This window comes from Patagioenas fasciata, chromosome 17 (genome assembly GCF_037038585.1).
Source record: "Patagioenas fasciata isolate bPatFas1 chromosome 17, bPatFas1.hap1, whole genome shotgun sequence".
NCBI lineage: Eukaryota > Metazoa > Chordata > Aves > Columbiformes > Columbidae > Patagioenas > Patagioenas fasciata.
In genome coordinates this window covers 6,493,632-6,977,154 of record NC_092536.1, presented here as the reverse complement: position 1 = coordinate 6,977,154, position 483,523 = coordinate 6,493,632, and the positions used below count along the sequence as shown (strand labels likewise).

The 483,523-nt window shown below is 46.4% G+C and overlaps 12 protein-coding genes and 3 long non-coding RNA genes across 41 annotated transcripts; 10 read left to right on the top strand and 5 right to left on the bottom strand.

The window, feature by feature from the left end:
* The first annotated feature begins 11,169 nt into the window (after positions 1 to 11,169).
* On the top strand, positions 11,170 to 22,137 carry PGAM5 (PGAM family member 5, mitochondrial serine/threonine protein phosphatase). Of its 2 annotated transcripts, none has more exons than XM_065851713.2 (6): positions 11,170 to 11,463; positions 15,501 to 15,679; positions 17,110 to 17,235; positions 17,995 to 18,083; positions 18,393 to 18,523; positions 20,380 to 22,137. In XM_065851713.2, exons 1-6 carry the CDS (start codon positions 11,195 to 11,197, stop codon positions 20,528 to 20,530), a joined length of 945 nt encoding a protein of 314 aa, XP_065707785.1. In that variant the 5' UTR covers positions 11,170 to 11,194; the 3' UTR covers positions 20,531 to 22,137. The 2 variants fall into 2 exon arrangements, with proteins under 2 accessions (XP_065707785.1, XP_065707784.1); XM_065851712.2 differs by having other exon boundaries at positions 11,171 to 11,463; positions 18,390 to 18,523.
* A 3,707-nt stretch (positions 22,138 to 25,844) lies between these two features.
* Positions 25,845 to 47,920, top strand: SUSD2 (sushi domain containing 2). Of its 3 annotated transcripts, none has more exons than XM_071815962.1 (15): positions 25,845 to 26,225; positions 28,475 to 28,679; positions 30,010 to 30,161; positions 30,653 to 30,820; positions 31,022 to 31,196; positions 32,326 to 32,527; positions 33,281 to 33,366; positions 33,971 to 34,239; positions 35,825 to 35,968; positions 36,787 to 36,942; positions 37,885 to 38,133; positions 39,259 to 39,531; positions 39,838 to 40,020; positions 42,470 to 42,516; positions 44,110 to 45,758. In XM_071815962.1, exons 1-15 carry the CDS (start codon positions 26,159 to 26,161, stop codon positions 44,305 to 44,307), a joined length of 2,574 nt encoding a protein of 857 aa, XP_071672063.1. In that variant the 5' UTR covers positions 25,845 to 26,158; the 3' UTR covers positions 44,308 to 45,758. The 3 variants fall into 3 exon arrangements, with proteins under 3 accessions (XP_071672063.1, XP_071672064.1, XP_065707743.1); XM_071815963.1 differs by having other exon boundaries at positions 26,017 to 26,225; positions 44,264 to 45,758; XM_065851671.2 differs by lacking the exon at positions 42,470 to 42,516 and adding an exon at positions 46,942 to 47,920 and having other exon boundaries at positions 26,019 to 26,225; positions 45,668 to 45,758.
* A 3,110-nt stretch (positions 47,921 to 51,030) lies between these two features.
* KREMEN1 (kringle containing transmembrane protein 1) lies at positions 51,031 to 81,888 on the top strand. 2 transcript variants are annotated; one of them, XM_065851804.2, is made up of 9 exons: positions 51,031 to 51,267; positions 61,037 to 61,199; positions 64,758 to 64,849; positions 69,842 to 69,966; positions 70,428 to 70,581; positions 74,416 to 74,748; positions 75,320 to 75,478; positions 76,649 to 76,733; positions 77,703 to 81,888. In XM_065851804.2, exons 1-9 carry the CDS (start codon positions 51,189 to 51,191, stop codon positions 77,863 to 77,865), a joined length of 1,353 nt encoding a protein of 450 aa, XP_065707876.1. In that variant the 5' UTR covers positions 51,031 to 51,188; the 3' UTR covers positions 77,866 to 81,888. The 2 variants fall into 2 exon arrangements, with proteins under 2 accessions (XP_065707876.1, XP_071672108.1); XM_071816007.1 differs by lacking the exon at positions 51,031 to 51,267 and adding an exon at positions 51,438 to 51,577.
* Positions 81,889 to 85,651: 3,763 nt separating this feature from the next.
* On the bottom strand, positions 85,652 to 170,248 carry ZNRF3 (zinc and ring finger 3). 12 transcript variants are annotated; one of them, XM_071815997.1, is made up of 11 exons: positions 159,466 to 170,248; positions 126,545 to 126,666; positions 118,344 to 118,494; positions 115,292 to 115,417; positions 99,300 to 99,374; positions 95,815 to 95,946; positions 94,812 to 94,922; positions 93,448 to 93,615; positions 91,708 to 91,810; positions 89,527 to 91,272; positions 85,652 to 88,481 (listed from the first exon to the last, which is right to left on the bottom strand). In XM_071815997.1, the coding sequence occupies exons 4-11, from the start codon at positions 115,415 to 115,417 to the stop codon at positions 88,438 to 88,440; spliced, it is 2,505 nt and encodes an 834-aa protein (XP_071672098.1). In that variant the 5' UTR covers positions 118,344 to 118,494; positions 126,545 to 126,666; positions 159,466 to 170,248; the 3' UTR covers positions 85,652 to 88,437. The 12 variants fall into 12 exon arrangements, with proteins under 12 accessions (XP_071672098.1, XP_071672100.1, XP_071672101.1 ...); XM_071815999.1 differs by lacking the exon at positions 118,344 to 118,494 and having other exon boundaries at positions 159,466 to 159,574; positions 163,004 to 170,248; XM_071816000.1 differs by lacking the exon at positions 118,344 to 118,494 and having other exon boundaries at positions 159,466 to 159,574; positions 163,102 to 170,248.
* A 187-nt stretch (positions 170,249 to 170,435) lies between these two features.
* XBP1 (X-box binding protein 1) lies at positions 170,436 to 173,409 on the top strand. Of its 2 annotated transcripts, XM_065851603.2 has the most exons (6): positions 170,436 to 170,723; positions 170,803 to 170,899; positions 170,970 to 171,098; positions 171,427 to 171,448; positions 171,718 to 171,827; positions 172,396 to 173,409. In XM_065851603.2, exons 1-6 carry the CDS (start codon positions 170,515 to 170,517, stop codon positions 172,951 to 172,953), a joined length of 1,125 nt encoding a protein of 374 aa, XP_065707675.1. In that variant the 5' UTR covers positions 170,436 to 170,514; the 3' UTR covers positions 172,954 to 173,409. The 2 variants fall into 2 exon arrangements, with proteins under 2 accessions (XP_065707675.1, XP_065707673.1); XM_065851601.2 differs by lacking the exon at positions 171,427 to 171,448 and having other exon boundaries at positions 170,439 to 170,723; positions 171,664 to 171,827; positions 172,396 to 172,730.
* Positions 173,410 to 173,783: 374 nt separating this feature from the next.
* Positions 173,784 to 180,933, bottom strand: CCDC117 (coiled-coil domain containing 117). Of its 3 annotated transcripts, none has more exons than XM_065851599.2 (6): positions 180,823 to 180,933; positions 180,320 to 180,621; positions 179,212 to 179,262; positions 178,616 to 178,849; positions 177,099 to 177,236; positions 173,784 to 176,560 (listed from the first exon to the last, which is right to left on the bottom strand). In XM_065851599.2, exons 2-6 carry the CDS (start codon positions 180,613 to 180,615, stop codon positions 176,308 to 176,310), a joined length of 972 nt encoding a protein of 323 aa, XP_065707671.1. In that variant the 5' UTR covers positions 180,616 to 180,621; positions 180,823 to 180,933; the 3' UTR covers positions 173,784 to 176,307. The 3 variants fall into 3 exon arrangements, with proteins under 3 accessions (XP_065707671.1, XP_065707672.1, XP_071672109.1); XM_065851600.2 differs by having other exon boundaries at positions 180,320 to 180,618; positions 180,823 to 180,924; XM_071816008.1 differs by lacking the exon at positions 177,099 to 177,236 and having other exon boundaries at positions 180,320 to 180,618; positions 180,823 to 180,929.
* A 192-nt stretch (positions 180,934 to 181,125) lies between these two features.
* On the top strand, positions 181,126 to 191,045 carry LOC136109155 (solute carrier family 2, facilitated glucose transporter member 11-like). Of its 2 annotated transcripts, XM_065851597.2 has the most exons (13): positions 181,132 to 181,254; positions 181,524 to 181,618; positions 183,523 to 183,621; positions 184,670 to 184,830; positions 185,421 to 185,545; positions 185,804 to 185,933; positions 187,162 to 187,310; positions 188,233 to 188,420; positions 188,851 to 188,961; positions 189,074 to 189,175; positions 189,454 to 189,529; positions 189,785 to 189,912; positions 190,627 to 191,045. In XM_065851597.2, the coding sequence occupies exons 2-13, from the start codon at positions 181,574 to 181,576 to the stop codon at positions 190,828 to 190,830; spliced, it is 1,518 nt and encodes a 505-aa protein (XP_065707669.1). In that variant the 5' UTR covers positions 181,132 to 181,254; positions 181,524 to 181,573; the 3' UTR covers positions 190,831 to 191,045. The 2 variants fall into 2 exon arrangements, with proteins under 2 accessions (XP_065707670.1, XP_065707669.1); XM_065851598.2 differs by lacking the exon at positions 181,524 to 181,618 and having other exon boundaries at positions 181,126 to 181,254.
* An 842-nt stretch (positions 191,046 to 191,887) lies between these two features.
* Positions 191,888 to 195,216, bottom strand: HSCB (HscB mitochondrial iron-sulfur cluster cochaperone). Its single transcript, XM_065851604.2, has 6 exons — positions 194,797 to 195,216; positions 194,634 to 194,730; positions 194,137 to 194,226; positions 193,459 to 193,603; positions 192,655 to 192,702; positions 191,888 to 192,051 (listed from the first exon to the last, which is right to left on the bottom strand). The coding sequence occupies exons 1-6, from the start codon at positions 195,027 to 195,029 to the stop codon at positions 191,960 to 191,962; spliced, it is 705 nt and encodes a 234-aa protein (XP_065707676.1). The 5' UTR covers positions 195,030 to 195,216; the 3' UTR covers positions 191,888 to 191,959.
* CHEK2 (checkpoint kinase 2) lies at positions 192,047 to 207,932 on the top strand. 5 transcript variants are annotated; one of them, XM_065851595.2, is made up of 15 exons: positions 192,047 to 194,456; positions 196,111 to 196,365; positions 196,811 to 196,935; positions 197,215 to 197,362; positions 198,108 to 198,198; positions 199,129 to 199,237; positions 200,119 to 200,172; positions 200,953 to 201,014; positions 201,478 to 201,577; positions 203,199 to 203,285; positions 204,122 to 204,285; positions 204,496 to 204,611; positions 205,981 to 206,066; positions 207,268 to 207,348; positions 207,701 to 207,932. In XM_065851595.2, the coding sequence occupies exons 2-15, from the start codon at positions 196,116 to 196,118 to the stop codon at positions 207,794 to 207,796; spliced, it is 1,569 nt and encodes a 522-aa protein (XP_065707667.1). In that variant the 5' UTR covers positions 192,047 to 194,456; positions 196,111 to 196,115; the 3' UTR covers positions 207,797 to 207,932. The 5 variants fall into 5 exon arrangements, with proteins under 5 accessions (XP_065707667.1, XP_065707665.1, XP_065707666.1 ...); XM_065851593.2 differs by lacking the exon at positions 192,047 to 194,456 and adding an exon at positions 195,055 to 195,152; XM_065851594.2 differs by lacking the exon at positions 192,047 to 194,456 and adding an exon at positions 195,376 to 195,606.
* Positions 203,431 to 209,076, bottom strand: LOC136109160 (uncharacterized). The gene is made up of 3 exons (XR_010652459.2): positions 208,698 to 209,076; positions 207,662 to 207,770; positions 203,431 to 204,381 (listed from the first exon to the last, which is right to left on the bottom strand). It is a non-coding gene; the product is annotated as an uncharacterized lncRNA (long non-coding RNA).
* Positions 209,077 to 209,092: 16 nt separating this feature from the next.
* Positions 209,093 to 309,077, top strand: TTC28 (tetratricopeptide repeat domain 28). Of its 3 annotated transcripts, XM_065851589.2 has the most exons (23): positions 209,093 to 209,206; positions 211,739 to 212,017; positions 262,049 to 262,196; positions 263,947 to 264,219; positions 265,940 to 266,070; positions 277,306 to 277,813; positions 282,544 to 283,885; positions 284,267 to 284,790; positions 285,941 to 286,050; positions 286,366 to 286,495; positions 286,903 to 287,121; positions 289,137 to 289,302; positions 290,517 to 290,657; positions 294,057 to 294,201; positions 294,871 to 295,050; positions 295,519 to 296,239; positions 297,304 to 297,428; positions 298,431 to 298,662; positions 299,102 to 299,178; positions 301,222 to 301,245; positions 302,073 to 302,202; positions 302,971 to 303,078; positions 303,579 to 309,077. In XM_065851589.2, the coding sequence occupies exons 1-23, from the start codon at positions 209,114 to 209,116 to the stop codon at positions 305,201 to 305,203; spliced, it is 7,431 nt and encodes a 2,476-aa protein (XP_065707661.1). In that variant the 5' UTR covers positions 209,093 to 209,113; the 3' UTR covers positions 305,204 to 309,077. The 3 variants fall into 3 exon arrangements, with proteins under 3 accessions (XP_065707661.1, XP_065707662.1, XP_065707663.1); XM_065851590.2 differs by lacking the exon at positions 301,222 to 301,245; XM_065851591.2 differs by lacking the exons at positions 209,093 to 209,206; positions 211,739 to 212,017 and adding an exon at positions 235,602 to 235,910.
* LOC139829286 (uncharacterized) lies at positions 225,363 to 233,227 on the top strand. Of its 2 annotated transcripts, none has more exons than XR_011741728.1 (3): positions 225,363 to 225,589; positions 225,702 to 225,849; positions 232,437 to 233,227. It is a non-coding gene; the product is annotated as an uncharacterized lncRNA (long non-coding RNA). The 2 variants fall into 2 exon arrangements; XR_011741727.1 differs by lacking the exon at positions 232,437 to 233,227 and adding an exon at positions 226,007 to 227,635.
* LOC139829274 (uncharacterized) lies at positions 308,177 to 311,177 on the bottom strand. Its single transcript, XR_011741695.1, has 2 exons — positions 310,837 to 311,177; positions 308,177 to 309,764 (listed from the first exon to the last, which is right to left on the bottom strand). It is a non-coding gene; the product is annotated as an uncharacterized lncRNA (long non-coding RNA).
* Positions 311,178 to 311,473: 296 nt separating this feature from the next.
* On the top strand, positions 311,474 to 329,019 carry PITPNB (phosphatidylinositol transfer protein beta). The gene is made up of 11 exons (XM_065851430.2): positions 311,474 to 311,579; positions 313,544 to 313,574; positions 314,415 to 314,560; positions 316,354 to 316,445; positions 317,003 to 317,010; positions 317,606 to 317,680; positions 318,827 to 318,910; positions 322,504 to 322,581; positions 322,860 to 322,970; positions 323,326 to 323,448; positions 327,175 to 329,019. Exons 1-11 carry the CDS (start codon positions 311,560 to 311,562, stop codon positions 327,223 to 327,225), a joined length of 819 nt encoding a protein of 272 aa, XP_065707502.1. The 5' UTR covers positions 311,474 to 311,559; the 3' UTR covers positions 327,226 to 329,019.
* An 11,696-nt stretch (positions 329,020 to 340,715) lies between these two features.
* Positions 340,716 to 377,344, top strand: MN1 (MN1 proto-oncogene, transcriptional regulator). The gene is made up of 2 exons (XM_065851375.2): positions 340,716 to 344,175; positions 372,000 to 377,344. The coding sequence occupies exons 1-2, from the start codon at positions 340,746 to 340,748 to the stop codon at positions 372,182 to 372,184; spliced, it is 3,615 nt and encodes a 1,204-aa protein (XP_065707447.1). The 5' UTR covers positions 340,716 to 340,745; the 3' UTR covers positions 372,185 to 377,344.
* The last annotated feature ends 106,179 nt before the right edge of the window (positions 377,345 to 483,523 follow it).

Below are 483,523 nucleotides of genomic sequence, written 5' to 3'. Positions count from 1 at the left end.
AATAGGTTTTGTTCATCTTGTCACAATAACTTCAGTTTTAAAGTAAGGCTTATTTCACAGCTGAGATCTCTGTAACACTGAAACATTTTTAAAAGGTCTTGGTTAGACATTTCAAATTATATGAAGAAATATTATCTACTTTTACAGATTAATAACAGCCCTAGACAAGTAATGGTACATTTTTACAGTGCCTTATATATATGTATATATATAATGCCTATATGTATATAATGTATACATAAACATGTACATATATTCAAGTAAAACTAGTTACAGGTGTCCCTATCTGATGTATTTTAAATGGAACTGATCTGAGCTGATTAACAGGAAAAAAAATGGTTGTATCAGCAGCAATATACAAAATGAAAAATACTTAAGTAAAACGTAAGCAAATAAAATAGCCTGGCAACAGTGTGTGTGCCGGTGAGAGCTGCCCCGTGCTCAGAGCTGAGGTGCAGGAGGGGCCGGGCCGTCCTTCAGGGGAGGCCGAGACCTGAAACCAACCATCAGAAATCAGCCTTGAGAAAACTGCCTCTTGGCCATGACAACAGGAACCCTTCAGCCACACCGATGGTATTTCACCAGTTCTTTCAAATGAGAAAACTGATTCCTTCCCCTCAAGTGCTTTTTTTCTCAGCCGACAGGCATGCAGTCAGTACTCATGGCTCTGGCTACGTACAGAACAGGGACTCTTGTAAAGCTTCGGGCAGTGGGTCTTACCTAGAAAGAGAAAAGTGTCTTCTGTGGAAGGGACTCTCATCCCTTGACTGTAAGAAAGATTGTTCATGTCTTCCTTCCCTTACAAATTCCATCAGGCTGTGTTGCCATCCTGCTCACCTTTTACACATGCCTCCCTTGTGTGGATTTTTCAGACAGGGAATATAAAGCACTTGAGATAGTCTGTTCATGTGATATTTGATCTAGAACCTGTCTGGCCTGAGATGGACAGCAAATGAGCCTTTGTGAGCACTGTGGGCAATGGTGAGGTTTACCAGTATTTCTAGACTGTGTTAAGATATTCTATCAACTCCTCATTAATCAAAATAATTTCTGCATTCGTGGGCATAGCCTTTGATCAGACTACATGCAGAAGTGCACAACATAACTTACGCAGCAGATCCTGCCAGTTCATGACCTTTCCCAGGAGTTTAGTAGCATTTTAGAATAATAGGGGTACCACAGGTAAGTCTTGTCTTTTAAAAAATATCTATTTTCTGAAATAAAAATATAATAATGTATATGTAAAGTACTGGCAGCTTTTTCTCTTGTACAGTCATTTGAAGAGAAGGTGAAAGGGGTTTTGTTGCGTTTTTTTAATACAAACCAATGTTACTTAGGAAAAAAACCTCACCTTGCAGAAACTGCAATGTCTGAGTAAATTCAGTGAGTAACTGCATGATCCTTCTTTTGCAGCTTTAATATTATGAATCCATCTGGCCTTGGGATCAGCCATTATAGTCTCATAAGAAAATATTGAAAACAACAGACTTAAAAAACAGACAAGTAGTTATAAATAGGTGTTACTTGGCTATGACTAATTTTTCAGACACACGATGACATAATGCAGACAAACTGCTCTGTTGTTGGCCGCAATCTCCTGTATCAAAATGCACATGCTTTGCACAGCTATCTCGTTGGCAGTTTCCCAGTGCTAAGCTATGGTTCGCAGTAAGATGCACCAGTTAGATGTGCAGCTGGAAACATGCTCTGCACTTAAGGCACAGGAATGGGCCTCAGGCATTCTGGCACCCGTTCCTGGCTCCACTACAAATTACTGCTGACTCGTATGTCTTTCTGTGCCTCCTCTCTCCACATCAGATGGGGATGTGACTCCGTGACCTCAAAAATGTGGTGTTTTTGTGAGAGGCTCAGACCCTGTCATTCTGTGATCAGCTGTGTGGCTGAGGCCAAGCGGATGCATCCCATAGGTATCCAGGCACAACAGGGCAGATGTGGGGCATGTTTAACCTCAAATAAAGCATAATTTCAGGTCATGTTCTTGGGAAGGATGTTTGGGGTGTTTGTGTGATGGGTGTTGGTCGTCTTGGTGTTTCGCACAGACATTGGAAAGCTGTTTCAGGAAATATATGAAAGACATTTCTGCCTTGATCCTTCCCTTGACCTCCTGCGTATTTCCTTACAATCCAAACCCTCTGCATAATACCCACACAGCACTATCCTCATTCCAAGAGACCATATGCTTCATTGCCTTAAGCGATTCTGCCCTTCCCTGCCTGCTTATTGGAATTGTTGTGTATATATATATAACTACAGTTACTGAGCAGAAATACAGTAAAAGAAATAGCTGTAGGTTGGAGTGACCTCAGGAAGGGGGGACACTGCAATGTGCTGTTGTGGCACAGAACACAGCGAGAGACGAGTTTCGCAGCCACTGACATGTTGTGGGCTGCTGAGGAAATCCAGCTTTTCACTTCTTGAGAGCAAGGACTAAGATGCTGCGTTGTCATGAGAAAGCTGTTGTTATTTCCTGTCTTTTCTGTGTCTGTTTTAGTGTTGTACAGAAATACATATTTATTTTATCTACAACACCTTATTAATAGCACATGAAGAATATCAAAGAAGGAATAATGTTGTTTGTTAGCGCACAAAATGATTATTTCGCTAGTGTGGTCTTTTACTCAGTACTCCCTTTCTAATAAACGGGCAGGAGAGAGTTAGAAATTACTACTCATTGGGATTTTTAGCACAGGAAGGCACATCCTGCTTTGAGGAGTAGGAAGATAAGTCGTGCACATGTGTAAATAGAAGTTGCATGAACTTATTTAACTGTAAAGGCAAAATAAATATAGTTATTTCCACTTATGTTGAAGTACAGAATAGCTACATTTTTCAAAACCTGTAAAACCTTCATAAGAAAATATACCATGATAGTTTACTGTATTTCTCCTTCATTTTTACAGAATTTATAATAGAATTCTTTATACATATTTTCATTCATTTTTGAAAATAAATTTTTTCTTGCATCGTATGTACACAAATTCGAGATATATCTCCACAGACTCTTTTAATATATATCTTAAGCCCTTGATGCTGCAGAATTGCTTTTCAGCACTATGTCACAAATGATGGAGAGAGTCCTTTTTGGGTACCAGAAAGCTGGGGTGCGCTATCCTTGGTTTTGGTGTATTTATATATATTCCCACAGAGACTGTTCACCAGAAGGAATCTGAGCATCCTGCTGTTCCAGTGTGACACAGAAGTTGAGAACCCCTGGATTTCAGTTGCTGAGAGATGTGCAGTGTTGGGTCATGTGGCCATTCCTTGTGGCCAGGTCTGAAACCTGCCGGCAATGGGGCATTGGTTGGTAGAGGCTCTATGACAACCATATGGACACTTGTGGCAGAGGTGTGGGACTGCAGAGAGCATTCCTACAGCTCAGGTCAAAGGAAAGGAAGATTTCCTCCAGTTTCTGTCAGCATGAAGCGCTGATTGGATCAGCACGCTCTAAGTTCCTGCCTCAGTTGGATTTCCATCATTATTTTGCAGAAAGAAGGTTATAATGTAGGCAGGGCCTTGATGATGGCAGGGGTGTAAGGCAGAGTAATAACACACATCTCCAGAGCCCTGCGATAGGTTTGTCTGGGGACTGAAGGCAGACGAGCAGGGAGAAGCTCAAATGGAGCTCTGTCCTCACAGGACAGGCACCCGTTTTTGGAAATTCCCCATTCCTTCGCATTTACCTTGGAGGAACAGTTTTAGTACAAAGTCTATTTTTTAATTTTAAGCAGCAGCTAGTCTTTCAATGCCATGTGTCTGTCAAATGCGCTGTAAAAAAGCCAGAGCGAGGCATTGTAAAAGTCATTTCCCTTCGCAAATTGTTGAAGTTGGCAAGAAGAAAACATACATAATTTTTTTTCCCCAGGCCAGTTTACAGCTTGAAGTTATGTTTTATATGACATAGTAAATTCATTACAAAACGTAGATTCAATTTGGAGCGACAGTAAATTGCTTATTACTCTTCATTTTGCAGATATAAAATGTTATAGAAGACCTGAAACGCAGATTCAGAAAACTTGCATAAAATGTATACAGTGTATTTCAGCTATTGCTACCACAATGGCTGCTGAATGTGTGTTTTGCCAATATTTTTTAAAGAATTCTGCATAAATACCTGCTTAGAGTAACAATTTTTTAACCTAATGAACCTGTAGTTAATTTCAGCAATTCCTTATTTTTGAAGCAAAGTCACTGATAATCACACCAGGCTGTAGCAACAAAGTGCTAGTGGCAATTCAGTTGGGACAGAAAAACAATTCTCTTCAAAGAGTTTCTCTCTGGAGCATCTGCCATCAAAAACTGTCTTGAACCCAGTTGATTTAAAGCTGATAAATGACATAATTAATGCCATGGAGGAAGAAAATAAGGAATTAATATCTCTGTTCCCCACAATACAAGAAACAGTGAACACTAAATGAAATTACCAAAAAGCAGAATGAAAACACAAGGCAGAGCTTTTTCTGGAAAGCAGATTAAATTGCCACAGGATGTTGTGGAAACCGTATCACTGGATGAGGAGAGGAGCAACAAAGGTATCACAGCATTAACTCTGCTCCTGTTGTTAGCAATCCCCTGCATGGGGATGTGAAAGCAGTGCTATACAAATATATACACATATATATGTATGTATGTGTGCAGATATTTATAAAAGCAACCACAGCCTCTCAGTTGTGTGTGCTGTGATTCATCAGCAGCAATGGGTTTTGGCAGGGACATAATTTCAAATCTTCCACTGAGGATGCCTGCCAGAATGTTGTTGGACAGAGATAGGATGGAGAAAGTTATTTATAAATGGGGATAATTAGGTCCTGTGCTTATTAGTGTTGGGAATGAAACAGAAAGACGACATGTGCAGTAATGAGTATTGTAATATGAGAAGATGCTCTCCATGATCTTCTACTTGTTGATCGAAAAAATTAAATTCTCGGGTGAAATAACATCAAGTTCAGATTGTGGAGGGGTGTGTCGTGCTGCAGGACAGCTCTCAGTTATACTAATGCAAGTTTGGAATATTTCCACAGGATCCAGGTGCTGATTGTTGTAACTGAGATTAGACTCCGTTTCCCCAGTCCTGAACTTTGCATTTTGTGTTCAGGCAAAAATAAACGCAGAACAGACACAGGAACTATACTAACTCCCCTCATTTGGAAGCAAAGGCTCTGGACCACGCTGCGAGGTGACAGCGCTCAGTCCGATGCTGTGCTCATCATCTCTCAGCAGAGGCAAAGCTATTTCTGGGTCTCAGCAGTCATGTAGATGTACGTTACATCCCTTTTTTCTTGAGAAATACTGTCACTGGGACAAATTCATCTTTCCATTGGTGTTCGCCCTAGAGGTACAAACACAGCACACGCAGTGTGAAATTCATCCACATGAGTATGAAAGGAGCTTGAGCTCCTTGAGTCTCTGTAGAGCACCCAAAACAACGTTCTCAGGCCATGTCTTACTGGAGTGGTTGTCACACAGTAAATCAAGAAAATAGCAATTAATATTCAACAATTCTTAGCTCCTGGCTTTGTACCAAACGTAGTAGATAGTGTGATGAATGTGTAATAAGACACTTAAGCACACAGCTGCGTTTAAATAGGTGAATATCCCATTGATTTTTCTTACTTCTCAAGCTATTTGGACTGATCTCACAATGCTTGGGGTTTTTAAGGCCCCATGCTCCTGAAAGTCTTAAGTAAACATTTGCTTATGGACGTTTCTGAGTCCTCACTATGAGTGAGGGAAAAAAAACATCTTCAGCATTGCAGAGAAAAGCTTGAAATACGAAAATCCTACTTCTCCAACACTCCCCAAATCTGAGGAAAGTAAGTGTCGAGCTCATTATTTCTCCTGAAACATGTGGGGTTTTTAAACACTGGCACAATACTGACGAGGTCCACTGACTTCAGAAAGATTATTCATGTATTTAAAGGCAGTGCACTCCAGGTGCTTTGCTCGGTCTGGACCTTCATCTCTGAAACAGGGATGGTGTTGGGAAAGCTGCTCTGGCTAAATCGGAGCTGCAGCTGCTGTTTCTGCTGTGTCGCCTGCAGACAATGTCACACGTGTGGTTCACTATCTGGCAGGTTCTGCAGACTGGTAGTTAGCACCCCAAAACCTATTTCATCCCAAGGTTTTGCCTACACAGCCTCAATGCAGCTTGTATGTGAAAACACTGCATTTAAATGCTTGTTTCCAAAAAAAAGAACAGCGGAATTTAGACAGCCTGGGCCAAGCCCATCCCTGGTGTGATACTGCTGAAGTAAAGCAGGGAATATCTGCAACAGCTCCCGACAGAAAGTTAGGAAAGAATATGCATTTGGGGGGAGTTAGAATTTTGCCTTTATATTTATTGTAAATAATTAAATGGATTGTTAAAACTAGAAATCTCCTAAATGATGTAATTGTGTACATCGCAGGACCTCAAATGATTCTGCAAGCAGAGTGCTTTCTCTCCTGCTAAGTGAATTTTGCACATCAGGTCTTTTAAAGGTTTGCCAATGCACCTACAAGTAGAGCAGGGTTTAGAGCCTACTCTCTGGTACCTAAATTAATACTGAAGAACTAACAAATGCAACAGAGCTTATTTTCATTTCTAAAACAGGAAAAAAAAATATAGAGAGATCAGTTCAACTTTGCAAAAGCAGCAAATGCTGTTGCAAAAGCAAATTCTCCCTTGCTGGTCAGGATTATGAAAATGCCTGAGTTCTGTTGCGTTGTCGTGAGCCATCAGCAGCACCTGTGCTTCATTAGCAAAATAAGAGTTTACTGTTCTCTAAGACAAAAATGGCGTGGGAGGGGCAGTCCTTGAGGCAATAATGTAAAATCCCCTTTTGTTTCCTGGATAGTGATTACAGTAAAGTACTTTGCTTATGTTTCCATTCCTTAGCCCATCTGTTTCAAGTTAAACCCTTCTGGCATGATACATCATTATTTATTAGAGCGTTACATCAGATAATGCAGTGTTAGTTTTGCTGTTTTAAACCCTTAGTTTCATGAGTAGGACTTCAGGGGCACCACTGAATGTGTTTACTTAATGAAAGGGCTAGAATGTATTAATAAAACTAGTTCACCAGTTCCAAAATTACTCTTTTTTATTTAGGTCCTTCCTTTCAGAAATATAATTTTGGTGTGTCTTTTGATTTGTAACTCTGAATGTTTGTGTTTGGCAGAGTGAAACCTTCTGGTTTTAAAGGACTGAAAGCTGAGATACTGAGAAGGACTTGTTGATAATAACCTGAAACTGTCAGACACCTAAAGGTGCAAATACATGATGGGGTGCCCAAATACAAATATCTCCTTCAAAATCTTTTATTGCTTTAACTGGGCAACTCATACAAACCAAAGTTGCTTAAAAGCAGTATTCTCTCTTGCTCTATTAAAAAACATATATATTAAGTGAGCTTAAGTAGCATCATTTTACAAGCCCAAATTTTAAACTAGTGTATCATTTATATTTTGCTGGATCTCAAGCAGGCCAGTATGACATCAATATTTCCTTTAAGAGAGCCAGCAGTAAGTCCATAGTATATGTCTGAATACATTTGGATGACATAATGTTTCCTTTTTCTCGCTCTGTCTCTTTTGAGAAAAATTTACCGTTTTGTTTTTCTTTTTTATAGATTGGGAAGGTGGAAAAGGCCTTTAAAACCTCCATATTCCTCATTTCAAACATCCTTTTATTACTCAAAGTGTTTTGTTTAAAAAAAATGCCTGAAAGTTCATAAATTTTGCTTGCCAATTGCAGGCTAGAGACCTGCCCTTGCTCTCCCTGGAGCTAATGGTAAAACATCCAAACATTGACTCATCCGTGCAGCGAGCCAGGTCCCGTACAGAAAACAGGCATTTTTCCTGTGCTGAAGGAAACTCTGCGGCTGCAGCTGCTCCTGCCAACGCGACACCTTTAGTCAGGCCGCATTTGTACAGGCTTTTCTGCCAATCATGCTGGCTTTCTGACTTCTGGTTTGCTTTGCTCTGGTCACAACACAGGTAAGAGGCCACCCTAACCCTGGGTACCTTGCTTGAAGGGATCTCTCCATCCACCCCCAGGAATCAGCCCTGAGTGTTGGACCTGGAGTATCAGTAGCACAAGCAGTTGCTATTTTAGCTAACAGAATAATTCCATTAGTGGGTACCATCAGTACATGGTTATCCTCTTAGATGGATTTTCTGCTCACAGATGAAATACAACACAATAGAAGTGATTACAATAGTAGCAATATGAATAAATATAAAAAAACAAAGAGCAAGGAGGAGTTGCTAATGTAATACAGGACTGTATATTCAAGCTAGTGGTAACTTTCAACTAATTGGAGGGTTTTTTAACCTAATTAAATTCCAAGTTTACCAAATAGTAAATATAATCTAATTAAAAATAACATTTTTTGACTTAGTGAGTAAAACCTTAGATAATCTCAAAAGGCTTTTGCATGTGAATTGTATAAGTGAATTAGTGACTAAGCCAAGCAAAAATAAACTGCAGATTGTGAGCATATGCACAGAACATTTCTGATGGTGAAGTCTCATTGCAGAAGAATGACACCCAAAATGCAGCACTGAGGCAAACAGTATTATCTATTTTCATTTCCTAGCACAATGAGATTGCCCAGATGTTCAGCAATACATTTTTGCTGAGGAAACAATTCTGATGATTGCCCAACAACAGCCCCAAACTTTTCTGGCAGTGAGCTGAGTGTGGGCCTGGTGTGAGTCGGTGCTGCTGTCATGTGCTTAGGAAACTTGCCTGTGTTTATACTGGGATTTTGACCTCGAGTGGCAGATTATTTGTGCAATCAAGGCCCCTTTAATAACACTCAGATTTCAAGCAGAACCATATGATTTTAGAATCCAAGCAATTAAGATATTTACCATTAATCATAGTATTTGTCCCACCCAGCTTCAGCCTGTCCCTGTCCCCAAATGCATGATGGTATCTGGTACAGGTTTTTCCTTCTTTTGTGAGTTTTTGGAGGTCAAATACAGCAACTGGGGTTCAGGTTAGATGGCGGGAAGGGGTAGGATACATGTGAGACAGTGAATAGAGAACGAGCGTTATGAGGGATAAAAAAGGCATTATAGAGGGAAAAGATTTAGAAGTAATTTGTGGGATGCGAGGAGTCTGAGACCTGGGGAAAAAGAACTGTGCTATTTACGAGGAATTTGGTGTGAAGTTCTGAAAAGAAACTCTTTCCTTCTGGGCTTTTAATATGAAAGAACATGCACAGTAGAAATACAGTAGAAATACACACACCTGCTTCTATGATAAGGGCTAATATTTCCAAGATAAACTAAAGAAAAATAATCAAATTAAAATTTTAAAGCTATACAAAAAGAAACAAAGCTGACTACCTTAAATATAGAGAATGAGGTGCCAAGAAGGATAAAGGACGAGGAAAAAAAAATCCAGTCTGTAGCAAATTTTCATTAGGGTCTCTGATTCATTTGTCTGTCCCCTGGGGCCACTGTTGATGTGTAAAATGTCTTGGAGCCAAAGAACTCTACTACAGTCAGCTCTGTTTCTCCGTCTGCACCATGTATGTGTGAGACAGAGACACAAAGTGGTGGACAGGGGAAAGACACTCGGCTGGGAAAGCTGGAAATTATTTAACTTCTTCAGCAGAAGGACAATTTTCTTTCGGGCAAGCACAGCGTCCTTGTCCCACCGAACAAAGGAGCTGTAAGCACCACAGCTCAGCAGAACAGACCCCTGTATGCTTGGAGGAGGGAACAGACTCTATTTGCAGTTGTTCTGGAGTCACATTGATTGAAATCTGCTGTTGGAAGCTGTGTACCCAGCTGGCGTGTTGGTGGGATAATGCAAATAGTGCAATTTGTGGTGCAGGGAATGAGGGTAGGGAGGTGAAGCTTAAACAGGTGGACAGGAATGATAAGAATGCGTAATTAAATGTGCAAAGGCTGAGTAATGGAATCTGGAACATCCACCAGCATTCTGCAAACTGCTGAATTTAACAGGTAGAAATTGGTGCCTAATTTCAGATGCTTCTCTTTCCCCAAGGCTTCTGTTGCAAGGTTATTATGGCAGTACCATTGCTGATCTAACGACAATTAACATTCCAGTTTGACCACATAGTTTCTTCTGTATGATGCAACGCTGGTGGAGCTACCCTGAGATCTTGCTTCTCAAAGGAGTCTCCTTTATACGCTGTGAGGATGGGAATGGCCGCCCTGCTGCAAACCAGTTCTGCTGTGGGCAGCTGACTGATGGCCAGTTGTACTTCCCCAAACCCTCGTTCTGTTTCCAACGTCAGGAACCCATGCGGACTGCATGAGACCAATTCCTCTGTAAGTCAGCTGAATATGATGCGTCTTTACCCATGGAAGTTGGAGCCTCCCATTCGTGCAAGTGGAGCTCTCACGCTGGCACCCGCATTGGGTGGTTAAAACCAGGCAGGGCTGGATGTCATAGATTCATAGAATGTCAGGGATTAGAAGGGACCTCAAAAGCTCATCCAGTCAAATCCCCCCACCAGGGCACGAACACCTCGATGATGTAACACGGGAAGGTGTCCAGGTGGGTTTGAATGTCTCGAGAGAAGGAGACTCCACAACCTCCCTGGGCAGCCTGGTCCAGTGTCCACCACCCTCACTGAGAAGAAGTTTCTTCTCATATTTAAGTGGAACCTCCTGTGATACCAGTTTGCACCCGTTGCCCCTTGTCCATTGGTTGTCACCGAGAAGAGCCTGGCTCCATCCTCCTGACACTCACCCTTTATATAAACATTAATGAGGTCACCCCTCAGTCTCCTCCAAGCTCCAGAGCCCCAGCTCCCTCAGCCTTTCCTCACACAGGAGATGCTCCACTCCCTTCAGCATCTTCGTTGCTCTGCGCTGGACTCTCTCCAGCAGTCATCTCCCTGCCCAGCCCGTATCGGGCTCCCGGCCACCAGGCTGGGGCACAAACCGGTTCTCGGCTGTCCAGGCAGGATCGGCCCCTCCGACTGGACGCCTGAGCAGCGCGGCTGAGGGAGGCAGAGCTCAGGCTGCCCGGAGGACCGGCCCAGGGCTGGGGCTGAGGCGGGCTCAGCTCCCCAGGCGCAGCGGGAGCCGCTGCCGCTCCCGCCGCCCGTCCCGTCCCTTCGCGGAGGAATCTTGCCCCACGCCGCGCGCCGTCCGGGGCGGGGCGCGCGCTCGGCGGGTGGCGCGGGGCTGAGGGGGCACGCGGCCCGCCATGTCGTTCCGCCGTGCCCTGGCGCTGGCCGCCTGCGGGCTGGCGGGCGGCTCCGTGCTCTTCTCCGCCGTGGCCAAGCAGCCGGCTCGGGGCGGCGACGCCGAGCCGCGTCCGGGGGGCTCTGCTGCTCCCGCCACCGTTCCCTCCGCGTCCGCCGCGCCGCCGGGTTTGCTGCTGCTGCCGCCCGCCGCCGCCTCCTGCCCGCCGGCCCCCGGCTGGATCGAGAGACCCGCCGGGACCGGCGGCTACTGGGACAGCAACTGGGACAGGTGAGCGCGGCGGGGCTGAGGTGGCGGCGGCTCCCTGCCCGCCTGGATGGGACCAGCTCCCGGGTGGCCTTGCCGAGGGGCCCGGAGGGACCAGCAGCCGCGGGGCGGCGGGAGCTGCCGGTGAACGCCTTTGGGAGCGGGGCTGCGGGGGTGAGCGCCCTTCGGCGGGAACGAGCAGGGGGGCCCGGGCTGCCCCGCGGGAGCTGCCAAAGCCCCGCTGAGCTGGAGCCTTCGCCCGCGGCCCATCCGAGCCCGGGGACAGGGGCTCAGCCCGGGACTGGGCAACCCCATGGCTCCGGGGTCAGGTCGAGAATCCACAGGACCCTTTTTCAGGTGAAATTTGAGGTGGTAGGCTGTTCAGAGCAGAATGCAGTTGAAATTCTTGATTCTCCTTGAAAATTCTTGACATTCAGGGGCACTTGTGTGCTCTGAAGGGATGCCCTCACTGTGTTTTGCTTTAGGTAGTTCAGAGACTTTCCCCGTGTGAAGATGTGCAGATCCCTTCATTCTAACGCTTCCATGCAGTGAGACTGCGAAGCCTTGGCTTGTGATAAATGTGTAGATGTGCCTGTGTTTTTTTAACATGGTGTTAGCCATATCTCGATATCACTTTATGTCTACACCAAGATTTCTGTGTTCAATAGGAGCACTCTTGTGGATGAAAAGCATTGCATGTGCTGGGTGTGTGTCAGGCCTACTGCTCGTGTTGGCCGTGACCCTGCAAGTTGGTGTTTGTAAATCCTTGTAACGTTGCTTTGAACCTGACTTGTGTTTTTCAGTGTTGGAATATGTTCACCCAAGGGTTAATGACATTTTTTTTCTGATTTTTTAATTAGGATGTGCAAATATCTGTACTGAGGTTTGGCACATTTAGCTTCTGTCTGGTAGAATTATCTCCCCAGGGACACATATGTCAGGCTCCAGTTTAATCATAGTAAATCCAAACTTAAGCACTAACAGATTTTTATTGTATAATGCATCTTGTTTTGGTTTTTGAAATGCTACAGAATCAAACGCTCATATAAATAGGACTATGTACACCTTAATTATAAAACCAAAATTTTCATTGAATAAGGTTGTACCTGGTTTAGCAGTTGTACAGAGAGAGGTACTAAAGGATGTTCAGTTGCACATCCAGGCCTTTTTAGTTCAGAAAAATGGTTGATTTTCTTCAGGGATTCTGAAGTACTTTCAGACTTGTATAACTCTTCTTTTTTTTTAGCCAATTCAGGAAGTAGAGATTGTGGTGTAAGTGATGCAGTCGTCCCAAGTGCCTGAACAAATACAGCTAGATAACAGTTACTAGCAGTTAAGGTTAGTGTAGTGTATCGCCATTTATCATAATGTGCAAACAGTGGAAATGTATTATGTAAATATATTAACACAGATCAATTTTAGTTTTCTGCTGCTTGGTGTCTACCAATTGGTGTAGTGTGGCTTTGGCCCACACCTGGTTGAAGTCTTAATATTGGTTTTTGGATGATGTTGGCAGAAACACTTAACATGTAAAGTTATTAAATGGCTTATAGATACACAGAGCATCTGACCGCTTCTCTTTTGGGGGCGAGGAATGATTTACAAAGTCAAATCAGGAGCAAATAAGCAGATACTACACTATTAACAACTGATGGCTTTTCAAGTTTGAAACAAAATAATGCAAATACCTTGTTTTCAAACTTCCTTGATCTGATCTGATGCTACACCTAGGATGTTCCATTGCATTGGTCTGTGCCACTTGCACAGGAATTGTACAGCTCAATTCTTGGACAAGACTAGATATAGTTTCATTCATGTAAAATACTTTGTTCTAATAAAGCTTCTGTTCACTGGAAAGCTTGGTGTGGGATGGGGTGGGAAGGCTTTGAATTATTTTCTAAATTTCTGGACTGCATGTACCTTCCTATATTTTCTGAGTGGTTCTTGCAATTAGTTTTATTAGAAATCAAACTATAAATACCTGGATTTCAAAGTATGTTACCAGAATGAAGACATTTGTCGGGCTGACTAACAAGTTTCGGTGACATGCAGGTGAAAAGGGAGCTGTCATGGATTAAGTGATACTTTTATTTTAGTAGGGTTTAAATGTGGTTCCTGTCACTGCCATTGCTTTTTAGCGAAGTTCTGTCCACCTATGATCTTTGGTGATTTTGTTTTTTATAAGGGAATGCAGAAAACAGAATTTGTCAGCTTCTGAGTGTCAGCAGCCTTGAAGAACCTACTGAAGTTAAGTCTTAGTAGTATTAAAAGTTTTCCTGCTCATAAACTTTCTAAAACTAGCTTATGCTAAAAATATTGTTAAGCTTGGCTATCTTCTCATGACTCGTTAATGCAGCTGGTGCTTTTCAGAGCACATATTACCATTGAGTAACTTCTGGGGTGCCGGAGGGGAGAGCGCAGGATTTCCACTCGGGCGTTTCTTGTTACGTGTTTCTTCTGTAGGATGAGTTAATCCCTGTGTTACTTTACAAACGTGCTTAAATTTTTCAAACATTTTTTCTGTTCTCCTAATGGATCTTTCCAGCAATATAGTTTCTACTGAATCAAAAGAAGTATCCCATGAAATAGCAATGAAACTTCTTGTTATTTGACTATTGTTTCATTTTTAATGCTTCACTGAACTGTGTTAACAGCTTAAGGAATGTGTTGAGCTTCATTGTTTGATAGAAATCATGTCTTTGCTAGAGCAAAATGGATGCAGGGCTTTTAAAAACCAATCTTGCGGTGAACTGTAGAAATAGGTATGTGAAGCAGCAATTTTCTATGACCAAATTACTTTGTCTCTAGCTGAGTACAAATTAGATTCTTGACTGAAAATCCATAAACAAATAAAGTATAATTATTATAATGGAAGAAGTGACATCTGGTATGAATTAAATAAATTAACTGTTCTTTAACTATGAGATCAAGGGAGAGGATTTATGCTCCGAGGTGGAGAGGCATAGCAAAGGGATTTGTATTAATGGGGTAGAGGATCTGTGTGGGGGACTAGAATACTAATCCGTGGGCGATTTGGGCAGGGTTGGTGATGATAGTGCAGTGTTGGTGTCGGCAGCAGCAGATCCGTGGCACTGATCTGTGGCACCGGGAGAGGTAGGGGAAAATCCTCGGTGCCTCTTGAGGAACTGGATGAGCTGTCGGGGCGATGCGCGACAGGAAAGGTGATGGGGTGCAGGGGGGTGATGGGGTGCGGCCTGACAGCATGGAAGGAAGATTAAAGTGGCATGAGGGGAGAGAGTGATGGAGAAGATGAAAGGGTAAGTGAACGCTCCAGGCTGAAAAATAAATGTTACTGGAGAGACCTGATGTGACCTGGTTAATTTAAAACACAAAATAATTCTTGATGTGCACTGCAGAACGTTGGAGTCTTTCTAGGATATCGTTGGGTTTGGTTTTTTTGTTGTTTTTTTTTTTTAGTCATTTGATGTAAATGCAATTGATGAAGTGCAAATTTTGTAGTTGTTTTCACAGGGCCTTTTAGATACAGAACATTTTCATACCTTTATGATCAGTCAGCACCTCTTCCTCTCTTCCTCAGTATCATTCACAGTTAGTTTTTCTTGTCAAAAAAACTACCATTATACCTGTGACAAAATCAGTGAAAATCCGAAGAACAACCATTGAATTGGCAGGAATTTGAGTATAAAGTCTCTGGTAGTGTTTACAATCTTGTCCAGACAGACTTTAGCTTTCATGTTTTAGTGTACGCCATTGGTTTGCATTATGATTTTTCTGTTGTGTTTGTTGCTTTTTTTTCCCAGGAGTGAATTGAGAAGTGGCTGTTACTGAACAGCAAATTTATCTGTGTCAGTAACGCCTTTTAACCTGCAGCATTAACTGTTGGTTTTTTGTGTGGGTTTTTTTTTTTTTTTAATTGAGGCTTTTATTTATAGCTTTTGCATGATAGTTTGCATCAGTTTTGTGGTATAAATGGCTAAATAGTCAATTTCAGTACTTCAGCTATAGCCAGAACTAAGGGAAGACTACCAATCTGTAAATCTTCTCTATCTAAAAATGACGTTTTAAATGTGTTTGTTTAGACGTGAACCACTGGCTCTTATCAACCTCAAAAAGAAAAATGAAGAAACCGGGGAAGAAGAACTTGCCTCACGCTTAGATCACTGCAAAGCAAAAGCCACCAGGCACATATTCCTTATCCGTCATTCTCAATATAATTTGGATGGCCGGGCAGATAAGGACAGAACTCTGACGCCACTTGGTATGTACAGCTAGAAGCATCATACTTTGCACTTTGAGAAAATTGTTTTCACTTGCTGCTGTCCTGATGAGTACAGGTTGGTAACTGAGCTCTGCTCTGGGTCTCTCTGCCAAACCTTAATCCACTTCATGGATCCTTTGTGGCAGAAGGATGTCGTGAATAAGTTTGTTTTTTCTATTTTTGATCCTCTAAATCCAAACATTAAAACCTGCTTTACCAAGTTCTAAACACACTCAGTTGTAAAGAAACCTCACAAAGGAAATTTCCAATTATCTTAAGGTTGCTTGAGCACTTTTTCTTGCTGGCTGACGTAATCGCCCAAGGCTAAGCTTTTAAAGTTCGCTCCATGACTAACTTTGGGATAGATTTATCTTAGAAGGTGGCTTGTGTTTCTGTTGTTAATTTTGCTGATTTATTAAAAGAATACCCCTGACTTTCAGTTGGAGTGTTTATAATTAAATACGTTTCACATTTGCTACTATGCACTGTTTCTGGGAATATGGTTAATCAGTTACGTGAAATGAGAATAACTTCTGTCTGTCTTAATCTTAATGAATTGATCCAGTGACTAGGTCTCAAATGTTAATTAGTATTACTTTAATAGTGTGCTTAAAAGGCAGTGGACACTTTCTTGATTCTATGCATGCCAATACTGTTCTGAGGGGGGAAGAATTGCTGTGCAGTGCTGCTTTGAGTTTTGGAAGTCTGGTGTCAAATGTTTAGTAGAAAAGCCATTCTTTCCCCAGTCAAGTCTTAACCACCAGTGTGCAAACAGGAGCGAAATGCTAATTTTAGGACTAAGATGCTATTTTAAGGTGATAACAAAGTATAATCTTAATCCTGTCTCATCCTGTGCCTTGGATAAATTACTTAAACTGTCTGCTGTCTTTTCACCTACCAACCTGAAAAACGGAATAAAGCCTTCCCTAGGGTATCCAAGTGCCGTGATTCTTAACTGTTCCAAGGTGATGTTGCCTTTATGAAAAAAGCACCGTCAGGTCTGAGTGGATCTGTTTGACGCGGTCTCCTCTTCTGTGCTCCCGGAACAGAGAGATGGCAGATGGCTTGGGTAGTGCTTTGATTGGAAGTGGCTCCCTTGGGATGGGGCAGGCAGGGATATTGAATACTTCAGTGAAAAGCTCTCAAGGTTTTTATGTATATATTTTAAAATAAAACAAACAACCAGCCCCTAGAACGAACAACCCTCTAACTTTTCCTGCCGATGGAAATGCAACTTGAAATTATCCAGCAAGTAAGCTTGATCTGAATAAGTAGTGACTCTGGTAAAAATGTTTTCTGATTACTTTTTGAAAGGAACAAAACCTGACATGAATTCAGACCTTTTATGTCCGCCGTACAACTTTTTTGGTAGTTTGTGTGAGGTGTTTATGTGAGTGTCACCAATTTATATGATGAATATAATTTTTAAGGTCGAGAGCAGGCTGAACTGACTGGACAAAGACTGGCAAGCTTGGGATTAAAATTTGATCAGATTATCCACTCCTCCATGACTAGAGCAACTGAAACAACTGAAATTATAAGCAAACATCTCCCAGGTAAAGTGACTTCCTTTAATTTTTCATTGTTTTCTGATCCTTAAAACTTCTTCCAGTAGAATTCTAAGCTTGTCTTTAAGGTTGAGATGTTAGCCAGATTCTAGCCCTGTGTGAATATGAGTTTGCAGAGAAACTGACAACCCCAATTCTGCTTATTTCCAGTTTATTTTTAGAAATACAAGAGGGATCTGCCCCTCTGACTGACTCGCTGCTGCCTGTATGTGCTGCGGTGTAGAACTCTGCTGGTTGGTCTGCACTGAGGCATTTTGTAAAGCAAAGACTGTCAGAGATCAGCAGGATTGGCTCTGTCCTCAGTCTCGGGGGCAATAGCACAGGGGAGAAGAGGATCATACGCTCCAGTTCTTGTACTGATGCTGGCTGGGTTAGTTAACAGGCCCTTCTGTGTAGCTTTAGCATTAATTAGCAGTATGCGCTAGCTGACAAACAGCTTTAGATTAACATCCTTGCAAGTGCGTTTCTTCAAAGAGCAGCAGACTGGGAAGACTCGACTTGCTGTGCCAAGCTGGTCTGGCTGTTCTCAGTGGGAATAAACTTTGTCTTGCTGACAACAAAACGAGTGTGATGGAGAGTTTCACACCCCTTGATAGGAAGTGTGTAGACTAAAATGGTCTTTAGGAAGCAGAGGAAGACTTTCTTGAAGAAAGAATATGAAAAATTTATGGATTGTAGAGTTGTGGGCCTGTTTGCAGTGGCAGGAGAAGTAAGAACTCCTTTCTGAATGAGTATTTAATATTTCAGGAGTCAAAAAAATCAGTACTGATCTGCTGAGAGAGGGAGCACCTATAGAACCAGACCCTCCAGTCTCTCACTGGAAACCAGAAGCTGTGGTAACTTTTTACTTTTTTTTTTTTTCTCTGCATTGGTTTTGGTTTTTAATACACTTTATATTGACAGTAGCAATAACTTGCAGTGTCTGAGCTGATGCTTTTTATCTTAGACCTTAGATAATTGCGTACTCTTCTCCCTGATAAGTGTACAGAACAGTTAAAATAATTTACAGTCTTTAAGTATTAGTTCAGCCTCAAGTGTGCACCCTGTGAAGAAGGACTCTTTAGAGGCTGCAGCCCATCTGCAGATGCAGAGTGGCACACACTGCTCTGAGCTGTGTTTAACTCTGAACTCTGTGCCATTAGCAGTATTACGAAGATGGAGCTCGAATTGAGGCTGCTTTTCGAAACTTCATTCATAGAGCTGATGCGAAGCAGGAAGAAGACAGCTATGAGATCTTTGTCTGCCATGCCAACGTGATCCGCTATATCGTGTGCAGGTACGTGTTAGATCACGTGTTCATCTGTGTTCTTTAAAAGGTTTTACTAAATCCGCGTTGGCGTATGGCACCGTGAGCAATGTGTGGATTGGGCTTGTTTGATGTGGTTGGAGATCTGTGCCTGCACTGTGAGCAGATGCTTCTGCAACTCCATCACAGGATTGAACTGCATATAGAGGACAAATTTGAAAATTGGAACATTTTCATGCTAATTTTAAAGTGAAAATGACTAAATCGGTGAAAATTGAAACCTGTTTGTACATCTGAACTGTCTCTTTAGTACCATTTCCTTCTGCTTTCTATAAACCTGAGGACAATGCCTGTTGGAAAAGAACAAATAGAGCATCTATCTGGATGTGTCTTTTTTGAGGTGATATGAATCTGATCTTATATAATGAATGATTGATGTAGTTTAGGGAATTCTTTACTAATGGAAATTTTTGTATTATGTTCAAGTTGTATTAGTGTGTTTTTGCAATAACATCCAGTATTGGATTAGAGGGGAGAGTGGATCTTTCCACCATCATCAAGGTTGTTCATGAAGGAGAAAACAGTTCTGGATCTTTGCCTGTCTCTGTATCCAGTCAGCTGAGTCTGTTTTATTCCTCTTCCCTATCAACAAAACACTGTCTGTAATACCATTTGTCTTGAGCAGGGCAGATGTGATTAAACTTTTATCTGATCAATACCTATAACAATTTCAGTGAGCTTTATTTAGCTGAGCTAGTTAAATGCTAGCCTCTCTGCTCTGTGGCCTGCTTTAGAGTGCTTCAAAATTGCTATACTTAAAAATATTGATCAGGTAAACAGAAAATTCTTTGCTGTGCCAAGAGAGATCATCTTGCTGCTACCTAAGTTTTTTCTGAAATAGCCATATACTTTTTGCTGTTTCTTCCCTCTTATTTTTAACTTCTGTGCCTTCCATTCCAGCCCATCTGATACCACAATTGGCCACGATCCGTGTAGCGTTCCCTTTGAACCTAGCTTGACTGTAGCTGTTTGTTACTCAGTTTCTTAGCCTCTCTGAAAGACTGTCAGAGCGCCAAAACCAAGTTATTCCTTGTTATCTGAGGCAAAATATGTCTGAGACAACTTCATGTTTTCTCCAGCTGTTTACTGCAATTGATTGAGCTCCCGAGGCTGTCCTGTTAGGAATTTTAGAGTAGCTGGAGGCTAGCTGTGATTCTGTGTTTCTACAAAAAGCATGAGGTACTTTTTCTTGCCACTCCTGGGGAACAGTAGAGCTGATGAAGAGTACTTCTTGTGAATCTATTCCATAGGCATATACAGGCAAGTGCAAGGAATTCCTGTCTGCCTCCTCTCTACTCTTGTTATGCACCTGTCCATGTTGACAAGGCTAAAATAGTGGATAAAAGCGCGCTGTTTGCCACTTAACACCTGTGTTCTGCGGAGGAGGCCACTGAGGTGCTGCCGTCTTCTCCACCAGTCCTGAGCTGCACAGGGTTTGTGGTGCTGCAGTGAGCCCGTGCTGTGTGTCATCCTGTTTGTTTCGAGGTTGCTCAGAGTGCTCCCAGCAGCCCGTCCACGTTACAGTTTCCACCTTCTGTCGATTTGAATTAATCCTGTCTACAATAATCATACCCATCTGCTGGACTCTGCTTATGCAAGTGCATTATTGGCACTGGTCCAGTTACCAATGCTACGTTTTCATATCGGTTGCACAAGAAAAATATTTTTCCCAAGGCTGACTGGGGGAGCATTTGCATGCAAGCTGCAGAATGACCAACAGTTTTCTTTGTTTGCCGTAGCTGGAACAGGAGGTGATGCTGTGAGTGGCATGTTAATATAACTGCTTATGAATTAATAACTTTTTTATATTTTTTTTTTTTTACTAGAGCATTGCAGTTCCCCCCAGAAGGCTGGCTGCGCATGTCTCTTAACAATGGCAGTATAACTCACTTGGTGATACGTCCGAATGGAAGAGTGGCACTTCGAACGCTGGGTGACACAGGTTTCATGCCCCCAGATAAAATCACGCGCACCTGAACGAGCAAGACTGATGGCTGTCCAGGAGCTGCCTCTAGTCTCTTTGCACTAGTACATTCAGCTACAGTACCACTAGATTTTTATCTGTTATGTTGAGGTGTGATGCTGTCTTAAAAATATCCTTTAGCCCTCTTGCCTCCTTCATACATACTCATATCTGCCTTTCAGCCCAGAAGAGAAGAGATCTTTGTAAGCCTGAAGCTGTCCAATCCTCAAGTATTCCCCAGAATTCAGCTCTGGAATACAAAGAGATTGAATGTCTCTGTGCTCTGCAGTTGCAGGAGCACTGACTGTTGTCCTAGCCTGTGAATTTCTATAACCAAAACTTGCTCCGGTGGATATTTTTCTTGTGCGGTGGATATTTTTCTTGTGCAGGGAAGCAATTGGTGTGGGAACTGAACAGCCTTGTATTGCGCTGCAGGTAAAACTGAAGCGGACGACAGCTTGTTTCAGTTCTTGCAGAAGAAGTGACAAATGGTATTCTGCTGTTCAAAGGGGTAAGGCTTCAGCTTTTGTAAGCTGGTGAGGATGTATGTTTATGTGGTCATTGTTCCCCTCAGCCGTCTGAAAAAGCTCTTGTAAACTGTGCCTGGATCTTGTAAGCATAAAGCAAAGAGGGTAAAAAAAACACATTTGCCTCAGAGCTGTGGTGCTAGAATTAACTGCTCCTTATGTGAAGCGTTCCTCCATCCTCAGGAAGTACTTAAGCTATTCTGGGCAGTGTTTTTCAGTCTCGTAAAGCCTTTAACTAAAACTTGGGCTGTAGAGGGACGTAGGGATGAATTTGTAGCAGTAAGATGGAAGGAAAGCAGCAGTCTTCTGCATGTGCTTCCAGTTACTGACTCACACATTTTTGAGGAGTAGAGTCTTTGCTCCTATTGATTGGTAGATGTCAATACCTTCCTTTCAGAGTACAGAAATAACACCGCTCAGTTCCAGGCAGTGATATTTCAAGTCACAGGTTCTGCAGTATTGGAGAAAACTGCTGCTTAAAACTTGCCTGAATGGTGAAAAATATCTGTGGGTTGGCTTCTCTAGGCCAAGGCGCAGCACAGCTGCTGCACAACGCTGTACAGCTCCAACATCGCGGGACTTGTGCTAGGAAAAAGGGGGTGGCTGAAAACTAGGGTTCAGTTATGAAGGGAGGGCTCAGAAGCGTTTCATGTTAAGGCTGTTGGCACCCAACCTGGTGTAGTAACTTACCTCACTTAATAGTTGGAATGTTGAAAAATGTCACCATATGCCTCATGTGCCTTGGTGCCAGAGCACATACCACTATAGCAAATGTAACTGGTTTGGCCGGTTCTCTTAGCACCAAGGATGTTGCTGAGACCTTATGCTGGCTCCTGTCAGCTGGATGAAGCGCAATCATGACACATGCCCGAGACAAAGTTTAAGGGCTTGTTTGATACAGGACTGCTACATCAGGATCATTGCAAGGAAAATGGGGCTAGTAGGGAACAAAACATGATCGTTGTGTCGTGCAAGTCTTGGGGGCAAGAGGATTCCATCATGACGTATCTCTCATTGATGCAACGAGAATAATTTATCAGTTTTTGTCTATTAACTTTTAAAAAGTTTTGAATAAAATAACTGGTCTGCCTTTCTTCCTTGTCTCTTGGGCTGGGGAGCTGTGTAACTGTCTGCTCCAGAACATGTGGCTGAAGTGCTGCTCAGGGCCTGGTGTGTCCCTGCCAGCCAAGCAGTCTTGGCATCCTCCATTGACTGGGGCAACAGTTCGTTTACCAACTTTACATTTCAGATATTTGGAGTTAAACGGAAAAGCTAGTAACTTGTTCAGAGTTAATTATCATCCACAGAAATGTGTACGAGCAGCTCACAAGAGGTGACAGCTGGGCTCTGGTTGCAGCCCTTTGTGTTCCAGGGCTGTATCACTGACTGCACGTGGAACAGGAGCGCCACAGCTGGTGAGGTGGGCATACCGCTGTGCCCCATGCGCTAAACGGTCTGACGCTTCATTTCTGAATAGAAAGCAAGGTAATTCTATATTTTTAACATGACACTTGACTAATAAAAAACAAACGAAAAAACAAACAACTAATCTTTTGCACCTTTAAAAGTGAACTTTTGGCTAAGAAAACACGAGCAATATCAATCTGATGTAAGGCGTTTCTACAGGCCGTATGTAGAAGAGCTTTCTTCACAATCACGAATGATCAAATTGCTACATAAATTGCTATTTTTTTAATAGCTAGAGTGAGTATATTATTAGAAAAATTACATCTTAAGATGCAGTACAACTGGACTAATGCATGTTATATAACATGATTAAAAAATGTTCTCTTGACTGCACCAAAACAAAATTACCAAGTGAAAGGTGGGTGTAGGGGGAGCGTGTGCCATCTGACTACATACCAGTAATATACATTGAAATAATTTTTTTTAAAAAAGCACAGCATAACAAAGGTAAAAAGGAAAAAAGAAGTGTGTTAATGTCAGTCTCCTGGCTCTGACGAACTCTTACCAAAAGGGCACTGTGGCCACACAACAGCTGAAGGAGCAGGGTGGAAAACAGCAGCTGCACACCCAGCAACTTACACGTGAATTTGACCTTAACATGGTATTAGGCAGTTAAACATCTGCACAATTTATCCAGAATGACAAAGGCATTGTTTACATTAGGCTTAATTACAGAGAAAGAGCTAAATGAGCCTTTAAAAAAAATAATTTCTAAAATAGGAATGCTCTTCCCCGGCAGAGACCTATTGCACCAAATAATCAAACTTAGGAAAGAAAGAGGCATTAAAACACATTCCGCTCAGAAATCCCAGAAGAAATACTGTATGTGCCCATTGTAAGTGGATGCCACTTTTTTAAAAAAAACTTCTAAAAGAACAAAAAATTTAAAAAAGAAAAAAGATACTAAAGGCACTATTAGGCTTGCAGAAGCATTAAGTGCAGTTTTTTAGGTTTGTGCCAAATCATGAACCTATTGCAGGGTGTACGGTGTGCGAACAGTCGCTGCGATGTGCAGTGCGCTGCAGTACCCGCTGTGCCCACAGGCCGGCAGCACTGAGCCGGGTGCAGTACCCGCTGTGCCCACAGGCCGGCAGCACTGAGCCGGGTGCAGTACCGGCTGTGCACACAGGCCGGCAGCACTGAGCCGGGTGCAGTACCCCTGTGCACACAGGCCGGCAGCACTGAGCCGGGTGCAGTACCCCTGTGCACACAGGCCGGCAGCACTGAGCCGGCTGCAGTACCCGCTGTGCACACAGGCCGGCAGCACTGAGCCGGGTGCAGTACCCCTGTGCACACAGGCCGGCAGCACTGAGCCCCGGCGCGTTTGCTCCGCTGCCCGCCAGCACTCGCAGGCAGCGCCTCTGAGCTACCCCGCGGTGTCGCCCGTCTCCTCAGCTTTCCCCGGCTTGCAGCAGCACGCCAGGGTTTTTCCTTGACCCGCTTCTCTTGTCCTACACGCAGCCCCACGTCCATCTCCCAGCTGCTGACGGCCCTTTCCTGCTCCAAACGTGCTGCCTGTGATGGCCAAACGGCGTCTCCTGCCACAGCAACCATGTGGGAGGGGAACCCCCCCCGCTCCCAGCAGCAGGGCGATTTGGATATTGGGCGCGACTTTTTGTTCTGTGTTCTTTCTATTCGAGCCCATTGATTTTGATTTAATTTCTATTCCTCAGGTGCTCTATTCGCGTAGCCACGCCTCTTATTCCCATTCTCCTCGCCCCGTCGTCGCCCCGCCTCCGTTCCCCATGCGCCCTGCCCCACATGGTTCCTCTCACGATCTGATTGGTACGCTCCGCATTTTATTTGCATTCTCCCCGCCCATCGTCACCCTGCCCCTCGTTTGTGTGTGCCCCGCCCCCCGGTTTCCTCTCGCGATCTGATTGGTAAGCTCCGCATTCCATTTGCATTCTCCCCGCCCACTCGCCCGAACCCTGAGCCGATTTGCACATTCGGCGCGAGTTTTTCTTTTTCCTACCCGAACCCATCTATTTATTCCTATTTCTACTCCTATTTCTATTTCTATCTATTTCTATTTCTATTTCTATTTCTATTTCTATTTCTATTTCTATTTCTATTTTTATTTCTATTTCTATTATTTCTATCTATTAATTTCAATTTCTTTTCTCTTTCTGTTTCTTTTTCCCGGCGGCCCGTTCGACACTGTTCTTCTGATTTGCATGTCCCGGCCCTTAGCGGCAGCACGGCGCACTTGTACAGAGCGGCACTGCACATGCGCACCTCCCACAGGTGCAGTACCGCGATCTCGCCAGCAGGAGGCTGCAGCTGCACCCGACGGGAGCCGATTGGGTGGGTTTTTCGCCAAAATTGTTCGTTCTTTCTTTCTTTCTCTTTCTTTCTTTCTTTCTTTCTTTCTTTCTTTCTTTCTTTCTTTCTTTCTTTCTTTCTTTCTTTCTTTCTTTCTTTCTTTCTTTCTTTCTTTCTTTCTTTCTTTCTTTCTTTCTTTCTTTCTTTCTTTCTCTTTCTATCTATCTATCTATCTATCTATCTATCTATCTATCTATCTATTAATTCCTCGCCCCCCGTCACAGACCCGGATTCAAGGTGTCTGGGGTATTTTTGTGCCGTGGGGCTGGGTCCCACTCTCTGTGCAGGGAAAGGCCTCATTTGGGAGACCAAAATCCGGGTGAGCAGAGCGGGAAAAGAAGGGGGAAGAGGCAGCTCTGGAAAGCGCTTGTGTATCTTTTCTTTTGAGAGGTCTGTAGTTTCCGATGAGTGACTGAGTGCTCTGCCTCCTGCAGAACAATGTTTAACCACTCACAGCAAAGCGATTGGACAACTGTTGCAAATTCTCAGGCATCGGAGTTCATAGAAATCAATAATTGAACGCAGCAGCACAGCTGCAGGGCTGGGTCCATCTGGTACCTGCCCAGAGGTCCCAGCCAAGCACAGAAATCCCTGGGTTTTACCTCTTTACAGACCGTTCACACCGTGATTCAGTCCGATAGCACCAGTTGAGTGTGGGGTCTTCTTGCTTCTCGCTGGATCTATTCCACTCATCTCATCCTTGTTCTGTAGTTGTTAGCACACCAGCTCTGCCCTGCTGGAATATTCCTGTGCCCCTGCCAGAAGGCTCTGTGGTCCGTTTCATTGTTCTAGCATCATGGCACCATTTTCAGTTACACCTTCCTCAAATCTCTTTTTACCTCTATCATTTACAACCCTTGTGCCAGCACATACTGTGTAGTAAATGTGCTTTCCTTGGTGTCTCATTATCTTCTGATCAAAACTGCACTGTCAGCATCTATTCTTTATTGTTCTTACTGATAACTGTTTTTCGTTCCTCCAATAGAATTAAAATATACATCTTGGCCAATGACCCCATGGTCTTGAACTTTGGAGCAATAATGCTTGTAAAAACAACACACATCTCCTTCAATTTCAGAAAAACGTAGCTATGGAAATAACGTGTAGTCGTATTGACTGCCTTCCCCGCCCCCTCCATCTTTCCCTGAATTGGAGGTGACCTTTGAAAAGGAGCATCTCCTTCCATTTGTCTTGCTTCAGTGATCTACAACAAACCTTTGAACAGTGCGAACCTTGTGTATTTCTGGACACATGTTTCTGTCAAAGGCCATTCCCAGCCAGGCACAAGGCTATCGCCACCAGCCGTGATCCTCTGGACAAAATATGAAATGCATTGGCATAGATGTTTCCTTCTCCATTCTCTTCACCTTCGCTGCTCTTTGTCACACAGGTGAGTGACTTTCAAAAATTTTGCTGCTACAAACTTTTTTGCCTTTGGAACTTCAGAATACACACCTTGCTGAGAAATTACTGATACCATTTGTAGAAGCTAAAGCAAAGGGACACAAGCTGGCTTTTACTGCCACGGTGTCATTTTCAGCCTCTTCCTCTGTAATTTCCAGTAGGACAATGGATCTTTTCCGTAAGTAAACAGACAGTCTGGAGAATGCAGTAAATATTTTTAAAGACACAGAACAGCTTTCTAGCTCCCTATATCGAACAAGCATTTCTGCCTCCATCCCAGGCAGGTTTTCTGCATGGCTTGTATATCTGACTTGCTACTGCTCCTGTTTTTTCCTGCCACACGCTCCCATGCTATCCCAGGATAAAGGAGGAAGGTCAACAGAAATACAGAGGGAGATTTTACTACCTTTTCCTTTTCTTGATCTCTCCATCCTACCAAAGAAACCAAACAGTCCTCCCAGTCCCCCTGCCCCGTACACAAAAAATCAGTGACATTTTCTCTTAATTTCGGCAGACGCTCGTGTACCTGGAACTGCAAACAATCACTCTTCAGCCCCATGAGGGGTGACCATAATTTGTTTTAACTTCTCCTCATCTTGCTCATACATTGTTAATGACCTCTGAGGGGCAGGTGAATCCAGCAGCTCTTGGGACGCCGTGGATTTCTCCTTCCCAGCCCCTTAGAGTCAGATCTGCTGTGCTCTTAGATTCAGGAAATTCCACATGTCCCAGTCCCGCAGATGTGGATACTGCTCTTCTTGTTTGTATTACAGGTCCAGCCAGTACGCAAAGAGGCAGATACACACACTGCACCCGCCGCGTTGACACAGCCAGCTGCACGGGCTAACACAGCAGTGCTTCTGTTGGCATCCAAATTAAACCAGACAGCGCTCCCGTAAACCTGCACATCACTTGCTTCTATTCCTCCTCTCCATGTAACCACAGTGGAGGGTCGCTAGCACACCCTTTCTCTCCAGATTCACAGACCCACCACATTCAGAGGAACCTTGCATGCTTGCATAGCCTTCGAATTTGCCTATTAGCTAAGCCCAGATCCCAAGTCCCTTATGTGGTTAACAAGCTCAGACCTCGGGTCTTTCCGCATGCAGGTCTCCTTCTGCTGACTGCCGAGTTCATCCAGAGCTCACTTACCATTACAACATATGTGTGAGCCAAATATCAACAGGATTTAATAGAATGGCCAAGGTGATCAGGTGTGGGGCTCAGCCAGAGAAACACACCAGTGTTCCTGTGTGACTGGATGCTTCTATGTTCCCTTCTCTCCATTTTCCCATGCTTGTTCTTCACCGCCCACCTTGACCCCTGCCTTTCTTTTTGCATGTGTCCTCTCAAATAAATGACCTTCTCCTAATTACTTTTTCATCATTTTGCTGAATCTGTGTCCAAATTTAGAATTTCTAGTGCTTACCTAGGTCATCTCAGCATTGCACAGTACTATTGATGTAGTCACCCAAGCAGTGCTGCCCTTGCAAGGTTCCGCTCCCCAAAAGGTCCTCGGTGCTCCCAGTTGTATGTGCTGCTTGTGCATCTCGCTTAACCCCCCCGTAACTGTTTGTGAAATCCAGCTGTTCCTCAGAGTGTTACTGTAACATCTGTCAGCTTCTCGCTGTTCTGTTTGTGTTGAGCAATTTTTCAGGTTGTGTCCAGTAACTCATGGTCTGTTCAACCAGACTTCTGCCAGACCTAAGCTAAAGGGCGAGGCATAGGTCTGTGTACCAGTTATCTTAACAACTACCTCGTTAAGGTTAGACTCGAAGAAAATGCACAAAAGAAAGTAATTTCAGCAGCTTTTCATAATCTTATATTGAGGCACACTTTATCAGTAATGTTAGCCTTCCATTCTCCTTGGTTCCTGTGTAGGGTTGACAGTGATGGGACTCCATTCTGGTTTGCCTAAGACCTACTCTCAGAAACAAATACAATTAGTGACATTCACCAAGGGGCTGCTCTGGAGATTTATCTATTAGATGTAAAAGTCCCCATGGAGCTGGTGAAATTAGGCACTGTCTGGGGGCAAATAAGTGTGTTTTTCTACTCAGAGCAATCTCAATACGCAGATGATTGCAACCTTCACCTAAGTACCTTCCTGAACTAACATAACCAGCTTACTTCATTTGTTTGCAGCAGCCCTTTAGCTGATGTGCTCCTGTTTCAGAGAACATCTGGAAAAGTTCAGTAACATACCTGATTTTGGTTTTTTCTTCCTTTAACAAGGAGCTCAGGACTCTTGCGCACACCAGTGTGGGGAGCTGCTCGGTACCTGTTCCTGCCGGGCGACGTGCCAGTCCTTGGGGGTTTGCTGTCCGGATTATAAAGAATTTTGTCTTCAAATTTCTCCATACTCAGGATCTCTGATGGGAGGCAAAGACTTCTTGATTGAAAATACAGCTTTTAATGCCTCCTCTGTGCTAACGTGCAGGTAGGCCGTGGTTTTATGTTCCTCTGCCAAAAGGAGGTGAACCTTCCTAATCTCACTTTCTGACAACAGGTAATTACCACAAAACAAGACTTGTGTGTATAGGAGTGAAAACTTACTTTGTGAAGTTGTCAAAATCCTAAAACACAGAGAGGTTCTGCCAACCCTTACCCTCAAGGGTACATGTTGTCTGTACTTCTACAGGGAATCATTTAATTTGGGTCATAGAATCATTGTTCAATACAATCATTACTATGCTAGTACTTCCCTTAACGTATCAAAACAGTGACTTTTCTAAAAGAGCTTACTTTTGGGGTTCTTTGTTATCAATATTTTTTTAGCATCTCCATTTTGTCAAAAAGTATTCATTTCTGAATCTGAATGAGAAAGCAATGAGAATGAAATGTAAGTAGGATACCTATTCTCTTTCCTGTCAGACAAACCTCCGGATCCTAAGTGTGTCAGCCTGTGTCACACTTGGATACATGTGTTACACGTAGGGTACACTGAATTTTACTGAGCCCGATGTCCTGACATTCTTCCCACAGAGGTTCTGAGTGAGATTTTGGAGTCCTTCCTATCTGGAGAGCAGCACCCGAAAGGTTTTTAGTTCTTCATCGGGAAAACCTTTGACCTGGGCATTCATTCTGTAGAACACAATTGTGTGCTTTGCATTACCCGCACAGTTGAATTATCACAGCAAATACAAACCCCAGTGCAGACAAAGGCACCGCTTCCTGCCCCCACTCCTACCGTACTCGGAGTAGCTGTGCGGTCACCAAACACCAATCCTGGAGAGTCACGGGTGGGATTGTATTTCTGCACACTGGGCAAAAGCAGATGGTTAAATAGCAAGCAGTGAGTTCTGAGTTAATATTTGCAACAGAAATTCTAGAACAGCATGAAATTACTTTTGTTGTATTCGCAGGACTTACCAGCAAAAAGCCCTCACAAACCCAGAAATTCGCAGTGCCATTGTATCATGGTCAATGTTAGCTGCCCTGTGATTCTATCAATCCTAAAACATCACCTTTGTCTTCCTGCTGTGCCTTTGTTATTTGTTGCTAATTTATCATGCCCCGCTCCCCCAGTAATTAAACTGTAAATCTAAGGCTTGCAGATTGCTGTATATTCGTGCAGTGCATAGCAGAATCCACACTGGTGTAGTAAGCACAAAGTACTTTCCAGTTCGTATTCACTGCTACAAGCAAACAGCCATGGGACTTGGAATGATCTGCACATGACATAAGGTGGCTTAATGAAACACAACTGAGACATTCAGAGTTTTCCTTCTCTCAGCGGTGACACTGAAGAGTGTTTTCAACATCAACAGGTTCAAGCAGCAAATCCAAACCATTGGCTATGTTGCTACGGATGGACAAGGCCACTGCATCTCTCCATTGCTGTATGAGACTGGTTTCATCCCTTTTGAAGTTTCTATAGATGGTGGTCTGACGTTTCCATACTCTGGAACTTGGTTATCAGGTTACTTACTCAAATCTACAATATTATTTCTGTATTCTTGCTCCATGGATGCAAGATTATCTAAGCCTTTCCATTTTTATCACTTTTCTTCTTCATTAACATGCTGTTTGACCTCAGAAAAGTCATTCTTTCTGCCCTCACGTTAATTCATATTTTGAGAGATGAACCTTCACAGCAATTGAGTTCTGCTGCTGTACAGCACCAGCATTAACTCCTAAAAAGTCCAGCTTAAAGATGAAGTTGACCAAAATAGTTCATTTTTTGTAGCTACTTCTATTGGAAAATAACTGCATTGTGGTGTTGTAATCTAAGGACTATGGACATTAGTAAGGGTTGGATTCTCACAACTTCAGCTTACTCTTTTTATATCATACATCCTTTTAGAAACAAACACAGGGGAAATACTGCTAAATCTTAATACAGTGGCACCTTTTCAGAGCCATGCAAAGCAGAAATGTCATTAATCCTTTTTTTCCTGTTCCATAATGCAGTACATCACAGCAAAGTTTCAGATGGAGAAAAATGCGTGTTGGTAAATGAGACAAAATGGCAATACTATGGCACCGCCAACACGGATGGAAACTTAACTCTTACCTGGACACCCCAGGCACTTTCAGCAACCCACATCAACATAGAAGTTTGGGGATACCAGGAAACAGGTAAAGTGACACATTCTGTATCTGTGCACAAGCAGCCACCGCATGTGTAACTTAGTGCAGAGCTCTGCAAGTATAAATAGCTCATTACAATAGTGTCAGCTTTTCCTCTTCATTTACCTATGGCTGGAGACATCTAATTTCAGTCTTGCTGTAACTGTTCTTTTCCAGCATCTGAAACCGTTTTCTTCCTCTGTGTGACAGGTGACAGTTACTCAGAAAACTGGTTGGCTGAATGGAAATATCTTTATACTTTGGCAAGAGAAATCCCCAACACTGGGACATTTTCTTTTATTCCGGTACCTGCTACAGGAAACTACAGTACATGGGACGTTGGGATTTTGAGAATTATACCCAGCAGCTATTCTGACGGGCAGAGGCAAGTACACAATGTTCATTTATCGCAGATACCATGTTATTGCTTCCTGTGTTAAAGCTGCTGTCTACTTTGACATTTGAAACTGGGACTCAGGCTCCATTTAATATGAAAAAATGGGGAGATAATTGGAAAGGCAAAAGTGAGGAAAAACTCATGAGTCGAGATAAAGACAGTTTACAAAGTAAAGAGGACATGGGCCCGGCCAAACCCAGCGCCCTCGGCAAACCAGAATCTGCTGATTTATTTTGTTGTCACATCTGTGGAGGAGGCCCTAATTGTCCAATTCCTGCCACTGCACCCACAGACCTTCCTCTTCCTTTGTTCTTTTTTCTATTTTGCATGCAGGCCTTTGCATTCCTACAAATTTTATGCCCACTTCCTTTTATTTCATTGTATATTTCCCTGTGATTTTTGGTGATTTACCTCTGTAAGTGCTCCATACATATTCTGAGCTTGGACAGATGTTTCTTCATAATTCTTCAACGCCCGCACTTTCTGATGTAGATGGTGTAGCCCCCGTGAACATCTGAATGCCACCTCTTCAGTGTTAGAACATGTTACTAATACATCAGAAACGTTTTTAGCATTTAGGAGTTGCTACCTACAGAAGTGTAACCTTTTCTCTTTCTGGAGGGTTTCTTTATTACACTTCACATATGATATCTTTTCTTGGGTGCAGAGCAGAGTAGCCTTGGGACACTGCAAGGATTCTGAATAGTTTCTCCCTTTCTATTGCCATCAGGCCTGATCCTGCTGGTGCACAGGGTTAGGTTTTGTTAGAGTATCCAGACATTCTTCATTCTGGCCTAAACAGAACTATGATATGAAAAGGCATGAGTAGAAAACTTGTCTCTGAAAAGAGCCATGCAAGCCAGAATCACAAATACTAAAATGTACTCTGATTATTGCATACTTGCTGCGTGCTGGCATGTCACCTTCTAAATTAGGAGAATTTTAAATTGCTGTAACTTTTTGCAGGAAAAAGAAAGCAGTGGCCTTTGTAATGAAATAACCCGCAATTTGAAAGATTCTTCATAGTTATTGTTAGCGATTAAGACACAGTGTTACTGTCAAAACAGTGCTTGTTCAGGTATCAGATCTATGTTTTGGCTCTCTATTTTTTTTCCAGCAACATCCCATCGATCTGGAGTTCAGTGCATGCGTTGGCCTGGCACCTTGGAGAAGACTTCCGAAATGACCCAAATGCATGGGCAACCGCGAAATGTATAGAATGGGACAGAAACGAGGAGAAGCTTCCAAACTTCCTGGAAGAAATTATAGATTGCCCTTGCACCTTGGCACAGGCAAGAGCTGACACTGGCAGGTTCCATGTAAGTTATTAAATGACCCCCTCTAGCTTATCATGGTTCCAAGTAGAAGGGAATGCCATACTCCCCACACAGCCCTGTTGCCTCTCTAAAAATCATTACAAGGGAATTCAATTGTATTTAAATTTGCACAAGTAGCATGTCAAAAGGCAGAGGCAGCTTATCCAAGTAGTATGAATTTAAGAAGTGCTTGTAGGACAGCAGATGGAAATCACCTTCAAACAGGGAATTAAGACACTAGTTCCAGTGGCAGACAGAAAACACTGAGGGAGGAGCTGGGAACAGGGATGAATTCTTTGAGATATGTTAGTTCCTGTAATTTTGTTACTATTCTTTCCTGGTTATGAACCTCCAAACATGATGTGTATTTTAAATGATGCAGTTAAAGCGCGTGAAGAAAAAACATTAGATCTACTACACTGCCTCTGTCTAAGAACACAGGAAAATGTTAAGTTTAGTGTGGCCTGATCTGTGTTTGTTGTGCACTTAGGGTTGAATTCTCAATCTAGCTGCATCTGTTCTTCAAGGCCTGTTGTAACAGATTGCAAAATGCCCAGGTTGGACTAACACATTGCTCCAATCATTTCAGTATTAAATTCACTGTTTCCCGTCATTCTGTCCTACTCAACGCACAGCTGCAACCAGTTCATTTAGACTTTACACACATGTCAGAGTCAAAGGGTGGGGAGAGGACATAAAAAGAGGAAGGAGAATGGGGAAAGCACCCCATTAAGCTTGAGCATTGATCTTTTTCAGACAGATTATGGCTGTGACATTGAACAGGGGAGTGTGTGTACTTACCACCCTGGTGCTGTGCATTGTGTAAGAGGCATTCAAGCCAGGTAAAGAAAACTTTTTAAAACCACTTTTTTTAATGACTCGTTGCACCTCAGAGATAGAAACGTCTCGAAGGTCTCTGGGCTCTCAGCTGTCAGGTTCATAGCAACCATTGTTTCTCTCTTGTTCACGTATTGGCCCTCATTGCTGAGGTGAAGTTAAGGCCTTATATTTAATAAACAATTAATTGCACTGTGCTAAGCCTTAGGATACCTAAACCAGTGCTAATGTCTAAAAGATATTTGGTTAGGCCTAATTAAGCCTTTCCTATATTGGTCTGTTTAAACTGAACAGGTTATTCTTTTCACTCTTTCTATCAGAAACATTTTTAAAGAGTGCTGTGTTCATGTAGCTGTAAGGCCTACAGAATGTCCTTACTGCCTTGGTTAAATACCTCTCCCTCCCTATCCCTAATTGGTCTAATTTATAAGAACAGAGTGCAGTGAGGGGGGTGGGGTCTAACTGGGAGGTAGAATCTCTGGACATCATATAAAGCTTGGCAAGCAAAACTTTTAGCTATATCCATAAAAAGGCAATAAATAAACTATAAATATTAATTGTCTTCAAAAGCTGAATGATTACTTTCTTCTTACTGCCTTTCTCAACCAGTCCCCAGTACGCAGCAGGACAGCAGTGTTGCTATGACTCCACGGGGATCCAAATCCTCACGCATGACTCCACAGGAGGCAGCACACCCGACCGAGGCCATGACTGGGGTTCACCACCTTTCCTCAAGCCTCCCCGGATTCCTGGCTATTCCCATTGGCTTTATGATGTTATCAGCTTCTATTACTGCTGCCTGTGGTCTGATAATTGTCACTTCTATATGAAAAGGCGGCCCTCCAGTGACTGCAAGACCTATCGCCCACCTCAAGCTGGTAAGGGCTTCAGAATTCCATTCCGTAGGGTAGCTTTTTGATACAGAATATTTGTATATGCATGTATGTCAGCTGACAATGGTGAGAGTACAATGTCCCATGGAAAATTTCCATTGAAGGTTTCTATTGATCTATCAGTGGTGAAACCTGAATGTGGTTTTTAATTGTGATCTGATCCAGTGATGGTAACCAGGGTGAGACACAGTCCAGCGACTGTCAGGCGAGTCCGTAGTGACAAGGCATGTCCATGGACAAGCCAGGAAGTCAGTCATGGCTCTGTGTGCAGATCAGCAGGGTTCATGGCTGTGTTGGAGGTGCAGACAGGTACACCTGTGACATAGCTCAGGCAGGAACTGAAGGCCTGAGTCTCAGCTTAGGCAGAGGCTACAGTGTGCCCCTCTTAAGCAAAGACGTGTTAATGAAGGATGTGAAGCACGTGGTCTTGCAAAAAGATTCCCAAATGTACTTATGCCATTAGATTGACCTCTCAAACATGACGAAAATTCGTTATGCAGCTCTCACTAAGCACTGCAGATGCTCATCTTTCTCCTAGAAAGTAAATGCCAAACTGCCTGTGCTACCACACAGCCAGGAGAGTGTTTATTAACCTTGAGCAAGCCTAAGCATCACAGAAATGTAACCCTCAAAATGCCACAGAGCCCTCTGCAAAGATCTTAATGCCAGAAGTTTCTCGGAGCATGCCAAAGATGGGTGCGATACAAAACAAACTGAAACAAAAGAAGTCACCTGCCTTGGTACTTACAGAACTCTCCTTGAACATGGGACACTGTGCTTAAACACCTCATCTGCCCAATGTGGAGAAATTATCTGAACCTATCACTCAGGGCAGGCCTTCTTTACCGTGATTTTCTGTTGTGAGTGTTGGTTTGCTACATGTGCTTTGGTCTGAAAATCCGAAGTGAATGCACTAACTGCTGAGGAGAAAAAAATCGGCCTTCTTTGCCTTGGTCTAACAAACCTGATGTATGGAGAGGACTCTTTTTCTAGAGAAAGACTGAAAGAGATAATGATCTCAAAATACCTGACAATTAAGCAGTTAAGCATGTACTTGCCACATAGATATCCTTAGTCGTTAAGAGTCATACCTCAGATAAGATGACACAACTTATTTTGGTGGAAGTGAGCGGGGCCTTCTGACACTTCTGTCACTTCCAGCTACATTGGGAAGCTCCCTCATGAGGTACTCGTGGAATGTGTTTGTGTCCAAATCTCCCCATACAGTGCGAATCAGTATTCTAGTCTGATAGTGGGGATTCTGGTAGGGCGTTTACCAGATAAGCATTGCTGCCCATCACAGCCTTTTAAAGTGGAGCCCTAAATGTTGGCCGATGAAGACGAGGGTAACTGGAATGACACGTCTCACTGTTCCTACAGTGGTGTTCAAGGTGATCATGGCTGTTCCTCATGTCCCGTTTACCATGGGTTGGCCTTGCATTTTTTCCTTTGTTTAAATGTCATTCTTTGGATCACCACAATGAGACTTTTTTTCTCATGAACCTAAGAAGAGGAGTAATGGGTTGTGGGTTTTGCTTGTTCTTATTTCTATTTTTGCTTTTAAAAACAGCATCTGCTTTTGGGGATCCTCACTTCTTCACATTTGATGGTCTGAACTTCACCTTCAAAGGCCAAGGAGAATACACGTTGGTGGAGTCTGATCTCACATCCCTAAGAGTGCAAGGGAGGACACAGCAGGTGCACTTTCCGAATGGTAAGTTGGTAAGAGAGGAAGCAGTGATGACAAATAATAGCTTCTGAAGTTGGTTGATTTGCCCTTCGCAGCATAACACCTATCTTCTCTAGTCTTCTTTTTCGGCCACTTATGAAAGATCAACATTTTGAAGCTAATCAGAAGGCAGACTGAATGTTCAGGAAAAAACAAAAACAAAACAAACTTCCTAATCAAAGATTATTTGATAGCTTTATTTGGTATGAGTAATGGAAGTGTAAGGTTTTCTATTGTGTTTAAGAGCTCGAGAAAACAATTCTCATTTCCTTCCATGCCCTTTCCCATCTATAAGGAAACATAAGGTCAGTTCTAGGAATCAGTCAACAGCTGTAGCTCCCAGCTGATGCATTTTTACTGTGTTTGTGGTAAAAGGGACATGAGTCACTGAGCAGTTAATTCTGAAGATCAGTTTCTTAATTTTTCATTCACTCTGTTCCCTTTTTCTGTTGTGCCCTCCCTGAAATTATCCTCAATTTTCCCAGGCCTTACTCACAGGACAGAATATGCAAGATCAACCAGTCTTCTTCAATGGCTCAGCCACTGCCATTGGGATGAAGAATTTAGAATTTAAAGACTTTTTTAGCATTAAACATTCTGCTTTCAATATACTGTACTGGTAGGAGACTTACACTGTGAGTTTTTATGTGACTTACATGCTTAACAATTCCCTCAAATTTAAAGAATTATGTTTGTTTATTTTTAGGAAATATCTGTGGGCTTTTTTGCCTATATCATTATAAACTTCCATATTTACTTTAAATCATGTTGGGCATTTTGGGGGGTTGTTTTTTTATTTGAAGGAACTGGGGCTCAGGTGACAGGCTTGTCTGCAGTGGCCATGCAGGAGAACGACTCCGATGTGATTGAAGTGCGCTACTCGGAGGATTCGAATCTGGAAGTCCTGTTGAACCAGAAGGTCATCAGCTTCTCTGAGCAAAGTTGGCTGGACCTGAAAGGTTAGTTAAACATTAGCCTTATAAGCTCTTGTATTCTGATGGAGTCCGTGTATAGTTAGAAACATCTCTAGATGCATACATTTCAGCTCTCTTTTCAGTGTCCTTTTGTGAAACAGGCTGCAGGTCACTCCAAAAATTATGTAAGGAGTGAAACAAAGGACAGGTAATGTCCTAGTTCATTAGAATTTATCTTATTATTGCATTACTTTCTTCAGTTCAGCTGCTGCCAGTTTGAGGCAAAATCAGTGGTAGTGCATGCTTGGCAAGGCCTTGGTGAAAGAAATAAAATTGAGAGCATGAGCATTGATGAGCATGACCTATCAGGAGCTCTATTGATTGATCAGATGTTATTCCTCTATTGTTCTGCTGAAAGGATTGAATAGTTGACTTTTTTCCTCCAGGGTGTGATCATTGGTCTGTGTAATAATTTGGCAAACACTCTAAGCATTACTAGAATTTTAACAGTAAGCCTCCTATTCAGCAGAAGAAGTTTTCTGTGGCTAGCTTTAGTATTTCTCTAATGGCTGGAAAATATAATGAAGAGCAGAGGGAAGGCTACATTGACAAGGAGCTGCAGAAGCAGAGAGATGCAGGAAGGGAAAAAAAAAAGACAATCAAGAAGCAGAGGACACCTGTTACCACTGAGAGCAGTGCTTCCAGGTCACAGTCACTATCTGATTCAGTCATCTAATATCTTTAAGCTCCTGCTCTGGGACACTGGCAGAAGGCAGAGGAGCTTGTATCAACTCTATACTACTCTGTAGGAGCCATCTAACCACGGTTGTAGGTATGAAGGTGTGGCCTTCCTTTAAATGCTTCTTAGAATGTAGCCCAGAGTGGAAGGGAGGAAAAGCTTTATGAAAAATTGTTAAAACTGATGACACAACAGTCTGCTTTCTATGAATGTTTAGCTATTTTGTCCTCTTCTTCTCGTTGTTACAGGTCTCTTTCTCCATTCTACAGTTGATCAGAACATCACAGCGATGTTCTCTTCTGGGTCTGGTGTGGAAATAAGGGGAAGTGGAGGATTTCTGGCCCTCACAGTTCTGCTCCCAGAGAAGTTTATGAATCACACACAGGGTCTCTTTGGGGTAATGAATGGCAATACGGAGGATGAGTATACTTTCAGGAATAAAACCACGATGTCAGTTCACGCAAGTCCCCAGCAGTTGTTTGAGTTTGGAGCTAACTGTAAGTCATTTTTCTGATCTATTATTACATTTTCTTTACTTATTCAAGACAGCTTGTGATTTACAGACCAGCAAATGAAGTCTGTGCTAAGCAACCTATACTGGGGGAAGAGAAGGGAGTAAGAGAAGTATAAGTATGCCCTCCACCACCCAAGTGGGTAATGTACCTAGGCGAATGATTGAAGACAGAATCACAATAGAGCATCCTGCACTTTGGTCTGTCAAGAGTCAGAGCTCATATTTCACAGCTTCCACTTCCAGAATTCTGTCTGCTCTGGTCAGCTAAGCACAGTATCACCAGACTAAAGTGTTACAGAAGTATAGCAATATCTAGGGTCAGCTATCTTTTTCCTGAATATTAGCAATGTTTCTATCAAGTACCATGCTGACAATTAAAAAAAATCATTTATTAAATCACAATTTAATAATAGCCCCTTTTAAAACAAGGGTTTGTGGGGGTGTGCGTAAAAGAATGGCTGCTTTCATTTAATGAGAGTGATTAGGCTGCTATACCTAGCCTGCAGCATTAGACTGGTCAGCATTCTTCCTGACATCAGGTTAGGAGATAGGCCAGAACATGATGCAAAATACCCTCTGGCTACCAGTTGATCTCTGTGTGCAGCACAGCATAGCTGTACTCTACAATTCAGATCATACTGAAAAATCTCACTGCTCCTACTTGAGGAAGCTTCTGATTTAGCGGAGTGAAAACAAAAAGCAGGACCATGGCAGATATGATAAATTTGGGGACACGCAGGATCAGGATTTGTGTTGCTTGTAATGTTTGGTGTAGTTAGCTCTGTCTGAGGTACTTCTTTATGACCATTTTGCCAGCAGGCATCTAAAACAATCTTTATGTAAAATAATAGGTACACAATTATTTGGATCTAATTTTAAGTAATTGATCAAACACGAGGTGAAGCAGACACTAACTTTAGTGCTAAGTTAAAATGCTCCATATGAAAAGAAAAATAATCTTGAGAGGAAGGAAGCTGTAGGGCTCCACAGATCTCTTCCAGCTGTAGCTACGTTTATGTAAATAAGCACTTGGATTAGTAGCAGAAGGTGGTATAAGTCTGTAGGCAATGTTCCATATGAATCTCTCTTTCTTTCTCTGTTTCCCAAGGGGCTGTTGAAAATGGAACTTCCCTCTTTACTTATGACACAGAGTTCTTACTCAACAACTTCTTTTATGAGGAAAAGCACAATGCTTCCTTTCTGCCCGTGTTCTTTCCTTATGAAGACCCTGCTGATCCCTTGGTGAAAGAGATGCACTCGCTCTGTGACTCTGACCCATTCTGCAGATTCGATGTCCTGACAACAAGAAGCCTTCAAGTGGGAAGTTCCACAAAACTATCTCATCAAAATCACAAGCTGCTGGTAGAAAATCTACAGCCAGGTGATGCAACATTCCACAAAGTGTCCATCGCTACAGTTCTTTCTGCAGGGTATCTATTTAGTTAACACTGTTCTAGGGGGCTTTGCTCAGCTGTAGGTTCACGGACCTGTAGACATGATTGTTGGGAGGAATTGTCCTTGTACCAAGAAGAGCCTGCACTGGTAGGATACTTAGAGAAATCTTTCAGTTGGCCTACAAATCTTTGTCTTTCCATAAGTTGCCACGAAAATGCCATTTGAATCATTGTGATGGAGACTTGCTAGTCCAAATCCAAAACACTTTAACTAGATGTGTCTCTTTTACTAGTGATCTCCTGTGGCTGGCTGGATCACCCAGTCAATGGAAGAAAGAATGGAACTGCCTACCTGCTGGGCTCAACCATCAGTTTCATCTGCGATGAGGGCTACGAACTCACTGGGTCAAAGGAAAGAATTTGCCAAGTGACAGGGGCCTGGTCTGGAGACACACCCAGTTGCATCCTGGGAACAGGTCTGTTTCCTTTTAAATGTTACAAATTGACATTAAAAATCATTATATGAACAAGGCAATCTCGGTATACAATGACGGCCCTTGACAAAAGCAACTTCTCTTACTTGGGAAGACATTGGCCATGAGATCGCTGGGTTTCTAGGAAGACTAATATTCAAATCTAAATAACAGGTGATTTATGGTATTTGGTTTTGTTTTTATTTATTTCATATATATACTCTTTCTAAGAGTTTGAGCTACATGCTTCCCTTTCTCTAGGTTTGGCTGAAAAGAATTGGTAGGCATGCTTCTTGAGTGGACAATGTAAAATAAATTTCAAACTCAGTCTTATAAAAACTGGAAAGCATAATACTTAGCTAAGAATTATTCCATAACAAAATTTAAAAGGCTACAAAAGAATCCTTATTTACAACATTATTTTAATGTATTTTTCTTATATAAATGTAATGTTCTTTCAGCAGCTTTATAAATATATATTCTGTGCATACATGTAGAGAACTGGAGGTTCTTGAAAACCTTTAGTATCCAAATAATTCAAGCTACTTTTCAAGTATAAATAATGGCACAACCCCCAGCCATTTACTGCCATCCTTCGTTCTGTCATCACTAATACATAACTGTCATTGCAAGTAACTGGGGCAAACGTATACCCAGTCTGAGCCATCTGAGGGGTGGGTTATGAATTCACATTATAAAATCAGTGCCTTAAGAGAAACTTTGCAGAAAAAAATACCTGAGGCCCCTGCAGACACCCGGTTGAACACGAAAGAGCAGCATGTCCTTGCAGCAAACAGGGTTCCTGGTGTCCCAGCCTGCATGAGGCAAAGTATTGCCAGCAGGCTGAGGGACGTGATCCTTCCCCCTGCTCAGCACTGGTGAGGCCACAACTGCGATACTGTGTCCAGGGCTGCGTTCCTCAGCACAAGAGAGACACGGACATGCTGGAGAGAGTCCAACAAAGGGCCATGAAGCTGATTAGGGGCCTGGTGCATCTCTGCTATGAGGAAAGGCTGAGAGAGCTGGGAGCTGCCCATCCCGGAGAAGAGAAGGCTGAGGGGTGGCAGGACCTTGTGGACAAATACCTGAAGGGAGGGTGCAAAGAGGACAGAGCTCCGCTCTTTTCAGTGATGCCCAGGGACAGGACCAGAAGTGATGGGCACAAACTGAAACACAGGAGATCTCCTGTGATAGGATGAGAGGAAATGGCCGCAGGTTGCGCCAGGGGAGGTTTAGGTTGGATATTAGGACAAATTTATTCATGGAAACAGTTGTCAGGCATTGGAACAGGCTGCCCAGAGAAGTGGTTGAGTCACCATCCCAGGAGGGGTTGGAAAGAAGCGTAGATGAGATTCTTAGGGACAGGGATTAGTGCCAGTGTTAGGTCCATGGTTGGACTAGATGATCTTGAGGATCAGTTCCAACCAAAATGATTCTATGATTCTGTGACTCTTCTGAACATCAGGAAACACTTTTTCACTGTGAGTGTGGTTGAGTGCTGGCATAGGTTGTCCAGAGAGGCTGTAGGGTTTCCCTCCCTGGAGATATTCAAAAGCTGTCAAGATGGTGTCCTGGGCAACTGACTCTGGGTGGCCCTGCTTGAACAGGGGACTCGGGCAAGATGACCTCCAGACATCCGTTTGATAAGAGGAACAGAATAGGAACCTTTCCACCTCAACCATTCTGTGATTCTGTGATTTTGGACCAGACACAGCCCATGCTTGTTAAAGGCTTTCATGCTCTTGTTCTAAAGGATTATGTTATCTCCTAATATATTATTCTACACTAATAAAATTATTGTGCGTGATGTAATAGTATTCAATATAAATAACATAAATTTATTACCCCTCTTGTGTCACTACTCTTAGATTATCAGTTAGCCTGGGACTGTTTGATTTGTAGCAGTTAGGCTCTCTCTATGATTTACAAGAAATTGCCCAATATTTTCTAAGTTTCAGCTTCATTTGTACACCGCCTCCTACACTCCAAATGTCCTCAAGATGGCAATGTTTCAAAGCACCAGGGTGATGCAAGGGCACATGGTGTGTTGAAGCACTTTTAATGCTGAGTTAATTGTTCCCGAAAGTGCCCTTCAAATCATTCATATCAACAGATTCTCCATTATGAGCATCTTCCAAAGAAATGTGGAAAGTGCACAACACATCAGCAATGAATTTTTGGCCAACTGACAGGTTTTATCGGCCTTTGCAGGCCCGCACCAATTGCTTGTTCATTTCCAATGCAATTCTGCGTGTTTAGTGGTATTTATGAGATGAACTGCAGTGAGTTTGGGCAGCAGACTGTGGACTTTAAGATAAAGAGTAGTTATTGAACATTTGCACATACAAAACAAGGAGTATTGCTGAATCTTAAATAGATGAGTGAATGTTCATGGAAGTTTTCTTGGACCAGCCATTGTTAATAATCAATATACATCTGATTGTGTTCACAGGGGCCAATCTCAGTAGTGATGCTATTTTGGAAAGACTGAAACTAGAGGTATTTCAAAACATTTCTGTTTAATATGATAGACCGGAGCATATGGAGTACTTTAGTTAACTGTTGAAAATATGAGAGATTCAGAAGTTTAGCAGATAATTTAGCATACTTCATAGTTCACAGTAATAATAGATCATCTCTCAAAGTCTGGGAAGAATGAGATCTTTGCAAAGTAAGGCCAGATCTCAAAAAGTCAGTGGCAAAACATTTTGCCAAGCTGAAAGCTAAGAACATTTTTCCATTGCTGCCATCAACCGCATACATACTGGATAGGAGCCAGCCAGTCTCAATAAGCAAACTGGATGCTGACATTTACACTAGAGAAAGGGGGGCAAAAAGCCAGCCCCGAGAGAGCCGAGGGAAGGAGCTGGAAGATAGGCAGAGATTAACTGTATTCGGAATGCCAGAGTTATGCCGCAGCTTCACGCACAAGCAAACAAAACCCGCAATGCTTTCCAGCACATGCTTTCCTGAAAGATGACAAACAGCAACAGGGTGTGAAAGAATTGTATTGATCTGATTGTAACAAAGACCTTCCTTACTGTTTGATATTTGGGGTTGTAGTTCATTTGTAATGTGAGCCAAAAATGATGATTTTTGTCAACCTCAGGAAATGGGAGTGTGGCAGTGCTGCCCGTAGCAGCAGGATACTGACGATACTGACAACTGATTGAGACTATAAAATACAAATTGCCTACTAGTTCTTCATTCTTTTTGTTTTTTTTACTGCTGTGCCCTAATAATGGCATTCATATCTAGCCTTGTTCCTCCTTCTGCATCATCAGATATGCTGCGGCGTATCAGTCTCTGTCTGAGACACAGCTGAAATCCAGTGCCAGTTCTCCTTGTGTTGATTCTAAATTCAGCATAAGTACAGAAAAAGACTTCGTGTTGTCAACATTTGTTGTTACTGAGATTGGTTTTCTTCACTGTTTTCCTCTTTGCACAGCAGAATGCTGCTGTTGCACCAACACCCATTTGATCGAGCCCTGTGACAGGGGGGCCTCCGCGGTGCCAGGAAAATGCTGACAAAATTAATGGACAGCACTTCCAAATTTCTGGGCGCCTGAATGGGTGACCACTGACCTAGCCACTGTGATTTGTGGTCGCATTTTTACTTCCAGCATGAACTGTTAAAAAACACTTTTTCAAATAATTTATTTCATGCTGGTCAAGGACACAGGGCTCAGCCCTCTGGTGCTGTCAGCTTCCACGAGCTCTCCGTCACAGCGCTGTGCCCATTACGCTGCTGCAGCTTTGTGGCACATCAAATTCAAGCCCTGTATTGCAGATAATCAAGGATTTTTAGTTGCTATATGCTTCTGTTTTACAAAAGCTAGAACAACTAAAATAAAGGCTTAAGGGCTATGAAAACTGCATAGGAAGAGAGACAAAAACAAGAAAATTGAAGACCAGTTATTTTACAAAATCCATTTCTGTATTTGAAGTTTCAAAGGCAAATTATGCTGTTGGGCCTACATATTCTTGCTTTTGAGTTTTCCTTCCTTGAACTAAAGTTAAGTACCATCTGGTTTTGTCTGTCCTTTTTGTTTGATTGTTTTTGTTTTTAACCCCTCCTGTTCCCACTTTCAGGTTTCATTTTCCAGGCTCAGGCTCTGTGTAAATACAATTCCTTTTGGGAAGTTGTCCAAAATCTCCTTAGTCTTCTGCACTTTTTTTTGGATGAGGATGCAAACAAACACTAGGTCTTCTTATTATGGAATTGTTGTCTGTCTATCGTTCCCAGGAGACTGGCTGCAAAACATATTAAAATCAAGAAATATAACCTGAGATTATAAATCACATACAAAGATGTCACAGTAAAGGCAAATCATCCCTGGACCAAACCACTGAGGCCAGGGTACCTGCCCATAAGTTTGCGTAAGCCAAACAGAAGCAGCAGAAGTCACTGGATGAAGGACCAATGTCTGTGAAGCAGTTTGTGAATCCCACTTCTTTCCTTAAGCTTCAGTATAAACCAGATTGGAAACCAGATTATCTATCGTAGGATCATGGACGTGCCAGTTACATTGCTCTGCCATCACTGTGTGCTGGGCTGTAGTTTGGGCAGGTCTTCCTGCAGGTGTGACAAAGTGATGGAAAAAAGGGCTGGCAGAAATTCAGCCCAAATGCTCTACAGCTCAGATGCACCACTGCTCACCTGTCTCTAGATAAGCTGTGTGCTCCATGACACATGCATGTAGTGCTATCACTAGGTGCAGCAAAAGGATATAGCATTGAATCTACGCTGACCGTAGGACACCACAGTGTCTCAGAGCCAAGGAACTGCACTCGTCTGACTCTCTTGACAGTGAACCTGGGACAAAGTTGATCACACTGGGACTTGCAGTTTTTCAGCAGTGGTACTCCACCGGGTGTCTTCCTTAAAGGATGCAAAATTCAAGCAGCATTGTTTCTCCTGGACAGTTCACTCCACATGCTGCATCTCCGAAAATTTTACTAATCCTCTTGTGTCATGAAAAATTCATTGGCATGATATCTTTAACTTCCATTGCTCAGCACAGCCATACAGCATCCTGCTAGAACTGTCCTACATCAGCAGGAAAGTGACAGAACTGGTAACCTGCAACTCTTTAGTAGGATAAGAAAACACGAGGAGATTTGTGAATCAAAATTTGTTTCATGTCTGGTTTCTTTCTGTCTTTCATGTGTCCTTATTATGCTGTCACTGAACTAAATTGACAGTTTCAGTGTGTCTGTACTGTCTGATTCAGTTCACCATACCCACATCAGAACAGTGACTTTTGGGGTCTTCTACCTGGAGCATTAAGCAGCAGAGGCAGTTGTGAAATTTTCATGCCAAAATAGGGGCAATTTTTAAAGCAATCAAACTGCATGGAAAAAGGATTGAAAGCATGTCAGTTGTTGGGATTGGCAGTTCTACATAAATATTGTAGATTTATGATGTTGACTACATCTTAACCACTAGCCATGCTCTCTTTGTGTTACAACAGCTTTTGCCGCCACCTGCCCCATCACATGTAGGAACTATGTGACCTCCTACTCTTTACCAGTTTGTTCCGCAAACACAAATAACAGTAAAAATTATCACATGTGACTATATTCAAACAGATATGAAGAAATGTATCAATGTCTTCCTGTTTTGTTGTGGCTGGTCTCTGTTTTTCAGATATCAAACAAGTAATTATTCTTGGCTGTATATTTGGAATAGTCGGTCTTGCAGTCCTGGCACGTCTAACTTTCTTATGCAGGAAGGAGAGGTAAGACTCAACTGAACTGAAAACATGAATGAACTTGCTAAAGAAATAGCAAGTTTTTTTACCTTTTAAACATTTTTTTCCTCAATGACAAAGAAATCAAACATGGTATTTTCCTGCTGCTTTTATGTAAAACATCAAATCTGTGTCCTGCTGGGAGACTGTGAAGCAAAGTTGGAATTGTATTATTCAGGACAGGCAAACATGTGACTGATTGAGAAGGAACAGACTCTTTGGTCAAGATAATTTATTTATTGAGCGGTAAGGCTACCTGATTAAAAGTTTTCTGTTTCAGAAAAGATGTGCTCATGATACCAATAGGTAAATTTGATGTATCGTCTAAGCAGTGCATTGCATGATACGGTAACTTTCCACATGTCTTTGAACTTATTCTCCCTTTTAGATATGCATGAATTTGCCTAGGGAATGCTTATATGTCTCTTGTGTCAAAGAGGTGAATAGAATTTGAAGATATATCAGTTTGCTGATAGTTGTGAGGGTTGTTAGGTAGTTGCAAATGTATCAATATTTGGTGATATGTTTCTCGTAGCAAAAAAAAAAAAGCCAATGTAAGGTCCAGAATTTACCAGTGAATCCCACATTTCCTGCTTACTTAGGCTTTTTTCCTCTGTCTTTTTGTACTCGAAACCCAACCTGCTTTCCAGACCCTTCATTATCAGTGATTTCAAACAAGTGACATTTGCCCAGTTTCTTCTTTTGCTCCTATAACTTAGACCATTGTAGTAGAAAACAGAAATTGATTGTTGCACAGGGATAACAGCAAACTTTTAGTATTCTCTAATTTCATCACAGGTTGCTCAAATAGAAGGGTTGCTACATATTTAGTGCTAGAGTTGGGTTAGGTTATGGTTGGACTCGATGATCCCGGGAGGCTGTTCCAACCAAAATGATTCCATCATTCTATATCCTTCAGTCACTACTTTTGGTAATTTAAATATTTTGAATCTTCAGTGGTGTATGACAGGGAAAGGATATTGTTCCTTGGGGAAGGTATGTGTTAGAATTACACAGAATTAGTACTTTAAAAATTGGTGCAACATTACTATTCCACCTAACGCAATATTCTTCTCACCTTGATCTAAGCAATGACATTATGGTAATGACTTTTAACAGTCATTTCTAGCCTTTTTTAAACAAAACTTCTCCTTTGTTTTTGCTTCCAAAGACACAGAAGCAACCAGAAACTTGTTTTAGAAGTTCCAGTTGTATCTGCACAAGAAACAATGAAATTCCAGAAGAGTTTTTAACGAAATACAGAAGCAGCATAGCATAGGATTAAATCATCCACAGCAACAAAGACAGACTTTCCACAAACAATGGTTGTATATAGTATGCTGTCATTTGATTTCTGCTTTCAATATAATGAGTATTGAATTGTATGGGAAATGCTAACCAACTCGTTGGGATTATATCGTGGCAGGCTCAGCCTGCTGTCTCTCGTGAGCAAAGGAAAATGCTTCTGGAAGGATCAGTCTCAAAGTTACAGGCATTATTTTCTTCTAACAGTCACATTTCTTCTGGCACAAGCAGAGTTCTGACAAAATCAAAAGAGTTAATGATTTCTGTGCACTTTTCTTCTTTCACTTGAAAGCTGGTAAAATAAAAAGATTCAAAATCTACCATGCCTGTCATTATTGAAGAAACATTTGCCTTCTCTGAGGCCATGTAAGGCTGATCTAGATAGATGGGAAAGTGGCTGCGCGGTCAGATGGACTACTGGACAGTCGGGTTGAATTTGCGTATTGTTGGGGTTTTTTTAGTAGCGAAGGAGAGATAATGAAGATATTTAAACATTGCATTCTTACATTTTGGCAAGTCTCTGAGTACCCACTCAAAGTGGCATTTTGGTTTAATTTCTGCCTTAATTTTGAAAGGGTACAATTGCAGGGGGGAAGTGGAAGTACTCAGAAAATTAAGCCTTTCATTAACTTATAATGATTTTTCAAAAATCCACCTTTATTCAACTGTCCAATTAGAATCCATCTTCAAACCAAAAAAATCTGTTACCTGCACTGGAAATGTTTTGCAGAATGTGCAATATTTTCCTTGAATAACTGTAACGTACTTACTGTTTCTATGTTAATATCTATCTGTATCACAGTGTGCTTCACTATCTTCATTAAAAAGTGATTTCTGAACTACTACCTTGTACAGAATCCTTTTGCCTACATCCCAAAACTTGCTTTTGCCTACGTCCCAAAAGACTTGTGAAGTCAGGTCTGTATTGTGCAACTCTTTTTGACAGTGAAAGAACTGCTAACTTTCGCAGGTCGCTTGGTCTGGTTTTCCGAGGTCTTTAATTCACAAACCAGCAGAAAATCATGGTGCTTTCAAAAAGCAAGGACAAAGTAAGTAACAAATTTACAGGAAAACTAAACTAGTGAAACAGTACAGATTTTACATTATAATGGGAACGAGACAAATGAAAAGAAATGCCTCAGACCATGTATTATGAAGTGTAAAATTATCCATTACTTATGAGCTGCTGTTGCTGTTGCCATTGTTGTTTGTAAACGGAGACCCCAGACCATAAGCAGAAGAGTACAATATGAGGAGTGATCTTGAATACAGTAGGTTGAAACAAGCAATTCTGTACAACAGAAAGAAAAAAGTCTTGTAAAAAAGAACTTTGAAAGAAGATTTGGGAATGATCATTGGCAACAAACTGGCTGTCCATTGCCAATGTGCTACAGTTTAATTAAAAAAATGATGTAGACAGGTGTATCAACTGTGAGTGCACCTGATCAGTGGAGAAAGTGGGCAGCGGAATGAACAAAGGCGATTCTGCCTGGGAGCGCTGGAAGACTGACCTGGCCTTTTAAAGATACGTAAGGCTGATTTTGTGAACTTCACTATCAATGCAGTGTTAAAAATGTGTAAGCCTCCTCTGTTCCAGCGTCCTTCAGGAACTGAACGCCAGATAAAATGGAATCAAAATTGGGTGAATGGGTAACACAGAGAGATCCCGGTCCTTGGAGAGGACAATGTGGCATGTGCTGTTAGACAGCATGGACAAGGAATGGCTGCAATGACTTGTAAAGGAATGATAGCAGCACTTGATGTCAGCAGCTCAGACTGGGAAGGGAGTGTATGGAATCAATTAGAATTCTGGTCCTCCTGAAAAAAAATTTATGTTAAATTGAGTCGATTTCTATGAATCACAATTTTTGGCTTAGCCCATCATAAACAAAGCAGTAGTAAAAACAAATACCCACCACAAGCATTTCCTTCTGGTTGTTCTTGGTAACTCTCCCCATCACAGCGATCTCTAATTCCCTATTTATATACACACAAGCATGCACATGTGTGCACACAGACACATACACACACACACACACACACACACACACACACACATATATTCACTGGCAACAAAATCATGTCTGCTCACAGCACTCTTGTGCAACCAAAATTCACAATCAGAACTTCAGCAGAATATTTGTACCAAATAACTGAACATACTTATATATCATATCTGTTAGGAGGAACGAAATAGTTTCGCATTTACTATCCTAAAAAAAAGCATAACGTCAAACTAAGAGAACGTTCCTATTGTTTTTCAGCTCAAAAATTCTCCATTCACTAGGAATTCAGCTCAAATGAGAATCTAGCACATTACTATGCTGTGATATTAAAATACACATGTAAAGCCATGCTACTATGTAATCCTTTCTCTGCTTTTAATATATATCACAAAGATCAAAAGAAATATAAGCACGGCCCTCACGTCAAAATCAGCCTTACAGCTTTTCATGGTGTGAGGTTTCTGCACACTGAAGGTGAGATGTACCACGGTGCATATGGATACAATAGCCAAAGTACAAACTGTGTTGTGTTGCTTCCTCTTTCATAGTAGCAAAATTGCTTTCTCCCTTTTAGATGATTGAAGGCGTCACCCCATTACATTGCAGTGGTGTAAAGGTGCTACAAGGACAAGAACGTTTCCCATCCTGCTGCTCCTGGCAAAGCAAGTGTAACTTTCTGTGATTTTGCCAGTGTGTTTTGGTTTGTTTTATTTTCCCTGTTGGTTGTTTTTTTTTAGCAAAGCAGCACTGCCATTGCTAAAACGTCTCACAGGTCAGCACTTTGTAGAAGTTTAGACAATAGCTTTATAATGTACCCCCTTGAGGTTTTTTTCCGGCCCTTTGCTGTCAGCATGTAGATGAAAAATAAAAGCAGCTGTCTTTCTGCATTCACCATTCTCAGCAAGCAACGCTGCTTTTCCTTCCGGTTCCACGCTCTGTTTCTGTGTTTGTCTCTTTGCACATTTGTGTCGCTCTGGGCACACGCTCCTTTGTCCCGCGTGGGTGTCCGGCTGTGTGGGTGCGTGTGTCCGTGTCCACCCAGGAATGTTTCGTGTCTGTGTGTGCGTGGGCGCCCGTGTGTGTCCCTGCGTGCCCGAGCGCACCTGTGTGAGCCCCGCTCCCTGTGCCCAGACCCCGCTCTGCGCGGTTTCCAGCTCCGCCCCGGCGGGACGCAGCCCGGGGCGGGGGTGCGGGCAGCCCGGCCGCAAAGCGGCTGCTCCTGCGGGGCACGGGCCGCACCGCCGCGGCTCCACCGGCCAGTCGTTCCTGTTGGGCGGGCGATGCATTTCCACGGCTTTAGAATGACGTCCTAAATGGCAGCGTGCGGCACCGACACCTGGCCGCCCGCGTCCCCCAGCAAGGCGCTGCTCGCTCGCAGCCATCTGGCGCGCACCCGCCGCCCCACCGCGCCCGCGCAGAGCGGCCGTGCGCGGGCGGGAGCCGCACGGGACTGCTGCAGAGTTCGTAGCGTTTTACTCCTGTTTACCCCCCCGCGCTTCACGGGATAACAGACGCGCCGCACCTGCGCGCTCCTGTGTGCTGCCCCGCGACCCCCGTGGGGCTCCGGCCTGGTGTAGGGCGAGCGCGGAGCCGGGAAAGGGGCTGGCCCCAGGCAGAGCCCCAGACTAGGCCGTGGGGCGGAGGGGCGCCTGCCCGGCCTCCCTTACGGCCACAGCGGGGAACTGGGTGCGGGAGGGCCGAGGGGAGTGAGGAGAGCGGAGCACGGCTCGCTGTGGGGCGGCCGAGCGGGGCGGGGAGGGTCGCCGGGCCGCTGCCTCGCTGACGGCGGCTACGAGGAGCCCTGTGCCGGCCCCGGAGCGAGCCCCGGCAGCCCGAACCTGTCGGTGTCAAACATAAAAGCAGAAGTTGTGCGGTCCCGCGCCGCAGCAGGTTGGGATGTCGGTCTCTATCCTTTCCTGTCACATGGCTGGTAATAGGATCCTTCATCTGCCACTCGGCACCTCGCCGGGGCGCAGTTACAGGACACATGCTGTAGGGCCTGCGCTTCCCGCACTTCGCGCTCGTCCCGGCCGCCCGTGACCGTCTCTGCCCCCGCAGCGCTGGGGCTGCCGCCTGCGAGCGCGGTGCGGACCGGCGGCCGCTGCCCATGGAACCCCCCGCCCTCGCCGCCGTCCTGGCCCTCTCGGGGCTGGCGCTGAGCTGCTGCCGCGAGCCCGTTCTCTCCGGTGAGTGACGCGCCGCGGGGAGCGGGAGGGGGGCGCGTTGGGGGCTGCTCCGCGACCTGCTGGCAGCGCTGAGCGGCGGCGGAGCTGGGCAGCGGCTCCCCGGACTCCGCAGCCTCCCGCGGAAGGGCTCTGCCGCCCGGCAGCAGCTCCTCGAGGTCGCGACGACGTCCCTTCCTGCTCGCCGGGCCGGCGGACGGCTCGAAGCCGCTCATGCGAACATGCGGCGTGCGCCGTTTGCAGCGTGGGGGTGCTTGGGGGTCTCCTTGTGCTTGCTGAGCTGGGAGCTTGGAAAACTATATGAAGGCAGGAGGTATGAGGAAGATGAGCAGCACCGTTTTTTATCAAAGTGGTTTGGTAGCTGGCTCGGTAGAACAGGGGCATGTGCAGGGAGTGTGGGGCTCGGATAAACTCGCTCCCTGGGGAATGAGATGAGTGATGGCAGCAGGGCAGCACCGGGGTGCAGTGCTGGAGCTGGGAGGGTGGCCGTCCCGCCTGGCTGAGTGTGGTGGCCTCGCTCCCTTCCTTGTCAGGCATGGACCCTCTGACCCTTCAGGTTCTTGTTCAGCCAAGGAATCTGGGAAGTCTGAAGCTTCGCTACCTGTTAGGGTGATTTTTCACTTAAAATTTCTCTGCATCGTTTTGTCCTCATTTGAGTTGATACTGATGATTTCAAGTACCATAGTTCGCCTCTCATAAATGTTGGCCCAGCTTTGCAAGATCCAAAGTGGCTGTTCCAGATGATCAGTGTCACAGCCATCAGATGTGTGATCCTCCTGTATACATTTTGCTTGTTCTAATATTTGGTATTTTTTATAACATAGAATTCGCTCTACTTCATTTTGCCGTGAACAGATACTTGCTTATCAAGATTTTGTAGATGCACTGAGTTAGGTTTGGAAAATACTTACATAGACTTTATTGGGGAAACAAAAAAAAGCGCCTTTTACCGGAAAGAGAACTCAGTAGGTAAATTTTGTAATTTTTCAGAAGTTACCTGAAGTGAGTAAAACATAAGAGTATTTTCCGATGAGCATGTAGAGGTTTGCCTAGAGGGGATGTACCTAGACCACTTCTAACAGTCTCTTCCCAGTTGCATTAGGACATTTGGTGCACACAGTAGGTACTCATTCCTTTGCTTAAGTTGAAGAATTTCTTCTTGTGAGGTTTCTGAGCAGAACTGCAGACAGAACACTCCGTATGTTACTGTGTCCCTCACAGCAGACAGCATGACAGTGGAGGATGTGTCCCAGTGTGAATGTTTGGTTCATAGGCTGCTGAGAGAATTCTGTTTACGCACCTGCACTTCCACCCTCAGCCACCTTCTAACTTCAGGCACTGGCAGCCACTGAAGGGGACAAAGATGCCTGAGCACAAGCAGCTGGGGCGGGGTGGATAGAGGAAGAATATACAATGCAAAGGAGAATGGATCTAGCAAGCACTGCCACCTGTGTGTCTTCTGCTAAAGAACCTGGCAACAGTGCAAATCTACATTTCAGCAAGGACCTGTAATTTATATAGCATGTACAAAATGTGCAGAATTGCTAATCTGCACAAACCATACCTCAGAATCAGCTTCTTGACCGTTAGTCCCACAGGACCGAAACAGGATCAGCTGGGTCAGGTTGCACTTGAAGCTAGCAGAGTTCTGAAATGACAAACATAAGTATTTATTTTGTAAGGCAGTTTGTCATATGGTATGATCTAATAACTATTCCCGTTGTATCAAATGCATTTCTTATGTTTCTTGTAAAATGCGGTCAAAATACATCACAGAATCATGGAATCATACATACTGCATTACACTATCATTTGCTAAGATAGGAGAGAAACTTTAACTTCTGGAAATGCCTTATGAAAAATTACTTGAATTGTCAGAAATTACAGTGAGTTACCAATCATTTGTGCAGGTTGTACTGTGTTACTTTTCACAGAATGTTTCTGCTTCGCTGTGAGATGTCTGACAGTTTCTATTAACCTAAACACTGACATTTGCACCATTCAGACTTCAGTCATACTGCATTTCTCAAGTGAATCAGAAATCAGAGATGGATTGCCAAACATAAAAGGACTGTCTAAATTTGATGAGTTTTGTATTACAAGGCCAAAGAGATAGAAATGCCTTTGGCAAATTTTAGTTTCAGTGAACAAATGTTATTTTATATACTCAGTGCAAATGTTCTCACTTCTAGTTTCTTTATTTTTAGTGTTAATTTATTTTCCCCATCAGAAATGTAAATGATTATCAGTGTCTTTTTGCTTTTTCTGTTTTCTTTCCATTTAGCAGTACTGGATCACCATGTCCTTGGTGTTCTTCCAAGCTGAGTCTTCCCTTTGAGCTGCTATCTCAGCCTGCTCTCACCAACCTTGTATCTCTTGCCACCTTTTCCTGCCTATCTCTTGCTGATTCAGGGAAGCTGTTCTACTTGATACACTTTAAGCAATTGTCATAGAAATATGAAAAAAAAACCCCAAACAAACCAGAACATTTCTAACCAGACAAAAAATGCAATACTTAGATACTTCAGCATATCATGCTTGTACATGCACGGAGCGTAACTCAAAATCCAGAGTTATGTGAATGGATTTAGGCAGGATGGAGCCAAAGAAGTGGGAGGGAGGCAGGGATTACACGCTGCCAGCTGCAAAATTTGCATTCTTTGTCATATCACACCATAATGGTTGTGCAATTGACCACTCCCTCCATCCACACAGTGGCCATGGCCCATCCTGATAGAATTTCCGAAGGGATTCAGTCTGCCACGCTTGACAATGGAACAACAGTTTTAAAACTTCACAAGGAAAGAAAACAAATGGGTGTATTAAGGAACAGAAATTCTTACGGGGCCACATCATGCATTCTTACTTTCAGTGATAACGAATCACAAGACAAGCGCGTTTGCATCTTGTGGCTGAGGAGTAGCCAGCAGCTGCAAAGCCGTGGCTAATATAGCATGTTTGTATCGCATGAATAAAAAGAAAGAGAGGTACAAAACACATACTTTTAAGTATTAGAAATAATGGTAACTGCCTCTCATGCTTGTATGCTAATTTGCCTGCTTCCAGCGTGGACCACAAAAGCTCTGGCTGGTCAGATACCATTTATCTTTTTATTTTTTTTTTAATAAAAAAGGAAAAGTGCTGAAAAAGTGGTGAGATTGAAGATTAGTAATCAAAGTTTTACAAGAATAGCAAGTTCACGTATATAACAACTATCATACTGCTGGGGAGCACAAGTATGGAACTCTACATGTCTGTACTTTCCCAGGAATGTACATTCTTACAAGTAGCACTTGAAGCTAGCTTACAGGACAGATCGGTGCTTAAGTCAAGCTTTGATCGAATGTCATGTGAGTATTCATGGTGACTAGTCTCTGGTTTGGACCAATGCTAAATAAGACTCTTGTTCTGACCAGCAAAAATAATTCTATTTGAGGACTTTGAAAACTTACATGTGTATGTCTGTGTGTGTGTTTGTGTCTCTGTGTCAGAAACATTATTTTTAAACTACAGGCAGAGTACCCCACACTGCAGAGGAGAAATGATCAGCTAATCGAGTGGCCTCATAGGATCATATCAGAATGTAACTAGCTGGTTTACCAAATTGGGGTTATTGTCTGGTGATTCTGAAAGTTGCAGTTTTAAAGAAATATTGATCTTTCCTGAAGTTTTTTCTTTATTTCCTATCAGCTGTAGTATTGTGGGGTTTTTTTACTTTTACAATATAGGTACCCAAGCCCGATAGTTTTGATAAGGACTTTTGATATATTAATTGGAATAGTTAAGTATTGACATGTAAGAATGCTACACTGATTTTTCTCTTGGATAGGTCTAAACCAGCCTTATACTTCCCAAAAGTATTTATTTTGCATCATAACGATGCAGACTGAGATTTTTTTCCCTGACCAATCATAGGCCGGTATGCAAATGAAGCTTTGATTCAATCGATAAAACTGCATCTTCAAAGAAAACCATCGCACTGCTAAAAATATTTTTAATAATGACCACAGAAGCCATATTTGTCTCTTTGATCTCCTGAAGCTTCTTCTGGTTTTAATCAGTGTTCCCACATGAAGAACTGTGGCAACCTATGATAATAGAATCCCTATTCGCATCCATAGGGAAACAAAGCTGTTCTCATCTGAAGAAGGTAATTTGGTGTTGTGCCCCTTCCACCCGTGGGCCCCTGCCTCTCTTACTGCGGGGGTATCTTGGCGTAACTTAAGTGGTTTCTGTCCTTTCCTCTGTGCGTTACTCTCTCATTGAAGTGTTTCTGCTGTCTAATTATACCCTTTCAATCAAATTAGAGACTGCAGCATCTGGTTAGTGCCTGTAACTGTTGCCATCTGCACCTAGATACAGTGCTTTCATTTAAGGAGGAGTGCTTAAATTGTAGGCTGTGGCAAGAACTAGGAGAGCAGTTTAGGTAGATTGGAAATGACTTAAAACTCTGCTTAGAACACTATGTGAGCACATGCATCAAGCCACTGACACCTGGTCATTATCGGGCCTGGCACCTTTGGTTCCATATCCGTATATTCTGCTTAAGCATTTTTCTGACTCTCCTGAAAGACTCTAAGAAAAACAAGTTAGAACTGAGCGGGCACTTACAGCATGGAAATTCAAGGAACCTTTATTTCTTGCTCCAGCTTTACAGAACATTTAATATTCTGCCTATCACACCACTGTAATGAAACACAATATTTAAATAGCTACCATGTTCATTTACCTTTCATTAATCTGCAGATATTTAAAAGAAAACTTGCTTCTTGTTTGGTAGTTTTCAGTGAAATAGTAACAAGTTTGTCATTTCAGTCTCAAAAGCTATGTACATGCCCCAAACTTAGAAAAGCACTCTAAGAAGTTATTTAAACCACCCTGGAACCTCCATCTCTTCAGTTTGCAATTTGTAGTGTCATTAAATGTATGTCTTTGTAAAACAGGGACTGTGAAGAACGCTCAGGACATTTAAAAGATTTCCCACCTGTCAGCCAGAAAAGGAAGAGTGTTTGACAAGGAGCTGGCTGGTTTTGTCTTGTTGGTTTTTGGGTTTTGGTTGTTGTTTCGTTTTCATCTTATTGGTACAGAAAAGGACAGCAGATGAAATTCAAATGTTTATATTTTTTCTGTCTGTAGTAATGTGGCACAAAATGAGAGTTTCTCAGGTAACTGGGCCTCTGGCCGTTAAGGATTTAGGAGATTAAACCCGATATTTGGAAGTCCATCTTAGAAAATCGCTGGAAGCCAGCGCAGACTCTGAAATGTCAGTGTTTTATCATCAATGCTTCTCTCAGTAAAAAACTCAGTCTGTTATATTCTGCACTACCTTAATTTTTCAAATGATCCGAAAGTGGCGCCCATGTGGAGTGCAGGCAGCCGTACAGTCCCAAAGTAAAAAAGGCATAAATGATCATTGTAAGGTCCCTACATCGAAGAAGAAACCGAGACAGATGGAAAAAATTTCTACTACAGCTGCTGTTTGATCTTCCAAATGTTGATCTGGCTCTAATAAAACTAATTGTGAACCTGTATCACACACTGAGCATTCACTCGGAGTGGACAACCATCCCCAGGCTTATTTTCTGTTTTTTCTTTCTAGCAGTTGCCGCTCAATACATACTGACCTTGTCTCAGTATTCATTTGAAAAGACACCTGATGTGTTGAAAACAAAACAGCCATGACAACACACTGCTGTCCGTGTTTTCTCACTGAGGCTGATAAACGTTATCCTTAACAGGACTTGTTGGAACCCTCGAGCTTTTCATGGCTAGAATGACTGCCATGGCTCTATTAATTCTGTTTGCAGGTATCCCCACGCAGCAGTAGAAGCAGCAGGGTCATTAGGCAGTTAATAGAGTGAAATCATCACAGACATTGATTTCGGTCACGGATTTGACACAAGCCTCCACTTCAGACTGTGTCTGAGACCCAGCTGACTGGGATCTTAGAAACACGAAGAGGTCGGCAACTTCAAGATTTGAATGATCACAGCTTCATCTATGTACTGTCTAAAACCGTAGTGATTTAATATAGGCTTGTGGTTGATGGGGTAGTTTAAACTGAGCCTTGGGTGCATGAACAGAAACCAGGTGACAAGTCTGTCAAGCTCGAGGGAGCCGTCAGCTCTGGCCTCCACAAAGCGCCTGTGCTTCCCGTGCTGTCTGCTGTTTGCAGAGGACTTGGGTACAGTGCAAGTTCTATCATAGTATACCATAGTCTTACAAAACTTTAAGGAATAAGACTTGATGTAATTAATAGAACTGGTATTAATTTCCTTGAGTCACAGTTCTGATGTTGGATTCCAAGCAAAGGGCTTCATAACCGAATAACATGTAACTGTCCACCAATATACAGCAGTTGGGTCCAGTGGGAGCCAGAAAAATAAAGGACAGGTGGCTGGTGTTAGTTGTTTTATCCTCCTCCTCCCCAACCCCTTCTACATGAACAAGGAGAAATCAGGTGATTTGAGTAATCCCAAGAGTTTTACCAAGAGCATTCAGTCTGGTACTTTCTGACAGTTTTATTTAGATGACCTCTTCTGTATTAGTTTTGCGCAGATGAATCTGGCTGACCTTCTTTCAGCTCATCTTTTCACAGAATTATTGCACCAGTGGTGTAAGAGGAAAAGAAGGATAGAGGCTCTAACCTCCTCCAGAATCTCTTAGGACTTTTGTCTTTAAAGAACAACCTATAGGTTTGAAACGGAGAGGACAGTGGTCCGTCTGCAGATGAAGCATCTGCTTTGCACCTTCAACACATTGGGAAGAGTAATTTCATAGTGAGATCACTAGGGTAGTGTCTTGGCTGTCGTGCAGCAAAATATGGTGAAATCACTATGTGTGGTGAATAGAAGAATTGATCCAAGATACTGAATATGCTGAGATGTCTTTACCTGTGTTAACAGGAATTTTATAGAAAACAGTACAAAATTTATCTCAGCAGGTCTCAAAGCTGATTGTTCAAGATAAAAGAATGTAGGACCCAGGACTCGATTTTTTAAATGCCAATATTTACTTGAAAAGATTGCACTCCAATGCTATGGCAAAATTATTACTAATCATTAACAAAATGAAAATTTCATAGCAAATTCTTACACAAAACGCGTGTGTTTCATTTGGAAACAGCTGCTACATTGCAGAACTTAAAGTTTTCATTTCAGCTTTTCTGCGATAATCAATGATTTAATGTGGTGTCTCAGTGCCTCCTCCTTCCACATCTGGACACTAACAAAGCCTGGGGAGCTTCACTACAGCTGGCACAGCTTTCCTGAGTCTCTTGGTAATGCTGAAGGACATAGGAGGCACTCTTACAGCTCCCTATTGTCTTGGGAGCAAAAAACTGCAGCTAGAAGAATGAAGAGAGCTCTGAGTCTTGTGCAATGTCCTGAAAGCACAAGTGCAATGGAGTTTGAAGAAAAAAACATCTATATAAAAGCTGGCATGAAAATGAAAGGCAGTTGCTACTGCAAGTTAAAGCATGGGCCACTCTTAGCTGATATTCAAATGTGCTGATGTTAATTTCAGTTTAGTCTGTGTGCCAGGTTACATTCAGGTATTGTAGCATTCCTTGCATTTCTAAGTAGATGTTAGTACATATTGCTTCTCATTTAGAGTTGAGAAGCAAAAAATAGTGCTAAGCTGAAGTAGACACCTTTTCTGGATGTATTTATCACTTTTCACAACTGCTGCTTTATACCGTATGTTGTTTTGTGTATCCAGTTTGATTATGTTTTCCTCTCTCTTCCACCAAATTCACCAGCTTATGTTTTTCAGCTATGACATAGAAAAACTTTTACATTAACTGCAAAGCAAGAGAGGTGTTGAACAAAGTTGCAAAACTGTGGTGACTTCAAAGTGGGTTTTTTTTTCATGTGGTTATGCAAAGATCTGTGGTGTCCTGAGTACTGGAGACCCAGATTTGCATTTGAAAGTAAATGTATGTAGTTCACCTGCAGCCAGGTAAATTACAGTAAGGAGGAGTAGTGACTTGAAGCTTGTTTTTGTAAAATTAGATAGCTTTCTATCCGTGAATGATAGCAGTGTACATTAATGGCTGTGCAAACACCTATGTGCCTTCAGCAACACAATTCCATTTAATAGAAATCCCAACTTGCCTAGGCATGAAAACGTGCAGTGAAGGCACAGAAACATCAGCTTTCATGTGCTGTGTAATAAAACTGTGAAATAATCGTTATAATTGCACCATTCTGCTGTTTGTGGGCCCAGACTAAACTAATTTCAAAGGCATGGTTTTAATAATACATCTCCCCTTCTCCCACAGGATTTCTAAATAAATAAAAGAAGGTGTACTGTTAATATCAGGTTTAAGCAGGTCTCTCTAGCCTTGTTTTCTGAAGTACATTTAGTGCGGGACACCTGAGATGAGCGCACTGCACTTCAGAGCGCTCTCCCTGTCCCCCGGGGCAGCAGAACATCTCTGCAGCTGTTCCTGGCTTCTGCTATCAGATCAAACACGAGGCTGCACAGCCTGCAGTTAGAAAGAAGCATTTGCGACTTTCCCCAGTAATGCTACTCAGTACAAATAAATGCTTATATACAATGAGCAGTTTTAGCAGTCATGAACTGTTGTATTTTAATACTATTTTAAAAGCAATGCATGGATGGTAAATCTTACGAAGTAGTAATGATAAACAGGATGGCCTTATTTATTGTACGCTAATTGCAGTGTGTGTTTCTGGAAGATGATCACAGAATCACAGGCCGGTTGAGGTTGGCAGGGACCTCTGGAGCTCATCATCTTGTTCAGTGCCTCTCTCAGGCACCATCATCTCAAGCAGGCTGCCCAGGACCATGCCCAGATGGCTCTTGAATATCTCCAAGGATGGATTACAGACTTTCTGGGCAAACTGTTCCTGTGCTCTGTCACCCTCACAGTCCATAATTTAATTAAAAATGTTTTGCATTTTTAGTGAAGGTAAATTCTTTCATGCATATGAATATTTATTTGATCAGAAGATGTCATCAATAAGACACGGCAAAGCCAGGCAGCATGAGATTTGCAGTTCAGTTGAGAAGGGGATAGTGTACTTAATGACTAGAGAAATCATTCTCTGCTTTGATTTCTAACTTGCTGAGCATTAGGAAGCTAGAAAAACAAACATAAATGGGAGAAAATGTGAGGCACAGAAATGCTGACCTGTAAGTTTTAATCTAAAAGCATAAATGCTGTTGTAGCAAATCACAGTATCATGATTATACTTTACTGAAGGGGGTCTCTTTCTAAGGTAGTTCAAGCCAGAGAAAAAAATGCCTAAGAATTTTTCAAAATCAGGATGTAAATGTTTGCAAGATCCATGCCTACAAAGTCTTTCACTTTATAAAGTTCAGATATTCACAATTTTAGTTAAACTGGCATAAGATTATGGGTATTATGCTGACAAGTGGCGGGCTGATAACATCATCTACATTATTCTTTGAAAATTAACAAGTTACAGATTTGTCGTAATGAGTAAAACATGGGGAAAACAGTAAAAATGTAGTATACTTATCCAGAAAATGCATGTTAGTTGTATTAAACACTCTTCAGACCTGTTTTATACATTGTTTAGTAAAGTAATGAAATCCTAATCTCTTCAATAGCTGTTTGAGAGAAAACTTAGATCCCAGACAGCATCTTTTAGTTGCCTAAACAATGCAGGAAACATATTAGTGAAAGGAAATGCGGTCTTTTGGGGATGGGGTCGAGGCTGAGGGAGGAACAACCAAAAACTAAACCTACATTCATTCTTTCTCTTTGTCCATTTCTTCCCAGAATGTTATACAGCAAACGGGGCTGACTATCGTGGCACTCAGAACCAGACCTCCCAATATGCGGGGAAACCTTGTCTGTTTTGGAATGAGACCTTTGAGCATCCTTACAATACTTTGAAATACCCCAATGGGGAGGGAGGGCTTGGAGAGCATAACTACTGCAGGTAAGAAACATCTCATTGCTGCTAATGTTGCCAGTATACCCAGTGTTACTTTAAACAGTTGACGCAAAATTAAGAAACTTCCTGTTACACAGTGAAGAATGTCAGAACCATGGATATCTAACAGATTTTGGTTTACCCTGGATCTACAAGAACCATTAGTAGAATAACTTTTTCAACCCAGCTCTAACCCAAAGTCCATATCATATATCCAATCTATAATTTGTCATGATGAAGAAAGACTTGAGATTACTTAAATGAAAAGGTGGAGATAATAAAAAAAATGATCCAAGTCAGAAGTACGGAAGCACTAATGAATGTCTGTAGGAGTCTCTGGAACATGGTTTTTACCCTTACCCGAAAGCCTGGTTCTGTTATACACTCTGTTTCTAAGTCTTGTGCTTATGAAAGTTACGTAGTCACTAAGAATTCTCAGTAAGCGTAAGCTGTTTATTATTTGAATTCAGAAGCTCAGCTGTCAGTGGTTGCAATACCAGCTCAAACCAGGGCAGATCCACTCTCATTTCCTTGCCTTCTAGAGAAGTTCTCTGTAACTATGGATAGAACTCTGAATGAAACTTAAATAAGAACTTCAGAATTTAGAAGCCGAATAAGATCCTAATTTCAGAGATGTTTAGGCTCTGCAGGCTATTTTCAGCCTGCAACATTTAACTTTGTTGTGCCTCAGGAAGTGACGTGCACTTCTGCCTTTGCAGGACTGACCAACTAGGTTTTTATGCCCACCTATACCCGCTATGGAAATAGGTGGGGAATAACATGGTAGACACATTCCTTAAACAGTGATAATCATCAGCTCATCTAGGATGCATAGAAAGTTAAGTGGTATCTCTTGCTTACTGGGTAATGGGAACGGAAATGTTTAAACCAAGAGATTAAGACTTGAGTTACCTGGGGCATAGCAAGAAAAGATCTAGTGTTTCTTTCATCAGAAGGTTCAAACACACCCCAGTTCTCCTGGAAGATGCCTTTACTTAGCAGGTTATAGCTTTCTAGGGTGGAGCCTACACACTTGCCACCTTCATGCTGAAATTGTTTCACTGTAAGCAATATAAATCAGGATAAATGAGGCAAAATTAATATGGAGGAGTTCAGCACAATTGCTGTGTCACAAATCATAGGGTCCTACTTTTCGATTCAAGAACTTATCCATATTTAATTGGAAATAGACATTCCAGAAAATCTGACAGAGCCAGAGCCAGCCAGTTCATGGGGCGTAAGAAGGCACAGAAAAGAGGTCTGGTGACATGCAGCAGGCAGGTGACCACATTGATGAAAGGACTCAGTGGCACTTCCAGTCTATTTGATGACTCAGGAGGATATTTCTCACTGAAGAACACTGGTGAAGGACAGGGAAGAAAAGGAATTACTCAGGACCTTTGCAGTGGTTATGGCAGCGCTTCAAAAATAACACTGTTCAGTGGGTTGCACCAGCAGATTCTGTCTTCAGTCATAGAAGGAGAAAGCATTATTGCCAAGCTCTGAACTGACCGTCTTTTGAATCAATGCAGCATCTTACAGGAGCAAATAAGAATACACCACCTACAAGACAAACTCTGTAGAAGCTGGGAAATCTCTTTAGAAAATGGCCTGGAAACCAGATGAGCCCATTGAGCTGCCTGGTATCAGATCCAGGTTGGCACGTGAGCTCTGGGAGGACTGTCTCCCTGTCCCACCATTTCACACCAGCTTCGCAGCCTGCCCATGTCCAACACCACCAAATGTGTAACAATTCTCATGGCATGGAGAGAGCTGTGTCTCTCAGTATGCTTACTAATACAGCTTTTTAACCTTCATCTGCTAGGTGTTAGATTATCCTCTCTGAGATGGAGTTTGAGTGGAAGGTTCACCATTTCCTTCCTTATGCTATATCACTTGGCCCAGGAATATTCTCACAGCTGTATGGAATGATGATCCTCACTACCAGATGCTTTTTAACTTCACATTCTGTTGGAAAAAAAGGCTTGGAAAGTCACCATTTCAAGAGTGTCAGAGCATATCTTTAGCATGCAAACCTTGTTGAGACCTTTTGAGTGAAGATTTCGCTGTTTTAGCTCTTTCTGTGCCATTCATTTGCATGGTGACAATGGACAAGTTGATCTTTTCTTCTCTGAGGCAACACATATCTCACAAGGCTTTCTTAAGGCATCGTACAATGCTTTGAGGCTCAATTTTAGGGACAACATTTGAACTATCTAATTTTACACTTAAATCATTAATTAGAAGCGCATTATCTCCATGGGTGGTCATTACTTGGAATACTTTGTTTACTGCAAGACACCCTGTTAAGATGGAAATGCCTCATAATGTTCCACTAAACCTCATTTCAGCCGTAACAAAACTGTGCGGACTGAAGTTTTTGGAGATTTTGAAAGACGCTCAGTTGTTTTCTAACTTATGCACTTTTGAGGTTCAAGGCAAAGTTCTTTGCAATTTCCTTGCATTTTGTGTGGAGTGCCATTACCTTGATGCAATTACAGACATCTGATTTCTATCACACAGGTGTATTCCATGCAGGTGTGTAATTTCCAGTACAAGCTTTCCTTGATTTTAGTCTTTTGCTTTCTTTAGGAAGCTCTGCCATTACACCTAAATTCCTAGAACACTAGTCTTAGGCTTTCCTCCTCCGCTATTTTTACCAGGCTGTTTGAAAGCATAGCCAGCAGCGTTTTAGTCAGCTAAATTGAATTCAACTCACCAATTGTCTTCAACATTCTGTTATTTGACCAAAAAAACATCCCCAGCAGTTCTGAAATGACATCTCCCACAAAGAGTTGTTAACGTGCCCAAATGACAACATGCAGCTGAACTGACACTTCGGTGTAGGGGGGGTCTCAGTAATAGAATTCATGCCAAAGTACATGATAAAAAGATGGCAGTTGGCTCTGGTTACAAGAAAAGATTGTATTTCAACCCAATTGTCCAAAATAACAATTTATTCTCTTAAATTGATGTTTTCATTGTGAATAGTTGTTTAAGGTGTGCGTAGAAAAAACTTTAAATAACCTAATGACTAATTAGGAATGATATAGGAATGTAAATGATGTTGGAACAGCAAAGAATAACTATGAACACATAAGGAATTATCCATCAATATATCAGTTCAGTGGAACAGATTTATTTAGCTTTGCTGAAGGAGAGGAAAAGACCTCAGTCTTTCCCAGAAGACCTTCTGGGATGAGGAGTCTGGACTATTTTGTACCAAGCCAAAAATGAAGGAACCTATACACAGGATGTGAGGCTGAAAATCTGCCCTTCAATGCTGTCCAGATAGCTCTGCACCTTTAGACTTACAGAAAAAAGAAGTTAAGTTTCAGACATTACTGTGTTTTATGCTTGCTATGTACCTTAATAACCAAAGTTAGCTGAACTCCCTGACCACTTTTGCATTTTTCTTGGTATGTGAGTCCAACAGGTTAAATATTCAATAGGTATTAGAGCAAAAATAATGATGACACCAAAGCTTACGAAGATTTATTTTTATGTGGGTTTTGACAATATTTGATGCCTTTTCACTCACTGTCTCTAATTTTTCTCTTTTAGGAACCCTGATGGAGATGTCAGCCCATGGTGCTACATTGCAGAGCATGAGGATGGAGTATATTGGAAATACTGTGAGATTCCGTCCTGCCGAAGTAAGAGCACCGTGCAGGTTTTTGAGGCCTGCATCTTTTTCTAAGGGGTAACTTACATGTAAACTGTTAAGCAAAAGAGCAGTTGTCCTTACGTAGGCATACTTCCCATTGGAAGAAATATATTTCTTACTTGAGATTAGGAAAACAAAATCAAACACAAATGAATCTAAAGTGATTTTTTACTTTGCCCACATGTTTCTTTTTTCACAAATGTGAGAGAGTGATTCACATTTTACAAATACAGAAGCGGGACCTTAAGTTGTTTGACTTTCACCTAGATGTAAATACAGATTAAAGAGTCTAATTTAAATAACACAAAATCATTCAACACTCTGATACTCATTGTTCAGAGGACGTCTTACTCTGATTTTTCTAACATACCAGGTCCTATTTAGGAAACATGACCCTCCTAATTAAGAAATTTATCTTGGTCTAAAATGAAAGAATTTGCATTTTCTTTAAAGACCACAGATGTTAACAAATTCTCTGGATATGGCACCAGTAAAAAAGCTGAAAGGCAAATTCTCTCCACTCCATTTGTTCTGCACAAAGGACCCTTTTAAAAACAGCCTCACTCATTTTCTCTGTGGTGGGGAGCAGAGGATTTAAACTTGGACACTTACTTGCACAGATAATCCAGACTTATATTTACAAAATGTCCTTTTGACCAGTAGCAGCTGCTTCAAGCATTGCACTGAAACTGGATACTAGAAAAAGGAATTGCAGCAATTTAGAACAAACTGTACGTAGCAAGCCCATCCAAGTCTTAATACAAACCTCATGGTTTATGAAGCTGTGTAAGTAAAAAAACTTGTATTTTTTACCAGATTTTCTGGTTTCAGTAAGCATGATGCTAGATCATAGGACCATCAAAACCAACTTGTGAAGTGCATTCTGCAAAACCACGTCTTGTGGTGGAGCAAGAAAGCAATTTTGTAAAAATATCCGATTTGAAATTTTTAGAGAAGTAAAAAAGTTGTGTTATATAAGCTTGTTTTGCATAATTATATTCACTACTAGAAAAGGCAAGTATCTGGAGCATAATTTACCTATAAACTATACCCACATAATACCTCTACAATGCAAATAATGTGAGGTGTCTTGATTACCGGGAGAGATTTGCCTGCAGTGATTCACTCTAACGAAGAATCTACAGTCAAGAATTTTTTGTGATGAGTATGATTTCACGTGATTATATCATGTGTCTCGTTCACTAGCGTTTATACATAACACTAAATGTTTCATTCAGAAATGTATTCTGGCATTCTGCATGCGTAAACACGCTATACAGAATTCAGCAGTGTTAGAGGAGGATGGATGGGCGTAATCACAGCAGACAGTGGTAGTTACTGGAATGGACATAAAATAAAAGGCAAGAAGCAGCACTGAGTCCTAAGAACACGTGCATCTCACATGGAGAATTCAGAATTGGATGCTTTAATGGTTTGTTTGCAATGTTGCAGCTATTCCTGACTTTTTTGGTCTCTTTGTTAGTTAGGTTAGGTCAAAATTCGAAGGAAATAACAAATTATGCTCCCAAAAGGTAAACGACAGACTTGCTCTCCCACTTAATTGCATTTTCATGTTAATGTCCTGCATGAGTCTCCTATTATAAACAGATTTCATTACTGGAGTAGTGTTTCCTGTGTGGAAAACCAGGGAGGTTACTCAGAGCGGTATTGGTCACCCTGTAAGCCTGACCTGTGTACATTTGAACACCAGAACACAGAGGGGAGCTTGCGCTATTTGCACAATGGGTACTACCAGTGCAAAAAGCTAGGAGGCTCTTGAAAGACAGCTGGATGAGCATAGCTGGAACGTGGTTTTGAGCTCAAAAGGATGAGTTCCCTGATTTAATATATGTGCCTTAGCATGTATCATGCAGAAACTCTGATGTTTGCCAGGACCTCATTATGTCAGATGCTGCTTAAATGAAAAATCGCATGTTTGCACAAAAGAGTTGACCTTTTAAGCACAAGTGAACAAATAGATACAAATGGCTGAAGACAGTGTAAGAGTAAACCATCACTAATCTGTGTGAACAGTAATTGCAGAACATTGATTATCTCTTTTGCCAAACTTTTTTTTATAGGCTAAACATTAAGAGTAAATTAAGGCAAAAGATGATGTTGGAAATCTTAAAATCCCAATTTGGTTTGATATAGTATGAACGAGGAGCATTTTATTCTAACATACTAAAAATATTGTTGAAAAAGCAGTAATTTGTGATTGCTGTGGATCTGATATAAAAGCAGCGTTTGCCAATTAGATCTTCTCCAACTAGATTACAAATGATCTCCCCTCTACTATTATGCTTCATACTATAATACGTACTCTGATTACTCTTTAGTAGCAACTCAGTGGTGTCTCAGGTTCAGGACCAGCCCATCAGTAGCCATAGGAAGAACTGGTGTATCAAAAATCACAGGAGTCATTTTTGTTGTTTATTGCTCCAGTTCAGAGGAGTGTTTAATCATATATTTGATGTGGGAGTACTAAAGTGCTTTTAGCTGAGCATATATCCTTGGGCTCATGTAGTTTATTGATTTGATATCAAGGTAGTTTGAAGAGCTGGGCACTGGCTTGGAATTTACTGTTCACTGTTGGACTAGATTGATGCTGCTTCTGTTTACTCCCAGTCACACGACACTAGTTTTGTTTGCTAGAAGTGAGAACGTTGAAATGATACTGGGACACCAAAGAGACTAATTAGCTTTAGGATGTACCCAAATGATATGCTTTACTTACAAAATGTAAGAATTTTTAAATTACTCAGTCTGGTTTCTTAGCGTGGAACATATTGAGGTACTAATCCCCTGGAGACAAGGCTGAAGGGTCCCACCAGCTCACTTAAAAACCAAACAACAAACCACAAAAATATGTGTTTGTAGGAAATCCCAGGTCTCCTAGGACAATGAGCTAGGATGGTTCACTAGGAAGCTTTTTTTAGGGCTGTGAAATTATGTGCTGTGCGAAAACCTGAGAAACTGAGCTCTGTGAGAGATCTGCCCAGCTGCACTCAGCTGGGCTGGGGCTGCAAATGGGGATTTCCAAAGGTATGTTCCATCAGGCTGTGACTTGAAGTCTCAGTACTTAGACTATGTTGCTTCAGGGTGTTTCCAAGCTGTAACTCCACGCAAGCATTTATAATTGACATTGTATCATTCTTAGAAACCAAAATTATTTAATGAGCAATATTTGAAGCAACAGTATCTAATTATTTAAAAAATATACGTACTTGAGTATTCTTCCCAACTTCATTAACTCTTCTTCATAGTACTATAATCATCCTCCTCGAGAGTGTAATAATCTACATGCCAGTATATTTGCTGGTCACTAAGAGATGTGCTGACCTTCTTCCTCAAAATAAGGAAGCTGCCTTAGGCAACACAGCAAGCTGTCCAACAGACCTGTTAACTGCTCCAGGTGTCAGGATGATTCACATTTTAACGGTGAACTGACATCAGTTTGCAAGCTCAGTATATAATATTCCAAAAGAATGGGGATGAGACCATCTCTGTTAGAATTAGACAAATAGAAGTTCTGAATTCAAGGCATTGTTTCAATGGCTACTGCACATGGACATGTAAAAAAATCCCAGAAACAGGCCTTCCAGAATCCAAAGAGGAGATGCTTTCAGGACTACAGAATACAAGACTGCTCAGAACAAAAAGCATAATTGCCTTCTAATTGTATTTATGTGAAAGTATACACAAAAATACAGAAGCAGTTTACTAACACACAGGTTATCTGATGGAGAAAAAGGCCACCTGTACAAGAGATGGCTAGTTCAAAAGGAGCCCCAAACCAGCTAATCCACGTGCTATTAGGGATCAGAGGCTGCAAACCCCCAAACCCAGCATTTCTACCCCCACAAACTATTGGTAAATCAAAAACCTGAAACAGTGCTGTGCCACAAGGTGTTAGCAAGAGAGAGTTCTGAGTTTACTGGGTAACGAAATAACAAATGCCTGAATAAGTAAAACTCTCCTATAGTGCTCTGACTGCATCACATTATACAGAACTGTGGATGTTAGGTGGACAAAAAATATCCCTTTGCCAGATTGACAAGGATTAAAAATTATCTGACCACAGAGCTAGTAACAGATTTAATTTGAAGTACATGAGCAGATACGACAGGTAGGCAAGAGATACTTTTATGCCATTAGTACAGCACTATGTTGTACCCCACATCCTCTCTCTTGTAGTCACAGTTAAATTCCAGTGCTTCGATGAGAACTGCAAAAAAAAACCAAAATAAAACCAGAAATGAAATTATGCACGGAAGGGGAAAACTCTGACCTCCCATAGTGACCAAGGAGCCTTGAAATGTTGTATTAGTAGAGTATAAATAGATGTTTTGTTAAAAAAAGTAATATTGCTCACTTTGAATCTCTTTGTACGTACCTTAAAATGTGATACTTTGAGTTCACATCAGAATTTGAAGTTTAAATCTTAGGAAATTCCCCTATATAAGTGTGTAGTCCCTCCCATAAAACTTGCCAGACTCCATCCTAAACCGGTTTAGGTTCCTTTCCTCAAATATCCTGTTTAGAAAACTTCCAGAACCTCGTCGTTTTGAAGATCAGACAGAAATCACATGGTTTAGTTTACATAGTCATAATATGCATGATCATAGTCAAAAAATCCCACAAAACCTCTGAACCCACTGAATGCCTTTTTTTTTTCCAAATTGTCTCTATGAAGAGAAATAAAATGGGTATTTATCCTGACTGTATTAGTGCAGCTTCCAGAAACCAACTACAGAGTATTGCAGTTATATTGCTAAGAAGATGTGATGCCATTTCACCACCTGCCATTTATCCCTGGGCATGTTTGGAAAATATGACAAGGAGGTAGCATAGAGTAACATTTCCCATACTGCGAAATCAAGACAAGCTGCTTAGTAACCAGGGAGTGCATAAAGTGGTCTGTGTTTTGGGAGTTTCCAGGCACACCTTTACAATGACTGTTGTCTGTTATTCTTGCCAGTGCCGGGGAACCTGGGGTGTTACAAGGACCATGGGGAGCCACCACCTTTGACTGGCACCAGCGAGACCTCCAATAAACTGACTATCCAAACATGCATCAGTTCCTGCCGAAGTCAACAATTTAAGGTGATTTCTTTGATATATATTTACAAAATGTTTCCAAAGACAAAAGATGGCACTATGCCTAAAGCTCTCTATCTTATTTCTCCTGCTGCTTTTTTCTTACCTTTAGGAAGTCTAAGGTCTCACTCCTATGCTAGGGGTTCTAGCCCTCCCTCTGCATCCAGAGAAATCTGGGCAAACAAACAATTAATAATGCCAGTATTGCAGGAGAAAGTACGCTTGCTTGCTGCAGATAGGAGTGATAGGGTGCCCTAATTGCCCTCTATTCCATCTTTCTCAGTAGTCTTAAGTAGCATCCTGACAGCTCAAACAAAAACAGTTTGTGGTGGGACCTCTGACCTCTGACTAATCATACTTATTCAAAACACACATATTCTGCTGTCAGCTTTCTTGCTCATACAACCTCCTGCTGTCATTCCTTTAAATATTATCCTCCCCTTCCTTATGCATCTTTGTTGTCAAAGTTTGCAGGCATGGAATCAGGTTATGCTTGTTTCTGTGGAAATAATCTTGACTACTGGAGATATGGGGAGGCAGCCAGTACGGAATGCAACAGTGTTTGCTTTGGAGACCATACTCAGCCTTGCGGTGGGGATGGCAGAGTCATTCTTTTTGACAGTAAGTATCGAAACAGGCTCAATTTTTCCCAAAGGAGGGGCCTCAAATGATCAGCAAATTAGGGAAAAGGGTTTAAACGCAATGAGAACTGTTGCACGCAAACCAGCAAATACCCAAATTCAGTATAAAGTAAAGCTACTTTCCCCTTATGCATAAAATTCAAGTCCATTAATAATGGCTGGCAGGTGGAAGGAGGGGATTGTCCCCTCTGCCCCGCTCTGGTGAGACCCCCCTGCAGTGCTGGTCCAGCTCTGGGTCCTCAGCACAGGACACACATGGACCTGCTGGGGAGGGGACAGAGGAGCCACAGGAGTGATCCAAGACTGGAACAGCTCTGCTGGGGGACAGGCTGAGAGAGTTGGGGTGTTCAGCTGGAGAAGAGGAGCTCTGGGGAGACCTTATTGTGGCCTTTCGGTGCATAAAAGGGACTGATAAGAAAGATGAGGACAGACTTTTTAGCAGGGCCTGATGTGACAGCACAAGGGGTGATGGTTTTAAACTAAACGAGGGGAGATTCAGGCTGCACATGAGGAAGGAAATTTTTACGCTGAGGATGGTGAGAGCCTGGCCCAGGTTGGCCAGAGATGTGGTGGATGATCCACCCCTGGAGACATCCCAGGCCAGGCTGGATGGAGCTCTGAGCAACCTGAGCTGGTGAAGATGTCCCTGCTCATGGCAGGGGTGGCACTGGGGGAGCGGGGAAGGTCCCTGCAACCCAAACCATTCTGTGGTTCTCTGTGAAATAGCTCTTCCAAGAAATGCCTGCTCAGGCAACTGAGTCATGCTCCAGAGGTTGTCTCTTACTTCCCACAAATGGTACTAACTCAGCCATTGTAAACAGCATGTCACGGAAAGACTCATTCAGAACTGCTCTTACCAGAGAGTACATACATGATAAAGCGAGGCACCTCAAAGAAAATTTCCATTGACATCAACTTGGTTTTTTTTTGTTAAACCAGATGAGACTTGCTACAACCCAGTTAACGCGAGACAATGCAGCGTAGTAGAACTGGGACAGGGAAAGAGTGTACTGCGGAAGTACAAGCGAGATAGCTTGCTACTATGACCATCGCAGATTTCATAACTTCTAATACATAGAAATTCTCCTTTCTGCTCTTCAGTATGCGCACCAGTGCCAGCTGTGTAACTTCACAGGTTGATGGTATGAGTACCCAGTTGTCTGGCTGTACTACAGGCTCCCAGTATAGCTGGAAGTACTGGAAAAGTTCACGGTATGCATGGATATATCAAACCCCTCTGATGTAGAAGCTACCTTTTAAGTTGAGTTATAAACTTTCTGGAACCAAAAGCAGCATCATTTTTCCACCTTCTGAACACAAACTTCCCATCTCCTTGCTCTAAAACTCTGGTTCCTGGATAGTAAGACAGAAAGACATCTTAGTTGAGACAGTAATTGGTCACTCTACTTACTTCCAAGTTCTTCCCAAGATATGAAAAGAAGGACCAGACTTGCATGTTGCTTTCAATGTTGAGATAGCATGTAGCTTCACACTTCAGCATCCTCTGTTTCTTTCTGCTCCTGGTCTCCCAAATCCTTGATGGGTAAAGACTTCCTTTGTAGCTTTCATTTTCTGGTACGACTGAGGGCTCAGCGAGATGTTACCCTGAGGACCTGCATCTTCTCTGGTAAACAGCAAGGGACAGAGCTATGGCCAGGGGAGAGAGGTCATCTTAGTAACTGCCACCTGCTTTCTCTTGGTGATGAGCAACACCTGCTTACCTCAGTTCTCCTTTCCACATTGTGTTACAGCCCCAGAACCTTCACCCCGATCCCTCTGTGTGTGTGTGTACAGTCTCTCTATCTCTCTCTCTCTCTCCCACCCCCGCATTAACCGTATGTGTTTACGTGCTACTATCATGGCCTGAAGCTGTAAAATTCAGACCCACAACACAGAACTCTGCCAGCTGTGGAAGGAAGTGAGAGGGAAAGCATTTCCATTCCATATGTGGCAGCGCTGTACTTTGTTAGGCATCTGTGGAGCACTAGTCAATGGCATTCTTAGTTAGTATCGCTGGTTTGAAGAACATCTTGTGATCCAGTATTTACAAACAGCAGCGCCAAATGCATCAATACCTGTAAGCCAGTTGCAAAGAGGAGATTTGATACCTCAATGACAAATTTCAATTCTATCAATTAAATCTATTCTACCTTTTCAAAAAAATTCCATCTATTTGATTAAATCGCCAGCTCTGTTAGCATGGAGTAAATGTCAAACATAAATTCCTCTGTGGGGTTTAGGACCTCTGTAGAGTCTTTCACATTCTTTCTATTCTTCTTTCATATTCTCTCCTCTGTAAGGTCTTCTGTAGTGCAGCACTGAGATGTGAGGTTTGCTCAGGCTATGATCAGGCCCTGCTCCAGAAAAAGAGAGAAGTGTTTTCACATGATTTTTCTGGCAGACATGCTGCTTCTTGTTCTTGTTCCCTTTTAACTTCTATTTATTAAAGCTCATTCTCAGAGGCCTGTGAAAACCGAGACACTTCAAAACACTTCACTTCCTTTATTTCCATTTTCACAGGCCTCTATTACAGGGCTTTAATTAAGCTTTCAGAGAAAAGAATTCAACTTTGATTCTTTGCTCCTTCAGCCTATGATACGGGGATTGATGACTCTGATCCAAACAGTTTTGTCATGTAATACATTATTATACATATATATAAAATATTGTGTATTTAGGGATATAGAAAAATACATACATATATATGCATATATACCTATGTACAATACATTTTAAAAATTATATATGTTTGTATATAGATGTGCATCAAATCAGTTGGCTGGCATTGGAGTTTCTCTCTGGATTCATTGGTAGATAAGTTTGCAATGGGAATTTAGATAGCTGTCAAGAAATATAAAGATTTACTGGGCATGTACTTGTTTTGAATGTAAAAGCAACAAATCTAAAAGATTTTCTTTAGACTTCATCACAGGATCTTTTTCAAGTTACTTAGTGAAGGTAAGGTCAAACATGAATTGACAAGATCAAAAGACAGGATGCTTAAGAAGCAGGTATAAATGGCCACAAAGGTGATTAAGGGTTAACAGCATCATTCAGACAAGGAAAGGCTGAGTGATCTTTGATTGTTTAGCCTTGAGAAAAGAAGGCTCAGGGGGAATCTTTTCAATTTGTATAAATGACTGATGGGAGGGTATAAAGATGAAGCCAAACTCTCCTCAGTGTTATCTAGTGAATAGACAAGAGGCAACAGGCACAAACTGAAATACAGGAAAATCCGTTTAAACTTAATAAGGAAACCCTTTTCTATGGTGAGGGTGACACTGGAACAGGTTGTCCAGAGAGGGTGCAGAGTATCCATCCTTGGACTTGACTATCTCCAGGGGTCCCTTCCAACCTCAGCCATTCCATAAAGATCTCTTTTCTCAGTTTGGTAAGGCTGTGAAGGAATTTCAGTCCTTCACCACTGAGAGGTACAGTACTGATCCACTTCTCTGCCTGGTAGGGGTGGAGTGGGAGTTCCTGAATCAGTGCTGCAGCTTCTGTCCTGGTCCTGCAGGGCTGCAGGAATGGGTACACGGTTACATACAAGGACAAAGGGTAGTCACAGTTTCAGGATTGATACACAGGTCTCAGAGCAGTGAGACTGGAGTGTACCCCAAGCAAATGCAGCCGAACAGCTGTGCTCCCAGCGCTCAGGGCGGTGGAGAACACCAACCTGCCAGATGTGCATTCTGCTGCGGGAGCAAGTCTGTGCCTGCAAGTCAAATTTGAACGTTAGAACACGAAATGCTAAAGCTGTGCATAATGAATGTATATATATTTTTTTCTCCTCTCTCTCCTCTTCTTTTCACAGCCCTCATTGGTGCTTGTGGAGGGAATTACACTTCTGCTACAGCTGTGATCTATTCCCCAGATTTTCCCGACACATATGGCACAGGCAAAGTCTGTTACTGGACCATACAAGTTCCAGGAGCATCTCAAATCCACTTCAGCTTTGCCCTTTTTGAAATCAAAGATGCTACAGATATGGTGGAACTGCTGGATGGCTACACCTATCATGTTCTAGCTCGTTTTAATGGCAAGAACCGGCCTCCCCACACCTTTAACATCTCTTTGGATTTTGTCATTTTGTACTTTTTCTCAGATGAAATCAACCAAGCTCAGGGATTTGCAATCAGATACCAAGGTAAGAGGCTAATGTTGCTGTTTCTGCCTTTCAATGAACTGTTAAAGCATTTAATTCACACAGGAGATTTCTGAAGTGGGAAAAAAAGAAAAAGGCCTCAATATTTTAACTCGTGGGTAAACACTTGGCTAAAATTTCTGTCAATTTGGAACACTTCAGTTAGCTATGTCATAATAACACAATTTAAATTTTCAACAATTCAGTCCTATACATACCTGCCTTTCAAAACAGATTGGAAGATGACAAAGCTGTAATGAACAACAAAAATACAGTAGTCCATTTGCATATTGGTTCATCTTGGCTCTTTCCAACAGTCTATTCCACTCAGATCAGAAGTCATCAGGGGAAAACATTTTAGTCCTTGAGTTGTACCTACTGTTATGATGAATAATTCGGTTCCAGGAACCTCAGCTTGGTGAAGTACAGGCTTTTTCGGGTATCAGACATAATTTGATCATTTGACTTCTCTAAGTAAACCAGAGAACAGCACATGTCTGTTTGCAAGCACAAAACAAAGTCCAGTTACACCTGTTAAGAAATTGTTATAGTAATCATACTCTTGTGTTTTCAGCTGTGAAGGACAATGTGCATCAAAACAAGATTCCAATGAATCAGACCCTTTCAGAGAAGATAAATGAACAAGCAAATCTCAGCATCAATGCAGCCCGGTCATCAAAGATACTTTATGTCATCACAACCAGCCCAAGTCATCCTAGTAGCTCCATGCCCGGTAATACTACAAGAAAACATGGAAACGGGAAAAATGTTTTGCCAAGGCACAATCTAGAGTCACTATTTCTTTTGCCTCCTCCTCCACATTATCTGATCCACTGTGCCTCTTTAGTATGATTCATTTAGTCTAATTGCTGCTAACTGTGCTGTGCCCTCATTACTTTTCAAAACTCACTTCTCAGCATAAATCAGTCAGAAATAGTGTGAAGATGGTGAGGTGCTGAAAATGAAAGCACATTAGAATAAGGTGTGAGTCAGAGCAGCTGCCTTACTAGAACCAGCTTCAGGGACCAGTGCGTACTGTAGAGGCGGCAAAAGGCGCTGGAGAGCCGGAACGGTGGATGCATCCCAGTTCACAAAAGCTACAGCAATAACAGAGAGAGGGCTAGACATGGATGAAGCAAGTTAATGGGTGTAGGGGAGATGACACTGAGAACTGTCGTATGTCTAGAACTCAGCTTCAAGTCAGCATTCAGGAAATTGTTGAGTCGTAAATGATTGAAGACTGGAAATGCACTCTCAGTGAAGATTACTGTTGGTCTCCTATGTTTAAACTGCCGTGGACATCTGCATTCACATACTGTTGCAGCTGGGCCTGGAGCACAGTATAGATGCTGTAATAGTTCTATAGTGCATTCCAAACCTGGAGCGTGAGGATGTGACTGCACGTGAGCTGTGTGTCCCCAGACCAGCCAGGCTGCAGAACCGCCCAGGGGTCTGCGCCGATGTGCTGGCACTGGGCCCAGGCTGGTGCCTGAGGTACCACAGCTACGTTTAAGCTGCCTAGTGTTAAGCTAGCTTGGGCATGCTGTCCTAAGATGAAACCGCACCCTTGGATTTTATGCAATTATGAAAATATTGTTAAAATGACAAGGACCAGTCAGTGCCCTGATGAAGGGGCACTGGGAGGGAAGGAACTTATGCTTCCTTTTCTTTTTCCTTTGAGCTTCATCACTTCTGAAGGTGATGGCCTTTATTCAATTCTCATAATTCAAGGTCCTTGCAAAGCTGTTCAGTGTGCTAAGTATCTCAGAGTTACATTCTAGTGCTGTCCCTTTTCCCACCTTGACATGCTATAGCCTCCCACTGCAAGATTCTGAAAGCCCATAATGAATGAAAAGGTAATGTAATGTAGAAATCCCTTCCCTCTTCCTCTTGTCTTTTACAGAATGGACAATATACAGTCTCACAGCACTGCTCATCCTAAGTGTTACAGCCATAATAGCAAAAATATTTCTCCACATAACCATGAGGTGAGTATGGAGCAAAACTGTCCCTGGAGACCTGACATCTCAGCCCTGTACCAAACCGGCTATGCTTCATTTCTCTGCCTTCTGATAGTGTCAGATTGCTCATATTCAACCCCAGCTTATATATTACATATTTGTGTCCTCCTAAAAGATACTAAATAAGCACATTTTTAAACTTTCCAGTCTGATAGGATTGCATTTGCTGCCAGAATCCATCTTTTATTCTTGTTTTGACCAGATTTGTTCTTTAAGGAATAAAAAGGCTTTCTCATACAGATGATGTTACATAGCAAAGAGGACGATGTAATCAGACATCTAGCTTTGGTGGGAAGAGTGCAAATTAGGATAATACTTTGTGGGAAAAAACATTAAAACCTCATCCCAGATCAGGGAACTGGGAGAAAAAAAGTTAGTTATAGGCTAGTTAATACTTACTTCAAAAAAAAATCACAGAAATTAAAATCTGTGTTATGGTGTGACATTTAACCAGTTTGGGTTTTTTTCCTGCCTGTTAAAACTAACATTTTATTACTATATTTCTCTCCACTTATACCAAGTAATTTTAATGTCCTCTAGATACCCATTGAATGAAATGATGGGTGAGTTATCAACAAACCGTAAATGTTGAATATTGTATTTACATACCACAAACAGGTTTAAATGTACAAGGAAATTCCTTTACATTAATAGCAATTAGTAACGGAATATGTACAGACTTGTTAGCTTATGTCACTGCTTTCATTAGGATAAGCAACTAGTCTAGCAACAGAACGCCTTACTTTTCATTTGGTCAGGAAACAAGAACAAACACACTAAAACTTTACATAACTATATAGGAGGCAGAAAGAAAAGGTGTCAGACACGCGGTGGAAGATGCTGGTGTTACCAGTGTGGCAGGAATACAGACACATGAATAACAGCAACTTGCCAAGCACCCCAACACTTAACGGTGAATTGACACTTGTTTCCTAGATCGCATCAGATCCCATCCACAACTGAAACAGACGATTCCCGTGAGGTTACTACTGCTGGCGAGATCTGGAGTATATTTTACCAGCCATCCACATCAATATCCATCTTCAAGAAAAAGCTTCGAAGTCAACAAGATGACTGCAACCCGCTAGTGGGCAACTGAAGTGTCTTTTATTTTGCAAGAATCAATCTTCTTAAAATCCAGGTGACTCGGGAGTATTTTTTTTCTCCCAATCTCATACTTATGTTCCAAAAAGTCCATTTCCAAAGGCCTTTGAGTGATTTTGCCTATCTGTATAACTCTGGGTTATACAAATGAGAACAGATGTAATTGTGGCAATAGTTTTTAAATATCTGGTGCTCATCAGATCTGTAGGGCTGTTAATGACTGCCTTTAAACCAATGCACTTAAATGACATCTAAAACCTGTAAAATTCAAAACATCCTGTACCCCTGACAAAAGTAATTTGAAAGAGGATCTGCAGGTGGAGGACTCGTGTTCTGCTTTCCTGTACCACTGTATTGTATCTGGCTACTTTAGTCCCTTTATTCTCAAGGCCAAAGACAGAGGGAGATACAGGTAACTTGTTCAGCTGCCACAGCAAACAGCTTATCTGCCTTAACGTAAACGTGTCTAAATGGTACTGTACAGTAAAATGGGAGCCAAGACTTTGAGAAACTTTCAGCCTGATTGCCTGGTGCTCCACTGTTCCTACATTTTCTGTTTTGACAAGCAGAGATGTACAAATAAAAAATCAAAACAGATTCAGGAAGCAAATACTCTATGGAGCATCAGCTGCAAATGTGAGTTTCGACGGAGTAATGGTCACCAAGTCAAGGTCTGCACAAGCAATGAAGACTTTTAAATGACTACGTCTCACCTGTTGATCATGATGATTTTGTTCATATTCACAGTGATCCTGAAGTCCTGCATTTGTTCTGGATGTAAGCCTAAGGCTTCTTAAAGGATTGTGCAAAGAAATTGTAAATCCACTGAATATTTAAACAGTGAGGCTGACTAACACAAATTCTTACTCTGAAGTTAAAGATATTGACCTCAGGAACCTGAACTATTTTCAAAGTTGTAGCCTGCAAGCAACAACTCACCTATTCCAGGCTGCGCATATGAACGCATACGTGACACTTGCCTTCATACCCGTGAGAAAACAGAAGTGTCTCTTGCCTTCAAAATTAAAGCTGAACTGCATTTTTAAGATTAATGCCCTTAATTATCTAAGAACTAAAACATCAGAGGGGATCTGATGTGTGAAATAATTTCTCTTTGATTGCAACAGGCAGCATTAAATATTTTTCTCTCTTTAGTACAATATCTGTCCACCCACAATGCTCAGACTTCTCATCTGGGGATCAACAGTGAGTCTCTCAGCCTCGGCAAGCCCAGACTAGCAAGATATTTAGGAAAAACTGACAATACACAAGTTGGATAAATTGACTGGAAAAGTTTACTGCTAAGTTAGAGGAAATTCAGTGAGACACTGAAATACAGTAATTCTGGTTAAGACAAGAGGAATAAATACCACTCTAAACAGAGACCGATGGCCTGTGTATACCAGACCTGCAGTCAGAGAACAACTGTTGAATGCATCGGCAAAACATGAATAAGAAAATTGTCACCGAGTTTAAATTCATTATAATATCTGCCCCTCAGTTTTTAACATACAACTCCCTCCCCTTCATGAGGTCTGTAGATTTCCTTGAAAAAATAGGGCATCTGAGAATTAAGCAATGAAATACCGTGCCTTACTTGCCATTGCAGATCCCATATTTTACCTGAATTGAATTCATTCCAGCTCCATTTATGTACCGCGGATGAGTGCCAGAGACAGCTGAACAGTACCGCAATAAATGCTTAATAGAAACAAGACTTTACTAAGCCAGCAATTATGGAATTGTTTATATGAAAACTGGAATCTCATGGGAACATCTAGTACTTTCTTGCATGAGCTGCTGGAAAGAATACAGGAAAAGATAAAGGCAGTATTGCCTCAAATCGAGACAGGCCGAGTTGTAAAATACACTGGTTCTCTCTTACATGTCATCAAGCTGGACCAAAAAAGCATTATCTGTTTTAGACCCAATGAGGATTTTTAAATTGCCTTTTTAACAGTCAGGTTTTGCATCATGCCGTGCAGGGAAAATGTTTACTTCACAGACTTGTTATGAAACAAATTTGTTTGCTTCCTAAGCATACTTAATATGGTTTACTAATGGAAAGCCAGGAGGGAAGAGTCAGTGTAAAGCTAGATCCTTAGGAATTGTGACAAAGCTTTTGTTTGCTTGTCTTATCAAATGTTCTGGGGCAGCTAAACTTATATAGGCGAAGGGACATTCAAAGAGTCAGCTAATGCTGATAAACAGAAAACATCAGGAGCACTCCATGACTGATTTCTGCGTACTGCAGAAGGAAAAGATACAGAACTTTTAAGCTTCTGTTCTTCAGTAAATAATGTATTTTCATTATAAAATGAGAGAAAGCCCATTACGAACAACAGCAAAAAAAAGCTGATGCTGCTGATGCCAAACCTAGAGAATTTAGAAACTGAGATTTTGCACTGGTTCCTTAGATCCTCAACTATTTTTTAAATAGTAAAATCATGTTTACTGGGCCTTTCTTAGGGAATGTTTATCCTATCCAGTTTCTGTGCAAAAGACCCATAAAACCAGCAGTTACAACAAATTAACTGGCCATGGCAACAATGAGCATGACTAAGCATAAGGTATTGGACAGTGCACAGGTGAACACAGTAATAAAAGTGTAGGGGAAATGGTTATGTCCCCCCCGCCAGACCTTACCAATTATCTGGTACTGCTAATACCAGGAAACAGCAATAGATAGAAATGTGTGGACAGGGTCCCTTAAATAGCACTTCTTACTATGCAGACCTGAGACCATACAGAGCACATGGATCTCTGCTGTGGATCGTTTCGCAACATGGTCCGGTTGCTCGCGCTCCTGGCACAGACCGCAGCGGAACGGTGGCGTGTGGGATCTGTTAACACAGCACTTTATGGCCTTTGCTGTGAGGGTTTGGGGAGAGAAAGAAGAAAAGTCTGACATGCACAACTGTTGTAATCCCACATGATTCAACACACAGAAGCGCCCCATGGACACCAGCAGCTGAGTGCTGACAGCTGGAGGGCACCCACACCTCCAGTGTTCACTGCGTTTGCTTCAACACACTGAAAATAACTGCAGAACAAGAATTTGTTTGGAATTGTATCTGAATGGCCTTCCGACTGCCTTAACACGCTGGACAGGCTGCAAATATGACAATGGCCACAATTTCAAAAGCAACTGTTTTGACAACAAAACCGTCATAAGGAGCTGCCTCCTCGTACACGCGCAACCCAGCCCCTGCTCTGGCCCCCTCCTCGCTCTGTTGTGCTGGTGTTACCGGCTGGGTGGTGGTGCAATAAACTCATCAAGTTAAAAATTACCATCACTTTTTCTTTTCTGAGTTACTTTGAACAGAGATGAGTTTCTGATGTTGTTTATCGGGCGGTTGCACAGAGGTGAGCGAGCGCAGCCAGGCGGGCAGTGAGCCACAGCAGAACCACCACCGCTGCCCCAAAACAGCTGCTGGCGAGACCATCCCCATCACCCGCACGTCAGTTACAATAACCTGCCCTGTACCTGCGCCTCAGGTGGAAGGGGGCCAGCCGGACAAGTTGCCTCCCTAATTCAAAATCTGAGTTTAAAACTAGTTCAGTTTGTTGACTAAATGATTTACTTTTGTCTTAATATTGTGCTGGGGGGGAAATAGAGACTGTTATTTAAAAGTATGTGTGGTATCATAGTAATATATATTTATATATGTATAGGAAATGCATTATTTAATGCAGCAAGTTGTGCTTGTATCTTGCTAACATTTTATAGGAAGAAAATATGTTAGTTTACATTCTGGGAAAAATAATTTTTCTATACACTGTAACCATAGGAAAAAAAAATCACAGATAATTCATTGGTATATATGACAGAAGATCACAGAGGTAACTCAGTTTTATGATGCTGATGAAACAATTGTTTTAAGATGTACTTTCCTCCTTTGAATCTTATTTCTAGCTTGTAATTGTATTAAGCTGTTTATCAAATTCTGCAAAGTCACATGCCTGTACGCTCAGGACCATTTTAACATCAAACATGTCATCTGTGTTTTTCCATCAAGCATTAACGTTGTCTTTTTTAGGGTTTGCTTCTGCCAGATCTCCTGCAGCCGGCGCAATGCTGAGGAGGTTTGTCGCGCTGCCCTTGCGGACAGCCCAGTGCTATTGCAGAATTACAGTCTCTGTATTCCAGGCTCCCCGGCAATAGCAGAAACAGGAGATTCGTACGGAGAGTCCTGGAAACTGTACTGAATCTGCGGGCTGTGTGACTACAGGCAAAACACATCAGCAGACACTTGTCTGCCGCCGAATGAGCATGACTGGCTGTTCCAGTTTCATCTTCTGCTTAATAAGCCTTCTCAGGCTGTGGGCAAGGCTGCCAACAGATTTTTCTAGTGCACCACTTTGCCTAAAGGAAGGGTGAACTATAATACAAAAACAACTCTTGACAAATACTTGTCCAGCTCGTTCTTAATACCTTGCAGCAGTGATATTTCACAATCTTCCAATGAACTGCAGTCCAGTGATAGATATTATTCTAGACGTTTATGAACAATCTTATAATTCTACTACCTTGAGATCTTGAGTGAAAAATATAATTACCTTCAGACCATACAATTTTTTCTATAACAACACCCCTCCCAACACACATACATTTCATGCAACTCATACTTTCTCAACTTTACTGAGCACCTGTGCTTTGGGATGAAATCTGGCATTCCGAATTTCAGGCTCAAGACAATTTATTGTAAATCCAAAGGCTACCGCATGAACCAAATAAGACTGACAAGAAAACCGAGTAGATCAAACTCGAAATGAGTCACCACTGAAATATGTGCTGTGGTTATATGTGGTCATCCTGCATTCAGCAAATGGCTGTAAGTAATAATTATTTTTAAAATAAGTAATGAATTTCTGCGGGAGGAGTTCAGTTGGTATCGCTGCAGACAAGCATTGAATAAAGGAGGCAGAAAATTGTGGCCATTCACCAGCAGATCACAGCAGGACTGGCCACTGCGGAGGTGAGACGATAATATTTGAGCTGCAACTCCTGAGAATGATTACATACAGAAAACATTGCTCTGAGAAGCAATTTCTGGGATAACAGCAAATTGAAGTTTTAGGGTTTCATGTTTTCAGACTGTTAGAAGTAACTATAACAATTCTTTCAGTGTTTTCTCTACAGATTGCAGCAACACGTAATGCTGTTTCTAGTTAGATTCGTATTTCCTTTCACTAAGTCCTCCTTCTGACCAAGATAATGCTGCGCGCTCTCAAAGAAACCTTGAGTTAACTTTATGTAAATGTCTGAATACCAGTGTCAGACACCAAAACTGTCTCCAGCTTTTCACGTCAGGACTCGCTCTCTTTCAGAAACACGAGTGTCCCGGGGGACTGGCCTCTCCTTGCACGGGGCAGCTCACTCTGCTCTCCTTTCTTGCCATTCAGGTTACGAGACTCCTCTTACACTCCAGTTTATTCTGGGAACTGTAGCCTTTTTTGTTGTTGTTTTTTTCCCAAGCAACAGTTTTATTCTCCATCGGGGAAGTGTATTCTTTATTCTGAAAGAAACACTTTTCGTAGAAGCATTTAAATAACAGGAGCATGGTGCTTCCATTGCAAGATAAAATATCTAGTTTCAGGTTTGTCTTTTCTCCTTGGCTAAAACCTTAGGCCAGGCTGGCTCCACAGGGTATGAACACAGCCATCCTTTTAAGGGCACTTCTCTCTTCACACCAGACAAGTATAACCAATGTTACCTAGCAGCTGTCATAGGATTTGACAGATGCACCAAATATTGCTACAGCAAAAATGAGATAGTGTTACAGAAACACCAAGTGTTACCATAAACTACAATCTCATTGAGAATAGTCTGCTCCTGCTTTTCTTGTTTGACCACGGGGAAGTTTCATGCAGGTTTATGGTGCCCACAGGACTCCCATTCTGCCACAGATTTGTCCCTTATGTATTGAACGTCAACAGTGAAAAGAAACTCCCTGCACAAAATACAAAAATATTCATTTTTCATAGAAAATGTTTACATTTAGTTATTAAAAAAAAAAAGCCACAGCAAAGAGATAATACCACACAGGCAGACACCCCACTGAGCAGCACACTGGAGTTCAGGCAGCAGCCCACAACTGCCTTGCTCAAAGAGACACAGCAGGGGTTCCCTGGTTATTCTGTGGGACAGCAAGGGTAGAGGGATGCCCTGTAACAGCAGTCACCTCGTGGTTTTCTTCAGCACAAGAAAGGAGAAAACAAAACACTAGTCAGCAATGGCAAACTGCGGGGGTGGAGAGAGGGAAAAGGAGACTCAGATGTGAGCCATCAACACAGGCCCATCAGCCAAACACATAGGGCAAGTTTTACGCCATTTTCAACAATAGTTTAATGAGCTAAATTGCAAATAAAACATGTAACTATAATCACTGGTAACTGCCAGGATTCTGCTGAGTAAAAAAAAAAAGGTCACAAAATGTAATCGGGAAGGACTTGCGGGTGCTGCCAACTCGCGGCCTCCTGCTCCTGTTCCACCCCTGTGCCCGCCCTCTGGTGCAGACCAGGCTTGTCCCTGGTACCCGACAGGAGGATTAGAACTGATCCTCGTGCTAGAAAGAGTCCCGTGCAAAATGATACTCAACAGTCTGTCATCACAAACATGGAGTTTACACATATGAAACAGAGTTGGCTCATTTCTTGGTTGAATTCTGAGGTGACGGAATCACAGCACACTTGAGCACAGATGAGGGGGAGAAAGACCAGGGGATTACCAGGTGAAAATCTTTTGGAGAGGGAAGAAACTGGAGAAGACTGGAAAGGAATGCGTGTGTCTGTCACTGGATGGGAAATAAATAAGGTACAAAGGCAAACTGTTCACACAATAACATACAAACACATTAAATATATACATATGTACGCATGCAGGTTACCATCCACATACCTCCAAGCTCTTCTCTTGCTGTCTGCGTAAACATTTTTGGTCAGATTCTGCCCTCTGCCGACATAAAGAGAGTAGCACAGCACTGATTTTCAAGGAGATGAGTGATTTCACAGTCCAGTGTAAGGACTCAGATGCAGCTTGACTATTCAAGCTGTGATTTATCCAGTTGCATCCACCTGCATCACACTGCCTCAGGTCTCACAACAGTTTTGTTTTTTCAGGACAATAAATTATACTTACCCGACATTAAACCAGAGTTAAGTTCCCCTGCTACAAGGGACAGTCAGACTCCAAAATAAGGAGGATCCCTCACTCCTCATGCCCAGGAGGCCTCAGGGACTGTAAGATCCCACCCCCAAATCACCTGTAATGCTCAGCAGGTGCTGTCCTGCTGCTCCCTGCAGAGCAGCTGAGCCTGGCACTGCTTCCCTCACCTCCTGCTCGTCCTGTGTGCCCGGTGCCTGCTCTGCCTCCCTCCCCACACACGGTTTTCCTGCACCGAAGGTCTCGGCTTCGCACTCAGCAGCACCAGGCGTGCCCAGAACGCTGGAGCCACAGGGTCCCCCACAACGGGCCTGGGAACCACCTGGCGCTGCGTTCAGAAGGCAGCGGGACCTGCCCACAATCCCAGGGTAAACAGCTGAAAGTTCAATGGTCCCGATGCGGAATGTTATGGGTGCCTCCAGAAGAAAATCCACTTTTAATCGCAATCGTTTTTGTTAGGGTCTGTATGTGTGTGTATGTATATATGTACCTATTTTCTGAAGAAGGGAAAACGTATTGTTGTTTATGACAGTTCATCTCAGTATATCTAAGACCACGAGGAGCACAGCTGTTCATGGCCTTTCCCCCGAAACAAGAAGGACACCTTCCACATGGATATGCAATAAAACTGTATTTTTGTGTGGTTTTGCCTTTTTTTTTTCTTTTTAATACAGACATTTGTACACTTTCTTACAAAACTGCAGGAACTACAACTTTTCTTAAATCATTTTTGGTCGGCAAGTACTGTAAAATCTTTGTGTGCAATTATCATGTATTTACAGGGCCTCATGTTAGTGATTTTCAATGATTATTACAATAATGTCACACACTCTCAACATAAGACATGGCTTAAGATAAATATATTAGTAAATAAATATTCTGAGAACATATTTCCATAAATGAAATGTGCTGCTATACATATACAGAATATATACAAGATGTTTTCTAGCTTTTAAAACATTTTTAAAAAATGGTAATGAAGGAGAAAGAGCCCTTTGACCATATTACAAATCTTTACAGCAAATTTTATACAACACAATTTTAAGTGCTATAACTTTAATTAAAAACATTTTAAATAGTGCCTCATGAGCCAAACACAATGACAACTGTTCGTTTAAGTAGCAGAAAGGCATTTTGTTATAAAAATCATCTCTCATGGCCAGCTGGCCTGTAAGTCTGTATGGACACACAGGTAGCAGGGAATTAACTAAATGTTCAATACAAAACCAAACACTGAAACCAAGTGTAGGGTAACTCTGAGGTCAGACCCGCAGAGACTTGTACCGGCAGAGATTTCCACGACGTGTGAATGAGACCCGGACAGCCAGGAACACCGTAAGCCAGAATATCCAAATTTCTTTTGTATAACCACATTTTACCACAACATGCTGTGTAGTGATAGAGTACAATGCATCTTAGGTGGCCTTACACAGTGCCTCAAAGTGACACCAAGCAGAACAACCACGGTAGGACACCACAGATGCTGTAATGCATCTCTTTCGAGTGGAGGAAGAAGGTGAGACTTAAACAAAACAAAAACCCCCAAACCTTTATTCTCCCACAACATACCACTTACTCCAGTCATTCAGAGAATGAGTATGTTCTCAGTAAGCTTTATACACAGAAAATGTGCTTACTGGACTTTTTCTTTTAATCTTATACCCAGATATTGCCTTGTATTAACTCTCTGAACAGCTGGATCTTGGTTGGTTCATTTAAAAAGATCTAATGTGAATTCCTTTGAGTCGAATTATTTCTTCCTAACTTACTGAGTACAGAAAGTAAAAGTAAACAGATGAATGTATTTGTTATTTCTTAGATGTTTGCTTCTTTTAAAGTATTTCATTTGGGACTACAAAACAAACAAGTTAACCTTGCTGGTTCTCACAATTAGCCCAGTGCTGTCAATGACATTACTTTGGCAGAAAATGTAACATGACGTGTACACCTCTTTTTCATGTCTTCTTATACTTTTAAGTATCTCCAAAGTGTCCTGAACTTCGGACAAATCTTTTCAGAAGGCTGGCATTGTGGGCATTAAATAATTAGTTTCCCTTTAGGAGAATTCCTGCTGTGAATACACCAGACAGGATGACACTGTGTCCTCAGGCACATGCAGCATGACAGGCAATTTAAACCATGCTATGGTCGCCTCTTACTCAGAAGCCGCTGTTTCCACAGGAAACAATTGGTATCAGAAGTGACGACGTGTATTATCTCATGATAACAAACATCCCCACTAGTACAAGAACAAGAATAAAAGTATGTGCCCAGGCTAATGGGGTACAGAGAGCACTCTGTACACAAGACAAAAATGAAGCACAACTGGCTGGGCCCAAGAAACCTTTAAAACAGATCGATCTATGGAAGCTACATCAATCACAGCAGAGAAGAAAACGATTAAACCCAGTCCCTCACTTTCCCACATGAGCAGAAGGTGACAAGCACTGCTTCCCTTAGGCATGCTTGCGGTCTACAAGGCAACGAGCCACCTTCTGACCTGGTTCCAAAACCAGCCAGCCAAGCCGCACGCACCCTGCGAGCTGTTCTGTGTACGCCAGCGTCCTCACAGCCGTCCGGGCTACAGGTGCCTGAAACACTCCCTGTGGAAGGCAAGGTTCGTGACCTGCACAGGTATTACCCTTCCTAAGCACTTCCTCCTAGCATCTGTTTGAGGGAGAGGTCCCCAGCATTCTTCACCAGTCAGAAGATAGAATGAGGTCTGTGGTTTAGCAGGAAGTGAGGATGAGAACATTTTGAGCGAACAGCTTCCCTACTCCCACTCTGTTAAATCTAATCATCATGGCAGGAGACCCTTCCCAGCCAAATCATCAGAGCAGCATGAAAGGAGGAGGAGGGAAGAGGAGACAGTCCGATTTGTTACCTCCCTCAAAATCGCTCATATAACTTGCTGGCTACTAGGATTAGTCAGGATCTGAGCATCCATTCAGCAGCTGTATCCCTCTGGACTACTATATTTCAAGGTGCTATCTGGTTTCTAAGGCAGATGTAGCCCTGAGCTTATCAAAGGCTGGACTCCTTTAAGTAGGAGATAACATAGCCTGGCTTATTTAACACACCATGTTACCTATCAGCAAGAGCTGACACAGTCACTTCTAGAAAGAAAATATAAATAACACTTTGTCATTAATATAGAAATGGCACTAGAGCTCAGAAATGCTCTATACCATGTCCCACATGGGCTTTGCACACAAATGGAGGCCTGAAGGCTTCAGGCAAGAGCGAGAAAGGAGACAATCAAGCTGATGTGGACACAGAGGAAGCGGGGGAGGGACTTCTCCACATTACCACTTTTGCGTGTTTGTCAAAGCTTAAAAAAAAAAAGTCCATCAGAATTTGGAGTCTCTGATAAGCTCCGCTTCTCCATCTGGATCATCTGGTCTAGTCACCGATTTGGCTTCTCTCCAAGGGATAAGATCCAGCACCTGAAGGATAAACAAAACTAAGGAACATTGCATCTAGAATATTGCATCCAGTTTTGAGGCTTCCAGAACGTGACGCTGACTGACTGGAGTGAGTTCAGCAGAGAGGCGAGATGCTCAGAGGGCTGGAGCACTCACCGTGTGAAAAGAGGCTGAGGGACGGGGACTTGTTCAGCCTGCAAAAGAGAAGGCTTTGGGGGCAACCCCGAGCAGCCTTGCAATACCTACATGGAGGCTGTCACAGTGATGGAGCCAAGGTCTTCACAGGCATGCATTTTGGACAAGTGGGAAGGAGCTTAAGTTGAAACATGAGATGTTCAGACTGGATGTAAGGAAACCTCTTCACCACGCTGGTAGTCAAGCACAGGAGCAAGGGCCCAGATTGGGAGTGTGCTCTCTGTGCCTGGAGTCTGTCATGGCCTCACTGGATTAACTTGGTCTAATTTGACAAACCAAATAAATTGGTCTGCTTTGAGTAGGACATTGGACTGGATGATGGCCTGAGGTCCCTTCCAAGCTATGATTGTATGAACACCCTTAAAAACAGCCCTGGCAAGGCAGGTAAGAAACATTCCGTCAGCAGTTCATTTTTCCCCTTTCCTCCACAGCAGAGACCTTCCCACATATTCTTCTACAGAAATTCCAAGTTTTTCACTCTTTTTTAAAATCCTTCAGCTTGTTTGTCCCCTCCCAGCACTCTGTCCTTGCCCACTGAGGCAGCTCGTCACAGCTGCCATGACTGGCACAGTGTCCCCGGAGCTCTGATGGGGGGCTGGTACCAGCAGGCACCTTTTCACCTCCCTACAAAGCATGAGTATGAAAGCTCTTATAGGGTTAGGTAGTAAACTATCACCTTCTGTTCCTCTAGCTATGACCAAATGAGCACAGGTAACAAGAGAATAACACTCTGGGGTGAACCATTAGTCAATAACCTCATCTTATGCAAAGGATGGCAGTAACCTCTATGGATGCAGGTACCTAGGAGGCTGGCAGCATTTCATACGCTAGGACAGAAAGGCAGTGAGTAATCAAAAAAAGCACACGTTACCTGTGGCCTTTGTGGTCATCATCAGCTTCTGGGAGTTCAGAGTGGGACTGGGAAAGAGCATTCTGGCTTCCTCCTTCTGAGAGTGGTTCTGCCGCAGGAATGACGCTGCCTCATAGCACACCTCCCTCTCGTCCGGTACCTCTCCTATATCTTGGCAGTGCAGGTAAGTATCTAGCTCAGGTGTTCCATCCCAGGAGCTACAGCCTCCTGTGTGGGTCCCTTGGCACTCTGTAGGTAGGATCAGCTCACAGTCTCTGTCTTCAGGAATTATGGGAATGCGTTGACCCAGATCACAAACACCCTTACAGCAGCTTGGCAAGGTGTCATCTGGAAGCGTGTACTGCACGTTCACTGCATAGTCTTCTGTATAGCAGCCACCGCCTCCACTGCCACTGTTGCTACTACAGGCTACCTGCTTCTCTTCATAGAAGCAGCAGGGCAACCCCTCATATTTTACTCCATCTGTCCTATGCAAGTGGTCTGAGTTAATACTGTACAAGCCTGGGGTGCTCCCTGACTGTGGTTCTGTTCCTGGGCCACACGTCCCCCAGAGCGGAGAGCTAAGGAAGAGTGCGCTACAGTCAGCTGTGCCACCGCCAGGCTCCAGGGCAGGGTGCTGGAGTTCAAAGCAGCATGCACACGCTTGCTCCATAAGCGGCCCTGCTATCTCTGGATCCTTCCAGTTCCTTTTAGCATCCAAGGCAGCACCAGGAATGGCCTCATGTCCTCCCTCTGAGGTAGTGCCATTTGGATCCCTGTGCTCTAGCGAGGAATTACTGCTATAGTTCATATCCATGCTGCAGTTAGACAGTTGGTCCCCTGAGGAAGAAGCTGGCACAGGCCGACAGTCAGTACCCACCAGACTGTGACTGTGAGCTGGAAGCTCATCCTGGTGGGGGCCCTCCAAGAGAACAATTGCACCCCTGTTCGCACCACTAACCTCACCCGCTCGGCAAGGACTCTTACTGCGGTAAACGTACGGGTCATAGTCACTGCTTAAAGAGCTGCGAAAGGTGGAGCAGCTCCCATAAACCCCTTGGTTGCTGACTTCAGTGCAGTCAACCATGGAATCACTAGAGGAGCAGTGGCACTGGCCAGAACTGCTGCTGCTGCTGTCACTCCCAGGGCAGTCAGCCAAATATCCACTGCACACTGAGCGATGACCATGATAGCAGCTGAAGCTGGAGGTACTGCCACTCTCCAAGCGGGATGAGGGCACTACATGTACCACAGGAGGGAAAATCATGCTGCTACCAGGTTGGAAGGCACGGGAAGGACCCTTTGAAGAAATGCCAGCTGGAGGCTGTCCATCTTGCTCAGGGTAACTAAGGCCTTGGAAGTAGTAGTGCTGATACATGGTCTCATATTGGGAAAAGCACGCTGCTTTGGAAAAGTTGCGTCCACCAAACTTGGGTCTTCGGAAGTTGTGAGCTGGAGAGTAAGCCCGATGTTCCAGGCTGCAGTGATGCGCGTTTAAAGCATGGTCCAAATGAATAGGCTGATAACTTTGGATATAGGCTGGGGACTGGGCTTGGTAGATGCTCTGTTCACCATGTCGTTCAACTGTAAGGACCGTGATGGGGTTTCCATGAGGGTCCATGCTTGTCCGGGTGGGATACGCCGTTATCTGGTTTGCTCTGTGCACTCGGCCTGGGTAATGCACAGGCAGGATCACCCTCTGCTGCCGGCTGCGTGCTGGGTTGATGGATTCCAGACAGACTGGACCTGCGCTTCCCTTCTTCTGTTCTGAATGAGAGAAATAAGAGTGGAGAAGCAGAAGTAGGAAGGAATAAAAAGGAACATATTTTAAGCAAGAAAGACTGGTATTTTGTTCTGAATTTAGTTACATTACACACACAAGAGGGTTGTTTTTTTTTAAAACATCAACTTTTTATGCAGAAGGAAAAGTAACAAACTAAACAAAATCAGTCAAGAGCATGAAACACTCGATTATATTTGCTTAAAAAGGAAAAGAAGCAAAGTGACTTCAGATACTGTTCTCATATGTGCAAAACCCATTTATACAGCATTTTCAAAGAACTTACTCCTAACTGTATTTCTAGGGTTACGTTACAATAAAGACTACGGGTTCTATGGAGATTTACAAACAAGCGCAAATTGTTTCATTTTGCAAAGTCTGACACGGATGAGAGAACAGAGCACCAGCACGGCAGGACTCACCTATGATGTTGTGGCGGCAGTGAGGGCAGGTGTGATGCTGCAGTAGCCAAGGATCCACACACTTCTTGTGAAACCGGTGAGTGCAGGGAATGACACGCAATTCCTGCAGGAACAGATGAAGGAACATGAAAAAGTTCTCCTTCCTAATGAGTGAATTTTTCAGAGTTTTTTTTCAACCTAGCTACTAAGTGGATCAGTTACTAGTCTCGAAGTAGCAAGAAGGAAAAAAATGACATCTGTTCCAACACAGCTGAAAGCACAACAGCCAGTGATCAGCTGTCACTAAAAGAACAGGCCGCAGGCATGTTGGAATTCCATGCAGATATACTACATTTCTTTAGGAAACTTTTTGCTGTGTGTCCCTATGACCTAACGCCTTGAGAGAGTCCATCATTAAAGTGAGCATCTTGGCTTTTACAAGAAATAGTGTGGCCAGCAGAACTAGCAAAGTGATCTTCTGCCCTGGGCACTGGGGAAGCCAAACCTTGAATCCTGGGGTCAGTTTTGGGCCCCTCAGAACACGAGAGACCTTGAGGTGCTGGAGCGAGTTGAGAGAGGGGAACGGAGCTGTGACTGCCTTTTTCTGAAGCACTTTTATTTCCAACATACCTTTTGTGAAATGAGACCAGAAGTGCACACAGTACTCAATGTGAGAGCATGACTGAACTCACACAACGGTGTAATTATATTTTCTGTTCAGTTCTCTAGACTCCCCTTCTCATTTCTAATGTTTTCCCTTTTTGACTCCCAGAAAGCATTGATCTCTTTTCACAAAGCTATCTAAATCACCTTCAAGATCTTGCTCCTGAACAGTAATTCTCACCTCACAACCCATCACTAACACATGTGAAGCTCTTCCCTACATGTATCACTTCATGCTGAAGTTCATGCATCAATTTCCTGTCCAAGCCAGTTTGGTACAGCCCTTCTGAAATTCTTGTCTGCCTTCATCCTTGCTACTCTGAATAACTTCCCATCAGCTAACTTCATTCATTTCCTGTTTGTAGCTTGTAGCACTCAAATAATGCAGCTGGTATTTTCTATTGCCTTAAAAATAGTGAATCTTTCGGGAAAAATTTCACAATAAAACGTCTGCAAATAATTTTTTATATGAAGTTTAGAGCTGTGATTGTTGACTGCCGCTATTCTAAGGAGCTTATTTTCTATTTCATCCCTTCATTGCTTGCCCTGGGTAGAGCTGTGTCACAGAAGGCAAGCACTGCAAACAGTTCCGGACCTGCTGTCATCTCCCCCTTCTCATCCTCTGGTTTCCCAGCAGTGCTGTGTATCTGACATTTTAAAGAGGAGGTGCCATCAAAGCTTGAGAAGCAAAAAACAGAATGTATCCCTCGTGTCCAACAGAGCTTGTGCGCACCTTAGCATGTAACTTGTTAAAAATACCCAGAGAACTAAATGCTTAGTGCACAATTTGTTAAAATACTCAGAGAACTAAATGCTGAAGTAACCCTGACTTCTTTACAAGTTCTTCTTCAGAAAAGCCACCTGACGGAGGTAGCAACCTGCAGAGTGAGATCCCTCACCTCTCACTCGGTGTGTGTGGGAAAGCCTTTGAGATGTGTTTGAGAGCTGCAGGATGCACTGAGGCTGAGCTGGCTACTCAATGCAATCAGCCTGTCAAGCAGCACAACCTCAGCACCCAGTGTACCCAGCAGTAAATCCAGGGCTAAAACAAACCAGCTACATTCTCAGCCCATGCTGAAGAAACCATTCCTGCTTTACCTCCCCATCGATGTACTTCTCCAAGCAGATGGCGCAGTCAGAGGTGGAGCTGCTACTGAGTGTGTCCAGCGCTCCACAGCTGCCTTCCCGGTGTCCTTTACTTTTGGATTTAAACTTCCTGGTCTCCATTTTTTCCAGTGCCTGCACTGCAAGCCTGTTCATGGAATTCTACAAAAGAAGGAAGAAAAAAAAAAGGCAACGCTGCTGTGTAAGGGACTGTAATCTAATAGGAGAGAAACACCACTATATCAAATTAATATATCTTACCAAATTATGTCAGGCCCAAACTAATGTACAATTTCATAAATTAAGCAGAGAGAAGGATAATTAGAATTTAGATCAGAAGCCTCACAAAAGCAATGTATAACACATGCAGCAGTGAGAATGATAAGGTATTTTGAATTGAAACAAGGTGAAGGTGCTGACAATTGGGATACACTGCAAGTGCTCAGTTAATGGGCAGCAACTATTGAATGCAACAGCTAAGACTCAGTCAGGAACTCTTCCTGAACTGTCAATATTGACTGTAATGCCCCATTAAGCTGTTACCACCATTTCACCAGAAGCAATACTTGAGAGAGGATTAAAATAAAATGTTACTAAATTAGCTGTATCATTTCCCCTTCTGCCCGAATTTTATCAATAGCAGAAGTCTAGGAAGGCAGTGGGTTGTTTTCATTTTACTGTAAAATTTATCATTCCCCTTTTAATCACTATTTTTTAACACTGTTGTTGGCTCATAACATCTTTGGATTCCTACTCAATATGTCCAAACCAAGAGTCCTAAGCATCTACAGTGCTTTGCATTCCTTTTACATGTATATACTGGACAAATTACAACTACAAACTTCAGAGTCCATTAGCCTCTGTTTGATTTCCCTTTCATGTTTAACAGACCAAACACAGAAGTATCTCACCTATAATTTCTCCTAAACAAACTTTTTTACCTTGCAAACCTCTCCCATTAAGAATCAATAGATGTTATTCTATCAAAAAGAGTTGCAATTTATTTTCAGTCCTGGTATTTTCTCCATAATACAGCAACAAGAGCTTGGACTTCCATCAGTGCTACCGATAACCTCTAAACAAGAGATGTTACTCTTTCTCAATGGCTAAACAGACTGCTTCTGTTCTCTTTTCATTTAAGGATTTAACTGAATGAACATCACAGATCAATGTAGGTCTTCTTTAAAGACATTTCCAAATTTTTCCAAAGGCCTACACCCATGGATAAACACCTTTCCACAAAGGTAAGTTCTTTCTAAATCACTAACCGGCATTTCCAAAAGCAGCAAGCAAGTTCTAAGACAAAGTAAGAGAAACCAACTTCCAGCATCCAGTGAACATCCCACTGCTGCTCTTACCTGACTACGTCGCTGTTTCAGTTTGATCTTGACAAGAAGAATGAGGCAAACAAGAGACACAACCACAAAGAAGGCCAGGAAAATTCCCATATCAAAGTACTCGGTGGGTTGCTTAAAAATTAAAACAAAAATATTATTTTTCCTTTCTTTAGATCATACTCAAAACTACTCTTCTTTTCTCTTATCTACTTTCTCAGTGGTCATTGTCAAATGTACACAGCCACAATGGCAAAAGTCGAAGTACACGCTGTTCTGTTCATTAACGAGGATTCTATGAGACAAAAACCTGGGTTACATGTGTCACTGCAAGTGAACAAATACACAGAATGTCAGTCACAGGACGTCAGATTTACAGTGTCTCTGAACTAATCCCACAAACCTCAGGTTTTTTAACTGAGTGAATCACACTAACATAAATTTTCATGATTTATTGGTTTGCTTGTATGCTTAAGTGAGTGAAAACCAACATTTGAATTTTCAGTGAATAGCCCACTTCTCAAATACATTTATGAACAGAAGAATTCCATAAAAATACAACAAAACCAAAGTGGTAACTGGGACATGGACGACCTCTAGCTTTGTTCTTCTTCTACAAACTATATGTAGAGAGTGCTAAAAAAACTAACCCATATTTAAAATACCACACAGAATTATTAGTTAACATAGGACAGACTACCTTACAAATCTGAACTAGCAGGTGTGTGCAATAATTAAGTTATTTAATTCAGAAAAAGGAAAACTTCTATGATATAATTTTTTAGCTATTTATACATTCAAAAGAATCCTTATGAAAGACAGCAGATGCTGTATTGTGGATTCTATGCTTATATCAAGTGTAGCTGTTTGTCCACAATGCAGTTGCTCAATTTATTTAGGTCAAGAGAATTTCACATGCAATAATGCTCATGGAAGCATCGGAACATCTTCACACTCAGTGCAGTTATCAAGCAGTGCATGAAGTAACAGCAGCGTAATACCTAGATACAGTTTCTTAAAGTCTCACCCGTGGGGGGCGATGCTGAATCCTTGCTCGTGCCACTTTCTGCTTGTTAACGATGTTCATTAGCTTGACAGCATCAGCACCCTTCACGTACACCACCGGTCTCTTCAGAGGGTCCTCTGCGCCCTCGTTCAGCTACAAGAAAAAATCATCTACTCAAAAGGCATGTTTCAGGAAAACGACCTCTCTTATGGACGACAGAGAGAAGAGTAAAGGAATACGAATGTTGAATTGATTCAAGCATCAATTTTTCTCTTCTAGCACAGATCTTCACTTCAGTATTCCACAGAGTTAAACCTTAATTAAACTTTTGACTTAAGCTGTCTTTTTTTACTGACCAAAACACAGAATAAGGATAAGCAAATCTTATTTCTGAACAGCAGTTTTAACTGTCCCAGTGCACATACCAATACTGTAGTAAGAGAAACCACAAAATGAAAAATAAAAATCCCCACGTTCCAAAAAAATTGGCCTTGCTACCTTTTCTGAACCTGTTGTTATTTCAGCTTTGTAGTCATATTATTCCCATACAAACTTCTTTGGCTTTCTGAACAATCTCATGTCAGAGTCCTGTCTTTCAGGCTCTTTGTACCTTGCCAGTTTATTAAAGTCTGTAATTTCTGCTGTTTAACTCCGCAAACTCACACAGTTATTCGGGTTCTAGCAACCACTACAGATATAGCTTCCAGTATGGAGGCCTCAAAGACTTAAGGATATGAGTAGATAGCTTAATTCACCCTGAAACTTCCTTCCATGTCCAGCTACAGCCAAATCATAGAATCAGAAAATGATGTAGGTGGGAAGGTAGCCCAGGAGCCCAACCTCCTGGTCAAGGCAGGGTCAACGGTGCCATCAGACCAGGCTGCTCAGGGCTTCATCCAGCCAGATGTTGAAAACCTTCAAGTGTGGAGACTGCGTAACTGCTCTGGCCAACAAACCCAGAAAGGGGAATAACAAGATGAGAGAGTTGTTCTGTTACAAAATGGCACCAACATGATAAATACATACAGCTTATTCTGACCCACAAGAAAAATTCTAGTACAGAGGCTGGTTGATGCAAAATAAGCAAGGCAAGCAGCAGATAGAAGTGGTGTGGGGGAAAGGAATGAGAGGACAGGAGTGTGAGCAAACTGAACAAGAGTAGCATATGGTAGAGATACCATATCTACATTGTTGATATCTACCTGTTGTTTCTGAATAGAACATGTAGAAATTACCAACTGACTGGTCTACCATCCTGCTCACAAAGTACTCAATCTGTCCAGATGACGGTGACAGATTTCACCGAGACTTTAAAACAGAATCTTCCTGGTATTTGACAGGACTTCTGAGAACACCGATAAAACTATTTTTAAGACACGTGTCCTGCAGAGCTAAAAACTAGCTGAAGAACTTGAAACCGTCCCCGAGATCCCACATGTCTACAAGGCTCGCTGGTCTGAAGCCAAATCCAGTCACTGTCCCTGCATTCCCAGACACAAATTCTCTCTCAAGCTTTCTTGTCTAAGAATTAACTCGATTCCTCAGCATCTTTTGTGCGCTGCCAGACTTTTGCTAAACACGGTGCTCTGGGTGTTGTTACTCCTCTTCAAACTATGCAAAAGTAAAACTAAGAAACAAATCAGGCTTGACAGAGCATTTCTAAAAGCTTCATTCTTAGTCTACAGCAAAAGACACTAAAATCAATGAGAATAAACCCCACAATATCTGTACATGAAGTCCTTTCATTTGGCAGCAATTCTGCTACCAAATTGTCTGAGGACAATTCTCCTGGTCAAGCCTGGTTCCTGTTCTGGTCTTTGCCAGGGAGGATTGCCGCTCTCAATACCCCACTCCTCCCACCCAAAGCAACCTTGGCTGTTGTAAGGCTGGGTAACAAGCATCCCTGGGAAAGCTTCCTGAACAGCTCCCCTCAGTGTCTGAGGGCGATACTTCCATTTGAATCAAAGATACTCCAAATTAATTCATGTCCGTTTTTCCTCCATTGTTATCCGTCATTGCTTTCCACAGTTCCATTGAGAGTGCCAAAATGGTATTTATTCTGAAGACATATTAATTAGTATCCCGTGATGTCAACGGTTCTGAAGATGATGGTTGAGAATGAAAGTGCATGAAATAACAGCGTCCAGAGCAGCATGAGAAGGGAGCCAATCAAGTAACTCTTACACTTAGGAGTATGAAGGCTACCTCTAGTCATTCCCCTCCTGTTTGTGAGTGTTCGCCTCAGCTGCTGCTCAATCCTTTAGAGCCTACTTTGCCAGTTACTGCACTAAGCCACTAACATCTTTCCATTTTATCGGTACAGCCAAAATATTAATTCATCCACTAGACTAGTTTCCCAGCAACTGGGGACAGTTGCACACAATTTATTATCAAGAATAAAGGAAGGACAGCTGTTGCTGGTAGAGGGAAGAGAGCGAGAGGCAGTAACTCAGCTCCGCAAGCTGAGAGCAGCGTGGCTAAAAGTAACTGGAAGCTGTAATACAGAGAAAAAAAATCGGGAAAAGACAGATTACATCTTTGTGCAGATATTTTTTCTGTGTGTAAAAAGGGAGAAAATATCCCTGAGAATGTCTGCAAGATCAAGGCTGTAGCCTTGATGCACATGCAGAGCACAGTTCTCAAAGCATCCATTGCACAGGGCCTGCATTCCTTTCTCCAACAGATGCTCATTTCAGAATTAAAGCCAGCTTTTCTAATGTAAACATTGATGGTGTCTTTTCCCCAAGAAATTCAGGCTGCACTTAAAGACATTCAGCTTCACTTGCTTCTGCTGTAGCAGAAACAGCAGTTTTGTTTCAACACAAAACTAAACCAAATGCAGATTATTTTTGCCCTTGTTATGTTTCTTCTTTCTACTCAAATAACTCCGAATTGGCTGCAAGGATCTTGTCAAAGCATTTCACAGAGCTATTACCTCACCCACTCCAAATGAAAAGATGCAAATTGAACCAAAACCTCAAAAAAAGAAAACCCCTGCTTGTCCACAAAATACGTAGGCCAGAAATCATCAACTGTGAACGAGAAAGAAATGTTTATAACTTTTGTAAGATATTTTTTTAGAACCAGGTTTGAAAGTCATTTTGCAAGCTCCCAGAAAGCAGCTGCTTGACAATGCTATCGATCACAAGCCGGGTGGGGACAAACACCCTGTGTCTTGTACACAGATCTGGGCAAAGAAAACCTCCTCAACTAGATAATATGCCACAATAAATTTGCCTCCATCTTTTCTCAGAACCTTAAACCCAGACCTGGATTCTGGATTCTAGCTAAGGCCAGAACAAAAATATAACTCCCCAAACTTTTCTCTTTCTACATCTCAACACCTCCATCGCTTCCTGCCTGCCAGCAGACAGGCAGGAAAACCACAGCTACCCATGGGCAGCAGCTGCGTGTGCTCAGAGATCTGTACACTCTCAAGTCTTGCCTCAGCAACCCTAAAAGAACCCAACAGAGGCTGTAATAAAGCCTGGCTCCCTTCTTCATACCTGATCAATGGCATCTGGGTTTTCAGAAACATCAAAGATGACCGCTGTGGCTCCTCGCTGTACTGCTCGCTTTGCCTGCAATAAGAAAGACAGCATCCTCAGTCCCACCCTAAAAGATGACTTCTTACCTCAAAAATTACTCCCTCTCCTCATCTCCAGATAGCAAACTTGACATTTTGTGTTTCTGTGTAGTTAAAACAGATGACAAAGTAATTACAAACCCAGGAATTCTTGAACCAGCATGGAATGTAGTTAAACTTCACTATAGCTTCTACAATCTCTACCTCTTCTTTCTCAAACTCTTCCTTCAACAAGCTTTTAAAGGAATTCAAATGTGATTTCGACCCTCTAAATCCTTTAAATATAAGAATTTTAAAGTTATATTCTTTTCCTCCATGTTACTTGGAAGTGCCATTAAAAAGAATCCTCCCTGTGATTTGGGGTGGAGAGAAAAGCTCACTAGTGTAGAAAAACAAAGGTGAATCAGGTTCTTTATATCCTTCCAGTGTCATTCCCACAGTCATGACAAACTCTATCATATCAGAATCCTTGCGAACAGTGCCTCAGAATACTGCTCCGTCTGGCCATCAGAGGTCAGAACTGTTGCATACAACACTTCTTATGCAGATAAGATCCGACCCATGGCTTTTCATCAAATACAGGGGCCAAACCTGCAGCTACCAACAGCACAGAGGAGATACGAGAACACATTAAAATCCTCTGCGACAGAGAAAACAGTGTTTTAACCACTGAGGCTAAGAGAGGGAATTTTCACCAGTTTCTGTGTACATCCTGTCCACAAGGTGCTCAGTGGCTTCACAGAGCAAACATCCTCAGTAACTTTTCAGAGCTGTTAGTGCCTTTGTTGGATGCATAATACAAATAACTAATTCTCCAAGCGATGACATCTATCACCATCACGGTAGCAAACAAGAGGACACTGGCTCTTCACAGAGACTAGCAGAACATGAATTTAAACTGATATAAAAGAGACATATGAAAGTGATAAGTTATGAAAGGTCACTTTGTTTCCCAAGAATGTTGGCTGGTAGAGAAATGTTAGTCTGAACACCTATGGGTCACTTTCTTTGCTCTGCTCTTGTGTCTTTTTACTTTCAATCAAGCAAGCCCATCAGGCAGCGCGTGAGGGAACCGGCTCCCAAATGGGTTCTCCTCCTCAGCCCAGCAGATGTTTGTCCCCTTTGAAGTCAGCACACCTGGCTAATCACTACCTGCTCTGGGGAAGCAAAGTTAAAAGGAATCTACTACACCTTCTCCATAGCAGTGGCCCCGAAGGGAAAAGCTCACCCAGGTTTCCCTGGGAGGCACCTTTTACAGACATGCAGAGTTTGTAGGACTGTCCTGGACACTTAGATTGTTATTTCAGGGCGGTCAGTCAACAGGCAAGGCACTTTGATCTCTACAGATATTCATAAACAGAATTTCATGTTGGTTCAAAGAAAAATAACCCTTTATTTTGTGAACACACTGAATGAGCAGCATACTGTGCAGTTTCCACAACCAGGATGTAATCTGTGTTCCTTATTTTGTATGGCAAAATCAGGTGTTAAGAGATGAAAAGCACCAACTGAATTCAAAAATCATCCTAGAAAAGGTAACAGCAAGTGGGGTGAACCGCCTGTCACCTCCTCGCTCCTGCAGCCTCGCTGAGCTGGTTTAACTCGGATCAGCCGCAGCCAGCGGTCTGTGCCGGGCTCCCCTGCTCCCCGTGCCCTCCGGCCCGCCAGGCCAGGCCGGTCCGGTCCCTCCCCGTCCCGGGCTGGGCCGGGCCCGGCGAACCGCCCCAAACACACCCCCATCCCCGGAAGTGACGTCCAGCCGCGAGCGCGACTGGGAGAACTGGGGATGCGGACTTTTCCCTTGCCTGGGTTCCAACCCGGATCTCCTGGAAAACGCGCCCCAGTCACCAGGAGCCCGGCCCGGGGCAACACCCGCTGCTGCACAGACTTGTTCGCACCAGGGGACCTCGGCAGCGGCGGCCGGTTGCGCGGCGACCCCCTCCCAGCTCCAGATCCTCCTGCAGGGGTCCCGGCGGGCGGGCAGGAGGTGGCGCGGCGGGGCGCTCCGCGGAGCCCGCTCCAGCGCTTTGAGTCCGGCTCCGCGGCTTTGCGGCAGCCGTCCCGGCTGGCGGGAGATCAGAGCGGCCGCCGCTCCCGCGCGTTGTGAAACCCCCGCACGCCCTCGGTCCGTCCGTCCGTCTGTCCCTCCGCTCCAGGTGGCAGCGGGGCTGGGGGGCCCCTGCGTCACCCCCACACACCGTACGGCACTTAAAGCCAGAACGTGTTTGAACACCTCGCGGCCACTACTCGGTAATCAGAACAGCTCAACGCGGCGATGTGAGTCCCAGTAAAATAATGCCCGTCTGCAATACGCACGGGACGTCTTCATTTTTGACTATTCAGCATTTAAAGACTGCCTCTAAACCACTTATAGGCAAGGTGTACAAAACCTAGGCGAAAAATAAACGCTGGATGAGGGCAGGGAGGAAAAGAAAAGGCTGTTCTAGTACCTGCTTTAAAAAACCCACTGCAAACAAACAGGCGTTCCCCAGCTCAGCTCCCCTGACACCGACAGAGCAGTGGAGGTGCCAGCGCAGCCCTTCCCAGACTATCTCCTGCCGTTTAAAATAAATGACTATCACTACATAGCTGTAGTCTTCCTTTTCTGTAAAGGGTAATAAAACCAAAACTAAATTTCAACTGCACTTTTAGCAATTTGGATTTGTTCATAATGACAACCTCCCAGTCTTTTTTTGCATCGCGAGCCTGAAAACCTGACACTGCTACAGAGCAAGGGGCTCCGACTGCTCGACTACAAACACCGCTATCGTGACTTTTACTTGTTCTGTAAAGTGCTCCCACATCCTGATTGGAGCTCCAGGGAAGTAGATTGGCAGCTAACTATTAATATATATCCGACACGCAGAAATGTATGGCTTAATTGTGCAAAACCACTCACGTAGAGAGGACTAAGCGTGCTTTGGTCCTAGGAGCAGGACTGGAATGACAACAACCTTCAGCAAGCCCTGTATTGGCAATTCAAAATTTGTTTGTCCTTAGGTACAAACATAATAAAGAGTTTTGGCCACGTTAGGAATCTTTTCAGATTACACCTTTTCTTTGTAAAGCAGCAGTAAAAAGAGATCCACCATTTGCTAGACTTCATTCAAACACCTGGTTGATATTTGACTACCTTCACTAGTTGAATATTGGATGTAGATGCCTCTAAAATAACAAATAACCCCACCTTTGAATCTGCCCTTCCTCAATTCCTTAAACATCACCAGCCTAGCACCTTATCAGAAGCCCTCTGCTGAATAATACATTTGGCTACCTTATACTCAAAGAAAAATGTAAACAGAAGCATATGGCGCGCTCGTTACACATTTAAAAATACTTCTATTGCTAATTAATAATATTGGCTTCATCTATGTTTCTGTAGTGTTTTAATTTGCACAGGGATTGTCACAGCTCAGGGAGATTATTTTAGTGTATTTTAGACACCTATTTGTTATGAACTCATTGTTAATAACCATTATCAATAAGAAGCACATTAAATACCGTCTCAAGTTAAAATGTGGAAGAATTTACTAGACCCCGTGATCTAGAAAGAATGAGAGGAAACATGTATGACCGAAGTGTGAGGCAAGTATCTCTTTGTATTTCCAGGCCTGGGGAAATTTTAGTTATTACCTCAAAGAACAAGAAAGATTTCATGAGCTCTGTGCTCCCTTCCTGTGGGCCAGATCAATACAATAAGGAAGCAACAACTTCCTTGATGAGACAAATTTTCAACCCGAGGGACGAGATGATTATTGAACGGGTGTACTGCTTCCTCTCATGAATTCAAATCAGGTAGGACAGCAACAATTAAAACGGTAAGGAGGTCAGCCACTTGCTGACATCTAGAAGGGCCTCGCATGGTTGCAGATATGAACATTGCGAGCATCTCGTGCTCTGCTTTCTAGTATGGCCTCATTCCAATTGATACGTCAGTTATTATGCAACGGTGGAGAAACCAACACAAGAAGAAAAGCTACTTAATAACGTCCCCATTCAAGAGAAAAATCATACCAACAACATTAGCCTTTATTCATTGCATTTACTTCTCTGCCAGAGTTAGAAATCCCTCTCAATATACAGCTGTATTTACATATGAGGACATGACACTCATCTAATGGGTTGCAGAGACTGCATAAATTGCAGCTGGGAGAAGGACTACAGATCTGTCTCCTGGATTAGCCTCCTAGATTAGCTGGATTGTTCATCCAGCTCTAGGAATTATCTTATTGGAATTTAGTGGACTGTAAATAACAAATATTAATGGTAACTATGGTATGTGGCACATGAGAGAGTTGATTTATTCTCTGGGTTAAGACCATGGTAGAGATGGGGAGGGGGGATCCGGCAATGGTGTAGGTGGTAACCAGTACAGATGCCAGTAAACTGCTTTTAGCAAACTATCCCAACTCTATTCCATCAGGTGCCAGCATGTACTGTTAGCTGGTCCTCCAAAATGAACAAGACAGGAAGGAGAAGGTAAGGATACAGTATGCAGAAGACAGTCCTATGGATCCCAAACACAAAACACTGCTTTCAGTCAGAACTGGGGGAAACAGTACAGCTCCAACAGGTATACCCAAGGCTTTTTCTTCTTCCCTTTCCTTCTCCTTCCCCCCATCTCATGCTTTTTGAGGCAGAAAATATGATAACTGGGTTGCTCTAACTCTGCAGAGTTTATTGAACAGAGTAGTTAAGAAAATTGGTTTAGACACCCTTATTTTGCTGAGAACTGAGCCAGCCTGACCAAACTTGCATTCCCTCTGTCACTTTTTGTGGTTTTCCCCCTTTAATTTCTCTATGACTAAAAATCATGGAACTTGAGGCGTATTTTGTATTTAACCCAGCCCATCCCAATATTCCATGTCAGAACTCTCCACATTGTGGAGTTAGTGGTCATCAATCTGCCAAAGAGTGAGATTATGCAAGCGGTGTGAAGTTGAAGCTCATTTTTTTTCTTTTATGGCCAATTCTTTCATCAGCACTCTTTGGTCCTCTGAAATAAGCGGTCAGTCTCTCACAAAGCATATTGGTAACTTGTAAGCAACTCTCAGTAACAGGCAAATTCCACACTTTGTGACTCCAAGGAATTTGATTTCAGTGAAAAGGTCCAGTGTCTTGCTTTACTGCTCTGGAAAGGCAGGTCGAGGCTTTCAACAATCTTGACTGCTAGGGAATACACTTGAAGGGAGGAGGTTTCCATCTGCAATGTTTCACCAAAATAACTAATGAATATAGCAATTCAGTGGTCAGAGTCTTCTCTTGAGCAGACTCAAAGTAGCAAAATCTATTCCAACCACTTTTAGTGCTCATAAACCGATTTACACCTGTTTTCTCCGTATCAAGTGAGTCCACAAAGATGTAGACAGTATTAGCAGAGCTATGATACGGAAAATGCAGGACCAGGTCCCAGAATATCAGCTTCTCTAGTTGCCTTCTGCAAACTTGCCCTCATTTCATTTTATTCTATCAGCAGAGGACAACTTCGGTGCTGAGTTAAGCACCCGGAACCTGCGTTATCCAGGTTTAACCTCGGTAGAGACTCTTGAGTTTTAGAGTTTCCAGTTAAGTAGAAACCTGGACAAACCCAGTAAATTTAATTGAGGAGAAAGAGATCACTGGTTCTTACATAAAATCAATGATGAATCTGCAGGTCTGGACAAGCAGATGTTGCCATGGCCAGTTTTCCCCTCCAGTCAGCCGAACGGCATTCTGACCCTGATGTCTCAAAGCCCTTAACTTCTGCAGAACAGAGATATACCTCAAAGAGCCCTATTAAACCCCAACAAACAGCTCAGCAAAATTTGCCAGCATGTTTAAGAACAGCGCTATATTGGCTGCTAAAAGGTCAACTAGAGTGGGTATTACTATTTAGATTGTTTTGAAAATACATCTTGTACACTGCTTCCTAAAATAAGCAAGGATGTGTGTTTCCTATTCACATTAGCAGCAGCTACTGTTGGGGAAAATAAAATTACATGTCATTAGCAGAATAAACCCCATTTCTAGTGCAGACTCACAATTGTACTTGCAAAAGGACGGAACAGCAGGCACAGACACTGCAGTGAGACAGCGTGCTGCACCCCATCTTGCACAAACCCCACAGCATTATGTCAAATACGCTTTGTCATTACAGTTGTCAAACGGCAAAATCTCTTTTTCTCTCAGAGCTACAGAGAATACAAATGACAATATCTGAACAACCATCCCTTCTCTCCTACGCTGCCATTGGGCCCAGTCACCAAAGCCCCTTGAACCACTGCTGGAGCCAGCGAGCCCGAGCACAGGCGGGTTTGCAGGGCAGAGAAGGAGAAAAGGGCATCATCTGCTTTGCAAACACAAGTTACAAATTAACCAACTGACGCCTCAGCCCTGTTAATGTACAATTCCCCAGTAATCCCAGAAACTAAGCTCAGCCAAGCATAAGCAGGACGCCATTTCAAACCTCTTCTGTGATTTCTGTCCGAAAGCAGAGGCAGTGAGATCCTCCTCCTGCTCCCTGTGTGCTACAACAATCAGCTTGGGTAATAAGTTCAGTAGTAATAAGATGCATGGTGGGCCAGTATAGCAGTTTATCTACCAACTTTCTGTGGGCTGGCTAATATAAGATGTCACGGACTTTCTTTCAAGCAGTGATCCTTGGGTTTTGGATTAAATTAGTTTCAAGGTCTGAAATTGTGGTGGGCCCTTGTTGTTAGTTTGTTTATTCTGCTGGGGGGTGGAAGGGGGGAACTAAAAAAGGTAGAGGATTTTTGTTATAAAGGGAAACTGGAAACTTCTCTGCACACAAGCAGAGACATGGCTGTATTGCAGAGGCCTCGGGGTAAGGATTAAAGAAAAACAAAATAGAAACCCTTCCATCTCTAATTAGGGTCTTCATTTGCCAAAGCGCCATTCCACAGCGGGAGGAATTACATTCAGGCCGTTGCTTGGATAACGTCTCCCAGCAGGTTGGCTCCTCAGCGCAGGCTGCTCTGAGCCAACAATTTCTGGTTACTCGGAGGCAAGCAGCCTGCATATTGTTTTAACTGGCCTGGCTTTTGCAGCCAGTTTTGCTTAAGAACAATCTTCTATTCAGAATGCAGAGATAAAAGCTTCACTCGGTTTGAATTTGTCCCCAGTTTCTTTCTCTCTTTCTTTTTTTAAACACGGGAATTATAGGTTCTGGAGTTTGCATTATTTCTCTTGTAGACATCAATGTTTTTCCCCCTCCAGCCACTTGATTCTTTGCCAGTGAAGGCTGCTGTCTGGAGTCCAGCCATTCATCAGCCCCTACCTCATCATTAACACTGTGGTGCTGGCGGTCACAGCTCATTGCTGGCGACAGGAAATCCTAACTTGCAAGAGGTTAACCACAGCCCATAAACAGCCAGGCCGGCTCATTAGTCCCGTGCACTCCGCTGAAGGGACCCTCTGGGAGTTTCGACGCCGTTCATGGACTCAAGAGGTCTGTGCATCCTGTGCCCTTTGCAAATGCCTCCCTTGCACCTCCAAAAAGCTCACTACATGGATCCTCAGGGCTAAGGTCCATCTCTTTTTCCCATCCAAAACTGACCAAGCTCTTTGAGCATTCTGAAAAATGGTGCCTGTGATGTATTCTCCTGGCTTACCAATTGAACAAAACACCAACGGGCCAACAATTGAGGCATTAATGCACTGGAATACCTACATGGTTTTGATATTTTAAATAGTTTTGGTGAGTTTCATATCTATATTGATCAATTCTAAGGCAAAAGCTATGCAGATGCTGATAATATATACCTAAGCTGTCTAGAGAATTGATACCACAAATATGTCCAGCTCTAATCTTCAAGAAATAACCTGCCAGAATTGCAAATGGCTTGATGAGTGCTCCATACATTGACCTAAAAGCTCACTTCATACTCATTGGGAGTTCACAGTATGATCACTTGACTCATTTGGAGTTGATTCCTTGAACCTAGAACAAACATCAAATCATCATGTCATCCAGACAGGCACCTCTAGATAATATCCACCTGGACATCATGAAGACAAAATGTTTAGAGCAGAAAAATGGCTTCTGGCCAATTATCTCAAATGAGTCAGATATGAAGCACAATCTGTGTTTGATTTTTTTTTCCCCTCCTCTTCAATCACATGAATATCATTGTAAAACATTCCCACTTTACGTCTGCAATTCCTTATGATCCACTATTTTCTCCCGCTGCTGATGGTATCTGCCCATCTTTTACTCTGGATATGGGAGTCCCCCTGATGCGGCTCTGGTTGCATTCTCCAGTTCTCCAATTTCTTTCAAAGCCTTCTGTCTCTTAATGCACCAAAATTAGGTGTGTCACTCAACTGTGAAGTCCTAAATAATTCTATTCCCTGCCTCTATATCTCCTCCTTATTTTTCTTCACTTTCTGATCCATTTATCTGATTTTGCTTGCCAGCCTTCTTTTGTGTTCACTTCTATACTCCAGCATAAACTGCACTTACTTGCCCACTCACTTTTCTGCTTCCAACTCAATTTCTGAGTTCTTCCACATGTTTGCCATTGCGCATTTCTCCTGTTAGAGAAACAGGTAGATTCTACATGTGAAATAAAAATGTCTCTCAATGTAACAGTATCGTACGTAGTATTATTATTTGTATGTGGGGCATACCTTAAAAGAAATGTTCATCTTTACTCAGCCTGACTTCCATTAATTTCACAGGGAGTTCTAACTGAGCAAAGACTCCAGTAACACATGTTGTGCAACAACAGCTGCTTCTTTAGCTTAAGGGAGAAGCAGCTGTGTTCCACAGTTGGCTGGAAAGGAGTGAAGATGGTGGTGAAGACTGCTAAGGACTCAACTCTAAAAGTAGACATTTATTTAAAGTAATCAATCCAACAATAGAGAATCTAAGGAGTGCCCAGAGGGAGACACGTAAGAGACAGCCTTTCTCCATTAATAGCTGTTACTCTTCATAACTGTGCAGAGAACATAAGAAGGAAGTTGGTAAAGTAACACAAGAACACATTGCTGGCACCAGTTGCCGAAGGAAAGAGCCCACCAGCACCCATGAATTAAAACCTGACAGACCTGCATCTTCTGAACCGCCTAACCTGATTCAGCCCGTGTTTGTCCATTTCTTTAATACTCCTCTCTTTGTCTTTAATCCAGCTCCTTTCTTTTGTTTTACATCTTTCGCTGTATGATCCACACACAACGCAAACCTTTCCTCTGTCTCCAGAATTTAATTGGGTTGCTTGTCAGTTCCCTCACCTGTGGTCAACCTTCCCCTTCTCCCCTCAAAGGGGCTGTTGAAATTAGGGGGCAAAGGAGTCACGCAATGAGAGGATTTAAAGATGGAAAGACATAAGAAAGGTACATATTGAACTCAAAACTTCAACTATAGCGATGAGACTGCTGCTTCATTCCATGTCCCCATGTTCTCTGCAGCCAAACGTTCTTACCTGCAACCTTCCTTCCTTTATTTTTACCCATTAAAATCCTTTTTTTAATCTGTTAAAATAGGCTTGTTAGAGTATCGTCTGTGAGGGCTGGACAAAGAGGCAAAGCAATGGGAAGCAGAAATACATTGAGCTTTTGGCAAAAGCATTTTGGCTCTATGTGATTTTTTTTGTTGTTGTTGTTCAAAAATACACACTTGTCCCTATCAGGAAGATTATGAGGACTGACTGTTTCTGTCCATCACTATCAAAATCCCTCATCTTCCTGAAAAACCATATATTATCCCCTCTTCTGACCTCATCTATGCAATTTTGCTGAAACTCCAGAAGTTATTATGTCTACATGCTGTAGAGGTCTGATCACACTGCTCACACGGGGGAAGTGAGAAACAGGAATTTCACAAGATAAATGACACCAAAAATATTTGCACAAGTAACAGCGTCACCTCAAATATATATTTTTAAAGATGCTTCAGGTGTCCTGAACGTTATAAATGATAATGAAGTGGGGAGTAACAAAACCCAATCAGTATAATATTACAGCACTTATTCTTTGGTACTTCGGGAAAATTGTAATATATTACAATATATTCTTTAGAAAAAATACAGTAAGAAAAACACATCCATGGCAGGGATTACAATTATATATACTACCTGTGTTCACAGTCAACTCTAATTTTAGGCAGTGTTAAGACAACACATCATGGAAATGCAGGATTTAAATGTCAAGTTAATGCACACTCTTAGGGAACATGACTGATTCAGAAGCTCAGTCTCCAACACTAGCAAGGTGCTACTTCCCCAGCTCAAAACGCATACTCTTTCTTCATTACGGAGTGATGGGATTGATAAAAACTGCAGTTTGTGGTTTGATCAGAGTTTTGGCACGTTTGCCACGTGTAATGTAGATCTATCAACCAGTCCACAGCCAAAGGAGTCGGGGCTCTTCAAGAAACTTCTGCTTCCAAACAACTTCCTTCCTAACACAGAATGTCCCAAGAGTTCGAAACAACAGACATTAAGTTTCTACTGCTGAACAACTTTTCTCAATCTACAGTCTAATATGGACCTATAACTGTATGCTTAGTTAGGCTATTAATATAAAGGTGTCAGTTGGTTTTGTTTGATTTGTCTTTCTTTTTTTATTACTTTCGGTAACTCTGAAAAGGATTAAAATTGACTCCCCACAGGCCCTCTGGCTCCTCAAGTCTTACAACAGATTACTCTCAATTCAGCAACTGAACTACCAACACAGCCTCACGATTTCTCATTCGACTGCCTTATGAGGATCCTTATGTTTGAACTAAATTGCCAGACAGAAAGTTAATAATCACAGTTAGCCCGTTTAATGCAGATTCCAGTTACGATTATTTTGGCCCCAGCCTAAGTAGTATTATCGTAACGATTACATGGCAAAACAAAGCATTCTCTCAGTATTTCTGGAAATAAACTCCTAAAAGAGAGAAAATAAGTGAATTAATACTGGAAGAATTGTTAGGAGTTTCCTCATATTACAGATTCCTTTGATGTGAAGAAAACAGGAAGCTGTAGTAGCTGGGACATCCTCTCTTTGTTGAGTTCTACTCAGATGCACATCCTCAAATACACACAGCGTATTAATACAGAAGAAAAGTCCCTTCAGCAATCCCTGGAAGAGAAACAAGAACAAAATCCTTCCCTCTGGACTTTCCAGACTGCAGAAAGGGAAGAATTGCTACTTTAAGCAAGTCTTCAGCATGTTCTCACTATCTATCCTGCTGAAGCATTGCTGGGTTGTATTTCACCGTCTTGACAGATGTCATTTGCTTCAAAAGCAAGCGTGGCAGGGGAAGAACGGGGCTCCGCACGCAGGACACGCAGGACACGCAGGTGCTGCCACCTCGATGCCACGGGGGCTGTGGAGCCAAGTTCCACGCGGGAGCACGTGCGCAGGAGCAAAGGAGAAGGAGCCGCATTGTGCGGCACACAGGGGAGGCAGGAATTCCAGGAGGGGAAAGGTTCCCTTTGAAGCACATGGCATGAAGAGCTTCCCAGTGACCATGGCAACAGCTCAGTGGGTTCCCAGCCTGAGAACCGAGTTACTACAGCCCTGCCTCACACACAAAAAAAGCCTGAAAGAAGGAAAGAGGGAGGGGGAGGTGGGGTCGGGGGCGCGGGGGAGAGAAGTTGGGGCAGAATTAGCCTGGCAGAAACTGAGCGGCTCCCTGGTAGGCAAATCCAGCCAATAATGCTGGTCGGGTTCACGGGGTTTCCTTTTCATTTCCAAAGCTTTCTTCTTCCTCTGTCATTCCCCTTCTAGCCCTATTCAGGAGCTCATGAGATCAGTAAAATCCAGGCCTTTGCTTTGCCTGCACACAGCATTGCCTCAAACAGGGCTGCACTGTGATCAAAGGCGATGGTAAATCACAGCTGCCACACACACCCCTTCCCAATCAGGGTCCAGTTTTCACGGCCACTCTAACGGGAGATACATTTTTTTAAACTCTTTCATTTCCATTACCCCATATAAATCTGACTAAGAAGGATGAGCAATTAAAAAAAATCTATATGGAAATGGGCACATTAAATTCTGTACAGCTACCGATCCCATTTAGCACACGGATAAACAAGTGGAGTGAAGCTTCTGAAAACACAGACCAGGGTTTTACTAAAAACAAAACAAAAAAACCCCAAACCAAAATATCCCAAATCAAAAAAGACCACAACAACTAAAACCAATAATAAGAATAAAATCATACATCTTTGTACCCAATTTGTGTCATGGAATTCAGCTCTACAAACAGCTTTTAAGCAGTCTCCACATTCTACTTCACGATATTCTACACTTTCCACAATATCATTTCTATTTTCATTCTTTTCCTTTACTATTTATTAAACTAAAAAAATCATAATTTATTTCTTCATACATGCCTGCATTTCACCATACGGACACAAGCAATATTGTTTTTGTTTCTCCTACTGTATTACTCAACACAAATGTCCACCAGTTTTAGCAAAATGAGTTTAAATTGGCTGCCTCAAAACAGGACTTACAAATTCTTTAATGGCTTGAGATTGAGCTTTTAAACACATTCATTTATGATAGACTTGAGCTGACAAGGTTATCTCTTCCTTATGTACATGAGAAAGATGGACAAAGTCATTCTCAGCTGGGCCAGGGTAACTCTCCATGTGCATCGTCTTAGTTCACAGCAAAGATGAGAATATCCAAACTGGCTTTCTCAGTGAAAAGTGTCCACATGAAACAGAATTGCCCACGTGTGCCATAAGATGGAAAGGGAAGCACACACACAGACAACTGCCCCGCAGCTTTTTTACTTTGCCCTGAATTGTTGAGGCAGACTTCCAATGACAGTTTTAAAAGCAACCAAGACCTTAACTTCTCTCACTCTCCTGGCACCAACTTTATTCCTGCTATCAAATCAATAGGTTAAATTGATCCAACCACACCACTTTCCCAACATACAAGATTTGGTTTTCATTTCACAGAACGGTTTCTAATGGAATTAAGCTCTAAGAACAGATACTACAACATCCCAATGGCAATTCCTATGTCAGGAAAGAAATGGCAACTGAAAAGGGGAGATACATGTGCTTCCAGCAGGAGGTATAATTGATCACACAGTCAGACTTCACTATACAAAGCAGATTTCCTGTGGTCTAGAATTCCAAATGCCCTGTGTACTCCATTTTATGCACTCTGCTACATCTTCTAAGGAGGTAAGAATATCCACATTCCGTGAAGTCTTACTGCTGCCCACCCCAGTCATCCACATACCTGTGTGTAACAAGGGGTTGCTTTGCCATTTATCTCACTTGCACATCTGCAACACCAGCAAAGCTGAAATGCAACACTTCTATCCAAGAGGCCAGCATGTTTCTGAAATGTTGCATCTTGTAACATCCACGTTACCTCTGCGACACATCTTGCACTTTAACAGGCCTACTTTACAGAACTTTGGGAAAGCAAGAGCTTATCACAATTCTACTGAAAGGCAAACACAATATTTGTCTAGAAGATCAAATACTGCAGGACAAGCCACCCTGGGGGCAGGATAAATCAAATTAAATTAGGAACAAACAGTAGGCTTGCATTACTTGATTTCGTCCTCCTTTTCTAAATGAGAGAACTTCCATTTCCCTTCCCTGTTAAAGGTCAACTTCCCTCATTTTATCTTCATTTCTCTTTTCCTTTTCCCTCTCCTTTCCTTGCCTTTCCTTTATCTTTTTCATTCCTTTTCTCCTCTTCCCAGCATTTCCTTTTCATGTTTTAAGTGAAACAGCTGCCAAATCCTAAAAACAACCAGAAGAGACATGTACACATGCAGCAGATTTGATACTTACCCAAGCAAAACAGGTCACAGGCCAAACTGAATACTCATGTAGCCATTTGCACCAAACTGCATGGAAACTGAACTTTCCAGAGATGGAGACAATTGCAATGTGATTTGTTCCCATTGGAAAGACAACCTGGGTGACTCAATTGCCAGACGAGCAAGAAGCTCATGGCTGATGCTCCTGCTGCTATCTGCACTCAGCAGTATTTCAAGAATTCTGAGAAGTACCTCTAAATCAGGACATAACTTTAACATAGGGAGGACTGAGCAGAAGGGTTGCAGAGAAAAGATGGAGATGAGAAACTACAGCAGGAAGCACGAAACAGGGAAGAAATATCTCAGGAAAAGAAGGACAAATGGCAACATGAAAATACAGAATGAGGTGCTGCATTACAGCTACTGAGAAGCAGGTATTGCCTAGAACCTTGACCAGTCCTTTCTCACCTGCTAAAATTACTGCACATAAGCTGATACACAGGGAGGTTTGTGCCCAGGCTCTCTGGACACACACCATGCAGGATGCAGGAGTCACATCACCATCAGTATGCACTGGAGTAGATGCTACAGAGCTCCTGAAGCAAAGCCAGGCCCTGCCTGTCAGCAGGCCAGGCTTTGGGAAGCTCGGATCACCAGGTACTGTGGTGTTCTCACTCCAGAGATCAGTGTGGTTTCAGGGACATGGGACAGGTACATGATGGGATCTGGGTACACAGCAGTGTGTCAGGCAAGCAATGTCACCGAGTCAGAAAATACAACATTGTTTGTGCAGGGTATCTATGGTTTCCACTTTTTCATCCATTTCACCTACTTCATCACATGCTTTTCAAGAGCCTGACAGATGGGACTAAACAGATTCCTTCTTTAAATGGCTTTCCCCAGGGCTCAGCTTACTCCTAGAGTTTACTTATGGATTACTATGCATCTTTCAGTACCCAATCTCTAATTCCAATCCCCACAAGACCTCATCCTCAGATTTTATCCTCCTAAGAACCAAGAAACATCAGGTGGAATTACTGTGAAACAAACCCAGTACTCCAAGTTCAGAAAAAGAAGTTGTATTATGCTGAAATTCAACAGAAAGGGTCACTTCTTGGAGAGATGTTTCTCACCATGTCCCACAAGCTAAACCTGCAGCAAATTTTAGGCCAACAGATGGTTTCACGTTTCCTTCAAAAGGTGGGGTTTTTATAAGCTTAGTTTATACATATACAGAGACAAGTTTTACCTAGAAAACATTAACCTAGGATTTAATTTCTGCCTCATACGCTACATTTGCACCGCTCACCTGAAGCCACCAATACTATCCTTCCAAAGTCTCTGCAACGTGAGCCAGCTGAAGATGAGGACGCACTCCAGAGATTTTATGCATTTCCAACTACACAGTTACTGGTAGAACTCACAGCCTATTCTCTTTCACACTCCTCCAACTACTCGAGATGTCAAATGTCAACATATAATAACCCTGATCCTCAAAAGTTCTAAGCAGAGAACAAGAAAAGGGCAGCTTTCTCCTTTCGTTTTTAACATATCTGGCAGCAGTAATCTGACTTCACCCATAAAACAAAGGGAGATGTTTTGCAAGGATTCCAATTCCAGAGGCTGTATTCCACAGGGAGATTCCAGCAAGATGAAAATTGTTGTTTCTTTAACCAATACAGTAAGAACAAACTCACTTGTTATTAGATACATTTATCCTGCAATTAAAGCTAAGAAATCTCTTCTAGGGTTGAAGATGAATCATCCCCGCCTGCAAAGGAAATTAATCTATGCCTTCTGAGAAAACTGCACCTAAGGAAAACCAATAAAATGCTTTCATTTTGACTGATTTGATAAGAAGCTTCCTTTGATCAAGTTAGTATCGCACTAGCAGTTCACTCTTTTCTACTCCCATAGCGCTGCTGCAGGAGTCTTTGCTAGGTTCCTACGGAGCTCAAAAAGGGAATGTGTGCACTCAGCTCCCCCTCACCGTCTCTATCAACTGCGTTACGACACCGTCTTTCCCTGAAGCACCTAGTGTGAAAACAGGCAAATCGGGAATATTTTGTGGAGTAAAGGGAGTTTTCTCTTGTTTCACTTGTTGCTGATTCTTCTCAGAAACGAACTAACTGTTCCAAGAAACAGTTACATGCAGCATTTACCCCGAACTGCCCCCTTACCTTTCCCAAGACAGTCAGGCACGGCTTGGGCTCCAACTCCGGCTGTTCCAGTTTCACCACCCCTACCCAGCCATACTCATACAGGTCTTCCTCATCGTTGCTATTACACAGTCCAAGAGGGTGCATCTGAAAAAGAATCAGAAAGAAACCTTTAATCAATCAGTGGAGTTCAAAAAACATACAGATTGCTTTTGAATACCTTCGTTTGTGACAAATACACTTTTACTTATTAAGGTACACCAGAAATACTAAAACATAAAGCTGCATATATGAAGAATTTATTATGTTTCTGAAACACACAATGAGTACAAAATCTTGGAATGTTATGTGAGCTCACCGTCATCTTGCTTATGAAAAATCATTTAAGGCTCACTATTAAATCTGATTGTAAGTCCTTTTCTCAGATATAAAATAAATACAAAGCTCCACTTTGTATTGCAAACCACCTTTCCCTGTAAACTGACAGAAATAATACAAACTGTTTTGTGAAGTCACTCATAAAAGCTTTGCATGTCATACGATCCAGAACCAATATCTGAGAGGCATTACCACATTTTTTTGGAGTATTTGCACTATATTAACTGTGTGCCATCCTTTGGAACATGCCTATCATGTAGTTCAAAGTAAGGTATAAGAAACCTCCTAACTATTACGGAACATCTCTAATTTTTTCTGACTCTAAATGAGGAAGATGTATCATGAACTGAGAAAATTTCAGTCTCCTTTTATTAATAGGCATTTGTGTTTCTTATACAAGGCAATTTTAAGCATTTGCTTTAATTTCAGATATTCGATCTCTTCCTCCTTCTTCCAACATCATGCAGTTACTCTGATTTTATTATGGCAAGGAGCTTCCTGTACATAGATTTTCTTTAAATTTTGTCTTTTCCAAAGGCTGTCCTTCACTAGGATAACATCCTTGTGTATGATCTTGGGTGTGAAACATTCCAGTTCTTACCCTGGTTACTATGTTCTCCTTATTCTCTTTTTCCCTCAACTCAAATCTCAGATTTTTCACAGACGCTTGCCTAAGACTTGCCCAGGCTTTAACATATATACAGAACCGGTTATTTGCAAAAGAATACTTTATCCAGCTTCATGCCTGCCCTTAAATCTCACCTTTACCAAATTACCTGAAGAAAACCACAAACTGGTAGGAACACTATGACAACTCCTGATTATAACAGGAGATTATACTGCTCCATAATTTACATATATATCTCTCACTAATCCATGCAATGTAGCACCATGTAATGGTCACTAATCCTGCCACCTGTTCTGCATCACCAGCTTGTCATTTTGTCCTTTTCGCCTGTGTCTTGTACCTTGACTTTCATTTTGCAAGTGATGCAATGCAAGGAGAGCTATTTATATCATCTTGTGGGGCCCCAACCTTCTGAATAACTCAAGTGACTACTGCGAAATATGGGAAACATGACGGTGATCTGAAACAACACAGAGGTTTATTCAGATTTATCACCAACTCATATTTCGGAAAAAACAAAACCAGGCCACCACAATACTGGGCAGACAGAGCAGAATCCTCTGCCCAACCCCTAATTTATTCTTCCTCTCTTTTTTGTTATGATTACTATTAGACACTACTGAGCTGTCTACAGTCTCACATGGATGAGCAGCTCAGCTTAACTCTGTCCAAAGGTTTGGGACAGGTACTATCACCAGAAGACGAACCACTCCTTAAACTCAGCATCGGATGGATAAACTATTCAGCACAGACATAAAATCAGGAAAGGGAGTCAGGCAGAGTGCTCTCTCCAAAATCACTAGGGCATATATTCCAACATAATTAACCCCAAAAGGAATCCATGGGATTCTTTAAGTGAACACAAAGCTTATATTAAATATTTAAAGAAAGAGAGAAACATTCCCTTGATGTAATTCCCTTGACGTATGCCGTATCAGTTGAGCTCTGAAACCATAATCCATATATACGAAGTTTCTCGTTCAAAATCCTTGAAATGTGCTTGGGCACTTTCCGCATGCCTGAAAGGGCAAAACTGAAACCACAACTCAGGTGCTTTCATCCAAGGTTAAAAAAGTCTGTATACATTGCTGAGGGTTTAAAATAACTTCAAAAAGAGCCGCACAAACTTTAAGTGGCTTAGTGTTACCGAGCAGACAAACAGTAAACCGACAGAGAGGGAACATTGTACTCTGTAACTCGATTACCTCAATAAGTCCTGATGAATACAAGAAAACTTCAACCTTTTTGTCTTTTTTTTTCTTGTCTGCAAGGATAATAGTGTCAAAATGCACCATATGAACAGGTCGGGATCTTTCTATACATTGTCACAAGATGAAAAGTCTTGGTCCTTTTTTCCCCAACCATACAAAAAATACTGTTTATACCCACTTTAGTCCAGAAAACACCTTGGAAAAAGGCCAAGATGAACAGAAAATTCTTTCAGCAGCCACTTTCCTCCAGAACAGTGTTATTCCGTAACAGCTTCCAAGCGTGAATAGTTCTTTAGATCACAGTCACCAAGCACGTTCTGCAGTTATGTCCCTGGATATCAGGATAAGCCAGCACACAGAAGACTGAAGTGGGGAGAAGACTGAAGTTTATTAAACCATCAGACAATGGCAGAAAGATCTTGCAGATGAGAAACCTCAAACCCCGGTGCAAAAATCAATGCAAGTGGTAAGCAAAACTAACAGGGTGCTGCAGGCTCTGTGCTGGCAAATGTGGAGAACATACCAGGTACATCTGCAGGCTAAAAACTCCACAGGATTTTGTTGCATCACACTGGAATCTCACCAGAGTAATTAACACAACAAATTATATTATGGCAGTGGTACTCCCTCAAAGTCTATATGTTTCAAGAAGGGACAATTGACAAAAACATGGCACTATTCAATTAAAAACACGTGCATTGCAAAGCCGAACTGTTCCTAGACTATTTGTTCCAGTGAATCTGAGGATCTGAAGATGAGGTTCAACAAGGCTGAGTACAAGGTCCTGCATCCGGGTCAGGGCAACCCCTGGTATCCACGCAGGTTTTCACACCCCAGCCAACAGTATTTCACATACACTTCACATGGGGGCTCCAGTGGCTGTCAGGAAAGTCACCTTCAGTTGTTCATTCACGGGCGTTTTTTGTTTGTTTTGGTTTGTGTTTTTGTTGTTGATGGTGTTTGGTTTGTTTTCCCAATCCACACTACAGTTAAGGGTGCCAAAGGCCCTAAACAAAACAAACAAAGAGTACATTCACACCATGTGAAGATCACAAGTGAGCTTCAACCTTCATGCCACTAAATCCACATGGCATATCATGCCACCAAATATTTATTGGTTTGGGTGTGGAAGCAGGACAGTTATGTCCATACACACCAGGATGATCCCATTACATCGTTCCAGGGCCCAGGCTAGCTTGGATAAATCCAGGCTGGCATTTCCGTGTCTTACATAGCTCCAGTAGTTTGTAAAGAGACAGAGAATGTCAACACTGTAAACAGATTCCCTTGTTTCAGTACCACTGGAAACAAAGCAACACAACCCTAACAGATCCCAAGTCTTCCCCTTTCCTGTCAAGTTATCAGTTCTAATAAATACAAGCCAGGTGTGGATAACAGGATCTGGACAGTCTTAAAAACTTCAATAACATGCCTTTAAGGCTCAGCATCACCTCCCCAAACTTTTTTCTGGTTGAATTCATTATAAATTCAATTCCTTACACCCCACAAGTCACAAAACATCATTTGTTCTCCTCCACCCTTTGAGCAAAAGGCAGCCAGGAGCTTGTCCACGAGACACGCGCGCCTTCGCCCAGCGGCTGTGGATTTAGCGGCACGACCCCTGCTGCCCTCTGGAAAGGCCTCCTGCGACACGGCGGTACCGAAACACAGCAGAGTTTAGAACGTGTGCTCGGTCACAGCAACACGGGATCTGTAGCAATCAAATTAAACAAGAACCTCTTCACTAAAACTACCTATTTATCCTTCCCATTCTTTCCTTAGGTGGATTTTAGGCTTCCTCCCAATCACGCTGCCAAAGTCTCCCTGTGTGCTTAATCCCCTATAATTAATCAGGTGGTTTATCTCCTGACAAACAGTAAAATAAGAGATATAAGGCACAGATATTTTTTATTAATTTTTGGGTTTTGAGGTTGACTTGATTTATTTTTAAGACAAAGCACGTCTGTGATTTAGTAAGTCTCCTAGGTACCTGGTCACCTTTTGCACATTCTCATGGTTCCATTGAGCGTTGTCACCCAGCATTAATAAGACCCCTCCAGAAAGAAAAGTCTCAGGCTGTAGCTTCTCTGTATCAGCAGATACGCAATCCAAAACCACACAAATAGAGAAAAAATAATTTAAAAAAATCAAGAACTAACGAGTAGTTAAAAAAAAAGTTAGGAGTTGTTATTGCCTCCCAGCCTTCGGCTCAAGTACAAAACTTTATTAAGACAGTGTCTTTTCGCTTTCAGACTTTTTTTTTCTTTTTGATTAAGAATGTCTTGCCAACAGCTGAATCACCACAAAATGTAACATTATAAGACCTGAGCATTCCAGCGGCGCGCTTTTCTTGGCTATCGGTTGTGACCATGCGGTTCAATCCAGCGGTTACCATTGAACCCACAAGTGGCTTCCACTGAGTTTTCTCTATAGCGAGAGTATCGAGCATTCCTGAAATCCTCTCCCAGTCCACTTTACTCCAGGAAGCACGCCAAAAGGAATGGTGAAAAATCCAGTCTATACGGTAATTAAATGCAAGTACAGAGATATGCAGTTGAACACATCCACCACGCAGAAAAGGCCAGTCAAATTCTACCATGCAGACAGGCCAACACTATCCAGTCTGCCAGATCCTGTGAGAAGGAGCAGGAAACTCCGAAGAGCAGCCAGAGCAGGTTTTGCTAACTCAGGAACCAGACCTTAGCACTGATCTATTAATAGTTCAGCACACCCATCACCTGAAGCAAGCAGCAGCATCCTTCCCTTACTCCTTTGACACAGGGATACCCAACCTGTGACTCTGAGTGTATTTGAAGTGCTTGTGAGCAGCTCACCTGTGCCATGAACCAAAGTCAAATCCATCCCTCAGGAGAGGAAAATAAGTACCAGCTGAAAGACAGAGCAGCGTGCTCTCAGACACCCTCTAGCCAGGGCTGCCCCAAGCCAGAGATGCTGCAGATACCCACAGCACACGCACAGTAACAGATGCGTACAAAACGCCAAATTCAGCACATCTGCATCAGGTTACTGCACGGGCGGAGATCCAGCGTGCTGCCCACGCCGTGCAGCGGAACGACCTCTGCAGCAAAGCAGCTGGACACTCATCATTCCAAACACCTTGCAAGGGAAGCTCTCAGCCCATTCAAACAGAAAGCTGGCCTCTCCTTCCTTCAATGGGTCTCAAATGCAAAACTCCACGAAAAGATGTGCATACCCAAGATAATCTGAGGGTAGGTTTCTTCTCTCAAGAATGTAAGTGCTTTGATTACACTGAATTCTCCTACCACAGTACTGACAGAGCAAAGGGGAACAAAGTCACGGCTATAGTTGTGGTTTCTTCCTCTTTAAATGGGTGGAAAGATGCTGGCAAATGATGCAGGCACAATGCCACTAAAGATGGGGGAAACTGGAGGGAAAATTAGGAGCAAAATGCTACCTTTGTAGATTACTTTGGCAGAAGAAGGCTGCCAGTAGCTATATGATAAAACAAAGAGTTCTGGCCCTATATGGAACAAGACAGGCCCCAAAAATGCAGTAATGGCCAGAACTTTAGACATAATCATACCTGGCCAGGAAAAATGGGATTATCTCACATCTCATGAACAACTACATTTGTTCCACAGCACTCAAGTGGGGACTTAAAACTGGAAGTATCAGCTGAGTGACATACAATCTCCTTGGCTTAAGTTAAAGGCCTCATACGGAGTTACAACTTTGCAAGTTTTCCAGCAGAAAATGGAGTAGGTAGTACAAACAGAACCTGACAAACACTGTAAAACATAGCAAGGTCTATTTGTTCAACCCAGCAAGTGTTTGGGACCCAGAAAGAACGAATGTAACTATTCAACAGCCAATAAACCCCCAGTTGATTGAAAGTGTTCATATAGGGAACCCTAAAAGAAATTGCCATTTGCATTCCCTTGCCAAAAGCACACGTGATGCACACCTAGAAAAGGAATGAGTTTGTCTGGGTTGAATATTCCGAGAGTGTTAGGAAGGAATTAAAAGGCAACATGCACATGTGCACACACCAGGGAAGGTAGCATTTTATTTTACACATGCACAGAGTTCTGCGAAAAATCTCTGAGCTACTCGATTTGCAGATTGTATTTTAGCAAGAAAGTTCAGCAAGCAGACTGACAGATCTCATGCTGACCCAAAATTTCATAGCACTGTAAGTCTCCAGACTGGTAGTGACTGTTATTTACATGCACAGACTGATTTGTGACTGATTTCCAAACTCAGTACAGTTCACTTCATTACATTTCATGTAATCTGGTCTAGACCATGGCTTTCCAGGAAGTTCTTGATGTTACACGGAGTGTGACACCTGACTTGCTTCTCCAGAGTCCTCTAGGACCCCAGGCAAGGGAAGATATTACCCTGTGTATTTTGCAGTAAACTACTAACAAGCACAGCTGGTTTGCTGGCATTCACAGTGCTAAATGAATCAAGAAAGGCAGGGAAGGAGAAAGACAAGGTAAAATAACACACAATCATTTCTGAGGCATCCCTTAAGTTTTGAAGAAATGGATGCTGTGCAGCAAAACAACAGGCATGCAACAGGACTCACAGAACCCACTATGTCTGGCTGACATCCTCTGCCTGGACTTGTGCAAAGCATTTGACACTGTCCCACACAGCACCCTTGCCTCTAAAATGGTGACGCATGGATCTGACGGGTGGGCCACTCAGCGGATAAAGAATTGGCTGGACAGTCACACTCAAACAGTTGCGGTCAATGGCTCCATGTCCAGGTGGAGATCACTGATGAGTGGCGTCCCTCGGGCTTCCACGTTGGGACCAGTATCATTTAGCATCTTGGTCAGCAACATGCACAGTGGGATTGAGCGCATCGTCAGCAAGTTCCCAGATGAAATCACGCTGAGTGGGGTGGCTGATGCTCTAGAGAGAAGGGATGCCATCCAGAGGGACCTTGACAGGCTAGAGAGGTGGGTCCACATGAACCCCATGAAGTTCAGCAAGGCCAAGTGCAAGGTCCTGCACCTGGGTCAGGGCAATCCCAAGCACAAACATAGGCTGGGCAGAGAATGGATTGAGACCAGCCCTGAGGAGAAGGACTTGGGGGTGCTGCTTGATGAAAAGCTCAACATGACCCATCAGTGTGCGCTTGCAGCCCAGAAACCCAACTGTATCCTGGGCTGCATCAAAAGGAGCGTGGCCAGCAGGTCGAGGGAGGTGATTCTTCTCCTCTGCTCCGCTCTCATGAGACCACACCTGGAATCCTGTGTCCAGTTCTGGGTCCCCGGCACAGGAAGACATGGACGTGTTGGAGAGGGGCCAGAGGAGGCAATGAAGATGATCAAAGGGCTGACGCACCTCCTGTATGAGAACAGGCTGAGAGAGTTGGGGTTGTTCAGCCCGGAAATGAGAAGGCTTCAGGGAGACCTTATAGCAGCTTTTCAGTACTTCACAAGGGTCTACTAGAAAGATGGGGCAAGGGTTAACAGCTTTAAACTGAAAGAGGGTAGATTTAGACTAGAAGTTCTACACTGTGAAGGTGGCGAGCCAATGAAACAGGTTGTAGATGCCCTCTCTCTGGAAGCGTTCCAGGCCAGGCTGGACGGAGCTCTGAGCAACCTGGTCTGGTGGAAGGTGTCCCTGCCCATGGCAGGGGTTGGACTGCATGAGCTTTAAGGTCCCTTCCAGCCCAAAACATTCTGTGATTCTATGCCTGGACACGAATCGGCTCACTTAAAATAGACAAGTTATAACAGGAAATGAAGGAAGAAGGAGAGAAATGTTCTCGCACAGGTTGAAGGAAGACTAAAAATGAAATCCAGTAAATGTCATACTTTCAGAGGAAAACAGGTATACAGCAATTGCTAAAATGGATTAGACTACACCACCCACATTAGCAGCCCGTAGAATACAAAGCACAGAGGTATAATCTGCATGGCCTACTTTTGCCCAGGTTGTGTAAGAGCAAACAAATTACATGAAGGTAGGTACTGAAAAGACACATTGATGTTTAATTTCCTTTAGAGAAGTAGCAGAGGGAACACAAACATCCCCCTGCCCTTGTGTCACGAAGTCTCTCATTTCCAAGGGAATAATCTATTACTGCCTTACGTCTTTGTTTACTGTTTCTGTCTGGGGTGAAAGGAAAGAGGTTGGCTTTGCTGGTTGTTTTCCCAGGAGAAGATAATATTAGGAGATCCAATTAAAACGCAATATTCCACATAAGGACGAATTACTTACATGCAAAGATCACAGATACCTTCCCACATCCTATTCTTCTAATTTGGGGTGGTATGCTGCACCGAGGCGTTCCAACTTTTTCATTTTTGCTGTAAAATATGCTGTAATGTGTAACTCCTGACCCTATTCATCAATATTCAATGCCAATGTCGACTGCCATTCTGCCTTCCACACCCAGACTTTAATAAAGCCTGAGGAAACCTCAGAGAGATTGACTGCTGACACAGGTAGATTAAAGTGATTTCATCATTGAAGAAAAAAGTGAGAAAGGAGATGGTAAAATTTGTGAAAGTATGTAAACACTGTTAGCTATAATGCTCTGTACTAAAATACCTCACCTGTTCACCTTTCACTGTCGTGCTTTGTTTGACCCCTGATAACACCTTACTTCTTACCTCACAGCTATTGTTTCACTATAACACTCTCATGAAGGATTTTATCAGTATTTAGCAAAGCCTGGTTGTTTGGATTTCCAGAAGTAACCAGTGTCCTCGCAAAATGCGACCCAGCCCCAGGGCTCTAGTGCATCCCTTTCCAGGTCAGACCAAAACCTTCCTTACAAGGTGATACATTTGGTGCTGCCTCTGAGAAGGTGCGTTCACTGAGGCCAGGGGGAGGGAAGGGGAACACAGAGCATGCACACAGAGAAGGGGTGCGCTAAAACCAAGAACAATATTGTCCTTAAAAAGAGAGATGGGGGAAGGGAACTAATGCAAATAGATTGTTACAGGAAGAATGTAATGTCCTCATCAAGAAACTCATCAAACTTCCTTTGCCACATATACAAATGCCAAAGAGAAACTGTGCATTTCTGCCATAAATCATTTTCCATACGTAAGACAACATTTTACCCATATAGAGGTAAAAGCCAGAGAGAAAAATAGAAGTTGAGAATGCAGAAATAAAAGTTGAGAAGGCTTTAAACGCACAACACACCGCCCCATCCCCCTCCCCTCATGCCAACCTCTCATCTATAATCCAACACAAGAGAGACAACAGGCAAACAGCAAGAGGTCATCTTCAAAGGGCTGGTTGCCAAGGGAGGCCGGTGGAAGGAGCCAGGCATGTCCCCATCAAAGTCCAGCAGCTGTGAGAGCCGCGAGGTGCAGCTCCCGCGGCTGCAGGGAAACTCAGAGATGGAGGAGAGCGCTGGAGCGACGCTCGCCAGCAGAACACGGGCAGCTCTGCACTTCGCAGCACGGAAAGAGCAAGAGAGGAGGGTTATAATATCCTAGTGCTTCCCTCCGCCCGTTTTTGCACTTCGGATACTCGAACTACTGTTTAAACTCATAGAGATGTATCGCTGCAGCAGAAGGCAGCACTAAGGATTAGTTCAAAATTAAAACCAGCTCAGTGACTAGACACGGAACAGACATGGAAAAGGTACAACAGATAATGCGCAGCCAGCTGTAGTTTCATTACTTCTCACAGAAAATAAAAATACATCTTCACAGTTGGAGCCTGGGAGACTGTCCCACAATAAAAACTGCCTGCAAGTATTACCCAACAAAGCATGTATCATTTTCCCTGAAGAAAGTATGAGACAATAACACAGACTCCTAGATACCTGCAACGTCTGCTAAAAAAAAAAATAGAAGCCAACACATGAACAAACACAGATTCTGGTTCTCAGAATTCTCATAACTTCAGGTCTTTGTATTAAATGAACACATGATGATTGCACTGAAGAATTAGACTCATAGTCCTCAAATATAGGAAAAGAAGCTGTACACACAGCAGTGAAAACTACCAGGTGAAGTAAAATCAGGAAGGATAAAAAATAACAAAAAAATTACATTAAATAAATAAATAAAACAAAATTCTGACTTTTGTAGTTCCCAGAAGCCAGAGGCCACTCTGTTTTAGACAAATGACTGTCACCGTACCCTGACAAGTGGCTTAGTTAGCCAACAGAACTTCAAAATACAGTTGTTGAATTATCAGGTAATAGTAGGATAGAAATGACTGCATCAGATCTACCTCCCACCTCATGCCTAGAATCCTCCCCAAAACACAGAGAGGAAGCAGCTGGCACCCGCTAAGGATGAACAGACACACTCCTCTGGCAGACATTTTGGAGCGTGAATTCTCAGTTGACATCAACAGAGAACAACAGCTGGAGTGAAAATTCAAATGGTCTGAACAGATCCTCTGGGTTGCAATGCAAAGGTCGACAGGAAGGAAGGTTCTAATACTTAGAAAGGTTTTGATTACCACCTTGACTTGAAGACAGTTTGGAAGCACCACCAAGGAGGCAAGAGACACATCACTGATACAGTAATTAGAGCTGCATTCCTGTTAGGCAGCGTGAAAAACGTTTTTCAAGGATGAAATAGAGTAGTTCATAACCTAAAGATGTACCCTATTTCTTAGGTCAGCATATGAGCTAATCTTCGAATATTTACATGAAGACTCTTTCAAAATTCTAGAAACCATACAACCTCTGACTAACAGAAGTTCCTTCAGCCTGTGCCTCAGAAGATGCTCTCAAAAGTTTCTGAATATGACAAAAATACTGATGTCCTCCACTATGGCAAGGCACATTAAACAGCCTAAACCAGACCACTGATTCTGTGATGTGCTAAAGTTGATTAAAAAAAGCAAGCCTGTTGTCAGCAGACTTAAACTCAGTACAAGTGTCTGCATCACCACCAGAGGGTTTTAAGAGACTGAAACCAAGGCCATGCTGAAAACCCTACCTACTGGACACTTATTCAGTTTCCTATCTCTAAGAGCAGAGCACAGTGTAAGGAGTTTGCGTATGCACATACAGCAGAGCTGAACTCCACCTATTCCACACAATGCGATGACCAAACGTGGAGCTGTGGTGCTTACCTGGGTATCTGTCACCACGTCTTCAACACACTGAGTACCTCAGAGAAGAACTTCCTTGAGAACTGAAGCACTGTATACCAGCTTTGTATTTTTCTGTGAGCACTCCTAGCATGGCTTACTCTCTGGAAAAAGAAAAAAAAATCACCATCTCTTGGAGACTGTGCTTCACAGATATGCCCTCAGCTCCGTGCCGGGAGGAACGACCTCTCAGCTCCCAGAGCAAGCAGCACGTCCCTGAAGCACAAGCCCAACAGAGGCCAGACTCTCGCATCTGCTCCTCTCACCACCCACTCTACACTGTCCAGCACCCACTCTGCTCCGCATTCTCTCTCAGTCGCTCCCACTACTTTGCGCTATTTCTAAGGAATCTTATTTATTCCTCTGTCTTGATAGGAAGCTACCTGTGCTGCATGCTCCGTCCACTCTTTCCTCACTCCCCTGCCACAAATCACTCCCTAGCCCTGAGCGAGGGGTGAGCGATCCTGGGCTATCAAGTCTGCAAACTCTTCACAAATTTGCCTGAAAGAGAGAGGGCTGGGTTACTATAGATGCTGTTGGAAAGCGGCAGGCATGTGGGTTCTATGATTCTATGAGTTCTATGATGCTATAGGTGTATTTGGGGTTTCTTTTCCTGCTCCCTGCCCCAGCAAGTGCCTTGCTGTTGGAAGTTTTGGGCTCCAGCCTGGGGAAGCCCTTGGTCTCTGCTCCCAAGGAACAAGCGCCAGGAGCAGAGGAAACAGCCTCAAGTTGCTCCAGGGGAGGTTGAGGTTGGATCTGGGGAACAATTTCTTCCCCAAAGGGCTGTGGGGCATTGGAACAGGCTGCCCAGGGCAGTGCTGGAGTCACCATCCCTGGAGGGGCGGAACAGACTGAGATGAGGTTCTCAGGGACATGGATCAGTGCCAGGGCTGGGTTAACAGTTGGACTCCATGATCTTGAGGGTCTCTTCCAACCAAAGTGATTCTATGATTCACACCTAGTCTACTGCAAATCCCTTCACACATCTCTCACACGACAGAAGAGGAAGACAAATACTCAAACCAGCTATGGGTATTATGGTTCTTAACTACACATTTTCGTTTGTGATGCTGCTACGGAGTAAAACTATTCTGGACACCTCCCCTTACTTCTTATCTTTGCATAAATTTCTCTGAAACTTAACCTTTGAGTTTTCCAGATTTATAAACAGGTGACTCTCAGGTCACCTATGACAACTATCATATGCTTGTATTGAATTTTATCATAAATTACAAAGTACTCTCCCTACATTTAAATTTAGATTACATTGCAGCTATCAAAAAATGCTCAAGAAAACAACCGTAACAATGTTTACAATCTGAAGATAGAGAGGTCCATCTTAGTTTCTTGAAGCTTACCTTTTGGTCAGATTTGTGTTTATTTTTTATAAGCAATCCTGGAGCAGTACACAAACAGGTAAAGCTGTCATATACCTTTTCATATCTCAAGTTTCCCTACTTTGTGCTCCAAATTTTCCTCCAAGATCTACCACTTGACCTCTCGTTCAGTTTGACAACACTTTATACTCCAAGGGATTTGTTTCCGATTTATGACTGCTGCGCATCTGAAAACATTTAAGGTGTTAGGGAAATTTTAGAGGGAAAGGAACCAACTGATTCATAACCCACAGGTCTCCAAACAGGTACGGCTTCCTGTTTGTTTCTAGACTGTCTGCTCTTCCTTCAACATCAAGTTCTCAAGAAATGACTTTCAGACTCCTTCATGCTCTGCCCCTGCTTTGCACTCACACTCACTGGGCAAAGTCCAAACATCACATCTAGTTCTACATACACTTCTTTTAGAATCACAGCATCATTTCAGTTGGAAGAGACCCTCAGGATCATCGAGTCCAACCATAATCTAACCTATCTCTAGCACTAAACCATGCCCCCGAGAATCTCATCTGAACACCTTTTAAACACCTCCAGGGATGGTGACTCCATCACTGCCCTGGGCAGCCTGTTCCAATGCCCAACAGCCCTTTCCGTAAAGAATTTTTTCTTAATATCCAATCTAAACCCCCCCTGGCACAACTTGAGGCCATTTCCTCTTGTCCTGTCACTTGCTGCTTGGGAGACCAACCCCCTCCATGCTACAACCTCCTTTCAGGCAGTTGCAAACAGCGACAAGTTCTCCCCTCAGTCTCCTTTTCTCCAGGATAAACACTCAAACGCTGGATACTGGAAAGATGTTTAGCGATCACCTCCGTCAGCTCCCTCAGCACCCTTGGGCACATCCCATCTGGCCCCATAGACTTGTAGGTGTCCAAGTGGTGTAGCACATCACTAACCACTTCCCCTTGGATTCCTGGGGCTTCATTCTTTTGCCAGGTCCAACATCACAACAGACACCAGCATCACCTCTCCAGCTTACTTAAAATGGAAACAGAGGTGAAGTCAAAGCCTCTGCTGCAACTACATGAGACGAGGCTCCAGAATAGGTTGCACGTAAAAGACCATGATCTCCTTTATTGGAAGGCAACTTTCTCATCGTGCCTCGGCTCATCCTGCAGCAGGAACTCAATGCATTCCCTGGTCTCCCACAAGATCCCTCCCAGCCCCATGGGTCCAGGACTCCCTCGAGGCCACTCACTCCAGTTCTGAGCCCCCAGCTCTGAGGGGGAACCCAACTACCCTCCCCTGGTGGAGGAGAGAACAGCCCGTTCTGCCCACCAGGTCTCACCCCGAGGGGACGGAGGCAGCTGTGCTTCTGCTCCAGCAAAGCCGCTTCCCTGCCCGGCCGTACGGAAATCATTCCTTTTCCCCTCTGCTTAACCTCCTCCTCCACAGCACAGGGAAAAGATGCCCCTGCCCAGGAGGGAACTGAGGACTTGAAAAAACAAGTCGTGGCCAGCATTATGTCATATAAATCAGGTGCAAGGAGTTGTTCCTGAAAACAGATTAAGGTTTAATGGTTTATGGGGTTTTGCGTGTGTTTGTTTGTTGTGGGTTTTGGTTTTTTCCCCAATAAAAGAAACTATCCGGTAAACTGGGTTCCCAATTTCACATAGAGTAATGAGTAACTGCACTGTTTTCAAAGTCCTCTATTACAATAATTCAGTGAATATTGAGACCTTCTATGTTATCAGATGGGAAGAAACACTCAAATCCACTGGGGAAAAAATGCCCTTCTTAAAAACAGCCACCTGATGGCAGCCTGTGGCTTCAGTCCTATTGTTCCAAGTGGCAACTGGCAACCATTTTGAGCAAGATTAGCTCTACACTGAGTCACCACTGAAGAATGTTCTGTAGTAGGGAGAATGACTTCAAAATAAAAAGCTATTCTTAATTCTAATGTAGCCCATTGCTGGAATAGTCACTGCAAATATTCCCATTTCACATACTGTGAAAATCTTCTTCCCTCTTTCAGCCTCAATTTGCTTTACTTTGCATAGCAAATAACCAACTTAGATGTAAACCGGGCTCCACAGCTCAGTCCAGCGCACTATTAAACCACTCCATCAGCATAGGAAGCTGCCTGATGTACAGTCACTCACTGCTCACAGTCTATGCTTTGACATCTTGAACCAGAACGCTACTCTGCACTCAAGAAATTATCAGTCCTTTGTTCTTTTCCATCTTTCAAAGGCATTTGTAGAAACTTAGCACTTTGTGTCTGAAGGATTCATTTTAGTTTAAAGTCAAGAATAATGAAAGTTTCTGACGTTCTGGAGACCCAATGCACTCCCCTTTTGTTACAAAGAGGTTCATTCCCTGATCTAAGAGCAAAATTCAACTTCACTTTGAAGGCAAAACTGCAAAAGTGAACTGTTTAACAGACCTGTAAAACAAAATGGCTTTTCTAAGCTTCCTCTCTGACACCATATTAAGGTCCATGCTTATACTGAAGAACCCAGAACTTTCTAAACAAAATTCTAAAATTAAAAATATACCTAAACACTCTTGTCCAAATAATTTTACCTGACATTGCTGTTCTACAAGTTCCTTTGTATCTAAATTGTATAGGAACGCAAAGGCTGGAGTAGTAAGTGTTTCATACCTTAAGTGTGAGAGATTTAAGGCAGCCCAACTCAGCCTTAGTTTTTTATAATTGTGCTGTATTTCCAGATACACCACCAGCGTTCCCTCCTTCTTTCCCCATCTCTTTCTGCATTCCTCCTTCCTATGGCCACCGATCTATTGCCTCATCTCTCTCCCAGATTACTCCTTCACTTCTCCTCTTCCACCCCACCCCCAGTTTTTCCTATTTTTCTTTTTTTAAGCCAACTCCTGTAGCACTGGCACACAGCCCATGCTAATAAGTCCAGCAACGCTTATTGGCTTGGGTTTAGCACTGTGTATTTACTGTTGGCGCACCTCACCACTGAGGTATGCCTCACTGATTGGGAAATTAATAGTGTAAACTGTACTCCAAGAATGCAGCAGTGTGGGGCGAATGAGTGCTGTCTGCAGGACATTTCCCTCACATGTTAGAAAAATTGGATGGTGCAGTGAATGAGGTAAGATACTATGAGAAAAGAAAACACAGCATTGCGGTTAAAGCAGCTGAGTGCTTCCCAAGAGACTGGATCGTTTCCTCTGCCACGGAGCTCCTATGCAATGTTGGGCAAGTCATAAAAACAGCTATACAGGGTGTGACCAAAAACCCAGCCAGCACAGTATCCTATCTCCAACAGCGGCCAACTGCAGAAGTTTGGAGAATAGGAAAAGCAGAACAAATAGAGAATGATCATTCTTTTGATACAGCCTCTTAATTAAGGCTATCAGTGGCTAAAAGACTTTCAGAGCTGAGACTTCATCCAGAACATCGTGTTTAACAGTAAACAACACATCAACATCCATGATTTTGCCTAATCCCTTTGGGATGACACCCATACTTTTGGCTTCTACACCACCCTACAGCAAGTAACACAACTTGCTGTTTTAAAAATACACATTCTTTCGTTAACTTTAAAGTTATTACATGAATTACACTGAGTACGCTCTGATTGTCCCTGTATCACAAGGAATAGCCAATAGTTGCCACTTAGTCACCATCTCTACATCAGACTTTACTCACTCAGTCTCTTTTCAACAGCCTCTTTTCCAAGATTATAAAATTCAGCCTTTTTCAGTGAGCATCACCACACTACACGATCCAGAGCTTGGGATCTACCTGTTCCTTTTCCACTCTCCTTTTCCACTTTTTCTGCTTTTCTCTCTGGTCCCTCTAACAGCGTCATGGAAGTTTCAGTGTTACTTCTATCAGGGCAAGTTTTTCAGAATACACTTTATTCGTAAGAAAGGAATCTTAGCTACAACTTTGAGAAGTCTTTCATGACCTCTCTCTATTCTTCCTGGTGCCTCCCTCCAGCTTGCATTATAATTAACCAAGATCCTTCCCAAGATCAGCAGTGATATTTAACCTACTGTATATACAGCTATGACTTGTTGGGGAGAATCCCTTTAACCAAGGTCCTTACATGGCACATTTAGCCAGAGATAAACACAGAGCAGGGTCTGCAGAAAACATGACATATGCAAAAATAAAACCAAGGTCAATGGAATCTGTGCCTGATCACAAAAATAAACAGAAAAGGCTAGGCATTGTAAACAGAACAACCGCACTCACAAACACATCACACTCCTCTGCTAGGGACCTTCTACCTTTGTTAATCAAATTTAAATAACTGTCAGTGCTAATTTTTAAAAATACCCTTCCCTTCATCAGGCATTTTGAAAATAGATCAGTTGCACATCTACAGAAAGCTAATATATATTGCAGGCACCAAAGGGCACATGAAAATAACAGCTGTGTTGGAAGAGCTGTGGTTAGGGCGCTTGGGTGACCGTCGTACCCTGTGCGGCCTGTCAGGTACCCGACACAGACAGAAGTATTTATCATCAGTCTTCACACAATCTGGCTCTAACACCCTCTACTATATTTTGGCTTCTTTTTGGTACCTAATAGGACAAGATAGCATCATAGTTACTATTGTACTAAAATAATGTATTACTGGCTTCAAATCTGCCTCTTACTGCTGGAACAGGGAGTAATTTCAGGCCCAGGAGCCTTAAGTGAGTGAAGTTTACTTGACATTAAGGAGTCAGCCCCTTGCCTCGCCATCCTTCTTGGAGGGACATCAGCCCATTACGAGCATTCAACTCCCTGTTCAACACATTCACCCAGATTAACAAAAGTTTTCTGTGCAAGATCACATCACCTTTCAGTAACTAACTTTATAAACTAGTTTGTTATGCTGGAAAATAATACTGCGCACTGTGGACATGTTTGCCGGTTCTTCAGCTGATAAGCTCCTCTTGCTGTCATCTCCCAGTCCAGAAGAAAAAGGCCAAGACCTCCACCACATCTCATGCTGTGCATGTTAGGCTCTAAGGATGTATTTTGTCATCAGCCTGAAGTAGTATGCTTTAAAACAGGTGTGTGGAGGAAGAGCTGGGGGGATGAAGCTCTCCCTCTCTTCCTCCCCACCAGTCACTGTCACCTGGGGTCCCATAAGTATCTTCCCCAGCATCTTTAGGATGTGTTTGAATCTGGTTTGTCACAAACAGGACAACAAACAAGAGTCCATCACCTCTAATCAAACATGACAGAACTCATGATCACAAAAATAAAAATACAGCTATTCAAGTAAACTTCTCTTTGCACAAAGAGGTGACAGACAGAATTCCAGGATTTGTATCTGCAATATTGTTGATCAATAAGAAACGTTAGCACATTTTTTCCTAGATTAATATTATTTTATTTTAATATGTAATATTAAATATTTAATATTATTTTCCAGTTTCCTTAAACAAAGGAAAATTTGAATGAACAGATCAGACACTGTAGCTGACAGTGGTACAGCTCAGTTCCTATATAAACTCCCTCAAGCTGGAGTCTGAGTGAAACCTGTTCAAGATCAAACTCATCTGCTCACTATCATCATCAGCTTCCTGTTCATTCATCAGTATATGAATGGTTACAATAGGGCCATCGAGACAAAAGATGGCTTCAGAGGGAATGTCTGACAGAGGAAGAAGTTACATCAGCCTGACGCTCCTTTGTTCAAAGGGCTCTGAACATTAATAGCAGCTAAAGACCAGGCAGCTGCTGCACAGAATTAGAAAGAGACAAAAAGAACAATTACTTCCTGGCAACGTTCTTTCCCCTGCAGCTCAAAAAAACCTCTACAGATCTTATGCTGAACAGTAACAGAATGAGAAAAATTCTGGAGATTTAGTCATCTTCCCTCCATTCCTGCTAGGGAGCAATTTCAGTAGGTACCTACCAGACTTGCCAACAAAACTGTTTTTCTAGACCTCTTGCACTACGTGCACCAACTGTGACTCCTTTGCTATCCAAAAATAAGGTTAAATACAATGTCACAGTACGCAGCAACCTGCACAAGGGCCTCAAAGCCAAAACAGATCTTCCCTGTGCTCTCTCAAATTCAGGCAAGCAAGTTACAGGCAAAGTAACGGGCTGGAAAAAACCGTAGAAGAAAGAGCCACCAAGGGCTCTCAGGTATCTGTTGACGCTGATAGGAAGTCCTAAGGCACAAGCCAGTAGAGCCTGGAAGCATGTACTGCAGCACTCACCATGTTGCTTGCTCTAATCTTACATTCCTTCACAAGTATCCGCTACCAGCTTCTGCCAGAGAGAGTCACTGGAGCAGAGGAATTTTTTGGTTAACTTGGCATGGCAGTTGTGTTAATTCACTTGGTTACATGAATCAAAAGGCCATGGATACTGCTGACAGAAGTGGCCGCACGAGCTCAGCAGAGCATACAGGAAATCAGCTAAAACCTCTTTTTTCATTCTATTGCTCACTAGAAGCAAAAGCATGGGAATGCCATAGTGATGGCAGTTCCCTCCAATCCATCTTCTTCTATGGGTAGAGAAACCTCTGCTTTATTAACTGCTGTCTGCTACAACAGACTGGAACAGCCTGTCCCACACATATCTGGGTGGGATTCCCAAAAAGGAAATATTTTAAAGCAGATGCACAAGTTCCCAGAAAGTCATAGTAGCTGCTAGGATTCCCATCCCAGAATTTTCGTTCAGCCTCTCCGTATCATGAGGGGAAAGTGCCTGCAGCAGTAACAAAAGTACATGTCAGAGCCCATCTCAGAGCTCTGTAAGATGTGCAAATTTCCTGGTGCCTGAAGGTTTGGTAACTAGAAACCAAAATCAGAGTATTTCAAGTGTATCGAAGCTCTTTCTATGAGTGTCAAGTATCAAATCAGACACATGTGTGGAAGGAACATGGCAGAATAGAGATTCAGGGGGGTGGAGGGAAGACGATTTGATGCCAGCCAGCAAAATGGAGAGATTTCCACATGAGACAACACAGGAATGCCAGTATCATCCCACATACTCCACAATAAAGAGGATGCATCCCTTTTTGAGCAGCAACCTCTTATTAAGGTAATAAACTGATTTAGCAGACTATAAACGCAGCTTTGATCCCTGAATGAAGCATGAAAGTTAATGATCTAACAGTCACCTTTCCCTCATGATACATTTTTGAGACTTCAGAGTGCCGTGATTTTGGGTACTAATCTGAACTGCACTGCCAAGTGTCTCATGTCTATGGGGGAAGGAAAGCTGGAGATTCTGCCAGATAGACATAACCACTGTGGTTTCTGGCACCCTGGAATACATTTTGGGACTGAGATAATCCCATTAGATCTTTCTTCCAAAACAATCAGTAAGTGAAAAGATGCATAATGGTGAAGTCTGCTTTGCTCACCATCCAAGCAGAAGAGCTTGTTCCGCCTGAGCTCCAAACATGTATAAAATCAATGCATTAATTAATATACGTTGCCCCTCTGGTAACACTCACTCAGGCTTCACGCCATGCCCACAAGGTCGCACAGTTTTTGGCTATCAGGCTGCACCAGCTCAGGTCACCTGCAATACACTGCACAGACACACCTGTGGGTGGAAAAGCTGCACTACCACGCTCAAAGGGAGGTTCAGAAACACACTTCGGCATCTGCAGCACATAATGAGGAGCGAGGTTTGTAAAGGAGATTGGATACTCCTTCCATTCCTGCACATCTGCTCCAGAAAAGTCACCTCTCCTTCCTCCTTCCCATGGACACAAAGCGGGAGAACAACTGTTTCTTTCCCATCCAGAGTTTGTGCCCGAACAAGCCTGCACTTCTTGACAAGGGGTAAGGCTTATCACTTCCCTCCCGCTCCACCTTGCCCGTGCTTCACTTCTTTTCATACAAATCCCAGATATTTTTAACGGGAGTTCTCAAGAGAAAACAAAATAGTTTCCATTTTAATAAGGAAGGCAGCCTGAAAACAAGCATTCCTTCCTTGGCCATTTTTCTACTTCAACCCACATGGACACCACAAGTGAGAGAATACCACATGCAGAAGTTGTGAAAAGTAAAATAAGGAAAACTGCAAGTTTGCAGTTGCTTCAAAATGCTTGAGCTCCGTGCTACCTATGAAAACCTTCCATATACCCAGGTACCCCTGCTCTATCTCTGTGGCACATGCTTCACCTCTCTAAACAAACAAGGCCTGTCTTTGTGTCTTTGTTTAAATTAAGAAAAAAAAAAAAAGCAACCTGTCTCACAGGCTGTGATTACATCAGCAAGAGCTTTCTCCTTTTCTCTATCAATCCTGCCTTACTCAGGCTTTGAAGAGACTCTGTGTGCTGCTGCCATGTGCTTTGATCTTTCTATTTTATGCCTCAGGGCCAGCGCTGATAATATCTGCTTTGCCTGCACAGTTTTGGGAAAGGCAGTAGCACCCATTCCTGTCCAAGAGCAGCTTTGTTAACACGCTGCAGCGGCATGTGTGCCCCGGTGACCCCAGAGACGCAAACACATAAAAACACACACTCAACGCACATATGCCACTAGAACAACATTTGGACAGACTACATTTTTCCTCCTGTTAATAAGTAGTTGAGTGTGATAACTTATTGTGAAGCCTTTCAGCTACGCAGAGCAAAGTCACTGCATGCCAGCCACACAATCCAGACACTCAAAGAGTTCTAGGCTCTAGTTTTGTTAAAGATAATTTAATATTTATTTATTTAATAATAACACGAAGGCCCATCAACTAATGTCTCTTGTCACACAGGAGTGGAAAACATCCTTCAAATCAAACTGAAGCATGTCAATTATCACGAATTGTCCAAGGTGGCAAATGGACTGGAGGTTTTCTTTAACTCCTGCCCTTGCAAAGCCAAGCAAAAAGACCTTCACAGCCAACACGGAGGGAACCAGGCAACTGCCCCTGCAACCAGAGATCTAACACAGGTAGCACCTTCTTGAAACAAACAAAACAAACTACAATAGCCCCCAAAGCCTGTTCTGGGGCCTTTCACTTCTGCCATGGCACTAACCTGAACTTCCTAGAAAATGAATTTGTTGGATGTAGATTATAAGTGAAGATATTCAGTGACAGCTGAGATGAAAGAAGATCATCTTGTCTGAGATTCTTAGGCCTGTATTACTATACATTTTCTCTGGCGCTTGAATTGTTAAATGGGAAAACAAGGTACTGCAGGTATTAATAAGAAAATGTTTCAAGGACAGAGTCCTCTATATAACTCATGCAACAGCAGAAACCCTAGAGGAAAATTCTGCTTATTTTAGTAACTAAATTCTTGACACTTTTTGTGTTCAGAAAAAAAGGCAGCAGTAGAAAGCTAATGAGTGAGTGGCCCTGCCAGCAGCTAAGGGTTGGATCCTTAAATGAGTAACAATGAAGGGACAGGAATATTAAGGGTAGTTAAGATAAATTTAACTTGAAATTTGGAGATCCACCATCCAGCACTACCATCATTTATGCAACAGATACAGCCAGGCGTTTTAATGTTACCCCTCACTAGCTGGTGGGTAAACTGCTTTTGATCATCCCCTCAGTGGCACTGATTGCTAAAAGGAAACTGCTTTTCCTCAGTTTCAGATAATGGCAACAACACTATCTCTCAGACTCAGACCTTCCCAAAAAACGCATACGAATATTGTCAAGAAATTATTACCAGGAGGCAGAGCACTACCCTAGCAAACCAGAGAGCAACTCCAGTTGTTGGAGTTCCAGTGCTGGCAGCGGCAGGAACCACTGGAGCCCAGCTTGCATCGGGTTTCATCTATGAAAAGATTTGCTTTGAAGAAGCCGTATCAAGCGATGTCATTCACAGTTACGCAGCACGCTGTACACAACAGAGACGGCTGCCTGCCGTACAGCACTATCAGCCTTGTGGCTTTTCTTACAAACGTGCTGTCTCCCCATTCAGTTGCACCTACCCGGGGCAAGTGCCGGAACTGCCACCCTCCTGCCAGCTCTTTTATTGCTAAACTCAGAGTTCAACATGTCTAAGGTGCAGCGTCAGGTCTGAGAACTCACAGGTTCCAGCAAATTGGGAAAAAAAGGACTTCTGAAAGCTCTTTCTGGAACACACATTGTCCAGAAGAGTCTGACCTCCTTCCCACCGCTCGGTGGAGGTGAATCTCTCTCACCCCAGCAGCAGCACTGTGTACTTCATTACCAGATCAAATCAGAAGCAGCCAAGCAACTTCCAACAGAACCTCTATATTTACCCTGCCTTTGTGGGAAAGGATATTTTAAAATTTATATTTCTTGCAACCTGTCCCAACCCAAGAATTTTCCGAGAACTAAACAGCATTTGAAGAATTTCCAGAAGAAAGCCCTCGCACTGAGACAGAGAAAGAAACAAAGCCCGACGCTCCGAGGCTGCTGGGGCTGAGCCCCCGCGCCCTGCGCCGCTCCAGGTTTTACCCTCAGCCGCTCCTCCCAGCACTTCAAAGCTAAAGTATTTTTGTACAGCCCAGCAAGGAGTGTAAACTGCCCAGCTGCTTCCAAAGCAAGAGCTTTAACCCTTCGGTACCCAACGTGCTGTGCCCTCAGCAGGGGATGTGTGTGTAAAGAAAATTAAAATAAAAAAAAAAAAACACCAATAGCTTAAAAATTAAGTTTGTTGTGTTTGCGACTTAACTGAAGTGACAAACCAATATTTTCTATTTCCACTCCCTCTTTTTTTTTTTTTTTGGTAGGGGAGGAAGAGAGGAGAGAAACTAGAACTTCTGAAAAAAATTTATGAGAATCACACAGATACTTTCCATAACACACCAGAATTTCGCTTAAATGGCTAGAAGACCCCACATCCCTCGATAATGTAGAGTCGGCTATAAGTATCTAAATACCATCTCAAGCTGGACCCTCAAAGGATCCCACGAATTCAGCCCTTTTTGCTGCAAACCTCAGTAAATTAACTGCCCCCCTTGGCCTCTCACTCCTCACAGCAGTGACAAGCTGGAGCACAGGCTCCCTCACAAAAGAAACTTCAAATAACCCTTTGCAGAAAATATCAAAATGTCCTGGATGTCTTTATGCTGGGAGACAACTGGAAAAGTAGAGGGAGACACTGAATGGGATCATATGATACTGGACAATGGGATCAATAAAATACCTTTCATGCTGGGGTTCCTCCCAAAGTTTGAGTTTCTGTGCTCTGCAGTTATTTCCCCACCACTCGAGTTCCCTGGGCTCCCAGTTTTGTTTCAGGGGTTCACAGGTAACCGGACACGAACAGTTGTAACCAGCCTCCCACCACCAGAGACCCAGGGAAAGGCGCTTGCTCATCTTTATGTTCACTGGTGATGGGTAAACTTTGATCTCAAACATGGGTAAAATGTATGAAAACTGTCATCCTACCTCAGAAACTAATCTTATCTCAGATCTTCTACAAAAATGTGATGCACCATTTCAGTGCTATGGCTCCAGGGAACACAAAAGACAGACACCCCATACTTCCGCACCTCTGGAAAGCTGGACATGGGACCGTTATTTCGGAACATTCCCTCACATGCCATAGCACCTACTGATCTGTAATCATTATTGCAAAGAGTCCTCTTAGAATTAGGGCAAAGACCTCCACCATGGACCTGTTCAAGAAAGACCTTTGACAAGGAATTTCTGCTTTGCGTTGTTCATTTTTAAACGTATTTTTAGAAGTAGATTGTTTGAAAACTCCAAGTTTTCACTTCTCCAGCCTTCCACAGCAGTGCAGATGGTAAGACAAATGGTTTGGAAGGGTTTTGAGTTATTAATATAAGCTTTATTTTCACACCATGTCACAATCACAAGAAGCCTAAGGTTGGAGTACTCCCACCATCTAAACAAACAATGCACTGCTTACATATGAGCGGAAGCTTTACGTAGGAATTTATGTTTTTCGCTCATATGACAGGATTCAGTTCTGCATACTGCTGCCATACCAAGCTTGCTGTTTTTCACTTAGACACACTCTAACAACCCCTTGAAAAGGGCAAAAATTAAGATGGGTTTGAGGACATAGCAACAGCATCTGCTGCCCTGAGGAGAAGCTGCTTCAGAAACTGTGCATGCGAGTTTAAATCGTATTTTAAGAGTAACAGCAGTCCCACCTGAGCACGACCTGCAGAGGACCCAATGTGGCTCAGAACAAACCACAGCACGGGTCCAGGAGACAAGCAGCTGGCTCTTACTTCTTCACCACACGCTCCAGCAGGGGGATTGGACTGGATGAGCTTTTGAGGTCCCTTGCAATCCCAAACACACTGTGAAACTGTGATACCTCAGATACAGAAACTCATACCTTTGTTCCTCAACCATTCTCCACTGTTCCACACTCGCTATCGCCATCCATTCTGGACAGCAAGATCCTCATTTAGTCTAACAACTACTGGATTTCTCAGCCTATTTTCACTGAACAGGGATTCCAGTTTCCACTCCAACTTACATGGCTGAAGAGCTTTTGTTGTTTGCAGCTCTTCAGCAATGTCCAAATCAGACACAAAGTGAAAAACTCTATGAGTGGCATTACCGCAGAGCTCATCCTCTACACCACTGCTTGCCCTCCTCCTCCCCTTCACCACAGCCCTCGCAAGGGCAGTCTTGGCTCTCAATATTGTCTCTTAGTTAGTTATTCAACTAACAGACTAGCGCGAAGGCACAACAGCAATCTGTAAAATAGAAGTGTGGGGTCAAAATGCTAGGATCATGAACTTTTAATTAATTTTCTACCTTGCAAATTGGTTTCACCCTGGAGTTCAAAGATGGTAGCGTGTGTTCATGGTAATGCACTGAGACTCACTGAGGAATGAGAAGGAATCAGAAAGTGAGACATCAGAAGCAAGAAAAGACACCAGGAAAGAAATCAGAGGTCAAGCCTAGATCTTTCCTATCCCTTGCTCACCCATCCTCATTTAACACCATCCACTCCCTACCTATCGGGGTTCTTGTAACCACCCTGCAGCCCTGGGAGCAGTGCAGCCCCAAAAGCTGCTCCCACATCCCCTGTGCCCCGCAGCACAACAAGGGCTCGCAGGATGAGCTGGGTCTCCGGGCAGAGCACGGCAGCTTTGCCAGCACTAGCAGCCAGGTTTTAAACAGTGTGAATGAAGTTTACTCACCCACTACCTGCCTTAGTAACGGAAACAGGATCCTAGAGTCTTAATAGCAGAGATGCAACTCCCTGCCAGCTAATGAGACAGGAACAGGCCACCATCAGAAGACATATCACATCTTCCTAAAACACGCATGATTTAAAAGCTGTCCTTTCTAGCGCTTCAGATAGGCAGCACAAGCTCACCCGTAGCAAAGCACAGCATACGTTTTGTTCTAACCCATTTCGTCCATCCTTCCAATAATCCACCTTGTTCACAGTTAGAAGTCATCCCTCAGCATCTCCAAGGACATTTCACTGACAGGTTTCTGAATGGACAGGAAATAAACCCAAACCAAACAACCAAAACAACCACCAAAACCATAGGTACCCATAAAGTCCCAGTCAAACGGCACATTCTTAATTGCTTTCACAATGGCTATACACTTACAAAGGTATTCTGTATTCTTACAAAGCTGAAGGCAAGGCAGGGAAAACATCTGCAATTGTTCTGAAAAAATAACTATATTTGTAATAAAAATGTAAGTTACTGTATTTCTAAAGAGCTTTTTTTTTTTAAAAAAATACTATATTCTTCTAGCAGCAGTCTCAGTTTGGAAAGTTAAAACCAACTCCTCCTCCCAGAGGCACAGTTTGTGTTGTTAATTCCATATAAAACCAACAGTAAAAAAATCTGTGAATTCACTTGCAGATTCTCTTCCAGACTAAGAAATGCTATTCTGTGCTGAGAAACAGAGCACTATGGTTGGGCATGGCAACGCCACATTATTGTACTGATACAAAGATTAAATTCTGCTGCTATACAGTCCATGAACCGTTCCTGAAAGCAGGGGAGCCACAACCAGCACGCCTCTGAAGGCAGAAATAGTGTGAAAGGGTATTCTCCAGCTGTTCGGTTTTTACAGCTTGTTATACACCCAGCGACTACGTTAGGATGGCTCCCTTCTAAGGCTTGTTCAGTTTCTCTCCAGCTTTCTGAGCATCTTTTATTATTTTATTTCTGGCAAAAATGCTATCAAAAAAAAAAAGTGAAGCCCCACAACCTTCCCTTGACAGACATTCAGAACTCCTACTACTTTTTTCAGCCCTTCCTAACTGAACTAGTCCTAACCTAGGTCAGAATTCTGCTGCCTGAAGAATATGTTTGGCATCAGCCTCCAGAACAGATTAATTAGTTTGTGTATTCTCTTTTGAAGACCGCAGTGCCCATTTTATCTGGAGTATGTTTATAAAGACAAGATTTCAAAATTCAGCAGCACTTTGATAGTGCAACTGCTAAAAAATATAATTCAGCTTCCTAGGCAACGCAACCTAGCCTGACAAAAATCTTATCTAGAAGGTTACTCATTAGCAATACCCTTATCAGCAACAGTATGTTGTATTGCTTCACTAATTCCAATTCAAAGACATCAACTGCAAGTTAAGGACTGAAAGTAATTTGTATTTGATTTGCAAAAATTCTCGTTGCAATAGGACTGAATTAGATGTGTGCTCCCGCCTGCTACTTCCTTCTAATACAAAAGCATAAGAGAGATGGAAATAGTGTTTGCAGAGCCTACTTTAAAGTGTTTGAGAATACCAGGATTTACACTATCAGTCCTGACCCACAGCATCTCAATATATTCTAGATTTGGGTCCCCACGGAGCCACAACAGCGCACAGCAGGGCTGGCATAAGTGCTCCTAAAATCCCAGCCAGGCCCAGAAATGGGTACCCGTGTGTCCACCCTCCCCCAGGCGGCACTGAACACCTTCAAGGGAAGGTGTGATCCTGCGGCTTGTGGGTTACTCTAAAAGGATATAAAAAACTTAATTAATAGAAGGAGGCCAATTGCAGATAAGCTTAAGCTTGACACACTGAAGTCCATACCCTCACCAGAAAAAGAAGTTTTAAATCTGTAAATTAAGGTAACGTTAGAAAACACCAAGGCAGCACATGTTTGATAGCCTTTTGACCCATGCATGACAATGACATGGCAGCGAAAAAGGTGGAAGGAGATAACGTTATGTCAAAAAAACAATCACACTAAATATGAAGGGAATAGTCTAAGTAGAGCTGACCAAATGCATCGCAACCAGAAACACACAATTCTATCATGTAAGTCAGAAGTCACATACAATCATACTTTGAATTAGTTTAAAATGTAGTAAGTTTAAAGCCCAGGAAAAACATCATTTACATATGTACACATTATGCTTTCCAAACTAACTTTTCTCTAATCATAGGAGATGGTCGACAGCCTTCATCAGATGGAAGTAACCCCTTTCCAAGTAGAAGTATTTTCCAAAGTCCATTCTTTCCCTAAACATAAGACAGAATGACATTGGTCAAGCACAGCACATGATGTTTATTTCACTTAAAGGGTACAACCACACAAATAACCTAAGAGGAACAAGACTACAAAGCTGTAGACTCAACCACAATGGCTCCAGCTACCGCCTGTGTTTATCAATGACTTCAGACCACTAAATGTCACTGAAAAACATATTCACTAGAGAAACAGATTTGGAAACCGTAAGAACAATTAAACAGCAAGAACATAAAGTTCTCACTTGTGCCAATAACTAAATATGGATGCTGACAGGACCAAGGTCTCTGCTACTAGCACAAAAATTATTCCTCCCCAGCGCAACTCTTGCCAATGACAACTGCACCCTGAGACGATACAGGCACAACCACAACGCTCCTGCACAGACACCCCCTTAGTGCCTCAGCTCATTTAAGCCCATCCAACCCCTGGACACTTGATACTATTTCAACCCACTTTAGAAAAGGGCTGGAAAGGAACAAGGAAAAACAGATTTTCTACAACCCTCCTCTGGGATGTCACGTGCCAGAAGCCCTCGACAGCATTTGGGCCCTTTTAGCAACTTTCCCCTTGGTTTTGATGACTTAGGGCAAGATTGCTCAGCAATGAGGGACCAGCACATGCCTGTTTAGGGGCATTGTCTCCATCACGGAGAATGAACAGCGATGCTGCTGTGACCCGTGACACACACAGAGGACGTGATCACTGTGAGAAGGGGCTCGCTCGTTGGCAAGAGGTGTCAGCCCAGAGTTACTGCCGCAAAACTACATTTTACACTCCCAAAGCCCTTTCCAGAGATCTGAGCTCAAGCAACCAAGTAAATACTAAGAAAAAAAGTAATAATGTGGTGGCTTCAAGATGACATGTTACTTTGCAGCTCGGGAAGGAGAAGAATGAACATATATGTGACATGCCAGCGTCCCAGTTCATGAGGGCACCCTGGTGCACAGCAGCTCACATTCTTTCATCCAGGTGGTCATAAGACAACAGTTTGTCCATGGGAAAGCCTGCACAGTAGAAGTGGCTGTTAAGTGCAGGGCCACGCCAACAGCAGCCACCAGGCCTGTAAAACCATCTTAAACCAGCAACAGTAACGAAATTATAAAAGTGTAAAATCTTGCTTTACAAAGACAATTTTTTAAAATTTGTCTTGCAGTTTCATCTTAGTATGGATACGATTGTTATTAACTTTGATGTTAAGCAGTGATAAGGAGCAAGATGACCCTCTCCTTTCTGTCTACTATGCTTTTAACTGAACTTTCAGTACTGGGTAGTCTGGAATGGGAAGGGACGTACTTCAAACCTCCTCCAGGACCTTATTTCCAAACCTCACAGCCCTGAAGAGGTACACTAGTTTTCATATTACAACACACTTTCTGTTGACTAAGATAGTTGAAAGTTAAACTTCAGGTTGAGATGACGTTCCTGTTTGAGTCACAACCTTGGTACTACTTACTGCCCACTCCTAAGTGACAAGTTTGGAGCTGGTTCTTTAATCTTAGTGAGTGGGTTTGCCAATATACTTCCTATCCAGGTTGTGCAAACATCCCAAAATGTTTCCAGAAGTTACTGAATCTAAACTCACAGTGAGATGTGAATTCTACGTGGACAGTAAAGCCTCAAAAAACCCTTAACACTCAAGTGAATCCCACCCCCCCTCAGGAAAAGGTCTCATGTCTGTACCACAGGCTGCTTGTCTGCTGTTTCTTTCCATTTCTTTAACTCTTATGGATGTCAGATGGAGGATAGAGGGAAACTTAGAAAAGCATTGCCTTAGATCACTAGGACCAGCTTTCTACTACAGCTCTACCCAAGCTCTAATAAAACATATAAAGACTGAACCGTGTTTGTTGGCTAAATCCTTCCCAGGGACAGAAGCATTAAGTTATTTCCACACTTCATAAATTCTCCTGTTTCACAAGGATATTGCAGGGTATGTAAGGAGAAGGAAAACTGCCTCTGTCAACAATAGTTTGGAGGAGGGTACTAAAGCAAAATGAAGTCGCAACCCCATCTTCCCATCTCTGGATGCAAGCACTGAAACTGCTCTCACATCAGCGTTAGCAGAAAGTGCACGAACACCCAGTTCTTGAAGACACACACAGCTGCTTCACTTCCTAAAGAAGTTCTCCCTTAAAATTAACCGTGAAAAAGTGATGTTTTTCTTTCTTCTGGAAGAAAGAATGCAAGATCTTTCCCTATTTTTCTGTGTTAGTAAATTCTGTTTATTGGCTTATTTTAGAAACTCTCATCACTACATTAGTAAGTTACAGGTCTCTATTTCCCTGCTGAATTTCCGTAGCAAGACAAGCCTTGCGCTTTGAGCAAACTATTTACATCAGATAGACAATAAAGCCCCTTCCTCCTGTGGTTGCTTCCCAGCACTATTTAGCTATGTAGGCAGTGACATAATTGATTTCACTTGCTGAACTAGAAAAGGCTGTACCAGCAAAGAAGTGCATCTATAACTGGAATGTCTAAACCCACAAACCTTTTCCACTGTAGGCCAAATTATCGTTTCTGAAAGACCGTATTTTTAACAAAGTGAAGCCATTCAAATTAATACGCAAAAAATCTGCTGCTTCAGTAACAGTTCCAAATAAGCCTACAAGAAGAGAATTCGAGTTAGGAGATCATCATGTAACATGAAGCGTATGGAACTTCCCAACAAAAACCGAGCATGACAGAGCGGGATAGAGAAATTTGTCTGAACCATCAGCATCCACATAGAAAAGGTCTAGAAAAAAGAACAACATGGCTTTGCTGTCCCAGTTGGTCATGACAAGGTCTCTCTGGGATGGCACGGTATTCAGTCCATGCAAGATCCACAACAGAGGGCTGAGAGGATAAAGCAGAAGAGAAACATGGCAGAGAGAGCAGGAAAAGAGAAATCTGGTCTGAGGAAACACCTCCATCAGACACGGCACAATCAAGGCAAAGATTCAAACCACAGCCAGGCCTTCCTAAAACACCAAAACTAGTGACCCTAAAGCGGCAACCCCCCGCCATGTCTGTTTTTGGGAGGACAGCCCAGCTCGCGGGCTGCGGGCACAGCGGAGCGCAGGCAGCGGGACGAGGCTCCACAACATCCACATTCTGCTCAAATTCTGTTTCCCTGCATCCGTCTCCTCTGCAACGTGTCTGTAGCGAGGCTCAAACACGGAGCTCAGATGCAGTAACCGGACCACCCCCAAGCTGCAGAAACTAGAAAGGAAATCAAGTGGTTCCTCCCACAAGTAAGTATTTGAGCAGTATTTTTGTAACATAAAACCACTCCGATGACTGCAAATCCAAAAGAGACCCGAGAGTAAACACAGGGAAAGAAATTCTGTTGTGTGAGGAGGAACTTCTGCTCCAGTTGAAAAGAATACAGACTGGAGTGATCTGAAGCTGCCTATAAATATTCGAGAACATCAAAGCTGGTCCTGTTAAATTAAAAACGCTGTCACACAGATAGGAACTAGCCTCTAGCACTGCCAGCTTCAACATGTGAGCCTCTGATCTGAGAGGCACAGGCTCAGCTCTTCAAGAAATTTTATTCACCATAAGAAGGGAAAAAAAAAAACACAAAAAAGCAAACCAGCAGTTGAGTTTAATAAGGATATTAAATACCTTACGAGTGAGCTAATTAGAGCTTAACTCTTTCAGGACACTTCAGCCCTTTTTAATGACAAAGACGGTAGTTTCTTCCCATCCTATTTCTACAGCTGGGATGGCTCCAGAGCATTACTGTCCAAGCCCCTGAAAAACAAACGCTTGTGCAGCCTTCAGAAACAGAGAAGATTCTGTTGGTTTCATCTTGGTGTAACTTTAATCATACTGCATACATCACACGTAAGCACACACACACATATATTTTGGCTGACTATTCCACAACAGGGATCTATGCTTAATACTAAAGCTGTCCCAGCAGATTTCAAATCCTCTTCATTTTCCTATAGTTGCCTGAAGATAAGAAACAGGGTAGACAACAGGAGACCAGATCACTCCATTTGACTTCTGTTATTTGAGGAGATTCAGCTCCCAGTGGCAAATGAATATAAACAAAACACGCATGGTTGAGAAATTTATCCCAATCTGCAGCTGCAACCCTATTATTTTGCTACAGAAATATCCCTGTAAATTCTCAGTATGAAACCTACAAAGATTATCACTGAGAGTTATAAATGCAGGGGGGGGGCAGGAACTCCAGCAGTGCAGCTTTCTCAAGTAAAACAGCAGAAAACCCAAATAAAATCACACCTTGGAAGTTCTTTGCATTAACTACGCTGCAATGTCTTTTCCTCAGATAAAATTCTGGGATCCAAAAGATAATATATTTTAAATAGGCAAAAGGCTTCTAGCTAGCAGATTGAGGATAACTTGCCTCTGAGCGAAATGAGGTCTCCAGCCCTTGGCTCCGATTAAATCCTGAACTCAGTAGCATCTCCTGGCTCTGTTTCACGAGTTCAGTTCTCGCTCCCAGCCTCGCTACACATCACTCAGGACATCTGCCAGCTTGGCATCCAGACCACGAACTGTTCCTCTCCCCTTTATCCTCACCGCATACAACACAGTATCTGCTCAAAACATTTCTAAATAAACGCAAAACAGTTATAAGAAAGTATGCTGGACCCTCGCAAAATACAACACTGCAAGGGGAACCACTACATTGGAAAGAGGTTCTTCTCCATGAACTACAGAGCTTCGGCATGGACCCATCAGTGTAAATAACAAACAGAATACCTTCTACAATGCCAAGTCAGTTCTCCAAATCCACTTTCCTTAATCTGTCATCAAAGTGGACTGTTTAAGGCTGGAAACTTTCAGTTACAAAGGTGGACTCAATGGAAAGTTTGGTTAGAATCTTGCATGGGGGAGAAGGGAATGCATGAAGAGAGAAATGAAGGAGAAGGACTTTTGCCACCCACACTCAATACATGTTTTTTTAAAGCAAGCAAGCATGAAAAGTCTCAAAGTAGGAAAACCTATCTTGGCACAAAATAGGGTCTTTCCTGAATTAAAAGCAATTTTTCAAACACTGCAATCAGAAGCATTTTAAAGTTGCTTACCAAGCACATGCAATAAATTCACAGTAGGAGGCATGTACTTGCAACACGCATCCCTGTATAGCTAATTAAACAGGTGTCCTCAGACCATGACTGCAGACTCTAAAATATGCCCCTTAATTCTTCATCAGGCCAGTCGCCTCCTCGCTGATTCTTCAGTTTGCTTTACTAACAAAAATGATGCAAAATAATAGAAGTTTAAACTCAAGAAAACCAACAGAAAGCTTAAGCTGCCCAGCATCTTTAGGAAATTACTAAAGTCCTTACATTAATGTACAGAGTACCATGAGTCTGCATTTATTAAGCTACATATTTAAGGGTGTACTTGTGTCTGCAACATAACAGGCACCTAATCAACCTTTGTAAACTGGCTTTTCATCTTAAAGCCAAGTGCAACAACAGAAGTCTTTCAAACCAGCATGAAAAGAAATTTAAAAAAATAAATCAATGAAAGCAATTTGTCACTGTGAAGAGGACACCCTAAGCCACCAGATCCCTGGTTTCCTGAGCACTGCTACTCAGTCCTAATACAAACAGCTCCTCCGATGGGATAGGTGCAGTAAAGAGCAATTTTTGCTGTCTCTACTGGGTGTCTGCGAATCACACTCCCCTGGTCACCTCTGGTTCAAGTGTCAAGCTGGCAAGAAAAACAAACAAACAAAAAATATAGTTTTTTACATTAATCTTCTGTTGCCATTGTAACAATTTCAAAACATGTCTTTGTTTAAAAACAATCTCTTTTTCCTTTGCCAATCTCCTTTCATGTGAAGGGATCTCCCTTCAAGCCAGGAAACATGAGAAATAAGGCCAAGCATTCAACTCGCATTCATTCCGTTTTCATATGTAGGCACCACAAGCTCTGGTCTGACCACATTTGAGCACGGAAGCGCAGATGCGCAAAAGAAGACATAGTATGTACAAGTTAATATTTAACACTTCCTAAACTGAGCACTTCTAACGCACTAAGTGTATTAATGCACATCCATGTACCGCTTATGTAACTGGGTAGAACACACAGCAGATTACGGCCTCCAGACTCTACCTCTCCTTAACCAGTAAGGTGCTGGCCTCCTGAAAGCATTCACACTCTTAAAAACTATGTTTATGGAAGTTATTTTGGTCCAGAAGGGCCTGACTTTGAAATTCCAAAACAACGACTAGAAGACTGTAATAAAAAAGGGAGCATTTTTAAATACACGCTCCACCACAAGATGGTATAAACTGGAAGAAAATTACTATGTATCCTAATCAACGGTTTTATACAACTAGAGACTTTCCTATAAGATCTGCTTGCAGCAAAGCTGCCTGTGTTTCTTCCTCACCAAGTTATGCCACAACAAATCATGACGTCTACACGCTCCACCTGGAGTCATTTCAAAGCCCTTCAATAGGCAGAGCAATTAATACCAAAGTTACCCTGTCCCATAATCACATCCACCGGCCGACTGCTCAGGGAGAGCAAGTGCCGGCTCTGTCCATGGCGCAGCCAGCTGCAAGTGCTGTAACTGTATCTAAACCATGAAAGTCACACAGATGCAGTCTCAATATAAATATATAGAAATGAAAAGTTCTCCAAATGGCTCCATGTTTAACAATTTTTGAGCAGCGCTCCTCTCTGGGATTTTTTCCTAGCTCCATCTCCCAAACAAGCAAAAGGAACACATAGAAAAGGAAGCAGTCAGCATCCAGCCAGCACGGGCAAGGTTTTTAACAGCACAGGCCTTAAACGTCTGTGCAGAGGTTTAACTAAACTTATGGACTATGTGGAAAAGTTACCTGAACTCCCACAAACTACTTTTTCCTGACTTGACTCCCTACTTTTATTTGGAAGTGAACAAAAATTGTACTGCTCAGCCTGAGTAGAAGAGCCAGTGCTGTATCTTTCTGCTGCTTTCTTAACCTACTTTATTCTTATTCCACTAAATAGGTCACATCAGTGTTTTTCGCTCTTTCCTTTGTACCTTCTCCTCCATACTTAGGTGTCTTTTACCTCATTTTCTTACACTGTGCCTCCCACCTTCTCCACAAGGGACCATCTCGGCCTCCCGTGCTGACCAGGCTCTGGCTGAAGGACTCCGGTGGTGTTGCAACTGTGTGCAAATACCACAGACAGCAGAGCTTCCTCCAAATCCAGGAACCCACCCCTGAATTTGGTACCTTATCTTTGGAACAGCACTCTCCCCTGCTGTAGTGCCTAAAAGCGTTTGTTTATTATTGCCTTAGACTCATTTAGAAACAGTTTATACAGGTGCTCTCAACTCTCCCTTAGTACATTATAATATATTGTAATAGTCTAAAGTTTGAAAATCCAAAGATTTTAACTAGGTAAATATGATTTACTAGCCCTTAAAATTCCATTATAATTTGAGGGTTATATTACCTATTTTCATAAGGTGTTTCTTTTTCCATAAGATATGAAAGAACACATAAAACTGTCCAAAGGAAGGAAAGAGAAGGATGTTCTCGCAGAAGGTTTAAGCAGCCAGGTGCCCCTTGTCACCATGACCTCTGACATGTGTGTGTTCCCATCATTCTTAAAGTGCTGCAGCATACTTTAACGGGATGGTTTAGTGCTAGAGATAGGTTATAGTTGGACTCCATGATCTTAAGGGTCTCTTCCAACCCAAAGGATTCTCTGATTCTAGGGCTCAGGTACAGGGTTCTCGGGGCAGGGCACTGCAGCTGCAAGCAGACACCCCACAGCAGCCAGCAGCAACCAAGTCCTTCCACACCACTCCAAGAGACGTCTTGGGTATTGCAATATTGAAGAATTAATAAAAAACAGGGATCCTTATTTACAATACTGCATTCGGAAGCCATTGAGAACAGGCAACTCCTCGTGAACTAAAGCAGCAATGATGTGGCTGGGTTGGAGGTTACGGCACAAAGACAGCGCCCAGTGTGGAGGCAAAACAAGAGGACAAATGAATACTTGGACGGGATGTCTTCAGCCCTCCCCATGTACTACCCCACACCATGGCACACGAGGGACTAAAGCATGACTGAAACTTAAAAACAAAAAGGCGGGGAGGAACAGAGGGAGGGGCAGAAACTGGGAAACAGATTAATGGAATGGGAGATCAAGCCCAGGATGATACCTCTGCTGCAAGCAATGCTTGTGCATTACACACTCTGCAAAGGCTGTTCAGGTACAAGCAGAGTGCAAGTCTTTACCTCAACGATCTCTTATTTTAAATGTGAATTATGCTTCCTTTATCATCTGGGCCTTCTCCTGAAGAGGACCCAGACCTGTAGTCACCTGTTGCACTCCCAGAAAAAACGCCTTCCTTTTACAGCACAAAAATCTCATATGTAGCGTGGCGTAGGGGACCCCAGCCCCGAGAGACACCAGGCCACTCTGGGCATGGGCAGACTTCATTTTTCTGTCAGAAACTACTGAAGAATAAGCACCGATCAAGCTCAGACCAGGCACAGTACACCACAAACTACAGCAGAGGAACCTCCTGTCCAAAGGGCTAAACCTGCCTTTTGCATCTTTTTTTCACCTATCAACTCTCTCCCATAACAGAGAGGATTAACCATCCCAGCCAACTCACAGAGCAAACTGAAATCTCCAGTTCAGGTTTCAAAAGTTGCAAATACGCTTTAAAGAACCGAGATTTTGGAAAATGCACAACCGACATTGTACAGAAGAGTCATGTTTCTACCAGCTAGACAGTCAAGTCTTAATAAAATGATAGACAGAAAACAAAAGAAAAACTGAAGCTTAATTAGACGAGGTTTCTGATCCATAAAGCAGCAAGGCAACACATATAGAAATTACTCACTGTTCTGACTACATAACACCAAACGCACAGCTGATGCTGTTATAACCAAAAAGGAACCATCAGTGACTTGCCGTTATTAGAACAAGTCTTTTTTTAAAAAAGGAAATAAGCTTTCAAGACAGCAGCAATTAAGTCTCCTCCATTCATGATTCAGCCCTATCAGTTTACCACAAACTCCTTAACTTTCAGCAGGCCTTCAGAACACTGGTGGGACCTGTGGTTCTGTCTGACACAAGCTCAGGTGAGAGACTCGAGCGGGACAGGGCTCGGATTCGACAGCTGGAGATGGACATCTCGAAGGTGACTATTCTCACTTGTCTCCTGACATTTGTCAGTTGTGAGCATTTGTTCACAACATCAAAGACTGAAGATCAGAGAGGACAAAACCTACAACCTGGTCCCACTGCTCATACAAGACAGAACAGATACGTTCCAAGTCTCCCATCTTTGTACCAAAGCACCTTCTCACCCCCAGCTCAGATCAGCAGGGCGTCAGCTCCTTGGTTTCCGTAAGGATGAAAGTGCCTCATTCCAACAACAGCTCAAACCCCAAGAAACTTCGGCTTTCTTCCTCATCGTGTCATTGAAGACACAAAAACTGGTACTAAAAACTCAGTTTTACCAGAGAAATGTACTATTCCTGATGTCCTCAGGATCATTACTGTAAGCCACAGCTTTACAGTTAAGGTATGGAAACTAACACAAACCCAATCACAGGTGTGTTCATATTCTAAGAGGATAACTAGCTAAGAAAACATTCAAGAAGACAGTGACTCAAAGCCACAAATAATTCCACTTCCTCAATTTGAATGGCCTTCAGGCACTCAACTCAAGCAAGAAGACACGGTTGGTCCTCTTGGCTCCAGGGACACCGTTGGCTCATGTTCAACTTGCCGTTAACCAGAACCCCCAGATCCCTCTCCATGGAGCTGCTCTCCAGCATCTCGTCCCCCAGTCTGTCTGTACAGCCAGGGTTGTCGTGTCCCAGGTGCAAAATCCGGCACTTGCCCTTGTTGAATTTCATGTGGTTGGTGATTGCTGAGTTCTCCAATTTGTCCAGATCCCCCTGCAGGGTCTCTCTGTGCATCCATCTCAGCATGGCCAGCCGGGCAGGGAGGGGATCGTCCCACTCTGCTCTGCACTGGGGCGGCCTCACCTGGAGCACTGTGTGCAGGGCTGGGGACACAGGATAAAGATACCAAGCTAGTGGAGAATGTCCAGAAGAAGGCTATGGAGTTGGTGAAGGGTTTGGAGAACAGTAATATGAGGAGTGGCTGAAGTCACTTGGTTTGTTCAGCCTGGAGGAGACTAAGAGGAGCTCTCATGGCGGTTACAGCTTCCTCACAAGGGCAGGAGGAAGAGTAGGCCCTGAACTTTTCCATTTAGTGACCAATGACAGAACCCAAGGGAATGGCAGAAGATGTGCCAGGGGAGGTTTAGGCTGGACATTAGGAAAAGGTTCTTCACCCAGAGGTGCTGGACACTGGAACAGGTTCCCCAGGGAGGTGTCACAGCCTCAAGCCTGACAGTGTTCAAGAAGAGACTGGACAATGTCCTCAGACACACGGTGTGACCTGTGGGCTTGTCATATGCAAGGAATGGAGTTGGACTCAATGAACTTGTGGGTCTCTTCCAACTCAGGACATTCTATGATTCTATGAAACTTAACCTGCCTGTTCACAAAACAAAACAAAAAACCAAAACCAACACACATTTTTGTTTTCCATTCTCAAAGGACACCAATACTCCCTTGACTCAGACTCCTCTGATCATTGCCAGACACCCATATCCCTGCACGCTTGTTTCAAGTCACTGCTTTCAGTGCCACTAAGATCTCTGCCAACGCTTCAGAGCGCGAATCCTACCTGACAGACATCTACAGTCTCCAGCAACTTTTGCATTTTGAGAAAACAGAGGAAAGGTTCAGAGCTATTCAAGTAAATAAGGGGCGAGAAGGAGATGGAAGGAAGACACAGGCACACGGTCCTGCATTCGATTCTAAGTCTCCCCATCCTCTTCAAGAGAAAGAAGATGGGCAATGTCAGTGCTGCAAGCAACTGCCATGCAAGAAGTTGGGAAGTGTTGCACATCTGTTTTCCTCTTGTAGCTTTAAAATACCGAGTTATGCTTGTTCTCCCCGAACTGTTACCTTTTGAGCACAAAAAATATATGCCATTGGAAGTTATTATGTAATCTACATATCACTCCAGTTCAATGGTTACATAAAGTTCATTATTCCCCTGCTGAGGCTTCCAAGCAGAAACAAACCAACCAAAACCCAAACTTTTATCGCACAAGAAAAACCATCATATTCCTAAATCTTTCCCTCCATGCTGCTTCTCTTCAAAATTGTACATGTTGGTAACCCACCTATAGTACTGTATTCAGCAGTGTATCTTTGGCAGGAGTAGCAAAAAGAAAGACTGAGAGAATTAACAATGATGAATGTGTATCATTATGTGTTGGAGTTTTTAATGCAATCTAAAACAAGTGTTAAATTTTATCCTCTTTTCCCAGCACATCACCTAAGCAGTACCATCACCACCACAGCTTTATAAGAAACACCACATCTGATGCTCCACACCTTAGTTACCGAGCAGAATAAACAACTGGAAGTGAATCTTGCCAAGTGCAAGTAGAATTAAGATACATAATCCCACTCCAAGCAAAAAACCACTGCTTGTCACATCAGTGATGCTCACCACCCTCGCACTGTAAGTCTGTGGCTACGTAGCATCATTTGACACAGAACTACAAACGAGCTTTTGGTCTGAATGCTACAAGAAGTTTCAACCATAAGGACTTCATCAGTCATAATTTGCTTTAAAGCAAAATATCATTTTAGAGGTTTCAACAAAGTCTTGTTTTCACAATCACTCTCTAATCAGACGTTTTCAATTTCCAATCATAACCATACTAACGGCCAGGATATTGCCCCAAGAAACACAAAATATTCCAGTGCGCCAGATCCCACTGAGATGGTTAGACCTTCGAGCAGTTTGAGGACCAGCTGACACAGCAACCTAGGGATGAATTTGCTGAATACAAACTGTGGCCACATGAAAGAAGGCATATGAACATTTCATCTCTCTGAAGAGTTATTCTGGTAGACACTTGACCCTAATAAGACTTGTTCACGATACCATGGGAAGCAATATAATAGCATACCACTACTGGATAGGAATCTGACCAATACCCAGTTTAGGAATGAGCGTATGACCTATCAAAAGTTGAAAGTGCATTGTTTCTTAAGTCGGGTTTTGTTGTGTTTTTTTTGTTTTTGCTCAGACTTCCAAGACCAATGAGTAAATGATGCTATTAACATAAACAAAAGTAAGTCTTTGTGTAGTCCCAAAACCACAATTCCTTTGATCCATTCTTTAATGTGTGCCTGATTTTCACTAATTTCTAATATTTCATTTTAAAGAAAAATGCATCCTAATCTCGAAAGAGCTGTGTGCCCTGATGAAGTGGTGGGGGTAATAAGAGCTTCCTTCACTGACTGGTGCAGCATCAGCTACTGCTGAACTGGCTCTGAGTGGCATCAGTTTCATGACCCTTCCCTAAATCTCACAGTGAACTTTAAACAATCACCCTGAACAGCAGATTCATATAGTTCCGTGAATATACAGCTTAACTGAAAAAGGGGAGGCAAGACAATGCTGTGAATATCTTTATAAATTTTGGCTCTGAAAAGTGCCCTTCCAGGGGGAGACGAAGGAAGCAAAGCACTGACAAGACGTGCTGCGTGTGGTCTGAAACCTCAACAGTGACAACGTGACTGACAGCGTTCAGTCCGGCTGCTCCGCAGCAACGTCCACGCGCTCTCCTCCGAGAAACAGCACACATGGTGGCTCCCGCTAAACAAGTAGCCTGTTCCTGAGGTATGTGATCTAGTACGTGTACGGAAGAACAAGCAACACAGGTTTTGAGTGATAAATGACTGTAAAAGACTTGCCACATAACCTGGCATTCACGGTGGCCCTTGCTACCGAGGGGGCTGTTTGCTCAGGGGTGAGGGGGAAGCAGACAGGTGACGTTACACATGGTGAGGCCTACAAACATCAGTTTAATACACTTGTTTCAAATTATGCAAACCTGAGCCTTAACAAAACAGTATATTTTTTTCTCCACTTTCACTTAGAATCTCAAGGGAAGTATAACCTCAGTAAATGGCCTCCGTTCTTTTCTTAACACTAACACCTCACACAAAAACAAACTTCGGAGTCTGTTATCCCCAAAGACACAGCCCTAAGTCTTACCCATATTGTTCGATAACGCACCAAGACGTCAGAAAACATCAAGGTCTGTTTCAGCCCCTACTAGCAACACCTTTGTCAAAAAATGTCAGAAAGAGAAATTAATTGGTCCATCATTCTTTTCTCTAGAATAAAACAAACGTCCTATACCAGCAGCTTGTCCCCACAACTCTTCTGCCCGCAAGAGAACCTTCATAAGAAATCCTCCCCGTTTAAACTGTTTGGAAATAACAAGAGCTCAAAAGTGGTATTCTTTACTTTAAAAGAAAAAACAATTATTTTGATAGTAATGTATTTGTGCTTGCAGAGTTTACCCATTGTTTTTAGAGCTTAGTCACAACCAGTTATCTTTTTAAAAATGTTATATATACACATTTGTATGTATGAGTACACATATAGAACTCAAGCAAACTTCACAGCTGTTAATGAGAAATAAGGATCGCTATTGGCAATCGCTTAACAGTTAAACTTATTAAAACACCATTTAAGTAATTTTTCTTTACTTAGCCAAAGGGGAAAAAAAATAAAGCAAACAATTACAAGCGACTACAAAGGAATTAGATAAGCACTTCAAGAGTTTCAAACAGAGCGAAGACTGACTGCGTTCAGATAAAACCAGAAATTATTTATCTGCTGAGAAAGCCAAGAGCAGCTCTATAAGAAACCTCACTGAAAAGCGGCTCCTGGCGCCGGAGCCGCGGGCCCGCAGGACGCGGGAGCCCCGGCGGAGGGGACGCGCGGTGCGGAGCGGTGCGCGGTGCGCTGACCCGCGCCTGTCGCCGAGCGTCCCCTCCCGGGACCGCCACGCGGGGCTCGCCCGCGCTGCCCGAGGCGCGGGGCAGCCCCGCACCTCCGCGTGCCGCCCCCGTGCAGACACCGCGCCCGGCGGCGGAGCGAGCGCGCGTGCGGAGTGCAGGCGCCGGGGCCTGTCTCGCGCGGAACGCGGCCCTCGGCTCCGCGCTGCTCCGCGGCCCGGCCCGCTCCCGCCGCGCACCCGGCTGTCAAACGGGGCTCCGCGCCGGCCCGGCCAAGGTGAGGCCGGGGCTCGGTGGCCGCGGGGCCGCCCCGGGGCCTTTGTGCGCGGGCGCGCATCTGTCACCGCGGCCGCGGCGCCCCCAGGCCGCGCGGCGCACGTGGGGCGGCGGGCCCGGCCCGCGCGGGCTTTGTGCCGCCAGGTGACGGGCGGCCGGGCCCGCGGAGCCATCTTGGGGCAGGCGGCGCCCCCCGGCCGGCGCTCACCTGCACGATCTCGCCCTCGGCGCTCAGCGTGGCCCCCGCGCGGGAGAAGCGGCCCTGCAGCCCCGTGGTGTAGGTGGTGTAGTCGCCGCTGGGGCTGGACTCGAAGAGCACCACCTCCACGAACGCCGTCTCCTTGCCCAGCGCCGCGCCCGGCGCCGCGGCCAGCAGCAGCCCGAGCAGCAGCGGCGGCGGCACGGCCGGCCCCGCGCCGGCCCCGCAGCCCCTCATCGCGCGGCGGGGGGGAGCGGCGCCCCGCCGCCAAGCATCGCTCCCGAGCGGCTCCAGCTCCGGGGCCGGGGTCCCGGGCGGGTCAGCGCCCCATGGCAGCAGCCCTCCCGCCGCGCTGCGCCCCGCTCCTCGCCGCCGCCGCCGCCTGCCCCGCGCTCCCTGTCCCTCGCCCCGGCTGCTCTCCGCCCTGCCAAGCCGCTTCCCTTTCATCTGCTCCACGTGACGGCCACCGCGGGGTTATCCCCGCCCTCCGCGCGGTCTGACCCGCTCCGTCCCTCCCTCGGCGCACACACGGCCCGCAGCCGCGCCGAGCGCAGCCGAGACCACGGGCCCGCCGGGCCTGGACCCGAGCGCCGCCGCAGCCCCGGGAGCGGGCGAGGAAGCTGCGGGGCGCTCGGGAGGGCCCTGCGGGGACTTGGCCTCGCTCGCGGCCGGGCCGGGCTGTGCCGCACGCCCGGGCCCGCGGCCGCCGGGGCCCTTCCCGCCGGTGGCGGAGCTGCGGGCCGGAGCGGAGCGGTGTTCAGCGGGCCGGGGGCTGCAGCGGGCCGGCCGGAGCCGCCTCCCGGCGCTGCCGCAGCTCGCAGCCGCCCCTCACTGGGAAATCCCCGGGTGCGTTCGCACGAAGCCTCAGGCGTGGCCGCTGCCCGGCCGCACATCGCCCGCCGGAGGCTGCGCCGCTCTCACCGAGCGCACCGAGGGCACCGGTTCTCAGAGACGCTGTTCGGCTGCGGGACATTCCGCTGCCTCTGCTGCGTGCGGGGCAGGAGCGTCTGGGCGGCTCCTGAGCTCCGTGCTCTGCAATTGCATCTGCTGGAGGACATGAGGTCACCCGGGCTCTTCGGCTTGTCTGGTAGTGCAAGGCTGTGAAACCCACATGAATGATGTGGAAAAGGTGTGATTTGTGTTTCAGTCTTGCACTATAAGAACTGGATGGCAGGTAATGATAGAGTTTTCCTTTAGAAGTACAGCTAAGTATGTAATGTTCATGGGTGCCTTGTGATGGGCATTTAAATTTGATGCAATAGATCTTAGTAGCCTGACATCCGAGCCCCTGCACTGCTGAAGTAAACTGCCATCCACTTCGTTGACCAGCAGGGAAGGACACAGCATTCTTGAGTTTTCCCTTTCACAGCTAAGAATCAGGAATCCCAGTTTCTTTCCAGTTTTTGTAGGACTAAAACAGTGTTCCACACACACTGAGCCCTTGCGGTCTGTTGTAACTCCTAGATTTCCAATTCGCACCTCCACTCCTAAAGCTACCCTTCTCAATAGTATTTCAGCCTGCTGATTCAGTTTAAAAATAACCTTATCCACTCCACCCCTGCCCCTCACCCCAGGCTCCCTTTAGCCCTGAGTTCTTCCCTGATCCACTTTGCCACACAGCTCCACTAAAGTTACATCAGCATGATTATGGAGAAATCATAGACATGAAACAAGTGGCAAGGGAAGAGCTATTTAAAAGAAATACTTCTGAAACAGGCAAACTGCTGCCAAGCATGGCAAGTCATACTCAGCAAAAACCTCATCGACTGTCCTCAGGCTGTGCCTGGGACAGGGGGACAAATACTGGGATGCTGGGTGGCTCCTCCACGCTGCGCAGCCATATCCTACTGGCAGACATTCTGTGAGGGGGCACCATTCATTCCTTACCTTCCGTGTGACAACCTGTGCACAGCCTCTTGTCCTCTGACACTGAAATTCCAGCTCTTCTTACTGCCGATAACCTGATGACATACCCACTGAGTTGGGAGGCCTTGACCTACAAGTGAAAAATATGAGAGTGGGGCTTTGTATAACGAGTGGACAGCACGCTAACCCTTAAATAAAAGTTGCTGAAGATCTGACCCACTCCACTAAACTATCCATATCATTGTACTACAGACACAGCAAAATCACCTTTGCAGTAGCCTCATAGTTGAATACCGAGGAGTGACATGAGGCACTAGGTCTCAGGTCACCAAGTTCTCTCTACTTGGGCAGAAATCCAAGCAGGAGGTTGTAGGAAGAGAATGGACTGTCTATCATTAAAGCAATCAAATATTTCTAATTGGCTTCCTTCCCAGATGGCAGCATACAGTTCACAATTCAGTTATGCCATACTGCTTCAGATATGTTTTCCTTTTTTTTCCCCCTGCATAATAAGCTGAGGCCCTGAAATACAGAAGTCACGAGCATTTATAAATGCAACTGAGGACAGTAAGAGCTGTGATTTGAACATAAGGAAATGATGTGTAATGGATATTATAGAGCCCTCCCCTCCCCACACTGCTCTTGACAGAAAACAATGTTAGCCAAGTACCCACATACTACAGTGATGAATGTTATTGAAAAAGCCCAAACAAGATGGATTATTTTGTGCTGAGAGCAGAGCTGGCACATCACGCAGGAAGCTCTGCACATCAGGCAAGAAGAAAACAACATTGAGTAGCCACTTGCAGCATGTCCACCAGCCACTCTCACCACGAAATGAGGCAGGAACGCAGCTTCCCTCATCCTGCCATCCCTGTAACTGAAAATTCATTTGGCTGAAGGCATCTGAAAGCTGCTTCTGTCACTTCTGTGCCGTCAACCACAAATACAGCACACTGGAGAATCCCTCATAGAGCCTCGTTTCATAATGAAATAAAATATATGTCACCTGCCTGTCAGCCTTGTCGCTCTTCTGAACTATTAGCTACTTTTAACCAAAATGAGGGCAGAACAGAGGTCTTAAGATAGCACATTCTTGCAAATTTTGTGAAAATCAGAGGGTCTGGACTTTGTATACTACAGCAGTATCCAAAAAGGACACAGGGGAAGCTGGGGCAGCAGGAAAACACCTAAGAAACTGAGCTTTTTCAATTCTACTGTCCAAAGAACAGACTGTTGATTTTACATTTTTTAAATAAAATATTACATCCTAATTGTATCCCATTTAATTAACATGAAGCTTTTGTAACTATATTTGCATTTAAGGGGTTACCACAAGGAAAAGACGTAAATGTATATGCATGTAAATGTTTGGTACAGAATAGTGTCCCTTGGCGGGCGGGGGGCAGAGGTTGGTGGGGTTCAGCTGTCACACATTCTGCATGGCAGTAGCCAGAAAATACCTAAGTGCAGAGCAGCAGGTTGGTCGCAGCATATGTCGTCTTTAACTTGATGAGGATGCTTCAGGGATTGAAAAGGGAAGACGAACTCAGGTTATTGAAGGGCGGTGATCAGGGCAGGGGCCAAGAGCTATTAAGAACAAACATCTTGGAAACAAAGCATCTTTAGCTCTGCTGCTTTGGCACTAACTTGTCCTCCAGTACTGAGGAGCCCTCCCAGAAACATATCAGTTATTGGCATAGCAAAGAGCAGATGACGTTTTCAATTAAGTGCTTTCTTAAGACACATTACCAAAACCCAGCATGCTGACAATCTACAATGCTGTTGGTGTCTGATGATCCAGTCTGTGGTTATGACCATACCCAGGACGGATGGTAGGTAGGTGAACAGGCATAATGTCCTGGGAAGACTGTCACCCAACACAGAGAACCGAGTGACAGGTCACCAAGGGAATTCCACCTAAAGTGTTGAGCTACCGATTGTACTAAATACGATGCTGAAAGAGCTGAGCACCAACATAATGGACCTAAAAAGGATTATACACAAGGGTGTACATCTTCAACTTACATTGGACGATAATCAGGGTTCCAGGCTGCTGCTATAACTATGACAAAGTAAACAACTTGCAAAGGCAGCCCAGTTATCTCATTTAAAACAATAGTTAATCTTACCGTGTCAAGAGCATTTCCTGAAAGCTGGGGCATATTATTAGTTTCCATGGCAATACTGTGATGATACAGGAGAGATGCACTTTTGTGAGGAAATGCAGTGATTCCAAACAAGAAGACTTGACATTCCTTCAGGATCATGGGCTGAGCCAACTCTGAACAATGGAAACTGACTATGTTTGATAAATAACTGGTTTCATGATTTAATAAAGTTTATTCTTGATGCAATTTCAAGGGATCCTGAAGCAGTTGCATTTAACAGAACACCAAGGGGCATTTTAGTTCTGTGGCCTGAGGAAGAGTTGAGTCTAGAAAGCTCAACCTACTCAGCTTATGCAAGTAAAACTGAAGTAGTAATCTGATCATGGTCCCATGGATTGTCTGTCCAGATACCAAATTTCATACAGGAAAAGCAGCCACATGAATTTGGCTAAACACTAAAGCTTTATAAATTCAAGCTGCAGATAGGGTCCATTCTAAACAAGGCAAGAGGTTATTATTGCAGCTTAGCTAGCAATTAAGTTTTTTTATCACTTGAGTTATTAATGAACAAGCCAGACCACACTTTCTTTTAGTTCAAGCAATGACATTTAGGCTCGATGAAAGAATCTTTTTTATGAAACTCAGATGAGATAGCCATGGGAAATTCCTTCTGGCCTCACTCTGTGAGCAAAAGCCTTGCTCCACTAACTGGGAAACAACTGGAATTTCATCCCATTATTTCTATTAACCTTCTATTCTCCTGTTTACTGCACTTCCTCATTAAACAGACCTCACTGAAGCATTTGATGGTATTTGAGACTAGGCAAGGAATTAGAGAAAGAACTGTACAGAAATCTTAGTCCCTTATGTTAAAACAGTTACTTTTAACCAACCAAACTAAAAGAGTCATTAAAACACTATTTGACTAGGATGTATTTTCCACAAAAGTGCTTGACATATCCCTGTGAAACAGAAGAACATAAGCAGTAACAAACAGTTCTTTAATCTCACAGAGTAGTGGACTAAAATGAAAACTTTATTTACATATGAACAGACTACAACCAGTGGCTAAAATAAGGCTGGAAAGGCTACAGCATTTAATATTTTATACTGCAGTTGATAATGTTTTGCAGTCTGTGAAAAACTGCTTTTAAGCCACACAATTCTGAGTCGCCATGAAATAACCTTGGGCACGAGATTACTTCACATTAAGTAGAGGATGGAAACACACATACAGCTACTGCAAACACTTCTAGGTTATAAATTCACATGCCCACTTGATCATGGGGACTGATAACTGACTACTGCCCATGTTCCCTGCATGTTTTAACAACATGCTCAATAGTACTACATCTTATTTCATAAACAAATTAAATCGCTGTACCTCCCAGTAAGCAATAGAAACAAGAGATGTCCTTTTTCCAGTAAATTCAAGGCCATGCACATACCTGCCCTTTTTCATCACCAAGTAAAACGGTTGTTCTGTGCCTCTGGAGACATGGTCACACAGCACCAACAAAAGCTTAGGACTGACTGAAAGCTTTACCGAGGGCTTGATGCGTTTCCATTCCTGAAGCAGCATCCTCAGCTCTGCCTCCTGATCCCGGGGACCCATCTCCAGCGCTGCTGTTCAGTGCACTGAGGCACAGCAACCAGCAGGTGACCTCCTCGACTCAAAAAGCCGGGCCAGTTCCTCTGCCCTTGCAGCAGCACATGTAAAATATGCAAAAAACAATCTCCAGAAACGTTAGCTTCAACTAAAGATGTCTCCCATAGCCTTTCATTTTCATGCAGTCAAACGTTACTATTGTGATGTGAAACAGAAAGCCAACTGTAATGGGCAAAACGTTTTTATATTTATGAAAACCGTGTTTTCATCATTATTATCAAGTATTCTAAATTAAAGTAACAAACTATTGTAACTTCTCAGTTCAATTAGAGACCACAAAATGAATATCAGTGCAGATTTATGTTAAGAAAAAGTGCTATGCAGCTGCGGCTTTGCCCCTTTTTAAAGTTTGGAAACATAATTTGTCCAAGTAAGCTGGCGTTGAAGCCATCCAAATTAACCAACAGCCTAGCCATGGCAACTTTAATGATTAAAATGGTTTCTGAACAAAATTCCCTGCTAATGCTTGAAAAGTTCATGTTTCCGATGTCTTAAACAATGTGTTGTGTTTTCAATCTGTTCATACAGATTTTACAGGGAAACATTCTAATTTGAGAACCCTTCACTCTGTACATGTAAATTGTCTTTTGAAAAGATAATAATGAATCAGTCCTGTCAAACTGAAACTTGTTAAATTGCACTAAAAATACCCTTATTTAGATAACCGTGACCTTTTCTTTTTGCAAGCTATTGTCTAATATACTGTACAAATTTACATGAAAGTTACAAACCAGTACGGACATGGACTACACTTGTCCTTCAGGGCCCTCACCACGTGTGCAGGCACAGCAGATCATCTTACCAAAGAAAGAAAAAAGAATCCTAAGAAATAAGCTTGGGAAATTGTTGTTATATGCTGTTCGATCATTTAAAATCTCTGCAAGGATAGATGGGAACAGAATGGATTAGGAAAAAAATTGCAACCATGTTTTCCAAGATTCTCAATATTCTTTATTCTGCAAGAAGTACTCTCAAATGCATCCGCACAAATGTCTTTCACTGCGCTCTTGCCCCTCTGAGATTGCTGTATATAATCTCTAGACTCTTCAAGTTACAACCCCACTAAATTGGAAGAATATAAGAAATTAATTTCAAAATTACAAAACAAGAAAGTTGCCAGGACATCCAGGGGCTCTGAACTTGGACAGGAATTTCAAAGCCGAAGGAATGACTAAGAAATAAGAGCAGGTATTGCCTTTCAGAGGCTGGCGCTGCTCCAAGGCAGAACTAGCTGCTGCAAATAGGAAGTAGCCATCGAGTTTTGCTAAGCACAGTTGTTTACCTCCCAGAGCATTTTCCAACAAGAGGTTCCAGTTCTGAACCAGGATGTGCAAACAGACACACTTACCCGAACCGGAGCTTTCTGGCATGTTAGATTTCAACAGTTGGCTGATTTCCTCAGACAGCTTGCTCAACATGTTAAATACTTACACAGAATCCAGAACACGGGCTGTCAGTTTACTGGGACAGCACAGCAGCAAGCTCAGTCTCTCTTGTATTGCCCAAGCACATTCTGCAACATCAACCCCAACGATACACTGGCCGCATTATCTTAACTAAGTATAGTCACCTTTACCTTTCTTCTATCACTTGTGACTCCCACCACCAGTATATCGCCATGCATCAGTGTGCAAAGGTGGACACGATACCTCTCGGGTAACATCACATCTAAAGACAGAACTCACAGTGCACAACTCTCTACTTTAGCCAAGACCTTAACTGCATTTGGAAATTACATTAAAATGTGGCATCTTCCAGGACCTCCAAACCCCATGTAATCCACACAACTCTCCGGCCCATATTTTCCTGCCAGTACTATGAAGAGAACTTTGCAGAGGAACACTGTGCTTGGGACCAAGCTAGAAAGAAAATAGCCAAAGAGCTAAAGTAGGACTACAGCATGGAAAAAGATACCACAGCCAGAATAAACACTGCCAAGCAGCAGAGATGCCAACAGCCAGGCCTTCGGAAGGGAAAGGGAACCCATGCAATGAAGTACAGACAAGGACAGAGCAATGGTCTGGGAAGGGAACGGGTTCAGCAGTGAGCAGGCTGGTTGGAAACAAAAGCCACAACAAAGCAAAGCCCCAGAGTAAGCCACTGAACACCCACAATCTCCCCTGACCTGTGGGATTCCTCCCCACACCAGCTAGCTGGGGTACCCACCAAACACAGCCTGAGCTGAGCCTGCCCCCAGCCAGCTGACCCAACGCTGTTTGAGTCCCAGGTGGAGACTCAGGGCCTGGCAGATGACATCAATCCTCCCAAGGACACCCAGTTGCTATGTATAAAGATCTGTTTACATGACCAATGTTTGCAAAGCTTTCCTGTAATGTTTCATTTTTACAGAACTAGCAGCGCAGGGTTGCTGGGAAGCAAGCCTTTCTGTCCGCTGCTGTGGGTATCTTGTCTTCTTTTCAATTCCCATGAGCGATGTGCTCCGGTCTCTGAACGTGCACGAGAAATGTGGTTCTCAGTCTGACAGAACAAATGAAATCCAGAGATCTCAAAATACCACAACGGCCTTGTGATCAGGCAGGATTCCCCTCTCTAATCAGCATTCTGTGGCAGTGGGAGAGGGATCAGCTCTCAGGTGAGAGCAGGGACTGGCAGGCTGCTTCTGCACTGAGACTGCTGCTGTTTAATAAGCATGTCAGGTTTCTGGAAAAAGTAGTAAACTGGTAAAAAGTTGCGATTGCTACAGAATTCTATAGCTTAGTTAATTTTTGGGTTTGCCCGAGACCAGAGAATTCTTGAGTTTCAGAGGAGTCTAACAAAATGAAGCAAATGGGAATCGCAATGCAAGGGAAATTCAGGGTAAAAAAGATACTACGTAGATGCAGTGAACACTTTGAGCTCTTTATATGGGTTGCTTGATCTTAAATTACTGTTATCACTCCAAAAAGAGATGATATTTCACTAGACCTTGTTAAGAAAAATCTGCCGTCTTGTATTCTGTAACATTAAAAAAAAGAAATTACACGCACATAATGTTAGAAGCCATGAAGCATGAGATGATTTTGCTACCAAAACGCTGTGACGCAGAAAGGTTACTATAGGAGACGGCAACAATGGAGGTTCATATTTATTCAAAAAAATCCATTTAACCACTTGCTACACATGCAACTACGACTGGTCTTTGGGAAGTGTGCTTCCCCCCTGCCTTTTGTATGAAGAACTGCATGAAATGTATTGTTACTGAGCTACTGGTACACCTGTAATAGGGCACAACCCCTCTGAACGTCGGCAATGCCGCTGAGCTGCCCCGAGGAGCTCCAAGGTGCCTGTGGCTGCTGGAACTCCAATGGCAGCAAAGGGAGACCATCTTCTCCTGAAAAAATGCCTTGTAAAAGGCCCGACCTGTAACCACCCGTCAGAATATCTTGTTCCAGAAACACTAACAGCATTGTCTGAGTTAACCCAGACTTCTCTTGGGAATCAGAAGCAAGGCCGCATTGATGAGGCGACGGCAGAACGAATCCTGTTGGGACGGGCAGATGGAGCAGTCTGGTGTGCAGGCGTGTGATCTCCGTCACGAGATACACGCGGCCCCAGTCAACTGACGCTGCCTGCAGAGGCCGGGACGCTGCTGGGGGAACCAGGCAGAACCCCAGCACCAAGTTCTGTGGGTAGTGGAAGAAGAGTTGTAACAGGAGGCACGCAGGGTACCAGCGTGATGGGATCTCTCCCTCGCCACGCAATCAGCTTGGTCAGAGCACTGAGCCACAGAGATGACCCAAGTCAGAATCTCCAGCCCACACCTGTGGCCCACCCCACAGGTCTGAGGTGGAGCTGAGGAGACCTACATGCTGCTCTGGCAGTTCTGGGTAGTGGCAGGTACCAGTAATGTACGCAGGTAGGACACAAGAACAAGGAACTGGAATGCAAGGCACATGTTTGTAAAATGCTTGCAGGAGAGGTTTAAAGTCGGGCTTGCTAGGTCTTTTCCACACTTTTCTGGTGGTACACTGGAAGCAATCACAGTGGCCAATGAGGCAGAGTCTCAATAAGAAGTATTAACGGAGAAGGGATGACAACTGAGCAAAAAATCACCTTTCTGCAGGACTTGCTTCTGGCAGAGTTAAGAGAAGGCAAAGGCAACATCACTTCCTACAGCACAGATAGGTTATCAGCTCCATGCGGTAGGCAAAAGATAGAGATGCTGCATAATTCCTCATACTATAGGAGTATCACCCTTTTGCTGAAGGTATGTCACTGTTCCTATTAGGCTTGCCAGACCGCTGAAAAGTGCTATATCCTTTATTGACGTTGCCTGTAAATGTCTCCACCCACTACAACAACTAAGAGCAACCCTTCGGCTCAGAGCAACAGGAGCAGCATGAACCCCACGTATGTTTCCAAAAAGCCTGAACCGTTTAGAGCAGAAGAAAGTGTTGCCAGTACCCAGACAACTGACTAACATGGCTGAGGTGAAACACTTCCCCTGCTCCAGCTGATGAACTCAGTAACTGCATTAGGAGAGTCTCTTATAGAAAGCTATTTGTTACTTTCCATTTTAAGACTGAGAGCAGTAGAATTTTGAGAGGTGCACTCTTGAATCACAGTGTGTAATGATGAAATTTAAGTAAAATGAATACCAAGTCCATTACAAACATTACAGCTTTGAAGAACCTCATTTTAGGCTGCAGAACAGCTCCCTTCCTCATTTAATCAGCTATTGATACAGATCTGGGAATACTCCAGCTGTTGACACAAGTTTGAGCCTTGAGCCACTTTCCAAGTGTTTTCAGATGCACATTGGGCAAACAAACTTTTTCTCAGACTATGTTTGTTAGTTATATTACCTTTCCTCAGCACTCTATTCTTCCATTTTCTTTCCCTCCCCCTTTTCCTCTTCCCTCTTTTTTCATATATAGATAACATTCAACTCGTATTTCTTTCTCTGTATCTGATATCACACAAGGGAAAAGCCTCTCCACCTTTGTTAAACAAAACTATTTCCTTTGGTGGGTTGGCCACCTGAAACATCCATTGTAAACCTATGTTAGCAAGAACTAATGTTGTTTCTGGCAGGACAGCCGCCAGTATCCTCATTGGCACATCCTTTACTTAGATGGCGGTGCTGAACTAAAGGGCAGGGTGAGAAGCATCTGAGTAACCAGAGCACTGTCATGTGGGTCGCAGACTTGAATCCAGTGACTGAAAAAAAGAGAAAAATTAAAAAAATGAATGTGTAAACAGCAAGTTTAAAAAAAACAAAGGTGGAAATCACAACTCACCTTCAAGTCTTTTAATTAAAGCTTCCTGAAAGGGTGTCTAAGTGCAAGAACAGCTTTATTGAACTTTTCTTTGGCACTCTTTTCCTCAGTGGCTTAATCGTATATTTAATGAAAGACTTTATGTATCCTAATAGTAGTAAGGCGACATGTGTGAGCCTAAATGTATTTTCAGTAACTACACGACTGGCAGGCTTAGCAATGCTACTAAAATTATTCAACAGGACTAGATTGCAAGGTGTCGTGCCCTTCTTTTGCCAGCTATTACTGTCAACACTAGACATGTTAGCGGATGCCGTTAGATCCAGTAAGAGTGGACACCACCAGTGCCAAGTGCAGCTTCCAGTTTTGTGCCCGGTCATTATCACAAAGTGTTTTATTCATGATCACAAGTGTTTGTTGCAAAAAGAAAAAGATGCTTTTGCTGTGGTTCCATATAAAATTAAATAGGAAAATTAAACCGCATACAGATAGGAAGTCAGGATTTTTCTTCAGCCATGGTGCTAAGAAATTGGTATATCTATACCAATCACATCATGGCTAGTCTTGGCAGTATAGCTATAAATATCACAAAGCACCACAAGCAGGGGCAGCCCATTCAACATTTTTGTTGTAAAAACAGAGCAACTTACTTGAAATGAATGTCTGAAATCAGAAATATATATTAATACTGGACCTGCATTTTTTTAGAAAACAGTAAAGTTTTTAATTGGGAATTAGAATTATAGAAGAAACATTAGTCCAAACCCAGAAAAGACATCCAAAGCAGAAGCAGGTATAATAGTTTTCAACTATGGATATCTGAGGGGCTTAGCAGGGCCATAACAACCAACTTTTTTGCACTCAGGCTAAAAGGCTTATCAAAAAGTCCCGATATTTTTCACAAAGGTATCAAAGTAGAAAGGTAAACTCTCAGCCTTAACTAAATGTCATGCTGCAGTGAGTAAGGAAAGAACAAACACCAGCTTACAAATGCAGAGTTTGTTCTTTGTATCATAAAAGCCTGGCAGAACTCCAGTACTGGAGCAGTGCCAAACCAGAACGCCAGTGCCTTTGAACTTCCAAAGCTCATGTTTTTCCTTTACTGTTTAACCTCTTAACCAATTTTAATTCAATGTACCAACAGATTTCAGAAATAAACGTTAAGTATCCAAAGTTCCAGCATTTTATAACAACTCAGGTTGTGGGCACCTGCCACAAGCTAAGCATGGAAAACTTTGGTCGACGTTTCAGAACAAAGCCAGTGCCCAAGGTGGCTTGTATTGCTGCTTGTGCATTGCTGAACAGCTGCATTCCCAGGTGCAGAGTATTTTGAGGCCTTCTACCTACAGAACTTTTACTTGTGTGGGCCAAGACACCTCAGACCTGACACCAACCCCTCAGACACGGGACCCCAGGACAGGGCGCGTTTCCCATCACAGCAATGGCCGGTCCTGAGAACAGCCCCAGGTGTTCCGTGTGCTCTCCTCTAACTCAAACCCACCAACCACTAACCTATTCTCGGCTTTTCTGGTCTTTTAGCCCATTTTTAGCCCATTCTCATGGCACCTGTTGCAGCTCCATTCTTGGTGTTTCTGTTCCTGTCAGGGCTGCCCCTTTCCCTCGGGCTCTGCTCACCACTGCTCTGGAACAGATCACCTCTGGGGACGTGGCCACGGGGCAGATCTGACTGTGCTTGGTCCCTTCTCGGGACACCCCTCAGCTGCAGCGGCTGCCCCCGATCCCCCGGCGCGGTGAGGCCGGGCCGGGTACAACCCGGCACAACCCGGACCCCCAGACAAGGGCCCGCGACCCCACACAGGCCAGGCCGCGGTGACCCCGCCCCCGCCCGCACTGACATCTCACCAGCCCAACCCCCGCGTCTGATGCAATTCGTTTCCCCCTTTGCTCTCAGCCGACGGCCAATCACGATCCAGTCCGGGAGCAGCGTCATTCCGTCATGGCCAATGAGGAAGAGCCACGATAGTAGAAATCCGGGCGGGGCGGAGGGGGCAGCCGGCTGCCACTCGTGCCGCTGTTCCCTGCGTCGTGTCCCGTTCCGCCTGCCCCGGCCATGGCAGCGCTGCCCGGAGCCGCGGCCCCGCGGCTGCTCCTCATCCCCAGCAGAGCGGCCGAGTCCCCCGGCCCTGCCGCTGGCCGCCATCTCTCCGTCGTCCTGCCGGCAGCAGCCGCCCCCAGCCCGCCAGGCCCGGAGACCCCGCAGCCGGCCCGCAAGCGGCAGCGGCTCACCCACCTGAGCCCGGAGGAGAAGGCGTTGCGCAGGTGAGTGCGAGCTGGCCGGGGGGCCGGCCGTGGGGACCGGCGCGGGGAACATCGCGCTGACGGCCGCGCTGCCCCGCAGGAAGCTGAAGAACCGTGTGGCCGCCCAGAGCGCCCGGGACAGGAAGAAGGCGCGAATGACGGAGCTGGAGCAGCAGGTGGTGGAGCTGGAGGAGGAGGTGAGGGCCGGGGGCTGCGGGCTGGGGATCGGGGGGGTGCTGCGGGCTCCCTACTCATGGCTGTCTGCAGAACCAGAAGCTGCTGCTGGAGAACCAGCTCCTGCGGGAGAGGACGTGTAACCTCGCTCTGGAGAACCAGGAGCTCCGCTGCCGCCTCGGCTTAGACGCTCTGAAGACGGAGGAGGAGAGTGAGTCCGAGGTAAGCCCTGTCTCCTCTTCCTCGGCGGGACCTGCGGGAGCGGCCCTGCTCCGCGGTGGCTGCGTGGCGGTGGGCGGGGAGCGGCCGCCCGGAGCGCTCGGGCTGCAGCGGCCGAGCTGCCACGGGGAAACTTCATGTGCTGGGGACGCTCTCACCCTCCCAAGAGGCTTTCCCGCAATGAGCAGATACCGAGTCTGACACAGGTGCCACTAGTAGTGTAAGAGCCACCTGGCTAGTTCCAAAATATTTTGAGATTATTTCATGTGCTCTTCTACATTATGTTCTAAAAATGAAGTAGTAACAGTTAGTTGTATGCCTCGCTCGAAAGAGCAAGAGGTATGGTGGAGGGGGTCAGACTCTCATTTGAAGTGGCAAAGGCAATAAATCTGCAAATGTATGGATGTTTGAGTCAACATTGGAAGTGATCTTACCATCAAGTTCCTACTGTACAAGCAAGTGGAGAACCTGATGTTGGAAGCCTTTGCAGGAAGAGAATGATCTTCAGGATTATGTACTATCTGTCACAGCACTTATGGTGACTGACTGGATTTTTCCCTTGGCACAGGTTGTGAAAGAATCGCAGGTGGATGAGATTAGATTGGTGACCGGGTCCGCTGAGTCCGCAGCACTCAGACTACGTGTTCCTCTGCAGCAGGTGCAGGCCCAGCAGTCACCATTTCTGATAACTTCCACATGGATTCTGATGGCAGTGACTCTTCAGACTCTGAGGTGAGCACCCACTCCTTTCCGAAATGCCCGTGAAATTCAGAACTACGCTGGGCTTAAGACTAGTGTTAAACTTCTTGTTGCAAAGTCACTTTAACTGCATAGTTGGCTTGTTTTCCAAGTCTTGGAGTGCCATACCTGTAGCTCAACACAGCTGTATTCAGTGAGTACGGGAGTTCATGCAGCTTGAACAAGTCCACTTTCCAGAAAATCTTGCAGTATATTGCCTGAAACAGCCTCTTAGCTCTTGCAGCAGAAGTGTATTTGCTCTGTGGAGCCAGCAGGTAGTATGGTATTTGTATCTACCTGATGAGCCTGGATCTTGAGGAGTTTTTAATGGTGTGTCTGAATATCAAATGCATATAGAATTCTATGGGGATTGCCAGTACCTTTTCAAAAAAAGCTAATGGACAAAGAATTTCTGAAAGATAAGCAGTTGCCATAACTGTCTGTTCTGATGGTGTTCTTGGTAAAACTCCTAGTTCTACGGGCATGTTACCGTATTTTAGTTTACACATGAGGCTTAATAGATGCCACAACTGTCTTTCTAAAACAGTGTTTCATTCTGCAGTCTGATCTCTTGTTGGGCTTTCTGGACAATCTGGACCCAGAGATGTTTCTCAACTACGCTGATTCAGACTCAACGTGTCTTGAAAAGCTTGAGGAAGAGATCTGTGGAGAAACAAATTCCATACCAACCACCTCCTCTCCCCCTTTGGGGTCCCCATCAGCTAAGCTGGAGGCCATTAATGAACTGATAAGGTTTGATCATGTGTACACAAAGCCCCTAATACTGGAGATTCCTGTTAAAATGGGCAACCAAACCAATATGCTAGTGAAAATTGAGGACGTATCTCTCTCTTCATCTAAAGACAAAGCTGTCTCTGAGGTCCCAGTATCTGTGAAAGAGGAACCTGTCGACAGCTTCATGCCTGAACTGGGCATCTCTCATCTGCTCTCTTCTCACCATAGCCTTGCAGCCTCAAGCTATCTGCTGGATGCCCATAGTGACTCTGGATATGAAGGATCCCTGTCTCCCTTCAGTGACATGTCCTCTCCGCTAGACGCTGACCACGCTTGGGAGGACAGCTTTGCCAACGAACTCTTTCCGCAGCTGATCAGTGTCTGACTCAGTAGTGTTAACTCCCCTCAGAGAACTGTCCTGGCTGGGTAACAGGACATGGCCCTCTGGGGTGGGGGGAATAATGTATTCTGAAATGCATTGCTCATTTCTACCTGTGCTAGTAGATGGAGCCGATGTATTTATCCTGTTGTGATAACACCCAAGGTGTCCCGTCCTGCCCACCCCTGCAGCAGTGTTGGCTTAGGAGGGACAAAAGTTTCTCATTAATTTGCCAATTCTACATGAACCTGAAAATTGTTAATTTTTTCTATTTCAAATAATGTTAACACCAAAAACTGCAGTGGGATATTCATGTACAGACAACTGCATTTAAACTAAATAATCTGTACATCTTGCAGATTTACTATGGAAATGCTTGTTTTCCATTTGCTATGTAGAATTGCTTTCTTCATTTAATATTTAACTGTATTGGTGCCATTAAAGTGCAATGCAGCTTGCTGACTCTTTTGCCTCGGATCTCAGTGAGGAGGGGAGAGTATCTGAACCCTGCAGAATTTGAAACTAGAAGTTTTATGAGATTGTGTGTCTCTCTCATCCTTATACCACAGTAATGCACCAATCCAGCTACACACACCATGGAAGTGCTGCTGGATGCTTTAGCAACTTCTCTTTGCCAGCATGTGATGTTGCAAACTGTTGATAGATGGGGTTTGTATGCTTGCCAGAGCAAAGTCTGCAGCCTGAATAGGGAAGACAGGTGGCAGCAGCTTGATGTCTGAATAAGACTAATACTGTCCTGTGGGCAAGGACTGCTGTTCAAATGGTCAGTCTGAGTGAAGGTGGGTGCATTAGGAATGAAGCATAGCCATCTGAAAAATATTTTAGAAAATTTATTGGAAACTGACATACAAAGGGTGATTTGGTCCCAAGAGAAGACAGACCAGAATCAGATCTTCCGTATTTCAAAATAAAGTTTTTTCTAATACTGCACAACATTTGTCATCCTGCTTGTAAACAGCATTAATAAAAGTCTCTTAAGGAAGCCAACAACAAATGAAACTCATACAAATACAGAAGTTGAAAACACCCACTGGCTTGTTGTCTCTCACCCTCTCCAAATGATTGCTACAGCAAGAATCTTGCTTTGTCCTCCTGGATACTTAATTCCTGCTCTGCCCCATTCTTCTCGCCCACCAATGTAAGCATTTCAACCCTGTCCTCTCCTAAGGGCAGAAATGAAAGATGAAAAATTAAATGTTTTCTATCAAAGCAAATTTCTTGGATGCAGTTTTTGCCCCATGTTGTAGACTTTGTCAATAGTCACTGCTATATTCTTGTTTCAGATGCCAGAATAACAGGTGTATTAGCATCAAACAAGAGGAAACAGACCTCTGAAAGTTAACCTTTGGTACAAACCTAACAGAAAAGAAAGTATGCTCAAAACCCATCTACAAAAACTTCTGCAAATGTGATAGGCAATTTGTCCTTTTTAAGAGGAAAAAAGCCTGCATGTAGATTTGATGTATTTAGGCCTCCCAGAGTTTTCTACATCCTCTGTTGCAATTTTAGTGCTGCTGAGATGGTTCCATCAATTTTTTGAATTTGTTATCCTTTTTGGTTTATTTAGGATTCAAAGCTATTAGCTCAAACAGTTCCAAACTTGAACTTTCACTGTAACCCTGCAAACTTAAAAATGTAATTATGTGGAGGTACCGCGTTTTCTACCTGCAGGACCCCGACTTTCTCCAAACTGCACTGCTTTACTTTCTAAGCAATGTAGCACGTCAAAGGCTGTAGATCTTAAGCACATCCAGCAGCCTAATAATAAATGAGAAGTTTTATGCAGTACATGCAAGAGATTTATAGCTGACCCTGAAATGAAATTAGACATAATAGCAAGATAGAGCTGCACACGTTCTCCATTTTAAGAAAAATTCCAGAATGGTAAAGTTACACACTGGTTTCCAGTAATACCTGTTCAAATGTTGGAATGTTTCTAATGAAGCTCTGAAATATTTTAGCGAGAGTCAGCAAATTTCACTCAACCTTTGACAAGAGCAGCAAGATGGACAGGATTTAAACTTTTGAACAAAGCTGCTGCTGTCAGCCGAGAGAAAAGAAAGAATGACTGCAAAAAGAGAAGCTTGATTTAAACTAAGGACTAGGGGTTATTCAACAGTAAAAAGTACCATCACAAAGATTATGCAAACAGCTGCATTACTGTGTACTTGCTCCTTTATGTTTTGCAAGATGTCAAAAACAGACAGGGACGCTAACACTCAAACCAGAACCTATTACTTGGAAAGGAATTTCTTACAACAAGCCTCAGTTTAGATATCTCTGAGAAAGCTCATGGACTTAAGAAGAGCAGATGAGATTCTCTGCCTTGTTTAAGGGTTTTAAGCATAATAGAACTGTTGTGCATTGAGGAAAGGTACAAGCAATAACTCCATGAGGACTCCTTAACACCCTAGGCAGGGTACAAAATTCTTTTGGCATACATCTGTATAAACTATGTGATGTTATGTTAGTGGCACGTGTTCTGCTTTGAATGGTTACAAGTGATAATCAGTATTTGACCCTCTTTGTGCCAGAAAATCAGCTCCCTGTTATCTGATTTTTAAAGGATGCCATTTATTTAATCAAAAGTTACACTGTCTTCAACTGACTTTCTAACTCGATGCATACAAAGAGTCACAGCACAATGTGAAATGTGAATCAATTGGCTGAGCACCACTTTTCTCCAGACTTCACATCATTTAGAGAGGAGGGGCATCAAAAACCCACAAACACAATTTAGGAGCCTGGTTTTACTTTCTAAGAAGCAAGAGGCTTATGCTGAGCTATAACATCCCTTCCCTACCACACTGCAAAATTTCCACATTTGAGTGAAAAGCTGTATTTCCATAGGGATTGCTTTGCTATCTGTAACTGGACTCAAAAGTATTTTGTCCTTTCCATATCTTTTTGTAGTTCAAATTAAACTAACTGACCAAGCATAGTACATGCACCAGAGTCTTAGTGGCTCAGCAAGTGAAAGATGTGGTTTAAGCCACAGTTACACTCAATGTTTGGCTTTTATACTTTACCAAGGACAGTTAAGAGGATATTTCACCATTAAGCAAGATGGAAAGCTACCTCCTCGTTCCAAAGGCCTCTGGATTACCTTCTCAGTAAAAACAAGAATATCTAACAGACTGGAGTACAGAAATCTTGTGGTTTTTTCAGTTTCCTTAAATTGTGTCTGGCCAATCCACATCCTTATGATTGTTAGCAGGAAAAAACCAAAAACAAACAAAACTTCAGATTCACACATCAAACCAGAAAGAAAGAGGGAATAAAAAAAACAGCATCAAAAAACCATCAGAAGCTCACCACTTCCAGTCTAATATCTGGCATCTACAACTCCATTTCTTCTTCTGCACACGCAGAGATTCCCAAACTCGCATACGGGTCTGGAGACATGGCAGTCTGTTGTGTTTCAGGGAACGTTTCAGTCTGTGGGTCAAAAGCAGCTCTTGGTGTTGGCTGCTTAGCTTGACACCCTTCTGTACTCTGCTGCTTGAAGTTCTTAACAGAAACAGGCTTCAGTTTATCTGTGAGAAACTCAGGAAGGGGCTTCCAAAGCACCAGCTCCATAGACGGACGGCTCCTAGAAGGGATGGAGTCTCTGTTAAATTGACGTTCTCCTATCACAATAATTAAATACAGATGACCAGTGAGAATCTTAATCCTTTGTGCTAGCCTGGAACTCTATTCCAGATTCCATATACCTTCCCCACACCCCCATTAAATTTCGACTTCCTTAACTAGGTCCATTTCTTCTAGTTCTAACCCTGTATTTTCTTTGTTTTCTTTTGCACCAAACTTGATGACCACTGTCGGTCACACTTCAGGACCTTCTTATTTCAGAAACTCTCATACATAAAAAAATCAAGATATATTTTATTCAACAAATTTCACTCCATACAAATGAGGAGTACAAACCAGCCAGCCTGATGACCACTATTGTTGCACTTCTCTTTTACATTAGGACAGTTTTTCCTATTTTTGACTGGATGAATGGTCTGTTATACAATGTTGGCTGCATCATGCAGTAATTACAGACACCTCCACAAACATGAGACTTTGTCTCTCTTTTCATTTGCATGTGTTAGCTACGTATCACCATAATTTCCTCATGAACTTACATAGATTCTATTATTTTCTTTGTCAGGACTTCACCAAAATCCCTCTTCATCCCTTTTTTAAGGGTATCTGACAGGATAAGAGTGGGCAGATTGCTAACATTTCCATCAGCATGAACTTCCTCATCTTCATCAATTATCCTAGGAATGGAGGGGGAAGAGGGAGATAAACACTATTGAGCATACTGTGAACAGGTGTATGTACCGCAGAGTACAGTTACATTTACATGCGCCGTGCAGCGCAGACTCTGACCCAGGCTGGGTACCAGAAGCAGCGGGGCCGTGTTAGCACGAGTCTCTCTTGGGCCAATATACTCTAAGAACGATTGTTATCATACGAGCCACTTGAGCAGCTGTGCCACTTCTGGTACCTGCGCTGGCCTTGTTATCCCTGCACCGCCCAGCAGTGCGCAACGCAGGCATACACTAAGAGAAAATAAATAAACCCCTTCAGGGGAAAGCTTATGATTCACTCACATTACAGGAGCAGTAGCTTTGCCTGCTCAATTCCCCACATTATAACTTTGAGAATTACTGAAAACCTACTGAATACAGTTCTTAACCTTTAAGGATGTTGCACAATTTTCTCAGAGATTAAAATAGCATAAAAAGTTGAAGTACTCAGAACAAACTGGAGGTATCTCCTTTGGTTTTGGTAAATCTTTTAAAGAAAATTTAGCAGAGTAGCTGGGAAGGATGGGGAATAAGCCTCTGAGAGGTCCAAAGCAGACTTTGTAGTGCAGATACAGCCAGATAATACAGATATACAGCACTACTCTGATTTACCCATAAAAAAATAAAATCATCTAACAGTACCTTGCTTCCCTTCACGCATCATCTATGGAGTAATCATCTAAAAAAAAATCTTGTTTTATAATTGATAAAACTTTTGGCTTTTCTGCAGTGGTCATTTTGGCTGTTTTGGAATGCTACCTTAACTGCAATCAACTCACATATACATGTGACATTCCCAGGAATCTTTCAAAGGCAAGAATGCACAGTGCATGCATTAAATAATTGCAAGAGACTACCCACAGCCACCCCATTACCCCAATATCAAGCCATCTGGCGTTTACGAGCAAGATTAACCTCAGTCTTACTGCATATATGCAAAAAGGTCTCTCTGGTTAATGTTATTCTCTACACTGACAAATTCACATCTGTCTTGAGCATTTAGAAGTAATAACCACAGAACAAGATGTAATCGGTTGAAAAAAGCTGAGCTCAAGCCTGACCAGATGACGTCAATTAAAATTTGAGCTCTGGATACTCACAAAAGCACATAAAACCCCACCACGGTTTACTGATGATGCATGACTGTGAAAAGGTGGTTATGTATTCAGTATCTCTTGCTCTATAACCCTCAATTTCAGATCACAGTATCAACCCCAAGACTCACAGGACCACAAGTAGCCTAAGACCGCAGTGTTATCACACTGCTGAGTGCTAGATTTAACCCTTAAAACCCACCAAGAAAGGGAAAGCTCAGCAAAGCCAGTCTGCTTAATCCCTGCATTTACCTGTCCTCAATCTCCTGAAGCTTCCTGCGAGCAACCTCGCATTGCTGTTCCCCCATTGTCTGATCCATTTCTTCACAGGGAATTTCTAACATGGCAGTTTCAGGACCGCTGCCACCATACTGACTGGCTACCTCCCCAGCTGCCTGCTGACCTGCACAGAGAATCCATTCTTCAGTGCTGGGATTCAAAGGGCAACTTTCGGCTCCTGTCAGTCTCTTCTTCCTCACAGGACAACTAGGAAACAAAGTAAGTTTACAGCTGTCAAAAGAGAAACGTGGCATTCTACAGGAAAAAGTGTTACAGAGTCACGTGCATTTCAACGGATTTGACATACTATGGAAACACAACCTCCACAAAGAAAATAAATCCACATTTTTTTTATTAAAATGTGGGTACCTGTGCAAGAAAATCAGTGCTACGAACTAATTTGGTAACCGAGAAGGATTTGGGCTTATGTGCAGTTCAGGGGAAGAGTTCCAAACAGAAAATGATAGTTTTCCTTCCTGTGTATGTTGTAGGTGAGATGTGCTCAAATCTTCACAGGAAACAAAAAGCAAATAAGATTTTTCAGGCTGTAAAAGACAAATTTAATTTACCCTTCTGCCTCTTCTTCTAGCTTATGTTTCTTTCCACAGCGAACAGAAACACTGCAAAAGAAAAACAAACAGTTATTTAGCTTCTAATTATATCTTCCAGTGACACTGAGATTTTGAAAATATATTTTCTTCCCTTTAAAATTCACTCGCAGCTCAGAGCAACAGCCACAGTATTTCATCAACTGTGAAGGGAGTTTTGGACAATAAATGACCACTTTGTTCCAAAGAAATTCAAAGAAGACTGTAACTATTCAGTTCTCCAAGCAGAATTCCACGCTAATTTCTCCTCCTTTACATTACTTATTTTTTTCCACAAGGGACAAGACCAACTTTCGCTAAAATTCAAATGCTTCAAGAAGCAACACGTGATTCAATTTCAGCCTCTTAATACACTGTCTCACAGTGACATACTCAAATACAACCAAACAACAACATTTCATAGAAGAATTTAAGGGTTTTTGTGCTCACATATGAGAAAGAGGAAGTTTTTTTTTAAAAAATGTACATGAGATTAAAAGCATGTCAAGATGTTGATAATCTTAATCACATTTCTTTCCTTTTCGAAGGCCCCTTCACGCAGAGTCACAGAATGTCAGGGGTTAGAAGGGACCTGGAAAGCTCATCCAGTGCAATCCCCCCATGGAGCAGGAACACCCAGCTGAGGTTCCACAGGAAGGTGTCCAGGCGGGTTTGAATGTCTGCAGAGAAGGAGACTCCACAACCTCCCTGGGCAGCCTGGGCCAGGCTCTGCCACCCTCACTGAGGAGAAGTTTCTTCTCAAATTTAAATGGAACCTCCCGTGTCCCAGCTTATACCATTGCCCCTTGTCTTATCGTTGATTGTCACCAAGAAGAGCCTGGCTCCTCGTGGCACTGACCCTTTACATATTGATAAACATTAATGAGCGTGCCTCTCAGTCTCCTCCAAACTAAAGAGACCCAGCTCCTTCAGCCTTCGTTCCCCTCTAGCACACTTCAAGGCTGTAAGATGAGCACAACACAACTCTAACATCGCAGGAGTGAAACTCTACTAGAAACAAACAGACAAACTATAACCCGTCTGGAAACCAATGGCCTTTCCCGCGGCTGCAATCGCGGTTCGTACTCACAGGCTGCGGCCCGGCGGGAGCCCCGCGCTGCACGACCCCCCGGGCGGCCCGGCCGGGCCCTGGCTGTGACTGCCCAGCGCGGCCAGGGACGCGACGTCGAAGCTGCTCTGCAGATACAGGCCGGGGGAACCGGAGGCTCCGTCGTTTCCGTTCCCCGCCATCATCACCATGGGGGGCTGCAGACGGTCGTGGCCGGCGGCTCCGGGCGCGCCGAGGCGGTCGGGGGCAGCGGCCTGCGGGAACTCCAGGGCAGGACCCGCGGGGATGCCCTGACAGGATCTGCCCAGCGCTGCCATTTCCTGCTGCCGGGGAGAGACAGGAGCTCAGCGCCGAGCGGCCCGGGGCTCCTGCCGTGCTACGGGCGGCCCCGGGACCCCGGCCCTCCCGCTGCTGGCGCCGGCCCGGCCCGAGGCGCTCCCGCAGGAGCCCCGCGCTAAGCCGCGCAGCACCGGGGCCGGGCCCGCCGCCGCAGCACACACACAACACCGCCCGCCCGCACTCACCGCCGGGCCGGGCCGGGCCCGGAGCTGTACGCCACCGCCAGAGCTCAGCTCCTTTCCAGGCCTTTCGCCGCGCTCGGAGAAGGCGGGCACGGGCACTCTGGGTGTTGTAGTCCCGGGCGGCCGCGGGGCGCGGCGGGAGCTGTAGTCCCGGGCCCAGCCCGCGGGCGGTAGCGGGCGGGGGCAGCACGGGCGGGCCCCGCCGGGAGCGGGAGCCCCTGCCCGCCCCGGCTCCCGCGGGAGCGGCGGGACAGACGGGCCTTTGTGTGCTGCCGGCCCTAATCCCCGCGGACGGCTGCCAGGAGCGGCGGGCTGGGGCGGGCGGGCAAATCCCAGTCATGAGGCGCTGAGCCCGCGGCTCCCCCGCGCCCGCGGCCGCAGTGCGGGGAGGCGGCGAGCGGGAGCGGCTGCCAGGGGATGGCACCGAGGCACAAGGTAATCGGCGGTCGTTTTCTTTGGCACCTGGGTGCTGCGGGTCGCGGGTGACTGACGGGTGCGTTTCTGCTCTAAGTGACAAAAGTGCGAGTGCTGCCGTGTTAAACATGGGAGCGCTCTCTGTAGCCGCTGTAACGCCTTATGAAAATTGGACGTTTCTGTCATAAAGTCACCAACCATTGAGAAGAATCCCAACGGCTAGAGAAAGAAGGCAAAAACCAGTGTTTTAATACAATAATAACTTTCTTTGGCACCTTTTATTCCTGTAGTGTAGTTTACTAAATTTTGCAAAGGAAATCAAACTCAGCCCTCACTAAGAATGGAGTCCCAGCCCCTGCTGAGAGGGTCTAGAGCGCACAGCAAGGTAAGAGAACCGTCCTGGCCTCCTGAGATGGATCCTGCAGACAGTTTGTAGCTTTGGCAATGATATGCACACGTGTGAAATTCCCTGATTGTTTCATGTTTACTTTTAAATAAAAATACATGAGGTGATCAGGCTTGTAAAGTTTTCGATTTTCCTTACGCACCTAGCTGTAAGAGCACATATTCTGATATTTGTGTTTTATATTGAATGTAAATTGAATTTTGATGTGGCATGTTTCTGACAAGAGGCAACGTGCTTATAAAGTACCAGGAGTTAAGCAGGTTACAGAACAGATAAGGCTGTTGTCCATGCTCTGAGAAATCTGTGTCCAAACTCCGATGTGACACAACATGTTAGTGCAATGAGCAGACTGACTTGGGCAGGAAAAATGGTGCTGTCATAACCAAATATAAGTTATGTGATGTATGTTCGTGATGCTGGGCTTTATTGTTTGTTTTCTGTTTCTTCTGGATTCCAGGTTGTATCTATGAGACACACTAAATTACTTGCCAGTATTTGGTTAATAGAAAGGTCTGAGTGTGCAATACCTGTATTTACTACCTCTAGTTTTAATTTTTCTACCGTTGTCACTGAAGTCTTTATTTAATACTCTTAATTAATTGGTTTGGTTGTGATTCACATAAATACTTTTTATTCTCAGAAAACTGAGAGGAAATATTAATTGGATTTTATTTTAGTAAGATCAATTTCAATTTCTTCTGAATTTCAGTCCCAAATGAAGTTTTGATGAATTATTTTCAGGAAAGACACAGCTCTTTCAGAATACACTGTATAGCATCTGGAATAACTCAGTGTTTCTGGGAACTGGACAAAGAATGAGAATGGTGAAGAACTACCTTACAATGAGAAATTCAGGGAGGACAAGCTTGCAAAAAAAAACCAAACCACACTACTGTCTTTTTCTATGAAGGAAAAGGAAATTCAATCACAAGAGTACCTTTAATATGGGAGACATTGTTGTGTCCAGCTGAAGTTAGACAAAAAGATACTCTGAGATGAAATTAGAACCTAATTTTTAATGAAAGGGTTGTTAAACATTTGAACTAGATGTTATTTTTAGTACTGTCACAATCAATAAAAAGTAGAGTCAAGAAGAATCACATGAGAAAGCCAGACGCTGTTTAAACCCCTAGAGATCTTCTCTGACCAAGAGGCCTCATCCAAAATATAATGTTTTATGACCAATTAGACTCTCTTGGGATTAGAATGCGTCATAATAGTGGTTTCTCTTTACCTTAAAACCTATGAGTCTGTGGATCTCTTAGTCTTAGTTCCTAAATATCGATTTAGAAATGTAATTAGGTAATCAATATTGAAAAATTTAAAAATACATTATTTTAAAATAATGCTATATGATCAGTGTACCATATGTTGTGATTTAGATACTATGGTTTAACACCTGCTAACTTGCAGACATTTGGTAATGAACTTACGGGCTTGCTGAGGGATATAAAATATGGTTATTTCTCACATTTCAGATGAAATGCAAGTCATGGAAATGGGGGTTTGGTTAATTCTTTTATTGAGTCATTGTGTCTCTAACACCAAATCGAAAAGTCCTAACATTCTTTCACAAAAAATAGAGCCTGTGAATGGCGTGGTTCATGCAAAAAGCCTTTATACAGCTCAGTAAATGTGTCAGCAATGCAGTGGTTGTGTTGCCTACGCTTAATCTGCATACTCCTAGTTGCATCTCTGAAAAACAGGAGTGATCATGGCCGAAGTCAGTGCAAAATGTTTCTCCTCCTGCAGGTGTTTGAGAGTTTAAGTAGTTTTCTAAACAAATCACTGTGATATATTTCACCATTATTTCCTCCTAGATGTTACATGCATGTGGGTTTGTTGCCCTGTTTTCATGCCCGTTGCTCTCTTCTGTTCTCTAGTTCCCCAGCTGGACCTTGTTTCTGGCTGTTTGTGCTGTTGGAATTGGAGGGACCTTTCAGTATGGGTATAATGTGTCCATTATCAATGCACCCACCCAGGTAAAATACCGTCTCTGGTTTGCAGGGTTGTTTTACAGTAATGGAGGGATCTGTCTAACTGGCCAAATGCGCTTTCCCTGTGATTGCAGCAGGAACCAAGGCAGGCTGCCTCTTGTATGAAGCATTCTTGTTGGTTTCCAGAATGGTTTCATGTGGGTTTGTTTGTGAGTACCTCCCATCAGAGGTATTCTGTGTTGGATAAAAGTGCCAAACATACCACAGAAATACCTCTGGTAAAGTCTGGTTTAGGAGGATTAACTGAATGTATAACTAATATCTTCCAGTTACACTTTTGAAACTGTGAAGACTGGATTTGCTACAACACGCTTTTTACAAAGGTTAAAATAAGCTGTTCGTGAAGGAACATGTAATATGCTGGGAACAGAGGGAGGGTCCTGAGAGTTTATTCTTCTGTTAAGTCTTTGCTGGCTAAGAACAGCAGCTTTCAGTACAGATAAGTTCAAGCATTTCTAAAGACAAATTTCAGGAAACCAAGCATGTGGAATAACAGTTTTAAAGTTCTGACACATGAATACTGTAAGAAAGGCAGTAGAATTTTACAGATGCAGAAAGAGCTTGTACTATGAATTGTTGGATTACACTAAGGCAGGAAGATTTAAACCAAGTGCCAGAATGAGTCTCCTGACAATAAAAATCATTGGGTTATGTGAGACCTCCATGCTCTGAGATGCTCCTAAAAAACAGCAGGACCTGCCTGTTCACCCTGTCTCCCTTCTCCCAGCAGGACCTCAAAGCTGTTCCATAGCAGTGTATGTAAAGGTGTTTCTTCTCTAGTGGGACAACTTCTTGAGGTCGGGTTTGAAAGCAAAGCTGCTCAGCAGCCTTTGGGATATGTGGGGAGTACAAAATGGTATTGTAGTCAAGGCAGATTCTGCGAGTCATCAGTGTTTTTAATATAATACAAGTAAGATGATATCTTTTGTTACCTCTCAGAATTGGTTTTCAGGATTGAGGTGCAGGTTATTTATAGTGCTATGCTGTAGGGCTACACATAATGCCATGCATTCATCATTCTTTTCTACTGCAGCATATACACAAGTTCCTAAATGAAACATGGAGTAGTCGGTATCACAAGGAACTAAACCCAGATTTGCTGACTTTCATTTGGTCTGTCATTGCTTCTATATTTTCACTCGGAGGCCTGTGCGGAGCCCTTATTGGAGGCGGCATGGCGATTCGCCTGGGCAGGTGAGTTACAGCAGCGTGTTTTCCTTTCCTGCTTTCTCACTGGTATATAAAGTACACAAATGGAAAAAGAGTGGGAGAAAATGTACCCTAGGTGACTAGAAATGTTTTTCACTTCAGAGTTTTTAGCAGAATTTTGCAGTTTGTTCCAATGTGGCTTTAATAGATAAGCCATGAATTATAAGCCTTCCAGTCTAGTCTTTCCATTATATTTATTAAGATCTAAGTAGGAGTATGCATGTGGCGTATGGTAGAAAACACAGGTCGCCCCTACACATTTGCAGCCTTCATGGCAGTAAGGACATGCCGTGTAATCTGTAACATTGCATGCGTATTCTGGGTAGATAGAGCATAAGTGAACAAACCCCCACTGCTACCTTGTCAGGCATTTCTGTCACGTTAATCCATTATCCTTATGTTCAGACTTTTTTAAAAAACCCATGAGTAAATAGTTGTATCAGATATGTAGATTTCCAGTGAACAGCATGTTTTCTTCAGTATAAAGCTGATTTTTTTTCCACATTACCAGCAAGGAAAACTTTTAAAAGAACATGTTATTGCAGATTTCCTTTTTGTTTTTTTCTCCTCTTCAGGAAAGGAGCTCTTTTGGTGAATAATATTATAGCAATAGTGGCCTCCATTTTAATGGGGATCAGTTTTCCTACAGGATTGTTTGAGTTACTGATTGTTGGAAGGTTTTTGATTGGCATAAATTCAGGTGAATTATTTCCTATTCCTACTTTCAATAACCTCTGGTGAATGATAAATGATTGTTACTGCTGATTCTTTAGGTGTTATGATATGTGTTTGTATGCCGCTCTGTAGATACGATGACAAAAATGCTCTGTAGTCTAACTTGGAATCTAAAGGCAGCTAAACTAATAGAGAAATTAGCTAAGTCCGATTTCCTGCGTGTTTTGGTTCAGTAATGCTTTTCAAAGCAAAATCTATTAATAGTAAAATGTTCTTCTTGCAGGTGTTGGGCTCTGTGTGCAGCCTCTGTATTTTGGGGAGATTGCCCCAAAACATCTTAGAGGTGGCGTGGCCATGGGGAGTTCCATCTTTCTGACCGGGGGGATTCTGACAGGACAAATAATTGGTTTGAGGTAAGAAATACTTTTTGTCTTTCCTGACTTGTGTTACTCGCGTGTAAAGAATTCCAGTTCCCTGCAAAACATTGTGGTCATTGTAGCATTAGTGAATCAACTTCCCACAGGTCTACCTGTAAGAAGAAAACCCTGCCATTGTCACCTTATTCCTTCAACTGCAAACCATCTGCACTATCTCCTCAGGGAAGTGTTCTTAGTTTAGATGAGTCAGCCAGATCAGCATCAGTAAAACAGGTACATTTATGCTGAGTTCATATTTTCTACCAGTTTCTTGCTGGAGACAGTGGCCGCTCATGAGACAGAACTTGAAAGCAAACATCTCGTCATTTCTGTACTGTAGCACTACTGCTGGTTTTGTCCCTCGTGAGGTCAGATGAAGTTACAAGGGACTTTAGCCAGTGATCTTACAAAGTCCCAAGGACATAGAATGCACAACCTCAGGATGGAAAGCTGCTCTCACGAAGTCTGTGAGAAGCTTTTCACGGCCCTAAGAGCAACGGCCAGTACTCCAGCTAACAGCTCATTCTGTTCTTTCTGTGTCCCTCTACCAAACGCACTTAGACTTTTCTTTTTCCTTATTTCTAGCTTCTGAATTAATTGATTTTGCTAGATACTTTAGGTGCAAAGTGCTACAAAATAAAGTAGAACATGAAGTTCAGACTGTATAATCTAGGGTCAGCATTTAGAATTCAATACACTTTATATTTTAACAAGTTTACGTTGTCCTCAATGCATCGTCCTGCTGATTCTAACTATACCAATTTTAATGGTTCTTTTCTATCTAATATACCTCCTCATTAGCTCAGCTTTGAATGGGAGGTGGGACCAGGTGACTTTCTGAGTTCCTTTCTATCCCTAATTATTGTATGAGTCTCAAAAACTGATGGAAATGCTGCTGCTGACCTTAAAGCCAAGTCCATACACTATTACTTACCCGCATGGCCAGGAAACACTACTTGGGCAAACCTGAAAGTAATACTTAGGAGCAACACAAGAGTAAGCAGCAGTAAGATAGTGTTGCTCATCTCGTCCAGGTGAAACCTGCTTTCAGAGTGCCTGGAAAATATTTTCCCAACCTCTTTCTGCTGAGGTTCACAAGACGTAGGTAACTGGTTACGGGAACATTTCCTGAAGGACAAACATCTCATTCCCAAAAATCTTCTGAATAGTCACCAACAGCTAATTACTTTGGCTTTTTTCCTTCTTCTTTCCACACCTCTACCAGGGAGTTATTAGGTGGAGAGAGACACTGGCCCCTGTTGTTATCCAGCAGCTGTTTCCCAGCATTTGCCCAACTTTTATTCCTGCCATGGTTTCCCGAGAGTCCCAGGTATCTTCTTATTGACAGAGGTGATGAGCTGAGCTGTGCCAAAGGTAACTCGCAGTGTTTATACTTTCTCTGTCTTCAGAAAGCTACCAGGAGTTTATTTGGTTCCAGATTCTCTTTTTATCAACACAGCACAGTTGCTTAGTGCTTTTTGGCCCATGTTTTTTCCTCCAGTGAGCTTACAAGGAAAAAGGAGTTGTGGGAGTCTATAATGGGTTGTGAACAAAACTTCATTGCCTTGTTCCAAATATATGTTCATGTTTTCTTACTCTGAAATGAAATCTCTCAAGGTTTAAGAATTTTTCTCTTGAATGGAGTAACGTATCTGAACTACTTAACCTCTCACTGGATTATGTCTCAGGTCCTGTCACAGATTAGTATCAGTTATATCAGGTATTTTCTTCCATTCAGTCATACTGTTGTACTTCTCCTGTAAGAAATAAGAAGTAATACAATAAAAATTTCTCTTTTTTTCTGAAAAATTAGAGAGCTTTTTTACTGAAAAAAAAAAGATGTTAAAAAAGAGATTTATTGGCTATTTGAGCAGAAAACTCCTTACCCTCCATTTTCTGAATATTTTGTTATCTTTTAAATACCTTTCCCCCCCTCTACTACATCATTCAGATTAGTAGTTGTGATGTCCTTGATCCTGAGATTACGCAGTGCTCTTTATACTGCAAGGTCTCTTTATACTCACAAGAGATTTTGTTTCACAATAGAATGCCAAAAGGAGACGCTGAGGTAACTGTTTGTATCCTGATGTACCATGGATAGTGTTTTACTTCCCAGAGAGACCTGATGGAATAATACTTCAAAAAGTAAAGCATTAGTCACTATAAGTAAGCAGGCCTAATTAATTCAGTTTGAAGGTCTGCTTAAGAAATATGAAAAGACCCTCTCTAAAATAACTAAATAATCAAATTGAGGGGACAGCCATAACTGAATTTATTTTTTTCTCTTTTTTTTTAGCTTTGAAGCGATTTCATGGTTCTTCAGAGTATCGAAGGGAGATGGAAGACATCCAGCGGGAATGTTTTGCCTTAGATGGGGAGAAACCCAAGAAGCCCTGGCAATTATTCACTGATCGTGGCGTGAGATGGCAGCTCATTACTGTGATTGTGCTGACTATGGGCCAGCAGCTCAGTGGGATAAATGCTGTAAGATTTCATACATGCAAAGAGCTTAAATAGTTATTTAATTTCCATCTGTTCTTCAACCTTTCATTAATGTGAAAGATCCACATAGAGAAGCTCAGAGAAATGGGATAAGTGGGACAGAATATCTTTGTATCACCTCTTTGTTTCTCTTTTCACCTCTGTGTTTCTGGTATGTAAATTTCTTTAAAGAATGACTTAATACTTACATCTTCTGAAAAAGTAAATAAAGTCAAATAAAGCTTATCCCATTGTATCTGGTTTAAAAATGTGAGGTATTATAATCAGTAAGTTGAATAATTATACTTGCTTTTATGATGGCAATGTATTTACCTGGACAGGAATTCAACAGATTCTTTTTGCCCTTTACATCAAATTAATAACTCACAATATAAAATACATTAAGCTGTATGTATGGTTTTTTCTGTTGTAGATTTATTTCTATGCAACTTACATTTTTAAACAAGCTGGGATCTCAGCAGAAGAAATCCCGTATGTGACACTCGGCACTGGAGCTTGTGAATGCCTCACAGCCCTCACCTGTGTAAGTAACAATTTCTTCTACCTCTAGCATAAAGGGTAACGGTTCTTCTTGAAGAAGAGCATTGTCAAACATGAGCTCAATATAGTAACATAAAATTATGTCTTGTCCACAGGGTTTACTGATAGATTACCTGGGAAGAAGAGTTCTCATCATTGGGGGTTATCTCCTTATGACCCTTTGGAGCGTTGTTTTAACGTTCTCTCTGACCTACCAGGTACGAAGAAGGACCCACATTAAACAGTGTGACTATAATGAGTCAAAATCTGTGACACTCAAAAGAGCTGCGTAAGTTTGAACAGCAGCATAAAAAATAACAGCAATTGGAAGATTTGATCAATTCTGCAGCTGTATTTCCCTAAAATAAGAGAATGCTCTCAGCTAAGATTTGATCACCTATTAGTCTTAAAGCTGCAGTTGCATTTAATGCTGACAAAACTAAGTGGTGACAAACCAGCATTTATTCTAGCATATTCTCATTCTCTTCTCTTCCAGGAACTGTACCCATGGGTGCCTTATGTGAGCATGACATCTATATTTGCCTTCATCTTGAGCTTTGGGTTGGGACCAGGTATTTTTACACAGCAATGACCATTTTGAAGTGGTGAAACGTGTGTCTGGGCCAGGGGATTCAGCAGCTCTGCCAGGCAGGGTTTCCCGTAAGGCTGCGGATGCTCTGGGAAGGAACGCGAGTGAGCGCGTCCCATCAGAACATTTAGTCTCCCATCGCCTGAAACTGAGCAACTGAATCTTTCTGGCATTGGAAATGCCGCAAACGGACATTTAGCATAATAACCTCTGTTGTTTCTGGAACTCATTTCCCTAGGTGGCATAACGAACACCCTGACAGCTGAATTATTCATACAGTCCTCACGTCCTGCTGCTTACATGATAGGAGGGACTGTCAGCTGGATTAGTTTCTTCACAATTGGAATGCTTTTCCCCTTCATTGTGGTAAGTACACAAACCACGTTTTCCTAATTGACTCACCTCCTGTTTAATCTTCTCTCATAGGATGCACACTACCCCCCAACCAAGTATAATTAAATTCAATCCCTCTTAAACTAGTTTTAGATATCAACAAAAAAGAATAAAACATGATAAATGAAAATTAAAAGGAATGCACGGGGGCAATTTTCATGTTGAGATGAAAAAAATGAAGAAAGCTAGAAAAATTAAATATTGAGATGCAAATAACACATTTCTTAATAGTGCCTTGTAATTTTATGTCAAACTGAATTACCTGGGGCTAGTGGTTCACATCTTCTCTGAGAGCTCGCTCAGCTCACATACAGCGGTTCTATGATCGGGCAGCATTAGGGAGAACAATATAGGCTTTCATTTCCAGCTTTGTGTTTTCAGCACAGAGCACGGTATCTTGAATTCACAGCCCCTGCTTCTCAGTAAGATGGTTGGGTTTTTTTATGGATAGCATTGAGAAATAAAAACATTCAGCAAATCATATAATCTTAAAATATGTGACAGCTAAGCAGCAAGTGCTGACTTGTCATTACATTGGGAATTGTTTAATGTAAGGATACGTTGAACATCTTTTTGTTAGAAACTGAGCAGCAATGTTAGGTGTCAACGGAAACAACAAGTGTTTTATTTTCCCAGACCCACTGTTACACTTGAAATATATTGCAATCAAACACATTTTATTTTCAGAATGGACTAAAGCAGTATTGTTTCCTGGTGTTCTTACTGGAGTGCTCCCTAGTTGCTGCTTTCATCTTCTTTGTTATTCCTGAGACAAAAAACAAATCTTTTCTGGAAATCAAAAAGGAATTCAACAAGCTTAATTTTGGAAGAAATGCCCAAAAAAAGGAAACGGAGCTTTATGAAAGAAGACAACTCCATGATGAATTTTAAAAACATTCCGTGTAATTTAACAGAATTACCAACACCATTTTCTAAATCAGCAGTGTAACACCATGAACAAGTAGCTTATGAAATCCTCCCGTATATTTAGAGGAGGTTTAATTAAAGACAAGTCAGTCTTTCTGAAATGCTGTTAAAACATGTAAGGCTGAAATGCTATTAAAACATGTATTGCTGAAATGCTATTAAAAACATATTACATTATATATAGATGACTCGATGTTTAGATGCAACTTGGTGTTTTAGGGACACAGAAATGCCAGGAGAGGGTGTTCAATGAATCCCACACCCTGGCAGATTTCTTCAGATAAGTAGGTAGCTCTTTTATTTCTAAGCCCCTTCTTCAGATTTGGGTAGTCAAGTATATGTTATTGCTTTACTGAATAAAATATTCTGAGCCATTAAAACCCAAAGAACTGACCTACTGAGAAACTGATATTTGAATTACTGTTATTTGTAATAACGTTTATTAGAAAGACTTGCTTCCTAAAAGGGTACTAATAAAACAGTTTCTGGGGATTCAGTTTGGGTTTATTTGCCCTGACCTCTCAACATTTTAAACTGTGTAACAAGGTAAAACCTCTTGTAGTTTTGAAGGTCAATTCCTGGTAGCCTGAGATCAGCATCACAAAAAGCACAAAGTAGCAGAGAGGACAGATGAGAGAATTAAATACATTTCACTTTTAGATTTTTCAAGGTGGTCTGATAGAACACACACAAGGGCACTGCAGGGAGCTTGAAGGACCTATTGTATGAACTTTCTGCTTTATCTCCAGCATTTCGTCCAGAAATTCTTGTTTTAGTAGTCAAAAAGAAGGAAATGTTAATTACAGATGGTGTTTGTGTGCCTCTGGGATCCTCCTTTCCCCAGCTGCAGCTGCTCGGACACCAGTCCTGCCTCACCCCTTACACCTCTGCCTGCCTGGCAGCATTTCCTCATTCCATCTGGTACCTAATAAGTGCTACAGTAAGCACCAGGTTTCTTTTACGTTCATCTTCCTTCTCTCAGAGTTAAAGCTTTTAATGAAAACATAGGAAGCAAACACGATTTTTGTGATTTTGTAGCTAAGTCAGCTGTTTAATTGAAAATAACATTAACTCAGTGGTGAAGGAGGCGGTATCAGGAAGGGATCTTCTTCTTCTTTAGCTTATCCTCTAAATTTGCAAAATATTTCATTTTGCCTAGAAGGTTCTTAGCTTCTTGAAGATCATCTGAAATGAAATAAAACATTACTAGTTTAAAGAGGGAGGCCTGAATTTTCACTTTCAAAATGAATCTCAAGATTCCCCTGACAGCACCCATTCCAGCACTGAGACCTGCAGGACCACACACTATTAAAACCATGCTGCCTATTATTTTAATCTCAGATGGTTCTGGAACACCTCAGCTTAGGTGTTCTACAAAACATGTTAAAATGTACAATTCAGAAAAGAAATGTGACATAAATACCTTTTAATGACTTTTCTGTCACGTGGCTATAATATTTATGTAGCCACTGCGGAATTTTAAGTATATAGACAAGCCAACTTCTTCTTTTTAAACAGACAATTCCTTGCATTGGCATTCCCACTTTTCATTTTGATGCACAATGAATTAACCGCAACTTTTGTATTGGATTTTATTTAATGTGAGGTCCCAAATTTCCTGAATCAGCAGAAATGTCAGCTTAGAAGTATTTATTCTAAATACCAAACAAAGAACCCTTGTTTATGCAGTGCTCCTGTTCTGTAGTTCAGGAAATATTCACCAATAAGAGAACGCGTTTTTAAAAACTATTTATAACTGGCAGCTAAATACTTCATAGAAATAGCTACCTCTTTCAAAAGCTGCAGTCACCTCTTTGGTCAGTTCTTCTTGTTTAACTGTAAAACAAATCATTCGTTACATACTTAGTATATTTAATACCACTGCATTCGCATTGTCTGTGTTGGAAAACTTCATTACTAGTCTCATAGTCTTTTGGGACCTAAGAGAGCTTTCCATAATATTGCTGTCATTTAAAAACATTATTATAATTTCAAACAGATATATTTACTTACATGGGTTTACAGACAGCAATTCCAAAGCAAATCAGTGGCCACTACTCAGAAATCCAAGTTAATTTTGCTCTGCCAGGGTACGCTGCTACAGTTAATTTTCTTCTACTTAGTTTTTATTCTAGTTATTCTAATTGTTTTTGGCACACTACTATTATTGCAAAGACTTAGATATAGCAATAAACTCAATGTTTTGGGTATCACCAACAATATAAACAAGTTGTTTGTATAAGGATAATAATAATATAATGGTTGCTAAACTGAGGAAAGTAAAATACAATGTCTTTAGAAATGAAGAAAGTGTTTAATGCAGTCAGTCAAGCATTTTATTCGACTTCGCTTTGAGTGATTCCTTCATTCGGAACAGTCTACTTGCCCAGATCCCCTGAAGGTTCAATAACGAGTTCCTTTTTATAATCAATACCTATATATATATATATACACAGACCTATTTTGCCATCAGAATGGGTACTCTTATACAGATTTTCTCAAGGCCGACTTGATGTTTAGGTGGCATGAAGTGGTATGTTATACCAGATACAGTAAATTAGTTCTGTACAAAACTCTCAAATCATAACTTGCCTTTAAGTAAAGTTTCAATTTCTTCAAGGGTATCCTCATTTTTAGGCTCTGCTAATTTCTCGTTAATTTCCATGATTTCCGAGAGAAACTCGGAGTCTGCCTCAGAGTCGGTTTCTTGTGCCGGCTCTACTCCCTTCAGCTCCAGCTGATGAAGAAAACGGGAATCAGGAAATACACATTCTTACATCTATTTCAATGTGAATTGTTTTCTTGAACATTTTTAGTAGGGCTCGCTCAGATTCATATCTGATAAACTTCCGGTCTATTCCATGAAATCTGCATAAACAGTCTTAAGATTAAAAATAGGTGGACTGTAAAAATCAGCAGTTAACCAGGGCCAAGAAAATGTAACAAAGGCTGCCAAGGGCCAGAGTGAGATTTCAAAGGAGCAGCCATGGCCAGACACAATGTCTGATGAAAACAAATTCGTGTGACATGAACAGCAAATGCGACGGTAGTAATCAATAAACTGTTAAAATAGAGGAAAAGCTGATCAATTTTCAGACAAACTTGTTTTCAGTCTCCCTTCTGTCCCTGGTAATCCTCTTCTTCAGAGGAACACAAATCAGCACGTTAACAATGGAGTCAAAGCTCTGATTCGCCACATCAGCACCAGCAGCCCCAGCCACCCATGGTCAGTTACAGGAGCGTTGATAAAACACCAAACGGGCGCTTTACCAGGTAGAGACCGCGGCTCAGGGGGTTCAGGAGGGTTTGGTACGCCTTGTTGATCAAGGAAGAGTGCTGCTCCGAGTAGTACTGTTCTTCCTGCGAATGGGCAGTAACGAGTTAATGACGTACGGGAAAATACATCACATTTCGTTACCAGCAGAGAAATAGCGTTCCCACAGCAATACGTATGTGTAAAACTACAAGCTGATTTTCAGCAGAAATGGAAAAACTGGAAGAGGGCGATCTGGACCTGCAAACTGTCATCTTGCACAACTAAGAGCGCAAGAACCACAGCAGCCCCTTCTCATCAGCCTGGGTGGAAATCCGTGAGTACGAGTCTCCTCTAAGATCAGGCAACACAACCTGGGGAGTCCCCGTAACCCCAGAGCGGGGGGGCCGCGGCTCGGCCGAGCGAACGGTGGCTCCTGCCCGCCGGGCCCCACCAGCCCGCCTGGGTCACCGCGCCACCCGCGCCGGGGGACACCGGCCGGCCCCGCGCTCACCGGCGGCCTCCGGCCGAAGCGATCGGGGTGAACGGCGCGCTGCAGGCTCCGGAACCGCCGCTGCAGCTGCTGCGCGTCGATGCGGAAGGAGCGGTCACTGCGGGCGACACAAGGTGGGTGAGGCTGCGGCCGGCCCGGCCCGCGCCCCCCCGCCGGCACTCACCAGCCCATCAGGCGGAACAGGTCAGGCCGCGGCCCCGGCGGCTGCAGCGCCTGGCAGCCGGGGCAGAAGTGAGGCGGCCCGTCGGCGCGGGGGAGGGCGGCGCCGCAGCTCCAGCACCGCGGGGCCGGGGCAGAGCCCGGCCCGACGCAGCGAGGCCGCGGGGCCGCCTGGGAGGCGCGGAGCGGCCAGAGCAGCCATGGCGCCCCGCCGAGCCGCCGCAGCGCCGCCCGCATCCCGCCGCGCCGCTCCCGGCAGCGCCCGCGCGCGCCCTGATTGGCTCGGTTCGTAGCGAGCGGCGGGGCGCGTGTCCACTGAGGAACGCGGCGCCGGGGCCGCGCGGCGCGGGCTCCAGCACCGTGAGTTCCGGCCCTGCGGCCGCCGGGCTCGCCCGGCTCTCGGGCGGCCCCGCTCCGCCCCGCGGCTGCTCCCGTCCCGGGGCGACTTGCGCGGCTGCTCCCGGCGGGGTCCTGCCGTGCGCCCGCCCGCGCGGCGCCGCGGGAGACAGGGCTTGCAGTGCTCGGGCAGGGCCGCAGGGGGCGCTGCCGGCGGCGCGCAGGGCTGGGGGCGTGGCCGGGGGGCGTGGCTTAACCCGCGGCTCCACCCGCGGCTCCGGGCCCCGCTGTTGCCTTCACAGCCGCTCTGCGCCTAGTCCGGTCCCGCCGGTCCTGGTGCGGCGGGAGGGCGCTGACAGACCGCGCTCCCGGCGGTTCTGCTTTGCCTGCGTTCCGGGACAGCTCTGTACGAGCGCGGCACAGAGGGGCACCGGGCGCTGCCGTGTTCTTGTGGCTGACAATGAAATGTAGCAAACGGGTAAGCGGGTGTGATTAGTCTGGGGTGTGCACTAAGCTGCGTGACAACCAGCTTCAGAACCGAGAGTTGCCGGTACCGGCAGGCACAGGTGAGCGCAGGAGAGCCCGGAGCGGCGGGAGACACTTCATTTTAAAGTTCTTATTTTTCCTGTTTGATGTTTTCCCTTTGTGTTCAGGGAGCTGCAATAGTTACTGCTTTGTGGGGATACTTTGTCAGAGGATGCTGCACATGCGTTTGTGAAATGAAGTGTGAGCTCTGAAGAGTTTGAATAAAAATCTAGGAATAACATTAACTTGTTTTAGAACCAGTAGAGCATCATATTGTTTTTTAAAAGGGAAAACATAGCTTGCAAAATCTTGGGGATTTACATAAAATGCACACTTTGGTTGACGGTTTTACTTACCTGAAGACTGAGAATAGGCTTGGCTATTAATAGTATGGTGTGTGAATGCTTTTCAGTTTCATTTTGCCCTAGTAATTGTTTTATAAACATTCTGTTTGAAGCCAACATGTCCCGAGAGACTGGAAGCGAAGCCCAGCAGTCCCAAGGCGCCCAGCAGTCCCAGGGCGGCACCAGCTCCTCCTCCAGCGGCTCCCAGAGCACCAGTCAGTCCTCCTCCAGCTCCGGGACCCTCAGCTCCCTGGACACTGTTCCCACGCAGGAGCTGCCGTCGATCCCTGAGGACCAGGAACCCGAAGAGCTCGTTCCTCAGCCTTGGGGTCGACTCTTTGCACTTGGAAAAGGTTTCAGCAATTGTGGTACGTGTTTGCTACAATGAGCCTCTTACTAAGTACAACCACGCTGAAGTACAAGCTTGTAACTTTTACTATAATGTTGTATTCCATACTGCATCCCAGTGTTTGTACTTTTAGTCAGATACACATCTTCTACAGACTTAGAGGAATTCTGGGGCATTCATGTTCCTCGTTACTGGCTTCATTTTTCCATTTCATAATTTATTTACATATCATATGAGTCTCTATAGCTGAAGGTGAGCTGAAAGCTCTACTGTTACTAAACACGATAGAATTACTAAAATATTGTGCATGGTGCTTTGTCTGAAGTACGATAAATGAACTTGATTGTATGGGAAGAATCTGTCTTTGTTATCTTACTACCATTTGGCATCGTCCTGTAGTGCCACAGTTAATAACTTCCTGCAACTTTGTGTTCTCTCTCTGCTTTACTTCCCCATCTCTGCAGACTGTGTGAATGATGAATACTGGTTTGGCAGAGACAAAAGCTGTGATTATAGTTTTTCTAAGCTGGGATTGTCTGATACTGGCTTCTACCAAAACTATAGCAAGAAGCATTTCCGAATTTTCAGGGTAGGTAATAAAAGGTTAACCGTCTTTTTCTGTTTGAGCATAATTGAAAAGGTTGACTTTGGTGGGGGCAGATCTTAAAGAAATCAAAGTTTGGGTACCTTCACCGTTGACTCCTTTAACAAGACTCTAGGCAGTGCTCCATTAACCCAGCTTGGGAAGGAACCTCAGTAATCCGATTTCCTGAGCCAACGATAGTAAATTTCTATAGTCTATCATGTCTTTACAATAAAGTAATTTTTCCCTACCATCACCTTTCTCATTTTTTCTTTTCTCTTTGAGGAAATGGGTCCAAAAAATTCCCATGTTGCCTACATTGAAGACCACAGTGCCAATGGAACTTTTGTTAACAGAGAGCTTGTTGGAAAAGGGAGGAGGCTTCCACTGACTCACAACTCTGAAATTGCATTGTCTATACAGAATAATAAGGGTAAAATGTACTCTAACATAAGTAGATTCTTTATGTGTTGTTTCTGCAGTGATTTTGGTATGTTTCTTGCAAGTTGAGCTTCTTCATGAGTGCTGTTAAAATATAGCTATGAATTGATGTTTTAGTACTGGCATAAAAATTATCCATATCCTGGATACCTCAACCCTAGAAAAAAACATGAGAAAAGAAAATTTAAAAGGAGCTGCCTCAGGACCCACCTTACTAGAATACAAACTTTTATAGTTGTTTCCTGTTCGGGAGACACTTGTGCTTACAGTGGCTGTGGATGTGGATGTGGTTGTGGGAACGGGAAACACACTATTCAAGGGAAGCTGAAACAAACCAGGTACTTACCAGATGCTGCACAATAATAGAAAAACCCTCGTGAATTAGCAGGGTTGGGGGGTTGTTTCTTCTCCACTAAGATTCTGTCTTCCCAATAGTCACTTTGCTTTGTACCCTGCTGTGATGTTGAAATTCTTGCCTATTTTGTCCTTAAAGGCAGTGTTAATTGAGTGCTGTTGTGAAGTTAATACCAAAGATGTCGGTTTTCAGTAATAAAAATCACCTTGCTAACCAATAGCTGATGTCACTTATGACATCAATTAACCTTTTTTATATACTTATAGTGGGCAGCGTTTTCATAGTTATGTTGTTGACTATAAAAGCTCAGGAAGCATAGTTGTTCGTTGCAACAACATTTTAAAGTTAATAACAGGAAAACGATCTCCACTCATCTTCCTAGTGTTTGTGTTTTCTGATCTTATGGTGGATGATCAGTTGGTGTTTCCTAGAGAATTCAGAGAGAAATATATCATGTCCAAGACTTTGGGAAGGTAAGCATCCTTCTTTCCACAGTATTAATTTTGTTAATGGTGTTCAGTACCTTGTGCTTAATTATTACCAGTGTTAATTGAGCTGCTGTTTAAACAACACAATGATAACACCTGACTTCTTTAATAAGATGACACCTGTTCTTTACAACAGCTTTAACAGGAATTTTGGCTTTATTCCTATAGTTGTCTTGGGTTTTGTAACCTAACATTAATTGTGAAATTAATTTTCTCTAGAAGAGAAAAAAAAAATCTGTAAATTCTTAACAAGTTCTAAAGTTTTGTATATTAATTTACTCAGTTATTGGAAGTAGAAGGAAGAGCTTTATGTCAGAATATAGCTTTCGACATCATCACTGTTGAGGCCTTCAGGCAGAAGTGGAAAGACTGTTTGCAGGAAAAAGGAGAGAGGCTGTTACTTCTGTTCTGGAAAAAGATGGTCAGTGAAGAATTTGGAGGAGAATGGTTAAGTGGAAATAAATCCAAGTGCAAAATATGAGGATTTGTTTCTATAATATAATTGCTACTTAGTAAAAAAAATATTGTCATACCTGTTCTTCAGATTTGTGCAGTCTGGTGTTGAAAGAACTCTTCACTAGATTCTCTTATCTTAAATGCATTTGTGTGATGGAAATGCTGGCAGAGCTCGTCTTTGACATTCACCGGTACCCTCTGAACAAACAGATTTGTTGCTCTGCTTGTTTACTCCTGTGTTTTTTGAATGGGCAGCTCTGGACGGAGCTTGCGATTTAAACAGACCACCTACTGAACGCTTTCTGGGGAAGTTTTGACAACGTAGCATTATCAGAAAGTCAGAAAGCAGCAGCCTCGAGCTGCGTGTGATCCAGCGCTTTCGCTTGTTTTGTCTGTGCTTGCTGTGCAGATTTATGAAGAGCATTTGTGGGCATTAACAGAGCTGTGCTTTTATCTTAGCGGTGCCTGCGGAGAAGTCAAACTGGCGTTTGAGAAGAGCACTTGTAATAAAGTCGCGGTGAAGATAATCAATAAACGGAAGTTCATGGCCAGCGGCATTAGAGAGGCGGTGGGTATTTGTCTGTCTGTCTGTCTCTCCGTCATTTTGCAGTGTCTGCAATATTTGATAACCGCTGTGACTCCCCAGCTCCCTTCAGCTAAAGGAGATTTTTCTCATTTAATGTCTCCTGTATGTGATTTCAAAGTGCCTTTTGATCTTACAGAATCTGCAGAATTCTGTAGATAATGCTTGCTTTTATTCTTTGACCGCATTTCATTATGTTCATAATTCATTGTTAATGTGGTATATACAAAGGGTGGTGGGGAATCTTGTGAGCTTTATCGCCAAAAACATATCAGATAAGACACATATAAGCAGCACAGTTTGACTAAAATATACAATGTCTGCTAATTTTGTCATATTTTCCGTCATAATACTTCTTAATGAAGTTGTATGAAGCTTTTTGGGGAGGGTTTTTCATGAGTCTGGTCTTGTAGCAGAGGCCTGAATTAGAAGGAGAACAAGCCAAGTGGCTTCAGTCCAACAGGAGGAGATCCACGCAGTTCCCTATCGGTGACTCGAGGAGAGAGCAGCATTGAACTTCAGGGTTAACCCCCATGGGAAGCACTCGAGGGAGGAAAGCTGGTTAAGGGCAGTGCCCGTATATGCTCGCCAAGATTATTTCTTTTAATTTGGAAATTAGATGGAGGTTTCTAACCTGCAGTGAAATGATGTATTTGGAGCAACATCTTATTACATATAGCGAGAGAAGACTCTCTAATTCACTGAAGGCATCCGATCAATTTATGGAAAAAGAGTATATGTTATAGTTGCTTAAAGTAGCAAGGGAGATGAACCTATGGCTTTTCTGGTACTGTCTCTTATTTCTGACGTGTCTCATTCCAGAACAGCACTGTCTTACCCAATATGATATTTGATTCTTTTAATAGAACCCGGCTTTTAATATCAATACAGAAATTGAAATTTTGAAGAAAATAGATCATGTGAGTGTTACTGTACTTTTTAATTCCTCTTTGCTGTCTGGTGTACTTCTGTAGTTCACTGTATTAGTGTAGTAACTAAAGATCAATGGCACCTGTTTAGAAAATATGTTGGAGGATGCATATAATTTTTCTTTTAAATAAGTCTATTGAATGCTTATTTTTTTTCTAAAGTAGACTATGTCTTTACATGTTATTTAACACCTTGAATACCTGAGGTGTAATTTTGAGGAGAAACTTCATGGGACAAGTTTCAACCTGAACCACTTTTGTAGAAATCCTTCCTTAATGCGTGTTTTTGTAAATCCTGCCCGATAACCAAATACAAAGATGAGATTCCACGGGCAGTTTTTGGAATTTGTATCCCCTCTTTCGCCTGCTCCCCCTGCCCTGCAAAAGACATTTCTTTTATTTTTGCTAAGTAGAAAGCTTGCATAGCTTAATTCATTTTGCCTTGCTTCCCATTGTATTATGGTATATAAATAAAATATTGAGGGCTTGGTAACTTACAACTGGAAAAAATAAAGGTACTTGTTGAGTTGTAGTCACTGCAAGAGCTGAATGTGTTAGTGTGTGGAGGTACAAGGGAGAAGACAACAGATCTGAAGATCAAGTGTGTGCCAGAGCCCAGGCACTAGTGAGTTGTGCTAAGTGTTAGTGTAACTGGCGAGGTTGAAGTCATACTGAAATAGGAACTTTAGGATGATAAACTGTTGATAATGTTAGTTTTTACAAATTATTTTACCTTTTTTGTTTGTCCATTTGTGTTCCCTTTTTAATTAGCCTTGCTTAATCAAGATCAAAAACTTCTTTGAAGCAGAGGATTACTACATTGTTTTGGAACTGTAAGTGACTTGTTTGAAAGTAAATGCGTAAAGTGAAATATTTTTCAGAGCCGCAAAGAACGTGTGTAGTTCCACACTGGGGTTTTTTGTTTTTCTTTCGCTGACCTCCACTGTTCTCTGAAACCTCTGTAAAATTAGGAACTAGGCTGACGAGGAGAGCTTTGAGAGCACTCGGTGCCGGGGTAGCTGCCCACTATGCTGCTGGGGGTTGCTGCTACTTCTTCTGATCTTTGAGCTCATAAGAGGAGGCTGATCAAAAATCTTGTAACAACTCCCAGTGAAGACTCAGGAGATGAAGCCTAATTCAGCAGCCCATGTGCCGTGTTTATGACATTGCTCACTCATTTGCAGAATATATTCCTTCTTTGTAGCGAAAATAGCCAAATGTTTTGGTCTCAGTGTTGTCTGATGAGATGAGTCTTTTGGAAGTAACATATCAACTTGTTGCTTGCATTCGTTTTAGGATGGAAGGAGGAGAATTGTATGACAGAGTGTCAAGGCCAGTCAAGATGAAAGAAACTACTTGCAAGTTGTATTTTTATCAGATGCTGCTGGCTGTAAAGGTACGGAATCATTAATTCTACCAAGAAAAATACGATTATGTATATGAATGTCAGTCAGATTAATTTTTCTGTCATCTGTGACTTCTGAAACCTGTACAAGCAATCAGCACAGTGCTCTTAAGCTGATTTCACAAGGTTCTTCACCTCAGTGCAGCCAAAGAACATTCCAATGCTTGCTGATTAAAAACAGAGACTAAAGTAATAATACAGGCTGTGCTTATTGATGGCAGGATTGTCAGGTGAGGCTTGTAGTTGTGTGTGTGCGGAGTCATCAGTGTAGTAGCCTTCAAAAAGTTAGTGAACAGGTGCTTTACTGTGCACTCCTGAATAAGCATTTCAGTCTGGCAGACAACAGATTAAGATCTAATAGATCTCAAATACTGAATATTAAGTCCTTAGATAAATTTCTTCTAAATGCACAAAATGGTAAATATATTTCATTAATAACTTCTGCAAGATTCTTTTTTACATTAACTTAATTGTCTGGACCTGAATATGTTTTCAGATCAATAATTTTCCTTTTTTTTTTGACTCCATTTTAATATCTTGCAACTGCAAAAGATAGAAACTTAATAGTTGTTCTGTAGTAGGTATTAATAAATAATAAACCTAGAATTATTTTACTCCTTAGTGAGTAAACTATTGTATTTTTTCCCAAATCCTAATTTTTGGGACAGCTGCCCAGGTAATAAAAGTGGTGTTGTTACCTTCTGTTCCATAATGTCTTCAGATATAATAAAGAAAAGCTTCCCTTCAGTGTAAATGTGAAGACATCTTTGGTACGTATTTTGGACTACTAGTTAGAATAAACCTTGTTCCTAGTTAACACAGACTTCAGCATATCTTACTATATCAGTCACTTATGGCTGATCGCTGTCAAACGTTCTCCTGACGAAAGCAGAAATCTGTTCTCAGGTTTGGAGCCGCTGTAAAACTGGACAGTAGACTCGCATGTAGACTTGAGAAGTATAGATAGGGGAATAATTCTACTCTTGCCTCAAGGAAGTCACTTTTTCCAAAATCTTGTGTATATTTTACTTGATTTGATCTTGTATCTCCTCCTTACTCGCTTTTACCAGTTACATCACCAGGCTCTGGAACCCTTTTCCAGCCTCTAGCTCTTGGACAACTGAGGCGTTTTGAATCTGTCGCTCACCAGTGTGAGGACTGGTGTGCACAGTGAACTTCGCTGTCTCTGAAACAGAAATGCCAGCTTGTATTTAAGAGGGTATGATCAGACAAGGATAATGACCAAGAGAAAGGAGAGGTGGAAAACCAGCATTGCTACAAAGGCAACGTAGAACTTTGGTGTTCCTTCGTTCTGTTGCTTTTAGTACAGCTTTCCCATGAATGGGGAAAACTGAATGCTTTGCCAGGTTCCTCCTGTGCTTGCGTTGAGGTTTGACCTCTGGAGCACAGTGGTTTCTAAGGCTGGTGTTTGGTTTGGTTGGTTTGGTTTTTAAGAAGAGAGAGTCAGAAGCTGTGTAGCTTTGAACATATGAAAGCCTCTTCTGCACCCATTGCACTTATCCTGCCATTGCTATATGAAAAATCGTAAAGCTTACTTTTAAAAAAAGTTAATAGTCTGGTTTTCTTTGTTTGTATATCTTTATATGTCTAGTATCTTCATGACAATGGAATTATACACCGAGATCTAAAGCCAGAGAATGTGCTACTTTCATCTTCTGAAGAGACATGTCTTATAAAGGTAAGGAAACTTACCCCCAAGTTTCTGTGTGGATAAGAAGAAATGTATTTCTTCCCATTCTTTTCCATATTTAGTTAAACATAGGAAAAAAAACCCAAAGGAATTGGTCATACAAACTATGAAGTAATTTGAAGCACAGAAAACATTGAAACATTTATAAGTTTAATTTTACTCCTGTGGATATTTCAACCCATATGCTTATGTAAGAACAACTGAGAGATGTGCTCATATAGCACTTAATTGAGTACACAACTTAAGATGCCGATACATTTCTCTTTTAATTCCCATAAAATCTCAATTCTTGAATTGTGGACAGCATTTCCACAAATATCCAGGCTGTATGGTAACTGAGTGGTGGGTTTTTTGTTTTTTGTTCGTTTGGGTTTTTTTTTGGTTGTGTGTTTGTTTGTGTTTCGTTTTGTTTTTCCCCAGGGTGGTAGGACTGGAGCTTTTTTGTGGGGGTTTTTGTTTTGGTTTTCCAAATAAAACATTGAATAGATTTGCATGCTAAACCCCTTATTTTTCAAGTTATCTTTTCTAATGAACTACTTTTCCTTTCTTCTGTGGTTGTCCATTTACATCCAAATCTGAGAGTACTTTACTCCTAGTGTAAATTGTGATCCTCTATCTTTTTCCTACTCCTCCTCTCCTATTCTCCATTGTTGTTTACTGACTACTTAATAATGTTTGGGGTAAATTTTGTTCATAGTCATGTACTGGAACTGACTTGGAAAGAAGAAACTTAATGTTACCCCTTGATGTATATTGACAAGCTGATATGTTCTAGTGCAATCAATCCTAATAAGTAATGTGGTGTCACCATTTTTAAATACAAGATTACAGATTTTGGACAGTCCAAGATTCTTGGAGAAACTTCTCTCATGAAAACATTATGTGGTACTCCCACGTATCTTGCTCCTGAGGTTCTAAATTCACTTGGGACTGCTGGATACAGCCGAGCTGTGGACTGCTGGAGTTTAGGAGTTATTCTTTTTGTGTGGTAAGATACTGTGGAGATGGTTCCTTCGTTGGGCATTGACACATGTGGCTCGAGACTTGGCAGCTTCAGTACCTTAATGAGGAAGTGGAAGTGTGTCTGTAAAAGTGTAAAAGACACTGTGATAGCAGAAGCTTTAAAATGTGTGATTTTAGTGTTCCATTTGCTATGACAAAATCTGTGTTATTTAACTTGTTTTCCTCTTTTGCATAGCTTGTGTGGATATCCACCATTTAATGAGCAAAATACTCAACTGTCACTGAAAGATCAGATCACTCGTGGAGAATACACGTTCATTCCCAAAGAATGGAAGCACGTATCAGACATGGGTACGACTCTGTTACAATGGGCAGCAGAATATTTATTCATACCTTTTTGCTAGTAGTGTTTGTTTTCCTTTAAGTTCTTTCAGCTGTATGGCACACTGCATGTTTCATTTTTGAAGTAGTCTCTTAACAATGTGGGTGTTTGTTTGCTTTGTTGTTGTTTTTTTTGTTTGTGTGGGTTTTTTTAATTCCAACTTGAAGCACTAGAAAGAGCATATATGTTTTAATTGAAGAGATTTCTTAGTAATATTTAGCTTTATTAACTACAGAAGTATAGAGTTTGTGGGCACAGACATCTGTTCTTCATGTTTTCACTTTTTCTTCTGACTTTTTCAAGTTGTTCTACAAACTTTTGACTTGCTCGAAGATTTTTCAAGTGTTGAACCAAAAATGCCAGGGATTTAAGGGATATGAGTTAGAATTCCAAGAGGAGTTTCATGGTGCTAGCTTTTGAGTTTAAAATATCGTCCGCATTTGTGGAATTAACTATTAAGTTGGGCCCACTCTAAGCTAAGTAGCCTGCAAAACTGATGAAGTTTTTGCATGGTAAACTAAAATGATGGTTACTGTCTTCATGTGCTTTCCTTCTTCAGGACAATTTATACGCACAGAATAATTGTAATATTTGCCTTTGATACTCCTTTGTATGCGCAGAGGAGTTTCTAATAAATGATGTGATCATTCTTTTTCTAGTAAACTTGCCAAATATAACTCCTTCCTGAATTATTTGAAGCTTATTCAATAATAAGTCAGACATAAAGGAGAATGCGAATCTATGTTAAAGTGGTACATAGCCCTCATGGTATGTATAACAGAATAATCAGATACAATGAAAAGTAAATCTTGCCAAAATTCCTTTATGGGAGATTTGGAGTCATAAAATATGACATAAATGCCATCTTTTTCACAGTGTCTATTAAGCAGTTTCCTAAGAAAATAAAGTTTGTGATTGAGCGTGTGTATGTCTTGTCTCTTCTTTCCCATCTTCCCAGACAATCTGCTTTCCAAGACACTGTAAACCAGGACACTAAATTAAGCTGTCTTTGCTTGTTCACAGTATTACTGAAGCTTTTAGGAACGTGCTGAACTTCTGTGCCTGCTCAGAACATAAATTGTAGACTTGCTCAGTGTATCTACTGGTAATTTTGGTATACTGAAAAGTGTCGAATCATGTGTGTGGTTACATCCTGCAGCCTTCCCTAAGCATAGAAAAAAGAAAAGCGATCTGCCCAGGCAGTATTTTTTGGGCATCATTCTGAAATGTTACAACACATACTGTTGCACAGAGCTTCTGTGTATGCATATTGCAGAACCCGTTTTCAGGTAATGAATTTACTGATCATATGCCAACCAACTCTGTTTATTATCTTAGCTCTGGATCTTGTGAAGAAGCTGTTAGTAGTGGATCCAAGCAAACGTCTTACGACAGAGGAAGCCCTAGAGCATCCGTGGCTTCAGGTAGGAACTGAGTCTTGACTGAAGGGCAGCATAGCTGGGTTGTTCTGGGTGATAACTTCTTGATGTCAATTCAAAGGTAGTTCAATAGCCTGGATAGTATGAGGCTTTGATACTGTGTGATTTGCTTCTGCAAGGCAGCAGGGGAACACTGGCTGCTCCGGTCAGCAGAGATGTAATGCATGCCCGATCCATCTCCTGTGGAGAACACTACAAAAGGTATACGATGATGGGCTGTTCCAGCCTTGGATCATTTCTGTGGCTCTTCTGGCCCCTCTCCATGTGTGTCCTGTGCTGAGGACCCCAGAGCTGGACCAGCACTGCAGGGGGGTCTCACCAGAGTGGAGCAGAGGGTCAGAATCCCCTCCCTCCACCTGCTGCTCACACTCCTTTGGATGCAACCCAAGATACAATTGGCCTTCTGGGCTGCAAGTGTATATTGCTGGATCATGTTGAGCTTCTCATCAACCAACACCCCCAAGTCCTTCTCCTCAGGCTGGGTCTCAATCCATTCTCTGCCCAGCCTGTGTTTGTGCTTGGGATTGCCCTGACCCAGGTGCAGGACCCTGCACTTGGCCTTGTTGAACTTCATGAGGTTCATATGGGCCCGCTTCTTGAGTTTGTCCTGGTCCCTCAGGATGGCATCTCTCAAGTGTGTCACCCGCACCACTCAGCTTGGTGTCATCTGCAAACTTGCTGAGGCTGCAGTTGACCCCACTGCCTGTGTTGTTGATGAAGACAGTAAACAGTATGGTCCCAATTTGAACCCCTGAGGGACACCAGTTGTCACCGGTCTCCATCCAGGCTTTGAGCTGTTGACCCCTACCCTCTGGATGTGACCATCCAGCCAATTCCTCGTCCACTGAACGGTCTATCTATCAAATCTGTATCTCCCATTTAGAGAGAAGGATGTTGTGAGGGACCACATCAAAGCCTTGCAGAAGTCCAGGTAGATGACATCCACAGCTCTTCTCTTGTCCACTAATGTAGTCACTCTGTTAGAGATGGCCACTTGCTTGACCAGGCAAGCCTTGCTTTTGGTGAAGCCATATTAGGAAGACATTTATTTGGGTGGAAGTGGGGAAACCTCCTTTTCTCGTTTATTCATTCATTCTTTAATTGCTGACCCATTTCGTTAACCAAAATGCAGGCTCTTCCCTTAAATATTCCGCATACTACTTAGAGTTACTGCTTTTTTTCACAGGATGAGGATATGAAGAGTACATTTCAACAGCTACTGGCTCAGACAAGTGCTACTATGAATCCACCACAAACATCAAAAATGGTATGTGTAACAGATTCTTTGACGATTAATACTTGATGCATAGAGAAACTAGATTTCTAAGTAATCCATAATAAGAAAACTAATTAATTTTGAGAACTTAGAGAAATGTGCATCTTGGCTGTATGTAGCAGGCTGCTAATTATCTCTGCTTTCTGAATAGGAGCAATGGACTTCTGTGCTTTGGCAGGACACTTTGTTTAAATGTGTAGAAACAGCCTCCTAGCATTTAAAGGTTTATTCAGATATTTAAAATTAAATTGTTGAACATGTAACATCTGTAATTCTGTAGCAACCACAACAGGCTCCGTCTTACCTGATTTCATGTAGACATCTTGCTGTGTCTTTCTTTTAGCCAACCACAATGAGAAAGCGTCTCCATGAAGCCGAGGGAGACTCTGGCTCTTCGAAGCGTGCTGTTCCTTCTACGTCATTTCAGAAAATGAAGTGAAAAAAAGAAAAAGTGGCTTATGTTAATTGCAGCTTTTTTTATGGAAAGCAGAATTTTTTTATTTAAGAAAAATCTTAATAATGGAATAACTATTGAAGATGCAATTGCTAAATAAAAATAGCTTTGTAAGACTGAAGTGACTGCTGTGTATGCATGAGAATCTACACAAATAGTCATGTTGCATTTCGTCCTGCTGACTGACTAGAGTATCAGAAAAACTCATGAACTAAGTCACTAAAAATTTTTAGGCTGGCTTCATCATAATCTACGCTCTGTTTCTTGTCTTCCAGTTTCTAGTCTAGGTATGGAAATAATGCTTAGTCCTCACAGATGTTTTGAGATATTTGATATTAATAATTGGTAATGACCAAATGGCAATTCTTGTACATTTGTGTTGTTCTTAATAAACTGGAGGGAGAAATATCCTTGGGCATATGGCTGAAAAAAATACCACTGGTTCAAGTCTACTCCATATACACAGGGATGATAAAGCAGAAGAAATGCTTGTCTGTCTTCTACTGACATTCCATGTGTGTGGTGGATTGGCACATCCTCCAAGAGTTGTGGTACTTACTGTAGCTCATCTGAAGTAAATGGGAATACCCAGTTGGCATTTGCTAGATAAAAGAATTGGAAAGGATGGGAGGGCATTGGGCTACATTTGTGATCATTGTACTGGTGATTTTAAAAAGACCTGCATCACTACAGACAAGAAGATAAATCACGCTGCACATTAACTGCAATAGGTTTGGCAGGCATGGGTCTAGAGCATTTGGGAGGTTCCGGTTTGGATCCCGGTTGTATGAATGTGATGAGAAGGCAAAGGATGAGCCTGGTGTGCCTGGCAGGAGCCACGCCAGGATGTGGGACCCCGAGCAGTAGCTGCTGAGGCTGCCGCTACCTTTGGGAGTTGGTCTTCCACCTCTTCTACAACGCAAGGATTTCGGCTGTGTTCTCCATGAAGATGGGCCTTGCAAGTGTTCCCGGCGAGGCGGGGGCTGAGGCGGGCTGCTGCCCTTGCTGTGGGGCCCGGGCGCAGGCCGGGATCGCCCCCAGCCCTACTAGGCCCGAGGGCCCGGCCCGCGGGCGGAACGAACTGCCCCGGACGGAGCCGCTTCGGCCGCAGGACGTCCGGGCCTGGTGCCGCCGGGCGGGGGGTGTCCGGGGTCCGAGCGGAGCCCAGCCCCGGGGCGGAGCCGGGACACAGCGGTTTCCCCAGAGCCGGGCCCGGAACGTGGCGCCGCGGGCCGGGCGGCCAGAGCGGGTTCGGCCCGGCGGGGGCGGCGGCGGCCCCTGAGGAGGAGGAGCCCGAGCGCGATGGAGCAACAGGCGCCGCCGCCCGCCCCGCCGGGGGCCGTAGCGGGGGGCCGGGCTCGGCGGCGGCGGGAGCGGGACGCGGAGTCTCCCCGGGTGAGTTGACGCCGGACGGGCGGCGGGAGCGGCTCCTCGGCCCGGCCCGGCGCCAAACGGCCGAGGGGGCGGGAAGGAGCCGCCGGGCCGGGCGCGATCGCTGCCCGCGGGCGTTGGAGGGAAGTTGCGGGCGGGCCGCTGTCCCGGCCCGGACGGGGAGCCCGCGGGGCGGGGAGGGACGGGGAGCGGCGGGGCAGCTCCCACAGCGGCCGCGGCCGTGCCGGCGGAAGCGGCTGCGGGTGCCCGGGGGCTGCGGCGCCGCCGGGCCTGGGGTGCAGCCGCGGCCGCCCGCCCGAGCGCTCGGCTCCCTCCGCCCGGGGGTTCTTGCCGGGCTGAGAGCGGCGCCGCCTTCCCGGGAGCCCCCGCCCGGTTGGCGGGCCCGGGCCAGCGGTGCGGCGGGAGCGGCGGCCCCGCGGGCCGGGCCGTGGCGGGTCCGGGCTGGGCTGGGGACCGGCCCTCGCCGTGCGGATCCCGGTGTGCACGGCCGTGTCCCGCCGGCAGCTCGCTGGGGGAGCAGCTGCTGCAGCTTCGTGTCCTGCTCTGGCAACTTCCCGGGTCGCGGCACACTGACCGCATGAGGAGGTGGTGGTCAAATCAAGCGTGTGAGTTCTCGCCCTGCTCGGCATCGAGCAGCGTGTGCAGCTCCGATGTTGGGGTGCTCGAAGCAGAGCAGTTTTCCTGCCGATACCCGAGATTTTATGAAGCTGCTGTTTGTGAACTTGACTGAAGTAGCAAAGACGTGTGTGAGTGCATTTAGAGATGTGCTGCATGTAGAATGAATTTTCAGGATGCAAAAACTTGCCCTTTATAGAGCTGGTCATAATAATAGTTATAAATCAAGCTACCTGTTAGTTTTTATTAGCAGGAGTAATATATAAAGGGCAACAACACACATGAAAGGAGCAACATTTTTGGTTTGGTCTGCTGTAGACAGGACAAGAAACAGTACATTTTCTGATACGAAGGAGATTTGGGGTGCATATTAGGAAAAATACTTTAATGATGAAAAACATAAAGCAGTAGAATGAGATTGCCCAAGTAAACAATGGAGTCTCCTTCAGTAGTTCAGAAACAATTTGGAAAAACGCCTGTCAGAAAAAAATAATGGTATAATCGTAAGGAAAATAAGAGACCAGTAGATTCTAATTTGATGCTTTTTTGTTGTTGTTGTTTGACTTTAAAAAAAAAAAGAAAGTCTATAGACCATTCTGATGCTTGAGACAGGATGTCAATTTGCGGCTTGCTTCCCTTTCCTCCTAAATATACGCCTTAGTTTGCTCTGGTAATGTATTTAAATCCTGCAGTTGTTGTGTTGTGGTAACTATGTGATATTTTTAACCTTTTTCGGTCTGCAGGACTGAAAGTGGGTGACACCAACCACAATTATAGCGGTCTAAACCTTTAACGAATATTTCCAAGTACTGTGTATGTTACCATACGCACGTGTTGCCTGTTGCCAAATCCCAGCCTGGTTGGGTTGAAGGGACCCCTGGAGATCATCCAGTCCAACCCACCTGCTAAAGCAGGGTCACCCAGGCTGAATTTCAAAGTTATAGTGATATCAAATTGGGTCCATCTTTTTGAAACACCTTGTACGATTGCTGCAGAATTCACAACTGTCTTGTAATCAGAGTGGTACAAAGATACTCCCGCTGAGTTTTTGAGGGTCCTTGGGGGACAGTGGGGTGTACATGACAAAACAATTATTGACTGCACATGAGGCTGATGAGGAGAAAACGTGCCAGAATCGATGGAGCTGGGACTTTCTGCACCTCACTTTAAATAACAGTTGTGGTAGCTAAAAGGCTTAAATCTGTTTTTCTTGGTTATTTTTCATTACCTAAAGTTGACAATCTAGGAAGGTGGCTCTGCCAGTGATGACTGTTCTGTTGCTAAGATAAATTGTGTGCCCCACTAAATTTCTGTGAGTATCCCCAGTTCCAAAGACTCATCCTTCCCTTCCCACCTGGAGGTGGCTTAATATAGAGGTGTGTGAGCAGATGTATCCGTGCGAGTTCTTTGGTTTGAAGAGAATTTACCCTTGTTTCCATTGTCTGTGCATACATGTGCTTCTGCGGGATCTACACATCAACCTTAGGATGTACCAGCATCATCTTCACTTTCCCACCCACTACCTCTTCAGATAAACTTCCTTACCTGGTGACTCTGCAAAGTGTTGTAGAATCAGCTGGTCCAGATTAGAAGGAAAAACTTGTGAATATGTGGATTGCTGCATGCTAAAATAGACACCACCTAGTCATATGCCCCAAGAAGGCAATATATCTTGTGGAAGACATCCTTCCTAGGGAATGATATCTTTCACGAGGCTCTTTTCTGTTCCTTCTGAACCCCAAAATGTCGATAGATGAACAGTTTACCTTTTTAGAAATCTGATTCTGAATTCATAATTTGTTCTGCAGTAATGCCAGTGGCTTTAATTTTTGCCATCTAGTTTTAATATTTTGATTTTTTTTTCCCTTTTTTGAATAGTATTTCTTAACACTAACATATAATTTCTCCTTTCCACTCCAGATTTCTTTCTTTGGATCAAAATCTTTTGGAAGAAGAAGTTCTGACAGTCCCATGTTGAGCAAAGCTGAATTTGTTGAAAAGGTTCGCCAGAGCAATCAGGCTTGCCACGATGGTGATTTCCACACGGCAATCGTGCTGTACAACGAGGCTTTGGGAGTTGATCCTCAGAACTGCATTCTTTACAGTAACCGTTCGGCAGCCTACATGAAAATCCAACAATATGACAAAGCCCTGGATGATGCCATCAAAGCACGACTTCTAAATCCCAAATGGCCAAAGGTAAGGAAGTATATTTGTCTTCTGGGGAAGGAGTAGTAACTCCTTTGTTCACATATGTAATACCTGATGTGAACAAGTGCATATATTTCTCTACTGAAGTCTGCTTTTGCTAAAAGCTCCTGATAATAGTGTCTTCTGTGTTTGAAAGTTGTTTGACTTGAGCTTCCTGTTGGGTATTAAACTGTTTTCTGTCGTTAATTTGGCTGTTCCACAATGAAGGTGACTGTTTGCTTAAGGCATCTCTATCTCCAGATTTGCAATTATTTGACAGTGTAACTAAATTGACAATTTCAATTAAAACATCAGCTAGGATGAGTGGAACTGAAATACTGAAGTCTGTTGGTGATGCTTTCCTCTTTAAAAATAATTCATGTTAATTCTGTTTCCATAAAATACCAGCAAGGGCCAAGAAAGGGATCAGTATCTGGAAAGCTCATTTGAACGTCCAGTTAAAAGTGCAAGCCCATTAACGCTGAAAGCCACACCTATTAGCTAAGCTCCACTAATTTTTGGAGCTGTTAACAAAGTGAAATTCTTTCTGCTTTCAGCACACCAGCCATAGCAACTGTCCAAGTGTGATTAACGTAAATCAGTGCATAAGATAAACACTAATTACTTGTAATTATTTTACCACAAAGAGCTGGCTATTTATCTGCTTGTAGGGGATGGTGAATTGTGCATCTCTAGGCTGACCTTTACATATTTTACAACTTTTTTTCTGCATTTCTGGGGAGCGGTGACAGAAAATGGCAGAGGGATTTTGGTGCTTGCAGTAGCTGGGGCTCTTGGGTTGCTCTCCTTCTTTATGGGAAAAGCACAGGGAAGTCTTTGTTTCTTTTTTGCTTAATTGAGGATCACAAACTGGAAAATAACTTTTGCTCAGAGGAGGCAGAGCTGAATTTAGACACTGTCTGCGCTACTGGGTATTTTTTCCCCCTCTTCCCGTGTTACTGACGGATAAACAGGGTGGTTTCCCACATTACTTGTTGAAATGCCGGTGCTGTGATGGGTGGTGAGCAGGAGAGGGTTGGTGGTGTCAGTGCTCCTGGCCACTGGGAGCCGTGTTACCCAGCAGAAATGCTGTGCAGATCACAGCAGAGGTGGAAGATCCTGGAACGGAGGCAGCTTAAGTTCGTATGGTACGTTTTCCTTGTTTTGAACATTTACATTTTTTAAAACATGTATTCATGTTTTTATTGCATGGTTAACTCTAATTTTGGCTAGGACAAGGAAGGGTGTACTTGGGGGCTAATTAACTAGTCTGATATGTTTTGAACACATGCATTTGAACACATGCATCTGATATCAGAAAATACGCAGTGGTGTTTATAAACTTCCTATAGATGACTGGTTGTCAGTCAAGCTTGGTTTGGAGTGCTGTCCCTGCATAGTACGTGGATTATTTTTTGGTTTTGTGTGTGTGCAATTCGTCAGCATGAGACAACAGGAGGACACTGATGTGAAACACTTATGTTGCGTATTTCAAAATCAAAGCTGCTTTATGGATTAAAAAAATTATTTGATTTTAAGTGGTAGAACTTAACTGGAAAATTGAAATTTAGGCATATCAAATCTAAGCAATTTTATTCATTAGCCAGAAGAGGGAGCTTAACAGGTGTAGCTTGTATTTTTTTTGAAAGGCCTGCATTTTAAATACAGAACCCAGTTTCCTTTTACTTAGGAAGCTGAAAAATTAATTTGATCCAAGTTTTCGGAGATTTAAGCTACTAAATGTAAATGTCTTTGTTTCTTTTCCTCCTTTAAATGGACATGAAGTTTTCCTCCTTTTCCTCTGGCCTTTAAATGGACGTAAAGTTTTGGTAATCCTCTTGTTACACTCCACATGTCTGGGTCTGTACCTGTCAAAAATTCTTCAGATCCAACAATTGCTTGGGTATATTTGTTACATTTTATTGACTGGGCTTGACTGTGTCAGTCCAAGTACACAAAGTATTTCCAAGTGTTCTTCGTTAACCTGTGTCCCGTGTTCATTGTGTTTGCTCTGCTGGACTCAGCTACATGAATCAGTGTTTATTTCACCTGTGGGCTCTGTTTCAATGGAAGTTGCACTCCTGTGCAGAATGTCCCGCTGTACTTCTCAGATATTTTCACCTGAGTCTTTATAATATAAAATAGAGCTATTAAATTCTACAGTTTTTGTTTGTAGACCAATCTTTCGATCTTTATGTCTTCATATTAAAAAAAAAATAATAATAATTTCATTAAACCCCCCCGAATCTTTCTTTCCATAGCTGCTGTTTCTAATAACCCCTGTGGGAGACGGGTTCCAATCTTCACAGTCTCTGAGATTTTATGAACCATTTTCAGGGTTTCTTTGGGGATGGGAAATGATGATGTCTTAGAGAAAAAACCAGTCTGTTACAGAACAGCAGGGTCACTGCGGCCCGGCAGCAAGATACCTGAATTATACAGAACAGCTCATTCTTATAATACAATAATACAGAGGTATCTGAACAAATTGAAAGATGACATATTAAAAATGAATGCAAAGAAACGTGATTTTTGAATAATCTATTTGTGGTCCATGGGAGTTGATTGTCACAGTGGGCCGGGAGCTTCCAGATGAGAGTATCAGAATTACAAACAAGTTTAGGATGCGGTAGATGGATGAGAAATAAGCTTTCACTTCTGGGGACATGAGGTTGCTCATTAGTGCAGAATTTTTGGAGTAGGAGGGAGAACTTGTATGTTCATAATTCTCTTTCCTGTGCGGTTCTCGGGCGCATCCCTTGCAGGACCAGCCTGGAGCGCTGGCCTCACCTGCGACTTCAGGTCCTGATTGTGTATTTCAGTCTGTGCTAGGATGAAAACATTAAATATTTGCTGTATTAAGATGCGGTGGCTGAGATGCGCGACTGCTGCCGTAGTGATCAATACAGGGATTTCCTGACTGTCTAGCCAGGCAGTGCTTGATGACCACAGTCTGTCTCACACAGAGATTGTCAGGGATGGTTTTGTCTTTGGAATTTGGAATGTTTCACTTTTTTGATTGTTTTGTTTTGTTGGCACCATAAAGACAAACTCACCAAACAAACCGAGCAAACTTTTTTGTCTAGTATGCACGTTGCAAGCCCCCAGATGTGCACACCATAGAAGATATTGATACCAAAGAAGCATTCTGTGAAATAACTTTAAAATGGCAATGACACTGTGGCATGCACAGAGTTTAATAGTAAATGCTATCCTAGCATTGTGGAAGTATTATGGGATTTTCTAACTGCAGAAGTATTTTCTAACTGCAGAAGTATTTTCTAACTGCAGAAGTGTTTTCTGCCTTTGACCAGCTGGGAAAGGAGATGTTGAAAAACCTTTGTGTAATAGGAAAGTAGCAGCCTTGGAGGTGTGTGTGGAGACTGGATGAGGAGAACCTGTGTGCAGGTGTCAGCACAGGAGGTCACACAACGTAGCGGTGAGAGGTTTTTTCCCCTTTGGTTTTCAAAAGTGCCTAACAGGGCAAAAAGCTGGCTTTATTTAAAATAAATGTCTGAACATTTGCATCATTCCAGTTCTAAGGCTACTGGAAAAAATTACAAACATGTGGCAGAAGAAGAATAAATTCATATGTGTCTTTATACCTAATTGGGGAGAAGAGGAGGAGGTTTTAATGATAACTTTGCATGTAATACTGGGGGAAGATTATACTCCTAGTGTCTGCCGCCAGTTGATTTGCTGCTGTGGCTTTAAGTTCTTCAGAAGGAAAGTTTCAGATTTCCAGTACTTTACACAAGGCAAAAAAGTAATTTAAGATATTTATTCTATCTTTACCGTGTTAACATGTGAACTTTTTAGTGCTGAAAAACTTTTGTCATTAATAATTGAGCTTATTATGATGATTTATTTTCTTGGAGAATAAGTGTTTTACCTTGAATGAGGAGGTTTGGGCATCATGTTTGAAATGTCAATAAAAATGTAGCATGATCTCTACCACCAAATGTGTGCTGTTCACTGTAGCTTGCGTGAAAGCTCCTCTTTGTAACCTTTCTTACAGGGGGAGCTCAAAGCCTTTTTAAGCAACTTAATGTATTTAATAAGAAATAATTCTGACTGAATCCTATTGTTAGACTTATTTCACTTGAAGAATGCTAACTACTTGATAAAACCTTTGAGAAGTAGTATTATGCAAAGTGATTCATAGGTGAATGTTGAGGAGCCGTGTCCAGCCATGTGTGGTTAGTTGTGAAATATATATGATGTAGAAACTTGTATTTGTATTTTGTGGCAACTCTTAGGTATATGATGTCGGAGATGTTTCCATCCATCACTGTAGTTCTCATCATCTTGAATGTGTCTTGTTTTTGTGGTTTGTTTTGGTTTGGTTTTGAGTATCCAGTCTTCAAACACTCAATATTTTCTGCATTTGTTTTTCTCCTGTTCCAACTGACGCTTTTACAACTTTGGCAATGATGACTTTGTCACCCTGAAGTCTTTACTGATTTCAGTTTTCCAAATCAATGCTTCCCAGCCCACCCTCAGATGCCGTGAGCAGAATATCCCTGCTCTTGAGTGATAATCCTCAAGTATGAATGTAAATGTGAACTATGCCTAGTGGAATTCTATTAAGAACTAAGTAACCTCCTTTAATCTAAGATTTGGTCTTTAGGAAAGAGCAGGCAGTATTTGGTTGAGAGTAATTAACTGGTTTTTGGCACTGATGCATGGTCTTAATCTCCCGACAGAAAAGTTATTCATTAACAGGAGATACAGTGACTTTGTCAGACTTGAATGGACACTCACAACCAAAGTCTCACGTGGGAGCAAGAACCACAAAGATGGATGTTTTCAGCACTCTGAGGAGTGCCTGGATTTTATTTTAGTCCTGTGTGAGTAGAAAGATGCTGTCTGAACAATTCCGTGTTGCTGTGCTGTTTGAAGCCCCAACAGAGTTTGAGGAGCAGTGTCCCCTGAAGAGGTGACTGGCTGAGGGACGGCCAAGGCGGCTGATGGGGTTGAAGATCGGGATTCAACAGGGGCCTGTGATTATGTGCAACTGTATAAGCCACAGAGCAGGTAAAAGTGTTATTTCTCAAAACAGGGACACTTTTTCCTATCAGCCTGGTTTTGAGCTGCAGCACCCTTTACAGAAAAGGTGAATAGTCTGGAGCGTTTAGTTGGTGTAAGAGGAACGCACTGTGTGTATGTAATCTAAAAGTAACTAGGATGAATTACGACCACTTTTCGTCAGGCACACATTTCTTTTATGATCTTAGTCTGTCTCCTCCACTTCATTTAAAAACGTGGCTTTGTACCTGTTGGTGGAGAACAAATCCAGAAGATAGAACAGAAAGAAGGGGGAGTTTGAGCTGCAAGGCCTCTGGGTATTTGAAATGCGGGAGGGCTTTAGATGTTGTTATGTAACTGTAGGGGAATTCAACAAAATAGGTTACACTGGCATGTTGTTTAAGCTACTCCAGCTGTTAGTCATGTGAGCAGTCCTTTTAAAAGGAAAAGGGACATTTGCTGCTTCTCTCACGGTTTGGACTGCTCGTTGATCCTGCGTGTGTTCCTTCCCGTGCTGCAGCAATCCGGAATGACCCAAAGTTTCTCAATGAATTGCCAGTAGAGTGCCCACCCTCAGCTGCATGTAAAACTTCTGAGCGAAGAATGTGACTTGACCACGTAACTTTTTTCATGAATAGACCTCTTGTTTTTAATTTGATGAGCAAGGAACTTTCCAGTCCTGTCCTCTGGCTTACCATCTGTCTTTAATTTGCAGAAAGATGCATTCCAGTTTTTCAGGCATAAAACTGTTTAACAGATTTTTTTTGGCTTTGCTAGAACTTGCTGTGTTACGTTATCTTGAGATTCGTGCATTGGTTTCTGTCTGTTCGTCTCGCAGAATCACAGCATAGTTGAAGTTGGACAGGGCTTCTGGAGATCGTGAGGTCAGCTGGAGCAGGTTGTCCAGGGCATTGTCTGCTTGGGTTGTTAATGTCTCAGGGATGGAGACTCCACAACCTCTCTGGGCAACCTGTTCTGCTGTTTGACCACCCTCACCAAGAAGTTTTTCTTATGTTTAAATGGGTGGAGTTTCCTCATCTTGGAGATTTCTTTCGTTCTCAATATTATCATAATGGTCTGAGTTGAGGAATTGTGAAGGATGACAATGAACAAAGCACACATGGGAGGGCGCTCTGTGCTTAGATATTTCAGACATAGTGACTAGGATCTAATATAAGTCGTATATAGATATTTGCATTTATTAGATATTTTCTAAGAGGTATTTCATTTTTTTTTTTCTTTAAAGTCCATACTGTCCATGCTGCTTTTTTTTTTGACATCAAACTGGATGTGGCTGGCATCAGAGTGCTAATAAATCAGAGTCCCATAGATGGGATTTATCCCTGATGCAGAGCCATAGAGGGAGAGCAGCTATGTCTTATGGTTTGCTTTAAAAGTTATTGTATATAACACATTTGTTTTCCTTTGTGTTTTTACTGTTTGCTCTATTTTTGGTTAACAGTGTCTGTCAGCCACTTACTCCCATTTATTGTTCCTTTTGCTACATTTATGTTACTTGCTGCTTTGATTAATCAAATCACAAACACCTGTGCCTCAGAGTGTTTTGGTTTTGTTCTGCAGCAAGTAGTCCTATTTTTGTTGGGTGTTTAGCATCCTGCATTTATACCGACTCTCCGAATTTGTGATGTAGTTCTCATTGTCCAAGGATTAGAATCTGAGCAGCAAAAGTGTGTCTTAGATATTGTGGATTCAAAGGCCGCTCCTGCCGTCCCGCAGCCCCGGGGGACGCGGGGTGTGTGACGATGCAAAGGCAGGAGGTACAGCACAGGGATCACTGTCGCATCAAGCACAGGTACTTTCTGAGTCACAAGCACCATGACAGTTCATACTAATGAAAACAGGGAAGAAATTTATCACTATTCTTCTTTTTTCTATAAATCCAGTGTTCTCTCAATGCCACTGCACTCCGTTTGCTTCTGAGAGTGTTCGGATCTCAGCCCCTTGTCTGAACTGCCAGACAAAGCAGGTGACAAATCCCTCTTTCTCCTTTGCTCCAAAGGGTAAATTACAAAGCCCCTTCTGTTAAATGGAACAACATAAATAAATTACTAATAGTATGGCTACTATCCACTAGTAGAGAATTTACTTCCGAAGTTTTTTTTCTTTTTTTCTTTTTGAAGTTGAACAATACTGTCATTTCTGTCACATGGTGGATAGACACTCTAGTTTTGATTGTATTTTCTGGATTTGAGTTAGTTTTGAACTCTTTCCTTCTTCCCTTTGCTTTGGAATGTCAAGTTTGCCTCCTGGAAGTCAAATAACTGCATTTTTCTAGAAATTATTAGAAGTCTGTCCTAAGATCCCAAACAAGAAATAGAAAATTTGTAAGCTCTTCAGCGCAGTTATTTTTATAATGTCTGATGACTTCTCCAGAAGTTGGCAGGGATACGCAAATTCCTACATTGCTTTTTTTCATCTAAAGCTGTTAAGGAGCCAGCTCATAGAAGTAATAGATCATATGAATATTGGTGCATATAAAATAGTGTAATAAAAGCATCCTTTTTGTTAAGCGTTCCAGTATTTGAGACTATTCCTACCAAACTGTATATCTGATGGACTTTTTTAGTCTTGCATTGGACGTTGGTCAGAATCCTGTTCCATGGGCTTGATAGGCCTGTAACTGAAACTGTTCCTTTAGTTTTTCTTGTGCTGGAGCTCACACGGTGCAGCCATGTGTCAGACAAACCTCTGCTCACTTCCCCTAATGGAAAACCTGTTTTTTATTTGGACAAATGTTAAATTTATGGCTTTATGATGCATTTTTAATGGACTTCTTAAAAAATTTATACCGAGTCCTAGTTATTCTGGATGCTAACAGAAAGAAAATGTACTTGGATGAAACCTTTGTTAATAGAATGCGTGACATGGAAAGGAACCGTCTTGAAACACTGCATTAAATACATCCTTTGGCATAACTTTCCATTGTCGCATGGCATGAAATGCTTAATATGCCTCAGCTTACTGAATATCCTTAACTTTGTTCACTTTGCTTGTGCTGCTTTTTGATGTTCAGCTGATGTTATGATGTGTCTTTCAGGTGCTAAAGACAGATCCAAAATGAGGGTCATAAAACACAGTAGAAGACAAACAGGACAATTTGCGTTTATGGCACACAGGGAGCGTGGCCATTTCAAACGCAGTCCTTGGTGATTATTGTGACTGCAGGACAGGAGCCTTTGTGTGATCAGAGCAAGACGAAGCGCATCGAGCACAGTTTAAAATCCTGCTGAGAATGCAGGAAGCATGACTGTCAATTCTGTCGTCAGCTCAGTCTGAACTCCTCTTTATAGGAGTTATTGTGTCAGCTGCAATTTTTATTCTAATTAAAAAAGAAAACAATAATGTTAATAACATGAACAACTGTCACAGTACAGAATAGGGTGGTCAGTGAAGGGTGGAAGAAGCTGCCTTGTGTCTCTTTGAACGTTCCCTTCCCCTCAGCTGGTAGATGGTGAATATCTGCTCTTGTTCCCCAAGAACTGCCACGCGGAGCAGGCTGAAGGTCCGTGGAACGGAGTTTAGACACTGGTGGGTATGAGGTGATTAAGGAAATGGGATGTGTAGGGTGAATATTTACCTTGTACCTGGTGGCTGTCAGACGTGCAGGGACGTTCTCACCCAGAGCTTGTGTCTGAGCTGCTGGATTTCTGTGGTCACTGATGGACTTCTCCTCCAGAATGTAATCATTTCAGAGCCCGTTTGTCCTATAGAACCGTCACACTTAGAAAAATTATGAATCTAAATTCTACTGGGTATTGTGTGGAAAAAACTCACTTAAATGTAATATAGGTTTTTTCCCCCCGTTGCCATGGTAACCGTCAGGTTGTGTTTGCTGGGCAGCGTCTCTGTGGGTCCGGCCTGGGACACCCTGTTGGACTTTCGGAATTTTTCAGGATAGGAATTCTGGACAGATTCTCTTATTTTTATTTTCTTGCTATTGTTTCTTGGATCATAATTCAGTCTTTATTGGTCTAAAATAAAAAATGTTGTTCCTTTTTTTGCCTTTTTTTTTTTTTTTAAATGAGATGGATAGGAACTGGAAAACAAGCAATCTGATATTAGATTCCATTGTAAATGTAACCTTTAGCCTCCCTCAGTTATCACATAGGAATACATGTAAGCTTCTGGATTATCTTTTGTTTTTCATCGCTTGAGCATCTTGTTCTTGGCTCTGACGGTTCTCCTGCAGCGAGCCGTAGTGTTATCAGAGACTCGTAGTCACTAATAGCAATTTATTTTAATGGCAGTTTCCCTGAATTCTCTGCCATGCCGTTAGACGTATGTGTCAAGCTTCAAGGCCCTTTACTCATTTGAATCTTTGCTAGGAACATGGTCGGGTATTTTCACTCTGGAGAATTCGGATGTGCTGCACGCTCATGTTTATTTTATGTCGCTACATTTCATTAAGTTACCATTGTTACTCGTGTGTTCGAGGAGGTGACTTTTTATCATGAGTGCGGTGGAGATGAAATGCGTGCAACTGTATTTCAGGGAGTAAATTTTTCATTATTATAGCCCACGGGTACTAAATAAAAAATGTCAGCTTCTTGGATTTGGTTGCACTATAAAGTGTGCCTAGAAATAATGGATTCTGTGACTGTTTGGGAAAGGACAGCTATAGCACTGAACTCTGCGGGCTTTGAAAGCAGAAAATATGTGCACTTAACTGCGGAGGGAAATGTTTGGTGTTGCGATGTACAATCGTTAAGGCTTTGGAAAGCTCTAACAGAACAGGGAATGCAGCAGAAAAGGAATGTGAATAAGTGGAGTGTGGATAGTAAACGTAGCTTTTAAAAGAGCCTATCTTAATGTTCCAGAGAACAAAAAGGAATCGGTTGTCTCTGTGATTTCATGCCCTCCCACGCTTGTTCCACTTTGTCTCGCACTCGGGCAATGCTGGTTCTGAAACCTGCCTGGAGCAGCCATGACCATCAGCAACAGCCATTGTCTCTCATTCTTGCACACAATTTTTCCTCCTCAATGTCTCTCCACACAAAATTGTGCTTAAACTAGACCAGAAAAACCCCTGAAAAGTAATTTGTATTATTGGAAATTTAGAGTGCTCAGTACTATTAAGCACAGTGATAAATCATTTCTGGAACTATAAATATTTTCATGCGTTTGTAAATATGATGCACATTGTCTTGGTTTTGGTGCTTAATAATACAGGTAAGTTTAAAATGTGTATGAAAAGAACTATCAGTATTTCAAGAACTAAAAATTTACTGTAGCTTCTGTGAATTCAATTCATATTTTATAAAATCACACTGTAGAGCAGAAAGAAGCAACTTGAGTGTAGCAGATCTACAAATCTTGGTTCTATTAATCTGAGAAATGACAGTGTTTCCAGTAAGGTAGGTGTGATGATCTAGCTGGTCTTTCAGATACTGAGGCCTCTGAAGTGGCTTTTATGTTCATTTAAGTTAACTTTTTGCATTTTATCACAGTAAAGACAAAGAAGGTGGTGCTTAGATTTTACTTTAGTTGTCTCTGAGAATGCTGACGTGTTGCTACAGCCCCCCAAAATCCTAATAGTACAACGTACAGAAAGATTGTTACCGATTTTCTCCCTTACTCTGGTGAACGCCTCTGTTGCCCAATGTCTGAATGGAACCGTAGCCACTTCAGCTGTATCATATGATATAATTGGGAAGAAAATATAATTGGGAAGCAGTATATTTGTTCGGTCAGGTGAACAGCAATGCTGTTCAGGTATTCACATGTCAGATATTGTGTAGCCACCAGGTTCGGTCTAAGTCTCCATTTGAGAAAGTCACTCTGGAGATGAAGTACTTACAGGTGTGTGGGAACTTCATCTGCTGTCGTGATTCTATGATTTTAATGGGGTGGCAATAATAAAGATGGAAAAACATACGCCCTTTATGATCAAGGGGTACAAGGACTTTTTATTGCTGGTAATACACAGCAACCAGGCACAAGAAAATTTTGTTAGTCTTGGAATATTTCCCAACTGCTAAATATCTAAAAACATATGAACAAAATCTAACAGGTTTTTATTTTACTTGAAAACAAATACAGGATATGAGTATTTCTTTAGTAACGTAGACAAAGCTAAGTTTACAGTCAAGAATTGGAGCAGATGTCCAAAACAACTGACTTCTAAAAACTAAAGCATCCCCAATCACTTGCACCAAGACAAGTTGTTTTGTTTCTTATTCCCCCCTCACAAAAAATCAACCATCTGCTCATTAGATGTGTTGCAAATGGAAGAGTCGAAATGGAGCTGGTGTGGCTTGCAGCTTTTTGGCAGATGCTGAGAGACGTAAGGAGGACTTAGTAGTACTTTTCAATAATAGTAAGTGGTACAGACAGGCCTATATCAGCAATAACATGACCATGTGAGAACTATTTACATTCCAGCAATGCCTACGCTGCACGCATAGCGAGTTTAATAGCCAGCACGGAGGCCTCTGCCACATGTTGCAGGCGTGTTAAATACTGAAAACCACTGGAAGACTATTATGAAATTTCTGTCGTTCACACCAATACAAAACTCAATCCTCTGTGACCTTCAAGTCTACATTTCATGTTTATTGTAACATAGGATCAGAGGATCATGAAATGGTTTGGCTTGGAAGGGACCTCTAAAGACCATCTAGTCCAAACATATACCACCAAAAGCAAATGTGGAGATGCTTTGTGCCTGCATGAGGTGTGCAATTTTTTAGCAAGCTTGTCTGCCTAACATATGGAGGGGATTTTATAATGGAAAAATTTTCATTTCAGCGCCTTTTGTTTGCACTGAGTGTCTCTTGCTCATCTTTCCCAACTACCCGAAACAGAAAAAACCCCAAAAGCTCAGCCAGGGTCTGCGATGTCTTGCGGTAGAATTTGGAGGGGCAAGGGGTCTGGTGGCATGTGGAATTAGAACAAGGAATTGTAATTCTTTTGAGATAAAGCAGCAAATTTGGGGCTTGCTCAAGTTTCGCAAATCTTCTGGCTGGTGCCGTTATTTTTGTGAGCTGCAGGTGATAAGAAGCGTGGCCAGTAGCCAATTTAAATCTCTGTGACCCCAAACTGGATCATTCTTGGAACTTGTGCAGATTCATGGTGGAGACTCCATCTGACACTTGGCAAAAAGGGAAAATACAAAAAGAGATATAAGAAGGAAACTTGGAAAAGGCTAACTCAAAAAACTAGCAGCAATTAGAGTACACACCACTGATTATAAATATATATTTCTTGAGAGATAGACTGGATCTCATAGCCTTGTGGTTAAGTCCTTCACCAGAGCTGTTGGAGATGCACTTTTCAAATTATTCGTCCTCGTTTCTGTTCCCGGTTTTCTAGGTGAATTCTTTAGACATTGGGTTATCTGATCTCTTGGTACCCTCTTGTCTCCTTTCATCTTCCTGGATGTGAAAAAATGTCTTTATTAATTTTGCATTGAAACAGGAATTCCCATGAAAAACTAAATTTCATAAGGCAGTGTTTTCAATCTATAATGGCTTCAATCAAAAATGCTTTTGGCTGGCTTTATTACCCATCTATTTCAAGGGTTAAAAGAACAAAGTCTTGAACAGTGCACAGGATGATAGTCAAGATGTGACTATTAAATAGTTACTCTGTAATAGTGATGGAATTCAGCATCCTTGCAGCTAGAATAAACAAAAATTGATCACTGTAACAGTGAGCTTAGAAGAAGAAAATGATATCAAAATGAGGCTTGTGGACAGACAATTTAATCAGAGAACAGTATTATTTTTCTTCTAATTTGCCCTACAAGGTAAAACCTATTTTCCTAAGTGCACTGAAGAGCTGCTTTGCTGCTGAGCTAGTGATAAGTGATGAGTATCACACAGGGTCTCACCTGCAGAGAACAATGAAATTATACTGCATTGCCTACTATTACCTATAGCAAAGAAAAACTAATGTCTTTTGGGGAGGAGGAAATACAGGTTCTCCAGTTTTCAGGTTGTTAAAGAGTTAAAAACCCACTGTGAATAAAAGGAAAAAGCCAGAGGAGTTATGGCCTTGTGCAGAGAGAAAATGTTTACAGGCAGGATAAAATACAAGCAATTTAGGAATTCTTTGAAAACTGTTTTCAAGTAGATGGGAAGTAGAGTAGAATGGGTGTGAGCGGGAGAGAACGCAGCACAAGAGTCGAAGCATGAAACGAGGTTTTGCAAGGGAAAAGCGTTTGGGTTGGAAGTCAGCCCTTTTCCCCGGGGGGCTCTGGGGCTCGTTCTGGTGGTCTGCACGGTAGAGCCCCAGCTTTGGCAGGCGGGAGAGCGCATGATGTCACCGCGTGTGGAACACATGCACCCGAGCCAGGAAACGCTGTTCGCGCCGCGGCGCTGCCAGATGTGTGCGCTGGAACGCGCGCTGGGAAATGGAACAACTGGCTCTGTAAAGATACTGAGAGATGATATAAGAATGTCCCGTGCTGAGCCTGGTCCCAGCCGCAGTCTCTGCTGAGCACAAACACGCGCTGTGGGGTTTCTCACTCCTGAACCCTGGGTTCCTGCTCTCAGGAGCAGCTCCTAGAGAAGGCCGCAATCAGCATCAGAGGTGAGCTCTATTTTATCCGGAAAGCTTGTATTTTATCCAGCAAACATATCTGGAGCTTCTGAGTAGAACTTATTTGCAGCAGATGAGACTCAAAAGAATCCATTCCCTTCAGTTCCCACTCCCCTTATGAATGGTCGCGCCATCCAGCGCCGCTGGTGCCAGCCGCTCTGCCGAGCCACGGCCCTCGCCACAGATTAACGTGCTTCCAGCCATCGTTTGCATCTCTCACTCAACCTGCTTCACATGCAATAAAACCAAAGGTGGGTTTACGTTTTTCTGTATTTCAGGATGAAAATACAATTTCATTACAAATTTTGAGGTGAGTAAAGAATGTTTGTATTCAGTGCAGTCTATGTTACTTGGTCATCTGTGTACAGAGAGTTAAATTTAGTTGTGCCCCTCCTTCCTTTTGCACAGGCATGTGAGATTTGAGGGAGGAGGGAGGTGCTGGAAGCCAGCAACAGGACAAAGCCTGCAGAAAGCCAGCAGTTCCCTGTCCAAACCGGACAGCCTTTCAAGCCTGAGATATTTTTTTCTGTTTTGTACACTTGTGCTATTATCCCTGCTAAAAGGATTATTGCTAGCTAGTGGTACTGTGATCTTGCTGGTCTCTGTAAAGACCCCAAACAAGTGTCCTTAATAGTTACACAGATAACCTGCCCCTCTGGAATCTTCGGAACTGTGCTGATTTTGCAGTGTGTTTCAGGTGTACTCCGGTGGTTGCCAGCAGTGCGCGTTGTCCTTCTCAGGCCTCGTCACCCTTCTGTGGCACTTCAATAAGGAAGAGCACAGTCCTGTAAATATGACTGTGCTTGGATAGACATGAGAAATGCTCCCAGATGTCAGACTCCAAGGCATAAACTTTAACAAGTGGCATCAGGAAGGCGTTTTCTTCCTTGTATACAAGATACACAATTTGCTATGTTCTTCGTTCTATAGAAGGAAGATCTCCAAGAGGTATGTTTCCTGACTGATCAGACGGATTTTGTCTGTTATGTCAGAAGGATCAACACCAAGCAAACTAAATGACTGATTTAATAGGCCAGGCTGTCAGATCTAGGGAGCAGCTTCTCTAATCTGCCATGTGGTTCCTGTAGCAGCTCAGTTCAGCAACAGGAACTCTTTAGTTGAGGCTGAAATGATTTGGAATAAACCATTGTAAAACTGTTTTAATTTTAAGACTTTAAAGTTATGCTTATTAGGCCTAAGCCTATATACAGATTAATTAGATGGAATTTGTGATCAGAAGGATAATCGTAATCTTAAGTGTAAATATGAGCTTGTTGGCAGCGCTTTACCTAAATTATGATACTTGCAGAATGGCCGTTGGGTAGTGATGCGCAAATCTGGCGGTCACTCAGTTCTTGAAAGCCTGCTACCCTGTCATGCGGAACAGAGTAAAAGTCTGTGACCAGGCAGAGAGAATGTATCAAGCTAATCTGCATCTCTTTTGTCTGTCATTGCTTGTATATGCAGCACATAAAGAAGGCATCGTATGTAACAGTGAAATTCTATAACTATAGGGCTTTCTCCATCTCTCCTGGATCTTAATAGTGATACATGAGACGGCTGGTGGAGCCTGGGCTTTGAATTCTGCTGTGGATGCAAGAGGTAGTCCTTACTCTGAGGACTTTACACGTGTCAGCAATGATGTTATGGTGATGTGTATTACATTACTCACTCTTTTCTCTCTGCTCTGTGCATCAGCAAAGAGCTCCCGTTTCAGGGGTATCCACTGATAATCTCAATTTTTAAATGTCAAAATCTGTGTTGGAGAAAAAGGAGGATATAAAGAGTGCAGGTGACCCTTCAAGGACGAGTCTGTGCTTTTGGATCTGCTGCTGGGGGATCACCCTTTGTAATAAATCTTTAGTAAGAAAAGAGGCTAATTGTCAAAACAGATTATGGAGTAAACATCTGTTTACTTAATCTTTTAATTGCATGGTTTAATTTTTTTCTTTAAAAAGTATTGAAAGTATTGAACCCAGGAAGTTCTACTTAAATATGAGAAGAAACTTCTTCTCAGTGAGGGTGGCAGAGCCTGGCCCAGGCTGCCCAGGGAGGTTGTGGAGTCTCCTTCTCTGCAGACATTCAAACCCGCCTGGACACCTTCCTGTGGAACCTCAGCTGGGTGTTCCTGCTCCGGCAGGGGGATTGGACTGGATGAGCTTTTGAGGTCCCTTCCAATCCCTGACATTCTGTGATTCTGTGAAAGTTAACGTTTTATCATCAGTAAGCACTTATGTAGATGCAGATTGAATGTTTTCTTATTTTTGGTTCCTGCAAAGAGCTCACCTCTCACCCTTCCCGTCAGCCTGGGGTGGAAGTTGCTGCGTGGTTGGCTCCTTCTGTTTCTCCATGTAGAAAGATTTCAGTACCTCTCTGAGCCTCATGCTCTTTCAGTGTGGATGCTTGAGCACACAATGTTAAATGAAGCAGCTATGTTCTTCTGTATTTTTAGGCTGGAGCCATGGCTGGAGCCAACAGCTGTCCTAGTTATTCTTAAATATTCTCACAACTATACGCTGAGAAATGTCTGGGCTGGCAGTGGGTCTCTGTCTGGAGATGCTCCTCCAGCAGCAAGTTGGACTAAATGGTTATTGTAGGTCCCTTCCAATGGGAACTATTCTATTCTAAGAATCTGAGATGTAACCCCTCAGAGTCCAAATCGTCCCTGCTCCAGTTATTTCAGTGGTGCTGTATAGTTTTACAGCACCTCAGGGTTGTTTCCCACTTTTAGAATGGTTATCTCTGACATGACAATGACAAGTTGTTCCTTAAACTATTGCCTAAAGAAAGAGCTGCTCTTTGAACATCTTTCTGAAAATGATTTATCTGGGTTTTTTTTTGAGAGCTCATTGGCCGTGTGTCTGTAGACACTTTGTCATTGTGCAGAAGTTCCATTTATTCCTTTCTTCCGTTCTGGTGATGCTGTAACAGTGAGAAGGGCTGCTGTGCAGCTTCAGCAGACTGTGGTTTGGGGAAAAGCTGATACTGCATATGGATGAATTGTGTCACATCTCTTATTCATACCGTCCCGACTGAATATGTGAACAGACACAAACGAAATTCCTGCCTCACATTTTACAAGAAAGTTCAGCAGAAGAGCTGTCTATCATTGTAAATCAGTAAGAGAAGACTCCTTAGAGAGTTATAAGTGCTGTTTCTGACTGTTACAGGATCTTTTGTTGAGTATCTCGGGCTCAAGGGTGGGATAGCTGCTGTAACGTACCTACATTTCCACTGTGGGGAAGAGGAATTTTGAATAGACAAAACAGATCTTTTGCAATACAGTAGTTTTATTCTGTAGCCCTTTCGGAGGAAACTAAAAAGGAATTTTAAATTAAACCTTGCATTTCTTTTAATTTAGAAAGTATGTTCTGTGTCCTGAAAAGCAAGACAAATTTAATATGCAGAGTATGTCACAGAGCTCTGTAGCTTCTTACCCCAATTTCCTCGTCCAGAGAAAACTCTGAGCTCCAGAAAAGGTATTCATTGTATTCATTGAAGCAGTTTGTGTTTTTTCTGTTTTTTGGTAAGTACTGTAGATTTCTGATCGACTGTCTCAAGGCAGAATCACTACCACTTAGCACCACTTGCTTTGCTTCCTGGGACTCCTGGCAGATGAGCTGGTCCATCCCACTCTGCAGCCAGTTGCATTTCTTACATGAAATCAATTAACACACTTTGTCTTTCTCCCACACCTCTGTTTTTGTGTCTAGTCTCTTTAAATTACCCCTCTCCTGTCCTTCCTAGCTTTTCATACTTCATAAACTTTTTTAAAGCTTCTGTTCTGCAAGGCTGATAAGGAGCAGCTGGCCTGGGGTGGCCCTGCTTGAGGACGCGGTGACTCCAGAGGTCCCTTCCCATCCCCTGGGATTCTGTGGTTTGTTGCCTACAGACAAACGGCAGCCTGCAAGGCTCCCACAAAATGATCCAAGCCCTAAAGCAAAGAATGCTTTTTGGTTTTAGCCTTGCCTCTTTCCATTCTTAAATTTTTTATTTCTCAGTAACCGGTAGTGGTTTAAGCTGCTGGTGGTTGGAAGGCAGGTCCTGCAGAATGGCTGGAGTTGCTTGGCAACGAGCGGGAGCCCGGAGGGAGGCGAGGAAGAAAGAGCAGCTTCCGAATATGTGAACAACATCATCCCCTCTGAAATCACTGGCGTGTGAAACATGAGAGTTTCCTCAAAGACCTGCAGCATTTGGGAACATTTCTTGGGGACGTCAGGGATTATTGTGAATATCGGAACATGGAATGAAATTGTGGTTGCCTTTGAATTCTGCTCCTTACAGTGAAAAATATTTATTTCTAAATTTCACATTCACGAGGTCCCCTTCCCCTCTCCGACTGACAGAACTCCCTGTGCATTCATGTTTGTGGCTCCACAGCATTGCTGCCGGTTCTTTGGAGTCCATTGGTGCTGCTGCTTAATGGGGCGGACGATGTGTCATGGGTGCTGTGGAGCAGGGGTGCAAGGACAGATGCAGACGTGGACATAGACACGCACAGACCTGCACACGCTCTCTTTTCTCTCTGTCTCTGGCTGTTGCTCTTTCCCATGTGTGTGCTTGCTTTCCTGCTCTTTGCTCCCCCTCTTCCTCCCTCCCTGCCCTGCAGCCCCTTTGTTTCTGGCAAGAGAAAAACAGCCTACGAGTTCAACCTGCTTCCTTTGGGGTTTTTATGGAGTTGTTTAAACTTGTTCAGTAGAAAAGATCCCATGGAACTGAGCCATGTAGGGACAGGACACATCTGCCTTTTCCAGCGAGAGAAAACCCCTGCTGCCTGGGTCTGCTTCAGAAAGTTGACCAGGAGCCTCACCTGTGTGGAAGGTCAAGCTGTGTATTTGTCAAGTTTTGTGATCAAATTAGCAGCGTCACTAAAGAAACAACTCATTTCCTTGACAGCTGGATTTTTTAAAAAAGTACTAGTCTTAAAGATTTGGAAGGTGCCTGTTGCACTGTTAGTCCAAACACTCATAAACAATAAATAATGCTGAAAAATAAGGCACAGTTTCAGTGCTCTGAGGTAGCACGACGTTCCCTCGCTCAACCCCGAGCTACGTTCCTTTGGAACCTGCAGAAATGTCCTTGCAGAGGAGGCAGCTGAGCCTGTTCTGGAGAGGGTGCCAGCCCCTCTGGTGCAGAACGTGGCTCCGCTGCAGCACACGCAGATCCCCCATTGCCACCGGCCTTGCGAGAGGGGCCGATGAGCTCCCTGGTTGTCCTGGTGTGATGCACGTGTCAGGTAGTTACAGGGGGTTTATTTGGCTCTTTGAATTTCTTACTGGAGAGCAGACAGTGATGCAAGTCAATAAGGGAAGGCTGGGGGAAGAGGCTTCTCCAGGTGAGGACAGAGAACAAAAAGGTACTTTTTGGTAAATCTTTGCCTCCCAAGTATTACTTTGACCCGCATCTTGACTGAATTACACTTGTCTCCATAGCAGCAGTAGTTGTGCTTCCTATGGAAAAAGGGAGGGGGAAGTCATAATTAGAAGCAGGTCCCAAACACCATGTTTTCTGCTCTGAATCATGTAATGAAAGAGCTGAAGCTTCTTAAGCCAATAACAGAGTCACCATCAACAGTTTGAAAGCAGACACCTTCCTTGGGAAGACAGAGTTAAAATTTAGTATATATTTCCTATCCAATAAACTAGACAAATACGTGTTTTGCTGTAAGACTATCACATAAACATTTCGCAGGCACAACACTACATTTAAATAATGCTTCTCTTGATGAATACAGTTACTAGCCAGAAAATTTCTATTTGTGACTGAAACTTTTGTCCGTGGGCTTCTTGATCTGGAAGTCCCCAATCTCTGTCTTGCTGGGTGCTTTGTATTAATAGCTTTTCCCTTGCGAATAATGAAGGATTTGGGCCCCATATTGATTTCTGAATATTTTAGAATATTGGCTTATGTGTGCGCCCATGAAGACTCAGAATGCTGTTTAGCTGCTTATTCCCTGTGTTTCGTTCCTGTTTGTCCCTCCTGCAGATGTGTTTGAATGGTTACGCTGTTAATATTAGACTCAATATCGTGTGGACAGAATTCTTTCTAGTTCCTCATGTGGAGACCTGGAAATTACATGTTCTACATATATCTTGCTTGTTGAAGTGTTGGACATGGAGTGTGCTGGGTTTGGTGGGGATGGAGTTGATTTTCTTCATAGCAGACCATAAGGCGCTTTGTTTTAGATTTGTGACCAGAACAGTGTTGATACGACACCAGTGTTTCAGCTGTCGACGAACTGTGCCTGCATGGCGCGAGGGCCTCCTCTGTTTGAAGGGACCTTGGAAGGTCATCTCGTCTCGCCCCCTGGTATTAGGCAAATGCCACTCCAAGCTGGATTTATTTTCTGCAGCAAATATTTAAAATGAGCGCCTGGAAGCCAGGGTAGTGGGTCGCAAGGAGCCAAACACGCAGCCTGTGCAGCTGAAGCTGTGTCTGTGCAGGGGCCTGTTCCTCAGCCCCAGCACGGGTGTCAGCGCCTCAGAGGGGATGCTCTATCACAAGATTAGCTCTAATCTTTTATTAACCTATTTGATCATTTCATGGTACCACTGAATAATTTGTAATTAGTAACAGGCACCTACAGCCCTCAGATAATTTAGCCTGTGTGACCAACCTCCCTCCCCTGCCCCTCCAGCTTCATGAATCCAGTTGCCAGCAATAAGTGCTGTAGGCCTTTTCCTTATCTTCAGTTCTGCATCTCTTTGAACTAAATTGTGCTACAACTCTCTAATTAGTCTTAAGCAACCAGTTTCTCTCAGCTGCTTCTCCTGTCAGAAGTGGTATTTTCCAGATAAGTATATCCTCATTTTTCAAAGCCCTCTCCTTGGTTTTTCAGGCTGGATTATACTGCTGTGAAAGGAGCTTTTTCTACTTGACTAAACAAAGTATTTTCAGAAGTGATTTTCAGTGTTTTGAAGAGAGTCAGCTGCTGAGATGTGAACCCCAGGTAACCTAATAAGGAAAATAATCCCTGCTACTGCTATACAGCGTAGAACAATCGATATTTATTATCAAGAGGACAGGATGAAACGCTCCAGCCCAGAAGCAAAATGCAACAGGAACTAAAGGTAGATGGACCAGCAGACCAGTATAATGTGCAAAAACTTTCTAGGACCTTGAATTACTTTCCTAGTGTGCTGTATTCTTGCCCTTTACTGTGCACTTCTCGGATGCACGTGTGTCTGTAGAAGAGAAGGAACTGTAGATCGTGTGCCCAAAGCACCTCCTGTGTGGAGACTGGAAGTGAATTTTGACTAGAAGTTGCACAAGAACTTGCCATAAATTAACATCTAGAGAAGACACTTTTTTCCCTTCCGTGGTTGTCGTGTGCTTAGCAGCTGCAGTAGCTCAGATCGAGTGTGCTGTATCCGATCATTAAACAACTGCAAGGTGCCCTGTTTGTGTGCAGCGTGCTAGTTTGAGGCAGAAAAAACAATGGATGCAGAATCACTGTAATGAATTGAAGGCTGCTTTAATAAATTCAGAAATAAAAGGATTTGATTTTATTATGCTTCATGAATTTGCCAAGGGACTTAGCTATTAGGAGCTTGATCTACATCCCTCTTGCTGTGTTGGTGTGTTGTTAACTGTTAAAGTGCTGGGGTCTTTCAGATTGCCAGTCCATGGAGTTCACAGGAAACTGTACATTGTTAGATCAAGTTGTTACTCTAAATCTTTATGTACCTGCTGAATGCTGTCCAATTAACTGCTTGCTAAACTGTGCAATGACACAATAAGCGTGCACTTTGGGTAGCCTAACTTGCAGTCTGCTCACCAAGACATCTCCAACAGGACTTTTTTCTACTTGCAGTACATGTGATTGCTTCTAGATGATGCGCTTTGGTTGAGTAGAGGGAATTTCAAGGTGTAACAAAGTATTAGAACTTGAAAGTCATTGAAAATGAAGAGTTGTGCAATGAAAGACATAGTACATTGTATAGTTTTAGTTTCTTGCCAAAGATTAATTTGAAAAAGACACTTTAAAGATTTTTTTGTTGAGTCGTGAGATCTGACATCAGATATGTCTTAGTAACACACAGCCTTTTTCTGTGTTGCTGGGAAGTGGAGCTGGTGGTTCCTCTTCAGCCTTTTCACCTTTAATGGACTGAGAGGAATTTAACTTGGATGGACCAACACTATCTTCTACTTAGCACTCGTATTATTACATCACTTGTCCACTGATTCAGGCTGAACCTTACAAAGCATTAGCACTTAAGTTTCTTGGCTTTGCGGATTACTGGAGAAAATGAATTGTTTCACTTTGAAACGGACATGAGGATTCCGTCCTCGTGATGGAGGAAGCTGCCAGCATAAGAGGATGGTTTCAGCATTTTCTGGCAATTGAATCACTACATACCGAGTGGCTTCCAACCTGGGAAGAGAAAGCGGAACCTTAAAAACAAACCCAAAAATCATGCTGCATTTTTTTTAATCTTAAAGAATTCAGATAACTCTCTGACTTTGAAAAAGTGAATAATGTTTGCCATCTCCTTCAGATGTCAGGCATTTATGCTGCCTTTGTTCTGGATATTTTCTATGGCTTTGAAAATAGTGCCAACATTATTACTTATTTCAACAGAAAAAAAAACCCACAACTTTAAATATAGCAGAAATGCCAGTCATTGGAGTGGGAATTAAGATTGGGACTGAACCAGCTCGCTCCCTTTTGTGACAGGTGTATATGCATAGCTCCTGCTTTGCTTCCTCTTAATTATCATTACTCAGAAAGAATTTCAAAAACCTCCTGTTGATCATGTCAAAACAACACATTTTGCAATCTGTCCGTGAGTTAAATTGTTTCTTTCTGACAGCATTATGGTAAAAGGCATTATCTGAGTTGGAGCATTTTTTTGTCTTTACTCGAGTACCAGCTCTACCTTTTACAGAACTCTGCAGAATTGTCAATGCTTGCTTTTTAATTTATGGAAATAGTTTATGTAAATAATGAGTTTTGGGGTACACAGTCGCTACTGTTAGTATGATAAAAGGGTGTAGCACCATGGTAGGTGAGCTCTGATGAGTAAAACCAGGTGGAGTTCCTTTTCTGCACTGACACATATGTTCTTTTCTGTCCCTACTGGTTTTCAAAGCTGTATTTTTCCCTTGCATCTTCTTGGCAATTTAATGTACAGCATGCTGCCATAAGTACTGTTGGTAATGCAGACGAAGGTGTATGAACAGGAACATGGAACAGAGAGCAGGTGTTTGCGGGTGTTGCAGGGAGGATGGGAGCTCCCTAGGTTGCTTTATGTGTGATGCTGATGTGTCTGGAGCTGCTGCCCGAGCTTTGGCTTTGCTGGGACAAGGAGCAGCCGTGGTGGGGGGGATGGCAGCCCCACCATGGGTTACCTGCTCCTGGCTCCCTGTGATCTGATGCGCATCCCTCAGCAGTGAGGAGCTGCCACAAGTATGAACTGACTTTTCTGTTTGCAAGGGACCCAGCAGTGAATATTTGTTGATCCGTATTTGGATACTACCGTTGCCACTATTCACCTCTGAGATGCTGCACATGGGAAACTATGGCTCTGTACCTCTTCAGTAATATAAAACCTAGTTAAATTGTGTCGAGTTCATCTATTAAGGATTTTTAGCTCTCCTGAGACTCTTCCTTTTTTAGAGAATTGTCTCAGAACAGTACCAAGAGCTCAGGCTCAAACTTCTCGGAGGTGGGCAGAATGTGGGAGCTGCGCACCTTCACCCCCGAGCGCGATGGAGCCGGTGGTACCGCGGCCCCCTGCAGCCCCTGGCCCGCCCTGCACCCCCGGGTCCTCCGGGCCGGGACCGCTGCGGGACCCGCCGCCGGGCCACGCTGCTGCCGCGGGGGCGGCACCGCCGCTGTGCGCGCCCCCTGCTGGCCTGGAGGCCCGCGCGCGGCTCGGGGGCGGGCCGGGGCGGGCCGGGGGCGGTGGCAGGACCGGGGGCTCCCGGCGGCGCGGGGGGGCGGTGCGGCGGGCTCTGCCCGCGCCCCTCTCTGCCTCCGTGCGGCGGGCGGCGCCGGCTGGGGCTCGCCCCACACTCGGCGCAGGGCGGCCGCGCACGATGTGCCCGGGAGCCGCGGCTCCCTGCGGGCCGCGGGCGTGAGCGCAGCGGCGGAGCCGCGGGTGGGCAGAGCCCCGCTCCTATGGGCCTGGCGGCGGGGTCGGCTCCTCTCCCGCGGGCGCGGCGGGGCGCGGCGCGGGCCTGGCGGCGGGACCGGGCAGCATGACCGGGGGCTGCCGCCCCGCTGCGCTCGCCGCCGGCACCCGAGCGGGACCTTGATGCTCCGCGACCCCGCTCTACAAATATGATGAAATGGCAGCCCCGGAAGAAGGTGGGTGACGCGCCGGCAGGGCCCGCGGGGGAGCCGGGCTGCCCCGGCAGCCGCGGGCGGAGCGGCGGGGCCGGCCGGGTGCCCGTCCCGATCCCCATCCCCGTCCGGGACAGCCGGGCCGCGCTCCCCGCCCCGCTCTCGCTGCGGGGCCGGCACGGCAGGCGCCGGAGGCGTCGCGAACTTTTCTTTCCCTCCGGGGGCCGTCGCTCGCCGCCCCGCCCGGGCCGCCGAGGGGCAGCGGGGCTGGGCCGGGCTCCGGGCCGCCGTGTCCGCCCGCGGGGCCTGGCGGGGTCGGGCCGGTTGTCGGGCCGTTCCCTAATATGGCTGCGGGGCTGGAGCAGCGTTCCAGCGCGGGGTCAGCGGCGGGGCCGGCGGCACCCGGTGTCCCGGGGAGGGGCCGGGGCCGCCCGTTGCCGGCTGGTGACCGGCGGCATCGCCCCCCCGCCGTGTCCGTGCGGTGGCTCCGCGGGTTCGATCCCTGGCAGGACGTTCTTCAGCGCGCTTGGCAGTGCGTTTTATTGACATTCTTTTAAGGGAAAATCTCGCAAACTGAATGTGCTGGGCTGCCCCTCCTCGGCAATGACCCCTTGCTTCTGGCAGCTGTGGACTATTATACTTTTGGTTTTCTGGTTGTATTTTTTTTTTTTTCCCTTTCTTTTGGAAAAACCTGCTTGAACCAGCAGGGCTCCTTCTTTCTTTGTAGCATGATGTGTGATACTGTGTTTTACATCAGGGAAGAAATAGAAATCATATGTGAAATGCATGAGAGCGTCTCTCGCTTGCAGTGCTAAACACTGAAATAAATGGTGCTTCAGAACGTCCTGATTGGAGTGTGTGTTGCCACTGCATCTCCGGGTAATCTGTCAGGCTTTGTGTCACTGATACCTCATCTCTTTTCCGCTGTCCTGAAGCTGTTCTTCCAATTTTTTCAAGCAGGCAATTGCTTCTAATGAGTGGAGTTCTTATTTCAAATAATTGTCTTCAGCAGGATAAATAGATGAAGGGCAAGTTTGATGGAAGTGCCTGCATTTTTCAAGCCCCTCTGTGCCTCCTTTCAAACCAGTTTTAAGATGTCTACAAGGTATAGATTTTTAAGTGTCTGTTTTTACTATTTTCAACTGAATGTGCAGTCACTCCTGTGGTTATGGCTATGGAAACCCCTCCAGGCCATGGTTACAGCAGTATCGACTGAACCACTGAAATATTATTCTTGGCTGCTGGCTGGACTCCTCGGCTCTGGAAGATTCCGTTTCGAGTGTCAGGATTCACTCTGCAGTATTGGCTCACCCACTTATGGTTAAATCACATTGTCAGTTAGTTATTTCTTTTTTCTCTGCATTATCGTCTGTGTCCAAATCAAATTGATTTTGGGCAACCCGATTTGACTGTGTAGAGGGCACAGAAGATAGCTGAATTTGTCTGAACTGTCAAGCATTTTCCTGGTCTGAGCAAAAAATGATTCCTGTTCCTGCTATGATGTGATGGAAACTATGTGCATGTTGGAATAGGTTCTGTTTTAACTGTAGTACCAATAAAATCTCAGCAGAGGTTATTTTGTCGGTGTTGCCAGCATACTCACGTGAACCAGGGGAGGTTTAGTTTGGATATTCGGGAAAGGTTCTTCACCCAGAGATGCTGGACACTGGAACAGGCTCCCCAGGGAGGTGTCACAGCTCTAAGCCTGACAGTGTTCAAGAAGAGACTGCACAACACCCTCAGATACAAGGTGTGAACTGTGGGGTTGTCCTGTGTAGGGACAGGAGTTGGACTCGATGATCCTTTAAGTCCCTTCCAACTCAGGACATTCTATGATTTCTGCTGGCCTGGGTGCCTTTGTAGTGTTGCAGTCATGTGCTTTACAGAGCAGTTTCAAGAAAATGACTCATGCAAACCGCTCGAGAAGGCACTGCTGCTCCATTTCTGAACAGGACACACAATGCGAAAGGCGGTGTAGTAGCTGCAGCGTTCCTGAAGCCATTGGCTCTTTATAGCTCTTGGTTGTTTGTGAAAGTGACTGAGCAGTGATTTGCCCGCCTTTTTCCCGTAAAAATATCCAAATATGAGAGCTGTCACTACAAAAGCTGAACATGTGTTCTGCTGTACTAGATTAGGAGTCTTACTTGATTTATTAGATTTGCACTCACCTTCTTTTGCTCTACCCGCTTTTTATTTTAAATTATTAAATGTGTAAGGTGTTTTGTTCATCGCGTGATTTTTCCTTTCACAATTGTTAAACTGTGCAGCATAGGTTCAAATGCGGTTTATTGGTCCTGTCTGTAAACCTGGAGTAAGCTCCTTTGTTTGGTGATGCTAGGAAGCAACTATCGCCTGTAGTGTGTAAGGTGTTATCTTGCCTCCAGCTAATGAAAAAAAAAGTTCGCATGCGACTGATCTGTCAGAAACCATGTAGATCTTTCTAAGCTTAGAAAATTACTATTGTTTACTAAGTTTTTCCGCAAGCAGCAGAACTAATAAAGACTCTTTCCTTGTGGTCTTCCCCGCCTCGCCTCTGGCTCCGTTTCCCTGCAGGGTCCCGGGTGTCTCTGCCTGGCAGGTGGCTGCTCCGAGCGCGGTGCTGGTGGAACATGGTGGAACACGGTTCTCCGCAGATGGTCAGCGAGGGGGGAGCCAGGCTGCAATTCCAGCGGGTATCCCGTGGGTTAGGGTGAGCACAGCTGCACTGCCAGGCTCTTGGGACGATGCATTAAATTATGCGTGATCTGGATACAGATGCGGCTGGTGCGTTATATTGATTATATTCTTTGAAAAAGCATAAAGTTAGTCGTGTTAATATGTTCAGTGGCTCAGGCTGCAGGAATTGCATCTCTTTCCATTCGGTCCCTTATCGCAGCTTCTCTCTGAAGGTGTCAGGGTTTGCTGGGGGGGTGGGTGAGCTGTGTTCCTGTCCTCGGGGGGCTCCCTGGCACATGAAATGAGCCGTTCTGCTGCTCTTTGCTGGGTCTCGTCGCCCCGGCCTCACCTCGGGTGCTCTGATCCATCATCAGCTGGGATTTGCTGCAGCCTCTCGGCTGAGGGAAGGAGAGCGTGGCTGGGCTGGTGCTGTGGTCTTGGTTGCTACTGCAGGCTCTTTTATCCATTAATAATAATAATAAGCCACTATACTTGGGATCACGTAAAGGGATGCTGGAGGTCAAGTGAGAGAGCACTCCTTTCAAAATTATTAAAGCCAGCATGTTGAAAAAAAGTGGTGTTTCAAGTTTATTGAATGTACCTTGTTTGTTATGCAGGAGCAATGTTGTCAATTTTGTGTGTTTAAGAAGCCTGATAGCAGAGAGTGTTTTAGATACTAAAAAAAAAAAAAATGCATCTAGGAATCATTTGCTACTAAGCTTTTATGACTAAATGCTTGACAAAACCCGAAATCACTGGCTGTGCCAGATTTCATGAAGGATTCAATAAATAATTAGTAACAACACAGTGATGAACTGCAATATCCCTTTGTTACTGACATGCAAAAGTTATGTATATTTACCAAGAGCATTTAATTCGTGTGTACTAACTCTGCTATGAACAAATACCTTTTTCAGTTTTCCTGCAGTACAGTAAGTATTCTCTAAGTAAATTAATGCAAATATCATTATATTTCTGCCATAACTTACTCTTTGAGCTCTGTATTGGTTTTTTGAAGTCTGAACCTATAGTATTATGATATGCTTAAGTGCTCCGTTAGGATTTTAAATGCGCGCCCAAGAACGTAACAGCGCATTCCATCTTGGTCACTGTCATTTTTAAAAAGCATAACAGCAGGGTCCAGAAACTCAGACTCTTTGTTTCCTTTTGGCCTGTAAGTGTGCACCACAATTCATGGCTCTGTCTCTTGATGCTGTGCTTTAACTTGGGCGCGCACATCCAATTCTGCGGGGATGGAGAGGAACTGTTTGCTGTGCAATCAGGTGGGGTCTGAATGAGCCCGAACACCTTCTGTGAGACAAGGCTCTATCAGTTTCTGTAAAACAATGGGAAATCTCTTCATGACCTGGCTCACGCTGCTGGGAAGATGCAGTGAATGCAACCTGGATTGTATTAAGAAATGTCGGGTCGTAGAGCTTCCCTGGGGAATGGAATTGGCTGATTTCTGGGCGGTTGCTGATGTAAAGTGACCTTTTCCCCTGTGTTGTGTGGGGAAATGAGTTGTGCTACAGAAGGGCTGAGAAATGCTTGCAAGGCAATGATAATTTCTGCAAAGAAGCATGAGCTTAGTTGACCCTTGGGCTCCTTTCTCTACAGATCAGTAGGTTATGAGCAATAGTGGCTTCGGTTGCATCGGGATTTACCAGTGTGGCAAGTGCTCTGATTTTTAAAGCTGGAAAATCAAGCCTGCTTTGCAGAATTTTGCTCATACTAGGTGAAAATAAGCAGATTGTGGGGTTTTTTGTTGGTGCGTTTTTGTGTTCTGTTCTCACCCCTTGTTCCCCATCACCGCTTCTTCCCCCCAGTTGTAAAACTGGCCATTATCAGAGAGCACTTAAAAGCGTTCACAGTAAGCCTTCCTATCCCGTGTCTCTTAAGAGGCTTTTAGAATCTAAATCTAGCTTCTTATATGCTTAAATAAACAAAAATGGCTAGTACTCCTGACCTGTTAAATATTGTAGATCTTTTCCATTTAAGGCCATCCAGTACTTGGCTCTGGAATGATGTTATGCCTGAATTCATAGCGATCTGAGCTGGTATCTGTGTCAGCAGCGTGATGGAGCTCTGTCCTGCTTTCCTCTTGCAGTGACCCGGGAAAAGAAACTGCTTCTCAAGCTGTCAGGTCTAAGGAGATGTAGGTTCTGTGGCTGAACCAGCTACCAACAACAGGAGTTGGCTTTTTGGGCTTCTCAGGGTGAATGTTGATCTCCATACATGCACAAGCTGTGACTGCAGGGGATCAGCTTACTAAAGATTTCTGAAGGTTGTGGCCTTCTGGGGAATCTTTTGTAAGAGACTTCTCATTTTATGAGATTCTGTTGAAGTTTAATCTGTTTCTTCAACAGAACCACTTGAATGTGTTATAGCAAATTCCTTGCTGTCTCCAAAAGGAGACGTGCCCCAGATTGTCGTGGTTGTCTATAACAAATTACGTTGTCAGATGAATTCCTTACTGTCCTAGGGACGCTTGTTCTGTCCAAATTTACTTGGGTACTAAAAAAAACAAATCTGGCTGGATTTTTGAACAGTTTTGTTCGCTGATCGATTTATATCCACTGGAAATCCAAAGTAGCTCAAACAGGGTGGATGTGTAATGCATCTCGGTATTTTCTGTGATTGCTGATGTGATAATCAAACTGCGTGCAGCAGAGGCAGTTGCATGTACAGCTAAGGTAGGCTCCTGGGTTGTTTACAGAACTTTCTGCATTTTGAAGTGGTTACTTTATTCCTGTTATTTATCACCTCCAACCTCCCCCACTCAACCCCAGCATTGCACCAGGGCTGTCTCAGCTGGATGAGGAAAGAAGTAGCTCGAGGCAAACAAGCAAACACAGGGGAAGGGAATTACACATTGCTTGAAAAGGCAGGAAATGATAAACACCAAAGTTTAACAATTAGTGCAGTCTGGAGAGTTACTCTGTGTAGTAGGTTGTCTGATGTGAAATAATGCGTTAGAGGGAATTTTTCCTAGGGGAAATTAGAGTGGAAGATGCAGGTGGACTGTATGTCTCTGTCTCATTGAGAAGGGAGGACTTCTGAGACACAATTAAAATTGTTTCCAATTATTCGCACAACAGACAGTGAATGGATACGTGTGACAGTTGAGTGACAAGTGTATACACAGGCTAGAGCCGGCAGGCTGAGTGAATTTGGTTTCCCGACTTAAACTTTTGTTATAAGCTGAATTCATAGTGGTTGTGATTGGGCGTGAAGATGAATCTGCCATTCCTGATGCTGATTTCTTTGTTTTCCCTGCGTCCTGCTGTGTGTAGCAACCTCTCACTACCCCGACGAGGTTGTGGTCCCTGGTGTCTGTGCGGCTGCGGTGACGGGCGGTGGGACAGGGGGTCAATGGCTTCTGGTGGGGCAGGACAACAGTCTGGTCAGTCTTTGCACAGAACCTTTGGCCACATGAGTCAGTCTCCTGTTTGCTTGGAGTGTCTAAACCCTTGAGGCTTAAAAGACTGATGACCTGCCAGGTACAACATTTATTTCTTAGATAGGTTAATAGATTTTCTAGTTTTAACCTTAATCTTATCCTGTTAATCATCTCAGCATTGACCGATTAATGTTTTGGTTCCAATAAGCAGCTAAAACTAGGGTTCACCCCATTATAGATATTCACGTTAGCTACATTAACCTGTACCCTCTTTGTAGACTTGTGTTTCACTGCAGCGTAAGTGACCCCAGGTCCTGCAGGTATTGCCAGAGGCATTATTAGCAAGATTATTAGAATCTTTATGATCCTGCTGGTGGTTGACCTGTCCACTTCTGTGCAAAATCTGGGGCTTCTGTAATAAATTCTGGGAAACCTGGACCCTGCTCCAAGATAAACTATGCTATGTACACAGATGTACTGGTTTGTCCCTTTGGAGCCAGAGTATGTCTAGTGCCACTTGATACAAGTGTCAAAACAATAATTATCTTAATGTCAAGCTGTATCCCAGTTTTGTCTGGTCTCTGGCAATCAGTGATGGTAAACAAGGACGTGTCCCCCTCACCTGCTGCTGTTTGACTTCACCGTGTCCCGTTGAATCCATTTGACAAACGCAGATTCCACTGGAACCCAAGCATTTTTTTCGCCTGATAGTTATTTTAATTGGGAAATAATGTTTTCATTTGAACAGCATTGACTCCTTTGAGGTGTTCAGCCCAGACTTGTTAGGCAGTCTGGATGCAGATAGCACTGAAGCTCTTGACTTGTACAAATGAACACTTAAAGCTGCATTAAAATCACTTGTCCCTGAGTCACCTGAACCTGCTTAAGTGGTTCTTACCCAGGATTTATAGGCTACGGCCCTACACCGAGTTTTTCTCTGTTGTGCCTCTATCCGAAGGGGGAGGTCTGAGGTGCTGGGGCTCACGACCTGGCTTTGTCACGGACCGAGTTCGGAAGGGTTTTCATTTCTGTGCGTCTCATCTCTCAGTCGGGAGGGAGGGAGCCCTCCCCTGCTCAGACCCTTTTCTGCGCTGCCATGGAGACATCACCGCTGGCCATCGAACCGCTGAGATGGCGGCTCCTGCTGCTGCGGCTCCTGCCGCTCTGCTGCCGTCAGCACTTTCCTGCTTTGGATCCTGCTTTGATGAATTCTGCCTCCTCTGAGCTTGTAGCACAGTGCCTGGTGCCTTTCTGGGCATGTAGTTGTGGGATGTAATGCTTTGTGGCCCAACAGAAGCTGTCTCTTTTACTTTGATACCTTTTAATCATTGAAACGCAGCATTTTGAGCTGTTTCTGCCACCTGGTTTTTGCATGCACCTTCTCCTGGCTCTCACTTGGTGTGCGACAAGGCAGGAGATGTGCACTCTACCCAGAGCAGTGGTGTGTGCGTGGGATCCAGCTGCGAGAGGGTGACCCGTCAGATTGGAGTACACGCAGTTCAAGTGCGACCGGGGACCTGCTGTGATCCCTGTGCATGAAACGTGAAGCTTTCTGCAACAGGCAGAGTCCTGTGGGTTCTGCGAAAGGTGCCTCCTTTGTCAGAAATGTATTCTCTTAGCTGTAGTGAAGAACACGCTCATCAGGCAGCACATCTGTGGAAAGAATTTAAAGGGCATTTACTTACTGGCTGTCAAATTAGAATCAATTTGTTGTAGTTTATGTGCTCACCAGAAAGTGCACTAAGGGAGATAGTCTAAAATACCGAGGACTGCTGCTGTGTAGCAAAGAGCACGTGAGGAATTCGAGGGAGCAGCAGAGGGGCTGTGTGAGCACTTTGACCTGTGTCAAAGCCAGGAGAGGATGGTGATCCTGCCAGCTTTGTGAATAGTGAACTGTGAACATGGAAAATATCACCGAAAAGCTGGCTTCTTGCAGACCAGCTTCAGAATAAGCAGATATAGGCTACTGGCAGCAGTGTAGGGTGTTCATTTCTCAGGGGTGGTGCGTGGGTGCCAGAAGGGCCAGCACAGCTGTTTGTGGAGCTGTTACCGTTGGTCACATCACTGAACCAGACACAGATTTTGTGCGTGTGCTCGTGTGTTCGTGTGACCTGCGTCAGCTCCCGGTACAGCAGGAGAGCAGGAACACCTTCCTTACAGTAAAGTGTGCCTTGTGTTACCTAGAAAAATGCTCTAATGCTTCTCAGTATGTTAGTCGCTTGCATATTTGAGTTTGGCTGTGGGAGATGGTTCGTAATGGAGCCGGCAGCCTGGTGCTGACTGCACTATGTGATGTCCCTCATGTACCTGCTGTTTGCTGCATAAAGTCTTTCCTTACCATGAGATTCCCTGCACCAGGATTAACTTCTGATTTAGTCCTGTGTCTCTCGGGTACTGGAACTGCTTGTTGTCCCCGGCTGCTTTGTTCTGCTCTCGAGATGAGCTGTGCTGGAGGAGACCAAAGGGGCTGCAGCTTTGTCTGCTTGTTGTTTGATGCATTTCATTCCTTTCTCTCCGCATCCCCGAGCGGGCTGTGCACTGTGCTGGATGTTACTCCTGCACCTCCTGTCCCTGCTCTTCTGCCTCAGGCGGGAGAAGCGGCAGGAGCCAGAGCCGTTGTAGCGTTGCCACAGCTTGGTTGTAGTGAAAGTGCGTGAAAATAGCAAAGGGGACACAAATTTGTTCTTAATTTGTACAAGGAAGTTGCCTCCAGATCCCCTTCATTTGTCTCATAGGTGGTAGAGGAAGAAACTCGTATTAAAAGAAGGAAAACTGCAAAAAATCTAATGATCTTCTTACAACATGAAGACGTGCTACTGACAGCACTCAACCACTGAACTACTAATTAAAGCCATATTTTAATGATATTTAAAGTTTTTAAATATGGCTTTGAAAACACAGAAGTCAAAAATAGGAATCAGGAAAAGAAATTTTAAAAACTACGTTCTTATGTTTTCAGGGCAATATTTATTTAATATTGTTTCCAACTCAAGGGTAGTTTCCAAGCTGTAACGGGTAGAGTTAGAGCTTGTTACTTAACTGTCTTAGATTTTATTGAACTGACTTTACCAGGTTTTTCGAATAGCACCTGTAGTTTATTTTCCTCATGGTTACATCATACTTACTCTTTGTGCCTTGTGTTGTTCTGTCCAGATCAATATTCAGGTTTTAGAAGGGGAGCAGCAAGTTTCCTTCTTTCTCAGCTGTACCAGCTAGCATATACTAATACATAGTTTTTGTCAGCTACCCTATTCTAAAAATATATATATAATTTAAGCATGGCTTTAACTCAACAACAACTCGAAATCTGGAAACTCTTCAGAACTGGCCTTGCGTGCCGCACCGCTGGGTCGTGCCCGGCCTCGGGAGGCCCTTGTGCTGGCTGCTGTCTTTGGTGGAGGTGCTCACACTTCTCTGGGCTGCCAGGCTCCTCATCGGCGTGACCAAGTTCGTATTGCTTGCCACTGAATTGCAGCCGCTGCAAGGTGGCATTTGGGCATTGCTATAGAGCTCTGGGGCACTGTGGGCAGACCCTGGTGCTTATCTGTACCATTTACCTGCCGCAGTTACCATGAAGCTGCTGCGTGAGCGGCGGGTTCATAGGATCCTGGGGCTGTCACCATCGCGTCTTCAGGGCATCTGCAGACAGCCCTGCCTGTCCCCTGAATGTGGCTTTTACCCACACGAGGTCCTGATGGCTGGGTGAAGTGCTGAGTGGTTCATCATTTTAATTCTCACTGTTTCCTTTCAGCTTCTGGCACCTCTAGTGTTCATGAGACAATTCCATCTTTGTTTCAGGGTCACGGTTTAATGTGTGGCGGCTGGTGACACTGCTTGCGAGCGGAGCTTGTGAAGTCTGAATTGGTTTGCTCGCATCTGCGTGAAGAACTGAAGCCAAAAGCCTCTCCTTCTAGAGGATTAGAATCACATCATTACTGGAGGCAGTTCAGAGAAGAGTGAAAAAAGTGATTAGGGGCCTAGAGGGACCGATGTATGAGGAAAGATCAAAGGGGCTAAATTTGTATCATTTGGATAACTGACAGTGAATGGGGAGCATGAAAGTCTGATTATTGAATGTGTATAACCAGGGAAGGGTCCAGGAGAAATTACTCAGGATGGGATGCTGGGGGAAATAGGATTGCATTAGTAAGGGGGAAGCAGCTGTTAAATAGGGAAATTTCCCAACAACAAGATATGTTAGGGTATTTAATTGTGTCTTGCTATAAACCAAATGACTTAAGCTGCTGCTTTTTCATTTACTGATGATCAGACATGCAATGTCCCAAATAGAGGTAGAAGTATAAAGCCAAGACTGGTACAAAAAATGACTCAGTGGCTGTGTGTATCTCTGGGCTTGGTGGCCACGTCTGCAGGGTCTGGTGTCAGATTCGGGTGGAAGGGAGAACACTGTGAGAAACAGACCTTCCCTGGCTTTTTCATCAGGATTAACAGAACAGAGGAGGTCACCTGTCTGTACAGTTTGTCCTTCTGCAGTTATCTGGGATTTCAAAAACTAATTACTGCACAGGGTCATGAGTTGTGTCACTTTGATTCAGAAGTTTGGACTACAGCCTAGATACTAAATTGGGATCTAGGACATCAGAATTAGCAATTGCAGAGATTAGTGATATTTTAGATGATGTTTCCTGGATGCTGCTTTAAAGTATGCTTTTTGCTACACATTTGTGTTCTTGCATCTCAACAGCAGTTTTATATTGATACCTCTCCTGCTGAATCACTTTGTGAACAACTTGAAATGAGCCCGGGCTTCTGTATGAGCTGATTGTTTGTCTTTTCTACTAATAAATACAAAACACATTTTGGAAATTCTAGACCTAAGTTCCAGCTGAAACTTTGCCTTCAAGCTACTATCGGTTTCAGCTGAAGTGGTGGCTGGATTGGGGTCTTTTGGGTTGTCTGGAAAGTTTTCTTTCCCAGCTGGTTGTAGCACCAAAGCCTGGGAGCGGGGTCGTGTGCCATCGCTACCTCTGTGTTTTCTACCCCAGTGCTCATTTAAAGCAAATCTTTTGCATTACTCTGAGCATATCTTTGCCAGTATAAACTGTCGTACCAATCTATTTTTTCCTGTCTAGCTGGGAATAATAAATCTCCAGTTTGAGGGGATTACAACTGCTCTGGACAAGTACGTTTCATGTGACCAGTAAAACAGGATTAAGCCTCCGAGGAGTTGAGTGGAACAGTGAGCTGATGATTACGGGTGTGTGAGCCCATGTACGCGCGTGTTCGGACCAGCGTGATGTGTCGGTACCTTCTCGAGTGGTGGTGCTGTTTGTGTTTAAAAGCAATGGGGACAGCGTATTCATTTGCTGTTGTGTATTTCAGAGCAGAGGTTTATTGATTCAAGTGCCTGAAATCGTGAGGCTTTGAAGCAGAATTTCCTTTGGGAACAGTCATGTGAAAGGGCAAAGGGGGGGATGATTACAATTTAAACCTTCAGACCCTGCCGAATTACTTTTGCATTGTTTTAAATGAGACTGTATTGTGGAGAGCTACCCACATCTCTGTTTAACTATTGCATCCCCGTCTGGGGCAGGTTATTGATACAAGGGGGGTTGAAATGCTGTGTGTGGCTGTTGGGAGCCGGAGTTTGCCGTGCAGAGATGTTCCTGTTGGGCTTGCAGTGGCTCTTGGCTGCCGTTCCACCAGATCACTATACCAGATCTCCCAGTTGTTTGTGAAACGCACAGTCACAAAATTACACGCCAACATCGTTTGATATGCCGCTTTTCTAAGCTTTCCATCTCCCCAAAGGAACATCGGTTGTGTGAGAAGTCTGCCTAGTAACTAAGTTTGTATACTAATGTAGGATGGCAGTGAGTGTCCAGCTAGCGAGGAGGCAGCCTTCTCATGCTGAGTGGGTTTTTCCACACAGTAAATTATTCAGGTTTTCTGTTAAAAGTGTTAGATGTGTGGTGGCGTGGTGTTCTTTTGTTTGGTTGTTGGGTTGGTTCGTTTGTTTTTTCATGGAAAGACTTCTAACACAATGTCAGAATGCAAATACCAAGATGGTCCTCAAAATAATTTTGTCCTAGTCAGGCTTAAGAGGCTCCAGGTTCAGAGCAGTTTTCCTGAAGAGATTGTTGGAGGATTTTCTGATCTACTAATGTACGTTTGACTTATTTTCTGATTGCAGACTCTCTTGTGGGAAAACTGTCATATGGTCTGAGATTGGATGCGTGTTTGCAGTTTTTCCACAGCAGCATAAATGTGCAGAATCTGTATTCAGTCCCATTGAGGAATAACTCTAGCGCATTTCTTATCAAATGATAATTATAATTTTTGTGTTACATATAAAATTGGAACATCTGATAGTGAATGTTCTATGAGATATTTATAACAACTCTCCATATTATTTTCAGGCTATGGGGATCTGAGTTGATTCCTCACAGATCCTTGTCTTCCCCATATTTTTATGCACTGGGATTGATCAGGAAAAGCTTGCGGAATTGTGCATTTCTGAATATGTTGGTTGAGAGCTGTCTTGTGGCAGTGAATCACTTCTGGTGCTGCTGCAGACCTTACTGCACAATGTCATTAATAGACAATGGCTTTAAAGCCAAGCAAAGGTTTTACAACGTGCAATCTTATTACTCTGTTATTTATGTTGTACTTGCTAGCAAACTATGGTTTCTGCTTTCTTCTGCAAAATAAAAGGAATTGCGTTAAAGAAGAGCAGGTTGTTCTCCTCAGTACCATGAAGGTGAGCACTGTGAACAGATGGTGACGCTGATACCCGAGCACGGAGCCGTTTGCTCAGTGACCCGCTGCTGAGAAATCGCAGAATCATAGAATGTCCTGAGGAGATAGGCCTGTACTTCACAGAACTGGTGTAAGTGTAGGCGGAAAGGGGAGTTCATTAGCAGAAAGGGGAATTCGTTAGCGAGCGCTTGCCTTTTGTGTTGGGAGAGCTGCAAGCACGCAGCTCTGCTTCTGAACGCTGCTCTTTCCTCCCAGAGATGCTCGGGGGAATAGCTCCGCTCAGAAGAATTCTGTCGTTTAAAGGATGAACTAGGAGGTAATTGCTTATGCCACCGGGTCACTTAGTATTGATGGGTGCTGCTTCAGGACTCTTATATGTGTATAAGTCCTCGGTGGTTGAGAATTGACTTAAATCCCGCAAGCTTTGTTGTGGGTGTTAGGCGCCTGTGTGTTCATCTTATCTAAAGCAGATTTCTAGGAAAGCAGATTTCCAGGACAGATTGAGTTGTGCTCTTTGATCCTATCATGGGTGGTTGAGAGTGGTAATTGTAGGATTTCCTTTGGAAATACAGGGATTTGTGCCTGCTGCCGTACAGTTACTGGTTAAACAGAGCAGCTATGGGTTGCTGTGCGTGTGCCTGCCCATCAGAGAATGCTAAAAATGTGAAAAAATTAACACTAAACCAGTAAAATTGGCTGTTAAAATCTGAGTGTGCGTAAATACCTGGAAAGCTGCAGATAATGAGTAGACAATGGCTGTGCAGTGCTGGTTGTACTAGAATGAGTATTTCAGTGGGGTCTTTGTCCTCATTCATACTTTCTTGACTTGGTAGATTTCCTGTATTTTTCACTTACAATTATGTGCAGAATTCTGCTGTGCTGGACATTGCCTGTTCTGCTGAGTGAATAGTGTTTAATGTCAATGACTGGGGACTTTAGATACTACAGACAGTAACAGTTTTTCTGCTATTGTTCATTTTGGATGCCAGGAAGAACACGTGTAATTAAACAAAGTGGGTGTCTTTGCCAGAGCTGCAGACACCGTACTTGAGGCAGTTGCAGCAGAACTGGGAAACTGATGTGGAATTCTAATAAAACTGCACGCAGGGACTTGTTCTCACAGTTGTTTGTCCGCTGGGCTGCAGCGGGTGTGCGGGGTCTGCTGTGGGTTTGGGGGTCTGCGGCACGTTTGGGGGTTTGTGGTAGGTTTGGGGGTTCGTGGCAGGTCTAGGGGTCTAGGACAGATTTGCTGCAGTGCTGGGGACAGCTTGTGTCTCTGGCAGCTGGGGACAGGCTTGGAGACAGGACAGTGGACGCAGCTTTGTGAAGCCAGGAGCCCACAGGGAGCGTTCCAAATTAAGAGAAGCAGATTTGTAGTTCATATTGTCAGTCATGTTTATTTTTCCCCAAATATACTTACCTTCCCGTTTACCAAGGCCAATAAGTCAGGTTCCTGTGCCGAGTGTCTCTGCTCGCTGTACATTTTAGAGCGGGAGGATGGGACTGACTGCTTTGGCTTGATGCATTTTTATTTTGCCCCGTGCTACAGCTGATGCAGCTGGTAGGGTACTGGGAACTGGGGTGGGGCTCCAGTTTGAGCTGGATGAGCCCAGCCTGGTGCTGGTGGTGGGTGCCAGCCTGGGCAGCCACGGTGAGGGGGTGTCGGGCAGCACTGAAGCAGTTTCAGAACCCTTGGGGGTGCACATGGCGTGGCTGCTGGGTCTGCACGTTCTTATCTGAGCGTGGTGTTGGGGAGGGTGAACAGGCTGTCTTCATCGCCTCTTCCCTCTGGACTCTGCTCGTTAATCTGCTCAGACCCATCCGAGTGTCTCGAGGCGTGTTGGACTATCGTTAGCTGTGAGTGAACAGCTGCTGACCCAGTATTGACACAGGGATAAATTATTCAGTGTGTCTTATTTGGGAATTCAAAGGCTTCGTGATGAAACCTGCAGAACTATATTATGTCTCTGACATTCTGAGATTTCATTATTTTGCCATCAATTATTCACTAAGCCTTCTTGTTCAACTCCTGGCACCCTGATGGACTTGCAGGCTGGTGGCAAGCAGCAGACGGTACTTTTCTGCACTTTGTTCTCGTGGCTTTTTCTTGGTACCTTGTGGAGGAAATTTTCCTCTTGCTTACTGTCTTAAACCTCTTCCCCGAAGTTATTCAAATTTTTATAGTTCACATAAAGTGAAGAGGCCGCAGCTATCCCTATTGTCTGGAGGTTTCCTCAGCAAACTCTAATTATTACTAACTTTCCCCTTCCTTAGAGGTGCATTTTAGTTTTCACTATGGCTGCATTTATCTTGGAAGAACTCACAGTGAAACAACAACATACCGTTTCGCAGAAAATCTCCTGTGGAAATGCCCAAATAGAGGCCAGTGGAAGAGGAAGTTGCAAGAGGTGTTTAACGAAGGGTTTGTCCTCAGGAGCACTGCCCATGAGGCTAACAAAGGGTTACAACGCCGAGCACTGGGATGGACGCTCATTCTGTGTTGGCCCTCCTCCGAAGGCACAAGGGGATCAGTCTGTAGGTTATTCATTTCATGGCTGTTGTGAGCAGCAGTGTGGAACCTCTGGGGATCATGGTGCACAGTAACTCTTCGTGCTGGTTCCCACTGTCTCGGGTCAGTGCTGATGTGTGCCAGAAGGAATCCTTAGCCATTTGCCCTTAGCATGGCTCCGTATGATGGATTTTACAGTGCATTAGAGCACAAAAATTGCTATTTTTGGACTTATCTGTTGCAGCCCCACTGAAGAATGACACCTATTCTGGAGTCAGTCCATATACTGTTCTAAGAACAAAAGAGAGAAGTGGTAAGGCAACTAAAATGAAGCAGCTGTTTAGCAGGGAAATAATATACAATTGGCCAGTTTGATGGTACCTCTTGACCCTTTCAGGGCTACTCAATAAAGCTGGCAGTTCCCATAGCAACTACTAAATTGGTGCTTCAGAGATCTGTGATAAAGGAGGTGAGTCATTATAAGTAAACACAGTGTTGCTGTTTCTCCCCTTTGCATTACAGGAGTAATGATCTGGCAAACTTGCTAAATGCGACACCCCTCCTGCAGAATTTTTCCCACGTTCACCTTGGCCAAAGAGATTTATATATTTAGTACTTTTGCAAATTTGATTTTTCCCCTTTCCCCCATCATCAACTTTCTCCCTCTTGGCAGGTGGTGCTGAGTGAACGCAGAGGGGGCCGGGCTGGGACTGGGATCCGGGGGCACCTGCCTGGGTGTGAATATGTGACAAGTCACCATTATCCTGCACCTGTACTACTCTGTATTTCATCTTTTGTCTTCTGTTGGCTCTTGGAGATTGTACTGTTCTTTCACTTGTTTCTATTCTGAGATGGGGATGTAGCTCAGGATTGGGGCAATCTTTAGAATGGACCCATGGAGATGTATCCTGGAAAAGTGGCTTCACGAATTGTTTGCCACAAACCCAGCATAGTTTTGGAGGTTCTCAAGGCGTGTTCCAGCACACTTGCATCTCCACACATCTTTGGTTGTATGCAGAGCTGTTGTTTCAATGGAATGTGTCCGGTATGTTGGAAAAACGGTCTGTGTTAAAATCCTGAAATGCCTGGTTAAGATACTGCAATGCACTAGTTCTTTTGGCATTCAAATTGCTGTTTACATTTGGTGCTAGTCAAAGTTTATCTGACTTTCACCAGTTATAGAGCTTTTGAGTCATTTGGATAAAATACATTGGTAGGAGACTTGATTCTCTAAACCTCCCCGTTCCCTCTTTTTGTACAAGCTTAGAACTGTGGCAGCTTTAATGAAATCTCAGAGGGTTTCTGCTGGATCTTTTCACTCTACTGTTGACTGCTACACCTAATATCCATCCACCTCTCTCTTAACAATGCTGATGAAAATGCTTCCAGGTGAAAATGAGGAGCAAACTTGCTGGATGACCCCAGAAGTCCCCCGTGCACCTTCAGTGATTGCTTGGAGACTGTAACTTGGCAGGAGGTCAGAATGAGTATGTGTAAGACGCTTCGGGGATGTCAGGGGACGCGAACTTCATGGAAACGCTGAGCTGTCACCTCTCCATCACATCTGATTCAGATTTCTAGATGGGATGCTTCAGGAAGATATGTGATTTCCCAGTGTTCATTTAAGCCACAGAGTTTTGGTGTTGAAACCGTAAGCTGACTGCAGTGTATGTAATTAGTAATCTTAATTTTCATATTGGCCAACTTCAAACAGATCATCTTTGATGTGTCTAGGTTTGTAAGATTCGACAGATAAGTGTTTGCGAGGGATGTGTTCAGACTCGGTCGTGCAGTTGAAGGAGGAAGGCTGAGCTGCTGCTGTGTTGGTTTGTGTAGGTGGTTCGGTGTCCTGAACTGATTTTGAGCCCTGTCCTTTTGACATAGACAAAGGAGAACTACAAAGCTGTTGAGATCTGTTATGCTGCTTTTCCACAGCCCATCTAGTCAGTGGTCTGTTCTGTAACGCATTGGTGGAACCGTACCACACCTTCAGTGTAACCATAACCAGCACGGACGGATTTTGCAGACTGTGAAGCCAAGAGGCTCCAGTCTTCTGGGCAGGGGAGAAGCACCGGGATTTGGGGAAATCCCAAAATGTGGAGGTAGTTTTGAGTGACTGAAGTGCTGGGACCTGCTTGCCACTCAGGAGAAGAGCTGGGGGAGAAGGACGTGTCTTGGGAGGTGGGGACGCGGCAGGACCCTGGTGGCAGCGGGTGACAGGTTTGGGGTGAGATGGTCTGTTGATGGATTCCATCCAGGCAGCCAGAGCACTGCCGCAGGGGTCACAGGGATTGTAGTAAATTTGCCTCTCTTTCGGTAATTTAGGTTCCATTGCTTAAGAAATGCTCACCTGCACAGTCATTGCACAATGTTAGTTTAATGAGCATTCACACAGCTGGAAAAGACCCTTCGTGTGAACTGTGAATCACCTGTTGGGACTGTCCAGTCTGCGAGTGCTGCTCGAGCAGACATGGATCTGTGAAATATTCCCTGCGGGATTTGTTGTGAATGCCCAGCCTCATAACTGTGGGCTCACCAAATGCTTTAATGTCTCATTTCTGGATTTTATTGTGGGTTTTCAGTGTGATCCACCTAAACACGCACAGCCTGCCAGCGTGCAAAATGGAGAAATGCTGAAGGGGGGGCAGTCATTTGAGCTGCTACTCAGATGAGTAATTCGAAGTGAGACAATGAAACTCTGTGCTGGAACAGTCAAGCTGAAGAGCAAAAAGAGTTCTTGTGGTGGATGTCTTCCAGTTTAGGACATGATTTTTATTATTCCCTCATTTCCCTTTGTACTGCTTTTTCATTTGTTTTTGCTTTTAAGAGTATAAGAACAAATAGTAGCATATGTTTGTATTCTTGAGCTCTGCAAAGGTTCTCAACACTTTCAGCATCGTTAGAATTGGGAGAATTGTGTGCAGATGTACACTGGCCATGAATTATAAAACATTAATACAATTTAAATCATAGTACAGTGCTGAAACTAAACAAAGCACTAGGTAATATGGTGTGAAAACCAGTCCTGCCACTGCCTCAAACTTCACTGAGAAGCAGCCTACAAGTGTAATCTAATCCATTTACTGTAAGTTTTGTGTAATTCTGTATCTATTAAATCTCTAATAATACCTTACCAAGATTGGTGTTACATCTGAGTAGGGTGAAAGGTGTCTTATCTTTTCTTCTGCAATTTGTAAAACAAGTTGTTCGGCCAGGAATTGGACATAACCTTGCCCCTCTGGCCGGGGAATTCTAGAAGATGCTGCGCTTGCATCTGTGCCTGTCAGCCTTAAATACCAGAGGCTGGCTGCACTTTCCCTGTGCTGGATGTGGGCACCAGCAGGTGCCTTGTAACTTGTCTGGAGAACTTTTCTCCACTCATGGCTGGTTCTTGTTATTAAATAAGGCTTTAGGAGTTGTAGCTGATAAAGACGGGAGGATTGTCTGGCACCACACGGTTAGGAGGGTGAGGGATGCCCTGAAGGGGGGTCTGGGTTGTAGGTGCTGCTTCTAGAGCAAGCCCAGATGGGAAGAATGGAGCAGCAGCAGCAGCAGCAAAGCTGTGTGAGGGGGTGGGCTGTTACTTTCTGTGCCAACCAAACCAGCTCAGCAAAGATTTGACTCTTTATTACTGATGGTTACATTTAATTCAGGTGGGCAAGTGATCTGCACACAATCTCTACCACTGCAGGTAGTGGAAGCACAATTAATAAGAATAAGTAAATGCTCTTTGGATAAAACAAGACATGATATTGTACACCCCCATGCTGTTTTTCTGTATAGGCTCAATGTGGTTTAGAGGAAATTTCAATTTCTGAGTAGATTAGTTCCTGTAAGAGACACCTTGGCCCTGGGTAGAAGATAAAGCATCTGTCTCCAGAGACAATAAACTCGTCAGGTCTCTGTTCTTTAGGGCAGGCTAAGGGTGGTGCTGCAGGTGCCAGATGGGTGAATGGGCTGTGAAGGAAAATTGTTAATCTAGGGTGCACCCCTGGCTTTGTGACAGGGGTTCAGATCATACGGCCTGCAAGCAGTGTGTATGCGTGTGCTGCATGTGTTCTGAATTAAAGCGCATTCTTCCCTCTCCTCACATTCCTGAAATCCCACAGCAGAGATTTGTCCTGTATTTTTCTCCAAAATTTGGCTGTAAAGCAGTTACAAGGGGAGAGGAAAGATTCAACCTGGTGCTTGGCCCCAGGAAGCCGCAGCGGCTGTTCCCACGTTTCCCCCGTCCCTTGGTCACACGTGTCGCGTTGGTGGGCGGCAGCGGGTCCGGCTGCGAGCATCCCGCGCGGCCAGCAGCTCCCTCAGTCCCGGAGACGTTCTGCAGACTCAGGACAGGCCAATTGAATGCATCATAGATTATTCGTGCTATTTTTGGCATTGTCTCCTGATCTGGCAAACCAAGGGAGCATTGTGGAAAAAGCGTTTTCTCTGTGTTTGCCTTTCCTGTCCAGATAGCTGGTTGTCCGAGGTCTGAAGCAGACATGAATATAAAGGTGTCTTGAATTTCCTCCCCTGTGTACAATGGGATTCTTTGTCTGAGGCTGAGGCTTTTTTTTCAAGTTTTCCATGTTTGTTTGACAGTAATTTTCTGCTCAAAGTTGTTCTTGTGCTGTTCCAGTTTTGCTCTTCTGTCTCCATTATCCACTTACAAATCAGCTGGCAATTCATTATGTAAATGAGTCTCTGAGTGTGAAGGTTGATGACAGACTGATCAGCTGAGCCCCGGCACAGCGGCTGGTGTGGGTGTGTGACAGCCGAGGGACCGGCTGGTGTGGGTGTGTGACAGCCGAGGGACCGACCGGTGCAGAGGCGGCTGTCGGGGGGACAGAGACCCCAGGGCTGGGGGACTCTGTTGCTGTGACCCTGGGGGCTCTGTTGCTCTGACCCCAGGGCTCTGTTGCTGTGACCCTGGGGTTGGGGGCTCTGTCACTGTGACCCTGGGCAGCAGGCGCTCAGCAGGACCTTCAGGAGTGCTTGGATGGGTCAGCCGTACACACCTGCTCTGTTGGCACTGTACTGGTGATGGCTTTGCCCCACATCACGGGGATTGCGGGGCGGCCGTTTTCAGTCTGGCTGTCTCGATGTGGTGGCAGAATGCTCTCACAGGGCTCCTATATGCCAGGTAATCCCCCAGTTCCAGCTGTCTTGAAATACTTTGGCCAGTGTACCATCCTGCCCAGGAAAGAGTGTAATATGGATTACTGTTAGACAAATGCTAAATCATATTCCAGAAGCATGAGCTCATGCTTCAGACGTACAAGAGACCGTGGTAAGACAGGACTGAACTCCTGCGGCTGCTGCTTCCCTCTGACTCTTGCGAATGTTGCGTACGGACGCGTGAGGATCTGAACAATTTATTGCCATGGATTCTACAGGGAAAAATGGTATGAGCCCAAGGAGTTGTTCCAGAGCCTGCTGTAGATGCCAGTACATCATGAGTATTTGCCTAGATCCCTGGTCCAAAAAATTAAAGTCTATTTTGATACTTATCCAGTAAGAAAAGCACTGAGTTTTCTTGGGCTTCCTTTACTGGGCTTGTTCTTATTTAGAAAATCCTGGAAAATATAGAGGTCCCATTCATATTCATAAGTGCTGTTTCTTTGTACTGTATTTTTATCTTCATTGCACGTTTTGTGTTAATTATAAACAAATTACTATTACAGTTCTTGCTTATTGATATTAGAAGGGTTAATAAAAATTTCAGAACCTCTTTTAATACGAGCCATTTCAATTATGGCATTTACTTTCTAATCCTGTTTCAGATTGCACATGAAAATCTAATATTCAGGGTCCAGACAGTTATCTTGATGGGATCTCAGATTATGAGGATCAAAAAACTAACAGGCATGTTTATATTTGCATTTCCTGGACGCTATAGCAGCCAACCCAGTGGAAGCTCTAGTAGGACAGACAGAAGTTCTCCTTCTGCATTAAATGGGCTGTAATAAACAGATGAATAATACTTGCCTGTATAGAAACTACACTGGTCAATAAATTGAGCAGAACAAATACAACTCGTGCTTAGAATTGTAGAGACAGATGGTGCCTGGTTGGGCATTGACTCTGCTGCAGCCCAACCATCGGCCACCTCCGTAAAGCTGGAGCGTCCCGCTAGGAACATCTGCTGATTTCTCTTGTTCATACAAGTTTTCTAAAACTAAGGGCAAAAAAGCAAGTCTGAAATAAACAAGGGGGCGTGGGGGGAGCAAAATCTGAATGAGATGGGAAGACCTGTTAGTTTTTGGACGGGTTCTGTGGAATGTGAGCCCGCATCGCTGGCATTCTGTACTTGGACTTGCTGTATGAGCAGCCACTGTTACAGGGACGATTTTCTGCATGGCTTTGAAGTCTTAAGTGCCAAATACATTTTGCAAGTTAATTAATTAGAATAACAACTTACTTTTGCTTCCAGGATATCAACGATGCTTTCAGTGGTAGTGTGGCTAAAAAGCACTAGTTCTTCCCTGTCCTCCTTCCCTGGCCATCTGCACTTGCTGCATGGGATCTGTAAACTGGCTGAAGGGAGGCTGGTTGTCCAGTGGACTGAAGAGTGACTGGATGAGGCTGCAGTGTGGTCAGGTTTCCCAGGACTGAAGGTCCATAAGTGTGTTGGATTACTTGCTAACAACCTCTCGCATTTGATATCGGTGACTTGGTAAGATTTGCTGTGCGGTAGAGTTGCCTTTTAGCAGCACCTGTGCAGCAGCAGTGCAGAACCTGTGCAGAACCCATGCAGCAGCGGTGCAGAGCTTGTGCAGCACAGGGTTGGCTCTGGCTGCTGGTGCTGTGACCCCTGGGCACGCTGGGGTCCCTGGGAGAGGGAGCAGCAGAGCACATGCTCGGTCACACCAGCACAGGAGAGGAGGAAACAGGGAGGTGCATCTAGTGCCAAATTTCAGCTGAGAGTGAGGCTTTCTAGTGCCAAATTTCAGCTGAGAGTGAGGCTTTCTAGTGCCAAATTTCAGCTGAGAGTGAGGCTTTCTTTGTGCGCAGTGCCTTGCTGCTGGGAAGTGTGATACAGAGATTTAAATAATGAAGATTATTCCAACTCTTTGTATTACATTGAGTATGCAAAGAGCCACAGGTTAGAAAGCGCCTGCTGTTTGTTTGTCCTGTCACTCTCTTGTTGCTTTAATCTTCTTAAAAGGAATCAATATTTTTTTTTTCTCACCCGGGATCACTGGAAACTTAATGGAACTTTTACTGTAGAGTGAGTACTCGTCTCTCTTCACATAGTATGATTAAAAATGTAAAGTTCGCTGAAGCGTGGGAAGGCTCGGTCTGTGTCGGGACTGGAAAGCTGCTCCTTGTCTCATTTCTTCAGCTGCAGTTGCTGGCTCCCTGCCTTTCCTTTTCCTCTCCTCTTCCAAAGGGTGACTCTCACCATTTCCTCTTTGCAGATCTTTTTCCCTTGATACAGAGTCTTCCTTCCAATGCAAAACTAGCTTGTGCATGCCTCTTGAGGAGGAAATAGGTGATGTAAATGCTTTTTGTTTATTTTGTTAAAGGTCTCTGAGGAACACAATGTGTGGAGAGTGTTCTGTATATGCTGGAAACTGGAGGAGAAAGGAAGGAAGGGGTTTTTGCAGGAGAGAAGTTGGCCAAAATATTCCTTTCAGTTACAATTAATAAGTTTTTCATTTGGGCTCTGAATGCTCTGTTTGTATTCAAATTAAGTGGTTTGTGGGGGGGCACTTCCAGGAATAGATGTGGGGAGAAGATAAAAGCACTTTCCAGAAAGGATGTTGGAAACACACGGTGCTGAACTGGATCCTGTTTGTGGGTCTCATCCCTGTCTTGTTCCTTCTGTCCCCTGGAGCCCATGGTGTCTCCTCGCTGTGCAGAGCTTAGGGCACGAGGATTCGGTTTCCTCAGCGTTCAAGATGTGCTCAGTGCCCCACAAAAGTGACAGTGTTGGGTGGGCAGGTGGGAGAAACCAGTGTCCCCAGTGCGGCTGCTGGTGCATCCCCGCTGGGCAATGAGGGTGGTGGAGTTCAGGGCAGCAATGGTGCGCAGGGCAGGCCTGGCACTGAGTTCAGGGCGGCAATGGTGCGCAGGGCAGGCCTGGCACTGAGTTCAGGGCGGCAATGGTGCGCAGGGCAGGCCTGGCACTGAGTTCAGGGCGGCAATGGTGCGCAGGGCAGGCCTGGCACTGAGTTCAGGGCGGCAATGGTGAGCAGGGCAGGCCTGGCACTGAGTTCAGGGTGGCGATGGTGAGCAGAACGGGCCTGTCACTGAGTTCAGGGTGGCAATGGTGAGCAGGACAGACCTGTCACTGAGTTCAGGGTGGCAATGGTGAGCAGAACTGGCCTGTCACTGAGTTCAGGGTGGCAATGGTGAGCAGGACAGGCCTGTCACTGAGTTCAGGGTGGCAATGGTGAGCAGGACAGACCTGTCCCTGCAGAAGGCTCTGTGGCCATGGCCAGGCTTCCTCCCTTTTCTGATGTTGCAGCTCTGGGATGGTTTCTCCTGCTGGGAACTGATGTTCACTTGGATTTCTGTAGGAAAACTGTCAGTAGTGCAGAGACTTGACCTGTGTTTTATTTAGCTTGCTTTTTCTCTATTTCTCTTCATGCGAAAGATGAAAGCCAGGTGTTACCATATCTGCGTGTTCCTTCCTGGCCTCTGCAGCCCTAGTGTGCAGGATGGGGGTGAGGGAGGATTGCACTGTGCGTGCTCCCTTCTCAGCCCTGGGAACAGAAGCCACAACATTCCCGTTTTCTGTAGGCTGGGGAAGGATTGTCTGCATTGCCTGTAGCATCCTCTCCCTCCTGCCTTTTCCCTGAAACCCTGTGTACGAGTTAATTTGGGGTTTCTGGGCCGGGCTGCTGGTGTGCAGTGGTGAGGAAGCAGTGTGTCCTGGCAGCCTGTGTTCTGAAGGGGCCGTGGCAGGTCCCACCGCCCGGGAAGGCCGAGGTGCTGGAGACGCCGACATAGCGTCAGGTCCCGTGGCGGCTGATGCGTTCGTGCCCTCGTCCTTGATAACTGGTTCAGCCAGGGACACTGCTCCTGGACCAGCCTTGGTGGCTGGAAAGGTCGCTGTGAGAGACACGCTGCGTCAAACTGCTTCTGTCACCCGGTGGTAAAGAAAGTAATTAAATGATAATTCTGGGAAAAAAAGGGCTTAAAAGTGTGCGCCTTGATTTATGTGACAGCTCGGGCGCTGCTGGGAGGGCTCACACTTGATGGCTGCTGTGCATTGTTAGTGCTTTGTATTTTCTTTGATTTAAAGCTTCATGCTAGTAATCTAATTAACATTGAATTGGGTTTCCAGTACAGTAGCTTGTTTGGTTCAATAAGAACACATTTATACTAAAGGTTAATGAAAAGAATTTTACTTTCATTGATTTCTTTAAAAGTGGTTCTACAATCAAGGCTTACTAATGGAAAAGAGATTAAATATTCATGTCTATAAATTTCTCATGTCATTTCTGATTTTCCTTAATCTCTGCCTCCCTGGATGGGATTCCAAGGTGTCTGAAAGCTCTAATGAAATACTAGTTTGGATATTAATTGGAGATTTATCCTGTTTATGTAAAAAATACTTCCACAGATGTATACCTATTGTATCTTGAGCGCAAGTTTCCGTTACAGATGGAGAGAAATAGTGATGAGGTCTTATCCATGAAAGCAATACTAGAAGCCAGTCTCAAGGAGCTGTATTATGCTCTTAAAGAACTTGTAAAGAAATGCAAATAATGTTATATCTTCTGTTCTGGCAGTGTCATTGGTGCTATTGAAACAGCTTTGAATGAACCAGAAGTACAGCAAAGTTTGCATCAGAAAGGTATTAGTTTGGTGTGAAGATAAATCCTAAATCATGGGCATCAAAGGTGCTTGAAGATTCAAGACTCTTTTATAATACAGGGTCCAGATGTATGTGCTACAAACATATTTAGTACTTTGAGTAAATACTGGGTTGTGGTTTCTGTGATCTCTTACTCTGCACCCTTCACCCGGGGTTTCAGCCGGGGTTTTGCCATCACTTTATCTGTGAGGAGAACGCGTTTCTGCAGTTCTTGCTTTGTATGTAGGTTCCTGGTTTCCCAATTTAGGGAGATGTGGGAGCTCTCGGAATGCTTTGCGGCTGCATATTGATATTGTTGCCGATGTAGAAATGGAAATACATGGTGATGAGATTTAAGTTACTTTGAAGGTATTGTGTGAATTGTTTCCTTGGAAAGGAAGAAGAAAACCAAAAAATGCTCTTGTAAACATGTTTAATATTATGAATGTCTTGTGTCAATCCAAGTAGTGCATACATATATACACGTATATATATGTGTATTTTATATATGTGTATGTATACACCCAACAAGTGGCACAGTACTGGGCAGTGTCTACATTGGGGAACACAGTTTTGGTTTCTGTCTGGATCTTTGCATCGTGTTTCATTGCAACTTGAGCTTTTAACACACTTGGGTTTCTACTAGTACTAGATGTTTAAATTGTGCTCGTTGGCAAGAACTGATGAGAAAGGAACTGAGTTATTTGTGTGCTGCATGAGTCAAACAAACAGAAATGGAAGTCTTGGGAGTGAACATTTGGTTATAAGTAGATAAGAATAAGTGATAAGTGATTGGCCAAGTTCAAGGGGAAAACTTTGCCTTAATAGTAGTTACTGTTGCTGGTCTCCAGAACAGTTTGGAGGCCTTGCAAAGGTTGAGAAAGTCTTCACACCGAGGGGTGAGTGACATTGGCAGTCACAAACCAGACTGCAGTGGTGGATTTTTCTGATGGAGCCAGCATGACCAAAGAATCCAGAATGTGGTCATGCAGCCCAGCATCCACCAGCGCAAGGTGCCGGGCAGGTTTGTTATTTGTGACTTCTACCAATGAAGTAATGGTAATTTCTTCCCCTTGATTTTTCAGGCATACTTCCGACAGGGTGTGGCCCTGCAGTACCTGGGTCGTCATGCAGATGCACTGGCAGCGTTTGCGTCAGGACTGGCTCAAGATCCCAAGAGTCTTCAGCTTTTGGTTGGCATGGTCGAAGCCGCCATGAAGTCTCCCATGCGAGGTAAGCGCCAGGAGGTTGCTCAGGGGTGTATCTGCTGCCGAGGTACTGGCAGGTGGTAGGTTCAGTCCAGGGGTGACTCTGCCAGCATCTGAGGGTGGAAGGACCTGGAGGCCTGAAGGGAAAAATTTCAGGATTTGACTTCTCTGCTGAGTCAGCAGGTGCTGAGAAAGGAGCCCAAAGTAGGAGGAGGAACACAAAAATACTCTGCTGAGTCAGTGGGACAGTGAGATGGCGATACCCAGCTCGAGGGGCACTGGAGATGAATCAGCCTGGTGTTGTGCAGCAGTTCCAGTGAAGTCCTTGCTGGTTTGTCTTTTGTCCAGTCCTGGTGCAGAGAGAGGTGTGGGCTGCTGTGGCGACAGCTTCGTTGTTACCTGGGACAGCTTCCCACAGCACTCTGGTGCTTGCCCATGGGGAGCAGGGACTCTTAAATGCTGCAGCAGTGTTTGCCCAGAAAGCACGTCAGCATCTTCTGCATGGTACTAATGTGTCTCAAAACACAGTGTTCCACAAGGCAAAAGGCTGCTCTGCTAATTCACTTATGTTCAGGAAGAGCGTTGAAACCGCATGGACCTTGAAGCCATATTAGCTGTACAGTGTTTTGCCTCTCTCTCATAATGTCCCCGCTTCCAGGGTTTTCCTCTCCAGAGGAGGGAGGCAGTCTCCTCGTTGCTCTGTTTCTCATGCAAACTTTGTGTTGCAGCGTCCTAATGGTGTTTCCCGGGAAGGAACATGGCAACTCTTATGCGCAGCAAATGCTGCTGGGGGCCAAGAAGCACTGAAATGAAAAAATATCCCTGTTGGTGTTTCCTTTTTTGGAGTGTTGGGGTTTTTTGCTATCCTTTGAAATGAATTCATCTGGAAGTTTCTGTCCTATATAGCAATTACCTTTTGAAGCTAATTCGATTTGGTACCCAGAGGTACTGTGGCTGCTGCTTAGCATGCAGGTGATGTGGTGTTTCTCTGTGAGCACCGCGTTGCTCTGTTTCTTCCCTTACCGTTTGCTGTTGTACAAGAGCAGTACTGAACTCCGGGTCTGCCCTTCTGTTACCATGCTGGTTCTCTCTTTCATGCCGGACTTCAGGGTTACCAGGAGCACTGCCCTTGTGTTTTCCTTTTCTCCTTGTCTGTGCCCCTCTCTCTCCTGGATTATCTGGCTAGGTAATTAAGCTCCTTAAGACAGGAACTGAGTTTGTACCTGCACCTGCGGTGTTAAGCATGATATGTGGTGGCATGCTACAGCAACTATTTCTGCCTTCTTTACATCTGCATTTCATCCCAGGATTCAATTTGATGTCGGTAACTGGCATTGCATTTGCACTGTTTGCATCTTCAGGGAAGTGTTTAAAACCTCTTTTGTCATTGTTTATACACCTAGTGTATAAACACGTAGTACACTTAGTGTATAAACACTACCCACAAAACTCTGCAGGTGTTTTCTGCGTTCCCTCTGCCATGAGGCCAGTCTGCAGAGCTCGCTGTGAGGCTGCTCTGCACACTGGTGCTCTCCTCCTGAGTGCTTTCTGCAGGGAAAGCGTGAGCTTGCCCCTTGATCTGCCTTGGTGTACTAGATATTAGATTATGCATTTGAGCTCTGCATTCCTGTAGTAAATCTTGGTTTGATTTGGGCAGTCTGGCCCTTAGCTCACATGTAGTTTGGTTGCCAGAAATGAAGATGAGTTGTGAAGGTATTTCTAGATGCAAATAGCTTGGTTTGTTGGGTAACTCTGCCTTTGTGTTTGTATTTCAGAGTCCCTGGAGCCCACCTACCAACAACTGCAGAAGATGAAGCTGGACAAGAGCCCTTTTGTGGTGGTGTCTGTGATCGGGCAGGAGCTTCTGACCGCGGGACACCATGGAGCCTCTGTGGTGGTGCTGGAGGCTGCCTTGAAGATCGGCACTTGCAGCCTGAAGCTGCGGGGATCAGTGTTCTCTGCGCTGAGCAGCGCATACTGGTCTCTTGGGAACACAGAGAAAAGCACTGGATACATGCAGCAGGACTTGGATGTAGCCAAGACTTTAGGTAAGAGTTCTCCATTTGCTTGCGTGAGTGCTGGGTTGGTCCGGATGGAACAAATTGATAGTTGTGTTGACGGTCAGCATCTCTCTGTAATGCTCAGGTTTCTGTGGGATTTCACAAGCTGCTCAATCAAATATAAATTTCCGAAATGTGCAAACTGCAGGCTTGTGCAGCCCTTTTACCTCTGTGTGTGAGGGGGCAGATGATGAGTGAATGTACTATGGCTTTACAGGGTTGTGCTGGTTTGACTGAAAATGAGTTAATTTTCTTCCTGCAGTTAGAAACCTTTCTTTTTCATAGTTAGCACTGTCATTATTTGGACTTAGTTTGAGAAGAGGAAGGCCCCTGGACAGAGTTAATGTTTTTAATTGCTCTGGTATGAGAGCCAAGGACATTCTGAGTGCTCTGCCCACAGGTGGGAGGCATCAAGGAACGAGGGCAGTGATGAGGCAGAGCTTGACTGACATCCAGACTGATCAATAATTCCATCTCATTAGCATCACGCTTCAGATTTAAGGACAGTCAGGATCTTCTGCTCTCTCTTTCGCGTTCTCTTCGCCTTCTTTGCTCTTTTTGTCAGAGCCAGGGGAGTTCTACTCGGGATGTTTAGTTCAGCCGTTTGCCGTCCTGCTGTTTTGCAGAGGCCTCAGGGCCTTTCTGCCTTTTTCCTTTTTTCTTTCTCTGGGATCGGCTGTTGGGACCAGGTGCTGTTTCCTGGGACTGGCTGCTCGATGTGGGTGGAATTGCATTGAGTATCTTTTATTTTTTATTCTATTTCTATTTTATGTATATATTTAGTAGTAGTATATTAGTATTTTGTTATTTTATTAAACTGTGTTTATCTCAATCCAAGTTTCTCCATTCCCTTGTGATTCTCTTCCCTATTTGGGTGGTGGATGCAATCAGCTGTCGTGGTTGTATTGCTAGCTCGGATTAAACCACAACAAGGGTCCTCTAATTTTCTGATGTCATGTATATGGGTAATGATCTTACCCCTGTGTAGTCTTGTGCTCAGAACCTTAAATGAGTCTTAAATGAAGTAACCTGTTTCTTTTAAGAATTAGATGGGAAAACCTGAGCTTCTGAGGCAGTCACCAGGGAAGAGACAAGTCAGGAGTGAGACAATGGGTGAACAAGCGGTTCTAAAAGATAAACAAATTGGAAAATCCCTCTTGTGTATGGTGTATCCTGCACAACACTGAGGTTTCAGGCTTTCAGGGTGCTGTAGCAGGGGAAACAGTGTGTGAGACAGAAAGGCATAACCTTGCAGAGGTGGAGGAGGCAGGGACTGAGGGCTCTAGCTGGGAGAACCCACCGAACGTGGAGGGACTGCTGTCTTGAAGACAACAGTGGGTGTGCTTTGTGTCTGAGCTGAGCTTTGGAGAAAGCTGGCATCCTCTTTGCTTGGGCCGTTGACTGACTTCCATAAACAAACTGCTGATGTTAAGCAAGGAATAAACATGGAAGAATGGGAGATTGCCAAGTGTTAGGCCAAAGAAGAAATTAAAACAATTCAAAAAATAAGATGGATGACTATTGTAGAACTTTCTGAAGGCCAGCAAAGAGGAGAGTTTTAGCTGGGTATTAAACATCAGGTTGAGTCTGTTCTGACTCTGGTTCTCATACTGGAGCATCACTTGCACACTGTGTTCCAGTCTTTCCACCGGCCGGTTCCAGCAATGCCTGTGTTGACTCATCTTTCCTTTGTTTGCATGTGACTCAGGTGACCAGACGGGAGAATGCCGAGCTCATGGGAATCTGGGCTCCGCATTCTTCTCCAAAGGAAATTACCGGGAGGCCCTTACTAACCACAGACATCAGCTGGTGCTCGCCATGAAACTCAAGGACAGAGAGGTAAGAAGCTTATTAAACAGAGCTAATTGGGAATCAGCACTGTGTGGTTTTCTGGAGAGATGGAAACATGCCAAGAAGCCTTGTCTGTCTGGCCTGTTATTCTCAGAATTTGGAAGCTACGTGATTTCTCCTCCCAGACATTCACTTGCCTTTTCTTAAAGAAATTGTTTGTACCAGTAGATAGTGTGAGTGAGAGTGGTGATATGCTTGGTTTTTCCTTTTGCCTCCTCTGCCTCTGGTCTTCATGAGCTCTGAGCAAGTCGTTCTGCCTCCTCTTCCTTCGTCTCTGATTTGTCCACAAGGCGTGGGCTCTGGGTCTGAGGGCAGGAGCTGGTGCTGAGCAGGTGTCAATGCACCGTCTCTGCAGCTGAGCCCCGGCTGTCCCTGCTCCTGTGTTCCCTGGAACACAGGTGCTACCGGTCTGAACACGGTTAGAGTGCATCCCGTGTTGTGTGCGCTGCAGACAAGTGGTGAGCTAGCTCCCTGCCCCGAACGTTCACATAAAATACACTTTGTTTAAAAAGCCGCAGAAAGAAAAAGAATCCATGCAAACTTGAAAATACAATGTTGTGTGAAGTGTAGGGGTTGCTTGGGCTGGATCTGATTTGCCTCGACCATTTACCATCCAGCTCTCGTGGTGCTGTGCTGGGCTCCCTGCCAGGCCAGGGAAGCGTGCTGCATGGGCTGGAGAGTCTGTCCCAGGAGATCTCTACTCAAAGTTCACTGTAAGGACAGAATCATAATTCTAGTACAAGTTACAGGTACAAAAGCTGTTCCTGTCCCCTCTGGTGGATTCCCCTCTCCTGTGAATGGGAGAGCGGGGGGTTGTGAGGGAGGTGAAGGGGTGTCAAGAGGCACCGGGGCAGGTGTGAGTTTGTGTAAGTGCGAGTGGGTTTGGGCTGGTCTGAAAACTCGGGGAGATCAGTTTGCCACTGTTAATCATTGAAAAGATCCATTGGAATTAGCTAAGTGCTTTACTGGAGTGTTATTTTATGATGTAAATATTAAGTAAGCCTTAGAGAGATGTGTCTTTCAGTAGGTTGTAGAAGCACTGTGACTGGGGAAGGGACCTACTAGATATTTCCATGATTATTTTACCATCTGGAAAACCTCCTGAATCACTCCTGATTTCCTTGTTTCTGTTCATGCAGAACAGAAAAGCTGTTACTCATGGTTTTTCTAGTTTTCTTGATGAGGGGTCCCTGTTCCTGCTCACAGTCTAATCTGCGTAGCTGCTCCTCCTCCGTGGTGTTTCTCTGAGCGACTGTGTTGGGGAGGGGTGAGGGACACGTGGGGACTCCCGCAGCCTGTACTGACCCGGGGACACGAGCACTGGGGCATTTCACTGACTTCAGATCCCAATAGTCAATCTGGGAGGAATCCAGGGAATGAAGGTTAATCGTGATAGTTCTTAGTGTATGACACATCTGGACACATAATTAACAGTTATTGACAACAAATGACTACTTGGTTTAGCAAGAAAGCTGAGCTTCTTGGATTTCCTGTAAGATGTAACCGCAGGAAATTAATTTGGCGCTTTCTGATGACATCATCTTGACCACAGAACTTCCTCTGAACAAAAAACTGTTTTTCTTGGCCTGCTTCGCAGACATTTTTATAATGCAAATGTTATAAAGTTGCAGTAGTGCTGATGTGAATTCCACCAGAAGGGAATTTGGTGTAATGAGGTAGTTGTTTTACCTCCAACTGCACAAAGGATTGGCTGAGAAGGTGAAAAGTGCTCCTTTGTACGGGATGCTGCCGCCCTCGGGGGGAGCGTTGGGTTCCTGGTCTGCTGGGGTAAATGTTCGTACCAGGGGCTGCTGCCGGATTGCGTTGCCCATGAACCCAGGAGGGAGTCGCAGAGGGTCTGGCTGTACATTCACATCTGTCTTCCCACGCAGACCTTGGGAAGGGAAACTGACCGGGGCTCCGTGCTTGTTACAGTTACCGACCTGTGTTTCTGTGGCCACTGCGCCTGGGTGTCTCCATGAGCGTGAGTGAGAATCCTCAGCAGGGTATGCTCAGTAACCAGACTGATGAACTAGATATTACTACTATCTCAAGAATTTTTTTTGGAAAAAATTGCAAATACAAGGCAGAGTTCATGTTTGGTGCAGCTTCAGCAGAGTTTTTGTTTTTTCAGAAAGGGGGGTGATGAAGATGGTGATTAGAACTGGGTAGTTAAGTGACATGGAATAAAGGTGTTTATCAAGCAGGCTTTCCGTGGGCTTTCTTTGTCACCCAGATCTCGCATATCTGTGAAATTTCCTGTGTGGTATGGGAGGCATCAGAATGCAGAAATTCCCATTATAAAGACCATATTATCAAAGCCTACAAGAGTCAAGAAGAGGTGCCACACTTTGTGCTGCGGAGGAGGCATTGCCGTGGAGCTGACTGTGACAAGGCTTTGGCGTCAGGGGACTGTCATGGTGGAAGGTTGTCAAGGATAACTGGCTGCTGTGCATCTCTGGACGAGGAGCGTTAGTGACATATGCTTGCTGTGACAGACACACTCAGTGTCTGGATTCAGTTGGGAATTTGCATATTCTGCAACTGTCTGAACTGACTTTGTGTGCAGCTCAGCCATGGGTGGTTATTTAGGTTTGCAGTTCTGGTAGTTTTTCCCAGTTCTCTTTAAAGCATACCCGAGCCAGCAATGAAATGCAGCATAAAGCTCCTACACTTTGTGAACTACAGCTACTTACTGTCAGGCTGTGCAAGTCAAAGATCAAATTTCACTTTCTTATTTCCAGAAGGAGATGCAGAAGGATAGATCATTCCTTTCTACTGAAATCTGTAAATTCTGTAAAGCTAAGGTTTTCTGCCCCTTCCTGAAGGGAAAGGGAAATGCTTTCCAGGTGTCCTTCCTGCCGTGCTTTGTCTGTACAAGCCACATCTTCCACTGAATAGCAAAGCTGTAAGTATTTAGCCTTTTGCTTGAACTCCTTGTGTGCATTATGGTACAGGGCAAAATAATTCTTTTTCATGTTCCTTACCGGTCATTTTAGAAATATCTTGACTTCTAGTTAGATAAGGAATAAAGCGCGAGACACAGTCTGAGTTGGAAGTGGCAGAACTGTCCATATGAAGAGGTGGTTTGTCCCTGGGGCTGCAGTTTTTTCAGAAAGGAAAAATCTGAAAATCTTATGCCCACAGTCCTCTTGTTATGTTTGCAAACAGTCTGGAAAATGAGGACAGGATATAAATACCTCACAAATGAGAACTGGAAAGAGTCTTCAGGCTAACGCAATTTGTCATGCATGAAAACATTGACTAGGATGTCAGAAACAGGCTGTGGAGGCACAAGTAGTACTGGCTGCATTAAGTGACAGAGCTTTGCAGAAAATGAGCAGAGAAGGTATTTTTTTTCTGTGCTTTTCTATTTTCTGTCCCTTTTCCTCTTCTGTGGTGAAGCTATTGCTTGAAAATAATTTATTACATAGTTGTCTTCCAGAAGTGGATTGTCTGCTGCCCATAGCAACATGAACAGGAAAGTCTAAGAGGAGAATATACCTCATTCCTTACAGCTTTATCACCTCTGACTGGAGTTCCAGAAGTAAGGAACAGGCTGAGGAGGGCTTTGGTAATTGATAATCTATATTAGTGGTTCATGCAGCAACTGCTAATAGGACTGCAGGGAGGACAAGTTTAGGGTGGGACCACTGCTACTCTCTATTAAACAAAAAATAGCTTTAAAAAATTAGTGTCTCTTTGTTACTGATACCACAAGAACAAGAGATTACAGCCCCCTGTGTAAGCACTATGTGTGTATTGCAGAGATGGTAACTTTGCAGGAGTCTCCTCCTATTCTTATGTCAAAAAATCCCAGTATCTGTTCAAAAAGGTCAAGCAGCAAGAAGAGGAATGGGTGACTGTGGTATAATATTCAAAAACATTTTTAGTGCATGGGATTACCTCTTCACTCTTGTTTCTCCATTATGCCTTCTGTTTTTCTCTGGGGTTCTTTTAGGGGATCTTTTGAGTCCTGGAGATACTTCCAAGAAATCGAAAGAAGCTGGTTTTCGATTCAGCCTCTGCGTGAGAAACAGCTTTCCAAATCCCGTGGCACTTTACACAGGATTTGCAAACAGCAGAGTGTTTGATCGGGTTGCTAACCACTCAAGCAAAGGCTGCTCCCAGCCCCTGCTCTCCAGAGAGGTGAGAGACCAGAGTCAGTTCCTAGGAACTCAGTGGAAAACCACCCGCAGAAACGAGAAACTGGTAAAAAGATCAGGCCCTTGCAGCTCATGGACTGGATACTTGCAGAAAGGGTCATTTTTCCTTTGAAAGCTGTTGTCTAATGTGAGCCCTGGATGAAGCCTTGGCATCATGGAGCCTTCTTGCTGACCTCAAGCTGGTTTTAGTATGTATTTTCATTATTACTGGGGGTAAGCTGCTCAGAGTCACTCACTGCCCAGCCTGCAGCTTCTACCCTCAGTCTCCCGGTGTGGGTTGTCAGACACGGGGGAGGCTGGCTGCTTTGGGGGAGATTGGCTGCTTTGGGGGAGGTTGGCTTCTTTGGCAGAGGTTGGCTTCTTTGGCAGGAGTTTCCTCGCTGAGGCCCGGCAGGCTCTGCAGGGACTTTTCCCAGCTTTTTGAGAAGGCGTTTGCAGATCCTGGTCCATGTCTTCCAGCATCATTGCTGATTTTGTACTAGACTTGAGGGTGATCTGGTTTATAGAACTGAAACCTCAATACTGGCCACTTGCTGGGAGGAGCTGGCTGAGCAGGTTGGGGTAGCACCACTGTGGCTGCTGGAGAGGGCTGTGAAACAGCCAGTACAGAGTCAGATGAGACTGGGCCACATTGGTTTTCCAGATTTCCTAACAGGACAGAAGCTTTATTTTTACCACTGCTGCCATTGAAGTCTCAGGTTCTGCAGGTGTTGTGATTTCAGCTTAATGAGAACTCATGAGAGATTTGTCTCAGCCTGCAGAATGTCTTCCTGGACACTTTTTGCAGCGTTGTTCAGTTCACTGAAGTTCAGTCCTTATCTGGCCCAGATGTTTGGCTCTGTTGTTGGGTGCACAAAGTTGCAGACACACACTTTCCAGTTCATATTGTTCCCACGTATACTTACACTTCAAACAGCTGGTCTTTGAGTGGCCACTGGCTACCCACTGGGACTCAGGGCTCTGACCTGTGCTGTGGGTATACCTTGAAACCCTCACTAAGAAGTGTGGTGCTATCCTGTGCTCACTGATCTCAGTCTCTCACTGCAGACTGTAACCAGCTGCTAGGAAAACACTCGCCATAGGAGTTCACTGGAGAATTCTGGGTCTCCTACGGCACTAGTGCTGCATTACATCTTAGACTGAATTACCTGTGTGGGTGAGAGGGCAAGTTCAATGATGTCAGCAGCTGTAGTGCTTGAGCATCAAGTAGTTGGATTTGTATAACAAAGCATAAATTCTTTGTCTTTCTCTCTTTAGCAGCTCTTTTAAAAGAAAGTCATCTTGACTGGCTTCATACAGGTCTGTCCAGTTCAAATGTCGTAGGATTAAGCAGAACAAAGGGAAATCTGACCAGTGCAGGAAATTTGGGAATGCACTAAAAGGCTGTATGCTTTGTTTTGTTTGGACTTGTGACTCAAAAGGGAAATGTAATACTTCCTGAGGATCTCCTTTAAGTGTCCTCACTTGACCTCCACAGCACAAGCAGTTTAGCTGAAAGAAATGCAGTCTTCTGGTTTTACTTACCTCTCGCTGTATCTGCAAAGCCCAGCACTCTGCAGAAGCCTGTACCCAGTCGTGGTAAAAGAAATGAAGCAGAAAACTTGTGTAAGCTTGGGGAGCAGCGCTCTTTGGGTTCTCAGAAGGCTCACCTGAGCTAAGGCTCTATTGACTTTGCAGCAAAGCGGTATCCAACTCTACAAACAAGAGTGCTGTTAGGATTGGCACAGGTCAGCACACTGCTGTAGGAGTCAGAGGTTTCTTTGCTGGCACAAAGAGCTTCTTTGGGTTCTGTGAGATCTGAGTTTGCAATGTGCTGGCTTATTCTTCCAGGACTGACTTTGACCAGGGCATGAGTCACTCCTCAGCATCACCATCTCAGAGAAGCTTGTGGTTTTAAATGAGGGCTATTTTTCTTCCATCATCACTCAGAATGTCAAGTCAGCCATCCTCCCTGAAGTGATTTCACACAGGAGCCATTTAGACTATGTCCAGAAAGCTACCAGATTTTGGCTACTCGGGATAAAGATCTGTGAGCCCCAGGTGATGCTTTGACTTGATGCTGAGGTCCACCTTGCAGTATATTTTGAGTTCCTTGTCTCAATGGAACGGGAGCTCGATGCCACAGACCCACCCCAAAGAAGCAACTCTACCGGTAGCCAGTGTGGGGGCTGTTGTGGCAGCTCGTACAGCGAACAGGAACAGCCTTTCAGTGTGAGGGACAACTTATCCTGTTAGTGCTTTCAGATTTAAGTATTTATTTGCAATTGTGTGTTCAGAAACGATCTGTCGAGGCTGCCTTCCCCTCACCACCTCCAAAATACACTCAATGAATCCAAAACCTTTGCTTGCATTCAAGAGCAAGCGTGTGCGTGTGAGGTGTGCTGGTTCTCCAGAAGACCGTGCCCCTGGCCGTGCCACCGGCAATGTGGATGCAGATGTTCTGGGAATGCGTGGCTGCTCTGTTGGATGCAGTTCCGCTGCTGCGTGTAGGATCAGGCACTGCTGTTACCCACGCCCAGAGGGAGGATGGATGTGCAGAGGAAGAAGGAGCATGCTGCAGTCAGGCTCTTGAATTTCACAAACGCTTAGTCCATGCCAGTGATTTCCCCACCTTGGCTATAAAGGCTTGATCTCTGATCAGTCGTAATTGATGTCTGTGTTTGGGGATTAAGGCTACTGTATAATGAGATACGAGGCAGAGCGTTTACACCTTGCCCATTTTAGAATTACTCTACAGTGTATTCATTTAAGGAGGCTGTGTAATCACTTAAAGAATTGTTTAAATGTAACATAACTGGGACATGACCATTCTCTGGCAAGGGTGAAATATCTAAGAAACACATCTCTCCAAATCATCAGGTCCCTATTAGCTGTAATTCTGTGATGCACATCTGCTTAACATCAGACTCTTTACCTTATTCAGCTGAAAAACCTAAGCTGGCTGTTGCTCCCAAGAAAAAGAGAGCAGATAGAAACGCTTTTTAGAGTTCCCTTCTGTGCCTCAGCTCAGTGGCAGGAGAATCTGCTTTCTATTAAAGTGAAAAATTGCATAATTGGAGGTGTAAGCAACCCCCACTGTTAAATTTGTCTTTGTCAGATGTACAAATAATTGATTTTCTTCGCTGATGCAAAACTGTGCTGGTATGAAGCTGTAGACTCCCATCACCCTGCTACCCAGCTGAGGTTTGTGCCGGCACAGCTGGAGCCTTTTCACACATGTCAGCTGTGGACTGTCACTGCGACGTGGGGACACTGGTGCTGGTGCATATGGGAATGCCCTGTGCCGCCGGCCCAACATGGAGCCGCTCCGAGTTCCCGGTGGATCGTATTGTGCAAAGGATTTTATAAAGTATACAGTGATGAATTTATCTTCTGGAATCCTATTACTAACCTCCTGAAGTGAGTCCTTGGTGTTCCCCAGCAGACCTAATCACCAGATTGTTCCTGAGTGCTGCTTTAGTGTCCCACTCGCGATGTTTCGGCTGATTGTCCCCGGAGCACGTGGCAGTGCTGGTGTTTGTCTTGCTGGAGAAGAGCTCCTGCAGGTCCCTGGCCTGGGGCGCCAGAGGTGCTGTGGGCTCCTCGTGCAGACTCCGAGGTAACCGAGAAGTGCTTCTCTGGGGCACTGGGACCAGCGCAGACCAGCAGAACGAGCACATGGGGAGCGTGGGGGTGCAGCCATGTCAGAGGGCACAGGCAGCTCCTGCCTTTGTCTGGCCACCTGTGCCAGCACCAGCTGAGCCTCTGCAAACAGCCCATCATTCCAATTGAGTCAGGCTATTTCTTGTCAGCCCTTTACCCTTCATTTTCCGTTTCTCTTTTTGTCGTCTCCTACTTACTTTTATTTTCTGCTTCTCTTATCCTCCTCCCACATGCCCTGGCTTAGGTGATCCAGCCCAGGGCACTCAGACTTCTGTAAGCCTAGTCTCTTCGTGGGTGCTGAGAACGCTTGCCATGCTTGGACCCTTCATTCTCAGTCTTTACTGTGAGCCTGGAAGTGCTGTTGGACAAAGGGATTAGGAGCTGTGAGAATAAACATTTCCAGCCCCACCAATTTCACTTCATACGATCCACTTCCCAGTTTGAGAGACCTCCTGAAGATTTCTTCGCATGTACAGTATGAGCAGTCTCCGCATCTGGCAGGTCTGTCTTGTGCACAGAAAGTCTGGGATCTACTGCTTTCCATTTACACCTCTTTTCCCTGGCCATAGCCCATCAACATCATCTGAGTCTCTGTCTAGATGGCTCTTTGCCATAGCTCATCTTATTCAGCAATCTGCGAGCATAAATGTTCGCTTCTTTTATTGGTTTAGCAGCCGCAGGAGACACCAGTTTTCAGACTGGTGACTCCTTGTTTTCTAGAAAGACGTTTCCATTCTCTTCCCAGTTGTATCAGAAGTACTACTGATGCTGGTGGCCTGTCTTCTAGAATTAATTGAGGCTTCTGAACCAGTTCTGCTGATTGTGTTATGCTGGTTTTAACTTTGCCCAAGGTGACCTACTGGTTTGTTGGGTGCAGCAGTGAGTGTGTTGCTCACCAGCTCCGCTGCACCCTGAAGCCTGGAATGGACTCCATGCAGTTGTGTAAGGTGTCTAAGATTGAAAATGACTCAATACTATGTATATATTAATCTTAATGCAGATTTGTGTAAAAATCGATTAAAATTCAGAGCAAAAATTTCCATGTTGGTTTTGTAGCAGCCTCAGAACAGACCCCGTCAGACTCTCCTTTAGATAAGAGCCTTTCCTTGCTGGTGTCAGCCAAGAAATGACTTCACCGCACTGCCCCAGAGCGTGCTCAGAAGCTTTGTCCCCAGCCTGTCACTGGGGTGCAGAGCTCAGGAGTTGCTGCCAGCTGCTCCCCTCTCTGGGCTGCAGTAATTACAGCAGCAAAAGCCATGTTTCTAGTTCATTATAGTGTGAATTGGTGGTTTGAAATCGATGTTGCTCAGCCCTCTGTGAGGCTGAGTCCGAGGCTTCCCCGTCCCGCTGTCCCCGGAGCCCTGTGCCCGTGCAGGGCTGCAAACGACAGCTCCGCTCTGCCGCTGCTGCGCTCGCGTTGTCCCGCACCTTGAATGAAGTTCATTGCAGCACTAAGAGAAAAAAATTAAGACGTTTTGAATTCTGGCAGTTCTTCCATTATAATTAAGCTGCTTGAAAGGATGCCTCGGGGAGAACGAATGCAGCTTGGCTATTTATGGAGCTGGCCAAGGGAGAGCCCCCTTATAATTTCTCTATCTTATGACCTATAAATTGCACTTAATAGCTACTCTGTCACCTCAGGTTCTTGTATCTTAAGAGATGGTTTCCCTATTATTTTGGATCAGCACAGCATGTTTACAGTTCCTCAGTGTGGAAATACTACTCTGTTAATGCTGCTGACCACAAAAATAATTTATCACCTGTGATATCAGCCTCTTGCTCTGGCCCATAGATCTTCTTGACTTAGCATTACTCTTGCAACTGTGATGTAATTTTAGTAAAAATAATCTTTAGGAGGGTTTCTCCTGCCACTGTTTCTGAAAGTCAGGGGATGCCATTTCAATAGCAAAATGTGGTTCTAGTTTGAGAGGTGCTGAGCAACTTTCCTCCTATTGAAAAGATTATTCTGATCTGCTTTCTTTTTATATCTCATGTCTAGATAGTGTGACCAGGAAGAGTTTAATCATTTGCCTTGGAGAAAGGAATTTAAATCCTGCATCTGTGGGGCATGGCCAGTCTGCAGGTGCGAGCCAGGCAGGAACATCCCAGTTTATGGAGGGGAGGTGAGGGAATGCCCAGGGTGAGGGAAACCTCTGGACCTCGGGTAGCTCCTGGTGTGACTCTTCAGGGAGGAGGTGGCAGGAATACCTGCTGTGACACTGGGTGGCTTGGAGAGCTTCATCACGACCACTCAGGGCACTGATGAGGAGCCACCACGATCCCTTAGCTCCTCCAGCTGCTTAATGTGTTTTCCTTCCAGCCTTTATGTCAGTGTGCATTTGCGTGCTTGTAGTGTGGAAGAGGCAGCTGCTTGCAACAGTTGAAAGAGGTGCACTTGAATCTACGGAGTCTTAGGTGAGCTTAACCCTGGAGATCCTCTTGCTGTCTGGACCGTGCTGCGGAGTTGTGGTCTGAATCACCTCTTGTGTGTGCAGAGTCACTTCATACAGCTCGTCTTGCATTCCCGGGGTTGGACTGGTGTCTTGTCTGTGCTGTTGCACTGAAGCCTTTCTCCAGCTCTGTGGTGTTCAAACTGGAGATGGCTGAGGTGCTTTCAGTTGCACTTACCATATGGAATCCTGTTTCATGGGAGAGCTGCTGGTGTTGCGCCTGGGAACAAGACACCCTGAATGGTAAAGTGTGCTGGCTCCTTAAACCAGCACCAGCATCAGCTGTGTTAGGCCATCCAGAGTGAGACCAATTCTGTGCGGTCACTCTGACCGCTCCTCTCTGGGGGTTTGGAGAAGACAGAACTAGGTCACAGCAGCTGCCGGGCAGCGGAGGGGATGCACGTGCAGGGACTGTGGGGGCCTCGAGGTCAGGGCTGCGGAGTGAACAGCCGTGCTGAGACAGCAGATGTGCGTTAGCAGCAGGAACGCATCCCCGCGCCTGGCTCTGTGCCCTGCTGCCCAGCCAGGCCTGCTCCGGCTCTGCCAGCTGCACCAAGGCCTACGTCCTGGTACATACAGTGGGCAAAATAATCTGATTCTCAGATAATTTGTCTTGCTAAATACAGCTGTTTCTCAGTGGTAAGAAGTCAGGTTTTCAAACAGCTATATCTCTGTAAGATGTTTCCAGAGGACAAAGGCTCCAGCTGCTGAAATACCGTTGTCTTTGCTGCTGTCCCAAGGTTGGTTGGGGCTCAATAACAAATGATATGCTGGATGTGCCCCGTCCCCACTGCCTTTCGCCCAAGCTGCCCTGAGGGTTGCAGAACAACTGCAGAGAACAGGTTTTCTAGCTGCTAGTCGTATTCTTTCTCCAGAATGGCCTTTTGTAGCTTTTCTTTCTAGGATTGGGGCCATCAGACTTGTTTCTGTGACTACTTACTTTTCTTTCTCATCCCTCCCTGCAGGCAGCGTCCTCAGCACTGAGCAGCCTGGGCCATGTGTACACAGCCATTGGCGACTACCCCAACGCCCTGGCTAGCCACAAACAGTGTGTCATCCTTGCAAAGCAGTCCAAAGATGAGCTCTCTGAGGCGCGGGAGCTGGGCAACATGGGAGCGGTGTATATTGCAATGGGGGATTTTGAAAATGCGGTGCAGTGCCACGAACAACATCTTAAGATCGCCAAGGAGCTGGGGAACAAGCGGGAGGAAGCTCGAGCCTACAGCAACCTGGGCAGTGCTTACCACTACCGGAGAAACTTCGACAAAGCCATGTCCTACCACAACTACGTGTTGGAGTTGGCCCAGGAGCTGTCGGAGAAGGCCATTGAGATGCGAGCTTATGCTGGCTTGGGCCATGCAGCGAGGTGTATGCAGGACCTGGAGAGGGCTAAGCAGTACCATGAAGAACAGTTGCACATTGCCGAGAGCCTGCAGGACCGAGCTGCTGAAGGCAGAGCCTCCTCCAATCTAGGTAAGGCCCCGACATGCAGCAGAATTTGTTCAGGGAATGCTGTGACTATTAGAGCTGCTGCCAGGATACAGGATTTTAGCTGTGTCCTCTCTTGTTAGCTACCCCAGTTTCACCAGACTGTCTTCATAAATTAAACAGACACTTGGCAGATGGTGTGCCGATGTAAAGTATCCCACGTTCAATTATTAACCTGCTCAGGAAGGCACCAGAAAGCACAAGCTTATGACAGAAGGGAAATGGAAAGGTAAAGAAGGTGCATTTGAAGAGCTGTTCAGGTTTTAGAAATTAACCTATGTCTTGCACCGAGGCAGGAAATGATGTGCTGTGTTACCTGGCTGCTTCTCTGGAAGCTTGTCAGCTGGGTATGCCAATATATTGTTGCCTTGTAAGTCAGGAGACACATGGGTCAAATCCTGACTAAGTTTCTTTTCAGAATGTGCATATCAAAATAATAGATATATAGTGGTCTGATATTCTTCTAAGGAGAGACATCAGCATCCAGCCGGCACGCTGGGGAGGACTGACATAAAAGTGGAGTCCGTTCCTGCTTCTGCACAGTGTCAGATGTGGAGGTGACCCAAGATGCGTTGTCAGCTCTGCTGTGGGATGCAGCATTTGCGCTGCTGATGTTCCAGCTGTGGTTAAGGATGTGTTCTCAGCTGGCTGGGAGTGGCACAACCGGGCTGTTGCTGTATAACAAAATACACGTTTGCTGGCCGCCCCATAGCTCTTGCAGGCAGCCCCACGCTGTAAATTAGCTTCTGTTTCTGCTTGGCAGTTGGCACTTGGTTCATTTGTAGATGCTAATTGTACTCCGATGTTATCAACAGCAGGTAATTGAAAAGGGCTTGATGAATTACTTAACTTCTCTTAATAGCTGAGTCTTCAGGAGCTGAATGAAGAAGATAAGGTGAACGGGCGAAAACAAAACAGTTCTAGCTTTCTAATGAGCGTTTGGAATCTCCTCCTTTACACAAATTAGGGCCAATGTGTGAGGCAAAATAAGCAGCTTTGGATTTAATGATGCTTTCAGCATGTGATTCCAGAAATTTTTCTTAAAAAGCAGAAGAGTTTTGGTGCAGCAGAGAATGTTTTTTCTGTGTTGGATTTAAGCCTAAATATAACTTTCAGTTGGTATGCTGACTCAGCCACTCTACACTTTGTATTAGAATAGTTTTCCTAGCTACTGAGTGCAGGCTCTCACGTTTCAGCTGTTATTTGGCTGTATTTTTATGTCTTCTCTGTCAGAGTTAAGTTATACTGGAGAAAAAGAACATGCAGTTCTTGTTGAGAAAGTCTATTACCGTTGTTTAAAATGCATCCAGTACCAATTAAAAAGTCAAGTCTTAATTATCTCTTTCATCTAATCCACATGCAAAACAAAACCTCATCAAAATAACCATGCTGACAGGCAAAAAAATGTATCTAAATGTGTGTTTCCAAGCCAGAATGTTAGAGTTGGCCTCTTTGCTGAAGCAACAGAAATTTTCTGTTTGCATTTCCCTGATTTAGATGGAAAGCTCTCTTAAGTGTACTGTCTAATGCTGCGCGAGACAGACATGGCCTGTAACACAGCCCAGCTGCTGCGGCGCTCTGCAGCGAGATGTAACGTGCCCTGTCGCTCGGGAAGCAGAAGGTGGCGGACTGGGCACAAGTCACAAGTTATCAAGCCCTTCCCAACAAGGAGATGTGGAGCTTAACCAAAACCTCAGATTGCCAGCCTTTGCAAAGCAGATGGTGTTTCCACATGCCAAGGCTCCATGTAGAGCTGGCTTTTCAGCCTCTGTAGCTCTTCCCATTGTGATGGCGAGAGGACACTTCAGATCATTCATAAAGCTGGTTAAAGTCTCTCCCTTAGTGCTTAGTATCTCTCTGCAGTTACAATGCCTGTCTTCCTGTGCTTGGCGTGTTGTCCAGAGATGCCAGGTATTTCCTCTTGAAGCATTTTTGCAATTAGGTTCAAAAAACAGTGGTTATGTGTGGCCATGTCTTCCCCAATTGCTGAAGGACCAGCGAAGTTGCCCCAGACCCTGCACTGAGGAGAGGCTGGGACCTGGGCCTCGCACCACATGGGTGAGCTTTAGAACCACTTCTGCTCTGTTCCAGCTTTCAGTCTGTTTGTGTTTCATTCCGAAAGAATGGGTTTGGTCAAGAGCGATGTCATCTCAGCCTGAGCTGGAGGCCACGGTGCAGCTGTGACCCATCACGACACAGGTTGATTCTGCGCTGGCTGATGCTGGTGGGAGGCCGGAGGTCCCTTTGGCTGGAACCTCCTGCTGGGCAACAGCACCGGAGCTGCAGGCTGTTCCAGAGTTAGTGTGGCACCTTCTCTCTCACCTCACCACGTTGTTACCTGACTTGGAAAAACAGATGATTTGCATAGGCACAGTGTAACTTTGGGGATTATTTAGCTGATGTCTTACTAAGGTTTCTACCCAGTTCTAACTGTATCCATCATTAAGGAAAGAAAGATGTGAATTACTGGAATTTGTTCTGTTTTTGGTGCTTTACGCTGTACAAGGCAGTAAAGGCTGTCTCTGACCACCTTCCCTCATGTCTGCTGGGTTCTTGTCTTGGGTCTGTTCTGCTGTATCCTTGGGTGCTGTTCCCAAATGTAGTCTAGCTGTCTGACCAGAGACTATCTTTTACTTTGAAGTCAGTTGTTGTGGCTGTAAGAATGAGTCAGAATGCTGGGGTTTTGAAATGACAGTGTTTCTGGATCCGTCTTCCTTAAGTGACCACAACAGATGGGTGACAGCTCGAGCAGACTAATGTGACAGCAGGCTCCGTGGGTGAGGAGAGCACAGCTTTGTTCTCTCTTACGCTGCTTGGTTTTGTCCTGGGTATCTCCTGGTAAACATTTGCTCACTATTTTTCTCCTTTCTTGGCAGTAAAGAGGCTGACTAAAACATTTAGAAATGTGAAGGCTTCATCTCCCATCCATCTACGAACCTCGTTTTTGTCTTTTGAGGAATGCACAAAGAGAGAATCTATTTGGTAGGTGATGATTTTGGAGTCTGAGTCAGAACCTTTCCTTCCTGGGCCATCCTTTTTACTTACCCCTGGCAAATGATGGAGGTGCTGTGTGGGGCCTCTTACCAGCATCCTCTTTTCCCAAGAGCAACTTCGATTTTTTAGATGAAATTCTGGGAATTTGCTTGAGCAGGGCTTGTGACAGAGCAGCGTTTTTGGTGGACGTGGTATCCAGGGTGGAAGTCTATCCATAGCCTCCCCAGAGAGTAGCAGCACTGGCTGTTTCAGTAACCTGTTATCTTAACCTCTAGTACAAATTTTGCTTCTCTGGCTGCTGTTTGCCTTTCAAATCCATGCTCTGTGTCTGACTTGCCATCTTCCTCTCCAACTTTCCTTCTTCTTCATGCGAGACAGCAGAGGTTGGTGTCTTGGGGCAGGAATTCCAATTATCTCCAGCTCCAGACGCTCCTTTACTTATCTGTCTTCAAGTGTAGTATGAAGTGGCAGTGGGAGAGCGTCTGGCTTGGGTTGGCATCCCTGACGCTTCCTCTGCCGGGAGTTCCGTGTTGAGGGAGAGTGGGCATAACAGCGAGCACAGGACTTCTCGCCGGCATCCTCATCTTTAATCCATCACTGGTATGGACACAGCTCCTGCGTTGTCAAAGGGCATTTTAGTGGTGACCACTGTGTGCTGACTTGTCTTGTTCTTCACAGTGAACTGGAGTCTCTTCAGGATGCTTAAGCAAACTGTCAGCAGCAGCCAAGCATTTGCTCTTTGGATCCTGTTTTCTTCTGCCTGTATTTTCTAAAGTGTCTTCTCCTGAAGCCTCGTGTTAGTAGGAAAGTGAATTTTTGAATTACTTGCTTTGATAGAAATACAGGTAAGCCAGACAGAATGCTTCACACTGACATAATGAAACGTGAGTTAAAAAAATGAATCTGCAAGGTCCAAATTGCCTCAGGAAAGCAAATTTCAGCCCTCGTATTTTCCAGGCTCACTTGAGAAGCCCCTGTCTTCAAGTTTCTCTGTAAAAGCACAAAGCCAGAGGAGGCCGGTGTGCAGCCTGGGGTGACTGCCTCCTCACCCTCCACATCTCTTCCCCTCAACGCGATGGTTGTGATACAGAGATGGAAATTGGAAGCTGTTTTCTTTCAGCAGCAGGGAAAAACCTGAAGTTGTCTTCAGACATCAAGTGACTGTGACAAACCTGCAGGACCTCCTTCAGTGGCTCCTGGATCTCCAGGCCTGTTCACAAGTGTTTGCAAAGGAGCCACATGTCGCACAGAGTTTAACTGAAGCATAAGTTGGAACATTAGCAGATGCAGAGCTTCTCTTCCCATGTCTCATAACAAGTACAAGATTAAGTGACTGAAATAGAAAATCAAGTACAAATGCTTTCTTGCTTGGTGTGTTGAGTATGGAGTAACCAGGTATCACTGATGGGGTGAGGGGGCAAATAGCATAATTAAAAAAGAAAAAGGGCATTTTATAGAGTCAAACTGTGCAGTTGCTGTGGTGAACATGTGCTTCCTGTGTGATACAAAGCCTTCTCCAGGATTTGCCTGTTAGGAGCAAGGAAGCAGTTCACTGAGCAGGGCCGCACCATGGTAGCAGCACCAGGAACATGTTGCGGTGCCGAGGAGGGGGTTCCCTGGGGAAAGGGCCAGGCTGCAGAGGAGTCCTGGCACGGCAAGGTGTTGCAGAAGGGTTAGCGTGGAGGAATGTTCTTGTTGAGCCTGTTTCTGTTACTTTTCAGGAATCATTCACCAGATGAAGGGCGACTATGATACTGCACTGCGGCTGCACAAGACACATCTGTCCATAGCTCAGGAGCTCAGTGATTACGCGGCCCAGGGTCGGGCCTACGGCAACATGGGCAACGCTTACAACGCCCTCGGCATGTACGACCAGGCTGTCAAGTACCATCGGCAGGAGCTGCAGATCTCCATGGAAGTAAACGACCGTGCCTCTCAGGCGTCCACACATGGGAATTTAGCTGTTGCCTATCAAGCGCTGGGTGCCCATGACCGTGCTCTGCAGCACTACCAAAATCATCTCAACATTGCCCGGGAGCTGCGAGACATCCAGAGTGAAGCACGGGCCCTGAGCAATTTGGGCAACTTCCACTGCTCACGAGGAGAATATGTGCAGGCAGCCCCTTACTACGAGCAGTACCTGCGCTTGTCCCCAGACCTGCAGGACATGGAAGGGGAGGGGAAGGTTTGCCATAACCTTGGCTATGCCCATTACTGTCTTGGGAACTACGAGGAAGCTGTTAAGTACTACGAGCAGGATCTTGCCCTAGCAAAAGATCTTCATGACAAGTTGAGCCAAGCCAAAGCCTATTGTAACCTGGGCCTGGCCTTCAAAGCCCTGATGGACTTCAACAAAGCAGAAGAGTGTCAAAAGTACCTGTTGTCCCTGGCCCAGTCTCTGAACAATTCCCAGGCCAAATTCCGAGCTCTGGGAAACTTGGGGGATATTTTTGTCTGTAAAAAAGACGTAAATGGTGCAATAAAATTTTATGAGCAGCAGTTGAGCTTAGCTCATCATGTTAAGGACAGGAGACTGGAAGCCAGTGCCTATGCAGCCTTGGGTTCTGCATACAGAATGATACAGAAGTGTGACAAGGCTTTAGGTTACCACACGCAGGAGCTGGAGGTGTACCAGGAACTGGGAGATATGCCGGGTGAATGCAGAGCACATGGTCACCTTGCTGCAGTGTATATGTCCCTTGGGAAGTACACCATGGCCTTCAAGTGTTACGAAGAACAGCTGGAACTTGGGCAGAAGCTGAAGGACCCGAGCATAGAAGCGCAAGTCTATGGTAACATGGGCATCACCAAGATGAACATGAATGTCATGGAGGAAGCTATTGGCTACTTTGAACAGCAGCTGGCCATGCTGCAGCAGCTCAGCGGGAATGAATCTGTGTTAGATCGAGGCCGAGCATATGGGAACCTAGGAGACTGTTATGAGGCTCTGGGAGATTTTGAGGAAGCTATAAAGTATTATGAACAGTACCTGTCTGTGGCTCAAAGCTTGAACCGTATGCAAGATCAGGCAAAGGCCTACCGGGGCTTGGGCAACGGGCACAGGTAAGGAGCACTGTGTGTGTATTCTGATGGCAGGCAGTGAATACCAGAGCAAATGGATGCATTGTGTTATGGGTGGGGTGTCTTTGTGTGGCCATTATACACATGAGTGGGACTGTGGCATAGGAGCGAGTAACTGAGTCCTCGGGGTGCTGAGGACTGTGCTGCTGGCTCAGATAATGAAGCTGCTGTTGCTCTGCCCTGAGAGGAAGAGAAGTTCATAGCATGACAGAAGGAGGTTAATTCAAAGGTGCAGGGAAGTCTCCTGGGGGAAGCGTTTGTCTCTGCCTGAAAGGCTTCAGTTCGCCTCTAAAGGAAATGACAAAAGATATTATTTCAAGAAAATACTGGCAAAATACACGCTGTTGTTTTCTTCCCTTGTAGGGCAATGGGAAGTTTGCAGCAGGCTCTGGTGTGCTTTGAGAAGAGGCTTGTGGTCGCACATGAACTGGGGGAGGCGTTTAACAAAGCCCAGGCCTACGGGGAGCTGGGAAGCCTGCACAGCCAGCTGGGGAACTACGAACAAGCCATTTCTTGCCTGGAGCGCCAGCTGAACATTGCTCGAGAGATGAAGGACCGTGCTCTGGAGAGTGATGCTGCCTGCGGCCTTGGGGGTGTCTACCAGCAGATGGGGGAGTACGACACAGCCCTGCAGTACCACCAGCTGGACCTGCAGATTGCAGAGGAGACCAACAACCCTGCTTGCCAAGGCCGGGCCTATGGAAACCTGGGCCTGACCTATGAGTCCTTGGGCACCTACGAGAGGGCGGTAGTTTATCAGGAGCAGCACCTCAGCATTGCTGCACAAATGAATGACCTTGTAGCCAAAACTGTGTCTTACAGCAGTCTGGGGAGGACTCATCATGCTCTGCAGAACTACTCTCAGGCTGTGATGTACCTGCAGGAAGGTAAGAGGCTGAGTTATGCAGTGCAGCATGTAGTGGTGAGTCAGGGGGACAGGAGGGAGGCCTGAAGACGTGGAGTGAAGTGCTCTGAGTGTGGCACTAAGAAGATGTGTTGGACAGTGGCCTTTGATGCAAAAGCTCTTGAGAATAGCCTTGAGCATCCGTGTAAGAAACTGTGCAAGTGGGCTGTTGTCAGTGTGCTGCGTCAACCTGAGCCTTCCTGGTATCCTGCAGACAGAGCATCGCAGAGCACAGTCCATGTCTTCCTGGGGCTGTCTCAGCCAGTTCTGAAGCTTGAACTCAGACTACATCTGACAGTCTCTTTATAAAGTCAGTCTGTGCCTCAGTCTAGAAGGTGTAAACCTCTATAATAGCATTGTGTACCAGCAGCTGGCTCTGGGAAAACCATGTCAGGTTGTGATGGATCTCTCTGATCCCGAGAACAGGTCTCAAACTCATGTGTGCCTTGCTGACAGCCACCTGGCTTTTCCTTCTGTGTTCACATGGGGATGAGACCAGGTGGGTGAGCATCCTCGAAGCTGTGAGTGAAAACACGTTGTGTTTGATGGAGAGGGCTTCAGCCCTCAGTATCCAGAAGGCATCCACTACTGCTGAGCACCACATCCAGCGCTGGTTTATGAGTTGTGCTGCTGCAAGGGATTGCAGTGTGCAAGTAGCATCCGTTCAAGGTGGTGTCTCTCTCATGGAGATCAGCAGTGTAGCTGGTGTGTGTGAAGCTGGGAGATAAAGGATTAATTACATCAGTTAGTCTGGTTTTCTTGAAGCTGACCTTGGCAGGATTCCAGTACGCTGAGAGAATTCAATTAATCTGGAAGGGGAGAAACTAAATACAGCTCCTTCTCCTGGTGTGACACAGAATTCCTGAAAAGCCCGCAAACGCTAGCTGCTGCTGAGCTGCGCGGTTGTGGCCGGGGTTCCCGCTCCTGGATCTGTGGGAAATAGAGGTGCCTGAGAGGTGTCCCTGTTGTCAGCAGGGCCCATGGAGGCGAGAGGTTTGGAGTGTGGTGGAGAGGAGGATGGTGCAGAAGGTGCTGCTGGTGCCGGCAGCCCATGGGCTGCTGGGGCAGATGTTCTGCAATGGCTGCCAAAGCCCCTTCTCCCCTTTGGCCTTCTCACCCCGGCTCCTTTTCAGGACTGAGGCTGGCAGAGCAGCTGGGACGCAGAGAGGATGAAGCCAAAATCCGCCACGGCCTTGGCCTCTCCCTCTGGGCAAGTGGGAACCTGGAGGAGTCTCAGCACCAGGTATATGTGTGTGTATGTGTATCCTGTGGTCTGCCCTGGGCTTGGGGGCTTGTGTCCTGTGAGCCCTTGGGGTCGTTCCTGTCCCTGGGGAGGAGATGTCTGGTACATCCTGGGAAGGGTGGTTGATGCACCGAGCCGACTCAGGCCCGCATGCCCTCTCGCTCCATCCAATCACCTCCCCTCTCCCAGGGATGCTGCCGTCCCGAGGGGCTGAGCTCCCCTGCCTGAAGGTATGTCAGCCCTGGATGCTGCTCTCACAGCCACTACTTTGTGCCATGTCTGTGAGGAAGTCACCGTCGCTGTTTTCCCTCCCAGCTGTACCGGGCCTCGGCACTGTTTGAAACCATCCGACACGAGGTGCAGTTGAGCACTGACTACAAGCTGTCCCTCTTCGACCTGCAGACATCCTCCTACCAGGCCCTGCAGCGGGTGCTGGTCAGTCTTGGTAAGTGGAGCCATCGTACACTGAGTCTGAACTCCAAGTTCATGCCAAGAGTTCAGCTGAAGTTGCAGGGATGCAGTTCATGTGATATATCCTTCCCTCCTCACCTGTCTGGTGCAGCACAGTATGTCTTTGCCAGGCTCTCCTGCATTGGGTTTCAGACACCTTTGGCTCTTCTTTCTTGCTTCCTCTGTTCATTTCCCTTTCTGTGGCTTGTTGTCCCACACATTTTGTTGTTGTCTGTAGCCAAGAGGATCTGCGGGATTGTGTTCTAGCGCAGAGACTGCTTCTTCCACAAATACATGCTGTGACCCTGCTTCCCCGCTCCCCGGGTGTTAGTTTGGGTTGGGATAGCAGCTCTGCACAGTCTGCGTTGGTGGCAGGTCTGAGAAATGGCTTTGTCTTTTCAGGTCACCATGATGAAGCTTTGGCAGTAGCAGAGAGAGGACGGACGAGGGCATTTGCTGACCTGCTTGTGGAACGCCAGACTGGGCAGCAGGACTCTGATCCCTATTCTCCAGTGACCATTGACCAGGTCCTGGAAACAGTGAATGGCCAGAGAGGACTTGTTCTCTACTACTCCCTGGCTGCAGGTTATCTGTACAGCTGGCTGCTGGCTCCTGGGGCAGGTGAGGTCCTTCTTGGAGATGAGAACCTGTGAACAAGCCTTACAAAGGGAGAATTGTACCGTTTTTAGCTAGGAATTAATCTGGGAGTAGAGCGAATATGTGAGGGAATCCTTTCCATCTAGTACCTTACAGTTAAATAGACTGAAAACTGTGGCATAACCCCAACAATAATGACACAGGAGTGCTTTTTCAGGGCTTTCATGTTCACCTGGAGATGGAAATGTTTCATGTGTTTAATATTTCCATTTTTCAACCACCAATCTGTATGTATTTCCCACAGGGCAGAGCAGAGCAGTAATGAGATTCTGTGTATATTGGCTCTGTGAGAATCTTACATGCATAAGAATCCTGACTATATTTCTGTGCTTTATCCTTCCAAAAGCTTTTGACATTTATTCACTGAAGTGGATTGCAGAAAACAGAAGGGCGTCCCTGCTTCCTGATATGCCATTGAACTGCCTGATCCTCTGAATTCTCCTCATATGAATGTGGAAACACTTATCACAGAGGAGCAAGGAGGATTAATTTGAAGAGGATTTCTTTTTGCAGACAGCTGTTGTTCATTATCTAATAAAGTGATGACTGTAAATTTTCATGAGTTCTTTCTGAATATAATTTAATAATTGCAGCCCTTCACTGTGACAAAGCTAACGAGATAAAAAGCACTATTTAGATTGCAGCAAAATGGCTTGGGGAAGGGAAGCAAACATTCACACATGCCTGCCTTCAGATGGGGTGGCAGTGATTGGAAGATAGGCTTTGGGGGGACATTTTGCAATGTTGTATGTGTAAGTGTAAGATGGTGTTGTCCTTGCTATTCATCCGGTCACTAATTTGCTTTCCAGGCCTGTAGTTTGCACAATCAAATGCCAGTAATTCTATAATGTTAATATCAAGCTGCGTTTACTAAAATTACATGGATCAGCAGTGTAGAGTTTGCCAGCAGGCTTCATGAGCAGCGCCTGGGCAGCGCGGGTCTGGCAGCCCTGCAGTTGCGCTGTTCGGGTACCGGGTTGTGGCTCCTGCCGGCACCGCCGGGTGCAGGGTCTGTGGTGCTGCCCCTGGAGCAGCTTTGCTGGGGAGCTCTGCGGTGGGGGCTCCAGCCCAGCCGCTGCAACCTCTTTGCTCTTCTTGTGTCGGCAGCACTGACAGAGAGAGCAGCATGGGTGGCAGCCCAGGATCCTCGTTATCCGGTTGAGATGGTGCCATTAGAGCCTCTTTGCTCATTCTGTATTTGCTGCTGGTTTTGCAGAGGGAGTTGCCTAATTCTTTATTCCACCACTCTTCTTAACTGGTTTAATAATTTATGCTGTCAAGGCAAACAGGGCATCCAGAGCAGCCTTTTACTGTTGATCACAGGCTGTAGAATTAATTATATCAGGAAGGATATGCCGGTCTGAGTGGAGGGAGGTTCTATCTGCAGCAATAGTGGAATTCTTAACAAAATAGTGCATGTCCTTTATCTGGTTTACCCATTGCAAAATGCTATCTTTTAATATTTTGCTATGCATTAATCCGTCTTTTTCTTTGTATATAATGTATTTTCATGCAAGTGAGTGAAATGGAAAATCTTTGTGTGAGGCAAGGAAGTTCTGCTGTAGTAGTAACACTTCTGTTCAGCATTTGGGCCTTGTGTGTTCAGTTATGTGATCAGAGGCTATTAATAGGTATTTCTTATGTGCATCCATTGAAATGTGAATTACTCTGGTAGATGCTTGTATGAAAGATCTGGTTTATAATTTATATGAGAGTGCTGCAATAGCAAATGCGTTCTGAGAATCTCGTAAAAGCGCTGCTCTGCCTTCGTACCTTTGAGCCATCATCTGCAAAATACAAAACCAGACTTTACAAGCAAGGCTGTTTTGCGGAATGCTGGAAAAGCCCTGCGGAGACATGGCACAGAATGCTTTGCCCCAGTTGTACTAAAAATGCCAAATGCTGTGCCTTTCTAGACAGTTGCTGGCACCACTCTTCCTGCCCTGCAGAAATAACCTCGTGATTCTGGTGCCTTGCAGGAATTCTGAAATTTCAGGAGTATTATCTGGGTGACAGCCTGACAGAAAACGCTGGGGAATTCCATGAAGCCAACAGTGTGGCCCTGCAAACGATAACGAACTCTGCGCTGGAACAGTACATCTCAAGCGTGCGGGAGGCTCTGGGTGTGGATTCCTACTATACCCGGTAAGCTGGGCAGGGGGATCTAACTCTGGGAGCAATTTATAACAGTCCAGGGTGAGCTGATCAGCTGAGAAGTCTGAGAACTGAGAGTCAGCGGAGGGGCAAATTTTCACTGCAGCCACAAAACAATTGCTTTATTTTTGTATCCATGGCTATTTTTCTGCCAAGTAATTCTATATGCACGTGCAAATAAGGTTTGAACCCATAGGCTGGGTAATGAATCTATAGATTGGATGAGGAGGCAGATGCTGTGTCTGACTGTATATGGGTTGATTCCATTGTACTTAGAGTTTCCAGTGTAATTAGTTCCCCTTCAAAGGTTTACTTATGAAAAACTGCAAATACCATAGGAATTCCACCCCTCATCCAAATACATTCCCTTGTGGCAATAGCTGAGTAAATAATTTACAGTGAATTAATCCATCTGATGCGTTTCAGCAAAGATTAAAAGTAAAACCTTATTCCAATCTATTACTCACATAGGTCCCACAGCTATGTTTCCTTCTTTTTTTTATCCTATGGACTTATCACAAGTCAGGATTTTCTGCTTATTTATACTTGATCTTGTGATCTTTCATGGTGCTTGGTTTGATTTATTGATTGGATTGGTACAAATATAGTTTCTATGCTGATATTTCCACGTAGTATTTTTCTGAGCGCTTCTGTCTGACAAGCAGGGTCGGGAATGTCCCTGTCCCCGTATGTTCTTGGCAAATGAAGCATGCAGGGTCAAGGATGTGGCGACCGTTTAACTTGCTTTTATAAGTGAAGCTTGCTACGTAGTCAGAAAGTGCTTTACTTAGGGTGGCTGAGGAGCACATCGGCAGTTTGCAGGTCCAGTTTGCTGCTAGTGCAATGTGCACTAACTTGTTGTCAGGCAAATCAGGTGCTGAGCTGGTGTTGCCTGCAGAGCTCAGCTTTCCTGTGTTGGGCTACAACTTCCAAAGTCCATACCTGCAGTGCATGGGAATTGGGGTCCTGCATTTCCATCGGCATGTCCCACCCTTTAAACCTTGAAGGGCGCCTAGGAGAAAGAGGTAGTGTTGGGGTTATGAGTCTTTTGTGTGCCTGACAGGAGGAGGTGATGCGATCCAGGGAGAACTCAATTTCAGCATTTGGTTGAGGTTGTGTCTCAAAAACATTTTCTCTCAAACTGGCTGAGCATTTGTCACAAAGCTGTTGCTCTGTCTTGCATCGATGACTCCTTCCCCCTGCAGAGCCTGTGCCAGCAGTGAGACTGAGAGTGAAGCTGGGGATATCATGGACCAACAGTTCGAGGAGATGAATAACAAGCTGAACTCAATGACTGACCCGACTGGCTTCCTGAGGATGGTCAGCAGGAACAACCTCTTGAACAGGTGGGAATATAACACTGCACAAGCTGGGATCTTGCAGCTCCAGCCTCCAGCTCAGCTCCTCTGTGCAATGGCTTTTCTGCCAGCTGGTACTAGAGTGAGATCCTGTAGCTGCAGGTCAACGCTGGGTGGATTGTTGCTGCTGTGGTGCTTCAGAGGATGGTAAATTTGTGGCTCACCAACAGCGAGTGAAAGTGCGATATCTGTTTGCTTTGGCTTCTGCACTGCAAGGGACAATGAGGAGCAGGGCCTGCTTGGAGCCAAGAACAAGAGCTTGTCTTCCGTGCTGCTAAGGCAGACCCTGGTTCCTCATGTGGGGCCTGGATGCATGTTCACATCTTGTGCTGGAACACTGGAGGTCCTCAAGGGAGTTTGCATGGCTTGGGGCCAGTGCAAGCTCCCTCACGCGCAGGAATTGCACATGCTGTTAAGGTCCCATGTTAGAAAAAGAGGCCCTGGAGATGGAGGGACTGTTTGGAGCCATCCAGTCTCCATGTCTGGTGACAGGCGGGTGACTGAAAGGAAGCCCTTGGTTTGGGGTGGGTGCCTTCTGGCTGCTGTCATCAGGTAACCTGGCTTTTAAGCAGAGAATAGTATGATTTTTTGGCAGTTCTGCTTAGAAAAACAAAAATGTGGGGGTTTGGCAGTTCACTTAGGGAACTTCTGAGAAGAAATGGATGTTGGAGGAGAAAGAAGCACTGAAGGGATTCTGCAATGATCCCAGTACTGGCCATAGCTGTGGGTGATAGAGCCCCCACGATAGGCAGTTGCTCATGTCTTATGCAGCTTCTATTTTCTCTGCTCCTGGCCCAGGACAAGCGAGGTCTTTGGAAGGCAGATGGAACGCAGTGGCTGCAGACTCTTGTCTGTCTGGTTCTCTACCATACAGGGTGCAGCGCTGGAGCTGCCCAAGTACAGACCACACAGGCAGAGAGCGCTGGGTGGTCTGCGGGTTTTGTGCAGCCACTGGTGGGTTCTGGAGATAATTGCGGGTCCTTGAAAGCATCCACAGGGAGCTCATATCTGAATGTTTTCTGGAGCTCCCCACAGCTTGGCTTTGTGAGTGTGTCGAGGCCCTGAATGTGGATTCGGGGCCGCCTCCCTAGGAAGAGTCTTTCTGAGGAGGGCTTGCAGCATGACGGGGCTGATGGATGTCCCTTGTCCTGAGCCTGCCGGACCACCACAGCAGTGTCCGACTGCCAGCCCTCCAGAAGGGCTCAGTTTGGTCATGAGCAGTATTTGACTTATTCAGAGCCCTAATGAGGGCCGAAGCAGGAGCAGCTCTGTGCTGATTACAGTTTGAACCCTCCTCCCCATCCGGGCCTGGCCACCTTCACCCGCTGCCGACAGAGCCTGTGGGGCTGGTGGTGGGACCTGTCAGTCTGAGCTCAAGGCTTGCATAACACCAGCTCCTGCCCCTTTCTCTGAGGCTGTCATGGGATCATTGCTTTGTTTGTGCATCTCCTGGACAAAGGCTGGAAGCAGAGGTGATGCTGGTGTATGCAGGCACAGTTTGTGCTGCTCCCTCTGCTTGCTGCAGCTCAGGCTGCCTTATAGAAAGGGTTGTAAATAACCCTGCAGAGTCTGCGCAGAGGTTTCCAAATTAGCAGTTTTACTGTTCCAGAAATCAGGGGACCCCTCTACATTGTGAGAGAAAGGTAGAACTGATCAGTGCAGCACCCTAGAGACCAGCACTCTGTAGAAGGGGCGTTTAGCCAAAAGACTCAAAAGTGTCCCTCTTGTCACACTGAAATCACCTGGACCGGGATGCCTGATGAGCCACCTGGGAGCCGTTTATTTGCCCTGGTTTGGGCAGAAAGGGAGTGGGCTGGCCAGCGCTGCAGCTCTGCTCTGCTGCAACAAGAGATCCTCCCCCTATGGATTTTCTTACTCTTTGTGTACACAAACACACAGTCAAGAGATGGAAAGATTTATGATACTCCCTTAGTTTTGTTCTAATCAAAAGCAATCCGAGTGGTGAAGAAATAAATCTAGAGCTGCTTGGCTGCGAAACCAAGATGAAGGAGGCTCTGCTGATTAGAGTAATCAAGCCCCTATTCTCTGCAATAAATTAGCACGTTAAAATCGCTTCATGCAGCAGGTGAGGCCGGCGAGTGCCACCTGCTGACAAAGAGCTACTTCTTGGGAAGGCCAGGACTGGTGTGCTAGGACTAAAGCTCTTCGTGCTCCCTGGTTCCTGGATAAGCAGTGGGGTATCCCTTCCCTTCTAAACTGGTAGATAGGGCAGAATACACTAGAGAGACGTGCTTGAAGCACAGGGTTCAGGGCACTAGAAATGCATGAGACTGGGAAAGCACAGTTTTTATTTCCTCATCTAATTTTAAAATCTGTGCTACATAAAGTGCGGTCAATGTCTGAGCACTGCAAAGCATGCTTGGCTCAGTCAGCTGCAGCGGCGCTGGGCAGAGGGTCCGGAGGGGAGTGCGTGGTGCTGTGTCCATGCTGATCCTGCAGTGGACTTGGGGTTGTGCAGGTCACCTCGGCCCGTGTCAGCAGCTCTGAGTGGCGGCAGCAAAATCGCGCTTTGACAAGAACCTCTGCAATGGAGAGTACGGGCAGTTGAACACAAGGCTTCCATTTGCATTCTTGAATTACTCCTGGAGGCCTGTAAGATGTAGATTCCTCGTTGTTTTGGGGCATGAGTGGTGCCATTGTTCCTACTTTAGAGAGTAGGTTTCAGACATGATGAAAGCTGGGTCTGGAGACTGGTTGTGGCAACTGAGGAAGGAAATGTTCTGAATCAGTCTATATGTGTCAGAAAAGGTCAGGGGTGTGTCTGAGGCCTGTGGTCGGAGTGCACTTGAGCACAATATTTTTGCTCTCCTTGTCTTTTCCTGCATGTTGGCTTAATCTGTTAGTATGATCAAACACTGTGCCTGTGTATGTATCTGCTATAGGCATTATATATGCATATATACAAATATATATGCCATAGCAAATATGCTATCAACTATTAATATATCTCATTGATTAACATGTCTGTTGGGTGTTGAGTTTTCATTTCCTGGATGTGCAAATATTTTCTCTTTTTTTCTTTTTTTAAATGTTCTGTGTTGCTAGCCAAGAATTAATCCAGGCAAGAGGTAAAAACAAGGACCAGAGACAAGGCATTTCTTCTGAGTAAATCTTTTTAAAAAAAGGACATTGCAAATTAATGTTCTGTTCCGTAGCAGTGTAATATGGTGTCCGCAGCTGGTTCACCCTGCCATTAATGTAGTTGTTAAGCTGAATGGGACAATAAAGCCCTACCATGAAGCATCTTACAGAAGAGCATCCTCTGGATGGACAGGGACTGGCTCTTCATCATCTTCTGAGATCAGACCAACCTGTAGTGGACCTCAGATCTCTACAACTGACCTCTCGCTTGCCTTTTGCCCACAGGAGCTGTCAGAGCATGACCAGTCTGTTCAGCAGCACCGTGTCTCCCGTTAAGGATGGAACATCGTCTCTTCCAAGGAGACAGACTTCCCTCACCAAACCCCCACTCCGCGCGCTCTACGACTTGCTGATAGGACCTATGGAAGGAGTAAGCCTTTGGTGCTCACAGACGTAGAGATTCACTTACCAAACTTGGTGTTGGAAAGCAAGAACAGGCAGCTTAGGGATTGTATCTGAAGTGTGGTGGTTTTGACTTGGTCTTCCCAGATGGCGAGACTGGGTGTGTTGGGAGATGGAAACAAGGGATGTTGCTGTTGATACCACTTCAGTCAGCTGCCAACGTTTAACACTTCTGATGAACCAAAGCAGGAAGCGTATCCGTAATTCACTAATATTAATTGGCAAACTCGGCAGCTCCATCTGGGGACAGATAGGTCTGGGAGATAGAAAAAGCAGCACTGGGAGCCCGGCAGCACCACCCTGCACCTCCTGCTGGCAGCCAGACAGGCTGGGCCTGGCTCCTTCTCTGTCCTGGAGCTGCTTGGGTGCTTGGCAGCCATGAGGTTGATGCTGGTGTCCCAGCACTTGTCCCGTTCAGGCCCTGCTCTGCAGGACAGTGCTGTGCAGGGCTCGACTGCCAGCGTGATGTGGGGGCACAGGCCCGGTGTCCCTCTGCGCAGGGATCCTTGTGTGCTCGATCCTTGTCTCTGTCCTGCAGCGAACACTGCAAAGTTGGCTTGCCTGATGCTTGGAAGATGCAGGCTGGGGCACTGATGGAGTGAAAGAGTTGAACTGATTCTCTCTCTTTTCTTTTCAGGGTTTGATGCATTCCAGTGGGCCTGTTGGCCGCCACCGCCAGCTGATACTGGTTCTGGAGGGAGAACTGTACCTCATTCCTTTTGCTCTCCTGAAGGGCAGCTCCTCCAACGAGTACCTCTATGAGCGCTTCAGCCTCATTGCGGTGCCATCCATCCAGTCGCTGAATCCCAGCTCCAAGGTCTGACATTGCCTTAGAAAACCTCTTTCATAAAACCTCTCCTGTGCAGTGCAGGTTCCTGCACATGCTGGAATAGGAGCAGCTCTGTCCTGCTGTGCCAGATGAAAGAACAGAAACCACAAATGTACCCCCTTCCCAGGGCACTCCTGGTTCTCATAAGCACATTGAGCACCACATCTATGAATTAGATTCTGATTCCTGCAGCATGAAATCCCAGCCCCAGGCATGCCAAAAAGGACAAGTGGAATGGATCGTTTGGATATTCTCATCTAAAGGACAGCATATCCTGGGCTGTGGAACTATATGGCAGGCTGCAGAAGTGTAGGTGTTTGTGATCAATACTGAGCTTCCTTGGAAAGCTGCCTGTCCTTTCACATTCCTCCTGTGTTTGCATTCATTTTAGGATATTTTATTACCAGCACCATAATCACCAGATCTTTGAACTCCGTTTTCTCTTTCTCTCTGCAGTCCCATGCGAGGAAGACTACTCCTGCTTACTGCAGTTCTACCTCAATGGCAGCTGTCATAGGAAATCCCAAGCTCCCTTCAGCAGTTATGGACAGGTGGCTGTGGGGACCTATGCCCTCTGCAGAAGAGGAAGCATATATGGTGTCTGAGTTACTGGGCTGTCAGCCCTTAGTTGGCAATGCAGCAACAAAAGAGAGGGTCATGAGTGCCCTAACCCAGGCAGAATGTGTCCATTTTGCAACCCACGTCTCCTGGAAGTTGGCTGCTTTGGTCCTGACACCCAACTCTGACAGCAATCCAGCCAGCAGCAAGAGTTCTTTTGGGAACACCTACACAATCCCAGAATCTCTTCGGATGCAGGATGATGCCAGTGATGTGGAGAGTATCTCAGACTGCCCTCCTCTTCAGGAGTTTCTGCTTACAGCAGCTGATGTCCTGGATCTGCGACTTCCTGTCAAGTTAGTGGTTCTTGGCTCTTACCAAGAATCCAGCAGCAAAGTCACTGCTGATGGAGTCATTGGCTTGACAAGAGCATTCCTGGCTGCTGGGGCTCAGTGTGTCCTGGTGTCACTCTGGCCTGTTCCTGTGGCTGCTTCCAAGATGTTTGTGCATGCCTTCTATTCCTCCCTCTTGAATGGGTTGAAAGCCAGCGCAGCCCTTGGAGAAGCAATGAAGACTGTACAGAGCAGCAAGCAGTTCTCCCATCCATCCAACTGGGCAGGTAGGAAGAATCTGCTTTTTAATGAACAGACAGGGTTTCCAAGAGGCACTCCTGTTCCAAATCGTTGGAGTTAAGCACGGAGTGGCGCTGGCAAGTGGCTGGGAGTAGTGTGTGCCCTGTGCTCTCCCAGAATTCAGACCCTGATTCAGCTGAGTGTGGTTGAGTATCGGTGTCATGGAAAACATCAGTATTTCACTTTCTATAATAAGTGGGTTATGAATTAGATATAACTTAATTGTGAGGTGAAGTGTGTTTCCTTACAATGGTTTCATGACTAGAAAGAAATAATGTCCAATGCAATAACTCATTCCCTGACTTTAGGTTAGAGTCCACAGTTGAGTTTGTATTTTATTTTCCTTCCAAGATTTTTCTGTCTCAGAGGGAAAAGCATTAAAAAAATCTGAGTGACAGCTTCCTAGGCAAGAGAGAGTGACTGTGGGCATGGGCACTTGGTGTTGCCACCAGGTAGAGGTTTCTGTTGGTGCTGCCCCTTCCATGGTGTGTAAACAAGTTCATTGCACACAGTCACCGACTTTCACCTTGAACTCTTGCTGGTGTCTCAGAGTACCAGAGCAAGGGCAGCGGCCGTGTACCTCAATGATGAGAAGGGGCAGGCAGAGCTCCTTGTGCCGATGTCTGGAGAATCTGGCCTTTAGACGGCACATGAGCCAGGACAGGTTTCTGATCAAGGCAGGGAAAGCTCTCTGTTTTGTGAGTTTTGTTTCTGCAAGCACTGTTCAGCATCTATCGATTTCCGCTGCTGTAAAAGAGATGTGGAGCATGCTAGGACAAGTTTAGCTGCAATGCACTGTTTTTCCACTTGCTTGAACAGGAAAACACTTGATTTAGTAGAGGAGGACAGTAAGAAGTGTCTAGAAGTTTTCTGGAAGTTCAGTTTGTGGGGCTGGACAGTGAGTGGGCAGCTGCTCTGGGAAAATAATGTATCTGCAGGGTGCAGTAAACCACCATCCCATTAGTCCGAGAGGACAGAGGATATTTGCTGCTGTTTTGAACGTTTTTTGTAACAAAAGGAGATTGAGCATCTCTTTTTCTGAATCCTGCAGGCTTCATGCTTATTGGGAGTGATATGAAGCTGAACAGCCCTTCTTCACTAGTGGGACAGGCCCTGACTGAGATTCTGCAGCACCCTGAGAGGGCACGAGATGCTCTGCGGGTCCTGCTGCATCTGGTAAGAGAAAGGAATCGCTACCACAGGGAGGGACATTGCAGCCCATGCAATTGTGAGATGATGTTACCTGTGGGTATTCATCTGTAAATGATATATGAGATGAGAAACACACTGGAATATACACCTTCAACCCTTCTCCCTTACCATAAGGTGGTCTCTGGTGGAAGCTCTGGGTCGGTGTGAAAAGACCGGGACACCTGTGGGCGTGTCCAGAACAAAAAGAGGCAAAGTGAGCGAAGCCTTACATAGTATTGTTGCAAAATCCTCCCTTAGCTGTTGAATTGGGTCTCCGCTTTAAAAATAAGGTAATCATTGGCGTTGTTTCTACAAGAAAATAGCTGTGAACATTGCAGCCATGGAGATGCAGAGCGCAGTGGCTGCTGTCTCTGTGCATGCTTGGAAGACAAGAGGAACTTTTGTCCCAGTATGTGCCAGTAGCCTGTTGTGGGGAGCAGCAGGACTGAAGCCAAACTGCCAGCTGGCGAGAATTACCTCATGACTTTTCATACTTTGCTTTCCGATGTACCTTCTGTGGTCCCACAGGAATGTGGTGTATCCATAGGATGACAGAAACCTGTGAATATTGCTAATCATGCTGGTTGCTGAGTTTTGCGGACGCACAGCTCTCTTTGCCCTTCACCATGTAGCCACAGACTCCTGCCTGGTAATACGCAGTGTGCACAAGAGCCTGGAGCCTGACCACATGTCACCTTCTGCGGAGAAATGCAGCTGCAAACTGTCACAATCAAACTGGTGCTTAGTTTCCTGTGGCATTGCTTTCCGCAGTATCCAAGAGAATGTTAGTATCACAGTGATTTTAGAGCTGTGAGTGCCAAGTTGCCAGAGCTGCTGTTTTCAAGGGCACTAACATCTTGCTGTGTAAGATGGGCCAGGTTCAGCACTGGTTTGTGTCTCTCGACCTGCTGTTCCTGCCTCTTCACTGTGTAAAGAGAGGCAGTTAGTAAAAATCTCTTCTAAAATAATGCTGTACTTTCCCTAAAGGTGGAGAAATCATTGCAGCGAATCCAGAATGGGCAGCACAACTCCATGTACACCTCCCAACAGAGCGTGGAGAATAAAGTCGGTGGCATTCCCGGCTGGCAGGCACTGCTCACTGCGGTAGGATTTCGGTTGGACCCTCCTGCCAGCGGCCTCCCGGCAGCCGTGTTCTTCCCTACGTCGGACCCCGGGGACCGGCTGCAGCAGTGCAGCACCACCATCCAGTCCCTGCTGGGTAAGCAGCAGAACCGCGAGCTCTGTCCTCATCTGTCCCACCAGACATTGACCTTTCCTTCCCTTGCTTTGGTGCAAGGCTGTAAAATGGTGATGTTTGATATCAATGAAATAAAAGTATTTAGCAGGACAGATGTTCTAGAAGTAAATGTTTATGAAAAGTTTGTCATAGATGGGATGTTTTTCTACTGGGTCCAGTATCTGAGAAGCGTGACGTGGGTCTTGGCTTTCTCTCAGCTCTCAGTCAGAAAATGTATAATCAGATGCAGAGTGGGAAAATCTTTTGCTTTCTGGAAATCGCTGCTCCTTCCAGAACTATTCAGTGATGTGGGGGAGGGGTTTTAGGAATTAACTGAGTTTGTGTTCTGTTCAGGTTGTTACATTTCTAGCAGTCAAGAAACAGCTACTGAACAGTCTCTATTCCTGCTGGTGTTTTTCAGGTTTGCCTAACCCTGCACTTCAGGCACTTTGTAAACTTATCACAGCTTCAGAAACAGGAGAGCAGCTTATCAACAGGGTGAGTTGGGAGGTTTTCCTCCAGTCCCAGTTTCTACATGGTTCTTCCCAGGTCACTACATTCAGAAATGCACAGAATGATGTATGCCCTGGTTTATCAACCCAGAGCTTGCTAGGAGACTTCAGGATTGAAATTCTAAACTTACCCCTTTGTGTGAATGAAAGTGTGTGTCCAGAAGAGAAAAATGCAGGTATGTTACTGGGCTGCATGGTCTTGGGTCTCCCTGTTCGGTGACAGAAGTGAAAACACGATACCTACTGCAGTGAGGGGAAAGCAAAATAAGGGAATGCGTGTCAGAAGCACTAATTGCTATTTGGCCATCCTGCCTGGGGCCCACGTTGGCTGATCCTTGTCCACTGTAATTACCCAAGTCCCAGTGTGTGGCTGTCTTTGGGCAATGCAGGGTCTCAGAGAACTTAAGGAGCCTGTGCTTGTCCTGACATGTGAGCTCATAGCTCTGCTGACAGGACTCATGGTCATTCAGAGACAGGCAGTGCTGCCTGTGGGACCCCTTCCTGCCTCCCCTAGTCTCTTCACATTCCTCCCTCTCCCCAGCGTTTCCAGCATGCCCAGCCTCACCTGACGTCTCTCTGTGCACCAGCCTGGCTGGCTTTCCACTACATGTTTCCTACTGTCCTGATTGCTCCTCTAATGAGATTTATCTTGATCATTTGCCTGCTTTAGTAAATGAACACACTGCACGTAGTGAATGGGCATACAGCTCACTTTCTTTTCCCATTTCTCCATGGAAAAGTGTTCTGGGGCAGATGGGATGATCTCTGTGGAGCTTCAGAGGGCTTCCCTTCATTCTGTCGAGTCTCTACACAAAATGCACAATCAGCCCATTTTGTTACTACCCACTAAGAAGCCTGCTTTGTCTATCCACTAGACTGAGTCTGCGTCAAGGAAAGAGTTTCTTGTTATGATCTATGGCAGTGTGTAAGATATTTCCAATGGCTTGTCTTTTATGGCATTTGGCTTCCTTGCCTTGGCTCTTTTGTCAGTGCCTGAGACGAGGGTTGTTTTTTCCTCATTGCCACCAGGGGGAGGCCCCGAGTAGAAGGGATGTGATGAGCAGAAGACAACATTGCAATAGACCAGAATGTGGTACAGTGTCTATTAGATTATGTCACAGTTGTCTTCTTGCCTCAGAGAGAAAACATTCATACAGCTGTACGCAACTAATAAAAGATGCACTCACCATTTCTTCAGCTGCCCCATGCAATAAATACTGGCAGGGGTATTGCATTGTTTTTGCAAATGTTCTTTTAGAGCTAAACCCCAGGCAAAATTTCCTTGTGCACAAGAGTTCATCCAGTTACAAGTTAGGGGTTTCAACTTAGCTCTCCCTTCCTCTGTGGTCACTTGCTTTTTCCACCTCCTTCCTCTCAGCCATTCAGTTGGTGAGCAGTTGAGGCTCTGCCTGTTCAAAAGGAGAGAAGACTTTGTTTAAAACTGGAGCCCAATGACTGATAGTTGTCGGTGCTGCTTACTGTCTGTCTCGTGTGGGTTATGAGTGTCAGAAGGGAGCCAGGTGCTCTTGACGTGAGTGGAGCACCAAGATGGGGAGCCTGATCCTTTGCTCTGGATAGAAAATGGTGATTTTTTAGGGCAAAACAGAAGGCAGGAACCACAAAAGAGGGAATTTCAGCAGTACCACGTGTGCAAGGAAAAGTTAGGGATTGCTGACTGCTTTAAGTGCCAGTAATGCCTCCCAGAGGAAACAAGAGAAGGGCTTGTTTTGTGTTCAGCCTTCTGCCAGAATGTGGGTTGGTCTGAGGTGATGGTCATGAGCTGGGCACTCCCACGTTCCTGCTGTTCCAGCTGTTCCATGCTGTTGGGCTCCTGATGTGCAGCTCAGGGCATTTCCATTGCTCCCTCCTTGCTCTGGATGGAGTATCTTGCAGTCAGGATACTGGTTTGCGCATGGACGTGTCACTGCAGGGTCCCCTGTCACAGGCGTTTTGTAGCACAGAGTAACTTGTGTTCTTTCTTTCTTTGTTTTCTCCTCTCTTTTCCTTTCTTGTTATCTGCTGCCCGAAGGCTGTTAAAAATATGGTGGGAATGGTGAGTATTACATGCCCTGGGGAATGACACTGCTGTGCAGGATGAAATGCCGTGGTCACTGCAGGCCTGTGTCCCTGCGCTGCAGAGTGGTGTCTTCAAGCCGCTTTCAGGCCTGGAATTTGGTCTATAGTGCTCCTATGGAAAAAGGACTGTGTAAGCTGGTGTGGGTTGTAAGAAATGGGTGGTCCTGACTTTAGCTGGTCCCTGATTAATGGCTTTCCATCCTTCCTGCCCCAGCTGTGTTTTGGAATTATATGGGATCCTCGCACCTTAATTTGTGCCAGATCTTCATAAACACATTTTTTTCTCTACTTTGCTACTCCTGTCCCTTGGGCACAGTTGAGAAACTTCTTTCGTGGAGGCCATGGAGGTATTGGGAAAGTCTTCCATGGTTTCATATGACTTGTTCTGCCCAGTTAAATGCTGATAATGAGTTTCTTGGGATTTGCATAAGGAGTATGACTCAGTCATGGAACGGGCTTCTGTGTATTTCTGTGAGCAGCCCCAAAGTATCTCTTTCCTTTTCTTCCACTTCACAGATTCTCCTGCTGTGGTTCCTTCTTGCTCAGGTTCCACTGGTCACACCCCAGCCCTCACCCCTGCTCTGTCCACACCTTTGCTGCTGTTCAGCTTTGTTTGTTGTTGCTGTCCCTGGACTGTCCCCCTGCCCAGACCTTTTCATCTCACTGTTCTGTTGAGGAGCAGCAGCTGAGTGTATGAGTGTACAGGGAAAGGGATGTTTGTGGTGCATTTCCTTAGCTGTGGGTGTTGGAAAAGCAGTGATGGGATTTTTAAGGAATGGCTAATGTTTGTGTTGTTATCTTCAGCTGCATCAAGTCCTGGTTCAACTTCAGGCAGGCGAGAAGGAACAAGATTTCTCCTCTGCACCTATCCAGGTTTCCATCAGTGTCCAGCTCTGGAGGCTCCCTGGCTGTCATGAGTTCCTGGCAGCTCTAGGTAGGAAAACACTTCTTACCATTGTTCTCCTGAAACTACTGCGGGTGTCTTGTTTGGTGGCCTGGAGCAGTGATGAGACTCAGCCTTGAGATTGGTTTGTCTGGGTGCTGTTTGGTCTTTGCATCTCTGGATGTGATCCCTGACTGCTCGGTACCTCTGCCGGTTCACAGGCACGGAGCTCTTCTGCTCACTGCTTGGCCAGTGATCAGGGTTGGGTTTTTTTCCTTACTTAGAGTTGATGAAAGGGCATTGCAGGGAAAAGACAGTGCTGCAAAAATAAACATCTAAGAAAACTGCTTGAGGAGCTCATAAAAGCCAGGCATCATTTTGCACACACAGTCATGCCCTCATTCGTTAAATTCAGACCCATTTCTGTGAGAAAACTTTGGATTAATGATGAATGGTAGGGGCATGTGGGACACTGTCCCCTGAGATGTGTTTAGTGTGTCTTTCCCTGACAATTCCAAATAATCCACAACTGAAACAGTACTGACTAGTGCATTTTGTCTGTCAGTTTGGACAGGAGCAATTTGTTTATGTGTACATATTCACACTCCGTAAAGCTCCCAACACCTGCTAGAGAAGGCTGCTAAATAGTAATAAAAACAAACCAACAAACTCTACGTTGTGGGTGGAGAGTCAGAATTCCAGGATGCTACAGGATCTCATATCTTTCTGTTCTGTTTGTGTTCTAAATGACATCACACTTGTTTAAGATGTTGGATCTTCCTATGAGTTGTGATTTTTTTGCACCATATTCCACTACAGGTTTTGACCTTTGTGAAGTTGGCCAAGAGGAGGTGATTCTGAAAACAGGGAAACAAGCTAATCGGAGGACCATGCACTTTGCTCTGCAGTCCTTGCTGGCGCTTTTTGGTAAAGCTACTTACAGTAGTTTTGGCTCCTATATCATCTGATTATTTGATCAGAATGGCTTCTGTTGAAATCTCACACTTACCTCCTGCAGGGATCATACATACATCATCACGTGTCATACAGAGATGCATCAGCCAAGAGCTGCAGCAAGTGTTATTTTTATGTGGGAAACAAGCACTAAGACTTGACTGAGGCCAAAGCTGGGAATAGAGTCCAGCAACTGGAGGGTGTATAACTCACCCTTGTCTTTGAGATATGCAAGCATAAGGAATTAACAGGTTTCATTTAGGATACCCAGACTGTGGTTCCTGCCTGTGCATTTCTTGGGCTGTGCAAATTTTTTTCCTCACCTAAGTCGCAGTTGGGTTTTTTGAAGTATGACAGAGTCTGCGTGCATGTTTTATAGCATTTCCTCCTAATTCTGATTAGAACATTACCTGGTTTTGTTTGATTTTCCTGTGTATCCAGGGACACGTTTTCATTTCCTTTTTCTTTTTTAGATTCTACAGAGCTGCCTAAGCGCCTCAGCTTGGACAGTTCCTCATCACTAGAGTCACTGGCTTCTGCTCAGTCCATTTCCAACCCGGTGCCTCAGTATCAAAACCCTCCATTCTCTCCTACTTGTCCAGACAGCGTTGCATCCGATGCCATCTCTGTCTATAGCCTGAGCTCCATTGCTTCTTCCATGAGTTTTGTTTCCAAGCCAGAGAGCACGCCGGAGGGCATGGGACACAGGGGACGCCAGGACTATGAGAGGCCCAAGAACATCTATCCACATAGGCCTGCAGCACAGAGCCAGTTGTCACCGCAAACCAGCACTGTAGCCAGCAAAGATGAGGAAGAGTATGAAGGTTTTTCTATAATCAGCAATGAGCCTTTGGCCAGTTACCAAGAAAACACAAACCCAAGATTTTCCCCTGATCACAAACAGACCAAAACTGGTCGGACTGGAGGCATTAAAGAGTCTGTCAACTCCAAAGGGAGTGTAAGTACCCCAAATTCTCCTGTTAAAATGACTCTTATTCCCAGTCCAAACTCGCCTTTCCAAAAAGTTGGGAAACTTGCAAGTTCTGATACTGGGGAATCTGACCAGTCTAGCACTGAGACTGACAGCACTGTCAAATCCCAGGAGGACAGTAATCCAAAGCTTGATCCGCAAGAGTTGGCCCAAAAAATTCTGGAGGAAACTCAGAGTCACCTCATTGCTGTTGAACGTCTTCAGAGAAGCAGCAGCCAAATAAACAAGAGCAACAACTCAGATGATGGGGCATCCACCCCAGCAGGCATGTCTGCGTTCAGATGTTCCGAGACCAGTGCGTTCAGTCGGCCCATCAGCTCTGCTCAGAAGAATCAGTCTTCACCCCTTGCAATTAAACCAAAGCCTCCCACAAGGAGTTCATCCCTCCAAAAAGTGAGTTCTGGCTATAATAGCCCTACGACATCGGAGATGTCAAACAGAGAAGGCACGGGCCAATACAGTGGGCAGCCATCCCCAAGTTGTGATTCACACGGCTCTTTAACTGAGCAGCCTCACTTCAAACTCAAGTACCCCAGCTCTCCCTACAGTGCTCATATTTCTAAATCACCCAGAAATATCTCTCCAAGCTCAGGGCATCAGTCTCCTGCTGGCAGCACTCCGTCCCCTGCTCTGTCTTACTCCTCAGCTGGTTCTGCTCGCTCAAGTCCAGCTGATGCTCCAGACATAGACAAATTAAAAATGGCTGCCATCGATGAAAAAGTGCAAGCAATCCACAACTTAAAGATGTTCTGGCAAAGCACTCCCCATCACTCTACTGGCCCAATAAAGATTCTCCGAGGAGCTCCTGGAACAATGACTTCTAAGAAGGATGTCCTCAGCTTGCTCAATTTATCTCCACGGCACAGCAAAGAAGAAAGCGCAGATAAGCTGGAACTAAAGGACCTGTCTATTGAGCAACACCTTGCTTCTCCACAAAAGAACCCTCCAAATGGACACAGGCGCCCTGAAACTGCAAATGCAGCAACATCAACTCATTCTGCACCTTCCAGTAGCACTCCAGGAACTGCACGGCCCTTGAGGCTGCCGTCTGGGAACGGTTATAAATTTTTGTCACCGGGAAGATTTTTTCCTTCCTCCAAATGTTGAAATGTCATGAGTACCAGCTGATGACTTACAGTCTTGTGAAAGTATTTGCTTCTGCCCACTTGCCTTTATCAACACAGAACCATTATCTGAGCAGCCATGGTCGCAGCGCAGTTGGCACCGCGCAGGAGTGTGACAGGCGGCCCTGCCCGCCGCTGCGTGGGCACACGGGCCTCGCACAGACGGGTTTAGTTTCCCTCAATCAGGGCCTTGGCCAGACTCGCTTGATAACAGGGTCTGTGTAGCGTTCAGTATTTGCAGCAGCAGGTCCAATGAATCTAGTTGTCCGTTCATAAAATACGAGCTTTTAAGCCACCTACTTGTATTTCTTAACAAGCAGTTTTACAGCTGGCTTTTTATACAGAAATTAAACATATCAGGGACTGGAGAGGGAAGTGAGAGGAGGCAGAACTTTCATGTGTACCACAAAGAAAGTATGCACAAGTTTCTGCCTGGAGAAGTACAAGCCATTTATTTGATTGCATTCAAAGGCTGACAGAGGGCAAGATAACATACCTCTAGATAGCTCTGCTATGTTAGCCAAACACAAGAAAATGCTGGCAATGAAACTCCATAGCAGTGTGTTACTGGCAGTTCTCTTGCATCATTTAGAGTCTGGTGAAACAAAGACAAGAGGACAGAGGTGCCCCATTCTAAAACCTGCATCTCAGGTAATTCTTCTCTGGAGGGAAACTTTCCAGGTGGTATTTTGCCGGTTGGTCTGCTCACAAAGAATGTTTGGGGCATAATGAGCAAGGTGAGCCTCAGCGTGAGGTAGTGAGCGTGTGTCAGAGAGACAGGCTCTGCTTGCATTGAATGCTCTGATCTTTCTGGCACACAGCATTACAATGGTGAAACTTCATCTTGGCAAGTATTTGGGCAGCACAGATGTCTCCTGTCTAAGTGTGCACAGAACAAGGTTACAGACACACAAGTTCAGAACAGTATTTTACAGTTCCACAGTAGGCAGGAATGTGACATCGGTGTGTGTGATTTAGAAATGACTTGACTAAATAAATCCACTGATCCTGTTAAATCATTCCACGTGGCTCATCATGGGCACGTCTGCAAACCTTTCCCCAGCTGTGGAAGCGAGTTTCTTTTAGAGCACGTGTAGTCTGAGCGATGTCAGTGCAGCCCCAGCACAGATGTGGGGCAGCAGCAGGGCAGCTGTGGAACCCCTGCGCACTCTGCTCTGTGGAGAAAGGGAACCAAGAGCACCCAGGGGATGTGTCGAGTAAGCTTTCCTAGGCCAGGCGGAGCTTAGCTGTTGTGGATCAAGTTGGAGATTATTTCTTTTAAGTGGTTACTGAATGCAGTGATGTAATCGGAATCAAAATGATAATTTCCATGCACTGAAAACTGTGGGCATGTGGTAGCGTTAACGCAGCCACAGTGCACACTCTGATCCAAGCAGAGTGTTTCCCAAGCCACGTGCTATGGAGTCGGAGCACTGGATCACCAAGGCTTTTGGTTTCTCTTCTGCACTCCCAGAATTTGCTGAGTGACTGAAGGCTGATCACTTCACCTCTCCGTGCCTCGTCTTCCCTTTCTATCTAATGGGGATAGTAATAATTACCTACCTACCTCACAGAGGTGTTGTGAGGCTTAATTCATTAGGCCCTGAGTTTTGGCTGGATCTTAAGTCAACTTCCGGTCTTACAGCTGGTTACCTGAATGGTGAATGCAGTCAGCTCTGCAAACATCTTAGGGGCATGTTGCTGATGCAGATAATTGTTGCACTTGTCAAGTCTGGATGCTCTTCTTGGAAATATGGATCCGATCATTTATGATTTTCTGAGGGATCTTGGAGGAAAAGCAAGATAGCAGGACAGAGGATTCGATTCTGATTCGGGAATATAAAGTTCCTTAGGCTCAGCTTACTCATGGTGCATATATCAAACGCTTACTTTGAGTATGTTCTAGGATACACTGGTTTCAGGAGAATCTTTTCCTTTTTGCCATCGCAAGATACTAAGCACTAAAGGCAACATAGGGCTGTGTTGGTACAGTCAGCTAACAAGGGATGGGTGATCACAAAAGTTTCAGTGCAGAAAGACAAAAAGAGTAGTTATTAATCTACTCATATTATGCAATGTAGCAAAACAATTGAGTAAATTGTTCAACTCATATGATGCAAGTTATTGTGTGTACTTTACATCTTTCTGTGATGGTTTGGTGCTAGACATCATCTTCTCATCATTTGGCAGGAAAAATTAGAATAGTGGGCCAGAATGAGTGAGTACAGCGTCTACCGGTGGTGTAGACGGTGATATTGCTGATCATGCAACTTGCTGTGGTCACAAGACTGAGAGACTTCACGTGACCTCAGCTGTTTCTGACCAGCGTAACGACATCCCAGGAACACCCAGGATGGAAGTGGGCAGCTTTTTGTTTATAGCAACAGCAAATACTCCCTGTAGTGCTGCATAACACGCCAGAAATAAGCCTCTTTACTTGTAGTTTACTTCCATAACTAAAGGATCTTTTAATCTGTAAAAGTTCTATATTGCCATTCTGGTACAACCCCTTTTCATGCTGCCAGTACATTTCATACTGGCTTAAAGTTTTCAGAAAGATCTAAATGGGGGTGGGAGGTTGTTCTTCTGTTGCTGTTTTTTAAGGGGGGAGGGAGGGAGCATTAGAAACAGGGAAGGGTTCAGATGTAGAGGGAGTTCAGTGTTTGGGAAATTGGTGTTGTATAAATACGGGAGGTGAGTGTCACTAGAACAAGTCCTTTGGGAAACGTGTTTCCATCGGCTTGACACAGGGCACTTGCATTGGCTTAACGAGAGCCATGGAGCTGCATGCTTGCTCGTGGCTGGGAGACACTTCACACACCTCGTGCCTCACCCCTCCACCCCCTGAGTGAGAAACAAGCCCTTTGTGAGGAAGAAAGTTTTATCAGGTTTGCCCAGTATGTGGAGAAATTCAGGAAATGAAAATAACTTGTTCTCCGTTTGATATTAGAATTCCTTCTGTGGAGTTTAAATGCATTTGTTGTTGTTGTATTTGTGCATGGTACAAGTGACAACACTGCTTAATACAGCGAGCAATAAGAATTAGGTATTATCCACTTTCACACTAAGCCTGCCACATGCAACAATTCCCCAGGACCACAGAACATATTTTAGTTTGGTTTTGCCCAGTTCGTTTTACCGTGTGAGATTACGGACCTTTTATTGACTGTCTTTAGCTCCAACTAAATGGGAACAGGAAACAATTTCTCTGATCAAAATCCAGTTTAATTTGATTTTGTTGGTTAGCCTGCACTTTGGCCTGGTACTGATTTTCCTTCTTTTTAATCATACCTTACTTAAAGCAAGAAAAAGCATTGAAGGGGTGCTACACCCACATAGATCACTCTGGGCCATATTTCCTTTCATTAGGTCAGACCTGTTCTGTGACCATCTCTTTCAAGTTGCAGAATAGATGCGGGTGCACAGAAGTATCTGTGAATCTGTTAAGAAACACTGGCAGTTTCAGGCGAGGTGGTAATAATGTGTTTGAGCAGTTTCGGGTTCATTGCATTGCCGTGCTGTCCAGAAAGGCTGCGAATGCGCGTGGAAAACGTGGCCCCTCGGTTGCAGAACTCCTTCCCAAGAGCGTTGGGTGGTAACTCAAAGCACTGTCAGCAAAGACTCTTCCAAGCAGCAGCTCTTTAAGCACTTGCTCTCCTTGTACGCAGTGTTAGCCATGTTTGGCCTATATGGACTTTCTTTGTAAATTAAAACTCTGTTTCCAGACAGCATTAAACTTTTTATATTATGAAATTTACCATGTAAAAAGATTTTCATATTTTTATTGAAATTGCTAAGGCATTTGGCCTTCTTCCTTTGTGATTTCAGTGTCTATTAAAGCATGAGTTGTCTCAGTACTTCAGTCTCTTGGTGTAGGATGGTGTTGGGAAGGAATTTGTTAGCACGCTGCTCCCTGTTGCTGGGCTGTTCCTCTGGCCCGTGTCTGAGAAGCGAAGAATTCGTGTGGAAATGTGCGTTCTGTGGCTGCAGAATCGCGCAGCGTGACTGACGTGCGGCAGCTGTGCTCAGCGTCCCTGCGCGAGCGAGGGGGCACCCGGAGCTCCTCGCTCTTTTTGGGCAGAACATAGGTTCGTGTTACAAACGATGATTGGAAATTGCTTTTCATTTTCCTAGTAGGTGGTGGGAGCAGCGGTGTTTGCTGGCTGTCTTCAGTCATCAGGAAAAGGACACACAGGGTGGGAAGGAGCTTCAGGGGTCACCCAGTCCCAAACCTGCAGGGGGAGAACCAAGTGCTGAAGCTACAGTGGTTCTTCCCCATGAAGCTATGATGGTCTTCCCCATACTGATGCCAGCTGGAACTTGCAGACTTAAGTCTTCCTTCTGCCCCATGCATAAGGGGACGTTGAGCTGAGGTAGGTGTTGGTGACCAGGTGGAACTAAGCAGCTTCCTGGGAAATGTCCCCTCCATGGGCAGAGACTGTGGTGAAAGCACACGGGCGGGTCTGAAGTGATCAGTCTCCGCGGGCTCTGGAACCAGCAGGATGCAGCTACTCGATGATGCTATCGTGTGTGGTATAATTTATCTATAAACACAGAGGATGAGGGTTTTGGGGAGAGCACACGTTGCAGCTGGTGGAGTAAACAAAAGACAAATGGTGTCCATATGGGGAAGGAGCCGCAGCAGGGGACTGCACTCAGCCAGGGTTTTGCAAAACCAAATAAAGGAAAATACCGAATGCTCGGGAGCTTGGGGAAGCAGCCACTTAGAGCCCCACCACTGTGCCCTGGCACAGCCCTTTGTCATTTCTTTGCCTCAGACTAAGCCGGTGCAGGCGCAAGTCTGAGCAGCAGTTTCCATAGCATCCGCCTTTCACTTGAATGAAAATATGTTTTCAGAGGCAGAGTCTGTTGAGCATTTTCTTTAAAGCCATTTATCTGTGGGAGGGTCGTTTGGCAACATCTAATTTTCCTGTCTGTGAATTTCTGCTCTCCTGTAGCGGAGCTGATGTGTAAATGCATCATTAGCTCTTGCTCCCGGCAAACAGAATGCGGGGAAGGGGGCAGGGGTGGGCCTGGGGGTCGGGTCAGCGCTCGCTTTGGGGAGAAAGATGCAAAACAAGCAGGGGAACACGGGCTGTGTGCTGAGAATGATGCTCAAACAGGACGCAGCAACTCATCAGGCTCAAAAAATCTGCCTCAGCCAGTTTTGGAGACCAGCAATTACCCCACATAGGAATTAAAGTGCAGTAGCTACCCATAAATTAAAGTTGTGCAGTTAAGCTTCCTAGGGGTTGAGAGTTGACACAAATGCCCATTTAAAATGCACCTTGTTAGCAATAGGGCAGCTTATTCACAACCAGAACCTCTGCAAGTGTAAGTGCCGCGAATGGTTCCGCAGCCAGAGATATTCCTGGGGTCTGAGGCGCAATTGTGTCAAACTGCAAAGTTTCACCCTCTGTCGGATCTTGAAATGTGGGGCTGTTTTTTCTGTCCAGGGTACGAGGTCTCTGATCGGTGTGAGAATTTCATAGGGTGACGCAGAAGCGGCTGGTCTGTGTGGCTATGAATAAAATCTGAAAAACTAAAGCTAAGGCTCAGAAACTAGAAATAAATTCACTTGGAATACCTTATTCTAAGCAAATCCTGTAGTTTTACCTGAATTACGGCATTAAGTGGAAACATTACCCAGCTGCTTTGTTCCTAGGGCATGGTTAATCACACTGGGAACACGGTACAGCCGAATAACTACCAGCGACCGGCGGACGCTGGAACCGGCTCCCGGTGCCGCCGAGCGCTCGTTCGCCCAATCGCTGCAACAAAGTGATTTGCCGCTCGGTCCGAGGAGGCTCCGGCTGCAGGAACCGCTGCTCGGTGGCTCCGTCCCGCAGCGCCGCCCGGCACACGCGGAGCGGGTGGGGAACGTTCGGTAACGTCGTTTTTCCCGCAGTGGAAGCGCCGGAGAACGGGAGGGCGGGCGGCGCTTCAGGGCCCGGGCCCGGCCCCGGCCCCGGCCCGCAGGGGGCGCCAGCACGGCGGGGAGCGCCCAGCGCTGACGTTGCCCAACGATGACGTCACCCCGCCGACGCGCGAGGAGAGGGCGGCACCGGGACGGAGCCGGGCTGGGCGGCGCGCCCTGATTGGCTGTCCACGGGCGAGGCGGGGCGCCTGCGGCAGCTGCGCGCCCTCGGATTGGTGGCGGCCGGCGCAGGCGCGTCGCGCAGCGTGCCCGGGTGCACCCGGGTCAGGAGCGGGCGCGGGGACGCACGGCGCGGTGGGATTGGGCGCGCCGGCCCGCGGGGGGCGGGGTTTCCCCCGGAAGCGCGCGGTGCAGCATGGGCAGGCGGCGCCGGCCGCGCGTGCGCAGAGGGGCTCGGGACGATGGTGCTGATCAAGGAATTGTGAGTCCGCGCTCCCTGCCGGCCCCCGCCCCGGCCCCCGCCCCGCCGGACCGAGCGGCTCCGGGCCCGCCCCGCCGCGCATCCCCCGGCTCCGCTGCGCGGGGCTCGCAGCGCCAGGGCCGCCGCCTCGGCCGCTCCCTGGGCACGGGCGGGCCCCGGCGCGGGGCCTCGAGGGGCCGCGGTGTCCGGCGGGCGTGCCCCGGAGCGCCGCACCCATCCGGGCCGGGCCACCGCCGCGGGGCTCGGGGAGCGACCGGGGGCGACCGGAGCGTTGCGGGCCCAGGGCTGCTTCGCGCTTCTCCGCCGCTCCCCGTCCCGCGCTGTGGCCACGAGTTGCTGCCCGTGTCCGGCCCGGCGGGCGGTCCTGGCCCCGGCCTGTGTCGGACACAGCGGGTGTCCCAGGGTGTCCCGGACCCCCCCGGGGCCGCTGTCCCGCCCGGCGGCGCTGCCCACGTGTCCCGGTGCTCGGGGGTCGGTCGCGGTTCTGCTGGGGAGCAGCGGGGGTGCCCGGGGCCGTGTCGGGCTCCGTCGCTCCGCGGTTCTGTCCTGGTGCCGGGAGCTCTGTGTCCCTGAGCAGATCTTTGCCCTCAGGGCTCCAGCCGGTTTGCTCCCCCCTCCCGCCCCTTCACAGCTGGTAACGTGGAGCCATCCCTCTGGCAGTAAAGCTGATGCGTAGGTTCAGAATAATAGACGGTGGCAAATGTGTTTGTTCGGTTCCTGAGAGGCACCCGAGGACACTTCAGAGATTGCCCTGAGCCCCGGCTGGCAGGGCTGAGCTGCCACCGCTGTCCCCACACGCAGGGGTGGAACCGAGCGTCCCACTCTTGTGTGTGAACGACAGTCTGTGCTGTCTGTCTGTCTGTCTTGTAGCTCCCACAAGAGATGGTGGGCTGTACTTATTTGTGAGCTCTCATCAGATTTCCGTGCTATTCGGCTCTTTTGAATTATTGCGTTGTTTGTCATCATTCTGAAGTTTAAAACCCCCCTGTTCCTTACAATTCTTTCCATTATTTCCTCACCTTTCCCTGTGCCTATGCATTTGCTGTACTTTCCCGATGACACTCATATTTTACGTATTGTGCTGTTGAAGACTAAGGCCGAAGTTGCCCAAAGATTTCCTGTACTGCCTCGTGAGGCACAAATGTGTCCTGACTAGGTATTGAGTCAGCGTCTGCTAATGCCCAGACAGGTGATAGATATAATAGAACTCCTTATGGGAATTTTATTGCGAGTGCCCTTGGGCCATGCTGTGTTTGGAGGTAACGTCGCTTAAAAGCCCTGGGAACAATGCAGTTCGCTTATGATGTTGTTTTGCAGCAATAATGACTTGTGTTGTCTTTGTCCATTTTATTGTGTTAGGTGAAACTGTAAAATGCTGTCTGCACAGCGCAGTATTGCTGTAAGAATAAACTTCGGCATCCCCGAACGCTGCTGTGAACTGTTCAGTGTTGTGTTAGAACTACACTGCGCATCTGAAACGTGCCAGCCTCTGCCACCTGAATGAGACATGGGCAGTGGTGGCTTTTTAAATGATTCATAACTGCTGTAATTGCCAAAATTCACGTGTAGGCTCTGAGGGCCCGCACGTTTGTCATTTTGAATTGTACAGATGGGACTGCTTACTGTGTAACACATGAAAAAAGCTCACGCATCAAAGTTTAAATGAATTCAGCACAATAGAGAGTTGTGGCAGACCTGCGAGTGGATACTAGATTTCCTGGCTCCTCTCTGCAGATTCTAATGTCCTCAACTCTTGTTTTTCCTTGTAACATATCCATCATTGAATTTTGCTTGTGTTTGTTGCATTATATCCACACAGGCTTACTGTCGCAGCGCATTTCTGAAAAGAACACTTGAATTAGCTCATTTTGACACTTCCTTCTTGGATGTCTTTGTTACAGTTTATGTCTCTTATCTGCAGATGAAGCCTAATTATTCATTTTGTTGAATTTGCTCTTTTTCAGCCGAGTGGTTTTACCTTGCTCCGTGCAAGAGGTATGTCCTGACCCTACCTGCTCGTGTTTTGGGGCGCTGGGTGGGAAGGTGTTGGTGTCTCATCGCGATCCAAGCGTTTCCCGTGCGTTACCAGGCGTGTAACCCCCGCGCAGCAGAGTCACTTCCTGCACACCAGCGAGTTTCCAAGGAGGGAGATGCCTGCAGGGAAAGAACCTTTAGTTGTGTCTGAGCCACTCTGGCTCATGAGCCAGAAAATAACTGTGCAGTTCTGTGCTGCAGCAGTTTTGCTGCTGATCAAAGTACTGGGTGACTCCAAGCCTTTCCCTAAAGGTGAAGGCAGGAATCATCTTCCAAGAGCTGAAGCTGGCAGTTTAAATTGAAATTAAAGTCACAAGAGATGTCTGAACGTACATCTAAGGGAAAATGCTGCCCTTTATTCCTTCTGCGGTTTGCATTTGATGGGTCCAGTGAGTGGTATCTAGATGGTTTCAAGGATTAATTTGGGAACCTCAGAGCTGGAAATCAGTCATTTGAAAATCTGTAAACTAAAAATTCTATTTCTTTTATACAATTAAGAACAACATACATACATACCGTGCTTTTAGGATGAGAAAAATGGAGAACAGCATATTTGTTATGCTGTACCCAAGTGTTGCGTTAATGTGAAACAAGCTGATTATAGACCTGTTGCTTGTGGACTAAAGATAAATTTTACCAGCAGATTGTCAGACTTTCTTCAATATTTTTATATGGTGTATTTTACTTTCCTGATAATTTTGTTTGCATTACCAGATTTTCACTGGGAAGAGCTAAATTTTTAATGCATTAAAAGTTTTCACTAACTTTAATATTGAAATTTTACTTCTCTTAACTTTTCAGTATCAAGTTGGGCAACTTTACTCTGTGGCAGAAGCTAGCAAAAATGAAACAGGAGGTGGTGAAGGAATTCAAGTCTTAAAAAATGAGCCTTATGAAAAGGATGGCGAGAAGGGACAATACACTCACAAAATCTACCATTTAAAGAGGTGAGAGGAACTGAAACGTATTATGGTCAGTTGGTATTGAGTGAGAAATGTTTAAAAATGGGGCAGCCTTCCACTGTTTGCTGTTCTGGGGTGCTATTGGTTTTGTGTCGCTCTGTAATTTGCTGAGTTGTGCATGAATACTCTAGTGGGTGGGAAAACACATGAAATACAGTGGATTTTAAATAACGTGGCATAGAGTAGTGGAGAACAGTGGAAAATGTCCCATCTGTGAATAGGCAAATGCATCTCTAAGTAGGAGTGACTTGAATTCTTTGTATATAGCTGAAATGATGGGCTTGGTATCACAGATACTTTGTCGGATAGTCTAAGGACAGGAATGTTGATACAGAAGGACAGAGGAAAGGAGGATAGTTATTACATTATAAAGGAGAAATGGTTTTATGTGATCTGGTGTTTAAGAAGGAATTCTGATTGCCTGAGTGCTCTTTATAAACACTCTATAAGTTCTTATGGTGTGGTAGGGTGATGTTTTTCTGAGAGAGAATGAGTAAGGTGAAGAATGATTTTTGAAGGCAACATGCATTTCAGAGCGGGTAAACCCAGGGTTATTTGGAAAACTGACATAAATGGGGTCTGAAACTCCAGGATTAGCAGTGGGTTTTACTCTGGGGGCTGCAGCACCACACGAGCAACCGTATTGCTGGGATTTGTGATGTGTGGTAAGTTGTGAGGCTTAGTATTCCACATGTTTGTAATTGGAGAAAGAAGATTTTTAAAGTGGGAGAGCTGAATACATTTACAGTTGGCTCCCCGTGGGGGGACACAAAGACAACGTGGGAAATAAATGCTGTACAGCAGCGCTGTTGAGTGTCACCTGCACGTTGAGCATCTCAGGAGATGTGAGGGCAAATGTGGCTGCGTTGTGCGGGGTTGGTGCCCCAGGTGTGGGTCGGAGTTCCTGTGGGTTGGCTTCGGGCATTGCACTTTCAGGTGTGGACAAACTAGAGCGGAGACAGAAGCGTGGGCAGCGTGGCTTGTGTGCAAGAGCTGAAAGAATTGTGTTTGGTTTTTCCAGAAAAAGAGAAGTCCCAGATGAGTGGGACATGAGGTTCCTGCAGTGTAAAAAAAGGCATCTTCAGATGGCTTTTTTTCCTTGAATCTAAAAGAAAAGAGAACAGGAACAGAAATGGAGGATGGAGTGCTTACAGAAATTGAACTCTGTCCCTTGCGCACATGCATACATGTGGTGTATTTAAAGTCTCCTACTTCAGGGCTCCAGCCTCAAGTATTCTCGAAAACACCAAACTGCTCTTGTGTCAGATCTTCTTACATTTTTCCCAAACATCCAATTTTTGGCAGCAGCCGCGGGCGCTCTGCTGGCCCGGGGGGTGATGGTGATTGTGCTGCCCGGGGGGAGCTGCAGCACCCAGCACGGCTGAGGGGGCTGGTGGCACAGCCGAGCTCCGGGTCACTCGCTGAGGACCCTGCGGTGGTGCTGGAGGCTTTGGAGTTGACATCTCTTGAGTGGCACCTTCCCTCAACAGTTGGTGTTGCTGTTCTTGAAAAGCAAGTGCAGCTTTCATCATCATAGTGCTTCCAATATTATGGCTCACTCTCAATTAGCTCAATTACCTGCCCCATTTTTTTTTTAATTATCATGTGATCAGTAACATTGTTGGATTTCCTGCGTATTTAACGGTGGGTACCTTGGACATCATCACCTTTAAAGTGCTTAGGTAGAGTGTGCCTTTCTTATTAGAGTGGGTGAAATCAATGAGGAATTTCAGCTGGCAAATATTTAAAAACTGTCGTGGATGTTTGTTTTTCCCCAGTAAAGTTCCAGGTTTTGTAAGGATGATTGCTCCAGAAGGCTCCCTGGTGTTCCACGAGAAGGCCTGGAATGCGTATCCCTACTGCAGAACAAGTAGGTCACCTGTTGTGTGTTTTGCTGTCAGTGTGCAGTCAAGGGATAGTCTTAAATGGTTTAGGAGGAAAGAGAGTGCCATTAAGTGGAAAACATACTTCAAATTTTAATGTGATCTCTTCTGAAAATGAGAGTTTCTGCAGAGCAACCTCAACACACCACTTACTGGTTCCTACAGTCTGGGTGTCCCTGGGATAAGCTGAGGTGATTGTCTTCAGGTCTAGAACAGAGCAGGTTTGAAAAGAATTTAGTTCTTCATAGTCTGCTAGAATAGGTGGCCGCTTTATTTTATTGCTTTTGACTCCATGAATTCTGCGAGTAGGCTCTTTCTTTTGTGTTGCTGTTGGTCAGTTTGAACTATCGTATCACAGGCTCCTCAGGCTGGCAGGGCAGTGTGCTGAGCACTGGCTTGCTGCACACAAACGCTGTCACACTGATGTAAAATGGTTCTTGTACTGTGCAGCAACTGTGACATGTGGGACTTTTCAGAAACTATTGTATCTAACAATGATTTGTGTTTCCTTTTTGTTTTCGTTGCATGTGTTTCCAATGACCAGTTGTGACGGTGAGTATTTGAATTACTACCCATCCTATGTTGGTTTTTTTGGAAATGTATTGTATCTGTTATTACTGCTACAATTGACTCTGACTCTAGCAAGCTCGCTCCAGCCTTTTTTATGTGTCTTGCCAGGGTTGCTGGCATAGAGCTCCTTGTTACTTTATTTGTCTGAATGTGGCTATAATTAGAAAGAACTGTAATTTGTCAGAGAAACACTTTCATTTTTTTGCATCTTCTTTTATGCCTTATTAATGATTTGAAAATTGCTTTAACACAGAGGTAAAGAATTTCAAGGTTGAGGAAAAGGGATGGTAAATAACAGTATTATTTCTATTTTTGTGCACAGAGTTAGAGTTGAATTTCTCAAACACGACTGGTTTTAATTTGTTACTTAACTGCTGTACCTGATACTTAAAATTTGATACTAGTTATCTCATTATACCTATATCTATGTGTAGGTAAGTGGACTAGTTTTTTATAATTTAAATAAAATCTGTCACTAATCAGGGCTTCGTAGTGGATTATATGTAAGTACCGTTTATCTAAACTTTAGGCAGAGAGGTTTAATCACACTCATGGTTTGTTATTTTAATTCTTACAGAATGAATACATGAAAGATGATTTCTTCATAAAAATTGAGACCTGGCATAAACCGGATTTGGGGACATCAGAGAACGTGAGTTGGGATTTAGATACCAAGCACTAGTAATACTTTCAATACAGAGTCATCCAGATAAAGTATTCTATATGTGTTAATGGTGGAGAATTACTGCATAAAGTCAAAGCCCTAGCAGTGATTAATGTCAAACAAGAAAAGCATTATTGAAATCCTTTGGAGATGGTCAAGCTGTCTCACCTAATGCAAGAACAAGAAAAGGTTGGATTTTTTTATATTGAGGTCAGTGCAGATGCTTGATTCACTGAAATATTTCAATGGATTTTCAGTAAGTTCTTTTTAATTTCATGTTCTCTTACTGTAGACATGCTAGCGCTACTTAGGCTGACAATTGTTTGAAACAGGATGCACGGGGCTTTTGGAGTTTATCTGAAGAGTTATGTATTGAAGCTGCTTCTATGAATTTTCGAGGCTGGCAATGCTCTCATTTTCCTCCCTAGACAGTCGATTTGGTTCACTGGTCTCTTTAGGAGATTTTTTTTATCTATAGTGACAAACATATTTATAACCCATCCGCAAAGGAGTAGCTGTCAGTGTATTTCCAGTGCCTGGATGAACTGCAGCACGGGCTGTGCTGCAGAGGAGGGTGTTCCTTGGAGAGCTCCGCTCGCTGTGTCAGTTTAGGGATGCTGAACAGCACACAGCTGGTTACATCGTCAGACCTTTGTACCTTCACGCCGCACACACTTCATCTGGTCCATACTAAAGGCAGCCCTGTGATTTGGGGAACTACTAGATTAGGAAGACAATTGAAAGCTGCCATATTTGTGCTTTGGAATTTGTGCGGCTTCTTGCTAGATCAAAAAGTTTGTGCAGATTACTGAATGGGTAATGTTTCTAATTAGAGCTTGATTTCATTAGTGCTAACAAATGTGACAGCAGAATATAGCTTAATCTTAAATCCAGTTTTCTTGAATGCACAAGAAGTGAAGACACTGTGCTGGTTTAAAATTGGTTGGTGAGTGAACCAAACTGTAACTGTGAAGGTTGTTCCCTTTTAGAAAGGCAGAGGAAGAAAGGATGGGGTTTGAGAACACTGCCTAGATGAAGTCCAGAAAAAAATCCATGGCGTGCATCCATGCCGCATGAGGTGCACCACAGTATTAGGTGCCAGCATGGAAATAATTCCTTTTTCTCTTTTTGCAGGTGCACAATTTAGATCCAAACACATGGAAGAGTGTTGAAATTGTCCATATTGACATTGCAGATAGAACTCAAGTAGAACCAGGAGTAAGTACACGCTCTGCTATTGGGATATGGATGCAGCTTGCAGCTGGTTACATCAATGCTTTGTGTTGATTGTGGATAAACTAAAATGGTATGGATTTTACCCAACTCATCTGTGGATGTACATGGGCAAAATGTTTGGAGAACCTCTCTGTGAACCAAATGAATGCAGCGAGGAATCGTTTCGCTGCCCATTGTTGTTTCAGACATTCCATGTGGCTGTAGGGCTGAACTGGTAGGTGAACGTCTGCTGCGTTTGTTCTCTTGGAAGTGCTCTCAGTGCCCAGTGTGGCTGGTGCGGTGCCCCCACACAGTTGGGTGGTGCCGCTTGCCCATGGTGCTGCCGGGTCCCTTCGCGCCCAAGGCTGGCAGGCCCTGGGTGATGAATGAAGTTTTCTTTTTGGCTCAGGACAGCGATCTGTCTAACCCAGCATTCTGTTAGCTGCCAGCAGCAGATACTTGTGGAAGGATAAGAAACTTGGGAAGATGCATATCTCTGAGAGATCAGTCTGTACTTAGTGGTCAGATCTGGCCTATTGTGTTTATTAGCCACCTATACGCCTGTGAGCACATCTAATCCACGCACAGTGTAGCCCATCATTGCGTAGGAATACTTGGGACTCATTTTCACCATGTGATTCATTTCCATTTCATCTCCCAGAAATTCAGTTTTGCAAAGTCCTGACTTCATTAAATAAAGACTGACTTTGTGCTCACACTCCTGTGCAGACTTCGGTAAGTGAGTTATCTGCAGCTGACACCCTTTCCACCCGCTTGTCGCCCCTTCCCTGGACAGGCAGGGGTTAGCTGGGCAGCAGAAATTCTCTGAGACCCACACTTACGGTCTCTTCTGTTCCAAAAAGTTGCAGTTTCTGGCCTTTGTTTTCTCTCTCTTTACTGCTTATGGCTCCATGAGAGACTTTGCATCTATACTAATATCTCTATGAAGTTTGGGTAATGGAACTTGAGGGTTTTTTTCAGCTACATCAGAGTGACAAGCCCGTCCTGGCCCACGTGCTTGCTTCGTGCCTTGGGAGGGCGCTGGTTTTGGGCAGTGCGTGTCCCTGTGGAGCATTAGCTGTTCTCCACCTGTTCCGTTTCTCCAGAGATTCTTTTCGTACAGTTTCTTCATATTTGTTCAAGGACATTAGTGCAATCAGTTGTTCACTCTGTGGGGTAGTTTCTGAAATCATGTGTGTTTCATGGTACTTTTTTTGTGACTATGCTGCTTGTTTGGGAATTACCATTCTAAGTGGCTGGGTTGGGGTTTTGGTGAGCTCATTTTTTTAGGAAAAAGGAGTAGTCAGTGTTGCCAAAGGAAAGATTTATTTGTACGTTATTTTCTCAGTCACAGTTTTGTCTGGAAAACCAACTGAAAGGTACCGTCTTGGATACATTGGGCCTACATTTGTAAGCTTCAAAAGATTTAATATATTCAAGATTTATTCTTTTGTTCAGTGAACGGAACTTCTCTAATCCATTGTAGTGTAGCAGTTACTTTAGTTTCGGAACTACAATCAGCATAAATATAAAAATAGTAAATTTCTTTAAGATACTAATGGCGTGCATATGTTAACTCATGCTCATTTAAGTGTGTATAGAAATAATTTGGCCAACATCTGTGGCTTTCTTTAGATATAAATTTAACCCTGCCCTCTCTTAATCATCTCCAGCATACAATCTATTCAGCTTTATGTGATTTGTATATAAAAATCACTTCCCAGGAGAATAAGCCTTTTGAAAGAGTAAGCAGAAGTGAACACTTGGTTGACATCAGAAGAGGCTACGTTTTTGGAAACAATTTCTAAGAAAGTAGAGTGTAGTGGAAACAAAGAAATTGAAATCAGGTTTATAGCTATTTTTGTACAATGAGAAATCATAACTAATGCAGTTTTGAGTTGAAACCCCATACATGGTGTCCACCTGTCCGGTCAGTTTTACACCACTCTGTGCTGAGGGAGCTTTTTCCAGGAATCTGCAGATAAGACATCAGATTTGTGTCATTTTATCTTGGGTTCTAAAAGTTTTTTTGAAGTCGTTCTGTTCTGTAGATACGCTTTTGAGTTCTATACTACCTGATAGAATGAACTATGTGCTATCAGCAGTACTATTATTGCTTTTAGCAGGTCTTATAAATAAGAATGAGAATTGTAAAGAAGCGCCCAGATTCTGGGTTTGTAGCAATTATTACTTTATTGTTCGCAGCTCACAGTTTCTCTGAATAATTCTGTATAATGATTTGTTGCATTCATGCATATTATACTGAGATTTTGAGCAGAAACTGCCTATGAAATTCTATTTGTGAATTTCTTAGAAAAGGTTTTTAGCTCCTCTATATTGTTATGGTGCTACATAATGATGTTTTGCCTGTCTAGCTTTCAAGAGGGCTTCAGGGCTTTTCAGCTGTAATATTTGTTCCAACACCCGCCCGTTTTTCTTCCTAAGAAGGACTTGTTGCCGTCAGGAGTTAAGCTCTTGCTGCACAGATATTTTCCTTGAACTGTGCAAAGAACTGTTGTTTATTTGTGCTTTGGCTCGAGTCCAGTCTTCTTTCCTTGCATGCTGCTAGGGTTTGTGTATTGAGAGAGCTCCTACAATGCTCCCTTGTCCATCTCGGCTTTATTCTAGGCAGGGTTTTTTCTGTCCTTAGCAGGCTTTGGGTTAACTGAGTCTTGGTTCAAAGCTTCTGTCTGAGGTCTTTAGCGCAGAAAACTTTACCATGACTCATCTGTTTTCTTGGAATTTTTGTTTTCGCTCCTACATTTTACTTGTAGATAGCATTTTTCCCAGTGTATCCAGCTGTGCTTATATGTGGGTCCTAAATGCAAGGGCAGAGTTGCTTTTTGTCTTTCCCTGTGCAGTGAGGTAGGATGGCAGGTGATGTCCTGTCCTGGGGACTCGGGTGTCCCTGTGGCATCCAGCCTGATGCCACGGCGTAAAACACCAGGTATGTAGGGGAGTTTAAATGCCAAAACAAAGATTCTTACAAAGTTCTTACCTTAGCATGTTTTCTGATCACAGTGTATTTGAAAATTTGCATCCTGCAGTGCATTTCTATAACCTTGTGTGGTGTATGTACCATAGTGTAGAGGTATGAAGCACTTCTGGTACGAGATACCACAAGTTTTGTTAGTGAATGCGATCTTTAATATTGAAGAGTTGATAGATTTTGGGTGAGCAGTCTGCTCCTTGGAAATATCAATGGGTTTTGTTGATATTTTTGCTCTTCTTATTTTTCAGGAAGGAGGTTGCACTGCAAAGGCAGAAATTGCTGTGTATATTTCACTTCAATCATTCTTTATCCATTCCTATAGCTTGATCCTTTTCCCAGTGTCTTGAATGTTATTGTTAAAAGGCAGTCATAATCAGTCATTTTTTTCCACTCAAGGATGGGGGGGTGGAAACACTATTGAATTCAGACTCCAGAATATGCAGGACCTGAGGATCCGAGTAGGTTGCAGCTGCTGGCAGGCACAGTAACTCATGTGCTGTCTGCAGAAGCTCTTGTAGATGAAGGAAAAAAAAAAAATATATATATGTGTATATATATATGTTTTTTATCCAGACTCTCAGGTGATGGTTTTTTTATATTACAGGACTACAAAGCTGATGAAGACCCTGCGTTATTCCAGTCGGTTAAGACGAAGAGAGGACCTTTGGGGCCAAACTGGAAGGTACTGAGAACTGAGATTACAACCTTGTGAAAGCTTTATCAGCAGAAAGAAAAAGTTCACAGTTCCGTGGAGACTAGCAGTGTGTGTCTTAAAACAGAGGGCAGATATTGAATACTTATTTCTAATCATAGTAAAATAATTTGATTCTGATAAATTAATATAATTTATAATTCTAGTATATGACTTCAAATTATAGTTTCTAATAATTATAATAAATAAGTTTCACTGAAGTAAATTTTTTAAGAAATTAAAAATATCTTCCCGTTATCCATAAACAGAAAGAGCTGGCAACTGATGAAGAGTGTCCTAAAATGTGTGCTTACAAGTTGGTGACTATCAAATTTAAATGGTGGGGACTGCAGAACAAAGTTGAGAACTTTATACAAAAGGTAAGTGCTTCCCCCGTGCTGGGGTGTTGCTGGGAGGTGGGACGGCCGGCGCACAAGGCAGATTTTAAAAGCGTTCTTCAGCATTTTCAGATACCAAGAATTGCTGAACTTTTCTTGAAACTTTGTTTTGATAGTGAAATTTGTGGGTTTTTTGTTGTTGTTCCTGTGTTAAAGCATGTGAGAAGTGATTGTACTTTAAAATTGGATCCAGGAATGTGAGGGGACTGAACCTGTAGCAGTTTGAAACTGCACGCACCTAGAGATTATAGCTTTTCCAATTGAGCAGCTGCAGTCACTTCACTGGTCTTTGGCAGAATGTAAGCCTGTTATCTAATGTTTGTTTATCCTCTTAAAGCAAGAAAAAAGGATATTTACCAACTTTCATCGCCAGCTGTTCTGTTGGATTGACAAGTGGATTGATTTGACTATGGAAGACATCAGGAGGATGGAGGATGAAACCCAGAAGGAGCTGGAGGCGGTAAGGATGCTTTTGGGAGGCTGATGTGCTGTCTGACTGTTCGTTTATCTGTTGGGGAACTGACGCAAGCGATGTTGTGTCCACTCCTTGTGTGTGTTTGGGCAATTCCCGATGGACATACGGCTCCTTTAGTGATTCTCCTGCACAGACCCGTGCACTTCAAGCTTCTGCACACTCTGGTGTGTCAAGCTGGAAGTGGCTGCACGATGACTGTTTCTGATGTCACTAAATCCAGAGTGTCCACCCTTGGCCAGCTCTTTGTACAGGGTACCATACCCATTGCACAAAGTCCCATTCAGTCCCTTTTTACCACTTGTCAGTTAGAATTCAAAGCTGTCATCTTGCTTTTCCATCATGCACCTTGCATTGTTTCATTTCTAATCATCATTAGATCTGATCACTTTTTCTCTTCAAACGTCTTCAAGCAAGCTTTATTATGCCACACGACAGTGGTTCCACTCATCCTGATTAGCACAAAACTGGGCATTTCACTTGCAAAAAGGAAGTCAGTAAAATTAAGAGCCCAATCTGTCTTTGGAACGATGGCTGGAAGGAAACTCATCCACAGGGCACTTTCTCTGCTCTTTTCTTGAAGCACTAGAGGACCATCACAGGCGGGAAGCCTCCTGTAGTGGCTTTCCAGAGCCTGACCTTTGGCGTGAATCTTTCTCATTTTAAATCCTGCTGGTTTTTAAGTTCTTTGCAGTCTTTGGATTTGCAATTCTATTTCCTTCCCATTTTTGCCAATTGCTTTAAGCCCCAAAGCCGTTCAGCTTTTCACTTTCCTTCCATTGTCTTCCTGCTTTCAAGACGTCTTCAGGTATAACTTGCTTTTTTGCTCAGTTTAACTCATTCCAGCTGCCATCCATCTTTGAACAGATCGCCTGGTGCTTTAGACCTACTGTTGACAGTGGTTCTGAAGTGCATTTTTTGGTTTGTGCCCAGCGCTTCTTTTCTTTTAGTGTCAAAACTGGCTGCAGCTCCTCCAGCCCCGCTTGTTTTGCTCTCCATGTTTGGACTTTATGAGCTGTGTGGAGCCGTCTTGCATTGCCTAGAGAAGTCTTCTGGGCTGGGAAGAGGTGTTTCTTCACTCTTCTGTGTGTCAATAGGTAGATGCTCTGAGCTGGTAAAACCGTTCTTTTCAAATAAGCCAAAGGGTTTGTCTGCTTGGGCAGTTCGCAGAATATGCTTTGGAAAAGAACGATGTTCACTCCCCCTTGCAGATACTGTGCTCTCTCATTGGCATTTGGGTATTTTTTATTATGGCAGGTGTTATCTCAAATGATATGAATTTCTTCTTTAATTCTACTTTAGGTGGCTCTAGGAATAGGTTCTGGTGTTCCTGAGGGTGTAACCACTTTGCTCTCTCTAACGGATCGTTGTCTGAAGTGTTCTCTTTGGCACACCTGTAGTTCTTTATTTGGAGTGAGATGGACTTACCCCATTTCTCCGGGAGGGGTGGTGGCAGTGCAGGGAGTGCAGGCCAGGTGTGTGTTGGAGAACACAAACAGCCCTTGACACATTGTGTGTGTGAGGATATTTCCCTTTTGTGTCTCTGTGGATGTTTGTCTTCTGGTAGACAAAGTTCTGTTTCACATTTCTCACTGGTAAGTAACTTCCTTTAGATATTTTTTGCAAAATATTTGCTACTTTTTAGTTCTTACCTTAGGCAAAACCCAGAACACCTGTTTCTAGGTATAACACCCTCTTTCTTAAATATCAAATGTATTAGTATTTTCTTGTTTTGCAAAGCAATGCAAATAGTGTATTTCAAATAACTTGTTGTGTAAGATGTTCATATCAGGAACTTAAGTGTATTATTTGCTGAAGAAGTCAGTTTTTCACAAGAGAAATGTGTTTAGTTACACTAACACAGGTTTTCTATGTATATTGTGAAATGTGAGAGGAGTGGGGACCTACTGTTAAATTTTAGTTTTTTAAACTGTTATAATAGGGGTATCTACAAACACCTATAAATGATGCAGTTTCGAGGGTTTTGCGGTGAAGTGCATTGTTGGAGAATAACCTAAAGGCAAAAATATCACTGCCAAATAAAATGTGAATGCCGATTTTATCCCAAATAATTTGTTTTTAAGTTTCATATTCAACTACATCACCCATTGTACTAAACAGTAACTTTGATTAAATCCCAAGTATACCACAAAGCATTTGTTTTATGGCCACTGGGAAGTGAGCACTGAGCGATAAGGTGCTTAACGTGACGAGAACATCGTCACGTTTCCATCCCTGCAGATAAATAGCCGGCTTTGTTGGCAGCGTTGCACTGCGCAGTTCTGTGATGCTTAAAAACAAACCACGGCAGAAAGGAAGCCGAGTACCATTGGCAGCGTTACATTTCCTCACACACATCGCTTTCTGTTGCTGTTCCCTTTCTCATTAACACCCTTTCTTCTCCCTGCCTTGCGCTAACCTTTTACTTCAGATTCTGTGCAGTTTGGTTCTTTTGTCCTGTTCTTCACGTTCAGTTGATTTTTCTTTTTTTTTTAATAGTCAGGATTTCTGCTTTTGTTACTTTTTTCTTACTCTCTGAATCCTCACCAGTGTTCTTCCAGAGTTTCTCTGTCCCAGCCCATCCTTTTCTCACTGTTTCTCTTTCACTGGGTTTATGTGTCTGATTCGGGGAGATGAGGAGCACCTGTGCTCCATCAAACACCCACCAGCTGGTGCCCACCAAAAACCCCTGTGTACCCCTGTCTGCAAACCCTCAGCTGGAGCTGAGCTGGTCTGGCCAGGGAAACACCATCTGGTCATGTCGATGGTTACTTCTCTTACTAACCAACAGCGCGAGAGGTTCTTTATGTGGGAGCTCACAGTTTTATTTTACGTTTAGATGCGTAAGAAGGGTTCCGTTCGAGGCACTTTGGCTGCTGACGTCTAGAGGAGTTCTCTGTAGGTTCTGAGGCATATCAAGCTGTGTAAGTCATGCTGGTTGGAAAAGGAGAAAAGGGATTAATGTTCTGATGGATGGGAATTGCTGGCAGAAATCATCTAAATGGACGTATGTCCAGATAACACTTCTGGGCCTTGCCTCCCTCCTGTTTGATAACCTGTGGTGATCAACAGCTGGAGATGACCCAGGTGTCCAGGGTTCAGAGACTTTCTCCCGGTTCCTCGTGCTGATCCGGTACAGACACCCGGAGTGCGTGACCTGGTGTCACCCCAGTGCTGCGCCGAGCTCCGCAGCCTGCGAGCACCCCGGGCACGGGGGGGACGGTCAGCGAGCGTCATTCCGCTACACACCCGGTAGCAAAGTGACCTGTGGACTCAGTCCACGCCATTCAGGGACGCTGTGGACTGTCATCTTCTGTTAACGTGCTTGAAATTCAGTTCCACACCGATATTTGTATTGGGAAACAGGTTGTCGAAGAGCTGCAAGCTTTTGAGTATGTGTTCCCGTACTTGAACGCTGGTGTTTCCCGCTGTGAGTGTTTTAATTCGGATGGGATCCCCAGCCAAAGCAGTTTTAAACTCCTGCTGACCAGCGCGGGGCTCCTGCGAGCCCGGAGCTGCTGCCCACCAGCGAGAACAGCGCCCAAATTAAGATTCCCTAACGAGTCTTGCGTTGCTTTGGTGTGGTTTGCTCAGTCCTGGTGGCGTTTTGACTGCCCTGCCCTATTTTCCTTGAAGATTAATAAGACTGCTTATTTGGAACTTACTGTTTGACGAAAACATTAATGCTTAACTGTGTGTTTTCTTTCTCCGCAGTTACGTAATCAAGGCCAAGTCAGAGGAACAAGTGCTGCCAATGATGAATGATGGATTTAACCATCACATGCAGTGTTATACAAACGTGTGTGTGGATGCATGATTATTTGTATATAATTATATATACGCACATGCATACTGAAGGGGGTTGCTACAGTGTCTCCAGGGTACTATACCTGTCCTCGGCAAAGACTCAAAGGAAACTGCTTTCATTATGTATACCCAAAACAAATAAAAATCAACTGAGTAGTGTCATTTAAAGGATGAATTAACTGCGTATGTTTCATGAATGTCAATACTGGACCAATTTATTCCCTACTTGTTTTTTTCCTGTCTTGAGTCACTCTGCTATAACTTGCCCATATCTCATTGTAAAGAAACAAATTCAAATAAGTTAATTTCAGTTTTGTGTCTTCCCTATGTGACTATTTTTGGAATAGGAACAATGAATGTATTTATAGCTATTTATTTCTGGATTGTCATTATCCTGTAGTCAAAACAGAAAGAAAAAAAAATCTATTAGTGGAAATTGGAAGACTTTTACTGTTGAATAAGTTTAACACAAACTTTACCCATTCACTGATTTAAAAGAAAGATCATGTTTTATTGGACTTTTGTATATTGAAATGCTAATGTTTTTTCTTCATTAAAATTGGCAAGATTAAGGAAAAATGGCTTGTGATTTCTAAAATAATTACAACTTGAAATTTTGCAGAAGCTGGCTTTTTTAGACAAAGATACTGACAATACTTGTAGAATATTTCAGGTATAGTTTAGGCCGTGCAGTGAAGGTGAAGGGGGGTGACGAGCCCTTCCCTAAAGTAATACTTGATTAATTCACTGTTTTCCAGAGTTTCACTTTGGAAGCTGCGCAAATGGTCTTGATTTCATACGCGTTACACAATGGAATATAATTGTGATTTTTAGCTCTTTTCATGTTGAAAATACACTTTAAAAGAGATGTATACATTCAGATACGGTGAAAGTTTAAATTGTCGCATCTGACGTATTTCTCTGATATTTGTTAGGAGTAGACACGTAGAAGATGGTGTAATAAAGACCTCCTGTACGTCGCTCTCAAATAGGGAAAAAGTCTTGAGCGTTTTGTAAGGAAATATTCAGAGCATGTCATAAGTATTATCAAAATGCTTGCTAGATCAGAAACAAGTTGAAGTTCTGTTAATGCCTGGTTTCTTCCCAGCATCCTCAGAAACCCTGATGGGGCAAGCCCTGCCCAAGCTTCCATCTTCATCACCTCACGTCCGCCCAGGTGTCCTGGTGTCCCTGGGACCTCACCGGAGCAGTGACCCCGTCTCCAGTGCGGGCAGTGACGGTTCCGGGGGGTCCTGCTGGACGTGCCCTGATGGGCGCTGCTGCTGCAGCTGCGTCTGCTGGGCTTGGGCACTCGTGCATCTCCCGTCTCTGCGCCCTCCTGCCCTCCCTGCTGCAGGTTTGGGCTTTTTTCCCCCCTTTGTGGATTAGCAGTTAAATGGTTATTTGTCCTATGTACCAGCAGGAGGTTGCTTTTGTAAATATTCGTAGAGAAATGCACACAGGCATAGATGATTTTAATAGTGCTTGCAGCCAGGAGAGCTGCTGCACACCTGGGAACCCAAGGGCTCGGTTCTTTCTTTGGTGCTGAAACGTGAGTCCCACTGACATCAATGTGAGTCGTAATGCAAACTGAGGGAAAGGGACCCTACAGCTTCATTGGTTTGGACTAGTTGTGAAAATTTGAGAGGATCTTGTAGTGAATGTAAAATGTTTAGTTTACTTTGGCAGTCTCTGGTGTGACCTACAGTAAAACAGTCAATGAAATTTAATTAAATAAATTTGATCATAAAATGTTCTGTCTCTTGTCTTAGGTATTAGTATTTGCAGCTTGCTAATGAGCATTTAGTTTTATTGAGCTGTATGGGAAGGTCGGAGTCCTCTAAGGCTGCTCCCCAGTGGTTGTGAGCTCAAACCGGTGTGAACGTGAGTAGTGATGGGGAGGAAAGGGCTTGTCTGGAATGTTTTGCTTTAGGATTTCAAGCTGAGCAGCACATGGGCAGCTGGTTCCTTGCCGCTCTAGAGTGGGCAAGAGGTGCTTTGCTGCTGCTGTGTGTGGTGACTCCCTGCTGCGGTGCCAGGCTGACAGTTCTGCATGCACTTGTGTTGGATGCTCTTGGTCAGCAGTGGGTCTGTGTGTGTGTCACTGCTGCTGCTGTCCCTCACCGTGCTGGGGGTCACCCCAGTGTGTGGAGGGAACAGGGTGTCAGGGAATAGGGTGTCAGCGGGTGGCTGCAGCCGCGTTAGCGCTGGGGAACGGGCCATGGGACTCACCAGCTGCAGAGCCTGGTGGCCACACGTGGCTCCTTTGTGCTGAAGTAGTGAAGAACCACACCTGAAGAGGTGGCACAGAGATCGGTGTCCCCTGGCAAGGACATCTGAGAAACCTTTGAGCTTGGGGTAAGATCGCAATGTTTCGGTGGGGTCTGGTTCTCTTCGGGCGGGCAGGAAGGGTTTCCCAGGAACGCGTTCTCAGGTGGGTCTCTGCTCCAGGGCGATGCCGCTGTGTGAAATGGGTTCTCGGAGGGACAGCTCTGCCCCTCTCTGCCCGCTGAGCCCGTGTAATCACCTGCTGTCAATTGAAACTTGTATGGCTCCTTTTGGTAAACGCAAAATTGAATTCTTCTTTTTACTACACAGCTTGTTTAGCTTCCAGATGGCAAACCAACATGAAGTAATGGAAGTGCAACACAGTTTTGTTATAATGGATATGTAAACGTGATATTTATTCACTGCAATAGACTGCTGTGAACCATATTCCAGCAATAACCTTTTAAATCCATCACTTGGCTGCACATAAGTGTGGTCTGAAAGGTACTTGTCAGGAATCTGGGTTTTTGTTTGTTTGTTTTTCTGGAGGATTTTTTTGATCGTTGAAAGAAAAGGAGGAATGTTTTCCATTTTTCTGCCTTAATGTGTGGATTGGGAAATGTCAGGAAAAAAATCTGCTGAGGTTTGTCTTTTGAGATTTTGGGTGAGTTGGATTTTTCTTTCCCCCTAACCCCTTTCTAACCGCGTTCTGAACAGTCTGAAAATGTCTTCAATATGACAACTTACGAGGAATTTCCCAAAACTCAGACAAGTCAGCCATATTTAGGAGTTACATCACATACTGGAACTGCTCTTGCCCTGTGAGTCTCGCAGCTGGCAGGGTGAGCACAGCCCAGTCCCTGCTGTTCCCCCCTTCTGGGATTCCTGATTCCATCATCACCCATTTCACCATGTCCATCACCACCAAATCTGCATTTCCAGAGGTGAGCACCTGTGTGTAAAACGTGGTCGTTTTTCCTCATCACTCCATGGACCTCCAGTTTGCTGTTTCTGTAAATAAATGGGACTCTTTTGCAGGAGGGTGCTGGAGGCACAGCGGTGATCTCCCTCCGTGAAGACCAGCGGGACTTGGTGCCAGGTTACTGGGCAACCGTGTCATTTCTCCCCATTTTTCAGCTTCTTGGGCAGAAGGCCGGTGACCCCTTGCTCCTGTGGGCAGCCGCCGGTGCTGGGGCTGCTCCAGCCCGGTGGGTGCTGGGTCCAGCCAGCGCTTGGACCAACAGCTTGGGATGGATGTTCAAAACCAGACGGGGACGATGGTCAGAGACAATGGGCTGTTTGCAGGCAGAGGTGACAGCACCTACCAGCAGCACAACCAGCCCTGCTCCTGGCTCGGGGCTGCTCCTGCAGCGGTGGGTAATATCGGTCTAAAATGTTCTCTTGCCATGTGCAGCTTCTGTTTTCTCAGTTGTTGTTGGATTTGTAGTTTTAACACCTCAGAGCACTGCTACCGTCTGCCAACATCCACCAGCAAAAGCAGAGGATCAATATTGCTCCTGTCATTCAAAAACTACACATTTACAGCAGCTGAACTTAAAACCAGCAGCAGGATGGCACCGACACGGGACAGTCACAGTGTCGAATGGGCAGATAAACCTGCCCTGGGTCCGATGGTGATGTACAAGAGATTCCATGTCTTTGCTCTGCATCCTTTGAACCCCCGAGTTGCTGAGCACCATTGCCTTAAGGCCTTATTCCTACTTTGTTTTTAACTGTGCCTGACAGATGGATTTTAACATCATGATCTCTCCTCAAAGAGCTGGGCTAAGTAAACGCTTCACTTTAAATATTGAAATAGTGTGATTAGGCTTGTCAGGAAGAATAAAATAGCCTTGTAAGAAGCTTGCAACCTGTTTGCCATAGAGCTTACTTCTACAGATGTTGGCTGTGACACAGCACGTGAGCATCCATCCCTGTGCTCTCCTGAGCGAGAGGCGCTGAAGGAGCGGTTTGTGCCAGGAAGGGTGCAGCGAGCTCCGTCACCTGCCGCAGCACCGGCACCGCGGGTGCACGGACACAGCAGGCGCGATGCGGTCACCAGCGCCCGCGGATGCAGGTGCAATCCAAACCAGCCTTCAGCAGGTGACACTGACCACCACGCGTTGAATTCTGATCCTGCCATCCTCAGTTGACAGCTGTGATTTTAGAAGAAAGGCCGGTGTTTGCGGAGGTGTGACGGGAGAGGTTTCAGCCCTGGGTGGGTGTGTGGTGCCCGTGGCTGCCAGCCGGGCTCTGTCCCGCCACAAACAGCAGGAATGGTTCGTTAGCTGATGCCAAATTCTTCTGATCTCAGTTCCTTCTGTTCGCTGTCGCTGTTCAACATTAACTGGCCTCAGCATCTTCCTTCTGTTCCAGCCGGCAGAACGAGCGAGCGCTGCTGGAACCCCACGGGTGCTCTCTGCTGCACAGGGACCGTGTGTCCTGCCGACACCTCCGCTGCCCGAGCCCTCAGCGCGCTCGGGGGGTCTCGCTCCGCTCCTGGCTTCCCTCCGAGCAGATGGTAAAAGTGCCATTGTACATGTGCTGGGCCCCACAGGCCCCACAGAGTCCCCTTGCTGGGGGGTGGGGGTGCACAGCGCAGACCCCGTCGGTTTGCAGCAAGTTGGAAATATTGCAGGTGGCCAAAGCCTGTGTCCCAGCCCCAGGGGGGGTCCCTCCTGCACCTCCTGCTCTCAGCTGCTCTCCTTGTATTTTTGGTTGAGAGGAAGAACTTGTGGTTGAAGCAGTTGACATTTTATGTATCGCTAAATCATAATTGCTTGATCAGAAGTGGTTGAACAGTAAAAATTGCAAGTCCATGCTGGTTACACCGGTGGAGGGCACTGCTCTGTGTGCAGCTGGTGGTCACCTCTGCAGAGCTGTGGGAGAATTCGGACCTGGCTGACAAGCAGAAAAGCCTGGTGATGTTGAAACTGTTTTGTTCAATTGCTTATTCCTGGACAAGGTCCCAACGGCTTTTATTGGCTCTTCCCTGCCAAAGCTGTGGTGCATGAATAGTGATGCATTTCACTGAAATACAGAGGGCTTAGCTTTTTCTAGGCTTTCAGGTGCAGAGCTCTGCAGCGGGCACAGGTACATGGCTGGGAAGCATTAAGAAAAGGCAAGTGCTGCCTTCTGACAATGACTGGTTGGAGGAATAACAGCCTCGGACAGGGCTGCAAAGGCATCGGGTCAGCTCTGCAGCCGCCGCTCTCTGCAGTATCTCATGTATCTCAGCCCGTTACTTTCTATGTTTGTTTGTCCTTTGCCACTGTCAGGTGTCCCAACCCGTCTGCACTTCTGCTAATGCAAAGCTCCTTAAGAAAAAGGCTAGAAAGTAATGTGGTTTATTAACTTAGTTTGCAATGTTCGTAAGATTCTGAAAGGTATTTCCTTTGAAACAAGTTCTAAAGTGTTCTCTGTTTTATAGACGCAGTTTCCCCTTCACTTCCCTTGCAGAGCCGACCACTGCCGAAGCCGCTCACCTCTGGATTGGGTAACCACAGCGCTAACGGCACCGCGACAGCTGCAGAGCCGCGCAGCCCGTCGTTTCCTTTGCTGTCGGGTGAACTTGCTACGGTGGAAAAGAAATAGCTCAGATCTTAGTGCTGATGGGTATTTTGTTCTCACTCCGTTTCCTACCGGTGTCAGAATCTCTGCAATGTGAAACTCTCAGTTACAGTCAGCATACGCTAGACCACGCTTTAGTAGGGCAACACCGTAAAATGAACTCGGCCTCCTTCACGCACGCTGGAAATGAGCAATTTTAAAGGAACTTGCTGAAGTAAGGAAAGTGTCTGTGTCTGTGAGCTCTGAGGAGGGCGGGCAATGAAACAGAGACGGTCCCGAGGACAGGGATGGCCAGCCTGTCACCGGGCGGCCAGCCACTGGGATGCTTCATCCACTGCTGCTGGTGATCCCTCCTCTCCTCGTTACCTGTTGTGGGCAGAATTCACAGTGCAAACCATGTCAAGAACGAAGTTCTGGCTCTTGCAATAATTTAAAACAACAATATGTCCAAAACAGCTTTTGGAGGTGTATTTTCAATAGCTGCCACCTGGGGCATTGCCCACATGAGGACAAGCTGGACCCATAATCAGACTTGAGTGAAATTGTGATGGTTCAGGTACAGGCAGGACCCCATGTCACTCAACCTGCCTCTGTTTGAACAGCCGGTTGTGGTTCTGGTGTTTCGCTCCATAGAGGGCACCTGAACTGGCTGTTTTGGTGCACAGAGACACCCCCAGCAACAGAGCCTGACTGCTTCGCTGCTGTGAGGGTATTTTGCATTTTGCTTTGCAATGCACTCTGCAAGAAATTCGAGGTATTAGTTGAATTTGAACTTTGCAATTCTTCTCCAATCCCACTTAAAATCTTGATACACTAATTTAACAAATTTCCCAATTTCAAAACCTTATTTTTAGTACCCTCTAGAACAGTATCTAATGTTGTTGCTTCTTTTGCAATGGGGTCTCTCTCTCTCCCCCTTGTTTCTTATGGCCATAGAAATGAAGTCCAGGGTAAATTAAGGGAACGTGATTATAAGGACTTTTGAAAGATGCAGTAGTCACCAGCTAAACCGTATCATAGCAAGAACCGAGCTACGCCAACAACTGAAGTCCCTGAAAAAGCCTGGAAGCAAAATGTCTATAATTAAAACCTGAAAGCAACGACTTCATAAGGAAGCAAACGAAGAGGCGGGCTCTTTGTAAATGATGATCTAAAAAGTGTTCTGGGTTCTGAGACCTCATTTCAAATGTATTCGTTAAATAATATTTGAATCATTTAACAGTTTGAACTCTACTGCACTGCTAATATCTTCAGGGGATTTTTTTTTTCAGTTACAAAGAAGTCTTTGTTCCTGCTCGATGCTTGGGCTGCGCCTTGGATATTAGTTGGAAACCCGATAGCCCGACATGGCTTGAAGTCTGGGAGCACAATGTGAGTCGTCTGCAGCCGGGATTAAATCCGGCCTTTTGTACCCAGATGCTGAGGGGCCGGTGATGTGGGAGAAGCGATGGCTGTGGATGGCGGGAGATTTTTAACCCTTTGTGCCCATGGCGGGAGCTGGGGGTCGCAGCTGTGGTTGTTTGTGGGGGAGCCAGGGCTGCCCATGCACCTGGGGAGCTCCTGTTGAAAAGACCAAAAGAGACTGAAATGGGGTGATGGAACCAGCCCTGGGGGGTGCAGGAGCATCCAGGCTCCCAGCCCTGCCCAGCCCCAGTGTCACTGCCTCCGGGACACTTGGCACCGCTTCACGTGGGCTGAGGCGCTTTGGGTTTTATACTGGACAGACGATGAGACGAGGTTTGTCAATGGCTCAGAAACGTGAGCTGTTCTGCCAAGTGAGGTAACATGATAAATCATAAATACGGGATTACCTTGACTTGCCTGGCAGCAAAGCGTTCCTCTGGCCCGCAGGGCGCAGCTCACTCTTCAGCTGAGCCCGAGTGGTTGGGACCCCGATGCGGTGGCACTGGGACAGGAGCGTTTCCAGCCCCCGAGGTCGGGCTGGGCTCGTACCAGCTGCACTCGGCGGTGCTGAACGCCATGAGGAGTGGGAGATGCTCAGACCCATGGCCCTTGGGGATGTCCTCCAACAAAGGCCCTGCTGGTCCGTGCGGGGCGAGTTCCCATGGAATTGCGACATCCCAAACTGCATCCCGCATCCCGCTGCCCCCCAGCGCCCCCGGCTCTGCCTGGGCAGCAGGACCCCGTCTTGCACGTGATGGAAGGGAAGGGCTTGAAAATACCACATGGGGAATGTCAGGAGATTTCAGGGAAGCACTAAGGTGAACGCTCTTGTGAAGCTGCTGCTTAGGGAAAATTAAGTCATCAGGACTTTACAAAATAGCCTCTGGTTCTCTCCTTATACAAGGGTTCAATTTATAAGATGCTGAAAAATGAATTAAGTTCAGTGGTTTGCTGGCATCACCCGCAGTGAGCTAGACTTTCCACACGCTCAAAGATGGCTCCTGCTCCACAAAACTTACACAAATTCCCACCTGGTTCAAGTTCAAGAAAACAACAGAACAAAGTCAATCATACAAAGTCCATCATAAAATACTGAGGAGAGCTAAATACCGACTACCCGTATAGAGAGGTACTATTTCTTATTTACGTTTCACTGAGTTATTTTAGGAAATATAAAACTTTTACAGTTCCTGCAGCCGAACTAATTCTCTTGTGCTGTATATATGATCTAATTTCTTTTTTCCTTCCCTCCCTCTCAGTCAAATGTGTGACTCTCTGGTGTGTGTTTTAGAGACAGGAATTTGAAGGGGGAAAAAATAAGCCCAAGTGGTATGCTGTCGTACAATTAGCATAGATGGGGAAACTTGCTTTAGCATTTCCCAGTGCTTTTAAAACTAACCGTACAATCTCAATGTTGTATTATTTTAGCGCTATCCTGTTTTTCAGTGATCTAAGTTAGAAAAACTTAATAGTATTCAACATTTACACGTACATGTCCTGTATGCCGTAAAGGTTTTCACCTACCTGACATAAATGGGACCCAAAGCATAGTTAATGGATGCAAAAAAGCTGTTTGCAGCCATGGAAAAACATACCAATATTGTGAAAATATCACGATCCATTCTGAGGTACAAACAGGAAAAATATGCAGCCGAAGGTTCCAGAGATGTGAAGGAACTAAACCAGTCAACCAACCTTGTAGAAGAAATAAATAGGAAAATTATTGTGTGGCTGAGTTCTGAAATTGCTGCCAATCTCTGCTGGAAACAACCGGAATAGTTTTAGTCCCTTAACTCTTATTATTCAGTTATGCATTTTTTTTTTAAATAAGAAGCAGTCAAGTGTCCGAATTAATTCGATCCAAACTTTCCAGAAAACAACGTTGTTGGAAAAACTAAGCATGAAATATTTACATTGGTAAGGCAAGCTCTTCAGAAACTGAATGTAAGTCAGGTTTTATAGTTGAAATTGTCTTTAATCTTGATTAGAAAACAGTCACCTCCAGAGGTTCATATCAGAAAGGACAAGAAGCAACAGAGGAGGTCGGACCCTCGTGCTGCACGGTACCAATTGCTGCCTGGCTTGGGGAGCCAGTGGTGTGACCGCCCCGGAGCCACCTCGTCCCTGCTGGGTCCCTGTCACCCCCTGACCCCCCATCACCCGCTGAGCCCCGTGTGCGCAGCCCTGTGCCCGCAGCCCGGGGAGCTGCGCCCCTGCCAGAAAACGGCCCTTCCGAACCCAAACCTCTTGACCGCGTTCAGAACCACAGCAGGTGCTGCCAACAGATTCCGTCTCCTCCCAGGAGCCCCTGCCCACGCGCTCCTGCTCCGCGGCCGCTGCGCTGGCAAGCTCATGTGGGGATTTTACACATCCACCTTCTGAGTCGGTCCAGTCACCATGTTCTCTGTAATTCTGAAAGGAAGAAGATGCAATAGTTTCCCTAACCGCTCAGGCAGAAATGTTGAAAACCATCCCGATACTGTCAGCCACCAGCTTTAGAGACCTGTCTTTCAAAATATTCAAATTCCTTCCATTGACTATCCCTGCTAGGAGCAGAAATCACTGCCAACAAAAAAAAAAACTATCAGCTTTTTTCCAAAGTAAGTTTTGGGAGCCCATGTTCTAAGACAGGACTTGTTACTTTGGTGGGTACATGCCGTGTAGTGGCAACGAAATGCTTTTTTGTATTGTTCCAGATGGCTGCACAACCAAACACTCTCGAGGTTATTTAGTAGCTAAAATTTATATACCTGAACCCTGACATATTAATGAAATGGCATCTTTATAGAGCTGGGGGTATAAACACTGCAGAAAAGTAAGATGTGGTTTCGCTTGATGGAAGGGTTTAAAAGGCTCCTTGCTGATGGCTAGCTGGGCTGAAGGTTTTCCAGCATATGGGCTTGTTTTGTACAGTTTATGTGGTGGTTTCTTCATTGGATTTTCAGTGGTAATGAGCCCACACAGTTGATTGCTGCAGGGAGAGAAAAAATCATTCTGAATAGGTTTGCTGAATAATTATGAACTGAGCTGAACTCTTACATTTGCTTACTAATTGTATGGTTCATGATGTTTTATGTATGATGCATTCATTTCGTTAAAAAGGTTTTTCTTTTTTTTTTCTCTGAGCAGCAACTTTTCTCAGCGCAAGTTAAACTGGCACAGTGGAAAAAGCTGAATTCAAGTCTGATGAATTGATGTTGTTTGAATTATTTTTTTAAGCATCAGCCCCACCATTTGGTTTTCAGAGCTCGCAATATGAAACCCCAAATTGTGCTATTGTCTTGAGAGTCAAAATAAATGAATCCCCTCCACTTTGGATTTGGCAAGAGCAATTACTATTGTTAATTTAGAAAATAATCCCCTGCAGCTACAACTATTTAAATAATGCCTTTTCCTGCTTCCCCCAAGATGACCAAAACCCAAAGACTGAAAGTAAAAACATTTTTTGTAAAATATGCTTTTAACTACTGGCCATAATTTGAGAGAAGCTTCCTTCTGCTTGGCTGGGTGACCGTGACCCTTTGTGACCGCAGTGCTCCGAGGGTGCTGGTCACGGCAGCTCCGCAGCCCCAAAGCAGGTTCCAGGTTAAAACCAAGGCTGAGCCACCTTCCAACATTCCATAAACACGGAACACTCACGCCACGAGCCTGTGGAGCACTGCAGCTAGTACAGGACCTTACCATTTCAATCAACTCGCTGCTCTCACTGTCAAAATGTTTGGGCTGATATTATTTCTGTATTTGCCATCAGCCAGGTCCACACTGCTCCTGAGCCACAGCTGGATCTGGGCTGTGCCGCTGGCAGGTTACCTGCTGAACCTTTCAGTCTGAACATCTGCTCTGGGAAGAGAGTGCTGCCTTGCCAGTGGCGGAGGAGCAGGGAAGACCAGTAGAGTGGACGGGGGAAGGAGAACACGGTTAGCGAGCCCGGCTGCTGGCCCTGGCAGAGACATCTGTACTCCTGCTCCAGGCAAAGCCAGAGAGGAGCACCAACGCTCACCCAGAAGCATTTGAGATGGCCAGCCCATGGACCCAAGAAATCCCCATCCCTCTCTTAAACCAGCTGTCTTTTCTGAAGCTTTTGCTCTCTTCCGTGGAAGCCAGCATTACAGGAGGTATCTCTGAAGGGCTTGACCCCCTGCTTTAGGAAAGAGGTGCAATTTCAGAGGCCTGAGGGCCTTTTACATCAGCAAAAGTAATTCATCATAGGAGAAGTCTAACCGCCTTACAGGAGCAGGCCTGGCTCCCAGGAACGCCAACAGAAGTTGTCTGAGTGTGGACTGAGCAGTTCTGAGGAGGTGGGACAGGCTGGGGACAGGTGGCCAGCAGGATTTCCCTGTCCAGCAAAGCCCAAGCTCCAACGACCATGGCAAGGACCTCTCGAGGTGCACAGAGCCCTGGCTTATAGATGGCGTTAATTGTATTAATTACCCCCCTGCCCTGATGCGTGCCGTCCCGAGGGAACGGCGCTCGCCCCTGCTCTCCTGGCCGTTCTGTGCCCACCGGGGCAGCACGGGGGGCGGGAGGGGGCCCGAGGGGGCTGTCCTGAAGGCCGGCTCAGAGAGCTCCGAGCGCCGGCGGCACGGCCAGGGAACACGGATCGGGGACGCGGCTCGGCCGCCTGCGGGGCCGGCGCGGGGGGCGGCAGCGGCGGCGCCAGGGGGCGCTGTGCCCGTTCGGAAGAGCCGGCTCCGACGGCGCGCACGCAGGCGCAGAGAGAGCGCGGGGGGAGCCCCGGAGCAGGGTCGTCCCGGAGCCCAGGCGGGGTGCGGGGCCGCGGGCGCCTGTCGGTCCGGAGCGCTGCCGCTCTGTGGGGACACGGGGCAGGAGCCGGCGGGTCCCTCCTCCCGTGGCCGCCGTTCCCGTAGCGAACGAGACTTTCACCTCATCCCTTTGTGCCGCTGTCCGCGAGTACTTCATTTTCTGCCCTGGTGCCAGGCACGCACCCCGCGCCCCCCCCTTGTCACTTTGCTAAGTAATAATTTCCATGTCCAATTCCATTTCTTCTCTAGTTCTGAAATCTCCAAGCCATCAGCAAGGAGGATAGTTCACATGAAAACTAATTACACAAAATCAATATTTAATCACAGCGCGGCATCCTGATTCTGCAGAAAAAAATCCCTTTAAAACTCTCCTGCCATATACAAATACTTCTCGGTCGCTTATTTATAGATCTCATTTTTTTGTGGGAGTAATTTTCATTTTTATTTTTTTAAACTATTGACATGTGCGAGTCGTGAACACCTGAAGTGCCTTATCCTGCCGGCTGTTCTAAACCCGCCGCACCTGATGGATGTTTCTGCCACCAGGGAGGCCGGGCTCTGACATACCCGCTCCGGCTGACGCCCGGGCGTTAGGCCGCTCGGCTCTCCCGAAGGAGCAGCCGCTCAGAGGACCGGCTCGGGGTTCGCGGGCTCTGCGGGACGGCAGGGTCGCCGGGAGCCTTCTCCCCGCACCCGACCGCCGGGCGGGTTTCGTCCGGTCGGGCAGTACGGGGTGGCAGGGAGAGCGGGACTTGGCGTGCCTGGCGGGCAGCGAGGGTCCCCCGGCCCCGGCCGGTCCGTTCCAGAGCGGGTACCCCCGCCCCGGGCGCCTGTCGCCCGCACCCCAGGACTCCGCGCGGCTCCTCGGCCGTCCGCGCTCCGTGCGTCCCGGGAGCAGCTGCGCCGCCGGCCACGGGGAGCGACCCTCCCTGGGCCGGAGAGAGCCCCGCTGGGCCGCGGGGCGGGCGGGGCCGGGCGGCGCGGCGGAGCCACCTTAACGGCGAGCCCCGCCCCGGGCCGCGCGGCGCTCATTGGCGCAGCCCCGATGGCTGAAATTCATCGCTGAAATGCAAAACTTGTTGCTGCTCCGTCAGCGCCGGGTGAGAGCGAGGGAGCGCGCAGGGGAGCGCGGCGCAGCCCTCCCAGCGCCCGCACGCAGCGCCGGCCCCGCCGCTCCGGCCCCGCCGCCGCCAGAGCCCTGCGAGCCGCGGGCAGCGCACGGCGGGCCGGCGATGCGGCGCGCAGCTCCCGGGCGCCGGAGCCTGTGAGCGGCGGCGCGCCGCCCCGTCGGCTCTCGGGCAGCGCAGCGCGGCCGGCGGCGGGCGGCAGCGAGCGGCGAGCCGCCGGGGTGAGCGCGGGCGGGCGGCCGGTGCCGGCGGCGCGGCAGGATGTGAGCGGGGCGGCCGAGTGGCGGCCGGCGCGGCGGGGAGCGGGACGGCGGAGCGGCCATGCCCTTCTGAGGAGCCGCGCAGCATGTTCGGGCTGGAGCAGTTCGAGCCGCAGAGCAGTAGCCGGAGCGGCGGGCAGGCGGAGCGGGGCTTCGGCCAGCCCGGACTGAGCATGAGCGCACACTTCAAGGCGCCGGCCTTCCCCGGTGGCGGCCCGGCGGCGGCGGCGGTGGACCCGGCCCTTGGCGCGCTGGGCGAGCCGCCCCTCCTGGGTATGAACATGAGCCTGGCCGGGGACGCCTACGGCTTCCCTGGCCGTGGCCCCGCCGAGCTGCACGGCGGCGGCATGCAGCCGCCGGTGCACGGCTTCTTCGGCGGGCAGCAGCCGCACGGCGGCCACGGCGGCGCCCATCACCCCCACCAGCACCCCCCGCACTTCGGCGGTAACTTCGGGCCCGACCCCGGCGCCTCCTGCGTGCACGGCGGCCGGCTCCTGGGCTACAGCGGCGCGCTGGGCGGACAGACGGCGTTCGCCGACGGCTACGAGCACATGGCCGAGAGCCAGGGCGGCGAGGGCTTCGGGCAGCAGCGTCCCGGGAACCTGCCTGACTTCCAGCACCACAGCGCCGGCGCTTCCAGCCACGCCGTGCCGGCGCCCTGCCTGCCCCTCGACCAGTCCCCTAACCGCGCCGCCTCCTTCCACGGGCTGCCGGCGACCGGCTCCTCCGAGCCCCACGGCCTGGAGCAGCGGCGGCTCCCTGCGCAGGGTGGCGTGGACTCGCTGGAATACAATTACCCCGGCGACGGCCCCGCTGGCCACTTCGAGCTGCCTGTCTTCTCCCCGTCGGAGCCCGAGGGGCAGCTGCCGCACTACGGCGGTGGGAGGCAGGTGCCATCGGGCGGCAGCTTCGCGGGGGCACCCACCCTGTCCCGGGCACCGGGCATGGCTGTGGCCAAGGCGCACCCGCCGCAGCAGCACAGCGTCTTCTTTGAGCGCTTCGGGGGAACACGGAAGATGTCCACCAGCCTGGAGCCGGGGGCCAGCGCCAGGCACCCACTGATGCAGCAGCAGCAGCCACCGCAGCCGCCACAGCAGCCGCCGGGCTTGCTGGCCAGACAGAACTCCTGCCCGCCAGCCATCCCTAGGCAACAGCAAACAGAAGCCAATGCTCCCAACCCCAACCTGCAGGACAATGGGCCCGTAATGCAGAACCAGCATGCACAGTTTGAATACCCTATTCACAGACTGGAGAACAGGAATATGCATCCCTACACCGACCCCATGTTTAATATGCAGCACCCTCCTCCGCAACAGCCACCAAATCAAAGACTGCAGCACTTCGATGCCCCCTACGTGAGCGTCGCCAAGAGGCCACGGTTCGACTTCCCTGGCAACCCCAACGTCGAGCGCTGTGCCTCCTGGGGCAGTGGCATGCATGGCCCCGCCATGGAGAGCCACCTCTCCCCGACGGCCTACCCTGGTCTGCCGGGTGAGTTCACCCCGCCAGCACCCGAGGCCTTTGGGGCGCCACTGCCGCACGGCGGCCCCGAGCACCCGGCACTGGCGCAGCGCCAGAACGCGGCCCTGGTGATGAAGCAGATGGCCTCGCGCAGCCAGCAGCGCCTGCGGCCGCCCAGCCTGCAGCAGCTGGGGCACCACGGTGAGGTGGGCCCGCCCGGCGGCCTGCCACCACCTGCCTTTGAGCGGGAGGCCGGCAGCAGCGGCCGCAGCTTCGATCCACCCGCGCCACACCTGGCCCCCGACAGCGCCTGGTTCACGGGGCCACCGCCGCCTGGGGAGCTGCTGCCGCGGCGCATGGCAGCACCGGGGCTGCCGGCGGAGGCAGCCCCTCATGAGCTTGGCCTGCAGCCGGGTGGTGCTGCCATGCTGTTCCGGCCGGGCGCTGGTGGGCTGGGGCTGCAGGAGCCGCTGCGGATGGCGGGTGAGGGGCCGGCGCAGGCCCTGTCATCACCCGGTGTCCACCCGCCTTTCGCGCCTGCCATGGGTGGCCTCTCGCAGCTGCAGTCGCCGGGCGGTGGCGTGGCACTGCCCAGTGCCCCTGCCGAGCGCCGCGGCCCTGCTGACTTTGCCACCCAGCCTGGCTTCCCCTTCACGGCAGCAGCGCGGCAGCCGGCAGCCCACGGGGCCGCACCCGCCCTCAGCGCCTCACCGGGCGCCTACCCACCGCCCCCGCCCGAGTTCCCCCCGCCACCGCCACCACGGCCCACCGCCAGCAAGCTGGGTGCTCTCTCGCTGGGCTCCTTCAGCAAGCCGGCCAGCAAGGACAACGTCTTTGGGCAGAGCTGCTTGGCCGCCCTCTCCACTGCCTGCCAGAACATGATCGCCAGCCTGGGCGCCCCAAACCTCAACGTCACCTTCAACAAGAAGAGCCCGGCTGAGGCCAAACGCAAGCTCAGCCAGGCTGAGCCCGACCCGCCGCCACCCGCTGCCCCGGACTACTTCCCAGCAGGGCCGCCCGCGGGCGGGGGTGGCACGGGCAAGGCGGCGAGTGTGGCCCCACTGCTGCCGGCCGAGAGCAGCCTCTCGCCTGGCTACGCGCTGGAGCCGGCGGCTGGCGGCGAGGGGAAGACTGGCGGCGGGCGGGGGCGGGGCCGTCGGAAACGGGACAGCGGGCATGTCAGCCCCGGCACCTTCTTCGAGAAGTTCTCCACCGCGGAGGGCGGAGGGGCCGGCGTCAGCCCTGGGCAACCGGCAGTGCTGGCGGCGGGGGGCCCGCCGGGGGCTGCGGGCACGGAGCGTGGCGGGGGCACCCCCCATGACAAGCCCCTGACCTCACCCTCTTGGGGCAAGGGCGGTGAGCTGCTGCTGGGCGAGCAGCCCGACCTGATGTCCTCCCTGGACAGCGGCATCCAGAGCGTGACCAAGTCGGACGGCAGCTCCCCGCACGTGGACTTTCCCGATGAGGTCAGCACCAGCTATGGCAATGAGGACGAGGTGTCCTCCAGCTCTGACAATGCCACCTCCAAGCCCACCCGCAGCCCGCTGCTGGGCGGCTCGCCCAAGCTGCCCCGTGGGGAGCACGCACTTCTCAACGGACAGAAGCCCCTGGCCCTCGGCCTCCTCAGTACGTCTACCTCGACCCCTGACAGCTACGGGCTCAGCACCACGGCAGGCGCCCACCCCAGCACGCCGGGCATGGAGCAGGTGCGGACCCCCACGAGCACCTCTGCCCAGGACGAGATCCACCCCCTGGAGATCCTGCAGGCGCAGATCCAGCTCCAGCGGCAGCAGTTCAGCATCTCGGAAGACCAACCCTTGGGGCTGAAGAGCAAGAAGGGGGAGTGCGCGGGGCAGAACGGGGACAGTGACCTGGGCAGCTGCTGCTCAGAGGGCGTCAAGGGCACCATGAGCACCATCGACCTGGACTCCCTGATGGCGGAGCACAACTCCACCTGGTACCTGCCTGGCGAGAAGGCCCTGATGGAGGGGCAGGAGGAGGACAAGCCCATGGCGCCCTGGGAGAAGCCCAAGCCCGCGAACCCCAGCAAAGAAGGTATCTGTTCTCTCGAGTGGCTGCTGTCCCCCGTGGGGACAGAGGGCTGCTTGGGGAAGGGGAGGTGGCGGGGCTCTGGCCCCGGGATGCTGGGTGGATGCTGGTCCCAGAGCTGCTCCAGCCCTGGGCAGGATCGCGGTGGGTGCCAGGTGCCTTCCTGCTGCAGGATGCCGGGTGGCTCTGCCGGGGTGGCCAGTGACGGGGACAAAGCTTCTGCAGCCCAGCCGACCCCACAGGACTGCCATCCCCATGGTGCCTCCAGGGGAGCAGCTGCCGCTGGCTGCAGCAGCCCGGGCTGCTGGGGGTCCCAGGGCTGCTGGGCCGAGGGCTCACGGTGGAGCCCCAGCCGCGCTCCCGGTCCTGGGGTGCCAAGGAGGGGGATGCAGGCATGGGGTGCTGAGGAGGGGGCTCCTGCAGAGCCCTGTGCTGGCTGAGCCTTCCAGCCGTTTCCCTGAACTGTTACAGAGATCTTCCTATACGGTGAAAACACAGATTTATTAGTGGTGCCGTCTCTCAAATTCCGGGTATTTCCCTGCTAATTAAGAGCCTACTAACGGTGCCTACTGAAAGGCTCTTAACGTTTTTTTTTTTTTCCCCCTTTAATAAAAGGCAATTTAAAATAAGGCTCTGGGTCTACTGGTGTAAAACTTGTTTAGTTGACAGATGTTTAATTTCTACATTAGTTGTCATTTTTGATCCTTCCTCATGTCTGGAGGGCATCATAATTCCCCAAGCTCAGGAAAAAAATATTTTAACGGAAAGCCCTCTATTATAAAAGCTGTTTAAGATAGAGATGATTATAGATTCAATTGGTTTCTATTTTATCTTATCAAAGCCATATTTTCCAAACTGCCCGACCATGTGTGTGAATATTACAATAGATGCACGTGCATGTACCTGCTGTATGAGTGCATGTGGGCAATTTTTTTTGTGCTATAAGTACACGTGTGTAATTTACACAATATAAACTCATTATTCATGCCTGGGGAAGCTGATGTTTTGGTACCGCTGGCGTAGTTCAAAATTGTTTCCATTACATCTGGTTCTACAGACTGACTTTGTATGGTACTCTGTGTTTAGTAATTTTGCTAAGAAAGGTGTCGGGGAAAATGAAAGGGAGCTGAGGTGGTTTGAAAACTGGGCGATCTCCTACCTCCAGTTGTGGTTGGGTTTCCAGCTTTGGCTTTCTGAGGCGTGAATCCTCGCCCCCACGGCTTGTCTCTTTGTTCATGGTTAATGCCCAGCGCAGGAGACTCTCATTTCGAGCGGGAGTGTTTAGCATGCACAGCAGACTCTAGAAAGCCCATCAGCATTCTCCATGCTTCACCCAGGCAAGGACATAAATTGGTTTGTTTGGGGCCCTTCTTTTCCATTTTTAAATGGAGTTGCACACAGCATCCTTCCTGGCCCCTTCTCTTTTATTGTTTCTTGTACACAACATCTAGATCTGACTGGATCAATAGCTAGTTAGCACAAATCACAGTTCCTGTCACTTCTACCTTGGCAGATTCGAACACATATATATGTTCTCTCACAACACACACACACACACTCTCTCCCGTTAACGTGTGCACACTCACACGCATACAGAACTGAAGATCGACACACCGTGCTGTGTTTAGAAATGGATTTTAAAAGAGTAACTTATTCCATATATCCTGATTTCATGGATTAAAAAAAAATCCTAACAAGTGATTTAATCCTGAACAGCACATTTATTAAAAGTGTAATTTGGATTAAAACTATGTCTATTTTGTGTATGTGTGTCATATGGAGCGATGTTTTCTTTAGCGTCTTTAACAGCACTCCTACGTTCACTTTGATCACCGCTATTCTTAGTAACATCTAGTGAAATAAGTAATTGCTTTCTGGTCGCAATAACCACAATGTTGCTGTTAAAAGAGTTCGTCACTTGGAAGGAAAACCATTTAATCAGTGTTCCTATATAAGGATATGTTTTGGTATTTCAGAAGCTTAACATAAAATAGCAAACCAGTTTTACACAATGCACAGAGGCACTCGTTTTGTTTCACACTTTAGTCACTCAAAGGATTTGAATGGACTGGTTCTTCAGATGAGGAAATTCATATAGACCAGCAGAGATTTACTTTAACTGTTGTTGGAAGTGAGAAAGATACAATAGGGGAGACAAAACAGGCTCTTCTCCTTGGTTAGCAGAAATAATTTAACTTTACATTGCCATACCCTCAAGTGTTTGAAACTGCGTCTAAGAAAAGGCTTTATTTGTCTGCTGGCTGAGTTTTTAAACCTCTTTAGTCGATTGGGGTTTGTGTCCGTGGGGTTTGCTCCGGCAGTTCCCCGGTGTACGGGCGCAGGGCGGGCGCGCAGGCTTCAGACAGAGCTGCTCGGAATTCCGAACAGCTCCTGGGCGCGCGTAACGGGCGCTGGGATGCTCACCGTTTCCTGACGCTGCGCGGGATTACTGAGGGTGGGGGCTGGACCCGCGTCCCCTCGGCACACGCAGGCGTTGTTGGTGGGCTGCCCCGCTGCACCTGCCGCCACGGGCAGGAGAGCGTAGGGGGATTTACGCTGTTGTGGCACAGCCGTGGCCAGGGCTCCGTCCCTCGGCGCAGCGCGGTCTGTGCTGCTGCCGGGAGCGCTGGCTCCGGCTGTGCCGCCGGCCGGGGGGGCAGCTCTGGAACGGGCAGCACCCCGAACACAGCAGAATCAGGAGCTGCTCAAATGCCCCGTTAGTGCCCAGATTACAGGGGGAAACTTGTTGGGATTGATTTAATGACTGGACAGATTCCTTAGAGCTCATCTCTATTTGTCTCAAAATGGCATTAAAATGTTTTGCTAGTGTCACGCAGTGTGCGTGAGCTGTGAGGTGTGAAGGTGGACGGGAGCAGAGAATGTTATTTCAGACACCTGTGCTGTGGGTGCCCGTGTGACACGTACACACCTACACCGTTTAGTGATAGCCTTTAGTTCTGTGCATGTGTTCGCATCTTGTTTCTGAACTTAACATTATTAATGCTGGCTGGACGTGGCTCTTGGCTGAAACACGGTTTTCCGTAAGGAGCTTTCTCTTATACATCTTATGTGAAGTGGCTGATTGTGTTTTTGCCCCCCTCAAAATACTTCCTAGAATGTCACGTCTTCCTCTGCCGTGCAGCTGGAGCTGGGAGCGAGATATAATAATACTGACTCCAGAGATGTCGTGTTGACTTCCAACACCGCAGCTCCAGCTAACAAAGAGTGGCCAGATCAAATTAACTTGAAAAACCAGGGCCAGTTTAATGGGGCTTTGCTTTGCCTGGTTTGACTAAACCAGAACAATTTCCCCTTCAGTGAAATGCTGATTAGTATTCTCTAGAAACGCAGTAATTAAGTGCTGGTAGGGTTTTGGGTTTAGTTTTTAATTGAAATTTTGAGGGTCCCATACTGCAGATGTCGGGTGAAGATGTCAGTATGTGACCTAGAACCATGCAAGTGTTGACTGGAAAAAATGGGAAAACATGAGTGACTCGGTGGCCATTGGGCTCGTTGGTCCGAGCTGACAGGCACACGCAGTGCCGCACGGTGCGTTTTAATCTTTTTGAATATTTTCATTGTAACACCAAAACCTATCGTTTGAATGAGCCAGCGGGCCAAAACTCTTGACGAGGCAGTATGTAACGGCTGTAAATTACTACCAAATACATTAACAAAGGTCAAATTCGGTCCAGATGTGGTTAGGAGCCTTTGTTTTCTTTCTCTTCCTAGTGTGTTCTGCTGCTTGCTTTTATTTTACATACTGCTGAATTCTTTTAGAGGCTTTACTAGGGGACTAGGTTTGTTTACCAAGACCGAGTTTGTCAGACCTCTTGTGAGGTATTTAAACCACTAAAATATCACTGAGAGCAACGTGTGAGTTGGAGCGGGTTTGTGCTGCTCCGGGGGCTGTGGAGGGAGCTCAGTGCCGACGCTCAGCGCACCTCGCAGCGACGGCTCTGAGTCCTGACGCTGCTTTGTTTGCTTGAAAGGGCTGTTTAAACTTACGCAAGGAATTTTAAGAGTGAAAAAAATGCTGTTGCCTTTGCCAAGAGCTACGTGATATGCTCCACAGATATGAAATACACGTCTTTAATAAATGATCTGGATTAGCATGCAGATTTATGAGGAAGAAATGCTCCTATTGCATATCATAGGGGAGAGTTCAGTGTGCGTTGGATTTGGGTTTAATATGGTCTTTTAAACTCTTCTGACCTGTTTGAAAAAGAAAAAAATGTAAAAGTTGCCCCTGCTTGCCTTGGTTTCATGTGAATGACAGTAACGCTCTATTGTTTACTTTGACCTACTATCAGTTAAAATATTTTGTACTAGAAAGCGGTCCTGTTTAGAAACATTTTCCTTTGTTTTATAAACGTTCTGCAGTAGTGTGTTTGTAGACCTTTATGGCGGATATTGGAGAAGGCAAGGGACAGAGTTTTCAACAGTATCTGCTATTGCTGCTGTGATGCACTAAGAGATTTAACGCGGAAAGTGTGTGAATTTATTGGCATTTCGGTAACTACCACAGCCAGTCTGCCTTTCCATCCATCCGTCTATCCATCTGCCTATTCATTTTTGGTCTTTAGATTTACCTGTTCCCTTCATTGTAGTGGACAATCTAGCTGTATTTTAATTAATACGGATCACAAATCTGGTTAGTGCCATGATGCTTTCTTTTACCAAAGGCTTTTATTTAATAATGGCACGTTTCGTTGTGAGGTGAGTTTTAACCGGGCTGTTTTGTGCATGCTTGGTGTGGGAGAGTGCATGAGACAGACTTTGGGGGATTATTTCTCGAAAGTGGTATGTGAATGTGCTTCAGATCTTTACGTATGATGTAAAAGGAAATGAATTAGACTTAATATTTATATATGAGCTTAGTTGACAGCATAGATTTATGCTGATCTGTGATGTATTACACCATGTCTGCTCTTAATTTTTAATGTGCAATACCTGTTTTTTTACCAATGACCTAGTGGAATTCTCTGCCATAAAACTGCAAGTAATTTTTTGCTAAAAAATGTTATTAATCAGCAATACCTACAGATAGAATTTGTAGTTACTGGTATAGAGCAGAGGATAAGGCATTAAACAAAGGTCTAACCTAAAAGTATATAGGCTGCTTTTATTTGTAACAGCTGACTCCCAGCTTCTCTACTGTTCTGTACCAGGGAGAGGTTTTGGTACAGCAGAATGGCTTTATGTGGCCATATAAAATTTTAGTAGTAGACAAATTACTGTACGTTTTTAGTCTGTGGTTTCTTGTGTGCTTCTATTAAATACAAGCATGAGTACAGTACGCACAGAAAGTGTAAAGCCAGCTCTAAAACGAATCTTCAGGTGGCCTGACACAGATGCTTTTTTAATGCTAAATTTACTGAAATACCATAAACAGTCCAATTACGTAATTCCTAGAGCACACTGCGAATGTCACAAGAGACCAGTCAAATTGTGGTTAGTGGGATCCTTCCCTGTTTTGTCGCTAGTGGAAAACAGACGGTCCTTGGCGCGTTTCGGCTGGAGCGTTTCGCAGGCAGGGGACGCAGATACCGCATCGGACACCCGCGTGTCCATGGCGGCCGCTGCTCCCGCGCCGTCTGTCAGACCCCTGGGGTTCCCCGGTGAAAAATATTAGCCCTTGAAAAGCACAAAGTTCACACCTCTAAGTACAGGCTTAGAGTTTGCAGGACATTTTTAAGATTGATTTTTTTAATTTTTTTTTTTTCTTAAATACAGAATTATTCTTGTTTCATTTATTTGAGGGGCGTTTTTAAAAGAGCTTCCGTTAACGAGGTATATTTAGAACGTCGCTTGCTTGTGCACTTCCTCGGCATCGGTTCTTGGGTAAGGGACACAGGACGGGGAACCCTGTGGAAATTAAATAGGTGAAGCTGTGGAACCTTCCAGGAAATTCACGGTCCGCCCCTGACTTTTCCTGATCTGGGTTACGTTTCTCAGCTTTTAAAATGTAAATCTGAGGGTTTGGTATTCTGTAGATAGACCCAGTTTGCACATAGTGATAACATGACCAGCTTATGTAAAAATAATTACATTCTTTGTAGTTAGCTGCTTTTCCTTTGCAAAACACCTCTGTGTTGGGGCAGTTAAAACATTACGAATTACTAGTGACCTTTTTTAAATGCAAAATTTATTTTTTTTAAACAAATTTAAGTATATTTTATGGATTATGTGCCAATGCTCCAAAGTCAAATACCTTTTAAATTTAAAGCTGAGAATTGAACAGCTGGAGGTCTAATCCATTAATTTTTACAAGCTGACTTCCGTAATACTTCAAAGCGAACATCTGGGGTGATACTGCTTTGCTGCTCCCCCCTCAGCACCCCTTCTCCTCCTCTCCCCCCAACTCCCTCTCTTCCAAGTCTCCACGTTCTGCTCATCTCCTGGCAAATGGCAAAAGCGGATGTGCGCAGGGATGCATTTGCCTTAGTTGAGATAATAAGTTGTAACGCTCGATGATCTGGAGATGCACCCTCTTAGTGTTGCACTTTTAGTCTATATACTGGTGCAAAAGACGTCGTGGTTACTGCTTTTCCAGTCGTCTTCTCTCCTGTACTTGACTTATTTTTTGTGGCTGTACAAGCCTTACCAGAGAGTGTTTCTGCTCTGGGCTTGTGCCCCAAACCTGGAGCGCATCCCTTTTGCGTGGGTCGGCTCTGATCCATGCTGGCCCTTTTCAAGTCAAGTTTCTCCAAGTTCTGTCTTACCCCCATGTAGACGATAACGGTTTTATTGCATCCTACGATTTCCCTCCCCAAGATACAAATATATGGAATTCCTGAGGATGAACCGTTTCCATCTGCACGCTTAACTTCGGCTGGGAGTCTTCAGTGCAACTCATGCCTGTTTGTTTTCAATTTTAGGAAATCTATTTGTGTCTGTTTAGTGTTTTAACGTAAAAAACCAGTGCATGACGCTGCGCTGCCTAAGTTTTTATTAGCTTTTAAGATTTGTCTAAAGAAGCATTTTTTGGTTTGGTGAGCAGAAATCTGGTTGCGTTTAAGTGCTGCTTTGATAGTTGTGGGTTGTTTTTTTTTTTTAACATTAAAATAAATACAGTTTATTTGAGTTTAAGCACAAACAACGTGTGTGTGAGCTGAGGGGCTGCGCTGTTCCCTGCTGCAGAGCCCACTCGCCTCAACTTTGGGGTATTTAGTTATCTTTTCTTCCCCCGGTTCCACGTTTGGAGCATTTAAAAAGCAAAATGAGTAAACTGAGTCACTACCTTTCTTCCTTTTACCTCTCTTACCTTCAGTTCTGACCACCGGGCCTTTAGGACTTGATGCTGTTGATCACAGAAAAGCCCATTAGCAGTTGGGACACAGCGGTTTTTTTGTCGTAAAATATATGTTTTCAAGTTAAGTCTGCATTTAATTAGTTTCGTGAATTAGTATTCACAAAATATTAGAAAGCATTTGTATTGCTAATAGAAAGATCATCCCGAGGCTGAGGAAGCACAGTTAATTGAAAAAGCAGCCATTTGTAAAGCGAAGAAAATTTTAAAACATTTCATACCCTAATTAAGAATATACTCCTGATTTAAAATTGAGAATATTAATTTGCTGTGTGAAGCAAGTACACTAAAAACCCTGGAAACAGTCATAGCCTTCCTCCTTCCTCTTAATCCTCTCCCAAAATGCAGTTTAAGAAGAAAGGCATGACTATTTTTTTTTAAATGTAGCCTGAAACCATTTTACTAGAAAGATGTAAATTGATCTATTAACATAGGAAATGAAGACTGGATTGGGGTTATTACCTGGCCAGAATTTTAGGATCTCTTTCCTAGAAAAATCTGCTAATTATTTTTGGGTTTTTGGGGTGTTATCTACACTGACGTTGGGAAGCGTTTGGTGGTGCAGTCGGGCAGCAGAGGATGCTGTGGTTGGAGGGTGTCTGTGGGTCGCAGTGCAAGCAGGACCAGGTCCCTGGGGACCGGGACTGACCTCCCCTGCCCTCCCATGCCCTGTGGGGTGATGCTCCGATTGTCTGTGGGTGCGAATGGGCAGAGCGTTCCCATCCCCTGGCTAGGTGGCACAGTTGGTCAAGTCATGGCCATTGCGCTTATGGGCTTACATTTGATTTAGATCGCGGTGGAGTCCGTATTCAGGTCCCACTCTATTATTATATTTATAATTTAATATCGTATTTATTGCACCATAAATTGATGCAGTGCTTTAGAAACCGGGGAGATGTTCCCGCTTGCTAAAGATTTACAGTCCAAAGAAGGCGAAACAGACGTGTGGCCACGGAGCTGCCGGGGCACCAGGGCTGCCGAGGTCCGGAGCCCAGGGTGCCGGTGGGGTCTGCGCTGGCAGAGCCACAGGGGCCCCTGGGGACGAGTTTGGGTGCCCAGCGAAGGCTGATGTGCTGCACCGAAGGGTCCTGGGTCTGGCTGCAATGGTTCAGACATGCATGGAAAGGGGAAGGAAGAGCCGAGGGTGTCTTGTCCCACTGGGAATCTCATTTTTGTGTTGATTACTTCTTCCTCTGGCGCATCAGGTGGGGATGGTGCAGCCAGAGTGCCGACCCAGTGCAGCGCTTCTCCTCTCCTGGAAAAAACCAACCATCCGAAAACCAGTTATGGTGCTTCTGATCTGGTGTGTGGGTGAATTTCTAAATTAATTTCTCAGTCTGAGCAACAGGGAAAGAAACTGAAGTGCTGTGGAAGTAGATTGGTGCGAGGTGGGTTTACCCTCAGCAGCTGCTGGGGGAGGGAAGTGTTGCCATGGGTGGGCTTTGCTCCGGGCCAGGGGAGGGAGAGGAGGGTCCTCCCCGCCAGGCCCCCACTCCAGGGTTGAGCTCTTTTCATCCGACTCTACTTGGTTTTCTCCTTTTTATTGGTGCCAAAATATTAGGCCGAAAACCTTACTTTGCATGGTCTGAAGACGATGCAAAATTTCAGCCCAAATACAGCAAGAAAATAGTAAATGTGCCTATTGTTTGTATTCTACAAAAAGAAAAAAAAAAGGAATTCCCCAGTAATCATAATTAAAATTAACATAATCTATGAGACAATAATTCTGAAGCGCTTTAAAAATAGTATTATCATCCAAAGTGCAAAGCAGCTGGTATTTTATGATGGAACAGATTTTATTGTTGCTGGATATGGGGTCAGACACTTGCAACACATTCTCGATTTAAACAAACCAAAAACACAAGCGCTTTTCTGAAGATAAAATCAGTATGATTCTTTCTTTTTTTTTCTGGATGCTGTAGTTCCCTTCTCTACCTCTAAATATAGGCACATGCTGTTCTTTTTATGCTGGGAGATGCAGCTAGCATCCCAGCTCCCTGCGCTCTCTTTACCACGCCGGCACTGTAGAGGCAGAGGAAAAAAGAGGCTGTTTCAGTGTAATTAAAATCCCATACTAGCTATTTTGAGATAGGCAAATCACCAAAAAAAAAGAGAGACTAGCAAAAGGTTTGTTCATTCTGTGGTGTCTTTTTTTATTATTATTATTATTATTTGCTCTCAATGGGAAGTTCCATGCCATGGTCTGTAAATTCGCCGTAGCTGCAGATGGGTATGAACGAGACGGCTGTAAAGCTGTGCCGGGTCTGTCATCTGAAAAGCCACACGCAGGTCGGGGTGGCCTTGGTTACTTGGGTGATCTTGAAAGTGTTCGAAGCTGTGTGTGCAGGGCAAGTGTTCCGTATTACACGATACAGGGATGTGTCCGGCAGGTTAGTCCCGCGTCCTGATTTTACTTCTTTCAGCTGAGGTGCTCACGGGAACTGAACTGAATTTCCCACCTGCAGCCACGAGGGTCCGGGGGGGTTCCAGGGGGTCCGGGGGCTCCCGGAGGGTCCTGGGAGGTCCTGGGCTCTGCCGAATGGGCTGGGGGGGCTGGTAAGGGCTGACAAACCCCCCTTTGGAAAAAGGGGGGGTTAACAAAGCAATGAAGTTTTACTCCAAATAGTTACCCAAGTGCCCCTGTATTATGCGTAGCTTTTTGTACAGTCGTTTACACCAACGATGCTGAGAGATTTGAGTTACAGATATGAATAGATTAAAAATCTCATCCTTGCGCGCCAGACAAGTGTGAGCTCGGGAGCTGGAGAAACACACAGTTGGAGAGATTGTGATACCATTTCGGTTTTATGTCTACCTATTAAACATAATGAAGGGTTGGTTGCTGGCCTTAAATTTGGAAAGAGCTTAGTGTAAAGCTTAAAACAGAAGTAGATTCCTGTAATTACTGCTTTGCAGTGAGGAGTACAGCTAGGTAAAGAGAGTAAAAACTAGTCATTGTCCAATTGTATTTCCATAACTACTGCACTTTAAACATCTGTTTTGAACGATACATTTCTTTGTTACACTAATTTTCAGAAGTAAGCTAATAAAACCCAACACAGGGGGAAAAAAAGAGGTGAAGAATGTAAAATGAACAATGCTTAGCAAATATACAGCTTGAACTTACCTTCTGTGAGTCCTGCTACATTATTTGGAGAATCAGTTGATTTGCTTATTAAACACAAGGCTGTTATAGTATTTTAGTTTGTGTTTGCTTGAGTTTGAGATATTTGATGATAAAATTCAAATTTTTATAAACGTTTTGTTTGCCTTTATTAGCACTAGGTTAAGCAAACCTGGTAAAATGTGGTTCAATCAGCTCCGAATCTGCCTTGGCTTTACGTGACTTCGTTCTTGTTGCCTGATGTCAATGTATCAGGCAAGCTTGGATCACAGTGCCAATTGTTGGAAATTATTGTTTAGATTATATTCAGTTTCAAATGTTAGGAAACTATTTGTAGTGAGAAATGAGCATTTGCTTATGATGATAAAAATAGGTTTTCATAGCCTACATTTTATTTCATTGTACGTAATAGCAACTGTTATAGCTCAGAATATCCCAGTGCAGTTTTTCAAAGTGATAATGCGGCACCATTTGGGTGTTTGTCTGCGTTTGGGACTGCGTACTGCACTGAAGGAGCTGCTTCTGCTTCACCCAAGGAAGACTGGGGAGATCAAACCTTTCCCTGTCCCTTAGGAGAAAAAACTAAACCGCATCCTTTTTGCTCTCCTCAGCAAAAATTTGACTTATATCTTGAAGATGGAGGGGTTTTTTCCTTTCCTTTTCCTCCCATCTTTTAAGATGTGTTGTATGGACCTTTCTCCTCCTTTCTGTGGAGCTTCTCCTGGAATCTGTTTTAAGGGGCTATATTTGAAATCCTGTTGAACGCTGCTCCTGGTTTCCACAGTGGTCTGGCCCAAATAGAAACGTGAAAAGTTCCCGTTACTGAGCTGTAAAAGAATACTGTAAATGAGTTATGCAGAAAACAACATTTAGATAAAAATGCAATTTTCCCTTCCACATACACTGCTAAGAATTAATAGCACATTCTTCCTAAATGGGTACTTCTATATTTTCACCTTAATGAAATTCTTTCCAAAACAGGAGTGTTTCATTTAAAATTTTAGAGCAAAAATAGATCCGTCTTTATCCTCGGCGCTTTCCCCCTGTTAGTTAAATCTCTCTGGAATGGCTCCTGTGGGCTGTCTGGGTGATTTATAGAAAAAGGACATTGGGTTCGAAGGTCAGTGTCACAGTTTGTCCCTTGGCCGGGTGTGCGTCCCCGGGCACCACTCACCGCCCCATCTCACACTTGTGCTTTTGGATGGGCTGGTGTCTGGTGCTTGCCCCCAGTCTGCTCCTCAGCCTGTGGCCACCGCACGATGGAGACGTGAATATGTCACTTGCTGGGTCGTTTTTGCCAGAAATCCTCCAAAAGGAAAAGCGGGGAGCAGTGCTGCCCCTTCCCCAGGCAAGCGCATGGGGACATGGCAGGGGACATCGCAGCCCTCGTCAGAAACAACCAGCCCCGGGCAGCAGAAAACCAAAGCCTGTATTCATGCTTTTTAGCAGTTTCCTTTGTAATAAAAGGGTTTCAATATAATGGTGAGAACAAAACTGTAGTGGGGGAGTAGGGCTTATAGAAAGATTTTTGCTTTAAGCAGCTGCTTATGGCTGAGTTGCAGTGGGGAAGGTGCTTTTATTAAATAAATTGTTTGGTGTTTTCTAGTATTAGTAAAATGGTTCCCAAGTATAAGCAATACTTGTAAAGATGGAGATATGGATAGGAGTTGATAGAACTCAAAGTCTCCATGTTAAAAAGAAAAACTACTTTGGCAATAATGCCGAGCAGCCCTTTGTATCGTTTCAGTAACAAACTACTTTTCAAGGGACTCTGTGCTTACGATATCCTCCAAAACATGAAATACGGGAAAAACGTAAGCCCTACTTTGTCACAGCAGTTCTGATACCTGTGAAGACACTCTGGCGTTCTTCTCTGTAATACTGCCTGAAAATGTATTGTTCGGACACCTTAGTCGAACCCAAAATGTGGCTGGGCTGTGGCAGGTGTCCTGTACTGGGCTTTTAGTGGCTATTCCTGGCACGTTAGTGAAGGAGACAAATGGCTCCAGTGGATTCCCCTCCCTCTGACTTGCAGATTCCTGGGGAATGGATCACCAAGTTGTGCAATTCATTATCCAAAACGTGTTCTCCAGCTCCCCCAGCAAACAGTTACCGGTTTGTACACATCCCTGACTTTCCATTCCTGTCGATACCTCACTCAGAGATTTGGCATCCGTTTGTTTTCCTTCCGACTCTTACTCCTAACAAACACTGAGCTTAATCCAAATTCTGTTTTTGAAAGGGGTATTTATATAGCCAGTGAGGCTTTAACTACTTAGAGTTACCTTCCGATAGTCTTCCAATCAAAGAACAGAAAAATACTATACTGCACATTAGGTGGGTTACATAATGGCTATTTATTCAGTCACAAAATTCCCCTTCTGTGATTCACTTTCTGTGAATCACAGTAGTTCAGTGAAGATTGCGAATCACGACTTTTACAGCCAAATACGCAATTCCTTCGAAGCAAATGTTGAAAATGTAAGTATTTCAGTGCAGTTCTTTGCAACTTGGAAGCTCTGCATTAGTGGGACGTTGGCTCTTGAGTTTTCCTATAAAATGAAATTTTTAAGATCCCACAAAGATGCTTGCTCAAAGTAACTCTTGAAGGCAGTATTTCTGAATAGTTGCAGTCTGCTTTCTCGTTTGTGGTACTTGAAGATGTGCAGTGGCGTGTGCAGCGTCACACCAAGTGCTTTTCCATTGGAGCTCGGTGTACCTGGCAGGCACGCTGCTCGTGCAGTTGTGTATTTAAGCATTGGTTGCTACAGTAAAAATCTTGATGGCCATTGTTTCTATCAAAAAAAAACCCCTTTCTCATCTTCAAAGTCACTGCTGTTACAATAATTTTCTCTTTGAACATGTCAGGATTCTGTCTTTGATTATATACTGGATTGTCTCTTGTCATTGCATAATGATTTATTTTTTGGGGTAGACAGACGTTTTTCAGTTCCTCACAGTTCGTCGCCCATCCCAGTACTACTTTAAAAAAGAAACTATGTTGAAAACAGGTATTTAAGAGTATAGATCTTCAAGAAAATAACTGGGTTTGGCTTCTTATTTTGCTGGGAGTTTTACAAAGCTGATGTCAAATATAGCTTGCTTTTACAATTTGAACTTAGATTTTTGAAATTTCCCCTTTTCCCTCCTCTTCTTTTTGCTTTTGATTGCCCCAGAAATCATGATTTCAGATATTTTCTTCCACTTTCCCGTGTTCTGTTTTTGCAACTTGCACCACACAAAAAGAATAAAGCTCTGTAATTCTACCACCAGTTTATTCAGCTTTAGACAAGTTTGAAAAAAAAAAGAATGGAAAAGGGGGTTTAGAAAATGAAATAATGCTTATTCTTTTACCAAAAAAAAGAATGTGAAAAACTAGATTTTTCCATTTTGTGTGTAGCTATTCTCTGAAGCTGGGAAGGCTTTAGAAAAGAAATGTTGGAAAAGAAAATGAGGGGAGATAAGTGATTAAATAAGCATTAGCACTCATTTTTATGGTTACTGAAAAGGAGGAGAGGAAAGGATGAACTCTCATGGCCAACTTTTAAAGAATATATGTGAAAATGAAAAGCCACGTGGAACAGTGAGCACACTGGTGCTGTGTTAGTGATGCTGGTCTGGTGGCTGCTGTTGAGCATCCCTGCTCCTCGGGCAAGGGGAGGGCCCAGCCACCCCATGGCCTCCAGCTGGAGGGAGCTCGGTGGGGGGGTTGATTGGTTGGCTAATTGGCTCATTGGTTGGCTGGCTGGATGTTTGGTTGGTTGGCTGGTTAGCTGAGTGGTTGGCTGGTTAGGTGGGTGGTTGGTTGGGTGGATGGGTGTTTGGTTGGTTGGCTGGTTAGGTGGGTGGTTGGTTGGGTGGATGGATGTTTGGTTGGTTGGCTGGTTAGGTGGGTGGTTGGGTGGTTGGCTGGTTAGGTGGGCGGGTGGTCAGTTGGTTGGCTGGTTAGGTGGGTGGTTGGTTGGTTGGTTGGTTGGCTGGCTGTCTGTCTGGTTTTTAAGGTTCCTGTCTGAGTTGAGGGACTGAGCACTCTGCTGCCAGCCCTTCCCTGACCTGCCCTCTGTGGAGGCCTGGTTCAAAGTTCTGCTTTCATCAGAAGCTGTTTTCTGGCTTATATGCTGTGTACTGGTGGTCTATCCATGTTCCAGGGACAAGAGTTGCTGTTGCTGCTGGGATGGGTGCTCGCTGGTGTGTGGCACGTCCCTGAGCATGGTGGTGTGATGGAGGTACCTGGCAGTGAAGCTCCTCTCCCTCTGCTGCTGAGGTGCAGGGACGTGCCAGATTTGTGGCTATTTGTGGCTGAAGGCTTAAATTGTGCACTAGTATGATGTTCACCTTGGATCAAAGGGCAGGGACCTTCTGAAAGGTTTCTTGGAAGGTCCTCCCAAGCCTCCCCACGTGAAATGAAAGCCCAGGGACAGGGGTGTTTGAAATCGTCTTGCTCCATGTGTATGTGCAGACCAGTAGGTGGTTGTAAAAATGCATTACTTTATGGGCGTATTGCTTCAGAGGGTTAAGTACAACTAAATCAAGGGTGCCCTCTTGGTGGGGTTTGCCTGTGTGGTTTCACGTGATGGAAGCTTTTGTGTAGAGTTTGTAAATCCCGGCTGTGGTTTTAAACATGCACTTTCTGCCCTTGTGTTTTGTAAGGAAAAGAAGTAAAAAGGACTCACTGTATCTTTAAACTTGCAGATCCTCAAATCCTCCCTGGGACCTTGAAGGGGGAAGGGACCCTTTCAGGATCAATTAAACAGAGATGTCTTGCCGTAGTCAGGATTTACTGATGAACGCCAGTCCCTCACCCGTGTCTGGTGGTGGCTGCTATTATTTAATCAGGGCTATTACAAGAAATCTGATAAATCTTTCCCTTTCTCCTCCTCTGTCTTCCACGTATCTGTCCTCCCAACCTGTTTGTTTGTGTACGGTGAAGTTTTCCATGGCAGGGAGAAGCCGAGTGGAAATGTCAGGGGTCAGGCTGCAGGCAGGCGCAGGCAGCCCAGCTCCCTGCAGCCTTTGGCTTTCTGAGAAACCGGAGATATGTTTGTTCCAGGCGGGATTAACTCTTTCAGCACAGCTGCCTTCTCCTGAAGAAGACATGGAGAACGGGAGGCGAGGTGGGTACGTTGAGACACGGCGTTCAGCCTCTGCTCATGCACATGTCCCGTTGGCGACAGGTGCTGCTGCCACCATGTCCCTCACCCTCTTATCTGAGCTCAGCAGGTCCAGCATCTCATCTGCCTTGGCAGCCGTGCAGCTGGAGATGAGGCTGCCTGGATCTCAGCCTCTGAGAGGACGAAGGACAGCATAATTTGTTGCAATGCTTTATGGATACCTGTATTTCTCCACACATTTTCTAGTAAACGAAGCATTCATCTAGGAAGGGCATGATGCTGCTGTTTCAAGACACGCTTTTGAGTAGAGGCATGACTTGGGGTTTGCCGTTCAGAAGATAAGGATCAGACTTTGCCTTCAGAATAAACAGTTTTGATGTGGAGCCAGTTGACTCGGTATCTTGCAGGCCCTACGCTGTGTGCAGTGCAGTCGTTCACACGCGGCCCTGCCTGGTGGCGAAGCGAGAGCTGGGGTTTGGTGAGCGGGTTGTTTGTATGGCTTGAGCTGTAGCGCCTGCATCTCGCTCTGCCTGTGCGAGTGAAACGTGTGGGTCAGTGTGGGATGGAGGATTTGGTTTGTGTGGTGCCTTCTTTGCATTTGCGTTATGGTAGCGAAACAGGTGCTGAAGAGCCAGGTGTCGCCTGGTTTGACAGAGCTCAAGGTGCAAACAGGGCCCTGCCTGGGACAGCTGCAGGTGGAGGTGACAAGGTGGTCCTTATGCTGCTGCATGGTAGATTCTTCAGATTTGGCTTTATCTGGGTAGTGAGGTGTTTGTGTGCAACTTGTACGTGTTGAGCTGACGGACCTCACTGCAGGGCAGGACTGGTGGGGGGACAAGGTGACAGTCACCCCAGGGTCATGTTTGTGAGCAGAGTCCTTACACAGGGCGTCACAGTCTCACTGCTTTGCTTATGATGTTATAGCAATCCAGGACCTGCCCTCTGGTAGGACAGTCTGTGCTTCTGCACCGAAGGAATCTACACCAGGTTCCCAAGCGCTGTGACAAGCGGCTGTGGTTGTGAGTGGGACAGGAGTGAACCTCCCGGTGCCGCAGGGCAGATCCCACACCGCTGCTGGCATCGCGGGGCCAGCTAATTGCCTGCCACCTTTTCATTTTCCTGGGATATTGAAATTGCTGTGGGTCATAAATCACGTGAGCGTCTGGCTGGAAAGGGAACACAGGCCTGTCTTTCAGCTTTGGGTTTGAAGATGAGACTGTCCATTCTGTCTTGTGCTGGCCCATTTTTTTGATTTACTGACCTGTGAAACTTTAGAGTTAATTTCTCGTGGAAGCCGTGAAAGTCTGTCTACCCGTGACTTTCTTGCTTGAACAGCTGTTTGCTCCTGATTCGTTGCTATTCTGAGAATTTCGTGAAGACTCTCCACAGTGATGTGACAATTGGAAGAAAAAGATGAGCTTATATTTTTCTCATCCTAATAGTGGCACTTACAGACATACTGAAGAGAGCCAGGTTTCTTTGTGTGTGGCTTTTTTTAAAGGTGAATTTTTCTTGCTGCTGTTCCTCTTTCACATAGTTGTGTATTTTTTCTTCTGATGATTTATTTTTTTTGCTTTTCCTTCAAATAGATTTAATTCTAAAACATGCTGTTCACACCAACCCTGGTCCTCTATCAGGTTTATGACCCCCAGCTGAATCACCACACCTTTCTGCTGCTTTATGGGATGCTTGTGGATACTGCAAACCCATTATACAGCAACAACATTTCCTTCTCTTTTCGTAGCCAAAATTTTGTGTATACCAGAATTTGGAATTTTTCTATAGCAGAAAAGACCTAGCAAGAATTTAGCCAAAGAGTGCATTTTGGGTTGATAGCATCAGATGTCAGTCTGATTTGCAAACACTTCAACGTTTTCCAGCAGAGATCTTGACCCTTTTTTAACAAACTCAGGCTTCCTGACAATTCTGCTTTTTTTAGGTTACTTTTCTTGAACTCTTTAGAACTTGACCATGAATTACTAGGAATTTGCAAACCGTGGATTGAAAACCATTGTTTTTGGAGAGTCACACATCTGCCTTGTGTGTTCCTCAGCGCAGGCAAGCGAGGGGTGTCTGTCTCTGACCCATGTTGCTGTGATGCTGTGGTGAGACCCGGCTTTGTTCTGGGGTCCCCACTCTTGTTTTTCTCTTACTCTGTGAGCAGTGGAGTTGAGCTCCGTTTGATTTTAGGGAGGCTGTTTCCCAAGGTCCCCTCATATCAGCTGCTACTTTCCAGACACCAAACTGCAGTTGGAGGTGTCCTGAAGAGGAATGGGATGTATTTCAAGGCAGTGCTATAAATAAATGAGATTAAAGAGCTGAAGATCCTGGATGCTGTTTTTTCTTGCTTACTGTTAGCCCTTGGCGAACTCCAGTTGTATTTGCACGAATATCCTTGAACTCGTGTGGTTTAACCCCAAGCGTTAATGTACACGATCACCATTTCTTGGTGTGCGAGAACCTGGAATGTGTGTGGCCCTGGGAGGGACTGGCTTTGCCCGGGGCAGTTCTGTACAAAGGTCTCTGGTACCCGAAGGTCTCTGGTACCCGGCAGCAGGACCAGAGTCACCTCCAGGAGCCACAGGCAGAGCTGGGGAGGGGACAGGGACAGCAGCCGGAGGTCCCTAAGTCCCCAGCCCTGGCACTCAATCTGGGTGCACGTCTGGATTTGGGATATGAGGACATGGCTTCTGTTGATTTCTTTGGGAACAAGGCAACTAGACACATAGAAGTCTTTGTCCAGCTGTATCCAAGCCTTCACCTTACAAGAGGCCGGTAATATTTGAGGGACAAATTCCTTTTTTTTTACACTTGGCTAACAAGTACTCATTTAATTTGCATCCTGAAACTGAGCGACCACAAACAAAATTCTTTGAAGGGAATCTTGTTTCGTTCTGTTTTCACTTCATTTAAGGAAAATAGAGATTTCCATGTATAATATGCAGGGGCATAAATATCCTACTTATTGTTGTCATTTCTATTTTTTCCCCAGCAATTATGTAGAAGCTCTTGCACAAATCTGACGAGAGAAAGCTGGAATTTACATGCTCCCTCCTCTTTTGCGCTCAGTGCATAATCACCATCTATTCATTGCCTTTACAAGCCCCATGATACACCCACTTTCCTTGCCAGTGTGAGTGGGCATTTTCGTGCTATTTTTGGAGGCCTGCTCTGTGCATTGGAACTCCCGTTAGGCTGAAGGTGATACTGGTACTTCTGACCTGTGTGTCCTCAAGAAGAAACGAGCTGCAGCAAAACTTAACAAAATGATGCAATGGGTTATAGAATGAATTGATGGGTAAATATTGCTCTTTCGGGCATCATCCGCTGGTGAAGAGTGAAGTGGTGCAGTGGCAGAGCAAAGCTGGGACCAGCTTGAACCATTTCTCAGTATTTAACGTGCATTAAAAGCTTCCATCATATAATGGGCAAAACCAGCCTGGGGATCAATAAAGCCAATAGCCTGGGACACGGTCTGAGCTCAGCAGCGGGGACCAGTGGTGGCCACTGGTGCAGCGCCCATGGGCGAGCGCAGATCTGTGGGGATGGTGGGCATTCGTCACCCTTAGTTGGCTTAGCTCCATGTTACGTGTCAAGGTGGCAATTTAAAGCAGAACATTTAAGTAGTGTCTTTTTTCAATTTTGGCCTGTCCTGAAATGATACTAGATAGTGTCCAGGAACTGGTTTTAGTTAAATGAGGGTGTATTGAACAATTTCGTCTGACTTCTGTGCTGGCAGAAAATTCCACTTTGGATTTTATAAAAAACCTTTTATTTCCTCAGCATTTTGGCTGTCGAGAGATGGATTTCACATGGGCTAGAGTTATGCATGAAGCTGCCATGTGATAATTTGCGTGCATACGAAATAGATTTAAAAGCATTGGGTGCAAAACCCAGCGTTTCCTTACTCATCACGGATGTGTGGGTTGTTACCTTCAATGAAAATAGGCTCAAAGCATTTAGTTAGTGCAAGTGATGTACGCCACCAGCAGAGAAAACGTGGGATCAGTCAGCCAATATTCACTCCTACTGCTGAGTTCTCCTTTCCGCGTTACGTGCTGGATGCAGAGGCAGGGACATGGCTGAGATGGACATGGCTGAGACGGCCATGGCCCCGGGGGCAGCACTGGGGGGAGCCATTTGGCCCAGGCCAAGGACCCAGTGGGCATTCAATGGAGCGGAGGTGTGGGGTTTAGGCAGTTGACTCCTTTGGAGATGAGCAGCAGTGCTCTTTTTTTGTGGGGGGAGGAGGACAGGCCCCAAAAAATGGCTCGGAGCTCTCAGAGAGTCCACTGTTCTGGAATGGCAGTGTGTGGGCTTTGGAGGTGTTGAGCTGGCTGCGCTGGGATGGGTTGCAAGTGCTGGACTCCCATTTGTTTTCTCTTGAAAGCATCCAGAAACAGTTTGACTGGTGGTGGCAGTTGGTTTGGTTTGATTTTTAAAGCCAGTTTTCTTCGGTTGGGTAGAGTTGTAGCTTCTCATACAGTGCACAGTGCTGGTGATGGCACCGGGGAGCCCGACTGGCAGTTCAGAGCTGTGCCCTTGGGCTGGGTCGGCTTAGACCACGGTTGGAAGTTTGGTGGTCGGTAGCTGATCTTTCCGTGGCTGTTGGACACGAGCCGTGGTTTGCCCAGCGGGGAAGGCAGGTCCAGCCGGCAGAAAGCAGCCCTGCAGTGCTGTGGTTGTGACGGGACCCGCTTTGCAAGGATGGTCTTTTATTTTGTGAGAACCAAAACCCCGACATCAGCCTCTTCGCAGGAGGGGCAGGCAGAACTCGTCCCTGCGGTTTGCATGTTTTGCAGTAAAGCCGGTGTGAGAGTTAATGTGATAACTGAAAAGAGGAACTGGAGGTAGCCAGAAGAGAGGAAGGATGTGAGTTACAAACAGTCTGTTGTCCCCGTGGCTGTCTGACAGGGCACAGGAGCGGGTGCTGTCCCAAGGGACGGAGCTTCTGGCGTTCCCTCTTGGACACGGGGCCTATGCTGCTTCTCAGAGAGTCACAGAGTTGGAAAGCAGGAATTTAACAGTAGCTTCCAGAGAAATAATTAAGCGTAGGCAGTTTTACACTTTCCTGTGAGGCCATGGCTGCGTGTTGCTCTCCTGCTGGGCAGCGAAGTGGGGAACGGTGTGTTCCCCCTTTCTCGTCTCCTCCCGGCAGGGCGGAGGGAACACGTTTTTTAGAATGGCACCGTCGTTCTGCTCATCCACACATCGTTTATTCTGCATCTTCAAGGTCACGCTATGTGTAAGATGACTGCCGCCTCTTTTGCTGATAGGGTTTGCATTTTTCCTTCTTAACGGTGTCTTCACCAGCTTCTTCAGACACCAGCATGTGGCTAACAGTCTGGGTTTGTCCCCAAGGGATATCTGCCCTGGCTCGCTGTTGGAGCTGTGGGGTAGGACGCTGCAGTCGCTGGAGCCCTACAGCCGTAACAACAAACCCATAACGCTGCCGTGGGTTCGGGCAGCCTCCCTGTCGTGGCGTGCGCATCCTTCCATTGCTCCTGGTGAAAACAGGAGCATGAAAAGAGGTCGGGGAGAAAAAAGAAAAATATGTATTCACAGCGAGCACTCTGTGTCTCCTGTTATCTAAATTCTGAGCAAGCAGCAAGCGCCGATGGAGCTCCATCCCAGCTCTGAGACCACTGAAAGCAAAATAAACATCTTTGCAGCATGGGCTGATACATGCTCCCTTTAGAGTCGCAGACGCCTCCAATTAATCATGCTGTCTGTGGAGGAAGAGGATCTGAGGATGTTGCCAGAGCTGATTGAGGGGTGGGCAGCTCTCACCATTAAAGTAAACGGGCTGTGCTCCGCAACTGAGCGAGCAGGGATGGCTGTGCCTTTCCTTCCCATACCTTCAGTTGAGCGATGTCTGGTCTATACGCAGCAAAGTCAAGTGCTTCAGTCCTGGTTTGCGGATATATTAGTGGTGTGGGACAGTGCTCAGTGCTGTGCATGTGCTTTCGACTAAAGAGCATTCCCTCCTTTGGGAGAAAGGCTTTCACAGTGCGGTTCAGCGCTTGGCAATAAATCTGTGGGCTGACCAAGCCAAATGACTGCTGGAAATGTTAATGAGTGAGATGTGGCCGCTACCCTTGAGTTGGGGTGTCTCTACACAGCGCTCCTGGGAAACAAAGAGGGGAATCGCCTGCTCCCCATTTTGGCTGTGCTCATTGAGCCCTTGGCATCAACTGTTCATAACCACAAACACTTCTGACTTTCCCTTTGATTGTGTTGATATTGAGGAGCGTAGCACCTTTAAACATTTTGTGGGCTTTAGAAACAGTATGAGTTGCACAAAATAAGTAAAATCTGAGTTAAAGGAAGGTTTCAGTAATGGTGCGGATGGGGCAGAGGGAGCACCAGCAGAGTGCTCAGAGCTGCAGGGTCCAAGGCCAGGGACAGCTTCATCCCGAGACATTTACAGCAGAAGGGACAGATCCAGTCCCCAGCGAGGCACAGGCTGCCAGAGGTGACGAACACTGGAAGTGGTGCAAGTCCTGGGGAAAAAGCAGGTGCCATGTCTGCATTTATGAGCAAATGCAAAACATGGACTTACTTTTACTCCTGGGTCAAGAAAATGCCTTTGTCCAGGATTTAGTCAGTGGTGCCTCAGTGAGGGAGGAGATGGCTTATTTGTTTATCAACGTAAATGAACTAGTTGTGTTTTAAAAATACAATTTTAGGAGTAAATTAATCTGTGGAGAATAGGTCCAGTGTGCAGGGAAACACGGAGTGTTTTCAGACCTTATTTTTCTTGAAAACTGAAAAAGATGATTCTGTGGTGTGTACAAATGCAGAGCTATGTGCCTGAACCAATATGTCAAACTGTCATGTGGGAGATTTGGTGAAAAACATCTTGTCCTAAGGGAATAATTTTAAACACTATATGTAGGTTTGCTGCCTCATAAGAGATCATTACTCAAATCTATTCCCTCTTATGGTAGCTCGGCCTCTGCTTAACGGGCGCAGAGTGAGCAGAAGCCTATTAATGCATCCTTTAAGAGCGGTTATCAGATGGTGGAGGGGAAACAGATCTCTGATAAGGGAATATAGTGGTTTTGGCCAAATCTGATTCAGCCTTAAGGAGATCAGTGGCGATGCAGGGGCTTCACGCTCGGCTGGCCATCGAGGGCGGCGGCGGGGCCGGGCGGCCGGGCCTGGGCAGCGCGGGCGGCCGGGCCGTTGTCACAGCGGGTGACGGAGTGTAAGGGACGAGCCCTGGGGCCAGGAGCCGTTCCAGGGATCTTCACCTCCTGCGTGTCACTTCAATCTCACAGGAAAGCTGAAATGTGGAGTGGAACCCATTCCCAACCAGACCCCTACCAGACTGTGACTGTGCTCTTGCTCCTTGCCGCTGCCTCCTGTTCCTTTTGGTGGTGGTTTTGGCAAAAATGAGAGGAATGGTGTGAGCAGCACCTGAAGAGCAGCAGAAACTCCTGGTGCCTCTGTGTAGCATCCACAGTTGCCTTGACTACACACCAGCCCTCCCCCAATTACTCTCTCTCCCCAGACAATGTGTGTAACACATTCTTGCATTGCAAGTGAACTCATTTTTAATGGGATTAGCTTATCTGAAAATTGGGGCACATCTGGGTTTGCGTAGTGTTTGGTGGGGTTGTCCCAGTTAAGAGAACATGTTCATTTTTAAAGAATGCATGTGAAGGTGCTAGATGAGGGAAGAGGCTTTGCTGTGCATAGCAGCTTAACGTGGGCTGAGGAAAACCAGGGAGCGAGAAGGAAGCTGGAGGGAGTGAAAGTGTCTTCATGGTGTCTGCAGGACTGAGAGAGTCAGGATCCAGTCTCACTGGTGAGAAATGCAATTCCAGTCCATGGTGTGTGTACTCAGTTTTTTGGCAGAGCAGAACTTGTCTTGTCCCAGTGTCCTGGCTGCAGGCTGCCGGGGGGTGCCGAGGCTCCCGTGTTGGTGACCACGCTGCCACTAGCACAGTGTAAGCAAACAAACCAACCTTTTTCTTCTGGAGGCGTGTGTGCCTTTGCAAAATAGAGCAGAACAAAGCAGAGGGTCCGGGCTGGGTGAGTGTGCCACTGCCTGTCAGCCGGTTTGGTTGGAACTTAGAGATGGAAATGTGTTCCTGTGGGTAAAGCCTGTTCAAAAGCTTCATGTAGAGCTTTTACGTAAAAGCAAACTTTAATATTATTTAAAAAAAAAAAGCTTTTGAAGTCTTTAGGGAGTGTGAAGCTGTCTGTGTACACATGTCCCTCTGTAAAGGAGAGCAGCCTGGCGTTTGTGTCCCAACAGCTTGGTATACCGTTCTTACCATTGCTTTTGTATGTTGTTGTAACTGATGAATCTTAGCACACTATTCAGAGAATACTTGGAAATATTTACCTAAAACATACAGTTTGAACTTAAATAAACAAACTTGTTGGAATACTGGCTGAACACAAACATGTAACGGCTGTGAAAATGGCTGGACTTAATTCACTTTCATGTTCCAATGAGTGTTTGCAAATATTTCTTTGCCATAGCCACCCAGTTCTTCCAGATGTTGTGGCTGGCTCTTGGAAGTGCCTGTGTGCAAGCTGAGCTAATAATATTAATCAAACCTCGTGTTAACTTCCAGGGCATTCAGCGATTATTGCAGGAATTTTCTCTGCTGTGAGCAATTTTGCACAGTTGGCTGGGACACACAGCGCTGGGTTTTCCTCATCTTTATCTTTCTCTGAAATCCAGACCGTGGGTTGCTGCTCTGGGCAGGATAATGATAGGATGTGCCACTATAATCAAGGTAAAAGGAAGAAATAGCTTGCAGTGCTGGAAATGTAAGCTCGAAGTGTGCAGTAACTGGCTTTTGGGACCACCACGGCTTCCCCCGGTGGGTGTTGAGGCGGTTCTGCTGCACTGGGTTTGCTCTGCAGGGACTGTGCACCCACCGTCGCATGCAGAGTCGTGGAGGCTGCCATGGCCCGGACAGGCACTGGCAACAGATCGGGGGTGAGGACACCTTCATTTCCAGACTCCTTTTTGTCTTAGGTCACTTTGCTTTCAGTTTCATGCCATCCACGTGAACACACTGTGTGCTTACATGGGATGTTTTATCTGCACTTCAACAAGCAGCACACACTGTCCTGCAAACCGGGTAGTTTACTTGCATCTGCCCCAGGTTCTGTTGTGTTACATCCTTTGGTTTGGAGAGGAGGGCTTCAGCCAGGCCGTCTTGAGATCTTGGGTATGGAGAATGGCTCTTATTACAGGGTTATTGCTTTTATTAATAACATTTAAAACTTTCTTGCAGTAGTTGCTAATAGAGGCAGTTGTGCCGTTTGAGCATAACTTGTCTGAAAATTCTTTGCTTTCAATTAGGTGTGCTTCATGACTGACAGTGATTTATCTGAAACTTGGCAACTGTGAGGCAATGATGTGATGACATCATCTTGCGTTACCTGACTCATTTTAACCTGCTGAGTCCCAGCAGCCTCTACTAACAATACCCCTCAGGACCGTGTGCGCTGCGGGAGGTTTGAAGGAGGCAGAGAGACAGCGAGGAAGGCTGGGGAAAGAGTGTGACTGTTTTTGGCAAGCATCAGGCAGTATCTGGTCCTTAAGAACATAATTCTCATCAAGAGAATCAGCTCAAGTGTTTGATACAAAGGGTTTTTTCAGAAAAGCATCATAGCTTTGTCAAGACAGAAATATTGGAAGAAAATTAATTGCACTGCATATTTCTGTCCAGGTTGGTTTTGAGAACACTTGTGTCAATGCAAGCCTTACTGCAAGCTCTCATCCTCTTTCTGTTTTGGATTTGAATGCATCATGTTCTGTGCACTTTAACAACAGACCGAGAAAGCACAAGCTCCCCTGCAGTGGTGTTGAACTGGGTTGGTGTGGACAGTGGCAATCAGCGTTAACTTTGCAAACTTAGGATCAGGTCACCTTGTTTGCTTGGGTTTTCCTTGAATCCTGTTCATCACTGTGAGACAGATTTTGCCTTGATTCCTTCATCAGTAGTTCGCCAATGAGTTTTACGCACAGCAAACATTTTTAGAAATAATTTGCTGATTTACAAGTAAATAAGACAGATTTTTTTAGTCTTTAGATGCTTGTGGCGTATGATTTTCCTCAGTTATCGCTGGCTGTGGACCGAGTCTGTTCTGGTGCCGGTGGTGCCTGCAGGGCCGATGCAGTGAGCTCCAGCCCCGGCCGGGTGCCGGTCCCGCTCTGGGGTTGTGCTGCCGCTGTGTTCGACTGGTGCCGGCAGCCCAGCAGTGGGTGGTCCCTGCAGAAACACCCAAGACCCCCAGAGACCCCAGGCCCCTCGCGGCAGCAGCTCAGCAGTGGGACTCTTTCCTCTTTCTGTGCGGGAGAGGAATAACCCTGCTGTCACAAAGACTAATCGCAAGGCGCTGGCTTTTCCTGTGCTGAGACCAGCGTGTCCTGTACAGTCAGGGAGACCTAAGAATAAAAAATGCTGGGCACTGTGTGCATTGTAAGGGATGTGAAAAAACACAAATAAAAAGAAAGTTTCCCTTTCTCAGTTATATGCAATCCCATTTGAATTTTAAACATTTTGTATATAAAAAGATGGGTATAAGTTCTAGCGCTGGAGCAGATGCTGAACCTGTGCGTTTTGGTGTTACGTGGTGAACTCTGACTAAAACAACCCAGTGCCAATTCCAGGGGACGTGAGTACCTGTGACCTGCTGATGTTGGATTCTTTGTTTGAGCGACGAGCGAGGGTATCATATAGAAACGCAGAGCCGGAGCGGGCTGTGCTGGGCTGAGGTGTGTGACGGAGCTTTGTGTGGAATTTGCACATGGTTGCACTAAGGCAGCGCGGCTGAGCAGGCAGCAGCGCGGCTCTGCAGCCCCGTGCCTGCTCCCATCATTTATAGCGTCATGTCCCTGGGTTCTAATTAGCTTCTCTGTATGGTGTTATGATACTGATTTGAATATGAGCATCTCTGACATCCTATAATCAAGGATTAAAAACATTTTCCAGTTTAAATCAGTGACTTCCAGACTAGTTGAAGATTATTTTTTAATATCACTGTGGCTGTGTAACAAGCTGTTCAGTTCCCGCTTTGTATGTGGTGTAGCAGCTAGTTAAGTGAAACAAATACAACTTGCCCCATGAAGTGTGGCAAACCTGCACTGCTGGGCTTTGTGGAACATCAGAAAGATGACGTGAAGAAAAGTCTTAAGGAGGTTAAACATTCACAGCCATCTTTTAGCATCTTCGGCACGCTGCAGCATCACCCTCAGCCCTGCACGGTGGGAGCTCGGGGTCTGTCAGGCGTTACGTCCCTGCGGTCGCTGGTGCTGCCGCGGGTCTGCTCTGGGTCTGTGCTCCGGGGGAATATGAACAAAATGGTGGAGCAGGGGAAATGCAGGCCGCCTGTTGAGATGTTGTTGGCTTCTTTGTCTTGCCTTGCACTGTTCCTCTCTTTGCTAGCTGTTCTTATCCCACAGAAAGCCCTCTGCCCGGGGCAGGGGCTGTGCAGGGGCTCAGACCCCTCCTGGGCAGCTCTGGGGGTGTGGCTGCTCCAGGGGGGTTTCTGTGAAAAATATATTTGCAACAGAGAAGATTACTCGAAAGCTTTAAGAATTGAATCAAGGAAAAATAATGTGACAGTGGGAATCAGTCATGAGTACGTGGTAGTATACTTGGAAAGAAAAATTTTAGCTACTCTTCATAGCAACTGTAAACTCCAGCTGAATAAGGCCTGGGACGTAACGTAGGATGTTTCAGTTAAACTCTTTAATTTCTGTGCTTAACAGAAACTAATGGTGGCTAAAGATCATACAAAGTCCTAAAATGAAGAAATTATAAGAAGAATGTTATTGTGTGAAGCTGTAAAGAGGTGAACAGGGAGGCCTGTGCCTGTACAAGACTAATGATGGGAACAACCCAGAGGACGTGGAGGGTTGGGGGCAGGTTTCCTGCGTGGAGAAGTTTCAGTAGTGATTTCAAATAGTGGAGAGTCCACGAGAAGTGAAGAATCCCAGTTGTGCTGCAGCACGGGACACACGTCATCCATCACGTACCCGTCCCCAGTGTTCTAACGGATCGCTGTTTTAAAATAAGTGCATGTGAAAGAGAGTATTTGTGGTGTTTTCTGGCCCGACGGAGAACTGTGCAGAGCAGCTCGCTGCGGGGTGGGAGCGGGAGCTGCGCCGGGGACAGCGGGGATGCCGCGGTGCGGGAGCCAGTGCCGGTGGCAGAGGCATGTGCAGTGCTGTGGGGCTACAGCTGCGTGAGGTGACGGGGTGGCATTGCGTGGCTCTCCTAACGCTCTCTCTGTGCACCGTTTCCAGCCCACGACCTTCCCCCGAGCAAGACGTCGGCCGCGGCGCAGACGGGCAGCCACCTGCAATGCCTCTCGGTGCACTGCACGGACGACGTGGGCGAGGCGAAGGGCCGGACTGCGGTGCCGACGTGGAGGTCCCTGCACTCGGACATCTCCAACAGATTTGGGACTTTTGTGGCTGCCCTGACTTGAACAAAAGAAATTATTTTTTTTCTCTTTTTAATTTCAAAGGGCCGCTACTGCTAGGTGGACTATTTTTCTAGGTTGGTACCTGCTTAGTGGCATACGGACTGGAAAGGGTTAATTTAAAGTAAACCTCAACTTTTTTTTAATCTTCTGCCACAGTATGTTACCAGTGTTAACCCTTCTGCAGTTAGCACACTTTTGCTTAAGATTTTCCTGCTAGACCACTTTTTCCCATTATTCTGTAACCTTGGCATACATTTGTAGATGAGGCCTTTTCCTTTTTCATCTCAGCGTATGTCCAAGTCACGTATGTCAAAATAAGACAAAGATCCTCCTCCTCCTCCTCCTTTTCTTCCTCATTTGCTTTGTTTTTCTTTATTTTTGTTTTGCTTTGTTCAGTGCTTATTACAATGGTGATCCTGAAGAACAACAGTTCAGGAATAAACACCGGTTAAAGTGGAATGGTCATCATTATATTATATATTATATTGACACCCAGCTTTTGCCAGTCACATACAAACCAAACAGTTAATGCTCTGTTGAATATCCAGGTGACGAGCCTACCTTTTCCTGAGAAAATGATGTTCTGTTGCTAATAATATTCAGCCTCGTTTGCTCTCCACCTCCCTCTGCAAGGCGATGATGCTGGTTCCTGTGTTTGCCCCGCTGATGCTCAGAGCTCAGTCACCAGTGGGCTGGTGCAGACCCAGCCAGGGAAGGTACAGAGAAGTTTTTCTAAGTCTAACAGGAAGTTTACTTGATTATTAAGGGTCATTGTCTCCTCCACCGAACGCCCAGGCTCCCTCTGCTTGTGCGGAGGGGCAGGGGCTGTTCCTAGCGTGGCCACAGTCTCCTAGTCCTGGTGCTGCTCCCACTTCACTGCTGGAGAAGAACATCCCCCGAGCCACTGCGCACCGCCGGTGTGTCCGTCCTGTGGCACGGTGTCCCAATGTGGGAGCCAGCAGCATGGCTGGGGCTGGGTCCATGCCAGCGGTGCCCACTGTCCCCAAACCCTGCCAGGCAGCACTGCCGCCCCTGCCCATTTCTCACCCATTTTTAGCTGAAGGCAGATGCCATCAATTGAAGTGAAATGCAGCATCCTGTGCCTGTGCAGTGCCCCCACTCCCGCTGCAGCCGTCCTGCTGTGGTGGCAGTGATCAGGGGACAGCCTGAGCAGGGGGATGTACACCCGGGGTCACCCTTCCCTAATATGCCAAGGCAGGGAGACCCCCCCCCACTAGACCCACCCGAAATCGTTCAAGGCCCCGTTTTTGCCATGCATTGAAGAACAGTGTTACTAGATGCACACAATAAAAGGAAAACCGTACTTTCCTGCTCATGATAGATAATAGTAATTCGAGAAGAGAGTTGGAAGCAAACCAGACAAAAACATGACTGACAGGATGATCCGACACTCCTGTGGTTTTACGTAACACTGTCCATTATTTGTGTGTCCTCTGTGTCCAGGGAGCATGAGCCGTACCCCGTGCCGGCCAGTTCGCTTTCCTCTGCTCCCTGAAGCTTAATAACATCACTGGAGATTTAGGTTTGAGCTGTGAAATAAAGGTCGGCCTCTCTAGGATTATTTATTACTTCTGTCATGAATTCACAAAATGTGTCCCTCCTCAAGGGATGGAGTTTGAAGACTGCTTCGTATTTTATCTTTGATGATTGTGCTGGGCCTTTAATTATTTTGAAGTAATGTTCTCAGTAGACACCAATGGAGAGGAAATTTCTGCCTAAAATGTCGATGGCACAGGGTGGTCCGAAATCCTCACTCTCGATCACGTGTGGCTTCAGAGAGATTCACAGTGTTTGGTAATGTTATTTGAATGTGCTCTTATTAACTGTGCATGGATTGATTTCCTCTTATGGGTCTGGTCAGTGACTTGACTTTGGATAAATTTAAGGGTTTTGAACCTTGATTGTCAATATTGTTTTGCTTTGTATTGAAGCTGAAGCTGCCACGAGGATGAGGATTTTTGCCCATCCTGGAGCAGTTGTCTGTGGAGCTGCCTCACACCCGCTTGGTTGGGAGCAGAAGGCTATTTGGTATGTCGGTAGGTGTGTGAGCCGCCGGCAGCATCGAGCTCCTCCTGTACCTGCGATAGCACATCACCGTCCCCATAAAATACCTGTCTCCTGGTAGAATAATAATTGCCAGCCCCTGCTCTAGAAGATGCCTCTTTGCCTGTGATTTCCTAAGTCCTGGTTCATCCCGATATGTGTTTAACTTTAAATCCTGTCTAGCAAAGCGCTTGGGGCTGCTGAGCTGCAGGGGCCAGCGCTGCCACCATCCGTGGGCTCTGTCGGTGGCTCCCGCTGTCCCAGCAGCTCCCGCCCATGGAGGAACCCCAGCCACACACATGCCCAGACACATGGTACAGTGTTTCAGCACTCAGGGCTGAGAATTTAGGCAGAGTTCATGGTCTGGCGGCATTCCTGTACCTAGTGCAGCCCTGATGGCTTCCTTCTTTGTTTTTAGTTTTTCCTGCCGCATTCAAGAGATCAGGTTTTTCAGGCTTCCTGAGGTCAGGGGTGCACACACCCTGTGCTACCAGGAAGAGACCTCTTGGTGAACACCGCATTGAACGCTTCAGATCGCGTTTAAAGAGAAATCCTCCTTTTGGTATAAACGCCGTGGCTCAGGTGGTCTCACCCCCCTTTCTGGTCAACTCTCTGCGGTTGTGCTTGTCCCCTGGAGCTGTTCTCATCCACCAGGGACTCACTTTTTCACTTGCTCATAGAAAGATAAAGTGGAAGCCGCTCCTCAAACGCCAGCGGAACCCCGCGCAGTGAGGTCGGGCTGCGCTGGGGCAGGGAGGTGTCTGCAGCTGCCGAGCTGCGCAGTGTGAGGAGCCGGAGCCGCGGCCACCGCCGGGTCTGCTCCTGCATCACCAGCACCGCCGCGCCCATCGGGGCGATGCAGGAGAGGACACATTGTTAGATAATGAGGAGTTAAAAATAGTTGAGCTTGTTCTGGGTCTTACTGCCCATGTAGTTTTGCTGAATGATAAGGTCACATGCAATCCTTTTGCTAACCTCCTATCCATTCGGTCTTGCTTAATTTAAGCGATGTTATCAGCCGAGCAAAAGGAGACGATGCAAGCTCTACTCAGGGCATCTGTTAGCAACACCAGGACCAATCTGCGCTGTTACAGTTTCTTTGCTTTTTGCCAAAGATGAGAACAGAAACAGGGCTTTTGACTGACCAGGACAAGCATTACTTCATGCATGTATTTGGTACTGAGAGCATATGCAGAAGGCTAGAGCCTAAGCAAAGCTTGTGTTGCCTGTGGTAATTTCATTGTACTTATTTTGTCCATTAATTTGTCATTGAATGCACTGATTTTTTTATTTTTTTTTTAACGTATATAAAACATCAGCTTAGCCCTACATGGTAAGAATTGAACTGATTTGATTTTGTGAATGATAATACTTCCAACCGAAGCATGTTTGAGAGCTGTAGGTAAAAGGCTGTTGTGCAGGAGGTAAGCTGCACTCTCGTGGAGAGGGAAACTGAGGCACGGGCAGTGTCAAGCCCAGCTGGGTCAAACGCCCATCGGTGCAGAGCTGAGCTGCACCAGGCTCTGAGCTCTGCTCACAGCCCCAGTCACTGATCCGTGGGCTCAGGGCTTCCCTCAGAGAGTGAGCCGGTGCCACAGTGGGTGAAATTGCATCAGCTGCAAGTTCCCCAAGTGGTTGGTAATGCCAGAATAACTTAAACTCGCGCCTGCTCGTCCTACAGGGCAGCCAGATGCGGGATGTTGTACCAAGAAGTCAAAGCCCCATATGAATGTGCCATTAAGACAGGCACAATGTTTGCTTTGTATTGTGAACAACAGCTAAAAATGTGCCTTCCTGTTTGTTTTGGAGACTTGTCCCTGCCTTGCCCCGCATTTTTGGTTCCCCCTGCAGCTCCAGGTGCCCGGCACGGGGAGCCCGGGCATGGCTGACCTGGCCCAGCTCGCTGACTCCTTCGGTGCTTGTTAAACCCTGCACTTGGTCTTCAACTAGTAGCAAACTGAGAAACATGATCTCCCTGCATTTAAATTGGGAGGAGTGATAAAAGATCTCTTTGCCCAAGAAAAGGGAAAGAATAGGCCTTATTTATTAAATACTGTTGCAAATTTTTCCGGATCATTTTTTCCTAGGGTTACTGTGCTGTTCCAGCTTGGTGGCTAGAGCAGCAGTGAGAGGTGTCAGACTCATTCCTGCTCAGTGACGGTGACGTTCACCCGGGAGGTGAGGATTTCATTGAGTGACCTGGGTGGACGGGAATGAGCATCAGTCACATCCTGGGTGTCGCAGAGGGACCGTTCCAGATGGTCTCTGGTCACCGAGGCCGCTGTCCCCAGCGCAGGGTGGCTGTGAGGCTCCGGGGTCCCTCCGGGGAGGAGGAGGAAGGTGCGGTGAGACCACGCTGGGGGGGAAACGCAGACAAAACCAAAACTTCTAAAGTTTGGTTGTTTTTGTTAAGCTGCAATGTAAGGTTTTCTCAGCTACTAGATTCACAGCTGTTCAATGGATGGTGTATAAGAGCATAACCCATTTTTATAGAATTGTTTCTCCTTTATTGCTTAAGGCTAATGGAGGAAATAGTCTAATTTTGTTCTTAGAAATTCTCTATTAAAATTGTTGGTTTCAGTCCATCCGCTCATAGATTCCGACTGATGAAACTGCAGGCTGTGATTTCCAGCAGTTATAACTTTATCACTATTCACTACCCAAGAATATTACAGCTTTAAAACAGCCTTAAGCAAAAGGATGTTATTTCTTTGTACTAAATTTGGTTCATGCAAAAGAAAAAAAAAATCAAAACACTGGTAATCCGTACTGCATAGCAAACTCTTCTGAAAAATGTAATTGCACATGTAAAATATGAAAACTTGACTCTGCTGTGTGTTAGGCAATCCTGTAATCTTTCTTTTTTTCTTTTTCTTTTTTTTTTTTTTAATTTTTCAATTCTTGTTAAATTCATTTCTTAAATGCTTGGTTGGAAGACTGTGACAATAGCTCACGAAATTGAGTGTTATTTTTCTTTTTTTTTTTAATATGTAAAGTGCAGTCTTCTGTATTCATGCATATTGTACATATCTGTATATGTTTTACTGAGCAACTAAATAACAATAAATATGATGTTAATGGTGGCTATTGTACATTTCATACTGTGTTTGTTATTTTTGTAGCCATCTCTTTTTCCCTGAAGGTGTGAAGAAGTGAAATGATGCTCTTCACGTACAGGTAAACCTTGGACATCACCCTGAGCAGGATGAATTCTGGTTGTCTGGGGAACCCCCACCTGCAGCTGCCACCCTGGCCAAGGGCTGTTCCTGGAGCTGTGGGGACACAGGTTGTCCCTTCTGGGGGTCAGGTTGTCCTGGCCCATTCTGGGCTCTGCATTTGCCTTCTCCCTGTGTCCAGTGTCCCCAGCTCGGGGGTGCGGGTCCCCGGCAGCTTGGGGTGCACTCCTGCACCCAGCGCCTGCGTCAGATAGTGACAGGCACAGAGATCCTGAGGGTTGGACCTAACAGGAGCGATTGGAAACATCGATTTAGCTAAAGTCATTTCTCTTCTGATATAACAGGCAGCAAATCTTTGGGGTTTGCTGAGCTGCCCCGTCTGCAGCAGTTGGGGCTCAGTGGGGTGGACCAACCTCCCCAGAGAAGGCTGCTCCCTGGGCTTGGAGGATCCCTGGTACAAGAGGAGGCTGGTACTTCTGGCCTTATTGTGAGCTGGAGTGCTGGATCTTCTGCTGCACTGCTTCTGGCAAGGTTTTTGAGCAGAACTCTATGAATAAAAAGTAAACAGGCTAGAGCTCCTACTAAGATTCTTAAAAATCCCTTCATCTCCGTTACTCAGTTTCAAAGTCTTAATCCTTTCACATTCATGCGAGTTTTCCAAGGAGTCATTCTGGAGGAATGTTGCACAGTATTTTCCAAAGAAAAAAAAAAAGTGCAATAGTCCTGGCAATGCTCAAACATGTTTTTGAACTGAAGGAACAACCTTCCCTGTCTTTCAAATGGGCAGAAGTGCAGACGCGGAGCTCAGCCTCAGGAGTTGTCGTGGGTTGCTCAGCCGCAGCGGAGCCTGCGCTGGGTGCACAGCTGATGGGATGAGCTGGGTGCTGATGGGATGAGCTGGGTGCTGATGGGATGAGCTGGGTGCCACAGCTGACGGGATGTGCTGGGTGCACAGCTGATGGGATGAGCTGGGTGCACAGCTGATGGGATGAGCTGGGTGCACAGCTGATGGGATGAGCTGCGCCCGCATCCCCACTGAACTGGGCTTCCAGGAACTCACACGCGATGCCTCAAAACCTACATGAGAGACCAAGACATCGTGTTCCATCCATTCCCTCTGCTTTTCTTTGCAGCATTGCAAGCACAAATGGAAAAAGAAAAGAAACTGTTTGAGAACCACCTCAAGTCAGTCGAGGGAGAAACCACGCTTTAAATATTCGTGAAAGGACAAAACAAGATATAGAAGCGTAATCTGCTTTAAAGATGTGAGCTCACCTCTTGTTATGTTGGCTTGGTATAGAGGTAACAGACAGAAATTTGTTAACTTTGCCTATAAAGAGCTGTTTTGTTTTGAAATGTTCTCTCATGAATCTAGTAATTATATGTTAGATGCTTTATAGCTCTAGCTTTAAAAATAAAGAAGCTTGCTTACTTTTTTTCTGTATGCAACCCTTCCAAGGAATGTCTCTCTTGTTTTCGCAGCTTTTTGCCTTTTGCTGTGTAGTGTGCATGTTTTTTCCCAGCTTTCAACTCAAAACCATTGAAATTCTTGGAATTACTTTTTCAGTATTGGTGTTTCTTTAAGTTTGGACAACTTTTCGATCCCAAGAGAGAAATCCAAGCAGTGTTCCTGGCAGACTGCAGTTCCTTCTCCGCAGTGGGAACCCACAGAAGACGAGACCCTCCCGTCGCCCCCCGCAGCCACCAGTTCCCCTGTGGGACCAATACCTGGTCTGGTGCAGAGACCTCCTGGTGTTCCTGGCTCCCAGTGACGGCTCTCCAGCCCATCCCAAGGGACACATGTGTGCTGGTGACCCCAGACGTCAGGACCATCAGGACTCAGTGCTGCCGGGTATTTGAGCTGTTCGGTGCAGCTTCAGTCTCAGCCTCTTTGCCCAAATGCGCTCTCTGGATTCTCCAGCCCATCCTGCTCTTCTCAGTGCGCTCTCTCATCACCATTTCTCTTTCTATTCTTGTCACCTGTGGCTGGAGCTTCTTGGTGGGGACACTGAGCTCCGTGCAGCATGGCCGTGGCTGGAGCTGCGGGCACGAGCGGCTGCCCCGCTGCACAACACAGCTGCTCCTTTTATCGCCCCAGTTCTTCCAGTAAAACTGGCCATGAGCTGTGCTGATGGTTGGATTCCCCCAGCTCCCCTGGTGCGTGATGGCTGTTTCCCGCAGCCAGATGTCCCACGCAAAAGCTCCTCTTGCCTCTGCCCCTCCTGCCCCAGCAACGCTTCCCCAAGCTGCTCCTGTCCCAAAAAACCAGAGCTTGCTGTTCCCTGTGCACCATGTTAACGGATTAAAATACACTAATTGATCTTTGATTTCCTGCTCTTTGTGCTGGCTTTACTTGTCATCTGGTAACGTCTGTGACCTCTGGCGATGCTGGCACGGTGCATGCTTACCCCAAACACTTGCCTCCGTGCCTGGTGCTCTGTGCACAGAGGCTCGTTCCTGGTCTGTGTCAGTGTTAAGCAGGGATTATAGTTTATTCACTAAAGAAAAGCAAGTAGCTGGTCAGAGAGCTTTTATAGTTCTTGCTCTCCTCATCGTTGTTCCCTGTGCCCTGAGACTCTGCTGAGGGTTGAAATCTGGCTGTAGCCGTGTCTCATTTCCCAAGCCATTTAACTGATTTAATGATGTCCTTTGAGTTATTTTCTGGATGAGGCTTTGAAATTCCTGTCACGGAGGAGACGCTATAAATATGTATTGTATGTTCAGCAGTCAGTCAGGGATCCATCGGCAGCGCAGCTGGATCCCGTGTGCCGGATCGGAGCGCTTTGGGCCGGCATGGCGGCTCCGCGGCACAGCGCCCGCAGCCCGGCAGACGCTCGCACGGCTCCGGCACTGACTCGGCCATGGGGCGTTAGTGGCTGTTTGCCCGCGGAGCCGCGGCAGGAACGTGTGTCAGGGCCGCAGGTGGCAGACGGACAGAACCAGGCGCTGCTTCTCGGTGTGACCCAGGGTCGTTTAAACCCTTTTCCCAGGCTGTTTGTGCTGCCTACAGACTGGTTTTATCAGAGCACGGCAGAAGGCATTGCTTTCCCTGCAAACCAAAGTAAATAAACACAGGAATGAAAATTTGGGCCAGTGACAAGCTTTTGGCTGGGAAACTTGTTAGAAAATGAAATGATGATGGTTTTCTTTTAATATGAATTGAGTATTTCCCAAAGTCTGCAAGCTACGTGCCTGAAGCATTTACTTTTCCCGCTTGGTGACCAGAGTTTGTAGCCTCCTCAGCAGTATTAGCTTTATGGCCAATAACATAACATATATTTTGCTTGTAAAATGTCTGAAAACTCTTTGCTCAGGTGAAGTCCATAACGCTGTGCCTGCTGGGCAGAGGTGGAAATAAGGGTGATGTCTCTTCTGAGTTCTTCTGCTTTCTGGGATGTTGCCAGAGCTTATTAATGATAGTGCAGAAAGCGGAGGTGACAAGACCTGAAGAAAATCATTTAGGTCATCTTTGGTTAATTAGTGCAGGATTGCTCCCTGTTCTCTAATTCCCAGAGCTCTGACCAGCTCAACTATAATTGACAGAGCAGTGGGAGGGTCTTAACCTTTTAGTTAAAAAAAATATATAAAAACAGCCAACCAAACAACTGTTTATCTGCAGCTGTAGAGGAAAAGAGCCCGCTGGCCACGCCGGCTGCCCTGCGATCACACCTCTGCTCCCGCGGACAGCCGTGGGTTTGTGCATCTGCAGCCGGGCGGGTGGACACGTGGGGACGTGCCTGGTGGGACCCTGGTGGCCTCCGGCCCTGGGTTGGTGTGTGGTGCAGGGGTGGGAGGTGGGAACAGACGCTCCTGCCCGCTCTCACTTGGCTGTGAACACGAGGTCTCCGTGAGGCCGGTAAGCCATCGCTCAGCTTCGTTATCTCCTGTTGTATCTTGCTTATATCGCCACCTGTAACACTGGCATGAAGGAAAAACCACCAGCCCTGGTTAATGTTTGCCTCATCCTTGTAGGAGCTGATGTCACTAATCCACAAGGAAGCTGTTGAAATATCACCCTAAATTTGATGTTAAAACACTAATTTCAGGCTCCTTCTTGAACAAGGTTGTAAAGTTTGGTGTTGTGAGGGCTCGTGTCCTGCTGAAACATCCTGAAGGGCTTGCAATGCATGGGGGTTAACTCGCGGAGAATATTCAGTGCTGAGCTTCAGGAGGTGGGAACTTTTCTCGATTTCCTTTCATCCTCTGCAAAATGCCCCTCTCTCCCTTCCCCCTCCCTCCCCCACACTCGCTTTTCTCTTTATAAAGCTGGAATTCTTCCAGACTCTGCTCTGGGCTTGCAAGAAAACTTTACTGTGTAAATTTGCTCTTTGTGTTGGGAGTCCTTTGTTTAAACAGCATTGTGAGCTTGCTGGGGAGGGATGGAAAGAGGGGGAGCTGGGAGGAAGAATTTGAAAAGCCCTGACCCCTGATGAATAAAATCCAGCACATTAACACATTCTTCAATAAATTCATGATTGCAGATAAGGTGGGAGTCCCCAGGGCCGGGCTTTTCATTAACCCCCTGCTGACTAACCCAAACAGACGCGGTGTTTTGTCAGCGCCAGGACAAGCAGAGCCCTTTTGTGGCGGAGGGGCCGAGCGCGCATGGGGAGATCTGCTACAGGAAACCAGGTTACAAAATGGGACTCTATTTCAGAACAAACTCCTTTTGGTTAGTTTGATGAGATTACAGAAGGGAAAAGGCTTTAACAAGGGGCTTATTGAAGCTAAGTAACTGTTCTGAATACAGTGAGGACCAGGGCAGAAAACATATGATTCCCAAGTAAATAGGCGTCTCTACAGTACGGCTGAAACCACAAAGCTGGACAGGCTCAGGACAGTTATTGCACGGGTGCGCGGATGCTCAGAGGTGTGAACACGTGTGGGGCTCCGGCGATGACCCACTCATGGCACTGGGCACTGCCGGCACCTCCCGTCTGTGCGCCACGCTGCGCTGTGGAGTGCAGCGGGTTCGGTTGTTCCTTCCTTCGTAACGGGATGTTCAGCCCCTGGCAGACTCTGAGTTGTTGCCGCCTGGTGCCCACACAGGCCCTGGTGTCACCCACCGGCGCATTGTGGCTGCTGGGCTGGTGTCCCTGCTCCCGCTGGATGATGCTCCGGTCAGGTCCCTACTGCCGGTGGCCCTGGCCAAGGGGTGCTTGGTCCAGCTCATGTCTGTGTGTTCCTGTGCTTGGATCATCCTTTTGCTTGAGTCACTCTTCATTCTTCCCATCACTCGTCTGTCCAGTGTGTTTGTACAGAAGAGCCGTGTCCCCTCTCAGCCATTGCTGAGGGACAGGAGGTGAGCTGGGCTGTTCATTTATGATTTAAGCCTGAAATGCAAGCAAATACCTTGTCTGCTGTGGCCTTCTCTCCCAGCAGTACTGTGAGCAAACAGGATGGGGGCTGCTTTTCAGTCCAATTAAAACTATTCAAATGTCCAAGGTTAATAAAGATAGAGAGATGTGTATATTATATTATATTATATTATATTATATTATATTATATTATATTATATTATATTATATTATATTATATTATATTATATTATATTATATTATATTATATTATATTATATTATATTATATTATATTATATTTATATTATATATTTGTAACTAAATCAAACTATCTCAATTCATGGACCCTCAAGGTTCCTTATTCTTGATGCGGTGAGAATAGGAATTGCCAGTTTCCCTAATGAATGGTTGATACCCTCAGCTCTGAGATCTTTCTGAGTGCAGCTCAACGCTCGGCACGGGCTTCGGCCCGAAATAACCCCAGTGGCTTGTGCCGCGTGTGGATAATCTCCTAAACGTGTTTGCCGTGTAAACTTCACACACCTTATCAAGGCTCTTGCTTACAAGCCCTAGTGAGGGCAGCTCATTGTGGTGAGAGATTATTGCTGCTTCAGTGCAATTTAATATTTTACCTTTGCTCCATCTCATTGACAAGAAGCACCTGGAAGAGGAAAAACCTGGGTGTTTGGGTGGGTATAAAGGATGGGATCAGGCTCTGCGGGCCTGGGAGTTGTTGCCCGTTTGGCTTGAGCCAGACTGAGGGACATTTCCTTCCGATATCCCCAAAACCCTTTCCTGGCGCAGGGAGCAGGTTTAATGCTTTGCACACATGGGGCTGACATGTCTGACTGAAGGAGCAGCGGCAGCTCCTTCCCATGGAAAATCCATCTGTTCCCCTGTGTTCCCTGGTGCGTGGGGTCTCAGTGCCAGGGCGGGGGTGACGGCAGAGCCGGTATTATCTGCCGTGCGCCCTGCTCGGCTGAGTGACGCTGTGCTGTGCTGGCGGGGGCGAAGAAGGGTCACTCAGGCGTGTGCCCCCCCTTCCTTTTCCTTCACTTACTATTTTAGATTTTGCTTTGTACGAGAAGCCTATATTTTTACATGTTGGTGCTACGGTATTTATTCCCCTTGGCTGTGAAGCCCCTTGGAGAAGCCTCAGGGCAGCCAGGGCCTGGGTGCCGGGTGGGCTCGGCAGCGGGGGCTGCAGAAAAGCTCATTTCAGGGTGGAGGTCTGGGGATTCATCTGAAGGCAAGGGTTTGTGTTTTGTTTTGGTTCTGTGGTCTGTTTTTTTCCCCCTGGAATAACTTGAGCTCGGCTCTGTCCAGGCACTGGTGACGGTTGGCCGCTCTCCCGGTCCGGCAGCGTGCGCTGGTGCCGGCAGCCCGCGGCACAGAGAGGGGAGCTGCTCTCCGTGCTGAGCAGGCTGGTGTCAAGCAGCCGTTAACCAGTGGTAACCGGCCAGGTTGCTGTGGATTGCTGGTCCATCCAGGCGCAGCTGCAGCGGGTCTGCGCGGCTTCCCCCGGCAGAGCATCCTGCACCCCCACTCCGGAGGAACGCAGAGCCAGGGGATGGCACAGGTAACTGTGGGCCTTGCAATGAGGGCTTTTTGTCTTAATTTGGGCTGTTAAGAAGTATCCCTTTTCCTGTGATTTATGGTGCAAGATGAGGCTGGGAGACCCACACGGGTCCAGCTCAGGGTGTTCCTGGCCAGAGCCCGGTGGGGCCGTTGCAGCCGGTAATGGGGCCGGCTTGGCCTTTCAGCACTTTAAAGGCTGTTTGTGTTTGATGGGCTGATGCGTATCAAATGCAATCCAGCTTCCCACTGTCTGCTCTGTCAGCCCCCTGATGTTGGCCTTTGACAGATAAAGCACCCCCTCCCCGAATTTCTGGTTTCACACTGATGCACCAACATTCTTTGGCAATTTGAGCCCATTGTATTAAAGTAGTTAAATTCCTTAAGCATGTGCCTCTGAGGTACAGTGGTGATATTCATTACAGAAATATCAGTGTGGTGGCAGCGCTGGCTCTCTGGCCCTGCCAGGGGACCCGTAGCAGTGACGGTTCCACCGGACTTGGAGCCGGTGCTGCCCGTCCTGCATTCTGGTGCAGGTTCTTGTCCTTCCTGTGGCTGGAGAAGCAACGCTGGCACAAACCAAAGATTCTGGGGTGTGGACTGGCTGCTGTGGCAGTGCGGGGGGTCAGTGAGGAAGTACTAAAACGTCTTTCTTGCAAAGTGCCTTTGCCTTTCTGTTGGACCTCAGAGAAAGCACCCTGGCCATACAAATTTCAGCCCATTGCAGGAGTTGGCTGCTGGACCTGGTCTGGAAGCCTCTTTTCCCACCCCAGAGTGCCAGCTGGGTCCAGGAGCAGCCTGGGAATCAGCAAAAAAGGTCCCAGGAAGGGAAGCAGCTTTGGCAAATGCAATAATTTAATTGTTCTTTGCTAAGTGGGAGAGCTGGAGGGGGGCACCGTTGCTGGGATCTGTTACAGTTCTGCAGCTGATCTGCTCGCCCTTGCCTCAGAAACTACCCGTGTGATGTAGTCACTTGTGAGTTAAGATTTAGTTTCAAATGTCTTAAGTTATTATTGATGCTTGAAAAGGTTACATCTGCAACTCATTTTCTATGTCATTGACGTTCTTTTCTGACAAATAATTTCAGAAATATGCAGCAAAATGTTTTGGCCCACAAACGCTGCAGCTCACCAAGTGTGCAGACCACATCTTTACACATTTTGTAAGGAAAAGCTTAACTCCTCATGTGCTGCCGCAGCTCTGCCTGCCTCAGGAAGGTACGAGGGTGACACGAGGCGTTTGCTGCTGACCAGACTGTGCAGCGAAGGCAGAGCCCAGGTGGGTGATGGCGGAGCAGGGATGGGGGGCAGGAGCACTGCCCCCCATGGTCTGGAAGGGGTTGGGGCTGGGGGGACTGGCCATGTCTCTCCAGCGCTCGATGCACAATGGAAACCCAAGGGAAGAAATCAGGTAGGTGACCTGTCCTGGTGACAGCCATGTCTTTGGTTCTGGAGAAACGTGATTGGGAAAGGGAATACCGATGGGTACCAGTTCTCTGTAGTCTTGTTGACACCCAGGCTTTAAAATGCAGGTGTTATGTGGTGTCAAGACCTGGAAGAGTTCCAGACATCATGCAAGCAACAAATCTGAGGGAGAGAATTCGATCATTTTGCTGGGGCAGTCAGGTGCTCTGTTTGCCACCATGTCCCCACAGCTGCTGGTGGCTGTGCTGCTGGTGGCGGCACTGCGGCGGAGGGAAGCGCCTTCCCTGGGCTTCTTTCACAACATGGTAATGATTTCAGGGAGACATAATCCAGACTCTTCAAATGAGAAAGCAATAAGTGACCTTGGCTTTCTGGTTAATGCCCAGGTGTATGGAGGGGAAATAATAGAGATTTTCCTCCTAGGAATCATCATCAAAGCCAACCATCATTCATGTAATTTGCTTTGGAAAGTGGAACTTGTCTTTTTATTTACCAGGCACTGCTGATGTCCAAGATAACATTTACATCAGATGGGAGCTTTTAAAGTGCTGCTCAGACAGGGCTGCTGACCTTCTTCTGGTCTTATTAAATGTTATGTGTGTGACACACTCTCTTCTGTTATCTAAATTACCAGCCTGGCTGAGGAAGGTGGCTGCTGCAGCGAGCTGGGTGAGGTTAGATGTCATCGGAGTGCCTCTGCTTGATGTGCCTTTGCAGGCAGAGCTCAGCGGGAACTGTGCTATTGGGATGAAAGCCATAGCTTAACCTATGGGCGGTTTGAAATAACTTCATTGTGGAGCGGTATCCAGAGTGAAGATGGGACTCCGCAGGAACGCTTCCCTTTCCCCAGCTTGTCTTTGTTGTTGCTGCTCTGGTGCATATTAAGAGGGGTTGCTGACCCTTGCAAGCCCGCGACCTCTGTATCTGAAAGGCTGGTGGAGCAGAGCCGCCTTCTCACCCTCGCCGAGCCAGCCTTTCCCCAGTGCGCTCCTTTCTTTGCCAGCGTGACACTATGGAAATGCCAGCGATGGAAATGCACCTCCAGAGCGGGTCTGGTGCGCTCCCACCCTGCGCAGCTGCCTCTGCCAGGCATCCCACAGGCAGGAACACAGCAGCCTGGCTCACATCCCACAGTGAGACCTGGTGGATCATGTGGCTGATAAGAAGGTCCACAGAGTACAGAGGAAACTCATCTGGGAAGAATGTGGGAGGCACACAGCTCCAGGCTGCACGTTCACCTAAGGCAATTGCATGCGCAGGTCTGCAATGGCCCACCTGTGTGGCTTATCTGTGCGGCAGCGCTGTGTGCCGTCACGCTTGGCGTGCACAGGCTGCCCGTCCATCACTCGCCAGCTTAATGCCTGCTTCTTCCTTCGTAGAGGACAATACTCGGAATATCATGTGTTAGTTTTGGAGAAGGCAAAGTAGGGCACCGGATTTTAATTTTACAATGTCTGCCTGTTTCAGGAGCTGTGGCAGCCTGTCTGCGTGTTTGGAGCTGTGGGTTCTCGTTTCCACGAGGTAGCTCTGGATGAGGTTGGGACGCGGCAGTGAGGAAATGACACAGCACACGGTCTGATCTTAGTGTGCGATCAGGCACAGCACCTCTCCTCCTGCAATGTGGGAATTTGTGCTTTCCAGGAGCGGGACACTTGGGAGGGAATTTGATTAATTCAGTGGGAAGGTTCCAGTTCACTGCACAAGGAGGAAAGGGCTGTGTAACTAGATCCTGCAAAATCCACTAATGCCATGGAAGTTACCATAATGGGCCTTGGCTGTATTGTGAGAGCCAGCGAGAATAAAGCTGGGTTTGTTTGTTTCTTTGCATTGCCTGGTAGCTGCTCCCACCACATTTTCCTGCAGGTTTGGTAAGTCTAATCATTTAGAGTGAGCTGTGTCTAACCGTTAGGGCTAAACTTACGGCGTGCACAATATAAACAGGCAGTAGACAGGCAGTTCGGTGTGAATTCCTCGCACTGCTTGCTTTTGTTTCTATTTACACATGCAGGTTGAAGGTCTCCACAGAAGTTAGCCCTTGGAACACTGAGGGTAGCAGGGGGAAGCCCAGCCGACACCTGAGCTTCCACATATTAGAGCACCAGCTGGCTCCTGGGTGACTCTGGAGAGTGGTCCCTTCATTGGTGACTGGCTGTCATCATGGAGCAGTGTTTGGAGAAGTCACCCTCACCTGGAAGATGACCAGGGGTCAGGGAAGTTGAGCCCCGTTGCACATATTTGCCTTGTTCTTGATGTGTTGGTGCAAGTTTTTGTCTTGTAAACTTGGGGGCCCAGTGTTGGGGAAAGTTATAATGGCAGCTGTTAACTTTTATTAATTGCGTGGATGGCTTTTTTTCCCCTCTGAGGTATGAGTATTGAGTAATTGTATTGTTTATTGCACTTAATGGGACATTAATCAACAGCCTTGGAGGAGCTAGTGCACTCCCAATGGGCTATGCATTCTGCTTATTATCTTAATTCCAGGTATGATGTTAATTATCATATGAGCTCTGGAAGAATCCAGTTTCCATAACATACATCCTCACAAGCTGTAGCCTCACAGGAAGAATTTGAAATAATATCCTCTGGTTCCCCTCTTCCCAGGCACTGCAGCATGAGCTCCCATTGCTGGTCCTTTATAAAGCTAAATTTATGGGCTAAAACCTAACTTACTCTTTTAGACCAGCCTCTTAGACTAGAAGAACCAATCGTAATGCCATAGCATTGTCTTTGCTAGCCCGAGCTAGTGAAATTGATCTGTGCGCAAACCAGACAATTTGTTTGAAATTGAGCTTTGAACCCTGCTTTGTTTTCCGCTCATATTTTGTGCCTGTCATCTGTGCCACCTTGCAGTGAGCACAAAGCTGCAGGGTTTACTTCATGTGACAGAATTTTGCTGTCATATTTGCTATAGGGATGGCTTGTTCCACACTTTCGAATTGCAGAGACCTGTTTGATCTAAAGGCACGTTCACACTGCACAGAAAGTAACCGGTCCACACGTCCAAAACACCTGTTTTGAACCAGGAATTTTCCACTTGGAAAACAGGACCCTGCAGGTATGGAGAGGGACCACTCTGAGCTGCAAGGTGCCCCCAGGAAAAGGAGGGATTGGTGCTGGATGTTTCCCAGAAGCACATACGGGTGTGTGGTGTCAGAGCCAGACCATCCTGCAAACGTCACGGGAAAGGCAAAGAACAGCCTAGAAAATCTTCTGCCCCTCCAGCCCTGCTGTTCTCGCCCCGATGAAGCAGCAAAGTGCGAGGGTGAAGTACCCGTCACCAACGGCCACTGCCATCTCAGACATTTGCTGCTACACCGTTGCAGAAGACGGGGAGCTGGAAGCTCTGGCTCCAAACCTCCTGCCTTAACAGTTAATTATTTCTTTTCATGTTTTATGAGAAGGTGCCCAGTGAGGCAAGACAACAACTTTAAAAATTGGATCTCTTTTGGTTAACACAGCTGACTCGAGCCCCCAGAGTTCTTTTTGTGGCTCTGAGAAAGCATAAGATAAAGGTAGATTGTAACATAATGATAGCAGTCTGTCTCTTGCATCTGTATTTTGAATGCCTTTCTTAATGACAGTAAATATTTGTCCTTCAGCTAACAGAAGTTTCTTAAGAATTTCTAGCATACTGGATTACTGTAATTTAGGTCTTGTATTTTTATTTTACGCTTGTATTTTTTTCCATCTCACTTTTGTTCTCGCTCTGCAGTGCTGAGAGTTTGACATTGTACCATCTTCTTTTCATGTGGAATCGTCTCTGCAGAGTAGAAATGCACCTCCTGTTCTTGCAGCTCAAGCTGTGAGATCTTTTTGCAGAGAGGAATGCATGTCATGAACAGTCTTTCACGCAGTCTGCCCCATCAGGTCCTGAGATTCTTTGAACTTCTCTCCCTTTGGGGATCTGTGTGTTTTGCTGCCTAAGAACTGTCAGACGACGTTACGGTTTTCCTCTGTTTGGTGAGGATGTTCCCTAAGATGTTTTTCCCATTAATCCAGCTGCATTAGGAAGCGTGGTGCAAAGCTCACACTGCTTAAGTGAATCTGGCCTTGGTGTTGGAGCCCTCGTGATGGACACTAATGAGATGCTGAATGGATTCGTAGTAAAAACCCAACTGGCTGAGTGTGCAGGGAAGCAGTAGAGTGGCTGCCGTAATCTTCCTGCTTTGCAAATATGTTAGCAGCCATGAGGATTTTTTAATGTTTCATGCTATTTAGGAATGTTTTGTTTCTACAGTCTGGCAAAACATCTCCCAGGCTTCCTCCTGTACAGTATCTGTCAGCCTTTTGGGATCAGTTGATATTAATTTGACACACTTGGGAATTTGAGTATTATGGTGCTGAACACAGTCTGTATGTCCAGACAGACAGATTTACTGTGAAATCCCAGGGGTTTCTGTCTGCCCCGTCTGTGTTCTTAGAGCATGGCATTTAGTGGATACCCATAAAATAATTGTGCTAACGAAGGGGTCTGTTTTTCAAGGAAGCACAGGTAGGACTGAGGTCCTCTTCTAGGCTGTTCTGCTGCCAGTCACCTCACATTCTCTAGAGGTGTCCGAGTTTATCTCATGTGAGATGGCTTCTGTTTTCCAGCACTCTTGGCCATGAGCACTGCTCCATGTGCTTCCTTGCCCAAAGTCCTGGTCCAGCTGCACTCCGGATGCTGCACTGTCAGGTGAAGGTGAGCTCCTCGGGGCTGCACGGGGCTCTTGCGCTTGGCTGCTATTGCCATGGATGGGGCATCCATGGAGGTCAGAGCCTGGTTACAGCCTGTTTCACCCACTGCAGCCGGGGAGCCCCCTGGCCCCTTGTCCCTACCTCCTGCTGTGCTCCAGAGCCTCACATGGCAGGGCCTCTTGCCACTGATGAAGTCGCAGCGCTGAACCTCCAGTCCTGATCCCAATCCCAGTCCCGGTCCTGGTCCCAGTCCCAATCCCTGTCCCCGTCCCGATCCCTGTCCCCATTCCAGTCCTGATCCCAGTCCCAATCCAAATCCTGGTCCCGATCCCAGTCCCAGTCCCGACCCCTGTCCCCATCACGGTCCTGATCCCAGTTTTGATCCCAGTCCCAGTCCAAATCCTGGTCCCGATCCCAGCCCCGGCCCCTGTCCCCATCCCGGTCACAATCCCAGCCCCGGGCCCGTGGGAGCGGTTGCACCTGGGAGGTGGGCGTGGGCTCCTGAACTACCATTGGCTACACGTTATCCAATCCCGTCTGGCCCCGCCCCCAGCAGCTATATAAGGTCCAGGGCGGCTTTCCCGCGGTTCTTCACTGGCCTGGCTGGGTGCGCTGCTCGGGCTCCGGCTCTGCTGCTCCGGTGAGGCTGTTTGTGGGCGAGGGTGCAGCGCGGACACCCGCACAGGTAAGCACTTGCTGTGATTCCCCCGCCGGAGTGCGCGGGCCAGTGCCGGGACACGCGGGGAGGGCCCGGGTCTCTTGGGCTGGGCGGTGCAGGTGCTGGCAGCACCGGGGCTGCTGATTGGGACAACTGGAGGTGTCAGGGTCAGGCTCTGCAGGAGCCTCTGCACAGTCTCTTTGTGGAAGGAAGGAGCAAAAATGGCATTCAGCTCTGGAACTGTCTTGCAGTTGCTAGAAGCTTCCTGGTGATCTCTAACCTGGGTTTATTCCTGGCCTGTTCCTCCCTCTGTGTTCCCATGACAGTTTTCCATCCCTTCGTCTTCTATAAGGCTTCTCTTTCCCAGTGGTTTTCTGTTTCTGTGCATTCAGTGAAGCATCCAAGCACACTTATTTTGAGACTGGGCAATGTTAGCATCTCTCATGGGGCTGTTTCTGCAGTGCTTTGCCAGTCCTGGTTGTTTTGCCCCTGTTCTAGTTGGGCTCACCTTCCCCAAGTCTGGGTGAGTGGTTCTCTGGTGTTTTGCAGACTTTGTTACCCACAGTTGTAAGTAGATGTGGAAATTAAAAACCAACCAAACCCAAAAACCAACCAACACTTTTGTGCAGGCAAATTTCTGCACAGTTTAGTGAAGGGAGGACTGATCCATTGCAGGCATCCTGCAGTGCGAGGTGCTCTGGGACATTCCTGCTGCCATCCCCAGCACAAGGCGTGTAGGAGAGCTCCTGCCTCCCTTGAGTTCCCACCAGCCTGGAACAGTCCCTGTGGCCAAGGCAGTGACAGTGAGTGTGCCCCTGTGCCCCGTCACCCTGTGGCCACAGGGCCCGGCCGTGAGCCACATACCAGCACTCACCCTCCCTTGGCCTGCCAGCGATGCTTTGCCAAGTGCAGCTGGACACTGTGAACCCCAATGCTGTGGGGCCTTCAGGGGTCCGGGCTCTGAGCTGGTGGTGCTGGGGGAGAGCAGGTGAGCTTTCCAATCTGCGTGCAAGTGCTTTGGAGGAAGGGGAATTAATTAAAGTGACTTGATAGCTTTCTTGCTTGGCTGTAATATGAACTGTATCCTCAGAGTAAGAGGATTTGTGGGCTGCTGGTGGACTGCGCTCAGAATCGCTGTTCATTTCTCCGTGTTGTCGAAGGTCTAAATGAGCTTTCTGGCTGTAATGAGATCGATGCGCACAAGAGTTTGATAGAGCTAATCACCAAGAATGCCTTTTCCTACCAGAGCAAACGACATGAAAACGTGTGTTAGGTTTTAGGGCTGAACTCAGCTCCTGGCAGGTGCTGGTGGGAGCTGGGTGCTCGTGGGCACTCACCCTGTTGCCACCTGGAGCTGTGATGGGCACGAAGTGGAGCAAGGGCAGTGCTGACCCCGGCCATGACCCGTGCGGCTGCTTCTCCAGAGGGTCACGGGGAGTTTCTGGTGGGGATTTGCCTAGTTGAGGAATGAGGAAACTTGTCTCCAGTTTCAAATTAAACTTTTACACTGTCCTGAACAACTAATTATAATTTTCCTGGTGTTCCTAGGCTACCTACCTGCACTGTGTACTTAAAATGATATTTTTTCTGGCATTTTTCTCCATGAGGTAATGGAAAATGCTACTTCTACCTCAGATTAGCTTTATGCTTGTGGGAAGATCATTAATTCCAAGCTATAGCCAGAACTAAAAAAATATATTGCTCCTTAGACCTCTACTTTGTTGCCTAAATAAAAAATGGTAACATTCAGACTTCCTTCCAGGGAGATGTAGGGCAGGGAGTGTGGTGTTGAGGTGAGACAGACCTGCAGCTCGGCCGGGGGCTGCAGTGATGTGGCTGGTGCCTTGGTGGAGAAGGCGTAGTTGCTGTGGTTCTTCTGATTGGTCCTTTTATTTGAAATTATTTCCTTGGCTGGCCCTGACGTGGTTTCATAGACTCCTTCGTGGCTGCGTGGCTGGTGGAACAGCCTCGGTGGGACCCGTTGCCTGTGGACAAACCTGTCCTTTGTGCTTTATATGCGAGAACCAGCCAGGCCCTCTCTACTGGGGGTGAAAATCTCCCTCCTTGATGTTTTTTGATTCTGATAATTTCTTTGTAATTTGCAGACTAGGGGTGAGATCGATAAAGTTGCTTTGTAAATTGGTGACAGAAAATGTAATTAACAGTGTTAGGGATTTGGCTAATAGCATTGGTTAGGAATCCTAAATAACCTGATTTGTGATGTGGCTTTTGACCAGGGATTTGGCTGACTTGATTGGGTGAGAGTGGCAAGTGAGACATTTGTTGCTTGTTCATAGGTGGGAATATGGATTAACCCAAGAAAAGCAAATGTGTGTGAAGTGTAAGTGCGGTGCTACTGGTACAGGAGGCTTTGGGGCACAAGTCACCTTCAGAGCCTTTGGGAAGTGTGCAGGTTGCTCTCCCTGTCCTCAGGTTACCAGGCTGGGTGGGGAGTGGAGCTGCTGGCCAGGGACAGCTTGGGGACAGCGGTGCGTGCACAGCCCTCCTGCCTTGTCCCAGCCAAACAACTTGGTTCAAAATGCCTTTGGTGCCTGAACCACTGCCGTTCGGTGGAAGGGACTTCAGGGACAGCCTGCTGGCGAGTGCTTGTGCAGCCCGTCGTTGGTGAGAACCAGCTCCCCAGCATTGCTGGACCTGGAAAATGTTTGTGGTCTAGTGTAATGACTGTATAACAAGGCACTTAAACTGCATTTGAAGATATGTGAAAGCAGAGCAAGGGGGGGGACCCTGTGGGTGTTTCTGGGCTTCTGCAGCATCTCCCATCCCAGCTGGTGGAGCTGATGCTCTGGAAGGGTCTGCTCTGTCCCTTTGGACCAGGACTGGTGTCAAGGGCAGCGGGTCTGTGTCCACTCCTGTAGTCACCTCATGGAGCCATATCAGTCCTTTCCTGGTGTGGGCTGTTGCGGGTGAGGGGTGGGACGGCCAGAACTGGCGGCTGCTCTGGGTGGCCCATCCCGGTGGCCAGGAGCGTGGGTGCTGCCCGGGGCTGCTGCCAGCACCGCAGGGCAGGGCTGGGGCAGCGCTGGCCCCCGCACCTCTGTGGCTCTCCCAGCACCATGCCTGGCTCCTGTCGTGCCCACGGTTTCATCGGCGCTGCAGCCGCCTCTGCTCCCCGCCGGCGCTGGGGCTGTGCCCGTCTCACCCATTCTTCAGAGGCACGGTGGGGGATGGCCCTGGTTGCCTCCACGCCGCTGCCTGCTGGGACGGGATGTGACATTTGGCTGGTGCTGCGAGGCCACCAGGACTGTGGAGCTCTTTCTCTGCAGCTCCTTCTCCTGAGGCACAAATTCCATCTCTTAAAAGGCACTTAAACTAACAATGGCATGAAAGGAGGCGGTGGACAGAGCGACATCCAGGGAGGCAGGGGAGAGCTGGAGGAGAATGGGTGAGGAGAGCGGGCGCAGAGCTGCCTGCAGGAAGGGTGCTGGCTTCACCTGCTCTGGTGACAGCCCCAGTACCACCGTTCTCCTGTTACCTCTGCTGCTTCCCAACTGATGGCAGCAGCTTGCAGGGTGCTTGGTGCCAGTGGTTCATAATCCTGTCATAGATGGGGAAGCAGAACTTGAGCCTCTGATTTATTTGCATGCTGCAGAGCAAAGGGAGGGAATGTATTTGAGCGCTTCCTCTGACTGAAGCAGGACAGGGACTTTGGGGAATAAATAATGTGATGACACCGGGACTTATGCGCTTGTTCAGCTGCATTGATTTCATTCAAAGGGTCTTGCAGTTGTATTGATCTGGGTCTTTCTGCTACCTGCAGTGCCTGGGGAGCAGGAGGACCGGTCCCAGACACATGTGAGTGCATGTGTATGATATTTTGCCAAAGCCTCCTGGTGCTTTGCAAACAGCTGCTCAGCAGCTCTGGGGTGTTTGCTCAGGTGCTGTTGTAGGGGAAGAGTCTCCCCAAAGGGTTATGCAGTTAATCGTTGCTAGCTGCCCATTATGGATGGGACAGCAAGAACCTCTGCATCTGTTTATGTGCTTTAATTACTTCATTCTAAACGAGCCAATACACAGGCTAAGGTAACAAAGTTAATAGCAGTAAAAAGACCCTGAACATCCCCATCCTCACCCCAGGCCAGTCTGTTGTTTTCCTCAGGCTTGTCCCGTGCTGGAGGTCTGTGTCCCTGTCGCAAGGGGAGCAGCAGTCTGCGGGCCGCTCACCCTCCCCGGCTGCGCCAGCCCCGCTCGCCCCCGACCCTCCCGGCTAACCTCCTCATTCTTCACCGGGGCTCTGCTCTTGTCTCTCAAGGGCTAAACTTGTTAAAATGAATCACATTTGGCATATCTCCCTGTGGTGCCTCTCCAGATAAAAGTGGTCCCAGCTCGCATGCTCTATTTTTGTTTTGTTTCTGTATGTGACAATTTTCTCTATACAAAACCCTCTTTTGTCAGTTAGTAGAAGAGATTATGGGGAGACAAGAGCCCGCCTTTTTTATATCCTTCTTGCGCTTTCTCATGGCTCCACGAATGGCATTGTTCGTGGCCAAGGAACAATGACATTTTTCTGTTCCCATATCTGATGTGATTAAAGGAGCTGCAGAGCAGAAGTTACACTGAAGGTTGTAACGAGCAGAGGAGACCTTGCTACTGGACATGAGGTGCAAGGGAAGATTTTGGCCTCAGACTTGCTTTTTGTAAAATAAATACTGTTTTTTTCTAATCTGTGAAAACATCTGAAGTTATGTCCTCGATAAAGACTGTAAGTGGACACAGCGCATCCTTCGTGCACTCTTCTGGTCCTGGAGTGTCTGCACCTTGGGCTCAGCGTGAGCAGCCCCTGTGCTCCCCAGGGCGCTGCGTGGCCACGGATGGGAAGAGGGCATTTAGATCAAGAAGCACAAGGAAGCAGCTTGCCAAGCAAGCCATTAGGTGAGGGACTATAGCTCTTTTACAAAGACCAGAGAGAAACTTGCATTTAAAGATTTTTAGCTGAAAGGGACCCAAGACATCTGTAAAAGAGCAGGAGGTAAGAAGGGTGGCTTGTGGTGCCTGAGCTCAGGCCTGGCTTCCTTCCCTTGAAGTCCTTAACAGCAAGAAGGGTACTGCTGGGGTGTTGAAACTACTGAGGACTCTTTAGCCTGATTTCCTGAGGAAATGGCCGTACGAACATGCTGTCTGCTCTTCACCCACTAGTGTGGAGCCATGGTGCCAGCTGCAGCCTGATCGGCAGAGGAGGAGGGCTGGGAGGCTGCAGGAGGATTGGGCTGGTGGCTGGTTCTGCCCTGGCAAGGTGGAGGAGCTCATGGTGTCCCAGTGCTCGTGGCTGGCCAGGACATCCCGGCGAGGCACAGGGACACGTGGGGACCGGCTGAGCTCTGGCTCCAGAGCGGTTTGAGGGTTTCTGGTGGGCAGGGTGCAGCCAGGAGGGGGGTGTGTGGGGCAGTGCCCAGCACTGGTGAGCTGGGGAAGATGGGATGGTGCATACTCTTCAGTGGGAAGGAAAGGCCTCTGCTGATGGCCAGAAAGTCCTCTGAGATGCTCATCATACCTAGGAGCCCTCATCCTCTCAGAGGGGAGGCTGCCTTAGCTTTCTCTGGGCAGGAGGGCTGCATGGAGGCCAGATGGGGTTTGGGAGAGGAAGGATTAATTTCCCACCTCCCAAGGATTTGGCTGTAGCCTCTCTTGCCTACTGGGGGATGCTCAGCCTTCACATCCTTTCCCTCTCTTTTTCTGCAGCTTGCATTGTCATGTACTTTGTCATTGATATGTAAAATGGCCCCTTGGTAGCCTCCCAGGCACCTCTGCCTGACAAAAGGATGATGTCTCAGGCTGTGGCTGGGTAGGGCCCTGCAAACACAGGCTTTCAGTGCAGGTGTGGGGAACAGGGAGACACCATCCTCTGGGCTACCCCAGCTGCTGAGCACAGGTGTGATGAGTCCAGAGGGAGCCAGGAGATGCCAGAGTGATCCAAGGCACTGGGCCACCTGAAGTACAGATGTGGACAAGCGTCAGATCTTGCTGGTTGTGGCAGTGGATGAGAGAGCTGGTCTGGTAACTCTGTGTGGCCAAGTCCTCACAAGGGCCAGTGAGACCTTGTGGGAGCTGGACTGGCAAAGCTTAAGCTAACTGTGAGCCTGATGCGGACTCTTGGCAGCAAATGTCTAGCAACCGTGAGCGTAGCTGGTGGAGGGGTGGGAGCCTTCCAGCAACAGAGTGTGCTTTCCATACAGAATGTGCAAAATACCTGCCAGGAACTGAGCTCAGCATCTGTCCCTTGCTGGCCGTGGGTTTTTCACTCCAAAATCTGGGGATTAAGCAGCAGCCTGGGGAAGGACCAGGAGCTCATATGTGCTGTTGTGAGCGCCTGGGGCACAGGGGAAGCTGTTCCCAGCCCTGGGATGGGGACTGGGGATTTGCGAGGGCTGGTGGGTGCTTGTACTGAAGATGGGTGAGTGCTGAGTCAGCATGAAGAGCAGTGCCAGGTCTGTTTGTGTGAGGAGAGGAGTACACAGGAGCACTTGGTGCTGCAGGCATCAGATTCACAAGACAGAGACAGTGTCATACTTCTGTTTTAGTTTGCAGAGCTGTAGAAGGGTGTCTGAGGTCTCTCAGTGACTGGCATCCTTGCACAGAATTAGTCATGCTGGAGCCGGCCTCAGAAGGAGAAGGACATGCTTTGTATTGCAGTTGTGTTCTCCAGTGCACTTACTGTTTGCTGTACACATTTGCTTTTCCTCTTGATACCTTCTCTGTGGACTCTTGCTCCAAAAGCAGTATTTACCGATGCAGATTCCATCTCCTGTGTGGTGCTGAGGTGCACAGCTGGAATACTAAGTTGTCTCCATCCCAAGGCATGGCTGATTCTTGCAGGAGACCCTGCTTCACAACAGCATGAGCACCGCATCTGCGGAGCCTGCTGGCAAAGGCCAAAGAACTGTTAGGTCCTGTTCCCAAATGCTTTTGGCTGTGACCATCCATCCTGTGACTGTGGGGCTCCTGGGGTCTCTTACCAAGTGAGCGGGGTCCCCCTGTGCAGCCCATCATCTCCCCAGGAGAGGGGGTTGGTGGGAGCACAGGGATGGGGTGTCCGGCAGTGACATGCTTGGTGTGCCAGCGCGGTCTGTGCCCTCATGCTGCCCATGCCCTGCCTGGCACTGCGGTGGGGCTGGGGAGATGCTTGTAGAGCCTCCGGAGCGAGACTGGGGTGCTCAGCTGGATTTGGTTCTCGTTTTTCAGCGTGACTCTGGAAGTTGCTCTTGCTCAGTGTTTTTCTTTGGCTTCGTGGAGGCAACTTCAATGACTGCACATCAATAAACTGGAGAAGGCTTATAGAAAAATTGAGTTTCTGGTGACAGCTGCTGTTACCATGCTCAGTGTTGCATGGCCAGAGCAGAAGGGATTTCTGTACTGAGGTCTGTATGCTCTCGCTAGGCAAAAAGCAGGAGGTGTTGGGTGGGGAAGGGCTGCAGCAGGCACATGGTGGCAGTGGAGTGGACACTGTGATTTGATGATGGGACATTGTGATGATGTGACACCCTCCAGCTGTGATCACCGCTGCAATTTCCTCAAATGCGTAACTGACTGCATCAGCTGTCCCAGTGGGGAAATGTGTTTGTACTCTCCCCAGAAGGAGACACCCCCCCCCGGCCCCCCGCCTTTATTTTCTAAAAAAAAATGAAAAAACCTTGGCAAGCTCTTTCAATGCTACATGTGATCATATGTTAGCATGGGAGGGGTTAATCCTGGCAGAGGGTTGGCAACAGCCAAGCCACACAGCACATAATGTGTTAAACTAGAAGTTGTACAAGGAGGGAGAAAAGCTTTTGTACCCACAAGGTGAGGCAGGAATCAATGAATCAAAGACATAGGTATTTCATAAAGCATGTGGCAGGAGGCAGCCCTTGGATTACTAGAAATAATGTGATATATTAGCCCTTGATTTGGCAGAGTCTGCCTTATACTAAAGAGGAGGAGAGTGTAAATTGTGATGATTTGTGTAGAGTTTCTGACATTATCTTGGCAAAAAAAGGGCCATCTATACAGATAAATGCACTTGATCGAAATCGTGCATGTGAATTTTTATATGCACTTTTTTTCCATGATTAGAGAGGTCTTGGCTGGACGTTTGGAGATCTGTGTAAAATGAGACTTCGTACCATATACAATTTGCAATCTCAGTGGGAAGACTTCTGTATGATTTTACTTAAGGAAATTATTTTGCCAGTACTAAGACCCTCTGGGTTACACTGAAGTGTCCCGGGCTCAGGGCCGTTCCTGTGGGTGCAAGAGGAGACGGTCTGTGAGGGTTGGGTGCTCCTGCTATGCAGGCCCTTTGGGGGTCACACTTTTCCCCTGGAAGTGCGGAGACTGGAGATCACAGCTTCCCCGGCACGCTGGCTGGGTGGTGGGCGAGCAGTGGGCTGGGGTGCATGGCAGTGTCCCCTGCACAGCTGGGATGGCGAGGGCCAGGGACCCAGGCCAAACACCTCCGGGTAGTGGGAGCTCAGAGCTGCGCTCTCTATGGGGCGGTTGGCTTGGCTGCTCTCTCCTGCAGCACTACCCATGGTAAATTGTAAATTAAGCTTGCCTGTGAATAAGAGAGAAAACATACCCTTATTCTCCACCATTCCAAGCTAGAGCTTCAGCTGCTTGTGAGTGGATATAACTGAGAATGTTTATGCTCCCTTTTTGTTGATGGACCGTTTTTCTGCAGCAGTTGCTTAGTACTTGCTCTACATACAAATGCACATTGCTCTTTTCATCTCTGTGTTAGAAATCATGCCCACCTGTAAGACAGACATACTGTAAAAGTCATCACTCCAACATCAGCTTCCTTTATATTTAGGCTTTCAAGTCAAAGGGGTTTTGTTTGTGTCTAATGCCAAATCCCAGTTTGTGGCATTGCAGGGCTCCAGGTGGTTCATCTTCACACAAGGCAAGCTGTACCATCAGAGTGGGCAGCCAGGATGAGAGGCTTTTGAGCAAGTGTGTCTAGGCTGGCTGGAATTCACATTAATTGATCTGATTTTGAAGAGTAGACTGGTGGCTGAGTGACTCTTCTGAAGTATCTGCCTGTGAAAGTCCAGTCAGTTCTGGATCCAGTGGTCATGGTGGGATTTGAGGTCCCTGGGGCTGTGCAGACAGGGCTGTGCTGGGTGTGCCTGGGCGTGGGGGCTTCACAGACTGGCAAATTCTGTGTGTGCATGGACACAGAAGTCTTACCATAGCATGTGCCTCAGGGAACACAGTTTTCAAAAATGGAAGGACTTGTGCCAATGCAGGCCTCCAGAAAAGTTCCTTACTCTTTGTTAAGGATGGATCCTGCTTCTGATCCCATGACAGTGGAGCCATGCATGCCCAGGCCCCTGACTGGGATCTGTTGTACCCCAGGGGGGACCAGCCGGGGCTCCAGCACCACTCCGAGGGTCCTGGGCAGCCCCTGTGTGGCTGCGGGAGATGGACTGGGGCTAGGCAGGTGGGCTCTGCGCAGGGTGCTTTGAACGGTTAATGTAACTTCCCTGACCATAACTCTTTCGCTTCCATTATTTCATTGGCTCTAAGTGTTCCCGCTTCATATAACCCTGCAAAATCAACAGTTGAATTTAATATGACTGAGTAATTCATATGGCACAGGTACTGACAGTGGTAATTCAACCTCTAAATTATGATCATAAATTTCCATGGCATGGCACTGCTGAGGGGGGGGTGATGATTTTATTGGGCAGAGCAGAGTCACTCAACTAATTAAACAGGGAAAGAAACGCCGGGCTGCCTGGGGTGCAGCACCGTGCACGTGCGGCCGGTCCCAGCGTGGGCACGTGGTGGGGCGGCAGTGGCTCCGCCAGCCCTGCCGCGTCCCACACGGCTGAGAGCCGTGCTGGTGGAGGTGGCAGAGGGACCGCGTGTGGCGGTGGTGATGCCCAGCTGTGTGGAGCGTCAGCTCGGGAGCCAGTCTGCAATGCTCAGATGTAAGAGATCTGAATTTGTGTCAAGAGGTGAGTCAGGTCTCTTAGTGCTATACTGAATCATAAGTCTTTAAACAGTTTATAAATTGGAATTATTAAAAGACTAAAACATACCTATTGCTTCCTGTTTCTGTATTAGGAAAGACCAGCTTTGGCCATTGTATTCTCTGCTGAGCTCAATCATGGTTTTATGTGAATAGAGAAATAGTGTGAGCAGCAAGCACCCTGAGCCACAAGGTTGAGAAACATGGTGCCTCTTGGTGCCTGGTCAGAGAAGTGGGTGCTGCTCATGTGTGGGAGCCAGGCAGTGGGAGGTTTGTTTTGGAGATTATGAGGGCACTCCAGGCTTTTGGAGACCCTGATTTGCTTCAGCTCACAAGTGGGAAATGAAGGGGGGTGCCCTGGACACAGGCTTTGTGGGTTACCTGGGACCTGCTGGGCAAACAGGGGCTCCCACTGTGGCAGATGAGCAGTGTGGAGCCTGGGACCTGTTCTGCACTGCTCAGCCCGGGTTGGTGGGGCTGTGCTTGCCAGCCCAGCACCAGTTCCTGCTCACTGGAGGTGGCATCGGTGCCCCTGTGCTGGCTGCCATGCACAGGGCTGTCATGCCAGGGCCCTTTCCTTGACTGAAAAGTTCAGGTAGGCTGTAAGTTACTGAACCGTGGGAGGGGTTTATGAGCCAGACATGCAAGAATGGTCCAAAGTTAGAGAAAATGTATTTATTACAACACTTTTCATGGGCAAGTTATCATTTTGTCAAACTTTATTAGAGAAAGTAATTAATGGGCTGTAAAAGGTGCTAGTGCGTAGCCAGTAAAAGAGCTAGTCCTGTGCAAATTGGCAGTTCATAGATTTATGGTTCCTTCTTTCCCCATTTATTAATATGGAGAATGCACATGAAGTGTATTATATGTATGGGCTGGTGAGGCCTCGTGTTCGTGCGCAGCACCATGCTCCTGGGGCCAGCAGAGAGGGTGGCGGGGGCATCCCTCCTGTCATCCCTGCTGCCACCCCCCGGTTCTGGTGTCTGCATGGCGAGCAGTGCCGGTCCTGGGCGGGCAGCATGGCACTGCAGCAGCATCGGCAGCTGCCCCTGCCTGGCCCTGGCCCGCTCGGGGGGAACCCTGCACCTCGCTGTCCTCTGCCCACCAGCTGACATGTGTCACTGCCTGACCCGGCGCCTGCAGCACACGGCTGCTGTTTATCAGCATCTCTTGATGGAGATGAGCGCCAGAGATACCCTTGTCTCTCTGGAAGAGCAGAACTAGGATGGGGAGTGCAGGGTGCAGCCCCAGTATTGAGGGGAGCCCTGTGTCCTTGCAGAAAGAGCCCAGGCCTGGCGGCTGATGTACCAGGATGCTTAGGACATGCAGAGGCCAGGCCCTTGGCAGCAGCCAGTGCTGTGCCATGGCTGGTCACCTCGGTGCTCGGGGAGGCTGGAGTCGCGCTGCAGCAGCTGCCATGCATGTGAGCCAGGCTGGGTCTCGGTGCCAACCCTTCCTGGAGCCGTGGTGGCTGTGGCACAGGGGCCGGGAGGTGGTTTCTGTTCTGTGCTCCTGGCCTGGCTGAGCCCCTGCCTAGCCTTTCAGCACAGGGACCTTTCCATCCCCTGCGGCCGGTGGCTTTCCCCACCAAAGGTCCCTTTCTCCTTGGCCTGATCTGCTCCTGTCCCAGCTCTGTGCACGGTGTCTTGTTTTCTCCTGGGGATTACGTTAATACCATTGATTGGTTTGTTTTAAATAGCACTGGCTGCTAGGTCATTATTACTAGATGCTGATGCATAATTTATTGATAGAAATATCGGCTGCCTGGCAGAGAGGGGCATTGACTTCCACCTGTTAACCCTTCACCTGCCCACATGACCTCTTGTCATTTCTGTGGTCCTGTAGCACCCATTTTTTTCCAGGCTGTAGAAGGCGATTTTGTTTTCTACAAGCTCCCTTCTCTTTTCCCCCTTTGGAATGGAGACAGGCAGATCTGTGTTAGTGACTGCCTTAACAGCCAGGAAAACAGAGTGTGGTTAAGTGCCTGGGTTGAAAGCAGAGCATGAGTTATCGCCTGTGGCTGGCACTGGTTTGTACTGGTCTTGTGTCTCCCCAGCGCGGAGTGCTCCCCACACCTCGACTGCCTTGGGTTGCGATACGTGTGGGTTCGTTTGCAGAGACAGGCTGGGAAAAGGGGCTTTGCCTGTGGTGAGCCTTGGCGGGAGGAGCGTGGGATGGTGCTGTGCGCCTCCGGGGAGCCAAGCCTGCCGGCTCCTGCTGTCAGGGATGCTGCTGGTCTGTACGTGGTGGGGCTGTGGCTCCGGCTCCAGCCTGGGGCTGGCGGTTTGCAGGAAACCTCTTGGCACCGGTCGTGCTGCTGGCAGGGAGCAGAGCGCTGCGCTGGGAGCTGTTGGCTGGGCTCAGGGAGTGCCTGATGTTTAAAAGATCAGAAACATGAAACCAGAACTAGCCAGTGAAAACAAGGGATTTTGCTCCGGCTCCACAATTGCTGCCTGCTGCTCTGCTTCTGCTATTATCGCAGTTCCTACAGTGCCAGGAGCTAATCCAGGCTTCCCTCTGTGCTGGGCTCTCGGCTGCGTGGAGCTGCTGAGCCTGTGGCCAGCGTGTCACTGGCTGGCAGGACGCTTGCCCTGAGGACCCGGGCAGCCTGCTTGGTCTGGTTGGTGGAGAGCTGTGCCATGGCCGTGCCTTTCCATCACCAGCCTGCACCAGCGGGTAAGGTCTCTGTCCTGAGCACACACACACCTCATGGACAGGCTTTTGTGTTCATGTACCCGGTCCCAGCGGCTCTGTCCCTGTAGATGTGGTGTGCAACGGTGGGAGGGGAACCACCCGAGCTCCTCAGCAGAAACTCGAGGGGCAGGCATGTGTCTGAAATTGCTTTGGGTCTTGATATCTCCTACTAGGATCTCACAGGCCCCAAACCTCTCTCTGAATTATGCCTTGTCTTTCAAATCAGACAAGCTGACTATATGGAGTTTCTTTATATCAATTATTTGTAGAACAACCTAGGATCAAGATCTCTTATTTTCTAGAAGTCTTTCCTTTTTTCCCCAGAGACACAGAACAGCGTGTGCTCTTGCTGTCCATGGAGCACTACCTAACCCCCCAAAGAAGAGGAATAAACTTGGAGCTTCAGCCCCTCCAGACAGGGAGCGCCCCGGCTGCTGCCGTGTTCCTGCTGGAAGAGGGTGTCCTCGCTCGCCTGGGTGCTGGGAGCCCCACGTGGTGGATGGTTTGCACACAGTTGATTTTCCTGAAACTTCTGTGGACGAGACCTCCTGAACCTTTCTTAGACCGAGCAGAGACTGTGGGTTTTGTGCTTCTGACTCCTGGTTTATGGCCCTGCCTTCCCATTAAAATCAGCCGTGAGCCCAAGTGCCTTCCTGCAGCTGACCCTCTGATGTGGTTCAAGTCTCTCTGAGCAGATGCCTGTGTCCTGGCAGGGACCCGTGAGCATCCTGCAGCAAAGTGCCGCAGATCTTGCTGTAGTCCATGGAGACAAGGGAACGGGTGGCTACTTTCTCTGCAAGCCATGGTCAAACATATTTTATCTTGCATTATCCTGGTTTTCTTTGCAGTGCTGACATTCATGCAGATCCTAATTTCTGCGTCCTTTGCTTCTGCTGCCAGCATGGCAAAAGTCTCGCAGGCACCTCTCCAAGCACGTCCTTCGTTTGCCTCATCTTGTGTTGATCAATGGGCTGCCGGGGTGTGCTGCAAGCGGCAGCTCGCTCTGCCAGGGAGACCCACCCATGCCCACCCTCTGCACTGGAAGAAGGCAACCAGATGTTCTGCATGGGCTCAGGAGACGGGAACAGGGAAACAAAGCTTGGCCAGTGTTCATGTCTCAGGCTGCTGGTGTCCTCTTCTGGGCCAAGGAATGCTGCTGAAGCACAGCGTGATTAAGGGTCTTACAACACTATTGTGCTAGGGCTTCACTAAACAGGCCTGGAGTAATCCTCTTGTGGGTTCAGCGGGAAATGAGTGTATGTCTTCAACACCATATTTTGGCTTTTGATGGGGTTGTGTGTGTTGATGAGATGCACGGGTATCACAGCCCAGGTCTGAATGCTTTCAGAGCTTCCTCTGAAGACCTTTGGTACCATGGTGTGCCAAGAAAATACTCCAAGAAAAAAGGCTGTTTGCATGGTGTCTGGTGCTCCCAGCCAGAGGATTGGAAAGAGGATATGAAAATGAGTAATTATCTTTAACACTTATCCAGATGTACTTGCTGGCCTTTCTTTTGTGTACCCCAAACTGGTTTCAGTCTCCTTGCTGTAGGTTCTCAAAATCTTGGATAAAATGGATTTTTTGGAGGGTGAGGGAGGGAGAAATCAATGAAGTCAGATGCTAATTTCACAACTGGAATGATGTGAAATATGTCTCATTTAAGAGGCAGAGCAGCATAGAGGGGCCAGGGCTGTCCTTGAGCTGTGCTCAGGGGCTGGTGGCAGCTCTGCAGCCCTGGGGCTGGGGGGGTTCTGGTGGGGCTGGTGCTCGTGGAGTCTGGTCTGTGGTTTCCCTGGGTGGAGGCAGGACGGGCAGGCTCAGCACCGGTGGTATGGGGTGTCGGGCAGGCCTTGGTGCTCCACGGGCTCCTGGGCTGAGAGGCTTTCCCAGGGGCAGCAGCAGAAGTTCGTACAAATTACAGAGGACTGTTCTAGGTTGGGGTTTGCTGCAAACTGCTGCCCCTGTTCTTTCTGTCCATCTGTGGCTTCCTTCAGGGAGGGCACAGGAGGGAGTGAGCTTTGGCTTTTCATCTGTCCCCACTTAAACCTCCTCCCAGCTCTGCAGCTCCGTGCCGGGCGCGGGACTCCTTTAGCACACAGCGTTCATTTGCAGTGAAGCCTCTGGCAGCTGTTTTCCTTGGATGCGTTCCCTAGATCAAGAGTCAGCACATGCTCACCACGAGTTCTATTTGGTAAATGGGTTGAGAACAGAGATAATCTTAGACTAGTTCGGTTTGCATATGAGGGCTGAGTCAGGCTCAGTTGGTGTTTGGGTACTGCTGTGGGGCTGTGCTCTGCGGTGAGGTTCAGTCACGCAGCTGCTGGTCAGACTGTTGTCGCGTGGACCTGGATGTGCACATATCCGAGTGCCTGTTGTCTGAATGAGGATGACCCTTGTACCGTGGGTGGGGAGGAAAAAAATTCAGTCATTAGTTAAAATGGATAAATGAATCTGTGTTTAATGTGGACTCTGAGGTCCTTATACCTACATATTGCATGTGTGTTCTAGAGAAACAAGCCTCTGTGCCCAGCTCCTTTGAAAACTCTTGCCTTTTTCCCAAAGCCTGACATTATGAAGAGCTTTGGGTCTTCTGAATGAAGTGACAGCATAAAAGGTACTGGGGAGCCAGTTCGTCCACTCTCCAGTACAGATGCCCCCTTTGCACAAAGCATGGATGTCTATATTGAAATACTGCAACTGGGTTTCTTTGAACTATTTTACCAGCAATGATGTTTAAATTGCTATCAACATAGAACTCTGCTTTACCTACTCGAAAGATCACACTTGGTGATTTAATCTGATATTCTGGGTTTAGCGGGAAGATCAGCAGCTGTTAAAATGCAAAGTCATGTGCCACTGATAATCTATCACCAGCAGCGATTCCTGGATAATTGTCACTTAGTCCACATAACCCTCAGGTGCAGAACTCGGGCCCTGGCACATCCCTGCTGCCCCAGCGTGTCCGAGCTCACCTGGTGCCGCTCGATACATTTCTAGTGGTGATGGGGACGGTGCTGCAGCCCCGGCCAAGCCCTGTCTGGCTCATTCAGGATCTGGCCCCTGGTGTGAAGCTGCACAGTGATGCTGTTCGAAGGCCCTTCTCTTCCTCGTGCTACTCAGATGTAAATTCATTTTTGTCGGAGCTCATTGGGCACTGTGACTGCCAATTATATCAATTGAGACAAATCCCCTTTATCTTAAGGAAGAGCTGAACCTGGGCTGGATATAAAGTGGAGGAAAAAGTGGGTTCTGCCACTGGGAAGCTCAGGAGAGAGGTGCTGTGCTGCTGTGGACTCTCCTCAGGTCTTCAGGTGCCGGAACCACAGCTGTATAGCGCTGGGCACGCTTCTAAAGCTGCGTGCAGGAATCGCTTGGAGAAAATCCAGCTCCAGGAGCTGGTTTACAAAAAGCAAAGAGATTTGTGCCTGGACGCCCACACAGTGTTTTGTGTGTTCACCCAGTCGGATAGTGGGGATTGGACACCCCGAGCAGTGCTGCAGCTCAGCGGGTGCTGCCTGGGATTTGCGGGTGCTTTGTAGCAGGAATCGAATGCTCCTGTACCAGCAGGGATACAACGTGGAACTGAATGCATGTTGTCCTTACCATGTGCTATTTGTATGGAAGAATAATCCATAAATCAAGATATTACAAGGTTATTTAGTGATTTTTCAACTGTTATACATCTGTCAACAACAAATAAAAGAAGCATTTGATAGCATTAGTCCATGTGCCAGGAAATCCTCCTGGTTCCCCTCCTTACCTAAGCACGGGAGACCTAGGGCTATTTGGATTAGCACGCTGAGCTGCGATGCTCCTGCACAGGCAATGCCTTCTTCCACAGCACTGCCAAGAACCTCCTTGTCACAGAGATGTGTAATGTGATTGCAGTGGAAAATACATGCAAATGTTTAGCTGCCTCTTTCTTTTTTTTTTTTTTTTTTCCTAGAGGGGAAGAGATCTTGATTAAGCAGTAATTAAGAGTGTTTTGGACAACACGAGGCAGTCTCTCTCCCAGGTGCTTAATAAGTGCCAAGACTGTTGAGTGAAGTGTTTATTTAGCATAGTAGTAGGAGGCAGTTATGGCTGGGCTCCCCAGAACCCAGTCCCTAGTGTGCGTGTCACCTTGGGTAGCGTGTGCTGCAGGCTCTGCCCTGCTGAGGGGCAGGTGGATGCTCCTAGGACAGGTACCAGGCGGAGGTTTTTCTGCAGCACTGGGGTTAAAGGGTGCCAAAACCAGCTTGTGTGGGACTGCTGGTATTTTTTTCAAAGATGCTGTTTGCATTGATAGATTTTCAGATGATGCTCTAGCAAAAAAAAAAAAAAAAATCAATGTCCCAGTGATTGTACCAGGAAGGGCAGTCGATTGGTGAAAAAGCTGCAGCAGGCGTATTGGGAAATGGATTTTTTCTGCCCTCTAGACATTAACTTGAAATTCTTTGAAATGAGGAGAAAACAATCTGTGTCAGAAATGAAAAATTAAGGACGTTAATGTGGTGCCTTTTCCACTTTTAATTTCTCTGAATTGCAGGATGTCCTTGGAGGCAGCGGGGAGGGGAGCTCCGTGCCCCAGCTCCCCCTGCCCGCCCTGCAGGACAGCGGCGGTGTCACCGTGGCAGGACCAGGGGCCTGCGGTGCCCAGGATGGTTGTCACCCTCACGGTTGTGCAAGAGCGTTGTTGCTGGGTGTGTAAGAGCAGACGGGGAGGACGTGTTGCGGGTGAGCTTGCTCCGAGTGTTGCAATAGCTGTGTGTCTGTAGGCATCCGCTGCTTGACTGGGGCCATTTGCTCAGCAGTGTTAATGAGCAATAATTTAGGGTCTCCAAGGGGGTACATGGTGTGAAGCGTTTGGGCAGGGAAGTGTGCACATGTGCACACACACACACACCTGCACTCCCCGTACCTGCTCCTGTGGCTCCCCGGCCCTCGGCATGGCCAGAGCCCCCGCTCAGGGTGCTCGGAGGGGAATGCCGAGCAGCAGATTTCATGCTGTTGTTTTCCTGCTTTGGGTAATTGTCTGCGCTTCAGCCTTTCTAAACAAAATGCCTCTTTCTTTCCTGTGGGGACCACTTTTCCCAGTCCCTTGGGTGGTCTTTTTATGCAGGTTTTATCCACTCTGTGGTAGGCTATAGGCAGCTCTCCAGAGAGCTGGAAAAACCTCTGCTTGCTCTACCCTATTGCAGAGGAAAGAAAATGCACTCCCAGAGTCTTGGGTTTGGGAAATTAAAAAGCAAGACGAGCATTAAAAAGGAACATAAATAACAGGAGGCTTTTCATCCCCACTGAGCGTTAAGGGTTGATTTCTCCATGTCCCTGGAGGCAGGAGCCTGTGTGAGCCCCTTCTCGCGGAGCCCAGCTCCTGCTGAGCTGGGGGATGCAGACATGCTCTCCTTGTGGAATGGGTGCCCTCCCCTCGCCACCAGCTCCTGCCACCTCCACACGGGGCATTTGCTGCTTCCCCGAGCCGTTTGCAGATGCTCTGCTGCCAGACCCTCTGGAGACATGGGCTGAAAAGCTCATCGGGTCCTGCCTCGGCAAGGGGCCAGGCAGAGCAGGCATCCAGCCTGGGGAATGCTGCCTCTTCTGCTGGCCATGCATTATCTGCCAGCAGATGATGATTGCTTCAAATGCATTTATCGTTTGAAATGATTGCCCAGGGTGCAGCACGAGCCAGCCCAGCAGCACGCACCAGCACTGCTCGCTTCCAGCCCTTCGTAAACTCCTGCATCCTTGTGTGGGGCTGGTCACCGAAACCCCGCAGGGTTTGTGCAGATTCCCGTGTGCTTTCTGAGGGTTCCTCTGCCGCAGCAGCCTGTGGACTGCAGTGCTGGTCACGGTCCTGTCCCACCGCACCAGTGCCTTCCTCAGCCCCAGGCCGGCCCAGCTGCTGGGTGACCAGCCTGGACTGCGGGAGGATCAGCATCTGCCTTGCACTCAGGATCTGTCCATTGTTTCCTCCAAAATGACCGTAGTGTTTGGTGGTGATGCATGGCCAAAGAGGACAGCGGACCAGACAAAATTAGTTGTCTTGTTAAGATGCTGCAGAGATTGTTGCATGCCCGTTTTAAATATAGTGAGTGCTGTTCTAGTCAAGCTTTGTCTTGCAAAAAAAGCAGAATAAATCTCTAAAGAGGGTGAGAGAAGAAGGTGGCATGAAGCAGCTGTCATGCTGGGAAGGCTGGGTGGGCAGCCTGTCCGGCCGGAGGAGCATTGTGTTGGTGCTGGGGTGCCAGCCAGCTGTGTGGAGCTGCGTGTGGGAGGCACGGGTTGATTAGAACACAATTAATTGCTTTCTTAGAGTGCAAGAGCTAGGGCTAGCTAATGAAGTTAACCAGCAGTTTTTAAACCAAAGTACCTTTTATATCATGGCGTTTAACCGTGTTACTGAAGATAATGGTTATGGATTGTTGTAGAAGCTAAAGCAGAAATGGGTTCAAAAGGGAAATGGGTGAGTTCACAGGACAGAAGTCCATTTGTGGTTATTGGTGATGATGGTTTGATATATGGTTTAGTTTTGGTCCCTAAATAGCTAAACGTGAGGCAGGGGATGTTCCCTGCTCCTGCTGTCAACACCCTGCATTTGGTGAGGATATACCTAAAGAATGGGCCTTTTTTGAGCTGGCTGAGCATGTGGGTGTAAGCTAGGGCAGGATTTGGCACATTAAGTTTATAACGTGGATCTAATTAAGAGAAGACGTGCGTTTCCTCAACTTCAGTGTTGTTATTTATTGCATTAACTAGAAGGCAGAGACAGTGGCCACTTCGCTTGTTCCCATCTGCATGAAAGTTTATCATTCGATTCATTTCACTTTATTTTAGCTTTGCAGAAGTGAAGAGGAAAATCACTGAAGTTAACAGCGAGGTAGCAGGAACAGTGAAGGACATATGGGTATGTAAGGGAAGCAGATGGCCTATCTGACTAAACCACATCATATAAGTTTATGAGTCAGGCAGGTGCTCTTTCCTGCTGTTTTATAGTGATGTCTTAAGGATTTCCCTTCTGATATACGAGGGCAAATCGTCAGCCGAGCCCTTCTCTATCAGAGGCTAATCCAAAAGTAAATCACTCTAAAGCAGCAGGAGAGAGGTCTTGTAAGGCACCCACTATAGAGATATTCTTTTGTTATAAATCATCAGAGTCATGTTCTTAAGAGATTATGCTGGAAAAAGCAAACAATATAAAAAGGTCAAATACAAATAGTAAAAATGAAATAGTTTTGTTGCCTTCTTCTGTCTGCTCAGAGGAGAGACCACTCAGCCCAGGAGAGGAGGTGGCTCCTCGGTCTCAGCGGTGCGTGGCGAGGAGAAGGGGCAGCAGGGAGCTGTGCTGAGCTGGGGGTGGGAGCACCCAGCTGTGGGTGGGATTCTGCCCCCAGCCTGAGCTCCAGGCCTGTCCCTCGGGACACCGGCACCTGTTCTGCTGGGGCTGTGAGCAGCTGGCACCCGGGGCTGGGCTGGAGAGGCAGGAGCAGCCGCTGGCATGGGCACCCGCCCCACTCACGGCTTTGGTGGGCTTGTCTGCTCCTGGTGGGAGCCCATGGGCTGCAGCAAGGCAAGAGGTTTTGCTCTGCTGCCTCTGGATTGAGCCTTGCAGAACCTGGTTCATGGATAATGCTGACACTCATTGCTGCTTGTACTGCTGCTGGGGAAAACCCTCTCGCCATGATCCTGCTGTATGATCTGCCCAGGCATTAAACTGCTTTGCTGCAGCTCCCGGTGTAATATCAAAACGTTAGGGAAATGTAAGTGAAAGAACATGCACGCTACTGGCCTGCCATATGGATGTGCTGTCTGAGGCTGGTGGTGATGTGTCAGCTCAGTGGCACGTCCCGCTGGGCAATGCACAGTGCTTCGTTTTGCAGGCGAGATTTATTCTTTGTGCTTTAGTGCAACCTAAGTCTCTGCCTCACCAGGTTGGGAGCACAAATCCAGCCCTGAGCTCTCCTGCCGGGAAGGTGCTGGGTAGCAGCGTCCTTCACGGCTGGGGCTGTCTCATCAGCTTTGTGTTCGCCCTTCAGCCTGCCCTGGTCGGAGCCCCGCAATGTGAGGCTGGGGAGTGGAATGGGTGCCCTGTTCCCTGCACTGTCCATCGGAGTAATTGGCTGCAGTTAATACTGCTTCCAGAAAACTGGGTTTCTTGTTTGGAGGGTTAGATGGCAAAATGTTGCTGCTTGGGGGTGTTAGGAATCCCAGCAACCATCTGTGTGAGTCAGGACAACCCGGGGCGCTGATCTTGGCTCTCTTGCCTCTCCCTCCCATTGCAGCTCGCCCTGGGTCGTGGTTTTCACACGATGTCTCTGGGGAGGCTGCATTTTGCTGTGAGAATGAAGGTCTTGTGCAGTTTACATTCTGTCATGGAGCAAAGGTGCAATCACTCAGCAATGCTAGTAAACAGCTTTGCTGTTTTCTTTTCCAGATCTCAAAGTGTAATAATTGATAATGTGAGTAAAACCACCATAGCTGTTGTTGGGGGCTCTGACACACTTTGGCTCTTTAATGTGACATCTCTGCATGGGCGGCTGTGAGCTCCGTCTGGCAGAGCGGTGGGCACTGCACACCCCACTGTTGCTTTAAAATAGGTATAAATACTGCTTGGCTGCCCACAGGCAACCCCTTTTCTGTGGCATCCCTGGCTTCCCTGCCCTCTGAAAGGCAGAGAGCTTAATTATAGCAGGGGCCTGGGGTGCGACCTGTCCCTGGCTGCCCATGGTGGGGGCTGCGGGCTGGCATGGGGATGGCAGTGGATGGCAGCTCCATGGGCTGCAGGCTCCCGGTGCCGGTGGCTGCTGCTGCCTTCCCCTGCTCCATCATGTCAGATCAGTAGCAGCATCTCTGCTGCCAGATCATGAGCATGTGCCTCCCCACAATTATATTTAGGCCGTTGGCTGTCCCTGACACAGACTCGGATTAGGAGTCCCCGTGCTGACACGCTGACAGGTCGGCCTTGTTCGGTGTCCAGTTAAGTGTGCGATTTGCCGCTGTGCCTGCTGGCGGGCTCAGCCCCTGCCCGGCGGCCCTGCAAAGTGGGTCAGACATGGCGGGGCTGGGGGCAGAGCTGCTGCGGGGCTGGGGAGCCACTGGCTCTGCAGGGAACCAGACGCTTCCCTGGTGGCTGCCAGCCCGGTGCATCCCCCTCTGCCTTTGGGGTGCCCTCGCTCTCAGCCCCACGGGGCTCTCGCAAACCTGGCTGGTAGCACCATGCTCAAAATGCACCAGTGGGGAGTGCAGCAAACAGTGCTCAAGGAAGGCATGTGGTCTTCCGTTATCCAAACAACTGTATTTTTCTCCCATATGTGCACCTTCCAGCTCCACCAGGTAAATCTGGATGTTAATGGCAGCAGCGTCCCCTGCTCTGCATCTCTGATTCATTCACGGAGCAGCTCCAGCACCCGGTGCACTGGCTGCACCCGGCTGCTCGGAGGAAAACCGGTGTAACCCAGGTCTGTCACAATCCAAACAAAAAAGGTCAAATTCAGGTTGCAGAGGCACCCCTAATTCTGGTGTTTCCAAACTTATGAATGCTGCATTAGCAACGTAGAAATAATGTCCTTCTAGCACTACTTAATGTGTAGTACAGTTTTATCAGTTTACAGGAACACAAATTATCCTCTTGCTGAGTTTAGCATTTATAAATTCAAAACTGATGAACTGATATGCTTTCAACTGGGCTTCGCTTTAAAGAACTGCCTGTTTTCTTCAATCTCGGTGAGCTGTGTGTTTCATTGAGACCTCAGGAGCTCTGAGCCTTTGGTGCGGGAGAGCTGGGAGGACTGCAGGCATGCAGCATGAGCGAGGAAGTCACCGATGTGCTTCAGTGGGTGAGGGTGGTGGGAGCCAGCTGGGCATCTCGGCTGATTGTGGGCAGCCCGGTGTGTTCCTGGCCAGGCACGGGTACCGGTGCTGCCCCACGGCTCCCTGGCCACCGTGCACCAGGATGCAGTGCTTGGCGTGCTCCCAGCAGCTTGGGGTGAGCCCTGCTTGTTCTTAGCTTTGGGTGTCTCCAAATGGGCTTGGTCTTGAGGGAGTTTAAAATCTGAGAGCTGGCAAGGAAGGGGAAAGAGTTCTTCGAAGATTAGGTGGGTAAGTTTGTGCAGTTTGTCATGGGATGACAGAAAAGGGCCATTGCTGGTATTAAACCTGGCAGGGATCCTTAGAGTCCACTTGGATCTTGAACCTTTTTTTGAAAATGGGAATATACTTCTGCTCTGTGAAGTGTGGAAGAGATGGAGAGTTTACCTTGGAAATATTTCTCAGAAATAACCAAGTAGTTCTGAATTAAATCTTCAGTATGTTCAGCCCAGCTGATGTATTTGCCAAGAAGAATGGGGGTCTGATCAGTTAACCCTTGGTAAATTTATATGCAACTGAAAATGAGGCTTTCTAGTGAGATGTTTCAGACAATGTTGTGAAGGAAAGGGCCTGTTGTCCCTGGCAGGGGTGGGGATGCTGCGTGCAGCTTGGTCAGACCCAGCTAGGGGCTGGGGGGTGATCCTGAGTGCCTGGTATAAACAAAGGAAAATTTCCTGTTGTGTTTCTTCTTCCTTTTAAGAGAAACAGAACCAACAGGCCTCCTAGGAAATAAGGTGCAGAAGGTCAGGTTAATGAAGCAAGACTGCACGGCTAAGTGTTGAAAAGTTAAAATATGCAAAACTTAACCTCAGGTGCACAGCTCTGACTCTGCCCCCTTGTGCATATTCATTAAAATACAGTCTCTAATTGCATGTTGTAAGTTGTCTGAGCTGCATGTGTCCTTAAGTAGGGAAGTGAGAGTTCTGTTGTACTGTTACCTGTGGTGCTGTGGGTGGGTTGTTGGATGCCAGGGTGAAGGCTGCTGCTCTATTCACATACAGCACCTGCACTAAACTCACCTGCTGCTTAATCCCAGTTAAAGCCAGACAGAAGTATACGGGATCCCAGTGGTCTCTCTGCTCCTCTGCAAGAGCTCGGATGAGCTCTTTGCCTTGCCCTGCATCTCGATGCAGCTGGAAGGGGTGAATTCCTACAGTGTTTCAGTAGAAGTCCTCTGGATGCTGCAGGAGGGTGCTGCGGGCTTGCACCTCTTTGCTGCTGCCCACAAGTGGAGTTTTATCCATGCAAGACACAGTGACCTGGTGGACAGTCGCTCTTAGCTGCCTGTAGCTGCGGAGCTGCGGTCAGTGCTGGCTGGGCTTTACCCAGCGTGTGTCCCCCAGCTGTCCCTGTAAAGGGCTGAGAAAGTAAAGCTCCAGCAGCATCTTGTGCAGGCGATACCTGTAACCAGCTGGGGGGCTCACTGGTGCCATGAAGAGGCTTTTCCTCAAGTTCAGAAGTTATGGTAGCTGCTGGTATCTGGAGAGTCACGCTGAAAACGAGAACAGGAGCACCTACCACATGAGACCTGGTGTTGCCTCGCAGGAGTGCCTGGGTGAGACATTCCTCGGAGCAGACGGCGTCGCTGTATGATGGGTCTCTTGCTTCCCCAGCTGGTGTGGGAACAGTGGTAAGAGGGTTAATGGTGCTGGCATGTTGGTATTAAGGGTGGGGCCCCATCCTGATTAACTTCAGGTGTTGGTTAAAGCAGATTGTATGGATTCCAACCAGAGCTGGAGGTGACTTACTCGTCTCTGAGGAATGGTTTTAGGTGTCTAATTCTGCCCCACAGCAGTGCCCACTCCGCTGAGGTACAGCAACACTTTAGCTCTGGAATCAGTGATGGAGATGTTTGCTTTAAAGTGTAATGATAAAACATCTGTCTGGAAAAAAAGGTGTAAAATATCCCATTTTCCACCCTATGTACATTGAATACCTCGCCTTGGCAGTGTCATGGCAAGGTACTCAGATTCAGTTGAAGTTTCAGGTGCCCGACACCTGGTGCTGAGCTTGAACTTAATTGTGTTTGCTGAGGAGCTCCCCTGGAGCTGGGTTTTAGGGCTGGAGGAGGTTAGATTAAACACGCTTTTTCTTCCAAGGTGACAGTGCAAACAAAACGCTCCTAGGAAAGAGTTAATATTGGTCTGTCTGCAGATGTCCTGATGGAGTGAAGGCAAGCAATGATATTTTATATCATTTTGATATCCGGTCTAAATTAGGCCTGAGGGAAAGACTGTGGCCTATTTAACCCAGCATCTGTCAGTTATCATTATTTTCAGCCAACTTTAGTAGTTTCAAGTATAAAATTTATATCTGGGGGGAGGAGAGGAGAAGAGGCTAGTAGAAGCTGGATTTGGCTACCTCAGCTTTTGTTGAAATAGTTTGCAGTGGCCTTCTTGGACTTGTTGTGTGAGATAACAAACAAATCAGTGGAGACAGCACTGTGGGTGAAACTGGGTGTATGGTCACCAACCGGGAGCTGTGTGGAGGGTGGCACGAGGAAGACAAAGGGAGGACGTTAGTGAGGTTTTCGGGGATTAGTCTTGAGTCTGGATAGTGTTTGGTTAATTGCGTTGCAAGAAAAACTGGAATTTGATTGTGAAATTTGATGACGATGTAACCACCTGAACTTGGGCTTGCTGGTTACCAGAGAACAGGCATTTCTGCGCTGTCCCTGTGTCACGTGCGGTGTGTGCAGCACGCGAAGGGGACTCTGTCCTGCTCTGCGGGTACCGCTGCCTGCGGACAGCCAGCTGAGCCATTTTTTTACCTGCTGTCATCTGAAACCAAGCAGAAACCCTGAACTCCTGATGACTGACTAATGCAATTGCCCTTTTATTTCCTGATACTTCCTTGAGAAGCAGAGGGACTCCCAAGCCTACCCTGTCATAAATCCTTGCTCAGGCTGCAGGCATCTTGCTCAGGTGCAGAAAATGGAAATTTCAGTGGCCATGGAGAAACTCAAACCTCATCCTTCCCAGCAGCCTTCTCCGTGTGCCCATGGTGTGGTAGGTGCTGGGTTTTTTTTACACATCAGGATGTACTGGGTGGATTTTGTGGAGACAAAGGCCAGAACTTGACACCTGCTGTGTGGCAGCACCTTGCAGTGCTGCTTCTCGCTGCAGCTCAGAGTAGAACTAAAGAATTATTGGTGTCCACAGTGCTGCCTTTGTCACCGAACTGAGATTTGCAGATTGTGTCAAATGATGCTCACCCCTCCAACTTGTGTCAAACAAAAATGATTTTAAATTCTCTGGAAGCTAAAACATGGTCCAACGAGAAGGAGCTCCTCTGGTCCTGTGATTTGGGTGCAATCACCTTCTTCCCAGCATGTGGTGGAGGAGCTCCTTCTCTGGTCTCCTGGCATTCAGGAGTGCCGTGCTGGGCTGTGCCCCCTGCCCCCAGGAGCCACCCGAAAGGGTCAGTGGGGCAGGTGTGACCAGTGGTGGGTTTGCTGGCCCAGCACGCTGCCAGCTCCAGGGTTTCGAGGTGTGCCCGTCGTGTCCTGACAAAACCTGCCGGGGTGCCGTGTTGTGTAATGCTCTTGTGTAAGCTGGGCAGGGGCAGGCACCAGGGTTTTGGCACCCGAGCTACACTCCCTGTCCTGCTTCCTGTGTTTCCCCACCTGCAGCTGTCCTGAGGTTCCCTGGCCGCTGTCCTGGCCACATGGTGGTGATGGCTCCTGGAGCTGCTGCTCAGAGTCAGCTGTTGGTGGGAGGGGTGTCTTTTGGCTGGGGATGTTTGGCACACATGGCCAACTCCTGCTCCCGTGTTTAGCAGCACCTTATCCAGGGATGACAGATGTGGTAGAGGCTGGTTTGTCTTTGCAGGATGTGAAGCCGCCGGTGTTTCTGGACACTGAGAGCAGCTCTGCAGGACCCTCCCTGTTGGGGCAGCACTGCCTTGCTCTGCCCTGCTCTCCGCTGACATTGCCACGGGCACCACGCTGCCTGTTACAGAGCAGTCTGGCAGAGGGAACGCCAGGTCTGCCCCAGCACCGGCTCCTCAAAGGGCTGCTCAAAACGAGCTCAGAGGGGAAATGCATCCCGCTGCCTGCGATCACGCTGCGGTGGCACCGGCGTGGTCTGGGACGTGGCGAGCAGGCTCTGAATGTCAGCGCATTGTTCATCGCCAGATACGTGTCATGTTGCATTAGCTCAGGCCGACAGCTACCGGTGGGAAAATATTTCTGTGCGTGTTCCTCGGAGTGCCCCCACCTCCTACAGGCAAGGACTTGTGCAAAACCCTGCCCAGCCATACTGGGGAAGCAGTGAGAGCATCTGGTGCCCGTGTACGTGGAAAGTCATCTGAATGGTGTGTCCAAAGGGCAAGCGCCTGTGCTGGTAGCACATTCATGGTGAAGTGTCTGGCTGTTTAGAAGACAAAGCTCAGTTTTATTTTGTGGTAGCCTCTGCTTGGGGAGAGGAGATGGGGTGAGCGTGACTTATTTGGCGAAATGCAGCGTGCCCAGAGCGAAGGCAGCAGCTGGGAGCTGAGGAGCCCTCTGGTTCCTGTGGAGAACAGAAGCTGGAAGCGTGCAGGGTGTTCACGAGCGGTCAGAGCAGGACAGAGCTGTCTGCTCCCATGAGAGCCCTCAGCGCCGCAGCGCGAGGATGGAGCAGGGTCCTGCGGGGAGGACACGGGCTTGCCCACGCGTGGAGGCCTGGGGCTTTGCAGAGTTGAGAGGCTTTTGGTGGTGCTCTGTGTGATCCTGCTCTATGGGCTGGGACTCCAGTTCTCATGCCCTTGTCTGCAGAAGCAGCTCTTGGTGGGTTGAGCTCATTCTGTAATGAGCCAGGTGGGTGGCAGCGCGGTGCTGAGCTGGCAGAGCCGCAGCCCCTACAGCAGGACCTCCCTGTGGGCGTTTGTCTCCCAGGGCTCTTCTGAGCCAGGTCCAGCACTGGTTACAAGGTGCAGCCGGCGCTCCCAGCAGCGAGTGGCACAGGGAGCGTGTTGGCACCGGCCCCTGGGCCTCCCGGTGCCCTGGCAGCTCCCGTGGTTCCTGGCAAAGGCTCCTCCAAGCTCTGGCTCACAGGTTCCCGTGCCCGAGCTGCCCCAGCCCTGCCCGGTGCTGCCATCAGGGCACCGCCGGGCTCATTATTTTGTTACTCCAGCACCAGCTTTTCTGAGCCTCTCCCTGCTTATTCTCTTCCAATGTCAAAAAGGTGAGGAGGTCAAACGCTAATGCAGTATTTCTTTCCTTTCATAAAATGTACCTAGCAGATGAGGAGTGTCAACACCGATTTGTTTTTCAAGTGTTTCTGCAGGATTATTTTCTTGTTAAAAGTGACAAGGAGGTGCAGAACTGTCGGCCTTTAGCCAGGGATGTCATCTTGTCTTTGCGTAGGTGAATGGGCATGAGATGACAGAGCACTTTTTTGTGGGAAAGATGAAAAGTTGATCCCAATTTAATCATTTCCTTAAAAACCAAAAGGAGAATGTGGTCCTCATATTTTTCTGGTGCTCAGTAATGAGAGGCTGGAGTGAGAAAGAGCTTGTTATGCTGTAGTTAGTGGATATTTGCAGAACTGCTTTCAGTACTGAAGTGAACGGCTGGAATGTGGCAATTCATCTATGGCCTTTGTAAATTTCGCTGCATCTTTTGACAGCAAAATCTGATGGTTCTGGCAAAGGTGAGGTGCTCTCACCATGGTTGGCAGTACAGCCCTGCTGGGGAAACCCTCTGGGTTCCAGCTGCGCTCTCAGCACTCGGGAGAGCCCGGAGGCCCATGGGGAGAAGCCAGGCAGTTGCTGCTGCTGCTCAGGCGCCGTTTTCGGCAGGTTCTGGTGGCAGCACAGGCAGGACAGGGTCACCAGGCTCTTCCACTGTGGCTGTGCCTTCAGAGCTTTCCTTTGCCCATTCAGTTTCCAGGGGTTTCCTGTAACTGTCAGGGGTGGCGATTAAAACCAGACAGCAAGTGTGCCCAGGCCGAAGCTGTGCCATTGGGACACAGGTGAACTGGGAGCTTGGCTGGCATCACTGAAAGTGCTCTTCTCAATAAATTATCTTTTCAGATGGTCTGGCAGGTCAGTTTTGCCTCAATTTGGTCAGAGTAAGAAAAAGAAACAGACAGTTCTAAGATGATTTCCACAGCAATACTTCTGAACACAGCCTCCATTTTTTCCTTTAGCAAAGCAACGCCAAGGACTAGCAACCACATCTTACTGTTTTAGTAGGATGGTGAAAATAACCTCCTGTGGCAGAGCCGAATGCTCCCAGGCTCGGCAGCTTCGTGCGGATTCCGGAGTGCGGGGATAAGAGGTGCTCGGTGAAAACTTTCTCTTTAATTTCCCTTTCCTCTTCAGAACTCGAGTTCTGCAGTGCTGCAGCAGAGATGCTGCTGTACGAGCGGAGAAGCTCTTCCAAAGCCCAACAGCTTCGTGCTTTCGCACCAGCTTTGGAAACAGTGACCCGTTGGAGTGAAAGTTTCCCTGCTTTTTCTCAGCCCCGTGTGATGTGTGTGCAGACAGGTTGTAAAAATCGACTTTTTTTCTCGTCAGTTGTTAATACCTCATCATGAAGGCTGCGCGGTTTTAGGACAGCCTTGCTGAAGCATTTTAGCGGCGCGCCTGTTTGTTCAAGCTGGTAATAAACGATTTCCTTACATGTAAAAGATGAAGCAAAGGTAGCTTTTGGAAGAGTGCCAGTTTGAAGCTGAGGTGGAATGCTTGTCCCCGAGCCTCTTACTTAAAAATGTGCTCGTAATCAAACAATTTAGCTCTTTATAGAGAAAAGAATGCTGGAAAAACAAGCAAGCTGGAGACAACATATGAAATGATCCCTGTAGGGAGATGTCAGACAGCAAGAGCAGACAGAGCAGTGTGAAAGCGGGTGAATCAGTGTATTCTTTTGTCATTGCTCCAAGTCCAGAAATTCAGCAACTTTGGAGAAAGCTGTAGTTAGAGGAGCAATAAAAAGGCAACTGACTCACATGGAAACAACATCGGTGGAGTAAATCCATGCAAAAACAACAGGGGTGAGGCTCAGGCTGCTGCAAGAGAGGCTCTTTGGGAGAGGAGTTCAGTGTGCTCATACCTGTGGTGCTGGAAATGTGGCTATTAGAGCACCCAGGATGAGTTTGGCCTTGTCCAGAAATAAATTAGCAGAAGTAAGTAATGTATATCCACCTTCCCATGAGTCCTGGCTTCATTAACAGTGGTGTCATGCCTTGCTTTTAATAGCTTTTGTGATCTTGGGGCAAGGTATTTGAAAGAAAATCAAGATAATTTTTTTGTTTGCAGGAAAACAAAGCAAAACAACCCCCCAAAACCCCACCCAAATGTAAAAGCCCTGAAGTGACCTTTTATTCCAAGCGGCTGACGGTGTTTTCAGACAGGACCGGTGGCGGCACAGCCGGCGCTGTTGGTCGGCGCTGCCGCAGCGCGCGCTGGCCCGGTCGCCTCTGCGCGTGTACGGACTAGTCAGCGGGAAATGAGGAATTTCCGTTCTGCAGCTTGTACTGGAGCACTGAGGTCGGATCCTGCCCCTCACGCCACAGTAAAGCCCATGTAACGCTGGGGTTTGGTGAGGTTTACACTGGTGAGAGCAGAATTGGGTTCCACGCCAGGTGTCTGGGAGGCTGTGACCTTCTGGGTCTGCTGGGGCATCGTAAGTTAAACATGTTCTGATTAGCCTGCACTGTAAATCCAGCGTTTTAATTCTTTCCATATGTAAGATCCAGTCTAATAAGCCAAAGTTTAAGACCATGCAATCTATTTGGAACAACCATATGGATTAGGAGTCAGACTGTGCTTTTCTGCTTCTTGTATTTATACTAATATAGAGACGTTTGCAAATGCGCATGTAGCTCATGCTGGTATCCATTTTTTATAAATATGACACCAAATGGCTTGCATTAAAATATTTGAAGAGCAGTAAAACTGTGAAAGTTTCTCTCTTGCACACAGACAGACACATCTGTGAAATGAGGCGTCTCCAGACAGCACCATTCCTGTCCCCACCCTGGGCTCCTTGGTGGGGCTGGGGACCCTGTGAGGGTGCTGGGGATCCTCTGAGGGTGCTGGGCCTGCCCGAACCCCCCAGCTTGCTGCCAACCTGATGCCCCTGACACCAGGGTGTAGGTGCAGCAGCCCTCAGGGCAGGGGACAGGCTGGATCCACATCTGGATCCAGACCCTTCTGCAGTGGCTGGGGCTGAGCTGAGGAGCTGGTGGCCATGGAGAGCCCAGGAGCCACTTGTGCCATGGTGTCACCGTGCTGTGTTGTCACCTGCTGTGGGGAGGGGTTCCAGCCAGGGCTCACCCCACCACTGCCCTCCTCTTTGTGGGAGAGATGAGCTGGAAGCTGGAGATGTGCTCTGATACTGGGGCCTTTGCATTCATCAAAGTCATTAGGGTTGACTGGTCTTTGCAGTTTCTTGGTTCTCCTGGGAAGATCACCTTCCTCCTGTCTTTCCCTTGTCTCACCAGTTTGATTCTTTCTCTTTCCATTTTCCTGCCTTTCTCTTGATTTGAAATATTGAAAAAAAAAAATAGCAGCACTCTGCTTTTGAAGCTTTGCTCTTGTGCTCTGTGGTGAATGTCTCTTGGGAGAAGGTCAAACAAGCCTATTTCCAATCATCTCTTCTCCCAGTACCCACCAGCACTGGGTTGGTGGTGGGTTTATGGGCTCCCAGCAGCCTCTCGAGTCCCCTTTGCTGCTGGCTCCAGCTGGTCACCAGAAACACCGACTGTCTCCCCACTCCTCGTAGTGTTTCTTGTGGGATGTGTTTGGGCTGAGGGCGGGAGCCTGCGCTGCTGGCTGTTCCCAGGGTACCAAAAGCATCTGGGCCGGGATTATAAAGCAGTCGGCTTGTCATGGGAGCCAGAGTCGGGTCTGTGCGGGTGCTGGAAAGCGTTCCCGAGTGGGAGTTGCGCTCTGCCATCCGTCATCCGCGCAGTCGGAGAGGAGGGAGTCAGCGTGAGACATGGCAACTTCTTCCTCCCTGTCTCCAGCATTAATCTAAATGCCAAAACGCAGACCTTGTGGAATGCACAGGCTGCGGCAAGCACCAACCTCTAGTTCCACGCACCACGGCAGCATCCACAGGTAGCGTTTCGCACACCCCGCGCTGTCGTGCAGCTTCCAGGTTGATGCCACCAGCCTGGCTGGTTATCGGTGCTGTCTTGGGCTGTGTCGAGAACCCACTCACCACTGAGGTGAGGAGAGAGCCCGGGGAGAGGGGAATGTGGAGACACTCCTGACACTGCACTGGAAATTGTTTATTGAAAGGAAAGGATCATATTACACTCAATTGTTGCTGAGTTTATCTTGGTTTTTATCAGATTACACACGGGATAACTCATCAATATTGTGATCCTGCTGACATATAAGTGAGCCACTGCATAATTCATGGCTGCTGCAGGGCTCCAGCAATGGGAGACACATATTTAATTAGACACTTCACCATTCCGATCTTCTGGAGCAGCCCCAGGGTAGCACCCGCGGAGGTGGATGTTGCGGTGGCCCTGCCTGTCCCCAGCATCCCCGCTCAGTGTCAGGAGTGCTATGTCCTGGCTTCATGGTGCAGCACTCTTTGGGGACACTGACCATGCAGCCCTGGGGGTGCCAGGGTCAATGTGGGGTGCCAGGCAGCAGAGCCCTGCAGAGCGCCCAGCCCTTGCTATCCTTGGAGAGCCCTGGCGCTGAGACTGGGCTCTGGAGGCTGCCAGAAAAGAGCAGATTCCCCAAGCCATGCTGCCCTTGGGGTGGTTTATACCATCATTGTACCACTGTTCCTAATCTCCTTTCCAGGGCAAGCAGTGTCTGGAGGGGTGAGGACCCGTGTTCGCAGGGGCTCAGCGTGACCCCCTCCCCAGCGCTGCCCTTTGTCTGGCATGTTCACAGCAGCGTGTGTGTATCCCTTCCTATTACAGGCTGTTTGAAAATGTATCGGGGATAGAGAGAATTTTTTTCCATTTTTGTGGTGCTTCCCTCCATTAATTTTCTGGCTGTAGTACATTACTCATGGATAATTAAGAGTGAGCTATTAATACAACATTTAATATTCAAGTGCAGTGAAGAGGAGAGAACAATAAGTCAAGGAATCATATACTACAAGACGTTTTGGTTTAGTGATGAAATTTTTTTTTTGCTGGCTTTGGCTATCGGAGCGTAGTGCTGCTTCCATTTAAGTATGGTCCCGAGAACTTCATTTATTGATAGAATACAAATAGGACATTAAATCAAGGGAAGTGAATTTGAATTGCTGGTCGTATATACAATTATGAACGGGATTGGCTACTTCTATCTAGTGTATCTTAAGTTAGGAGAATTGTGTTAGAGGCCACTAAAGAGAGCTTAGAGTGTCTTAAAATTAATGAGATTGAAGTCTGTCTAGGAGAAAAATAATGCTAAAATGCAGCTTTTGCATTAGGGATGAAAAGAAATTGCTTTAGAGAAGTGGTCATGCTTTGTCCAGATGGAGAAATGCGGGGCGGGTGGGCCGTGTACCAGCATCAAATAAACACGTCTCAGCCTTAAGTGATGCTCTTTGCCCCGCCGACCGCCCACGCGGGATGGATTGGCTGTGGGAGAGTGGAGAAGGAGGCATCACCGTGCCTGCCCATGGCACAGCCCATCGCTGGGTTCCCAGCCTGCTCCTTCCCAGCTGCCGCTGGCTGCTCCGAGCGACCAGGCATCTGTAGAGCCCCCGGGATGGTGTTTTGGGGTCACTGAAGGCTATTCTCCTGTCCCTTAAAGGCTGTGGATTTGTGTGTCCTGTGTCTGCAGTGCGGTGCTTGCTGGGGTGGGTTCTCAGGCAGTCACTTTGCAGGGATGTGCTGGGGCATTTCAGACCAGCCACAGAGAGCGTTGCTTCCTCCTTGTGCCACAGGTCTGCCTGTGTTTGGGAGATGTGGAGAGAGGTTTTGGTCTGTGAACATCCCATCTGAAACACATGCTGGTGGTGGCAGCATATGCCTGCCCCGAAACTGCCGCTCCCCAGCCCAAGGCTTGCTGGGGCTCTGGGCTGGAGATGCTGCTCATGGTGGAGCGGGGTGGTGAGACCCCCACGGTGGAATGGGGTGGCCAGACCACCATGCTGGACACCTGTCCTGGGCAGCCCTGGGGGCAGCTGGAGCACCAGCACCGCGCTGGGAGGCAGCTCCGCCGCACCGGCAGCTCTCCAGAGATGGCGCCTGTAAAGATGTCACTAGTCAAGCACATGTAAAGGTTGCCATTTACAAGCAAGTAATTGCAAGAGTTACCACACAGCTGTCTCCGCGACAGCGCAGGATATTGTTATTTATATCCCCACCGTTCGCACGCTGCTCAATCGCGTGTCCCTGCCCCCAGGCAGTGCAGCAGAGCTGCTGCCTGCAGCGAGCACCAGCGTGTCGCGGTGCCCTCGACTGCTGCTTCCTTTGGCGAGAGGGCTCTGCTGCCGAGGAGGGGGTTTGTCCATAACTTGTGCACTGAGTTACATGGTTCAGATCATGCACATTCTCATGTCCCAAAATGGGACTTCCTCTGGCTGTGCCCGAGGTGCCCGAGCACACACACGTGCCTGCACAAGCACCACACGTATGTCACTACTTGTGCATTATTTGGTTTGAGCTGAATGATGGGTTGCTTACAGATGGCACAGGATAAGTGTGCTTCTGACCATTCTTCATGTGGGTTTTTATAATGAATAATGATCCTGATAATTGTGTCAGTTTCTTTAAGGGTCTGTTTTATCCTATAGGCGGGCTCCATGCTCTGGAATCCTAAATACAAAGTCCCTAATCTTTGTAGGAGAAAAGACGACCAACTGTTCCCAACCATTCTGAAATAAGGAATGTAATTAAACATAGGCACTGTATTGATTACCAATTAAACAGCAACAAAAATTTACTAGTGTAATAAAAATGTTGTCATAGTGCTGACAGTATTTAGACACAAAGCTTTCCTGAGTCCATGGTGTGCACACATTTGTAAGTGTCCTATAAACAGCTGCCTTTGTCAATGAAGAACCTGAATTAGAGCTGCCTGTTGCAGAATTGCGTTTGCATCTTTGGACATCAGAGTCTGCTCAGCAATTAGGAAATGGCCATTTCCAGCAGTGGCTGCTGACCAGTGGGTCCAGCACAGGAGCTGTGGTGAGTGGGCTTGGGGATGCTGGGGGAGCAGCGGTTCCCAGTCTGCCAGCATGCAGAGGGGACCAAAGGGTTGGCCAGGAGCAGGAGTTGTCTTTCACCGCTGGTTTTGTACTGGGCTCACTTGGCTGCTCACTGGTGGAGGAACTTGCTCAGCTTTGGTGTGAGAGAGACTGAAAAAATACCGCTAACCCTAATGTGAGGTTCCGCTCTGTGCCTTGGGAGTGCTGCGCAGCTGCTGTGGCCTTCGTGACTTGGGGGCACGCGTGTGGTCTTGGTGCAAAGCAGCGTCACTTTGTGTGGCTGCCCCGTTTCTGTGGGCTGGAGCAGAGCAAGTGTGTGTGCACGAGTGTGCAAGAGTGGAGCTGAAAGCAGGCATCTGGGGGGAGGGGAAGGCTTCAGCAAACATTTCCTTACCAAAACAGCCCTGACCTTTGCAGGGCCGGCGCTGTCTGATGCAACAGGCTGAACCTTTCCAGACGCCAGCTCCAACCTGAAATGCTCCACAGCAAAATTGATGGCCACTGTATTGTCCCCGGTGTTTACAACCAGTGCTCGCCCAGCCACTGCTGGAGGATGGAGAGAGGGGTCTGAAAGACCGAAGTGGGAGCCACAGTCTGTTTTTCTCACGCATAGCCTGGATTGGTGTTGGCTGGTGCCCGTGGGTGCTGTGCCATGGACAGCCGTGCTCCTCGGCCCTGCCATTTGGGGAGCCGTGGGGGCCGATGAGGGGCAAAGGTGCTGCTGTGGAGCTGCCAGCTTTGGTGTGAAGAGATGGGCAGAGGCGTTCGTTTTGACCGTAGAGTCAGCTTTTCCATGCTGGGAACTCAAACCCAGTTCATCAGAACCAAGCATGAGTTTATTTGTCGGCACCTACGGCGCGTGGGCGGGAGGCACCGCGCTCCGGGGCTCGGCGCCGAGAGGGGTCGTCACTGCCTGGCGCTGCGGCAAACCAGCTGCTGGATACAGAGATGCTGTTGTTTCTGTGTCCTGCGGTGAATAAAATTGAACAACTCTTTATTTCTGAATGACAGCCCAGGGACTGCACTTCTGCTCTGGCTCGGTGTGAAGTGGCTTCATCCCCGCGCAGGTCCTCTGGGGCCTGAAGCCCTCGATTCATTAGTTGTCAGGCTTGTAGGTGGATTCTGCATTAGGCCTTTAATTTAGTGTATTGCCATGGGCTACTGACCACATGACACGGCTCAAATGTGAGCAAATCTAACGAGGATCCAGGACTGCTCTTTAATTTGGTGAAAATAACAGGGTGAGCAGGGGCCCAGAGAGTGTTAATCATGAAGGAAGACTGGCTGAAACCAGGTCAGATGGTGCTCGGTGCGATGCGATGGAGAGGGAGCATGGGGGCTAAGCAGGGAGCCCCCACGCCCTGCGGGGTGGCCGCAATCCTGGCAGGCCTGGCTGTCCCCTTGCGTCCTTGGTGACGGTGGGGAGGGGAAGGTGACGCTCCCTGGCTGTGGAATTGCCGGGTGTCTGCTGTCCTGGCGGGGGGCAGAGGCCAGTCCCACCTGCCACCCACCCACACCGTGGTCCTACGTGGAGCCCCTCACTCCTCACCTTGAGCAGCGTCCAGTCCCCACGGTTAGATTTGTTTTGTACAATAAACGAATTCACGCTGCTCTCCTGCTGGCTGTTCCTGGATGGGGCCAGCTCCCCTCGGCATGCGGCACGCAGATTTATTGCATTATATTGGAGCGGTGCCTGAGCTTGGCTGGTTTCTTTAAATCTTCCTTTTTGGAGAGGGGTGGGCTTTGGGAGAGGGGGCACAGAAACCCTCTGTAGTAATTCCTGTTGACTGCAGTGACCAGCGAGGCAGAACTGATCAACTGCAGGGTTCCCTGCTGCTCAACTCTGCCAACAAAGTGCTTACATCTGCTTTTGCACTAATGGGAACTTTATGGACTAGCGTGTCCCCCCCAAGGAACAAATTCCAATGAGGTCAGAATCCAGAAAGTTGCCACTTGACACCGGCCGTGAAGCCCTGAGCCAGCCGGAGGAGGCCAGTTTGCACCAAGGACCTTCTGGGGCAGGAGATTGAACGCTGTTGCGTGCAACCGATAGCCTGAGGCCTCCCGCACACCACGGCTGCCACCCCCTGCTCAGCCCGTGGACCCTGGAGCTGCGTGGGGACACCGTATGGAGCCAGGCACAGGGTCCTGGCACTGAGCGAACGGGGAGCTGTGATGAGAGGTGGGAAACTCCAGGCCCTATTCGCCATTAGCGTGGCCTTACATGTGCCACTCATATGCATGGCACCCGGTGCCACGGCAATGATGTGATCAGTGTGCACAGATGCTTAATACAGACATGGAGCCGCTGGTGTGGGCAGCCAAGCCAGCGTGTTGTGGCGGAGCAGAGCTGGCAGGGCACGGCACTGCTGAGCTGCGGGCATAGCCTGACTCACCAGCTCCATTTGCTGCTGTGGCAAAGTCCTGCTTGGGATCCTCATCCCTGGGCAGAGCTCTCTGGAACAATCCTCTCTCATGCTGCATGTTCACGTCAGTGGAGACTTGGCTCCGGGGGCAGCTGCTCAGCACAGAACAGAGATGGGTGTCACACGCGTGTGCCTTGCACCATGGAGCATGTGGAGAGTTTGCACCACAGAGCACACAGAGTTTGCCCCAAGTGCTCCAGTGGGAGCATTTTGAAGGTTGGGAAGGGAACATCCTTGCAGAGCCTTTCTGTTGTCCTTGTGCAGGCTCATCGTCCTCCGACGGCTCTGCCCCGTGCTGCTCTCCACACCTCTGCCCGATGTCGTGCTGGAGTGCCGGGCCGTGCGGCTGCTGCGGGGCGGTGAGCTGCCAGGAGCATCCCCAGAGCGTGGCATCTCATCTCCACCCTTTGCTTTGCTCAGAGCTCTGTCTGGTTTTAGCTCTGAAAGAAAGCCTGCCCTGTCCCCAGGTCCCTGTGGCACAGGGACAGCTGGGATGAAAGCACCAGGGTGCGATAGCGTGGGAGGACCAGAGGTGGATGATGGGGAATGAAGGAGGCTGTGAAGGGGATGGCGGCGGCAGGTGGGGGGCTGTCCGCTCCCTGGGGAGATGCCCCAGCCCACGGCTCTTACCACCCAGCGTGGGGCTGCGGGTCCTGTGCCAAGCACACCAGCACATAGAGCACCACACTCTGCACCCTGGCTGTGGGAGGGGTGGGCAGGTCCCCCTCCTTGTCACTGGGGATGTGACCGAGGTGTCACAACCGGCAGGAGGGTGTTCCTGTCCCCACCTGGTGCCACCGGCTGCTTCCAGTGGCCAAACACCGGCTGTGCCGGCCTGGCTCCCGTCTCTTCCCCACTGTGGTTTGCCACAGCCGCGGCCTCTAAGCAAACTGAAAGGCGATTTCAGAACAGGCAGCGGTGAATGAATTCTGTTTTTCTCAAGCATTTAGTGTTGCTTTCAGTTTGCTTTGATGATGTCTTCTCACAACTAGTGTAAACAGACTGCGCAACGGGGAGCACTCACATGTGTACAAGAAGCTGCACATGAAAGACAGAGGCATCTTGAAAGCTGTAATAACGCTCTGAGTGCCAGTTAAAGGATTTGTCACTAAGAGCACTTTACAGATAGAAAGAACTTATTAACTAGTGTGACTAACAGCTTGCAAGGTTTAATTGATGTGTATTTGTTGTCCTTTTATATCTCTCCCCCTCGTCTTCCTCTTGGCACTGACTCCAGCAGTTGCTGGTGCAGGAGCAGCAGCCTCTGCGCTGCCTGAATCAGTACCAGGAATAAAAGCAAGGCCGGTCCCTTCCCGAGTGTCCCCGGCCCTGGGCTGTGGCCGGGGCTGCAGTGGCCCCAGGAGCTCGGCCCTGCTGTCCGGTTCCCCCCTTAGGAACTGAGCCTGAGCTTCTTTTCTTGCTCTGGATTCTGTTATTCCTCCCTAAGTGATGCTGAGTTTTAGAAGATAAAGCTTTTCAATGCATGAATAGTATGGATAATTAATGTTTCTGCCAGACAGACTACTCATTGCAAGATTGATTGACTATTAAGGTCATAACGCAGAAGCCACCCACACGAAACAAACAGGCTAATGTTAGACTTCAGCTTAAGCTGAGAGTTGGTCAGCTGTCCACGGTCTCAGTGGGGGCTTCCAGTCATCTGTCAACAAGTGATTGATTGATGTGGACACCTTCCAATCTTATTCTGATTATTCTCAGCAGCTTGCCTGGTGGCCATTTTTCAGGAGTTGGCAGCACTCAGACCTCCAAGACTCAATGCGATGACTGCATGGGGGTTAACCCTTTCCTTTGATCCGAAACGTCTTTGTTATGGGCAACAACAGCAGCACACGAGGGGAGGATTGTGTTTGTGAGCCCTGATTGCAGAATACACTGGGAAACTCCCTGAGATCACAGGCGAGAGCGATGCTTTGACTTTCAGACATTTCTAATTGACTTGGCCCGAGTAAAGCTGTGAGTGGGGATCTGCGGAGAATCCATCTGGAGCAGAGCAGATCCAGCTTTCTGACCGGCTTCTCTGTCACGCTGTCTTTTGTGGGCAGTTTAATGTGCCACAGTGTAAACCGTGTGCATCAGGGTCCCAGCAGCAGGAAGGCAAACTCTGATATTAAACTCAGGTAGAAGAGGGTTTGGTATTCAGAGGGAAAAAAAACACAAAGGATTCAGATGTACTTGTTCTGATGTGAAAGACGATGAGATAAAGAAGGCTCTGCTGTTTTTAAGGATAGCTCCTGGTTCAGTGTTTGAATTCTCTATGAGAAATTTGTTGCCTGGGTGCTTTTTGTGTGTGCCCATAAAGATGACTTAAATATATCTCTGTAGTAGCCTGTGTACATGTTATACGTGATGTGTGCACACACACATGCCAGTGGGAAAGTGAAATTATAAGTACGTATGCTACCTAGTGTATGTTTACAATATATAAATGTGTTCTAGAGTTCTTTTGGTTGCAGGTATGTACTGCAGGTTTCCATTTCCTTGTATGTTTTGAGCAGTTTTGGTTTAACTGTTTTGGAGGGCCCTGACACCTGGCTTCCCCTTCCCACACACTTTCCCGTGGTTTTAGCATTCATGACATACCCTGAAAAGCCCGCTGTGGAGAAACGTCAGGAGCCCTTTCTCCTCCAAGAGCTGGAACTTCGTGTAACTCAAGTGCATCACTGTGTTTTTCTGGTGTAGTCCAAGTGCTGTAATGTAGCTGAGCTGGCGCGGAGCTGTTGTGCACAAGGTTGTGACAGGAGAGCTGTGCTAACCTGCCCTGGGTGCTGGTGTGGTGCCATGCGTGCCTTGGGATCCCTGCACAGGCCCTGGCAATGGGCTCATTTGATACTTTTCCTGTGGAAGATGCTGCAGGAGGCCCCGATCCAGGCCCCTGTGCATCAGCATCTCTCCTGACCCAGCCGGGACAGGGTCTGAAGCCAAATGGACCTGCTGCGAGCTGGGCTTCTGTAACCACAGCTGAACTTTGCTGATCTCATCTGCTCTCCGTCTCTTGCAGGTGGTGGTCTGTCCCAGAGCCACGCAGACACCCCTTTGGCAAGTGTCCCCATGCAGGACCTTGCCGACTGTCACCAGGACTCCAAGGAGCATCTGCTGCAGCACGGTTGGGCAGGTCCCCCTGTGGAGCTGCGACGCTGGGCCGGCTCCCTGGCAGCCGCGCTGGCCTGCACCTGAGCCAGCACCCGAGCCAGCACCGTGCCCGACGGTGGGACACCTGGTAGGCTCCCCATGCGGGGCAGGATGGACACACGTTTCATCCAGACTTTGCCCACAAGCAGGTGCACCATGGTTGTGCTGGTGCAGAGAGTGAGGTGGAGTGTATATAGGTTTGTAGGGATGTGCTGGGGGCTGGTTCTGCTTTGGGAGGGCTAGTTTAATTGCATGAATACCATTAGCTGGTTGCTTGCACGGTGACCTGCGGTTGTGTAAACTGAAACAGGACACTGAAATGCCACGTGCCCTCCCCAGAGTCTTTCCAGGGCACAGCACAGCTACGTGAGAGCTCCAGCCCTCTCAACTAGGGCTCTGGGAGCTGTTGGTTTGAGTGCATGAAAGAGCTTTCGCAGCAGCACCGTGGCCTCTCCCCTCTCCACTCTCATGCTTCTGTGTTCGGTTCCTGCTTGGCTGGGCAGAGGGACTCATGTCAGAGGAAGGCCTGCAACAGTAAGAAAATGAGTCTGCAAAAAGCAAGTGAGCTTGTCCATGGAGTTGTATCAAGAACTGGTCACAGCAACGCGTGGCCCTGGGGCCCTTGGCTGAGCTGGCAGAGTCAGTCAGGGTGGGTCCAGTGATGGCAAGATGGCCTTGGTGTCCCTCTTGTGATACACTACATGCTGTTCTTTGTCCTGGTGTCCCCTGCGGGTTGGCCATCACCCGGGCTGCCTGCACGGAGCTGTACCGGCTCTGGGAGCCCAGCCCTGGTCCTCCGTCATGGCATGGTGCAGCACCGGGTCCGCTGGGCAGGATCTCCGCCACACCGAGCAAAGGCTGTGACAGCTGCCGAGCCGGCAGCCTTGCTGCTGCGGGCAAGGGCTGGCAGGGAGCAGCCGCAATGCTGCCTTCTGCACCAGCCTTGGTGTCCCGGTTGTGTGAGCCCAGCCAGCGTGGCCTCGGGGCTGCTCCTGAGGCCATGGTGGTATAATAACACTGATGAAAAGCTGATTAATCCTTGTAAGCGAGCTGCAATAGCTTCCCTCTAGAACTGAAGAGATTACCACTGATTTGTCATCCTGATTGTTTCAAAGTGAGGTGCAATTAGTTGCTCTAATTTAGCTTCGCTTCTCACTGAGTGGCATGACAACTGGGATGTAATCAGTAGATCCGCACGCGATGGCAGCCACGGCCGGTGCAGCTGTGCCCGCCACCATTTCACGTGCAGAGGGTGGCCGCCAAAATGGTGGAACGTCACGTGTGTGGTGTGTTCAAGGGGCAAGGTCCCTGGTGCCGCGTGGCCATGGCTGCGGTGCTGAGCGGTGCAGCAGGCGGGTCCCTGGTTTTGCAGCTGCCACAGGAGGTGTCGGGCAGTGCTGCAGGGACAGGCACCCATGTTGGAACTGGGGCTTGGCGGGTCCTGTACCAGGACTGCGGTCTCGCAGGTGCCAGTTGTTCAGGAGGCTTTTGGGAAGATGCAGCAAGTGCTCTCCTGAGACCCCCATGCATGTGATGGGTCGCAGTGGATGTGAGCATGACATTGCACGTAAGAATGGAAGAAAATTTTGGTTTTCTTACTCTGTGTCCCCCAGCTATTGTCCCTGTTCTTTGCCAGCTGCAATAAAATCAATGCAGGTAAGGAGAGGAGTGGGTATTCGCTTGAGGCTTCTCCCTTTCTGAGGACTGTGTTTACTTCAGAAAAGGTGCAAAGGCACTAAGGAAGGGGTTGTGGCCTGTCCCTCCAGCGCGCTGCTGTGGGTCAGCAGCCAGGCTCCCTCTGGGCAGTGAGGAGGGAACACATGGTATTTCAAAACGTGTCCATTTTCAGTGAAACAAATCACATAAAAATTCAATTCAAAATGAACAAAATAAAAATGCTTTAAAAACAAAACCTGCCCTTGGCTATTTCTTGGTTGAAGCTGTCTCTTTTTTTATTTTTTCCCTGGGAAGGCATTTTGTTTTGAAGGGAGCAGGCTCTGGGTCTTGGCGGGGCGGCTGGGAGCAGCTCTGGGCACCAGCACCCCGGCCCCTGAGCCCCCGGCCAAGCACCGCGCAGCTGCTCGGCTCATGTTCCCCGGCGCTGCCTGTGTCACTGCAAGGTCGCGCTTCACCCGGCTCTGCAGCCTCGGCCGTCAGCTGTCGTCCCCCACGGGACTGGCAGCACAGGGGCCCCGCGTGGTTGGCTCTGCGACAGCCCCCGCGTGGGGCACAGTGCGGTGCCGCTTCGCTGTCTGAGGCACCGAGGCGAGCACCCCGGTCCTGCCTGCTGTGCCCATCCCATGTTCTCCTAGGCAGTGCCAGGGAACGTGGCTCAGCTCTCCCCAGCACACAGCCACGGCCACCTTGCCACCGTGGCCACTGTGCTGGTGTCAGCTGATCCGAAGGGCAGCTGGGGTCTCGGTGGTGGCAGCTGGGGTCTCGGTGGTGCCAGCTGGGCCAGGCCAGACAAGTGCCATCGACCGGGACACGTTCCCTTGTGCCTCTCCTAGCTCAGGTCAAGGTTGGCCTCTGAACTGGCTGAGGGACCGTCTGGCACAGGCAGCACCAGCAGGACATTTTCAAATGCTCCTCTCAGCTAAATATAAGCCCCAGTAGGAAGCCTACCTCTTGCTAGTTTTATGTTTCTTGCCTCTGCCTCTGCGCTTCTTAAACCTGGCGGCAGGCCCAGCTGTCTCTAACTCTAAGATGAAAATACCCTTGCAAATCCCACTCATAAAAATACCTGCTGTATTCCCAAAACATGCCTGAGATAGCTTCCAGAGAGGATGGGGAGCTAAAATAAGATGCATGAGCTCAGCGCCCCATTTTCCACTGGCCCCAGGGTTCCTGTCGCTGCAGCACACCACGCTATGGACTGAAATGGAAGTGTTGCAGCACTGTGGTCCCCAAGCTCAAGGTAAATGAGCTGCTCTGTGAGTGGGAGCAGGAGGCTGCTCTGCCCTGGGAGGCCCAGGCCGCACTGGCAGTGCCACCACCCTGGGGACGGGGATGCAGACGCTCTGCTGCTGACACCAAACCCTCCCAGTGTCACTCTGTGACGAACCTTTGGCAGTGGGGACTAAAGGGGGGACACGCATCTGTCATGCCTGCCTGAAGGCCACCTGGGAACCTCAATCTCATCCTTGTCCTCTTCTAAAATGCCCTGTTAGGGTCTGTGAACGTATCCCAGATCTTTTCATGTGCACGCTTTTTTTTTTCTCTCTCTTTAACAGCCCAGTGCTTCTATTTTGACGCCAGGACGTTTCCTGGATCAGACACAGATGTCCCCACAGTCACGTCCTGCCATTGTTTCTGCTCGGCTACTCCAAACTGCCCGCAGAGGTGGAGGCCGGTGTGCCTGCGGGTTGTCCCTGGCTGCAGGCTGGGATGTGGCAGCGTCCCGTACCTGCTGCGGTCTGCGTGTGCCCGGCAGGCTGCTCCGCGCTGCGCTGCTCCCCAGATCCTGGAGGGTTTTGTTCCCAAAGGAAGATCAGCGGCCAGCACAGTGCAGAGCAAAGCCCTTTCAGGCTCACAACAATGATGCTAATGGGCCCCGGGTGGCCTTTGTGTCCCTGTGAGGCACTGCGGGGGTGACCCGGCAGTGTGGGACAGTATGGGGGTCGTGCAGCCCAGCACCCCTGTGATAACATTATTGCTGAGCGCTTTTGCGGATGCTCTGAGCTGAGCTCTATTTGTCTGGGCAAAAGCTGTCCCCTCTCTTTGGACAATTACTCCCTGAATCTCATTTAACACTGGGCTGGATGGCAATATTCAAAGTTAACCACTCCACTTGCATCGCCTTATATGTCAGCAAGTGCTACTTAATGATCTGTGAATGGAGGGAATGCTGGGAATGGGCCGGACCGCGTGTGAAATATCTATCCGGAGTCTATAAATAATGCAGCCTCTTTATGCTTTGCACAGTTCGGAGCTTCATGGGCGGAGCATCTCTCCACTATGACTGGAAGAGCCTGTAAGTGATTTGGGAATGAAACAAAGGAGATGAAATGCAAGAGAGGGACCATTCAGTTTGTGAAATATCCTGCAAATGTGCATCAGCCGGTTAGGGCCAGCGCCCCACAGGCTGTGCCCACGTGTACCAGGACATGTCCCCGACACTGGCCCTGCACTAAATGACGATAAAGACATGTTCTCACTGTACCCATTGCAATTGCCAAGTGAGCAGCAGCGTCCCCAGCTGTGTCAGGCCTGGATGGCGAGCGCTCCCTGACCTCGGCTGCTGCTGCTGTGGCCGCGATTTCTGGCTTGCTCCCTTTTCCTGCTGAGGAAAAGACCTGGCAGCGGGTAAATAAAGGCGCGTTTCTGTTAGAGCGTGTGTCTGTCTGGTAGGTTTTCTAGGGCAATGTGTGGGTTTCCCTGCATGTTTGGAAGCTGCCGGTTTTTGTTGGAAATGCCAGGCGGAGGCGGGCGGCATCAGTATTGCACAGCGTGGGTGTTCAGCAGCCTGTGCTGGACACACCGATGTTGTCTTCTCCAAGACACGCTGACAGCCAAGAAAAACCAGGGCTGTCGCATGCAGACACGCAGAACGGTCCCTTTCCCTGGTGCTGGCCGTTCTCCACCTGCCAGGAAAGGCAACCTGCCCGTGCCGGGCTGGCACCGCTCCCAGCACTGGTGCCATGGCCGGCACCGCGCAGCTTCCTGGGTCCCCTCTGCCTGGGCAGCGAAGAATCGTGTGAATTTGATTAATTACGGGATACATTTCCGTCATAAACAAATATTGTCATTGCTCTGCATCTCTTGTGAAATTTACTGTATGCAGCGCTCGTGATGACATCTGTATAATTAATAACTGCGAAGCAGGACTAAGCCGGTGTTGCACCAGTGTGGCAATGATTAGGAAAAGCAGAGCCCGTCTCCGGCGCAGCCCCGGTGTTATCTGCAGCAGAGCAGGTGGAGCGGCCCCAGCGCGGGGCTCGCTGCCGGGCTGTGCCTGGCTTTTATTTTTAACACCCTGCTCCCAGGCGGTGACAAGCCTTCGCTAAGTGAGGTAATAGCCAATTGATTTTGTTCCGTTTTGCAGTGGGCAGTAATAAATCACACGGCTTGTCAGGGGGTGTTTCATGTTTTCAGTGAGAGTGTGCCAGCAATTAACCATCAGAAAGCTCTTGTGGCTCCGCTCTTGAAGACGTGGCTGCGGCCTGAAAGTCAGGAATGCGGGGCCCTCCACCACCAAAACAGAGCGGCCATGGCAGAGATTTACTGGGAGGTTTTATTTCCAGGCTCAGAAGTGGACAGAGAAGGGATTAATTGATTGATGGAGGGGAGGAGCAGCCGCCCCATTCAGGGCCACGGCCGCCTGCGAGGGCACACTGCAGGATGTCCCTGTTTCCGTCCCTGTGTCCCCATCCCCACCACCCTCAGCTCTGTCCCCTCATGCCCAGGGGACTCCCAGCACCAAGGGTGCATGTCCTGAGGAGCGTTGCCCATCGAGCTGCTGGGTCTGCAGCGGTGCTGGCAGCGGGTTGTGTGATGTGGTTGGGGCGAGACGGAGCTGCCGGGCACTTTCTGGTCCTGCCACAGCCATCGCCACCCACCGCTGTCCTGGGCTGCCTGTGCCGGGCTCTGGGTGCAGGTCTGCTGAACCGGGGTGCAAGGAGGTGAACGGCACCGTGCTGTCCTCCAGCCCCATTCGGTGAGGTGCGGGTGTCATGCCCGTGTGGTGCAGCCTCCATGGCCGGCTCGGTATGGTGCCCCTTGTGTCATGCCCCAGCGGGTACCGCCAAGTCCCTGCAGCCCTTGCCAGGCTCTCGGGGTTCGGCGGGGCCGAGGCAGGCACAGCGGTGGGCCGGGGGTCAGCCAGGTCTCCGCAGCCTGCTCCTTCCCCTCGGGCTCCTGCTTGATGATTCCCAGATGGCGATTGCTCTGCTTTTATTCCCCGTAACCTTTGTTCCTCTGGGAAGGCAGAGCGCCGAGTCAGAGAGAGGCTGGGGTGAGGGATGTGGCGGGGAGGGTCGGGACCCCGGGGAATAATACTGGTTTCAAAGCAAGGCCTTTCACAGACCTGATTTGCATTTGGAAATGAGGAGTGACTGCTGTGCATTCAGAGCTGGAGGCCGCTGGTCTCAGGGGGAACTAACGGGAGCAAGTGGTCAGTTGATCCCCGATCAGAATAAGGAGGTGATCTCCGGGGTTACTGCTCCTCTGCTTTGTGCCGCAGGGCAACAAAAGAGCCTCCTGCAGCCTTCTCGCCTGCCCACCATGGCCAGGGTTAGGCTGCAACTTTCCTTCTCGTTGCAGCGCTGCAAATCAAATGTCCAGAAGCACTGAAGAAGGGGGTGGGCACAGATGGGCACCCCAAGCCGCTGTGTCACTGCCGGTTAGATCAGAGCGGTGCCGCAGAGCTGCCTCCTCCCAGGGCCACGCTCTCCGCTGCTTCCCCGGACGCTGCCGGCGGTGACAGGCTGAACCTCCAGCGTCTGGCGGAGGGAAACGAGTACATAAAAAAGCGGAGTGGCTCACAAATGGGTGAGGTGGGCAGGCCTGGGCTCTCCTGCTGCTGCTACTTGCCAGGCACTCTCCAGATGCTCATTACATGCAATTACTTTTATTCTAAGAGGCTTGAGATATAATAAATAGGTTAGTATTTTTTCTTACTACAACTTTGCTTTTTTTGAATCAATTGCAAGAGTAATTTTAAAGGAAGAAAATTAATTATTGGAGATTTTGCTTTTACACGGCTGTCTGCAGCGTAGTCTCACAATCTGTGATTTCATGCCGAAATCCTTCCTTGTCAGTGCAAGAGGATGGTGTGCAGAGAGTCGTTGTGCTGGGGCAGGGTCTCTGCCCACCTCCTGCAGTGGGTTTGTTGCAGGGGCTGTGCTGATGGAGAGCGTTTCCCACCCCATGGTTCCCCTCTGTGCTGGTACAAATAGAAATAATTTTCCTGCGGACAAAGGGACCAACATGCATATCTGTGTGTGCACGTACGTGATGGCTGGAGATGACCCTTGGGAAGATTCCTGAGTGGTGGGAAGGGCTGTGCCACCTGTACCTGGCTGCCCAATAAGACCAGTTTCCCCATTGGCACCAGTTGCTACAACCCTGTGACTCTGCTGGAGGTGCTGGCACCGAGGCACTGGCCTCCTGCAGCGTGACCCCAGGCATGTCTAGAAAAGGGGCTGTATGTTTTCATGGAAATGCAGCTGAGATTTCATGGGTTTGTTATGGGTTAAAATTCCAGATTTGACGTTTTTGTCATGGAGCTTTGGCCAGTGAATGCCATGGAGAAATCCCAGCGCGCACAGGCTGCGCTGTGCCTGCTCCTGCTGAGCTGGGCTCGTCTTGTGTGTGCAGGGGAGTTCGTCCAACTCACTTGGGGTCACCCCATTAGAAATGGCTTCCTGACACCGTGGGGTACCCAGCGCAGCCACCCCATGGCACAGCCATCAAGCAGGACCCGTCCTGTGGCTGTGGGCAATGAATTGCACATGGACAGGGGACTGTTGTTTTAAAACCTCCACCATGGGAGGCAGTGAATGGATGGGAAAGACAGCCCTTCCTTCCCCCACACCCCCAGCATTTTTGTGATTTCATGGGAACTTGTAGGAAAAGAGTCCATGTTTCCCGTGGCTCTGGGAAGAGGAGCACGGTCACAGTGTGTGATGGAGAGCAGGATTTCATGGGCCTCAGCCATGCAAGGAGCCCATTCTTCTCCTGCAGAGGTACCTGCCTGCACGGGGAAACGTGGCTCATTCCAGAGGTGCTAAAGAAGAGCAGATGCTGCACGTGTCCGTGTGAGGACAAAGTCCTGTTAGAGCTGTGCTGGAGCAATGACGGGGAGCCAGATATGCAGCCACTGCCCATGCAGCAGTGCCAGCAGCAAGGCGAGGAGCAAGCCAGAGGATCCCTGGAGCACACATGTGCTCCGGGTCTCCATTTGGAGCCGGAGCGTGCCGAACGCCCGTACAGCAAGCTGTAGGGCCAGCAGAGCCAAGCCAAGCTGGGGGCTGAGGTGCCAGCCAGCCCTCACTGCTCTGCATGGCTGCAGGGTGAAAAAACAAGTGAAAAGGGAAAGATGAAGCTGTTCTGATGGCTGGCTTTACGAGGCCTTGAAGCAGTGTGATAGAGCCCAATTATATGTCTCTGTGTGCTTTCTGTGGGCTTTTTCATCTGCACCACACTTCCAGTTTATTTTTTCCATCCTTGCTTTAATTTTCTAACCTCCCAAGTGACTTCTTTGTTACATGATTAATATGTGTTGTGAACTTACATCCTGGAGTTTTACGTGTTGTTGGGAGCTGTATGGGAGCCGGAGGCAGGTGATGCTCAGTCTCCGACTCCAGCAGCCCTTTTGCTCACAGACTCCGAGGTGGAAGAAAAATTCTGTCTCCACTTGGACTCTATTGCCACAGTGTGAGACTGATTAGGGATGACACAGCTCACACGAGTCCAGGTAATGCCTCATACGGTGGCAAGTGACCCAGAAACATCCTGGAAAAGTGCAGCCAAGGAAATAGCCCCTTGGAGTAAGGCAGGATGTTTGCAGGCATTAGCTGTCTCTTGAGTCTCAGTGCCCGCTGTGATTGGGAGAGGAGGATTCCCGGCAGTTTGGTCTTAGGCAACGTCAGTGACTGCAAGTCTGGTCACGGATGGTCTTGCAGAGCAGATCTGCTGAAAAGTCTGAAGAATTCTTTTATATCTGCAAGAAGCTGGCAGTTTTGTTTAGCTGTTTCAGGAATATCTAAACAGTGGTGCTGTGAAACAGCCCTGGGTTTTTCGTTGCCTTGGTGGCAGGGCTCCTTCCTGCGGTATTAATTGTCAATAAAAGTTAAACGCTGGTGCCAGAGGAGACGGAGGCGCTGGGGATGTTCAGGGGCTGCGTGCCCTGCTGCCCTCCCAGCACAGGAGCTTCTTAAGCCCCCCCACCCAGATAACACTGGCTTTATGAGATAACATTGGTTTTATGAGGTAATGCTGGCTTTAACACACATCCCAGCTTTAACACACTTCCTCGCTGTAACACGCACACGTCCTCACTGTAACGCATGCTCGCTTTAACCCGCCCTGGCAGTGTGCAGGAGCGCAGACAAGGAGCCCACTCAGCGCAGGGGTACATACAGTACATGCAAACACACTGTGGTGTGGTCCCGAGGCCGGTTCCTCCAGCAGCAAGAGGAAACTGCAGCGCTTGGCCCCTGCTTCCTACTTCCATCAGAACGGTGCTTTTTCCCTCCTTCTGGGAAACTTGTTGACTAGTTGTCTGTGGAAAGCACTCACTCCTGACATTCTACATCCCATCAGCAGGCTCAGCAGAGGGGTTTGTGTTATATTAACAACTAGTCGTGGGTGAAAGTTTGTCAACACATCCATCCATGTGAACACCCAAACAGGAGACCTGCTGCTGCTAATATGCGTAAAAAGGGAATTTCTGCTGGTTAAAGCAAGCACACAGCTCTCGGATGGAGTTTAAAGCAGAGTCATTTATAAAAGGCAAAGATAAAAAATCAGTTTGGGCACCTGGGAAGGGCTCATGGTGTGCAGGGCAGGTGTGTGCTGTCACTGTACCGTGCCATAGTGCTGTAGTGCTGTGCCATAGCACCATGCCATAGTGCCATTGCACTATGCCATAGTGCTATAGTGCCATAGCACCATGCTATAGTGCTATAGTGCCATAGCACCATGCCATAGTGCCATAGCACTGTGCCGTAGTGCCGTGCTGTGACAAGGCAGCTCTCTTCCCTTTCACTACAGTTCCACACACTTCCACATTGACTTTTTTCAAACGAAGCCCAGAGTGGCTCCTGATCTGCGACCCCCGGCCGGCAGCTCCGAGCAAGGAGGGTTCTGCACAGGATCGCTGTGTAGCTCAGGGGAACTGGTAAAAAGCAGCACGGGAGATCTTTGGAGCTACATTTCTGAATCATCGCTGCACATGTCTTGTTGCTATAAAAAGACACCAAGGACAGATTTGATTGTCTTCTTTGCCAGGCTAAAATCAAAGATTTTCCCAGTCCTTGCTGTCTAAGCTAGAAAGAAGGAACGTGTAGGGTTCCTAAAGGCTGGACCTGGCTTTTTTTGTCTCCAAGCAATACAAAGTGAAATTAGAATGCAGAATGCACTGGACACCTTAAACAGGAAGAGACATTCATACCTGTGAGAGAAAGCATGGCTACAAAAATTGCACATGTGAGCTCCTTTGGCTCCGGGTGAACGCTGACCTGACAGCGATACGTGGTGTCTGAAGCACAGGCTGTGCCGTTTGCCCCCAGTATCCCACCAGTTGTTCTCGTGTGAACTGGGGCGGCTGCAGGCCGAGCTGCAGCAGGACCCTCCTCGCGAGAACGTGTGTAAGACAAGGACTTCAGGCAAGATTTCCAAGTGTGTGACCTAGGAGCACGAGTCTTGGTTATATCCATGAGGCTTGGGCACTTCTGAAGATCCCACCTGAACTCATTCATCTGTGTATGGGAATAAGACATTTGGTGCCATGAGGAAGGACCTCTCCCTTCAGCTAAAGGCTTCCAGCTCAGAGAATGTGGGACCTGGCATCCCGCAAGAGGTGGCTGGAAACACATTTGATTCCACACTCTAGTGACAGCGAGGTGACCTGAGAAGGGCTGGAAGGGGGACAGAGGAGGATGGCCAGGCAGGGGCGATGCTCGGCTCTGTCTCTCTGGGAAGGATCCCGGTGAGGAGAGGGGACCAGGGACCGACTGTGCCTGGGGACCTTCAGCTCAGCATGAGCCCACTCGGAGAAGGTGTCGACAGTCAAAATCAGTACTGGCACTTTGGAAAGAATACACAAGCTCTTCCCAGTGAGGTGTGATTTTTAAAATGGGAACAAAATGGAACGCTGGTGTGTGGAAGTGTTTTCGCTGTGTCTCGCTGGGCTGGTGTCGCAGCTGCTCCCGTCCTGGCGGTGCTCACAGCCGAGCAGGGGTTTCAGCCTGCCTTCCTATTGCAAATTCTGTGGGACAAATCAACATCTTCCCATTAGGAAGTGATGACAAACCAGTCCATTTGGCGTGATTAATTGACATGTTAAATTAATCACGAGCACTTGTCTTAATGATGTGAGTCAAGATATTAACTGTTCCACCAGCCGCATGAAAAAGAACAGAGACCATTACAAAGCACATTTGTCAAACAGTCACTTACACAGCCATTGTGGTGGCTGAAAAAAGGTCAAGTGACTTTGTTATTGTTAAGTAGAGAGCAGACCGAAACTCCTAATTCCTTACTATGTGTTTAATGTGCCAGTTAAGTAGTGGTAATTGGCAGCAGCTGTGCCCTGGAACCAATGGGTTCTTACTGGAGTAGGAAGCCCTAATGTGCTAAATGGTGCAGTGTTGCTTTCAGGGTGTGTTGTTATAAAGCAGGAGCCAGGGTAGGGAAAAGGCAAATCCCAGGAGGTGCTGGGAGCTGCTCTGTGGCTGTGCTGGGGGACTGATAAGGGGGAGCAGGTAAGAAGTGGGTTTGTTCTGATTTGAAAATTTTAAAATCAATAGACAAATGAAAGTGTAATTTTCATGGGGGTTAATAGAGTGATGGTGATGAACTGCGAGGGGTTAGTGCGGTTGTTGGGTGTATCACTGGTGCTGCTGGGTGGTTTGTGATGAGCAGCTGGGGTCAACTCTGAATTGGGTGCTGTGTCCTGGCTGCAGGAGTGGGCTACTGAATGGGGGTCTCCCCATGAGGGGCTGCACTGGCAGCTCTGTACCCCCACCTCTGGGTGCTGTGGGGTTTCATCCTGTCCCTTGGGCTGGAATGACCCACCTGGCCAAGGGGAGCAGGGAAGCAGAAATGTTGTGTTTCTGGGTACCTCTCTGTGTCTGGCTACCAACCAGCATTTTTCTTAAGCTGAAAACAAACTGGCAGCAGTGAGGAGCAGGTGGTTGCATCTTTTTCCTGGCACATGGCACACAGACCAAATGTGGTGGTCATGGATGCACTGATTTACATCAAACCTGAGGCTCCTGCAGCTTATTCTCCTTGGATAGAGGTTGTACAGAGAGTGGTTCTGCACAGCATGAGACCTGGGTATGGGCTGAAAGTGCTATTCAGGGTGGGATTCCCCTTCTCCAACCTCCCAGGAGCGTCCTGGATGTGCAGGCACGTGTGATAGGAGCATAGAATGTTCTGAGTTGAAAGGGATCCACAAGGATCATCGAAATGCCACCTCAGCATCATCCAGAAGTCCATACCTTTCTAGAGGCAGAGGGATGCTCAGCATACGGACCTGCTCCTGTTCCAATTTTTATACACTGTCCTTACTCTGGGCCTAACTGTGCAAGTATTAGACTGCTGGGAGCGATGGTGTCAGCCGGTGTGGGGCTGTTTCTGGCTCAAGCGTGGTTGCATGGGCGTTGCAGCCCCCTTTCCAGGCCTACAAAGTTTGCGCAGTTTTGGATAAACAACTGATCTTTCAGGTGTAAATGTGGTGTATGCAAAATCTCCCTCTCTTTCGTGGACCTGTGACTGTTTGCTGCCTCAGTCCCAGCCCGGCTGTGGGAGCGAGATGCAGAGCAGAGATGAGTGGTGCTGGAGGCAGGTCAGGAATGCTGTGCAAACTCTGAGCATTCATGCACAGACTAGAACTCTTCTCCTGTACCTAGAACAACCTGCCTGCAGCCTGGGGGGTATCCCAGCCCTGTGCCATGGCTGGGGCTGCAGCTGTGACCTCTTGGCCGCTGTACCTGGACCAGAAGCCCCCTTGCTTGGGAGGGCACCTCTCCATGTCCAGCCCTGTCCCAGGAAGGAGCAGTGTGTTCAGTCACTGGTGCTTGTGCCCTGATAGATCAGTGTCCGTGCAGGTGGTGGGTGGCTGGAGGATCCGTGGGAGGTCAGCCCCATGCTGGGGTCCCTACCCGGTGTGGAGCGGCTCTGTCTTGCTGACAGCCAGTGGGTAGAGCGTCTTTGACAAAAGTATGGAGGCTGTTGCAGCAGCATGAAGCAACTGGTTGTGAAGCAGAATTAGCAGATCGTCCCCTCCTGCAGCTGGCTGGAAACCTCTACCTCGTAGCCTGGAGTCGTCGTTTTCCTCTGTGAATCTGGAGTCTTAATATTAGAGTGCTTGGAATATTTATTTTTTATGTTGCTTACTGACACCAGGAAGGGGAAATGAGTAAATCTTTATGCACTTTTAATCACCTGTTAGTGGAGGAGCTGCAGGGCACTGCTGCTTTACGTCTGGAGATAAAAAATTGCGTCTGAGTTCACCAGAGAGAGGTGGCTGGCACAGGTGCTGTGTGGGTGCCTGTGGAAGAGGCACTGAGCAGCACCCCAGGTGAGAAGGAGCCACCGGGCAGGAGTGCTTTGATGGGATTATGAGAAGGAGAGGATGATAAAGCAGCTTTCTGCCTGATATGGAAGGGGAGCTGTTGCCTTCGGCCTCCCTGGCAGCAAGGATGGAGCTGCAGGCAGGACTGCCTGGGCATCCACGGGCAGAGCTGCTGCACCCAGGGGCTGGACCGGCTCCTTGGGCTCCCGGGATCACAGCAAGGAGCTCCTGTCAGGACTTGGCCCCATGAGGAGTTTTCTGGGGTAAGGTCCTTGTCCCTGTGGTGGGGTGGGAGGGATGTGCTGCCCCGTCCCACCGGCTGGGGGACACACGGCCAGTGCTGCAGAGCCCTGGCTGCCCCCACGCTGCCTCTTGCCCCACTTGCTGCCCTGGCAGCAGCTTGGGCAGTGACCTTGAATGGCACTGACAGTACCTTTGTGTGTCTGCTGCCTCTTCTTTGAAATGGGAGGAACTTGAGGAAAAGGGAAGGTCTTACAGGGGAAGATGCATTTAATCAACGTCCTTGAAGGCCTTAGCTGAGGGTCTGAAAGTGTTATGGTGTTATCATTAATAAGGACAGCATTTAAAGTGAAACAACTGACAGGCACAATAGAATAGCGGCCACTTTAATTTTCTCTATTTCATTCTGTACTTAAAATCCCTGTCAGTCTCCAGTGAAGAACAAGGAGAATTTATGATGAAAAATCAAAAGATGTCCATGAAAATCAAGGATGAGATCAGTGGCTGATGGATGACTGACGCGCGAGCACCCATTGCCACCAAGGCGCTCCTGGCAGGGGATGGGAACTACGTTTTCCCGTGCAGAATTGCACTGCCACCCCCTTCCCTCGATGCTTCTGTTTAAATGAAATGTCCGTATCCGCAGACTTGGCTCCTCAGACAGCTTTACCCCACACACATATGTCCCCTGTGTTTTGGGGAAGGTGCAGCCTTCTCCACGTCCCACCTCCCAAGCTAACCCGTCACTGGGGCCAGCAGTGTGGTGGAACTTGCGGCCCCTCACCCTTGTGCTGGCCCGTCCCCTGCTGCCACTCGAAACGGGTACCCGGCCCCGGGGATGCTCCGGGTGTCCCGCGGTCACCGGAGGGCTCCGACCCAGCGGACACGGACTCGAGTGACCCGTGAGCAGCGCCGGTCCCCATCGCTGCGGGGTCTGGTGCGGTGCCCGAGCGGCGCAGTCCCCGGTGCCCCCAGCCCTGCAGCTCCTGCACCAGCAGCAATTAACGCGTTCGTGGTAACACTAATGCTGTTCCACGTAATGGTACAGGAGATAAATGCCGGGTGCGCAAAGGGAGTTTTCCTGCCTCACAGCCCAATTCAAAAGAAGATTTCTTTCGGATGATGTGCTAATGGCGGTGAAGAAATGCTGGGAGCCCGGCCGGGGGGGCTGAGCCCGCGGTGCCGTGTGGGTCGCCGTGTCCTGGGCAGCTGCGACCAACACAGTGCCGGGTACCCGCCGCTGCTCCGCCGGCGCAGCGACACTGGGGACGTGCGCTCTCAGCTAATTAGTAGCTCTGCAAAGTTCATCAATAATAGATCTCGTGGCGGCAGCTGATTGCCGGCTCGCAGCGGGTGGGCACGGGGTGGTAAATCAGCCTGATTGATTGTTGACCACTCCAGTTTTTCCAGCAGTAATTTAAAGCAATTAAAACGCCTCCCTCAGAAATTAGCAAGGTAAATAATGCCCCCGCGGCGGAGATGCCGGGGATGGGGGGAGCGGCCGGAACCCCCGGGCAGCGGGGGACCCGGGGACACGCCGCGGGGAAGGACCTGGAGCAGCTGTCTTGGCCGCACGTGTTTGCAGCATGTGGAGTGTCCTGCTGCTGACAAAACCCGTCCCTGGGTGGGAAATGAGGCAGAAAGCCTCGGGTTTTCTTGGCGCCGGGAGCAGCCCCGGGGAGCTCGGGGCGTTTGCAGGCGAGCGCTGAGCGCTGTGCGGAGGGAGCTGCGGGCACAGGGACACGGGGTTAGTGCCAATGCATCGGTGACAAAACCCATGGGAACGTGGGACCGGTGCTGACCTCCTGCCTTGCTGATGCTTGGAGAGTGGCACGGCTGAGCTTTGGCATTAAAGCTTTGACTCTTGGGCTTCTACCGAAGAGATAAAAATACCTAAATACTGGATTGTCCCTTGAATAGGAATTGTGCCCAGCCCTTCTGCTGCAGCTCCTGTTTTAATTGCACAGTCTATCAATCCTGCTGCTGCTGTGGTATAAATAGAGGCTATTTCACCCATGAAGGGTGATTATCTTTTATGAGTGTGAAAGATCTATAACTCATGAGGTGCAATAGGAAGAAAGTGAGGAAAGAAGGGTCATCACTCTTCATGCATCAAGTAGTGTGTTTAGTATATGGGAAGGGCTGGCTTTTAATTAAAACCCAGAGTTTTCAGAAGTGTAGATGAGGTAAACACGCATGTTGCACCAGTTGCCAAAGCTTCCCCTGTGGCTTGTGCACCCCAGATGTTCTTGGGCTGCTCCTCTTGGCTGATGGTGTGGAGGGATGGGCCACAACCACAGGTCAAGATGTTCAGGTGCAGCGAGTGGTTCTGGACACACAAATGTGAAGCCTGAGCTCCTCTAGGCACTGTGCACCTGCCTGTCAGCATTCCCAGCTGGAACATGTAGAGCTCTTTAAAGTCAAGTGGGGCCTTGCAGCCTTGTTTGTGCCCTGGCACCGATCAGCAGTTAAATAAAACCAGGCAGCAGTGTGCAGGGAACGCTTCAGGGTAGGTGGGAGCAGGGGATAGAGGGAGCAGCATTTGCTAGGGAGCCCTTCCCTGTGCCCAGGGTGTGCTCTGCAGCCCTGACCCACAGAGACGCTGCTTGCAACCCAGAGCTTTTCCCCTAGTAAAATTGTATAGATTCAAAGAGCCAGTAGATCCTTCTGGAAAATTTCTGACAGTCTGTCTTTTCCCCAAGCCCCTTGTTGATGTTCTGCTGAAGCTCTGGCCTGTGGCTGGGCTGGTTCTGCTGGTGGGTCCCGCTGCCGCTTGCTGCCTGTCAGGCCTTTAGCACTCGGCTGGGCGAGAAGTGTCTGGTCTATTTTGTGTCAAAAGCTGCGTTTGTTTATCTCCAGCTCTTTAGCAATATTTATGTGGGTGTAAATGATGAGTTTGTGTGTTGGCAGACACATCGGTATTTGGGAGAGCTGCTGGGGGCCGTGCAGCCAGTGTGTTCCTCTCCTTCTCGGCGATCTGTAAATGTGCAGATTCCATGACAGAAATGTAGATCTCCTTCCTCTGGACATGGGAATGTCGCTGGTCTCTGCTGGGCTGGATGCAAGCTTTGCTAATGCTTTGCAGAGATTCTTATTTTCGGAAGGATGCTGAAGTTGTATGTGGTTTAATCTCTTAAAGGTCTCTGATATCTCCACTTACACCTTGTAAAGTGTCCTGATCCCATGCAAATAATGCCAGATAACAGAGGAAATGATCACCCCCCATGGGCAGAATTACCAGTAACCTGCCCTGAGACACGGCAGTGCCAGGACTGGAGAGCAGCTCAGCCCCGAGAAGATGTTGAAAACTGAATTGTTACTGAGAGCAGCCTACACAGCTGGCAGCCTGAGCCGTGCTGGTTCTGAACCTGAGGAGGTGGCCAGTTAAACCAGAAACTGGTAGCAGGAGGTTCCAGGTGTTTGAAATGTGCACAGTGTTATAGGGCATATTAGCTATAGGGTGTCTCTGGCTGCTCTGAGCGGGACTCTAAGCATCAGAAGTCTGGTCCCCCTGAAGCACACCAATACCTGTAAGTGTGTGCATATATCACTTTTATTCAGTGTGCATTTCTTTTTTTAGAGAGAATCACAAAAGTGAAGCAAATCCTCTGCCCAGCAGAAGAGGGGAATTTTGTGGGATGCCATTGATTTTGAATAATCTACAGAAAGTCAAAGGAAGTTGTATGTTAAGAGTAATTTCATGAATTTAAGATGTAGTGTCCCATCTGCTTTAGTTTGGATGCTGAATAGAAGGGAATGAAGCATAATTTGTCAGGCTCTTGTGTAACTGCTGTGTTGCCATTAAAAGAATATGATCTTACAAAAGAGGTAGGATGCTAAATCCAGCAGAGTAATTAAGCTACTCATCTAATTGAAAGTTCTATGATTTATTGAGCCATAAACCCCAATTCTTTGCACTTACTGACCAGGACCTACGATATATGCTATTGCCTGATGGATTCTCATTTCCAGCTGGGAAATATGCTCCTTAAAAACACTGTTAAAAATGTCACCAAGGAAGGCATCCTTCATAGTATGCAAGTGATTTAGCCACATCTGAAGTGTGCGGCACATGAGAGCGGTTCCTGCAAAGGACCGTGGGTGTCTGTGCTCGCAGGTGTGGAGCAGAGCTCCTCAGGGCAGGAGTGGGAGGCCACAGGTGATGGGAGAGAGTTCAGCAGGTGTTTTGGAGGGATGGTAGGGGAGTTTAAGGTGCAACCACCCACTCACACAGCAGTTGGTGAGGTACAAATGTCTTTGCTGCTCACTGAAGCCTGGCATCATGCTGGTGAGACAAGGGCAGCTGCTTCTGGAGGGGTGGGTGGGATAGCTGTCCTCCTCCTGGGCACTGGGGACAGAGGAACTCCTGGTTGCTTGTGGACAGCATTGTCACCCTCCCCAGGGTGGAGGCTGGGCTGCACCAGGAGCTCATCCAGCACCATGCAGTGATTTCTTTGCAGTGTTGCTCTGCTGACACATGGGACATTCTGCGTGGCTGTCCTGTGGTGCTGTCCCGCTCCAGATACCTCTGATGTGGGAGCCTCTCTGGGGTCCTGGTCCCACCATGGTTAGGAGCATCCCTGGGCTCTCCAGCCTTTCTCGCAGCTCTGCTGGGTATGGTCAGGATGTCTCTCCTCTCAGCTCGACTCTTTGGGCCTTGCTGCCCTGTTCCCAGCACTGGCCGGTGCCTCTGCAGCCTCAGGCTCCTCGGGAGGGCTCTGGGACTGATGCTTCTTCCCGCGGGAGGGCTGAGAGCAGCCGCTGGAACACGTGCAGGCAGAGCGGGACCTGGGCGAGCAGACGTGATTGATGTCTGAGGATATTTCCAGCCTCCAAATATTTTTAGCTTGGGGGTTTCCTGAGCTGGATATAAATGTGTGTCTGGAATTGCAATGATGGATGTTGGTTGTTTGGATGGGTGGATGTGAAAGGTTGCATGCTGTTATATGTTGCTTGTGCATGAAAACTCACCTATGAGTGTCAGAGTCCAGATAGAGCTGACACAGTGAATGGGAGAGATGGAAACGGAGGAAAATTAAAGCAGTCGAGAGTCAAGTGATGATATGCAATATCCTTCTTTTAGCCATTCATCTGGACAGCAAGCCTCTGGAGTTCTGTGTTCCTCCTGATCATAAATGCAATGGAACCTCACAGCATCTCAGTCCCTTCGGTTAATGCAGGGCTTCTGAAAGGCCGTTCTTTGTGTATTTTTTTTTTTTCTGTCAATTAGGAATTTCTTAGGCCATCTTTTCTTTAACCTGTACCAATTGCCTTAATTGACTTCCGCCTTAACAGGTAACAAATCATTTCTGCAGAGCCCTTGTAATTCTTTTAAATCAAACAGTTCACCCTTCTTGTGGGACCGTGTGTGAGCTGCTGAGCCGGGGCGGCAGGAGCTGGGCAGAAGGTGCCAGTGGCCACCCTGGCCCCGTGTGCCCCAGCGCAGGGCCAGCGGCCTGGCCACCGCACAGACCCTGCTCATCGCCCACTGGGTGTGACTTAGGAACACCTGATGTGATGGGTGCATGGTCCTGCCTCGGTCTTTAGCAGTCTCTCACTCTGCACTCTGGTTTGTGGCTGTGCAGCTGTGCTGATGTGGCCCAGGGGGCTGAGCAGGGCAGACCCTCTGCTGAGTTCTGGGTGCATGCAGCTGGTGCCAGCACTGTGGGGAGGTGAGGGAGCAGGAGAGTTTTTCTGACCAGCCTGTCTTCACGGCTGTGGAATGGGCACAGCGAGGGTTGCACACAGCGCTGTTCTGCCCCTGACACGGAAAACTCATCCCATGGCCTCGTGTTGCATTCCAGCCCCAGAATCCTCCAATGCCTGATGCCAGCCAGTGCTGTTCTGCTGCTGCTCACGTCTAGTTGAGGGTTGGTGCTGACTGGGAAGATCTAGACACCTCATAGTCCAGAGTAGTGATGAGGGAGTCTGGGGGAAAATGGCCCTGGGCAGGTGGATCTGCTGTGGAAATACGTCTTTTGGTGCGACTCTCAAAGCTCAGGCTGCTCAGCTTATCACAAAGCAGACGGAGTTGATTTAATGGGAGGTGTAAGTACTTCCACAGTGGTGGGGATTAACTGCTGGAAGGAAAGTCCAAGGGAAGTGGCAGATGCTCCAAAGTGACATCTTCAAACCAAGATTAATGCTTCTCTGAAAGGTGTCTTGGCTGAAGAAGCTATTTGGCTTAATACAGGGCAAACTGGTTAAAACAGAAAAGCCTGTGGTATATTGGAAATGAGACAGTATGATCTACTGATGCCTTCTGGCATAAATTTCGAGGAGCCTCTGAAAGCACATCTTTTGTTGGTGTTCAAAGCCATTAGCTGGCTGGCCTCTGCATGGTGCCACGTGGGTGGCTGAGTTCACCCGTCAGTGTTTCTCCCCAGACACTGAAGTCACACCCTGTGCAGATCACCTTTAAATAATGGCAAGAAGATAATGCAGCCTATGATAAAGCTGGGTGTGAAACCTCAATGCCGGCTGTAAATCAAAGAAAAAGGATCTTGGAACAACACCGCTCCCTTTGATGTACTTGTGGGGTGTGTAATTAGCTGTAACCAGAATATTATTTGATCTTCGATGTTGAAAATCACAATTTTTCCTAGGTATACATATGAACATACTTACAGCATTTCTCTGTGCTAGTTGTTTTTCTGAAAGCTACGTTTGACCTCCCAGAACAACAGCCAGACAAAAAACTGGGGCTGCCCATATGCAAATAGCAAGATCCTTTGTTCCTGAGGGAACTGCTACTTGGGGGTGATGAACAGGGAAGCTGTGTTTGCAGGTGACGGAGGTGTCAGAGCCCAGCGCTCAGCGCTCAGTCAGACCTGTCCCAGGGGGAGAGCAGCCCTGGGGGGGCTCCTGAGCAGGACATGGTGGTTTGGTCTCAGGCCAGGGCAGAGCCTGGTTACTCAGCACAAGGGTCTTGCCCTTGGAGATGGGCAAAGCTCAGCTGGTGGGTGACAGCAAACTCTGTTTGTGGTGTTGGCTCTTCCAAAGGGGATGAGATCCTTCGTAACTGGCCAAACTGGTGGTTGGTCCCTGGGAGATCCCCCTTGGCAGCCACAGCAGATGGGATGGTGTGGTTTGGCTGTTGAGAGCCCAGCCCCAGACACGTCTCCCTCGGGGTGTCTGAGCACCTAGCTGCAGGGCAGGTTGCTGGTACTGGAGTTAGCTGGTCTGTGAGGCTGGGGTGTACTCATACCTGGTGTCATCGACTTCTCTGCTGCTTCCTTATTTGTCACGTTTCTGAAGCAATTATACCAAATGAGCATGTTCGTGCTGGCGGCGCCTTCCCCCGCGCTGGGGTCACGGCACTGCGGGGTCACTGGTGGCTGCGCAGGGTCAGACACGTTCCTGGCGCCATGCGTTCTGCCTGTGTGCTCCCAATGCTCTCCTCCTCGATGTTCTGCATGCGTGCTCTCCTATTCCTCCTCCGTGTTCTGCCTGGATGCTCTCCTCCCAGCCCTTAACCCTTTGTGTGGCAGGAACGGGGAGCTCGCAGGAGGCTGTTCCAGAGCCTGGTGTGTCAGGAACCGACTGGTTTCCCCTGCCCCGTGGGTGAAGGCAGCCAGGTGCTGTCTGTGCCCTGTGGCCCCTGAGCCGGCGAGCAGAGGGTGTGGTGCAGCTGTGGGCTGTACTGAGCAGGGAGCTCCCCGGGGAGCAACACCACACTGCGAGCTGGATGAGGAGGCCACCCACAGCGGGGTGGGCTCCTGGCTCTGGGATGGGTGCTCAGCATCTCCTGCCTGTGCTGAGCAGACCAAGTGCTGTGGCAAAGCAAGGCTTCAGCTGCAAACCTGGCACAAGGTGGGACTTTCTCTTTCGCTGTTTCAAAGTGCTTAAGCCTGTCATTGCCCAGGGCTAGCTCCCTGCCTCCCCTCCTGCACAGCTCCGTGGCTGCCCAGGGAAGCTCAGATGGGACAATCTCTCTGTCCCCCAGGTACCTACTGTTTGCCACCCAAGGGGCTGCCTGGGACCAAGGCTTGTGTGGCAGCAGTGTCCCCTGAGCAGCTCCACAGCTGTGGGGGGTTTGTAGGTGTGATTTCACCTGCAATGGTGATGAAAGACTTGGGCTTGCAGCTGAAAGTGTGCTCAACTCTTCTGGGCTTGTCCATACCTTGTAGGCAGAACTGAATCATTGGAAGGGAATTTGCTATGAGGACGAGAAGTGTCTGACATCTTTCATCTTGCTGAGATGTCTGCCTGCAAAGCCAGTGAGATTTCTCATACAAGTTGTCCAGATTGCTGGTAATACATCCAGTTTCCTTGGAAAATCCTTTGAAAAAGAGTCAGGAAGGACCTCCCTGATTAGAGGAGCAGCCCTCAGCTCGCTTTCCGTGAGGTCTGCTTTGGCACCCAGCAACCTCCCGACAAAGCGTGGATATCCTTTGAAGGGGAAGGGAGGCCTCTCCCTCCTTGTCGCAGGGATGACTCGTCGTATCAAAATAACTGGCAATAGAAAGGTTTGAACAAACAATCCCTCCGTTCTTTCTGCACCACAGCTGGAGCAGTCCCCAGCAGGAGCCTCCACTCTCAGGAGTCGCAGGCAGGGGCAGGGGCCAGACTGGAAGCTGCGTTCCTGGCCAGCAATAATACAGATGGGGATGCCAAGAGCAGCTTTGCAGCCCTGCTGCCATGAGGTGTGACGGAGAGTCCAGAAGGATGAATAATCACCTCTTAAAGAATGATAGAAGTGAACTGGGGGAGATGGAACCCCCAAGAGCTGACACGCAACCTGCTGGTGTGTCTTGCCCTGCCTGGAGGATGTTGCTGGGGCTTGGGGACTGTGGGCAGGGGCTTCAGGGACCCTGGAGGGCCAGATGAGCATTCTACTGGGTGTGGAATCACCGCTCTGTGACCTTCGACAGCCACCTATTGCGTCCTGCTATGTCTTTTCCAAAGCTGAGGAGGAAAGCCCAGCACTGTCCCATTTGAAAGACAATTATTGCGTGTGCTCTTAAAAAGCTTTCCTGCTTCAGCAGCACTTTAAATCCAAGAGACAATCGGAGTTTGACTTGGCTGAGTTACAAGGGCCATTTCCTTTCTGATTAGCTTCGTTGTTGCTTGGCTTCCCTTTCCATCCATATCTGCGGTCATGGAAGTCTGTCTGAGCCTGTTTGGGGGTTTTTGTGCAGCTTGTAGAAATATGGTAGATGGAGCACAGAACCTGAGTTCTGTGGTGTTTGTCATCATCCTGGTAAATATTTGGCAGGTTTGAAAGACCTGCCACGTTTGCCTTTGTGTTGTAGAAGGTGCTCCCCGATACAGGTTCCCAAGGATGGTGGCATTGGGAGGCAGTGTGTGAGGACCAGAGTGGTTGCTGGGTGCAGCCACAGGCAGAGATTAGGACTCAACCCTCGGCTGAAGCCTTGGGGCAGTCTGCTCTGTCTGCCAGTGCTGCTTTGCTGTCGTCAGTTTGCATGTGCTAGATCCAGGACCATTTCCAGTATAAAATCAAACAGAACACTTGTATGGCAAGCTTTGTTCCTACAGCTGCCCCACCATCCCCTAGTCTGGATTATCTGCTCCCACTCTGTCCTTGAAAAATCCAAGAGGATCAGAGAAACACAGATGCTGTGGGTCACACGGAACGCCCTGCCAAGAGCTGTGACAGGCATGAGACACCACGAGAGCCTGGGACGGGACAAGGTGGGGATGCGCTCAGGTTCACTCTTGCTTTTCAACTCACCTTTAAACCCAGATTTTGTGAACAGCTACTGGTGTGAGCCTCAGGACAGCGGGGACGCAGCTTTGCCATCCGTGCTGCCCCCAGAGCGCAGCCTGGCTTGTGGTGCACAGTGTTTGGCAAGCAGAGACCTGGGAGAAAAGAGAAGTAATTAATGTGAAAAGCTGGAGGGATGCATGAACTGAACGAGCCCTCTGCTTTACTTTTCCCTTTTTTGAGCATTGTCCCTGCTGATGAATAAGGGGGCAGGCCTGGAAGCCTCACCCAGTCTGGGGGAGGTGATTTGTTGCTGAAGCGAAGGACTTTATAGTTTTCCAAAGCACTGCAGTGATTCTGCCTTAGGAAGGTAAATGGTGATTCATGAGTTGGGGTGGGGGAGAGTCTTGGAGGGTTTGGGAGCAAGTCCTTGATGAAATGTTGAGTTTTCCCCCATTCTGATGCCCCAGGAAGAGTTTTCCTGGGGTTTGGGCTATTGGAGGACTCAGCATGTGTGTCAGCTCCCCCAGCTCCTGCTGCCGACAGCTGGCTGGGCAGATCAATGGTGCAGGTTCAGGTGGTGAGGAGGGGACGAGCTCTTGTGCTGGTTCTGTCGAGGAAACTGCCTGAAGATCCCCCGACTTGGATACACAACACATATGGAGTGAGAAGGGGTCCTGCAGCACACTGGGACGTGACAGCTAGGGACGAGCCTTGTCCCTGTGCAGATGTGGGGCTCGTGGGAGCCGTTCTGCAGCCACCCCAGCGTGGGGCTGCAGCTCAGCCCAGGGACACTGCAGGACAGTGGAAGCTGCTGATGGTATCGAGGACTGGAAGAAACAATTTGTGATAAGGCAATTCCTGACCTGAACTTGTGCCCAGCGGTTTTGGTGAGAAGGGAGCAAAGCTGCTCGGTGGTGTGAGAAACCTCGGCTCGCTTCCTTGTTTAGTTTTCCCACAGCCCTGTGCTTCCTGCTTGTCCCACCGAGATAGCATCAGGGGGCTGCGCCAGGGGATTTGTGTCCGGGCAGGAGCAGGACGTACCAACCATCCCCCAGGGCATCTGTGAGCATGGGAAGGGCCTGGGGAGGTGACCCGGACCCTCTCCCTGGGGTTATGTTCAGGATCAGATCCCTGCCGGATGATAAACCCCAGTGAGAAGCACAGGATACCTGGGGGAGGACTGCTGCTCTGGCCATAGGAGTTAATTTCCAGGACGATGCTCCCTGCTCGGTGGGAGGGTGTGCGGGGCCTCCACGGACTGAGATTACTGGAGGGGAAAAGGGTGGGATGCAAGTCTGGCTCTTCCTCCCCCTCCCCAGGTCACGGGCTGTAAATTGGCGCAGCCTTTCTGGGCATAAGGAAAAATACCAGTAGGCTGCCAAGCAAAACAATAGGTCTTTCCACTGTTGAGCCACGTCCAGACAGTCTGGGCCAGTGTCCAGCTCCGGGCTGACGCTCAGCTCAGCCTCCCCTTGCTGGAGCTTTAATAGGAGGGAAAGGAGAAGCAGCAGAGAGTAATGAAACAGAGGAATGTCTGTGACATTTTTCTAAAAAGGAAAAATGTGGAGTTTCCAGTCAAACCGAAAGACTTATTGGGTTCGCTGGGAGGCTAAGTCCAGCTCCTTAGGACAAACTGCTAGATAAGGAAAACAATTTAGTCCCAAGTAATATTCACTTCAGGATGGCGCAGGCTCCACCGGAATCTGTTTTGACTGCACCGTGTTCATTGATTTTCTTCCCAGCTCTTCAGCAAACGTGGTCCTGCCGGGATGAGGAGGGGGCTTCGACTGGCACTGTGGCACCCCAGAGCTGCTGCTGACCCGCACCAGTGTGGGGAGCAAGCACAGCCCAGTCCTGCTCCCCAGACCCCCAAAACCAGCCCAAGTTCTCCCAGCTATCAGCCACTCCAGGGCTGCTCCACGCAGCTGCCTGACAGCCATGGCCGGCACGCCGTGCAGGAGGGGACATGGGGACTGTGACAGTCCCACAGCCCAGGGAGACCCTGTCCACTTGGGAAAGCAGAGAGCAGCCTGGGAGCAGAAACAAAATGTTCCTTGCAGGAACAAGCAGTTAATTACAACAATGGCAAAACATCATGCATGCATTCCCTTGCTGATCTGGCAGTACTGTGCAAGGCAGGGACAGGTAGCTCTTGATGGGGAAAAAAAATATGAATAGTCCAGTATGATCAAATTGTCAGCCTGGTTAGGGAGCATAATGCAGTTGGTGCTGTGTGTTTCAATTTTTTGAAGGTGTTTGACATTTTGCCCAGAGAACCTGTAGCTAATAGCACATATTATATGGATTAAAAATTGGCTTAATAACAGATTTCAAAGTATGGTCATTAATGGCAGTGTTGCTCTCTGCAGTGCTCCCCAGGAGCATTCTGATGTGATTTAATGTGTGATTTAACAGTGATGATAGAAACCTTTGCTGATAGTGTCTGCAGATGACATGGAGATGGGTATTGCGGGCAGTGAAGGCAGAGCTGTGACTCTCCTGGTTCAGTGGTCACTAGCCAAAGCAATGCATCACCAAGGAGCTAAATGCAAGATAACCCCTGAGAAAGCAAGGGGGGATCCCCAGCCCCTAGGGAGGGGGTGGTCCAGCAAAGCTCTGAGTCACTGAAAGGTCTGGGGGTGACAGTGGAGGGGCAGCGGGCTGGGGCTCAGTGGTGCTGGGGCACTGGTTGCCATTGGTGTGGCCTCAGGCTGGACCCCAGTATTGCTGTTGTGGGGGACAGGTGCTGCTCCCTCTGCTTTTGCTCTTGGGGAGCCATTGTTGCTGGTTTCGGTATACTGGGTGTCCCCAAGGGAACTAGAGCTGGGGTCCAGTATCCCACCTCATGGGCATCCCTCTCAGACTGGGGGTCTCTGAACCAGCAGCCCTTCCTTGACCTTGCCACGTGTCCCCAGCCTGGCTCTGCTCTCCCCGTGCCGGCAGCCCGAGCTGGTGACAGCAAGGCAGGACTCGGGTTCAGGCCGAGGATGTGGCTGAGGAGGGGCCGTGTCTTCATTTGTTACCACTTTCCTTCATGATTTCTTCTTGCCAGCACTTGTATTTGCAAATCATTTTCTTGCTGACAAATGGATGCACATCACCAGCACCTTGCTGACAAGACAGGGCTATAGATAAGAGCTGGTACCTGTGCAGAGACACTGATCCCCTGATACCAGCCTCTCCATGCATCAGACCCTGTCCTTTTCACCAGGCAATCACTCATGCCAATGATTACTCCATCCACAGCACTTCTTCCCACGTCAGCACTTGTTTCAGGAGAAAATTCAGCGTGAGAAATGCTACTTATACCTCAGGAGGAGCTGATGCAGGGGTAGCACTGGCATTGTGGGCTTTGGGCTCCACAAAGACCAGCCGTGTGAGGCCTGTGCCCTGGACAAATGATTCAGGGTGCTTGGATAACACTTCCCCCCTCTTGCAATCATCACTTAGGCTTATTTTATGGATTTGTTCAGTACTTAGGTGAAGCTTCCCAACATGTGGCTGAATTTTGGGTTTTACTTCTCCACAAACCTGGCCGCTTGTGTGACTGTTGCCAGTCAGTGATGGTAAAATTCTCAGTATTTCCAAAGCCTGGACCATGCATGGGGATAACCACTTGCTTTTTGCAGGGTGAGCTCCCTGGGGTAGGGGAAATTGCTCTCTGTGCATTCCCTTGGGGTGGAGAAGTGGGTTTAACATCGATCTGTCCTCCATCCACGGTGTCCCTTGTTGCTGGCAGCAGCGTGGAGCAGAGTGAGCGTTACAGGCTCCATCATCTGCGGGCCCAGAGAGGAAGATCTGAGCACGACAATATTCCCTCTGAGGGCGATTACTCTCAACAGGCAACAGCTACAGCACAAATTCTGGCACCTCAGATCCTGCTCTTCCTCCCCAGGTTGCTTGGAGAGTTTGTCTGAAGCAGAAAGTGAACTCCCTTGCTGGAAGCCCATGTAGCCTAAGTGATAGCTACAGAGATCTCATCAAGCAGGAATTTCTTGGCAGGGGATAGGACCTGTCTGCCATATGGTTTCCATGTTCGGAGCAGAAGGTGATCTGTGGAAGTGGAAGGAAAAAAAAATCTGAACTTCTGTGGTTGATTTTCACTTGAGACGAATCGTTCAGTGCAGCTCCAGGGAGGGACCGGGGACAGGTCTGACCCTCAGCTCACTGCAACCGCCAGGGCGTTTCGCACAGGAATGTCTCTGCGAAGTATTTGTATTGTTAGGAGATTTTATATTTTGACAGTACGGATATCTGCTTCAAGGGCTAGACAATAAAAAGTAAAACTGCCCAGAGTGTAGAATGTACAAATAATTGTCGTGTCCCTCCAGCCTTCCACTGCCCTCCCTGCCCACAGTGGCTGTGGGAGAAGCTCATCCAGTGACAGTGTCACTTAAAGGGAGCACTGGCTGGTTGACGGTGGGATGTTGTCTTCAGGGCTGTGTCTGTCTTTGAAAAGCCTGTGTTTTCCCCCAGTATAGTAAAGCATGTTGTGATGAGATGCCTTGTAAGATGGCCTGATCTACCACCTCTGCCTTCCTAGCATCCTGTTCTCCAGCCCAAGGAGGTGGACATGTGCAGTGACCGCATTAGGGGATTTTTGCACTCTCCCACCTTTCCCCTGAACCTGGTGGTGTGCCACTAGAGCATGTTCCTGGGAGCATAATAATACTTCCAAACACTATGACTATCTAACTAGATAGATGAACAAATCTGACCTTCCTCCCTTAGCTGTCACAGTGAAATGTCCGTTTGTTTAAAATTTGAGCCAGGAGTGAAGCTTATGTTATGCACTCACAATGCTGAATGTGTGGGAATGGTGGCGGTGGGGAGCCCGGCTGAGACCCAGGTCAGTGTGAACCTGCCATCAGGCTCTGCTGGGGGAGAGAGCGGCGAGCATGTATTGTAAAACTGAATCTGAGGGCTTGGGCTCAGCAACACCCTCCTCTGCCTGAATTAAAATTCATTCTGCTCTGGGAGGGCCTGGTTTGCAAACTGCAGCTTCCAACTGGCAGCAACAAAGAAGTATAAATGGCTAAGCAGACGCAGAAGAAAAGTCTCTCTGTGCCTGACAGACAAAGACACTCACTACTCTTGAACAAATATTTAAGCTGTTTCTCTTGCCAAAATCATCACAAGTGTCCAGGACACATGTTTGCAACAGAGCCATGACCCACGGTGTCCTCAGATCTGAAGCCCTTGGAGGGCTCAAAGCCTCGCTGGGGCCAGGGACCAGCCATGTGCCAGCGGGGACAAACAGAGCCCTGCACAGGAGCTATGGAAATGGTGCTGTGGATGAGATTTTGTGTGTGAACCAGGGGGTGGCTCCTGGGGGTCGCCCGCAGCCATGGGCAGCTCAGGACGTTTCAGGACCAGCCGCGGGCAGGGCGATGCTCAGTCCATCAAAGTGCCTTTGCACCCCCAAGCCCCCTCTGACTGTGGGTGTGCTGGGTCTCTTCTTCCTGGCATCTCACAAGCCAGCAGCAACCGATCTGTCTCATGGTCTTTCTATGGAAAATGAGTCACTATTCTTTTGGGAAGTTGGTGCTTGTTCCCATAAACACATGTTGTGCCCCAGCGTGTTGCTGCTGTGCTGGGGGTCCCTGGGCACGGGGCCCCCCCTGTGACAGCTGGACACTTGTCCTTGTACTGGCTGTGTAACTGGCGGAGTGACGCTGCACATCTGCCTTTAAATGCCTCATTCCTGTTCTGATGAAAATGTTGCTAATCAGAAATAGCTGAGGAGAGCCAAATAAAGAGCATTTGGTGTGTTTGAATTCTTTCGACGTCTTTGCAGTGTTTCTGTAAAGGCACAGAGTGTTTTAAAACATGAAGTGTAACATCAAAACAGTAAAAGTAGATCAGAATGTTCTGTCTTGAGTTTCAAACAATACCCTGGAAATTTCCAAGTCTTTCCTGTTTGTCCCGCTGCTCCCTGGACTCCTCTGTTTGCCATCCTTCTGCGGTTTACGATGGCAAAGCTATTTGATTTTTCCTACTCACAGGCATCGATCTGGAGGCATTTAGCATATTTTGCTAAAATAGTTCTTCTCCAGAAATTTCCTAGTGTGCTTAGGGAAAGTGGAAACATTCTGGTGGCTTCAGGCGGCTCCCGTTGTCCCGGGGAGGCCGGACCCCCGTGCAAGGGGCAGAGCCGGCCAAGTGCCCCCCGGGGAGCTTGGGGTTCCCACTGGGACCAGACCCACTCCTGCCGTGGGGTCAGCATGAGCTGAGCTCCCTCCTCCTGCTCCGGCAGGCGAATTCCCTCACTGCACAAATATTTTGGCAATCAGCGGTAATGGGAAAGGAAGCGCAGAAACGGCCAGTCCATCAGGAATTCTCTAAACTAGGACACTGGGAGTGAGCAGGCGGTGAGCGGCAGGGCTGGGCTTGGCCTGGCTGTCCCCATGGTGGTGGCTGTCCCCATGGCGGTGGCCATCCCTGTGGCTGTCCCTGTGCCACTCTGCTGGCTGTTGGTGTTTGTTGCCTGGGAAGTGCAGCCGGGTGTGATTTGTGATGCTGGGCTGAGCTCGGTGGAAGTGGTTTGTGCTCTGGTTACACAGCGTGGGGTGCTGTGTGTATTTTTGTATCTATAAACAAAGCAGCTCAAGAATGCCTTGATACCAAAGGTTGTTTTTGGCCTTTGATCAAATACTTAATGTCTAGTTTTTTGCCTTTTTTTTTTTTAAAGGGTTCAGCTGCTGAAAGTGAGAAAAAGAAAACTGTGAAGTTCTTGCTCATGTGATTCTTTGAGTTAAGAGGAATAATTTCCAGGTCTTTAGACTTGCAGAGGCTGGCAGCTTGCAGGGGTGGGGGAACCGGCACCGCGGGGAAAGGAACTGGAACTGCGGGGACATTGGGTGTCTGGTGGAGGCTGTGACAGCTTCAGAGCCCCCGGACCCCCTTGTGAGCACTGACACATTCGTTGCTGCAGCCCGTCCATGCTTCCAGTGCCGCCATCGTGCTGGGCACTGGGGAAGCTGGTTTATAGCCATTTTCTAGCCAGTTTTTGGCGTTTTTAAGCTGGTTTTGTCCTGCTGCCGCAGGGCTGGGCAGCGGCATCGTCTGGAGCTGGGGATCTGGGGGTGGCACCCCCATCCTGGGCTCTGCTGGACACAACCTGAACCCGCTCCAGTGCACAGGGTGGCATCCCTGGTGCCTGGGTTGACTCTTGAAATGGAGATTGTGACACCACACAACAACATCCATTTCCCTTGTTTGAGGAGCTGGATTCTTGTGTTTCTTGCTATTTTGGTATTCATTTCAGTTTTTATCATTTTAAGGTTCATGCATTTCTAATTGTTATGAATACCATGCTAAAATTAATAGTTCTATGGTTGGTTTATTACATTTAGTAAAATTATGTGCATGTAATGTTTGCCAAGAAAAGACGCAGCACAGACTTTAATCATGTAAAGATGATAATTTAGTTGTTACACTTGTTGAAATGATGGGATTAATTTTTTTAAAAGTTTGCAAACTAGGGGAGAAATGTAAAACATTAATTTAGCCAGACAAGCAAGCCAGCAAGTGTCTGATCCTCCCAGGCCAGTGGAGGAACACTGCTGTTACGGCTGGGGGGCACTTTTATAACTGGGAGATTTTGTAATTCAGACCAGATACTCCATGACTTTCTCTGATGAGCTCTGGAAATTTTAAATTGCAATGCACTTTGTGTCTCACTCCTATCTCTCTTGTTTCTACGGAAGAGATCAGCGGTTTACCTTCAGCGGTTTACCTTCAGCGTGGAGAGCAAGAAATGATTCGCGTATCAGCAATTGTGCATCTAGAGTAACTAAATGCTTTTGGTACCAAGAGGACCAGCTGCTGCTCTGACCCCGGCCCTTCGCTCCAGGCTGGTGCTGGGTGGGCAGATCCATGCTGGGACGGCTGGTGCTTTACTTGGGGTGGCTGGCGAGATGTAGGGACACTGCTGGTAACACCGTTACGGAGGCCATCTAACAGCACTGAGACTGCCTCCAAAACCCTTCACTGAACCACTCCGTAGCCTTACGTTTGTTTCCCTTGGGTTGTTCTCTCCCAAAGCCCGTTTGCTTTTCTGTGGTGGGAGCTCAAAGCGCTCAGCACTTTGTCAGCACCCGCAGGTGCTCCTGGACGTGGTGGGTGCCCGGGCTGTACCAGCCGATGCGCTCCCACATGGCGTGGGTGCTGTGCTGGCTCACCCAACGAGAGACCGACCGGGATGAAGCAGAGTGCTGCTGAGAATAATCGCAAATTATTGCAGAGACTGGGAGAGCCGTTCCCCAGCGGGACTCACCGTCCTCACAGAGAAGCTCAGCAAACCAAGACTTCAACCACATAGAATCCTGATTTTTCTCTTTTAGTTCCAAGTTGTCCTTCTTTGTCTTATTGATAAATCCCTTTTTGTCTGGATAGCGATCTGCCCATAATAGAGGAGGTCCCCTCCTTTCCTCCAAGCCTTTAGGCCTTTGTTGCTTGTACCAGCTACAGTTTTTTGGCAGAAAGGGAGAGGGAGGGAGTGGGTAGGGGGAGCCATGCACTGGGTGTTGCAGAGGAGCTTGGAGCACGGGTTTGCATTGACTGTGCTGGGTACCAGTACTGTTTCGCACCTGCCAGAGGAAATCTGGTCATAACTTTGGCATTAATTCTGCAGAGCGTTTTGTAGCAGATTGTCAGGAAGGAAAAGAGGAATGTAAAATAAGTCTTGTTTACTAGAGATGATGATGTGGCAAAATAACTCAACAGCCAGTTCTCAGGAGTTTATGACAATAATCATGAATATGTTTTATAAATGCGTAGCAATGTGAGTGGACTCAATTCTGGCTGAATTTAAATAATATGGCTTTGTGCAGCAAAGCTTAAATCAAATGGCTATAATTTATGCTGAAATGTACTACAGGATGCATTTATTCACAAGTATGTGCTGATTGTAGCATTGTGCCTGATTTATGGTGTTTTACTTTTTCATACGAAAATCCCTACCAAAAATAATATTTAGAGTCTCCTTTTATTTATTGAGCCCCAGCAGTTTTCGGAAGGCAGCGCGGCAGAGCATCGCTTATCTCTCCGCTCGGGCTCCTGAAGCTGGTGGTGGGACACGGTTCGGCACAGCGCTTGCAGCGCGATGCGGGGAGCGCTGCACACACCGCGGGAGCAGCTTTACCGCAATCGGGGCCATCGCATTTGGAGCCTGATTAAAATTAGTAAGAGCAAAGTGAATTAAAATTGTTCCCTATCTCTGGGGTGTTGGTGAGTGATAGTGGGTATCAACAGTAGGTCACCGAATCACAGAATGTCAGGGATTGGAAGGGACCTGGAAAGCTCATCCAGTCCAATCCCCCTGCCGGAGCAGGAACACCCAGCTGAGGTTCCACAGGAAGGTGTCCAGGCGGGTTTGAATGTCTGCAGAGAAGGAGACTCCACAACCTCCCTGGGCAGCCTGGTCCAGTGTCTGTCACCTTCACTGAGAAGCAGTTTCTTCTCAAATTTGAGTGGAACCTTTTGTGTTCCAGTTTGTACCCATTACCCCGTGTCCTATCATTGGTTGTCACCGAGAAGAGCCTGACTCCATCCTTGTGACACTCACCCTTTATATATTTGTAAACATTAATGAGGTCACTCCTCAGTCTCCTCTTCTCCAAGCTAAAGAGCCCCAGCTCCCTCAGCCTTTCCTCATAAGGGAGATGCTCCACTCCCTTTGTTGCCCTATGCTGGACTCCCTCCAGCAGTTCCCAGGTCAGGGAGAGCGGACTTTATCCCTTGCCCTTGTGATTTGGTTGGCAAGTGATGGTAATTTGGATGTGGAAGGCATATGGGCACATTTTGACTGCGGAGCTGTAAACTCAGAAGGATTCACGTCTGCAAGCTCTTTCCTGACATGCGAGTGGGTTGAGATCTGATCGCCTCTGACGTCTTTGCCGCTTTCCCGCGCAGCAGACCGACCGGCAATCCTGCCAGACCAACATGCGGCTCCTGCGGCTTTCAGATCCCATCAGACCAGACCCTTCCAGCCACAGGCTGGGCTGCTCTTGGGATGGTGCCGGCAGGGCCGCAATCCTGCCTGCGCCCCAGACAGTGCAGTGTGCGGCTCCTCAGCACCATTCCCTTGGCAGGCATTGTGCCCCCTGTGTTTTAACAGGGGGCGATAATGCCCCTTGGCACAACTAAACTGAGAACCTTCATTTATCATTGCTAGCAAAGGCGAATGTCATCCCCTGAGCAGCCTTTTCTGTGCTTAACTTTTTGGAAGTCACAGAAGAGGTTTCTACCGTCAGGCGAATGGAAAGGTTTGGGTAATCCTGGCCTTGTAGAATTACCTCGAGAAAGTGTCATATCTCTGGCTCCACTAGAAAAATCCATAATTCAGAGACTAAAAGGAAGATTTATTTAGAGCATTTGAAATCCCTAAATAAATCATTTCATCTCATAATAGGTCCCAAACCATCCTGAGAGTACGCACATCCATTAGGAGAGAGTTAAGATCCAGCAGTGCGTATTCCTGGGTTAAAATTAGTTGTGCTGAAAGTTTATCAGTGATTTATTCCGCAGAGTGACTCCATTTGTAATTCTCCTTCCTGAAAGTTTCAGCACCATTGTTTTTAATGATAAGAACTTGTTGTAGCAACCTCTGTCCCTAAACACTTGGAAATTCTTGTTTAAATAAACATGCAACTTGCAAGCAACATGCAGCTTAAATGTGTATCTTATTAAGAGTTGGCAGGACTGGAGCCTCCAGGTTTTCTTGCCAATGTTTGGAATACAGTAGCATTTTTACTCTGTAGTAATAAATTTCTGTAGAATGAAGGGCACTAATATTTGTTGGTTTTAGGGGAAACTCTGCTCAGTTAGGCAGAGAAATGGAAAATATTCCTAATAAATAAGATGCAGAATGAAGCAGGTAAATATTTAGGTTGTTAACAATGTGTCTGCCTTAGGCAGGGCTGAAGCTCTTACCCTTATTTTGAAGGAGGGAAGGAGATGTTTCCCAACCCTCCCAAAGAGAGGCCTCATGGCAAGTCATCCAAAGAGCGATTGATTTTAGATTGCTGAAAATGAGACTGAGAATTTCCTCTCGCCCCTCGTCTCTACCCATCAGTGCAGGGCAGACCCGGTGAAACGCCTGCAGTTTTCAGTTGCACAGCTGCAACAAGCAGATTTCAAACAAATATTTTGCTTGAAATGTTTAGCAGAATTGGGGTGTTTAGTGGCAGGTCCTTCAGGTCCTCCAGCAGCTCCCCCTGGCTGTGACAGACCCCATGGACCCCCAAGGCACAGTCAGCCCCACAGATGGGTTTGGGGTTCAGCTGGGAGTGCTGGTGCCCAAGGGACTTGGAAGTGACTGTCACCTTCTACATGAGGCCCTGGCTTTGTGGGGTGTCCCTCAGCAGCCTCACCAGTGACAGGACAACCCTCACCTCTGTGTGTTCTGCAGCCACCTGCCCCCTTTCTGAGGGCTCACGACCACTGTGCTCGGACCCATCTGTTGGTAGGAAGGAGCTGCTACTGCTGTCTTTAAGTTAGTGTTTTCTAATTAGTTCACTATTAATTAAGGGGTTGTGATGTTATGAGGTGAAAATTGGCTGGCAAACCAGACTGCCATTACCCAGAATTTGCAGAATTAAACTCTGAATTCCAAAATAACCTCTTCATTAATAATTTTGATTTTCCAGACATTACACGGAAACACTGGTAATTAGCAGAAGTGTGATGTGTTCTCATTCATAGTATCCCTAATTAGCGGTAATTTAGTTATTAACTCTTTGGTGCAAATGTGCAGGGGTGTAACTGGGCAGTATCGTCGTCTTGTCGCACGGGAGTGTTTTGCTGCTTTCAGGTTCAGTGTCCCCGGGAAGGTTCGTTTGCCCAGAGCCTGGGCTTGCAGCGGTGGGTCGCAGGGGAGCCCCCTGCTCATGCAAACAGAGGGTCAGGATGAGGGTGACACTTCCCTGTGGCGAGGGAAATCCCAGCGGGGCCCCCACGCCTCCCGGGATGTGTTTGGGAAGCGCTGGGCATGGCGGGGGCTGCTCGTTAGCAATCAGGGCTGAGGCGTTACCTGCTCCATTCATAACTCAGCGAGAGTTCACGCGGGCAGGAAGCTGGCCCTGTGCCTGGGAGAATTTGTCACAGGATTAAAGAATTAATGAGAAAATACAATATATTAAAGAATGAGAGATTTTGCTAACCTCTTACCTTGTCTTAGCCTTAATTGCCTTTAAAAATCACAGGATGCAATGAATTATCATTGATTTTTCTCAATACCTTTTATTTCTGCAAAAGCCAGATAAATTGCAGTGAGAGGTGATGGTTCAAAGGGACTCGGGGGATCTGTGAGGTGGCAGGATCACAGGCATCACCCCAGCTCCTTTGGTGGTACCGGGGAGTAGGCAATGGAGCTGTGTTGCTCCTGCCCATCCACGGTGCCGGCACGGAGCCACCATGGTGACACCTGGTGTCCTGACCTGCCAGAGGGTCCCACTGCCAGCTCCACCAAACACCGTCCCTGTGCAGCGTTCCAATGCCAGGGTTTGGTTTTATCGATCTGGAACGAACACCGCTGCTACGGCAACGCAATTACTGTGCCAGGGTTTTCCAGTACCGGCTGGTGACAAGTCACCTGCTGCAGGGGCTCAACCTGGACCCTTGTTCTCCAGGGACCCCCTGTGCGGGACCTGAGCCACGGACATGCTGTAAACCCTGTGGCACCTGAAAACGTGGGGCCTGTCTGGGCAAGACCCCCTTGGGCCACCCTCTCCGAACTGGGACCTTGGGGCGGCACCGGTGGTGTGCGCCAGCCCCACGTTCTGGGTGCGGGGAGATGCGTGGCTGGTGAGAAGGAGAGGTGGGATTTCTTCGAGCCAGTGGTCCATGTTAACAAATTTTTACTCGAAGTTCACCTTAGAAACAAACAGTGTTGGGAAATTCAGTGGGGCAGGTCCATGTGGACAACGAGCATGAAAGATTTATCAAGCCTTTTTGGTGGCAATCGATACCACTTCTTATTACAGCTGCGTCCTTCCAAACTCTCGCTTCTTCATTTTTCTACCTCTGCTAATTTGACCAAAATTTAATGGATGAAGTACTAGGAAGGGACCTGGATATTTTAAAGATATTCTGCTCCGTTTCAAGGGCTAAGCCTGGTAAATTAATCTTTTAATCTCATTCCTTGCACCAGTGATGGAATTTTATTGCTGAACCGTAGCATCTAACAGTATCGGTATTTATTTGTATTGTTCGTGCTCCTGCAGACCACAGGCAAGGGTCGCAGCCTGGCTGTGCTCGCGTGTGCCTCTACAGTGTCCTTGTTCAGAGAGCTGACGTGGTGGGGACAAGGGACGTGTAGTGGGGATGACAGAGAGAGAGCAGAAAGTGCGAGGGAGCATGGGAATGTGGGTCGTGGTGTCAGGCTGTGCGCGCAGCCCTGCTGCTGCGTTTGTGGGGAATTTCACCAAAAAAAAAAGCAGAAATCAAAGAGGAATGTTCCCATGGCTTTTCCAGCAGTAACGAGGAGGTTCTGCCTGCAGGAAAAACAGCACGGGAAAACACAGGGAGGCATTTGCAAATACACCAAGCGATGAGAAGAGCTGGCACCACAGGCTCCTGGGGCGAGTGAGGATCTTGCAGAGAGAGATCATTTGGCTGTGAACAGCCTTGGAAGTGTTCAGTAAATGTTTCTCATTTTTGCTGTAGTTTTGTAAATACTTCGTTACCATACAGTAGAGAATACAGCCTTGCTGAGGAGGGTGTTTGCCAGCAATGGACAGCAGCAGGCGCAGCTCACGTCGTGGTTCCAGCCAGCATCTGCCAGGCTTCTGCACAGCAGCTTCAAACAGGACCAGTCAGAGTTTCAATGATGCTTTATTCACAGACAGGTTATGATAACTTCCATCTCTCTGCTTTGCAGATCTGATGTAATTTGAACACGTCTGTGGAAGTTTGAATGAAGGAATTGTCTTGTGTATATGATGAATATTCTAATTGAGAATAATATTCAATAAAGGCCAAGGCAGGTGCTTTCTTCTTCTTGGGATTCCTAATTGCTGATGTGTGACTAGAATTTGTATGTCCTCTTAAACATCTTTCCAGTGGTTTCCCAGATTTATTACTGTTCCATACTACTGAACATTTGCATAAAAAGAATTTAAATTAGCCTTTGCATTGGTAGTTGATATAAGGCAGATCTTGCTGCCACATGCAAATTCCACATACAAAGACGACACCAGTCAGAGGGCAACTTAAATTTTATTCTGACTTTGGAAATACCTTGGCTCCCTGCATCTGAGTGGTTCACAGTTGTCATGTAGGGGTTACTCCTGGCACCTTTCTGGCTTGCTCAGGTAGTCAGATGGTTGCAGAAATCCTTCTGTGGTTCAGGAGGTTCAGGGATCTGGCTCATGGTGCTGCCGGCCTTGGCTGCTGAAGGAGGGGCAGACCCCGCTTCAGCTTCCATCCGCAGAAGTGTTGACCCAAAAACCTGTCCTGCTTTTCCCCCTTTCCTGCAAACCTCTGTTCTTTGGGAAATGTCACCATAAAAGACAGCAGAGACAGATGAAAGTAGCCCTATCCCATTTGTCCTCTTCATGGCCCCATCCCATCAGACAGCCCCGGCACCCTCCTCCCTTCTGCTCCTCGCTGGAGCTATAGAAAAGCAGGGACTGAAGCCTCTTGTTCTCCTGGTTTCTTGGCCTCATTTTTCTCCCCCACCTCTTGATTTCCTCGCTTTTCTGGCTGTTTTCTTCATTTGCAGACCTCGGTTTTGTAGTTTTTCCCAGCACTCTTCCAGTTCGCCAGGCGATTCTGCTGAGTGTGCAGGCGAGCGGGGTGTCCCCGCAGCCCACCGGGGAAACAGGAACCGGGCTGAAGCGCTGGATTAACTGAAAGACCAGACTTAGCTCCCCCTTGACTTCTCCATTTCCACCTCCTACTCTGATTTCGGGCCTTTAGTCCTTGCAGTCGTAATCATACTCACACATGAAAGTGGCTCAAGGCGAGCTGGAGAGCCCTGTGCGCCAAAGAGTGAATGAATCTTCCTCTGGAAAAGCCTGGGATATACGTTCAGGCTCTCATACAAATCTTCCCACTTTGCTGACATCTGGTTTGACTAAAGCTCGGCTTTCTGAGGCCCTGCGGAGCAGGGGTGGTGCTCACGAGGCAGCTCCCCGGTGGCCTCAGACCTGCCCTGGGACTGGCACCGTCTGGCCCCTTGTTCTTCATTGTCACAGGCTGTGTCTCTGTTTTATTTGCAATGTTTTGCTCGGCTGCTAAGGAGTGAAGTCCCGCAGAAACACAAGCAGAGTGCCTCTAGACCTGGGAAAGCCTCCCAAGGAATGGAGATTGCATCAGCAACTTCACAAAATTGAAATATAACCCCAGGGCACTGAGGATCTGACAAAACCCCTCTGTTGCCACATCCTTGTGGAGACAGGAGCCCCTGGCCGGAGAGGTGATGCTGTGGAGCTTCCCTGCAGCTGCGCGTTCTCTGACCCAAACTCTGCGTCCCCGTCATGCGGGCACCTCCATCACAGCTGCTTGAGCTGCTGGAGCACAGCTCTTCCTCTGCGTGGCTGAGAGCTGTTTGGGCATTGCCTTTGTGTGTGCAGCGCAGAGCCGGCTGCACCGCTGTGGGAATCCTCCGGAGCAGCACCGGAGTGCACGCCGCAGCCTGCCCGCCGCCTAAATGAGGTGTCATTTAACTGAGCGGGGCAGGGAGGCTGCACAGGCCACAGACAGGCATCTCTGTGGTAAAAGCGCCTTCTTTTCCTGTGTGGTTCTGGATGTGACCCTGACAAATAGCATCTCCTGTTGTTTTCCGATGTTCTGCTTTCTCAGCTCTGTTTCTCACCCTGCCCAGCAGTGCTGGGTTGCAAAGTGCCCAGGCTGCCATGGCTGTGGCCGTGGGACAGGACCTGTCCCAGCGCCACCACCGCAGGTTTCCTGGGAGAAGTGGGTCACTCAGTGCATCCAGAAGCAGCTCTCGGGAAATAAATACCCCTCTCGCCCCGACCTCCTGGTTCTGTGGCTCATCTTGGGAGCCCAGGACACAGTGTCACCGCGCAGCCAGGGGAACACCTGCGGTTTTGGGTCAAGAGCAGGAGACTCTTTCCAAGGGCCATCTCCACCCTGGAGCTTCATTGGTTGCATAAGGAGTAGGGGGCTTGTGCCTGACCTGCGCCAGGGTACCCGCTCCCTCCCAGTCCTGCAGCCCCAGAAACACATTAATGAGCGGTAATTAGAGCATTCAAAGGAGAAGGATTTCTTGATCCTGTGTGCGTTACAGGGAAATGAAGCAGAGCACAAATCCAATCAAACATGTTGCTGTCCTGCGAGAAGTGTGCGAGGGCTCGAGGGTGCCGAGGCTCCGGCGAGGGGAGATGGCCCTCGTTCTCATTCATGTATTTTGTATTATAAAATGTCTGTGGTTGTCATAGCAACATAAAGGGAGCAGATCTCATTACTGAGGCCTGGCCACATTATTTTCTCCAAGGAATTTCTTCTTTTCATTATTTTTCTCCAAAGGTCAGTTATCCTCTGAGGCAGGGCGGGAGATTCTGCGAAAGGTGAAGCATATTCATGGCAGAATTCCCCTGGTGGAATTTACAATCATTTTGCTTTTTTATACTTGTAGAAAGATTTCTTTTAGTATAACATTTTCTTTTAACCCTTTCTGTGTGAAGCTGGGCTGCTCAGCACATCAAACCAGGCTAGTGACTAAGAGGCTTTGCACAGGGATTTTCTGCAGAAAGCGGAGAATTAATGCCAAATCATGCTTTTATTATAATATAAACTAAAGTGTGTCATACTGCACTCAAGCATTTCTCTGACTTTTTGTTTGCTGTTAGCAGCTGCCTGAATTGTAAGAACTATTTCAAACTTTGTTCTGAATCTGCTTCTTTCCTTGTGAAGCTGTCGCTCTGAGCGGTGACCCGTCCTGCATCCCAGAGCAGCCTGTGACCATCACACCGGGTGCTCAGCTCAGCTGGGAATGCAGGAAAACAAGCTCAAATAGGTGCTGGTTGTGTGTGTCGGTGTGTGCCCGAGAACAGGCGGGCACCCTTGCCCGCCGGCTGCAGTTGTCACCTGCCATAAGCAGCCCTAACGTGTGAGTCAACAGCGTCGCTGCGGTTGTGTGTATAGATGTGACGTGACCGATTTCAATTGCCGCGTTTCATCAGTTCCAGAATTTCACACAAAAACCCCAGTTCCTTTTCATAGAAATATTTCTCATTACCTTCTTACTAAAGCTTTTAAACAAGCATTGCAGGTCTAACTGCCAACACATTTTTTCTAATATAATCTACAAGAGGAATGGTAATACCTAGCCAAAGAGACAGGAATGCAAATTGTACCTTTGGGGTGTTGTATCCATGAGGTAAGGTAGGAAGCCTCTGACTCTCCAGTGCATTGCTTACAGGGTTGCCAAGGATAAAGTTTTTCCAGCTTTGCAGAGTTTTTCAGGATCACTTGTCCTGGGATACGAGACAGAATCGGATGCACTGAAGGAGTAGTTCTGTCTTGTCTTATGGGATGCAGAGACCTGCAATATCCAAAAGAAGTTTTGTAAAAGAATGTATGTATTTTTGTGCTAATAGCTGTATAGAAGTACTGGTTTATATTTCTGTCACATGTATTTGTAAATAATTGTGCAATATTACATATATAAAGAGTCTTACATTCCTCTCACACCTGCATCACGTGCACTTTGTCAGCGCCATGCAGTTGGAGGGAAGGGAGCTCTGGTCTCCCGTGTGCAGGAGGTTGGCCCATCAAGCTATACAGCACCGTCTTAAAGAAGTAATTAAGCTTGATATCCTGCTGTTATTTTTAATTTCTTTGATTTAACGTAAGCTTAACAGTCCTAATATAATACTGCAACAGCTCAGAAATTTATCATGTCTCTTGCCCATTACGAAGAAGTGGAAGGAAGTAGCAGCAAGCAGGAGAGGCTGTGGGGAGCATATGGTCGTCAAGTCTTTACTCATTAGTGGAAATCTGCCTGAAAATAGGACCACTTTTTGCTGTAAGCCTCAGACATGCCAAAAGCCAGGATTTCCCAGAATGGCTTCTTCGTGCACAGCAAGTGTGTGTTCAGCGGGCTGCCAAGGAGGTAAGCGGAGTCGGGACCGGGGCAGGCAGGAGACCCTGTGCGAAGGCACGGGATGTGCCGGGATGCACCGAGATGCGCCAAGATGTTCTGGGATGCGCCAGGATGTGCCAGGATGTGCCAGAATGTGCTAGGATGCGCTGGGATGCGCTGGGATGGGCTGCGATGCGCTGGGATGCGCCAGGATGCGCCGGGATGCACTGGGATGTGCCGGGATGTGCTGGGATGTGCAGAGCTCCCTTCCATAGCACAAGCAGGACATGGTGCGGGGCTGCTGGTATCAGTGGGAGGTTCCTGCTGCTCTTTTGGCCCCTGCCTTCAGCTGTGCGGGGCGAGAACTCCTCACCCTCCGTCTTTTGCCTGTTTGCAGTCTGCGGTGAGGAGCTCAGTGCTCCCAAGGGCACTGCTGCCACAGCCTCACCAGCTCCAGCACCTGGCGATGCCGTGCCGGGAGGCTCCGTGCCGGCCACGGAGCCTTTGCCAAACACATCAGCTGTGGGAAGCTCCCAGGGTCTCTCATGTAGTTGGTGTTAAAACCACTGTTCTCATAACCTCTTAAAGGTGTCCTTGGGATTGCTCTGGCCGGACTTGCTGGAACGCGGCTGCTCACGGGGGCATCTCCAGCACCTCCCACCGCTGCTCTGCCCGCTCCGGTGGGGCAGGGGGGCCAGGGCAGAGCAAATAATACTGACCCACTCCAAAGGTGCCTTTTAAAAATTAATGAATGCTAATGAATCCTCTTAGCTGTAAAAATAATAATACTGCCTGGCCATTTTACAGCACTTTTCATCAGCAGTGCTGATAATAATTTAGTATGTATGTCAATATTATCTGCGGCAGTGGCAAAGCCATTACCACAACCAGTGCTGGTACACTCGTTGTGACTTCTATTTAGATGTCCATTTTCTGTAAATCACATTTTGCATGTAAAATGAGTATTTGTGTATGCAAATGAGTAGGCATCTAAGTGGCCATGTGTGCCTGCTAATATCTACTTTGCATGTTCGCTTGTGGTGACTGTGCTTGGCGAACAAGAGCACGTGAATCTGTGTGTGACGACCATGGCATGCTCTTTATGCAGAAGAAAACCAAATAAATAAAAATGTGCCTTGATTTTAAAATCATTTATGAGGCCCTAGATGTTATTTTTAAAAAAGATCAGCTGAGAGCTATAATGCACTGGCAAGCTTCAGTTAGCGTGCAAAAGCACGACGCCCCTGTCAGAAATCCCAGAAAAGCCAGGATTTGTAATGAACACACACATTCCAGCTGAACTCTGGCACTGCGGATACCGTGACAATTAGGTTGATCTGCCAGGTGATATTGCTGTGCAGCGTTTCACTTCGTATTCATCACAGGCTGAACCGCTTCTTAATTTTAATTGCATGCTGCAGCAGGTAGATGGTGTCATATCACATGCACTTCAGAGCGAGGCAGAACGCTTGGAATATATTATGAACACAGGTTATTATAGGGCTTTTAACTGTGCATTTAGCAGTGGTAGATGTAAAGCTTTTAGCTTGCACTCCTGTTTATTAATTAATAAAGGGCTCTGTTCTGACATTACTTACGTCCTCCTGTGTCTCTCATTTTAGATGCTGGTCTCATTTAAAATGATAAGTAGCCCAATGCACTTCTCATGAAATTCACTTAAAGCTGGCGGCCTCCCTCCCAGTCGCGTGCCAGGATTCTCGCTGCTGTCTCGGCTTTGGCAGCTGCTGCCGCAGGACCCCTGGTCAGCTCGGCCATTGCCATTGGCACGGGGCTGAAGGACGCTGTGCCACGGCAGCCGGGCAGAGCCACGGCCACAGCCCTGCCTGGCACAGGGCAGGCCCCTCTCGAGGACCGTCCTGCTCACGGTGACACTGAGGCTCTTCAGAGTGGTCGGTGCTTGTCTCCTTTGCGGAGGTTTAAACCTGGCGCAGAGCATCCCGCAGCCATATGGTGCAGGGCACTCGTGCCAAAGCGGGACAGGCGGCAGAGCCGGCAGCGAAGCAGCAGGTGGAGCAGTGCCGGGCAGAGCTGCCGAGCTGTGGGGTGAATCCTGCAGCCCCGAATCCCATGGGCGGGAGAGTTGCTGCAGTGGGAGTGTAAAACAGCAGGAAAGGAAGAGAATCCCTGAACTCTGGGCAAAGTGCTGCCGCGTCCCCACTGCTTTAATAGTGTTATTTTTATATATGATTTCCTGTCCTGTCTGTGCCCACCTCTGCCAGTTCCACCTGTTCCTCCAGGACTCTGCTTTGGGACTGCAGCATCTCTCAGCATTGAGGACAGGCGCCTGTGCTGTGCTGGTGCCAGAGTCCCCAGGGGATGTGGGTCTGGTGAATGCTGGCCCCAGACTGTACTTTGCATCCCCTGTCCAGATTTTCAGAGTTAGTGGTGTTGAGTCTGGGGTTGTGTGTCGCTGTGTCGCTGCATCTCCCACAGCAGCAGCCGCTGGCACCTCGGCTGGGCTGGAACTGCCTCTGACTCGCTCCAGGCACTGCTGCTGCCCTTCTCATCTGCAGCCTTGCTCTGGTTTTGTTCCTACCAGCTTGTGGTGGGCCAGTAACTCAGGGCAGAAGCAGCTTGTTCCGATTAGGATCTGTTCAGGAATTTTTGTATCTTTAGCTCTAATTTGGATGACAAATCCCCAATAGGTGCGATAGTGAGAAGGGAAACGTGTACTGAGAGTTAAAGCAGAATAAAGTGGTGTGATAATGTGGTGTTTGTACTTATTGCAAACACATGCTGAATGGCGAGAGCCTCATTGCCTCCAAGCAACCCCAGGCTGCTCTCCGCTCCTCTTGCACGTGAGTGGGGGAAACCCGGCCAGAGCCCGAGCCGCAGCCGCGGGTCTTGTCCCAGCAAAGCGCCCTGTCCCTCATGGTACTGCGTGGAAACGCCTGGGGGCACATTTCCGTTTTTAAAAGTCCCAGGAAAAGTGTTCTGGGCTTGATGCCGTGTCTGCTTTCCTCTGCCCCAGCTGGCAGAAGGTGCCCAGCACTGAACCGCTGGTCCAGCCGTCGGTGGCTCAACCTCACTTGGCTGCTGCCGCGTCCGTCCGACCCAGGATCCACATTCGACCCAGGATCCACATTCCTCCCAGGTGCAGCAAACGTTAAACAGATGTATCAATAGTCAGTGTATTTTTTTTCATGGATGTTGGAGGTTTGTTTTCATTAAGTATTCTGGAAACGTTGCTCTTTGTGCCTGAGTATTTGGGTTATGGAGCATACTGCAAGCTCTGAAATTTGCTTTTTTTATTTAAGTTTTTTCTGACTTGAAAGGCTGGTTTTTATAACAGGTCAATTTCAGACCATTTGATATTGATATATGAAGATCCTCGGGGATTATTGTAATGCATTTTTCATCCTGCTGTGATAGTATCATATAAGGAAAATGGGACTGACTGTTAAGTACAAATTGAAAAAGACATGGTCATTTAAGATAACTCCTTATCTGTATACAAGGAAATGGTATCAGGGAAATAGACCACCAGTTGACAGAAATAAATTTTGCCTCAGGCTCCTCCTTCTCTTCCCCAGCTGCTCAGGCTTTCCCTTCCTTTCCCCTTCCCTTCTCTTCCTTTGCCCAATTACATTTATCACCACGTCTCAGTGGCTGGATGTGAACCTGGCCAAGTCTCCTGGGCAGGGGCAGCCCTGGGGACCTGTTGGGGACCCTTGGTGTGGCCGCAGACCGTCCCTCTGCCCACCTGCCCCTGCCCAGTGGCACTGCCGGAGCCAACAGCTCCATCACTGTTCTCAGGACCAGCTCCTGAAAGGGACACCCAGAATTTATTTGCCCATGTCTGGATGTGCTGGAGCAAGTGGAGGAACTTAATGAATGATTTCTTTAGTCAAGCGAGAGCTGTTTGTTTTTATAGTCCTTATAAAAAGATAGGAAACAAACTCAATACGCCAAGTCACACTCAATCCAGTCATATTTTTTTATTCCTGGCATTTTATCTCAACTCACTCTATTTTAATAAGCTGTAAATCAGGGCTTATGACGATGGTGTGAGCAGTGTCACCGGGCGCTCGCAGCGCTCCCGGGAGCGACGCTGCGCTGCATGTACCTTCCTGCAGACGCCTGGCGTTCCGCTGCCTGCCGGAGTTTGTTGGAGAGTCTTCCTCACAGAAGGCTGCAAAAGCCATTTGAATTTATGATCATTTTGGAGTCTGAGCAGGAAAAGTGTGTTTTTCCAGATCCTGTGAGGTAATCACAGTGCAATGACATATGTTGCAATTCCCTATATGCTGCCACACGCTATGCTGAGCACAATCGCTGAAGTGCGCTTTCTCCTCCTCGGTGATTATTATATCCCGTTTGGACTCTGAGTGTTTTGACCATTAGTGGAATGAGGGCGATTACAATTTGGCATAAGGCACTGCACTCAGAAGCCAATGTTTAGAGACAGTGGTATAAGAGAAGTCCCATAATTGGAGCTGTAGGGCTGAGTTTGCCAGAGTATCTATTGCTGGCACCAAATCCTTCTTGGCGCCGCACCTATTGTAGCTGCACTTTGGCCCACACCTTGTTTCACACTGAGCCTGCAATTAAAATACAATCAGTTGTCCCTGTCCAGCCCGGGGTAGCAGTTGTGCGGCGCGGATTCCTGTCCGTGCTCAAACAGCATTCGGGGCGCCTGCGATCTAACACCACCCGCTCGCTGCTGATGCCTTGGCTGGGGCTCACATACAAATTCAGATGAGAGCATCTCAAACTTTGATTTAGTGTCCAGACAGTCCCAAAGCAACGTCCCTGCGCTGCACCATGGCATTCCTGGCTGATCTCCCAGGACTTTGGGACTTCATGTCTGCAGCTCTCAGGTTCCGTTTATGTTATGCCTGGGCATTCAGCCTCTATTGCATTTAGCAATGAACTTTTTTATTATTTCCTTGTTGAATTAGTATTTGTGTGTTCTGTTTCCCAGTAGGGACACAACAGCCCGTCAGTGCTGCTCAGCTCTTTATGTCCGAATTACCATGGCTCTGCAACCAGAGCCATTGCCGGTGCTTGTGGATGGGTTATGAGAGAGGCACATGTATGGTGCTTGGGAAGGAGGGACGGGTGGCACAGACGAGAAGAGGAATCAGATCTAGGAGATATTCTGGCAACAGGAAAGGTCCTCAGAAAATTCTAGCCCAATGCAGGTTTGCAGCAGCAGCACAGCAGGGACCGCTTCTGCCTCCAGAGAGTCTGTGGATGCTGCAACCGCAGACACCACAGACCCTGCTTGGTGCATTTCTGTAAGGTGTCTGTGTCTGCTGCAAAAAGCTTTGTTCTGGGCAGGAACGGTGACACCGTGGCATGGCAGAGCAGCCAGAGCTGTGGCAAAGCTCCGCACTTGGCTGTGCGGGGGAGACCATTTGGTTTTCAGAGAAACATCATCCCAGTTAGAGCCCACACCTGGCGGCACTGCGCCTTTGGCTGAGCCGGTCGCTTCATAGAACTGGCTCAATGGCATGCTTTATAATTAAAATATTGTAGTTGGAAACGTTGACTATCTTCCAAATATGCCAGGAGGCTTCTGTTTGCACGGCTTGAAGCATAAGCTGGCAGTGAAAGCTGGTGTGGAGCAAAGACAAATGCGTTTATGCTGGGCTGGATATTGTCTCCTGCTCTAACATCTCTCTAATTCATGCAGCGGTGCTGTTGCTTGCACAGCCCATAATTTCCTTCACACCTAATTGAACTTTGTTTTAAAGTCTTTTGTCTGACTAATGTCCGGAGAGTGCTTTGACATGGGCTCTTTGGCCTCTCATTCTGGTTCCGTCAATGTTGAGGCAGCGAGGCTTTGGGGAAGCCAGGGGAGCGGGACCGGCTGGGGCTGGGGGATCGGGCACGGGGCAGGGGCTCAGCCGGTGCCGTGGGGGCCCCTGGCCAGCAGTCTCCCGTGGTCCCCACCTGGTGGCCATGCATCTACTGAGCGTGTGCTGTGGGCTTGCTCGAGGACAGGGGTGCAGGGGTGGGTGCTTTGGGTTGGGGTCCCTGGGTGCCTCTGCTGTGACCTGAACATCAAAAGTGTGTGTGAGGAACAGCCTGTCTCCTTCTTCAGGGGCTGCTTAAGACTGTACAAGGAGATAAGCAAATTATATGGTCTTAAATATCTGTGGGATCTGTGATTCTCCAGACAGCCATCAAGGCAGGGCTAACAAGGGCACTTTAAACACGGAGTCAGGCATTTCTATTGCAGATCCTTGTCTCAGCCTTTCCTCTGGGAGAAGAGCAGACAGCAGGTTTGTTAAAGAAGAGTGCTTGTTTGTTTTTGTTTTTGTTTTTTGTTTTTTTTTAATTATCGAACTGAAATTCTTATTTTTCTGCTATAACTAAGAAAACTGAACATTTTGTCCTTGCTGGCCCCTGAGCTCCAGCTTTTATTGCTGCCGTGGAAAAGGCTCCACACACAGTCCCGTGTCTGCACGGGAGGTTGGGAACGCTGAGGAATGCTCTGCAGAGCGCAGCTCACTGCACGCAGCGAGGACATTGGGACAGCCCTGCAGCCACCTGGAGTGACCAGAGCTCCCACAAGCCCCGGGAGGGGAACGGTACGGGGTGACACACAAACTGGTGGTGCAAAAACCAGAAGAGACCAAACGTCCTTCCCTGTGCACACAGAGGAGAGGTGGGATGCTTGAACGTGACGCCGGGTGATGCTCAGCCAGCCCGACACGAGTGATTCCTGGAGCTGCTGGGTCTCTGCTGCTGGGCTGTGCTTGGACCCTCACCCCACGGCCACCACCCGAGGGGGACACGGGTCCTGCCTCGCCCCGCTACCACTGCCACACACCTCGGACGGGGAGATGGGGAGGAGCTGGGGAGGAGCGCTCTGATGATGGGTCTATTGATTTATCAGCTGTTCCTTGGGGCTGGCAGGAAGGATAATCCTCATTAACACACCCATTATTGCTGCGGCTCCTCGTGAAGGCGTTCTGATTTAATTCTAGCTGTTGAAAACAAAAGTGCTTTTGAATTAGTAATGTTTATCTAACACAGAAAACTCCAGGTCACCTGGGATAGTTCACAAGTGGTGTCTTGTGTTTTGGAGGAAGGGGAAAAAGGCTTTTAAGAGGCAAAACCCTCCCCCGAGCTGGGTTGGAGGCTACAAGCCTGTGCAGGCTGCAGAGCTACACGCCGGGCAGAGCTCTGCTAAACCGGGTCCCAAAATGCGAGTTTGGGTTTTTCTGCACACGTGGGTGTTGATGTGCAGGAGAGGCCCCGCGCAGAGCCAGGGGGGATGGCCGGGGGCAGCCGAAGCCTGTGCCCCACCGAGGGCTGGGTGCCAGTCCCGGAGAAGGGGTTGGGATCCACGTGATTGCTGGGATCCAGCCGGGATCCCTCAGCGCTGGCGGGTGATGGTGCACGGCCCCAGCTGGTGCTGGTGACACGCGTGTCACCGACCCGCGCCAGGGAGAGGGTTCTGCCCCGCTCCAGGACCAGCAAACCCTGAAGCAGCCACCACTCTTCCCACCGCTGTCAGGAGCATCCCGGTCTTGCTCCGGGTGATTTCCAGAGGGCTGAAGGATATTATTCTCTCCGGCAGACTCATCAATACTTTTAATTAGCTTTTTTTTACCCTGCTTCCATTCCCTTCATAGATATCAGCCTCTTAATAGATTTGAGTATGTTTTGAACTGCCATACTCAATGCCATTTAAATCACTTCTCAAGGGCACCGGGCCAGGGATGTGCAGTGGCAGTTTAAAAGGATTAGAGCCCTTTGTTTTTTCACAAGTGGTTCAATTTACAAAAGATCAGGGTTCAAGACCTGCACACTATAAAGTGACTTAAAGCCATGAAATCTATTTCTCACTAATTCTAGATTACTCTCTACTTAGGAGCCCAGGGTGCCAAAAATGGTGGGTTTTTGTTAAAATGATATGAAATCCTAATGCAAGCCCTTTTAACCACTATTGCACAGTATACAGTGTCATGCAAATTCTGGACCTATGCAAGCAATTATGTTGCAATGAACATGATCACTTCGATTAAACCAACACATGTTTTCAAAGATTTTATTTAAAGCAGATAACCATAAAACTTTGTCACTTAGCTTCTCCTCTCGGGCATATGCACAATGCGTTAAACACCCCACGTATCTCTTTTGTAAAGTCTGAGCATTAATTGCCCACTGGTTATTCAAGAAAAGCCCCCATTGAGGTAAATGGGATTTTGTCTGAATAAAGACTGCAAAATTGGACCTCTTGTCTGTAGGCGAGAGATAGGAGACCTATTTGTATTTTAGGGTCTCCTGCTGCAAAATTGGAGCATTAAGGAAGATGGGCTTTCTGTTAAAAAAGTTTTATCTTACTCAGCATCGTACTTGTAATTTGAAATGGAGAGAACCGGTGGCCCAAGCGATCATGAATAAAGAACAGTGGGAGAAACTGGGTCAGGCTGGCAAGAAGGTAGGAGCTGCCCCAATTGTTTTTCTCCCAGCCATTAGCTTCACAAGAGAATCCTTTTTCTCACTGGACGACTGTACTTTATTTTTCTAAAGCAGTATCCCTCTGACAACCAAAAAGGAATACTGCATCTGCAAATGAATGGTGCCTGCAAAGAGACAACATGAAATTTTTAAAAAGCATGGTAATAAACGCTATTCAAAAAAACACAATCTCTGAAAAACACGGCCTATTGAAATGACAAGCCGAAAATCATTTGCTAAGCACTGAAATGGCCCCTTTTGTCACCCCAATCCTTCTGTTGACAGTTACCTTTCAATCCTACAATTGTGCAGTAAGTACTGATTTTTATTCAATGTTCTATTCACCCTGCGTATTAATGAAAAGAAAAAAAACTTGTAAGAATAGCCTTTAATAGGCTGATAGACAAGGCTCCCCTATTCTCCTGCTAGGGCTCTTCTTATCAGCTTCTCACAGTATTGCTTGCTCGCTCAATTCTTTCCCTTTTCTAAACTTTGCTCACCCATCTGGGCTTTTTCTCAACTGAGATGGAAACATTTTTATTTCAAAAGTCTCGCTGACCTTTTCTTCTCCTCCAGACAGCGTGTTAGGTAAAGCACTAACCTCAGACGAGCCTTTCTTTAGGCTCGAAGAGCGCAAGGAGCGGGTCTGGTCTCAGCTCACGGGCAGCAGCGCTGAACTGGAGCTCAGACTGGGGGCCGATCCCGGCACCGGAGCCCCGAGCAGGGTGACCGGGTGGGATCACACAGGGACTCTGTCCCGGAGCTCATCCCTGTGCCCTTGGGCCCGATCCAGGTGCTGCTCCTGGGCAGGGACAGACTGGGCACAGCTGCTGCGTCTCACAGGTGCCATCGTCAGCGTCACTGTCCCCATTCCTTGGCCAAATCAATGACTTTGGTGTAGTTGTTGCAATTAGCAAGTGTAGAGTGAAAGCTGGATAGTGCTGTGCTTGGCTGAGGAAATTCTCCCAAAGTTCCTGAAGCAGTAACGAGCAGCTTTGCCCAAATCTAGCAGCTATATTTATGACAATTAAAAATCCACTTTGTAGCACATGTCCCCAGTCCGTGACTCACACTGGCTGGTGTCACAGTGCTGGGTTCTCTGTGGAGCTTTTGAGGGAGCTGCCCTTGGGTTGGCTCCAGAGGCTGACCCTGGGGAGAGCCTGGGCAGTGCTGGAGCAGGGTCCCAGCTCTGCCCTGGGCAGGGACCACGTCTGCCAGTGCCCATGGTGGGGCAGACCTGGGCCCAGCAGGGCCGCCGGGGTGCGTGTCCGCTCCCGCTCCCAGATGCAACACATCCCCCTTGCTCCCGAGGGGAGCAGCCTCCTCCTTCTCCGCATTCCCCACTCGTGCAGTTTTTCTTTCCAGTAGGGAAATTCAGCGCATAACTATCCAGGATTGCAAAAATGTAAACAGTCTGTGTTACATGTCTTCAAATTACAGCCCCGCTGCTCTACACATGTGCAGCTAATAGAAGCGCTCTGCTCGCGGAGGCCCCGCACCAGGCGAGCGCGGCGGCTGCGTGCTGCCCCTGCCCGTGTCCCCCGTGTCCCCCGTGTCCCCCCGCCACCGGCGTGCCCTCTCACGTCCCCTGGCACCCCTGCCATCGCAGAGGGCAGCCCAGAGCTGGCCGAGCCGCCCACCGAATATTAAATAGGAGAAGTCTACTTAGAGGTTGTTTGAATAGAGGAAATTGTTTTACATTGTGATGCAATATTTCCACACCGGGGTCTCATTTATGCAGCATATTAAAGTCAACACACTGCACATCTATCTCCATAAGGAGCCAGGCCCATTATCCCAGTTACTTTTAAGCAGTCTTTGGCTTAGTTCTGACGTGCCTGCCAGTGCCATATATCACAGGGAATGCAGTTCTTTAAACTGCAGTTCGTGATTGATAGTTTAACCTTTTTCTCTGAGGTTAATTCGATATATGCTGGTGTAAACTATAAACCAAAGCTCCAGCCTGTCGGGAGGAGGTAATCTACATGGCACTCTTTATGAGATCTCAGGTGCTGCAGTAATTACACCGTCTCCTCCTCCTCCCGCTGCTACTTCTCCCTCTTGGTGAGAGGAAGAGGCTGCACCTGAGCAGCCCAGCTCCGACCCTGCTGCAGCTCTAGGGACCTGGGGGTCCTGCTCTCTCTGGCTCACAGGTTGTACTGACCTTTCTCTGTCCAGGGTGGGATTTTGGGCCCTCAGGTTGCTCCCCAGCATGTCCCCTCCCAGGATCCCACTGCTGTTGGAAATGGAGGTGGTGTGAGGTGGGTGTCTGTCCCAGCACATCATGGTCCCTTCATGGGCTGTGAGAGCACGCAGAGCACACGGACACTCCTTCTCCCACCATATTTCTGCAGGGGTTTCCGAGCCCCTGGTTGCTCCCACACAACCAGACATCACGGACGGTGCTGGCTCACGCCGGGGTGGCCTTGGTGCTTTGCCTGTGGCAAAAGTCTGGCTGCTCTTCCTGGCCCAGCTTGCCCTGCAGCAGCACAGCTAAATCCTGTGCTGGGGCTTGAACCTCTCTTGGTTTCTTTATTTTTCTCTCTTTCATTTGTTGCTTTAGCTCCTCAGGTGGAAAGCAGAGGTTCTGGAGGGATGTGCTGCCTTCAATTGCTCTTTTGTGGTGTCTTGTCTAT

Excerpts from the sequence above, each read along its gene's own strand:
- TTC28 (XM_065851589.2), top strand. The coding sequence starts at position 209,114 with ATGGAGCAACAGGCGCCGCCGCCCGCCCCGCCGGGGGCCGTAGCGGGG. Across the intron at positions 297,429-298,430 it reads TGCGGGTCCTGCTGCATCTG|GTGGAGAAATCATTGCAGCG; the intron begins GTAAGAGAAAGG and ends CTTTCCCTAAAG. Across the intron at positions 299,179-301,221 it reads GAGAGCAGCTTATCAACAGG|GCTGTTAAAAATATGGTGGG; the intron begins GTGAGTTGGGAG and ends TGCTGCCCGAAG.
- PGAM5 (XM_065851712.2), top strand. The coding sequence starts at position 11,195 with ATGTCGTTCCGCCGTGCCCTGGCGCTGGCCGCCTGCGGGCTGGCGGGC. Across the intron at positions 15,680-17,109 it reads CAGAACTCTGACGCCACTTG|GTCGAGAGCAGGCTGAACTG; the intron begins GTATGTACAGCT and ends ATAATTTTTAAG. Across the intron at positions 17,236-17,994 it reads TATAAGCAAACATCTCCCAG|GAGTCAAAAAAATCAGTACT; the intron begins GTAAAGTGACTT and ends TTAATATTTCAG.
- PITPNB (XM_065851430.2), top strand. The coding sequence starts at position 311,560 with ATGGTGCTGATCAAGGAATT. Across the intron at positions 311,580-313,543 it reads ATGGTGCTGATCAAGGAATT|CCGAGTGGTTTTACCTTGCT; the intron begins GTGAGTCCGCGC and ends GCTCTTTTTCAG. Across the intron at positions 314,561-316,353 it reads AAAATCTACCATTTAAAGAG|TAAAGTTCCAGGTTTTGTAA; the intron begins GTGAGAGGAACT and ends GTTTTTCCCCAG.
- XBP1 (XM_065851603.2), top strand. The coding sequence starts at position 170,515 with ATGGCAGCGCTGCCCGGAGCCGCGGCCCCGCGGCTGCTCCTCATCCCC. Across the intron at positions 170,724-170,802 it reads GAGGAGAAGGCGTTGCGCAG|GAAGCTGAAGAACCGTGTGG; the intron begins GTGAGTGCGAGC and ends GCTGCCCCGCAG. Across the intron at positions 171,099-171,426 it reads AGGAGGAGAGTGAGTCCGAG|AGCAAGAGGTATGGTGGAGG; the intron begins GTAAGCCCTGTC and ends CTCGCTCGAAAG.
- MN1 (XM_065851375.2), top strand. The coding sequence starts at position 340,746 with ATGTTCGGGCTGGAGCAGTTCGAGCCGCAGAGCAGTAGCCGGAGCGGC. Across the intron at positions 344,176-371,999 it reads CGCGAACCCCAGCAAAGAAG|CCCACGACCTTCCCCCGAGC; the intron begins GTATCTGTTCTC and ends CACCGTTTCCAG.
- ZNRF3 (XM_065851698.2), bottom strand. The coding sequence starts at position 157,815 with ATGAGGGGCTGCGGGGCCGGCGCGGGGCCGGCCGTGCCGCCGCCGCTG. Across the intron at positions 115,418-157,587 it reads CCGAGGGCGAGATCGTGCAG|ATGCACCCTCTTGGACTGTG; the intron begins GTGAGCGCCGGC and ends ATTCTTTTTCAG. Across the intron at positions 94,923-95,814 it reads TTCAGCATCGCCCCCCACGG|CAACCCACCGAGTACTTTGA; the intron begins GTGAGACTTTAA and ends TTAATTTTTAAG.
- CCDC117 (XM_065851599.2), bottom strand. The coding sequence starts at position 180,615 with ATGGCAGCGCTGGGCAGATCCTGTCAGGGCATCCCCGCGGGTCCTGCC. Across the intron at positions 177,237-178,615 it reads CTTCAGGAGATTGAGGACAG|GATAATTGATGAAGATGAGG; the intron begins GTAAATGCAGGG and ends CTCCATTCCTAG. Across the intron at positions 176,561-177,098 it reads AAGAAAATAATAGAATCTAT|GAGCCGTCCGTCTATGGAGC; the intron begins GTAAGTTCATGA and ends CATCCCTTCTAG.
- SUSD2 (XM_071815962.1), top strand. The coding sequence starts at position 26,159 with ATGAAATGCATTGGCATAGATGTTTCCTTCTCCATTCTCTTCACCTTC. Across the intron at positions 30,162-30,652 it reads CTCTGGAACTTGGTTATCAG|TACATCACAGCAAAGTTTCA; the intron begins GTTACTTACTCA and ends TCCATAATGCAG. Across the intron at positions 33,367-33,970 it reads GTAAGAGGCATTCAAGCCAG|TCCCCAGTACGCAGCAGGAC; the intron begins GTAAAGAAAACT and ends TTTCTCAACCAG.
- HSCB (XM_065851604.2), bottom strand. The coding sequence starts at position 195,029 with ATGCGGGCGGCGCTGCGGCGGCTCGGCGGGGCGCCATGGCTGCTCTGG. Across the intron at positions 192,703-193,458 it reads AATTGAAACTTTACTTAAAG|TTAAACAAGAAGAACTGACC; the intron begins GCAAGTTATGAT and ends TTTGTTTTACAG. Across the intron at positions 192,052-192,654 it reads GACTGCAGCTTTTGAAAGAG|ATGATCTTCAAGAAGCTAAG; the intron begins GTAGCTATTTCT and ends ATTTCATTTCAG.
- LOC136109155 (XM_065851597.2), top strand. The coding sequence starts at position 181,574 with ATGGAGTCCCAGCCCCTGCTGAGAGGGTCTAGAGCGCACAGCAAG. Across the intron at positions 183,622-184,669 it reads TTATCAATGCACCCACCCAG|CATATACACAAGTTCCTAAA; the intron begins GTAAAATACCGT and ends TTTCTACTGCAG. Across the intron at positions 189,530-189,784 it reads GAGCTTTGGGTTGGGACCAG|GTGGCATAACGAACACCCTG; the intron begins GTATTTTTACAC and ends TCATTTCCCTAG.
- KREMEN1 (XM_065851804.2), top strand. The coding sequence starts at position 51,189 with ATGGAACCCCCCGCCCTCGCCGCCGTCCTGGCCCTCTCGGGGCTGGCG. Across the intron at positions 61,200-64,757 it reads GGAGAGCATAACTACTGCAG|GAACCCTGATGGAGATGTCA; the intron begins GTAAGAAACATC and ends TTTCTCTTTTAG. Across the intron at positions 64,850-69,841 it reads TGAGATTCCGTCCTGCCGAA|TGCCGGGGAACCTGGGGTGT; the intron begins GTAAGAGCACCG and ends TATTCTTGCCAG.
- CHEK2 (XM_065851595.2), top strand. The coding sequence starts at position 196,116 with ATGTCCCGAGAGACTGGAAGCGAAGCCCAGCAGTCCCAAGGCGCCCAG. Across the intron at positions 204,286-204,495 it reads GGAGTTATTCTTTTTGTGTG|CTTGTGTGGATATCCACCAT; the intron begins GTAAGATACTGT and ends TCTTTTGCATAG. Across the intron at positions 204,612-205,980 it reads GAAGCACGTATCAGACATGG|CTCTGGATCTTGTGAAGAAG; the intron begins GTACGACTCTGT and ends TTATTATCTTAG.